At 29.9% G+C, this 570,044-nt stretch overlaps 50 protein-coding genes across 70 annotated transcripts; 26 read left to right on the top strand and 24 right to left on the bottom strand.

The window, feature by feature from the left end:
- Positions 1 to 20,072: 20,072 nt before the first annotated feature.
- Positions 20,073 to 22,581, bottom strand: LOC123301746 (ring canal kelch homolog). Its single transcript, XM_044884630.1, has 4 exons — positions 22,440 to 22,581; positions 22,224 to 22,373; positions 21,142 to 22,166; positions 20,073 to 20,886 (listed from the first exon to the last, which is right to left on the bottom strand). Exons 1-4 carry the CDS (start codon positions 22,490 to 22,492, stop codon positions 20,285 to 20,287), a joined length of 1,830 nt encoding a protein of 609 aa, XP_044740565.1. The 5' UTR covers positions 22,493 to 22,581; the 3' UTR covers positions 20,073 to 20,284.
- Positions 22,582 to 23,766: 1,185 nt separating this feature from the next.
- On the top strand, positions 23,767 to 25,754 carry LOC123301745 (gastrula zinc finger protein XlCGF8.2DB-like). Its single transcript, XM_044884629.1, has 2 exons — positions 23,767 to 23,816; positions 23,883 to 25,754. The coding sequence occupies exons 1-2, from the start codon at positions 23,775 to 23,777 to the stop codon at positions 24,951 to 24,953; spliced, it is 1,113 nt and encodes a 370-aa protein (XP_044740564.1). The 5' UTR covers positions 23,767 to 23,774; the 3' UTR covers positions 24,954 to 25,754.
- Positions 25,183 to 30,101, bottom strand: LOC123300372 (protein takeout-like). Its single transcript, XM_044882939.1, has 5 exons — positions 30,000 to 30,101; positions 29,834 to 29,926; positions 29,202 to 29,355; positions 26,077 to 26,423; positions 25,183 to 25,217 (listed from the first exon to the last, which is right to left on the bottom strand). The coding sequence occupies exons 1-5, from the start codon at positions 30,070 to 30,072 to the stop codon at positions 25,183 to 25,185; spliced, it is 702 nt and encodes a 233-aa protein (XP_044738874.1). The 5' UTR covers positions 30,073 to 30,101.
- LOC123301744 (gastrula zinc finger protein XlCGF8.2DB-like) lies at positions 26,514 to 28,652 on the bottom strand. Its single transcript, XM_044884628.1, has 3 exons — positions 28,462 to 28,652; positions 27,422 to 28,388; positions 26,514 to 26,607 (listed from the first exon to the last, which is right to left on the bottom strand). Exons 1-3 carry the CDS (start codon positions 28,466 to 28,468, stop codon positions 26,595 to 26,597), a joined length of 987 nt encoding a protein of 328 aa, XP_044740563.1. The 5' UTR covers positions 28,469 to 28,652; the 3' UTR covers positions 26,514 to 26,594.
- A 1,328-nt stretch (positions 30,102 to 31,429) lies between the features above and the next one.
- Positions 31,430 to 34,692, bottom strand: LOC123300370 (protein takeout-like). Its single transcript, XM_044882937.1, has 6 exons — positions 34,620 to 34,692; positions 32,839 to 32,931; positions 32,624 to 32,771; positions 32,420 to 32,553; positions 31,638 to 31,919; positions 31,430 to 31,473 (listed from the first exon to the last, which is right to left on the bottom strand). Exons 1-6 carry the CDS (start codon positions 34,690 to 34,692, stop codon positions 31,430 to 31,432), a joined length of 774 nt encoding a protein of 257 aa, XP_044738872.1.
- A 5,037-nt stretch (positions 34,693 to 39,729) lies between these two features.
- Positions 39,730 to 41,579, top strand: LOC123301743 (glutathione hydrolase 1 proenzyme-like). Its single transcript, XM_044884626.1, has one exon. It carries the CDS (start codon positions 39,790 to 39,792, stop codon positions 41,452 to 41,454), a length of 1,665 nt encoding a protein of 554 aa, XP_044740561.1. The 5' UTR covers positions 39,730 to 39,789; the 3' UTR covers positions 41,455 to 41,579.
- Positions 41,580 to 43,358: 1,779 nt separating this feature from the next.
- LOC123301738 (glutathione hydrolase 1 proenzyme-like) lies at positions 43,359 to 45,865 on the top strand. Its single transcript, XM_044884620.1, has 2 exons — positions 43,359 to 45,080; positions 45,649 to 45,865. Coding segments are annotated over exons 1-2 (1,674 nt in total). The 5' UTR covers positions 43,359 to 43,408; the 3' UTR covers positions 45,651 to 45,865.
- A 1,611-nt stretch (positions 45,866 to 47,476) lies between these two features.
- Positions 47,477 to 49,746, top strand: LOC123301741 (glutathione hydrolase 1 proenzyme-like). Its single transcript, XM_044884624.1, has one exon. The coding sequence runs from the start codon at positions 47,528 to 47,530 to the stop codon at positions 49,187 to 49,189; it is 1,662 nt and encodes a 553-aa protein (XP_044740559.1). The 5' UTR covers positions 47,477 to 47,527; the 3' UTR covers positions 49,190 to 49,746.
- A 2,234-nt stretch (positions 49,747 to 51,980) lies between these two features.
- LOC123301742 (glutathione hydrolase 1 proenzyme-like) lies at positions 51,981 to 53,766 on the top strand. Its single transcript, XM_044884625.1, has one exon. It carries the CDS (start codon positions 52,078 to 52,080, stop codon positions 53,734 to 53,736), a length of 1,659 nt encoding a protein of 552 aa, XP_044740560.1. The 5' UTR covers positions 51,981 to 52,077; the 3' UTR covers positions 53,737 to 53,766.
- Positions 53,501 to 56,935, bottom strand: LOC123301739 (glutathione hydrolase 1 proenzyme-like). Of its 3 annotated transcripts, none has more exons than XM_044884621.1 (2): positions 55,199 to 56,935; positions 53,501 to 53,590 (listed from the first exon to the last, which is right to left on the bottom strand). In XM_044884621.1, exons 1-2 carry the CDS (start codon positions 56,829 to 56,831, stop codon positions 53,559 to 53,561), a joined length of 1,665 nt encoding a protein of 554 aa, XP_044740556.1. In that variant the 5' UTR covers positions 56,832 to 56,935; the 3' UTR covers positions 53,501 to 53,558. The 3 variants fall into 3 exon arrangements, with proteins under 3 accessions (XP_044740556.1, XP_044740558.1, XP_044740557.1); XM_044884623.1 differs by having other exon boundaries at positions 53,528 to 53,617; positions 55,202 to 56,935; XM_044884622.1 differs by having other exon boundaries at positions 53,528 to 53,617; positions 55,199 to 56,934.
- Positions 56,936 to 58,738: 1,803 nt separating this feature from the next.
- Positions 58,739 to 62,714, top strand: LOC123301737 (scoloptoxin SSD14-like). 2 transcript variants are annotated; one of them, XM_044884618.1, is made up of 3 exons: positions 58,739 to 58,847; positions 60,216 to 60,878; positions 61,294 to 62,714. In XM_044884618.1, the coding sequence occupies exons 2-3, from the start codon at positions 60,227 to 60,229 to the stop codon at positions 62,304 to 62,306; spliced, it is 1,665 nt and encodes a 554-aa protein (XP_044740553.1). In that variant the 5' UTR covers positions 58,739 to 58,847; positions 60,216 to 60,226; the 3' UTR covers positions 62,307 to 62,714. The 2 variants fall into 2 exon arrangements, with proteins under 2 accessions (XP_044740553.1, XP_044740554.1); XM_044884619.1 differs by lacking the exon at positions 58,739 to 58,847 and adding an exon at positions 59,212 to 59,324.
- A 111-nt stretch (positions 62,715 to 62,825) lies between these two features.
- Positions 62,826 to 64,603, bottom strand: LOC123301736. Its single transcript, XM_044884617.1, has 2 exons — positions 64,597 to 64,603; positions 62,826 to 63,973 (listed from the first exon to the last, which is right to left on the bottom strand). The coding sequence occupies exon 2, from the start codon at positions 63,628 to 63,630 to the stop codon at positions 62,827 to 62,829; it is 804 nt and encodes a 267-aa protein (XP_044740552.1). The 5' UTR covers positions 63,631 to 63,973; positions 64,597 to 64,603; the 3' UTR covers position 62,826.
- Positions 64,604 to 65,206: 603 nt separating this feature from the next.
- LOC123301735 lies at positions 65,207 to 66,591 on the top strand. The gene is made up of 2 exons (XM_044884616.1): positions 65,207 to 65,321; positions 65,505 to 66,591. The coding sequence occupies exon 2, from the start codon at positions 65,510 to 65,512 to the stop codon at positions 66,434 to 66,436; it is 927 nt and encodes a 308-aa protein (XP_044740551.1). The 5' UTR covers positions 65,207 to 65,321; positions 65,505 to 65,509; the 3' UTR covers positions 66,437 to 66,591.
- An 11,955-nt stretch (positions 66,592 to 78,546) lies between these two features.
- Positions 78,547 to 87,247, bottom strand: LOC123301734. Its single transcript, XM_044884614.1, has 5 exons — positions 87,185 to 87,247; positions 82,781 to 83,163; positions 80,467 to 80,643; positions 79,820 to 79,907; positions 78,547 to 79,116 (listed from the first exon to the last, which is right to left on the bottom strand). Exons 2-5 carry the CDS (start codon positions 82,817 to 82,819, stop codon positions 78,599 to 78,601), a joined length of 822 nt encoding a protein of 273 aa, XP_044740549.1. The 5' UTR covers positions 82,820 to 83,163; positions 87,185 to 87,247; the 3' UTR covers positions 78,547 to 78,598.
- Positions 87,248 to 91,775: 4,528 nt separating this feature from the next.
- On the bottom strand, positions 91,776 to 94,548 carry LOC123300360. The gene is made up of 2 exons (XM_044882926.1): positions 94,434 to 94,548; positions 91,776 to 92,263 (listed from the first exon to the last, which is right to left on the bottom strand). The coding sequence occupies exons 1-2, from the start codon at positions 94,516 to 94,518 to the stop codon at positions 91,776 to 91,778; spliced, it is 573 nt and encodes a 190-aa protein (XP_044738861.1). The 5' UTR covers positions 94,519 to 94,548.
- A 23,725-nt stretch (positions 94,549 to 118,273) lies between these two features.
- On the top strand, positions 118,274 to 287,506 carry LOC123301731 (protein kinase 3-like). 3 transcript variants are annotated; one of them, XM_044884610.1, is made up of 11 exons: positions 118,274 to 118,380; positions 130,187 to 130,282; positions 152,836 to 152,917; positions 261,820 to 262,942; positions 277,285 to 277,338; positions 283,692 to 284,103; positions 284,299 to 284,495; positions 284,568 to 284,783; positions 285,333 to 285,500; positions 285,648 to 285,796; positions 285,881 to 287,506. In XM_044884610.1, the coding sequence occupies exons 2-11, from the start codon at positions 130,264 to 130,266 to the stop codon at positions 285,963 to 285,965; spliced, it is 2,505 nt and encodes an 834-aa protein (XP_044740545.1). In that variant the 5' UTR covers positions 118,274 to 118,380; positions 130,187 to 130,263; the 3' UTR covers positions 285,966 to 287,506. The 3 variants fall into 3 exon arrangements, with proteins under 3 accessions (XP_044740545.1, XP_044740546.1, XP_044740547.1); XM_044884611.1 differs by lacking the exon at positions 118,274 to 118,380 and adding an exon at positions 143,523 to 143,565; XM_044884612.1 differs by lacking the exons at positions 118,274 to 118,380; positions 130,187 to 130,282 and adding exons at positions 139,148 to 139,264; positions 143,523 to 143,565.
- On the bottom strand, positions 130,901 to 131,873 carry LOC123301733 (diazepam-binding inhibitor-like 5). Its single transcript, XM_044884613.1, has 3 exons — positions 131,736 to 131,873; positions 131,425 to 131,536; positions 130,901 to 131,167 (listed from the first exon to the last, which is right to left on the bottom strand). The coding sequence occupies exons 1-3, from the start codon at positions 131,742 to 131,744 to the stop codon at positions 131,043 to 131,045; spliced, it is 246 nt and encodes an 81-aa protein (XP_044740548.1). The 5' UTR covers positions 131,745 to 131,873; the 3' UTR covers positions 130,901 to 131,042.
- Positions 287,507 to 298,400: 10,894 nt separating the features above from the next.
- LOC123301730 (bromodomain and WD repeat-containing protein 3) lies at positions 298,401 to 309,073 on the bottom strand. 3 transcript variants are annotated; one of them, XM_044884607.1, is made up of 15 exons: positions 308,963 to 309,073; positions 308,802 to 308,860; positions 308,695 to 308,724; positions 308,474 to 308,533; positions 306,812 to 307,061; positions 306,380 to 306,540; positions 305,957 to 306,288; positions 305,492 to 305,809; positions 303,321 to 305,326; positions 302,842 to 303,241; positions 302,493 to 302,770; positions 302,223 to 302,374; positions 301,864 to 301,878; positions 299,636 to 300,599; positions 298,401 to 299,369 (listed from the first exon to the last, which is right to left on the bottom strand). In XM_044884607.1, exons 1-15 carry the CDS (start codon positions 309,003 to 309,005, stop codon positions 298,630 to 298,632), a joined length of 5,808 nt encoding a protein of 1,935 aa, XP_044740542.1. In that variant the 5' UTR covers positions 309,006 to 309,073; the 3' UTR covers positions 298,401 to 298,629. The 3 variants fall into 3 exon arrangements, with proteins under 3 accessions (XP_044740542.1, XP_044740543.1, XP_044740544.1); XM_044884608.1 differs by having other exon boundaries at positions 302,493 to 302,764; XM_044884609.1 differs by lacking the exon at positions 301,864 to 301,878.
- Positions 309,074 to 311,852: 2,779 nt separating this feature from the next.
- LOC123300357 (dehydrodolichyl diphosphate synthase complex subunit DHDDS-like) lies at positions 311,853 to 313,435 on the top strand. The gene is made up of 4 exons (XM_044882924.1): positions 311,853 to 312,206; positions 312,838 to 312,986; positions 313,053 to 313,240; positions 313,310 to 313,435. Exons 1-4 carry the CDS (start codon positions 311,884 to 311,886, stop codon positions 313,433 to 313,435), a joined length of 786 nt encoding a protein of 261 aa, XP_044738859.1. The 5' UTR covers positions 311,853 to 311,883.
- Positions 313,436 to 315,565: 2,130 nt separating this feature from the next.
- On the top strand, positions 315,566 to 317,343 carry LOC123301729 (dehydrodolichyl diphosphate synthase complex subunit DHDDS-like). Its single transcript, XM_044884606.1, has 4 exons — positions 315,566 to 316,086; positions 316,170 to 316,318; positions 316,728 to 316,912; positions 317,012 to 317,343. Exons 1-4 carry the CDS (start codon positions 315,764 to 315,766, stop codon positions 317,333 to 317,335), a joined length of 981 nt encoding a protein of 326 aa, XP_044740541.1. The 5' UTR covers positions 315,566 to 315,763; the 3' UTR covers positions 317,336 to 317,343.
- A 511-nt stretch (positions 317,344 to 317,854) lies between these two features.
- LOC123301728 lies at positions 317,855 to 327,192 on the bottom strand. Its single transcript, XM_044884605.1, has 18 exons — positions 327,117 to 327,192; positions 326,600 to 326,808; positions 325,978 to 326,226; positions 325,596 to 325,897; positions 324,841 to 325,505; positions 323,321 to 323,496; positions 323,047 to 323,264; positions 322,041 to 322,483; positions 321,748 to 321,958; positions 321,040 to 321,349; positions 320,714 to 320,844; positions 320,527 to 320,653; positions 320,256 to 320,462; positions 320,023 to 320,193; positions 319,789 to 319,959; positions 319,455 to 319,707; positions 318,793 to 319,081; positions 317,855 to 318,455 (listed from the first exon to the last, which is right to left on the bottom strand). Exons 1-18 carry the CDS (start codon positions 327,127 to 327,129, stop codon positions 318,308 to 318,310), a joined length of 4,293 nt encoding a protein of 1,430 aa, XP_044740540.1. The 5' UTR covers positions 327,130 to 327,192; the 3' UTR covers positions 317,855 to 318,307.
- A 1,047-nt stretch (positions 327,193 to 328,239) lies between these two features.
- Positions 328,240 to 336,185, bottom strand: LOC123301727 (PAX3- and PAX7-binding protein 1). Of its 2 annotated transcripts, XM_044884603.1 has the most exons (11): positions 335,862 to 336,185; positions 334,527 to 334,702; positions 333,172 to 333,562; positions 332,576 to 332,819; positions 331,959 to 332,148; positions 330,756 to 330,879; positions 330,460 to 330,666; positions 330,046 to 330,399; positions 329,123 to 329,318; positions 328,779 to 328,947; positions 328,240 to 328,669 (listed from the first exon to the last, which is right to left on the bottom strand). In XM_044884603.1, the coding sequence occupies exons 1-11, from the start codon at positions 336,070 to 336,072 to the stop codon at positions 328,472 to 328,474; spliced, it is 2,460 nt and encodes an 819-aa protein (XP_044740538.1). In that variant the 5' UTR covers positions 336,073 to 336,185; the 3' UTR covers positions 328,240 to 328,471. The 2 variants fall into 2 exon arrangements, with proteins under 2 accessions (XP_044740538.1, XP_044740539.1); XM_044884604.1 differs by lacking the exon at positions 335,862 to 336,185 and having other exon boundaries at positions 328,241 to 328,669; positions 334,523 to 334,625.
- Positions 336,186 to 337,936: 1,751 nt separating this feature from the next.
- LOC123301726 (adrenodoxin-like protein 2, mitochondrial) lies at positions 337,937 to 338,629 on the bottom strand. The gene is made up of 2 exons (XM_044884601.1): positions 338,434 to 338,629; positions 337,937 to 338,353 (listed from the first exon to the last, which is right to left on the bottom strand). Exons 1-2 carry the CDS (start codon positions 338,565 to 338,567, stop codon positions 338,011 to 338,013), a joined length of 477 nt encoding a protein of 158 aa, XP_044740536.1. The 5' UTR covers positions 338,568 to 338,629; the 3' UTR covers positions 337,937 to 338,010.
- Positions 338,630 to 339,332: 703 nt separating this feature from the next.
- LOC123301725 (proteasome inhibitor PI31 subunit) lies at positions 339,333 to 340,475 on the top strand. The gene is made up of 2 exons (XM_044884600.1): positions 339,333 to 340,080; positions 340,194 to 340,475. The coding sequence occupies exons 1-2, from the start codon at positions 339,451 to 339,453 to the stop codon at positions 340,410 to 340,412; spliced, it is 849 nt and encodes a 282-aa protein (XP_044740535.1). The 5' UTR covers positions 339,333 to 339,450; the 3' UTR covers positions 340,413 to 340,475.
- Positions 340,476 to 340,816: 341 nt separating this feature from the next.
- Positions 340,817 to 342,899, bottom strand: LOC123301723 (ornithine aminotransferase, mitochondrial-like). 2 transcript variants are annotated; one of them, XM_044884599.1, is made up of 3 exons: positions 342,623 to 342,899; positions 341,175 to 342,141; positions 340,817 to 340,996 (listed from the first exon to the last, which is right to left on the bottom strand). In XM_044884599.1, the coding sequence occupies exons 1-3, from the start codon at positions 342,801 to 342,803 to the stop codon at positions 340,837 to 340,839; spliced, it is 1,308 nt and encodes a 435-aa protein (XP_044740534.1). In that variant the 5' UTR covers positions 342,804 to 342,899; the 3' UTR covers positions 340,817 to 340,836. The 2 variants fall into 2 exon arrangements, with proteins under 2 accessions (XP_044740534.1, XP_044740533.1); XM_044884598.1 differs by having other exon boundaries at positions 340,817 to 341,006; positions 341,188 to 342,141; positions 342,623 to 342,898.
- Positions 342,900 to 343,716: 817 nt separating this feature from the next.
- On the bottom strand, positions 343,717 to 347,989 carry LOC123301722 (ornithine aminotransferase, mitochondrial-like). The gene is made up of 4 exons (XM_044884597.1): positions 347,698 to 347,989; positions 345,715 to 346,163; positions 344,836 to 345,340; positions 343,717 to 343,898 (listed from the first exon to the last, which is right to left on the bottom strand). Exons 1-4 carry the CDS (start codon positions 347,849 to 347,851, stop codon positions 343,732 to 343,734), a joined length of 1,275 nt encoding a protein of 424 aa, XP_044740532.1. The 5' UTR covers positions 347,852 to 347,989; the 3' UTR covers positions 343,717 to 343,731.
- Positions 347,990 to 353,600: 5,611 nt separating this feature from the next.
- Positions 353,601 to 387,952, bottom strand: LOC123301721 (serine/threonine-protein kinase 10). 3 transcript variants are annotated; one of them, XM_044884596.1, is made up of 9 exons: positions 387,585 to 387,952; positions 367,911 to 368,585; positions 366,403 to 366,601; positions 365,855 to 366,309; positions 363,262 to 363,340; positions 362,659 to 362,828; positions 359,836 to 362,358; positions 359,062 to 359,301; positions 353,601 to 354,517 (listed from the first exon to the last, which is right to left on the bottom strand). In XM_044884596.1, the coding sequence occupies exons 2-9, from the start codon at positions 368,235 to 368,237 to the stop codon at positions 354,347 to 354,349; spliced, it is 4,164 nt and encodes a 1,387-aa protein (XP_044740531.1). In that variant the 5' UTR covers positions 368,238 to 368,585; positions 387,585 to 387,952; the 3' UTR covers positions 353,601 to 354,346. The 3 variants fall into 3 exon arrangements, with proteins under 3 accessions (XP_044740531.1, XP_044740530.1, XP_044740529.1); XM_044884595.1 differs by lacking the exon at positions 353,601 to 354,517 and adding an exon at positions 356,732 to 357,884 and having other exon boundaries at positions 362,659 to 362,813; XM_044884594.1 differs by lacking the exon at positions 353,601 to 354,517 and adding an exon at positions 356,733 to 357,884.
- A 1,615-nt stretch (positions 387,953 to 389,567) lies between these two features.
- On the top strand, positions 389,568 to 390,338 carry LOC123301718 (NADH dehydrogenase [ubiquinone] 1 alpha subcomplex assembly factor 2). Its single transcript, XM_044884589.1, has one exon. The coding sequence runs from the start codon at positions 389,741 to 389,743 to the stop codon at positions 390,203 to 390,205; it is 465 nt and encodes a 154-aa protein (XP_044740524.1). The 5' UTR covers positions 389,568 to 389,740; the 3' UTR covers positions 390,206 to 390,338.
- Positions 390,339 to 391,983: 1,645 nt separating this feature from the next.
- Positions 391,984 to 396,121, top strand: LOC123301716 (CUE domain-containing protein 2). Its single transcript, XM_044884587.1, has 5 exons — positions 391,984 to 392,024; positions 392,200 to 392,379; positions 393,402 to 393,576; positions 393,846 to 394,017; positions 394,573 to 396,121. The coding sequence occupies exons 2-5, from the start codon at positions 392,211 to 392,213 to the stop codon at positions 394,939 to 394,941; spliced, it is 885 nt and encodes a 294-aa protein (XP_044740522.1). The 5' UTR covers positions 391,984 to 392,024; positions 392,200 to 392,210; the 3' UTR covers positions 394,942 to 396,121.
- Positions 396,122 to 401,359: 5,238 nt separating this feature from the next.
- Positions 401,360 to 407,636, top strand: LOC123301714 (transcriptional repressor protein YY1-like). The gene is made up of 5 exons (XM_044884586.1): positions 401,360 to 402,024; positions 402,490 to 402,681; positions 404,179 to 404,401; positions 405,126 to 405,245; positions 407,490 to 407,636. Exons 1-5 carry the CDS (start codon positions 401,532 to 401,534, stop codon positions 407,599 to 407,601), a joined length of 1,140 nt encoding a protein of 379 aa, XP_044740521.1. The 5' UTR covers positions 401,360 to 401,531; the 3' UTR covers positions 407,602 to 407,636.
- Positions 407,637 to 416,635: 8,999 nt separating this feature from the next.
- LOC123301710 (myelin expression factor 2) lies at positions 416,636 to 422,145 on the top strand. Its single transcript, XM_044884581.1, has 5 exons — positions 416,636 to 416,692; positions 418,036 to 418,671; positions 419,363 to 420,454; positions 420,829 to 420,964; positions 421,914 to 422,145. The coding sequence occupies exons 2-5, from the start codon at positions 418,045 to 418,047 to the stop codon at positions 421,967 to 421,969; spliced, it is 1,911 nt and encodes a 636-aa protein (XP_044740516.1). The 5' UTR covers positions 416,636 to 416,692; positions 418,036 to 418,044; the 3' UTR covers positions 421,970 to 422,145.
- Positions 422,146 to 424,139: 1,994 nt separating this feature from the next.
- On the top strand, positions 424,140 to 434,606 carry LOC123301709 (phosphatidylinositol 3-kinase catalytic subunit type 3). 7 transcript variants are annotated; one of them, XM_044884579.1, is made up of 8 exons: positions 424,358 to 424,477; positions 424,553 to 424,750; positions 424,821 to 424,977; positions 425,044 to 425,193; positions 426,213 to 426,431; positions 431,152 to 431,603; positions 431,784 to 432,917; positions 433,438 to 434,606. In XM_044884579.1, the coding sequence occupies exons 1-8, from the start codon at positions 424,407 to 424,409 to the stop codon at positions 433,667 to 433,669; spliced, it is 2,613 nt and encodes an 870-aa protein (XP_044740514.1). In that variant the 5' UTR covers positions 424,358 to 424,406; the 3' UTR covers positions 433,670 to 434,606. The 7 variants fall into 7 exon arrangements, with proteins under 7 accessions (XP_044740513.1, XP_044740514.1, XP_044740515.1 ...); XM_044884580.1 differs by having other exon boundaries at positions 431,152 to 431,636; positions 431,820 to 432,917; XM_044884576.1 differs by having other exon boundaries at positions 431,152 to 431,661; positions 431,818 to 432,917.
- A 5,390-nt stretch (positions 434,607 to 439,996) lies between these two features.
- LOC123301711 (aldehyde dehydrogenase, mitochondrial-like) lies at positions 439,997 to 447,490 on the bottom strand. The gene is made up of 3 exons (XM_044884583.1): positions 447,251 to 447,490; positions 440,772 to 441,902; positions 439,997 to 440,516 (listed from the first exon to the last, which is right to left on the bottom strand). The coding sequence occupies exons 1-3, from the start codon at positions 447,350 to 447,352 to the stop codon at positions 440,211 to 440,213; spliced, it is 1,539 nt and encodes a 512-aa protein (XP_044740518.1). The 5' UTR covers positions 447,353 to 447,490; the 3' UTR covers positions 439,997 to 440,210.
- A 4,528-nt stretch (positions 447,491 to 452,018) lies between these two features.
- On the top strand, positions 452,019 to 456,011 carry LOC123301712 (FAS-associated factor 2). The gene is made up of 4 exons (XM_044884584.1): positions 452,019 to 452,796; positions 454,892 to 455,161; positions 455,381 to 455,696; positions 455,771 to 456,011. The coding sequence occupies exons 1-4, from the start codon at positions 452,225 to 452,227 to the stop codon at positions 455,960 to 455,962; spliced, it is 1,350 nt and encodes a 449-aa protein (XP_044740519.1). The 5' UTR covers positions 452,019 to 452,224; the 3' UTR covers positions 455,963 to 456,011.
- Positions 456,012 to 459,118: 3,107 nt separating this feature from the next.
- On the bottom strand, positions 459,119 to 459,752 carry LOC123301719 (trafficking protein particle complex subunit 1). Its single transcript, XM_044884591.1, has 3 exons — positions 459,610 to 459,752; positions 459,329 to 459,541; positions 459,119 to 459,264 (listed from the first exon to the last, which is right to left on the bottom strand). The coding sequence occupies exons 1-3, from the start codon at positions 459,706 to 459,708 to the stop codon at positions 459,136 to 459,138; spliced, it is 441 nt and encodes a 146-aa protein (XP_044740526.1). The 5' UTR covers positions 459,709 to 459,752; the 3' UTR covers positions 459,119 to 459,135.
- Positions 459,753 to 460,751: 999 nt separating this feature from the next.
- Positions 460,752 to 462,330, top strand: LOC123300356 (DDRGK domain-containing protein 1). Its single transcript, XM_044882923.1, has 5 exons — positions 460,752 to 460,929; positions 460,990 to 461,094; positions 461,162 to 461,515; positions 461,868 to 462,179; positions 462,311 to 462,330. Exons 1-5 carry the CDS (start codon positions 460,842 to 460,844, stop codon positions 462,328 to 462,330), a joined length of 879 nt encoding a protein of 292 aa, XP_044738858.1. The 5' UTR covers positions 460,752 to 460,841.
- Positions 462,331 to 466,306: 3,976 nt separating this feature from the next.
- Positions 466,307 to 482,076, top strand: LOC123301707 (chondroitin sulfate proteoglycan 4). Its single transcript, XM_044884572.1, has 18 exons — positions 466,307 to 466,459; positions 466,531 to 466,837; positions 467,520 to 467,825; positions 468,250 to 468,695; positions 468,993 to 469,069; positions 469,148 to 469,378; positions 469,736 to 469,921; positions 470,888 to 471,484; positions 472,212 to 473,030; positions 473,662 to 474,126; positions 474,237 to 474,488; positions 474,633 to 475,106; positions 477,783 to 478,128; positions 478,798 to 479,204; positions 479,385 to 480,009; positions 480,179 to 480,628; positions 480,957 to 481,591; positions 481,838 to 482,076. The coding sequence occupies exons 1-18, from the start codon at positions 466,393 to 466,395 to the stop codon at positions 482,042 to 482,044; spliced, it is 6,897 nt and encodes a 2,298-aa protein (XP_044740507.1). The 5' UTR covers positions 466,307 to 466,392; the 3' UTR covers positions 482,045 to 482,076.
- Positions 482,077 to 489,635: 7,559 nt separating this feature from the next.
- On the bottom strand, positions 489,636 to 490,325 carry LOC123301720 (60S ribosomal protein L29-1). Of its 2 annotated transcripts, none has more exons than XM_044884592.1 (4): positions 490,235 to 490,325; positions 490,051 to 490,105; positions 489,912 to 489,976; positions 489,636 to 489,836 (listed from the first exon to the last, which is right to left on the bottom strand). In XM_044884592.1, exons 2-4 carry the CDS (start codon positions 490,085 to 490,087, stop codon positions 489,687 to 489,689), a joined length of 252 nt encoding a protein of 83 aa, XP_044740527.1. In that variant the 5' UTR covers positions 490,088 to 490,105; positions 490,235 to 490,325; the 3' UTR covers positions 489,636 to 489,686. The 2 variants fall into 2 exon arrangements, with proteins under 2 accessions (XP_044740527.1, XP_044740528.1); XM_044884593.1 differs by having other exon boundaries at positions 490,257 to 490,320.
- An 815-nt stretch (positions 490,326 to 491,140) lies between these two features.
- On the top strand, positions 491,141 to 495,350 carry LOC123300354 (RNA polymerase II-associated protein 3-like). The gene is made up of 8 exons (XM_044882921.1): positions 491,141 to 491,365; positions 491,965 to 492,168; positions 492,229 to 492,356; positions 492,934 to 493,459; positions 494,364 to 494,447; positions 494,548 to 494,718; positions 494,788 to 494,862; positions 495,324 to 495,350. The coding sequence occupies exons 1-8, from the start codon at positions 491,228 to 491,230 to the stop codon at positions 495,348 to 495,350; spliced, it is 1,353 nt and encodes a 450-aa protein (XP_044738856.1). The 5' UTR covers positions 491,141 to 491,227.
- A 405-nt stretch (positions 495,351 to 495,755) lies between these two features.
- LOC123301713 (E3 ubiquitin-protein ligase TRAIP) lies at positions 495,756 to 498,653 on the bottom strand. The gene is made up of 6 exons (XM_044884585.1): positions 498,203 to 498,653; positions 497,878 to 498,138; positions 497,693 to 497,806; positions 496,665 to 496,884; positions 496,440 to 496,559; positions 495,756 to 496,010 (listed from the first exon to the last, which is right to left on the bottom strand). The coding sequence occupies exons 1-6, from the start codon at positions 498,535 to 498,537 to the stop codon at positions 495,786 to 495,788; spliced, it is 1,275 nt and encodes a 424-aa protein (XP_044740520.1). The 5' UTR covers positions 498,538 to 498,653; the 3' UTR covers positions 495,756 to 495,785.
- Positions 498,654 to 500,062: 1,409 nt separating this feature from the next.
- LOC123301717 (transmembrane emp24 domain-containing protein eca) lies at positions 500,063 to 502,831 on the top strand. The gene is made up of 3 exons (XM_044884588.1): positions 500,063 to 500,264; positions 500,928 to 501,295; positions 502,536 to 502,831. The coding sequence occupies exons 1-3, from the start codon at positions 500,129 to 500,131 to the stop codon at positions 502,683 to 502,685; spliced, it is 654 nt and encodes a 217-aa protein (XP_044740523.1). The 5' UTR covers positions 500,063 to 500,128; the 3' UTR covers positions 502,686 to 502,831.
- A 1,807-nt stretch (positions 502,832 to 504,638) lies between these two features.
- On the bottom strand, positions 504,639 to 508,474 carry LOC123301704 (protein phosphatase methylesterase 1). Its single transcript, XM_044884569.1, has 2 exons — positions 507,844 to 508,474; positions 504,639 to 507,069 (listed from the first exon to the last, which is right to left on the bottom strand). The coding sequence occupies exons 1-2, from the start codon at positions 508,301 to 508,303 to the stop codon at positions 506,303 to 506,305; spliced, it is 1,227 nt and encodes a 408-aa protein (XP_044740504.1). The 5' UTR covers positions 508,304 to 508,474; the 3' UTR covers positions 504,639 to 506,302.
- A 315-nt stretch (positions 508,475 to 508,789) lies between these two features.
- On the bottom strand, positions 508,790 to 509,514 carry LOC123301706 (UDP-N-acetylglucosamine transferase subunit ALG13 homolog). Its single transcript, XM_044884571.1, has one exon. It carries the CDS (start codon positions 509,477 to 509,479, stop codon positions 508,982 to 508,984), a length of 498 nt encoding a protein of 165 aa, XP_044740506.1. The 5' UTR covers positions 509,480 to 509,514; the 3' UTR covers positions 508,790 to 508,981.
- LOC123301705 (SET and MYND domain-containing protein 5) lies at positions 509,439 to 511,705 on the top strand. Its single transcript, XM_044884570.1, has 4 exons — positions 509,439 to 509,621; positions 509,688 to 509,815; positions 510,350 to 510,586; positions 510,960 to 511,705. Exons 1-4 carry the CDS (start codon positions 509,577 to 509,579, stop codon positions 511,687 to 511,689), a joined length of 1,140 nt encoding a protein of 379 aa, XP_044740505.1. The 5' UTR covers positions 509,439 to 509,576; the 3' UTR covers positions 511,690 to 511,705.
- A 1,654-nt stretch (positions 511,706 to 513,359) lies between these two features.
- On the bottom strand, positions 513,360 to 514,801 carry LOC123301703 (dnaJ homolog subfamily C member 25 homolog). Its single transcript, XM_044884568.1, has one exon. The coding sequence runs from the start codon at positions 514,630 to 514,632 to the stop codon at positions 513,598 to 513,600; it is 1,035 nt and encodes a 344-aa protein (XP_044740503.1). The 5' UTR covers positions 514,633 to 514,801; the 3' UTR covers positions 513,360 to 513,597.
- Positions 514,802 to 516,304: 1,503 nt separating this feature from the next.
- Positions 516,305 to 523,286, top strand: LOC123301702 (MATH and LRR domain-containing protein PFE0570w-like). Of its 3 annotated transcripts, none has more exons than XM_044884565.1 (9): positions 516,305 to 516,364; positions 516,441 to 516,544; positions 516,611 to 516,658; positions 516,748 to 516,890; positions 517,818 to 517,924; positions 518,703 to 521,090; positions 521,178 to 521,306; positions 522,067 to 522,165; positions 522,894 to 523,286. In XM_044884565.1, the coding sequence occupies exons 1-9, from the start codon at positions 516,334 to 516,336 to the stop codon at positions 523,052 to 523,054; spliced, it is 3,210 nt and encodes a 1,069-aa protein (XP_044740500.1). In that variant the 5' UTR covers positions 516,305 to 516,333; the 3' UTR covers positions 523,055 to 523,286. The 3 variants fall into 3 exon arrangements, with proteins under 3 accessions (XP_044740500.1, XP_044740502.1, XP_044740501.1); XM_044884567.1 differs by having other exon boundaries at positions 522,067 to 522,179; positions 522,894 to 523,024; XM_044884566.1 differs by lacking the exon at positions 522,067 to 522,165.
- A 1,689-nt stretch (positions 523,287 to 524,975) lies between these two features.
- LOC123301701 lies at positions 524,976 to 526,008 on the top strand. The gene is made up of 2 exons (XM_044884563.1): positions 524,976 to 525,308; positions 525,864 to 526,008. The coding sequence occupies exons 1-2, from the start codon at positions 525,001 to 525,003 to the stop codon at positions 525,949 to 525,951; spliced, it is 396 nt and encodes a 131-aa protein (XP_044740498.1). The 5' UTR covers positions 524,976 to 525,000; the 3' UTR covers positions 525,952 to 526,008.
- Positions 526,009 to 528,805: 2,797 nt separating this feature from the next.
- Positions 528,806 to 531,539, top strand: LOC123301700. The gene is made up of 7 exons (XM_044884562.1): positions 528,806 to 528,852; positions 528,928 to 528,989; positions 529,846 to 529,908; positions 530,615 to 530,681; positions 530,898 to 531,065; positions 531,235 to 531,375; positions 531,463 to 531,539. Coding segments are annotated over exons 1-7 (552 nt in total). The 5' UTR covers positions 528,806 to 528,850; the 3' UTR covers positions 531,512 to 531,539.
- A 1,488-nt stretch (positions 531,540 to 533,027) lies between these two features.
- LOC123300353 lies at positions 533,028 to 539,379 on the top strand. The gene is made up of 14 exons (XM_044882920.1): positions 533,028 to 533,050; positions 533,279 to 533,316; positions 533,722 to 533,812; positions 534,045 to 534,079; positions 534,506 to 534,607; positions 534,687 to 534,825; positions 534,885 to 535,156; positions 535,263 to 535,371; positions 535,979 to 536,220; positions 536,601 to 536,705; positions 536,952 to 537,024; positions 538,343 to 538,599; positions 538,697 to 538,902; positions 539,236 to 539,379. The coding sequence occupies exons 1-14, from the start codon at positions 533,028 to 533,030 to the stop codon at positions 539,377 to 539,379; spliced, it is 1,836 nt and encodes a 611-aa protein (XP_044738855.1).
- A 1,186-nt stretch (positions 539,380 to 540,565) lies between these two features.
- Positions 540,566 to 550,904, bottom strand: LOC123301699 (serine protease persephone-like). Its single transcript, XM_044884561.1, has 6 exons — positions 550,769 to 550,904; positions 549,123 to 549,578; positions 546,770 to 546,861; positions 542,326 to 542,549; positions 541,671 to 541,816; positions 540,566 to 541,413 (listed from the first exon to the last, which is right to left on the bottom strand). Exons 1-6 carry the CDS (start codon positions 550,902 to 550,904, stop codon positions 541,085 to 541,087), a joined length of 1,383 nt encoding a protein of 460 aa, XP_044740496.1. The 3' UTR covers positions 540,566 to 541,084.
- Between the last annotated feature and the right edge of the window lie 19,140 nt (positions 550,905 to 570,044).

Below are 570,044 nucleotides of genomic sequence, written 5' to 3'. Positions count from 1 at the left end.
CCTTTTGAGATTATCCTCAAAATCGATCCAAAATAAAATTCCTTGATAACCTAAAAGCCCTTGATTGTACCTTCGTACAATCCCAAAATGATCCAAATATCCGTGTTTTTTTCCATATAAACAAAAAGCGATATTCTTTTAAAGAAAAACTTAAACCTCCAAAAAAATTCTGGATTCACGATTACCAAATGACATACAACTTTAGAAGGTCTTGGGAAATGAAAAATTATGACAAGACGAGGTCTCTATACTTTTTTTTCCGACCTTTTCACTTATTATGCAAAGGGGATGAGTCGACATTTTTTATTGTTTCAAAAGTGATTCGAATAAAATGGGAGCAATAAAAATTATCAAGGTTTTTAATTATTTTCAAATTGCATTTTATTTTTAATTCTTATTTTTATTGTTAAACGGAATAATAAAACTTTCTTCTATTATTTTATTTAAAAAAAATATTGAAGGCTAAATTGAACATAAGTTTAAAAAATCAAAAAACCCGACTGCATAAAATACGAAGAATTATGTTCTATTATTACTAAAGCTTCTCCCTAAAAGAGTATTTTTTAATTGTAATTTTTAATAATTTATGATACTCTTCGATCAGAAGGCATTAAACTGTGAACAGTTGGTCACACTGCATTTTTTACACACAAAAATAAAGCACTATATTAAAATACATAAACATTATCTATGAAAGCACTATTTAAGTTAGTGGGAATAATTGAGATCATCAATGAGGTTCCGAAGTATCATATTATGATATGAGAAACCTTTAAATAAAGACATATATGATGCAGTTTTATTAAACAGAAACGTGAAAGTTTAAAATATTTCAAATATTATTGTTTAACGATGTTGCCCTTAAAGACAGGTGTGGTCATATATAATTATTTAATGTACATCTGATTAAACTTTTGCGTTGATTTCTTTTTTTTTTTCTTTTCCAAATTCTTGGAAATCATTCAAACAATTTTAACAATTTTTTGACTAAACAAAAATACACAATTGCAACATATTACTTGTGATTTGAATATTAACAAAAAAATAAATAAAACTGGGGTCAGGTGTGGTATTTGACAGTCATTTCATATTGGCTGGATATGTTCTCGCACAAACTTTATTGAAATGTTGTAGTTCTAAGTTTTGAAGTTATTAAGGATTTTCTTCATTGATAAAAGAAGATTTCCATAAGGTTTGGGAATCTTCTCCAATGATTTTGAAATGACTGTCAAATACAACGGTTGGTCCTAGACTTTAAAATAATAATAATCAACATTTTAATAATTATATAATCCTGTGGAAACTATAAATCAGACTTTGATCATGTAAGTTATAACATGATCTATTGCAATTTTCTTATAAAAAATTTTCCATTCAAACATACAATGCAATTAATTTCGATTTGTCATTACGTGAAAATATTTCCACACAGTCTACACCAAGAGCTAGGTCCCTCTTTTTGTCTGAGAACTCTGGGAAAGTATCTAGGGCCATGCATTCGACAGGTCTATCCTCTAAAAAAATCATTCTTTTCAGCCGCTGTTTCATTCTAGACATTAAACACCCGATTCAAGGGCAAAATAATTGATTTGAAGTACCCAGAGGTAGACTAAACTTTTAAGGAAAATAAACAATTTGCCTAGTAATCGATCGAAATAGCCTCAGATTAAAGCGTTGGTTGACTAGGCACGAGCCTATGGTCCTCCACCGAAAAGAAGCCCCCACCAAATAAAAAAATCAAAGGCTAGTCAACGTTAATAATTTCAGTAATTATGGAAATATGAAGAAGAGTATAAATTTGTAATTTGAGTCATATTTTATAAATCAATTAATTTTGAAAAAAGTCACTTCTTACGTAGGCCTCCATCAAGTTCTATCTAGTCCTTGGTCAAACTTTGGCTTAAATCAATAGCTGTTTCGGATCTTGTTTCATTTCAATTCGAATTTCGAAAAATGTTAAGGAATTTTTACGTTTAAAGATTCTAGTGCCAAGGCAATTTTAAACTTGGGGTTGAAATTATTTGTACCTTATTTTCAACTTTGATGATGAACTCTGTTATAACTTCATGAACTTAGACGAAAAATTGGAATAAAATTTTTCGATATCTGTCTTGGTTTTCGAAATATCGAAAGCTAAAATTAAACAAATATTCAATTTTCGATGTTAAATATGCCAACTTTTGAAGTCATTTATTTATTTAATCGGGGAACTTCCCCTAAAATTTTCAGGATTCATTTAAACTTAGTCCAACTTCATATAAAAAAATTAAGATTCTTATCCAAAATTGTCCTGGCCCTCGTATATCCTAAAGGTATTCAGAAACTCTTTAAAAAAAATGTCTGTTGATCAAAGGTTTGGCGATCAAGAGAAAGAATCCAGGCTTAAACGAATCGATAAAGCCTAAAATACCATTAACATCAAACTTTTAACTGAAACTTTTCTAAATGCATTTCCAACGTTTGTTTCTTATCTACAGAACCCTAAAAAAAAAACAACTGAATGATGAAATTATAAAAAAAACGCGCGCCAAATGAACTGTCAAATGAAATATTTAAAAAATCTCGTCTCTTATATAAGCATAAATTTTTCAAAAACGCTAATAGATATCAATAAAATTACTCAATCAAAAAAAAAAAAAAAAAAAAAATTAATAAAAAACAATATTTTCACCATAATTTTTTAAAATATCAACTGGTCTATCAACGTCTCATCTTTATTTTTTATTTTTTTATTATTTAACCCTTCTTCACATTAAAATGTTTTCGTAATTTATTATTTTTTTTGTAAATTTGAAAAAGAAAGTTTTTTATGCATAAATTTTAAACTCACCTTTTTAAACTTTACCAAAAACAAAAATTCTCACTTCTCAAAACATTCAACTATATAAATAAGCACACACTATACAAGAAAAAAAATTTTCCCCAAAAATGTATCAAAAAAAAAAAACAACAAAATTTCGGTAGTTTTTCCGCTAAGACTAGTTCATTTTTTTTTTGTAAACACACTTGTTCGGAGTTGGAAATTTGTTTTTCGTGGGTAGACTAAGGTATAATGAACGTGTTTTATTCTTTTAAACAAAAAAAAAAGAAGTAAAAAAAGAGACAGACCCCACATACAACCTTACTTAATCTTTCGATTACTTGCAATATACTGTTTTGTTTTGTACATTTAACAATATTATGTGTGGAGGATTTATTTCTCTGCCACCTTCTTCAAGAATGAATTTTGTTGTCGTCATTTTTAACAAATCTCCCCACCTTTTATAATTATTTAATATTTTTCATGTATTGAATTGAATATAGGATATATTTATAAAAATCAGTATAATTAATTAACTGATCAATTATTATTTGTATGGTTCGGTTCGTTCATATATTTCTGATAATTTTATTCTAGGAGCCAAATCTGTCAAATTTTTGTACCTTGTATATATAAAATATATCATAGTATATTAAGTTTAGTCCCAAGTTTGTAACGTTTAAAAATATTGATGCTACGAGCAAACTTTTGGTATAGATGCTCACAAAAATCACCTAATTAGTCTATTTTCGGTTGTCTATCCGTCTGTCTGTCAACGCGATAACTCAGAAACGAAAAATGATACCAAGCTGGTCAATTGGGTCTTGTAAACCATTACTGTTTACCTGCGAGGGCGCGAATTAAGTGTGGATATCTAAGAGTGAATATCATTCTTTACTTACGAGTCGTCAAAAAACAAACTATATAGCGTAATCAACACTGTCTATATACATGGTATTTCAACAATTAACTCAGTCAATTGTTTGTTTGCACATGTTTATTGCGCGCTTGATTTATTCATTGTTGCATTAATAGTCTCACGGAAATGAGCAATAGGGGATAATCCTAATGTCAAATTGGCCATATTACCCATAAAAATGCAAGACTAGGCTTAATACCATGACAAAATTTGAGTGCTAGCACTTAGTGTATATTTCTGATATTTAGCCATGTGTGGAGTATCTTATGTCTAACTAAAGAGTAAAGTGAGTGTGATACTCACCTCGTGTTTAATACCTTGTATGAGAGTGCTATGAGTAATTTTTATATTGTCAACAATTATACACACAATATTATTACAATTATATTATTGCTAAGCATATACAAAAACATACAACAATGGAACCTTAATTAATTACTATTATTAGTCATTATTAATTATTATAATTTTATTTAATAATTATAGTCAATGTCAATTGTTTTTACCATTGCTACACCCATTTTTTTAAGGTATTCGTAGTCAAAACTAATGAAATATTATAATAATAGGTCCTTAAACTATTTTGAGAATCATATCTCTTGCACCAAAGAAGGCAAAACAGAAATCATTTGTCCAAGCGAGGGAAAATTATAAAATTGTGGCCTTAAAATAATTTTTAGGATAAATAATACTTAAATTAAATCTATGATATTTAGAGGTCTAGAGGGGGATGGTCACTCTGAACTACCCCTCTCCACGGTATGATCATTTCGGTGAAAAGAAATCTACGTGATTGCCTGCGTTTTCGACTCTTTGTTTTCAGGCATTTTTTGACTGCCTGCAGGTAAACAGAAGTCACTCAACCCACCACCATTTTTCATTACGAATCCCTCGGATATCTGTTGATAAACGTCTGATTGCCTCTTAATAAGTAATTACTTGGTTCTTTTCATTTCACGCATTTATAGACTGCAAAAATTTTGGTTGAATATTTGTAATCAATGTTCAAAAATTTTATAGTAAAATTAATATTTGTTTTAATTCAAATTTCTACACCATATCCCACCATTATATATTTCGCCATTTCTCCATCAATGCTAATAATGCTTTTCAGATTGTATTCATTGGTCATTTATTAGTCTAGTCTCTCACTTTTCGTAAACCGAAAAATTTGACAGAAATCAAGCACAAAATACCGGGCTCTTATGAAACTAGAGTTTCGTATTTTATTTCTAATAATGATCAAAGAAAAATACCGTTTTTTTCGCTTATTATAGCATACTAAAAAGCTACAAACATACATACTCCCAAATTGTATAAAATTGTAATAAATTAACAACCCAGCAATTCAAAATTAATAAAATTAAAGCTCTATGTATCAAAAGTGTAAAATGCTCTGTTCGTAGTGGTAAAAATGCGTAACATTGACTATATTAAAATAATAATTTTTTCGTATTAAAAATTGTATGTAACAATATAAATAAAAAATATTAAAATAATATAACGAATAATAATATAATTATTAATTATGATATGCGTCAGATATTTTAAAGAAAATATGTCCTCGCATTTGATGTTGTATCTTGTAGATCATATATTATTGATAATTAATAAGTTAAATTTAACTTGTGTGTACCGATATTAATAAAAATATGATACATAATTTTATTAATATCCGTAAAATATGTCATAATATTGTAATCTGTTATAATTATTATTTTATAATGCTGTTGAATATCTTTTGTTCGATGTTTTTTGTCCTATCAATATATCCTGTCAAAACTGTAATAAAGGTTCAGGTGTTCGAAATGTAACTAAGAAATTTTCACCTGTGCTTACACCTAAAATAATAAACTATTCTATGATGAACTTTAGAAAAATACACTTTCATAACCCGTCAGGACTTGCGTCAATCGTTCGGTAATTTTTAGTAGCGAGATGAGAGATAACCTCTACATAATACTATTTTCATATAAACTTGGATTTAAGCTAATTTTGACCCGGCGAAAACGATCCCATCGCTAAAGAACTGCTCAAATGTATAGTTTCGAAAATGTCAGCTCCATGGTGGTGAAACTCGAATTCCGAAAAATTGGCTAACGTAATATATCGAAAGATGTAAGTCGGGCATTCAAATGAATGTGATTTTTGTAATATTTGGGTCAAAATGACCTTAGGAAATGATTTTTATGATTATCGGAAACCAAAAATACTTTTGATTTTTTCGCATTTTTCCAAAGGGGTACCCCTTAAAAAAATCGAAAAAATTCGAAAAACCTATTTTGTCTCCTTTTTTCATAAAAGCTTGGATTTAAGCTAATTTTGACCCGGCAAAAACGATCCCGTCGCTAAAAAAGTGCTCAAATTTATAGTTTTGAAAATATCAGCTCCATGGTGATGAAACTCGAATTCCGAAAAATTTGCTAACGTAATATTTCAAATTATACAAGTCGGGCAATCAAATGAATGTGATTTTTGTAATATTTGGGTCAAAATGACCTTAGAAAATGATTTTTATGACTATCGGAAACCAAAAACTTTTTTGGTTTTTTCGCATTTTTACAAAGGGGTACCCCTTAAAAAAATCGAAAATTTTCGAAAAATGCTTTTTGTCTCTTATTTTCATAAAAAATTGAATTCAAGCTAATTTTGACCCGGCGAAAACGATCCCGTCGCTAAAAAATTGCTCAAATTAATAGTTTTGAAAATATCACCCTCATGGTGGTGAAACTGTAATTCCGAAAAATTGGCTAACGTAATATATCGAAAGATATAAGTCGGGCAATCAAATGAATGTGATTTTTGTAATATTTGGGTCAAAATGACCTTAGGAAATGATTTTTATGACAATCGGAAACCAAAAATACTTTTGATTTTTTCGCATTTTTACAAAGGGGTACCCCTTAAAAAAATCGAAAAAATTCGAAAAACCTATTTTGTCTCCTATTTTCATAAAAACTTGGATTCAAGCTAATTTTGACCCGGCGAAAACGATCCCGTCGCTAAAAAATTGCTCAAATTAATAGTTTTGAAAATATCACCCTCATGGTGGTGAAACTGTAATTCCGAAAAATTGGCTAACGTAATATATCGAAAGATATAAGTCGGGCAATCAAATGAATGTGATTTTTGTAATATTTGGGTCAAAATGACCTTAGGAAATGATTTTTATGACAATCGGAAACCAAAAATATTTTTGATTTTTTCGCATTTTTACAAAGGGGTACCCCTTAAAAAAATCGAAAATTTTCGAAAAATGTTTTTTGTCTCCTATTTTCATAAAAACTTGGTTTTAAGCTAATTTTGACCCGGCGAAAACGATCCCGTCGCTAAAAAACTGCTCAAATTAATAGTTTTGAAAATATCACCCTCATGGTGGTGAAACTCGAATTCCGAAAAATTGGCTAACGTAATATATCGAAAGATATAAGTCGGGCATTCAAATGGATGTGATTTTTGTAATATTTGGGCCAAAATGACCTCAGGAAATGATTTTTATGACTATCGGAGACCAAAAACTTTTTTGGTTTTTTCGCATTTTTCCATAAATATATGGTTTTGGAAATATCTGCCCTATAGTGGTGACACTCGAATTCAGAAAAATGGCTAAAGCTCCTTTATCATTAGCAGACTGTAAAAAATTGATTATGTTTTTCTGTTACGGGCTAACAGACTACAATTCCAAAATAGATAAAATTATATGAAAATACTTATAACGCGAGTGCTGACGGGAATTAATTTCGTCCATTTTTCAACAGGATTACACAATACTCGTAATAACATAATAATTACATTAAATACTGTTCTGTATTGTTAATATAATTTAATAACAAGTGAAACAAACAATTGACTGAGTTAATTATTGAAATACCATGTATAGACAGTGTTTATTACTCTATCACATGTCACACACATATAACTGATATACGCATATAATTAATACATACTATACAATTTGCGCTCTCACGGGTAAACAGTGGTGTTTACGAAAAAATGTTTCCAACAAAAGTATTTTATTTTTTTATAAGGAACATTTTTTACATTTAAACTTTTATTCTATCACTAACGGTTTAGAAGATGGGTACGGACCCAAGACCCAACTAACTAACCTATGTTGCTCAGCGCGTTATAAAAATTTCAGCTTGATATCTCTTTTCGTTTTTGAGTAATCATGATGACAGACGGACAGACGACAGACAAACAATCGGAAATGGACTAATTAGATGATTTTATGAACACATATACCAAAATTTTGTTCATAGTATCAATATTTTTAAGCGTTACAAACTTGGGACTAAACTTAATATACCTTGGTATATTTCATATATACATGGTATAAAAATAGTTGATACAGTTGATTATAAAATAAATAAATGAGACCCGGACATAAAACAGTTTTTTATACCAAACTCTTTGATATTCTTGTAGACTTGATGTATGACTTATGGTGGTCTATATTATGTGGGGAGTGGTTCATTTATATTATTATAGTTTTTTTTTGTTCTTAACAATTCAATATCCATAATAAAATAATGTTACTTCCTATAAAATTGAGTTGGAGTGTGTACGGTGGTGTTTAATTTTTTTTTTTTTTTTTTGTAAAAATAAATTCTTCTTTATGTGTTACAGATAACAGATACTTTCGAACAATAAGGTAACCTGCGGCATTTATAAGCCCACCACAATGTTAGAAAAAAACAAGTGAAAACAAACAATTGACTGAGTTAATTTTTGAAATATCATGCATAGTCAGTGTTGATTTCTTTATCACATTACACATACAAACATGTGACACATACATAACTGATAATCAAGTATAGTACATATTATCAAATTTCCGCCTAATTGGCGTCCTCACGGGTAAACAGTGATGTTTACGAAAATCTGTGATTTCCCATAAGGATCAATGTTAAAATATCTTTAAAATATCTTTTTTTCAGTTCTCTGAAAGCCTCTAAAAATTTAACTGGTTAATTATGATATAACAATTGACAACTATGCCAAGTTTCATTAAATTCTGAATACAAAGTCTATTACCGATAGTACTACCTTAAAATTTTTATTAGATGATATCTATTGTCGCCGTGCGTTAATGAATGGTTAGTTAAAACCATTGTTTGCTCGAACCTAACAATTATATGAATGTTTTTAGAGAATATGTATGTAATTACCTTGGAATATATAGGTTTGTGTTTTGTAAAGGTTATTGTAATGTAATTTCTAAATACGCAGGACATGCCAAACATTCCATACAATTGAAATAAGTCCCTATTTTTGAAATTTTTTTGGATCAAATTCATTTGATTTCTAATTCATTTTATTTTTAGATTGATTGTATTGATATTGACGACAATCTAATTAAAATTTTAAAATTTAAATTAATCATCCTTTTAAACATCTTTTGTGAAAAATTCAAATCGATATTCTGTACGGTTTAGGAGAAATTAACTATCAAAGTCAGTGTTTTTACCAAAAAAAGGTTTTCATTTTTAAACACAGTTTTTAATTTTGGTATGATTTAAAAACTTAAAACTTGAGGAATATTGATAAAAGTTTTTTATGTAAATGAAAAAACAATTTTAAAAGCACTTATTAACTAAAAAATCAACATTTTATTACGACTTCTTCATATATCACCATATAATAAAAAACACTTTTAACAAAAAGAAAACCGACTTCAAAAGAAAAACTTTTCCAAAATAAATAAAATGCACTAAAATGTAAAAAAATAACGATAATATAATGTAGTTAAAATTATTGTTATTTTTGGAGTCGGTGTCAGCCAAGGAAACGACTCTGACAGAAAAATTTTCTAAATTAGCTTGGCTGACACCGACTCCAAAAATAACAATAATTTTAACTACATTATATTATCGTTATTTTTTTACTTTTTAGTGCATTTTAATTTATTTTGAAAAAGTTTTTCTTTTGAAGTCGGTTTTCTTTTTGTTAAAAGTGTTTTTTATTTTGTGATTTTTTGTGAATCTGAAGTACACTCACTAATTTGTCACTAAAAAAAGAATCATCGAAGTGATATTGAGTTATTCGTCCTCTTGTTGTGCATACTTAATGCAAATTTAAGACTTTTATGATTTTCTCATAGATGCCGTTGTCAGAACTGGACCAAAATGAAATGAGACCAAATGGGAAGCACCAGCTTTCAAACAGATATCAATCATCAAAAAACGGTTCACCCAGTCAAAAGTTCTGAGGTAACAAACATAAAAAAAAAAAAAATACAGTCGAATTGATAACCTCCTCCGTTCTTGTTTGAAGTCGGTTAAAAAGGGCTGGTTTTAATAATTAATTTGTCGTAAACCGTACAAAGAATCGACTTGAAATGTATACAGAAGGCGCATTGAATACTCATTAATTGACAGACAAAATTTTTTGGTTACACTGTCGTTTTAGTATCAAAATGCCTTAAAATCAATTTTTGAATCTTTTGTAAAAATTATTTATTTGCCACAATTGTTTCGAGATGACAGTTAACTTCTTCAAGTTTACATTACGAGAGGGGAAAATTACAAAAAGTTCTACGTGGAAAAAAACTTTGATATTCGTCAAAAACTCAATAAAATTTTTGTCTGATTATATTGATGTTATCCAAAACCTTGATCACTTGTTATAACTAATATCAAGACCCAACAAATTCCGTCATATTTATCAATATGATTTAATATAAATCAGTTGCTGACATATGTTTCAAAACAATTCTAAAAGTATTAAAACTTCTTAGTAAATAAAATTTTATCAATAAATTCTCAAGTTCATGAATAAAGTCATGGTTAAATTCTAATATAAAATTGAAATTCATAAAATTCTTTTCTTTGTTTTCTACAGGTACAATTGATTCAAAAAAAATTCTAATTGCAGTAAAAGAAAAAAAACATCAACTCTAATTATATTATGAAAAGAAAATGATTATGACCTTAACCTTAACGTATGTTTTTCCCTGTAAGGAAATAAAATAATGGTGTTAATTTCCACTTCCGGAATAAATATATAATTATCGAGTTTATAATAATAACCGCAATTAAGTCTGTTGACTAATTAATTATTATAATCATATTAAACTTAGACAAACAGGATTAATTATTGCATGATTTTTAATATTTTGAAAAATTTCTCAATTTTCTGCAATTTTTCTAAGAGGTACCCTTTGATAAAATCGAAAAAATCGTGAACTAGTTTCTGTTTCAGAATTTGATGAAAATTTATATAAAGGGTAATTTTGACCCAAAAAAGTACGAAAATCGGGTTTATTTAACGATTGGGTGAATAATTTTTATAATATTCCCTAGAATCCTGCATGAAAAACTCTTATTACGGAGCGATTTTGGAAAAACTTGAAAAAATATTCATCTAATCGTCAGATGAGCTGGATTTTTATACCTTTGGGTCCTCTTAGAAGCCCTAAATAATCCACATACATAAAAATCTAATTGTTTTTGCAAAATCACAAGTTTCTGAGTTAAAAACTGAATCAATTTCCCCGGGATATCACCCTTTGTATGCGATTTTAGTCCATATCCTAAAGAAACAAAACATTCAATCGTCAAAAGGACTCAATTTTTATATTTTTGGGGTCAAAACTACTCTTGAAAATGATTTTTATCAAAATTGGATTTTAAAAAATTTTCTCGTTTTTTTGTAATTTTCTTAAGGGGTACCCCTTTGAAAAAATCGCAAAAATCACAAAGAACTCATTATTTCGGAATTTAATAAAACTCTGTATATAGAGTAATTTTGACCCAAAAAATACAAAAATCGGGTTCATTTAACGTTTGGACGAATATTTTGTATGTTATCGCCCAAAATCCAATATAAAAATTTTTTTTGGGAACTTTTCGCATGGTATCTCAAGAACTTCATCTCGTCGTCAAATAGCCTGACTTTTCTTAGATCCTTTTTACCCAGTATATATTGTTCTTAGTTTTCGATTAGTCCTTAATTTTCAATTTTTCCGGCTTGTGACTGCTCTGATTTCTCATATAAGGCTCTTTGAGATATCGGACATTTTAGACATTTTTACAGAGTGGTCGCAAAGCGGAAAATTCGATCATTTTATGCCATTAATATTACAGTAAAATTAAGGCAAAGTCGCAAAGGAGTGTTTAGAGGACATAATTTTCATAAGCAAAAGTGTGGAATATATTAAAATAAATTAATTAAAATTATTCAATTATTCAAATTATCAAATAATTTCATCTACAGTAATTACAAGGTAAAAGTATAATTAAGGGATGATTTTATCAATCAAGAAATATTTCTTTTTAATGTAAAAATGTAATTGAAACCCACCCTAATAGAAAGTATCTATTTAAGAATTTATTTTTAAACAATATCGATAAACTTTACATATAAAATAAAAGCTTATATAATGATTAATAGCTGCAATTTTTATTGCATAATATTTTATAAGCGAGAAAAATATTATGATACGAAACACTTAATAAAAAAAAAAGTTTCCACAAGGCCCGAGAAAGTTAAAACAGTTTTTTTTTTCGATGTAAAATGATTTTTTATTGATAAGAAAATCGATAAAGTGTAATCAAAACTGTACATTAAAAGGCTTCGAATTAAGTAGGAAAAATTTTGTGCAAATTTGTGACTAATAACATATATTAGCAACCTTCGGATCAATCTCTTTTAAGGAATGAAAAATAGTCGAATAAATCTACCGGAATTTGATAAAGAATTCGATAAATTTTTGCAAATGGCTAATTTTTGTTTAATAGGTTTATTTTGTTGTAAAAAATACAGAAAAGGAGTTTTTCAGTTCCGGAACGACCCGCGCGAACTTTCTACATGTGATTTTATCTCTACATTGTTTTCTTTGGTGACTTTTTCTTGAATATTTCTGCTATTTCTGTTATCGAACCCTGGACATAGCAAAATAACCTCAAAATCTAAAGATAACCGTTTTAACTTCATATTTTCAACTTTTTCTGTTAACTTCCAAAAATGGAGAAATTGAATTGAAAAACTGTTAAAGGTTGAAGCTTATGATCATTATAAAGGCCGATAAATTTTAGTCCGATTCATAACCTCAAGTTTGAGAAAATATTGCAAAAAAACTCGAAAAATCCAGTGGCGAAACTTTACGGCTTTATTGTATTATCTCGAAGTAAAAAACACTTGAAGAATTTATTTTTAATATCGATAGGCAATTTTATGAACATCTGTTATGCCAGTTGTCTATATAATACCATTATAGTAGCAAAGATCAGCACCCTTTTACTAGTGTTAATAAATTTGTAACGCTATCCTGCATCTGCACAGAGGTAATAATAAAATAGTAAACGTTTTAAGTATAACAAATAAAAATAAATGAACGAAATAAATTTTATTAAAAGGCAACAACTTAGCATTTTATTATTTTATTATATTGATATCATGACAATAACATGTTGACATTGAATGTAAGGTCTATGTTGTGTAGGGGGCACGCCTTACCTCCAGGCTAAATTTAGTGGTAGCACTTTTATAAACTTTATTACAACTTCAAGCTATAAAAAAAAAATAAACGATCGGTGTATTACACTGTGGATATGACATTTAACTATTAAATCAATTACTTTCAGTCTAATTTAAAATTCGCATATTAAAAGCATAAAATAACAAGTGAAAACAAACAATTAACTGAATTAAGTATTGAAATACCATGTATAGACAGTGTTGATTACGTAATCGTTTGTTATTTTTACGTCATGTAAGTAAAAAAAGATAGTCACTCTTAGATAGCCACACATAACTGATATTATCACGGGTAAACAGTGATATTTGGATTTTTCAAACAAAAGTTGTTTATTTTTTTATTAGGAGCATTTTTTACATTTAAACTTTTGTTCTATCTCTAACAGTTTTCAAGATGGATCCTACGGATGCAAGACCTAATTGACCTATGTTGCTCATTTACGAACTCGATCTCATTTTTTACGTCCTAAGCACATCATAAAAATTTCTGCTCGTTATCTCTTTTCGTTTTTGAGTTATTGTGTTCACAGATGGACAGGCAGCAACTGGTAGGCAGCAACGGATCTAGGAAGTTGTAGGCAGCAACAGATCTAAGAAGAAGGGGGTGCCGGACCACCTGCCATGGAAATCGTAGTTGAATTTGTTTGAGAAAAAACATAATTTTAAAACACTCATTCAGTTTTTGATCGAAGACAAAAAAGACGCCCTTGTATTTTGTTACACAAAGGCGCTTTGCAATGCCGTGAGCCTAGAGCGGTATCACCATCAAATCTACAAAAAAAAGTATTTTTTATTTAAAACTAAAAAAGGTATGTATTATATAAAATATAGTGGACGCGATGAGAAAATCAAGTCATGCTTACCATAAAAATTGCATTGTCATCCGATTTACATATGTTTTTCGCATTCTTCTCAGCAAACCCTTTCATTTGATACCCATATCTTGATAGTGCAAAACAAATAACTAATCCACCATATTTGATTTAGAAAGACGCCACTTAGCTAAACATACATTATAATCCAAACTAAACATGTGTGCAAAATTTCAGCTCAATCGGTTGAGAATAACTCTTTTAAAATTCCGTTACAAAATTTGACTCGAACAAATATACATAGAAACATTGTAAGTTAAATAAAACAGCTTAGTAAAATCGTTGTAAAGTTTTTTTTTTTTTTTTTTTGTTTTCTGCGGAGAAGGATTCGTTTTTCGGGATGAAAACAATAACTTCCGAACAAGGAAGTTAATAAACGGTAAATGAAAAACCACACACACAAAATATATAACAGTGAGCAAAATGAATTTATTTATTTCATTAATATCTCTAAATCATAATTATTATTATTTTTTTTAATTTAAATACCTTTTAGTAACATATTAAATTTATTCTTTGTTTAATTAATTAATTAACTGATAAGACTGATACATTTTTTTTTTGATTAATTTAAATAAAATACAAATTAAAAAATTGTTTTGATTTAATCGATCAATCAAAATTATTAATTATTTTTAAATTGTTTGTAGTATTTGTACAAATATTTTTTTGTATTGTAGTTGGTTTGGGTCTGGGTGTTTTATTTATTATATTTTTGTACTAATTAAATATATTTAAAAAGTTAATTAACACGATTTTAACTTTTTTATTATTTCACTAAAATCTTTCTGAAAACAGAAAATAATATGCGACCATGAATTTGCAATATTGATTATTTTTTATTACTCGTATGGGATAAATACACTCTTTCCGGAGATAATAACCTATGCCTCGGATTGGATTGAAAAGTATTTCAATGTTGAACAATTCATATCCTTTTTTTCAACCCCTTAATCTTAAATTATAATTCGCAGATCTTGTGTAAAATTCATTTTTCGATATATTATTCACACGAATGCAGATTCGAGAAGATAGCGCACACTTTCATCTGTCATGATCGTACGATTAACTGATTTTTAGTAAAAACTCAAAAACTTATTTATTTCTCTTTAAATCGCACATTTATGCATTCCCATAATTCCATAGTTGAGCTTTTGTGAGATTTTTCCCTCTCTCAAGTTTCATTTTTAATGCTGGTCAAAAAAACAGCAAATATCACGGTTGTTTTTCTTTTTTAGTTTTTCGACGAATTCATTTCTTCATATTCACAGGTCATTGATTAGGTGCCTAAAATCATAATTTACAACCTTCATGAGTAGCTAAAGAATTTGGTTAATGTATGATTTCACTAACCTCGATTTTGAGTATTATTCAACCGATATAACAATCTCTCAAGATTTTTGTGTTACTGAACCCTTAAATTGGAGATCTTTCAGTCAGAGATGAAATAAAGGCATAAAACCAAACTCCATTCTGCAGTTCGGCATATCTTTTATCTTAACATGTCTCTAACTTAAATTAAAAAGTGCGGTACCAAAAATTTTGGTCCTAATCAAACTCTGATCCGTGTTTATCTATTTCAAACAAAACTGTACCGAAATGAATAAAAATTAAAAAACGAATATCATCGTTTTACCCTAATTAAGTACAAGTTTTCAGGATCATGATCTTTGGGTAGTTTCGATTCAACAACGAACAGTTTTTATTTTAGAGGAATATTTTCTAATTAAAATATACGAGGTATTATTTTTATTAGGGCCTGTTTGACTATATATTAAAATTATTCTAGTATAAAAATTTAAAAAACAAAAGAAAATAATATAACTCGAATTAATTGTAAAACGAGCGATTTTTTTTTATTCTTTAGTTAGTTACGATTTTTAATTTAGTTCGATTAAATCGAGTTTTTCTACATTTCGAAATATTTTTAGTGACTAAATTTTAGTAAGTACATTCGAAGGAAAATTTACTTGCAGAAGGTCTTGTTAAACAAGTTCGAGAACTTTCTATTTCATGTACGTTATGACAGCTTACAAGCAAGGTTCATCTCATTCTAGAATAGAATGTCGAAGGGAACATTTAACAACCATATTTGAGGCCACTTCATTCTCCAATGTAAGCCTGTCATTAAAGTTCTGAATAAGACATTTTTGTACCGAATACAACTCGGTTTTCAAACGAAAAAGACCCTTTTCTACACACTATGTACTTACTATGGAACTAATCGCAATAAACGCCCCGATTTTACGTACTGCGATATTTCTAGATTTTTGTTTGTTTGTTTAGGCTCTTTATCGAGTGTAATATATTTGAAATACGCACCTAATAATATGTGTTTTAAATTCTAACCTTAAAATTATGTATTTTAAGTAAAACACTGATTAGGACCCAGTATTTTAATAGAAATTTAAAATATAACTTAGTAATAAAATACTGGACCTAGATGTTAACAAATTTTTATAAATAAAGATCATTTTGATTTTGTTTTTATTGCTAATAGATTCTAAATAACATTTTGAACTTGTTCAAGATAAAATTATTGAGTTATCCAGCAATCATTCATCACTAGTTATGAATTATTGGTTTTTAACTGATTACAATCAGAGAAAATAGAAATTTAAAGCTGCTCCATTTCTTCTTTTCTTAAATCGTTTGAAATCGATTCCATAAATCGTTCTTTGAATGGTGTTTTCTCGATTCTTTTGAAAATTTTTAAGGTACCCTTTTGAAAAAAATCGAAAAGAACCCAACGTTAATAAATATTTGGAGAATATTGTGTATTTCACAGTCGAGAAAACATGAATCAAAACTGTGTTTCGAATTTTGATATTGTCTTAATCTTCTAATTTCTCTGATTGCTACAAGGTTTATACAATTTTCTTTCTTAATCCCCTACTTTTAGATCATAAAAGATCTTAAACTCCACAATTAAGCTATTTCAATGATTAAGGTTTTTCAATGATTTTAAATGAATTCAAAAGCGTTTTCCAAACATTCCAACATTGGACAAACCTTGTATTATAAATAGGCTTTCATGGAATTATAAAAAATGTTTATAGACCAAGAACCCGTGAAATTTTTTCGAGTAGAAAATTATCATGATTGTAACTACATTTCCACCCTCATGATTGTTGCGATCTGCGCACATTCGAAGTTTTTTTTGTATAAAACTCAATTCTGAAAAAGCAATTTGCAGCCTTACCACATGAGCCATTTCCCAAGACCGTAAATTGCACTTCCAGGACTGAGTTACCATAATTTTTATAAAATTCTTGTAATAAAAAGCGTTTCCCGAAACTCTACCAATTCAAAGTAGCTGCGGTCTTGGTGATTTTTCTACTCCAAAAAAGTTCATGGGCTTTTGGTCTATTAGTAACTGCTATTGTATTTTAAAAATATATTATTTGGTCCAATTAAAAAATAGTAAAATAAAAAATATATTAAATATTTTAAGATTAAATTAAATTCGTAATTATTTTTAATTTTTCATTATCCTTAAAAACAAAATAAATTTGGATAGGTCTAGGGTCAGACGTGGTATTTGACAGTCATTTCAGAACGGCTAATTTGAGAGATTGTTACTGCCGTTTTCAACTCGTTCTTTCTAGTGACGGACAAATTGAATTTTGCATTTTTTTATTCAATTATCTTCAGCCACAATGAATATTCATTTATTTTAAGTTAAAAGTTTCCCTTACAAATTCTCTACCTTCTTGAAAGAGAAATTATTGAACAGCCTCTGAAATTTGTAGGCATTCTGAAATGACGTGAGAAATACAAGACATGGCACTAGATCTAAGAGGAATGTGAAAAAATTCAGATGAAAAAACAACAACATTAGACAATTGACTAGTGGGGCGTCTGGTTCATGAACAAAGTTTTTTTTTTTTTTATAAACAACAGCAGCGCTAACTACACTATTAATTCATAAAATATATTTTGTCATAGACACAAACCATAAAAAATAGACATTACATAAAAAATATTTGTCTATTTTCCTTTTTTTGTATATTTTTGGAAAGTATAAAATATCACACTAAAGAAATGATGAAGGAGAAATTTTGGTCGATTTTATTGTGAATATATCGTAACCAACAAACTTAATTAGCCCAAAAAATTAATATGGATTTCACGGCAAGAGCTGCAGTACTCACCTACAAACTATGGAGACGAAGAGATTCAGAGAGACGCTGTGGCATGTTAGTCACCTTTCGGTGATCAGAGATTCAAAAAAAAGAGTTGTAAGCCCTACTATGAATCTGTGTCGCAATAATAGATAATCATATTTTATTTGTTTTTAAGTTGTGCAAGCATCAGCCAACTAGTTGTACTAGACGATACGGAAATCATTCAGGCAGCTAGTTAAACGGTGCCGTTTAGTAAAACGGCTAGACTGTTAATTGAACGACTAATTAGGTTAGTTGGCTACGGCTTATCTAAAAAATGTTATGAGTTTCGAAAAAAAAAACAACACTTGAAATCAAAGAATCGTACCTTCAAAAAAAATTCAGATATTTGCTAAATTTCAAATAGATGCGATTCCGAGAAAAATGGTCTAACGAAGATCAACTACAACTCATTCGAAAAAAATTACAAAATACAAGCATTCGCCTGAGTTGTAGATAATCCCAATTAGATAATTTTTCTCGTAAATACAGTTCTTTGAAATTTTGGAAAAATTTGAATTTTTTCAAAAGTGGTATATTTTTCTTTGAAAATATCAAAGGATTAGTAACCCAAAGTTTCAACAACGCTCATTGTCACGTTAACCGAGATTTTTGAAACCGGGTTTGTAGGAGAAATTGACTTACCTTAAAGTTAACTCGAAACGAATAGTACTAGAACTAGCCTCTTTATTTTCGGAAGTGAACATCGAATATTAAATAGTTAACTTCAAATTAAGCGTTAATTTTTTTGATTACTTAAGAGATATGATGATTTAATATAATAATTGAACTTAAATCCCTGCTAAAATTAATTGAATAAAACAGGCAGTGCTGTATTTGGAAAACCTAATAAAACATCCACAAAAAGGATGCATTTAAGGTATATCATTTTGTTCATCATTTGGGGGTAGAGCACCAGATGGTGATTGTACAACCGGTTGTTGTTGTGCTTGAAATGGAGGACGCAATTCATCGCCTTCCACTTCATCGGATTCAACAACTGGTGGTGGTGGCATTTGTGGTGGGGGTACAACAACATCACCAGATACAGCCGGGCATGGAACTAAATCTAGAACACGATAATCTGGAAAACCATCAGTATTTGCAACCCACATTGGTAACCATTTATTTACTAGCAACCAATGTACAGATATTTTACTAATACGATTCTCTGGTGTGGGCACACAATGATTTACTGGCGGTGCTGCAACCGGAGGTCCTGGTGGCATTCGATCAATACCAGCACTGCATGAGGATGATAAATGTCGTTCAATACGTCCAATTCCATGACCGATTACATCGATACGACCGTATGTGTTACCAATACGACCTATAAAGGAATGGAAATAAGATTTTTAGTAATAATAATTCGTAAATGGTCTTTTAGTACCGAAAAATGAAAACCGATCGCGCAGATTCCTCTAAGAATTAAGATAACGTTTACTTAAATTTTAATACCTTCATTATTTTACGTTTACTTTTGAACATATTTCGGTTTTAATACCTCAATGAAAAATAAATTTTTTTAATGATTTCATGACTTTTCCATTATTATAGCAAAAATTTGGGTCATATTCTAATATAAAAACAGGCGTTTCCCGATTGATTTTCGTTTTTCAGTACCAAAATATATAATTATATAATAGGTATTTTTATTCTACTAACCATAAGTGGAACTGTTACTACTGCAACTAGGTAGCGCTTCATAATTCCCATAATAATGGCATGCAGCTAGATTACGATCGGAATTAATACGTCGCGGTGGTAGACCACGTTGCATGGTTGAAGCACTTCCACTTGCATCACGTAAATCATCAACACGCTCATAAATATTTTCGATTGGAGGTGTTGGGCCGACTGGAGCGGCTGCGGCGGCTGCCACACCGGGGTGATTTGGTGGATACGTACAAGTGGGATGATCAAGTGATTCATAAACATTCTCATAATGTAGACCAATCCCACCGCAAGCTTCATCTAGTAAACAATCACTAGTGTTCGCGTATTTATTCCCCGATGTCGCCGTTGTCGTCCCAACACCAGCCCATCTTCAGATTGGCTTATCAATAATTGCAACACCAGCATAACTGCGTCCAATACTCATGGATGACGGTAACATGGTCCATGAATCATTCTTTGGATTGTATACTTCAACAGATGCTAAATTAGCGGTACCATCGTCACCAGCAACGACGTAAAGTAAACCATTTAAAGCCACAACGCCTGCATTACGACGGCACATTGTCATATCTGCTACAGACGACCATTGCTGAGTCTCTGGATTGTATGCTTCGACAGATTTTCGAACAACTGGACCATCATGACCACCCATAGCGTATAAAATTCCATCTAAAACACCGACACCAGCACCACTCCGCCGCGCCGACATATCATTTATAGGTGTCCAAGTATCATTTTCTGGATTATAACATTCTACAGAGCTTAAACATTGCCTAGAAACTCCATCGTAACCACCTACAGCGTATAATAATCCATTCAGGACACCAACGCCAACACTACTTCGACGTGTTGACATGGATGCAATTAAACGCCATTCTTGTGTGCGAGGATCAAACATTTCAGCTGAATTTAAACCAGATGATCCATCGAAGCCTCCAACAGCATATATACAGTTTCCCAATACAGCAACACCTGAAAATAATTTGTAAAATTTTTTGAAATTTTAATGGTACCTGGTTTTTTATGATTTGATTTATATGTAGCATCAGGTCTCGGCAGAATCATGTATTTTTATTTCGAGATGTCACATCTTCGGGTTCTCAAAAAGGGAACAGAGAACCCTCTGGCCTAGGTGTTAGATCTTGATCATTTACGGTACTGGTCTCATGTTCTATTATTATTATTATTATAATTAAGATTCAGATTCCAGTTAATTTGATTGCTTACCTAAAGTTGATCGTCGTACTTGCATATTTGTACACGTTGTCCATTTGTCTTGTCCAGCATCATATTCATCAACGGTACGTAATCGCAACGAACCATTAAACCCACCCACAGCATAAACTTTCCCATTTATAACCGCTAATCCAGCTCGACAACGTCGATTCGGCATTTCAGCTACTTGATACCAACGTTCCTCTTTTAAATCATAACATTCCACACTACGTATTGCTTTTGGAGCTTGTCCGCCAACGACAAGCAACACTTTTGGTAAACCAACTGGCTGTCTAGGTCTCGTTCGGGGTGTTATAAATGAAATTTTTTGTTCGCCCTTCAACAAATGATATTTTAACGCTTCAATTAAATAATCTTTACATTTTAGATCTGACTTTAGTAACGGTTCCTCTTCAACGCGTTGTACAAGGTATTCTTGTGATAGCAATGGTAAACGTACATGCTCCATTAGCTCAGCTAAATGTGATTGACGTAATTCGAGATCATGATGTACCCAAGAAATCACACATTCGAAGACATTTTCTTCTGAAGGTACTGTTAAACGATCACTACATATTAATTTCGACACTTGAGTATGTGTCAGCGTTAAAAACTCTTCACATTCGACCACTTCGGGGAAATGTTGTTCGATATAAGTTTCGGCATGACTTAATAATTCTAAACAACCATGTAAATCAGCGAACGCTCGTATACCTAGACAATTTGTTGGATGTAATTGTGCTTGAAGAAAATCACAACATGCATCGCGTACATCAACTAGCTGCAATAAATTTGCAGCTGGTAATAAAACTTGAACATTTTCTTCGGTAACATGAACCTCTGATGTATACACATAATCGATCAGGAGTTGTAACGCTTGATGATCAACTCCTTGAAGGGTAATCTTATCTTGCTTACTCTCTTCGAAACTTGTAAACATTGCGTAAAAATATGGGGAACATGCTGAGAGGACGACTTTATGTGCGGGAACTTCGATATTATCAGCTACAAGAGTTACATCACAAAGTAAATTTGACCTAGAAACATAAAAAAATTAGTTTCTACAAATCTACAAAGATTTCAGACAAACTTACTTGCGCATCAAGTTGATAACATCAAAAGCTCGATGTGTGTGTTGATGATTTCGATATGGTGGTTTTTCTTTACCACCAGATGAACGTGGCACATGTTTTTGTGAGCTCTCATCCAAAGAATTCTGACTTGGATATCGTAGCAGTAAACAACTACAAAGAACATAATACAAAGTTGAAGAATTCTCAATGAATTATATATTTTTAAATGTTATTTACCTGCCCTGTTTATCACTATCAGTTTCTGTACACGATGATGCCTTTTCCATCATTACCAAATTCTTGTTTTTTTTTACTTTAATTGAAAATTTTTTGATATGACATTCTACCAAGGTTTATTTACGATTTTTATTACGATTATTTTTTTAACATATGATTGACATTTAGCTTTTTGTTTTAGTGACATCTATATTCTATTCAAGTAAACAAACACAGCGGTTTATTTAAAAAAGAAAAGCAATAGTGGTATAAAAACAATATCAAATTAATAATAATAAATCCCAGATGAATAAGACTTTAATTAAAAAAATTGTTGATCATAGTCAGAATTTTATGCGAGACCATCAAAACGTTTTTAAAAATCAGTTTTGTTTGGAAATCGCATCAATGATAAAAGTTTTTTTAATTTCCTGTTTGATTTACAAATAATATTGTAAATCAAATAATATTTGTATATTTTGCGTGGAAAAAGATTTTGTTAACGTCAGAGATAAAATAAGGTTTGTAAATTAAATAAAGAAGTTTTCTTTTCATCTTCCAGGATGGAATGTTTTTAAATACTCGTATGTCAATATTTTGCTTAATGGTACAGTCAAACCTTGTTAATGAAAGTTACCGACTGGTAAGGTTGTCTGATAAAGGTGATACAAATGAAACAAACAACGCGTATTAGAGTATAAATTAGTTAAATTTTCTCGAAAATTTGTTATTTCCGTCATATCTCTGATCATATACCATTTTTTGTGAGGGGAAGATTTATTCAGGAATATACCCGTATATGTACAGAGACGGGGAAGTCAGGACACCTACCACCCTTCTTGGATTTAAAAGCTTTAGAATTATTTGATTAAGTATAGGTTTATACTAAAATAATCCTCTAGGTCCTAAAATTTCTGCCCGTATTGTGATCTTTTCAATACCCTATTTACGCTTGAAGATGTTTGCTTTTTAGCTATTACAAACGCAAAAAACTCCGCTTAGAAATACCCTTTTTGAATATATCTTTAAATAATATAATATCATTGTTTTTCCGGTAAGGCGCAAATAAGGACGAAACCTCGGTGTCCATTTTCTTCAGAACTATAAAATATAGAGAGTTGAAAATCTGCAGGTAGCTTCACCACTAGTTGAAGCTACCAATGGATGGATGATAACAATGTGAGTTTTATTACTTGTCATCTAGCCAGGTTTGACTGTAATGTCATTTGTCAAGATAACATATTTGTAAACAAAAATTATTTAAAAATTGTAAACATGTGGTTAGATAAGATTTGTAGATTATGTGGCCAAATATCTGATATAGTTAGCTCAATATTTGATAACGATAATAAAAAAATGCATTTTGAATTAAAATTACGTAAATGCTTATCAATTCCTGTAAGTAATTGAACGAAATTTTCTATATACACATTTAAGAATATGTAGATAAAACATTTTTTCCAGATAACCGAAGGAGATTTGAAGCCCAAAGAAGTTTGTGAACCTTGTTTAAAAAAGATAAATGATTTTTACAATTTTATTATAATATGTGAAGCAACTGATTTTGAATTTGATAAAATTCTATATGAAAATTCATCAAAATGGTATCCAAAACATGAACCCATTTATGAAACCACATCGACTTCATCCGGAAATACAACTGTATTGTATGAAACCCCCACAGAATTTTATCAAACTCCACAAGAAACATCAACCGCTCCAGCAGTTACAGTTCAAACATCAACAGCATCGACAAATTATTATCAAACAGTCATCGAAATAATTAAACCAGAACAAGTTTCGAATAATGCGCAAGATAAAATCCCCGAAGAGGATACTAATTTAAAGAAACCACAACCACCACCACCGCCGAATACGGGTAAAATAAAACCGTTTACTTGTACGGTTTGTAATAAACAATTTATGCGACGTGCCAATTTACAAATGCATGTCTCAAATCAACATTCAACTGTTCGTCCATTTCAGTGTAAAGTTTGTGAAAAACAATTTTCTACGAAACGTGAGCTACGCGTACACAATTTATTACATACCGAACAATTTCGTTGTACATGGTGTGGTCACGTATTTGTTGCACGCGGTAAATTAGAAAGGCATATTCGTACGCATACCGGTGAACGTCCATACGTGTGCGTTAAATGTGATAAAGCATTCAGTGATAAACGTAATTTAGACGCTCATATATTAACTTTACACGATAATACCGATAGTACAAATTTATCGTTATCGATGAAAAAGAAACCGTTTGAATGTACAAAATGTCATAAAACATTTCGTTCAAAATCACATTTAAATGAACATTTACAGGTACATACAATGGATCAGCCATTTATTTGTGAGCAATGCGGTAAACGTTTTAAATGGCGTGCGAATTTAATATTACACATGCAAGCTCATTCTGGTATATTTTATGAGTGTACAATTTGTAAACAAAAGTATACACGATCAACACAATTGAAAAAACATAAAGAACGTTGCCATCCTAATGTAAAAGTGGAATTTAAACAAGAACATTAAATAATCCCATGGGTGTGGCCATGATTACATTCAGGGGAGGGCGAGGGGTGTCACCTGCATTTACATTTGGGTTGATCAAAACAATCGATGAGACATTAATAAATAACATTTTCATTTTTACCTCAACCCCATTATGAACAAATTCATATCTTGCCATTTATTGAACGTACAACAAATCTCAACACATTTATACCATGTATACAGTGAACCCCCGGTAATCCGGCCCTGTCTAATCCGGTGTCCCTTGTAATTCGAACTTTTTTTCTATTAAAAGATGGTAAATAGATACCTATTATTGAATATAACATATAGAATTTTATGATTGGATTATTGATTTGTCGGATTACAAGGTACTCTTTAGTCTTAAAAAATTCTGGACTATAGGGGGTCTTAAACAGTACTCTATAATCCGACAAATTCGATAGTTCGACACTGCTCTACAAAACGTTTGTCAGATTACGGGGGGTCCACTGTATATGAAATATATCAAGGTATACTAAGTCTAGTCCCCAGTTTGTAACGCTTAAAAATATTGATGCTATGGACAAGATTTTGGTAAAGGTTTTCATAAAATCAACTAATTATTCCATTTTCAGCTGCCCATCCGTCTGTCTGTTGACACGATAACTTGAAACGAAACTCAAAAACGAAAAAAGATATCAAGCTGAAATTTTTACCGCGTACTCAGGACGTAAATGGCCGAGTTCGTAAATGAGCAACATAGGTTAATTGGGTCTTGGGTCCGTACGACTCATCTTGTAGACCGTTAGGTATGGAATAAAAGTTTAAATGTAAAAAATGTTTCTTATAAAAAAATAAACAACTTTTGTTTGAAACATTTTTTCTTAAACATAACTTTTTACTCGTGAGGGCGCAAATTAGACGTAAATTTTATAGTATGGATTATATGGGAATATTAGTTATGTATGTGTGACATGTATTTCAATAATTAACTCAGTCAATTGTTTGTTTTCACTTGTTTAATACTAACATTATTATTTTAAACAAGTTTCTAATTCATTAAATGATTTTCATTTGATAAATAAATCTTTAAGTGGAAATTTATCAAATATATTATTCACAATACTTTTAAAAATATTGCTAAATTTCAAATTAAACGGGCCCTTTAATTCATCAAATATTGTTTGGCTATTTTCATTTAAGAATACATTCATTTGTGTTCCAAGTGTTGGATCCCCATTAAATAGATTCTCGAATTGCATTCGAATTTCTTCTGGATATAATTCTAAATCACATTTAATTATATGTAAATATTCAATATTTGGTTTTTTGATGATTTTCGATGTGATATTCATAAAACTTTTTGTATTGATTAACGTTATATTAAAGGTTCCATTACCCATAATTGGTAAAACTAATACTTTACCAGCTAAATGATAATCGCCGGTCATATATGTGACAGGTGTCAATATTGTAATGTTCAATTGATAATTATTGTAAATATCGATTCTGTAAAAAAAAAAAAATTTTTTTTAATAAACTTATTATTAACAATATTTTTACATTCTTGTTATAACAATTGCCTAAAAACATAACAAATGGGCAGCGAACTTATGTTTACTAAATGTTCGAACTATTCAATAAAAAAAAGTGTGCATGATTTTCAAATTTGTTAGTATTTTATCCAAGAAAACTATTAAAAAATACCAATTTATAAAAGTAGAAGAAATGAATGCAGAAAAGGTAAAGTGATTTTTCTCTTTCTGTGAAACTTTCTTAAACCGCAATCGATCTTTGCGTACTTTGTACTGCATGAAAACATGTTTTCAATCACCTGGTTTTGTCTACCATATATAGAAAAGAAACGTATATTTGGGGGAGGGGTGTTTCTCCGATTTTCCTGAGGGTTGCAATGAAAAGTTGAAATTTTTCGATTTTAATTCGATTTTCGATTCCGCGTCAAATGTTGAAAACCGCAACTATTATCAAATTAGTAAATAAGTCACTTATTTCTATAATTTTATCGCACTTGTTCCCTGAAGATGCTTTAACAACCGGAATAATTACCGAAAAAAAATTAAAAACAAATTTGTAAAACACAAAAATGAAATATTTATTTGTTTATTAAAATTACAATATTTTTATGTTTATGATCGTTTAATTCATTTTGATGGGCAAGAACTAGGTCACAGTGTTCACATGCGTATGGACCATCCATTAAGTGTACAAGTCTATGTTTTATTAAACTTTTTTCAAACTTAAATGTTGTCCTGGTTTTTCTTTACCATGAATTCTTTGTTTATGTACAACTAAATGAAAATAAATTTTTTCTTACAAACATCACATGAAAATGGTTTCTTCCCAATATGTATTCGGTTATGACGAGCTAAATCGTTTTTATTGTCAAATTTTTTCTCACACACATCACATGAAAATAGGTTTTCTTCAGTATGCCTTCGTTTATGATTAATTAAACTTTGTTGGAGCCTAAATTTTTTCTCACAAACATCACATGAAAATGTTTTTTTTTTTCAGTATGTGTTCGTTTATGTTTAGTGAAACTTTGTTGGAGCCTAAATTTTTTCTCACAAACATCACATGAAAATGGTTTCTCTCCAGTATGTTTTCGTTTATGTGCAACTAAATTTACTCGATAACTAAATTTTTTCTCACAAATATCACAGGAAAATGGTTTCTCTCCAGTATGAATGCGTTCATGTAAAACTAAATCGTATTTTCTGTGAAATTTCTTCTCACAAATATAACATGAAAATGATTTTTTTTCAGTATGTGTTCGTTTATGTCGGAATAAATCGTTTTTTCTGGTAAATTTCTTCTCGCAATCATCACATGAAAATTGTTTTTTTTCAGTATGTGTTTGTTTATGTCGCACTAAATTTTGTTGGTTATTAAATTTTTTTTTACATACATCACAAGAAAATGGTTTTTCTCCAGTATGTGTTCGTTTATGTCGAGCTAAATTTGGTTGGACATTAAATGTTTTTTCACAAATATCGCATGCAAATGGTTTCTCTCCAGTATGTGTTCGTTTATGTGCAACTAAATTTACTTGGAAATTAAATTTTTTCTGACAAACATCACAAGAAAATGGTTTTTCTACAGTATGTGTTTGTTCATGTCGAACTAAATCGCATTTTTTGTAAAATTTTTTCTCACAATCGTCACATGAAAATGGTTTGTGTTCGGTATGTGTTTGTTTATGACGAACTAAACTGTATTTACGGTTAAATTTTTTATCACAAACATCACATGAAAATAGTTTTTCTTGATGATTTGAATCAGTTTCAATTCCTTCAAACGTTTCATCTTCTTCTTCAAACATTTCATCACAATTTTCATCTTTAATAATTAATTCAGAATGTAGATCTTGTTCAATTTTAATTCGTTCATTTTCAATAACCTCTTCTTTGATTTTCAATTCTAAATCCAATTTTCCAGTTATCATATGTTGACCTTTACATTATATATATATTTGTTTTATTATCATTAAAATAAAGAATTATAATTTAAAAAAAAAAATTCTTACCATCCATTTTGTTATTAATCGCGTTCGTCTAAATATCCAAATAAAACGAGTGAATTGAATTATGATTCAAGCAGTCAAGCAAGCCACCTGTAAGCGTTCACAGGAATACAGGAAAAAGAATACAGAGAATATATCCTGATATAGTCTCTGAAGAATACTAAAGAATACCCAGGGGCCAACCCATATAGGTGGTCGGTCTATGTGTATGAGAATAACGAACAATACATTCATGCGGTTGCGCAGCGACGAGTGTGCCCAGAATACTAACTGACTATAGGGATGTATTTTTGTTAACTTCGAGTTAAGACCTAGTTATTGAAATAAGGACCAGGATAATCGAAATAAAAAATTTATTTCGAGTATCGTGGTATTTATTTCAATAACTATACTAACTGACTGTCAACTAAAGTACTTCCATACGAACTCCCATAATAATAACTATATTTTTTAATAATTAATTAGCGACTAAAAAAAAATTAATATTAGATTTTCAGACTGAAACGATTTTGAGGATCATCGCCAATTTTTTAGTTTTTCTGAAACATGCTAAGAACAATAGAACTCTTAGCTAAGAACACTCTTTATTAAATTACTTTTCAAATGAAACCAAAAAAATTAAAATCGGGTCATCCGTTTAGGTGCTACGATCCCACAAACAGACACACACACACACATAACGGTCGAACTTATAGCACCCCTTTTTTTTAGTTCGGGGGTTAAAAAATACAATATCTACTTACTTTAAATCCAAAATTTTTGATCTTGACAAACCATGCAAGAGAACATTTCGATACTCTTGAGTTAATTTTACTGCACTGATACCATTCTTTGCGGGTATGGCTAATCGTTCAATAAATAATGGATCCATTGGTAAAATTTGAAAATTTGGTATTCCTACATATGAAAGAAAATTGTTATTTGGGATTGGTATAAAGGAATGAATTTCTTTCTGTGAAAAGTTGTTGAAAACTTTTAGTAAAGAAAGTCACCCCCTAATATATGGGATGAAAATATATACAGGGTGTTCTATTATCGACTGCAGATCTATTACCTCCTGGAAAAGTTAAGAAAAAAAAGAAGAAAATGTTCTTAACCAAATTTGGATCTGAGGCCTAATTTACGAGATAATAACCCTACTCTAATTATAATCAATTAATAAAAAATACATACAATACTTAAATAGAGTGTGTGTTTTATCAGAAGGAAATAGTTCTGCAGTCAATAATAGAACATCTTATGTAAGATAAGATTATAGGACTATTTAATGAAGCTGCTATTAAGGATGTATTCATTGATGCGACTATAAAGAAATTGGAGTTATTTTTACTGTATTAAAAAAAATTATTATTATCAATAATAAAGTAAAACCTACCATCTTTTAACATCGCCAAAGAATCTTGAGCATTCTTTAAAATACACGCATTTAAACTTGAATCTGTGAGATTACATCTTTGTATATTTCGTGCTAAAAAATATTATGAGAAAAATTAAAAAAAAAATACATAGGTCTACAAAAAAAAAAAAAAGCGTAAACTCACGTAGCACAAATTTATTTTCACTGAATAAAAAACAATTTGAAATTATTATGAATATTATATATCGTAAAAACATTATTTCTGATGAATACGAAATTTGTTGGATAATTCCGTTCCAAATAATTTAATACAATTAAATGTGAATTAAATTAAATGATAAATTAAATAATATTTATTAATTTATTAATTATAATAGCACAAATTATCGAATAATAGGTGTGATAGCAAAATGAAATTGATATTGCTTTGCGTTTTATGTGATTTTTATAAAGAAATATATCGAATTCAAAATTGTTTTTGAATAAAATTAGGGGTGATTTTAAATTAAATCCCACATCAATCTTGATTTTTACCCTTTGAAATTTGATTAGAAATATTTAAAAGAGAACTTAAGATTCAAATATATCGTTACGTGTTAAATGATCCCGTTTATACTGGTTAAAATGATCCCTATTTTGCGTGTAAAATTAAAATAGGTAAAACAATCCCCCATCATGTGACAGGTCTTAAATGTGTTAATTAAGATGATTTTACCAGTGACTTTTTGTGTTTATACTAATCGTTCATGCAATGTAAAAGAAAAATTAATAGATAATTTATATGAACTGTTTGGTAAAAAACGCAGTGGGATCATTTTACTCAATTGTTCTTAACTATCGGTAAAACGATCTCTTTTGAGAAAACTTGAAAAAAATAAAATTTCAAGAGGCTCGCGAAGGCGAAAATGCTACGGAATTCCGCCGACTTACGATTTTGGATCTTCCGGATGGAATTTTAAATGACTGGCATTTGGTTAAATTTTGTTGAGTTTTTAGCAAAGAGAGGATTCCCCCACAACAAGGACGTGATGGGGCGTCCATATTAGATTGTATTTACTTCTACGTACCTTTGATTTGAGGGGAGTATATTTCAGCAGGGGTCTCGGGTTCGAAAGTCTGAAAGAGTCAGTGTGGTGTTGGCACAAGTTTTTATTTGGAAACAGATTAATTTATAAATCAAATATTGAAATTGAATAATATAAAACTATTTTATTAAACCAGTCAGATAAATAATGATGATAATTAATTAAATTAAATCTTGATTAAATTATTATTAATTAATAATTATATTATTTATTGACAATAAATTGATATGATAAAAAACTTATTAAACATCTATAAATATTATGATAATTATTAATAAATAATATATATAATATGCAAATTAGTGTAAAATTTTTGGTTTTTACAAAAAAACAATGTATCGTTAAAATTAATATGATCGACCCGTGCAGAATTTCGCTCCCAAAGTTACCATAACCAAAGTTTGTAAAAAATTCTTAAATTAATATTAGGAGAACATTTGTAAAAACTAACATGTTTGCCTAATAAACTTATTATTTAAATTTATTTATGATATTTTTTCGTTCAAATTATTTATCAAGCGAGTTTTTCCTAAGCGGTATATTTTTTGACTGTGAGTACATTTTTCGTCAAACCTAGACATAATTAAGCTTGAAAATGAGAGGTGAATTATGGAATTTGATTAAAAAAAACAAGGAAGATAAGTGTAGGACAGAAAAAAACTTGCTTGAGTGATAATATATAAGATTAAAATTTTCTTTTATTAATTTTTATACATTTTATTGTAAAAATAATTCATTTAATGGTACGTTTGTGAATAATTTATTTAAATACTTTTCGAAAGTTTCATCACAAGCTGCCTCAAATACTGGTCTCATATCAGCTGCGACTTCCTCAGCATGTTCGTTTAAAAACGCATTCATATTATCGCCCAAGGTTTTGTTACCATTGAAAAGATTATCATAGCGAAAATAATGTTGTTCGGCTTCTATTGGTACATGGACTTTTGTGATTTCTAAGTATTCAATTTCATTCTTCTCGATTACGTTAAATTCTAATAGAATGTCACTGGAGATATTTGCTAAAATTAGAAAAAAAAAATGACCAGATTAATAAAGGTAATCGAAAAAAATAGATCGAAAATTTTATAGACCCGAAGTAGTGTTGTAATTACGAGTTGGTTGGGTTGAGCTTGTCGACTATAGAAGAGTTGATTGGATTCTGAAATCTTTAGCCCTTGCGTTCAAAAATGAGACAATATTTGGTCTATGAGGGCGCAAATATCGACAACATTTTGTTGTTTATTTTGTTCAATACTCAAAACGATAAGGAGTTGAAAATTTGCAAGTAGCTTCAACAAGTGGTTTTGTGAAAGATTCTCGAGAAATGAAAATAAATTCTAGGAAATACTTCCGAAAGTTTTCGAAAACCAAATAAATGACGACCGAAAATCGTCTAATTTATAAAAAAATAATGCAAGCACTGACATTCAACACTTTCTAAACAGAGTATTTCAACAATTAACTCAGTTAATTGTCTGTTTTCACTTGATTTACTTATGTTTTTACAGCTTTTACTTACAAAGTGTAAAATTCACTTTTCCAGTACCAACCATTGGTAATACCAAAATATGTCCAGAAACTTCGTAATCACCATAGAATGTAATTTGGGGTGTTGTGACTTTTGCTTGAATTCGATATGTACTCTTATCAATCCTGAAATATATATATGATTCGTATAAGACCATAAAAGTTTCCAATTTCCTAAACTGCCAATTATACTCACGTAAAATTGATGATTTTAATATCACCTAAACCGGTAAGAATCGCATTACTGTACTTTTGAGACAGTGTTACCGGCCCATCAAGATCTGGTAATAGTAATGAATCGATATGAAAAGGATCAAGTGTTGGAAAATCTAATTCTGGTATTCCTAAAAAACAATTCGATAATTAGAAAATATTTTTTAAACTTGAAATAAATATTTCGTGTACAAATACCATTTTTCAAAATTGAAATTACTGTTTGGGCAGATTTTGTCATGCATTCTTGAATATTTTCATCCTGAATACGACATTTTGGAAATGTATCAGCTAGAACAAAAATTATTCGTAAGGTTGATATGGAGCCCTGCAAAAAATTTCATTTTTTTGGAGCCAGCAGTTGCCTGGGATTTTCTTGAAATACATTTTGAAAGATTTTTAATTACTGTTAAGGCATTAAATTGCCAGAGGTAAAAATCTAGGTTAATATCTAAATCCACTTAAGTACTCTCTTGACTTAAAATATTCGTACTTCTGATTCAAACTCTACATTATCAAAAAAATCGATATTTTAAAAAAAATTTCGCCATCAAAATCCAAAAAATTTAATTTTGCTCTTTCACATCCAAATTATATCCGATTTTGATAAACCAAGTATGTAACTCCACTAAGTTTGGGTCATACTTTTCAAATTTTTGGTCAAAATTAACCTAATTTTCATAGGTTCCAAGAATGTGGGGTCCTGGTGTCAAAATATATCATAAAGGTGAATGGTAGCCTAAAATTACCATCATAGATAAAAAGGGTGACTCAAAATTAGTAGGTTTCAAAAAAAATTTCAATCAGATCGGATAAAAATTGGCTGTGTTATCAAAAAAATCAAATTTTTGAACATAATGACGTCATCAAAATCAAAAAAATTTAATTTTGCTTTATCACATCCAAATTATATCCGATTTTGATAAACCAAGTATGTAACTCCACAAAGTTTGGGTCATACTTTTCAAATTTTTGGTCAAAATTAACCTAATTTTCATAGGTTCCAAGAATGTGGGGTCCTGGTCCCAAAATATATCATAAAGGTTAATGGTAGCATAAAACTACCATCATAGAGGAAAAATTTGACCCAAAATTAGTAGGTTTCAAAAAAAATTTCATTCAGATCGGATAAAATTTGGCTGTGTTATCAAAAAAATCAATTTTTGAACATAATGACGTCATCAAAATCCAAAAAATTTAATTTTGCTCTATCACATCCAAATTATATCCGATTTTGATAATCCAAGTATGTAACTCCACTAAGTTTGGGTCATACTTTTCAAATTTTCGGTCAAAAGTAACCTAATTTTCATAGCTTCCAAGTTCGGGGTGACCTGGTCCCAGAATAGAGCATAAAGGTGAATGGCAGAATAAAGCTACCATCATAGAGGAAAAATTTGACCCAAAATTAGTTGGTTTCAAAAAAAATTTCATTCAGATCGGTTAAAATTTGGCTATGTTATCAAAAAAATCAATTTTTTGAACATAATGACGTCATCAAAATCCAAAAAATTTGATTTTGCTCTATCACAGCCAAATTATATCCGATTTTGATAAACCAAGTATGTAACCCCACTAAGTTTTGGTCATACTTTTCAAATTTTTGGTTAAAAGTAACCTCATTATCACAGGTTCCATGAATGTGGGGTCTTGATCCCAAAATGTAGCATAAAGGTTAATGGTAGTGTAAAACTACCATCATAGATGAAATGATTGTCCCAAAATTAGTGAGTTTCGTTAAAAATTCCATTCAGATCGGATATTTGGCTCTGTTATGCTTTTCAAATATTTTGACTTGTATTATTTAAAAAATAAACACATAGGCTTACATACAAAATAAAGATTTTCAAAAATAAGATAAAAATATAGCGCATGATATATCGTAATTTTTAGCTAAAAACCCGAGTTTTCTGATACTTTTATCTACATTTTCCTTTTGGAATTTATTGCAATAAAAATAGTAGATTTTATTTACTTACGTAATTTTATTCCACAAATATCTTGAAGAAAAGCATTTAAACTAATTACAAAAATTAATTTTTGAAAAAACATAATATAATATTTACTATATTTTCCAATTCACAGACTAAAAATATTTGTTAAAGTTTAAGTGAAAATATCCTTAACGATAAAAGATTTAATTAAAAATATTTAACCGAAGGACTAATTATATTATTATTTATATGAAATTTAAATCTGATTTTATCTCTTTAAATCATAAATAATTAACAAATTCATTTAATTAGGTAATATTTTTTTATTCATATTTGTAAAACTTTTTGTATACAACACAGAGTGTACAAAGTATTATGATCCTTAATAGTCATGACAACTAAAATTTGAAAGTATTGGTCTTGCATTTGTAGTCTTGATTTTTTATTATACAAGGATCGTGAACAGCTTCCTTTTTTCTACTTGATACTCGAAGTAATTACCCAGGATCCCACGGACGATGAGGGCGCCGGCTTGCTTTCATTAAAATCAATGTTTGCAGCTGTCGTTCCATTCTATGCATTTTGCTATACGATTTTCGATGTTTCTAGCCCCAAACTGATAAAGTATTAGTATTATATGTTATCTTTTATGTCAAACTATTAAAATACGTAAAATTTGACAAAATGCGGCATGTCATGAATAATTATATATCTAGTCGTTTGTCCTCTTAGAATCAGTCGATTAGATAAAAGTTTCGAATGATTAATCATGATATGTAGATAAGAAAACACAATTTTCGGTTGCCCAATTAGTCCATTTTTGTGGTTACCCACCCGTCCGTCTGTCAACACAATATCTCAAAAACGAAAAAAGATATCAAGCTTAAATTTTTACAGCGTTCTTTGGACGTAAAAAGTGAGGTCGAGTTCGTAAATGAGCAACATAGGTGAATTGGTTCTTGGGTTCGTAAGACTCATCTTGTAAACCGTTAGAGATAGAACAAAATTTTAATTTAAAACAAATATTCCATTATAAAAAAATAAACAACTTTGGTTCTAAACATTTTTTCGTAAAGACCACTGTTTACCCGTGAGGTTGCAAATTATGCGCAAATTGTATAGTATGTATTATATGGGAATGGATAGCAGTTATGTATGTGTGACATGTATGTATGTGTAATGTAATTGTCATCAACTCTGTCTATACATGGTATTTCAACAATTAACTCAGTCAACTGTTTATTTCACTTGTTTTATTTAAATGTAGGACAAAAGCCTCTTAGCTCACTTATAAAGTCGAAAAATTAGGTTGTTCTTATATTAAAATCCAGGCACTTATGTTTTAAATCCCAAAAACTTGGATCGTCCTGTATATTTTATAATGTTATTCGTTCCGACATTTATCTGATACGAAAAACTACATGAATATCAAGATAGTTTTCCATTGAAAAGTATTAGGAAACGTAGGTATACAAAAAAAAAGGTAACGAAAGAGTTAGAAAAAACCAACCGTGGTGGATAATATCTCAAAAGGCGTACCGAAAACTTTCTGATAATCGTAAATATCTTTGTAAATAAGTTGATTATAGAAAATTGTATTGAAGCTAATGAGCTCTAGTGTAAGCCCCTTCGAGGTTACTATCAAATTTTACCAAACAACTTGCATATAGAAATACATTTCGTATCTCGTTGAAATCAAAAATTAATCAGTGTTACACGCGCACGCAGTCAGAAAATTCAACTCTTTTCTTTTGCATGAAAGTTGATTTTTGGAGTAGTTAGAAAACCACTCCATCAAAAACAGGTCACTTGTATTACCTTAACAACGCCCTCCACCTGCTTTGTAAGCCGCAATCTATCTGCTCCTACAGATGCATATTATTATTATTATTGCTCTCGATTTACCGTGTCATTCAATTAACGTTCACTGTGTTAGTTCAATTAAGTAAGGTTTTTTTTTAAGATTGCAGATAGTTTGTGCTTTATTTATAAGTATTTAATGTTAATGTTTCTATTAATATAATTAAATATTTGTGATTCATCATCAGTTAGAAAAGGTAATTTTTTTTCATTAAATTTAACAAACTCAAAAGCTTTTAGTTTATGTGCCCCTTTATGTAACAGGGCAAAGTTTAAGTATTCTATAGCATGTTTATGCAAAAAAATCTTGCACGAACTTAGGCCTTTTCTTTTAAGACTAAAATAAGGATAGATATTAAGTAAGCTTATGTCAATAGTCAAAAAAAGAGCAAGCAGTTTTCCAGTGAAAATTTGTAACTTATAATTCCAAAATCCCCTAATGTGGAAACAAAAAAAACAAAATGAAATAATTGATTTTTGATCTAAATATCTATTTTGAATCAATTTTGAGCAGAAAAATCCCTTCATTAGGTATATTTTGTGCGGAAATTTGATAATACACTCCACTGTGACACGGTTAGTCGCCGTTTTTTGTGTGGCTTACAGTGGTGAGTACAGTGTACATAAATCTACCAGTTACAATTCAAAGTACGCACCATTTTTCCCATCATTAAAACAATCGTGGTGGCCTAACTATTTTATTTGGATTTTCAAGATGAAAACATCATCCTCCTATCAGATAGTTGTTAGTAATTTATTTTTTTAAATATTATACATTACGAAATCTTTAAGTTGCTTGTTACATGTTCGAAAATTAGTCATTTGTGTCCTAGGTCACTGCAACTTAGTCAACTGTGTCCAACTGAACACACGTGCACGTGATAAATCTTTTGCAGATAAACTTGTATAGCTGCGTAGGTCAGTATTTCTATTTTTATACGGAGGGTAATTTTATTATTGGCTGCAAGTAACCAGTATGGGACTGACGCCCATACAGCCCATTCTCTCCTATTACATCCAAGATCTCTATGAGAAATCAATAATTGATAACTCAGAATTTGGCGTTCAGTTTTTTAGACCAAAAAGACATACAAATCTCATTTAACGCTAAGTTGAATATTTTTCGAGATATCTCCAGAATTGTTTCGAAATAAAAGCTTTCGTACAATATTTTAAGCGATATTTCAAGAAATACTCATTCAATCGTAAAATTAACTCCAATTATATATTTTTTGGGTCTAAATTACCCTATAAACCAACTTTTTTTTCAAAATCCGAAAAGCATTTTTTTTGGTGATTTTCTTCTTCTTTCAAAGGGTACCCCCCTTAAGAAAATTTCAACAAAAATCACTTTCTAGCGTTAATTATGACCCTAAAAATACAAAAATTGGATCTATTGGAAGATTGAACGTATAGTTTTTAAGTAACCGACTAAAATCCTTGACGAAAGGCAATACCTCGGAACAGTTTCAGTTGATAACTCAGAAAAGTGTCGTTCAATTGCAAAATCAATCAGATTTTTGTGTCTTTGGATTATTAAGGATACTTGGGATTTAAAAGACATACAAATTCAACTCATTTGACGATAAGATGAACGTTTTTCGAAATATTTCGAGAAACACTCCGAAATAAATGCTTTTCTTAAAAGATTTACGCGATATTTAAAAAAAATACTCACCCAATTGTAAAATTAACCCAATTTTTGTAATTTTTTGGGTCTAAATTAACTTATAAAACCTCTTTCTAGAGTTAAATTTGACGCTAAAATAAAAAAATCGGGTCTATTTGACGATTGAACGTGTATAGTTTTTGAGATATCGACCAAAATCGCAGACGAAGCAATACCTCAAAGCGATTTCAGTATATCTAGAAAGATCTATAGTAAGTAAACCATAATAATTTTATTTAATGAAAAGTTTAAAATTTCCTCTTTAAAAAATTTACTGGATCCGTACTTAAAAAAATTATTGGTATAAAAATTGACAACGATAATTGATAAGAAAAAGTTTTACCACAAGAATAAAAGAAAAAAAAACCAATAATTGAGTGATAATCATTTGGATAATGAGATGTATTATTGACAATATCCAACCGGAAAAACTACATATTAATTTGTAAAATTGGTAGGAAAATCAGAATTTTTAATCTTTTTTATTAACATTAATTCCCTTCATTAAACGCGGTTAAATCTCAGAAAAGAAAAGAATCACCAATTTAAAATTAATTAATTAACCACTTTCGATGAAAAACCAAAGGAAACTGTAAATAAACATATTGAGTGTACCTAAAGAGTATCCCAAAATTAACGCAAGGTGTAATTTTTAAAGAAAAATCAGTTTTTTAGATTAGCATATCCGGTAAAATTCATAGCAAATCAGGAAAAATTCCAAGATCTTGATGGCATAAGTTTTTTTGTCGAATTTTTCATTGACTATTTTGCAAAAATGTAGCTGAATAATAGTGATTATACAGAATTGAATTTTCTTCTTCTGCAAACTTACTGCCAGAAACTTGAACCTTCAAAAAACTTCATGTATTATCTTTTTGTACTCACTTATTTTAACAACAAGTTCTGTACACAATTATCTACAGTTGGGTATGGGTATGGGTATGGAGGTTAGCGGGCTATACTCGAGCATCGGGCCTCAAAGCAATAGTTCAGAGCACCTAGCCAAATAGACCCTTGTACTCTATCCCCGTTACGCTTTTCAGTGGCTATTATAACCAACTGATGTACTGAAACCCAGGATCTGCCTAGCGCTGAGTTTCTTAATTTCTTCTGGTTCGACTATGTCCGGACCAAACCTTTTCCTTCGCTGATCCAGAAAATTGTTCCCCATAAAATCTCTACATTTTCTCATAATTGATAAGAAAGGCGGGAATGAGCTAAACCAGAAAATTGTTTCCCATAAAATCTCTAGGAAATTTCATTGAAGAGAATTATTTAAAAAATCAAAAAAACCCGACTGTGTAAAATATAAACAGAAAAGAAAAAACAAGTCCAGCAGTTTACATAGCGACTTTAGCGAAGTCGAGACCCATTAAACTGCTGGACTTGTTTTTGTCTTTTCAGTTTATATTTAACTCAGTCGGGTTTTTTGATTTCTTAAATAATTTTTTTTATTAATTATAATTATAACAGGAGTTGGAAAAAGAGTAAAATTATTGTCAAAGATTCAGATAGATGAGGAAGTTTGATAAAAAATATTCTGTGATTAATATGAGGAAAAAAATATCATCTTAATCACGATGATATAAAACCGCAAAAACTAAATCACAGTATTGTAGTGTTCAACACAATTTTGAAATTATCTTTTCCTTATAGCCGGTTTCTATTACGAACCGGAGCATAACAATGAAGGCGGCAGTCCTTACAATATTTACTATCGTGTTTGTGTTGCTCAGTGAAACAAATGCGGCTGGAAAGGCAAAAAAACGTAATTTAGTTGTGACAAATAATCCAGATTGTACAAACATCGCAAATCAATTAATCTCAAAAGGTGGAAATGCACGGGAAGTATTCATAGCTGTTTCATTATGCGAAGGTCTTGTGCATCCTATGGATTCTGGAGTAGGTGGTGGATTCCAGGCTGTGTATTACAGCAAAGGAAGTAAAGGAAAGCGATCGAAGGCATATTATATTAATGCTAGAGAAAAATCTCCGAGTAATGCGACGTTTGCGGATTACGAATTAACCGAGGGAAATTCAGTTGGAATTCCAAGTGTATTGAAGGGTTACGAAACATTATATAACATAGATAAAGACAAGAATAAACTAAAATGGAGTGATATAATTGCTCCAGTTATTGATTTATGTGAAAAAGGTTTCATTATGTCTCGAACAGTTCGAAATATGTTTGAGGAATATAATAAGATTGCGCATTACGATCAAATAATCCAAATGAATATGGAAACAAATGAGTACAAAAATCCAATTTTTTGTAAAATGTTACGACAAATTAGTGCAGATGGACCATCATCTTCGTTGTATAAAAAAAATGGTAAATTACATAAAATGCTAATGAAAGATTTGGGTGCAACATCTTCGTTTCTCACATCGAGAGATATACGAAACTATAAAGTGAAAGTTCAAAAACCTGCAACTGGAAAATTTGGCAAGTATACAGTTTATACAACCAGAGTTCCAGGAAGTGGTTACACCGTATTATTTGCATTAAAAATGATGGATAGAGTTAAAGCATTAATGAAGAAAGATGCCACACAAGCTGAAAAAATTGTATATTTATTAAAAATCCTCAAATATACGTATGCGTTCCAACCACAAGTACGGGAAATAAAGAATGCAACAATCCATAAAATCATTAACAAAGCTGGTAGAACAATTGGATCAGGAATTGTTAAAAATGGTTTAGAAATTTCATCAACAATCCCCCGGAAATTTGGTGATGTGAAGTTAGCACGAATGGTATCACCATTAGCTCACGGTACCACAAATGTAGTCGTAAAAGTTGGACATACTTCTGTATCTGCCACAAGTACAATTAATCATACATTTGGTTCTGGTATTTTATCAAAAACAATGGGATTCTTTTATAATAATCAAATGCGTGATTTTAATAATCCGAATTGGAGACGTAAAGGAAAACCATTACGGAATGCACCCGGTCCGAATAAAGTACCAGGTTCATCGATTTCCGGTACAATAATGGTTGATCCAGATGGTGTACCAGTTTTCCAAATTGGGGCGGCAGGAGGTGGTAAAATTTTAAGTGCAATTGTTAATACATTGTATAATTATTTTGTGCTGAATCAATCTTTAGAGAAAGCTTTACAAGCTTGTCGATACACGCCTCTTTTTAACTATAACAAAAATCATATCAAATTTATGTATGAATGTATTGGCGATGAAAATGTAGCAAATCAATTACGGGCAAAGGGCATTGATTTCCAGTTAGTTGTTGAATCTGGATATTCAGCAGCAACTGCATTATCACAAATTCGTTCGAAATCGGAAGCTGTATTCGATAGACGGCGAGGTGGTTCATCGTTATTAACCTAAGAATACTAGATTAAGGATGTACGAGCGCCAGGGAAATTTTGGATAAAAGGCATGATTTTTTTTTATATAAAGTTTAATATAGTCTGAATCAATTCTTTAAGAGAATTTTAAAGGGTTCGAAAATTGAAAACTGTGTTTAATTATTTAGCTTTCGATATTTCGAAAACCTAGGCAGATATCGAAAAATTTTATTGTACATTCATGAAGATATAACAAAATTCATCATCAAAGTTGAAAATAAGGTACAAATAATTTCAACCTTAAGACTAAAATGGCTTTGGTGTTCGTACTACCTTAAAAAGTTTGACTATTTATTTATTATTTATTTATCTGCCAATCCATCAATTTTATCGAAATTTTGTGTTTCTTTTTTTAATTAGGATTTAATTCAATTTGAGTTAAAAAAAAAGACTCATTAATCTGTAATCGACTTTTTATTTCCAAGAAATCGAAAAGTATAATTTGATTGTCTGTTTTCTCAGTTTCATTAAAAAATATGGACGTACAAAAATCATCAAAAAATTCGTAAAATATGGAGATTAGTTAGGTATAGACAGTATTAGCAAGTATTACATGAAATTTAAGAAATATTTTGAAAATAAAGAAAAATTTAATTATTGTATAATTTACGACAATTTTTTTTTATAATAAAAAATACATTTTTTAATAAAAAAACATTCTTTTATTTTTTATCCTTTTTAAGATAAATCAGTTTAGACGAAGAAACCAAGGAATAAAGTTCGAAAAATTTGAGCAATAAGTCGGATATGAATGCGATTTTCAACATTCGATTCATTAGGGCGTCAAGAAATTTTGTGACCTAATTTCATTTATAAGAAATTAAAAATATGCAATTTAATTAGTATACATTTTCTCAGAGGTACCTGGTGCAAAAGGTAAACAGTTTCCCGTCGTCTCCTGGAATTTTCGGCAAATTAATTATATAATCGGTCCAAACTCTTTTCTCCGGAGTTTATGGGGGCGCTAAACACGAATATCGTGACAGAATTGAGCTCAGAGGTAGCTGGTGAACAGAATGAGCACTATCCCTGTTGGATCCTGGAGTTTTGAAGAAATTCGTTATATAATCAGTCCCAACTCGTTACTCGGAGGTTGTTGCACGATATCTATATATGATTTAAAGATGATAAAACGTGATTTTTAGATCACAATTCAAGTCTCAGGCTAATGTTGATCAAATATTTTAAACCATTATTTTAGTAATTAATATCTTTTTAATTACTTGAAATTAATTAATAAAAGTACAAATTCAGGGAGGGCATTTAAAAAAACCTAAAACGGAAATTCAAATTTTTATACGTACGTGACATCAAAGTACGGGCTTGTCAAATTTGTTGACATACTGTATGATATTAATTACTTACATTTTATATGGTATTTCATTAAATTATATTATTCTACGGCTTTTTATTAGAAAACTTAAATAATAACGAGTGTAAATTCTGTGTTGTAAATTCATTTTTTAAGTGTAAATTATACATTGAAATGTCACCAATTGACAGATCACGTACTTATACGTCATCAACAGAGAGCGCCAAAAAAATGCTTTAAAATATCTCAAAATTTTAATGTATTTTAATTATTTTTTTACACTTAAATACATAATTTTTAAACAGTATTTATATTTTTTACTTTGTTATAACGGTGTAAACAATGAATTAAAAATATTAAAAAAATTACATTAATATTCCCTATTATCAACGTTATTAAAAAATAATTGTTTTTTTTTTTTTTTTTAATTTTAAAGCTAAAGATCAAAATAATAGAAAATTGATAAAATATTTTGTGAGTAATATGAGGAAAAAAGTGATTTTAACCACTAAAAAAAAGTTTATTATAAAACTGCATAAATTATATCAAATTATTTTAGTATTAACAAAAATCTTAAGTCTTTTAGTTAAGCGGTTCTTATTATACGACCCAAAGAACAACAATGAAAGCTACAATTCTAACGATATTCACTATCGCGATTGTGATGTTAAGTGAATCAAATGCGAGTGAGAAAAAAGGAACAAAAGCGAAAAAACGAAATGTAATTGTAACCAACAATCCTTTGTGTACAAGTATAGCAAAACAATTAGTCTCAAAAGGTGGAAATGCACGGGAAGTATTTATAGCTGTTTCATTATGTGAAGGAATGGTTCATCCTATGGATTCTGGTTTAGGGGGTGGATTCCAAGCTGTGTATTACAGTAAAAGTAAAGGAAAGAAAACAGCATTATATATAAACTCTAGAGAACAATCTCCAAGTAATGCATCATTTGCGGATTACGAGTTAATCGGAGGAAATTCAGTTGGAATTCCAAGTATGCTGAAAGGCTACGAAACATTGTACAATTTGGATAAGGAAAATAATAAATTAAAATGGAGTGAAATAATTGCACCAGTTATAAAATTATGCGATACAGGTTTCGACATGTCTAAAACAACTCATGAAGCATTTAAAAGTATTCAAAACGTTTCACATGTTTGGGATAAAATCATTAATGTTAATATGGCAACGAAAACATGTAAAAATCGATTATTTTGTAAGTTGTTACGACAAATTAGTGAAGATGGACCATCATCGTCGATGTATAAAAAGGGTGGGAAGTTACATAAACTGGTGATGGAAGATTTAAGTGAAACTACTTCATTTATCACATCGAAAGATATACGAAATTATAAAGTGAAAGTAAAAAAACCTGCAACTGGTAAATTTGGCAAGTATACAGTTTATACAACCAGAGTTCCAGGAAGTGGTTACTCAGTATTATTAGCATTAAAAATGATGGAACGAGTAAAGGCTTTAATGAAAAAAGATGCAACGCAAACTGAAAAAATTGTATATTTATTAAAAATCCTCAAATATACGTATGCGTTCCAACCACATATCCGGGAATTAAGAAATGCAACAATCCATAAAATTATTAACAAAGCAGGAAAAATATTAGGAACCGGAATTGTTAAAAATGGTATCGATATAAGTTCAACAATCCCCCGGAAATTTGGTGATGTGAAGTTAGCACGAATGATATCACCATTAGATTTTGGTACAACAAATGTAGTCATTAAAATTGGCCATACTGCGATATCTGCCACAAGTACAATTAATCATACATTTGGATCGGGTATTTTATCAAAAACGATGGGATTCTTTTATAATAATCAAATGCGCGATTTTAGTGATGCAAATTGGAGACGTAAAGGAAAACCATTACGGAATGCACCAGGTCCGAATAAAGTACCAAGTTCAAAGATTTCCGGTACAATAATGGTTGATGAAGATGGTAAACCCGTTTTTCAAATTGGTGCCGCAGGAGGTGGTAAAATTTTAAGTGCAATTGTTAATACATTGTATAATTATTTTGTATTGAATTATTCATTGGAGAAGGCTGTACAAACGTGCCGATTTATGCCTAAATTTAATTATCATAAGAATCATGTTACATATATGTATGAATGTATGCGCGAGGAAGATGTTGCAAATCAATTACGCGCAAAAGGTGTTGATTTCCAGTTAGTTGTTGAGTCTGGATATTCAGCAGCAACTGCATTATCACAAATTCGTTCAAAATCAGAAGCTGCATACGATAAACGTCGAGGTGGTAAAGCATTATTAAGTTAAGCATAAGTATGGGAAATTGTTACAAATGTCTAAAGGAATGAAATGAAAAAGCACGATCGAAGTGGGTGTTTTTTTTCTGGGGAATGGGCAAATTACATATACCAAAATTAATTATGCTTACTTTCGAAGTCATTTAAAAATATAATCGGTCAAAATCCCTCAAATTTTTAGAAATCATTTTCCTTAAGACGCTTTCCAAAAAGAAAACATTAAAAAATCTTGGTATTTGACGCTTTTTCGATGTTTTTAGAGCATTTTAATACATTTACGTCATACAAATTGCTTAGTTTATGATATTTTAAAATCATTTTCTTACATTTACGTCATAAAAATTGCCTATTTGGCTAGTCACGTGACAGCCCCTGGTGGAAAAAATATTTGAAAATAGAATAAGTCTTAACAAGTCTTAAGAAACTCTGAAAAAGTCTTAGAAACTTTAAAAAAGTATTAAGAACTCTGAATAATTCTGAATTAGACTAGGACGAAAACGTTGAGAAATTCAAAATTCCTAGGACTTTTTCAGAATGTCTTATTCTTTCTTCAAATATTTTTTCCACCAGGGGCCGAACCACTTTAAACGTATTTATTTCTAAGTAGGGAAGGTGGTGATATCCATTTGATCTCAATCAAACGAAATTTTTCATTCAAATTTATTTGTGGTTGATCAATGAACTATTAACAAAATAGTCTGATGGGTAATCGACTAACTTTAAAGTTTAGGTTCTAATAAACATTTTATCCTTTACTTAACTTGCAATTTAAGAGATGTGTTGCCACGATCGAGCCTAGTTTTATTAAAAATTATATTTTTGTACGATAATATAAATGTATGGTAAAGTTTTCGAGATAATTGGAGGATTCTGAATTTTATATCGAAATAATAATTTATATTTAAATAAAACTTAATAAGAATTTCAATTTTTTTTTTTTTAATCTAATTTTTAGTCCTATTTTTCCTGAAAATAATCTAAGTTTCGAGGGAGAAAGGCATAAAAAGACCTTCTAAAATAGGTACTTTAAAATAGTTTACAAAAATAAATACTACTTATGTTCTTTTAGCAGGAAATTGATAATTATGGCCTTTTTGTTCAATATTTTGAAAATAATTTTTTCTTAAAATATTATACAATTAGGTAATTTTCCGATTCAGGAAGAATGTAATAGTTTTTCTTTCAGGAAGCTATTGGTTCGATAGTTCGATCTCTAAAAGGTCATACACTCGTCTTGGGGTCTTATTAAATTAAGAATTATTCTCTTATCATATGATAACATTGTATCAAGTTTAAAATAAGATGAATATATTAATGGATTTTCCATAAAAAATTGCATCATCAATCATATTTATTCTCTATATATTTCCTGGAAAGTTTGTTATTTTTCGTTGAATTTCCGAAAATTCAATAATCTGATCTAGGAAATTTCATTCGCCTCGCTGGAGATTCATATAAAAGGTCATAGCGTGCTTTGCACTCTACAGATCTAAACAAATTCTTACAAACGTAACTTCGAAAAATAGGTGAAATTTCTAAACAAAAAAACATAATAAATAATTTAATAATTTTCTGATGTACTGAAACCCAGGATTTGCCTAGCGCTGAGTTTCCTAATTTCTTCTGGTTCGACTATGGCCGGACCAAAACATTTCCTTCGCTGCTGTATGAGCGCCGGGCAGTAACAGAGAAAGTGGATCGATGTTTCTTCTGAATTTTCTTCGCATCTGTCACACGCGAGAGATTGTCTTTTTCCAATCTGATGTTGGAACTTGTTCAGGTTATCATGCCCTGTGAGTAACTCTACGATGACTCTAATATCAGCTCTGTTTAATTTCAAGATCTCCTCGGCTCTGTTACCGAGCGAGTTTCCTTCACCCAAGAGGCTTTTGGCGATTCGCCCTCCCTCGTAGCTGGTCCATACCTTTAATTGTTGGTTTTTCAGATTATCTCCTAATCTGTTAAGCCCTTCTTGGTATGGCATCCTCGCAAGCTTTTCTTGAGTGGGAGTCATGGTGGTTCCCAGTTTGGCCAGCTTGTCTGCTCTCTCATTATCGTTCCAACTAGAGTGTCCGAACGCTGGAGATAGTAAAACGTAGATCCAGAACTGACCACATTAAGAAATCTATTTTCTTACAACTAGTACTTTTTTCTTCAATATGCAGATAGATAGAAAAGAAAGCGAATTAGTAAAAAGCTTCTACAATTCGATCAGTAAAAACATTTTAAATAATTCATAAACAGAAAGTATTAACCAAATGTCAAAAGTCGAAATAAAAGATGACTGATAAAATATGATATAATGTGAGTAATATTTGAGGAAAAAAACCATGTAAAAACAATGTAAAACCACTATAAAATTACAATACAAGATCATTGTAATTTTAGTACAAAACAAAATTTATTAACTTTATTTTCCTCATAGCCGGTTTCTTATACGAACCGGACCATAACAATGAAAGCGGTAGTCCTAACGATATTAACTATCGCGTTTGTGTTGCTGTTGGGTGAAGCCAATGCAAAAGGAAAGATTCCAAAAAAACGAAATGTAGTTGTAACAAATAATCCAGATTGTACAAATATCGCAAATGAATTAATCGATAAAGGTGGAAATGCACGGGAAGTATTCATAGCTGTTTCATTATGTGAAGGTCTTGTTCATCCTATGGATTCTGGAGTGGGTGGTGGATTCCAGGCTGTATATTACAGTAAAAATAATGGAACAAAAACAGCATTGTATATTAACTCTAGAGAACAATCTCCAAGTAATGCTTCATTTGCGGATTACGAGTTAATCGAAGGGAATTCAATTGGAATTCCAAGTGTGTTGAAAGGCTACGAAACATTATATAACATAGATAAAGACAAAAATAAACTAAAATGGAGTGAAATAATTGCGCCAGTTATCGAATTATGTGATAAAGGCTTCCAAATGTCTCGTACAGTTCGAAATATGTTTGAAGAATATAATAAATATCGACATTACGATCAAAAAATTGAAATTAATATGGAAAAAAATGAATTAAAGAATCCATTGTTCTGCACTATGTTACGGCAAATTAGTGAAGATGGACCATCATCGTCGATGTATAAAAAAGGTGGTAAATTACATAAAATGGTGATGCAAGATTTAAGTGAAACTACTTCATTTATCACATCGACGGATATTCAAAATTATAAAGTTACAGTACAGGAACCTGCAACAGGAACATTTGGCAAGTATACAGTTTACACAACAAGAGTTCCAGGAAGTGGTTACACCGTATTATTAGCATTAAAAATGATGGAACGAGTAAAGGCTTTAATGAAAAATGATGCAACACCAGCTGAAAAAATTGTATATTTATTAAAAATCCTCAAATATGTTTATGCTTTAAAACCACATTTACCAGAATTAAAAAATTCAACAATTGATAAAATCCTTAAAGCAGGAAAAACTTTAGGATCAGGAATTGTTAAAAATGGTATAGACATCAAATCAACGATCCCAAGTCGATTTGGTGATGTGATTTTAGCCAAAATGGTATCACCACTACATTTTGGTACCACAAATGTAGTTATAAAAGTTGGCCATACTGCGATTTCTGCCACAAGTACAATAAACCATACTTTCGGTTCTGGTATTTTATCAAAAACGATGGGATTCTTTTATAATAATCAAATGCGTGATTTTAGTCATCCAAATTGGAGGCGTAAAGGGAAACCTTTGCGTAACGCGCCAGGACCAAATAAAGTACCAACTTCAGCGATTTCTGCAACAATAATGGTTGATCCAGATGGTGTACCCGTTTTCCAAATTGGAGCCGCAGGCGGGAGTAAAATTTTAAGTGCAATTGTTAATACATTATATAATTATTTTGTATTGAATAAATCGTTAGAAGCTTCGTTAGATTCGTGCCGATTTACGCCCAAATTAAATCAGGCTAAAAATGAAGTAAAATATATGTATGAGTGCATTGACGATGAAAATGTAGCAAAGCAATTACGCGAAAAAGGTATTAATTTTGTTGAAGTTGTTGAGTCTGGATATTCAGCAGCGACTGCATTGTCGCAAATTCGTTCGAGAACGGAAGGTGTATTCGATAAACGACGAGGTGGTTCCGCATTATTAAGTTAATTATAACTTTGTTTAGTACAAATGAATCTTCTTGAATATACAGAACTGTGTTCATTATGGCACGTTTTGTAATTAACCAATCAAAAAATAACTTAAGCAAAGGTTGAAAAAGTATTCAACTTTGGTTTAAGTTATTTTTTGATTGATTAATTACAAGACGAGCTATTATTCGTAATAGATTAAGATGGCCCATCCTGTATGATGTTACTTAATTTACCTCATTTTATATGTTCTTCTATTTCTACTTATGTTTCTGATACGTAAGTCGTTAACGTATTTTGATCATAACGTCAGCGAAGTTTACCATTAGAATGTCTCTTTATCGGTTTAATTATATTACAAGTAGATGAGATTATTATTTTTTTAATTTATTTATTTATCGTCGACTTATAATGAAAACAAAATATTTCTAAAACCATTTTTTGAATAGAAATACGTGGTTTTCTAAACAATAATGCAATGAAAAAAGGTTTCTGAAATGCAAAGTTTTCATTTTACGATTACTCAAATTGTTTTAAATGCATTCTTAGAAAAATATCTACGATTCTTTCTAACTAAAATGATAGTAAAAATTTTCATTCTTAGCCGATGTTATAGGTATTGCAGAAAAAAAAATTATCAAGAATATTATTTATAATAAAGAAGTGAAAATATTTTCTAAAAATTGATGATTATTTCTTGTTTAACAAACCCGAAAAATTCATATTCCCGAAAAACTCATTTCCATAGTTAAGGTAGTACGAGCCCCAAGGTAAGTTTAGCCTTGTGGTTGAAATTATTTGTACCTTATTTTCAACTTTGATGATGAATTTTGCTAAAACTTCATGAATGTAGACGAAAAATAAGAATAAAATTTCTCAATATTTGCTTTGGTTTTCAAAATATTGAAAGCTAAATAATTAAACAAAATTTTGATGTTTTGAAAATCACCAGATATCCAAAAATTTTATTCTGACTTTTCTTCTTATAATGTCAAGTTGTAACATAATTCACCATCGAAATTGAAAATATATATTTTTTTAAATTTGTGTTCCCATGACCGTGCTCATACATCCTTAATTAGTCGGGCACAACAGATTTTTTTTTATTTCAATAATTTATTAAGGTTTTAACTTTAATTCAAATAGTTTTTTTTTTTAAATTTCCACCGACTAGTTTTGGAGAAATATATGAAAACATATCATATATGACGTTATCATGCTCATTTGAAAATGCAACACTTTCGTAAATAATAAACAAGGATGCTGGCCCGTGGACTATATGTATTTAGGAACAAAGATTATTATCAAAAGAAACACTCGGGATGCACGATGGATGTCAGTTAACCGCAGGTTATCTCTAATATTATTTACCATTTAATTATAATGAAGATAAAAACAGGCTATCAATGAGGAAAAATAAATATTTAAATTCGAAAAAATCTCTTCAATAACACAACACTTTATCAATGGTTTTGGTTTGAGTATGTGCAACTTTGGAAATTCCAAAGTTATAATAAAAATCACGATAGATTATTATTACGCTTTTTTAAATATTAAAGATAATTTATGATGAATTTGTAACAAAGATCAAGTAAAACACGAGCAGGTATAGAAATTTATTGTAAAGGAGGGAATTTTTAAAATTTACTTAATTATTAAGTTTAAATAGCGCATTATATTTGAGCGGCATTGGTCTTCTAAAAGAAGAAAATAAAAATTAATTTTCTAATGAAATTTTTAAATTGGGGCAATTTCGAAGTTTTTTCAAAGGGGAACTTCTTAGAAAAACTGCAAAAAACCAAATATAACTCATGTTATAAGGTGATTTTGGCCCCAATATTCAAAAATCGGGTTTATTGAACATTTGGGAAAGTAGTTTTCGAGATAACGTCAAAAATCTATCCGTGATATCAATACTACTAAAATTATCGGTCAATTAAAAATTTCTCTCGTTAAAAAATTTGTTTACCATTTACAGAGTGGACCATTTTAATCTATTATGGCTAATAGCTCGTATTGGAGCTAACCAATCAAAAAAAAAAAAGCAAAAAACAAATGTTTTGAAGAGTTTGATGTGAGACATCAATTTGACCTAGTTCTCCGGGTTGTTTAATAGTCACTATAGATCCTAAAAGGTAAGAGATAGAATATCACTTTAAATTAAAAAGTTGATTCTAATAAAAAAACAAACATTTTTTATTTAAATCATTTTTTCGAAAATCGTTAGCTTTCGGAAGAAATGCGACTTAAAAATATGTCATTATTGCATTTAATCGAAAAAAATACGCTAGCTTTCAAGGTCAAAAGGGCCAGAATTTCAGATCAAAGTCATGAACACAGGTGAATGTCCTCTTACTGCCCTTGACAATTTTTTGCTAGAGCATGTTTCTGTAGCTAGCGTGTTTTCTTTCGATTAAATGCAATAATAACATATTTTTAAAAAGTGTTATTCTATCTCTTACCTTTTAGGAACTAAATTGGCTATTAAAGTAACCCGAAAAACTAGGACCAATCTAATGTCAGAACATAATGTCCTCCATCAAACTTTTCAATTTTTGTTCTAGTCATTTTTTGATTGGTTCATTACAAAACAAGCTATTAGCCATTATAGATTTAAATGGTCCACACTGTATATATTATTTTTTTAATAATAATATTTTATCACAAATAATATTAAAAGTAAAAATAAATTTTTATTTATTATAAAAAAACTATTATATTATTTATCTAAAAACCAGTAAGGAAATATTGTTAAAGTAATATGATTAATATGAGGAAAAAAATGTAATTTAAATTAAACTAATATAAAATTGCACATTTAAGTCTTCGAACTTTAGTTCTTAGCAATCTTTTAAAACTTAGTTTTCCTTATCAACATCGCTTTCTTATGCGATCCGAAACATAACAATGAAGGCTGCAGTCCTAACGATATTTACTATCGTGTTTGTATTATCGAGCGAAACAAATGCTAAAACAGCAAAAAAACGAAATGTAGTTGTGACAAATAATCCAGATTGCACCGATATTGCAAATCAATTAATCGCAAAAGGTGGAAATGCACGAGAAGTATTTATTGCTGTTTCGTTATGTGAAGGAATGGTTCATCCTCAAGATGCTGGACTAGGTGGAGGATTCCAAGCTGTGTATTATAGAAAAACTAAAAAGGGAAGGAGGAAAGCATTGTATATTAATGCTAGAGAAAAATCTCCAAGTAATGCTACCTTTGCGGATTACCAAATAAAAGATGGTAATTCAATTGGAATTCCAAGTGTATTGAAGGGTTATGAAACATTATATAACATAGATAAAGAGAAAAATAAATTAAAATGGAGTGAAATAATTGCACCAGTTATAAAATTATGTGAAAAAGGATTCCAGATGTCAAACACAGCTCGATCAATGTTTAATTATTTCAATCCATTTCGACATTACGATCAACAGATCCAAATTGATATGCAAACGAATGTATTAAAGAATCCTTTATTTTGTAAATTGCTGCGACAAATTAGTGCAGATGGACCATCATCGTCGATGTATAAAAAAAATGGAAAATTACATAAATTGGTATTGAAAGATTTACGTGAAACATCTTCATTTCTCACATCGAAAGATATACGAAATTATAAAGTGAAAGTTAAAAAACCTGCAACTGGTAAATTTGGAAAATACACAGTTTATACAACCAGAGTTCCAGGAAGTGGATACGCAGTATTATTTGCATTAAAAATGATGGATCGAGTTAAATCCCTAATGAAAAAAGATGCTACTGAGGCTGAAAAAATTGTATATTTATTAAAAATCCTCAAATATACGTATGCGTTCCAACCGCATGTACGGGAGTTAAAAAATGCAACAATCCATAAAATCATTAACAAAGGAGGAAGAATATTAGGATCAGGAATAGTTAAAAATGGAATGGAAATCAGACCAACAATCCCTTCGAAATTTGGTGATGTTAAATTGGCGCGAATGGTATCACCAGAAAGTTTTGGTACCACAAATGTAGTCGTAAAAGTTGGACATTCAGCTGTGTCTGCAACAAGTACAATCAATTGGACCTTTGGGTCAGGTGTTTTATCAAAAACGATGGGATTCTTTTATAATAATCAAATGAATGATTTCGTAAATCCGAATTGGAGACGTAAGGGAAAACCTATACGTAATGCACCGGGGCCAAATAGAATACCAAGTTCATCAATTTCGGCTACAGTAATGGTTGATACAGATGGTTTACCAGTTTTCCAGATTGGAGCCGCAGGAGGGAGTAAAATTTTGAGTGCAATTGTTAACACATTATATAATTATTTTGTATTGAATAAATCGTTAGAAGCTTCTTTACAAGCGTGTCGATTTTCGCCAAAATTTGATTATGCTAAAAATCATGTTCTTTATGGATATGAATGTATTGATGATGAAAATGTAGCAAATCAATTACGCGAGAAAGGTATCGATTTCCAAAAAGTTGTTGAGTCTGGATATTCAGCGGCAACAGCACTGTCACAAATTCGTTCGAAATCCGAGGGAGTGTACGATAAACGAAGGGGAGGTAAAGCATTATTAAGTTAAGATTAAATCTGTTAAAATAAGTAAATGTTAATGTATTAAATTATTTATTTAATTATTTTTTATAAAAATATATAAGGATTTTTTAAGATAAAATTTATTGTATTTTCTTTATACCTCAGTCCCTTGTCATATGACCCCTATGCTAGTTATACTTGTCATACTTTGTCCCTTTTATCCTAAATGTCATCATACTTAAGGTAAGCTCAAAAGTTTGGCTTAAAAAAACTTCGTAATCTACGCCCCAAGAAACATAATAATCATTAGTCTCCCAAAATCAAATATGACTTACATTCGGATATTATTCGCTGTGTACGTCAACTGCACTGATGTACGTTAAGCTGTAAAAATGGCTTAACAAAAAAAAAAAATTTTCAGAAAAAATTTGTAGTAAATTTTATCTTTTACAATTTTTATAATAATTGTAAATACGATTGAAGGCAAAAGAAACGAGATATTCACAAAAACTTTGACCCTGAATATCTGAAGGGCGCGTACGCGTGACCTTATTTTGGGACTACATTTGTACAAAAATTCAAAATAAAGGTTTGTACAAAAATTCAGCTTATTCCGTTATTTTCCGAGGTGAAACCCTAAGATGATTGGAGTAACAATATTTTATTTATAACAAGTGAAAACAAACAATTGGCTGAGTTAATTGTTTAAATACCATGTATAGACAGTGTTGGTTACTCTCTCACAGTATACATACATACATGTCATACACATATAACTGAATATTCCCATATGATACATACTATACAATTTGCGCATTATTTGTGCTCTCATGGGTAAACAGTGTGTTTAAAAAAAATGTTTAAAAACAAAATTTGTTTATTTTTTTATAAGGAACATTTTTTACCCTTAAACATTTGTTCTATCTCTAACAATTTAAAAGATTGGTCTTACGGACCCAAGAACCAATTGACCTATGTTGCTCATTTACGAACTCGACCTCACTTTTTCGTCCTCAGCACACTTTCAATAATTTCAGCTTGATATCTCTTTTCGTTTTGAGTAATCGTGAGTAATCGTGACAGACGAGCAGATAGACGACAGACAGATAGACAAACAACCGAAAATGGACTAATTAGGTGATTTTATGAATACCTATACCAAAATTTTGCTCAATATTTTTAAGCGCTACAAACTTGGGACTAAACTTTGTGTACCTTGGTATATTTCATACACATGGTATAAAAATGAAGTAATCGATGGGTATATAAATACTGGCATAAAATTTTTAGTTTTATTTTTAATTAAGATTCAAGAAGGGACAATGACTTGGAGAGACTTCCAAAGATTTAGATAATTATACAGGATAGACAGGATATATAACAAATTTTATCTTAAAAAATTCTTCCTTATATATTTTAAAGCCTTTTATAAAAAATAATTAAATAAATAATTTAAATACATTAACATTTATTTTAACAAATTTATTCTTAACTTAATAATGATTTACCTCCTCTTCGTTTATCGTATACCCCCTCGGATTTCGAACGAATTTGTGACAATGCTGTTGCCGCTGAATATCCAGATTCAACAACTTTTTGGAAATCGATACCTTTCTCGCGTAATTGATTTGCTACATTTTCATCATCAATACATTCGTACATGTATAGAATATGATTCTTAGCATAATCAAGTTTGGGGGTGAATCGACACTCTTGTAAAGATGCTTCTAGCGTTTTATTTAATACAAAATAATTATATAATGTATTAACAATTGCACTCAAAATTTTACTCCCGCCTGCGGCTCCAATTTGGAAAACAGGTTTACCATCTGGATCAACCATTATTGTAGCGGAAATCGATGAACTTGGTATTTTATTTGGACCTGGTGCATTACGTATAGGTTTTCCCTTACGTCTCCAATTTGGATTTACGAAATCATTCATTTGATTATTATAAAAGAATCCCATCGTTTTTGATAAAATACCCGATCCAAAGGACCAATTAATTGTACTTGTTGCAGATATTGCTGTATGCCCAACTTTTACGACTACATTTGTGGTACCAAAACTTTCTGGTGATATCATTCGAGCCAATTTCACATCACCGTATTTCGTAGGGATTGTTGGTCTGATTTCCATTCCGTTTTTAACAACTCCTGATCCTAAAATTCTTCCTGCTTTGTTAATGATTTTATGGATTGTTGCATTTCTTAATTCCCGTACATGTGGTTGAAAAGCATAGGTATATTTGAGGATTTTTAATAAATACACAATTTTTTGAGCTGGTGTGGCATCTTTACTCATTAAAGCCTTAACTCGTTCCATCATTTTTAATGCCAATAATACTGTATATCCACTTCCTGGAACTCTGGTTGTATAAACTGTGTACTTGCCAAATTTTCCTGTCGCAGGTTTTTGAACTTTCACTTTATAGTTTTGTATATCTTTCGATGTGAGATATGAAGATGTTTCCCGCAAATCTTGCATCACCATATTATGTAATTTACCATTTTCTTTATACATCGATGATGATGGTCCATCTTCACTAATTTGCCGTAGCAGATTACAATATATTGGATTCTTTAATACATTATCCGAATTAATTTGGATCAGTTGGTCGTAATGTCGATACGGATTGAAATAATTGAAGACGGATCGAGTTCTGTCGGTAACTTGGAACCCTTTATCACATAATTCAATAACTGGTGCAATTATTTCATTCCATTTTAATTTATTCTTGTCTTTATCTAGATTGTACAATGTTTCGTAACCCTTCAACACACTTGGAACTCCAATTGAATTACTACCTTTTATTTGGTAATTCGCAAATTCAGGATTACTTGGAGATTTTTCTCTGGAGTTAATATACAATGCCTTCCTCTTTCCTTTACTTTTACTGTAATACACAGCTTGGAATCCACCGCCTAATCCAGAATCCATAGGATGAATCATTCCTTCACATAACGAAACAGCAATAAATACTTCTCGTGCATTTCCACCTTTTGCGATTAATTGATTTGCGATATCTGTACAATATGGATTATTTGTCACGACCACATTGCGTTTTTTCTTAATTTTAGCATTTGTTTCGCTCGATAACACAAACACGATAGTAAATATCGTTAAGACTGCAGTCTTCATTGTTGTGTTTCGGCTCGTATAATAAACTGATGATGAGGAAAATAAAATTTTAAAATAAAAATCTTTGGTACTAAATATTTAAGATGTTATATGTGAAGTTAGTTTTGTTTTGCTTAACTTTATATTTAATTTTTTTCCTCATATTAATCATATTGATCATGTTACATCATCAGTCTTTCCCTACTGCTTTCTTTAACATCAAAAGTATTATCATAGAAAAAGAAGATTTCATTTAACGTGATTTCCTTTCGTACTTCCACAAATCGAGTAAATAATCGAATTTTTTTATTCAGGGCGTCTTTTTTAAGTTGACATATGCTTGAAACTCGATTAATAAATTAAATCGAGGATGATACTTCAAACAAAAAATCCTAGTTTCAAATTCACACATCTTATACCGGCATCAAATTTTATCTAAGTTTTCAGGTTTAATTAAAACCTCACTCTGATTCATAACTGACAAATATTAGAAGAACGCTTTAAATAAAAAAGTTGTTCTTTAAAAATACGCAAACATTTTTTGTTTGAAATATAGTTTAGACAAAAATTGATAACTAACAAGTGAAAACAAACAATTGACTTAGTTAATTGTTGAAATACAATGTAACAGTGTGGATTTCTCTGTTACATTACACATACATGTCACGCTTACATAACTGATATTCCCATATAATACATATGAAATAATTTGCACATAATTTGCGCTCTCACAGGTAAACAGTGGTGTTTATGAAAAATTGTATCAAACAAAAGTTGTTTATTTTTTTATAAGAAACATTTTTTACACTTAAACTTTTGTTCTATCTCTAACGGTTTACAAGATGGGTACTAGGGACCCATGTCCCAATTGACCCATGTTGCTCATTTACGAACTCGACCTCACTTTTTACGTCCTCAGCACGCTATAAAAATTTCAGCTTGATATGTCTATTCGTTTTTGAGTAATCGTGATGACAGGCGGGCAGACGACAGACAGACAAGCGGAAATGGCCTAATTAGATAATTCTATGAACCACTATACCAAAATTTTGTCCATAGCATCAATATTTTTAAGCGTTACAAGCTTGGGACTAAACTTAGTATACCTTGTTATATTTCATATACATGGTATAAAAATTCGGGATGCACGATAAGTGTCAGTTAACCGCAGGGTATCTCTAATATAGTTTATCATTTAATTATAATGAAGATAAAAACAGGCTATCAATAAGGAAAAATAAATATTTAAAATTCGAAAAAACCGTTTTAATAACCAAAAACTTTATCAATGGCTTTGGCTAGAGTATGTGCAAACTTTGGAAATTCCAAAGTAATATAAAAAACTCGATTGACCATGATACGCTTTTTTAAATATAAGATAATGAATGTAGCAAAGATCATTTAAAACAGGAGCGGATGTAGAAATTTATTTTGAAGGAGGTGTTTTACTAAAAAGATAGATATCTCTATATATTATAAATGTGAAAGTAAGCATGTTTGTTTGTTTTTTATGCTTTCACTATAAAACTAGCGAATGGTTTTAAATGAAACTGTACAGCAATATAGCTGATATATCAGAATAACACATGAACTATAATTTATAAAGATAAAAAATCAATTTTAATTTGACATTTATCATTTTTTAAATTTTTACAAAAATCTTTAATTTATGATTCCAAATGATGATTATAGATGGAGCAGACCTATGATCATCATTTTGAACCATAAATTAAAGAATTCTGTAAAAATATAAAATAGTAAATGTCAAACAAATCATGGCCAACTATTCTGACATACTCAATGAATTATTATTATTTTGCATTTAATTTTCAATCAGAAGTAACCGCGGTCTCAGTGCCGCCACTGATTTTAAATTAGACACAGTTATTTGTATTTAAACAATATTAAAATTTATTTTTATTTCTATATGTTCACTATGTTTATGTTTTTTTAAAATTTAAAACTTAGTTTGCAATAATGCTTTTTGGAAAATGTAGTGTATCTATTATAATCGATTTTTCACAGTGACTTCTACAGGTAAGTTATATTGAAATCAATCTGAAATATTAACCTTGATAAATTAATATTTAATTTTTTTCCTTAAACATATTTAAATTTTACACCACGTCGTAGTTAATTATTCTATATTTTTAAATAATTACCACCTGTTAGGCTGTTTTTATAGTGATGTGGCAACGTTGCGCATATTGTATTATATATATGTCTTGGAAACTACTCAACTCGTCGTTAAGGGATCTGATTTTTTACATTTGTATTGAGAAGCGAGAAAATTATCACGACGAAAAGTCTGCTGTAATCTCCCAAACTATAAAATATTTATTGAAATCCGGTACACCACTATCATTCTTACTTCATACTTTGCAAACTATTAAATAAAACGGCTTCGGAACTCTTAATTGATGCTGTCAGTATGAGATTGTCTTACAATCTATAATTGTTTTAATTATTGGTGGCTAATAAAAGCAAAATACGAAATTATTCATTTTGGATTAGGTAACAATTTAAAATTATGATTTCTGTAATATAAGCAAAGAATTTCAAAAATTTAGAATTAATAATGGGATTTTGAAATTAGTTTCATGATTTATTTTTGATTTGTAATTTTATTAAAGTGTCAAATTAAGGTGATAAAATATTCGAATTTGTCAGATACTTGCAAAGTATTCGATTTTAATGCGCTAAGATGTCAGCACACTATACTTTACAATATAACAGCTCAGTCAATTTTTCATTGAATTAAAAGGCAAAAGATACCTACTTTATTATACATTTTAATGTGCTGTACTCTTTTATGTGTATGATTTACAAGATTGTAAACAAACAATTCTGTTAAATATTATTAATCTATAGACGTTGCAAACTATAATTATTTTTTTATCGCTAGATAGAGTATTTATTAATATTAAAATCCAATAAATTGTGGACACATCAAAACATCTGGGTGCAAACCGTTACTAAATTAGAAACGAGTAACATACACTTATAATTATAAGATTTATTACGATTAGCTAATTCTTCCATAGACATATAACATAACATATAGATAAAGGATCGATATGGCCTCAAATAAAATTTATGGTGTAAAACAGCGTCTTTGTGTGAGTGGCTGAGAACAAATAAAACCATTCAACGCATATGTTATATGTTCTAGTCAGTCATCAAATCACAAATTCAACTTCAAATTCAGATCAATTTCAATACATGGGATCCTCTATATGTTATCTAATTCATACTGATGATGACTACTTGGTGGTCGAATTACATATAAATTGGGACAAAAGTCGAAACTTATTATGATTTCTGTAGTTTAGTTAATATGGGTCCATCCATAAATTTTTACCAATCGATGTATAACAGAAAGTAATTATACTTTTCTCCAAACAGATTTGAAAAGAATGCAAACAACAATTCAACGATGTTTTGCAATCATAATCCTTCTAAAATTATGCACTGCATATCGTTCAACTGATAATATTGTGGTCTCAAATAATGGCTATTGCACATACATCGGTGAAACTTTAACACGACAAGGTGGCAACGCACGTGAAGTGTTCATAGGAGTCTCACTATGTGAAGGACTTGTACATCCAATGGATTCCGGTTTGGGTGGTGGTTTTCAAGGTGTGTATTACGATCAAGGTCAACAAGCCACAAGTGCATTATTTATCGATGCACGAGAAAAATCACCAAATAATCCAAATTTTATCAATTATCCAATACGAAATGGTAACAGTATTGGAATACCAAGTGTTCTGGCTGGTTATGAATTATTATATAACATTGAACCACATAAAAATCGATTACAGTGGAGTCAAATTATTCAGCCAGTGTTAAATTTATGTAAAACTGGATTTTACATAACGTGGAAAACGAAGGAAATGTTTATGATACTCTTACAAAATTATGCATATCGTACGAACCTTCGTACGAACATAGAATTTAAAAATAATGTAATGAGAAATCCACAATTATGTGAAACGTTAGCTCAAATTAGTAAAGATGGTCCATCGTCATCTATGTATAAACCCAATGGAATCTTACATCAAGGTTAGCACTAGAAAGATTTGGGATCAAAGAAATTAATTTGTGAAATTTTAGAATTGGTATCGACGCAGAATTTCAAACTTTACAACATATTCAAAGTTTATTCTTTATCGAAAAACCAATAACTTTTTCCAGGAAGATACAATAACTTTTCTCCCCTTCTCCATGTGACGGCCCGTTTTTAAAACATTTTTTGAGAACCACTTGTGTCTTCAAAAAATTACGAAAAATTATCAAAATAGCGACGGAAACGGAAAATCGTCTCAGTACAGCGTTACTCTGAACTCACTATAAGTTGAGAGCACGTAAAAAAGCAACTACGGCGATAATTTTTAAATTCTTCGACACTAATCATAAAATTTCATGAATAAATTTTTTGAAATTTAGGCAATATTTTAACTTTTATTCTCTGTTTAAGGTCTATTAAACGATTTACGAGCATCTAATTCATTCATAACTTCAAATGATATTGTTAACTATCGTGCCAGAGCAGAATTACCCGCAACAATACGTTTCGATAAGTACACAGTATTTGCATCAAAAGTACCCGGCAGTGGACAAGCAATATTATTTGCATTAAAAATAATGGAAAGAATGCGTGTAATTATTAGACGACAAGCAACAGAAGCGGAGAAGATTGTGTACTTATTGAAAATTTTAAAGTACGCATATGCGTTACAATCAAACTTACGTGAACTACCAGAAAAAACTATCAATAAAATAATTCAATCGGGTTCGTCAATTGCTGATGGAATTATCAAGAACGGTATCAAATGTCGCAGTACCATTCCAACAAAATTTGGTAACGTAACATTAGCACGAATTGAAGCACCAAGAGATCAAGGTACAACAAATATTATTATAAAAGTTGGTAATAGTGCAGTAACCGGTTCCAGTTCAATTAATTCTTTATTTGGATCGGGTATACATTCAGAAAATTTGGGTATTTTCTATAATAATCACTTAAGAGATTTTAGTAAATCAACATGGCGACGTAAAGGGAAACCATTACAGAATGTAATTGGACCAAATAAAACACCAAGTTCGTCGATAGCACCAATAATAATGGTGAATTCAAATGGTGAACCAGTATTTCAAATTGGTTCAGCTGGTGGAGCGAAAATTCTCAGTGCAATTATAAACACACTTTATAATTATTTTGTTTTGGGTAAAACGTTGCAGGATTCAATACATGCATGTCGAATTCTACCGAAATTTAGCTATGCACGTAATAATGTTAAATTTCAATATGAATGTGGTAATGAAGTTGTTGCAAATTATTTAAGACAAAATGGAATTGATTATAAACAAAATGAGATAGCTGGACATTCGGCAGTAACTGCTATGTCGAAAATGGGACGAGTTCCCGAAGCAGTATTCGATTATCGTCGAGGTGGTGCTTATTATATAAGTCCACCTACATACTATTGACGTGTCTTTTAATCCGGATGATGTAAGCATGCTGTGAGATGTCTGGAAGACTAATTTCAATTAGTTTAACACAACTAACAGAAAAATTCGAATAATTATATTCGAAGTTTTATTTTTGTAGTTTTTTCATAGTTGATTGCCCGCTTGGCAAATTTTTTTGGACAATGTTAGTGAGAGTTCTAAACGAACACCGTAGAAAGATTTTATAGAACTGTGATTTTAAATTTTCGAAATAAGATATTTCTTCATTCTTTTTAAAAATAACCCAATCGTCTTCTGAGGTCGAAAACTCGAAACAAAAATGCCTAATTTTATGAAGCGTTCACTCGCCTTTTTCATGTTCAATTAGACTGAATTATAGTTACAAGTTTTGTATTAGTTTGTACATGGAAATTAGAAAGTTATGTGAATTTTTTCATAGGAAAATTAATTTTCACTTTTTGTAATTTATTAAAAAGCAAATGTACAAAATAGTTATTAGAAAAAAATAAATAATTTTAAAAGTAATTAATAGTCTCGATTAAATCATGCCTTTTTGAAATCGTAATGCCAATGAGTCTCGAGGATAAATCTTTTTACCCAACGATACATTCAAACGATGCAATTGTCCGCCAGAACTCTGATTAATATTTCTTCCACTTCTTTGAGGAATAACCGAATGATTTGGTTCTTTAACACAAATAGGAATTTGAATAACAGCCATTTGTGGTACATAATTCTCCATACGTTTTCGTAAAACTTCCCTCTTTTTAATATATTCCCATTCAAAGTTTTGTATTCCACTACCGGGCTTCTTAAAAAAATCCGTTACACCGGTCACCAATGGCAGATCACATATCGAACATCGTGATGTTTCATCTCCAAATGAATTTTTCGCAAATAAACGATCATTCAATTCGTACGGGTAAATACAAGTGTGTACGGGTATTTTAATTGTATCGGTAATAGTTTTTGGAGCATGTGTTTCTTGATAATTGTAACTTCGAAAATCTGATAAATCACGTAAATTACATGAAGTACATTTCGAACATTTTACATTAATTTTATTTCGAGCATTCAAAGTATCGAAAGTATTAGAAGTTTGAGAATGTTGATTACGTAGTTCACAACGGCATAAATTTATATTCGAATCCGACATGTAACCTCTTTCTAAGATTCGTCGATCTTTGGTAAAATCTAAATGATCGATGATATTATCTTTTAATTGCATTGCATTCAACATACGTCTACAATTTAGATCACAGTCGAATTTTCCCGATTCCGATGTTGTAGATTTTGTAAGTTCAGATTTTCTTGAGCTTTTTGTATTTATACCACGTTTCATTTTTCTTTTTTTCGCTGATAGTGGTTTTGTTCTTATAAATTTCTGTTTCTTATCGGTACAAGTTGTACATACGTCACAAAAACATGTAGGTTTTGATAATTTTTTATTCGATGGACTCGTGAAATTATTACGAGAACATTCGCAGGTTTTATGTTCGCATTTATAGTCCACCGACTTTAATGGTTCAGTAGTTATTTCATTGTTAGTGAGTTGTGACTCAGTCTTACCTAAGTCAGTTTTGTATAAAGTTTCAGGAATCCATTTTCCTGTTAATATATTCGCTACACTACTAGAATCATTTCTAGTTATCCAATATTTTGAAATTTCTTTATAATCATCGACACTGGAACAATTTCAATTTTTAAGTTTCTTTATTTAAAATTATTTGAAAAAGAAATCTAATATTCCGAACTTTAAGATCGAGAATTGGGGAATTTTTTGAAATTCGGGATTCATTTTAAAAATTCCTTTTATTAAAATCCAGACGTTATTGATTATCAATTTTAAGCCCCTGGCGCAAAAAGAAGGGTCTTATAAGTTTGAACGCTATGTGTGTCCGTCTGTGGCATCGTAGCTGCTGAACAGGGGAACCGATTTGGATTTTTTTGTTTTTGTTCGAAAGGTAATTTAATTGAGAGTGTTCTTAGCGATGTTTCAAGAACTGACGCAAAAAGAAGGGTCTTATAAGTTTGAACGCTATGTGTGTCCGTCTGTGGCATCGTAGCTCCTAAACAGGGGAACCGATTTGGAATTTTTTTGTTCGAAAGGTAATTTAATTGAGAGTGTTCTTAGCGATGTTTCAAGAATCGGTTCAGTTAAAGGAATCCGAACCATTTATGTAAGTTGCATCAGGTTCAGCATGCCGACTCTTTTGTCCTTTGACCTTTTCCATAGAAACGTTAAACATATCGCTTAAAACAAGATTCACGACAAATGTTAGCAAGAGACTTTCTATGGCGAACGCACCTTTTAGATTTTAATTAAACCAATTTTGTAAGGTTCCTATAAAAGTTGATATTTTTGAAAAATGCAATGATATACAGACATCATTCACGGACCGGCCTAATTAGAAAACCCGTACAACTCGGAATTAACTCGCAGATCCTCGTGGGTCAATTATGAAGGCAATCACAGGATTAATTGAAAAGCCAAAAAACCAGCAGACCCATCACAACTAGACTCCATTAAAGGAATGGTCAATCCGTGGATCAGTGAATGAAATTTCGTGAATTTAAGGCCGGATATTTGTGCCTAACAGGCCCGGGCAACTAATTACTAGAAGAAAACTGAGGAATATTTACGAGTAGAAAAATTTAAAATACAAAAACCCACGTCTTGTTTCGTTGTTTTTCTTGTAAACACGATGTACAATATTTTTCTTCAGAAGAATTCAAAGTTGTAAAACAAAATGGACTTTTACAAAGATAACGCATTTTAAATTAATTTTTATTTTGACATAAATGTTTTTAATCAAAGCTCACCTTTTCAAATAATATTTTTAATCTTACAAATCATTAAAATGATTTGAATTCGTAATTTGTAAACTTTAATTATTATGACTTTCGTAAACTTTGGGGTATTTTATTTTCTTCATGTTCGATGTCGTAAACCATTTTAGTTTTTACCTTAAAAAGTGATAATAAAGTTCGAGCGTCCTTTATCTAAATAATAATTATATTTACGTGAAACAGGTAAGAAAATTAATAATTTTTATTTGATTTATAAATAAATCTTTAATTATTTTTAAAATGGATGTAAATTTAAACTCATTTTAAATATTTTAAATTCCATTCGAATTGTAATTATAGGTTATGACATTTGATTAAGCATAAATAATGGCGGTAATTTTGAAAGTATAATTTTTATTTTTACAGTAGAAATGAGTAAACGACCATATACTGATCAATCAACTGTAAGTACAATAAAAATACGAAAATTAGAAAATGATAACTATCAAATCGATAATCGTTCAACGTCCGAATATAACGTAAAAACTGAACCCGAAGATGATTACAACTCATCATATTCGCACGATATGTATAATTCAGGTCAATCCTACATGGAATACGATCCATTAGCACCAGATTACAATTCATCAGCACAAAATTCATACAATCCGTTACCAGATACCAACGATGGGGAATTAGTCTGTACGCCATCATTCGATGCATTTGATTCGATAATTCAATCACAAGAAGATGAAGACGATAGTAATGAACCATTTTTAAATTTACCGCTTGAAATTAAAATTAATTCGATTCATAGTATGGCAAATCAAAATTCATCATCGTTTCCCACACGAAGTACCGCTCAACCGGAAATTCAAGACGCAAATGGATATATTGATTCGATTTATGAAACAGAAAATGGTGATAATCAATCAGCTCAGGGCGCTAAACCAGTTAAGAAACGACGTGCTATTCGTCATCTCGTATATATTTTTGCGGACGATGGGAATCGTTATTTCCCGTGTCATTGTTGTACGAGTGCTTTTATTAAAAAATACTTACTGATTAAACATATTGTTACGAAGCACAAAGATATTATTGTATGTAAGCTTTGCGCGTGTATTTTCACGCAACAAATGCAAAATTCGTATCAGCAACATATGAAAGCGCATAATATGCGTTTACCAACGCAAACAAAACAATGTCCGTTATGTCTATTTTGGTTAACACCGAAATGCTATCAAGGGCATTTATCCAGTCATAATTTATTACAGAAACATATTTGTCGACAATGTCGACAAGAGTTCCCATCATTTTATGTACGGGCTAAGCATGTTTGTCCAATGCGAATTTATTAATGTTTTTTTCCTGGGAATTTCGAGTGAACATAATGTTTGAATAATATGTTTACAATTCTTATTTTCGATATCGAATATTTTATGTAAAAAAAAAGTTCATGAATGGCCACAAACTGGGAATAATCGGTAAAAAATGATTGACCTTTAATTTTTTGGTTTAATTTTATTTAAGTCGTATTTTATTTATTATTAAGAGTCCTAATTTCATTTTGGTAAATTTTTTAATATCATGCATGAAATGTTTTTAATTATTAAACAATTAGAAACATAAGGAGGGGTCGATTTCGACTGGAATTTTATCATTATTTCGAGACTCTTGTTTTATTTGAATAATTTTAACAACACTCCTCAGGGTGAAAAAAAGCCATAAAAGGGTTAAATTGTGAATGAAGGGGCAAAATAATACTACCTTTGATAAAACTTGACAAGAAAATGTATAGACAAAAAAATTAGAGATTTTTTCACCATTCTCCATTCTGAATTTCTATTTAATAAAACCAATATTTGATTTTTAATCTCCGAATCAAAAACAAAGAGGTTATGAGTTTGATCACTATGTGCGTGTACCTCTCTGTGACATTGTAGCTTCTAAACGAATGAACCGATTTTGATTTTGATGTATGTTTAAGAGGTAATTTAATGGAGAGTAATCTTAGCTATGTTTCAAGAAAATCGGTTTAGTTTAAAGAAAGCTACAAGGAAAAAACCACATTTGTCGGTTTTTTTTATTTAAATTTTGTAAATTTCCTTTGTAAACAATCCGGATGCCACAGACTGACACACATATGCTTCTCCTTTTGCGCCGGGGGGTAAAAATGACTATGTTTACATAAATTCTTTGATATTTTAACTCTGATAGGGAAATGACTTTTTGTTCTTTTCATAATTTTAATATAATATACGTTAGATAAGAAAATTGTATAAATTATAGTTAAGTTACGTAAAAAAGAAACGTAAAAGAAATAAAATTGATACCGACCGAAATCAACTACTAGTGTTGACATCTATCAAATTAATTTTGAGCTGAGCTAAATCGGAGAATATATATCTTATTAAAAAAATATTTAATATTAGATAGTTAATTAAAAAAATAGATTGTCAGTAAAATAATAACTATTAAAATAATTTAGTCTAATAAATTTTACAAAAAGAAAATATTCTCACAGCGCTGCTACTATTCTCAAAGGGTCTTGTAGAATTTAATTGAAAATTCACTTTCAGTTAAAATACTCCTTGAGTATTTGAGAAAACTAATTTTTATTAAAATTTTTCTAGGTCCTTTCATGTAGACCTAGAGCTAGGTATAATAATTGAAAGCCATTTCAGAATGGCTACAGATTTGAGAGATTGTTGTTCAAAGTTGGCAATAACACCTTTTTAAAAAGTTTCATAGATTTCTATACAATTTTTCGTAGAGGAAAATTTGTTAGGCGCGGCGTTGACAACAACTTCTTTAATTAGCAACCATTCTGGAATGATTGTCAAATACTACGCCCTGCTCTAGACCTAAATATTTGTAGTAAAGGGAGGTGGGCACAATGGAACCACCGTAATTCTTGCACCTTATTCCAAGAAAATTTAAGAACAATTACAAAGAACTATAAAGTCATCTAAACTCAATAATTTTGAGTAATTTGTTCTGAAATTTTCTTGGAACAAGGTACAATTATTACGATTGTTCCATTGTGCTCTCCAATTCCCCCTAAATGTTAATTGGTTAAGTTTATTGAGAATTTTAACTAAAAATAAGTCTATAAATATATTATATCGATTGTAAGAATAAATTGTAAATAATTGTACTGTTTTCATTTAATCAAACAAAACAAAAAAATTGATTTTCATTAAGAAAATATGAAATTAAATCAAACATTATTAATAATATGGGAAAAATATAATAACCGATAAATACTGCCTTAATTTATAATAACATTTGAAAAAAAAAACTAAACAATAGGGCTTTAGCAGGCAATATTGACGCACACATAAGGCGTTTAATAGCCCACATTTTGTGGAATTAATAACTACCACAAATTTACAGATTAGATGAAGAAGGAAAAGTAAATTAATGGGCCACACGATATCCATTTTTATTCGTTCAATTGACAGATATTTCTAAAATTCGGAAGGCTAGGAATATATCATTCGTAAAATTAATTAAGCAAACTTGATTTGGGCAAATAGCAAATACCCTTGATTTTCAGTCAGAACTGAAATACTTTCTAGCCCACTCTCCTCGGGACAGAAACGAGAAAATGGGGCACATTTTACGAATTAACACTTTAGTGTGCGTTAATATGCGTATGTTATACTAATCAGCCCTAATATATTTATTTTATTAATGGCTACTGAAAGATAATTTGAATATTTTAATGTTTTTGTGTAAATAGGTTTTTGAAAGAGTTTCTTGAAGAATGGTACGAGGGCTGATATCATTTTTAACAGTTTATTTTAAGACGGTTTTAATACGTCTCGTACCTGAGAGAGGTTGTGTGCAAAAAGCTAGAACTTCTGTTTTTTGATTATAAATTAAATCTTTTTTAAATTACAACCATTTTAAAATGATTTAAAAACGGTTTCTTGATTATGATAATTCATATTGCTAAAAGGATATGAAAAACAACGCAACCGGTCTCAGACACTAGATAAAATCCAGCCGTCTTGAAATTAACTTTTTCGTAACTTAGCTCTTATACCATAAGATGTTTAATTGTATTTAAAAAAATGAAGTAAGATAAGAAATTATTAGCCCTTTTATTTTAATTTATCGAAATAAGTTATTTTTTAAGTTCTTTCGTATATCAATAAAAAATATAATAACTAAAATCGAATTTGCCTTTTTTTTTCGTAGAGTTGTTAGTGTTTGTAAGTTTTTGAAATCATAAACTGGATTGAATTAAAATAGGGGTTCCACTGTAAATAAAAATATTTTTGAAGTTGTTCCCACCTACCGCCCCTGTTAGAAGTTTGAAAGGGTTTGGCGGCAGCAGCCTTTCAATCCGTTTTCAAACCTCCATACAGACAACTTCTATGTTTTATACTTAATAAAAATTACTTAAGATTGTTTCTAATGTCTGTGAAACTTACCTAAAGTAACATGTTAAGACAATCAATCACGGAAATACAATTTACAGCTGTCACTCAACGAGGATTTCTCTTCCTAAAAAAATATCTAATGTCACCTGAAATAAAAGCTGAAAAAGAGTGGAGAAAAAAACCTTCCTATTTTTTAAAGATTAGAAGTTTATGATTAGAATTTATTAAAATCACTAACCTTTTGGTCCGTTTTTCATTACCTTCACGCTTCACATCCGAAACGCTGCAAACAAAGAAAATTTTAAGATTAGTGAGGTCCAAGCTCGAGTACAATTTCAATGACGTTGGTAGCTTTTGATACCTTTTGTTCTAAAACCTATAACTTTGAGTATAGTTTGATAATGAAATTCCATTTCAATGTCGATTCGAAAGGAATGCTAAAGACAGAATTTCATATAGGCAACTTGTATTACATCAATGTAATGATTATTGCTTATAAAAGTTGTAAAAATAGGCAACTTGTATTACATTAATGTAATAATTATTGCTTATAAAAGTTGTAAAAATAGGCAACTTGTATTACATTCATGTAATAATTATTGCTTATAAAAGTTGTAAAAATAGGCAACTTGTATTACATTCATGTAATAATTATTGCCTATAAAAATATTTGATGCATCTAAGTTTATTGGAACCATTTCCCGCATTATTGTGATCATCACGCGGTTTTCTATGAAAATGCACACTTTACGCAAGGTTTAGGTGTTTGAAAAATCTTTTGCCAATATTGGACACCGGTCATGTAGACTAAAGATAATAAAATTCTGACTGAAACTTCTCTTAAATCGTAATTGATTGATTTTATGCAATTGTTACCTCATTGTAATGCAACCATCGCAGTCGTCAATTCCATATGAACGGCTTGCACAAACACTTCAAACAAACACTTCACACAATTTTCACTACGAACATTTCACACATATTAGAACACAAATTTTTTTAAACACATTTTATTTTTAAACACAAAAAAGTTTTATGGAATTTCCACTAGATAACAACTTAATTTCCCGATAATTAATGTTCAGCTTAAAAATAGCGCGCTTGTCTCTGTAAATTTATCACCCGTTAGATATTTCTTTTATTTTTTATGGTAAGAAAGAAACAGATAATGTATGGAAAAACGAAATTAACAAGAAGAAAAAACGAAGGCATTTTTTGTTATCCTGAATTCGCTTATTGCTAAGCTTGTACTCAAACCACGATATATAAACTTTATAAATTTGCCACTAGGTGGCATTGTCATTTAAAAGTAAAACGTATGTTAAACGTATATTTTTTAAAACAAGATTTTTTAAATAATTTACTACATGACAAACTTTCATTTTAATATTTACTAACGAAAATTCATGTAAAATTCTTTATTTTTACTTTTAATTACTTTCTCGAATAAAAATTTTACCAAGATAGTATTACACAATTATATTAGTGAAAAATTAACACGAAATATTTCTATTCGTCTGTCAAATATATTAAAATATTTTATGCACAAACTTTATTCATCACTTTTTTTCAAGTTTTAGTTAATTATCAATTATTTTTATTTAAAAAAAACTAATTTTATTTAAAATTGTAACAGTTATTCTTATATGTAACATTCAACAAGTTTAAGCGTCCTTTTGCGATAAACAACTTCTGCGCAGGCTTGACGATGTTCATTTGTTTTTTGAATTTTTTATAATTTTAATTTAATAAAACATACATTTTGAAAACGTTTGTTTTTTAATTTTAATTTTTAATAAATAATTATGATATTATTATTAAACATTTTAGCGATACAATATTTTTTTTTATTATATTAATTAAAATAATAAAATTTACAATGTTCACACAGTCATCACACAAACTATAATAAATGTTTCTCTGTAACTGTAACTGTTTACGCATGCGTCAGGAAAAGGATTATATTTTTGGCACTAATTTTGAATGGAGTAATAATCTTTAAGTATTATGCTAAAAATATAAATTTCTCTAAAGAAATCATCGAAATTGATCTAGTTTTGGCAGTTCATTATACATTCTGCTAATTTTACGATTATAGAACTTATTTATTAAAAAATGTTTGTGTCTGTAAAATTAATTAACTTAGAGTGAGTCGGTTTCATTAATTTCAGATTTTCTTCTCGAAAATCTGGTTGTACAGCCCTAGTTAGAGTATTTTTGCATACGAACTCAGGAAAATTATTATTATTTTTTCATTTATCTTTTAAACGTGTTACGAGTTAAAAAAATCTAATTATCAGAACCACTGTAGGTTTCATTTAATGAGTATGTGTGACCTTTCTGAATAAATGAAACAATTTAGATAAAAAATAATAATGATTATACAATTAAGTAGTAACCATTTTGTATCTAAAATGTCCCGCAGACATGAAATTTTTATTTCGCAATGTGTTCTTATCAAAAATATCACACCGTTCGTGAAAATAGCTTATTTAAAACCAGAGCCGTCTTTAACTTTTTAGTGGCCCCGAAAATTCCAAAAATGGGCCCATGTTAATACAAAATTAGGACAGTCTTGATTTCCAAGCATGACTCAAAGTTCAACAATTTTCACTTAGGCTTGAACTATTGTTGTGGGCAGCTTTTTGCCAAAAATTTGGCGAATAAAATGAGTATTTAATGAAAATAAAGTAAGAATTTTCATATGGTTTGAATTAGGACTGAAATTATAAAACTTTTCATTTTAAATCAACTGTTATCGCCGATTTGTTTATCACAAAGCAATTTCCAACCAATTATTTAAAAAAGTTTTTTCTTTTAATTATTAAAATTAATTTTTTTAATTAATTATAATTATTAAAAACGATCAAATTACCAAAGTATTTACGTAAGAATTATATTAGACAGGTACTAAACTTGAAAAATGGGTTGGGATTCCTTCCGAGTTTGTAACGCTTAAAAATATTGAAGCTACTGTCTGTCCGTCCGTAAACACGATAGCTCGAAAACGATAAGAGATATCAAGCTGAAATTTTTATAGCGTGCTCAGAACGTAAAAAGTGGGGTTGAGTTCCTAAATGAGCAACATAGATCAATTGGGTCTTGGGCCCTTAGGACCAATCTTGTAAACCGTTAGAGATAGAACAAAAGTTTAAGTGTAAAAAATGTTCATACAAAAAAATAAACAACTTTTGTTGGAATCATTTTTGGAAAGATACTCTTATTACTTTGTGTGTAAGGGTGGCAATCTTTCTTTACTTGCATGATGTAAAAAAACAAACGATTGCGTAATCAACATTATCCATATATGGTATTTCAATAATTAACTCAGTCAATTGTAAGTTTTCACTTGTTTTATTTTTTTATTTGGATTTTTATATCACCGCAGTAAAATTAGGCCCAAGGAGAGGGTTTTAAAATATCAAATATTTCTAAAAGTTTCAATTTTTGTACCCCTTTTGCACTAATTTTCTCACTAATTCTAATTGTATGCTTTTTTATAGCATTGTTAATTAAGGTGGGTCTTAAATGCCGTAGATATCTTAGGCTATAAATGTTTTTTGGATTGATTCGAGTTGCGTCGAGATTAGAGTCTCGTCACCAATTTTTCGAGCTAATAACCGGTCTATAGGCAATTTTCTGAAACTGAAAAATTAGTAATGATAAAATTTTTTGAATTCTAGAATTTCATTTGTGTAAAAAACATTGCATCGTAGGTATAGTGAAAATATATTATCTAACTTCAACAAAACCATTTTTAGTACAAATGACCTGAATACACCGCGCCGTATAAATCAATTTTATTATAATCAATTTAAAAAAATATTCACATATTATTTATTTATTTATTATTAATTTATTTATATATTGTTGCAATCATAAATTGTTTTCTATTTAGTGAAAAGTGGGGGGATCTTCTTTTTTTTGTTTTAAAACAAATTTTTAATGTGTTAAAACTTTTAGTGGTACTTAAAAACATCTTATTTACATAAATTAATCAGTAGTGTTTTTTGTAAAAAAAAAATTAATTAATTGATTCGAACAATTTTATAATAATGGATTTTATATTGCGTTTTATAGCTACTGTGATCATTTTAATTGTAAGAACTATTTTATTTATTATTTTTAAGGTAGTATTATCGGTAATAGACTTTGCATTCAGAATTTGCAATGAAACTTGGCATAGTTGTCCATTATTATATCATAATTAACCAGTTAAATTTTTAGGGGCCTTCAGAGAACTGAAAAAAGATATTTTAACATTGATCCTTATGGGAAATCACAGATTTTATTTTATTTCACAAAACTGAACGTTCAGATTTTCAGTTCTCTGAAGGCCCCTAAAAATTTAACGGATTAATTATGATATAATAATGGACAACTATGCCAAGTTTCATTTCATTCTGAATGCAAAGCCTATTCCCGATAGTAAATTTTCTTTTAATAGCCCTGGAGAGCCCGTGACAGTATAACTTCACTTACAGGGATTTCGAAATTTTTTACTGGTGTGACACATATTTTGGACAGAAGTTTTGAACTGTCACACCGGGATATTTCGAAAGTAGAACTTAAAACAAACAAATTAATTCGGCGATAAGGATAAAATTTATTGGTTTTATATATAAAAAAAATCGATGTGACAGATCTTTCTGCTACGATAACAGCTGTCACATCAAATTTTCTTGAAATTGGATAAAATTTGCAATAAACTGGTCTCTTACAAATTCATTTCCATAAAAGTGCAAAAAATATGTAAAAATATTTCTGCTAGGATAAACCCTGGCATACTTAGTCCATATTGTACCATCGTTAAACAGTATTGATTCATATGCGTTTAGAAATCCGCGTGTAAGTGCAGTTTTACTGTAACGGGCTCCCCGCTTATACCACGTACGTCCGTGGACATTTTTTTCGTCGTCGAAATGGCCCGAACAAAATATGATATCGCCTTTGTTGAGATGATGCTCGATGCATATTAAAAGCAGTATGATCCGAAAATAATTTCATAACATTCGGTCGAACCGTTTCGAGTCGAGCGAGCTTTTTTCTTAAATTTTATCCTGATCGATATCGTGCGAACAAAAAATGATATGGACTTCGTTGAGGTGTCGATCAAAGCGTATATTAACGACAATATGATCCGAAAAGAATTTCATAACATTTGATCTAGTCGTTTTGAGTCGTTTGAACGGTTTATTATGCTAAGAAGTTATTCCTGTGGGTCTTAATTGTCGCACCAGACTCTATCCACCACGGCTTGATAATATATCTGTTATTCAAATTATGCCCAAATACCTATATTTGTTAACATTTTTTTCTAAACTATTTTCGTTGTTTAGAAACGTGCTTTTATATGAGTTGAAGGTATTTGTTTACGAAACTTTATTAAGCTTAAAACTTTCATATATTTATTGATGGATAAATGGTGATAGTCACCTCTTGACCTGCAGACCCTTTCAATAATAAAGTTCAAACACATATATTATACAAAATATAATGATGGTGGAGAAGTTTATATAGTTTTATACGTAGAAAAGAAGAAGTTTCGTTCATATAGGAACCTACACAAAAGGAATTTGTTTGGTTTTGGAAACTTTTAACGATTTGAATACATTTTAGAGAAAATAAAGAGTAGTTTACAGCGTGTCGGATTAATCTGTCAGTTCTGTTCGGTAATCTTTGAGTTAAAAAGACACAAATTTAATCACTAATATAAGAATCATTGAAAATGTCTCCATACAAATAAAAATTTGAATTTCTCGGTAATGTATTTTCTTTCGCCGCCAATAGATGCCAAAAAGAGTCATATTTTGTAGTCAATATTGCAGTTTTTCCTGAAAACACCGATAAAACGACGTTTTCTAAAAATGAAACCTAGCTAGATCGATTTTTCGCCCCAAAAACCAACTACCTCAAAAAAACGTTGGAGCCGTTTCCGATATTGCTGAGATATATACATGAATTGCGTGTAAATGTGTAAGATTGAAAAATTCATAATTCGAAACTACCAAAGACCTGTAGCAAATTCTATCAACAGTGTATATTAATTCCTTTCTACTTTTTTATTAGTCTCCGTAAATTTCTCTGGGACTCCAACGGGGAAGTCTTTTGCGAGATTGTTAGCATTTGCTACTCCTGCTACGTTGCTAATCCACCACTGATGGCCTGCGGCGCTATAGCTCGGAAATTCAAGTTCACAGTTTCATTTTATGCTCTTAACGCTATTGTTTTGCAACGCTAACTTCTCAGAAATTCACTAGCAAACAGCTCCAATTTTTTAGCCCATCCGATACATCAACCGTTAAAAGAGGCACTGATTTCAAGGCAGACAGTTACTTCTCGGCATAAAATTATCTTTCCAATAAATGCAGTTTCATTGATATTAAAAGCAGTTTTCTTAGTTTTATTTTAATTTAAATTTGTGAAACCTCTCAAAAAAACATCCCTTTACAATGGATTTCCTATGGGAAAGTTGAAGTTACTGAAAGAAGCTGAAATAACTGACTTTGTTCGTGCTTTTTGTTTAGCTTCCCTAAACTAAACTAATTAATTTACATTTTTTTTGATTACAGAATATTTCATTCGACTTTTGTAACGCAAATGAAGCATCAGCGAATGGACAAACGAATCCATTGATGGCCGCTGAAAGTCCAGATTCATCTGTACCAAAAATTAATTTCATTTATTTCTTAGAGTTTTTCGGTTCTTTATTTGGTGTCATACTTGGTGCTATTGGACAATTAACTTTAGCCCTAAATGATGTCTTTTAGTTATTTGTACCATTAGGATTTAAGTTATATCTTTCGGTACAGTAGAGTCTCAATAATCCGAAACGTCGAGTAATACAAACACCGCCTTTTTATTTCTCCTTTCCACACACCGTTTCTTACTCCTGTGAAAATAATATCTCGGAAACTAAAATCACTTAAAAATGATGTTTGTACATACAATCACATGCATTTTTCTATACAATTCCAGTATTCCGGAAAAATCCGGTAATCCGAAACCCACTTGGTTTTTATTGAGTCCCGATTATCGAAAATTTACTGTACATATTAAAAAAGCCCAGACAATATTGAACAAATTCCGTAAGACATGCTTTTCAACAAAAATATATCAAATTTATGGTAATTTTGTTGGTTTTAAATTTACAATGGTTTGATTAATTTCGAAAAGTTGAAACTTTTTTTTTTATATTGGGAAATACTCGTAGGTACTACGAGAATCAACTCGTAGGTACTACCGCATGTTGTTCTAATTAACCTAAATATGGAATTTTATCCAAATTGAGAAAAAAAAATATTCAGAGTTCAGAAATTACCACAAATTATTTCGGAAAATCGATATTCGGAAGGAATTTTGAATAATATCTCAGAAACCATGATTCTAAACCAAATAAGCCCGATTTTTTGAGTCAAAATTACCTTTATGAACTGAGTTTTATCGAAATTGGAGACCCAAAATTCGCTCAATGTTTTGACCCAATATATACAAAAATCTGGTCCATTTTATGATCGATTCATTTTATGTACCAATTGAAATCTCCTAAATGGAGATCTTTTTTTTTAGAATCATTTTCGGTATACAAAGTTTTTTAGGTGATCAATTTGTTTGATAATGTATGGGCTAAGAAACGTGTTTTGCAACAATTTTGATACTGTTTTAAGATATTTGCAAACAAATTTTTTTTTATAAAATGTTCCTTAACCAAATTGCAAATGTACTTAAGTTAGCTTAAGTGTAATTGTATTTATTTATTTGTAAAAATAAAATTTTAAATAAAAATGTAAATTTTACATTAAATTAAAAAACCTGTCAATTTATTTGAAAGAATTTCATGTTTGCTTTTAGTCACTTTCCAAAAATAAAAATGCCATCTCTGAGATGTTGCATAATTTAACCTCCATAGCATACAGTTCGTTCACTTGTCTATAAGGGCATGGCCGCCCTGGTGGAAAAAATATTTGAAAAAAGAATAAGTCTTAATAAGTCTTAGGAAACTATGAAAAAGTCTTAGAAACTTTAAAAAAGTATTAAGAACTCTGAATAACTCTGAATTAAACTAGTCCGAAAACGTTGAGAAATTCAAAGTTCCTAAGACTTTTTCAGAATTTCTTATTCTTTCTTCAAATATTTTTTCCACCAGGGCGAGCACCGTTTTCCTCTCAAGGAATGGAAAATCCGAAAATTTTGGCCTGAAAAATTTCATAAATTCAATGGTATTTTGGCATGAATTTAATGGTATCCCAATGTAAGTTAAAAATATTTGCACTCATTTTTTTTAGGGAACGTCCTTAATTAATGGTAAATTCGGGATAAGGGAAGATCAGGTTGAGGTATCTTGGATAATAGTCTCTCAAAACTTGAAGCCATGTCAGATATTTACGCTTGGCCCGCAGAATATAATTGAAAGAATGAAAAATAAAACTTAAATTTCCTTATTATTTTTTTTTATTAAATTATATTTAACAAAAATCAGTTCAAAAAACTGTATCGTTTTTCTGAGGTCCTAGAGTTAAAAAATCTAAAAAAATCTAAAAAGATGTCTTCGTTTTATGTTGCTGTCAGGCATGAAGGCGAACACTAAACAATAACGAAAATAGAGTTTCCCATTGTTTTATATACTTATTTCATTCTTGCTAATTTTCGTTCTTCTTTAATGTTCGGCCCCGTAGCTTTATAAATACGAAGTATGGCCACCAAAAATTTACATTTTACAAATTACTACTTAAAAACTATACAATTAAGGTAGCTTTGTCTTGCTACAGTAAACAGGCTAATTTTCTTAAGATTAATTTGGAAAACTGATTTTTATTAGTTAAAAGCATGACAAGTATTTTCCTATAAAGAAAATTATAACAAGCTGAACAGATACGATTATAGTTAGAGTATTGATGATTGAAGAACGATATTTATATTATCAAATTTATAAGCATCACTTGCACACAATATATTATATATTTTTGTAATTGCGTGGTATTGTAAAGCTAAAAATAACTCATTACTGGACTACAAAGCATGTATTTTGTAGTCCAGTAATGAGACCGACAATACTGTAGGTTTACAATCACTAGAATTTTCTGACTCTACGCCCATAGCAAGACAACTACCTAAACTATAAAACAATTCTTATTCGGCGAACGATAATGGTGGATAATATCGTATAGCATTCGCAATCGTTCCATCTGCTTTATCCATTTCCGCTAAGACTTTTTTCGTTTTAACAACCAACTCACTTGTTTGTGAGTCTTGTGCTGCGATCATTTTTGTTAAAACAAATTTTAATTGATCATATGCTGAACCAGAAGAATGCTCAATTAATTCTTCCAATAATTTATTCGTGTATCCATTGTAACGATTTAAACCAATACGTTTTGCTTCCTTATTCAGTACATCGTACAATCCAAGAAGTGTTACGTAAGCACCAGTTGGTGGATTTTTGGGTAAACGTAAAAATTCATCATTCACATCATCATCGTAATTTTTCGCGAATATTTCTAAATTAAAATCATTGTCATTGCTGTAATCGAAATCTTCGTCTTCGTTGAAACGATTAATTTGTTGTAGAATACGTCGTGGATTTTCTGCTAAATATATTAAATTGTTTGTAAGATGATTTGTTTCATAATTTCCGATTTTATCGTTACCTAGAATAAGATTATTCGATGACATAAGAAATTAATTTTAGTTGAAACTAGTTGGTAAACCGTAAAAGGAGTTCCAGTTTAATATATTCTGGCTAATAGCTCGTTTTGATAGTTAACAGATAAAAAACTTAAGGAGTTGTATCCAGTTAGAATTTTCAAGGAATCGATTTTTTGCATTTACGTAATGTAGATATATAAATTTCAAGTTGATTCGAGAAATATTCACGAAGATAAACGCATAAAAAATCAATATTTTTAACTGAGTGTAATCGAAACTTGTAAATGTAAATGAAACTTTTAAACGCGTTTTTTTCAAAATAGCATTTTCAAAGTTTTGAATGAGCAAGATTTCTCCGAAACGGCTCGACCGATCGGTTTCAATTTTCTACACAATCTTTTTAGATATTTTTGGAACCCGCAGGTATTAATGGAAGGAATAAGATTTCTGATAATTATTTCAATATTTTAGACCACGTTGAAGTTGGAAATTTGAATTTGTCAAATCAAAATTTAGATTATTCCTTCGATGAATATCTGTATTCGTCTATATCGATTAATGAAATTTTCTGGGTTTCTTTAACTTTAAATAATCCAAACCAGAGATATGCCGCCTTTGTTGAGACACAAGCTAGAATACGAAGTACCCTGATTTATCAATTTACGGTCTGTTAGTCTAATTTCATCGCCTAAATAGTATACTTACGTGATGATGGAGCATAGATTCCTGGTTTATGATGTGAAGTTGTTTCTGGCATGGGAGATGTTACCATTAATGGCTTCATTGTCGGTTTCTTTAAATAAAATGATACTTTTAATCAGTTTCAATCTCTAAATCAATATTCTTAAGGAGGGGTCGTTCACGAAAAGTTCAATTTTTGCTATCAATTATTGTCTAAACTATTCGGTTTACAAAAAAATCTTTGAGTATTTATAAAGAACAACTTTCTAATTTAAAGCGTTCATCAAATATTTGTCAGTTATAAATCAGAGTGAGATTTTAATTGAATCTGAAAACCTAAATTGAATTCGATGCTGGTATAAGTTGAGTGCCTTTGAAACTAACATGTTTCGTTTGAAGCATTTTTCTCGGTTGAATTTATTTATCGAGTTTCAAGCATATGTCAACTTAAAAAAACACTCTATAGATGTATGAATAACTTGCCCTAGTGATGTAATACACACACCGTACATGTGATATAAACGTGAATAATAGTAAATAGATTCATATGCAAAATTTCGAAATCACTGCAAGTGCAGTTTTACTGTGACGGGCTCTAGGACTATAATTACATTAGGTACATGAATATATTGGTAAATTAAACACATTACAACACACATATAATTATTTACCTGCGGTCTATATACAGCGCCTAAATCAAATTTCATTAAATCACTGATATGTGCTATCACTTGCATGCTGGCTGCCAAATAACTATGTGAATATAATGGTTTTGTATCAAATTGTGGTCGTCCTGGCACTGGTGCTTGTGAGGCTTGTTGTGATGCGGGTTCAACTATTCGACAACACTAAACATGTAAGTAATCCACATCAATCCATGCACGCATCATCATTGTATGAAACATTAAAAAAGTAATTAATTTTATATAATTAATTATGTTGTTCATGTAATTTTCTGGTATGGTGTTGTTAATTAATTAATTTAATATTTATTTATATAATTAAGGTATTTCGATACCGAAAAAATTAAAATTATCCATAAAGTTTTGAAAGTTTTATTTATCAATTGTTCATTCTTTTATATGCCTTTTATGAAAAATTCATAGCGATTTTGGTTTAGGAGAAAGTATCCCTTTGAAAAAATCGAAAAATTGGCAAAATTTTTTTTGTTTCGGAATTTGATAAAATTTAGTTTACAAGGTAATTTTGACCCAAAAATTTCAAAAATTGGGTTCATTTGGCGATTGAACCAGTAGTTTCGGAGAAAAACGATTTTCGGGATCAATTTTTGACATTGTCTCGAAAAATACTCGACCAAATGTTAAATGAGCCCAATTTTTTGGGTCAAATTTACATTGTATAATGAGCGACTAACTCATGGTCTACGAATGATATTTGATCCTTAAAAAATTCCACCAAGCTTTAGAAAAAACTGGGCGGTTTATTTCCCTTTATTTTCCTTAATCTGTTAGGTACATCCTTTGACTGTACGTTACAAACAGAATATGCTTGCACACACGTTTACATAAATTTACGTGACTTCAACAACCAAGGTTTTAAGAATGGGCGTTATATAACTAGTAAGTATATCTTAAAAAAAAAAAACAAGAGATAATAAGAATTTTTTTGAAAAGGCTTTTTAAAAACACTACTTAAAGTTTATAAAACATCTTCGTACGTTCAACCACTAAAAAGAATACTTTATGAAGGTAAGTAAGTATACGTGTACACAAACATTAAAAATTTTCGACCCAGGTAGTTTATTTTTTGGTAAAATATACCAAATGTTTTTGCTAGAATGAGGAAAAACTCCCGCAGATGATGCAGTTACGGTAATATGCGGGATATAATTTATATGAAATATATGTAATTCTTCAAAATTTGGGCCATACTTTTCAAATTTGTGGTCAAAATTAACCTAGCACTAATAGGTTTCAAGAATGTGGAGGTCTGGTTTCGGAATTAAGCACATAAGTGATAACTAGCGAAAAACTGACATCACAGCTGAAAAGAATGGCCCAAAATTAGTGGGTTTCAAAAATAATTCCGATAAGATCGGATCAAATTGCCTGTGTTATTTAAAAAAATCGAATTTTTGAACTTGGTGACGTCATCAAAATTCAAAATATTTAGTTTTGCTATATTACATCGAAATTTTATTCAATTTTGAAAAACCAAGTATGTAATCCTACTAAATTTGGGCCATATTTTTCAAATTTATGATCAAAATTAACCTAGCTTTATTAGGTTTCAAGAATGTGGAGGCCTGGTACCGGAATTAAGCACTTAAGTGATAACTAGCGAAAAACTGACATCACAGCTGAAAATAATGACCCAAAATTAGTGGTTTTCAAAAAAAATTCCAATAAGATCGGATCAAAATTGCCTGTGTTATTAAAAAAATCGAATTTTTGAACTTGGTGACGTCACCAAAATTCAAAATATTTAATTTTGCTCTATTACATCGAAATTTTATCCAATTTTGATAAACCAAGTATGTAATCCTACTAAATTTGGGCCATACTTTTCAAATTTATGATCAAAATTAACCTAGCTCTATTAGATTTCAAGAATGTGGAGGTCTGGTCCCGGAATTAAGCACATAAGTGATAACTAGCGAAAAATTGAATATCTGTCTTGATATTCGTGATCAGCGACCACAAAAACTTGGACCTCTTATGTAACAAATTTCCTGAAAACTCCAGGAGACCATGGGCACCAAGTACCTTGTAGACCAATTCTGACACGATATGCGTGTTTAGTGACCCCAAAAACTCCCGAGTAACAAGTTAGGAATCATTTGATATTTTTATTTTCTTAAAAATCAATTTTGGTCACAAAATTTCAGCTGACGGTTTAACGAATCAAAATGCAGAAAACCGCATTCAAATCTTTCGTCTTACTGTTTTCTAAATTTTTCGAACTTGGATTGTTTTTAGTCTTTCCTTTCCGCGACTATACATTTACCCTAAAGAATAAACTGACCTGCATTAATAATATAATAAATAAAGTAGCGACGAACATTATTTCACTTTTTCGTTGTCAACCAACACGAACGTAACGATACGATATGTGCAGTCCTTGTTGACGTTTTGATACGATTATATAGCTAGTTATTGCTTGTTGCTACATACAACTAACTGTTTGCGCAGGCAGTTAAATTTATTAACCAGCTAAAATATGTTTTAAATGTTGTTATATGTGAGTTAACCAAGAAGTAACCATTAAATTAAATATCTTCACGATAAACTAACTCACTCTCTGGAGATAGTTACTACGTTTGAATTTTGTTAACGATTTGTAATCTGGTTGTCTGTACGAGCTGATGATGTTATTTATGGCTTGGCTTTCTTCTTAAAACCGCAACACTGTAAAAAAAAATATGAAAAGATTGAATTAATTAACTGACGAAAAAGGAGGAAGGTTTTCAGCTCAATCGTAAATATCGTTTTTTTTCCAAAGCTACTGGTTCAATCGCCAAATGAACCTAATTTTTGAATTTTTTGGGTCAAAATTACTTTATATCATGAGTTTTATTCAAATCTGACACAAAAAATTTTTTTGTGAATTTTTCGATTTTTTCAAAGGGGTACCCCTTAAAAAAATTCGAATAATTCGAAAAAATTGTTTCGTGTCAGATTTGAATAAAACTCATGATATAAGGTAATTTTGACCCAAAAAATTCAAAAATCGTGTTCATTTAACATTTGGGCTAGTAGTTTTCGAGATAATGTCAAAAATTGATCCCGAATATCGTTTTTCTCCAAAGCTATTGGTTCAATCGCCAAATTAACCCAATTTTTGAAATTTTTGGGTCAAGATTACCTTATAAACTGAATTTTATCAAATTCCGAAGAAAACAAAATTTTGCCAATTTTTCGATTTTTTCAAAGGGGTATCCCTTAAAAAAATTCGAATTTTTCGAGAAAAATTTTGCGTTTCCGATTTGAATAAAACTCATGTTATAAGTTAATTTTGACCCAAAAAATTCAAAAACCGGGTTCATTTAACATTTGGGCGAGTATTTCTCGAGATAATGTCAAAAATTGACCTCGAATATCGTTTTTCTCCGAAACTAATGGATCAATCGCCAAATGAACGCAATTTTTGAATTAAGTGGGTCAAAATTACCTTATAAACTGAATTTTATCATTTTCCGGCACAAAAAAATTTTTGTGAATTTTTCGATTTTTTCAAAGAGGTTAAAAAATTTCGAATAACTCGAGAAAAATTTTTCGGGTCTGATTTGAATAAAAATCATGTTATAAGGTAATTTTGACCCAAAAACTTCAAAAATCGGGTGCATTTAACATTTGGGCGAGTATTTTTTGAGATAATATCAAAAATGATTCGAGATATCGTTTTTCTTCGAAACTACTGGTTACATAAAGTAGGCATAAATTAAAGAGTTACGAATCAGAATATTATCATGTTTTCAATTTTTCTATCCAATATTTATTTAAACTATGAATGTTAAATTAAAGAATTATGCAAAACTATTTCTAGACATAAAAAATAGACTCGTATTGTACAGTAGAAAAATTATCTAGAAACAATTTTGTATGCTCATTATTAGGTATACTTTTATTTAGGAAACATGTAAGAAACTATAATAAGTTAATAAATAAATAAATAAATAGTAAATAATAAATTCGTGATAAGAAATTATTAATAAAATTATAATATTTTATATTAAAACTATATTATAAAGTTATTTATTATTAAATTATGATAATAGTTAAAATATTTAAATTGCACATGCATGCAAATTTATTTTATAGTTTTTTTTAATAATATTATTATAAAAAGGTTGGCTTATTATGGGCTCATTGGGCCTAATTTAGAAAAAAAACAAGTGAAAACAAACAATTGACGGAGTTAATTGTTGAAATTCCATATTACACATATATACATGTCACATATATATATAACTGATATTCCCATATAATACATGTTATACAATTTGCGCTGTCACGGGTAAACAGTGATGTTTACGAAAAATCTTTCAAACAAAAGTTGTTTATTTTTTTATAAGGAACATTTTTTACATTTAAACTTTTGTTCTATCTCTAACGGTTTACAAGATGTGTCCTACGGACTCAAACCCAATTGATCTATGTTGCTTATTTACGAACTTGACCTCACTTTTTACGTCCTGAGTACGCTATATTTCAGTTTGATATCTCGTTTTTGTGTTATCTCTTCGTTTTTGAGTTATCGTGATGACAGACAGACAGACAGACGACAGACAGGCAGATAAACAACCGGAAATGGACTAATTAGGTGATTTTAGGAACACCTATACCAAAATTTTGTTTATGGCATCAATATTTTTACCTTGGTATATTTCACATACTTTATATACTTTATATGTATACCTTGGTATAATAACACGTACTTTTACAAACCATGATGAATATGGTTTACAGAAATTAAACCAGAAAGTTTATTGATCTAATATTTTATTGATCTCGAAAGAAATTTTAAGAATAAAATCTGTACTTCCAATTTATTCTAGCATATTAGATGCTTTATGTAATAACCCAAAAACCGGTTCGTTTTTGCCTCAACATATCTACCTTCGCGTTCCATACATGTAATTATTCTTTCACAAAATTCTTTAAATACACTCCTAAATATCTTGGAGGTGATTTCTTGAATCGTTTCCCATATTATCTGTTTCAAAATGGTCTACATTTCTAAACGACCAATAACATTCCTATCGAACTTTTTAAATTTGTGGCACTCTGTACACAGCGATTTTTATAAAGAATAACTTTTATTCGTAAAACTTATAATAAAATAGTTTTTCGTATGGAGCCAACTTAAGTAGACACGCTGTATAAATTGATACCGTTTTGAAAATATAATAGCATATTCTAGAAAGTTTTGAAGCTATTGTGAAAAGTTTCTTGTACCTGAAAGGTACCATATTATACGATCTCAAGTGAAGAATAGAACGATTTGTTTAACAAACTTTCGAAAACACATGACAGAATGTTGTAGAAAATTATGAAACTTATCCACGAATAGATTGAGTGTATTCTTTCGAAAGTTAACGCTTTCGATGGGACCGCCTGTATTAATAATAATGCTATATAGTTTGCATGCTGCATCGTTTTATAATGCGAGGCGTTACGCTATTTCTATCAACAATCGATAGATATGTAATTTTATAAAGAATCACCGTGATGTTTATTTAATAATGGAATTCTTAAAAATCAATACCTGTATGTATAGGGTGGACCTTTAATATATTGATAAGTGGCAGAGTTTGATGGGGTTGCTTTAATATTCTATTTAGATTCTAAAAGATAAGAAATAGAATAACCCTTTAAATGAGAAAATTGATCATTATAAAAATTTTTTTTATAAAATTTTTTATTGGTTAACATTATATCGAAAATCGTAAGTTTTCGGAGAATTTTTTAGATAAAAATTATCAAGGATAATGAAGATCATTCGTCTGTGTCAATAACTTTTAAGCCGAGGTAAATTTTCAAGATCATCAGCGTGTTTTCTTTCGATTAAATACTGGCATATTTTTAAGTCACATTATCTCCGAAAGCAGCTATCAAACTGTACAGTGTTATCGCAACTCGTCAAGGAGACTAGAAACAGTCTAAACAACCTGGCGAGGCACAATAAAGTCAATATTACCTGAATCCCCGGACACTCTGGTTTCAACCGTAATGAGAAAGCAGACAAGCTGGCCAAACTGGGAACCACCATGGCTCCCACTCAAGAAAAGCTTGCGAGGATGCCATACCAAGAAGGTCTTAACAGATTAGAAGATAATCTGAAAAACCAACAATTAAAGGCATGGACCAGCTACGAGGGAGACAGAGCTGATATTAGAGTCATCGTAGAGTTACTCACAGGGCATGATAACCTGAACAAGTTCCAACATCAGATTGGAAAAGACTATCTCCCGAGTGTGACAGATGCGGAGAAAATTCAGAAGAAACATCGATCCATCTCTGTTACTGCCCAGCGCTCATACAGCAGCGAAGGAAATGGTTTGGTTCGTCCATAGTCGAACCAGAAGAAATTAAGAAACTCAGCGCTAGGCAAATCCTGGGTTTCAGTACTAAAAATGGAATTATTAATTTAAGAAAAAAAAAATTACTTATGAATTTGTGACAAAAAATTGTTATATTTTGAATGAATCCTAATTATCGGAGTAGACTTGAATTGTTGTTTAAAGAAATTGAAAACAATCAATTGTTGAAACACAAACGCGCATGTAAAAACTTAAACAATTAATATAAAAAGAAACAAACAAAAATTTCAACGCCGCATTATAAAAATGACGCTTCACGCTGCGATGATTGGATGTGAAATTTAAATACAATTAAAAAATTTACAGAAAAAAAAAAGGATACTTACATTGTTTTTCACAATTAAAAACACACAAACACAAAAAAATATCGAGACAGAAGAACAATCATAAATCTTAACATTTATTTGAACAAAATATTAAAAACTAAACACTCCATAGGTCACCTGTTCAAAAATGATTCAACTTAAAACAAAAATATATTTTTTTTGGAAAAAAAAAAAGAATTCGTTTGGAATAAAATTTGAAAAACATATCAAAAAAGAATTTAAAAAAAAAAAAGTTGTTTCGTTTTCACAAACAGAAGTATAATTATATTGATAATATTATACATTTAAAGTTTACCTGTGATTTCAGCCATACATGTGAGTACCATAAAAGTTTATACAGAGAGATAATTGGAAAATTTGTTATTAACCTTAAAAATTCTTAAGTCGCCCTATCAAACCCTTCAGAAATTGTAGAGAATTTCCCTTATTTCGAGAGTAAAGGTGTAAGCAAAAAAAATTTCGGGCCTCTTCGTGTAATTTTTTTTGTTTAATATAAGCCGTATTCATCGGACATTGCTCTTATCGGACATCTTTTAGTGAAATTTTCTGAAATTACGGACTCATGTATCGTCGGGATGCGGAGCAGCTGCGGGGGGAGGGGGTCGAAAACTATTCGAGCCAAAGAAAGCGCACTACATATAAGAATTTTTTCAGAGTCATTGCTTGCTGATGGGCAGCGGGACCAGTATTTTTTGCTATGTAGATCAAAGTTCACAGTTTGAAAATGGATTAAGAGTCCGAGACGTGGCACAACACATTACAAATAAGGCTTTTCGCCGGAGGAGAAAAGTTAATTGTATTTTTCTTTATTGTTGGATGAAATTTTTCATTATTAAGACAAAGTTTTTACTGGATTGTAAGCACCATATCGAATGATTATCCATGTGCATTTGTTTTCGAGTAAAGTAGAAATAACCTTTCAAAGGTTTTAGTTTTTCAAAGTACAAAATTTTTATTTTTCTCGTTCTTATAAGACAGCCATTATGTTTTGTGGTTAAAATCACTGCTTATTGGCAGACATTGGCAGAAGTTTGAAGAGACGCACCGTCATGTACCTTCGACCAAGCAACCACTGATACATGATAATATCTGCGAACTAAATTTTACAATTATTTTTCTCTTTGTCTGTCCTCTACAGAGAACTGTTGAAGTTTATGTTGAAGCGAGTGCTACCTTTAGGTCGATCGGTGCAGATAGTTCCAGGTACACAAGGTTGTGATCCATGATACATTATGATTTTACACAATTGGTCACACATCCTGTACCATGGTTCACAATGGTTTTTATTCGATACTCGTTAAATAAATATCAGTGAGTATTTCTCTGACTAATTTTTAATAAAACATACTGTAATCGTATATGAATGATCATATTAATATGTTGTCGCGCGGTTTTTGAGTTAAGTGGAAGAGGAACCTTGAAAGATAAAGTTAATGAACTTTGTGGGTTGTATGTGTAGCCATTAGTAGTATCGTATTATTATTATTATTATTGTTATTTTATTCTGATTTTGATGTTTTTAAAAATCTTCATATCAGTATAATGGATTTGTGTCTTATTATCTTTTTTGGTTTTGTGTACGAAATAAAATCTAACTTTAGGTATATGACCCCAAGGTACAAGACCAAGAATTGCATTATAAGGCTATAGTAAGGATGGTAGAATAATAGTGGTGCAAGTAACATTTTTAAGAAAGTGCGACTTTTTTGTTTTAAGAAAAAAATTAAAAAGTCAAACCTTTTTGAAGAAAAAATTTCAGAAGAAGAATTTCAGAGAAGAATTATGAAGAATTAAGGACATGCAAGCGCCAAGGCAATTAGCGGGCCATGCTCGAGCATCGCACCTCGAAGCAATGGTTCAGAGCACCTAGCCAAATAGACCCTTGTACTCTATCCCCGCTACGCTTTTCAGTAGCTATTATAACCAACTGATGTACTGAAACCCAGGATTTGCCTAGCGCTGAGTTTCCTAATTTCTTCTGGTTCGATTATGGCCGGACCAAACCATTTCCTTCGCTGCTGTATGAGCGCCGGGTAGTAACAGAGAAAGTGGATCGATGTTTCTTCTGAATTTTCTCGGCATATGTCACACGCGGGAGATTGTCTTTTTCCAATCTGATGTTGGATCTTGTTCAGGTTATCATGCCCTGTGAGTAACTCTACGATGACTCTAATATCAGTTCTGTTTAGTTTCAAGATCTCCTCGGCTCTGTTACCGAGCGAGTTTCCTTCATCCAACAGGCTTTTGGCGATTCGCCCTCCCTCGTAACTGGTCCATGGCTTTAATTGTTGGTTTTCCAGATTATCTCCTAATCTGTTAAGACCTTCTCATTCTAATAAACGGCTTACACTTCCGTTTTCTAAAGATCAAGTAATTTACAATCTAAACTGACTTGGATTTTATGATCAAATCTTTTAGTAACAATATTGTTTTTGTCTTGATCATCCTGTACAAATCATATGTTATTTTGTATGTAAACTAAATACAGTATGTATGTACATACTTATTGTAATGTAAATACAATAAATTATTATTATAACACTATTTATTTATTCTTCTAAAATTGTCGTGACAATATGTGTCTGCTAGTTTGTAGTTTTAAATAGGTACATGTTCTTAGTTTATTGTTTACCTCCAGGTATATAAAGTGGTAACATGAGATAAAATAATCCACCAGAATCAATTAAGAGTTTTCATCGATCTTTACATATAAGTTCGAGTTTGAAAATACCATTATTATAGACTGCAAAGCCATGTAACTTTCACCAGGTGGGAATTGAATGTCTCCTTGGTGTCACTGCACCAGCAAATATGTACGGCGTTGCTGGATATACTAACTCTGCATTAGTATTCGAAGCGAATTATATAAATTCCGTACTGAAATAAATCACGTAGGGCTTTGGAAATTGATGGTATAAGTTTTTCTGTTGGAGTTTTTCTTGATCAGTTTTGACCAGATCTAAATTTTCATCCTCAAGGTATAAGTGGTCGCAAACTTGTTGTCAGAAACCTCAGACTTCAAAAAACTCCATGAAAAACAATCCACTAATGTTAAACCCCATAATTTGGACGATTTTTCATGGTCTAATCGCTTTGAATTTTCTAAAATTTATCTTTTCACATTTGATAAAACTGCAGTTTATAAGAAAATCGTGAAAATGCTTTAAGTTTACTAATTTTAAAACCTTTTCCAACAGTAAAAAAACTTTATTTTTCGTCGAGTTCTAAATTGGCAGCTATTTAGCTTTGTACCTTCAATGTCAACAGTTTACCACTCAAATGGGCAAACATTCAAATCTTGTGTTAATCGGGATACCCTTTATATGTATCAACCTCCTTCTTGAGTCAAGAAAAATAATCTTTTATCTTGAAATTTTCACAAAAACGAAAACCTCCTTTGATATTCCAAAATTAATGAAACGTTTTGAAGTTTTTCATTCGAAATGAATGTTTTTCTTCACGAAAGAATTCTCACGTAAAGACTTTTGATTTTATGGTTAAAATATATTCGTAAAAACAACCAATTATCTGAACAATTTTGGAACAAGAAATTTGTACCAAAGATAGCAAAAGTCAAACAATTAACCCGCTTGATTTTAGGAGTTCAATTTCCGAACAGATCACGTTTCAATATTTATTTAATGAAATTTTTGACAAATTTATTCCTTGATTGAACTGCTCTCTTCGAAAATTTTTCGCTACATAGATATTGATTCATTTTCTTGATCTGACTTGGCAATTCTATAAACGAAGGACTTAAGTTTTTACCTTTTTTCATCTTCCTACTAGCGAGTAAACAGATTATCGAGTCTTCACTACTTTTCCTTGCGCTTCCACCATTTTGTTTAAAAATAGAAATCCAAGGTCTACTTGGATTCTACTACATCTTTCACTATATGCGTTAGTGAATCATGAGAGTAGCATAGTTAGTAGAATCATGAGAGAAGAGTTCGAAAGAAAAATCGGCGTATACACACAAGAAAACTGGACTTTTTTACAGATATTTTTCCAATTCTGAATATCTGAATAATATATGGAATCTATTTTATAGAGGTGACTTGAGTACTTGGAACCAATCATTATACTTTGTTGAATTTTAATTTGTATTCTTTATGTTTAAATATCGTTCCATTTAACACCTTTCCAATGTTACGTGCGTGCATACAAACACTCTTTTACTATGTTATCAAAATTTATTGATGTACCTACGTTTTATTCATTTACGGTTTTGGCTGTTTATGCTATATGGCCGGGTTAAATGATTACTACCTGACTATTATATCAGTACTAGCTCAAATCGGGCGTAATTCCGCTATCGTAGTTACCGTAACCTGTGACTAGCCTGTACGCGTCGCTAAAAATAACAAACAACAAAATTTCGTTGCAACAAAAGTTCTTAAATTAATATTAAAAGATTAATTTAGTCAACAATTTTCGTATCATTTTTCTGGAACGTGCACGCAATAAATCGTAATCGATATCAGGAAAAACCCAAAGAAATACTTAGAAAAATCTAGCTTTTTGCTAGGCCTTATTCGATAAACCAATAATAAAAAACAAAATTATAAAAAAAAAAACATTTTTTTAATTTTTATTTCTTTAATTTTCGTACAGCAAATGGATAATCCGTATTCAATAAATATCCGGTACCAAAAATAGCACCATGTGCATTACTAAACAAATACTGTTTCTTTTGATTTAATTTCTCCCAAAATAATGCTGGACCACTTAAATATTGTGGACGATTATTTTCAACACCAAAATATGGTTCATCAGCGTATGTGGGTTGATCATTAAATGTTTGCTCCGGTTGTACGGGATAAAAATGATTGATAATATCATGAAATTTATCCGCTATTGGTTTGAATATTTCACCTGGACGTAATTTATTGAAGAAATCCGTGCCCAAATATTTGGTTTCGCCAATTTTCGTTAAAAATATTGGTTTTATTGATGCGGTGTTTCTAATTGGATAGTGGGAATTGTTTTCTGGTAATATTAATTTTATAGTTGTTCCATTTGTAGATGTTGTATTTTCGAAATGAGTTGCATTTTCGAATTCGAACTGATCTATATTATCTGAAAAAAAAATTCTGTACTTATATTATTTCAAGAAAGCTGTACTTTTTCGAATTTATTATGAGACGAAATAAGAATTTATTTTTATATCTCGGTTTTTGTATTTTCTAAGAGTACCAAAGACCTCAAAAGTTACGAAAGTCGAATTTAGTTGACTATTACAACTATTTGCTAAGAATTTTTTCAAATCCATTCAAGAAATCATCTTTTTAAATGCGATTTTTTACGGTATCGCGGAACTTCGAATCCAAAAAATACAAAAATCTTGTTCGTTTCACGATCAATTAAATATTTTCTGTGATATTGCATTAAAATCATGTAATTTCTGTGATATTGCCCAAAAACACTATATTTGGGTATTTGGGACAGAATTTCGCCGACGAGACGAGAATTTTGGGTCTTTGGGTCTTCTATACCTACGCCATATATTCTATAAACTTTTTCAAAGAAATTCTTCTTCTTTTTTCAAAGAAATTTCCCGAAATTGAGTAGAGAAATCGTTCTTCAAATAGAATTTTCGATGGTATCTCAGAAATTATAAATCAAATCATAAAAAGAATATGATTTTTGAAATTTTTGGGATCAAAATTACCTTATGTACTGAGATTTATCGAAATAGGAGAAACTTTCTTATGGGATAGAATGACTTTTTGTTTCAAAATTTGGTAAAACTTGGTTTATAGGATAGGTTAGGCTAGGTTAGAGTGGCTGTCCTGGGGTGGGACACACTAAGACCATAGGGTCCGTTGTGATACCGAAAGAGGGTTGGCCCATCCCCGACCACTACTCCATGGACTATTTGGAGCTGTTTAATAACAGCAGGAGAGCTTTGACGTCGACGAACTTCAGGTCGGGGAGGTCGTCCCAGAGAGGCTGGCTCAAGTAAGTCCATCTTCTCATGACAAGAGTTGGGCAGTGAGTGGTGGTTTATAGGAATAAAAAATACAAAAATCAAAGTTATTCGACGATTAGATGAGTATTTTTTATGGTATTCCCAATAATCTTACACGATTCTCGAAATCTATTTAGACATCAGATTCAGGTGATTTGCTACAACTCTTGTTTGAAACTGTTTTTATCATCCATTGTGAGAATATCCGAAAAATAAAAACAATATTTAAACTGATCCATTTTTATTACAACTGAGTATACACCCAAACTTTTTCATTTTTAAATAATTAATGTCAATTAATAAAAAAAAACGAAAAAAAAAAAAGAAATTTCAAATGACACAGCATTATTAGAAAATAAAAAATGAAATGTTACATTAAAAATGCTGTGGGTGGACACATATTTCAATTTAAATTAAATACGATTTATTTTAAAAATATGAAAAGTTATTTTTTTTTTATATTTCAACAGCAACAAAAATTAATGAATATAAAAAAAAAATTAATTTAATTAAGGTTATTCGATTAATATCAAAATATATTAGTTTTCAAAAATAGATTATAAGTTTTTAATTTAATTTTTTTTTCGAAAATTTTACTAAAACGCTTGACTTATTATACCATGTATATATGTAATATGCAAGGTATACTAAATTCAGTCCCACGTTTGTAACGCTTAAAAATATTGATGCTACGCACAAAACTTTGGTATAGGTGTTCATAAAATCACCTAATTAGTCCATTTCCGATTTCCGTCCGTCCGTCCGTCTGTGGACACGATAACTCAAAAACGAAAAAAGATATCGATCTGAAATTTTTACAGCGTACTCAGGACGTAAAAAGTGAGGTCAAGTTCGTAAATGAGCACCATAGGTCAATTGGGCCTTGGGTCCGTAGGATCCATCTTGTAAACCGTAAGAGATAGAACAAAAGTTTAAATGTAAACCGTAAAATGTTCCTTATCAAAAATTAAACAACTTTTGTTTGAAAAATTTTTTTGTAAATATCACTGTTTACCCGTGAGGGCGCCAATTAGGCGAAAATTTTATAATATGTATTATACTTGATTATCAGTTATGTATGTGTCACTTGTTTGTATGTGTAATGTGATAAAGAAATCAACACTGACTATGCATGGTATTTCAACAATTAACTCAGTCAATTGTTGGTTTTCACTTGTTTTTTGTACTAATGCCCGAGTTACCTTAATTAAATGAAAATATATATGCCTTATACAAAATACTTTTTTTAAATAAAAACAGAAAATATAAAAAATAAACCTGAATATTTTGAATAATTCATTTGCCCATTCCATTCTTCTGTTTCGTCTTTGTCTTTTAATGTACCATAATTCCATCCATTCATTTTAATAATTACGTCATTATTAATAATATTATTATGATGATGATTATAATTATTAATGTCTTTATTATTTCCATTAATTGTATCAAAATTTGTGTCATTATTTGTAATATTATTTATATATTTATCATTATTCATAATTATCATCGTTTTTTGTAATCCATTAGTCAACGTTGTTGTACCGAAACAATAATGGAAAGTCTGTAACACAAGTGAAATATACAAAATTTTAAAAAACCCCCGACAAATGTGGTTTATTCCTTGTAAACCAATTTTGGGAAACTTAGCCATAAAATGTTCTCAATCAGATAAACGTTCTCAGACGCACAGATAAACACTTTAAACTTATATCACTCCTTCTTAAATCAATATCAAAGTGATGGTCAAGGACATCAGATGAGATGAAAAGGATACTTAGAGAGCTTTCATTTTTTGGGACAAATTTTTGGAAATATTTTAATTGAAATGGAAATATTTGAGTTGAGTTTGTTATTTTGAATTATTGTTTTAAATTACCTAATTATTTTACCATTTCACTTTTCGAAATGAATTAAACCAGGTTTATTTGACCATTCATTTCCATAGTAATTATTTATTATATGTCATGATGCCTTTTGAATCGATTTTAAAGATCCGAAACAGAATCCGAAAAATCGATTCTTGGAAGATTCAAACTGTATATAACCCCTTAAAAAAATGAATTTACGAAAAAACTCCCTTAGAATATATTAAATATTTTTACATTATCAAAAGTTTATTTAATTATTAAATAAATAATTAAAAATATATTTACAAATACTATATAGATATTAAATATTTTATTAACTCTTTCTAGTTTGTATAGTATTAAATATCACATAATATTAAAAATAAATTAAATTAATTGTAATAAAATATTATAGGATAAAATAAAATAATTAATAATACTTACAATAATTAAATTAAAATAAATTAATAAAATTGAATTTAACCAAAATAACTGCATTTTTTAAGTTGTTCTATAAAAATTAAAAAATATAAAAGATAAATTTTTGTGTTTGTTTTTAGTAAAATAAAATTATGCTAAATTTGTAATATTTTTTTATATTATATATTAAATTTTCATTAAAAAAAAAACGGGGTACCACTATTGTTTTTTTGTATATAATTTGATTTTAATTTATTCAAATTTTTAATAATTTGTTATAATAATTTATTATTTTGACTTCTGTGTACAGATCTCAGTGATTTGAACAGGAAGATAGAGATTTAAAAAAAAAATAAGCTTCCTGTTGAGGGAAACAACAAAAGGCAGCAAGCTTCGATTCATTGTTTCCCATCATTCCATCACCACAACTTACATTTCTAAATGCAACTTTCTACTATTTAGAGACCTGCCTTCTATTTCTTTCAAAGGTATCGCATTCTCTCTCACTCCGACGGACAATCATTTCAGATAGTTAAAGCAACCGGAAGTGGATAATAAGTGTAAAAAAAAGGTTCCGCCAAGCATCTTCTTCCAAAACATAAAATCTAAACTAGATTCTGCGTAACATACTTTTATTTTATATCTGTACATAGAGGTACTGTGGCGTTAATACAACATGTTTATTAAATTTCTGCACTAAAAGAGAAAACCAATCGATTTCGTGAAATTTTTAAGTACAATTAAATATATAGGATGCTTTTTTTTAAGTTGGCATATGCTTGAAACTCGAAAAATAACTTTTATCGATAAAATTGCTTCGAGCAGCAACAAATGTTGGGTGTAAAGAAGCACATCTTACGCAGATATAAACTTGAAGAAGGTTTTCAAGCTCAATGAAAAGGTCACTGTATTCCATAACTGGTAATCGATAGACGAACACTTTAAATTAGAAATTTGTAATTGATTAAAAAAAGTAACATTTTTCCACAAATCGTATAGTTTAGACGAAAACGAACTGAAAAGTTTTACCCAAAATTGTATTTTTTTGTATCAAAATTGTTATTTCGTACAATTATTTCTACGAAATCTAGACAAATATTCTCTTCGAAAAATATTTTCCTATATCCAATAAAAGTACTTTGTTTTTTTCGATAAAGACCACTTTTGTTCAAATTGAATGAACAAACGCGTAAAAGCTAGATTTTTTGTATCAATTACTTTCTAAATTATTCGGTGTACCAAAAAATGTTTCAAGCAAAAAATGTGATTGAAATTGTTACTCAGCCTAATCTTAATCAGCATAATTATAACTACTAACAAGAAAAAACATTGATTTACTAAACACTCTCTATATACAGACAGTCCGTCAAATTTCGATAGATATTTTAATCGAATTCTGCAAATGTAGGTGAAAATAATATTGTAATTAATTAAAGCTTTGTATTTTCGAAACTGACATGTTAAAATCTAATTTTTAATGCATGTCTTTGCTCTGCAAGTCTGTACATGACATTGACATAACAGAATCTTTTCCACTTTAGAATTATATCAAGTAATCATGACAATATCATGACATAGTATTGTACCAGAATATACATTAATCAGCCACATATATCATAGCAGTTGTACTGAATGTTTATGATAAACAAGCTCCGAAATTAGTCGAAATTTAAGGTCGTTCGATCAAAAATGCACTTCCCCTAAGAATTTGATGAAATTAAAATATAGTATTAATGTACTGAGGCATGAGTATGAGTATGAGTATAGAGGTTAGCGGGCCATGCTCGAGCATCGGGCCTCGAAGCAATGGTTGAGAGCACTTAGCCAAATAGACCCTTGTACTCTATGCCCGCTACGCTTTTCAGTGGCTATTATAACCAACTGATGTACTGAAACCCAGGATCTATATTCAACTAGCACTGAGTTTCCTAATTTCTTCTGGTTCGACTATGGCCGGACCAAACCATTTCCTTCGCTGCTGTGTGAGCGCCGGGCAGTAACAGAGAAAATGGATCGATGTTTCTTCTGAAATTCCGCATCTGTCACACGCGGGAGATTGTCTTTTTCCGACTACTTAGGCATATTTTATAAAAAAAAAAAACAAAGAATTTTTCAAAGTGTTTCGATACCAAATCGTTAGTGCTACCAGAAATTTTGTGTGTCAATTAATGAGTATTTACTTCTTTCTGTATGGTTTACGAGAAATTAATTATTAAAAACTGCCCTTTTTACATGATGGTAAATGAAGAAGTAATAAATATTGGTTTTTTAATCAATAAGTGCTTTTAAAAATGTTTTACCATTTACATAAAAAACTTTTATTAATATTCCTCAAGTTTAAAGCTTTGTAACCATCCCAAAAATTAAAAATGTTCTCAGTTTCATTATTTAACAATTTAAATAAAACTGTTCATAAACTTGAAAAACCGATAAAACCGATACCCAATCAAAAATCAACGCAAAACCTAAATGATTCTAAGTGTTATTACTAATTCTACATGTGATTCACAGCTAATGTTATAGTTATAGAACTTAGAATGGTAAATCAATTCATCACCCTTTTATACATCTTTTGCGAAAATTTCATATCGATTCTCTGTACGGTTTACGGAGAAATGTGTTCTCTTTTTGGGTAAAAACACTTTTCGAATCGACATGAATTTTTCTCTTGTGGGTTCCCAAAAACATTATAGTTATCAAATTGACTATTGTCTTCGTATCGTATTTATTTTTAAGTTTGTAATACTAGTCGAAATTTTCCACGATTTATGTTGTAGATATTTTCAGTGTCCAATAGTGGATTTGTTTATGTTTTTCGGGCTTTGCCCGTAGCGCATATATTAAAATAATATAAAACAAATATTATAGTATAATACATGCATATAAATTTTACCTATAAGAATTCCTTTTCTCAGTCATTCATTCCTCGTATTTCCGCCTAATGGGCGCCCTCACGGGTAAACAGTGATGTTTACGAAAAAATGTTTCAAACAAAAGTTGTTTAATTTTTGATAAGGAACATTTTTTATATTTAAACTTTTGTTCTATCTCTAACGGTTTACAAGATGGGTCCTACGGACCCAAGGCCCAATTGACCTATGATGCTCATTTACGAACTTGACCTCACATTTTACGTCCTGAGTACGCTGTAAAAATTTCAGCTCGATATCTTTTTTCGTTTTTAAGTTATCGTGTCCACAGACGGACGGACGGACGGACGGACGGACAACCGGAAATGGACTAATTAGGTGATTTGATGAACACCTATGACAAAATTTTTTTCCTAGCATCATTATTTTCAAGCGTTACAAACTTGGGACTAAACTTAATATACTATGTATATTTCATATATGCATGGTATAAAAAAAGAGTGTTGTCAACTCGAAGATGTCAATCTCCAAAAAACCACTTAATGGTCAAAACGGCAGCTTAGAAAGTTTGGGAATACTTGGTTGATTGCATTACGTTTTTGTATTTGCATTAAAGGCTATGACCTTAAAAAAGCCTTAAATTATGACGAATCCTGTGCTCATACTATCAAATAACCAACTTTTCTAAACAAAAGTTTTGGCAATATTTATAAAATATCCTTTTCATTCCAAAATTTCAACTTGTATAAAAGTACAACTTTCCCAGCTATAAGTATATTGATGAAATTGCCAATATTTTAATGTTATCTATCATTAAATGAAGTCCTGGTGTAAATAAATTTGGGTCATCCTGTATAAAAATAAACATACATTCCACATAGCTCCGACGACATTGTCAAATGTAACGAATAATGTTGATAGGCAACAGTTAAGTACATGCTAATTCCATACAAACTTTGTATTTTAACCTTCTGTTGGGTGCATCGAATCTGACAGATACCACACACGGGAATATTGTGAACTCAGTCCAAGTGGTGTAAGCACTTTAACCCGTGCTATCAACCTTGCAATTTTACTTATAATAGGTGTTCACAGAAAGTTGTAGAAGCTTTTTTTCAGAATAGCTAACTAAAAATTCATTTTTGACTTGTTGCGAGCAATGAATGCAACATGAACGCAATGGGACTTTGATAAACTATGTTAGAAAAGATTAGAGAACCTCATTACCTCTATGTTTCATATTTGCTTCGTTTTTTAGTGAGCGTTTTGTTGTCGGAAACCCAGAAAATTTCAATGAACAGGAATTGAAGAATTTGCGTTGCATGAATTTGCGATATATTGTGCCAGTGTTAATTTTTATGTAAAAAAAGTAATATTAGAAAAAAATTTCAAAATAAAATAACTAAATTTAGATTGGTATATGAGTTTTTACTAATATTTGATTCTTCCTGGGTCCAGAATTCTATTGAGTTTAAAATGTATAATCTGGACATTATGATAAATATATACAGTCAAAATCAGTTCTAACGACATTTAAGGGAAAACAATTTTGGTCGTTATAAGCGAAAATATTTACTTATTTAAACACATGTTGGTCGTTATTGCTGACTAATACCAATAACAATTGGTCTCTATAGCCGATATATGAGTTAGTCATATCCAAAAAAAGTTTTTTCGCTAATTTATTTAAATAATCGGACAACCCCCCTCCCCTAAAATTTTCAGAATTGATTTAAAATTAGTCCAACTTCGTATTTCAATCAAGTTTTTTATTTAAAATTATTTTGGTGCTAGTACATTCTTAAGGATGTATGAGCATGGTAGTGGGGGCACAAATTTAAAAATAGATATTTTCAATTTTGATGATAAATTTATATTATTACTTGACGATATAAGACGAAAAGTAAGAATAAAATTTTTCGATATCTGGCTTAATTTTCAAAATATCGAAAATTGAAAATTTTGTTTAATTATTTAGCTTTCGATATTTCGAAAACCAAGACACATATCGAAAAATTGTATTCTTATTTTTCGTCTACATTTATGAAGTTATAACAAAATTCATCATCAAAGTTGAAAATAAGATAAAAATAATTTCAACCCTTAATCTACCCTGCTCTTACATACCTTATATGGACGGAGACACTTAGTTTTTTTCTTTTCTAATTCATTGCTAATATGTTTACTTTCTATTAAAAAGTTTTTTTTAAATTTGTTTTCATTCATTCCAAATGAAAATTATCAAAAACTTCCAAAATATGTCGTTTTTTGAGATTCCTCCATAAGAGCCAATGTATTTTATATCGATTTTTAATGACTTTTTTCTTAAAAATTTGCACGGTTACCTAAGCTGAAATTTGAACCACATATTCTTTGAGTAAAAGACTACCTACAAACAAATTTTGAGCCTTTAAATCAAACATTGTTGTCATGCTCATACATCCTTAACTGACAACTGAAGTATGTTGAAAAAGTATTAATGTATACATGCGTTTTTTGTTATAGCCATATATATGTTAGCTTTTAATTCCATTGAATATTGGTCGCTATAACCAATATGTCCCTTCTGTTTCCTCGTTAATATCAATCAATGTCGTTATAACAGATTTTAATTGTACATCGTACATAGAAAAGATTGCATGTTTGAATCCGGTTGTTCGTTTAATGGAACAGTTCGTATAACAACATAGAATCATCATTTTATATTCAAAAAGTTCATCTTTCTCATAAAAAATAACTAGATCAACATTTTTCATTCATAATACTCTGCATAAACATTGAAAAAAAATGAATGTATGACTGTTCTGAACATACAACACGTAGTCACTCACTTCTCCATTTCCATTGAGCTTTTATTACGTATATTTTTTAGTATTGATCAAATAAAACGAATAAACATCGTTTATGGTTAAAATTCGACCACAATAAGGGGTAATCTTGATGTCGAAAAATGTAAAACTAGGACTTGATACCATGACAAAATTTGAAAGTAAAATTAAAATTGATTAAAAAACGAAGAAGTTATAAGCAATCAAAGATTGCATTCTAAGGTTGTCCATCTCCTTTTAGCAAAACAAAATTTTATATGTAATCTCTATGGCGATACCCACATATGACGTCACTAAAGAAAAACAAAGAAATGGGTATCCGTCAATGTGGAACTTGATCGTACGATTAAAAAAGGTTTCCGAGTAAGATTGTCAAAGAAAATCTATCATTTTCAAGAAATTTCGAAGAAATTTGGGCGTCTCATTTAAACGAAGTCACTAATGAAATATTAGCTTACCATCGCAAAAAAACCGTGTAGTATCTCGGACTCCCTATGCCATCTTTAATTTAGTAGTAAAATTTTTCTACAAAATATTGTAGCCTTGGAGCTCGTGACAGTAAAACTGCAATATGGATTTTTTTATTTTTACTGGTGTGGCAGATATTTTGGTCAAGTTCTGAACTGTCACACCGAGATATTTCAAAAGTAGAACTTAAAACGAACAAATTAAAAAAAAAGTAATTCCGCGACAGACCTTTCTGCCACGATAAGAGGTGCCAAAAAAAATTTTCCTGAAAATAGATGGGTATGGGTATGGGTATGGGTACGGAGGTTAGCGGGCCATACTCGAGGATCGCGCCTCGAAGCAATGGTTCAGAGCACCTAGCCAAATAGACCCTTGTACTCTATCCCGCTACGCTTTTCAGTGGCTATTATAACCAACTGATGTACTCAAACCCAGGATTTTCCTAGCGCTGAGTTTCCTAATTTCTTCTGGTTCGACTATGGCCGGACCAAACCATTTCCTTCGCTGTGTATGAGCGCCTGTCACACGCGGGAGATTGTCTTTTTCCAATCTGATGTTGGAACTTGTTCAGGTTATCATGCCCTGTGAGTAACTCTACGATGACTCTAATATCAGCTCTGTTTAGTTTCAAGATCTCCTCGGCTCTGTTACCGAGCGAGTTTCCTTCACCCAACAGGCTTTTGGCGATTCGCCCTCCCTCGTAGCTGGTCCATGCCTTTAATTGTTGGTTTTTCAGATTATCTCCTAATGTGTTAAGACCTTCTTGGTATGGCATCCTCGCAAGATTTTCTTGAGTGGGAGCCATGGCGGTTCCCAGTTTGGCTAGCTTGTCTGCTCTCTCATTACCGTTCCAACCAGAGTGTCCGGGGATCCAGGTAATATTACAGGGGAAAATAGATAATATTTGCAATAAAATGGTCTCTTACAAATTAATTTCCATGAAAGCTTAAATAGTATTGATTCATATGCGAAATTTTGAAATGTGGGTAAGTGCAGCTTTACTGCCATTGGCCCGTCGCTTATTCATTTTATTTGGTAGATACTAGAAATACTATCCTAATACCAATGCCAATGTTAAGAATATTCTATTTTAAAGGATAAAATTGTATACTTTTACTTATATCCAGTCTATTCGTTGGACTTTTTAGTTTTAACAAATTTTCCGTGAATGTAAACATTTACAAATACATCCTACTTTCACTGAACTAATACCATATTTCTCTATTGTAGAATATGGTATTATATTATGAATATATAGAGAGATTAAAGTAGGCCAGTCAAATTAGATTTTATTCATAGAAGTTTCAAATTACGGTATTGAATTTTATGATTATCGTACTGTTCCCAAGGAACTAATAATTTTTATAGGAATATATATATACAGTCAAACCTGGCTAAGTGGGAAAACTCTTTAAGTGAGAAAACTCTAATAGCCAGGACCCGTCATTTTAAGCTCCCAAAACTTCTATTAGCGAGAATCAGAAACCTCTGTAAGAGAGAGTCGTTTTTCCGTCATGGATCTCACGGACCTCTATAAGCGACAGTCATTTTATCATATTATATACATACTAGCTGTGAACTACCCGCTTTGCTGGGCAACATTCCCATTTTCACCCCTCCCCCCATATTCGATATCCTTTTCTAGGTTACTATCTATCACCTAACTAAATTTCATCAAAATCCGTTCAGCCGTTTAGGCATGATAGAGCAAAACTCCCAGCAAAAACCATAAAAAAATCACAAACTCAATTCAGTTTTCTGCCTACTTCCTACCCCCTAAGTACGATGACGTGATCATTTTGATCTTATATCCGTTTTTAGGTAACCATCTATAACCTTACTAAATTTCATCAAAATCTGTTCAGCCGTTTAGACGTGAAAGAGCAAAAGTCCCAACAAAAACGACTAAAAATCACGAACTCAATTTAGTTATCTACCTACTGCCTACCCCCTAAGAACGATGGCGTGATTATTTATAGCCTATGACCATTTCTAGGTTATCATCTATCACCATACCAAATTTCATCAAAATCCGTTCAGCCGTTTAGGCGTGAAAGAGTAACAGACAGACAGACAGACAGACAGACAGAGTTACTTTCGCATTTATAATATTAGTATGGAGTATGGATTTACTACATTCGTACTTGCAGTGACTTGTTATTGCTGCGTACCTCGAGAGAAACGCTATACCCATGTACTTGCATTAGCGAGAAACTAGGGTTAGTGAGAAACCTCTATAAGCGAGAACGAGATTGTGCTCCCTTGAACTCTCGCTTATCGAGGTTTGACTGTATATATTATATATTTGAATATGATGCTAATTATGTAAAAAATAACAAAATTTATTGAAGCTACAATAGTCAAGTGCAAAATATCATTTACCCAGGTCGTAAAAAACAACTTGGTTGCAATAAAGTTTTTCACGTTTTTCACTCATATTACGGGTTAGCTTTTTTATATCGTTAAATCGGGTAAGATGTTAAGAGAAGTTCACTAAACAAATTTATTTGTTCGATTAAATATCGTGAGCATAGAGTTCCGTTCTCGAAAAAAACTAAAAAACTGGCCATGATCTCCAAAATCGATTCAGTTTGGAAAAGGTAATAATTACTATGGAAATGAATGGTCAAATAAACCTGGCTCAATTCATTTTGAAAAGTTAAATGGTAAAATAATTATGTAATTTAAAACAAATAATTCAAAAGAACAAACTCAACTCAAATATTTCAATTTCAATTAAAAACTTTTCCAAAAATTGTCCCAAAAAATGATAGCTCTCTAAGAATCCTTTTCATCTCATCTGATCTGTCCTTGACCATCACTTTGATATTGATTTATGAAGGAGTGTTATAAGTTTAAAGTGTTTATCTGTGCGTCTGAGAACGTTTATCTAATTGAGAACATTTTATAGCTAAGTTTCCCAAAATTGGTTTACAAAGAATAAATCACATTTGTCGGGGGTTTTTTAAGTTTTGTCAATTTAACTTGATGGTAAAAAACTAACTTTGATATAGTTAATTTCTCCTAAACCGTTCAGAGAATTGATAAATTGATAAAAGGTGAATAAAAACTCAATCAATTTTTCAAGTCTGATTTTCTTTGTGGAAATACATTTTCTCTACATATTTGACTTGTCTATATAAAAGCACATGTATATACACATAATATCTGCTTGACTATCGTCTGTCTATTCATAGGGAAAAAAAATTACATAGCAGAGAATATTATAATATTTATTATTAAATTATAAGGAATCATGTGGAAAAAATATACTATTTATAGTAAAAAAAGAAAAAATTCAAAAACATTTCTAGTTTTTATTTTTTATCCAATATTCAAAACAAGATGGATAAATTGTTCGTGAAATATTTACAAACATTCGGTATAAATATTAAAACTTAAATGAAATAGTGATTAATAAATGAAATTAATATTTGAAAAGTGTTCTAATTATTAAATATTAGGTGTATTCGAGTTGTGCTAAAATAATATATTAGATCTATTCAAGCAGCATTGAACGTGTTAAGGATGTACCAGCGCCAGTGCAATTTTGGATAAAAAGGCTTAATTTTTTTGTTATAGGCAATTCTGAAAATCTAGGGGGGTTGTCCGAGTATTTAAATAAATAAATGACTTCAAAAGTAGGGATATTTAGCAAAAAAACCAGTTGTATCGCACTAATTAAGGATGTATGAGCACGGTAGTGAGGACACAAATTTTTTCAATTTTGATGGTGAATTATGTTATAACTTGACAATGTAAGATGAAAAGTAAGAATATCGAAAATTGAAAATTGTGTTTAATTATTTAGCTTTCGATATTTCGAAAACCAAGGCAAATATCAAAAATTTTATTCTAATTTTTCGTCTACATTCATTATCAAAGATGAAAATTAAGTACAAATTATTTAAATCACATGGCTAAACTTGACTTGGCGCTCGTTTAGGTACTATCTTAATCGTTTGAGGACAGTCCCCAAGAAAATGACTATATGAAAGTACTTGAGACTTGCGTTTCAAATTTTGAGAGTGGATTCTGTTAGAACTTGAGGAAATTAGACGAAAATTAAGAGGAAAAATTGTCGATATATACCATAGTTTTTGAAATATTGATGCCTAAAAATTTAGAAAAAATCAGTTAGGTATAGTTTTACAAATAAATTTGAAATTTCTTGTTTATTTAAGCTTTATGTAATTTAATAAATTTATCATATATAATTTTAAATTAATTACTGATGGTAATAATTATAAATAATTAATTAAATCCATTTTAATTGAAGTGTATTTATAGTTGGTGTATAAATTATTAGTGGTTTGATTATGTTTAAATATTTGACGGTGTAATTATCATGATAATTATGGACCAATCCGAGAGTCGATATCATTTATGGCGTCGACGGTATGTATACATCGAAATAATTTATTAATTTATTATTAAATAAATCTCTGTTATTCTATTTCTCTCTCATTGTGTGATAAAAAAACTATTAAATTATCAAAGTTTTTTTTTTACCAATTAAGGAGATATGCAAGGATTGAATAATACTAGGGATTTCAATAAAACTTTATAAATACATTTTTTGATTAACAAAGTTTCCAAAAATCACAAAAAATTCCTAAGTCATCGAGCTTTTTATTATTATTTTATCGTTCAAAGTTGGTTGAAAAAATGATGAATTATATAGGTTATCCTTTTCAATTGGATATTTCGATATCAAAAAATCTAGAGAGTGTGATAAAAAACAATCTAAAAGATTTAGACAATCTTGTAGTTTATATTAATAACATAAAAATATTAGATTGCCGATGATATAACAACAAAATTTTTATTTAATTATGAGTTCAATGAAGATCTATCATTTGATGAACAGAGACGACTATAGTTAGAATATTGATGATTGAAGAGCGATATCTACATTATCAAATTTATAAGCATCACTTGCACACAGTATATTATATATTTTTGTAGTTGCGTGGTATTTTAAAGCTAAAAATAACTCAATACTTAACTACAATGCATGTATTTGGTTTATATGTATGCATCGTGTAATAAACCAAAATTTTTTTTTAAATACTGTAGGTTTACAATTACTTTAATACATTTTCTCAATTTTGTTTCAGCAGAGCATCAACATTACGTGATTTATGGTCGAAAATACGTACAAATGAAGTGAACATTACCGCTGATAATGTTTTATCATCAACTTCAAGGAATATCGAACAATATCGTGAAAATGATCTAATTAGAACGAATACGGTAATTGCACGAAGAAGACGTGTTAGTGAATGTGGTATAGTGTAATATTTGGGATTCACAGTAGTAGTTTAGTCAAGAAGTTCAAATTGGTGAAATAATAAAATATTGGTCGAAAAAATAGGTCTGATAGCTCGTTTGATTCGAAATGAGATCTAGAAAAAAGTTTTTTCAGCACATTTAAATATCCAACGAGCTATTAAACGCTTTTTACGGCCGGTTTTTCTATATATCATCAATTTTTTCTTGTTGACTAGACTATAGACATAGTGCAAATAAGCAACTTGATGACGATAATCATCGCCAGCGTGATGGTGGTGACAGCCACAATAACCGTATTGTATTAGATTATAATACGACTGCTAGTTGTTATGTTCGGAATAATATAATTTCTAATTCTATAACGACAATAACACGTCGACGAGAACGTCAACACTCTGAAGAACAACTCTATTACCAATGCCATGACAATGAGGAGCATCAAAGGTATGTTCTTTTTAGGGATTGCACTTTCTACACTTCTTATCTAAGTGTACACTAAAGGAGACATGTATTACAAAATGATCCCTCTAGGTAAAATGATCCCTCGTTGCTTTAAGTGAACCATGATGTTCAGGGACCCCTAAAAACTTCCGTGTAACAAGTTTGGAATCATTATCATCGCTATTAACCGAATTGTAATTTTAGTATATTTACGGTTAAGGATGTATAAGCATGACAACAATGTTTGATTTAAAGGCTCAAAATTTGTTTGTAGGTAGTCTTTTACTCAAAGAATATGTGGTTAAAATTTCAGCTTAGGTATCCGTGCAAATTTTTAAGAAAAAAGTCATTAAAAATCGATATAAAATACATTGGCTCTTATGAAGGAATCTCAAAAAACGACATATTTTGGAAGTTTTTGATAATTTTCATTTGGAATGAATGAAAACAAATTTAAAAAACACTTTTTAATAGAAAGTAAACATATTAGCAATGAATTAGAAAAGAAAAAAACTAAGTGTCACCGTCCATATAAGGGATGTAAGAGCAGGGTAGATTAAGGGTTGAAATTATTTTTATCTTATTTTCAACTTTGATGATGAATTTTGTTATAACTTCATGAATGTAGACGAAAAATAAGAATAAAATTTTTCGATATGTGTCTTGGTTTTCGAAATATCGAAAGCTAAATAATAAAACAAAATTTTCAATTTTCGATATTTTGAAAATTAAGCCAGATATCGAAAAATTTTATTCTTACTTTTCGTCTTATATCGTCAAGTAATAATATAAATTTATCATCAAAATTGAAAATATCTATTTTTAAATTTGTGCCCCCACTACCATGCTCATACATCCTTAACAGTAGAAGTATTATTCTATCTCTAAAAGTTAGGAGCCTGATGTGACCTTCAAAATCATGGTCAAAATCTAGTAATTTGTGGAAAAAGCTATGGAAACTTGCGAAGAAATAGAAATTAGCTTTCATTTTTATTGATTTTCCGTAAGGTTTCTAGCGCACGCTTTGAGATAAATTGTTCATAAGATTGGGGCATAGTACGATGCTTCATTTTCTGGCTTCTGTCATGAAGGGGGGCTTCTATTTTTTATTAGAAACAGCCTCGATTTGCTAAGCTCTATTATTTTTCCACAATTCTATTATAAAACCTTGCATTCAATTGGGTAAACAAAATCATAAGAGTTCTAAGTGTGAAAGTGTGGAAAGTGTAGCTAAAAAAAGAACATACCCAAATGTTAGCAGGTCACAAAATAATGCACGTACTACATCATCAAATGCAGATGCAGCTAGTAGTAGCAGTAATAGTGATGCATCACAATTTTGTTGGTTTGCCGATACATCACAAAAGCTTATTAAAACATCAACCACATCGATTGCAGCAAAATGTCGTAGAATGATTACATCAGTATGGCGACGTTCTGACGAGAATAGTTCATCTTCAAACAATATATTACCATCCTCATCAACATTATATTATTATTCATTATCATTTGATGATGATAACACTTTCAGTGATGATGAGATTGATGATGTCAATATGGTGGTATCATCAACAATTTATGGAAATCATCAATTTTATGAGAGCGGTAAGTTTTTTTATATTTTTTTAATTATATTAAATTGGGTTGTATTTAAGTATTAGGTGATTCATTCTATTTGATATTAGTTTATTTTTTTTACTGAAAGATTTATTTTACCATATGTAGTCAAATTAAGGTAGTACAAGCGCCAAGGCAAGTTAAGACTTGTGGTTATGAATGAAGACAAAAAATAACAAGTTAAATTTACCAAGCTTGAAAAATCTGAGAGAATTTAACGACACTTTCCATTAAATTACCTTTTTCCTTAGAGCCTTCTCCAAACTGAACCGATTTTGAGGAGCATCGTCTATTTTGTAGTTGTTCCGGGTACGGAACCCTAAACTTGAACTTGAAACGTATCTAAGAACACTCTCCATTAAAGAACCTTTTTTCTTAGAGTATTCTTCAAACTGAACCGATTTTGAGGATCATCGCCTATTTTTCTTAGTTGTTCCTCGTACGGAACCCTAAACTCTCACTTGAAGCGTATCTAAGAACACTCTTTATTAAAGTATCTTTTTCCTTAGAGCCTTCGCCAAACTTGAAATATAGCTAAGAACACTTCCCTTTAAATTAGCTTTCAAATAAAACAAAAAAACCTGAATCAGTTCATCCGCTTAGGCGCTACGATGCCATAGATAGACACACAGACACTCAGACACATAAACAGTCCGACATGGAGACAGAAAATGAAAATTTTGTCTCATTATTTATAGCTTTCGATTTTTCGAAAATCTAAATCAGATATCGAAAAATTGTATTCGTATTTTTCGTTTAAGTTCATGAAGTTAAAACAAAATTCCTCATCAAAATTGAAAATAAAGTACCGTAATAATTTCAACCAAAAAATCTGAACTTGCCTTGGCGCTTGTACTACCTTAAGTGGCCATTACAATTTAAAAGTCTATAATTATCCCATTACACACTTTTTTATAGCTCCTGTACCATTAAAAATATGTTGATTGACATGCTAATAGCCAGTCAGTCCTTCAACTGATAAGGATAATAATATTTCGTGGAAAAAATATGAGAAATATGGGTTTAAATAATAACAAAATTCAATGAATATAATAAACTCTTTTTACATAATTTGCATATTATTCAAACAAGTCAATCAAAACATATTTCATATTTTGGAAAGCGTATTATTTAATAAAACAGATATTTAGCGTAGATGAGCGCACGAAAAATGAAAAAAAAAACATGGTTTTCATTAAAATTTCAATCAGAACGGAAAAACTATAAACTTTGCTCTATCACACCTAATTTTTATCTGATTTTGATAAACCAAGCATGTAGTCCTACTAGATTTGGGTCATACTTTTCAAACTTTTCATAGGTTCCAAGAAAATGGGGTCCTGGTACCAAAATAGAGCATAAATATTGACGGTAGAGTAAAATTACGAATAAAGATGAAAAAATTGACCCTAAATTAGTTGTCTGTCCTCCACATTCTTGAAACCTAATAGAGCTAGATTAATTTTGACCATAAATTTGAAAAGTATGGCCCAAATTTTGTGGGTTTCAAAAAAAAATTAAAAGAAGATCGGATAACAATTGCCTGTGTTATCAAAAAAATCGAATTTTTAAACTTAATGACGTCATCAGAATCCAAAAAATTGAATTTTGCTCTATCACATCCAAATTTTATCCAATTTTGATAAACCAAGTATGGAATCCTACTAAATTTGGGCCATACTTTTCAAATTTATGGTCAAAATTAATCTAGCTCTATTAGGTTTTAAGATTGTGGAGGTCTGGTCCTGGAATTAGGCACATATGTGATAGCTAGCGAAAAACTGACATCACAGCTGAAAAGAATGACCCAAAATTAGTGGGTTTCAAAAAAAATTCCAATAAGATCGGATAAAAATTGACTGTGTTATCAAAAAAATCGAATTTTTAAACTTAATGACGTCATCAGAATCCAAAAAATTTAATTTTGCTCTATCACAACCAAATTTGTTTCGATTTTGATAAACCAAGCATGTAGTTCTACTAGATTTAAGCCATACTTTTCAAATTTATAGTCAAATTTAACCTACTTTTCATAGGTTTCAAGAATGTGGGGTGCTGGTCCCTAAATATAGCACGAGGGTTAACGATAGCTTACTCCGTTCCAACTAGTGCCTGGTTTTTAATAAGTGTTTTTGGCTATTATCAGTAAATATCCATACATTATTATAATTTCATTGAAATAATTATTAGACTTTATAAAACATGATGGCAAATTCATATTTTTGAATAAATTATTCTGATTTAAAAACGATTTCATTTTTTTTTATATGGGTAATACAAATTTTAAACAAGCCGTGCAGAGGTTACACTACTAACTTTCTGATTAAGGTAGTACTATCGGTAATAGATTTTGCATTCAGAGTTAAATGAAACTTGGCATAGTTGTCCATTATTATACCATAATTAACCAATTAAATTTTTATAGGCCTTCAGAGAACTGAAAAAAAATATATTTTAAAGATATTTTAACATTGATCCTTATGGGAAATCACAGATTTTATTTTATTTCACAAAACTGGACGTTCAGATTTTCAGTTCTCTGAAGGTCCCTAAAAATTTTGCTGGTTAATTATGATATAATAATGGACAACTATGTCAAGTTTCATTTAATTCTGAATGCAAAATCTATTACCGATAGTACTACCTTAATCAGATTTTATCTATTGTCAAGAAAATTAGGTGTGACAACTCTTATCGTGGCAGAAAGATCTGTCACACCGATTTTTAATATATAAAGACAATAAAGTTGTACCCTTATCGCCGAATTACCTTTTTTTTTCGTTTAGAGTTCTACTTTCAAAATATCTCGGCGAGACAGCTCAAAACTTAACCAAAATCTCTGCCACACCAGTAAAATTTATAAAATCGTGGCAAAAAATATTTCTGCCGAAATAAACCCTGGCACACCTTGTCCATCGTTAAATAGTATTGATTCATATGCGAAATTTCGAAATCCCTGCAAGTGCAGTTTTACTGTCACGGGCTCTAGAGCTATATCTAATATTGCGAGGTCCTATTCTATTTCTAAAATAATATTTTCATTCCATTTATAAAAACAAATTAAGCAAAAGAAAAACAAATTATTTATGAATTTCCGACTTATGATGTAAAGAGTTGCCAAAAAACAAACAAAAATATATGAAAAATAATAATAAATAATAAATGAGTCGTAACTGATACAACCATGCGTGTATATTACAACAACAAAAAACACAAAAAACAAACAAACGATTCATTATTTATAAATGAATTTTGATAAATAAATAAATATTCTAAAAATAAATTATTAATAATAAATTATTACAATATTTTTATTACATACTTTTTTCTTTTTTGGAAAACATAAGGTGACGCTAATGTTAGTCAATAACTATTTAAAGAAATTATTTTAGGAAAAAAAGGCCGAAAAACATTTTCGAAGTTTCTGGAATTCTGGAATTCTGGAAGCGTTTGTGAAATTTTACTAAATTTGGGTCATACTTGTGGTCAAATTTAACCTACCTATAATAGGTTTCAAGATAGTGAAGATTTGGTCCTGATATGTCGCACAAAGGCAAATGGTAGCGAAAAAGTAACACGTAGACGAAAAGCGTGACCCAAAATTAGTGGGTTCCAAAAAAAATTCCATTCACATCGGATAAAATTTGGGTGTATTATGACAAAATTCGATTTTTTTGTTCTCAAGGACGTCATTTAAATCCAAAAATTTGAATGTGTCTCTATCACATCCAAATTATATCCATTTTTGATGAACCAAATGTGTAACCCTACTAAATTTGGGTCTTAATTTTCAAATTGGTGGTCAAAATTAAACTTCCAATATCGCACAAAGGTGAATGGTATCGAAAAATTAACATCGTATATGAAAAGTGTGACCCAAAATTAGTGAGTTTCAAAAAATATTCCATTCAAATCGTATAATTTTTGGATATATTATGACAAAAATCGTTTTTTTGAACGTAATTACGTCATTAAAATCCAAAAAATTGAATTTATCTTTATCATAATCAAATTATATCTATTTATGATGAACCAAGTATGTAATCCTATTAATTTTGGGTCGTACTTTCCAAATTTGTGGTCAAATTTAACCAACCTAGAGTAGGTTTCAAGAGAGCGGATGTTTTTTTTCATGCTACAAGTTTTATCTTGCTTTCAAGCTTAAATACTCGTATCGTACATATAATCAAAAAATGTTTTTACAATATTGTAGAAAGATAACAACTTTAAAACGAATAGAGTTCTCTGTTTTATAATTAATTCACTTATCATGGAAGTTCAATAAAACTAAAATAAATTACATAAAATTTATCTATTATAAATTCGATCTTTGTCTAGCACTTATTTCTTCTATCTTCCTTTCGTAAATATAAAGTATTGTCTTTAACTTTAAATGATAGATAATAATAGATAAAGAGTATATAATCCAAATATATAAATCAAAAATAGATGATATTATGTTTAGAATTCCGTATAAATGTTTATTACATGGACCTTATCCTGACGCAACGCTCCAAAAAATTAGATTCTTGCCTACGAACGTTAAAATACATCAATACATGGTATAAAACAAAGTCGCTTCCCGCTGTCTGTCCCTTTGTATGCTTAAATCTTAAAAACTACGCAACGGATTTTGATGCGGTTTTTTCTAATAGATTGTGTGATTCAAGAGGAAGGTTTTTATGTATAATGCATGCATAATAAAGTAGAGAAACGCTGATTATAAAGGTTAAACGAAATTGTGAACAAAAGAAGGGTAAGTGACGGCATATAAAGTGAAGGTTATAACACAATAATCTTTGTATTTACAATTGAAATTGCCTAGCGAAGCGGGTAGTTTACAGTTAGTATTAAGAAGGGTTTTGATATTTGAAAAGTCAAGTTCGTTAATGAGAAAATCGAAAGATAACCAAGAGCGGGAGGAGGTTGCGAGGGAGTTTTAAGCAAAAAAGTATTCTTGTGATTTTTTCTCCAGGCATTTAGTTTTGGAAAGAAAAATCCTTGAAAAACTAATAATTCAATAATCGATTTAAAAAAAAAATGTGTTCTTTTTTCAATATCTTGAGAGGGAATTCGCTTAGCTAACGCAATTCCTGCGCTACGAATTATTTGTTGCAATTGTCTCGAGATCATATTCTTTTCTTCAACGCAAAATTATAAAAAACAATTAATTTGATTCAGTCGACTATTACACTATACTTTAAATTGTACAACGTACTTCTTAAGTGTTTGATATATATAAAAATTGATTGTCTTGATCGATTATTTTAAAATTTATAAATATGGAAACTGGTTTAAGTATCACCATATTATAAATATTCTTTTAATTTTTAAAGGACACAATAATTTTATAAATATATATTTTTGTATCAAGTGTATTGGTATATTATTGATGCCGCAAGCGATGATTTTATTTGTCTGCAAGTAAAATGTCAACAAAAAAAGTCATTAACAATACGTAAACAAAAATTGTTGACACTTCTTCAAATCCTATACAATTTTTAATTTTCTTAATTAAGAAGGGAATTTCTGGGTATTAAATCATTCCCAAATAAATACAATTCTTAAAATTTTCTTTTTAGCTTCTTTTTGTGAAATAATATTATATTACTGTCTTTGAAATTATATTTGGCTTATAGAAAATCACATAGAATATAGATATTTCTATTTATAGATTAATAGAATTATAAGGACATATTATATATCGAACGAAATATACGAAACTGGTCTAAGTAGCCTAATTTGTGTACAGATAGTTACAATAGTAGTGTTCTATAAGTCTTTTATTATATATAATTTGAATAAAACGTTAAGGTAGTACCCAAGAATAGAATTTGAATAATTTAAGAACGGCACAGAAGATGCTTTGTAATTTCTCTAATCGTAAATAAATAATCGTGTTTTTTGAGTACCTAGTTATGATGATATTTTGTGATTTTTACAAAAATTTGTCTTGGGTTTTTGATTTTCTTGAGTAGGTTAGGGTGGCTGTCCTGGGGTGGGACACACTTAGACCATAGGGTCCGTTGTGATACAAAAAATGGTTGGCTCATCCCCGGCCACTACTTCATGAATCATTTGGAGCTTTGGAGCTGTTTAAGAACAGCAGGAGAGCTTTGACGTCGACGGATTCCAGGTCGGAGAGGTCTTCAAAGAGAGGCTGGCTCAAGTAAGTCCATCTCTTCATGACAAGAGCTGGGCAGTGACAGAGAAGATGAGACATTGTCTCCTCCTCGTCACCACTGTGACAGCTCCTGCAGTAGTCGTGATACACTGCCAGGCTCAGGCGTTCAGCATACCTGCCGACCAACCAGTGTCCTGTAATAATATCGCCCGAAATCACATATCTATCTATTATAGATCTATTTTTTGGAGATATTTTCAGTAATAACGCCTTATTAGCAGTGAAATGAAATAGATTTTCTCGATAACTCTGTTTTGATTGATAAAAAGAAATAGTTCAAAATTCTATCAAATAAACACAACAATCGCAATAAAATTAATAAAATAAAACCATGAAAACAACCTTTTTACATCGAATCCAAGCGTATAAATGATACAACTATATTCAATATAGATAATGAATGGAAATACAACAACACAACAAACAACAGACATACGTACGTAGACAACAAAACAAGCAAACAAAAACAACAACAAAAACAACATCAGAACATAGAGACAAACAAACGTAAGTATACAGAATGTTTGATTTACATCTAGGCATATAAATATCACGAGTATGACAGAGTACATACGTTAAGCAATGCATCTAAGTGAGAGATATTATAGGTGTTATAGATGAAATTGCAAAAGTGACTTGTATTGTGGCTTATCTGTTATAGTTCATATATTCAACTAAGAAACTTCCATTCTCCAAGTGTCTTACAACTATCTCAATCAGGGTTCGAAAATATCCGATATTTATTATAAATATCAAAATATCGGATATTTTTGATATATATCCGATATATATCCGACATATATCAAAATTTTGATATTTAAAAAAAACTTAAATGTTTTAAAGGTTTTATTTACTTAGGCACTTGAAATCAGACAAATGAAACCAAAACATAAAATATTCTTCTAGATCAGGCAAAATCAATTAAAAATAATAAAATTTTTATAAATAAAAATCAACTTTAAAACAAAAAACAATTTTATAAATTGTTATCAGTCAATGGTCATACCTACACTTAGGCAACAAAACAATAAACATTACAAATAATAACTGTAGAGTATAATCAATCTTTTAATTATCAAATCAGTCATCAGTCATTCGTAATAAACTGTTAATTATCAAATAAAAATTAAAAAAACGTCTCATAATTGTGCTTAGTTTGACTGCAAGGAAGATAAAGCTAGATCATCTTCCGATTCTGAATCTTACTTAAACTTACTCTTTAGTAACGAACTTTTTCTGACACGACACGATTTGAGCTTAGTATTAGTAGGTTTTAACTCTACTCCAATGCCATCAAAATTTGGGAAGTAGAAATACGGTAACAAACGCCAAAAATTACTAAATAATATTAAATTTTTTAAAATCATTTTTGTATATATCATAAAAATTCACGTGATATATATCGGATATATATCCATTGATATATATCCTCGAACCCTGATCTCAATGCATATTGAAGCTTCAACATATGTATCTAATACCTCTCACTTAAATGCATTACTTAACGCATGTACTCTGTCATACTCGTGATATTTATATGCCTAGATGTAAATCGAACATTCTGTATAGCAATCAATGTAACAAACGCACCTATACATTTAATATACACACATATCATGGTTTGTTTTGGTGGGTATCAAGTAATATTTCATTGACATATTATAAGTTAAAGTGGGGAACTAATGGGTATGGAATATGTTGAGACACTTATGGTGGAAATGATCCATGGAGATCATATTAATACGGTCAAAACTGGTTATCAAAGATATGGGTTATACCAACGAGCCGGTTACAACTAGGAAAATGTATGGCCTCGATGGAATTACTATCCAGGGTGAACCATTTTAATTTACTATGGTTTAGTTCGTTTCGTAGTTATCCAATGAAAAAATTGCAATTCTGACATCAGTTTGGACCTAGTTCTTCGGGTTGCTTTTATAGATAAATTGAATGATAAATGGTAAGAGATATTGAATAACACTTTAAATTAGAAAAGTGGTAAAAAACAATTTTTCGATAAACGTTAGTTTTCGGAAGAAATGTATCATTATTGCATTTAATCGAAATGAAATACGCTTAAATTTTATCGATAATTATAAGTCAAAGTCATGGACACAGGCGATTGTCCTCTATTGCCCTGACGAATTTTGGCTAAAGCATTTTTCCGGAGTTCGATTAAATGCAATAACGACATATTTTTTAGTCAGATTTCCTACGAAAGCTGACAATTTTCGCAAAAATGATTTAAATGAAAGATGTTAGTTTTTTATGAGGATAAACTTTCTAATTAAAAGGGTTATTCTATCTCTTACCGTTTAGGATCTGAATTGGCCAATAAAGAAACCCTGATCAGGACATGATGTACCTCATCCATCTGTCCAACTTTTATTGCCTATATGCAAAAACTATAGGTGATATTAATATATCGCCCGAATTTATTGGTATTATTGGCAAACATATTGGTTCGTATTAAATAATTTAACGGGGAGTGTTCTTACCTTATGTTTTAAGTGTGAGTTTAGGGCTCCGTAACCAAAAAACCTAAAAAAGTTTTCGATGATCTTCAAAGAAGGAAATTTAATGGCGATTGTACTCTTGTGTTGCGCTATATAGAATGGAACGATTGCTGCAAAGAATGACTGTTTTTTGAGGACTGTCGGTTGCGGGTCCCTGGCCAAGTGCGCAGCATGGCCAGATTAAAAGAGGGTGTCTTAATGTTTATTATTTCATTCCTTACTTAATACAGAGTAGTTTTTTATCATCTACATACTCTATTCCACATAGACTCCACTCTGACTGAAGAGAATGTAGGTAACTAGTATTATTATTACTAACTAAGATACAGAATTAAAATTTATTAATATTTAGTAGATTGTGAGGCAGTGGCCGAGGCGGATCATAATAATTAATAAAAAAAATAACCGCACACGTTTGTTACGATTTTTAAAAAAAAGTGTTGTGTAATTTTTAATTATTTAAACGACACGAAAACACTTCTTTTTATCACACGAAACGTTGTAAAAAAAAAACCAAAATACAAATATACGCAGTCGGCACTTCGCAAACAACAAAATACACTCAACAACAAAAAAACTCTTTATTTATTTATTAGGAAAATCGTGTTATATTTTTTTTATTCTATAAATAAAATCGATATACTTATATAATTAATATCTTGATTGATATATGTTCGTGCGTTTTTATAGTTTTATGTAAAAAAATCGTGCCCGATTTTGATTTTTTATATATATGACGGTACGTCTATCAAATTATTTTTTCTCTCATTCGCTTAAAGTGGGATAATATTGCTGTCATATATGTTGTTAATCTGTCATTCATTTCATTTCTATATAAGATTCAGAGCATATATTGTAATTAATCTGTCATTTTTATTTAATTGCTTTTTAATAAGAATATTTCACGCACGCCTTATCTATATTTCATTTGCGCATATCTACATAATTATGGTGGTATGACGTAACCGGATATCGGAAACTGTATGTCTTATATGTTGTATAAGTTTGTAGGCTGATAGTTATTATAAGAGTATATAATAAGAGCCGCGCGTTGAAGTCTCCATAGATTAAGATACAGATCCAATAAGGAATCGGACTAGATTTTTTTAATCACTTTAGATGAAGAATTCTTACTTCACGAATAGAAAAGTGAAGTTGTTTTTTAAGAGTCTTTACTAAAATGAAAGATATGAACGTTTAAAATTCCTAATTAACGAGGAAGACTTCCACTAGTGACGTGAGACGTGGGTATCGCTATAGGGATTACATATAAAACTTTGGCTAAAAAGAGATGGGCAACCTTTGAATGCAATCTTTGATTGCTTATAACTTCTTCGATTTTTAATCAATTTTAATTTCACTTTTCATGGTATCAAGTCTAGTTTTACATTTTTATGGGTAATATAGCCAATTCGACATTAGGATTATCCCCTATTTAAAGGCTGTTGTCTCGATTTATGAAGAAACAATTTTTATATTTAAATTTTTGTTCTGTCTTTAACAGTTTATAGGATGGGTTCTACGGACCCAAGACCTTCAAATCGGATAAAATTTGGGTGTATTATGACAAAATTCGTTTTTTTTGTTTTTAATGACATTAAAATCCAAAAAATTAAATTATCTCCATCACATCCAAATTATATTCATTTTTGATGAACCAAATGTGTAATCTTACTAAATTTGGATCATACTTTTCAAATTTGTGGCCAAATTTAACCTACCTATAGTAGGTTTCAAGATTTTGGAGACTTGGTCCCGATATTTCGCACAAAAGTGAATGGTAGCGAAAAAGTAACATCAAAGATGAAGAGTGTGACCTAAAGTTAGTGGGTTCCAAAAAAAATTACATTCAAATTGAATAATTTTTAAGTGTATTATGACAAAATTCGATTTTTTGAACTAAATGACGTCATTAAAATCCAAAAACTTGAATTTAACTCTATCACATCCAAGTTATCTCCAATTTTGGTAAACTAAGTATGTAATCCTACTAATTTTGGGCCGTACTTTCCAAATTCATTTAGAGAATTCTATACCGTTCATAAACAAAATTAAGTTCGAACAATTTTTATAATAAATAAAAAATCTAATCGAGTAAAATAATCTTTGACGAAAAAAAAAAAAGAAAGAAATAGTTCTGACCTTCATGTAAACTACCTCCCTCCACTTGAACATAGTATAGGGTTCAGTTCCTTTCATGATTTAATCACTTGTTTAAATGATTAATCATAGAAAGATTTTCAATGTCAATTTAGGTGCAATACCCATGACAAATGTTTTAAGATAAATTGTGAATTGTTTTTTTTATTATTATTTAGTTAGAAAAAACTCACATACTTTGTGGTATTGACGTAATACACACTTTGACTAAAACTTTACCCTTTTTGGGTGCAAAGAAAAAGGTTGATAGTCCAGATTAGTTGGCGAATAAATCGTTTTGTAGCTAACCAATCAAAAAATACCTTAAGGTAGTACTATCGGTAATAGATTTTGCATTTAGAATTTAATGAAACTTGGCATAGTTGTCTATTATTATATCATAATTAACCAGTTAAACTTGTAGAGGCCTTCAGAGAACTAAAAATCTGAACGTCCAGTGAAATAAAATAAAATCTATGATTTCCTATAAGAATCAATGTTAAAATATCTTTAAAATATATTTTTTTCAGTTCTCTGAAGGCCCCTAAAAATTTAACTGATTAGTTATGATATAATAATGGACAACTATGCCAAGTTTCATAAAAACCAAGGCAGATATCGAAAAATTTGATGCCGATTTTTCGTCTACATTTATGAAGTTCAAAATTCATCATTAAAGTTGAAAATAAGATAAAAATAATTCCAACCACAAGTCTAAACTTTCCTTGGCGCTCGATTAGTCATTAGGACCTGAACTGAATCAACCTAAATGGGCCTAAAATTTAATCGAGAAGGTTTAAAAAAACATTAACTTTAAGAACCCGTAGACATTCCTTACTTTGTCTGTTATCTAATTCGATTTTTTTTTTTTGCATTTAATTTAAATTAAATTAATTGAAATGTTATTCTTATTTGACTATTCACTTTAATTTAGTAGTAATTAAAGTCTAGAGGAAAAAAAAATTTAGGTAACAAATTAAATTGATATAATTATTTAGTTCAATTACTTATAAATACAAAACTCAAACCACCCAAAATGTTACAACTTATTTGTTTCAACCGACTTCAAAGAAACGATGACGTTTTCGAATTGATACGAAGAAAATGGATTTTTACTAGAATTAATCATCAAATCTCTTTTTAATACTTATCAAAATACAGAGTGGGCTACTTAAATCTATACATCCAAATATCTAGTTTTATAGCCAACCAATCAAAAAATTATTTGAAAAAAAGTTGCTGAGTTTGATGGGTGGCATCATGTTCTGACATCCGATTGGACCTAGTTCTTCGGGTTTCTTTAATAGCCAATTTAGTTTCAAAACGGTAAGATATAGAATAACACTTCCAATTAGAAAGTTGAACCTCATGAAAAAACCATTTTTTCGAAAAATGTTAGCTTTCGGATAAAATACATCTTAAAAATATGTCATTATTGCATTTAATCAAAGAAAGTACGCTTTAAGTTTATGGATTTTTGTAGATCAAAGTCATTCGAAACTTTAGATATTAAATTACTATCGATAAATCATGATTCATGAAGTGTGTTCCATGGTACAATAGTATAATGTACCATGGTTCGCACTCTAATGTATTTAGGGTGATCATCTTCACCGATTATACCCGAAGGGATATTTCTTTTGAAGTAGTTGTTTTAGTATCTTTTTTTTTTCTTGAAGTTGGTTTAAGTTTTTCTTTTTTATTTTAAATTAAAATAATTAATCTTAAAACAAAAATTCCACAAACAATCTCTTCGTGTTTTAGTTAAAATTAATTATATTCAAGATAATTGCGTTTTGTAATTATTTAATTACAAAATCAATTTTTCAATGCTTTTTTTTTCTTGTCTGCGTCCACAAATTCTGCGGTATTTTTATTTAAATCGTACAAAACCCATAAGTAATTATTATGAATCCTAAGACATTTTTCGATCGTTTTTACGAACAGAATATCTTTCTGGGGGATGAGATAAAATGTTCTGAATTTCAGGACGTGAGGACAAATTCGGGAACGGTTAGCAGTCCTAGTCATAAACCATCATCAAGACTCATCACACGTGTTGTGGTTAAACTATTCATTGATTTTGGTTAACTCGTTATATGTACATATAGTCGCTGAAACGAAGCACTGAAGTTGAAGAAAATTTGATCAGTAAGACAGATTTGGAATACGGTTTCCTTTGATTCGTTTGAACGTCAGGAAATTTGTGATCTAATTTCATTGATAAGAAAATAAAAATATGCAATTTGCATAAATAATATGCATTTTATAATTGCACAATCATCAATGATTCCAAATTCTTTACTTGGGAGTTTATGGGATCGCTGTGCACGAATATTGCCGGCAGAATTGGTCTCCAACGTACCCAGGGTGGACGGTATCCTCGTCATTTCTTGAAGTTATATGAACTGGCTCATACATTTAAATACTGGAATATGGAGAATAAATAAGGATAACCATTTGACGTCTTTAAATCCACTTTCTGGGGGTAATTGGTTGTTTATGTAACCAAAATAATATGTAAAAGATGGTAATCATAGATCTCATTGATCTTGCATACAATCAATAAGAAATAAGAATCACCAGCCCGTTACAAAGTTTTTGGGAAATTCGTTATAAATTTAGTCCAAAATCGTTACTCGGAGGTTTTTGTTGTGGCTGAAGATGAATTTTGCGTCAAAATGAGTCTCCAAGGTACTTGGTATGCAGGCTGGACATTTTTTGAGAAATTCATTACATAATCAGTCCAAAATAGTTACAAGGTGGTTTTTGAGGTTGCTAATGACGAATATCGATACCTAATTGGTTTACAAGGCCTAAGGTATCCTGGGGTACCCTGAACCCTAAAAATTCCGGAGTAACAAGTTTCATTTCCATTACTAACGAATCGAATACAGAAAACCACATTCAAATATGCCTTACTGTTCAACTTTTTTGAATTTTGACTGTTTTTAGTGTTTTGTTTCCGCGACTAATGTTTTAAATGTTTTGATGGTTGACCATGGCATACCCAAAACAAGTTATTTTATGTTTATTTTATGAATTATTTAAATTAAAATTATGTATCATGTTTGTTGTTATATTTTATTTAAAATGAAAGTATTTATTCATTGAAATTTATAATAATTATTTAAAAAACAATTAAACAATTTCATGTAGTTAATTAATTTATTGTAATGAGTGATTTTAAATCATTTGGGCTTATATAATAACATGATAGTATTCTAATTAGCTGCATTCACTAAATCGATAATTCTTGAAGTAATATATATTTATTACTCTAGCAAGTTCTTTGCTGTCGTACACTTATCTTTCTTATTCCTTTATTAAATTCCATGATTCACATCTCATTTCGAGCTTATTATGGCTAGGTTTGACGAAAAACATACTCATGATCTAAAAATGTGCAAATGTAAACTCTTGCCATAAAGTCTTTTCCAAACTGAGCCGATTAGGAAGATCATCGCCAATTTAAAGTTTTTTCGGATACGCAACCTTAAATTCGCACTTAAAACATAAGCTATAAACACTCTCCATTAAATTACCTTTCAAACAAAACCAAAAAAATTAAAATCGATTCATCCCTTTAGGCACTACGATGCCACACACAGACAGACAGACAGGCAGACACACAGGCTGGGTCAAATACAAAGCGACCAAACTTATAACACCTTTATATTGGAGACTTCCTGGAACTAAAGACCATTCAAACAGTTGAGGATATAGCAACTCTATTAAAACAATAAGTCTTTCTCCTATCTTTTAGAAAAGTAAAAAATTCAAACGGATAATATACCCAGAATAATTGCGATGTTGTAGTGATATCTTAAAAAAAAAAAACCTTGTGATGATGATAAAATAAAATAAAACCTTTCCTAAGTTCCTAAATCCATAAATTATGTTTGATTATATTTTAATGTAATGAAAAGAAGATGTGTATCTTTATTATAATAATATCATACAGGTATTATTGTAAATAAAAACACACCCATCGTTTTTGGACGAATTCCCTTTTCAATGAAAATGAGTTGTTGTTTTTGTAAATTATATATATGATAAATTTTATTTCTGGAGATATGAACACCAAGGCAATTTTAAATAAGAAGTTTGATTATTTTTTAATGAAATTGGACTTTAGAGAGAGTTGCCCGATTATGTAAATAAATAAATGACTTCAAAAGTAGGCATATTGAACATTATGGTTTTATGGTAAAACAGTCGATGGATTATATATGTTTTCGTCGATTTCTCTAAAACTAGTCGATGGATATTAAAAAAAATCTATTAAAATTAAAGTTAAAATCTAAATAAATTATTCAAAACTCCCTTGTGCCTGACTAATTAAGGATGTATGAGCACGGACAGTAGCGGGGACATAAATTTTAAAAAATATATATTTTTTCAATTTTAATGTTAATTATGTTATAACTTGAAAATAACTATAAAATTTTTCGAATTTATCTATCACTTCATTAAAAATATCAATTCATTTCGCTTACGTAGCTTCTGCGCGATGAATTTTCTACACATGAAATACAAATTAAAATATTGAAATATATTGTCTATTAGTTAGATAGATCAAGGTTATTAGTGAAAATGACAAAAACACTTTCGTAATTGAATTTTTTTTTTAATGAAATGAATTTTTATTTTATTATGTATAATTATATAATTGATTATAGAAAATGATGCGTTTGATCTATTGATCCATATTCATGGCCAGAAAAAGTGTTTGTACGTGGAATTTTCTTCACAACTATCCACCGACATGACTTAGAGTTTTGGTGAAAGATAATTGTTAAGAGAGTTCATATCAGTATCTGTGGATGCAACAGCTAGAAATGTTTAGATGCACTGTGTATTCAATTTTTACTTATGAAATTACTTTGGGCATAAAGTGATGCTTCTCGTTGTAGTTTTTTAAAATTATTTGTAAGTGGGGAAAAAAGCTCTTAAATGTTTCAGAATATTTACGAATTTATTCATTGCCTAAAATTCACAGTCTACCAGTGAATCAAGAAAATGTACGAACTTAATAGAGTGTCTTACAACTTTTCAGAAACATATTGAGTTGTCAAGAACTGCCCAAATAGCACCTGAAAGTCTGTGTGTCTGTCTGTGCCATCGTTGCACAGAAAATTTAGTGATTTTGAAATTTGGGCAGAATAAAATCGAATTTTTGGACTCTGATTTTACTAAGTTAAGGATCTTTTCGTTCCTTTAAGGATATGATTTTCTTGATGTTTTTGACCACTTTTTAATCTCGCTGTAAAATAAGGCCATCGAACCTTGATTTAATTAGTGAATGTAAATACATGAATTTAATTTTTTTTCTACTAGTAATTTTATTTATACATATATTGTTAATTATTTCTAATTTTGTCAATATATACAAAATGTTCTAATTCTGTCATTTATCAACAATTCTTTGAATCAAATAGTTGTATCTAAGTTTTTTTTATATTTATTTTGATATTTTAATAATAATAATTAAATTTTGATATCCAAGAAATAGAAAATAAAAAGTAACTTTAAATATATTCAAGCTTCAGGGAATTTTAAAATATTATAAAGTCTGTGTCTTTACAACTTCACAAGCAATATATTGGTGGAATATATTAAAATAAAATATTACTAGTTCGTTACTTCATAAACAATTTTTCTTCTTAATAAATTATTGTCGATTATAAGCTATTTTGTTATGGATGAAATTACAATGTGTCACAAAAATCAACAACTAATCCAAAACAAGATACAATTGAGCAACAATGGTTCATTTAATGAAAAAATTAACCATTTTAAAAGTAACTTGTCTGGGAAAAGTTGAACCATACAATCAATTACGCGGTAATTGGAAACGTCCTATAATCGGAACAATTATCGCTCGCCATCCAATGATGGACCGGTTCCTATGATAGCCCACATTTAAAAAAAACTATCTAATGACTAATTCAGTTCATATTTCTAAACTTTATAAATATATTTTTTAATTAACAAAGTTTCCAAAAATCACAAAAATTCTTAGATCATCGGGCTTTTTATTATTATTTTATCGTTCAAAGTTGGCTGAAAAAATGATGAATCATATAGGTTATCCTTTTCAATTGGATATTTCTATATCAAAAAATCTAGAAAGTGTGATAAAAAACTATCTAAAATATTTAGACAATCTTGTAGTTTATAAAAATTACCATAAAAATATAAGGTTTTCGATGATATAAAAACAAAAATTTTAATTTAATTATGAGTTCATCGAAGATCCATCATTTGATCAACAGAGACGACTATAGTTAAAGTATTGATGATTGAAGAGCGATATCTATATTATCAAATTTATAAGCATCACTTGCACACAATATATTATATATTTTTGAAGCTCTGGGTTAAAGAATAGAAGTCAAATAATATATGCAATAAATAATATATAAAAATTTCTTTTCATGTTAACAGTGAGTATATAATTACCCATAAACACTAGTTTTTTTTTTTGTATTTTAGTAATATATTGACAGTTCTCTTGATAATGCATATTATCTATAGCTTAGGTAAACCGTTTAGTTTACCTACAGTAAAAGTACTTACCTGTATGATAATGTAAAATAAACGTATTTACATTAATATTACGCTACAGTAACCATCATGCCATATGAGATAACTTTTCGGAGAAGCTTTAGGGAGAAAAACTTGAGTTCTAATCCTTAGTAGACTTTTTAGCGAGTTTCTGAAGGAAATCGAGCTATTGCTTTTGTACTGATGATGGAAACTTGTGAAAATTTCTTGAAATGGTCGATTCTACCTAAAAGATGTCAAAAATGACCATCGTTAAAATTTAGGGTACCAAAATTCTATTTGATACTTAATATATTTAAGTCCGATTTGAATAAAATTTGGTTTCAAGTATCAAATAGACTTTTGGTATATTGGAAAGTCAAGTTCGTGAATGAGAAAATAAATAAATGTGTTATTTTTTTTCATCTTCTGAGGGAATTCGTTTAGCTAACGCAGCTCCAGCACTACGAATTTTTCAAGTTAAGTGAAATTTATTGAAGTTTTTGGTATTCAGTAATGTCATCTACTCCAATTTTTACGTTTTCACCTGTATAATAAAAGTTTTCACATGTGTAGAAAATTTAAAAATCCAAAGTCATTTTATCCAACATTGCCCTATCGCTAATTGTTTTGATTTTCAATGGTTCTCAGTGTACTTGTGTAGATTATATGTAAAAGAACAGATCGTAATTTTCTATAATTATAAAATTTATTTTATTATAATATTCATCATGTCTTGTATAATACGGTGATAGTCCAGTATTTTTTAATTTGAAATTTATTCAACATTTTATTTTATTTTATTTATATGACGTGGTGTCGCGCGAATATTTAAATTTATCAATTTTATTAAATATTTTTATTTTAATAATATACGGAAGAGTATTGAGCCCAGAAAGTCAGATTGAGCCCAGAGTAATCTTACATTTTAGCATCAAACACGCTGCGTATTTTTTTAAGAATTTGAATACTAAATAACACTTCCTTGGAACATATTATCTTTATATAGTTAACTCCAGGGCCGGATTAACAAGTAGGCAGAATAGGCAGTTGCCTGGGGCCCCCGATTTTAGGGGGCCCCCAAAAAATGAAAAAGCCTTCTAAAATTTTCTTACAAACATAAAATTCTAGAGAGTGAAAGGAAATATAATCAGAACTGAAAATAAATTTTACTCAAATAAATAAAACTCAATTGGCCGCATTCAAAAGGCGACGACCGACGAACTAGACAATTAAGTTCCTAAAAAGGACATTTCCGACTACTTTGACAAAACTTATAGTCATTTGTATAAGATTCTAATGGAAGATCAATTAGCCGATGTATTTCCTAACACAGAAATAGCTCTTCGGATTTTTTTAACATTAATGATCACAAATTGTTCTGCCGAACGATCCTTCTCGCAATTAAAAAAAAATCAAAGCTGCTGAAAGAGCTACAACGCGACAAGAGCGATTCGAGATGTTAGGTATACTTTGCATTGAGTCAGATTAAGTTTGTATTTTTTAATCGAAAAAAGAAGGGAACGGACGTGAAAAAAGGGCCCCCAAGTTGATGGTTGCCTAGGGCCTCGTTGAGGATTAATCCGGCCCTGGTTAACTCAAGAAGACAGGATCATTGAAAGCCGTACAAGAAAACAGGTACATTATTCCCTAGGTACAATAATTTACCTTACATTCTCGTACGCATAAATAAATAACTATTATTATTTAAATCGTAGGTAGAAGAATATAATAATTGTAGGTTTTACAAAAAAATGTAACATGTTTTATGTGAATTTAATGTGCTTGAGATTTTATGTTTTTTAATTTTATTTTTTACTTTTAAGGAGGTGTTTGTTGTGTATGACAAATATATTACAATTTATTAAAAGAAATTAGTTTATTTGACTGTCAGGAATAGACCGTATGATAATGACACATTTTGGTGTTTAAATAGTATCAATGTAAATGCGATGACTAAAATGTGGTGAAATTTTTCGACAAAACAATATGGAAAACATATCCATATTAAAGACATTTCATTACTTATAAAATTTCAATAGGAATGAAATACGTCTTGCATCTGAGAGCGAACACTCTCTAATTGTAAAACTAAATCATACTAACACACCATATTTTCTTTCAAAATCATGTCAAGAATGATTCCATTTGTGCTTGACACTACATTTGACCCAAAGAATTATGAATTCTATTATCCAACGGTCTTAGTTTTAGTATAGTTTCATGATTGATTCTACAATTATGGTTCTGTCGTAAAAAAACTTTACGCGATAAGATTTAACAAAATTCAACTGTGACTGACATGACATGGAAAAGGAAGTGTAATTTGAGAGTGATTTTAAATTTCCAATATCATCCTCTATGCAGTTTTTATGATTTTAATTTGTTTCTTGGGAAAAATTAAGAACTTTCCTATTTAGAATCAAATATATTAAAAAAATAAATTATGAATGACACTATAGAACAAAACGTGACTGACACTACCGTCACTTTGGATTGGAAAATTATATTTTGAGCTGAAAAAACTGTCACATGTACTAACTGATATTATTGCATAATCTTTTTTATGCAATTACGTTTTTGACAAATTAATTGTTTTGAATATAAATGTATTTTGTTTGATAAAAAATTATTGATTTATAATATGAAATATATTTTTTACAAACAATAATTATTAAGTTGAATAATAAAATATTTAAATTGTTAGTTTTTTTTATATCGTTTATTGCACGTTGAAAAATCAATAATAATATTGAATAAAAAATCCGGTTCTCGGATAAAGCGACAATGCGCTAGCCGGTGTACTGATGTATGCTAGTTCTTATAAATTTTTATTATGTACACTCACTGGTACAGAATCTCATCCACAGCCGCGACCCTAGCATGTTATAAACTTGATGCAAAGTGCATTGGATTTTCAACTACTACATTTTTTTTATCTCTTCAGATGAAGAATTCTCACTTCAAAAAGTGAAGTTGGTTTTTAAAAATCTTTACTGGTACGGAAAATATGAACGTTTAAAATTCCTAACTAAATAAAGAGGAAGATACCCACTGGTGACGTCATACAGGGGTGTCGCCATAGAAATTACATATAAATCTTTGTTTTGCTAAAAGGAGATGGACAACCTTTGAATGCAATCTTTGATTGCTTATAATTTCTTCGTTTTTTAATCAATTTTAATTTCACTTTCAAATTTTATCATGGTATCAAGTCTAGTTTTATATTTTTATGGGTAATATGGCCAAATTCGTCATAAGGATTATCCTCTTTTAGTGTTAGATTATCTCTTGTACCATTCATTCGAAGGTTGCCACCTATTGTCCAAATACAAGCATAACAAGTTTTTACTTTTTTTTGGATAATTTTATTTGAACGAAATTCTATGCCGGTGATTGTAGGTATTTATGAATAAATAATTATTTATAGTTGAGATTTAACAAACAAGGTTCAGTTTCTTGTTCAATCTTTTTTTTTTTTACTATTTAACCTTCAGAAGGTTGAGCGTCATGTTTCAGAGGCCAACACATTCATAAAATATTGTAGATATTTATTTTTTTTTTACCGTTTTTAATTATTACAATATAAAATTTCATAAATTATCTGAGCTTTGTTCGGTATCATTCGATATCGAAATATAAAGTTCGTATTTGAGGGAAAATTTGACTTTTTTGCATGAATCATCATAGCCTGCATGTAAATATTAATAGCTTAAACATTTCATATCAATTTCATCTTTACAGCCAGTTTAAAATGACATAAAAGCTTTGCCCAATGAATGAAATTCATGTTATTTCCTTTTCTGAGAAAATTCTACAAAATTCAAAGTTTAATTGAAAAATTTTATATCCCACAGCGATATATTCAAGTTACAAACTGTATATTCATCTGTACATTTGGAATTTCCACAAATCATTAACATAAAAATTAATCATGGCAACACTTGGTCAAGGTAAGAGACATTTTTTAATTATCTTTGAATTTTCAATCATTATTAAAAAAAATAATAATAATTTTTTAAAGACATATAAATTAAAAAAATAAAAAATATGAAAAAGCAAGAATCATTGAATCCATGGTGGTTTTTGATTATCTTCGGCAAAAATTTTTGTTCAAAACACAGTTGGGTATGATTTTTTTTTGGTTTAAATGTCACTTTATATTTGTGGGCTTAAAAAACTTAAAAAACCATTTGACGACAAGATAATTATTGTTCGAGATGCCACCGAAAATCTCCAAAATGCAGGAGACATGAGTTTCTGGCGATATCTTAGATGATGATCAATGAATCGTAAAATAAACATTATTTTAACCGACGAAAAGGAAGGCTCTCAAGTCAAATCATAGGTACTTTAACCCCCGACGCAAAAAGAGCGAGTTTAACCGCTATGCGTGTGCGCGCCTTAGCGTTCCCAGAGAGTACGAATACTGATTTATCGAATTATTTTCTATATTGGATTCTATTAACTAAAAACCACATTTTCACACGTTCCCACAAGTTTTTGCTGTAGTTTTAAGGCACAACGAGAATTAATTCTCTGAGCATAAATAAGTAAATGAAAAGAGACCGTAAAAATGAAATATTATTTTATTTAGCTATAGATATTTAAATACATTTTCAGCATTCGAGGAAATAAATTTGAGGCAAATAATACGGAATTTATAATACTTTTAAGTTTTGATCAGATAAAGATAAGAATTGAAATTCGATTTTATGCTCCACCAGTAAGTTGTGTAACTTTATTTACATATTCCACTTTTGCTGTATCTTGCTCCATTCCTTTTTTTTCATTCCATGCAGTCCATTGTTTTAAGGCATCCTCGTCTTCTGGTGCCGCTGTTAAAGAAAAATAATAATGGTTTAATAAATGATCCAATTCATATTTTTAAAGAAATCTCAAAATATCAAAAATTTCTAGAAAATGAGAAGGGTTCTAGCACGGTGTCCTATTCAAAAGGGTTTGTCCTATTCAAAAGGGTAGTCTGTATCCTGCCATTTCATTATATTTGTTAAAATCGTTCGATCTGACAATCATTCAAGAATTGCAGCCTTGTGTCTCAACGACCCGTTATAAAAATAGAAAAATATCTTACGTGTATTACAATCTCCTTCTGTGGCTTGCTGATATAAACTGTACAATAATAGCATATCCTTTTCTTCCAAATTTGTCAATTGTAAAGCTTTTTGGACACATTCTTCAAATTGCTATAGAAAAAAAATCAATTTTAAATTAATTAATGCCATAATATTAAGAATATTACGAAAATCTAATCTCATAACAATCGATGATTGACGAAAACACATCAACACCGAGTATCGAAATTGTGGAGATAGATTTTTTTCGACTTCGTGTCAAAATCGTCCTAAAATTTTGATATCCAAATTTAATTTGTTATAAAATTACCTCAGCCATAATGGTTGGTGGTTAACTTTAAATTTCTTGTACAGATAATGTTTCTAAATATTTGAATACTTTGGCATAAACGTCTAACAATTTTGGATCAAATATTTTTTCAAAAATTTGTCATTGTTTATTAAAAATTATTTAATGTTTTGTTTAAGAAAAAAATAAGCTGCCTTTGATTCTAAATTCTGTCTAGTAATAGTACAGAAGCTAGACGGGATAAAATTGATCTTCACTCATCTGATATTCAGATGCGACATATTTGTTATGTTTTATTGATTTATAAACACCTCTATCATAGTTCTTCTTTCGAATTTATTTTTAATTAAATTAATTTTAATCAATTTTTTCCATGAAAGATTCTGCTATCATTATTTTCGTAATTAAATTATCTTTCTTCTGATACCAATTACGATTGGTTAACAAAAATCAATTTTTCTAAAATTCTATACAAAGATAGATAGATATCTCAGAACAATTTCTTTCACCTAAAAAACTTACTAACATGATAAAGGAGCGTAAACTCAATTTGATGCTTAAACTTTTATAAATATATGTTAAAATTAGTTTAAAAATAAACAAATCGATAACGCGTGCGTGTTTGATAAATTATTATTCATACAGGTTTTTACTTAAACATAAACAAATTATATAGCGTGTTAAAATACTCATTTAAGAATGTGGTTCGATCACTAGTCGAGCTTAAATATTAACGGGTGATTTTTTAATATGTTTCTGTATGAGCAAATTAATCAGAAAAAATTCGAATCCCAACATGAAGTCTCGTTTTGGGAATGGAAATGCTGATAAAAACTGTATCTTCTGTTGTGTGTTTGAAGTTTTTCCAATTTTAGGTATCTACCCTAAATTATTGTCCAAAAATATAATCGTTTTCCTTCCACTTAAAAATGAAAGAAAATATGTTCTTAACAGTGCAGAAAGTAAATATTTTCTTGGTCCAAGAGAGCAGCCAAATACTTATTTTCTTGAATTAAGTATTGAGTTCGTTGACTCAAAAAATATTTACTTGTTGTGTCCCGAAATCATCGACTTCTTGCCTATTTTAAGTACAATGAGATAAGATTTTGTTCAAAAATTATTTTAACCAGAAAAAAATTCATTGCCTATCTGCACACTTCTTTGAATTGTGAAAGATTTGCTCACGTGGTCTGCACATTCGTCAAATATTTCGCTCGTAAAATATTCTTTAATTTACTGAGTAAGAATTTGAATAAGTAAAGAATTTAGAACATAAATCATAATAATCATAATTTTATGCATTATTCATATTAAAAATGATGATTTTATATAGTAAGAATGCTTTCAATAAAAATTATAATTTAAATAAATCGTAAAAAAAGTTACTTACATCAACGCTATCTAAAATTATTACACAAATATATTTCAACGATTCATACCATACCAAAATACCGAATTTCCATAAAATAGAGTGCTGATGGGTTAAAAGAAAACGAGAATTTTCATAGAGGAAAACTATACTTGACTAAACAGTTCGATGACTTTTAAACCAGATTGTATAAATGTATTGAATCGTTTATTATACTTTGATTCTAATCAAATTGACCACTAAAAATAAATTTAAGGGTAAGAGTTTCATTGTAAAAATAATAATAATAAAATTTTTAAAGGTCGAGTTAAATCGAATATTTCACGAGTCACTTGATTTTAACCTTGCATGATTTAAAAAAAAAATTATACAACATTAAAGCCCATGAATCTAATAATAATCCCATCATAAAATTTGTCATAAATACTTTTAACCTACGTCATTTTCTTTCGTAAGCAATTTTTTGATGAATTTTCGTTTTCAGACTTGATTTTGTGTTGAAGGGTTCCTTTTTCTTTAAATTTAAGTTAGTTTAAAAGTTATTTGGTAAAAAAACACGCTTTTCCATACTAGGGTTTATTTATTGGTTGACAAAAATGGAATGTACTTATTATCCGCGCAAGTAATATTTGATAAGTTTTCAGGAGAGACAAAAAAGTGAATAATTCTTTTACACTCATTTTAACGAATTAATTCTACATTTCCAAAGAAAAATACTTTTTGGCTCTCCTAAAGCTTACTTTTAGTATCTTATTCAATATTCGCTTAAAAAAATTGACATAAAATCAAGTGTCTGTATCGCCGCGAAAAGTGTTCTATCTTGAAAATGTAGTGAACATTCGAAGGCATACACTTTCACCTTTTTTGAAAATGTAAGTTAAAAGTTATTATCATCCCTTGACGCTTTTCACCGAGAGAAAGGTGGTGAAAATAGGCCTTTTTGGCGAATTTCTGCAGGAAATGGAGCTATTTTTATAGTTTATGTGTCTGTACCCTCTCAAGCGGTCGTAATTTAAGTTCGATTTGAATAAAATTTGGTATCAAGATTGTTTTTGGTATTTGAAAGATCAAGTTCGATAAATGAGAAAAATCGACCGATAAACAAGGGATGGGGCAATGCGCAAATCACAAAATTTTGAATTTTTCCAAAATAAAAAATATTTTTGTATTTTTTGATCAGTTCTAAGCAAAAAAGTACTCTTGCTGTTATTTTTTCAATCTCGGAGGGAATTCGCTAAGCGAAAGCAGCTCTTGCGCTATATAATTTTTTGAAAGTGAGCGTATAAGTGATTTTCCAGTGATGAATGGATATCGCGATAACAAACTAAAGTTTTATAAATGAAATATATGAGTCAGAAAATCTTGATATGCAAAAACAAAGAAATACATGATCCAAAGAGCCGATTTACACGATTTTATTGAAGCTATAAATTTTGATTGACAAGACAGATACATAATAATCTGACTTTATACGGTGATGTACAAACTATACAAATAATAAAGCAGCATAATATGTATGCATTATGAATTCATAAATAATATAACAATACCATATTTGGATCTGAAATAAATATATTTTAAGGAAAAAATTATTGGTTTTACAGATTTTAATGTGAACATTTTACCATAAAAAGAATACAATAAATTATAAATATGTGTGTTGTCATATTTAATATTGATCGCGGTAATTTTAATAGAAAATTAGGAGTACCTTTAAGCAATTTGGAGTCAAAAATATCAAAATTTCGCTTTGACGATGATTAATAACCCAAACAAGTGTTGATAACGCAATCGTTTTTTTTTTTTACGTTTTGTAAGCAAAGAAAGATTGTCGTCACTCTTAGATAGCCACACACATATAATCGATAATCCCATATAATACATACTATATAATTTGCGCCTAATTTTATGGATAAACAGTAATGTTTACGAAAAAATGTTGCTTATAAGGAACATTTTTTACATTTTAAATTTTTGTTCTATCTTTAACAGTTTACAAAATGGGTCCTAGGGACTGAAGATCCAAGTGACCTTTGTTGCTCATTTACGCACTCGACCTCACTTTTTATGTCTTGATATCTTTTTTCGTTTTTGAGTTATCGTGTTGATAGACAGACGGACAGACAACCGAAAATGAACTAATTAGGTGATTTTATGAACACCTATACGAAAATTTTGTTGGTAGCATCAATATTTTCAAGCGTTACAAACTTGGGACTAAACTTAGTATACCTTGGTATATTTCATATATACATGGTATAAAAAGCTCGTGCGATAACGTTGAATAGCGCATTTTCTAAAAGAGTCAAAATTATCTACCTTAATAAACAATTTTCATGCTGAAAATGAAAAAATTTCTTCACTACCTAAAAATCACATTCTAAGCTAATTTTATCTTTGACGAAAATGATGTAACCGATTAAATACAGCAGATGGGTGGTTAAATGACGTCACCTAGGCTTTTCCTTCGAATCTCGATATAATTTATGTATTTTTAGAGATATTTATAAAACATTTCAATTTTAAATTTTACGAAAAAAATTAATTCGTGAAATGTTAAAATTCGTTGTAGGGTAAGAATGAAATTTTTAACGTAATGCTTTGAGAGCTTTCAACAGCCCATTCAACTAAAAATATGCAAGAAAAACAAAATTATTATTATATATATATATATATATGAAAATAAGATGATATAAGAAATGTAAATGATATGAAAATTTTGTGTTATTATTGTAAAAGATATTATGCAGAAATACCGACCGAATGGTCCTTTAAAAATATTATTTTTTCCGCTTGTTTTGTTTTTTCGTACAGAGGGTTGGCTAATGTTTTTGTTTTATAAATAATACGCCCAAACCTTAAAAATTGATGATTGATGTTGACTGATTACACTAGAGTCTTAATAATTGAAACACTTAATAGAAGGTATCCTATAATGACCTCCTAAGAGTCAAAAAAAATGTAATTTATCACCAAACTTTACGAGATCTGTATATCGTCAAAATATTTTTGGTTTCTTTATTCAAGTGTCACAAATCACTGATACACTCAACACTATCAAGATCCGACACATAATGGAACATCATTTTGCCTTTTATAATTTTACACACAAATTAAGGATCATTTTAACGAATATAAATGGGATCATTCAACGTATATTCAACGAATTTAAAGTGGGATTACAAGTCTCTAGCCTGCAAAGTGGATTGGGATTTTGATCTGGATCTGAAATCTAGCTCATTCACGTTTACTTCGAAACATAGCGACTAAATAGATAGATTTTTCAGAATATGAGCGTCATTTTTGTCAATACAAAACTGAAAGTGCTTTGTAAAACTTTTATGAGTTAGTTCCGAATCGAAAAAGGATCGGGAAGGATCTTTTTATACATAGACTTCTGCTTAATGCTTTGTCTTGCACTAAAATATGTAAAACTCCTGATAGTTTAAACGACATTAAGATCCATTTTACGTCTTTTTTTTTTGTAAAAATTTTATGGAGTCATCATATATATAAATACGTATAGGAAGAATTGTGGTGAGTTTCATTTAGCAACCAGAATTTTAAAACCAGAAGAGTATTTCGACCTTTATTAAGTCTATGTGTGTTCGTATAATACCTAATTCTCAGTTCTCATTCTCAGGCTTATAATGTCTGTGGTATCATGCTTTAATATGAAAAACTGGCTGAGTTGAACATAATAAAATAATAATATTTGCACAAATATAAACTAACTTTATGCAAAAACCAACATCAACATAAATAAACAAAAGTACAGTTTAAATTATGCAATATTTTATTATCATCATCTGATTTCATATATTTTATTTTATACTAGCCTGATACCCGCCCGTTTCTCTGGGCTTAAAAGGAAAAAAAAACACCGCTTTATAGCCTCCACTCTCTTGATGTGCACAGTTTTCAATTTTGTTAAATACAAAATAGTCATAATTTATTGAGTATATCAGAAAAGTTGGCCATGAATTGTCTGATATTTACTATTTTCAATTAGACTTTTTTTAAATATATCTTTATAAATTAAAGCTCATGTGTTTTTCTGAAGTATGAGCTATATTGCTGTACAGTTTCATTAAAAAGCACTCGCTAGTTTTAGCGTGAAAGCGTAACAAACAAACAAACAAACCAACAAACATCATTACTTTCGCTTTTATAATATATATAGAGATAGGTCTCTACGTTTAAAATGGAAAAGGCCTCAAAGATATAGAATCATACTACAGCTAAAGTCCGATATAAGGTGAATTAAGGCTTTTCTCTCGTATGGGTATAGGGTTAGAAAATTCTAAATTTGTTTAAACTTATTATGGATGTTTTAATACAACTATCATAAAAATTTGAAGTCGAAGGAACGTCTCTAACTCGAGATAAATTTGACTAAAGTTCGGATGATTCGGAGAGGTTGTGTTTCGAACTAATTAAGTGAACTAACTGAACATTACCTACTGTATATGTTCTGAGATATAATAACGCAAAGTTAATCAATTTTATTGTCGAATTGAAACGACTGTAGTTAGAGTATTGGTGGTTTAAGAGAGATATCTATATTAACAAATTTTTACATTTCGAGAAACTTTGTCTAACTTTGATCGGTTGTATCTCGGTAATTAGTTTGAGTCTAGATATTCGTTTTACCTACCAAATTTTAGTAAATTTAAGGTTATATAACTTTGTAAGGAACTATAGAACACAAAATGGGATCAGATATCGGGACATAAGCAAAAACTGGGTCCTCAAGGTCGAAATTTTAGAATAGACATCTGGAAGTACCCTTAAAAAGCCTGTAAAAGTTTCATTGCCTTCGGAATACTTTCCAGGTAAAAAGTACATATTTACTGGCGTAGAAGGTCTTTTACTGTAGGTACATAAAATTTAAATACCAAATATACAACCTAGCACATTAAAACGTTTAACGCCCTGTTGGTGGAGCGTTAATAAAAAATGTTTTTGCAAAAAAAGTACGAACCACATGAAGCAGACTATTCTTCTTTCTAAGCTATGGTGGTGAGAGATTACATTTTTACTCCACGTGAAGACAGAGATATACCAACACGTGTCACTTTACGTGTGTTATTAAGGTGATACTAGTATTAAATGAAATGTTTGAGAAGAGAAGAGAATAACTTGTGCTATTTACAATTTTATTCTTTAAGTTTAAAATATTTATGTACTTTACGCTTTTAGCATAATAAAGAATAGGTTTGGGACCAAGCGTAGAATTTGATAACTTTTTAAAAAACTTCTCTTTAAAGATTTCATCTCTTTATTAATCTTTACTTTTGCTCCCAGCGAAGCGGGTGGGTATCACTCTAGTAACATATAATTCATCATCAAAATTACGAAATTATATTTTTTTAAATTTGTGTCCTTACTACCGAGCTCATACATCCTTAATTAGTCCGGCAAATCGGTTTTTGTTTTATTTTCAATAATTTATTAATGTTCAGACCATTCAATCATGAGCTAGTTGAACGCTACCTAAAGTTCGGTCTTTTGACAATTCAATGATCGATAGTTGGTAGCACCTGCATAATGCTATGCTGGTAGCTCATTAATCATTCTTCCGGTTCTGTGTTTGCTCTGGCTTGAGACGCGTGGTCTCAACGCCATTTTCTAAAGTATTTTCAAAGCTTAATTTTAAAATTTAATTTCATAAAAAGATTTTAATCGTTTTATTAATTCAATTCAATTAAAGTGTTTTTTCGTTGTATCACTTTTATATTTTTGTGATCTTTGCGTAATTTATTGATTTAAAAAGTAATGTGTTTTTTTGTGATCCATTCGTTTGATTCCAGACGTGCATAATCGTTGTGTTTCGATTGTAACTTAAGTATTAATTCATTCGAGAATGAACTCTTAAATAAATTGAGTAATTTTTTCATTAATATCTTTATAAATTTGAATTATTTAATTAAACATTTGTGTTTGTGTGAAATCAACGTCGCGATATACTATGTGCAACATTCAAGAAGACCATAACAACGAGGTTTGCATTTTTCTCGAAATGACTGTGAAATATCATGCCTGGCTCTAGACTTGGATAAATAAAATGAATTTAATTATTTGTTTTAAGGAGGATGGGGCAGGTTGAAGATAGTAAACATTATTTTGTTCCATTCTCAAATAAACGTCGTACGAAATATAACAAATTACTGTATAGGAGGTATGTACTTTATTTGATATAATTTGAATAGTTTAAAACCATCAAAAACCTGCAAATTTTTAATTATGACACGAGTACCTTCCTATCTTGACTATTTACCAAATAAAATATATACAGGGCGTTCAAACTAAAATGAGACTTGATAAAAACGAGTTTAGATGTATGTGTACGTGTACAGGGTGTCCCGTGAATCGATGGACATAGCCTTAAGAGCGTATTCTTTGAAAACAATTTTAAGTCGAAAGAATCTTATATAGCCCAAGAATATAAAGGTTTTTCTGCTTAAAAACTTCAACTAAAGTTTTTTTATACAAGGATTATCTGTATTTGAATGCAAGAAATGACATGAAATGTCAACTTTTGTTTACACGCGAGGGTACAAATTAGGTGTAAATTTTTGAGTATGTATTATATGGAAATATCAGTTACATGTGTGTGGCTATCTTTCTTTATTTTCATGACGTTAGTATTTCAATAATTTACTCAGTCAATCGTTTGTTGTCACTTGTTATACCATGTATATATGAAATATACATAGTATATTAAGTTTAGGCCCAAGTTTGTAACGCTTCAAAATTGTTGTCTATCTGTCTGTCGTCTGTCTGTCCGTCTATCATCACGATTACTCAAAAACGAAAAGAGAAATCAAGCTGAAATTTTTATAGCGTACTTAGGATGTAAAAAGTAAGGTCAAGTTCGTAAATGAGCATCATAGGTCAATTGGGTCTTGGGTCCGTAGGACCCATCTTGTAAACCGTTAGAGATAGAACAAAAGTTTAAATGTAAAAAATTTCCTTATCAAAAATTAAACAACTTTTGTTTGAAACATTTTTTCGTAAACATCACTGTTTATCCGTGAGGGCGCCAATTAGGCGGAAATTTTATAATATGTACTATACTTGATTATCAGTTATGTATGCGTCACATGTTTGTATGTGTAATATGATAAAGAAATCAACACTTGCTATGCATGGTATTTCAACAATTAATTCAGTCAATTGTTTGTTTTCACTTGTTTTAATTATTTTTTGATCGGCCAACTATAAAACGAGTTATTAGCCGTTATATGTATGTATAAGATGATTGTATGCTCTTTTTAAAATAAAATAATATTTATTATTATTAAAAAAGAGTTACATCTTCTTTGTATTTATATGTTACAAATATATTTATATTTATAAATACCAAGTTATATTTATATGATTTAATCAGCTTATTTACATAGACCTAATGACCTTTTTGAAACACAAGAAAAAAAAAACATCGAAACGATGAACATTATGAAATTATTATTATTTAGTCATAAGCGTACCATAATAATTATTTATCATCATAGTTAATTATCATAATTATTAATCCGCGGTTTGAAAAAGAGCATGATAACATCATATAGCTATCGGTCTTGTGTGCGTAGTCATGGTAGGGACAATAAAATCGATGCCAGCGCTTCCAGTTAAAAATTGTGGTGTTAAATGGAGGCTGTTATGACTAATTTGCAATTCTTTACATGTTAATGTTATAGAAAATGTCAAATTAAAATTATTTAAATACACTAATTAATTAAACTTAATGCATTGAAAATTGTGAAAATAAGAAATCAAATTGCACAAATATTATTTTTTAAATGTTAATTATCAGAATTATTTATTTAAATTTGTGAGACAATAATATTAAATTTTCAATGTAAGTCATAAATGCAATCCATATACAATTATATATGCATCCATACAATTCTATAATTAAAGTAGTGTGTCGTTACCATGGAAACTCCTCCAATAAAACTCACGCACGGAGCGAATACAGGTACATTATTATCCCGAATATAATGAATTGTTTTGCATGTATTAAAAATTAACCTGCACTAATAAAAATAAATTCTAATTAAAACATTTAATATTTTATCGTGCAGGTATAAGGGTACTTTATTTTAAAATTATTCAACCCCTAGATAGGTGTTCTCCTAGGTATTGTTTAGAAGAGAAGGTATATTAACTTTAACCTTACCAAAGCATTTGTAATACTTGAAATAGATTTATAATTAAACCGCACGTTGTAGACCAGTAGCTTGTTGGAAGAATGAGTTGAACTTTGAAAAATAAAGCTTTGAATTTTAATTTCATAAACAGAATTGCCATTTATAACACAAATTTGAAATTATTGCTAAATTGGGAATGGATTCAGAATTCTGCCTTCAAATAGAAACGAACTTTTAATAAGGTTTTCTGAACGCCCCAATTTTGTTACAGATTTGTATTCCTTACACCTTATTGGACAAAGGAGATGGACAATCTTTGATTGCTTATAACTTCTTCGTTTTTTTAATCAATTTTAATTTCACTTTCAAATTTTGTCATGGTATTAAGTCTAGTTTTATATTTTTATGGGTAATATGATCAATTCGACATCATAATTATCCCCTATTGCGAGCACTTCATTTTTCGGATTCACATTCGCATTCTCGAAAGTGCAAATTACAACATTCGGCCTAATACATACATACAAACATTGCCAGTTCGTAAAAAGTATCGTTAAATCGTAATATAACGAAAAATGAAAATTATCAGAGGCTAAAAGATTGATTGAAGTATAATTACAACAAATATAATTTTGAAAGGAGTCTCGACCCATTTTTCGGACTAAAAACCGGTCTATTATTATTATTATCATAATTATTTAGGTAAATACAAACAATAGTTTCTTTAATAGGTCATTAAGTTGACCATAATGATCTGTCTAGCTAGCTGTTATGTCCATAACATATATAACTAGCTGTGAACTACCCGCTTTGCTGGGCAACATCCCCACTTGCACCCCTCCCTCCACATTTCCTTTCGTTGGATAACAGTTTTGTAATGTACACGTCATGCTCTTTTATTTGATACCCCACTTAGGTATATTTGTAAATATTCGATAATTCCTTCCCACTTTCTCGCTACACCTTTCTACCCTCCGAAGGTTAAAAGTAGATAAAAACAATAGATCTTTGAAGCTGGTTGTATATCGTGTCAATATTTGAGCTTAATCGATGCACAACTTTTTTAGTTTTTGAAGCATATCCCTTTCAACCCCTATTTCAACCCCTTACTCTACTATAATATGGATGTATTATACATAAAAACCTTCCTCTTGAATCACTCTATCTATTAAAAAAAAACCGCATCAAAATCCGTTGCGTAGTTTCAAAGATTTAAGCGTACAAAAGGACATAGGGACATAGGGACAGAAAAAGCGACTTTGTTTTATAATATGTAGTGATATAGAAATACGGTTTTCTAGTACCATAATTATAGAACAGTCGAAGGAAACCCCATTGTTTTTAGTTGTTTGTTTGTTGAATTATGTATACGTGGTCTATGAACTATAAGTTCCTGTGGGATTAAGATAATTTAACTTGATGGTTGAATTTGTTAGTTAACAATTATACTACCTCAAAATTTTTAGTTTCTGTAGAAACCTCATATAATTCTGTAAAAAAGAAGCCTATCACTTTTGATAGTTCTGTTTTCAAGTGGACCAAAATTTTTGGAAAATAAAACAAACAAAATAAAAAATGTACGAGCAGAGTAGATTTAAGGTTGAAATTATTTTTATCTTGCCTAGTTTTTCGAAATATCGAAAGCTGAATAATTATAGAAAATTTTGAAGTATCAATATTTTAAAAATTACGCCAGATATCGAAAAATTTTATTCCTACTTTTCATCTTATTTTGTCAAGTTTTAACATAATTCACTATCAAGTTGGAAAAAAATTATTTTTTTAATTTTTTTTCCCGTTATTAAAACAAGCTTTTATTGTAGTAAAATATAGAAAATAACTATTTCTACCAGTCTCTTAAACATGATAAATTATCCTCGATATTTTTAATTGAGCGGTATCTTTTTTAGCAACTCAAAGAAATAATTATTTTTTACCTTTAAGTACAATATTTACTTTAATTAGTACTATATTTAATTTTTTATTTAAATAACGGACGCTAATGATCAATCTTAGTTCTTTAAATGAGTTGTTTTTCATAGTTATATCATAATTCGTAAAAAATTATTATTATTATTAATATTTTCAGTTTGAAAATTTTTCAAATCAAACAAAATATAATTTTTAAATAGCCGTGTTTCTTGCGTAAAATTTTTCTTTTATTTCCAACTAAATTAATAAATAAATTTTTCTTCAGTGTTCAGTGTCGGTTTTTTTTTTTAAGTGTAAAAGAAAAGATTAGCTTGCGATAATTATTAAAATTTTTGTGTGTTTTCTTTGTAGTGTAATCGCAAAATTTCATGACCTTGGAGAATTATAATGGACTGTAAGTTTTGATATAATTTTTCTTAACACTAATTAAATATTACGATACCAGTGGGGAAAAAAAAGCGTTATTAACGTCGAAATTTGGGCAGCAATCTCGGAAGTATGTTAAACAATGCACGTTTATCATACAAAACATCTACGCCTCTAAAATTGTGTTATTAGTTTTGATTTTGACAGTAATTTTATTAATTTGATGAAAATGCGTGTGATAATGAAAATTCCACGCAAAATGTAGTTAACACACTCAAATTTTATCCTATTTGAATAAACCAAGTATGTAATCCCACTAATTTTGGGCCATAATTTTCAAATTTCTGGCCAAATTTAACGTTACTGCAGTATTTTTGAAAATTTAACAATCATTGTTTCTACATTTGACACAAGGAGTAGTAAAAGCGACTTACTAATACGAAAAATGGAAAATACGACCCTAAGTTAGTATGTTTCAAAAAAAAATTTCATTCAAATCGAACAAAATTTGGCCAAGATATCCAAAAAATTAATTTTTTATACTCAATGACGTCATTAAAATCCAAAAAATTTGATTTTACTCTATCACACCCAAATTTTATCCTATTTTAATAAACAAAGTATGTAATCTCACTAATTTTGGGCCATACTTTTCAAATTTGTCATCAAAATTAACCTAGCTCTATTAGGTTTCAAGATTGTGGAGGTCTGATCCTGGAATTAGGCACATGTGTGATAGCTAGCAAAAAACTGACATCACAGCTGAAAAGAATGAGCCAAAATTAGTGGGTTTCAAAAAAAATTCCAATAAGATCGGATCAAAATTGCCTCTATTATCAAAAAAATCGAATTTTTAAACTTTATGACGTCATCAGAATTCAAAAAATTTAATTTTGCTCTATCATATCCAAATTTTATCCTATTTTAATAAATCAAGTATGTAATTCCACTAATTTTGGGCCATACTTTTCAAATTTCTGGTTAAATTTAACTTTTTATGGTTAATATTTATAAAAATTTTATTTTTATTTGTTTTTACAATAATAAAAAATCAACTTTTCAGATGAAACTAGATATAATCTTGTAAAAATCAAACCCTTGACCCTTTGTAATCGGATAAAAAATTCAGCTTGAAACGAAATATCCTCTGCTATGTAAACCATTTTCACCTGAGTCATTAGAAGTTTCCGTCACTTAAGCCCACACTGAATGGTCCATTCCCCTTTAAGGCAGCAGAGAAATAAAATTACAATAATTTGCTATCAGTTTTTACGATTATTTTATTCAATTACTAATTTTATTCATCCTAAAATTAAATTTTATTAGGAATATTTCCGTATTTTTATAGAGTGTAGTAACATTTAATCAGGGGAATACTATACCTATTATAAAAAGAATTGGGTCAGTTGACAATAAATTTATAGGTGTACATTTATCCAGTAACGAGTGGAAATACTAAAAGTTTAATGGACCGTTTAGTGAGAGAAAAAAAATTGTATATTTTTAAATTATTATAATATCATTATAAACGATTTTCATTGGACAGTCACAATTTTGTTATTTACACAAAGTGCTTCTAAAAAAAATTACATTTTATAAACACTTCCTAATCATTCATTCGTTCATTTAGGATTGTCAAAGGATCCAGCATGGAATTTGCAGTTCCTATGCTAAAATTATACTAACACCCACTTTTCGACAGAGTTTACCGAATTTTTTTTCCCACAGACTACGTTAATCTAGGGTTGTCAATGCACTGATTTAAGGTATTTACAGTTCCTATGCTAAAACGATAATAAAACACACTTTTCGGAATAATTTAATGAATTTTTTCCCTACAAACTAAGGAAAGGACGTCAAAATCCCAAAGTTTTAAAAATTTAAACCGTTTAAAACACGAGATGGAATTCATGCCTAAGTTCTCAATTTTGATAACTTCTTTCGTCTTTTTAAATTTTGTGGAGAGATATGTTTAATAACGTAAAAAATAGTTGGGAATAAGTTTTACATGCTTTGATCCTCGAAATCGCGAACTTTGCAGCTGATTATCTCGTGATCTAAACGATACAAAATTCTGCAACCTCGGAATCTCACAGCTAGCATTATTCTGAGTATTCTGTTAGAAAAATAGGCCAATCTGTCAAAAAGTGCTATCATGGTAGAAGTACCTTAAGGAGTAAAGAAGGAGGAGTTAAGGCGTGGTTATGTTTTTCCCGTGTAAATTGTAGGATGTCTTTTAAAATTTGACATATGCTTGAAACTAAATCGAGGAAAATGCTTCAATCGAAAAATGTTAGTTTCAAAGATACACATCTGATAACTGACAAACATTAGATGAATGCTTTAAATTAGAAAGTTGTTCTTTATAAATACGCAAACATTTTTTGTTTGAAATATTCTTTTGTAAACCGAATAGTTTAGACAGAAATTGATAGCAAAAGTCCAGCCTTTTGTGCGTTAGTTCATTCAATTTGAACAAAATTGGTCTTTATAGAAAAAAGAACCACTTTTGGATTTGATTTATTGGAAATTTTTTTTAAAGAGTGTCTAGATTTCATAGAAATAGCTACACGAAGTTGTCCGGTTTGCGAAAAAATTTTCGAACAAAATCTAAAATAAATTAAATAATTAAGAGATAAAAAACTGTGTTAAATAAAATCTGAAAAGTTCTTTTAACGTAGAATCACCCATTTTTATGTATACAAAGTTAATTGTTTCCAACAATAATATAATGTTTGCATACAGAGCTGCTTCTTCCGATTACAAAACAATTCATTGTTGACATTTTATTTGTGTTAAAACGATAGAATTGTTGACTATAAATGAAGACACATCCACTCGGAATTGAATATTTAATTTCATTTATAAATGAATTATTATTATAATAGAAATGAATTTATACTTTTATTTCCTGATGTCATTTGATATTTTATATTTAGTTTGGTAAAAGATGTTAAAAAACCCCCGACAAATGTGATTTATTTTATTGTAAACCGATTTTTGGAAACTTAACTATAAAAAATGTTCTCAATCAAGTCAGTTCGACCGTTTATAGGGCGACGATGTCACTGAGAAACACACAGACGCACAGATAAACACTTTAAACTTATAACACTCCTTCTTAAATCAATATCAAAGTGATGGTCAAGGACATCAGATGAGATAAAAAGGATACTTAGAGAGCTTTCATTTTTTGGGACTTGTTGGAAATATTTTAACCAAAATTGTAATATTTGAGTTGAGTTTGTTCTTTCGAATTATTGTTTAGAATTACCTAATTATTTAATCATTTCACTTTTCGAAATGAATCGAGCCAGGTTTATTTGACCATTCATTTCCATAGTAATTATTTATATATTAAAATTATATGTCATGCCTTTTCCTAACCTGAATTGATTTTGAAGATTATTGCCAATTTTTTAGTTTCTTCGAGTATGGAACTCTAAGCTCTCGCACTTGAAACATGGCTGAGAAAGCTCTCCATTAAAAAGGCGCTACGATGCCACAGACAGACACACATAGCGGCCAAACTTATAACTTTAAAAATAGTCGGTTTTTGGTATCGATATTTTGTTAACCGACTTCAATCAAAAACGGAGGAGGTTATCAATTCGACTGTTTTTTTTTATGTTTGTTACCTCAGAACTTTTTACTGGATTAACCGATTTTGTTGATTCTTTATCTGTTTGAAAGCTGATGCTTCCCATTTGGTCCCATTTCCGTTTCCATTTCATTTTGGTCCAGTTCTGAGAACAGCATCCATGAGAAAACCAAAACCATTAAGTATGCACGACAACAGGACGAATAATTCAATATCACTTCGATGATTCTTTTTTAGTGACAAATTAGTTAGTGTACTTCAGATTCACTAAAAATCACAAAATAAAAAAAAACTTTTAACAAAAAGAAAACCGACTTCAAAAGAAAAACTTTTCCAAAATAAATTAAAATGCACTAAAAAGTAAAAAAATAACGACAATATAATGTAGTTAAAATTATTGTTATTTTTGGAGTCGGTGTCAGCCAAGGAAACAACTCTGACAGAACAGTTTGCTACATTAGCTTGGCTGACACCGACTCCAAAAATAACAATAATTTTAACTACATTATATTGTCGTTATTTTTTTACTTTTTAGTGCATTTTAATTTATTTTGGAAAAGTTTTTCTTTTGAAGTCGGTTTTCTTTTTGTTAAAAGTTTTTTTATTACAATATATCTAAGTAGTTATTGAACGCCTACTGAATCCCAGTTAAAGCCGGTTATTGTAATAATAATTAAAATTTTCCAAATAATTTTCCGCACAAGTTTAAAAAACGTATTATTTCCTGGGCTTTCCTAGTTTTCAAATATATTTTAATTAAAAAATTTTTACAGTTTCGATAAATGCGTTAAAAAAAGGGTAGTTTGACACAAAGGATACCCATGATACCCATAAACGTACATACTTGATTTTGGTATGATTTGATTTTACTTCAATAAATTCCAATAATTCAATATGTTCGATAACTATATTTCACTACAATTCAATTATTATACAGATAACACGATGTGCAATATACTGATATATCAAAATTAAAATAGTTTTCATTTGACAATGAAAAACACTTCGAACAGTTTCAAGTTGTTCTCTCTCTTCTCCAACAGCTCAAAATAATGATAATAGTCAAATTGAATTTATGCTTTAACGAAATAAGGTATTCAATATTCTGTACACGAAATAATAGGTATGTTATATAAATACAGGCTGAATCGGGAAAATGAAAAGAAATTTAGTGAAACAAGGGAAATTATATTCTTTAAAGGATTGAATAATACTAGGGATTTCACGAAAACTTTATAACTACATTTTTTGATTAGCAAAGTTTCCAAAACTCACAAAAAATTCTTGGGTCATTGGGCTTTTTATTATTATTTTATCGTTCAAAGTTGGGTGAAAAAATGATGAATCATATAAGGTTATCCTTTTTAATTGGAAATTTCTATATCAAAAAATCTAGAGAGTGTGATAAAAAAACTATCTAAAATATTTCGACAATCTTGTAGTTTATAAAAATTACCATAAAAATATAAGATTGTCGATGATATCAAAATAAAATTTTAATTTAATTATCGAGTTCATCGAAGATCTATCATTTGATGAACAGAGACGACTAAAGTTAGGGTATTAATGCTTGAAGAGAGATATCTATATTATAAAATGTATAAGCATCACTTGCACACAATATATTATATATTTTTGTAGTTGCGTGGTTTTGTAAAGCTAAAAATAACTCATTACTTGACTACAAAGCATGTATTTGGTTTATATGGATGTAACGTGCAATAAACTAAAATTTTTTTTACAATGCTGTAGGTTTACAATTACCTTCAGATCTCTCTGTGTTGGATAATAACTTGCTCTCCAATGTGCATTTGTTAACTTGTAAATAGACAGAAGGATCAAAAGTTTTTTGTATACTTTTTTCTCAGATAAGTTTCATTATTAGTTTATTCAAAAAGTAAACCATATTGACAAACACTCTTCAGCCTATCTACATTCGAATAAAATACCCTCATTTTGATACAAATGATAGCAATATCTAACAGCAAGGAACACAACAATCGGATAAGATGTAGATTTTCCTGCATAGAATCCACTCCTGGAATTTTGGGATCGTTCTTTCTGACTCACTTTGTATATACCAACACTTACAGTGTGTGAAGTATGTTGTTAAATATATCCTTATCTTAATACTTTGTGAAAATTGTATTACAAATTGGAACGCTATTTGTGTGAAAATACATGCTTTAACTGTGACGTGGTGATGGTGACAAAATAACACGTTGTCGAAAGTCGACGTATCGACTTTTTTGAGTGTAAAATACTTGAGAATTTACGTAGATCGTTATTATTATCTACATACTTGGAAACTATGCAGATTCCTCATTAAAATTGCTGATTTTATAATATCGAAAAATTAGTTTTTAACGAAAATTGACTTCCAAAATTTCAGCTTGATATCTCTTTTCGTTTTTGAGTAATCGTGATGACAGACAGACAGTCAGACAGACAACTGGAAATGGACTAATTAGGTGATTTTATGAACACCTAAACCAAAATTTTGTTCATAGAATTAATATTTTTAAACGTTACAAACTTGGGACTAAACTTAGTATGTCTTGGTATATTTCATATATACATGGTATAACAACCTCGGGACTAAACTTAGTATACCTTGGTATATATTTCATAAATATGATATAAAAACTGTTACCATGAAAAATTACTTATAATTAGTTCCATATTACTTTCCCGAAAAAAACTTGCTTTGCAGGGCTTTGCGTTCTGAGATAAAAACAATTTCTTCCCAAATCAGTAAAATGCTATCCAAAATCGGTGTTTGTGCTTTCCAATAAATGTACAATTTTACATACAAGAACAATAATAATAATAATAATAATAATAATTATAAATTAAAAGCAAATGGAGAATATTATATCTGATAGCTAGAGCTACTAAAATGTTTTGATGTTTATGTTTGTGTTATTTCTATGTTCTCTTTACTATCTGCTGTTAGCTAGTAGGTACTACTTACTACGTAGATAGTAAAGTGGTGGTGAGGGTGAAGTCTGTTAATTACATCTTCTGTCAATGTTTTAAAAGCAAAATGCAACAGTAACATATAACTTTATAATAATAACATGACGGCTATAAATATGTATCTATGTATAAGGGATGATAAAAAAATTACTTCATTCCTTCTACCCTTATTCTTTTATCAAATTCAATGATTTACCCCTCATTTTCTAGCTAATCATGTCTATAGGTTTGAAGAAAAATATACTCACGGTTTAAAAATGTACCGCTTAGGAAAAAACACGCTAGACAAATAATTTGAACGAAAAAATATCATAAATTTGAATAATATGTTTAATAGGCAAACATGTTAGCTTTAACAGATGTTCTCCTAATACTCTTGACATATATAATACTCAAATGATTATTAGGGAAACATGGTAGTTTTTACAGATGCTCTCCTAATACTCTAGACGTGGGTATGGGGTATGGGTATGGAGGTTAGCGGGCCTTGGTCGAGCATCAGGCCTCGAAGCAATGGTTCAGAGCACCTGGCCAAATAGCGCTGAGTTTACTAATTTCTTCTGGTTCGACTATGGCCGGACCAAACCATTTCCTTCGCTGCTGTATGAGCGCCGGGCAGTAACAGAGAAAGTGGATCGGTGTTTCTTCTGAATTTTCTCCGCATTTGTCACACGCGGAAGATTATCTTTTTCCAATCTGATGTTGGAACTTGTTCAGGTTATCATGCCCTGTGAGTAACTCTACGATGACTCTAATATCAGCTCTGTTTAGTTTCAAGATCTCCTCGGCTCTGTTACCGAGCGAGTTTCCTTCACCCAACAGGCTTTTGACGATTCGCCCTCCCTCGTAGCTGGTCCATGCGTTTAATTGTTGGTTTTTCAGATTATCTCCTAATCTGTTAAGACCTTCTTGGTATGGAATCCTCGCAAGCTTTTCTTGAGTGGGAGCCATGGTGGTTCCCAGTTTGGCCAGATTGTCTGCTCTCTCATTACCGTTCCAACCAGAGTGTCCGGGGATCCAGGTAATATTGACTTTATTGTGAAATCGGCTTTAATTATTTTTTGAAGAAATCCCAATAAGTGATGTGAATTGCGTCAGGAGTCCCAACCAATTTGTCGTGAACTAAATATACCGATCTATAAACGTAAAATACTTCTAGAATTTTCTAAACACTCTATAAATTCTAGAAGTATATAGATTCAATGCAAGAACAATAACAAAACATATTGGTTAGATATATTCTATGAGGTTTGTTCTGGGTTAGTATCTTTTCTGATGGTAAGGTTTTCGAACTAAAACAGAGAAGCTGCTATAATGTTTTGTGTAAAATTTTTATTTATAAACATTTATAATAACATGTTATATAATAGAATGTTTATAGGAGTTGTGTTATCTTTTCTAAGAATGGTTTATATTCGACTGTTAGCCAAGTTAGTCAAGTAAAAATTACTGAGATGCTTTTATCTTTCTCAAAGAGAATTTAAGGAAGATAATGTCAAAAATTGATCCCGAATGTCATTTTTCTCCGAAACTATTGGATCAATCGCCAAATGAACCTTATTTTTGAATTTTTGGGGTCAAAATTACCTTATAAACTGAATTTTATCAAATTCCGAAGCAAAAAAATTTTTTCCAATTTTTCGATTTTTTCAAAGGGGTACCCCTAAAAAAAATTCGAATTTTTCGAGAAAAATTTATCGTTTCCGATTTGAATAAAACTCATGTTATAAGGTAATTTTGACCCAAGAAATTCAAAAACCGTGTTCATTTAACATTTGGGCTAGTAGTTTTCGAGATAATGTCAAAAATTGATCCCGAATGTCATTTTTCTCCGAAACTATTGGATCAATCGCCAAATGAACCTTATTTTTGAATTTTTGGGGTCAAAATTACCTTATAAACTGAATTTTATCAAATTCCGAAGCAAAAAAAATTTTTCCAATTTTTCGATTTTTTCAAAGGGGTACGTACCCCTTAAAAAAATTCGATTTTTTCGAGAAAAATTTATCGTTTCCGATTTGAATAAAACTCATGTTATAAGGTAATTTTAACCCAAGAAATTCAAAAACCGTGTTCATTTAACATTTGGGCTAGTAGTTTTCGAGATAATGTCAAAAATTGATCCCGAATGTCATTTTTCTCCGAAACTATTGGATCAATCGCCAAATGAACCTTATTTTTGAATTTTTGGGGTCAAAATTACCTTATAAACTGAATTTTATCAAATTCCGAAGCAAAAAAATTTTTTCCAATTTTTCGATTTTTTCAAAGGGGTACCCCTTAAAAAAATTCGAATTTTTCGAGAAAAATTTATCGTTTCCGATTTGAATAAAACTCATGTTATAAGGTAATTTTGACCCAAGAAATTCAAAAACCGTGTTCATTTAACATTTGGGCTAGTAGTTTTCGAGATAATGTCAAAAATTGATCCCGAATGTCGTTTTTCTCCGAAACTATTGGATCAATCGCCAAATGAACCTTATTTTGGAATTTTTGAGGTCAAAATTACCATATAAACTGAATTTTATCAAATTCCGAAACAAAAAAATTTTTTCCAATTTTTCGATTTTTTCAAAGGGGTATTAACAAAATATATCTTTTCAGGCTAGCCAACGTAGCTAAGTTAATCCATCCTTAACATATACATTATTAAAGAAAAACTTTATTATTAATCATGAAATTTATTAAAAATTAATTTAAGAAATATTTTATTTACAGCTGGACCATGGACAACTAATGGAGCAGCTTCAGCAAAAACATGCCGTAAACAACGTACACCTAAAATTGGCGATATACCAAGGTAAGTTCATACAATTTTACAAATTTATTTGAAGATTTACAGTAGAATCTTGATAAGTTAAAAATCGAAATATCGGGCACAACGGGTTTTTTGTTTTCTATAATTTATTATAGCTTTATAAGAGCCTAAATGGCCGAGCGGTCTAAGGCGTTTGTCTTTGACTGTTTGTCGATTTAGGAATAGGTTGCGGGTTCGAATCAATTTACAGAGGCTGAGTGCACCTCCTTCATGCATATACCATGATCTACACCAGCCCATCACAACTTTTACTTTAATTATTTTGTTGCGACGACGGGAACCGAACCCGCTACCCTAAGCATACCGCGGACGGATATGGGTACGCCTTAACCAACTGAGCAAATAGGGCGAAAATGGTTCTATGAATTTGGATATTCCCATCGAAAATTCCAACTTCTTTTTGAACTCAGTAAAAGAATATTTGATCGGATCAATACTTATCACGTGACAAACTCAGATCACTGAAGAAACCGATCATGCAATTTGAATGAAGTTAAGCAATGATTCTATCAACATTTTTTAATTTCTTTTTACAGGCTAAAATCAATTCATTTTAATAAGAAATACAATATTATTTATAATAAAATATAAAATGGACAGCAACTGATTTGTTAATATAATGCGCCATTCATTATACAAAATATTTAGTAAATAAATTGAAAATTATCATAAATTTATTTTAATTAATAAACTCGATAGGTATATTTGTGAGGTCTATTTTAGATATTAAAGGATTTATGTAAATTATATTACGAAAAATCTGTTGTGAAAATTCATCTATACGTAACAGTTTTCTATTCTATAATAATTCACGTAATTGGAGTAACATTTTCCCCAAGATCTAGTAATTTTTGCTTGCGCAAATTTTAAGGAAGTCAGAAAACGATCATCCATTTTTATAGAGCATCGAATCACCTCATTTTTGTCGAGCATTTTTATTTAGTAATTACGTTTTTCCTTAAAGTATTTTAAAGATCTTCGTCAATTTTTTAGCTTTTTTATGATACGGAACCCTAACTTCGCACTTGAAACTCGCACAAGAAACACTCCCCGTTAAATTACCTTTCCAACGAAACTAAAAAAATTAAAATCGGCTCATTCGTTTAGGCGCTACGATGTCACAGACAGACACACAGACATAGCGGTCAAACTCATAACACCCCTTTTTTTAGTTCGGGGGGGGGGAATTAAAAATAAAGGTTGTCAGTCATGGAGACTGCCTTCAACGTATATTGATTTATTTATAACGTTTATTGCTTCAATCGATTATTTATTAGCAACAATTCGATCATCATGAAAATCACTGTACTTTTTTTTTGGAAAATTCAATAACTAACAACTAAAAAAAAAAACAATACTTTTTATAATTGTATATCAACTTATGGCTCACTCTATCCATGTATAATATACACAATAGATACATAATTTTTAATGAAATATATTACTGAATTAATTACATATTTTAAAATTAATTAATTATATACACAACTTAATTAAAAATTTTAATATCCATACCTACTGCAACGTTTAACTTAACTCAGGTATTATTAAAACTAGATAATAAATCATATTTTATATGTAATAAAAATTTATCCAATATTTACCATAATGTAATCAATCGATAAATTAATCGATACGCTCTCGATACATGGTACATAAAAACGCCTTCAATTTTTATTAAAAACCTTAAATGAATTACTACAAGATTGTAAAACTGTCTGTTTGATGAGTATATTTTAAAAGTATTGCTCCATATACCTTTCATTTGGTACCTCTTTCAATTTTTATACCCTATGTATATGAAGTATATATCAAGGTATACTAATTTTAGCCTCAGTTTGTAACGCTTAGAGATATATTAATGATACGAACAAAATTTTGGTATAGATGTTCATAAAATCATCAAATTAGTCCATTTTCGGTTGTCCGTTCGTCTGTCTGTCCATCCGAGCTTACGATAACTCAAAAACCAAAAGAGATATCGAGCTGAAAGTGAGTGTGAGTTCGTAAATGAGCAACATAGGTAAGACTCCTCTTGTAAACCGTAAGAGATAAAGAAAAAGTTTAAATATAAAAATATTTCTTCAAAAAAAAAAAAAAAAATACACAACTTTTGTTTGAGACATATTATTGTCTCATAAACATCACAGTTTACTCGTGTGGGCGCAAATTAGAACAAAACTATAGCGTCCATTTTCTCCAAAACTATAAGAAATAGGAAGTTGAAAGTTTGTAAGTAGCTTCAAAATTTGTCGAAATTTTCGAAAGCCAAATAAATTTTGTTGTTTTTTTTTTAACTCTTCTAATTTATAAAAAATAATGCAAATATTTAGTATTAGAGTATTTCAACAATTAACTCAGCTAATTGTTTGTTTAATATGGAAAAACAAGCCTTAATATTCGAATAAAGATTTATGAATTCTTTTTTACACTGAAAATTTTTAGAAATATAATTTTTTGAACTTTTTATGTAAATGTTCTTAATTGAAATAAAATGGGTTTACAGATTTATTCAAATTTGTCTTCATCATCTTAAAAATGAAATATTTTTCATTAACAATTTCCTAAATTTTAAAAAACATGAATAATCATATGAATAATTTTGTTGTATATTCGATGTGACATGGTATATACGCCACTTTCTCAGATATAATTCCTATTTCTGTTATATCCAAACTTGAAACAATTAAGGTAACCCAAACCCATGTAATTTTACAAAAAATTGCGTCAATTTTTTCAAAAATTTGCATAAAATTTTATATAAGCCACCAAATTTGGATGCATTGTCCGGAAATAGAAAAAGGATTCTAATTTTTCTAACTCTGGGTTATTTTTTTGTCAAATTTTTGCATAAATTATACACAGGGCTTCTAAATTTGGCTGTATTATCAAAAAATCTTTTTTTTTTGTACATACTGACATCATTAAAATCTAAAATTTTGATTCAAAAAGTTATTTACTTAAAAAAATATTTTTTAAACTTAGTGATGTCATCAAAAGTCAAAAAACTGGTAGCATAGTATAATTTTTTTGGGAATACGAACCCCATAAATTTCTCAATCGGTTGTATTTTCATTTTTATAATCTACTTATATTTATTACTAAATAAAATTGTACCTCTACCAAAGTTTATTAAAATTAAATTTTTGATATTACTTAATTAAATTAAGTAGGTACTACCTGTGTGTATACAATTTTAATAATTAAATTATTTAATAATATTAATAATATTTATACTTACAGGTAAATATACAACAGGTAAATTTTATTGATTAATTTTATGCTTTATATCTCTTCAATTTTTATTTAAAAAAATTATTAATATCTTAATTGAGTTAAATATGTGTAATGAAATATACCAAGGTATACTAAGTTTAGTTCCAAGTTTGTAACGCTTAAAAATATTTATGCCATGAACAAAATTTTGGCATAGATGTTCACATATTGCATTTCCGGTTGTTTGTCTGTCTGACTGTCCGTCTGTCATCACGATAACTCAAAAACGAAAATAGATACCAAATTGAAATTTTTACAGCTTGCTTAAGAGCTTAAGCCGTAAAAAGTGAAGTCGAGAAAAAAACTCTAAAACGGTCTTGTTTACCAGAACTTAATTATGTCTAATAAATTTAATTCAAATTTTCTAAGCGAATGAAAGCCTCGTTGAAGCCATCGGGTATAATTAAAATGAAAATTTATTACAAAATGATCGTATATTTAAGTATAAAATTCATTTGAGACACAATATTCTAGGTAAATACTAAACATGTTTGAGTTTATCTTATGACTTTAATTAACTTTTCACTCACACACCTACAAAAACACACGTATACCCACACATACACACATTTGGTCTGGGGTCAGACATACAATTTGACGATCATTTCAAAACGGCTAAAATTTTGACAAGATGTTGATTGTAAAAATCAAGGCTAATTATAATAAAGTTCTCCAGTCTTCGGTTTTTTCGTATAAAGTAAAAAGTTGTTAGAAGCGACCATTTCAGAACGGCTAAAATTGATGTTGATTGTAAAGATCAAGGCTAATTAATAAAGTTCTCCAATCTTCGTTTTTTTCGGTAAAGTAAAAAGTTGTTAGAAGCGAGCTTTACAACAAGCCTTCTTTCTAGTAATTCTGAAAGGACTCATCAAATACCTTGCATGATCCTAGACTCGTATAATATTAGCAGGTAAAGTTATTTTAAAGTAACGGTGGAAAACTATTTCTATGTATTTACTTTTAGTCACAACTTGTTAATTTTCATAACAAATTTCTATAAAATTTAATTTCACCTTACTTTTACTTCACAGCCGTCTACCTATAATACTTGGGCACTATTATAAGACGAAAAGTAAGAATACAATTTTTCGATATCTGCCTTGGTTTTCGAAACATCGAAAGCTTTAAAATTAAACAAAATTTTCAATTTTCGATATTTTGAAAATTACTTCAGATATCGAAAAATTTTATTCTTATTTTTCGTCTTATACTGTCAAATACTTGTTTTAAATGGACAAACAGACAAAGACAAACGCCTTAGACCGCTCGGCAATTTAGGCTCTACTTTAAATATGATAAAATTTGGCGTTGTGTTTTTGCGGCACCATTACAATTTCCGCTCAAGTACATTAACGCTCAACTTAAACCATAGAACTTAACTTTAATATAATAGCGTATTTAAAACACTTTTCAATATATTTACATAAAGTTTTTGTTTATTATTATTATGATAATTAGTTCGTTGAAGTTTAAGTTTAAAACTTAAAGTTTTTGATTTTACTTTGTTGTATATTCATTAAATTCAACGTAAAAATTTAACTAAACTAAACACATGTTATGTAGCACAAATAGCAATCAACTCACTACTTAATTTACCAAGAATTACCTATGACGTATAATGGTATATGTATTCGTTGTGTGCGTAGTAGGATGCCAGCGCTTCCGGTGAAATTTGGCGATAAAGGGGGTTGTTATGACTAATTTGCAATTCTTTACATGTTAATGTTATAGTAAATGTCAAATTAAAATTATTGAAAAACACTAATTAATTAAACTTAATGCATTAAAAATTGTGAAAATAAGAAATCAAATTGCACAAATATTATTTTTCAAATGTAAATTATCATAATTATTTATTTAAATTTGTGAGACAATAATATTAAATTTCCAATGTAAGTCATAAATGCAATCCATATACAATTATATATGCATCCATACAATTCTATAATTAAACTAGTGTATCCTTACCATGGAAACACCTCCAATAAAACTCACGCACGATGCGAATAAGAAATTTTAGTAATTTTATAGCAAAGTTATATACGTACGACATACAAATTCTTATTAGAAAATTATAATTTTACTGCGTAAAATTGATTGATTTTAATTCGTAATTAATAGCGAATTGTCGACGGTGTTTTTTGCAATTTCTTAGGGAATTCACTTGGCTAACGTAGCTCATGTGCTACGAATTTTTTTTCATAAATTATCAAGGATATGTCATCAATTATGTACGAGTTAAGGTTGATCGATCGTACCATGAAGGTTATAAAGAAGGAGAAGGATCGCTACGTGTTAAAGCATTAGCGCGTCTGTCCTGAAAATTTGTAGAATTTATAGTTCATTTTTCAGCCACTAGCCGCGCTGTCATCAAGAAGTAGTATCTGCGAAGTTAGCTGTTTATGAGTACAAGTAGATGAAGTTAGTTGCATAATGTACAAATTGATATATCATTTCAAATTAGCGCACAACAGCCCGCTTTTATTGATACACTTAGCGGTCGCAGCGCCTCACTTATTTTATCCATATTTTGGGGACAATATTTTCTATAGCGATCGTTCTCCTTCTTATAACCTTCATGGATCGTACATTAAGGCAACGTATAGATAAAAGAACTTTTGATATGTTATTATTTGCTAACTGCGCGATTCCATGAAAAAGCTTACACCATGATTGAACAAAAGAATATTACCCCTTCTCCTGTGAATATAAAATATTACATTATATCCAAGAAGAGTTCTTACTGGAATTAATCTGTAAAGACCCCCCTAAACCCATCTTGTATTTAAACAAGGAACTAATTAATGTTTATGTTACTTGTTTATAAATTGTAAAGCAGTCTAAATAAATACGTTTAATAACAAAGATTTTCTATGTTCTAACTATCGAAATTTGTGTTCTAATAAATAAACATGAAACCTTCAATCAAAATTATAGTTAGGTCGATTAAAAAACGATACTTGTCTCTTACTTGGCCCCAAGAAACAGTCATTAAATCGAGGGAAAGTATCCAGCTTGCACCCACCATCCATTATCTAAAATCGTGTTCGTGGCTATGTCTAATTAAGCTATGGGTATGGGTATGGTGGTTAGCGGGCCATGCTCGAGAATCGCGCCTCGAAGCAATGGTTCAGAGCACCTAGCCAATTAGACCCTTGTACTCTATCCCCGCTACGCTTTTCACTGGCTATTATAACCAACTGATGTAATGAAACCCAGGATTTGCCTAGCGCTGAGTTTCCTAATTTCTTCTGGTTCGACTATGGCCGGACCAAACCATTTCCTTCGCTGCTGTATGAGCGCCGGGCAGTAACAGAGAAAGTGGATCGATGTTTCTTTTGAATTTTCTCCGCATCTGTCACACGCGGGAGATTGTCTTTTTCCAATCTGATGTTGGAACTTGTTCAGGTTATCATGCCCTGTCAGTAACTCTACGATGACTCTAATATCAGCTCTGTTTAGTGTCAAGATCTCCTCGGCTCTATAACCGAGCGATTTTCTTTCACCCAACAGGCTTTTGGCGATTCGCCCTCCCTCGTAGCTGTTCCATGCCTTTATTTTGAAATAGCCATAAACACTTTTCGATACACAAGCTCCCAGAGCCGAGTTTATCCAAAAAGTATAAAATCAGGGTATTATGGATGATTGTGTAACATAACTGACCACACTAATACATCTACATCGTAGCTGAATGCACTAGCATGATGGCATAATGCCAGAGTAACACATTTCTCTATAGCTACACAACTTATAAGTTGCAGTATATCAATACGTATTATAAAAGAAAGTAGATATTTGCGTCTGTCTGTCTGACCGTTTGTTTATGTGGTAAATCCTTTTCAACCATTATAAAACAGACATTCGACCTTTGATAATTTTTGGCAAACAAATTTTTCTAAAACTAGCGTATTTTCTTTTGATTAACAACATTTTCGAAAAAAATAATCGTTTTTTTATGAGGATCAACTTTCTAATTTAAAGTTTAATAGGTTCTAAATTGACTATTAAAGCAACCCCGAAGAACTATAGGTTCAATTTGATGTCAGAAAATGATGTTCCCCCATTAAAAACTATGGAACTTTTATTTAAGTTATTTTTTAATTGATTAACGACAAAATGACACAGATCAAAATGATCCTCGAAAATTTCCTGTGCGAAGCTGAATCAGACCGCTAGTTAATGTATATTTAAGCACTTAGATATATTTTACTTATAAATTTCACTGTAAACACCATTTCTCAGGAGATGTAGACAAGAGATTTCTAAGTAAATACTTAATGCAAATAAATAAATAGCATTACTAGTGTCATTAGAAAAGGTAGAAAATGATAGAGAAGGTAGAATATACTTAACTAATACTTAGGTAAAACATATGCTAACATGAATGAATGCTTTGTAAGTTAATATAAATAGCATTACAAAAGACAAAGTCACTTTCTAAGTGAACTTTTCTTTAAACTTTAAAGTAAGTTAAAACTAAATTTGTATACTCAAGAGATGAAAATGGCAATATTGAATGAATATTGTGTCCTTAAAATATACTTGCAATGTTTGAAGACAATAGAAAAAAAACCTGATATTCCATGCAAATTTGACATTATGGAAACGAAATTTAAGGTGATTGTAAATCTACAGTATTTTAAAAAAGTTTTGGTTTATTGTACGGAACATACATATAAACCCAATACATGCTTTGTAGTCAAATAATGTTTTATTTTTAGCTTTACAATACCACACCACTACAAAAATATATAATATATTGTGTGCAAGTGATCCTTATAAATTTGATAATATAGATATGGCTCTTTAATCATCAATACTCTAACTATAGTCGTCTCTGTTCATCAAATGATGGATCTTCGACGAACTCATAATTCAATTAAATTTTTGTTGTTATATCATCGACAACCTTATATTTTTATGGAATTTTTATAAACTACAAGATTGTCTAAATATTTTAGATAGTTTTTGATCACACTCTCTAGATTTTTTGATATCGAAATATCCAATTGAAAAGGATAACCTATATAATTCATCATTTTTTCAGCCAACTTTGAACGATAAAATAATAATAAAAGGCCCGATGACCTAAGAATTTTTTGTGATTTTTGTAAACTTTGTTAATCAAAAAATATATTTATAAAGTTTTCTTGAAATCCCTAGTATTATTCAATCCTTGCATATCTCCTTAAGATATAAACATTAAAATTCTTAAAAAAATCAGCGCAAACAGTGGCAAATGATATCAACAACTTTTAAAGCGTAGTCGAGGAGGAAAGAATAATTTTAAACTGAACTTCGGAAAGTTTTTACGAACTAATAAATTATAATAACAAATTGCATTTTTAAAATACAGTCAAACCTGAATAAGCGAAAGTTTAAGGGAGCACAATCACATTCTCGCTTATAAAGGTTTCTCACTAACACGAGTTTCTCATTAATGCAGGTACATGGATAGCGTTTCTCTCTTATAGAGGTATACAGCAATATCAAGTCACAGCAAGTACGAATGTAGTAAATATATCTCCTAAATAATATAAATAAATAAAGCTCGACTGTCGAGGTAGAGCAGTCTCACTCACGGAGGTCCATGAGGGAAAAACGACTCTCTCTTACAGAGGTTTCTGTTTCTCGCTAATAGAGGTTGTGGGAGCTTAAAATGACAGTTCCTGGCTCTATTACTCTCACTTATAGAGTTTTCTCACTTATCCAGTTCTCACTTATCCAGTTCTCACTTATCCAGTTCTCACTTACCCAGGTTTGACTGTATTTATGTTTGAAGCTTTATTTCAATTAACTTGTTTATTATTTTAATAATTTGTGACATTGAAATTCCTATAAATAAAATTTTATAGTTGGTACATAGAACGAGCAGCAACTATATATATACAGAATGAAACTACATTCTTATCAATTCCGTTGAAAACAATTTTTTTTTGTTCCATCGTTTAATTTATGTAAATCAATTTTATATTAATTGCAAAAAAAAAAAAAATAACGATATTGAAATTTTCTTATTAAAAAAACATGCAAATTATATGATAATTTTATTGAATTAATTAATGGACTTGAGAATGTGCTAAGAATGTGTTGGTTTTTATAGCTCTCAAGGTTGATAATTAAAAATATATATCATGGAATTCATTTAGTAAATTGATTTCGAAAAATGAATTTTCCTATATGTAAGACACGTGGAACGTGGCTTTTAGAAATTTTCTCATTTTCTAAAGCTTTAATTTTCTTTCATTCTCTCTAATCAAGAATCCAGAAAAAAAGACAGCCTGGCGTCTAATTATCTAACTAAGAGGCGTTTCCATGGTTACGATACACTGCTTTAATTATAGAACTGTATGGATGCATAAATAATTGTATGGATTGCGTTTAGGACTTACATTGACAATTTAATATTATTGTCTAACAAATTTAAATAAATAATTATGATAATTTACATTTGAAAAAGAATATTTGTGCAATTTGATTTCTTATTTTCACAATTTTTAATGCATTAAGTTTAATTAATTAGTGTTTTTCAATAATTTTAATTTGACATTTACTATAACATTAACATGTAAAGAATTGCAAATTAGTCATCAAACAGCCTCCTTTATTGTCAAAATTTTTCACTGGAAGCGCTGGCATCGATTATATTGTCCCTACCTATGACTACGCACACTACGAATAGAAGCATATTTAATACATTTATGGTGGTGGCGCAGTGAAATGTGAGAAATTATAGTAACCTAGTCAGAAGAGCGGATAATCTTGATATCGAATTGGTCATATTACCCATAAATATGTAAAACAAGACTTGATATCATTAAAAAATTTGATTGAAAAAAGAAGGAGTTTAAGCAATCAAAGATTGCATTCAAAGGTTGTCCATCTCCTTTTATCAAAACAAAGTTTTATATGTAATCTCTATGGCGTAAACTCCATGAATGTAGACGAGAAATAAGAATAAAATTTTTCGAGATCAGCCTTGGTTTTCGAAATATCGAAAGCTTATTAATAAAAAAAAATGTTCTTTTTTCAATATTTTGAAAATTAAGCCAGATATCGAAAAATTTTAGTTTTACTTTTAGTATTTTACCTAGAATAACTTGATCAAATACGCTCATACATCCTTAAAACAATTTAATATGAAAATTTAATATTAAGTTTTTATTATAACGATAATAATTCTTTATTTTTACACATAACGCCTGACCTTTTGTTATAATTAATAATTTTTTATCGTTTTTAATACAAAGTAAATGCATTTTTTCTTTGAGCATAAAGAATAATATTATTCTATAAATGCTTTAAACACAAAGCCTTTGACATTTATTTTGTTACAATTTAATACTTCTGCAAATGAAAGAATAATATTTTAAAATAATTTCATAGCGTATTAGCTGCGTTTGCTAAGCGAATTCACTCAGAGATTGAAAAAAATGGCACATTTTTCTTAAAATCGAATATTACATTTTTAGTTTTCCAAGATTTTTATTTCAAAAACTAAGCGTCTAGAAAACAAATCTCAAAAGTACTTTTTTTGCTTAAAACTGATAAAAAATATAGAAATTTTTTTAATTTGAAGAAATTGAAAATTTTGAACTTTTATTGAACCTCCCCTCCCGTTTGTTTATCGGTCGATTTTTCTCATTAACGAACTTGACTTTTCAAATACTAAAATACTTCTTGATACCGAATTTTATTCAAATCGGACTTGAATTGCGACCGCTAGAGAGCTTAGAGAGGGACACATAAGCGTTCATATATATATATATATATATATATATATATATATATATATATATATATATATATATATATATATATATATATATAATATATATATATATATATATATATATAAATTTTAACGATGGTCATTTTTGACATCTACTAGGTAGGATCGATGAACATTTGAAGATATTTTTTTAAATTCTATTAACAGTACAAAAGCAATACCTCCATTTCCTTCAGCAATTCGCTCAAAACTATATAATTAAAAATTGTAAAATGTAAAATGAGTGACACCCATTTTTTTTATGATATAATCGTACCATAATGTTAATTGTTTTAACACATGTTTAACACTAGTTTTTTATATTATTATTTATTTATATAACTTTATACGTTGTTTGTTATATAATATAAAGAAATAAACATTTTAACGCCATGTTTTTAACAATCATGTAATTCCGTAATTGTAATTTAATGTCATTTATTATATCATGTTCTCTTTTTATATTTATTTTATTTTACAAATCCGGAAAAGTATGAGTAATGGGGATGAGTATGAACATAAATAAAAAACAAGGGTTCAGTATATTTGATGTGTTAAATAAAGCATTGTAGAATCTTCTTAGTAAACAATTGACTGAGTTAATTGTTGAAATACCATATAAGGACAGTGTTGATTACACTATAACATTACACATACATACATGTCACACATACATAGCTGATATTCTTCTATAACACATACTATACAATTTACGCATAATTTGCGCCTTCACGGGTAAACAGTGATGTTTACGAAAAAATGTTTCAAACAAAAGATGTTTATTTTTTTATAAGAAACATTTTCTACACTTAAACTTTTGTTCTATCTTTAACGGTTTACAAGATGGGTCCTACATACCCAAAACCCAATTGACCTATGTTGCTCATTTACGAACTCGACGTCACTTTTTCGACGTCTTGAGCATGCTATAAAAATTTCAGGTAGATATCTTTTTTCGTTTTTAAGTTATCGTGTTAGCAGACGAACAGACACATAGACAACCGGAAATGGATCTATACCAAAATTTTGTTGGTAACATAATTATTTTTAAGCGTTATAAACTTGGGACAAAACTTAGTATACCTTGATATATTTCATATATACATGGTATAATAAATCTTCCCAAAAGGATTAACTGGGCTCACATCCTAGCTTCTTAAGAGGTTATATCTAGTTGCGATCGGTTTTTTATGAGTTGTTTTTCGGAAAGACCATTTATTTTTATAGGACATTTCTACTGTCACTTTAATATAAAAATGCGCAAATCGATTTAACAACTAGCGGTTATAACAACCAATCTGTCGTTATAAACGATTTTCACTGGATTGTATAATAATAAACTCTTATTTAATCATTTTTTCATCGTCTCAAAAAAAAACATATTCCACTAAATATATTATTAGCATATAGTGAGACTTCACTGATGCGCGATATGGCGGTAAATAATATTGTGTATAGAGTAATACCAACAATACTTTTTCTACGCTAACGCAAGCGCATTATTCTATCAACAATAGCGAAAATTGTATAGTTGTTCATTATAACAATCTTCCGTTGTTGTAGATTTTACCTAGAGAGAGAGATATGATATAATCTTTTATCATAAACTATACATGATACGTTGAAAGAAAACTTTTATGTTCTGTATAATCCACACTACGTATATATAAAAACAAGTGAAAACAAACAATTGACTGAGTTAATTGTTGAAATACCATGTATAGACAGTGTTGAAAAAATTTTTCAAACAAAAAATGTTTATTTTTTTATAAGGAACATTTTTTACATTTAAACTTTTGTTCTATTTTTCGCGGTTTACAAGATGGCTCCTACAAACCCAAGACCCTGCAATTGACTTATGTTGCTCATTTACGAACTTGGCCTCACTTTTTACGTGCTCAGTATGCTATAAAAATTTCAGCTTGATATCTCTTTTCGTTTTTGAGTAATCGTGATGACAGACAGAGAGGCAGACACCAGACAGACAGACAGACAACCGGAAATGAACTAATTAGGTGATTTTATGAACAGCTATACCAAAATTTTGTTCATAGTATCAATAGTTTTAAGCGTTACAAATTTGGGACTAAAATTAGTATACCTTAGTATATTTCATAGACATGGTATAAATATAGACTGAATCATCCAAGAAACAGAATACCTTATATATAAAGGGTGTTTTTTTTAAAGTTAAAATTTAAACTTCCCTCAAATTTTTTTTGTAAGATACCCTAAACTCGCCTTTGGAGGATATCTGAGAACACTCTCCATTAAATTAACTTTTTACTTAAAGTTTTCTCCAAATACTGGACCTATTTTGAGGATCATATATTTTGTGGTTTTTAAATTAATCTCTCCATCTCCTTATTCGGAAACCACTTTTACGCTTTTAATGTGATATTCGTATGCTACACCCCTGAGTCAATCGCATTTGGTTCATACTAGACACATGGCCAGGCCAACTCCATTTTAACTTTTTAACTGCAACTGCGACTGCGATCTTTGATGTTAGTTTGATTTCGAATTATTTTTAAATTTGTTTCGTCCAATCTTTTAATATTTAGAATGTTACTTTCCGGCCACGGATTCTCGCATAATAAAAAAGTTTTCTATATGGTGCCGACTTAATTGGACACACTGTATATTAAATAAAGTAAAGTGGTAATTTATTTATACGTGGGTATAGAATACATGTATCCCAGTTTCCTATTTTATCAGCTACCCGATTCTCTTACATATATGTGTCTAGATTCCACTTCGTTGTTCAATTGGCAGTATCAATTTCAATGAAATTTATTATGTTAGGCCAAGGATACCAAAACAAAACTACAACGTTCCAATTTGTAGTACTGGAACTATAGAGGATATTATAAAGTTTATTTGGACATTTACCAAAATAATCCTATCCTGTTTTAAATCGACTGCACGTTTGAATGTATGTTGGTTAGTATAGTAAGTCTTCTCGTATCTCTTTCCAATTTTTTTGTATTAATGAATAAAATACGAGTTTCTAAAAATGAGAAAAAAATTTGCTAGATTTTTTTTTATTACTGTCTTACTCTAGATGTTTAACTATTCGTTTTGTGAAAAGTATGTAAAAGAGACAACTGAATCGATAACAAGTGGGTATAATTTTCAAAAAATTGGTTGAAATTTGGATATGTTAGAGCAAAATCAAATTTTTTAGATTTTGATGACGTCATAGAGTATAAAAAATGAATTTTTGGATATTTTGACCAAATTTTATCCAATTCGAATGCAATTTTTTTTGAAACCCACTTTTAGTGGAAGCCCTTGTTTGAAATGTGGATCCCATGATAGTGTTTTTATAAAATTTATTGAAGATATGTTAAATTTGACGAAAGATTTGAAAAATATGACCCAAAATTAGTGAGATTACAAGTTTGGTTTTCATATATTGGATAAAATTTGGCTATGATAGAGCAAAATCAAATTTTTTGGATTTTGATGTCATGGAGTATAAAAAATCAATTTTTTTGGATATTTTGACCAAATTTTATCCAATCCTAATGCAATTTTTTTTCAAACCCACTAATTGGGGGCCATATTTTCCATTTTTTATGTTTGTAATTTGCTAACATTACCCCTTATTCGAAATGTAGATCCCATGATAGTATTTTTATAAAATTTTTTGAAGATATGTTAAATTTGACGAAAGATTTGAAAAATATGACCCAAAATTAGTACGATTACATGTTTGATTTTCAAAAATTGGATAAAATTTGAGTGTGATAGAGCAATATCAAATTTTTTAGATTTTGATGACATCATAGAGTATAAAAAATCATTTTTTGAATATTTTCGCTATATTTTATCCAATTTGAATGCAATATTTTTTGAAACCCACTAATTGATGGTCATATTTTTCATTTTTAATGTTTGTAATTTGCTTACATTAGCCCTTGTTTGAAATGTGGATCCCATGATAGTGTTTTTATAAAATTTATTGAAGATATGTTAAATTTGACGAAAGATTTGAAAAATATGACCCAAAATTAGTGGAATTACATGTTTGGTTTATAAAAATTGGATTAAGTTACGCTGTAATAGAGCAAAATTAAATTTTTTTGGATTTTGGTGACGTCATAGTGTATAAAAAATCATTTTTTGAATATTTTGGCCATATTTTATCCAATTCGAATGAAATTTTTTTTCAAATCCACTAATTGAGGCCCATATTTTTCATATTTCATGTTAGTTATTCACTAAAAATAGTCTTTGTGGACAAAATGTGGAACCCATGAAATTAAAAACTAATTGAAAAGTGTTTATATAATTATTATTAACAAAATATTTTCCGTATTATAAAAATAATAAATAATTGACATTAGAATTAGATATTTGTATGAGTTAATTGATTGGACTTTACACTAATACATTCACAAATCGTTTGTTCTCTTTACACTCAGTGTAGTACACTTGAGTGTAAGTAAAAAAAGACAGTCTTATTACCATATAATATCATTTGCTTTTTCTGTTTTGTATAGTACACGTATAGCTGAAAAGAACAAGCGTTTTAGTAACTATACGACAGATATAAACATATTAAAATTAATTTATTTATAATCGTATTACATTTAACACAATGAATTTCAAAACTAAATTGAATTGAATTGATTGATTGATTGGGCTTTTATTATCCGAGTTCGATTTTATTGTCATCAAAATTAATGAAATTTTGTATACATATGGATTTAGTCGTAGACATATAAAATGAATCATTGTACAAACTTTTCAAGGCACAGTCAGAAAATTTACTGAAAAATTGACTGTTATGTTAAGGAAAATTTATATATTTCAAAAAAATGAGACTAAAATGTCGGAATAAAAAACGCTGGTTACACTGAAAAAGTTTCAAAACTTTCTAGTCTTTGTATTTCAGGTACTATCGAAAACTTCGAAAAATTCTGGACTATTGTTATATTCATACGATTACACCAGCCTACTTTTCTTTCTAAAAGATTTAGTTCGAATTTCTCGTATACTGTCTGTCATCCACTAACCCATATTCGATATGTGACATTGTTTAAGCTTTTTTAATAAATACACTACAATAAATTTCCTTGATTTCCCGTCGCTTCCACCAATTTGTTACAATCCCATAAATACTAATAGCAGACTTTCCTCTTATGAATTGGAGACCAATATAGCGTAACAAATTGCAACTAATGAGTAAATTCGGTTAATGAGAAGTATCAAAAGACATTGTATAAAATTCGTGGCGCAGGAGCTGCGTTAGCTGAAAGAATTCCCTCAGAGATTGGAAAGATTGGAAAAATAACACATTTTACTTAAAATCGAATTTTTCATTTTTCAAGAATTTTATATCGAAAACTAACCTAGAGAAAAATCACAAGAGTACTTCATTTTGTACTTTATGCACCAACCCACCATCTCCCCCCCCTCCGCCACACCTTCTTTATCTGTCGATTTTTCTTTATAAGCGAACTTGACCTTTCAAATACCAAAACAATTCTTCATACCAAATTTTATACAAATCGGACTTAAATTGCGACCGCTAGAGAGGGTTCATCTAATTCAAGTCCGATTTGTATAAATTTTAAGGATTTTTGACGTCTGTTAGGTAAGATCGATGACCATTTGAAGAAATTTTTTCAAAATTCCATCATCAGTACAAAAGCGATAAAAATTCCATTTCTTTCGGAAATTTGTTAATACGTGGTAGATATTCGTATAGACATAATGATGTGTTTGAAAATTGATTGATAGAAAAAGAAATTAGATTTGGTTTTTTTGATAATAATGACGTTTATTAATTGTAAATTACATATAATGTACTTTGTCTATAGTCAAACCTATAAATAATAATGTCTGAGATGAAATTGTTTTCAATTAATGGAGTATGCTACATATGTATATATTTATAGAGCATGGAGTTAAAGCATATGTTCATTGATCGGCCTTTATATTTCGTTAATTAAATGGAAAATCAATCTGCAACACAAAATGCTATTATATAGGCGATTCTATGTTCAAACAAAATGAAATTGTTACCAACAAGTGAAATTTACAAAATTTAAAAAAACCTTCGACAAATGCGATTTCATCCTTGTAAACCGATTTTTGAAAAGTTAGCTATATAACAATAATTTTAACAACATTATATTATCGTTATTTTTTACTTTTTAGTGCATATTAATTTATTTTGGAAAAGTTTTTCTTTTAAAGTCGGTTTTCTTTTTGTTTAAAGTTTTTTTATTTTGTGATTTTTAGTGAACCTGAAGTACACTAACTAATTTATCACTAAAAAAAGAATCATCGAAATCGGTTGGCGTGATATTGAGTTATTCGTCCTCTTGTCGTGCATTCTTAATGCAAATTTAAGACTTTTATGATTTTCTTATGGATACCGTTATCAGAACTCGACCAAAATAAAATGGGATCACACGGAAAGCACTAGCTTTCAAATAGATAAAGAATTATCAAAATCGGTTCACCCAGTCAAAAGTTCTGAGATAACAAACATTAAAAAAAAAATACAGTCGAATTGATAACCTCCTCCTGTTTTGTTTGAAGTCGGTTAAAAATTTTTCTAAAATAAAAATTGTTTCAAGGGAAATATAACTTATAGTCGTTGAGGAAATAAAAATTTGATTTGTGTGTTTATATTATTATACCTGTTAGATATAAAACTCAATACTTAATAATTTCACACCCAATTTTTGATTGAACTTCTAATTTTAGTATTTAGTTATTTATTTTAAAGTTTAAAATTAAATATTATTAGAATAACATGAAAATTCAATTTAATTATTTATTTAAATTTTATATTGAAAAACTATTATTATATATACAATGGAAGATTGGAGAAAACTCAAAAATAGAATATTGAATCAAAAAATTTTGTGGTAAATTTTTTACGATTTATTTACGTTTTTTAAATGTTCTGATAGAAATTGGTGCTTTTACCGATCATTAAATACAAAATCGAAAATTTTATATATATGTCAAACTAGCTGTGAACTACCCGCTTTGCTGATCAACATCCCCATTTGCACCCCTCCCTCCACATTTCCTTGCGTTGGATAACATTTTTGTAATGTACACGTCATGCTCTTTTATTTGATATCCCACTTAGGTATATTTGTAAATATTCGATAATTCCTTCCCTCTTTCTCGCTTCACCTTTCTACCCTCCGAAGGTTAAAAGTAGATAAAAACAATAGATCTTTGAAGCTGGTTGTATATCGTGTCAATATTTGAGCTTAATCGATGTACAACTTTTTTAGTTTTTGAAGCATATTCCTTTCAACCCCTATTTCAACCCCTTACTCTAATATAATATGGATGTATTATACATAAAAACCTTCCTCTTGAATCACTCTATCTATTAAAAAAAAACCGCATCAAAATCCGTTGCGTAGTTTCAAAGATTTAAGCGTACATAGGGACATAGGGACAGAAAAAGCGACTTTGTTTTATATGTAGTGATATATATGTTTTTCAAATAATTTCCACTCTGTATGAGCAACCGCTAAACAGAACTAAACCGTGACTCACTAGATCATATTATGTTGTATATAGTACTCGAAAGTATCTATTTTTTTTGTGGCATACAAAGAATTGTTTGTTTATATTTATTTCTCTTTTCTAAACAGTACAAGAATAAAAATATTTACTCATTTTTATTATTATTTAAGTACTCTTGTAGTATAGTATACAAACCATTAAAATAAATCTTACAATGACAAACTCTGAGGAGTCTGGAGTTATATTTTATATCCAGGAATTTGTCCTTTTTAGGCGAATTGCCGAAGGAAATGGAGCTATTGCTCTTGTACTGATGATATGGAAGTTTGAAAAAATTTCTTCAAATGTTCATCAAAAATGTTTATGTGTCTGTACCCTCTCTAGCGATTGTAAAATAATCCCGATTTGAATAAATTTTTGTATCAAGAAAATTAACCGAAAAATCCGAGAAGAAAAATGTGTGTGTTTTTATTTTTATCTCTTTGGGAATTCGCTCAGCTAGGGCAGCTCCTGCACTACCTGAATTTTTGTGTGTGTTATTACAAGCTCTGTCATTTCATGAATGTTATGTTTTATCTTAGGTATCATACAAATAGGGAGTAGTATAGTAACTCTTTATTATCATTGTTATAGTTATGTGAATGTAATAATACACTTTAGGTCAATTGTTTATACAAGAACTGTAAATGTTATGGCCCTTTTGAAACAAGATGACAGGAATACTGTGCGAACTAGTCTAGACAATAAGTTCAAATTGGCGAATTATAAGAATAATGGTCGTAAAAATACTCGTGTTAGCTTCTTGGATTCGGTATGATTTCTAGACATATTTGCTAGAAACGTTTTTCAGTACATAAAAATACAAAAACAGTTGAAGATGAAGAAATCAGGTATTTCGTTTTAGAAAACTAGTTTTATAGGAAACTACCACCCCTAGAAGTCTACCCCCATCATTTATAATTTTAATTTAATTTGGAAAATATTTAATAGGTGTTTTCGCACCATTTTTATTGAAAAATTCCTCCTATTTAAGATTTTTGATTATTAATATCGTTCCGAATCCAATAAGCTATCGTACGTCTTTTTAGAACCAGTATTTCTATATTTCAGCAATTTAAACTTGTCGACTAGACTAAAAGCAGTATATTATGCAACAAATATCTATTTAAATTGTGAATTACACACAAGTCGAAGCTCTGAGTGCTTTTACTGCCTCAGTAGGTAATAAATAATCCGCACGACCTGTTCACACTTTTTTTTCAATTAGTTCTATCTTTCTTCACGATTTCCCGTGTAATAACCAGTAGCTTATTATTGTTTCAATGCAAAAAATTTATTAAAATAAGATACAAATAAATTTCAACCCTAAATCCAAAATTGACTTGTCGCTCGTACTACCTTAATAAAAGCATTGTAGAACTGTTTCTCAGAATACCTACACTAGAACCAACATAGTTTTCACATAACAAACTAGAAACGAATTGATTATGAGTTAAGATTATGTGTTTTTCCTTTGAAGTTAGTTTTTTCAATTCCTTTACAGCTCCAAAAAAAAAAAGAGAAAGAATAAAAGAAATAAATTAAAGTTTCAAAAGTGTTAATAAAAAAATATTACGCCCACACACACCTTGTTGTTGAAAGGAAGCAAACACTACAAAACTTGTGTTATTTGATATAAAAATTCTTTTCTCAAACAAAAACGCAGCCAGCATTTATTACACAAAGGATAAAAACTAAAATTACATTTTTATTTTTTTTATTTATACATTTAATAAAATATTTATTTTTATTTTTCTTTTCATTTTGACCAAGTAAAGAAAAACTATGAAAGAATGTTAGAACAAAATGTAAAGAAATTGTTAAAAGAAAAAAGGCCGTGAAGTGATGAAAATTTAATGTGCTTCATTTAATCGCTTCTTCTGAAAAATGAGTAATTTTAAACACAGTTTTTTAGGGTAAAATTATAGCGTTTTACGTCAGCAATATTCTATAAATATAGCTACAGATATAACACCGTAATCTAGGAAATTATAAATATTTTCAATTGGTAAGAAAGACACCTATGTAGTAATAAATAAAACTGAACAATTAACTACTAACTAAGTGATTCTGATCTTTGGTAGCTTCTGATTACTGTTCATAGATGGCGTTTGATATAAAAAAATTTAGCTAGCTCTTAGCCTAGCTTAACTAAACTAAACTAAAACTTAACAAGCTCCACCCGTGACTAATTCCGCTCCCGTAGTTACCGTATTTAAATCCATAATATTTTTTAGTTCAAATTATTTGTCTAGCGTGTTTTTTCCTAAGCGGTACATTTTTAGACCGTGAGTATCATATTATAAGCTTGAAAATGAGTGGTGAATCATTGAATTTTATAAAGGAATAAAGAAGATAAGGGTAGGACAGAAAAGAACTTGTTACAGTAATAAATATATAAGATTAAACACAGTTATTCCAAAGTTTTCCGTTTTCAATTTTGTCGGTAGTCTCCATGACTGGACTAATATTTACACCATATCAGGTAAAATTCCACGATCTTGATCGCACGTACAAACTTTTGAATCCAAATTTTTCTCACCAAATTTAATTCTAGCTGAATAGTCGTCTTGAATTTTCTTTCACAAGACGTGTGATACGTCGTCATTATCTTACGGTCAACAAACATATATTCAACCATTTATATTCATTTAAATCATTTTAAAACTAATATTTATTATTATTTGTATTTTCTATATTACTAAATAGAAATTCTCTAGAATTTTCTAGCTATAAAGTATATTTGTTTTCATTTACTATTTGTATTTATATATGCAACTGTTTTTGCACAGAACAATATTCAAATATATTAAATGTTTGGTATAGAGAATAGATAAATCATTAATAATTCAATACTTGTGTTGTTCCATTTATATCAAAAGATTGATCTTTTAAATTTTCGTCAAACCTTTGAGGCTCAAATCCAATACAGTATAAATCAAAAAAATTCACGTCTTCAAAAAAATTTTGAATACTATCAGTTCATTGGGTGGCAAGCATGCTGAACACTTAAACCTGGCAGTGTATCACGACTACTGCAGGAGCTGTCACAGTGATGACGAGGAGAAGACAATGTCTCATCTTCTCTGTCACTGCCCAGCTCTTGTCATGAGGAGATGGATTTACTTGAGCCAGCCTCTCTTTGACGACCTCTCCGACCTAAAGTAAGTCGACGTCAAAGCCCTCCTGCTGTTCTTAAACAGCTCCAAATGGTTCATGTAATAGTGGCCGGATATGGGCCAACCCTTTTACGTTATCACGACGGACCTTATGGCCTAAGTGTGTCCCAGCCCGGGACAGCCAATCTAACCTAACCTAACATAACTTATCAGTTCATTGACTCATATTATCAGTTCTGCCTGTTCATCAAAAATTACAACATTAAGACCTCGTGTAGCAACTTTCTACGCTTTTTCCGAAGGTACGTTAAAGTAAATCGACTGATTTTAAGCTTAAAAAAGAAACTAAAATTTCCAAGTAGGCGAGTGATATTGAACAAAAAGCATTCGCTGAGAATCAGTTTCGTAGATAAAGTTTTCTACGATACACGTGTGATATCGCATTATTACTGTACTTCTGCGATTGTCCCACTCATGCTTTCGCAGGCGTACGTTAATAATGCTGTTATCCCACTATTATCGTACATAACTAATTTAAAACTAATTGCTCCAATATATACAATGAAATCAGTAAAGTTTATTTATCGATCAAGAATTGTAGCAAATAATGCCGTTATTTAAAATGAATAAACCGGTTCATTGTTTAATAAATGGATTGAAGAATTTTTGAAGTGGATGTTTTATACAATAAAGTCGAATAAATGAATAAATAAATTTGTTTTTTGGTCTCTTGCTGTTTTGGCTTTTTCTTTTTATGATAAAATGTTGAAAACAATGTTTCTTACGATATATCATTTGAAAAGTTGAATCCCATTGCAAAATCAAAAAAGTGAAACCTCTCTTCAGAATTGTAATATTGCTCTAAGAAAAGAACAGATTTTCAAAGCTACCCCTTCTGATTCATGCTACAATTGTTTGAATCGCTCGTTCTATTCTCTTTCTTTGAACTTGCAGTGTCTGCCTATCTGCAGAAAAAAAAAACTATGGATCGAATTTTAGTAGCATTTTTCTTAAAATAACCCAACAAAAGTCCGCATTGCATCAAATTCAGTTCTTAGAAGAATTCTACGAAAGTTATGAGTTTCATATCTTATTTTTATAGATAGTTTGATAAACATAAGCGCCCTTTTTGATTTTTCTAATCAGATCAAAAATTATGTTATTCAAATAAAAAATACACCCTTTGAACGCCTTAAATCGTGTTTTTTTTTATTCTAGGAAAAAACTTTCTGAAGGAAAAATTAAAATTTTGACCATATTTTTATATCGTTTTTGAAATCTACTTTTTATAAAGTTGAAAAAAAAAACATTTGGTCTCAAACAATAAAATAATTTTTGAAGGGAAAAAATAGAAAAACTGTTTTTAAAAAATCATTTTTTGGTACGAGATTTTATGTTAATTTTTCGAAGATGATTTGTCGTAAAAAAAAACTAGAAAAATTCAGATTATAGAACGAAAAAAACCTGCAAAAAAAGATGTGAATACAATTTGACCTAGTTAAAAAATAATTTCTTCATCCTCAATAAAAAACAAATTATTGTGTCGCTCTCAAGGTCGACGCACATGCCGGAAAAACGAAAGGACATTGGGGTATAAATTGTGTGTATACATAGGAAAATACTAAAACCAAGTATTCTATAACATACACTCATCGGCATAGAATTTCGACCAGATAGAATTATCAAAAAAAAAAAAAAAAAAAAAAAAATATATATATATATATATATATATATATATATATATATATATATATATATATATATATATATATATATATATATATATAGACGTAAGCATTCACTTGCAACTTTTTGGGGAATTTAGCCCAAAGATGATTTTTTCCCCTACAGTTTGGCGTCAAGAGATGGACTGCTCGGATAAATTTAACGATTTTGTTCTTTGATCGAAAAAAACTGAAAAAGGTGCTTAGAATATTTTTTATACGCATTTTAAAATTAGTATTTTTAATTTTTTCATTTTTTGGGTCCACTCTCAAAATTATTACAAGTTTATTGAAATATTTGAATACATAACAGTGTTAAATTATCAATTTCTCCAGTTTTTACATTCCATAGCACACTAGTTATAAAAGTATAAACTTTCTGATAATTTTTTTCGATATCTGTAATCTCAGACGCTAGGCAATATGTTGAGAATCGGCCCAATTTGTCAATTTAGTTCTGATTTCGGTTCAGCATTTTGAAAAATGTGAGCCGTGTCAACCTGTGTATGACTGTGCAAAATTTCAAATCGATATGCGAAACACAATTGGATACAATTTAATATTAAGGTAAAAAGCGTATGCTATCGATTGAGCTGTATCAAAATCGGATCATTTTTCGCGGATCTGATCAGAATTCTATACCGATGAGTGTACATAACTACCTACCAAACCTAAATATTGTTGTCTTGTTGAATGATAAAAGAATCCTGTAAACAACGAACGAACGAAATAACAGGCTTTCTATCGTATACGCGCGTAAATTACACTCCAAACGTTATATACTAGAAACCGATTCTACCATTTCTATCGAATCGTAGAGTTGAGTAGGTATATAAAACAACTCCAGTGCCAGTGTAGATATACTCTCATACAGCTGTTTTGTCAGCCTTCGTTTGAAACGAATGAGCTAAACTCACTCACTACACAGAGTATACCAATCGAGAACATTGAGCAAACGGACAAGCGCTTGCTTCACTGTTTTATAGAGTAGACCAATATGGCGTACTTAGTGTTGAATTTACTTAAGGGTAAACGAAAGCCAGGACACAAGTTGGACACAAGTCCAAATCAATTCTGAAAATTTTAGGAAGGGTTGCCCAATAGAAGGCATATTTAAGATTGGCTTAATGGGAAAACGATAGATGAATGATATGTTTTCATAGATTTCTCCAAAACTAGTCGATGCGAATAAAAAAATACTATTTGAATAAACAAATTTAGTTTCAATCAAAAGTCCATGTCAAAATTTGACAGATTTGTTCATATAAACACCTAGTTAGTCCATTTGCCCGGCTGTCCATCTGTCAGTCAGCACGATAACTCAAAAACGAAAAGAGATATCAAGCTGAAATTTGTATAATGTGCTTACGGAGTAAAAAGTGAGTTTGAGTTCGTAAATGAGTAACATATGTCTATTGGGTCTTGGGTCCGTAAGACCCATCTTGTAAACCGTTAAAGTTTAAATGAAAATGCTACCCGCAAATTTTCAACTTTTTAAGATGTAAGAATTTTTCTCTTAATTATCTTGTCGAAACAGAGATAACAGAGCCGAAGAGATCTTGAAACTAAACAGAGCTGATATTAGAGTCATCGTAGAGTTACTCACAGGGCATCATAACCTGAACAAGTTCCAACATCAGATTGGAAAAAGACAATCTCCCGCGTGTGATAGATGCGGAGAAAATTCAGAAGAAACATCGATCCACTTTCTCTGTTACTGTCCGGCGCTCAAACAGCAGCGAAGAAAATGGTTTGGTCCGGCCATAGTCGAACCAGAAGAAATTAGGAAACTCAGCGCTAGGAAAATCCTGGGTTCCAGTACATCAGTTGGTTATAATAGCCACTGAAAAGCGTAGCGGGGATAGAGTACAAGGGTTTATTTGGCTAGGTGCTCTGAACCATTGCTTAGAGGCCCGATGCTCGAGCATGGCCTGCTAACCTCCATACCCATACCCATATCCATCTTATCGAAAAATTGACCGGTCTAATTTTTTTAAATATGAAACTCCTTAAGCTGTACTAAAAAGAAAAAATTTCTCGAAGAGTTTTATTTTCCACACGGCTGCGCCGTTCTAGCTGGCGTTATAGTAATAATAATAATAACAATATTTTGTATATATACAATGAGATATGATAGGAACATTGGCAGTGACTCTGTAGTAGTCGGTAAGAAATCAACTACACAACTCCATAATAATTATTTATTAAAAAAAAATCAACAAACCACAAACAACTTTGAACAAAAATTACCACAAAACGCACATTTTAAGTATATTTTTAAAAGAAACCATTACTCAAATTTGAGTACCCATATTTTAAAAATATTGTTTAGTTAATAGTTTTTTTTTTGAATGCTTTAAAAAAACATTTTTACTACGCACATTTTTTTCACAATTTTTTCTTCCTGTTTCTGGAGAGTTTTGTTTTGTAAATAAAAGACAAAAAAAAAATAAATAAGTTTTTGTTTTAAATTTCTGTGTGTAAAAATTTTTAAAAATAAATTAACAAAAAACTGATTTAAAAACCTTTATAAAAATTTATTGTTCTCCCTTCTTTGAAAATTATTGCTTAAGGTAGGTTAGTTTTGTGTTTATTTATTGTTTTTGTTTTGGGTAATATTTTGGGGGGGAAATTGATTGATTGAATTGATAATTGAATGTTTATGAAGTTAAAAATTTTATGTATTTTTTTATTTATAGAAATCAATTTTTTTAATTCATTAATAAATGAATCATGGAATTTTTTTTAAAAATATGTAGTTAACATACCATATTTTTTTTGTAACCATAGAGAATAATCATGTATTTTTTTTACATCTTTTAATTCATTGTTTACACCGTTATAACAAAGTAAAAAATATAAATACTGCTTAAAAATACTGTATTTAAGTGTAAAAAACTATTTAAAATACATTATAATTTTGAGATATTTAAACGCAGTTTTTTGGCGCTCTCTATTGATGACGTATAAGTACGTGATCTGTCAATGGGTGATAGTTCAATGTATAATTTACACTTTAAAAAAATGAATTTACAACATAGAATTTACACTCGTTCTTATTAAGTTTTCTAATAAAAAGCCGTAGAATAATATAATTTAATGAAATACCATATAAAATGTAAGTAATTAATATCATACAGTATGTCAACAAATTTGACAAGCCCGTACTATGATGTCACGTCTGTATAAAAATTTGAATTTCCGATTTAGAAATTTTTAAATGCCCTCATTGAATTTGCACTTTTATTAATTAATTTTAAGTAATTAAAAAGATATTAATTACTAAAATAATGGTTTAGTTGAAATGTTCAGTCATTAAAGTTACGGAAGAAAAATATTTGAACCAAATTTAAATTTCATGAATATTCCCTATTCTGTGGAAAATTACTCGAAAATTTGATTTTATTTTCAATGTATGTTCCAAAAAGGGCGCAAAATTTAAATAGACCCAATGCGGTAGTTTATTATGATCCAGAAGCGGTATTTGTTATTCTTCTGCCAAAAATACTTGAAAGAGAAAAGTAGAAATTTTCGGCATGGTGTTAGAAAAAATGTCGGAAAAATAATCTCATTAAAGTTGATTAGTTTTACGTATTAAATTGTTGGTTTTTCCTTGAACAGAAGTAAAATTAGCGGTTTTTCGTTGCCTCGTGCAGGTGCTGTCACTCACTCAAACAGAAAAACTTGTTTAACTCATAGTCTAGCCGACAAGTTAAGAAAATGATGAAAAATAGAGATATTGCTCTTAAAAATATGCACCATAGCTCGTTAGAAAAATTTATCGGAAACGTTTTTTAACTAAAAATTCTACTTCAATTTTCTCTCACGTCTAGGCGATTTTTTAAACATAAATACCAAAATTTTGTTTCTACCAGCATTATTTCTTACCCTTACAAAAATCAAAACTAGGAAATAGTTGATATTAAAGTATTTTTTCTTACTTTTTTATATTTATTTTTTAATAATAATAATTATTGGCAATAAATTTTCATAAATTCATTTAAAATGTAGTTTACAAGAACTGTTCTTTGAAGTTTATTAATTATTATTGTAATAAGCGTAAAATCGTTAATTATATTTACTCATAAAAATGGAATTTTTCGAAAATTAAATTATTTAAGAGGTCTTGGACAATATAAAAATCTATCTCTTTTTTGCATTTTTTGCACAATTCTGCAAATATTCTAACGAGGACTGGTAAATATTATCGAAGCCGAATTTATTAAGGTAGAATGTCCGAAAATTCCACAATAAAATTTTGAATAAGCTTAGCGCTTGAGAAATTGCTGAAATCTAAATATTTTGCCCGCAACTAAAAGCGATATTCGCTATTAAAGTACGAACTTTTTGCGTTGATTAAATGTCTAATAATATCTTAATTTATGACGAATTTTTCAGTTGGTACCCAGAAAACGATTCATTTCCGTAAACACAAAAAAAAAAATATGTGTACAATGTCTAAGTATTAAGTACAATAACAGGACATTCTACCTTATATGAAAAAAGTTAGTTGGTCAGTCAAGTCAATATAGTGGTATTGTTTTGATAGAAACAGCTGTGTCTAATCAATTCTCTTGTCCTTGTATTTGAACTTCGAAACAAAATGAATAGAAAATAAATTTATTTTATTGATTTTTAATAATTCGAATATTAAATTATACAGGACTAGTTTTATTTTGAGACGCAGAAAAGTATCAGCGTTAATTCCTGTTCAGCTATTTTCTCTATTTCTGTCCCACACTTGAACTTTTTGTATTTATCGCTAACAAGCCATATTCGAATAAAAAAATCAAATATTAAAATTTGAATTTATCAAATTCTAGTAAATTAAGGTAGTACGAGCACCAAGGAAAAATAAGAATACAATTTTTCAATATCTGCCTTGGTTTTCGAAATGTCGAAAATTAATTAATTAAACGAAATTTTAATTTTCGATATTTTGTGTGTCAAACATCCTTAATTAATCGAGCACAGCGGGTTTTTCTTTTCCTTTCAATAATTTATCAAGTTTTTATTTTGCTTTCAATATAAACTATTTCACGACCATCTTTCTGATATACTCAATGAATAATTACGACTATTATACATTTAAAAAAATAGAAAACCATACATATATTTTACCTGTGTGTAAAACAATCCTTACCATTATTTCGAGTGTTATAGAACGGGGATAAGCAAGAGCAATCTTTATCAATCATATCGAAGCGAAGCGGGTTGGTATCACTCTAGTAATAGGTATTTAACAAAAAATTTTCCTCATTTTCGTTTATCGAAAATAAAAATGACCTTTCCGAAGGTTATAGAATAAAATCCCATATAATTTATAATACCATTATGTGTATACCTAGAATATATAGAAATTGAAGAGATTGGAATACCAATGAGAGTAGAAAATTCGTTGAAAATAGTTTTCCTCGAAGTGTATATCAATATTTATCTAACCTCACACACTATCTATACGGGTGCAGATCACGATCTGGTTAATATGGAAAAATATCACATAACGTTTTTGGCCCGGAAGCTAACAACTCCCTCGAAAAAACCTATTTTTAACCATTTTTACGAGAATAATTTTCGTATACGATTATTTCGAAATATAAGGATTTAAATTGTTTTTTCTTTAATCTGCTATTAGTCTAAGGCAAGTGAAAGCGATTTATTCCTTCTAAACCGATTTTTGGAAACTTAGCTATAAAATGTTCTCAATCAAGTCGGTTCGGGCGTTTAGGGGCTACGATGCCACTGAGAAACACATAAACGCACAGATAAACACTTTCAACTTATAAGACTCCTTCTTAAATCAATATCAAAGTGATGGTCAAGGACATCAGATGAGATGAAAAGGATACTTAGAGAGCTATCATTTTTTTGGGACAAATTTTTGGAAATATTTCAATTGAAATATTTGAGTTGAGTTTGTTCTTTTGAATTATTGTTTTAAATTACTTATTTATTTAACCATTTCACTTTTCGAAATTAAGCCACGTTTATTTGACCATTCATTTCCATAGTAATTATTTATATGGCCCTCGAGCACGCACTTGAATAGTTAAGAACACTCTCCGATTAGACTATTTTACGTGTTGTTAGCACCTGGTCTATTACAGTTATATGTTATATAATTTTATTTCTTCCATTTTAGCACACATCTGCTTAAAAAGTTTATATTTTTTCCTTCCTCGTATATTTATTCGAAACAAATCTAGATTTTTTTTTATTTATAAAAAAGAAAATTTAATAAGCCTTCATTTTATTTTATGATTTTTTTTTTTTGAAACGACTTAACTAAGCTGTATTCTCAAATGTAAAGGTATTTGGTTTTTTTTTTTTTTTTTTTTGTAAAAATATTTTAGTAAATTTCCAAACAGATAAAAAATAACTTTAAACAAAAAGAAAACCGACTTTAAAAGAAAAATTTTTCCAAAACAAATTAATATGCACTAACAAGTAAAAAAATAACGATAATAATAATGTAGGTAAAATTATTGTTATTTTTGGAGTCGGTGTCGGCCAAGCTATTGTAGTAAACTGTTCTGTCAGAGTTGTTTCCTTGGCTGACACCGACTCCAAAAATAACAATAATTTTAACTACATTATATTATCGTTATTTTTTTACTTTTTAGTGCATATTAATTTGTTTTGGAAAAATTTTTCTTTTGAAGTTGGTTTTCTTTTTGTGAAAAGTTTTTTTTATTTTGTGATTTTTAGTGAACCTGAAGTGCACTAACTAATTTATCACTTAAAAAAGAATAATCGAAATCGGTTGGCGTGATATTAAATTATTCGTCCTCTTGTCGTGCATACTTATACTACAGTAAATAAGCCGGAAAATACCATCAAATGTGGAAAAGTGGTGGAACAGCTCCGATTTCAAAAATTTTTTGTGAACGTGTTCCTTAGACCTCTAGGAACATTCAGCCGCACTAACCTCGGCATTGGAAAAAAAACTGAGAAAGTTAGGGTAGTTTTCCCATCCCCAAATAGTAACAGTGAAAACAAATCAATATTTCACCTCAAAAATCGTCTTCTGAGGGTTTTCGAGGTCACTGATCATGAATTCAAGGTTTAAAAACAACTGAAAATGGTTGCAACCCCATTAAAACTACCCCTAGAAGTGTCAATATTTAAAAAATTTTGAAAATTTTGAATTTGACCTCAGAAATTGTCTTTCTGCGGTTTTTGAAGTCGTTGATAATGAATCTGATGGCAAGAAGCAACTGAATGTAGTTCCAAGCCACCCCTAAAAGCCACCCCTAGAAGTAACAGAGTAAATATTTAAAATTTTTCCTCGAATATCGTCTTTCGGGGGGTTTTTGGCGTCGCTGATCACGAATCCAAAGTAAAAAAGTAACTTGGATGGTTGCAACCCCATAAAACTACCCGTTGAAGTGTCAATGATAAACAAGTTTAGAAAATTCTGAATTTCACCTCAGAAATGGCCTCTTTGTGGTTTTCGTAGTCGCTGATCATGAATTTGAGTCAAAAAGCTACCGAATGTCGCTCCATCCCCATTAAAACCACCCCTATAAGTGAAAGAAAAAAATTTTAATTTTAAAATTTCTCTTCGGTTATCGTCTTTTGAGGGATTTTTGGAGTCGCTGATCACGAATTCGGGGATAAAAGTAATTGAAGAGGGTTGCAACTTCATTGAGACCAACCCTAGAAGCGACAATGAATTTATTTTAGAAAATTCTAAATTTCATCTCGAAAATTTTTCTAATTATACCCCGGATTCGTGATCAGCGACCCCGAAAACCCTCAAGAGACGCTTTTCAAGGCGAAATTTTAAATTTTTTTAAATGTTTAACATTTTCACATCTGGGGGTAGTTTTTTTGAGGTTGCAACCCTCTTCAGCTACTTTTTGACCTTGGATTCGTAATTAGCGCCCCCAAAATTACCCGAAAGTCGATATTCGAGGAGAGAATTCAAATTTAAAATTTTATCTCTGTCACTTCTAGGGGAGGTTTTAATAAGGATGCTGTGACATTCAGTTACTTTTTGACCTCAAATTCATGATCAGCGACTCTTAAATCCGCAGAGAGGCAATTTCTGTGGTGAAATTCAGTATTTTCAAAATTTATTTATCTTTGAGATTTCTAGGGGTAGTTTTAATGGGGTTGCAACCATCCAAGTTACTTTTTGAACTTGGATTCGCGATCAGCGGCCCCAAAAACCCCCCGAAAGACGATATTCGAGGAACAATTTTAAATTTTTTCTCTGTCACTTCTAGGGGTGGCTTGGGACTACATTCAGTTGCTTCTTGCCCTCAAATTCATTATCAATGACTTCTAAAACCAGAGAGAGACAATTTCTGAGGTGAAATTCAGAATTTTCAATTTTTATCATTTTATCATTGACACTTCTAAGGGTACTTTTGATGGGGTTGAAACAATCCTCAATTGCTTTTTGACCTTAAATTTTTGAACACCTTACCTAAAAACTCCACGAGACACGATTTCTGAGGCAAAATTTTGAATTTAATAAAGTTCTTGTCTCTATCACTTTAAGGGTAATTAATGGGGTTGAAACCATATTCAGTTGCTTTTTAACCTTGAATTCATGATCAACGACCTCAAAAACCCTCGGAAGACGATTTTTGAGTTAAAATATTGATTTGTTTTCACTGCTACTATTTAGAGAGTTTTGGGGATGGGAAAACTACCCTAACTTTCTCAGTTTTTTTTCCAATGCCAAGGTTAGTGCGGCTGAATGTTCCTAGAGGTCTAAGGAATACGTACACAAAAAATTTTTGTAATCGGAGCTGTTCCACCACTTTTCCACATTTTCCGGCTTATTTATTGCACTATTAACGCAAATTTAAGATTTTTATGATTTTCTCATGGATACCGTTATCAGAACTCGACCAAAATAAAATGGGACCACACGGAAAGCATTAGCTTTCAAATAGATAAAGAATCATCAAAATCAGTTCACTCAGTCGAAAATTCTGAGGTAATAAACATAAAAAAAAAAAAAAAAACGTTATACGTTTTAAATATTTAATTTATCATTTGCCAAAATTTTACAAAATATTAATTAATATAAATAGGAATTTGTTATCAGCAAAAAGTGTCATTAAAATTTATAGGAACACTTTAAAATGCGTACTGGAATTATTAGTGATTAATAAATTGTATTTATGAAGTACTTGAAATCAATCAAAAATATTTTATAGTAAAAGTTTTTTTTTAAAACATGGATTAAAGAGATTAACACGACTATTTTTTTTTATCATTAAATTAATTTTTATCAAAATATCTGGTCAAGGAAGTAAAAACGCTTCATCTGAAGTGATAAAAAATATTTAGACCGGGCCCCTATTAATAACACTTCCATATGAATCTACCTGTAAATAGCTATTTTTGCCCATTTTTTCACTATTTCATGGCAAAAATACCAAAATCGAAGGTAAGAACAAATATCTAATGTCAAACGAATGCCGAAATATCAGATGATAAAAATATATATTGCCAAAATATCCGCTTACAAAAAATATGATAAACCCCAAACTAAAATGATACTCAAATTTATAAAACCTCCGACAAATTTTTCTAGTACAGAATCCTTGAAACATATCTAATAACACTCTCCATTAAATTACTTTTTTTTTTATTAAATAAAGCCCTTACCAAACTGAATCCATTTGGAAGATCATCGGCAACTTTTTAGTTTTATCGGCTACGGAACTCTTAACTGGCATTTGAAACGTAGCTAAGAACACTCTCCATTAAATTACCTTTCCAATGAATAAAAGTCAAATGAAAGAGTAACAGAATTATATAACAACAAATCTTTTTCAATAATTAAATAAAAAATCCCAACTTTATTTTACGTAACAAACACAAAAAATAAATTAAAGCTTATAAAAAATTATTTAACGTAGGTAACACTACATTCTTAATAATTCATAAAACACATTTAATAATTCAAACCTCGAAAAATCAAGCCTGTTTAAGTACTTAACTTTTGTAATATTTAACAAAAAAACACACACAGGAAAAAAACAATAAAAACACCCCTTAGAAAAGAAAAAATACCAGTCGAGTGGTGGATAAGGTCTCTAGAAGGCAGATTAATAATTTTCTGGCTGTATTAATTGATAAATAGAAGCAGAACACAAATCTGGCAAAAATCAAGGAAGTCTCTGGTAATTTGTTTGATCGAGAATTATTATGGGTAATATATAAATCAGGAAAATCTAAATAAGTATCAAAAAATCGTAGGTAATTAGTTTCATCAAAATCATAATCACATGTTTTTTGAAATATATGTGGAATAACAACAAAATTCCACAAAACCAAAAAAATATTGAACTTTTGTTTCAAATTTTTGCTATTATTTAATTTGAAAACCACAAGAGTAGTTCTCGATATACCTTCCATCTAAAAAATCTCTCCGAAAGTAAGGCTTCACATGGGATTTCATACAAAATATTCAATCAATCGTTAATTGAATTTGCTTGCTTTTTGGGTCAAAATTATTGCCCTTTTGGGCAATTCAAAAAGTTTCTTAGAAAATATTTATAATCTTATTTAGACTGAATTGTTTTTGGTTTCTAATACCTCGCCATAGAAAATTTTCCGAGGTTATTTTCGTATTGAATAAATCTCCATTTATTTAAAGAATTCAAAAAATTTTCTTTTCTTTTTTTCTGGATGAAATTTGTAGCTTTTTATGTGAAAGTTGTAAAACACCTCACTTGAAAAAAAAAGAGTATTGATAAAATCTAATAATAATAGCAGTGAAATTGTATTATCGTGGTTTGATTTTCATTTTGTCGGAAAAATTGAATAACTAACAAAAATAAACTCACATAATCATTAAATATATATATATATATATATTTGTAAGATACATGTGTAAAAAATTATTGGTTTATTATATTTTTTCACTCCCGGAAAAGTGTGTGTAGGGAACACATATCATACACAATAATACTGCTAACAGGAATAAAATCTATTAAAACGGAATATTTGATTTTATCAAAAGGAATTTATTCATTGGAAAATAATATTTCTTTTTTTTTTTTTTTTTTTTGTAAACAAATTATTATATTTTTATAGAATATGTGCTTTTTAACCGACTTCAAACAAAAACGGAGGAGGTTATCAATTCGAACTGTATTTTTATTTTTTTTATTTTTGTTATCTCAGAACTTTTGAATGGGTGAACCGATTTTAACGATTCTTTATCAATTTGAAAGCTGGTGCTTCCCGTGTGGTCCCATTTCATTTTGGTCAAGTTCTGACAACGGCATCCATGAGAAAACCATAAAAGTGTTAAATTTGCATTAAGTATGCACGACAAGAGGACGAATAACTCAATATCACGCCAACCGATTTCGATGATTCTTTTTTTAGTGATAAATTAGTTAGTGCACTTCAGGTTCACTAAAAATCACAAAATAAAAAAAACTTTTAACAAAAAGAAAACCGACTTCAAAAGAAAAACTTTTCCAAAACAAATTAAAATGCACTAAAAAGTAAAAAAATAATGTAGTTAAAATTATTATTATTTTTGCAGTCAGTGTCATCCAAGTTAATGTAGCAAACTATTCTGTCAGAGTTGTTTCCTTGGCTGACATCGAATCCAAAAATAACAATAATTGTCTAAAGTATGAAGAGAACATCTGTAAACACTAACATGTTTGCCAGGGTAGCCACAGGTTATGGTAACTACGCGAGCGTTACCATACGAGGAATTCTGTACGGGTCGAACTAGTACACATAAAATTCATGTTTATTTGTCATTGGTGTTCTATTAAATCTGTAATACTGTTACCTGAAATATCAATATTGACATGAAAAAAGTAAACAAAATAATGAAAATACAATGTTTACACCCCATTTCCAAGTTTTTCGATATTTTCGATATAATAGCATCATTTTTTTTTTTGTCTATATATGTTTATCCATTTTTCACAAAAACAATTAAATTATTTGCTCGAATTTATAAATTAAAAATAAACAACCAATAGTCGAATACGTAAGCTGGGAAACACCGATTTTAATGAAACTTTTTGTAACGTGTTTATAGGTCGTCAAGGCATATTAAGCCAACTTAACCTACTCAGAAACGGGCGTAGGGCACCAGTGAGGGGCATATAATATAGTTCAAGTTTTTTTGAATTGCTTATCTGGTTTAAAATTCTCATCTAGTAGGTATTTTTGGTCGTTCAATACGAATCTGATGTCAGATTAACGATTTCTGCCACATGTTCCGAAAATCGTACCATTTTTGGCCAAGAATTTCACTTTTTTGGTACAAAAAAAAAAACGGCAAACTAAGTATTTGTCGTCCAAAATTGTTTTAGGAAGTATTTATGAAACCGAAGTCCGATTATACGAATTCTTGACAAAAATGGTACGATTTTTGGAAGACGTGACAGAATCGTGTAATCTGACATCAGATTCCTAAAATAACTACTAGAGCACAGCTAGGACTATAAATAGTTAATTTGCATATTTTGTGCCAAAAATCTTGACCAAAAAAGGCTCGATTTTGGGAAGATGGGTAGAATCCGTATGACCGGATATCGAATTCGTAAACAGTGACCAAAATTCCTCATACAGCAAAGTTTGAACGATAAATACTTAGTTTGCCGTTTTTATAACAAAAAAGTTAAATTCTTGGCAAATAATGGCACGATTTTCGGAATAAGTGAAAAAATCGTTTATCTGATATCAGATTCGTAATCAGTAACCAAAAGTACCTACTAGACAACAGTTTGGACGATAAATACTTAGTTTTCCATTTTTTTTTGTGCCAAAAAGTGGAATTCCGGGTAAAAAATGGCATGATTTTTGGAATACGTGACAGAATTAATGTAATCTGACATCAATTTCGTAGAATAGATGACAAGTTTAAGCCAAAATAAACATTTCAAAAAAATTTCGGTTGCATATACCCCCTTTCTGACTAGGTTAAGTTGGTTGAATGAGTACTATTAACACGTTTCATTCAAATCGGTACTTTTTCTCTACTTTTCCACTCGTAATACCTTTTTCCGGTTAATTCATTATATCATAGCTCATTAGAAAATGGATTATAATAAACGTATGATATTTAACAAGGTTTTTCAACTTTTCAACCTTGTGTTTTCACAACAGATAAAAAGGAAAAACCGCACATGCATATAATAAATCCCCTGCAAACAAACACACACGAGAAGTGGTGTCCTTCATTCTAAAAACCTAATCTGTTATCCAACCAACTTTATGCATATAACAATCATTGTAAAATTGTAAATGATATTAAAACACAGCTTGTTAATTTTGTATATATATATATATAAAAGGTTTTTTTTTCTCGTGTATTTTTTTTTTCTATATCACAAGCTCGTTTTTCTCAGTTTTATTTCATACTAAAGTGATACCCACCCGCTTCGTTGAGTTTAAAAGTAAAGATTGATAAGATTGCTCTCGCTTATCCCCTTTCTATATCACTCGAATTAATGGTAAGGATTCTTTTACACAGGTAAAATATATGTATGGTTTTCAATTTTTTTTAATGTCATTTTTAATAGTCATAATTATTCATTCAGTTTATCAGAAAAGATGGCCGTTAAATATTTTATATTGACTATTTTTATAGAAATCTGTAATTTATGGTAATGTCAAATTAAATTATTTTTTAATTTTTTTATTAATATATCTTTATAAATTATATCTCATGTGTTATTCTGTAGTATGAGCTATATTGCTGTACAGTTTCATTAAAAATCATTCGCTAGTTTTAGCGCGAAAGCGTAACAAACAAACAAACAAACATGCTTACTTTCGCATTTATAATATATAGAGATGTGTGCATTGGTTTGCATGTATATGTTTGTGTGTCTGTATTTGTATTTCATTGGATAAACTAGAAAATTGCCACAAGCAAAAAAGACATTGCTGTTATACGGTTTTTCATCATTTAATAATATATTTATCTAGTTTTGAACAAGTTGTAACACTCGAGTTTTATTTTTATACAGAGTGTTTAACTTAAGTTTGGTTAAAAATATCTACTTTCGAAAATATTAACATTCAACTATATTCACAAATTGATGAGAATGTTAATGGTCGTGTAGAAATGTCGACCATAAGGGTAAAACGATTCAAGAAATCACTCCCATAATGTACCGTGAATCATCTACACCTATTGTACATATGTCTTTAACAGCACTTCCATTTAACTTGTAAAAAAATTTTCTACTAGCTGTGAACTACCCGCTTTGCTGGGCAACATCCCCACTAGCACTCTCCCTCCACATTTCCTTTTGTTGGATAACAGTTTTGTAATGTACACGTCATGCTCTTTTATTTGATACCCCACTTAGGTATATTTGTAAATATTCGATAATGCCTTCCCACTTTCTCGCTACACCTTTCTACCCTCCGAAGGTTAAAAGTAGATAAAAACAATAGATCTTTGAAGCTGGTTGTATATCGTGTCAATATTTGAGCTTAATCGAAGCACAGCTTTTTTAGTTTTTGAAGCATATCCCTTTCAACCCCTTACTCTACTATAATATGGATGTATTATACATAAAAACCTTCCTCTTGAATCACTCTATCTATTAAAAAAAACCGCATCAAAATCCGTTGCGTAGTTTCAAAGATTTAAGCGTACAAAAGGACATAGGGACATAGGGACAGAAAAAGCGACTTTGTTTTATAATATTTAGTGATTTATGAAAATGTTGGTTAAAAATTTCTTTTTTTCACTCTTCTAGGCTAAAAATTCATATTTTGCACCCTTTCTTGGATCATAAGCTGGGTACGTCCATGGTTTTCGCTACTGTAAAAGAGATGAGATATTTTACATAGAAATTACTTAAAATACCAATTGAAATATCGTACAAAGATAAATAAAAAGCTGTTTTTAATTGATAGCTGTTTCAAACTTAATTTGTGATAAATTTAAAACAAGCGAGCCAGTGAAAAAAACTTTTTAATGAACATTTAACAGGAAAAAAAATAATACAACATTTCTTTACTTTAAATTTAATTAGCAACTTTTAGATAATTTTTAATTAATATATTATTTCTAACAATTTATGTACGTCATATTACGGTTGAAGTGTATATAGAAATAATTTACATTACATTGTTAATTTATTTTTGTTAGAATCTGTTTTTGTTAGAAACTTTTTATATAAAATTATTTCAATGTCATCGACGAACTAAGCGTTTCTAAATAACAAAAATAATTTAGATAACAAATTAATTGTGGCTAGTAAATCTATAGTAAATGCAAGAATTAACCATCAAATTTTCCAAATTTCGAAATTTTCCAGTGTAATTTATTATAATTTTTACATAATTTTTATAAATTTATACAAATTAAAACCGCACTGAAATTTAACGTCATTAGAATATGAAATTTTTGCACAGTTAACTTGACTTTTGTTTATTTTTTCCTCATAGTAATACCTCGAAAACTTTATCATAAATTTAGGGCGCTTAGTTTTCGAGATAATGACAAAAATCGATCCGAAATATCGTTTTTCTCTGAAACTACTGGCTCAATCGTCAAATGAACCCGACTTTTGAATTTTTTGGGTTAAAATTACCTTGTAAACTGAGTTTTATTAAATTCCGAAACAAAAAAAAATTTTTTTTTCGATTTATTGGGATCTTTTCAGGTGTCCACCCAGTAAAATGATAAAAATAAAAAACATATCGTTTCGAAGTTTATTTTATATTTTTATTAACGTTTATTTTATTTTCTGTTGCAGGTAAATAACATTTGAGCTTTATGTCGTTGCATTTATGTAAGTACAAAATAAAAATATCAAATAAAAAAAAAAGAGTCAATTGTATAAATACCACATTTATACAAATGGAATATTCAAAGCCCCTCCCCCGTCCAGCTCTTGGACTTACATGATCCAGTCTCTTTTTGACGGCCTCTCCGACCTGGAGTCCGTCGACGTCAAAGCTCTCCTGCTATTCATGGTTCATGGAGTAGTGGCCGGGAATGGGCTAACGTCGGAGTATTCCTTTTCCACCCTCCAGATAATTTCCTTTCTATGAAAGTTTTTCTGATTTTAATAATAATATACAAAAAAATCATAAAAATTGGAGCTGTTATTGAGAACTCCCTAAGAATGACTGTATTCCTTTATGCGACTATGGTACCATAATTGATTTATCAAAACTTTTTAACCAAAAGTTTTCACTCGAAAATACGTGATATTTTTTTTTTCGTTTCCTTATAAAATAACTCTTATGTTACAAGAGTAGAGAATTATCATCAAGATACGATGCCAATTTGCATATTCCTACGTATTTTTTTATATTTTAAACATTTTCTTATTGTGATTTGAAAATGACAAACATGATAATCAGTTTTGGGTAAAGTTATTGATTAAATTATAAAATAAACTTATTTTCAAGATTTTTTTTAAAGGTTTTATAATAAAGCCTTCATCTAAAATCTGTTGAAACACTCGTGGGTTTTAAGTATTAATGAACAAAATATTTATATTCTAAGAATTTCTGTTTATTCTTTTCTAGTTTTTTTTTGTAAAATACCTCAAGAATTTCGCATTATTTTTAAACAGAATCAATTCTGTCCTGAAAAAAACTAAGAACTTTTTGAACCAATAGAGTAAATCTTGAAATACGTCAATTTAACGTTGAAATACCCTTAGGGGCGGTAAAAATTTGTTCCAAAATTTCCACAATTTTTTTAAAATCGAAAAATCCGATCGCAATTTTTTGTCTCCAATTTGACTTAAGACTAATTTGACTGCAGCGGAAACAATTCCGGTAGCGAAAAATCGATTCGAAGTACTAGTCTCGAAATATAAGCTTCATCAGGCCTCAAGTTGAAAAATCAGAGAGTTAAAAGATGCAATATCTTGCAATACGAATGTGTTACGTCCAAATAAAAAGATTTTTAGTAATTTTTACATTTTAGGAATGATTAACATTTTTATAGGTGTATACGCTTCACCAGGGCCCAAGTTGAAAAATCATGGAGTTAACAGATGCCAATTCTTGAAATACGACTGTACTACTTCCAAATAAAAGAGGTTTTCGTAATTTTTAGGTTTATATTACATTTTTGAAACTATTTTCTATAACACGAGTAATTACAATGACGTTTTAATAGGTTTATCGTATACTTTGGCTCATAATTTTGACAGTGTATGTATATTTTAGGCTGTAAATTTCTAGTTAGCACCTAGTGAAAACAGACCTACTAAATTATATGATATAATTAAGTGTCAGTATATATAAATGAAAATGGTTAATCTTGTATTATTTGAGATATGTAATTATCACATAAAATATGAAATTATTTATAACCACCCGAAGGGAACATACTAATTTGAAACTTTTTTATCCCATAATCTTTTCTGAAAACGTATATTCCTCCTACTTTAGGTTTAACCAAAGTTGAGTATGAGTTTGAGTATGGAGGTTAGCGGGCTATGCTTGAGCATCGGGCCTCGAAGCAATGGCAACTTCAGAGCAACTAGCCAAATAGACCCTTGTACTCTATCCCCGCTACGCTTTTCAGTGGCTATTATAACCAACTGATGTACTGAAACCCAAGATCTGCCTAGCGCTGAGTTTCCTAATTTCTTCTGGTTCGACTATGGCCGGACCAAACCATTTCCTTCGCTGCTGTATGAGCGCCGGGCAGTAACAGAGAAAGTGGATCGATGTTTCTTCTGAATTTTCTCCGCATCTGTCACACGCGGGAGATTATCTTTTTCCAAACTGATGTTGGAACTTGTTCAGGTTATCATGCCCTGTGAGTAACTCTACGATGACTCTAATATCAGCTCTGTTTAGTTTCAAGATCTCCTCGACTCTGTTACCGAGCGAGTTTCCTTCACCCAACAGGCTTTTGGCGATTCGCCTTCCCTCGTAGCTGGTCCATGCCTTTAAATGTAGAATGGGTGACATTACGAATGGCTACTTTCCCCTACGATTTATCATCGAAAATATACCCGTGACATCAAGAATATTGTACCCCCTTCCAGAAAGTCCAATCACCCTATCAGATAATTTAATAATAAGAAAATAATTTGATATTCTTCTTTTTTTTGTTTTGTTACCTTATCAGTATTTATTGATTTTATATTCTCAGTCATACATTAAGCGCATTGTATGTACAATTTTATTAAAAGCTTTTGTGCTTTTTTTTTTTAAACAGTAGGTACGATATAAGCTTGATATTTTGCGTCTCATCAATTATTATTCTTTTAAAAGTAAAAAAATAAAAAGGAAATGCGTGTACTCTATGCCTTTAGAATTTAAAATTTGTGTCAAGTAACACTTTTAGAAAATAATGCTTTGAAAATTTATCTCAAAGTTATTCTGCAAGGTGACTAAAATCATCAATTATTATCAAAATAATTCTAGATATTTAGCAAATGTCAAATTTAACAAGTGAACACAAACTAATTGACTCAGTAAATTGTTCAAATATCCTGTATAAAGAAAGTTTTTATTGTCAGTGCTTGAATTATTGCATTTTGAATGAATTTTCTAGAATTGTTTTTCGTTTTTCGAAAATCCTTCACAATTCTACTAGTTGAAACTACCTAATAATTTTCAAATCCCAATCTTTAATAGTTTTATAGAGAAAATGGATCCCAAAGTTTTGTCCTAATTTGCGCTCTCACAAATTTTAATGAACAATTATATTTGTCAAAAAATATTTCAAACAAAAGTTGTTTATTTTTTTTTATAAGGAACATTTTTTATATTTAAACTTTTGTTCTCTCCAACGGTTGCATTCAGAATTTAATGAAACTTGGCATAGTTGTCCATTATTATATCATAATTAACCAGTTATATTTTTAGGGGCCTTCAGAGAACTGAAAATCTGAACGTCCAGTTTTGTAAAATAAAATAAAATCTGTGATTTCCCATAAGATTCAATGTTAAAATATCTTTAAAATATCTTTTTTTCAGTTCTCTGAAGGCCCTTAAAAATTGAACTGGTTAATTATGATATAATAATGGACAACTATGCCAAGTTTCATTAAATTCCGAATGAGAAGTCTATTACCTTAACTACAAGATGATCTATTAGGTATAATAGATTAAAATGACCACACTGTATGGGTTTACCTTCGTCGTTAATATCGATTCGTTGTTATAATCGTTTTAACCGGTTCTAATTGTATAACCAGAACTGTAACTATACATAAACAGATTCATACATGTGTGTAACAAATTAAAGTAGCCATTTAATATGATGTCAAATACATAAATGTAAACAACATGATACATAATTAATTATAATTAAAATATTCACAGATTCTTCCTGTGTTAAACAACACCAACACCCACAATGACTGACCAATAAGCATGTTGGTCTGTTCGTTCATACATATAATTGAAATAATTGATATTAAATAGATACAACTTTATTATATTAACAAATTCTATATTCTAAATGTAGTGTTACTACTATTCGCATCGTGCGTGAGTTTTATTGGAGGCGTTTTCATAGTAACGATACACTACTTTAATTATAGAATTGTATGGATGCATATATAATTGTATGGATTGCATTTATGACTTACATTGAAAATTTAATATTATTGTCTCACAAATTTAAATAAATAATTATGATAATTAACATTTGAAAAATAATATTTGTGCAATTTGATTTCTTATTTTCACAATTTTTAATGCATTAAGTTTTTAATTAATTAGTGTTTTTCAATAAATTTAATTTGACATTAACATGTAAAGAACTGCAGATTAGTCATAACAGCCTCCTTTAACGCCAAAATTTTTCAATGGAAGCGCTGGCATCGATTTTATTGTCCCTACCATGACTACGCACATAACTCTATTGTCCCTATTTGTCTGATGTAGAGAGTTATTGGTTGTAACCTAAAAATCGAAATAAATATAATCTGTGGTGGATATGATCTTTAGACTATATGGCCCTGCCAGCTGCGATCCGTCGTGTTACCCGCGATTTAAAAAGTTTTTGAGAGTTTTTATCGTTTCTGTGTTAATTAATTAAGCCTTCTTTAGAAAAATGCACTAAAAATCTATTTCATGAACTTTTATTTAATTAATAAAATACGGTTTCTGTATGCTATCCCATAGGAACATTTTTCCGGGGTAAAAATCAGCCTATGTCATTTTCTGAGCCTTAAACTTGTTTTTGATTTAGTCCAACTTCATTTTTTTTTTAAATCAAGCCTTTTATTTAAATTATCCTGGCGCTGGTACAACTTTAAGATGTAATTAGTCAAAATTGATATAATTTATTTTTACAACATTTTCAAAATCGTAAAACATCTCTGCCTAGCTTTAAATAATATTTAAATTTTTTGTTCGTATATAAATTTTATCAGTCAACTATAAACTAAACACACTTATAAAATAAAATCAATTATTCTAATTTTATTCACTTTATATATGAAATGATTGAATATAATTATAAAAGTTATTGACACTAGAAATACCGATCATTGAATGAATCATAATAGGGACTCTAACATTATTTTAAGTAAGAATAATTTATCCGAATTTTGTATCACTCTTGAAACAAAGTTTAAAAATGTATACAATTTCTTCGTCAATATGAGCTTTTGTTTTATTTTAAAGATAGCGAGCATCAAGGCTCAATAGAGTATTCCACTATTTTTGAAAAAGTACTTCAAAATGTTGATTTTGCTAATAAAAAGGCACCGGAAAAATACACACGCTTTCTTGCCAAAAACTTACAATTAAATTTTAAACCGTTTTTAAACTGCCAAAAACGTGGGCATCCAATTTGATGACGTAATATGAGTATCATTATACGAGCTAACACAAATAAATTTGACAGATATATTCATAGACATCTGATTATAATAAATATAAATACTTATTATCTATGTATATATTATACCCAGCTGTCTATACTGAACTAATTAATGGTCTATGATTCATACTGCTATCACATGACAGCCGGGCTTACCCGCAAATTTTAGAGGAGGGGGGTTAAAAACCAAGGCAGATATCGAAAAATTGTATTCTTATTTTTCGTTTACATTTGTGAAGTTATAACAAAATCCACCATCAAAGTTGAAAATAAGGTACAAATAATTTCAACCCTAAATCTAAAATTGCCTCGATGCTCGTAGTACCTTAACAACATCCGTCAAATTCCAGGCGAATTTTCCTGTTTTAAAATATAAGCGACAAGTTTATAAAATGTAAAAGTTCATATAATAAATAAGTTTGTACGTATACAAACAAATTTTCTTTATGTCTATCAGTCTTCAACAGTTCTTTATATTTGTTCACCGGCGGGGGAGGAGAGGATATGAATGGTTGAAATGAATAATAAGGATTGATCTTAAGTTTTCTTCATCATCATTATATAAAGGATAATATATAATTGTTTGTTTCTTGAATTATATAAAGTATATTTTCTTCTTACTTGACAATAAATATACTTGTCTTAGTAAGATTGACTACAAGAGAAATAGTATATTGCGCAACAAGTTGCGAAAAACTGTCAATTATTAAAGTGGTTCGGCTATCCCCAAAATTGTGATCAAAAGGCTTTGAACTTCGACCGTTTTTGCTCAAACAGCCGAAACACTTTAATAACTAAGAGTTGAAACCCGCTTGAAACTGGCGATAAGAATTCGTACTAAGCAAAATAGGAAGTGAATCCGCTTTCAGTAGTTCCAATTTAGACCACCAGATGGCAATACTTGTACTGATTTGTATTCAAATTCAAATCAGATACATTCCGCCATCTAGCGATAGTACTTAGGGCTAATCAAAACAGAAAATGTATCTGTTTTCAGCAATTTCAATTTAGTATATCAAGTTACTTACCAGTGCGTTTAGAAGCAAGAGCAAAGTGAGTACTCGAACAGAAAATTCGTACGAATTTCGCACACAATTTTTTTTGTACGAATGCGGGGTAAATTCTTCTTTTCGGCACGATTTTCCGAGCTATGTGACTACTAGTTTACTTCAATGATTATTTGAATGGGACAAGTTAACTAAGTACCTACACGTCGTGGAAAATTATCTATTTGTCGCACGGAAATTCAGTGCGGAGATCATGTACTTATTGCAGGATTCAAGAAAAGTATATTATACTAACAACGTAGGGTAGAGAATACTAGAGAATTTTCTTTTCAATTCAGTAATCAAAATATTATAACAAAAGTTTTAAATTTTAAATAACAATTATATATTGTTATTACTTAATCATTGAAAATCAATTGTATTTATTCGATTGATTCATTACGAGAGGATTATACAGCGTGGGTCATTTTAATCTATAATGGTATAATAGTGATCGTTTTTCAGTTAACCAATCAAATAACAAAGGTTGCAGAGTTTGATGGGGACATCATGTTCTGACATCAGATTGATCAGAAAGTTATCCTCATCAAAAAAATTACATTTTTTATTTAAAACATTTTTTTAGAAAATCATGAGCCAAAAGTTGTCAAAGACAATAGAGGATACTCGCCTGTGCCCATGGCTTTCTCTTGAAATTGTAGTTTCAAGGTCATTTGGCTTTGATCTTCATGTGACCTGAGCTGAAAATTTTCCTGGGCTTAAAAGCTATTGAACACAGGCAAATGATCTTTATTGTCTTTGATAACTTTTTTCTAAGAAATTTTTCTAAAACTAGCGTTTTTTCTTTCGATTAAATTCAATAATGACATATTTTCAAATCGTTTTTTCTCCGAAAGATTCTCCGAAAAAATGTTCTAAGTAAGAAATGTTAGTTTTCTTATCAGAATCTAAATTTATTCTTACAGTAACTTGAAAAACTAGGTCAGAATGAAACTTTTGTTTAAGTTACCTATTTTTTTATTGATCCTGTATACTTTTAGATAAAACTTAGCTATTCATTTAATTTGTATTCTAAATTATTTCGAAATCGATATTTGATTGGATTTTTATGATTAAAAACTGATAGAAAAACAAATGAAATAAATTACATATCGAAATACAAAATGATATCAATTTATCATAAACAATACAAAAAATATTCTGATATTTCGAAAAATAATTTTTTGTTTGTTATTTTTTGTTATATAATATTGATAGAAAACTAACTGAATGTGATTCAGCAATTCTCGAACATTCGATATTAATGTTAAACAAAAAACTATTGTTTTCTTTAACATTACTGTATTCCAATACTGTATACAGTCAAACCGGAGTTAGAGGAGAACTTTAGATAAAGGAAAATTATCCTATCACGTTAATTATTATCGTTAACCTAAAGAAAAATGGAAATATTTATTGATTTGTACAAAAATATACTTCATTTATTAACAGAAAAGCTCAATTTTCAACACTTTTACTTAACTCTCAGTTTATTAGGTTTATTTTAAAAAAAATTTGATTTCTTCGAGTCAGATTTGAACCAGCGGCATATGGATTGCTTGATTTTATTGTCTAAAGTCCACTTAACCAACTGAGCTGCCGATGGTTGGTATAAATGTATTAAAATATGGTATATATTATAAAAATGATCAATAGGTTTATGTCAAATTCTCTATAATTTAGTAACAATAATCTTCATGTAGTTGAGTCAACCACATATAGACTAAACATGGCAGATATGTGTTCGAAGTAAGCAAATCCTATATTTAAAGCAAACGCAAAGAAACTTTCTTTTTATTCATCGATTCACTTTCTTTACACGATTATATATTCCAACTAAGTACAATTTTATTTTCCATCAATAAAATGCACGACTTTAAACTAAAATCAATCTCTTTCATAAAAGTTATGGTTTTGTTTATTTAACTTCAGTGATTTTGTATCAATGAATTCATATTTTAAATTCAATTCCATTCTATTGTTAATACAAATATTTAGCTGTACTTGTTCCAATCATCAGGAAATTGTTTGAAAGTATTTCTTACTTTATTTCAACATGAAACGACCAACTTCAGGATGCGATTGTCATTATTTTAATTTTTTTTTTCAGTGTACAAATAAAGTAATTTGAACATATTTTTAATGATATTTTAACTAAGCCAACCGTGTAAATACCTTGACTTGTAGAATTATCCAGGACTTAATGTCTTTTAGACTGTTGCGGTATATAATATGAGCGTATTATATAAGATTTCGCTTGCCTTCTTATCTTATTTATATACTGCAGTAAAACGATTATATTTGCTCCATAGTAGTTCCATTACCATATATTTACATCCTGTTTAGTAGGTATCTACAAATAACCCATTTTACGAATTTTGGAGTATTGCCAATGGTTGGTTGGTGGTAAAAATTGTATATGTTGCCAACACTGCAGTATATATAACCATTTCTTTTCGTTTTAATAGAGTCGAACTGTAAGCACACTTGAAAAGAATTCTATTGTCGTGGGACACTCGGCTGGAACTATGTTCCTATCGTATCTTTTTTATATTATAAATGTTACGCTTACTTTTTATTCAAATTTGCATTGATTTTTTTTTTTGCTGGTTTGAATGATTGATTTTTCAATATTGTAAGATCATTTTGTGGTTTTTTCTTCTGTCTATTTTTTTAAAATATTCTGTGTGACTGGTAATCGATTTGCTATAAACACAATTCTAAAAAAAATGAAAAATATATAACAAGATAAAATTATTTGAATAGTTTTTTTCATTTTTTCTGTCATACGATACTGTTTGCATATTTGTGCGTTAGTAATTCTAAAAATTTAAAAGGATTAATTTAAGAAATCAAATACTTGTTTGATTGTTTAAAGAATTAGATATTAAAGCTACTTTAACTCTATACTTTATGAATTAATTGTAATATTAGTTTAAAAAAGACATACTTCTAATTTAGTAGTCAACCCAATATGTGAGTACATTACCTTTATTTGGATTGATCAAGATATTTATTAATGACATAAGATAAAATTTCCTTGTTCTCACTTGAAATGATCTCTATTATGTGTAACTTCGTCTGATAACTCACAAATCATTTTTTTTTTAATAAAATCATAAACTTTGGATAAAAAATACAAAAATTGTAAATTATTTTTCAAAATATTTCCGCATAATTGAACTGTACTTATGTTAGTGTTTCTATATAAAAGATACGACCGGTATAGAAAGATTATCAGTTCTGTGAATGACATTCAATCAAGTTATCAAAAAGTTAAAAAGCGCAAACATATCAAATTACCAAATTCAATTATTTTTATTTGACCATTGATCATCATCTATTCCCTTCCATTTTGCCTTTCCACAATAAAACTATATTCCTACAAAACTTATACACAATAGGGCTTATTTTTGTTAGTTAGCATTATAAATAAAACCCTTTCACATCGAATTGTGAAACAAGAATGAAAATCAATTTTCTATTAGTTTATTCAAATCATCTTTGTGTATTTTCTCCCCATAATACGTACATAATATTGAGAGAACTAAATTGGAAAACTGCCAATAACATGTAATACACTTCTTTTCTACTCATAAGCCTTGGAGAATAAAAGAAATTTATAGAAATTTGTATACCATGTATATGAAATATATCAAGGTATACTAAGTTTAGTCCCAAGTTTGAAACGCTTAAAAATATGGATGCTATGAACAAAATTTTGGTATAGGTGTTCTTAAAATCACCTAATTAATCCATTTCCGGTCGTCTGTCTGTCCCTCTATCATCACGATTACTCAAAAACGAAAAAGATGTCAAGCTGAAATATTTATAGCGTGCTTAGGACGTAAAAAGTGAGGTCAAGTTCGTAAATGTGCAACATAGGTCAATTAGGTCTTGTGCCCGTAGGACTCATTTTGTAAACCATTAGAGATAGAACAAAAGTTTAAATGTAAAAAATGTTCCTTATAAAAAAATAACCAACTTTTGTTTGAAACATTTTTTCGTAAACATCACTGTTTATCCGCAAATTATACGGAAATTGTATAGTTACGTATTTTATGGGAATATCAGTTATATATGTGTGACATGTATGTATGTGTAATGTGCCAGTGTAATCAACACTGTCTATACATGGTATTTCAATAATTAACTCAGTCAATTGTTTGTTTTCACTTGTTTGAGATATCTTACATATTATTATATCTCTTAAATCTTTATAATAAATACTATTTTTTATTTGTAATAAAAAAAAACTTTTGGATAATTTTTTGATTAATATGTCTTTTTGATTCCAAAAATTTATTATCATGTTATTTAGAATTCATTTGAATTTTTTTTGGATTGGATTGGATTGGAATACAAGTTTTTTTAATAAATATCACGAAAGTCGATTTTTTTGTAATCGAAATAAAAATAAAATTGATTTTTTTCTATCTATAAGAAATCAATTTATGATTAAATTTTGTATTTTCTTTACGATTTTATAATAATAAAAATTAAAAATTAATGACATTGAATTTTGTATACATATCATATAACTAAAAATATTTTGTCAAGTAATTAAAAATTCATTAATTATATATTATTATTGATGCATTGTCTTTTATTTTTCAGGTATGTACGAACACAATCAAATCGTTTCAAATTTCATGTTAACAAAGTTATTTTAAGCAGTAAGTCAGTACTTTAGATATTACATATATAATTATTATATTTTAAAACATACTTGAATTAAAATAATATGTTGATAAAGCTCAAAACATCAAAAAAAGAGACAAGTTCTAAATTTTTCAACAAAAACTTTGACTGAAAGAAGTTGTTAATCATTATGTAAGTCTTTTGTGTACATAAGATTCATGATACATATTTTATATACAGGGCGTTTTGTAGAATTTGTAGGGGACATCATGTTCTGACATCAGATTGAACCTAGTCTTTTGGATTGCTTTAATAATATTTTTTTCAAAAATCGGTAGTTGGCAATGGCAAGAAAGTTCGTTGATCTGTGTTAATAACTTTTAGGTCCAGGTAAATTTTCAAGATCATTTGAAGATCAACGTCCAATGAAAATAGAATTTCAGGTCAAAGTCATGGATATAGGTGAATGTCCTCTATTAATTGCTATTGGTAACTTTTGGCTAAGGCATTTTTCTGTTGTTCGTATTTCGATTAAAAGCAATAATGACATAACGATTTTCGAAAAAAATTTTAGTTTTCTTATGAGGATCAACTTTCTAATATAAAGTGTTGTTCGATCTCTTATCTTTTTGGATCTAAATTGACTATTAAAGCAACCCAAAAAACTATATCCAATCTGATATGAGGACATGATGTCTCCCATCAAACTCTACAATTTTTGTTTAAGTTATTTTTTTATTGATTAGCTACAAAACTGTATATTTCTAGTTGAACTTGTTTCATGCATTCTCATGCACTCTTTAAGTTAAATAATATAAAGAAGAGATATAATGAATGATATCAAGTTACTTTACTTTGTATATAAAATAATTATAATTTCTTAAGAAACAACAATTGCATCGCGTATGTACTTATAAGTTTGTTCTTGTGCATCGGGTTTACTACGCACAAATTGTAAGCAGAAAAGGACAATGATATAACAGTATCATACGATTATCTTTTCCTACTTACATATTACACTTGTTTTAAGTGTAAAGTGTATGATATAAACTATGGTATTAAAAAGAACATGTTATTTAATAATGTTTGTACGAAGATCAAGGTCTTGTTTTTATGAAGATGATACTACATATTTTCATAACATAAGTTGTGTGTAGTTGTAAAAATTATGATTATTATAAAAGAATGACATTTATACTCATCACATCACCCATAATATTATCAGTTATTTCCTACACAGAAGGTTTTTAAAAAGTTGTAGGTGGAATACGGTAATTGCTTGATATCGAATTTGTCATATTACACATAAAAATGTAACATTAGACTTGATAGCATGACAAAATTTGAAAGTGAAATTAAAATTGATTAAAAAACGAAGAAGTTATAAGTAATCAAAGATTGTTGCCCATCTCATTTTAGCAGAATAAAGTTTTATATGTATCTCTATGGTGATATCGGAGAATGATGTCACTAACCAATAACTTCTTCTTTGTTTAATTAGGAATTTTAAATGTTCGTGTTTTGAATCGTTCTAAAGATTTTCAAAAACCAACTTCATTGTTCTGTCCATGTACTGAGAATTTTTCACATAAGATTTGTTTATACAGTGTCGCATTTAAGATGAAGACTCTACACTCAGCCTACTAAAAATTGATAAATAGGGCCGATTCTTAAGATTTTACCTAGCGTCCTAGATGGTTAGAGATATCGGAAAAAGTTATAAGGCAAATATGAAAATAATATACCGATTTTCATGACAAAATTCGCATTTTTTCATTATTTTTACTCAAAATTATTGCAAGTTTATTGAAATACTTGAAACTCAAACATCATTAAATTATCAATTTATCCAGTTTTTATATTCCATAACACATTAGTTATAAAAGTTTATTTTTTAATTTTATAACTAGTGTGTGTACTATGGAATGTAAAAAACTGGACAAATCGATAATTTAATAGTGTTATGTATTCAAATACTTCAATTAACTTGTAATAATTATGAGTGTGGACTAAATTAATGGAAAAATTAAAAATATGAATTTTGTCATGAAAATCAGTTTATGGGTATAAAAAGATATAACTTTTTTTCGATATTTGGAACCATCTCTGACGCTAGGCAAAATATTTAGAATCATCCGTATTTGTCAATTTGTTAGAGTTTAAAGTTCTGAATTTGGTTAAATATCTTGCAAAATTTTCAATCGATATTCCTATAAATAACGAAAATTTGAGAGTGACTTCATTTTAAATACAACACTCTCTCTCCAATATTTTACAAACTCTCTGTATTATATCATGAAAATTTATGTATAAATGCTTTAATTCAATTGTTTTTATAATGAGTGAGTCTCTGCAGTCAGAGTCAAGTTTGTTGTAATTTTTTTTTATTAAAAATTTTTATTGAATACATTAAACATATATAAATATTAAATTAAATATAATAAGTACTTTATTTGACCTTGTTGTAAATGTATAATGTAGTCTATAATCAACTATCGGGAGTTTTGGACGGGACGCGAGGCTGTAGGCATACTAGATTTATAATAATATGATAATTTTTAAGAATCCTAAACTTGCTCTTGAAATATAGTTAAGAACACGCTCCATTAAATTATCTTTCAAACGAAACAAAAAAAATTAAAGCCGGTTAAAAACTGAAACTTTTCTACTTTTCTTTAAATAACATTTACGCGATACCGTGCTCACAAGCTTTTATGCTGTGGACGTAAAACGCGAACCAATCACCTAAATCCGCCACTGTTTTTAATCACACTAAAAACTAAATTGCCTCCCCACCCCAAAAATAAATTTTTATGATTTAGTGTGATTGGAATTCGTTCGAATCAAAAATATTATAGGTATTTTTAAAATCAAATATATAATTGTATGAAAACAATTTTTTTTTTGTAATTCATATTTTACAATTATTATTATACCTACATTTTCACTATTTTTCCCTAAGGCGTCATATATGTTCATAATACATAGAGATTGATACAAATTGGTCCACAAGAAATATCTCTCCTAAATTCTGGTTTAGCGAGTAATATTGAGGTGAAATTGCTTTGGGATTTAGTCGATATCTCAAAAATTACTCATCGGATAGTCAGAAGAATTCGATTTTTATATTTTTTGAGTCAAAATTACTCTAGAAAATAATTTGTATCCAATTCGGAGATAAAAATTTCTTCCAATATTTTGCAATTTTTCAAAGGGGTTTGAAAAAAAATTTGGGTTTCAAAATTACATGAAACTTGGTACCTACATAGGGTAATTATGACCCAAAATCTACGAAAATCCAGTTCATTTAGCTATCCGATGAAAAGTTTTAAAGATATCGCCTTAAATCTTAGTTTTTATTTTCTGGCGATATCAGAGATATTTGGAAATGTATCATTTTAGTCATCTAGTAGACAAAATTTTTATATTGTTTGGGCTTTAATTAGAAAAATCTGACTAATTTTTCACTTAAACGACAAGTTTCTCAGGTATTACTTCGGGAAATTATTCGTCTTGTTCGATTTTCGTCGATATCTGTCAAAAAAGCCCGATCTGTCCGATCGTCAAAAAGGTCCGATATTTGAGTTTTTTTTAATTATAAAATTAGTCTAGAAGCTGAAATTTACCTCAATCGGAGAAAAAAAACATTTCCTGATTTTTTGTAATTTTCAAAAAGGGGGGTTTCTCAAAAAAGTTGAAAAAATCATGATCAAATTTCATAAAACTCACTTTGTAGACTAATCTTGATCCAAAAAGTACAGAAATCTGGTTTATTTAACGATAAGGCGAATAGTTTTTGAAATGTCACCTATAATACTCTACAAAAAGCTTTTATTTCGGAGCAACTCTCAAGAAATACTATTTTAATCATCATATGATCTAAATTTTTGTATTTTTAAAAACCTTAATTACCCTTAATATAATCAACGTACATAAAAATCTAGTTGATTTTACAACTGTTGATTGAAAGAAAAGTTTCTAAGGTATCGACTACAGAAATTACCCCGGGATATAACTAACTACTCGTTTAAACATCAAACAGATCCAATTTTTTGTATTCTTAGATCCAAAGTTTTTTATATCCAAATCGAAGGCTTAGTTGCGAACCGAGTTTGGGAAACAACTTGTACATAAATAAAATTGATGATACAAAAAAAAAAACGTAACATTTTGATGAAAGCAATAAATAATACACAATGTTCTTTCTATGTATATAAAGTTATGTTATTTTTATTGTATGACTGATATACGCCATAGGAGGTCTTATTATATTAAAGGCCTGTTTTTCATTCATAAAAAAAAAACAAACCCGAAACATGAAATGTTAACCATTTGTAAATGTAGAAGAAAAAATATATATAAACGTAACAGTAATTTATTTTTTCGCAATCCTGTTTTTGATATAAATATAAAAAAAAAGTATATGGACAGGCAAGACGGAGAATGTTAAGAACTAGATAATCAATTTTATTGCTATAACTTATCTAAAACGTTGGTAAAATCAATCGTCACTTGATGAATCTAAATCTTATTCGTACGTTAATTCTAAGAAGACACTTCGATGGTAACCAAGTTCTTGGGATTTTAATTTAGTTGATTTTAGAAAATTTTTCTTTCCTTTTCAGAACAAATTTTCAGGCGCATAATTTCCTAAAGATCTTAGACTAAGTCCTCCAAGAATCTAATCTATAAAAACACTTATTCAACTTCAAGAACCATTTTCGTTATTATTTAACCCGTCAGCACTTATATATTTTACTCACGCTCGATTTAAAACATAAATAATTTTTATTCTTCAATTTAATTATTTACATTACTTCCCTGCGCTAATATTTTCACTCTCAAAACATCATTCAATAGTCACATAATCAAACTATTTTTAAATTAACTAGTGAATTAAATAGAAATTTATGTAAAATTATGTAGAGGTTATGATTTACAAAGTTAAAGAATATTTAACGGGCCAAATATTGTGCAGAACGTGTTAGGAAATTTCTCATTACGTGACTTATGATTACCGAACGATTTGACGCGAATTCTGGCGGGTAAAAACTAACCATTTCCATCTTGCCTGTCCATATAAAATATGAAGTATTTTTAATTTAATTGCGAAGAATTTCAATTTTTAAAAATGATCCATTTATTAATTTATTTATCTTTTTTTCGAGAAATATCTGCTTTATAATAATTTCATAAATTAAATTTCAAAATAAAAATAACTTCTTCGTAAAAGGTTTCATAAAACTGAAACTGTTTTCAGATAATTTCACTTTATAATTGAAACTATAATCTGAACATTTTCAGTTTAGCAATCAAAGTTTTTCTATAGTTTCACAGGAAGGTTAAAGTTTGGCCAAAATGATTTGCAGTACATAAACAAATATTTATGATTTTGGGAAACACATCCATGAGGTTTTAGCAAAATACATGCGGTTTCTTTCATTTTGCCTTTATTTGTAATAGCTTTAACTGTATTGTATGTAATTCAACAAATCATTCGAATTATTTGCCAGAAACTTATAACAAATGAAGTTTTTCTGGTATTTTAAATTAATAGCTTACGCCCGAACAATTATATACAGTTTTTTTTTATACGATAATTACGCAAACATTAATCAAAATTTCGTTATTTTAACATTAATATTTCGTAAATAAAAACATCCGGTTATGATTAATACACCTAATTCGTTGGTAATCATTCAAACATATATAAAACGTTACCTCGAAAACTCGAAATATAAGCACTTCATACATGTACAAACCATCATATAACATACGCAAAATATTCAACTCATTAAAACAGTAAATGGGGCAATAAATGTGAGGAAAATATAGTTAGAAACACTTTTTTAATAAAATTATATTTTTCCTATGTAAAGGATAAATTAGGGATCTCCCCTCAGGGAACCTAGCGAATGAAAAAAAGTTTAAAATATAATTTACCATAACATAATCAAATCTATAAGTTGATCGGAAATTAAGGATGTACGAACGCCAGGGAAAATATGGATAAAAGTTTTGATGTTTTGTTGTGAAGTTGCGAAATCAATTCTGAAAAAGTAGGTATATTTAACATCGGTCTTATGGAAAAACGGTAGATGGATGATATATTTTCATAGATTTCTCCAAAGCTACTCAGTGGAAATTTAAAAAAAAAACTATTTAAATTAAAGTTAAAACCTTAATAAATTAAGGATGTATGTGCCCGACTAATTAAGGATGTATGAGAACGGTTATTTCAATTTTTATGATGAATTAATTATGTTATAACTTGACAATATTAAACGAAAAGTAAGAATGAAATATTTTCGATATCTGGAGTGATTTTCAAAATATCGAAAATTGGAAATTTTGTTTAATTATTAAGCTTTCAATGTTTCGAAAACTAAGGCAGATATCGAAAAGTTTTATTCTACATTTATGTAGTTATAACAAAATTCATCATCAAAGTTGAAAATAAGTAAATATCTTAATTTAAAAAGATAAAAATTTTACACTCGCCAAGACCTATGCTTCATTTTATATTCGAATTTTCGAGAAAACATTCCCAAGTGTCTTTATATAACATTTTGTTTTTCATATGTTATGATTATTAAAATCGAAAAATAAAAAAAATATAGTCGACATAAAAAAATAACAAATTAAATGCCAAACAGTATTTTCTGGATATGAAAAAGAAAGCCGTTTTAGACAAATTTTCTAAGACAGAGGGTATTTAACAAAAAATGATATGAAATTTATTTGTTAATGTCTCAAATATACAATTTGTTAACTGTCACAATTTGGTTTAGAAACACACATGACATCAAATACACTTGTGGGCAAATAAATCGGATTACTATATGGTCTTATAAAGGATAATCAAATTGGGTTGATTCCACTGTGCAGTAAACTCCGTGAATCTTCTTTTTTTGGCTATTTGTCCGGACTAGAAGTTCTGATACCCCCAGACATATATATATAAAAAAGCTGGGTGAACTAGGTACCGGCCTTGCGCTCGAGAGCTAACGCACTTTTGATACACAGAGTGATAAAAGTCACTTAGTCTCGATGAAAATTTAAAGGATTTTAATAAAACACAGGATCGGAGCAACATCACGTTCCTGAAAAGCGCCCGTAGGAAATGCGGTCGTTCGGTGGTCCACTCGAAGCAACATGTCAGTCATCATATGACACGAAATGTGCTAGTAATGAAACCCCCTCTCCATCCGAGCTTGACGTCTTTCCCCTAAGAAGATAAGACAAAGACGCCAATCAGCGGACGGAAGGTGGCTGCATATATACTTCCCTATCTACACGGCAATGATCGTAATTCAATAGGATCAGTCATTGATCCAATTATGGTGGCTTCCCAGATATTTCGCAAACCAAAGTTTGCGAACGTACCGGGTCAGTGGATGTTTCCTTTGGCGCGAGGCAAAACACTTAGGTCTACCTCCTTCCTATGGGGCTGCTAATGACCATGACCTATCACCGACTCTATTTTGTCATGGCCATACGGTGAAATCCCACGTAAACGGCCACATCCCCGACAGCTTATACCCGATTGCTTATAACTTGCTCGTTTTTTAATAAATTTTAATTTCACTTTCAAATTTTGTCATGGTATTAAGTCTAGTTTTACATTTTTATGGGTAATATGACCAATTCGACATCAGGATTATATCCAGCAAAATTTCTGTAAATGGCCACAAGTGTGTAGCCTATTAATAACTCGGTTTTCTTGTCGATTAGGATATTTTCATCTTTAAGGATAAATGAATATTTTATTGTTATTTAGTGCGATGATATTATATAAAAAAGCAAATAAAAAAATGAAAATTATATAACGTTTATAGCAACAAATCTTCTACCACTGACGGAGTTGACTATTTGTTTCCATGGAGAGAATGAAAAAAAAAACATGTATTTTCTAAAAATTCATTATTTTATTATCGTTATGTGTGTTATTATTGCTTTAAGGATTAATAAAAAGTTAAATTATATACAGACATATTTAATCCTATACATCTCTTGAAATATGTTTCTAGGTATTACAAAAATACCGATACAAAAAAAAATATTTTCTCATTTTGAAAAAGTATTTTATATGTTTAAAAAATTAATTTTTTTGAGAACACAGTCATATTTTATCCGATCTGAATAGAATTTTTTTTAAGCCCACTAATTTTGGGTCAATCTTTTCATCTATGATGATAGTTTTATGCTACCATTATAACCTTTATGCTGTATTTTAGAATCAGGAGCCCACATTCTTGAAATGTATGAACAGTAGGTTAAATTTGACATAAAATTTGAAAAGTATGGCCCAAATTTAGTAGTATTACATAGTTGGTTTATCAAAATTGGTTAAAATTTCGATGTAATAGAGCAAAATGAAATATTTTGAATTCTGATGACGTCATCAAGTTCAAAAATTCGATTTTTTTAATAATACAGGCAATTTCGATCCGATCTTATTGTAATTTTTTTTGAAACCCACTTACTTTGGGTCATTCTTTTCAGCTGTGATGTCAGTTTTTCGCTAGTTATCACTTATGTGCTTAATTCCGGAACCAGACCTCCACATTCTTGAAATCTAATAGAGCTAGATTAATTTTGATCATAAATTTGAAAAATATGGCCCAAATTTAGTAGGATTACATACTTGGTTTATTAAAATCGGATATAATTCGAATGTGATAGAGCAAAATTAAATTTTTTGGATTTTGATGACGTCATCAAGTTAAAAAATTCGATTTTTTTTAAAAACACAGGCAATTTTGATCTGATCTTATTGGAATTTTTTTTGAAACCCACTAATTTTGGGTCATTCTTTTCAGCTGTGATGTCAGTTTTCTGGTAGCTATCACTTATGTGCCTAATTCCGGGACCAGACCTCCACATTCTTGAAATCTAATAGAGCTAGGTTAATTTTGATCATAAATTTGAAAAATATGGCCCAAATTTAGTAGGTTTTCATACTTGGTTGATCAAAATAGGACACAATTTGGATATGGTAGAGGAAAATTTAATTTTTTGTATTTCAATGATGATATTTCATGGATTAGGAACATGAAAGGATGTATTTGTGTTGGTTTTAGTATTTAATCTTACTCATTCGCTGTTTGAGATATTTTAAAGTTTAAGCGGAGAAAATAATATTTGATTGTTTTTTAAAACTATTATTTCATCATCAAAAAGTCATTTAAATTCTGTTTCAATAATTGTTTATGCATTTCAAACCAAATTACATGTTTTTTTTTTAATTAAAAATTGTTATTTAATAACAAACAGTAGAACTTATTAGAAAATAAATATTAAAAAACAACAACATCAACTCGACATTTATGAAATGCAATTTTAATATAAAATGATTGATAGTATTTTAATAAACACACTTAGTGCTGCATGCACACCACTAAATATAGTGCCTCTGATGATGATCTTCATAAATATCGTTTAAACTAAAACGATAGATGATATGGATAATATAATAAAATGCATCAGACTAACGACCATACGACTATGGCGGTTGCCGTAACGTTTACAAAATATAACTTTACAGTCTGTTAAAGAAAACACTCCGTAAAATAATAATAAATTAATATTAATATAATTGTCTTGAATGTCCAATGTGAGAAATCTGATGTAAATCTAGTTAGCATTTGAAAAAAACATTTTAAATCCAAAAAATTTACGATGATCGGATCGACTTCGAGTCGCTTCTCTTAAAATGTTAAATATTCAACATTTTTCCAATTTTAAGGTAATCCGTAAAATAATTCTTTTTAAGAAAGAATTGCAATTAAAATAAATTGTTAAACTTTGTTATAAACAAAGTATTCACCTTTGTGTATAATTTCGGATCCAGGGCCGTCACACTTCCTTGAAATCTGTTTGAAAAAGTGTTAATTTGATCACAAATTTGAAAATTATGACCCAAATTTTGTAGGATTACGTACTTGGTTTATCCAAATTGGATAAAATTTCGATGTGATAATGCAGAATTATTTTGATGACATCATTATGTTCAAAAAATCAATTTTGTTGATAACACAGACAAATTTTATCCAATCTGAATGGAATTTTTTTTGAAACCTACTAATTTTGGGTCAAACTTTACATCTGTGTTGTTAATTTTTCGCCACTGTTTACTTTTGTGCTAAATTTCCGTTCAAGGGCCATACTTTCTTGAAACCTATTAAAGATAGGTTTAATTTATCGACAAATTTGAAAAGTATGACCCAAATTTAGTAGGATTCGATACTTGCTTTATCAAAATTGGATATAATTTGGATGTGATAGAGCAAAATTAATTTTTTTGGATTTTGATGACGTCATTATGTTCAAAAAATCGATTTTATTGATAACACAGACAAATTTTATCCAATCTGAATGGAATTTTTTTTGAAACCTACTAATTTTGGGTCCAACTTTTCCTCTGTGTTGTTAATTTTTCGCTACCGTTTACCCTTGTGCTAAATTTCAGTTTTAGGGTCACACTTTCTTGAAACCTATTAAAGATAGGTTTAATTTAACGACAGATTTGAAAAGTATGACCCAAATTTAGTAGGATTACGTACCTGGTTTATGAAAATTGGATAAAATTCGGATTTAATAGAGCAAAATTAGTTTTTTTACGTTTTCATGACGTCATTATGGTAAAGATTCAAAACCGATAATGGTTAACTTTTCAATAGGATGTCCACCTCATAAATTACACCGTCCATCATTTTCAATCACACTTTTGACTTTATATTCTTGTTAATGATATATAATGTAGCATTTATAGTCTGTTTCACCTAACAACCCGAATCCAGAATCAGGATTATACGTATATGCATCATGGAATCCGTGTGCGTAGTGCTTTGTAAACTATGTACATAAAGCTCATTGACAGCCCGTTGTGTTAGAATATATTCAAAGTAATTAAAGACATACCTTTATTATCATTATAATTACTTAGGTTGTTTCTCTTAGTATTATTAAAGTTATCTCTATTGCTATTATGTATATGTCATTCAAAAATACCAACATTTCATTTAAAAGGTTGCCTGTACTTTATACAGTGTGTCGCATTTAAGATGAAGACATCTTCGTATTTTCCTTAATTATAAGAATATTGATCTGAAATCTTACAGATTCATTCAGAATGATGGACCACAATTTTTAGGATACTTAACCGAAATCTGAATTGGAATTGAGGTCGCTGATCATGAATATGATGTTCAAACTACTCCTCGGTGTACCTGTGGACCAGGGTACTCTGGTGGCAGAGCTCATCTCTAGGATTTTTCACAAAATTGGTCGGGAAACGCATCCATAATAATTACTCCGGACTTTTCGAGGTCGCTGATCATGAATATGTTGTTTAAACTACTTCTCGGTGTACATAGAGACTAGAGGATCCTAGTTGCAGAGCTCATCTTCAGAAATTTTCACCAAATTGGTCACGAAATACAACCAAAATAACTAATCGGAGGTTTTCGAGGTCGTTGATCACGAATATAATGTCTCAAATACTTCTTGGTGTACCTGGAGATCAAGATACTATGGTTGATGAACTCATCTCCAAGATTTTTCACAAAATTAATATGTAATTTATTTTCTACGTATTATGATGGACTAGATAATTTGGCACCTATCGAAAGATGATTACATTATATCTGACCAGTAAAAATTTGGGGTTTTGTATTCAGTGGGTCAACATTTATATGCCAAGCTACCATACTAAATCTATTATTTTTGAATAAACTACATCTATTTATCATCATCGGTTTTCTTAGCGTATAGTTTTATGTAAAGTATATGGTGGTGCTATATGCGGTAATGCGACCATCAGACAGATAGACAACATGCTAGTACGACGTAATACATAAATAATATCTTAAAGCAATTTAATATATTTTATGGTTGTGCATGAGTTATGAAATAATTATACTTACACAATACCTACAGATACAAAGATGAGATATGCTTCATATTTAATTAAGTGTTTCAGGTGCTACAGGAAAAAAACACAATTAAAAACTAAGTTATTTTGATACCAAAACGAAGTGTTATCAAAAAACTAAAATTTTGTGTGTCAATTAATGAATATTTAATACGTCTTCTGTATAAATTTCAATTCGATTCTGGCTTACGATAAATTAATTCTTAAAAACAGCTCTATTTCCATATGGTGGTATATGAGGAAGTCGTAATAAGTGTTGGTTTTTTTAGCCAATAAGTGCTTTTAAAAATGTTTTATTGTTTAGATAAAGAACTTGCATTAATATTCCTCAAGTTTTAAGCTTTAAATCACACCATATAATTAAGAACTGTGCTTAAAAATGAAAAACTTTTTTTAGTAAAAATACTGACTTTGTGATAGTTAATTTCTCCTAAACCATACACAGAATCGATATGAATTTTTCACAAAAGACGTATAAAAGACCATTTTTGTTTCAAACAAGAAATGTTTCCGTATTTATAGCTATGAATCAGAATAAGGTTTTAATTGAACCGGAACATTTAGATTAATCTCGATGCCAATATAAGAGGTGTACCTTTGATACTAACATTTTTCGTTACAGAATTTTTCTGGATTAAATTGACTGACCACCCTGTAGATAGATGTATTGATATAATAAACACAATTAATTGAAACATTAATTAATATGAAATGATAGCTATGATCAGTTCTAATATTAGAAAATCTTTTATTGACATTCTAACAGTACTTAACAAACATAGTACACCAATAACAATAACAGTCTTCTTATTATCTTATATATTATTTTACTCTAGCAAGTTTGTTTCTGCCTTACCCTTATCTTCCTTATTACGTTATCAAATTCTATGATTTACACCTCATTTTCAAGCTTATTAAGTCGTGGGTTTGACGAAAAATATACTCACGGTGTCTAAAAATGTACCGCTTAGGAAAAAACACGTTAGATAAATAATATCATAAATTTAAATAATATGGGTATTAGGCGAACATGTTAGTTAGACATATGTTCTTCTAATATTAATTTAAGAACTTTTGATTTCTTTCATCATTTTTCTACGAAATTTGTTGTCAATTGTTTTTAGACACGAGTACGGGGTTGCCAGTGGTTACGGTAACTACGGGAGCGCAATTCCTCACGGGTCGAGCTAGTAATTGTTTAATAATAATAATAACTAGCAAGTTTTAGTTTTCTTTTCATAATAATTGTTATATCCAACAGATTAAATTTTTAGTATACATTGTGTAATTTTAAATGGTCCTCTTAACACAATTGGAAAGATAATTTAATGGAGAGTGTTCTTAGCTATGTTTCTAGTGCGAGTTTAGGGTTCTGTACCCGAAAAAATTTTCTCGGAGGTTTTATAAATTTTGTAAATTTCACTTGTTTTGTTACAAAAATGGAAAGATCCTTTATAAGTTCTATAGCAAAACTGTTTTTATTTTTTACTTTTTCATGATAATTCTAAAGTTACAGGCAGTTTTAAAAGAACTTTTCAAAAGAGAAACGAATACGCCTGACAAAAAAAATGTTCGTAAAACATCGTTATGACGTTACATATTATGACGTTACACGATCTTTTACGAACAGTTTTTTTGTCCTTCGTACTCGTTTCTCTTGAAAAGTTCTTTTAAAAGTAACTTTAAAATTATCATGAAAAAGTAAAAAATAATAAGATCTTTCCTTTTTATCCAAAAATTGGGGACAAAATCTCAATTGTAATTATTCCTGCTACATAAAATATCATTAAATAATTTTTAATATCAATTATAAAACTATGATATGCACCCGGTCAGGATCGAACCCACAACCTCTAGTTTACCAAACTATCACTCTACACCACCTGACTGACTACATATGTCATTTACACAATCATTATATGTATATTGTCGCATACTGTTTGTTGTTTTGTATACTTATATAGAAATTATTTGTTTTGTCAGTTAATTGAAAGTATCTTTGATTATAATTGGCATTAAAGATGATTTATTATAACGATCTAATTTTAGTAGGTGTGGTTTTAAATTGTTTTAGTTAAGTTTGTTTATTTCTTTGTTTGTTTGTTTGTTTGTTCATTATTATTATTAGTTCATATTGTTTTATTTATAAACTCTTCTTGTCTGTATCAATAAACAGAAATAGATAATCATCTTCTATAATAATTTGTTGAATCTGTATTTTTAAGTGACATAAATTGAGTCCTCATTATACTCCGTGGTGAGTTTTTTGTATCACAAACATAAATACAGAGTGTGGTGTAAGTGAATATACAGTACTCAAATTTTTGTTTAGATATTATTCATTAATCATTTTTGAATCATGTCTTCTTGGGATATGGATCATGGTGATTGGACTCAAAAATGTGCATTGCAGAAATGTTTTTTTGGAAGTATGTTCGTTATCACACGTTATAATTTGCTTGCTTGTTGTGAGCTAAAACAATTTAAAACGACCCGAAAATCCGACGATGTGTTATCTAGGAAAGTAAAACTTTTATTAATCGATTCAGCTAGCCATGAATTTTGAGAATATTTTCAAAATAATTTACAAGTTTTTTATTTTCTATAATTTACTGTCAATTTATATTTTTTGTTCAAGGTTTTTCATTCAAAAAAGTGAGTTGTGAGTTATCAGAAGAAGTTAAACATAATAGAGATAATTTAAAGTAAGAACAAGGAAATTTTATGTCATGTCATTAATAAATATCCTAATCAAATCAAATGTAGGCAATATACGCTCATATTGGGTTGACTACTAAATCAGAAGTATGTCTTTTTTAAACTAATATTACAATTAATTCATACAGTAAATAGTAAAAGTAGCTTTAAAATTAACTTCTTTAAAGACTAAACCAAGTATTTGATTTCTAAAATTAATACCTTAAATTTTCAGAAATTTGTAAATAATATACAAAAGTACGAAAGGAGCAAAGTTCCCACCAGGTGTCCCCTGACATCTCTTGTTTTTTTTTATTATTTGGTAGGTTGTGTTAACATCAAGAGTAAAAGAAGACAGAAACCACTCAAGAAAATTGATGATAAATACTAATTTATAAGTTTAATCATAAACAATTCAGGTTCTTTTTAAAACTGCATATCTACTTATGTCTCATTTTGTACATATAATAAGTTGGAATTGATCATTATTGATCCATATATGGTGTTGATTATTAGAACAATGTGTTTTGTCTATTTAAAGATTTTTATCTGTATAAAGAAACTTGTGGGATGAAAAACTTGTTCAAATAATATATCGTTTCTGTTTTTAATTTAAATTTTGTTGGCACTTTTGTTACGTGAGAAGAAAAATTGTAATAATACCAGCAGTATAAAAAAAGCTTAGAAGACTAAATAAATGGAAATGGACTTATTAGGTGATTTTATAGAAACACCTATGCCAAAATTATTTTTAAGCATTACACACTTAGGACTAAAACTAGTATACTTTGACATATATTTCATATGTACAGGCTATACAAAGTTTTTAATTCGTTTTTTTTTTCCCGAATTTTCTAACTACTTGACGTTGAGTGCAATTTTTTTTGTGCGTTAATTTTGACGTAAAGTATATTTAAATACAAACGATATTATTTATATTAAATGAATTATTTATTATATTTTAATTATTTTTTAAATAAATATTAACTAATTTTAAATATTTTAAATATTAATAATAATTTTTATTTTGACGTATTAAAATTAATTTTGTTCATGATGGACGGACCCATATTTATACAATTTTTTTTTTAAGTGACTGATTTTTAATTGCGTAATTTAACAAAATGTCTTAACATGCATGATTTTAACATTTTAATCAATTAATATTCTAATAATTTCTTTTATAAAATTAATATATTTAAAATAATTTGAATACAATTTATGAATTAATAATAAAAATTTAAATAAATAATTATAATTATAATTTTATTATGTTCAAATAAATTATTATATCTTGAACATTTAGAACTCCTGTTGAAAAATTTGTGAAAGTGATTGTAAAAATGGAATTGAATTGTGGAAAATTACTTTTCATTTATTTCAAATCAGTTTGTCATTCATGTCAGCGATCATTTGAGACAGTTTAATGCAAATATAAAAGAAATATAAAGAAGTCCTTGTATATATATTTGAATCCTGATCAAAGTTTTGGTTCAAGATCGTTTTGATAAATCGTCAATTTCATAACTCGTCGGTTTTAATTTTACAAAAAGAAAACAGTTTAAAGGTAAATGAGAACATATAACTTAATTTTTGTTGATTACGCTTTTAAGGTGTTTCAAAACCAAAACGAAAGTTTTACCATTGAAAAACTCAAAGTTTGTGGGTCAATTAATGAGTACTTAATACGCCTTCTGTGTAATATAATTTCAAGTCGATTCTCTGTACGGTTTACGATAAAGTCGTAATAAAATTAGGTTTTTTAGTCAATAAGTGCTTTTAAAAATGTTTTACCATTTATATAAAAAAACTTTTATCAATATTCCTCAAGTTTTAAGCTTTAAAATCACACTATAATTAAGAACTGTGCTTAAAAATGAAAAACTTTTTTAGTAAAAATACTGACTTTGATAGTTAATTTCTCCTAAACCGTTCAGAGAATCGATAAGAATTTTACACAAAAGATGTATAAAAGGATGATTTAGTGATAATTAAAATCTTTGGTATCATTTTCAATTTACGATATCGATAATACCTTAAATTGTTCGAAATACCTCGATTAAATGCAATAATGACATATTTTTAGCCATAAATTTTAGCGTGATATTTTAGGTGTATAGATTTAAATGGCCCATTCTGTATATTTATATTCATATTTTAAATTTTTTAACTATTAATGTATCGCTTTCATTATGTTTTACACTTCTTTCTACAAAGTTGACAAAGTAATCGGTCATTGTATTCATATATGAATGATTTTACTTTATGTTGAAAATTAAAAAATGTTATGAATTTTATGTATATTTTTAATTTTACATCACTTCCACTATCATTGTAATAAATTCCTACAGCCAATGCAAGGATGAATCAGCGTCACGGCAATTTTGGATAAAAGGCTTGAATTTGTTTATATGAAGTTGGACTAAGTCTAAGTCAATTCTGAAAATTTTAAGGAGGTGGGGTTATTAAAATAAATGCCTTCAAAAGTAGGCGTATATAAAAAAACTATTTAAGTTACAACCTTAATAAATTATTGAAAACCAAAAAAAAACCCGTTTTGCTCGACTAATTAAGGATGTATGAGCACGGTAGTGGGGACACAAATTTTTAAAAATATATATTTTCAATTTTGGCAATATAAGACGAAAAGTAAGAATAACATTTTTCGATATCTGGAGTAATTTTCAAAATATCGAAAATTGAAAATTTTGTTTAATCATTTAGCTTGCGTTATTTCGAAGACCAAGATAGATATCGAAAAATTTTATTCTTATTTTTCGTCTACATTGTCTTGTTGGTGCTCGCACTACCTTAAAAGTGGACAAACATACATATTACACTGTTAACAGCATGTAAATAGTAGGAGTAGTTTATTATTTGATAAACATGATCGAGAGCATCGAGTTGTCAATTTATTATAAAGGATCGATGTGGACGATTCTACATTCTACCCTAAAGGTACGGTTTTAGTACCTATAAATAATAAATTACCATATTCTCTGCTGCTCCAATACATACGATGCTAATGTGTTGTGCATATTATATCAACGAATGTACAGAGTGGAACATTGGTAGATATACATTCTATATTATCAGTTCATGATTTGGTATATACTAGCTAAAATTAAAACTTTGTAATGGCTCGCGAATGATATCATATAAAATAGATATTTCTAAAATAAAATTATACTTCAATTATTGACAAATATTTTTAATTTAATTGTTCCTCATTAAACGTTAATTTCTTTAAAACATCAGGTTGTAAACTAGGATCCATGTTATTATCCGCTGTGAAAATATTCAATTCATTTTTGATTTTAAATTTATGACAAATACAACAAAACCCATCTTTATTAATTTGTAAATCAAAGCAACGACGATGACATACATTACATACTTCAAAATTCAAATTCTTTTGAGCAATCTCAAAATTTTCTGCATGCATTTTAAAATTAATATCATTTTGATAAAGATATAATTCTTCTTGATCTTGTTTTCGTCGTTTCCGATGATCATGCATTAATGATCGATTACGATCACGCTCTTTACGACCCGTCAACGTACGACGTCGTGGCATTTTATTGCTAAAATTACAATTAATTAATAAATAACTTTAAAATTATAATAACTATAATTAAAATTTTAAGATTACTTGTCTTAATATTACTTAAATTTTTAAGTTATTCTACTGTAGAACTGCAAAAATTAATTGTTTATATTTTGTTATCACGTTTTTTGTATTTTTCATTATGAAGTTTTTTAATTCTTGAAAGAATCTACAGATGGCCACTCAATTAAAATTAATATTAAATGCAGCCAATTATATATTAGTATTAGATGTAGCTCACAGATGGTGCCACTGTCTCTGCATATATATAGATTGTATACATACATGTAATAAATAAAAAATACTGTTGTTTTTTGTTATTTATTATTTATATAATTTTTTCTAAAAATAATGATTGATATCATATCTAGACATAAATATGGAACTACAACATTTCATTTCATGTCTAAATCTTTTGTGTTTTTTTTTTTTTTTTGTAAAGTTTACCACCAAAGAGTTACATTTTAACCTATAGTAGAGGCTCGCCTGATAACTGTATATCCACTTATGCCTCACTCTGTAAATATATATCACATAAACATGCTTCACATATGATATATGTGAATTATTTTACACCTTTTTATATAGAGTTAGCTTGCTATAACCGCTATAATCATGATGATATATATGAAAATTATGTAACATATATGTATGTTTAAACCACAAAAAGCAATCAGTAATGACATAAAATTTTACTGAAAAAGGTTAAACTGTCACTGTCAGAGTTTATTATAAAAGCTTTAATGGTACATCGCGTCATCATATGCCAGTTTATAGAACATATCTAGGTTGAGGATCGATCCATTGTATACGAAAAATTGGTCGAAAACTTTTTGATGAGTATTCGATGTAGAGTAGAAATTTTAGTCAATTTCATGAATTTTATTTTTTGGAAACCCTTTAAGGGAATATTTCCCTTAAAAAAAGAAGTGTTATATAAGTTTGACCGCTATATGTGGCTGTTTGTGACATCGCGCCTAAACAAATGATTTTGATGTTTTTTGTTTCATTTCGAAATATGTATCATATAACTAAAAATATTTTGTCAAGTAATTAAAAATTCATTAATTATATATTATTTATTAATGCATTGTCTTTTATTTTTCAGGTATGTACGAACACAATCAATTCGTTTCAAATTTCTGTTAACAAAGTTATTTTAAGCAGTAAGTCAGTACTTTATTACTTACTAAATCTTTTATGGATCTTTATTACTTACTAAATCTTTTATGGAAAATAAATTTAAGCTAATTTTGACCCAATGAAAACGATCCCGTCGCTTAAAATATGCTCAAATTTGTACTTTTAAAAATATCACCCTCATGGTGGTGAAACTCGAATTCAGATAAATTGGCTAACGTAATATTTCGAATTATATAAATCGGGCATTCAAATGAATGTGATTTTTGTAATATTTGGGTCAAAATGACCTTAGAAAATGATTTTTATGACTATCGGTAGCCAAAAAATTTTTTGGTTTTTTCGCATTTTTCCAAAGGGGTACCCCTTAAAAAAATCGAAAAATCCTTTTTGTCTCCTATTGTCATAAAAACATGGTTTTAAGCCAATTTTGACCCGGCGAAAACAATCCCGTCGCTTAAAATGTGCTCAAAGTTATAGTTTTGAAAATACCAGCCCCATAGTTGTGAAACTCGAAATCCGAAAAATTGACTAACGTAATATTTCGAAATATATAAGTCGGGCATTCAAATGGATGTGATTTTTGTAATATTTGGGTCAAAAGGACCTTAGAAAATGATTTTTATGACTATCGGAAACCAAAGACTTTTTTGGTTTTTTCGCATTTTTCCAAAGGGGTACCCCTTAAAAAAAATCGAAAATTTTCGAAAAATCCTTCTTATCTCCTATTGTCATAAAAACTTGGTTTTAAGCTAATTTTGACTCGACGAAAACGATCCCGTCCCTTAAAATGTGCTCAAATTAATAGTTTTGAAAATATCAGCCCCATAGTGGCCTTAGGAAATGATATTTCTCAACTCGTAGACAAGAAATGACAATCTTATATATGACTTAACAAGTCTATGATTGTAGCATTAGTTTTTTAACGTGTTGAATCAAATTTCATGCTGCACTATCGATGTAATTATTTCTATATGTTCATTGGAGACATAAAATAATTAACGCTTAATCGAAAATTATAATAATAAAATTATTAACCAGTTTTTATCATCAAGTACACACATAGATAGAAATATTTTAATTTATTTTCTAATTATTGATTTTTTAATAAATTTATTTTCAACATTTTATAATTTTAATATTACAATTTTAACACGAATTTAATAACCAATAATTAATTGTTTTCATCATTTTATTTTAATTTTACTTTACAGATTTACATTTTTAATAATTTATATCTAATATGTAATTATAGAATTACTTTTTAATAATAATTTAAATTACTTGTAGTTTTTTAATCATTATTATCTATAAGGTAAATCGTTAAATGTATAGAGTGTCTTAAAACAAACGCCGCTGTTAGAAGCTTGGAACGATAAAGAATAGTTAAAAAGTAACAGCAATTTAAAAAAGTTAAAATTTATGTAAAAATTTACTGAAATATTCTGATTTCGAGTCATAAAAGCACATTGTTCTTTTAAAATATTAAAATTCAAAATCGTAATTTTTAAACTGTATATCACGTAACCTAAAACGTGAGTAAGCCCTGCTGTGATGTCACAGCGGAATGAGCCATAGGCCATCAATTAGTTCAGTATAGACAGCTGGATATAATATATCCATAGATAATAAGTATTTATATTTATTATAATCAGATGTCTATGAATATATCTGTCAAACGTATTTCTGTTATTTGCAATGCATTAGTGTTGGTACATCCATTTGATATTACTTTAATACGTTTAACAGTTTATCGTAGATATCAGAATTACTTTTTAATAATTTAAATTGCTGGTTTTTTAATCATTATTACCTATAAATGTAATTAACTATATATTATAAACCATCGTTTACTGGTTTATCAGTTGGTACTTTAACGAGATATCAATTATTTTCTATATGAAATTTAATTTTAATATTTATCTATCATCATCAATATCATCAATACATATTATAAAACAAAGTCGCTTTCTCTGTCCCTATGTCTCTATGTCCCTTTGTATGCTTAAAACTTTGAAACTACGCAACGGATTTTGATGCGGTTTTTTTAATAGATAGAGTGATTCAAGAGGAAGGTTTTTATGTATAATACATCCATATTATAGTAGAGTAAGGGGTTGAAATAGGGGTTGAAAGGGATATGCTTCAAAAACTAAAAAAGTTGTGCATCGATTAAGCTCAAATATTGACACGATGTACAAACAGCTTCAAAGATCTATTGTTTTTATCTACTTTTAACCTTCGGAGGGTAGAAAGGTGTCGCGAGAAAGTGGGAAGGAATTATCGAATATTAACAAATATACCTAAGTGGGGTATCAAATAAAAGAGCATGACGTGTACATTACAAAACTGTTATCCCACGGAAGGAAATGTGGAGGGAGGGGTGCAAGTGGGGATGTTGCCCAACAAAGCGGGTAGTTCACAGCTAGTAATTATTAAAGATAATTGTGCATTCAAACGCCTTAATAACTTGTCGCGCCATAAAATACGTAAAATCTTTATTTTTCGAATTAAATCCTTAAACATTTATTTCTCCAATTATTCGAATGATTGATTGAGAATTATCGGTGAAGTATCCATATTCTTCAAACCATTGATTTGAGAGTGACGTGTCCTGACTGGAATCCCGACCTTTTTCTCTAAACTGCTTTATATGGTTTTAGACACCCAGAAAAGTGTAATAATGCACGTACAATCGCAACATACTTTTTAGTATAGAAATAAATTCGAAGTAAAAGATATAGAAAAATATAGAATCTTTGAATTATTTATAACATGTACATTTTTATTATACCCATCCATAGTACAAAAGAAGTGTACCTACTGCATGTGACCGTGACCGTGATGTCATAACAATAGATCAATCTTTATTAGAAAAAGATATCTTATGTTTTCATTACCTCTGTTTTCACCTGGAAAATTGAAATGAAAAAAGTCAATAATTTGGTTACGGTTTTCGAGATGTCAATAACATTATAACCATTGGAATTTTGAAGTTAGGACTTTTGTCTTATATAGAATGTTATAACGTTTAAGGAAATCGTTCTATGTCCTAATAAATTCTATTATTTCGTTTTGGTCGCCAGGTTAGAGGTGAAACTTCTTAACACGTCTAATGGGACTTGGATTAAAACTAATTTTAACCCGCCGAAAACAATTCTGTCGCTTAAAATGTGCTAAAATTTCTAGTTTTGAAAATATCAGCCCCATAGTGATGAAACTCAAATTTCGAAAAATTGGCTAACGTAATATTTCGAAATATATAAGTCGGACATACAAATAGATGTGATTTTTGTAATATTTGGGCCAAAATGACCTTAGGAAATGATTTTTATGACTATCAGTAAACAAAAACTTTTTTGGTTTTTTCGCATTTTTCCAAAGGGGTACCCCTTAAAAAAATCGAAAAATTTCGAAAAATCCTTTTTGTCTCCTATTATCATAAAAACTTGATTTTAAGCTAATTTTGACCCGGCGAAAACGATCCCGTCGTTTAAAATGTACTCAGATTAATAGTTTTGAAAATATCAGCCCCATAGTGGTGAAACTCGAATTTCGAAAAATTGGCTAACGTAATATTTCGAAATATATAAGTCGGACAATCAAATAGATGTGATTTTTGTAATATTTGGGTCAAAATGACCTTAGAAAATGATTTTTATGACTATCGGAAACCAAAAACTTTTTTGGTTTTTTCGCATTTTTCCAAAGGGGTACCCCTTAAAAAAATCGAAAAAATTCGAAAAATCCTTTTTGTCTCTTATTATCATTAAAACTTGGTTTTAAGCTAATTTTGACCCGGCGAAAACGATTCCGTCGTTTAAAATGTACTCAGATTAATAGTTTTGAAAATATCAGCCCCATAGTGGTGAAACTCGAATTTCGAAAAATTGGCTAACGTAATATTTCGAAATATATAAGTCGGACAATCAAATAGATGTGATTTTTGTAATATTTGGGTCAAAATGACCTTAGAAAATGATTTTTATGACTATCGGAAACCAAAAACTTTTTTGGTTTTTTCGCATTTTTCCAAAGGGGTACCCCTTAAAAAAATCGAAAAAATTCGAAAAATCCTTTTTGTCTCTTATTATCATTAAAACTTGGTTTTAAGCTAATTTTGACCCGGCGAAAACGATTCCGTCGTTTAAAATGTACTCAGATTAATAGTTTTGAAAATATCAGCCCCATAGTGGTGAAACTCGAATTTCGAAAAATTGGCTAACGTAATATTTCGAAATATATAAGTCGGACAATCAAATAGATGTGATTTTTGTAATATTTGGGTCAAAATGACCTTAGAAAATGATTTTTATGACTATCGGAAACCAAAAACTTTTTTGGTTTTTTCGCATTTTTCCAAAGGGGTACCCCTTAAAAAAATCGAAAAAATTCGAAAAATCCTTTTTGTCTCTTATTATCATTAAAACTTGGTTTTAAGCTAATTTTGACCCGGCGAAAACGATTCCGTCGCTTAAAATGTGCTCAGATTAATAGTTTTGGAAATATCAGCCCCATAGTGATGAAACTCGAATTTCGAAAAATTGGCTAACGTAATATATCGAAATATATAAGTCGGACATTCAAATGGATGTGATTTTTGTAATATTTGGGTCAAAATGACCTTAGAAAATGATTTTTATGATTATCGGTAACCAAAAACTTTTTTGGTTTTTTCGCATTTTTACAAAGGGGTACCCCTTAAAAAAATCGAAAAAATTCGAAAAATTCTTTTTGTCTCCTATTGTCATAAAAACTTGATTTTAAGCTAATTTTGACCCGGCGAAAACGATCCCGTCGTTTAAAATGTACTCAGATTAATAGTTTTGAAAATATCAGCCCCATAGTGGTGAAACTCGAATTTCGAAAAATTGGCTAACGTAATATTTCGAAATATATAAGTCGGACAATCAAATAGATGTGATTTTTGTAATATTTGGGTCAAAATGACCTTAGGAAATGATTTTTATGACTATCGGAAACCAAAATTTACGTAGTATCTGTACCGGATTTTGTTTGAGAAATGCCCTCGAACATTCTGTAATGTTTAAGGTTGCATTTTATTTAAACTATTCTCATGCAAATCTAATGCAGTTTATATGTACCGATAAATAAATTTATTGAGAAAATGTATTACAAAGAAAATTGTATGTAGGTTTAGTTGAGTTTGTTGTAGAAAACTATCTACAAATTATTGGAATAGAATGATGGATGGACTGTGTGCAACCATCATACTGTAAAGAATCATACATTTTCGATATCTGCCTTAGTTTTCGAAATATCGAAAGCTAAATACTAAAACAAAATTTACAATTTTCGATATTTTGAAAATTACCCCGAATATCGAAAAATTGTATTCTTACTTTTCGTCTTATATTGTCAAGTTATAAGATAATTCATCATCAAAATTGAAAATACATATATTTTTTAAATTTATGTCCCCACTACCGTGCTCATACATCCTTAATTAGTCGGGCACAACGGGTTTTTTTTTTCAATAATTTATTAATGATTTTACTATAATTTAAATAGTTTTTTTATGATCCAAAATACTTTAGAGTGAGATCCATTGTATATTATGATGTTTTACCAAGAATCACATACTAATCGATTTTAGTAAATCGACAGGGGTCAAGTTTTCAAAGTTTCTTATTGTCTGATCCATAATACATTATAGTATTTTACTATGAATCAGCATATAAATTGAATTTGTATCTAATTTTTCCACATTTTAGACACGAAATTCGACAATAATGTGGTATTTTGATGTAAAATTTTTCTATCCAAAAAAAACAGATTATTTGTATGCATTTTTAAATGTTTGAGCTTGTTTGATCTCAATTTATATCAATAAAAATTCTGTTATTCAATGCTTCTTATGCATTAATAATTGCAAAGAAATTTCTAAATGGATTATCAATAAATTTTTCCTCTACACACACACACACAAAAGATAAGAAGTTATTACTTATTTCTTTAATGGTGCATGATACAGAACACTGATAGAATACAAAACAATATCTGTTCGTTTCGATTCTATTCGAGTTGATATAATAATATTGTTCGATTCGATAATATATAATATATAATAAAATACCTGTAATATATTGTATATTATATTTATTATATATAACCTATAGCTTTCATTTATTTATAAGTAAAGCAAAGATAATTTTCATGCAGAAAAAAAAGATTATTTTATATAAAGTGTGTCAACGAAATATACTCTTATTTTTAGCTGCCACACACAAGTTTAGATCCAAGTTTTTAACGCTAAAAAATATTGATGCTATGAACAAATTTTTGATATAACGCTGTTAAAAAAATCATCTAATTATTCCATTTCCGGTTGTCTGTCCGTCTGTCCGTTTGTATGTCGATAGGATAGTTCAAAAACGAAAAGAGATATCAAGCTGAAATTTTTATACTCAGGACAACAAAAGTGAGATTGAGTTCGTAAGAAAGCAACATAAGTCAGTTGGATCTTAAGTCCGTAGAACCCAATAAACAACTACTTTATAAAAAATAAACAACTTTTGTTTGAATTTTTTTTTTTTTAAACATCACTGTTTACCCGTTAGGGCGCAAATTTGATCAAAATTTTAGTATCTATTTTCTTCAAAACTATAAAATACAGTGAGTACAAAATTTTCAAGTATCTTCAACTAGTGGTCTTGTGAAACATTCTCGAAAAAATAAAAAACATTATAGAAAATACTATTTTACTTTCTATACAGAGTATTTCAATAGTTAACTCAGTCAATTGTTTGCTTTCACTTGTTATTTATTCGCTTACTTGCTCTGTTGTTTGATTTAAAATAAGAACTGTTGAATTTGCATGAATTTTATCCCCAGAACTGTCGAATTTACCTGAACTTTACCCCCAGAACTGTCGAATTTAGCTGTAAATGAAAATAATAAAAAAAAAGTAGCATTGTTTACAGGATTTGTGTTATCCTTTTCAGTCAGGAGAAATTAAACAGTTTCTAAAGTCTTACGATCAAATCTGGACAAGTGGGGCAACCCCTAGATGAAGAATTTATATGTTCTTCTCGTTGCTTCCACCATAGCTTGCTTTACATTTAGCTATAACAAATTTGAATGAATAATACTTTTTGATATACGTGTCACGTTTCAAAAAAACGCACTAAAAACTTCTGGTGATAAAACCATTCATTTTTAACAGACTGGCTTGGGTATTAATTGATCGTGAAACATCCGTGTAATATCAATCATATTAAGAGAGCTGTCGAATTATTTAAAGTTTTTTGTAACCGAAAGCCAAAAAATCAGTTTTACGTGCTTACCCATATAAAGTATTTTAACCGTGCAAAAATTCGGTGTTAAATGAAAAGGTATCTGGCATGACGCAAAATGGTTAGAAAAGCCATATTGAAATTTTGAATTAAGGTCTTTTATAACGGCTTTTTGCGTGCTTCAACAGAAATGTCTGTCTTGATTATCCTTAGCAAGAAGTCTGATGATTAAGAGCAAATATTTTCAGCTTGAATTTTAAGATTATTTTGTGGCCAGCTTGTATATTGTGTACCGTTTAATAAAAAAAAAACACGTGGCGTGGTGGATGTAAAAAATAACGATGAACCGATGTTGATGTAATCCATAAAGTATGTTATGTAATACGTAATAATTTTATATGCATATACAAGAAAAAAAAAAATGATTTAAAATGCAAAAATTCTACTTCAATCGATTCTGATCATACTTACATAGCATTATATACAGGGTGTCCCGTTAGTACCGCAAGCGTTTGTTTGCATCAGATAGAAAATAAAATTCTAAGACGAAAAGTCCTCTTCCATTTTTTGATCCGATGCACGGATTGTTAGCTGGAAAAGGCTTTAAAAAGAAAGGCAATTTAATTTAGAGTGTTCTTCAAATGCGAGTTAAGGGTTCCGTACCCCAAATTTCACTTGTTACTATTATATAAACTCAGTATAACATAATATTTTCATAGTGAACTGTTATACCTAATTGAAAAACTCTTTTGTTTTTTTGTTTTCTTTGAAAATCCGTCACTGCTTTTAAATATAAATATGAACCTATATTTATTATAAATATATATGAATGGTTATTATTTTATAGGTCATGATAGAATAATAATGGTAAAACCATTTATCAATAATATTGTTCTAATAAATTGTTTACTTTCCATAAAAGTTTTTTTTTTATAGATTAAAAAGAAAAACTTTTTTTTGTTAATTTTTATAAAATGTTCATAAATTTCCATACAAATATTTATCTACAATAAAACATAATGTTGATAGAGGCGATTTAAGTAGCTAATTTTCACGCTTTTGTCTCGTTAGCTCCATACCGAAAATATCGCACACATTGGTTATATTTTCTGAATAATATGATAGAATAAGTTCAATAAAGCCTTTATTTTCAAAGGAAATATGGAAAGTTTTTTGAGTTTTGAACGTTTTTTGCAAATTAAAAATCTGAAAAAAGATTGAGTAAGAGCCTTAGTATCCTCTGAGCTTTATTTACCTCTAAAGCTCCCATAAGCCCCATTTAGTTTTTCTCTAGATAAATATTACGCCAAATAAGTATAATCTACCGAGGAAATGTATTACTGTATACGTTTGAGATTTAACTCTCCCCATACATGTCTCAAAAAAAAAAAAAAAAAAACAATATTCTACCGATTTTGAGCCCGTACTACAAAAATTTTATTTCGAGTATCGTGTTATTTATTTCAATAACTATGTCTCAATTCGAAGTCAATAAGAATTCATCCTTATAATTATAAGAGTGTTTTATATATCAATGAAATTGCATAAAAAATATGTCTTATCTGGTTACCTCAGATAGGTGAAAATCGACCTTATCTCTTGTACTATATATTTTGTATGAGAAGGGACGGATGACGGATGTATTTATATCCGAATAGGAGGTTGGCTTTGATTCTGGCCCTAATCATATTGTATTCAAATAAATCAAATAATAAATTTACGTCGTATATAATAAAATCCCCGATGGCATGGCATTGTATTTTATATATTTATATTATACAAATATCATTATAATTAATCAATTGATAGCTTCTATTATCAGATTGAAACAACGGCACAATGGCAACGGCACAAAGGTATTTGTAAAATATTGAAGGAATTAATTCCAATTTTAGTTTGTTGAATAAATAAGTATTCGGTGTGTAGAAACCGTGTCTTTCTTTTGCCAATTCCAGGCTAGAAATTATTAATATACTGAGAACATGATATCGAAATTTAATAGATCGAAAAGGGTAGGCGTGGACTTGCTCAATAATTTTCGGAAATGTATATACAGTGAATCTGGTAGCGAAAAGACCTCATAGCACGGATTTATCAACCTACAAAAAAATGATAAACTCCCCGTTTATAACAATTTAAAAACATTACAGTAGAATGGACAAATGATACACAGGCAACATATTTTATCTCTTTTATTACTCCCTTGTACGTAGTAAAGGAGATATTCTAATCGCAAAAAATTCGGTGGTATACACATACACACGCTTTCTTGCCAAAAACTTAAATTAAATTTTTAACCTTTTTTAAACTGTCAAAAACGCGGGCATCCAATTTAATGACGTAATGTGGGTATCATTATACGAAATAACACAAATAAGTTTGACAGATATATTAATAGACATCTGATTATAATAAATATAAATACTTATCTATGTATATATTATACCCAGCTGTCTACACTGAACTAACTGATGGTCTATGACTCATACCGCTATGATATCACAGCAGGGCTTGTATATCACGTACAGTTTAAAAATAACGATTTTTAATTTTAATATTTTAAAAGTAAAATGTGCTTTTATGATTCGAAATCAGAATATTTATATCGATTTTCAATGATTTTTTTCGTAAAAATGTTCATTAAACGTACAAGGAAGTTTTGTGATGTCCACATATTTGTTATTTACTTTATGGACTGTATTATTATGGTCCATTAATAAATCGTTTACCTATAATAAATATACAAAAATATATACTCGTATTTTATTTTTGTGTAAATCTAACAAAAAGAATAAATAAATTTGTTGTGACTAATACCATATAATAAAGGCTGTCCTAAAATTAACGCAAGAAAGAATAACATATCCGGTAAAATTTATAGCATATCAAGTAAAATTCCAGCATCTTAATACGTCACGTAGAAGGTTTTTTGTTGAAAGTTTCTGTGACCATTTTAGGTAAATCGATATAAAATACATTGCGATCTTATATGTAAAATTCTCAAAAAAACGATATATTTTAATAGTTTTTGATAAGTTTCACTTGGAACGAATGAAAACAAATTAGAAAAAAACTTTATAATAGAAAATAAGCATATGAGCAATGACATAGAATCAATAAACCAAGTGTCAGAGTAGATTTAGAATTTAGAATAAGAATAAAATTTCGATATTTGCCTTATTTTTCGAAATATCAAAAGCTGAATAATTTACAGTTTTCAATATTTTGAAAATTACGCCAGAAATCGTTTAGAAAAAGTTTTATTCTTTTTTTTCGTCTTATATTGTTAAGTTATAACATAATTCACTAAAATCACTTGATCGTAATTTAAAATCCTGCGCAACGAAGTGAAAATCCCGTTCTTTTTTCTTCGAGTCCCCCATTTTAAAAAAAAACCCAAACTACCAGCCGTCATGCTGTCTTTGCTTTTTCATTATCAACACTTTACTCCACGAATGTGCAAACAAATATATATTGCGTCTATGTTGGGACCCTCTTTAGCTTTGACAAATTCGTATGTTGGGATTTGGTCTTTTTTTTTTATTAGTTGAACAGTAAAAAAAGACATGAAATACAAAAAAAAAATTCAACATATTTGATTTTTCATGTAATTCGATTCCCACAGGTAAAGTCATTTATATTTTATGTTTTTTTTTAACATCGAATTTTACTTTGTGTAAAAAAAAATGTCATTTGTAAATATCATCAATAATACTGCAGTGATTTTTAACAGCTTTATCAAGAAATCACTAAAAATGTGAAATTTATAAGAGCAAAATGTATTCATGATAGGTTAAAATATGACAAAAAGCAAATAAAACAAAATTCGTAACGCAGGCTCTGCGTCAGCTAAGCAAATTCCCTCAGATATTGATTTTTAGTTTTTCAAGAATTTTTATTTTGAAAACAAAGCGTTCTAGAGAAAAAAAAATTATAAGAGTACTTTTTTGCTTAAAACTACTCAAAAAATATTTTTTATTTAGAAAATATTCAAATTTTGTACCTTTTTATGTTTAAAATTTTATAGTAAATCAAAATCATTGAAGCCAGTTTTTCTTTTGAAGTCTGTTTTCTTTTTGTTAAAAGTTTTTTTATTTAGTGATTTTTAGTGAATCTGAAGTACACTAACTAATTTGTCACTAAAAAAAGAATCATCGAAATCTGTTGGAGTGATATTGAGTTATTCATCCTCTTATCGTGCATACTTAATGTAAATTTAGAGACGTTTATAGTTTTCTCACGGATGCCTTTGTCAGACCTGAACCAAAATGAAACGGGACCACAGGGGAAGCATCAGCTTTCAAATGGATAAAGAATTGTCAAAATCACCCAGTCAAAAGTTCTGGGGTAACAAACATTAAAAAAAGAAAATACACTCGAAATAAGAACCTCCTTTATTTGTTTGAAGTCGGTTAAAAATATGAATTTTTGATATGTTATTAATTGCGAACTCATAAATTAATTTTTGACAAATCTGACGAAGGATGTGTGCAATTAAGTGCTCATACCCGCCCCCAACCACGAGGGGGGAGGGGCAGGAGGCGTGAGTTTACGACGCGAGCCGTAAACTTACTTTATACCGTGATGATATATATATAGATATATAACATCACGGTATAAAGTAAGTTTTGACTGGGTGATTTTGACGATTGTTTATCTATTTGAAAGCTGGTGCTTCCCGTGTGGTCCCGTTTCATTTTGGTGCAGTTCTGACAACGGCATCCATGAGAAAACTCATACATGTCATGGTATAAAGTTTGGGACTAAACTTAATATATCTTGATATATTTCATATATACATAGTATAAAAATTTGTATTATGAATTAATAATAATCGAACTCATCCCGCAGGTGGTAAAAATCACCTACCGCGTACACTTATTCAAGTGAAATTAATTACTTTAGAATATCAATTTTAATTTGTATGTAATTAATAATTTCGAAAATGTAGGTAAATAAATTGAATTATATTTATACGAACCTATGTACATTTATTTATAGAGATCCAATTTAATTAATCAGAAATTAAAAATTCAGTCAAGTCAATTGGATTACTGTTATGGTGTAATTATACCATGCATATATGAAATATACATAGTATATTAAGTTTAGTCCCAAGTTTGTAACGCTTAAAAATAATGATGCTAGGAAAAAAATTTTGTCATAGGTCTTCATAAAATCACCTAATTAGTCCATTTCAGGTTGTCCGTCCGTTCGTCCTGTGGACACGAAAACTCAAAAACGAAAAATATATCGAGCTGAAATTTTTACAGCGTACTCAGGACGTAAAAAGTGAGGTCAAGTTCGTAAATGAGCATCATAGGTCAATTGGGTCTTGGGTCCGTAGTACCCATCTTGTAAACCGTTAGAGATAGAACAAAAGTTTAAATGTAAAAAATATTCCTTATCAAAAATTAAACAAATTTTGTTTGAAACATTTTTTCGTAAACATCACTGTTTACCCGTGAGGGCGCCAATTAGGCGGAAATTTTATAATATGTACTATACTTGATTATCAGTTATGTATATGTGTCACATGTATGCATGTGTTATGTGATAAAGAAATCAACACTGACTATGCATGGTATTTCAACAATTAACTCAGTCAATTGTTTGTTTTCACTTGTTTTTATTTATTTTTTTTATTAATTCAAAAAAAAAAAAATATATGACAGATACAAATTTTGTGAAGATGTCAAATAGAAACTTTCTCTTTGAAAGGTTATTTCCGTCGATTGATCGAAGTAAGAATTGATTTTCGTAAATTGTATGAATAAAAAGGTATCAAATATCTAATACAACTGATAAGTTTTTGTCGAGATATTAAAATAAGAAGTTTAATACGACCTTAGGGCATAACGATCTTTGTAATACTCGTGACAACTTTTTAAAACCATTAAATATACAAATTAATGTTTTAAGAATTAATCGATTTGCAGTTCACGTGGATAAAACCGCAGGACACTGTTAGTTTTAAATAAAAATTTTATTTGAAAAAAAAAGAAGTTAAATTATGGAACTAATTGATATCTTACATGTTTTTTTCTCAACTGATTAAAAGATAAGGTGAATTTTGATATTTTTTGTGTATTTTTATTAACTACTTTATTTACCCACACAAAAATTTGAAACAAGTTTAATTTTATACCTTTTTTTTTAAATAAATTAGTTAAAAGAACGCCACACGACTTCTATGTAAACTTCGATAATATTTAATTGATTAAATCTCTCAAAAGAATTAAATCCCATAAGCTTACCTTTATGGAATTTGATGTGGAAAATAGTTTGAATGTTATATGGCGTTCCATAATTTTATTAGAGCCAATTAAACCATTGAACCATTAAACATCGGAATACGGATTTTAACTTGTATGCAAAAATAATCCTCTTATAAGATTCTAAGAAAAATATGTACAGTTATATAAAGATCAATTATACAGAGATAGAATTGATAAACAAAAACGTGACGTCATCACGATGGAATATAATGAAATTGGCGTTTAGTTTCTCCTCTATTCACAAATGGCGCTCGTGTTCCAAAATTAACAATAGTTCTATTTTTAATTCACAGATAGCGCTCGTATACTAAAATTAAAAAATAGTTCTATTTTTCTATTCAAAGATGGCAATTTAGTGGCATTCTACATAATCAATCATAATATAAATTTGGGGATCGGACTAAATTTTTGTTATCACTTCAGATGAAAAATTCTCACCTCACGAATCGAAAAGTGAAGTTGGTTTTTAAACATATTTACTAGTATACAAGATATGAACGTTTAAAATTCCTAATAAAGAGGAAGATACCCACTAGTGACGTCATACGTGGGTATTGTCATAAAGATTACATATAAAATTTTGTTTTGCTAGAAGGAGATGGGTAATCTTTGATTGCTTATAATTTTTTCGTTTTTTAATCAATTTTAATTTCACTTTCAAATTTTGTCATGGTATCAAGTCTAGTTTCACATTTTTGGTAAAACGTGGGTAATATGGCCAATTCCGTGGGTCTTCCATACATTTTTATTTCCTTACAACTTGGTCCGAATGAAGACTAGACAGTTCAGATTTATCGCTGGCTTGGATAAAAATCTGATAGCAAGTTAAGATTTCATCAATTTTGATTTAGAAACTTGATCAATTCCACAATAATTTCCTCCGAGACTTCTACTTATATATCAGTCCGGAGCTCAATTTCATTAATTTTTTCAAATCAGTGTTTAAAAATTTGCATAACCTCTGAATAATTTTTTTTTATAAAATTTGTACACCCAGGTTGTAAAAAAAAAACCTTAATTCGATAAAAAATAAACAATAGTTTGACCCCCAAATAAAAATATAATAAAAATCTTATCATAAACTTTGATCAAAGACAATAAAAATATAATAATATTAAGTCTCTTTTGCTGTATAATAATAATAAATTAATAATTATTATTAAATTTTTGTGTGTGTATAAAAACAAGCGGTATCTTCACTTGTAATACTACAATAATAGGTTTAAACTTCATAAACCTCCTGGAGCAAATAGAAAACATTAACAACAATTCACCTAGAACATGTGTATAATATTTCATTGATTCTATCACGAAATTTCTATTAAATTATTATATATATAGGTATATTATATATGAAATAAAATCGGTCAAGTGGAACTGAAATGGAACAATTGATTACTAAATAATATACCAGGTGTGTCAAAATCAATTTTCGTTCAAGATTTATTTTATATTAAAACCAAGCTTTTTGCCTTGATGTTCTTGAATTGACCCATTTATAATTCAACAGATTTTTTACTTGAAACGCCAAATCTAATATGGTCAAAAAAAAAAAAAATTCAAAATTTTTTTTTAGCAATTTCAAGCCCAAAGTACAATCTTCCGATAATAATCCCTATTACGATTGAATAAATTCTAGTCCAGAATCGTTTTTATGGACCGTATCATAGTTTCCAAAATAAAGATTTATCAATTATTATATTTGAAATCCACCCGTCTCAGTGGCCGAGCGAGTAAAAGCGCTTTCGCCTTTACCAGTTTGATTACTGACTTTAGTCCATTTCCATTTGCCTATTTGTCCGTCTACACGATAGCTCAAAAACGAAAAAGAGATATCGAGCTGAAATTTTTATAGCATGCTCAGGATATAAAAAGTAAACTTGAATTCGTAAATTTGCAACATTGAAGTGCGTCTTGGGTCCGTAGAGCCCGTCTTGCTAACAATTAACAACTTTTGTTTGAAACATTTTTTCATAAACATCATTGTTTACCCGTGAGGATTTAAATCAGGGTAAAACTTTAGTTTCCATTTTCTCAAAAACTATAAAAGACAGAGGGTTGAAAATTTGTAGATAGCTTCAAATACTTAGTCTATTGATTCAAATTTCAGACTAAACCCTTAAGATAATATTCAGAAGATCAGTTTTCGGGGAAATATAATGCAAGCACTGATGATTTAGTCCATTGTTTATTTTCACTTGTTTTATCTCGATTAATTATTTCGCTTTCGCTATTTCGAAACCAAGGTAGATTTCGAAGAATTTTATTCTTATTTTCTACTTTCGTCTTGCAATCATCGCCTCCCAGACTAAGAATAGGCAGATTTTGTACGATTAAATACAGTTAGTTGGTTTACACATAATAATATATGGAAATCAATAAAGGTGATATATATATATATACTAGCTGACCCGGCAAACGTTGTTTTGCCATATAAATAATTTCCTAGTAATTTCTAGTGTAGACAAAAAATAGCTTACTTATTGTAAGTATGTATGTATGTTAGAATGTGTATATTGTATGTATGTGTATATTGTATGGTATGTGTATATGTGTATATTGTATATATTGTATGTATGAGAGTTACACTGAGAATAATAATTGTCAACGTTACTACTACACTTGATGCATAAACAATAATGATGGCCGACAACTGTGTAGGGAGTAAGAAAGAAAGGGGACCGGCTTCGTTTTCATCCCTACTCCTTGCTGTTTACTGGGTCAGAAGTGACACCTGTAGACATCTGGCGGGGATAACTAATTAAATGACGATTGATCAGTTTTCGACCGGAGAGGAAAAATGATTAAATTACTAAAATGGCTATTAAAAAATAAGGGTTGATCGTAGAAGGGTGAAAATTGAGGATTGTATGTATTTTTGTATGTTGTATCATAAAAAAAGAGAAATTAAAAATTTTGTCTAAAAAATAAAAAAAAAAATTTAGGGGTGGACTACCCCTAACATTTAGGGGGATGAAAAATAGATGTTGGCCGATTCTCAGGCCTACCCAATATGCACACAAAATTTCATCAAAATCGGTCAAGCCGTTTCGGAGGAGTATGGCAACGAAAACTGTGACACGTGAATTTTATATATTAGATATACATATATGTTTAGCAGTAATAATATGTATATTTGCTGTTGAATTTACATTCGAACTTATTACATAATAAAATATTAATAATATTTTGTATATAATAATTATTATTATTTGTTAATTAATATATAATAGTTTATTACTAAGTAATTAATAATTATCAATAATTAATTTTATATTATAGGATTTTATTGTTTGCTTGTCTAATATACAATTGAAAATATAAATTGTGCATGGTATATCGTTTTCGTGGAAATTTTTGTATATAAACTAAAATTGTTTAAAAAAATGCAAGCGATTCAAAAAGATTAACTTTCTATTTTAACGTGTTTATTCTAGCGCTTACCTATAAGAATCTAAATTGATTATTACAGCAATCCGAAGAACTAGGTAGAAATCTGATGTCAAAACATGATGTCCTCCATCAAACTCTACAACTTTTGTTTAAGCTCTTTTTTGATTCGTTAACTACAAACCAAGCTATTGGCCATAATATATTTTTAAAACCACTAATATTCACAGGTATCTCATCTATATGTGACATTTTAAAATAGAGCTTAAAGTTTAATGTGTGTTTCTTTTACTGCTTGATACATTCATAAAGTTGATGGTTTTTATCGTTAAGTACATGTATGGTAATCACACAAAAAGATACAAAGATACAAAGGTACAAAGATACATACAACATACAGTTTATTTTAAGTGCATCATAGGACTATAGTACAGTTAAAGATATTACAAATGAAGGAAATGAAAGATACCGCTCGCATTTTGCTAAAACCTCATGAAATGTCTTTCTTATAGGTGTCAAATAACCTTAAGAACGCATGATTTAGTGGCGCATAGGTTTCTATTTGTTAATCAACAATAACTTATTAAATAGGCAACTTGAATTACGTATACGTTATACTTGTATGATAGTTTTCGATTATTTGACAAACACTTAACATTTACGTCATACAAGTTGCCTAATTACTAAATTTTTTATGTGAACTTTAACATTGATCGTTCCATTGAATTAACAATTTATTCGTTTATTTACAAATAACAACATTTTCGTCACTAACTCATCATGCGTTACTAATGATATTTGACACCTAAAAAACTCATTTCATGGAGGTTTTAGCGAAATGTGAGCGATTTCTTTCATTTTCGTTTATTAGACATTTTTTGTTACATCTTTTACTGTACTATTACTATACATATCTTGTATCTAGATACAAAGAATAACGAACGGATATGCATGTACGAACGACTAACCCAACTATTATCTGTTTGTAGTAGTAAAGTGTAGATAAGATACTTTGTGAAATAAAAAGCACTCTTTTTTAATCACACAGTCACTACTTTTTATACGATTTATTCAAATAAAGTATGTACTTGAGTGTTTTACAGTTAAATTTGTAAATATAGTACAGTCAGAAACATGAAAATGTGATTTGATACACAATCTCTGTCTCCATGAAATTGTGATTTGATACTCAATTCTCTTACTTTCATTCCAATTTCAATCACCAAGGATCTTAACCTTATTATACCATGAAATATACTAAGGTATACTAAGTTTAGTCCCAAGTTTGTAACGCTTAAAATATTGATACTATGAACAAAATTTTGGTGAAGGTGTTCAAAAAATCACCTAATTAGTTCATTTTCGGTTGTCTGTCTGTCTGTCGTCTGTCTGTCATCACGATTACACAAAAACGAAAAGAGATATCAAGCTGAAATTTTTCCTTGTAAACTGTTAGAGATGTTGTTTTCGTAAACATCACTGTTTACCCATGAGAGCGCAAATTATGCGCACATTGTATAGTATGCATTTTATGGGTATATCAGTTATGTATGTGTGACATGTATGTATGTGTAATGTGACAGGGTAATCAACACTGTCTATACATGGTATTTCAACAATTAATTAAGTCAATTGTTTGTTTTCACTTGTTTCATTATAATTTCGAAATTTTTAAAATTTTAAATACAGAAGTTATCCATTTTCACTATCTCCGAATCAATTTTACTTTGTTTATAAACAAACGTACAATCTAAAAGACGATTATTTCGAAAAATCTAACTCTCAATTATTCGAAACACATTTTTAAAAAGCTTTGATAAACACACAAATTATCAAGAGATTTATTTTATGAGCAAAAAAAATTCATTTACGTTGGTGAACAAATTTTTCGAAAGGTTTTATTTTTTTTGATAAATTTTATTAATTGAATAAAATTAATTAATTTACACAATCCGTTTAAAAAAATTTTCAATTTTCTACAACAACATTGCAAAATGTACGTCAATTCAAAAACAAATTTTTTTTATCATAAAAAACGTGCCTGAGGATAAAAATAATATATTTTTAATTTTGTTTACCCATTTATCTAATCAATGTTATGTATAATCAAGTTAACTCCTCTACATGCATATCGAAAATACGAAAAACGAAATAATTATTTTATTTCTAAAACAGAAAAAAACAAAATTAAAGTTGTATTTTTATATCATGTATATGAAATATACCAAGGTATACTAAGTTTAGTCCCAAGTTTGTAACGCTTAAAAATATTGATACTACGAAAAAAAGTTTGATATAGGTGTTCATAAAAAGAAATATATTCTTTTTTCTTGTTTTCTTGCCTGGGAAACATATAATTATCTTATTTTGCCAAAAAAAAAGTATTTAAAAATCTCTTCCTTGAAATTGTTCCTTGAGGTTTTCTACCAGTTCTTGATTTAAAGGAACTTGACGCGAGATTAGAGCACCGTTGTAATAAAACAAAAGAAAGATTGAGAAATTTCAAATTAAATAATTATGCATCTTTTTACCTTGTACACCCTGTAAATTAAATTACCCAACTGCGATGTTCAGTTTTCTTCTTAGTATGTGTTTTTAATAAACACTTCTCTCAAAGTCTTGTATAAGATTGAGTGGCTTTTATAAATAAATGCATAGATTTACAAAATTGCCTAAAGATTAAAAAGATTAATAATAATTATAATAAACAAAAAATAAAATTTATAAATATTATTAAAATGATTAATTAATGTATATATACAACAAACTGTCATAGAAAATCTAAAGAGATTACCTAAAGACATTATTTATTATAAAAAATATCATTTTGGAAAGTATATACTTATTATTATGTATTATAAGATCATAATTATATTGGAGACTTTTTTAAATTAATTGAGTGTCCGATGCTCCAAGAATGTTTCTATCCAAAAATTTAAACCGGCTTTTCTGACTTTAAATTTCGAGGTATGATATCTCCAGAAATGCTGAAATAACAAATTTTTGTAAAGATTTTTTTAGATGATAATTCGAAAATCAATCGCGAAACCTTCAAATAAACACGATTTTTGAAATTTTTGGGTCAAAATTAACGTAAATACAAAGTTTTATCAATTTCAGAAACAAAAACTTTTTTTGTGATTTTCACGATTTTTCCAAAGGGGTGGGTACCTTAAGAAAATTGTAAAAATCGGAAAAATAATTTCGTCACCGATTTGAGTAAAAAACATTTTCTATAGCAATTTTGACCCGAAAAAAACAAAAATTGGTTCTATTTGAAGATTAAATGAGTAGTTTCTGAGATTTCGTGTAAAATCTTATGTTAAAGGTGATAATCCAAAGTCAATTCTTCAATTGCTATCTCCAAAACTTGTAATTCAATCAGAAAATGAACCACATTTTAATGTCTGTAGATAATTTAAAGTACTTAGGTTACAAAACATCATCAACTTTTCATAATTTTATTCAAATTACAAGCCAATTAAATTAAAATAGTAAGCTATAAATAGTACTGTTGAACTTTCAACGGGATTTTAATCATCTTTTAGTACAGTATAAAATTTTAATAGTATAGTCAATTACATTGTTAATTAGATGTAATAATTTAAATAATAATTTAATATTTAATAAACTCGTGTACATAATAATAAAAATAAAATTATAATCATTAACTTTAAAGTTTATACTTTTTAACTTTTAAAAAAAATATGATAATCAATTTTGTACAGAAATCGCTATTCGCTAATCGAATCTAGGTGTGGAATAAATTTAAGGACCTATACAGAGAAATTCTTTCATTATTTCGGAATTTTTCACAATTTTGTCTACAGATCTCGAAATAATTTAATATTTAATAAAATGATGATATATACAAAAAATAATCTTAAGAATGCTTTGTAGATTTATGGGAAGGTCGTCAAAGTCGGCCATAATTTTGATATTTGCCTAAAAATTTTAACTTTTTATTGAAAAGGACAATGCATTTAAAAATATAAGAAAAGCCAATGTCAACAGGCTGGAATTAATTCGTACTGTCTAAAATTCGTACAGCTCAAGAACAAAAAGAATATCACCATCGTATTCTTACCATTTTGACATCGGTTTCTCCAAATTTGATCGTAATAGATTCTACTATTTGAACTCGTCAATATTCACGTTATAAGCATTTTTCTTACACTCGATTAAAAACATAAATAACTTTTATTTTTCCAATGATATATTTGCTTAAAACTTTTCTATCTTCATATCTGGAAAAGACAGAAGACTTACCATGACGATATTCCCCAATTATATTAAAAATATAAAACCACTTACAAGATAGAATAATATTTGCTCTAAGCAATAATTGAAAACATTCTTTGTAAACACATCACCATTAAAATTGTTTGACGAAACATTTTCATATTTTTAATCATAAATTATAATAATTATGAATATAAAAAGTAATCAATATATCATTAATAATTTTGACATCAAAAAATGACTCGACTCTGATGAAATATAATTAGGTACTAATTATATTCTATGGCATCAAATTTTATTAATCAAAATCAAAAAATAAGCAATAAAAAAATTTTTATTATTTTTTTGAGAACCTACAGTATTGTAAAAAGTTTTGGTTTATTGCACGGTACATACATATAAACCAAATACATGCTTTGTAGTCAAATAATGTGTTATTTTTAGCTTTAAAATACCATGCAACTACAAAAATATATAATATATTGTGTGTAAGTGATGCTTATAAATTTGATAATATAGATATCGCTCTTCAATCATCAATACTCTTAACTATAGTCGTTTCTGTTCATAAAGTGATGGATCTTCGATGAACTCATAATTCAATTAAAATTTTGTTTTTATATCATCGACAGCCTTATATTTTTATGGTAATTTTTATAAACTACAAGATTGTCTAAATATTTTAGATAGTTTTTGATCACACTCTCTAGATTTTTTGATATAGAAATATCCAATTGAAAAGGATAACCTATATGATTCACCTTTGTTTCAGCCAACTTTGAACGATAAAATAATAATAAGAAGCCCGATGACCTAAGAATTTTTTGTGATTTAAATAAAACTTTGTTAATCAAAGTTTTATTGAAATCTTTCTTATTATTCAATCCTTGCATACCTCCTTATAAAGTATTTGATATGTTAAATACATGCTTCTCAATAATATTTATATTAAATTAATTCCTTTACACTGTGTTATTTTAACTCAATGGTTGTTAATAACATTTTATATAAGAGTAACTAAATAACTATACGAACTAGGGTACCCATAGCTTAATTTACTCAAAGACATTTACTCATTTATGTATTATAGCAGGCTATAAATTATAATTCAGTTATTAATATTATGGTTGCTAATATTAAAGCACGGAAATTTAACGCATGAATTCACTAACTGTTCAACAATATATATTACAATATATTGTTGAATTACATTTACGTTATATATTATATTTATATTTCTACCGGGTGTTCAAGAAACAAATTTAGAAATTTATGTGTTTATCATGAAAATCAACTGAAAAACTGTATGATAGGGCGAAAGGTGCCACACTGTATGATTTGGAATTATTTTTAATTTCTTTATAATGAAATTTAACGTCCGTTTCTCAGAACATGGGCCACCCACATCATTATTTCTTAAACTACATTTGAATATACAATTAATTTTATGGGTACAGTCGCAAAGCAAGCTAAGACGCCTTAACAAGCTTATTTTGATTTGTCCAAATTTTTAGATGTATTCAATAACTCTCTCGGGATCTCGGGATCATTTTACCCGTAACGATATATTTGAACATCGCCATTATTTCAATTTTAGAGTCTTATATCTCTCTGAACGCAGTCATCTCGTACTGGATTTTCCCGTAAATCTTCCGAATCAATTATGGTTACAGAAACTTTTCAGTTTTTTCCTCCAGAATCCAACTCTTTATATTATTCTGGTATTCGAATGTGATAGTTTTTGGAACTCCCGGTATTACTACACACGTGAAGGTAACAAAATTATCAGGCCAAATATCCATTTTTCGGGCTCAATTCCGGTCTAATCTATGAAATGAATTTAATCACCTTGTAGATAAATGTAATTAGGGCAGGTATTAGGTATTGCTAGCTAATGAGTTGAATATAATTTTTATTGATTTTACCTTTAATAAATTTAATTCAAATGATTTCATTATATATGTATATATATTTATAATTATAATACCGGGTGTTATAAAATGATGGGGCCATAAAAAGCATTTTTTGTTCGGGAAGTATTAACCATTAGTAAACGGAGGGCTATACGATTTTTCCGAAATTACTTTTAATTACCAATGTATTACAAATTACAACTTCACGTTGTTTAAAGGCCTAGTACAAAAACAGTTGTCTTTTATGCCCCACTCTGTACTTTTGAGCCGCTTTATGTAGCACTTGATTCTACATAAAACTATATCGATCGCTAAATTTGAATAAAATCACACGTTTCCTTAAAAATTTTCAGAATTGATTTAGACTAAGTCCAACTTCATATAAAAAAAACATGTCTTTTATCCAAAATTTCCCTAGCGCTCATACATCCTTAAAATATGTCTGGATTTGAAAAAGAATGTAATTTAATTTTTTTTTAAAGATCTCAGTACAGATTTACTGAGTGTGATAAAAATAAAATTATCAAAGATATCTCTACCAGTTCGGTGAAGTTTTTTTTATCACATTTTGTAAATTTGTAAATGTTATTATAAATGATCAAATTTATTTCTTCTACTCGAATGACTTCGAATGCTTTCACTTGAACAAGAAGTATAAGGGTTCGATAATCCTTTATATAACTTACTCTACTATACACAAATAGTAAAGGTAATTTTGAATATATTATCAACGTTATATAAATTTTAAACTATTTGAATAAAATCTATAAATAGAGTTTAGAGTTTAGAGATACAATAATATTCTCAAAACTGAAGACAACTTTCAATAATTTTCAAGAAAGAGATCTGCTCTAAATTTAGTTAAATTAGTTTAAGGTGCTTGGTCAAAAGTAAAGCCTCAAACTATTCTCTCTCATGCATTAAAAGACGGCTTGTTAGCTAAATTTTTTTATCACTTCAGTAGAAGAATTCTCACTACAAAATTTAAAAAACCCCCGACAAATGCGATTTATTTTTTGTAAACCGATTTTTTAAAACTTAGCTATAAAATGTTCTCAATCAAGTCAGTTCGATCGTTTAGCGGCTACGATGTCACTGAGAAACACACGAACGCACAGATAAACATTTTAAACTTATAATACTCTTTCTTAAATCAATATCAAAGTGATGGCCAAGGACATCAGATGAGATGAAAAGGATACTTAGAGAGCTATCATTTTTAGGGACAAATTTTTGGAAATATTTTAATTGAAATTGAAATGTTTGAGTTGAGTTTGTTCTTTTGAAGTATTGTTTTGAATTTGAACCTAATTATTTAAACATTTCACTTTTCAAAATGAATTAAGCCAGGTTTATTTGACCGTTCATTTCCATAGTAATTATTTATATGTTAAAATGATACGTCATGTCTTTTCCAAACTGAATCGATTTTGAAGATCGTGGCCAAGTTTTTAGTTTTTTCGAATACAAAACTCTAAGCTCCCTGATAAATGAAATGATCAGCGGAAAGGTGGTAAAACACATATATGGCATCACAAAGGTTCTCTATAGCCTAAGTGTGTCCTTCGTGGACAGCCAATATAACCTAACCCAACAAACAACCGTATTACAAGATAAAATCGTTTTTAAACCTGTTTCCATTATTTTGAATGAAACTTTATTACACTACATTTGTGTTTTATTGCGAGAATAAACTAAACATCTACAGAATTCTCTATGAATGGTTTGAGTATATATAAACCATATTATAACCACATGCAACCCATATATAGAATTTCGAATTTCAAACCACAAACTATTTGGGTCATCCATCCCTATGTATATGTCGGTAAAATGATATATGTTTATTTGTAAATGCATATAATTATAGTTTTGATGTTGGCTTTAGTGGTTCTTGATATTAAAAGTTATAAAATGTTCACGACATCTTTGTTTAATTTGAAATTCTATCGAAAATGATCCGACTAGCTATCTTTTTCGAAATATTATTCGCGTGATAACAGTCTCTAAGACTTCGACTTAAAGAGATATGCAAGGATTGGATATTACAAGGGATTTCAATAAAACTTTATAAATACTTTTTTTGATTAATATAGTTTCCAAAAATCACAAAAAAATTCTCAGGTTATCGGGCTTTTTATTGATATTTTATCGTTCAAAGTTGGTTGAAAAAATGATAAATTATATAGATTATCCTTTTCAATTGGATATTTTTATATCAAAAAATCTAGAGAGTGTGATAAAAAACTATCTAAAATATTTAGACAATCTTGTAGTTTATAAAAATTACCATAAAAATATAAGGTTGTCGATGATATAAAAACAAAATTGTAATTCAATTATGAGTTCATCGAAGATCCATCATTTGATGAACAGAGACGTCTATAGTTAGAGTATTGATGTTTAAAGAGCGATATTTATATTATCAAATTTATAAGCATCACTTGCACACAATATATTCTATATTTTTGTAGTTGTGTGGTATTGTAAAACCAAAAATAACTCATGATCCTGTTTTTCCTGTTCTTCCTTATTTCTTTATCAAATTTCATGATTAACCCCTCATTTTCAAGCGTATGGTTCTGGCTATTGACGAAAAATAGACAAACATTCTCAAAATGTATCGCTTAGGAAAAAAACAAGCAATAAAAATAATAATATTTAATTTTGTTCATTATGTAATTTGTATAACATATCTGTAATAAAATTGCCTAAAAAAAATAAAGTAAATTAATTATATATTATTTCTCTAGCATGTTTTACCGCTCTGTAATATTCCTCACGAGTCGAGCTAGTAGAAAATATATATATTTTTTTTAAATAAATCAATTTTTACTCAATTGCGTTTCATTGGTGTTATTCGATGTGCGCTATCATCCGCATAGACGGCCGGACGGACGAACCAATTGAGTGGTTGACATTTTCATGAATATTGTATACGATTATTTTATATTATTTTTTTTTTATTATTATTAAAGCATAAAAAATAAAATTGAAAATAATGAGAATTGATGCTTAATCGACAATAAATTAAATTTTAATGAGATTATTCTCGCATGTCGAAACACTTGAAGAGCCAAGCCACTCATTACTCATTCTATTGAGTGGATCGTTGTTCTCGATGTCTGTGATCGTTTCTCCTCTATAATATATTTAAATATTCTATTTTTGAATATAATAAATTATTTATTTTATATTTGATAAAAAAAACTATTGAACTGTATTCTTATTGCTTATTATTAATAATTACTTTTATACGTGTTTTATAGTTTTTAAGGTAGTACCGAGCGTCAAGACAAGTTTAGACTTGGGGGTGAAATTATTTATACCTTATTTTCAACTTTGATGAATTTAGTTATTCGTTGTGTGCGTAGTCATGGTAGGGACAATAAAAACGATGCCAGCGCTTTCAGTGAAAATTTTGACGATAAAGGAGGCTGTTATGACTAATTTACAATTCTTTACATGTTAATGTTATAGAAAATATCAAATTAAAATTATTGAAAAACACTATTTAATTAAACTTGTGAAAATAAGAAATCAAATTGCACAAATATTATTTTTCAAATGTAAATTATTAAAATTATTTATTTAAATTTGTTAGATAATAATATTAAAATTTGCAATGTAAGTCATAAATGCAATCCATATACAATTATATATGCATCCATACAATTCTATAATTAAAGTACTGTATCATTACCATGGAAACGCCTCCAATAAAACTCACGCACGGTGCGAATAACTTTATGAAAGTTCAATTTTTATTTTTTTTAAATATTTTTACATTTGGTTTAGAATGTTAAAAAAAGTAAACAGAAATAAAAAAAAAAAAAACAGACAACTGAATTTCATCAAAAAACATGTTTATGTATATTTTCTTTGATAAAAAAACGAAAATAAAATATATCGAACATTAATATTTAATTTTCCATAAACATATATTTCTATAGTAACCCCGTTTCTGCGAATAAAAAAAACCCTCTTTTTCCAACACAAAAATCAAATAAAAAAAGCTACTGGCTTGGATAAAAAAGTAAACATCGATTTGTTTATTTATTTTTATCGAACATATACGACGAATATACAGGGTGGAACATTTTTAACACTAAAACCAAAAAAAAAGTGTGTTTGACCTCCATGTGTGTGTGTTTGTCTGTTTGTAGAATCGTAGCGCCTAAACGGATAAACCGATTTTGATTTTTTTGGTTTAGTTTGAAAGGTAATTTAATGGAGAGTGTTCTTAGCTATGTTACTATTAAGTACGAATTTAGGATTCCGTACCCGAAAAAAAACTAAAAATTGAAAATGATCTTTCAAATCGACTCAGTTTGTAAAAGACTTTAAAGAAAAAGACAATTTTTATGGAAAGTGTTCTTAGATATGTTTCAAATGTGAGTTTAGGATTCCGTACCCGAGAAATTTTTCTGGATTTCTCAAAATTTGGTAAATTTCACTTGTAATCTATAATGCCTAATAGCTGGTTTTGAAGTTAACCAAAATAAAAAAGACTTTAACAAAAATTGCAGAATTTGATGGGAGGCATCATCATGTTCTGGGATCAGAGTGTACCTAAATCTCCGAAAGCTTTTGGAGGAAATGCGAACTAGTAATATGTCATTATATACATTTAATCGAAAGAAAATACGCTAGATAACTTTTGTCCAAATAATTTTAGACAAAAGTTATCAAGGACAATAAAAAGCACCCTAAGCCTAAATGGCCGAGCGGTCTAAGGCGTCTGTTTGTTCATTGCCTTTGTCTGTTTGTCCATTTAGACTTAGGTTGCGGGTTCGAATCCAGGCAGCGGCAGTGTGAACAATTTATAATTAATGGGAGTGTAGAATTGATAACATTGTCGTCGCTTGGATAAGCACGAAGTAACCGACTCCACCCACATCAAAATGTAATTATAAATATGTTTGTAATTAAATAAATAAAGATTAAGAAATAATGTTGTGGTTGGACTCTGTTATAGGCGTATATGTCAGAGAAACGGAGGTTAAACCCCATTATTATTATAATAAAAAGCACCCGTTGTTCAAACAAGAGACAAATCTTTATTACTTTCGAAGTATGCATAATAATGTCACCATCTTGAACTTATGAAGCAATAATTTTCTAATATAGTTTTTGAAAACTTGTTTAATGCTTTTTATCAGTAAGACGTAAGTGTAATATAAGCACATATAATAAGCATAAAATTTCAATATGTGCATTATATGTTTATTAAATTTCTTTATACATAAAATAAAATATTAAAAAATCTGTTTGTAAGCGCCAGATAACTTCCTTGTACGTTTTTATAAAGTAGTCAAAATGAAAACTTATCGATTGTAAAATAGATATAATATTTCCTGTACTTTGTACAAGGTAGTTAAAGAGAAAAATTGATAAATATATTGAATTTTCACACCGACGAAACTCATTTTACATAAGCTTATAAATTTTTATTAGTTTTTCTTTTAAAATATAAGACTGTGTATACAGGATGAATTTTAAACAAGTTTCCACTTTGATATTTCATTTTTATAGAAGGAATAAAAATAATGAATTTAATTTCTTCATTTAGCGATTGGATGCAAAGTTTTTGATATATCGTGCAAAATTCATTACAAAATGTGATTTTCTCCGAAATTATGGATCCAATCGCTAAATGGACGCGATTTTTGAACTTTTTGGGTCAAAATTACTTAAAATACTGAGTTTTATCGAAATCAGAAGCGAAAAATTTTTTTCGATTTTTTGAAAATTTTTTAAGGGGTACCCCTTAGTAAAATTCCAAAAAATCGGCGAAAATTTGCTGTTTCCAATTTCGATAAAACTCAGTATATTAGGTCACTTTGACCCAAAAAGTTCAAAAAATGCGTTCATTTAGCGATTAGATCCATAGTTTTTGATTTATCGGGCAAAATTCATTACAAAATGTGATTTTCTCTGAAATTATGGACCCAATCGCTAAATAAACGCGATTTTTGAACTTTTTGGGTCCAAATTACCTAGTACACTGAGTTTTGTCGATATCAGAGGCGAAAAATTTTTCTCGATTTTTTGAAAATTTTTTAAGGGGTACCCCTTAGAAAAAATCAAAAAAATCGGCAAAAATTTGCTGTTTCCGATTTCGATAAAACTCAGTATATTAGATCATTTTGACCCAAAAAGTTCAAAAATCGCGTTCATTTAGCGATTGGATGCATAGTTTTTGATGATATATCGTGCAAAAGTCTATACAAAATGTGATTAAACTCAGCAATTCCAATGGATCCAATCGCCAAATGAACCCGATTTTTGCCTATACGTGATTTCGATTTGTTTTTGATTTGTCATACCTTTTTCGATATATAATAATGGACAAATTTTAAAAAAATCACTCTATAAAGCTGTATTGAATAGTATTTAATAATTTTATCAACAGCTGCAGTAATAATATCGAATAATAATATTTTCTACTGCAGTTTCTACATTTTCTACAACATACAGAATTTTTAAGATTCTCTACTTTGCAATTTATTGCAAATCATTATTTACCACATAATTTTCTGGGTATTCAATTCTTTTCACAGGATCAAAGCTGTACAAAATAAAATTTTATTTCAATTTAGCATTCGTGTAAACATAAATGCACAAATATTATTTTTCAAGTGTAAATTATCATAATTATTTATTTAAATTTGTTAGATAATAATGTTAAATTTCCAATGTAAGTCATAAATGCAATCCATACACTAATATATGCATCCATACAATACTATAATTAGTGTATCGTTCCCATGGAAACGCCTCCAATAAAACTCACACACGGTGCGAATAGATATAAAGAAAGACTTAGAATATATATTTTTTTTAGAATATCTTTCATCGTAATCTAAAAAGATTTCCTGTGTTTTTTTTTCGAAATGAGGAAATATAAATTTGATAAGATATAGAAACAATCTGACAATCATAATTTATTTCATTATTCTTGACACATAACGCGTTCTTTTCACTGTTCAAAGGATATTTTATTTCCTATATCGAAAAAAATATACAATTTACAATTGAAACTGTTTTCAAAAAAATATTCTTTCATATTTGTTTTTGTCAATCAAAAGAATATCAAAAAACGTTAAACAAATTATCCCAACAAAGTTATTGGGTTTATCCGGGAAGTAGATGTGGAAAAACATCTTCTTTTTTGAAAAAATCAATCACTTCAGTTATTGTTTTATAAAAATACTAGAGTGATACCAACCCGCTTCGCTGAGTTTAAAAGTGAAGATTGATAAAGGTTGCTCTCGCTTATCCCTTTTCTATAACACCCGAAATAATGGTAAGGATTGTTTTACACAGGTGAAATATATGTATGGTTTTCTATTTTTTTTAAATGTTTAATAGTCGTAATAATTCATTGAGTATATCAGAAAAGATGGCCGTGAAATATTTTATATTGACTATTTTTACAGAAATCTGTAATTTATGATAATGTCAAATTAAATTAATTTTAATTTTTTTTTATTAATATATCTTTATAAATTATATCTCATGTGTTATTCTGATATATCAGCTTTATTGCTGTACAGTTTCATTAAAAACTATTCGCTAGTCTTAGCGTGCAAGCGTAACAAACAAACAAACAAACATGCTTACTTTCGCATTTATAATACATAGAGATATTTAATAGAAAATGTGGAAAAATCATCAGTTTTATAAAGATTACAATTCAACTTTATTGTTTTTCTTTTGAAAAAAAGTAAACAAAACATTTTATATCTAATGGTTCAGAAAACTTAAACAATAGAAAGGTAAACCGAAGAAAAACTTAAAGAAAAAATAGAACACAAATCGTTTACATGAATACTTTAATAGTAGAAAAATAAAAAAATAACAAAAAAATAATAATAATAATAAAAAAACATCTAGAGAAGAAAATATTAAGGAAAACTGTTGTACACATAATATTAAAATGTATGAAAATTGATATCACAATGACAATATATAAACTTACATCGAAAAAATATTTATTATTCGTACACTACAGTATCAAAAAAATTGATTAACTCTTTTCCTAGGATAATATAAACAAGTGAAAACAAACAATTGACTGAGTTAATTGTTGAAATACCATGCATAGTGAGTGTTTATTTCTTTATCACATTACACATACAAACATGTGACACATACATAACTGATAATCAAGTATAGTACATATTATAAAATTTCCGCCTAATTGGCGCCCTCACGGGTAAACAGTGATGTTTACGAAAAAATGTTTCAATCAAAAGTTGTTTAATTTTTGATAAGGAACATTTTTTATATTTAAACTTTTGTTCTATCTCTAACGGTTTACAAGATGGGTCCTACGGACCCAAGACCCAATTGACCTATGATGCTCATTTACGAACTTGACCTCCCTTTTTACGTCCTGAGTACGCTGTAAAAACGTCCTGAGTACGCTGTTTCAGCTCGATATCTTTTTTCGTTTTTGAGTTATCGTGTCCACAGACGGACGGAAGGACGGACAACCGGAAATGGACTAATTAGGTGATTTATGAACATCTATGACAAAATTTTTTTCCTAGCTTCATTATTTTTAAGCGTTACAAACTTGGGACTAAATTTAATATATTATGTATATTTCATATATATATGGTATAAATATATATTTATTATTATGGAAGTTAGTATGGAAGTACTTTATTTGACACTCAGTTAGTATTCTGGACAAACTCGTTGAGGCGCAACCGCATGAATGATTAAAATACCTCTTACTTTACCCTAATTTCTATAAAAATTTCTTACCGTGTACAAGATATGTTGAAAATTTTTGATTTTCGGATTGATTAAATAACTATCGTAGTTAGTTTCAATTTGTATGATCGATATTTGATCGTATTTCGAATGTAGGACGTTTTATTGTCGTTATGGTATATATCAATACATAGTATAAAACAAAGTCGCTTTCTCTGTCCCTATGTCCCTATGTCCTTATGTACGCTTAAATTTTTGAAAGAGTGATTCAAGAGGAAGGTTTTTATGTATAATACGTCCATATTATAGTAGAGTAAGGGGTTGAAATAGGGGTTGAAAGGGATATGCTTCAAAAACTAAAAAAGTTGTGCATCGATTAAGCTGAAATATTGACACGATATACAACCACCTTTAAAGATCTATTGTTTTTATCTACTTTTAACCTTCGGAGGGTAGAAAGGTGTAGCGAGAAAGTGGGAAGGAATTATCGAATATTTACAAATATACCTAAGTGGGGTATCAAATAAAAGAGCATGACGTGTACATTACAAAACTGTTATCAAACGCAAGGAAATGTGGAGGGAGGGGTGCAAGTGGGGATGTTGCCCAGCAAAGCGGGTAGTTCACAGCTAGTACATATATATATTGTATGTATTGTCATCATGTCATGACATATTTTCGTTCATGAAAACATATATATTTGTAATGTAAGTACTTTACTTGATATTTAATCCATAAAGAAAATGAATAATACATAATACTCAATATCGTTTACGTTTACATCGAAAGACAAAGAGAAATATATACGATTAATTTTCATTTAATGCTTTTTTTTTTTTTAAATATACAAGCAGTACAAATTTTAAAAGTTTACGATTTGTTGAAAATCTGTTTATTGAAGTTTGTATTTAGAAACTTGGCTGTGCTATCAAAAAAATCAATTTTTCAAACTTAATCCAAAAAATTTAAATTTGCATTATCACATCCGAATTATGTTCGATTTTGATAAACCGAGTGTGTAATCCTACTAATTTTGGGTCGTACTTTTCAAATTTGTGATTAGTTTTAAGCTATCTTCCAAAGGTTTCAAGAATGTGAGGCTCTGGTCCCAAAATATACCATAAAGGTTAATGGTAGAGTAAAACTACCATCACAGATGAAAAGAGAGTTCCAATATTAGTGGGTTTCAAAAAAAATTTCATTCAGATCGGATAAAATTTGGCTATGTAATCAAAAAAATCGATTTTTTTAAACTTCGTGACGTCATCAAAATCCAAAAAATTTAATTTTACTCCATCACATCCAAATTTTATCCAATTTTGATAAACCAAGTATGTAATCCTACTAAATTTGGGCCATAATTTTCAAATTTATGATCAAAATTAACCTAGCTCTATTAGATTTCAAGAATGTGGAGGCCTGGTTCCGGAATTAAGCACATATGTGATAGCTAGCAAAAAACTAACATCACAGCTGAAAAGAATGACCCAAAATAGTGGGTTTCAAAAAAAATTTCATTCAGATTGGATAAAATTTGGCTGTGTTATCAAAAAAAAATTTATTTTTGAGCATATAAACTCTTTGATGGAGAAAAAGCTCCACCACAATGAATCACACTGTACATAGACTTCCTTAACTTCTGAAATGTTATTATAAACAAGTTTCACTACACCTGCGTTTCTGTTTATCTTAAGACGTTCCCACACACCTTTACCTAAAATAATGATAAGTAGTATTAAGTACTAAAGATAAAATTCACGCCTACGACTAAAAAACATTTTTCTATCTATTATATTTACGCATGAAAGTATAGAAAAGAAACGCAGGAAAAATTACTTATTTGACAAGTGAAAATACTGTTAGACAGGCTAGGAGGAAATACAATGTTTAAACAGCCCTTTTTTTTTTGTTATTTTATGTATGTAAAATATATTGAGTGTCCTGAAACTCGATCAGATTGTAGCAAGTCTTATATTGTGGCCTCCTGCTAAAAACTTTTCCAGAAGAACGGATTGAAATCATACAGATCTAAAGTGGTAGTGCGAATAACATAAATAGAATAAATAAAGCCTAAATGGCCGAGCGGTCTGAGGCGTTTGTCTTTGACTGTTTGTCGATTTAGGCTTAGGTTGCGGGTTCGAATCCAGGCAGCGGCAGTGTGAACAATTATGATTAATGAAGGCGGTAGAATTGAACACATTGTCGTCGCTTGGATATGAACGAAGTAACCGACTCCACCCACATCAAAATTTAACTGTATATAAGTTTGTAAATAAATAAATAAAGATTAACAAATAATGATGTGGGTGGCCTCTGTTATAGACGTATATGTCAGAAAAACGGAGATTAAACCTTATTATTATTATTATTATTATAAATAGAATTTTTGTTCAGTACATGTTTTCGAAAGCTTTCGGAGGAAATGCGACTTAAAAATATATCATTATTGCTTTTATTTGAAAGAAAATACACTAACTACGAAAAAATGCTTTATCCAAAAGTTGTCAAAGGCCATTGAGGGTATTTGCCGGTGTCCATGACTTTGACTTACAATTATCGCCGTATTTTCTTTGGATTAAATGCAATAATAACTCATTTTTAAGTCTCATTTCCACCGAAAGCTAACGTTTTTCGAAAAAAAATGTTTTAGACAAAAATTACTAATCGTTAATCTAATTTCTTATCGTTTAGGATCTTAATTGAATGTTAAAGCAACCCGAAGAACTAGCTCCAATTTGATGTCAGAACAAGATGTTCTCCATGAAACTCTGCAAGTTTTGTTTTTGATTGGTTAACAATAAATCGAAATATTTAGGTGTATAGATTAAAATGACCCACCCTGTATATAGGGTTGTTTTTATGCGTGTACAAATTTGTCATGGTGAGGGTGAGAATAATGTGGGTGAAGACTATTGTGAATGACGGAGATGATAAGTTTTGTTTGTCTGTTTGTTTATCACTTATATACATAAGTTCTTGTATACAATATCAACATACATGTGCGTTTATAAAACTACTAACATGATACCCGCCGGATTCGATGGGCAATTTTTATTTTAAACATCACTCCGTTATATTCTTCAGTTGCCCTCACTTATTCCTATTTTTATATTTCTTTCCTAAAACTATTTAGTCTCTACTTTGAGACCATTACTTTAAAACTACCATCAAATTTGTAAAGATTGACCCGAAATTAATGAGTTTTAAAAAAAAACTTCATTCAGATTGGATAAATTTGGCTGTGTTATCAAAAAAAGCGATTTTTAAACTTAATGACGTCATCAAAAACCAAAATATTTAATTTTGCTCTATCACATCCGAGTTATGTTCGATTTTGATAATCTGAGTATGAAATTCTACTAAGTTTGAGTCATACTTTTCAAATTTGTAGCCAAATTTAGCCTAGCTTTCATAGGCTCCAAGAATCTGAGGACCTGCTCCTAAAATATACCATATAAGTTAATGGCAGCGTAAAACTATCATCATAGATGAAAAGATTGATCCAAAATTAGTGGGATGGATTTAACAAAAATTTTCACTTCCCTTGCTCTCTTTTAACGGAATCCTGCAAAAATTTTCCATATGAAAATTATTCAAGCTCAATGATTGAGTTTACCCGATCTAACAGGCAAACTTCCCGCAAGGATTTTAAGACAAACGGGTAACCGATTAAAATGAGTCTACAACGATTATGTTGTTATGTCAGTATTTATAATATTTATTGTTAAATCATTTTCAAAAGCGCTTTTAATTGTATGGTTTCAAAGAAAAAAAAAGAAATCAGAAAGAAGCTTGACATTTAAATTTTCTAAAGGATGAAATTATATAAATAATCTTATCTATACGACATTTAAACCAAAAACAAAAAAATTAAATAAAAGCAAGACGTTTTGTTTTATTCAACAGGAGAGATGACAAGTGAACTTTTTATTTCTTAATGTCAAGCATATAAAAGGAAATTAAAGATAAAAAGTTTATGTAATTCTAGTATCTTTCTACCTAAGAATATCTACGTTTTAAGTGCATTTTAAAATCATAAAAATGTTATCATATTTATTACCGGTCTAGAATCAGGTGTAGTATTTAACAATCATTTCGGAATAGCTGTAAATTTAAGGAGATATACAAGGATTGAATAATACTAGGGATTTCGATATAACTTTATAAATACATTTTTCAAAAATCACAGAAAATTCTTAGGTCACTGGGCTTTTTATTAATATTTAATCGTTCAAAGTTGATTGAAAAATGATGAATCATAAAGGTTATCCTGTTCAATTGGATATTTCTATATCAAAAAATCTAGAGAGTGTGATAAAAAACTATCCAAAATATTTAGACAATCTTGTAGTTTATAAAAATTACCATAAAAATATAAAGTTGTCAATGATATTAAAACAAAATTTTAATTTAATTATGAGTTCATCGAAGATCCATCATTTGATGAAACAGAGACATCATCATATAAGCATCACTTGCACACAATATATTATATATTTTTGTAGTTGTGTGGTGTTGTAAAACCAAAAATAACTCATTACTTGAGTACATAGCATGTATTTGGTTTATATGTATGTACCGTACAATAAACCAAAACTTTTACCCTCAATGGATAGTATACCCTCAATGGATAGTATACCCTCAATGGATATTTCTCCAGTTGCAAACTCTCTGAAATCTATTTCCCTGAAAAGTCTATGTCATTGCAAAATCCCTCACAAATAAATGTGATCGGTTCTGAAATGTTTATAAAAATTGAACACCTGGCCCAGACCTATTATAAGTTATATAATATGAAGAATTAACCACAAATAGATTAGATTCTGTTCTAAGATGGTGTACTAGAAAAAACTTACATCGTGTGTTCGTAATAGTTTAATTGTATATCGTTTAAAATGTTATAAAACTCTTTAATTATTCTTTTAAAAAAAAATAGCAAAACGAAAGTTTAATAAAAGCATATGGACAAGGAAGTTTTACATTGCAACTTGAGATTAAGTAACTTTCTGTGTTACTGCCCGGCACTCATACAGCAGCGAAAGAAATGGTTTGGTCCGGCCATAGTCGAACCAGAAGAAATTAGGAAATTCAGCGCTAGGCAAATCCTGGGTTTCAGTACATCAGTTGGTTATAATAGCCACTGAAAAGCGTAGCGGGGATAGAGTACAAGGGTCTATTTGGCTAGGTGCTCTGAACCATTGCTTCGAGGTCTGATGCTCGATCGAGCATGGCCCGCTAACCTCCATACCCAGACCCATAAACAACTTGAGATTAGACTTAAAATTAAGCACCCCACGCTTTTTAACGATAAAATATTTTTTTTTTTAATTTAAAGAAACTATTTTCTACCGTTTAATTCAGCTAGTTACAAAAGCGTGTTTTTTAAGTTTTTGATACTATTATTTATTTATTTTTTTGTGGATTAATTCACAACACAAAGATAAAGATGGAACTAGCTAACACATTGAAGGCCATCATTATATTTTATCCATTACATTTTTATTTTTTTTATGTCAATCGATAATTAATTATTGTCTTAACTACTTATTGATATCAAATTACCAATAACACGGCTTGTGTGTTAGTCCAAAGTCAGAATGTCTGTCTACCTACCCTCTGATTATTATATACACATTTATCATGTCATAATAATAATAATCAATTCATCATGTAGTAGCTGCGTAAACTAAGAGATTTCCCTCTATTAACACGAATGTTTTAGTATCTATATAGCATCATATCTTTACCGAAACAGTGACATTCATACCTTAAGGATGTATGAGCATGACAACAATGTTTGATTTAAAGGCTCAAAATTTTGTTATATGTAGACTTTTACTCAAAGAAAATGTGTATCCATGCAAATTTTTAAGAAAAAAATCATTAAAAATCGATTGCTCTTTTGGAGAAATCTCAAAAAACGACATATTTTGAAAGTTTTTGATTATTTTCAAATGAAACGAACGAAAACAAACTTAGAAAAAAAACATATAAGCAATGAAATTAAACATATTCACATCCATAAAAGGGTTGTACGAGCAGGGTAGATTTAGGGTTGAAATTATTTTTATCTTATTTTCAACTTTGATGATGCATTTTAATTATAATTTTATAAATGTAGACGAATCTGTCTTGGTTTTCGAAATATCGAAAGCTGAATCATTAAAGAAAATTTCATCACCGCTACAAAAACTTGTGCCATTTTCTTGGAAAAGAAAATTCTCTAATATTAATAATAATAACAATGGAGGTATGAAAAACCATTGAAAGTATTAAGAGGCAGTAAAATGATGTCATTTTTTTTCTTTTTTTTTTTATTAATCATACTAGTTTTGGTGTTAAATTACAAAAATTATAAAAATTATGTAATGATTATATTACGAATGAAATAATACAGAGTTGTTCAATAAGATGTTATCAATTGATAACACATTGGCGTTAGTATTTTTCTGATATTTATGATTTGATTTTGCCGCCGGTTTTTTGTAATTTAATTGGGAAACTAAAATAGTTTAAGTAAAATTTACAAAATTTTAAAAAACCCCCAACAAATTTTTCGAGTACGGGAAACCACTTGAATCATATCTAAGAACACTCTGCAATTACACCTTTTTCACTAGAACCTTTTCCAAACTGAACCTATTTTGAAGACTATTTTTAGTTATAACGGGTACAGAACCCTAAACACTTAATAAGAACATCCTCCATGAAATTATCAAAATCGGTTCATCCGTTTATGCGCTACGATGCCTCAGACAGACACACATAGCGATCAAACTTATAACACCCTTTTTTTTTTTATTCGTGAGTTAAAATTAAATTAAATTGTGCACTCTGTATGATTGATACTAAAAAAGAAATCGTAACTTTTTAAACATCCGAACGTCGAACGAACATTCGAATCTATCAAAACATAATCAGATTGAGATGGTATATGCTTTAAAAAAAAAGTTAAACTTTTTTACAAAAACGAAAGAAAGAAGTTATTTTTTTAATAATAAAAATATTTGAAATTGTTAAATATACTTGATGAAAAATATTTTTTTAATTTAATAATACTTACTTTATTTCCTCACTCAAGCTTTTCATAACACCCACGTCACGTCACGTTACGCCATAGCTACTGAAGAAAAATAATATATTAATTAAATAAATTGAACCCTTGTTGTTTCTCATATTAAAAAGCTATTTTTGCCTTTTTTATAAAGCAATTTCTTTTTTTCTTTGTAAACATATTAAGGAGATATGCAAGGATTGAATAATACTAGGGATTTCAATAAAACTTTATAAGTACATTTTTTTATTAACAAGGTTTCCAATAATCACAAAAAATTCGTTAATAATTATTTTATCGTTCAAATTTGGCTGAAAAAATGATGAATTATATAGGTTGTCCTTTTCAATTGGATATTTCTATATCAAAAAATCTAAAGAGTGTGATAAAAAACTATCTAAAATTTTTAGACAATCTTGTAGTTTATAATAATATCATAAAAATATAAGGTTGTCGATGGTATAACAACAAAATTTTAATTTAATTATGAGTTCATTGAAGATCCATCATTTGATGAACAGAGACGACTATATAGAGTATTGATGATTGAAGAGCGATATCTATATTATCAAATTTATAAGCATCAATTGCACACAATATATTATATATTTTTGTAGTTGCGTGGAATTGTAAAATTTTTTTTCGAAGAGTGCATATATTTCGATTACAAATAATTATAAAAACATATTATTTTTACAACAATGTGAGTAAAACAAAGATTTTTCTTAATTGTTACAGACATACAGCTGTTGATATTGATTGTTGTCAAGACCCATCAATAAATACGGATTCAATTGATGAAACAAAAAATCAAAAATATCATGGAAAAATATCACAAGAAACTCAAATACAACAATCAACCACAAACAAACAAAGAACAAAATCAACAACAATACATAACGATACTCAACCAAATCAAATTATTATTAAATCAACAGCAACAACAATTAATAAAAGTCCACAACAATCCACAACAATTATCAAATCTGCAACAAGAACAAACAACAAAGATATTAACGATCCATCTATTATGACATTACCAACAATTAATAATAAAACAATTGGCTCAACAACAACAGATACAGCAACAAACACACAACAATGTATTATAAAAACCGCAACAACGAATTCATCATCATCCACAAAATATCATTATCATAATACAACAACCGATCCGCCATTATTAACCTCATCATCAACAATTAATCATCCTACATCATCGTTATCACACAACAATAGCTGTTGTGATAACAATGAACCTACTGTACTTACAACAATTAATACTACACAATCTGTGATACTAAATGATTCAAAGCAACTTATTAGTAGTAATATTGTGCCTTTATTACCAAATACCCATACAACAATAACAACAAACATGACATCAACAATGGACAACAATACAACAACACTTATATGCCATAATAATATCGAACCACCACGCTCTTCTGCTACCATGTTAGAAAGTGAACAACAAACAAATGTGATTAAACGTAAACGACCAACAGCGATCAATCCAAAACTATTTGATTCGACCATACCACTTGTAGCTGATAATAATGAAAAATCATCATCACAGGCAATTAGTACGCCAATAGTGGCTCCGGTGACGGTGATAAATAATAGCCAGATAAGTAGTACACAGACACCAGTGATATTGAATGATGATTCGTCCAGTACATCGTCCTCTTCGAATTATTCATCGAAATCGATTTTGTATAGTCCATATGGTAGTCCAAATTCATCACCACGTACAAATCGTAAACGACAGCCGTTACGTGAATCTCGACGTGTATCGATTGAGAAGAGTGGAACGTATTTACAATTGAATCAATATAAATTATTGGATTCTATTGGCCAGGTATGTAAAAAATCATATTTTTTTAATTTAAAAAAAAATATATACTCGATTGGGGATCGAACCCACAACCTTTGGTATGCCAAGCCATCACTTTACCATCTAAGCTATCAAGTTGTGCGATAAGTGAATACGTATATTTATTGTTTATTTAAAGTAATACGTAATTATTCGATGTCTGGTATAATTTTCAAAATATTCAGCTTTCGACATTTCGAAAACCAAGGTAGTAAACCATCCCTTATTAACCAAATCATCTTAATCCAAAAAAGTGGTCAATCTCGAAATCTAACATAATAAGCTGAATTTTTGCACAAACCTTTATTTTAATTGTACAAATGTCTTCTCAAAAGTCACATATCGTACGCGTCCTTAGATATTCAAAGTCAAAGATCACGAAAATCAATTTTTTGTGAATATCTCGTTTCTTTTGCCTTTAATCTTATTAACATTTATTATAAGAGTTGTAAAAGATAAAATTTTCTACAAATTTTGCCTGAAATTTTTTTTTTGTACGTTGAATCTTTTTTGCTGAGTCCATATTCATAAATATAAGGTATTAATTAAGGGAAAAAAAACCGCATAATAAACTGGAAATCAACGATTGACCCTATCTTTTATACGATTTTTTGACTGTTGATCCTAGACCAAGAAACTTATAGATAAAATACATTACATTATACGTTTTTTTTTTTTCAAATTTTCTTTCTTCACAGATCATTAAGCATTTATTTATTCATTCATGCGCTATCATTTTCTCGACTAGTTTGTAATAGAAACTGTTCTCAAGAATCGTTTTTTAGTATGTTTCACAAACATCAAACTCATGTAATTTACGTTTTTTTTTTTAAAAGGAATTATGATTTCATCGTTTTAAAGTTGGCGGAAAAAATGATGAATCATATATAGATTATCGTTTTGAATTGGATATTTCTATATCAAAAAAATCTAGAGAGTGTGATGAAAAACTATCTTAAAATATTTATACAATCTTGTAGTTTATAAAAATTACCATAAAAATATAAGGTTGTCGATGATATCAAAACAAAATTTTTATTTAATTATGAGTTCATCGAAAATCCATCATTTGATGAAACAGAGACGACTATAGTTAGAGTATTAATGATTGAAGAGCGATATCTATATTATCAAATTTATAAACATCACTTACACACAATATATTATATATTTTTGTAGTTGCGTGGTATTGTAAAGCCAAAAATAACACATTACTTTCCTACAAAACATGTATTTGGTTTATATGTATGTACCGTGCCATAAACCAAAAGTTTTTTACAATACTGTAAGTTTACTAATTGGGTAACTCCTCCTATAATCAATCCAACTTATAGAAAAAAAATCAATCCTTTTATCCACAAATTCTTTTATTATCGAAATTGCTTATCGTTTATCCAGTCATGGAAATTTCGCTTCATTATGGTATCACGGTCATGTACTTTAAAAACCAAAATTTTAATTTTCAAATATGTACACAGACAAATTTACTAACTCCCTAAAAATAAAATATATATTATAGTCTGTCTCAGCCAACAACCAGAATCCTGGTTGCAACGTTATCATTCGAATACCTCTAGATTTGAATGTTTTATCGCTGTCAGAAGTTTTGGTTCATGCGTAATGGAATCTATGTATGGCGTGAGTCAGTCTCAGTGTATAAAATTTAGTTTTTGTTGTGGTCTTTTAATATTTAATTTTAAAAGATGATGGTTTCGGTGTATGGGTTGAGCATGTGTCTATAAGCTTTTTTGTACAAATAATAAATAATAAAATACCTAAACCAGAGAGTAGGCATCATCATCATACAATTTTAATCTTTTTGAATAAAAGCGTCATCATAATTTTGACGTGTAGGTGTTTTTTCATGTGGAATCAAATACAGTCAAACCTCGTCATATTGTTTCATTTATTACTAGGTTCCCAGTAGTAATTCAAATTGAACACAACATTTTTCTTTTAACCCCCGAACTAAACAAAGTTTGATCGCTATGTGTGTGTTTGTCTGTCTGTGGCATCGAAGGGCCTGAGAACGGTTGAATCGATTTTAATTTTTTTTTGGGTTCATTTGATAGGTAATTTAACGGAGAGTGTTGTTGGCTATGTTTCAAGTAGGAGCTTAGGTTTCCATACCCGAAAAAACTAAAAAATTGAGATGATCTTCAAAATCGATTCAGTTTGAAAAAGACATGACATATAATTTTAACATAAAAATAATTACTATGGAAATGAATGGTCAAATAAACCTGACTCAATTCATTTCGAAAAGTTAAATGGTTAAATAATTAGGTAATTTAAAACAATAATTCAAAAGAACAAACTCAACTCAAATATTTCAATTTCAATTAAAATATTTCCAAGAATTTGTCCCAAAAAATGATAGTTCTCTATAAGTATCCTTTTCATCTCATCTGATGTCCTTGACCATCACTTTGATATTGATTTAAGAAGGAGTGTTGTAAATTTCAAGTGTTTATCTGTGCGTCTGTGTTTTTCTCAGTGGCATCGTTGCTCCTAAACGATCGAACCGACTTGATTGAAAACATTTTATAGCTAAGTTTCCAAAAATCGGTTTACATGGAATAAATCGCATTTATCCGGGGGTTTTGTAAATTTTGTAAACACTTCTTTTCATAATCACCGATAGTTGAATGAACCTTAAGGATCGCACTGACATGAACAGCTTGTTATGCGTTTCAAATCTCAAATCGAAGTCGAACTGTAGTTTTTATGTATGTATACCTACATTATACTAATGATACTTCTTTTATACTTTTGTGTTCCTATACAATACTGTATAAATTATTTATTATTCTGACTGTAAACTGTAAACTGTAAACTCAACAGTAGTCAACAAACACAACTCACAATAAAATAAATAATAGAGATTAAAATAAACAAAGACAAGATAATTTAAAAAAGGTATAACAAGAAGGTGCTGAATAATGAGATGAAAATATCATATATATTTTACTAGCTGTGAACTACCCGCTTTGCTGGGCAACATCCCCACTTGCACCCCTCCCTCCACATTTCCTTGCGTGGGATAACAGTTTTGTAATGTACACGTCATGCTCTTTTATTTGATACCCCACTTAGGTACATTTGTAAATATTCGATAATTCCTTCCCACTTTCTCGCTACACCTTTCTACCCTCCGAAGGTTAAAAGTAGATAAAAACAATAGATCTTTGAAGCTGGTTGTATATCGTGTCAATATTTGAGCTTAATCGATGCACAACTTTTTTATTTTTTGAAGCATATCCATTTCAACCCCTATTTCAACCCCTAACTCTACTATAATATGGATGTATTATACATAAAAACCTCTATTAAAAAAAACCGCAAAGAAATCCGTTGCGTAGTTTCAAAGATTTAAGCATACAAAGGGACATAAGGACATACGGAAAGACAAAGCGACTTTGTTTTATACTATGTATTGATTGAATAAATAATAAAATTTATTATACCATTTATATGAAATATATCAAGGTATACTAAGTTTAGTCCCAAGTTTGTAACGCTTAAAAATATTTAAAAAAAATTTGATAAACGTGTTCATAAAATCATCTAATTAGTCCATTTCCAGTTGTCTGTCCGTCTGTCATCACGATAACTCAAAAACGAAAAGAGATATCAAGCTGAAATTTTTTATAGCGTGCTGAGGACGTAAAAAGTGATGTCAAGTTCGTAAATGAGCAACATATAGGTCAATCAATTGTGTCTTGGGGATCCTCTAGTCTTTTTTACCACTCTTTCTGAGTCACTTTGTATATAGGTAATTTGTATAGGTATGTTTCATGTGGTTATGTATTTTATTTAATTTTACGTGTTATGTGACCCAGACGAAATTATTTCAATTAGTTTTAATCGTAAATATTATAATAATATTTATTTATAAACATATTATTAAAATACATATAGTTACCTACGTTTTATGGACTATAAATTTTCCGACCTTTATTAATTTTTATTTTTATACAGCCTGGACACTAGCGTTATACAAATTCAAATATCTAACAAATTATGGCCTAAATTTTTTATAATTAAATACGTTATTTGTTAAAATTAGTTAAAGTTGGGCTGTGTTTAATTCTAATGCCATCGTAATCTCCCGCGTGTGACAGATGCGGAGAAGATTCAGAAGAAACATCGATCCACTATCTCTGTTACTACCCGGCGCTCATACAGCAGCGAAGGAAATGGTTTAGTCCGACCATAGTCAAACCAGAAGAGATTAGGAAACTCAGAGCTGGGAAAATCCTGGGTTTCAGTACATCAGTTGGTTATAATAGCCACTGAAAAGCGTAGCGGGGATAGAGTACAAGGGTCTATTTGGCTAGGTGCTCTGAACCATTGCTTCGAGGCGCGATGCTCAAGCATGGCCCGCTAACCTCCATACCATACCATACCATGTCTCATCTGGTTATCAGATATAGGTGAAGATCGACCTTATACCAACTCCTAGACCGGTTGATTATAAATGTTTAAAATAAATTTGTTTATAATCTTATTAAATTTGAGTAGGTATAAAATTTGTTCTGTGTATTTAATCAAATTATTTTTCGCCAGTTCAAGAAATTCAATTTAACGTTTTTTGGGTGTAAATAATCTCTTTTACAAAATGTTTAAACATTCATTTATAATTTGTACAAAAATTTGTCTGCTTCGTATTTGTATTTGAAATAAAATTTAACGCTTCTTTTAATTTCTCTGAAGGATACTTCGTACAAAAAAAAAAAGGTTTATGAAACTTTTTGCAATACACAAAAAGGTTTTTTCAATTTACACCAATGATTAAAAAAAGCATACAAATACTAGCACGTATGCTGCTGTGTTAAGTAACCTGATGTCGCATGTGATGTCTGGTTAAGTGTTTTGATTCCTTTAGGACTCTCTCTTTGCGTTACAATGGTTCTGACGAATCACTAATGGCACAAAATTGAAGAGTGAAGCGCGAATATATAAGATCATAAGCAAATTGTCTAAATTTAGTTACAATCGCACGTCGCACGTATTAAAAATATAATAAAGATCTTTTACATATTCGCACCGTGCGTGAGTTTTTTTGGAGGCGTTTCCATGGTAATGATACACTACTTTAATTATAGAATTGTATGGATGCATATATAATTGTATGGATTGCATTTATGACTTACATTGAAAATTTAATATTATTATCTAACAAATTTAAATAAATAATTTTGATAATTTACATTTGAAAAATAATATTTGTGCAATTTAATTTCTTATTTTCACAATTTTCAATGCATTAACTTTAATTAATTAGTGTTTTTTAATAATTTTAATTTGACATTTCTATAACATTGACATATGTAAAGAATTGTAAATTATTCATAACAGCCTCCTTTATCGTCAAAATTTTTCACTGGAAGCGCTGGCATCGATTTTATTGTCCCTACCATAACTACGCACACACAACGAATAGATAGATGTTTGACCTTTTTTTTTTTTATATAAAATCATTAATTACATTATTCTTATTTCTCATGTATTCGCTCCGAGCGTGAATTTCGTTTCCATGACAACGATACACTACTTTAATTATAGAATTAATGGATGCATATATAATTGTGTGGATTGCATTGAAAACTTACATTTAAAATTTAATATTCTTGTTTCACAAATTTAAATAAATAATTACGATAATTAACATTTGAAAAATAATATTTGTACAATTTGATTTCTTATTTTCACAATTTTTAATGCATTAAGTTTAATTAATTAGTGTTTTTCAATCATTTTAATTTGACAGTTTCTATATCATTAACATGTAAATAATTGCAAATTAGTCATAACAGCCCACTTTATCTCCAAAATTTTTCACTTAAAGCGCTGGCATCGATTTTATTATCCCCACCATGACTACGCACACAACGAATATATAAATATGAAATATGATTATAAAATATTTAAAAATTTTAAATGAATAGCTTTAAGCTATAATTAGCAATTAATAATATTTTTTAAGTAGGTACTTATATATTATTTTAAATATTTAATGTTTGATATAAATATCGTTCACATTTTATAGGATTCTCGCAAATATAGAATTTTATTTAATTAATAAAACATTTCTGTTTACAAATTTTAAATTAGCTTTCAATCTAATTTTTAACAAAATTTTTTTAATTCGAAAATTATTGTATCGGAGAAACGAATTTGACTAAATCTTTCTCTTACACCCGCAAAAATCAGCACATGGAAAAAATTGATTAAAATTAATTTATACCTTTCAAATAAAATAAAATCAAAATCGGTTCATTCGTTTAGGCGCTACGATGCCACAGATAGACAGCCAGCCAGACAGACTTATAACACCCCTTTTTTTAGTTCGGGGGTTAAAAATAGCCTTGAACTCTTTTCGATAGGCAAGCTATCATGGGCCGTGTTTTTTTAAAGCAATAAAATTTCATAAAAAATATGTCTTACGTGGTTATCAAATATGGTTGGATTGGTCACACACTCAGGCGAAACAACAGCATTGCCAAAGAATCACTTGAGTGGGACCCCCAAGGAAAAAGATGGATGGGCCGACCTTGTCATACCTGGCGAAGAAATTACTGAAGAAGGCAAATCCTAGGGAGAAGTTAAGTCCATGGCACAGAATCGAGTTCGTTGGCGAGCATTTGTTGAGGCCCTTCGTCCCCCTCGGGATCATAGGACACAAATATATGTGATTATCACACACTGTAAGAACAAGTGTTTCTGTAGCGCCTTTAACAAACTTAACATAAATAGAGTTTATAGTCTTGGGTTCAAATCCCAATGTAGACAAATCGTTTTTTTTTTGTATTATCTATTTTTTGTATTGTATATTTCTCGACATCAAACAAAAATACAATTTCTTTCTTCTAAAAAAAAAATGAAAAACGTAGGTATTTGATACCCCAGGGTATTTCAGTAAAAAAAAAAAAAAAAATATCCAAGCTTACATTTATCAAAATATATTATATAACACGTTTTTCATAAAGGCGTAAATCATTATCGTTTCAACTCACAATGTATAAATATTAACCATCTAGATTCTAGACTACTCTACTCAAACGATATTATATATCTAGATACGTTTTTAGGATTCCGTAAACAATTTGCGATTCGAATTCATCATTTAAGAAGGTGAATCGATACCAAACTCTATCCCCACTACGCTTTTCAGTGGCTATTATAACCAACTGATGTACTGAAACCCAGGATCTGCCTAGCGCTGAGTTTCCTAATTTCTTCTGGTTCGACTATGGCCGGACCAAACCATTTACTTCACTGCTGTATGAGCGCCGGGCAGTAACAGAGAAAGTGGATCGATGTTTCGTCTGAATTTTCTCCGCATCTGTCACACGCGGGAGATTGTCTTTTTCCAATCTGATGTTGGAACTTGTTCAGGTTATCATGCCCTGTGAGTAACTCTACGATGACTCTAATAATCAGATCTGTTTAGTTTCAAGATCTCCTCGGCTCTGTTACCGAGCGAGTTTCCTTCACCCAACAGGCTTTTGGCGATTCGCCCTCCCTCGTAGCTGGTCCATGCCTTTAATTGTTGGTTTTTCAGATTATCTCCTAATCTGTTAACAGATTCATTATGAAGATATTAAGAAATGGAATTTTCTAATTACGTTACCATTTAGCTGATAACTCTAGAACCATATGATTCTCTTTCGTTCCCACATGCTTGTTCACACTCTTTGAAAGTTTTTTTATATTAAAATTTATAATAATAAGAACACTTCTTATACAAGTTACTACTACAAGTGTGTACAAGGTATATATTGTTTCATTAATTAAAAACAACAAAAAATTATAATAATAACTTTATGTAAATTATTTAAAAAATATTACAACACAAAAAGAAAACACGTGTTTATTTTACAAGTTAAATAATGAAATATATTCTGTACCCTAAAAGAAAATTTCATTCAACAAAATTGTATAATAAATTACGATCTCGACGTTTTTTTGTATTTTACGCCCTTGTACAAAAGTAAAGAAAGTATTGTAGGTTAGGTTAGGTTAGAGTGGCTGTCCTGGGGTATGACACACTAAAAGGATTGGCCCATCCCCGGCCACCACTCCATGAACCATTTGGAGCTGTTTAAGAACAGCAGGAGGGCTTTGACGTCGACTGACTTTAGGTCGGAGAGGTCGTCAAAGAGAGGCTGGCTCAAGTAAGTTCATCTCCTCACGACAAGAGCTGGGCAGTGACAGAGAAGATGAGACATTGTCTCTTCCTCGTCATCACTGTGACAGCTCCTGCAGTAGTCGTGATACACTGCCAGGCCTAAGCGTTCAAATTATTGTAATCATCGAATAAATTCGAATTCGATTGTTCGAAGTAAGCTAAGTTTTTATGTTTTTGGGTGGAATTTTAACTAATTAATATGAGTGAAGTCCCGAAAAATTTTTCTGGCTTTGAGATTGTTCTATATATCTATTTGATAGTCGCTGAATCTATTTTGACTATAATTTCCACAGTACAAGGAAGTTTTGTGGTGTCGAATGTTTTATTTTATAGGTATTTTTGAATTAATTATTTTAGGGACAGTAAGTTAGGCTTACATACAAAAAAAATGTGTCCCATTTTTTTTTTTTTGTATAATTTCAAAACTAATTAATTTTTCTGCATAATAATTTTGTTTTCTTTTATTTTTAAATTAATTCTGGGCGAAAAAATATTAAAACTTTTTAATAGAAGGTTTTATTCAATTATAATTGTACTTAAGTTAAAAGTTTATCCATTTTCTAAAAAAAAAAAAGAAAAATTTATATGAATATAAAATTATTTTATATACCTAATATTGGAAAAGAAAATTAATTGAGTTAAAAATAAATTTCTTATTCCATCTAAAATATCCATTATATAATATACTAGCTGTGAACTACCCGCTTTGCTGGGCAACATCCCCACTTGCACCCCTCCCTCCACATTTCCTTGCGTGTGATAACAGTTTTGTAATGTACACGTCATGCTCTTTTATTTGATACTCCACTTAGATATATTTGTAAATATTCGATAATTCCTTTCCACTTTCTCGCTACACCTTTCTACCCTCCGAAGGTTAAAAGTAGATAAAAACAATAGATCTTTGAAGCTGGTTGTATATCGTGTCAATATTTGAGCTTAATCGATGCACAACTTTTTTAGTTTTTGAAGCATATCCCTTTCAACCCCTATTTCAACCCCTTACTCTACTATAATATGGATGTATTATACATAAAAACCTTCCTCTTGAATCACTCTATCTATTAAAAAAAACCGCATCAAAGGGACATAGGGACATAGGGACAGAAAAAGCGACTTTGTTTTATACTATGTAGTGAAGCCTTATTTAAAGTTTTAATTGAATTAAAAATTGTAAAATTGATTTTCTGTGGGTTTGAGGGTTTTCCATATTATATCCAAATATATTCGTCTCACGCCTCGAAGCAATGGTTCAGATCACCTAGCCAAATAGACCCTTGTACTCTATCCCCGCTACGCTTTTCAGTGGCTATTATAACCAACTGATGTACTGAAACCAAGGATTTGCCTAGCTCTGAGTTTCCTAATTTCTTCTGGTTCGACTATGGCCGCACCAAACCATTTCCTTCGCTGCTGTATGAGCGCCGGGCAGTAACAGAGAAAGTGAATCGATGTTTCTTCACATCTATCACATGCGGGAGATTGTCTTTTTCCAATCTGATGTTGGAACTTCAGATTATCATGCCCTGTGAGTAACTCTACGATGACTCTAATATCAGCTCTGTTTAGTTTCAAGATCTCCTCGGCTCTGTTACTGAGCGAGTTTTCTTCACCCAACAACTCTCATACCATAAGTGAATGAACAAATGTTTCAATTTTTCATTCCAACCATTTTAATTCATTTTTCATAAAAATAAAAATGCACAAATCTAAAAATAATAGGTAAAAATTGTTGAGTTTAATGAGAATTGTTTCATTCATGTTTTGCATGCACACTTTAATTTATCTAAATCTGAACAATTTATATAATTACGAATGTTTTAATTACAAAATATTTTAGATAACTTTAAGTGAGTTAATTTTAAAATGTTTTCTCTATTTCCATCTGTGATTTAAGGATGTTCCAGCATGGTATTTGCAGTTTCTATGTTAAAGCAATAGTACAATTTTTTTTTCGACAGAATTTAACGAAAAATTAAATTTAAGAATTTAATAATGCTTACTATTAATTCCCAAAGTTTCAGAAATTTTGACCGTTTAAAATGGGAAATAATTATGCCAACGTCCCAATTTCGATCAATTTACGTCAAAATTAATATCTCGAAAGTGAAAATTAATTTCTAAATTTTTTTTTTAGAATTGTGTTGTATAAACATTTTTTTCTACTTTTTCTTCAAAATATAATAATATCATAAAAAATAGTTGGAGAGACCGGACATTTTACATGCTTTAAATGGGACATGAACCTCAAAATCGCGAACTTTGTCTTTAAATATCTCGCGATCTAAACGGTCAAAAATTATGAAATTTTAGGAATTCATAAATAAAGCTATTATAAACCCGAGAAAAAAAATTCGGCCAAATCTGTCGAAAAGTGATTTCATGCTGGTACTACCTTAAGTACAAATTGTCTATATAAAGGCAGATCCATACGCTACGTTTTATAAAATCTTTTATCTGCGCAATCTTAAGACGGAATAAAAAATGTTGTAATTTTTAAAGCGTCTACATGACGCAGATATATCTCTGTATATTTCGCTCAGTTTTGTGTGATATCGTCATGGAAGAGTTGGTCATGGTGTCTTAATACAAAGAAAAAAAAATGAAACGTCTCAGAAGTACCCAGCATTCCAAGTGGTCGAGGAAGTGGCTTCTAAACCTCCGTGAATTCACCAATGAAAATCCATTAAATGTAATGTAATCGGAGACTGTAATCCATTAACCAATTAGAAAATCCAAGACGCCACTTTTAAATTATATTTCAAGAATTTTTAAATCATTATCCATTTTATACCTCGTACGTGTTTAATTCAATGGGGTGGGGGAGGGGGCATGTGCCTGTCTGTCTGTCTGTGGCATCGTATCGAATAAACAGATGTACGGATTTTGATTTTTTTGATAGATAATTTAGGATTCTGTACCCGAAAAAAATTGACGATATCATGGAAATCGGTTCAGTTTGGAAAAAGCTTTATATTCTCCGTCGATATATTTTTCAAACTCCATTTGCACATGAACTCTGTTTTATCCGGTGTACACTCGTTATCTAAATTTTATAAAATGTTTTAATTACAAAATACTTTAATTAAATTGCATTTTACTGTGATTCAATTATTAAAATATTTTTCTCAAGTTCTTCTTCTTCCAATATCAGTCAGTTGTTTAAAATAATTTGTTTAAATTCTATGTTTCTTTAAATTCAACAAATAAACAAAAAATAATATATCGTGCAACAAGTGTGCATCAGCTGAGTGAGGCTGACTGTCACTGATATTACAATTTGACAGATACTTAGAACATTATAAATTGTAAGTACATGCAAATATCAATGTGCAGTCCGCCACCAAATTAGCAAGGAGTAACATATACAAAAAGAGTAATTGTGATTAGCTAATTCATACTGACAATGACCACTTGGTATTGATATAATACCAAAAATTGATCTAGGAAATTGGGGTAAAAATCGAAATTTATTTCAAAATATCCTAGAGTTCTCATTTTTTATCTTTGATAACATTTATAATAATATATATGATTATTCAATTATTTTTTTGTTAATAAATACAATTTATATTTATCTAATAACAGTTAATACAATTTTTATATTTTTATTTATTTGTATAAACAAAGAGAACAGACGTTCAGACCTATAAATAATTATAATTTAATTATTATTTTATATTATTTTACAATTTTTATTTTTTTATTTTTATATCCTATTCTATAGAAAATTTACATCTGTATTGTGTAATACTATATTGGTATGTTTATACTATAACGACGCATATAAACTTTACAAAGTGTTTCAGAAACAAAGCAATGAAAAATTATTATTAGTAAAGCTACTTTAACTTTATACTTTATGAATTAATTGAAATACAGTGCAACCTTAATATAACGAACCTCAATATAACGAATTCCTCGATTTAACAAATTTTTCGCAATCCCCTTGAATTGTCCATAAGAGTCAATATAAAATATACCTCTACATTTCGAAAATTTTTTGGGAACAGTCTCTTTATAACGAATTTTCAACTATAATAAAAAATTTAAATACCTCTAAATAACGAAATTCGTCAATTCAAAACCTTTATATAACGTATAAAGTCCCACCAATATATGACAGTTAGTATGCTCCATAGTATGTAATTCATGTCGCGAGAGGTTCCGACACTTTTTTCCTCTTTATAACGAATTTTAGACCAACTTAACCTCAATATAACAAACCTCAGTTTAATGAATTACTTGATATAACGAATATTTACTGGTTCCCTTCAGATTTGTTATATCGAGGTTGCACTGTATTAGTTTAAAAAAGATATACTTCTGATTTAGTAGTCAACCCAATATGTGCGTACGTTACCTTCATTTGGCTTGATTAAGATATTTATTATGGCATAACATAAAATTTCCTTGTTCTTACTTTAAATTATCTTTATATTTTGTTTAACTTCTTCTGATAACTCAGAACTAATTTTTTTTTTTCAATAAAAAACATAAACTTTGGATAAAATATATAAATTGAGAAAAAGTAAATTATATTCAAAATATTCTTAAAATTAATGGCAAACTGAATCGATTAAAAAAGTTTTAGTTTCCTAGTTAACCTGCATCGTCGGATTTTGGGTTATTTTTACAACCAGCAAACAAATTATAATGTGCGATAAAGAATAGTTCCAAAAACCAATTCAATTTGTTACCATCACTACATATTATAAAACAAAGTCGCTTTTTCTGTCCCTATGTCCCTATGTACGCTTAAATCTTTGAAACTACGCAACGGATTTTGATGCGGTTTTTTTAATAGATAGAGTGATTCAAGAGGAAGGTTTTTATGTATAATACATCCATATTATAGTAGAGTAAGGGGTTGAAATAGGGCTTGAAAGGGATGTGCTTCAAAATAGTAATATAATATACATGAGACTCTGTATATTATTTCTATGTTGATGCTCATGTTAAATTGGAAAACGTATATATATATATATATATATATATATATATATATATATGTATAAATATGAAATACATCGGATAGAGAAAAAAAAAACGGAGCTAAGAGAAAATCAAATATCCGGCAACTAACGGTTTTGTTTGTAGCTCTGTTCATTGTATACATAGATACATAGAATATAGTGTAAAGTACCACACACACATAACCGCGCGATGCGATGCGGCATCTTTATACTCTCCTGCCTCCTTCGTTTAACAACCGGTAGGCAATCATCATGAATTGTAAAATACCGTTATAAAATATATTTTTCTTTGCTTTTATACACTTTTCTAGACATTTTATATAATTGGTTCGACTGTTCTATGTACACAGTTCGATATGCGATTTTTCTCTTGTTTCGAGTGCTGGATTTAGACTTAGGTACGTGAGGCAATTGTTTAGGGCAGCACATTTTTAGGAGCGACAAAATTATCAAAATGTCAAAATTTTAAAGGTGACCTTAAGACAAGGCGTCTTCGGGTAGGAGGCGCTATTAAAAAACAGATCAAGCTAAATGATTCTGTCGAGGCTAGACGCCACACACAGAAAGCCAACAGCTTCTAATAATCACTCCCTCGCAAAGCAAAAAGGATGACATATATCAAACCGTACCTAGGATCAACCCTAAATCTAGCACTGCTTGTTTCTCAAAACTATAGTAATCAAATAGCATTGGATCAATCAGTCATGAGACATCTGGTAGACTTTCAAGAAAATGGTTTTGGAATTTGTGAAAATAATACGCTATAATCATTGTTCTGTTGGAAAGTTTTATGAGATTTGTTGCTTTGTAAGATGTTTTTCACTAGCTATCAGTCATGAAACTGGTATAAGCTGTATCCTAATATAAAACAGTTTCCTTTTCCAGGGATTCTTCTTATGGAAAATATCAATTAAATCCAAATCAGAATATACTTTCAGGTCGACACGAGTACAAATTTTCTTCGATCCTGGCTCTTGGTCCATCTGAATATAATATCCACAATATTTTTCTAAAAAGTTAATAAACTTCTTGTCAGTAAAATAATAAAATAAAATGGGTTTTAATACTATTTTAAATAAGTTATATTCTTTCTTTATTTTTTATTTTTTATTGTTTTTGTTAGAAAACTTATTTCTCTTTTCTTGTATATTTTCCAGGGTTCATATGGAATTGTAAAACTTGCATACAATGAAGAAGATGATACCCATTATGTAAGTATATAACTTGTATGTATATATTTTGGTCTATAAGGTATAAGGTCGAACTTCACCCATCTGATAACCAGATGAGGCATATTTTTATGAAATTTTTTTTTTCAAGCAAGCCTATACCAAGTTTTTTCGTAATTAAATTATCTTTCTTCTGATACCAATTTCGATTCATTAACAAATCGATTTAGTTACCTATATTGACTTTCTTGTTCATATGGTATGAACAGATCTATACCGATCTGTTAACCAATCAAAATTGGTATCAGATGAAAGATAATTTAATTACAAAAATAATGGTAGGCTTTCCTACAAAATAATGTTCATAGAAAAAATTGATTAACTTTATTTAATTAAAAATAACACTTTTCGATAGAAAAACTATGATAGGAAAAATATGTCTCATCTGGTTATCAGAACAGTGAAGTTCGACCTTATATACCGTCTCTTGTACTATTTGTGTTGTAGTATTGTAAGGTAATTCAAATATGTTTATAATTTTACACTTCCATCATTTACAGAAGGTAATTTTCTTTTTAAAACATTGGCTTTTCCATCTTCACATCTACCTGTTTTATTATTCGACTTTATACAGAATTTTCACATCGCTTAGGTACATTTTTTACAACAACCTTTAGAAAAAACGATGGATAAATGGGTAATTCCATGAAAAAGTATACGACAAATGGAAAAAAATGTCAGTGTTTTTGAAAGTAAGATATCTTCTGTATCTTAAGTACCTAAATAATATTTTTTTCTTCGAAAATTTTAAGTTTTCATTAAAATTCACGGAAAATAAAACGAATTTTGGGTCAAATGTAGTGTCAGTCACATATGGATTCACCCAACTGATTAAAATAAATAACCCTCTTTTGTATATGCAGCGTATTTACACAACCAAATCAGTTAGTTGTTATTTTCAGTAGCTTATTAAAATCACAAAATTTTAAAATATGGAAGTTTTCTAGTAATATTATATTCTTATTTCAGTTTTTTATTAATATATGACTATTACATGTCTTCGGGGCGTATTTTATGCAAAATTGCAGTGTAATTTTTTTTCCCTTGTTAATTTTCTTATTTTCTTTTCTACTAGTCGGCAAAGCGGTCCGTAGATAAAATTGCAGTATATCTTAAACAATAAATTTTATTTAACTCTGAGAATCTGATAATTTTCATTGTAATTACAACTTTGATTTTATGTCTAATATTTTAAAAGGAAAATTAAATACATATCAAATTTTAATTTAAGGCAGTTTAAGAGCTCTTTGACAGTTTTCTGACATTTTTCCCTATTATGGAAATGAATTTTCACGCCAAGAGATTACAAATATAATGAAATGAAATGTCTTATATATATCTCGTCTAAAATACTATAAAAAGAACAATAAATGTCGTGGGACAACCGGTAGGAACTGTGTTCCTTTCGTACATTATAAATCTACGCTTCGTTATTAATTCATTAAACTCGCAACTCTTATCATATCTTACTGCTTAATAATAAATTGATCAAGTCTAATGAATTGCAATCCTCTAGTCAGAAGGTATCCTTAAATTCACTTTAAAAACAATCCGTGATTAATATGGTCTCTATTTTTTTGCTAGAAGTAAATATTTTCATTTTCCTAATACTACCTGACGTCTGACCATGTTATCATTAAATTTAATTTTTACTTAAAGTAAAAATGGTCTAAAAATTTTGAAAAAATGATTAAATAATAGGCATTTCTATTTTAATTTGTTTACTGACCTTATCCAATGCAGTTATCCAACTGATTGACGGCATTTTTTTTATGCGTTGATATTAAAATTGGATTTAATATTGAATTCCTAGAAATGAACTACATTTGTTCTAAGAAATAAAAGAAATTATTTCCTTGTTGAAAAAAAAAATGAAGAAATATTTAATCTTAATTTTTAATCTTAAGGCAAGTTTTATTCCGTTAAATTACGTTAACACAAATATTATAAAAATTAAATTAAATTTTACTTTAACACTGCATGCATCATGCTTGGTGAAATAAAAAAAAAATGATAAAAGGGGATATCATTTGCGATGATAAGAAAAGTTTTAACTCAGATTTTTTGCTGATATCTTAAACACAAATTATTTAGGGCCCTTAAACTCTCAAAAAACCTCGTATTATACCCTTTACACTATCGACTTGAAATTAAAATATTCCTTATCAAAAATTAATCAACTTTTGTTTGAAACATTTTTTCGTAAACATCACTGTTTACCCGTGAGGGCGCCAATTAGGCGGAAATTTTATAATATGTACTATACTTGATTATCAGTTATGTATGTGTCACATGTTTGTATGTGTAATGTGATAAAGAAATCAACACTGACTATGCATGGTATTTCAACAATTAACTCAGTCAATCGTTTGTTTTCCCTTGTTAATTATAATTCTAAATCGTATTAACTATTGATAATCAAATTTCCTCTATGGTTAATTGTGTAACAACAAATACTGAGAAATCATCAATCAATAAATAATATTTGCCCGAACAATATTTTAATAAAATTCCAACCCCTCCCCCACCCCTTCTTCAATGATGATGATACAATAAATATGATAGAACAATAGATGATAATATATTTTATTAGATTCCTGTTAGCATCATATGATACCATACACATATATAATAAATATATTTATAATAATAATAATAATATAATTAATTATTAAACTTTTCCTTTAGGACATTTAGCTCTATACCAATTATAATTAAGTTTGCGTCTATTTTATATACATTACATACATATACTGAGTGAGGCTTAAGTGGGTATACAGTTCATAAAACAAATTACTTTCTCCATTATTAATGGTTGATTTGTAAGTACTTTAAAAATGGAACTATAAGTTTTCGTGATGATCGAACTCATTAATCAATAATTTTATACAATTTTATTGCAAAATTTGCTCAAATAATTGTATAAATTTTTGTATTTTTGGAGGCCTTCCCTTGCGCCAACACCAAAAATAAACTTTGTACATGATGGTCTTCTATCGCGTCAGATTTTCTTGGAAAACTCAATTAAAGGGATCGAAAGAGGTTAGTAGGGGCTACTAATGAACTTGAGATCGGCGAAATTATCAGTTTTCCTTTTTTGTCTTTAAAACCCGCGAAAAAAAAAGGGGTGTTATAAGTTTTACCGCTATGTGTGTCTGTTTGTCTGTGTGTCTGTCTCTGGCATCATAGCGGCTAAACGGATGAATCGATTTGGATTTATTTTGATTCGATTAAAACGTAAATTAATTTGGAGTGTTCTTAGCTAAGTTTCAAGTGCGAGTTTAGGATTCCGTACCCAGAATAACCTAAAAAATAGGCGATGATCCTCAAAATCGGTTCACTTTGGAGAAGGCTCTAGGAAAAAAGGTAATTTTATGGAGAGTGTTCTTAGATTCGTTTCAAGGGCGAGTGTAGGATTTCGTACCCGAAAAATTTCTTGGGTTTTTTATTTTAACTTGAGTAAATTTCACTTGTAAACATTTTCTTCTTATTCTTGAAACTTTTCGAGCACATTTTCACATTGCATTTTCTGTTTCCTCCATGAGTTATCACAAACTAATCAGTTATCGTTAATTTGTTGGGATATGATCAACTGACAGTTTACAAGACCTTGAGTCAGCGGGCCCCTCCCTGAATTCCATGAATAGATAAGCTGATATGATATAAATTTTTTAATACGTTACATACTTTACACATCACCTAGTGATAATAAAGAAATTAATAGTTTTTATAACTGTATATCAACTTACTACCCACTCTGTATATTTTATACATAAATTATATTATACTTCAGTCTCTAAAACTATTATTAATAATATCAATGTACAAAAGTATATCTAATATAATTATGATAATAAGATCGCGTCATATCGAAACCAATATATTATTATTTCGTATAATATATAATGAAATTTGAATGTCATTATATTATTTGTCCTTCTAAATAGTTCAACATATACTATTATAGACCGTAAGATAGTGACATATTATGATACTCATTTGCTCGCTTCTATTGTGGGTCAACCAGGTTTACTTATCATTAATTTCAAATTTCTAAACTAGTACAAACCTATTTTTATAAGGGCTCCAAGTATGGAATTTCAGTATACGTGGTGATATCGTTTTTCCGATATTAGATTCTATCATATAATTTATTTAATAAACATGAATGGTACAGTCGATAAAATTATAAAACTTTTTCACAAAATGTTGGCCGCTTCCAAGACTAAAACTCCAATCGGGACAGAATTTGACCCAAATATATACAAACATCAAAAATATATAATAAATACAGCGCGAAAGCATTTGGGTATGGGGCTCGAAGCAATGGTTCAGAGCACCTAGCCAAATAGACCCTTGTACTCTATCCCCGCTACGCTTTTCAGTGGCTATTATAACCAACTGATGTACTGAAACCCAGGATCTGCCTAGCGCTGAGTTTCCTAATTTCTTCTGGTTCGACTATGGCCGGACCAAACCATTTCCTTCGCTGCTGTATGAGCGCCGGGCAGTAACAGAGAAAGTGGATCGATGTTTCGTCTGAATTTTTTCCGCATCTGTTACACGCGGGAGATTGTCTTTTTCCAATCTGATGTTGGAACTTGTTCAGGTTATCATGCCCTGTGAGTAACTCTACGATGACTTTAATATCAGCTCTGTTTAGTTTCAAGATCTCCTCGGCTCTGTTACCGAGCGAGTCTCCTTCACCCAACAGGCTTTTGGCGATTCGCCCTCCCTCGTAGCTGGTCCATGCCTTTAATTGTTGGTTTTTCAGATTATCTCCTAATCTGTTAAGACACTCTTGGTTTTAAAATTTTTCTATGACTTCCCTCAAATTTTCCGTACGAACTTTTTTTGATGTAGCTATTAACTGTCAAAGCAAAATTGACTGTGTATTATTGGATCCCGTGTTTGATGATGTGTACCATTATTTTTTCAACGAGATTCATCATAATAGCTATAATATAATCAGTAAAACAAGCACTGTTAATTATATTAATATTGATATTCAATTTTCAATACAGTATGAATCAGTGATGTTCCAGTGCGTCATCAATATAACTTAAAAAAGTCTAGAGCTACAAGACGAATTTTCTTCACAACTATTCACTACTCCGGGCTACCGTTTTAGTGCACGGTAGATTTTAGTCTCCCATTGATAATAAGGAAGTCTGATAGTAGGATAGTGAAAATCGTTTTCGCCATTTTGTTAAAAATTGTGGAAGCGATGGGAAATCAAGGAAGTTAATAGTATATTTATTATTAAAATACTTAGCATAAAAGTAATGTTTCATGTTTGAGCTATTCCGAATAGAAAATATCTATGGGTTAGTTAGGATATGTGGTGAAAATCTTGGTTTATCTTCAGAAATCCCAAAATAACTCATATTTTAGAATCGATTCACTATCTAAGAAGCGAAGTATACCAGGATGTGATAAAGATATGCGAACATAACTGGATGTTTAATAATTTTTAGAAGCTTTCGAGTTCTTGATTCTAAAACGATGAAATTGAATGCTATTAACTTTTGAGCCATCCTGTATATTTATTACATACTGTGTAATATTATTCCCATGTCTATTTTGTAGGTTATTCTAGGAAAGTTATCGTATGTAGTGATAATAATATTTATTGTTCCCAATCGTGGTATAATAGAAAATCTTTATAGGTTAACAAGATTTTAAATTATGCTTTTGTGTTATGCGCAATTTTAGAGCATAAATATACATAATATTAAATTAATAAATGCATTATATATGCATTGCATACACCTTTCACGTTTCAAATAAATTACAAAAGTTCATCTATTTACTTTTAGGTAAAGGTCACACGAACGTCGATTTTAACACACGTATGTTGGAATTAATTTATTAGAAATTAAAACTAATGTGCGTTAAAATTGACGTACATGTAAATAGCTCCCTTTAAAATAAAGTATTTCTCAAACGGAAGCATTCTTAAAATTTTAATTTAATATTGAGTTCATCGAAGATCCATCATTTGATAAACAGATACGACTAAAGTTAGAGTATTAATGATTGAAGAGCGATATCTATATTATCAAATTTATAAGCAGCACTTGCACATAATATATTATACATTTTTGTAGTTGCGTGGTATTGTAAAGCTAAAAATAACACATTATTTGACTACAAAACATCTATTTGGTTTATATGAATGTACCGTGCAATAAACCAAAACTTTTTTTAAATTCTGTAGGGAAACAATCACCTTAACTACAAAAAAAAGCTATTAGCCATAATAGATTAAAATGGTCCACCCTCGAAAAGATGAGAATCTAAAAAGTGTTTTTTACAAACTTTTCTTTTTTCAGGCAATGAAAATATTATCAAAGAAACGTTTAATGAAAAAAGCTGGTTTATTTGGACGAATGACACCGCCAAGACGTGGTTCCAAATCTCAAGCAATAACTGCAGGTGCTGGACCAATACTCAGTGCTGGCAGTAGTACTGAAACATCAACAACATCGCCAAGTAAAAGTGGCTTAAAATTACCGACAAGTCCATTAGATCGTGTTTATCGTGAAATAGCTGTGTTAAAAAAATTAGATCATCCCAATGTTGTGAAATTAGTTGAAGTGTTAGACGATCCGGTCGAAGATCATTTATATTTAGTTTTTGAATTGTTGGAAGGTGGTGCAGTTATGACAGTGCCCTCGGCAACTCCAATTACTGAGGAACAGGCATGGGCATATTTTCGAGATGTTATTTTAGGAATTGAATATTGTAAGTTAAAAATTATTTTTAGAAATTACTTTTTAGAAAAACTAGCTGAAGCTATTTTGAATCATATTACTCAAATTTCTGGCTAAATTTATGAAAAGTGTATCTTTTCTCAAATTTTGATTGAAACCGAAAAAGTACGATTCATTTTTTTTCTCATTTTGAAGAGAGTTTTCCCAAAATTTTTTTTTATTACAGTACATTACCAAAGAATAATTCATCGTGATATCAAACCATCCAATTTATTACTCAGCGAAAATGGCCGTTTACAAATAGCTGATTTTGGTGTATGTAATGAATTCCATGGGTCTGATGCATTTCTTAGTAATACTGCTGGTACGCCAGCATTCACTGCACCTGAAGCTTTGGGTGAATTAGCAATGTTTAGTGGAAAGGTAATTATCGCATTGATCTGCGGCCAAGCATTCTGAAAGATATCCAACTTTTTTGTATTTTCAATTTTATAGGCTGCTGATATATGGTCAATGGGTGTTACATTATTTGCATTTGTTTATGGTAAAGTTCCATTTTATGATGAAAATATTTTGGCATTATATTCAAAAATACGTCATGATCCAGTTGAATTTCCTGAATCACCAAAAATTTCTGATACGTTAAAAGAATTAATTACCAAAATGTTGGTAAAGGATCCTAAAGAAAGACTTACAATACCAGAAATTAAGGTTTGTTATTTCTTTGCTGACAAATTATGTTTATTTTGCAAACATATTAACTGAGTTGTTAACTTTCGTCACAAAAATAGGGCATTATAAGTTTGCTCGCTATATATGTGTGTCTGTCTGTTTGTCTATGGTACCGTAGCTCTTAAAGGGGAGGGGGTAAGAATCGATTTTCACAAAAGGCGCCCAGTGTAAAAAAATGTGAGGAGTAAAATTCAATTTTCGAATAACCCTAGTTATGTTTTTGGTGCGCATTCTATCATGCGCACATTTCACTTTTTAGTAATGCATGTGTATAACTTATATAATTATGTGCTGTCGAAAAAGCATCTATTGTTTAAGGAATAAACTCCAGACCTGCGGCAGGGTTGACAAAGCTAGTAATGGTTCTTAGATATGTTTAATGAAAATCGGTCCAACTATCGGTCCAAAAAAGAGTAGTTTTATAAGTTTAAAGTGTTTATCTGTTAACTATGTGTTTGTCTGTGGCATCGTAGCTCCTAAACGGATGAATCGAATTGATCGAGAATGTTCTATTGATTTATTTTTCAGGTTAATAAATGGGTAACTCGCGATGGTGAGTTTCCACTTCCAACTGAAGAAGAAAATTGCGTATTGGTTGAAGTCACGGAAGAAGATTTATCAAAAGTTGTCACATCAATACCAAAATTAGATACATTAATTCTTGTGAAAACAATGTTGAAAAAACATAGCTTTCAGGTAAGAAAATTCCGTATACATCCAATTTTTTTAAATTTCCAAGATTTCCAAGTAGCTTGCAAATCGAAAAATTCGTTTTTCGAGAAAGCAACAATTTTGTCAACTCGGATCCAAATCTGTCGAAATTAATAATAAAATTGATTTCAGAATCCATTTACACGTCGAATGCCAGCCAGTAGTAGTCATCGAGCATCGAATGCAGCTGAAACGGCAGTTCGTTGCACAATTCCCAAACATATTGGTAGATCTGGTCGATCCAATTCAGCGCCCGATAGCTATAATTGGAGAACCGAACGGTAAATATTATAATTTTTGACAACTAATACCGGTTAATCTTAAATTGATTCATAACATTAACCTTTACAATTTTTTATTTTCAGTCCGCTATCAATAGACACTCCATTAGAATCCGTAACAGAGGTAGCTGATCCAGGAGAATCAACTCAGTCTGATCAAAGACGGTGATAAATAATTTAAATTAATTTAAAAGAAAAAATAAAACTCGTTAATAATTAATTAATTATAATAATTTTTAGAAGTTAATTATTAATGTCATTTTTATACAAATTTATAATACTTTTTGTACTGATTTGCAAACGTATCAATCTAATTTATAGCTTTTAAAGTGCGCGAGCATCTTCTTGAAATTATAGAATATTTAGTTTCTGTCAGATGCTTGTCGATATAGCAACACCGAACGTTTTCGAATATTAATACGATATCGAATATTCTGTTAAAGATCGAAAACTATCCGGGTTGTCGCTGGAAAGTATCTGGCAGAAATCAAATAAACCTTAGTAGCCTTTTTGTGTTCCCTTGTGAGTTGAACCTCGAATCAATTTGGTCTCAAAAAGAATATTCGGTCTTAGAAGAGCTGTATTGATTATATTAGATTGATACAATAATATTTTCTAAACAATGGTCGAAATTTGCATAAATAGAGTCGAAATGCTTTTATTGATTACAGCAACGTCATCATGGTCATTACCAAGCAACTAGAATTTCAATAAATAAAATAGCAAAAAATTGAAGGACTACCGGTACATTATAAAAAGTGCTCTATTTTCGTTGTTATTTTTAAATACATGACATTTTCGTACAAAACATCAAAATAGCAACACATTTAAAAGTAACATCGAAAATGGAATAGCCTTTAAAATTCGAATTCCATAGAAAATTATACTGTACCATCATTTTTTAGGAAAAATTCCTTCAGTGTTACACAAAATAACAACGTCTTCCTTTTAGTTTATTTATTAAATATTTCGATCATTTAAAAAATATTGCAATTGTGATTTTTAACTTACATGTAATTTTAAATAAATAATTGATTATTTTAAAAATATGCATCGGAAGTACCTTAAAAAGGAGAAGTTAATATTTAAGAAGTATTTTGAAACTTGGGGATATTTTTGTAAAGGATCTGCTTCTCGCAAGCTAAAAAACGTAAAACCGGATTCGTTTGACGAAAGGTTGAGTAGTTTTTGAAATATCACCCAAAATCGAATACGGAGGGTGATATTCCGGATCTTTTTCAAACACTATCTCGGTAACTTGTTGCTCAATCGCAAATTCAATTAGATTTTCGCGTTTTTTTTTTTCTTGAAATAATCCAATTTACAAATTTTCATAATCTTCAAGAAAAGAATCCTTTAAAAAGTTCCATGAAAATAATTCCTTAAATGATCGCACCCCTTTTAAGGTAAATTCCTTCGTATATTAAATTTTGTTGTTACTTAATTTTAAAATACAACATTTTTTTATTGTACATTTTTTGAATGTAAACAAAACAAAAATTAAGGACTTATTACATAATATTTCATAAATATTTAATTAGATTTGTATTCGAATCAGAGTTAATTATAATCGGAATCTTAATGAATTTTAAAAGTTACAGTCTCGGTGCTTATCATCATGGATTGTTAAAATGGGCACTGAGACTATTAAATAATTGTCCAAATTAAATAATTATTATGCACAACAAAGTTTTTTGAAAAAAAAAAATGCAAAGCTTTTATTATTAAAAAAAAAACTAAAATACGTAAATTACGTAATTAATATTTTATTAAAACAAATTGATATTTTAATATTGAAAAAAAAAGTAATTTTTTATTTTGCTAGTACGCTTTATAAATATATTCATATGTTTAAAAGAAATTGTTGGGACCAATAGTGATATAGCAATTGGATCAGTGAGATTATATTATTTTAAGTAATTATAGGTCTTAGACCAGGCTTAATATTTGACACGTCATTTCAGAACGGCTAGAAATTCGAAAGACTTAAAACTTTAGCTAATAAAACTCAGTATTTGGATGATTGAGCTTTACTCAGTATTTTTTGAGTTAAAAAGGCATAAATTTTATCGCTAATATAAGAATCATTTAAAATATCTCCACACAAATATCAATTTGAATGCCCGGTAATACTTTATTTCGTCGCCAATAGATGTCAGTTGGAGTCATATTTTGCAATTAATGTTTCAGTTTTTCCTAAAAACATGGACAAAACGACGATAAATAGATATTGATTAAGGATGTTATTCAAATACGAAGATAATCGAATCAAAAATGCAATCATTTTGCCCGAAACTCAATAAGCTGTTCGTTAGTACCGTATTTACCATTTAGGCGGCCTCGAAACAAAATTGTTCTTTTTATTTTTACATTAATTTAGATTTTTTGTTAAAAGGCTCCAATGTGAGACCCTAGACAAATTTACGAAGGCCAAAAACAGAGAGAAAAAGTGGGAGTCAAAATAGAAGACAAGTTGAGGGTTCCTGGTAGATTTACGAAGACTCCAAAAAAGCTGCTTAAGGGTGCTACCACCAAAAATCCGCATACGAGCCACATTAGTTGTAAATGCGTCACTGCTGTCAACGCTGCAACGAACTCCCGGACATTTCGTTCTTTCGAGTGTCAACTAAAAGGCTCAAAGAATGTTCATTAAGCTTGCCGAGTAATTATAAATTTCCTAAGCCCTCGTTTATATCAAATATTATGCATGGCCCTAAAACCATTACTTTTGTTTTCAAATTTGAAGGGGGTTGATATATATAGGTATATTTTTTATTGCATTTTACGCAATAATTTAAAGAAATTGTATTTTAATGCTTAAAATGCCTTTAAACTCTGGCGTTTGACGCTATTTTAGCACATCAAATGTAAAAAAAAAATACTGTCAATTGACCTGATGTGATTTTAAATAAAACGTCCCACTGACCCAACGAAAAATAATGACATATTTTCAAATTATTCAACTTTCAAATTGTGATATTTCAGCTCAAAAGGCATTTTCTCTACAAAAAATATACAGCTATGTAATGTGTGCTGCCTATATCGATTGATATTCAAAAGAAATGGATGCTTTGAAAGTCGAATAGTTCGAAAATGTGTCCTTACTGTTCGTGTCAGCATAAAAAGGCATTTTGAACGCTTTAGAAAAGTACATTTTAATATTTAGTCCACAAATTCATATCATGAAATTCTAATATTTATTATACCAAAAAATAGTGATGGGTAAAAAAAAATTGGAGGCGTTGTATTAGAGATAAGAAAGATTTTTTTTGGGAAAAACAAATTTCCAGTTTAAATTATATTCAAAAATTTATATGTCGTAAAAAATGGTCTCTTCCCGTGCTATAAAAAAAACTTACAAGGCTAAGTAGATTGCACTTAATAGATTTAAACAATTTACCTCAACACTTACTTCGTTTTTATTGCTCTGTACATACCCAAATCCTGGTCGAAGCGCGACCCGCGGATCCTGGTCGAAGACTACAAAGGTCAGGATCAATTAATATTCATTACCAGTGTTAAATAAATACAAGAAACTCAGCACCGTCGATATTTTTGTAAAATTCGCTAAATGACGTACGGATCAAGTCAATTTTTGTTTATTTTCTGGAGTATGCGTAGAATGTACAGATCACTAATAACGAAAGTAAGAAATGCATTAGAATTTCGACCTTAGTCATAAAAACAAATTTCGAATATAACAATAGTTTTAATAAAACTTTTGTGGGCTGAATTGCTTTTAAAACAAACAAAAATTATACAGAGTCGCATTTGCTTTAGTTCCCAGACCGAAAATATCGTCATCCTTGGGGCAAGGAGATTGTGCAATTCTTTTTGATAGTTTTAATGCTACTATCATTTCCAGTTTTCAAAAAACGCTTTACTGAATTGCGCAAACTTTTAATTCTCATTCTGATGGTATTCCTAATCTGGAGATAAGAGTGAATGCGATCCAAAAAACAAATTATTTTTGGGATTGGAGAAACCATAAAGAATTTTGAAAATATTAGAAGCATATTAATTACATTTGAAAATGAGCTTATAAAAAATACTTATTGTTGAAGGATTTAAATTAAATAAATTTCTTAATGTCGAGTTTCAAACAAACAATTTACTTCCAGTTTTATAAGAAAAAAAACAGTTTCAAAGCACATATTTCATAGTGTTTATAAATAAATGTTGCACAGTTTAGTGTTAACTTTCTCTCTAATATTTTTAAAAAAATGCACAGACATCGCAGATGTTTATACTATTAGACCCTAAGATGATGACAGATTTAGCACGTTTCCTTACAAAATCTGATTCATATTTCAATCATTTTCAGATTCCACGTTCTATCACAGAATTTATACAGTCTAGATTGCAAAATCGAGAACATTTCGAAAAACAAATCTTTCGATGTCCATTTATGTTTGTCACCATTAAAATAATTCTTAGTCCCCATTGTAGCGCTAAAATTCTTCAGCTCAGTTTATCTAACCTCGAACGTCCTTAAATGAGCTGGCGGAACAAATGAATGTAAATCTGGTATGATTACCGGAACACAGAAACATTCTAGAAATTCAGAAGCCGTGGGTGACTTTACTAGAAATCCGGCACATTGCTGCCGGATACAAACATCAATAGGCATCTGAGAGTTCCATTTGCGAACTGTAAGCTACTCCTTAAAGAAGATATCTTAAAAATGGTCAATCTTGGGTGAAAAAAAGAAACTTACTTGTGGTACTACAAGACATATCTCTACTATTGCATAAGCTGTCATAATGGAGAGGAGGAAAAATCAATGCCTCACCTTCTCTGTCACTGTTCGACTCTTGCTCTGAAAAGATGGACCCACTGGAATTAGCCTTTGAAGACCTCTCCGACCTGAAATCCGTTGATGTCAATGCCTTGTTGTTCTTATAAACAGTTCCAAATGATTCATGAAGTAGAAACCGAGGATGTACCAATCCTTTTTCGGTAACACAACGCACCCTATGATCTAAGTATGTCCCATCCCAGAAGAAGAAACTTTAAACTAACTTAGCCCTCATTACGGCAAGAGTTAGAAAAAGTGACACTCTGAATATCTCATATAATCGGTGAGTATCTTCCAGAATTATCTAAGATCAAATAGTGAAGCCTTTATTTTCCAAAAAATCCTTTTGAAAGAATTATAGTTTTCTTCAAAATATCATGACACACTTTTCTGAAAATTTGTATAAACATCTGTAACCAATTCATATTCAGGAAAGAAATCGGACAAATTCGAGATCGGTAATCCAAAAGGTTGTATAAATATCGAACTTTTTACTCTCAATTTAGAGGAAAATGTTTGTTTTGACCTCTACGATTAACCAAGGTTCTTAGACGTATCGGCCGGAGAGAAAGGTTGTACATCGGTTTGGTACTTCTAGGTTCCTGGCGAATTCTCAAATTTTCACGGTATTTCCTCGAATATTACACTTATCTAATAATAGTCTTTCTGAATAGATGTTTTTTAACTACAATAGTTAAGTCGAGTTCAATAAATAAAAATAAAAAACGTTTCTTCGATATTCGAATTTTAGATATTATAATTAAGAAATAAAGCTTCCATTTATATATATAAAAAAAAAAAAGGATAAGAATATTCAAGTTCAATTTTTGAGCACTGCAAATGAATTAAATTATAAAATAAAGTTTAGATTTTCCGTTGGTTTTCTAAATGTAATTCTAAGACAATCATACAAAACGTTTTCTAAATAAAAATGATTAAAATTTACAAAGGTGTTTTTTCTTGGCCAGCACGAGACGGCTTCGGCTTATTTGCCAATACCAAAATATAAAGTTTTTTTGTAAATATATTAAATTTAAAAAAAATGAATAACTTTTTGACTTTATGAGATAATTATATACCTTACAATTACATGTTTTAAATGGCGTTTATAAAATTTGCAATTTTAATATGTTTCAAAATAAATAAATATATTTGAATAAAACAATTTAAAAATAAATTTATTATTCATAAAAGCTAAAAACATTTATTTATTTATTTTCCCATAGGTATCCCAAGTCCCAATCCATGAAAATAGAAAACAGTGTAACGATCACGGCTTTCCCAAGTCCCAATCCATGAAAATAGAAAGCAGTGGAACGGAGTCGGAGAACAGACTCTCGAACGAGGTTACAGTGAAACAGATATCAGCATCTTCTCAGATAGTAAGGTAGGTCTTCGGGCCCTGGAGGCGTCAAGATTCCAAACGATAATCTATGAATACTTCGAGAAAATGAATCGTCTGGCAGAAAATAACACAGTCAGACTGATCTGGTTACTTGCGTTAAACGGAATGAATAAGAAAATTTGTTGGCACGAAAGGGGTCGTCCCTCTCATCTGAGCCCAAGCCCGGGAGAGTCTTTGCCCCTGTAGAAATTTGCAGAGTGTCAAGTATAAAATGAATTGGGTCCGAAACATTAGATCAATCCATCATGGGAACAATCTAGATGGAGGAACTATGATTTTTCTGTGCGGCATCTAGCCTCAACAAATCATATAGCTTCATCTGCTTAAAATAGCATCTCAGAGTAAAATATACAAAGAAAAATAATCCCGCTAGGGCTGTACAACCACAGTTTTGAAAAATAATCTGAAATCGATGCAACCGGAGCAGTCTAAGCTTGTTTAGCCCAAGCCCGGGAGAGTCTTTGGACCTGCAGAAATTTGTAGAGTGTCAGATATAGAATGAATTGGGTCCGAAACATTAGATTAATCAATCATGGTAGCAGTCTTGGTGGAAAAACTGATTTTTCTGTGCGTCATCTGACCTCAACAGATCCTATAGTTCCATCGGCTTAAAATAGCATGTCAGAATAAAATATGCAAAGAAAAATAATCCCGTTCTAATTACTAACTAACGACACAAATTTTTAGGAAAAAAAAAACCAAATTTTTAAAATATCTCAAGGAAAGTAAAGTTTGACCAAGGCAAATATATAATATTGTAACTAAACCAAGTTTTAATTTCGATGACTTCTAGTGAAATTTAGAAGCCATTACATTTAAACAAATGTGTGTAACATACTAATATTATTACATTTAGAGATAAATTTGTAATATCTTCATTTCTGAAATAAAATTAAAAAAATTTTTTATATTCAAAAATAATGCCAAAAATTTAATACGTTTAGTAGACATGCGCAAACAGTTTGGAAGCAGTTATAGTTATATGGTATGTGCTTGTGTGATGGTTGTGCAAGAATTGTTCATTTTAAATATTAAATTAATATAATAAAAAAATACTTTATCGCTTAAAATATTATTTATAATAATAAAATAATTTATTAAAAATGTAAATTTAATAATAATCGGTTTCAACATGCGTGTTTTTATTATTAAATTAAATTTATAAAAAATATAAAATTCATTTTTGTAAAAAAACGAGGGAAAATCGTCTACGCATGCGCAATCAAAGGGACGCTATACTTGTTGAATATGGCTTGAACAGGTCGGTTGCAATTAGAATTTTAAATTGATTTTAAGTGTTTTATTAAATAAAAATAAGTGGTAATTAACTTAAAAGTTAAAAATAAAGTTTCGTTATAAAATCTTTTAATATATTTGACAAACAAGATAAAGTATTTTGTGTAATTTCTTATAAATATAATTGGCATTGCTTGAATGACTGTCTTTGATAAATTTTTCTTCGAGGAAATAACGAAAAATAAAAATACAATATTTTATTTATCAATTTTCGTGTTTTCGTTGGGTAAGTTCCCAATTTAATGTACAAAAATTATAAATTATGAAAAATATTTGGTTTTTAAAAATGTACGTTAAACTTTCAAATGCTTAAATAAGTGTAAGTTCCACCTGGTGGCAAGCTTTTAAAGTTTATAAAGCGTGGTTTGAATAACTTTGAACTTTGAATGTGTTTCAAGTAAATTTTTCAACATTTGTTTTATAAAATTTTGATTGAAGTGAAAATTCTCTGTGAAGTGTTTTAACTATAAATTTTTCAACATTTAATAAAATAGTGCTTGAAGATGTGTGAAGTTTTTAAAGTGAAAATTATGAGTGAAGTGCTTGAAGATGTGTGAAGTTTTTGAAGTGAAAATTGTGGGTGAAGTGTTTGACCAAGCCTTTTGGATTTGGAATTGACGACGGCGATGGTTGCATTACAATGAGGTAAGCATTACATTTATTCGCTCAATAAACCATGAAAAATCCTTCAATTATGATTCAGGTGAAATCCTTAGTTTAGTATCTCCTGAAATATTCATTTCAAATATATTCTACATTACCGGTACCCAAAATTGCCCAACTTAAAAATTTCCCAAACGGTAACGACTCGAGTAAAGTGTATGTTTTTATGGGAAATAGCGTGTTGATCTCAACAAATAAAACAATAAATATAATTTAATAACTTATGCATTACATAAATGTAGTACAAGTTGCCTATTTATTTTTTATCAATAGTTAGTGTAATATTTGTATTACATAAATGTAATACAAGTTGCCTATTTATTTTTTTATGAATATCAATTGTTATCGTAAACCATACTTTTTTATATATAGGCAACGTATATTACATACCTGGAACATGATTACCCATTTTAGGAGTAATTAAGAACATTTTTAACAACCTTTGATTGGAAATCTTTATTATTAATTGTATATTCCAATAAATTCCGACTTAAACGCTTTCCCATCTCCCCACCGTCGAAACAGACTTGAATTACCACTGTCGAGATAAATATATTTTTCGAATTCATTTTTAGATATAATTTCATTGAAATTGTATTCGAACTTAAGACCTCACTAATCTTAAAATGTTCTTTTATTGCAGCGTTTCGGATGTGAAGCGTGAAGGTAATGAAAAACGGACCAAAAGGTTAGTGATTTTTATATATTTTTTCATTCTAAATAGAAAAGTTTTATCTGCTTTTATAATTTTTGTTTATCAACTATAGGAAGGCTAGATGTTTTTTTTTTAGGAATTTATCTAACACAATAAATATATCTAACATTATGAATTTCATTGCTAGCTTTATGAAAATGGCGCTAGTGTTGTATTAGAAAAGACTTCATTCGAACAGAGTAAAGATAGGTAAATGCAAATATACGGGTTGTTCCGGAAGTAACGAATGCCCTTGTTGCATCAGGTTGAGATGAAAAATTCTCTTCCATTTTTTGATCCGATGCACTGATAATTAGCTATTAGTTAAAATAGGCAGCCAATCAGTAGAGTGCTACAGCGGCAAGAGGTGGGAGGGTAAATAGTAAGAAACTGCTAGTGGGTTACGAGAGCTTCAACGTTACGCTAGCGTGTGCGTAACGTATGCATACGTGCGCAAGTGTGTGAATGTGTAGGAAGGGGCGAAAAGCCGTACATCGGATCAAAAAATGAAAGGACTTAGAATTTTATTTCCTACCTGACGCAACAAGGCGTCCGTTACTCTTGGTACATCCTGTGAAGAGGAGATTCGTCTGTTATAGATTGCCATCGGAAATTTTGAATTAAAACTCTTACACCTCCGGACATTCAAAGATTGTTTTAATACTCACCTTACGACTTCAAAGTCCTGCGTGATTGATTAAAATAATACTCAAAATTTGATAAATTGGGGAAACAAAAAATAAAAATTTTCAAAATTAATTTTATCATTAAGAAATTATTTTTCAAACTCAATTTTACAATGTATTTACAATTTTATGAATATAGAAACAAAAAATATTTGTTTTTTTGAAAAATATTACAATAAATTTTAAGTGTTAGCAAAAACAATTCAGTTTATACCCAAAAATTACTTTATTTTTGGAAACAATTTAAAAATAAACTGGTCTTTATTTTTTGAAATTGCTTGAATCTTATTTTTATATCGTTATCTGGTTAAATATTGGCAGTTTTAATGGACAACACACAGACTTATCGATTATTAAATACAACTCCAAACAGTGGTGGATTTAAAGCGGTCGGAAAAGGAGCAATGATCTCTAGTCTCCTTAGCAGACGAACTCCACGGTCCCATATAGCAGATATTTATCAATTTTGAATGAAATTATGTTCATGTTTTTATAATCAAGGATATCCGTGGCGGATTCGAGATTTTTTACTTTGGAAAACAAGTCTTCCTATAAGAATCGCTTCCCAGACCTTTTTTCTTAAATCTACCACTGCCTCCAAACTTTGTATTTAATGTTAAATCGATAATTTCTATTACTAGATGGAGAAGGCTTATTAATTCCACGGTGTTGATTTATTTTTATAGTTTCTTTCGACATTTATTAGAAAAGGTGTCTATTGTAATCCGAATTATGTTAAATGGTGTATTATTACAAAAAAATTCAATATTATCACATTTAGTTTTTATTTTTATCGTTCCAAAATATTCCGCATTTATTGGAAATTTAAATCAAGTCTATTGGATATTGTTTATTTAAAAAAAGAGTGAAGTAATGAAAAATGAAATGAAAAAACTTCCGTCATTTGGGATTGCACATTCTGACTAAAAAATGTACACATATTATTGTTTTCAATTTCCATCACAGATGTCAGAAGTGTACACTTATACTTAAAAAGTTAAATGGTAAGATTTTCGACGTTTTCTTCTAAACGTAAGAATACTAACATCTAGTGACAAAATGAAAACAAATGTATGCACGAATTTCGAGAAAAGGTTAATTTCCAACAAGTAAGTCTAGGGTCAGACATAGCCATTGGACACTCATTACAGAACGACTACAAACTTGAAAAGGCCGTGTCTAGCAACTTTTTTTTATCTAAGATAGTTTTCGAAGCCAAGCTTAAAATGAAATCATATGATCGTGGAGAAAAAAGTAAAAGAATTGACAAAACAGCCTCTCAAATTTCCAACCCTTCTAAAATGACTGCACAAAACTACAATTGACCCTAGACCTAAAAGGGTCAATAGTAATTAAATTACTGATCAAAAATTTTATACAATGAATTTGAACTTTTCGAAATACTATTTTATATTCTGTTTTTATTTGAAATGTACACATCAATACGATTGAAAATTTTTGAAATTTGTATATACAATTTTCCTTCTATTTTCTTTTTGTTTGAAAAATACATCAAATTGCTCAATAATAATAATAATAATAACAATAACAATACAACACAATAAAAAATACTTTTATAAATAGTATTGAAAATCACATCACAAAGTATGGAAACTTTTATTTTTTTTTAAAGGCCTAGTAGAGCCTGGCGTATTGACAGTCATTTCAATTACTTCTTGCGTTTCTTTTGGGATCCACCCTTTATAGGTCGGGGGGATTTTAACAGAAAATATGGTCTTTTTGAATACTAAAAATCGAGGTAGGTCTTAATGCAGAACGCTGTCACAGTTAGAAAGAGTCATCTTCTTTGTGACTGCGTTCAGCTTTTGCCACAAGGAGGTGGGCCCACTTGAGTCAGCCTTTCTTTGATAACCTCCCCGACCTGATTTTCGATGACGTCAAAGCACTCTTGCTGTTCTTAAATAGCTCCAAATGGTTCATAGAGTAGCGGCCGGGGACAAGTGAATCCTTTTCGGTATCACAACGAACCCTATGATTTAAGTGTGTCCCACCCCAATATTCTAAAATAAATTTTCCCCATATCCTTTAACAGTTACGAATCTGAGCTATTTCGTAATCCTTGAACACTTACAACCGCGTGAGATTTTGTATTATGCATTAAGAACTATATCTTAAGTATTGTGTAAGGGTAGAATTTATTCAACTATTCCATTTTTTTTCTAGTTAAAATCACCCCCTATCTATTAGAATAATATAAATAAATACAATGGTATTAGTTTTATACTAAAATATGTAATTATATTAATACATAACTTTTATAATTGATTAATTAAGGTAGTTCTATCCCGACAGTCCTGTCAAAAATTTTTTTATTATCCATGCTATACGTATCTACATAACTATGGTTTATAAACCAAGTTTTTTTTTTTAATTTTACTGTATCTCCTCTACACATACTGTCTCACACATATACTAAGAATGAATACACATATACTCCCTCCCCTAATATTTAATGGAAACTAAATTGTGAATAATTTTCATTTTTTTTATTCGAAATATTAGTTTTTTTTGTCAAAACGGTAAGTCTCCTTCACTGGAAAAAATTAAAGATTGCCATATTCGCACGCTTCTCTCATTCTACGTGTGTGAATTAGGCTTTTAATTACTTATATTCAAAGTTTTGAAGATCTCTTAAGATTTTACCTGCATTATCCAACTACCTTAATTAAAAATATTGCCATTATAAAATATTAATAACAGTTAATAATTAATAATCGACAAATACACACGTTATTTTTAAATGCCTATAATAAATATGCATTTTAATTATTTATTCATTATTATTAAATTGAATGGCTGTGAGCAAATTGAATAATATTTTTCAAAAAACAAAAATTGAAAATAAAAATCATAGAACACAAAACTAATATAGGCCTGCTAAATAGATCTTTAAAATAATTTTTTTATTATTGAAGAAATCAATATCGAAATTGTAATTTTAACTTCATTTCAGTTGAATCGATACAAGTAATTTTTTTTTAAATTGTTAAATATTTTTAACCGACTTCAAACAAAAAAGGAGGAGGTTATCAATTCGTCTGTATTTTTTTCATCATACCTTTCTTTTTCTCCCAAAAATTGTTTACTTGTATCGATTTATAAAAATATGTAAACAAAGCTGATTTCTCAGTGTGATAAAATTATACATCGTTGTTATCGGTTGTATGTACGTTAAAAAAAACACACACTTATTGACTGGCCTATAAATATAATGAATGTTTTAAAAAAAAAAACAACAAAACAAAACGGAATAATATTTTTAATAAAAATTTATTCCCTGAGTAGCGCTCTGGCTCTGGCAGTGAGTTTACGTACACGACCACGACTACTAACATTATTAACTGTATTTAATTGTTCGTACACAACAGTATTTTCATCACTATCGTTATGATTATTGGTATAATTATCGGAAAAATTATTTCGTTTATCCTGACCCCGAGTTCGTGTCCCAATATCCCCCACATCACTATCATCATCAGAGTTCTCACCATAGTTAAAGCGTTTGTTACCACGACGAGGTCGAACAGTTCGTAATGTTTCACTTTCACTACTACTTTCCTGATAGCGTCGCTTACGCGGTTCATCGATTATTGGTTCGATTGCGTGCTCTAATGGATCCGATGTATCATCTTCATCATCTTGATCGTTATTTAATCGATCATCGATTGACGATTGTTTTGAATCAGATTCTTCATCAACTAAAGGATCACTAACATTGCTGTTATCGTTTTGTACATTTTCTTCATCCGCTTGGTCATCATCTTCCGATTTTGATCCTCCATCACTTTCGGATTTTGATTCTTCGTATAAGGGCTGCCGAGTTCGAACTGGACGTCGTTGTGAATTATTTACAAGTGGTAGATCATCGTTTTCGTCATCGTCATCATTTTCGTTATAATCGTGGTTTAATGTTTTTGTTTTGGCACGACGCGGTCGCCGAATAAAACTACTTTGACTGGATTCATCAATACTTGATACATTTTTCTGAGATCGAGTCACTCGTTCATTGTCTGAAATACAAAATTAATATGAATAAAAATACGACTGAAGAGCGGCAGGTAGATCTGAAATGAATAAATACGACGGGAATTTTTTTCTTCTGATTTTCTTGGTATGTACTTGTTTCTCGAAGTTTACAGAGCCTCGGACGGTTTTATAGATGAACCAGCCCTTTCTTGTTGACTATCGATATAGTTATATAATGAAAGCAATAAAATATTTTATGTGCAAAAGCTATAAAAATTACGATAAAAAAAACTGATGCAAAAGATCTTACCTCGACTACTTCGTTTTGATTCCTGACTATTACTATCCAACCATTCCTCTTCGAATGACTCATCATCGTTTCGTGTTTCCTCAACTTTTTTAGCTTTCTTGGCAGATCGTTTAGGTTTGAGCTCAAATTCCGAATCACTTTCATACTTTTTCCGTTTACCACGTTTACGAATTTCTTCATCATCTGTATAATCCTCATCTTCATCATCCGATTTAATAAATTTCTTTTTACGACCACGTTTCTTCGGAACTTTCTCCGATGAATCTTCGTCATCCGAATCATTATATTTTGTACGCTTTTTTCGTGTTGGACGATTTTTAAATCGTGTTTTTTTATTCACTAACGCTTTACCTTTTGTTTTATTTGGTTTGTAACTATCTTCAGAATCACTACGTTGTTTCTTTGGTATTCGGCCACGTCGCCTTGGTTGCGTTACTTTATTATTCGATTTACGTAACGATGCAATTGGTGTGTTATCACTATTTGTTTCACTACTATCACTTGATTCACTGCTTTCCTCACTATCAGAATTTTCAATATTGTCTTCATCATCAAGTTCACTATCACTTTGGTCCAATGAATTGTTTTGTAGTCTATTTGAGATCCGTAATTTGATTGAGGGTCTGGCAGTAGGTCCACCATTTGCTGTTGTACGTGTATTTGAATATGTGCTGCTCGTACTATTCGATTGTACGTGATTTGAAGTACCGTTCACTTTAGTACGTGAAGATGATGTGCCTCGCCTATCATCATCGTCGTCCTCTTCTTCGCTGGTGGTTAGATCACGCATTTTTGATGGTCCAGCCCCATTATAACGTGTGTTCATTTTAGACGGTGTGTTTGCTGCTTGTGTTGTTTTCCGCCGTGATGGGTTGCTTCGTCTACGCGCTGCTTTCCAATTGTATATTAATCGACGTGCGTGTTCTTCAAACATTGCTGACAGTCGTATTGTCATTGAATATATCTGCGATATTAAGATTTTCAAGAATTACACAAAATATTTCAATTATCAATTAAAAAAGGGATTCATTTGGGCGTATTTTCAAAATTATTGATACCTCGATAACATTAACAAAACAATATGAAATTCCAAAAATTGACCCTTTTGGTATTAAACGCGAAAAGTATATTATTTAGAGCCCCCCCCCCCCAATTTTATTAGTGCGTAAAACCCCCTAAACGCCAACCATGACGAGCACATTCGCAATTATTGCATTTTGCAGCAAAACAGTCACGAAAACGTACGTAGGTTTTCAATTGCGGAACGGTTACGTATTCACAATTTTAAAAGTACAAAAATAATTATCATAAACTTCTGCACAAAATCAATGTGCACCATTTTTTAGGGTTCCGTAGCTAAGTCGTAAAAACCTTTATTATTTATTATTTTCTAGAATCTTTTTCATGTAAAGAAAAAAAGACGTTATGATTATTTTTGTTAAATACTTAATGGATGCTTATTTCCATTAAGAGCGATTAAATAACATTATCGAGGTATAAATACAGCTTAATAAATTTTATGCAATTGCAACAACAAAAATTTATAAAAATGATAAATGAAACATTAAAACGAAATTGGCGATTTGGAATGAAACTGTAAAATGAACATTTTAATCATTAACAATAAGACAAACGAATATAATTATGACTTTAACAAAAAAAAATTAGAAACTTATAACGCTTGAATTTAGGTTTCTGGTTAAAACTTTACAAAGTCGTGCAAACATTCGAATTCAAGAAACTTGCAAGTTTTTAATAGCTAAGACCCCTCCACCCCCCCCCCAACCCAACTATTTATTCAGTTTACATTTATATATTTCTTGTACGTAAAAAATTTTTATTAGAAGATTTAAGAAAAGTTTTAAAAATAAATTTAAAAACACCGAACTACACCATGCTCCAATTTGAACCTTTGAAAGTTTTATGTACTGAGTGCATGCTCTTTCTACATGAGATATACAGAGTGGACTATTTTAATGTATTATAACTAATAGCTCGTTTTGTAGTTAACCAAGCTATTAGCCATCATAGATTAAAACGGTACATCCTGAATTAATTAATATTGGGATAAAAAAATAGCCATGCATAATAATTTTACATAAAGGTTTCTAGCTGTTTCACATTTTTCAGAAAGAAATAATAATAATTATAACTGATAATTGGTTTTTTTTTAAACAGAGAAAATAAATAAATTTCCTTTTTTTTCTATATGGAAAAATTAAACTCACCATAAAGTCGTCCGCCTATTAATATTCAGCATGAAAATGTGTAGTGGAATGATTAAATGAGAAACAATTAACAACAAAAACTAAATACAAGTGCATATATGAAAAAATGATTAGGAAATTAATTTTATAAAAAACAAATAAATTCAGTTTATCTTCTATTTACTCTTCGAGAAGCGATTGAATCTCCAATTTCTAATCAAACGTCAAATATTACCCCTGATTCTAGATAGGGTTATACATCGAAAATGAATTTATTTGTGTGTTTCCAAGTCGAATACTTTCATAATTTTGAAAATATTCAACTAGAAATATTAAAATAAAAGAGCATTTAAATTTTTTAAAAAATATATAAAACATACCCTAGATCTTTTATTTGTGTTATAATTCCTTGAATTTTGAAATATTAATCGCATATCCTTGCAAAATCCAATTGGTGAATCGTAATTACCACCCAATAAATCCTCTTTGACTGTTCCAAGATCCATTGGTGTATCAATTAACTGATGATAATCTAATTTAAAAAAAAAATTTAATGATCCTTATAATATGATCGATAAACTACATTAAACTGTAATTTAGATAAATATTTTCTACGAAATTGTATGGAATATAATTAAACAATTAAGTACCTGGATGTTCCATTGTATCAACAGGTGTTCTAAATGGCGTTGAATCTTCACATTGCCATAAGGATTCCAATAATGAAAGTGCTTCTTTTCGCCAATCAGATGGTTGATCTAAACGTTTGCTACGTCGCATTCGTGATGATTTCGATAATCCGCTCGTAGACGGTTCGTTACTATTTACAGTGGCATTTGCATCAGCTTTTTCTTCATCTGATTCAGATGATATGTAGGTATCGACTAATTGGTGATAAACGGCACCAACATCGATTGAATTTCTATCCCTAAATAGATAATAGAGTCACCAAAAAAAAAAACAAAAATACGGAAGAAATTGGGTAATTTCAAAACTTACTTGATAATTCTTAAACATAAATCGGTAACAATTCGAGCTTGCTTAACGATTTGACTATGTGGTTCATTAAATTTCTCTGCATTTGTTGCTAAATAACGTACATCGAATTGAGCGGATGTAATACGTCGATAAAAATGATTTTCAAATCGTGCTTTTATCGTTGTCAAATCAATTGGATATTCAACAACGAATGCATAACTTGGATAATGATTTAAATCGACTGGTGCGGAGAATGGTTCCGCAATTGCCAATCCCATTACTTGATCCAAACCACCAATAATACGACGACATGTGGCTTCACGATCACCTCCAGGCCATTCTTCATTTAATGGTTGATATAAAATTGCTTGAATTTCTTCTGGTAACACAGGAACTGCTCCACCAACTGTATCGGGCATTCCTAATACGTAAATAAATAATTTTTATGGAAGTTCATAGAAAATATGATTTAAAATAGGCAAAAAAAAGAGAATACATACGATCTTCATTAACAGGTTCCAAATCCCAGGGACTCATATGTTCATATTCACCATTATCCCATCGTACACGAAAGCACATAAACGGTGAATCGGGAAATGAATCATTAATTGGATTTTGTGATTCAATTGTTCCCAGCCACCAGCCATCATCGATCATACAACGAAATCGATTTGTTGGTTCCCAATTACGTGCCATGGCCGTATCATACGTTTGCTTCAATACAAAAAAATCCAAAACATCAGCCATATCATGATATTTTATTGTGAACATTTCACCAGTCAATTGTCGACCGGGATCCATTAACGCTAATTTTAAACAACACAAACGTGGTGGTCGTATTTCATATTTAATACCAACCACTTTCACTAATTCACCAGCTCGTAAATTTGTTTTTAGCCATGGCTCACTGCGCGGTCCTATTTCGTATAAATTTTTCGCACGCACTGCATCTAAATATAATTGATGACCCTGTCTAAAATACATAACTTCATCACCCATTTGAGGATAATACGGTGCTTTTCTCGGTATTGTTTCACTAAGCCACTCTGGTGGACGGAATGCTTCAGGAACTTCAATTAATTGCTGTGGTATTTTCGCAACTTTCTTTTTACGTGCCGGTCGTTTTTTATCGGTATCACTTGGTGGGGTTAATGGTCGCTTTTTAACTGGTTTCCGTTTCGAACGTTTCGGTGGTTCAAGGGTCTCACCATGATCGGCAACCCAATCTGAATATCCAGAACTCTCTGAGTCAGATGAACTACTACCACTTGATTGTAAATCTTCTTCACGAGCAGTTGAATCACGTTCACTGTTATCTGAATCACTAGGACTATCACCGGATATACTTGGAGGATTAACGACCTCCTCTTCAATTTGTTCAGATCGTGCTGCTCGTGTACGATATGCTGGTGCTTGACGGTTTCGTCTTGCCCCTCTAGTCCGTCCTAATTTCGTGCCTGGCACAATAGCTGCTGTACTAATCATTACAGGTCGCCGTCTCATCTCACGTCTATACATTTCCATTTCTATAACACCAGTTGCGGCTACTTTCTGTTTAGCATTCTCCAGTGCATACATCGACAACGGTTTCACTAATAATCGCCGTCCCCATTTTATATTTCCATCATGTTGCCAATTTCCACTGCTTTGACGAACGCCCTCAACATCACCATGTCTTCGCATACCCACACGATACCTCTGATCTCGTGGTGAGTTCATATGACGATTAAAAATCCCACTTCCATTATCTTGATCTCCATTCATATCACCTGCTTCTCCGTATTGCCTTTGAGCGAGGGCGGCAATCATTAAATCTAAATCAGATCTCGGTTCTTGTGCAGGTATTCCTTCGATAACTTCCTGTGCACCACCATCACCAAATGCAATGTTTGGTATTAACTGTTCACCTGGACAATGTTCCCGCCCTGGGACTAATCGTTGCAAGTATGGTGGATAAGGATTGCCTTCAACATCGACCAAAAATGGTGGTGGCATTAAATGTGGAGCCGTTTGAGTTTGTTCATCTAATACCCAATGTTGGGCATCACGCATTAATGGTCTGTAATCGGTATGGAAGAATAATTCTTTGGGTAAACTTTTCATCCGTTCATTTGATCCAAAACCAAACATTAAAATATGACCATGTGAATCTGTAGCTGCAATTGAATTACCATCTGGTGACCATTTTGCATCAAACACAGCGCCATGACCTTGACCTTCAATTGTGTTTATAAATTTCGCTAATGGACCACCTTTTTCTATATCCCATATAAATATTTGACCATCATGACCCGCTGACAGTAATATATTTGTATCTAACGGATGTGATTCCAATACATAAACTTCATCATGATGTCCCGTTAATACTTTTGTTAATTTTCCTGTATCCGCATTCCATACTTTTAACGTATGATCATTAACGGCTGTTATTACCCACGTATCAGAGCAATCCCATGAGACCATTGTTACTTTTAACTTTTTATTTTCTTCTTCGGATGGTGGAGTCCTGAAAATATATACATTAATATCAACAGTCCTGAAAATATTCAAGATGGACCATTTTAAGTTGCAGAGTTTGATGGGGGGCATCATGTTTTGATATCAGACAGGATCTAATAATTGATTAAAATAGTCCACCCTGTATATAAATGAATGTAAATTTTTTACTAACCCCGGTAAACGTGTATTCATAAGTAATTGATGACTCTTCCATTGCTGTGTTTCAAAATGCCAAACATGAGCTGTCCCATCTTTACTACCAGAAACGAATCTCAGCCCATGATGTGCCCATTGTATCGAATCAACTGTATCACTATGTGCCTCAAGCTCTAATATTCGATGTGGACCTTCATCACCATGCATTAAATACACGCGTACATGATGATCAGCAGATCCAGCGGCTAGGAACATTCCACCAGGTGAAAATGATGCACAAATCATTTGTGCTTGTCCCGGACGCATACGTTCATGATATTGTAATGGTTTAGACCTAAAACCAAACATATTTTTTTGTTTAAACAAATTCTCGGGTGATTGATTTTACGTTAAGATGTCTTTTTTTTAATTATTCCCCTCGAAAGCTTTCCAAAGAACCTCTTAACGTACAATCATTCTTACAATGGTCGTTACCACTCACATAAAAGATGCTTTGTTTCCTTTACTATATGAATACGTCCAAAATGCTACAGATCCATCGGTGCTGGTCGTAATTAAATAACGTAAATCCCATCGTGGTGATGGACAAAAATTCACCGATGTGATCATACCAGTATGTCCTGATAATACAGCTACTGGTGCGCCTGTTTGTAAATCCCATACACGTAATAATCGATCGAGTGAGCCTGCAGCTAATAAACTATTTTCAAAATTAATATCAATATCTGTGATTTCAGCCGATGCTCCACGAAATGTGTTCAATAAACGACCATCCACTGTACTCCATAATTTTACAAGTAAATCATCAGCACCCTAAATTGGAAAAAAATATTTTTTTGAATACAAACATTTTTGATCCAAAGGTCTCAACAATTTTTCGAGGTGTTCTCTGTAAAATACTTACTGTAATAATATACAGGCCCGTTCTATCAAATAACAGACAATAAACAGCCGATAAATGACCCAATGTTCGTCTTAACAATTGTTGTTTCGAAAATAAATTCGGTGATATTAAATAGTTTCTGCTGGTTGGTCCAGAATATTCTCTTCCATATAAAACATTAACTGTGCAAAAAAAAATCAAAATTTTTGAATTTTGTTAAATTAATTATTATAAAACTAGCTCGATCCGTACGGGATTCCACAGTGCGGTGCCCGTGGCTAATAACAGGCTATAAAAATAATATACAGGATGCTACTTAAGTTGGCTAGCTTGAAAATTATGGAATTTGATAAAGGAATAAGGAATATCTCGTGTGGACAGAATAAAACAGGAAAGTGAGGCTTTTCTGATTGAATTCCATTTAAATTTAAAGTATTACAAATTTTTACTTACCAATATTATGTTTTTTTTCTCTTGCGTGTACGGGCTGTAGAAGGGGCTTTCCTTTCCATCGTATTCCATATTCTACTAATGGACTGAGTGTTGATTTGATTTCGGCTGTACGCAACAATGATTGACGACCTGCTCCTAACAAAGATACAACACCTTTTACGCTTGGTGGTATCTCGCGATCTAATATTGGTCCAATACGACTGCATATTTGTAGTAAATGTTCAGCAGTTATATGAGGAAATTTTTGTTCCTAAAAATAAAATTCAATTCATTTAATTTCTACATGCGCATCGAAAATTATCTTAGTCGGAGACTTGGGATTTTTTAATTACACCAGAAGATAGGTGTCCGTCAACGGAAATACTAAATTACAAATCGTAAGATATCAGGTTACGAACGCCCCAATCTTTCGAGTTTCAAGAAATACTCTTCGCTTTTAAGCTTGAGGCGCAGTTACAAATGCCTAAAGGCGTATCTATCTTTATCTATTTGTATATGTTTATTTTTTGTGTAAGCTCAGTTATACAGAGTATTAAAACAATTTCCTATGATAGAAATTTTAATAAATTTATCTTATGAAATTTGTTATGTAATAGAAGCCATTGTATATGACTTTTCCTATATCTAAAGATAACCAAATTATTTTTCTAAGTGTAAAAACAACATTGATTATAAGGTGGAAAATTTTATCAATAATGGAAAAAAAAACTTCATGATTATTCTACGTCAAGTTGTATGACAACAATATTATGGAGGAAATCGAATAGAAAATTCGAATAGAAATTTTTGTTAGACGTTAAAAATAAATTTAAGAAATCCTATAAATAGAAAAAAATGTTTTTCTTGGGTAAATTATTAGTTTATATTTTTACATGTATAAAATAACTAGGATTGCCAATCAATAAATGACTATTTGAAATTACTTTCAATTTTATTAAATAAAATTGAATGAATTTTTTTTACATATTAGAAAACTTGCTTAAGACATTCCCAATTTGAATCACACAAAATAACAATAGCGGGTCCATGAAGGGGGGGGGGCTGGTCCGGATTCAAAAACTTGAGAAATTTGCCTTGGTATTTACGATCACTTAGTCAACTCAAGTTTTGCTTGGTATATAGGATATATCTACTTTTTAGTTCAGCTAATTAAAAAAAAAAATACTTTTTTAGTTTTTTAAATTATTATTTATTACCGATAAGTGTAATAAAATAATAATAAATAAAAATAACAAAAATCGTTTAGCACATTTAAAGAGTTGGCAACCCTAGTATTCAAGATTTGTACAGACAGCAGCTGATACATGCACAACATTCTCACTCACTCCAAAGCATATTTGAACCAATCACAACACGGCATTGTAAATATTGATTGTGACGTATCATAAATAAAAAAGGATAACTATACACAACATAAATAAATTAAACAAAGATATATATACCGCAAAGATAAATTCAACCCTGATTCAATTGCTTAGAATATTCTACTAATTTCTCCCATAAATCCCATCAAATTTCACATCGAATTTTTCGAAAATCGATAAAATTTCGAAAATTTATTAAAAAAATTCCAAAATTTCGCATAATTTCCCGTATTTTTGTGAATTGAAGAAAATTAAAAAAAAAAAAATTTTTTCGAGAAAAAGAAATTTTCGAACTTACCAATTCCTCGAAAGTCTGAAAATGTTCATTTCCTTCCCAATCTAATCGCTTCGGTAAAATCTGAAAAATTTCGAAAAAAATATAAAAAAAATCGATTAATTGTCAATAATATTTTGATACGGTCAAAGACCCCCACAGATTTGACAGAAAAAAGCACGTGCAAACCATGTGTAAACAGCCACTTGTTCTAAAATATCAACAATAGTTTAGCAGAAACTTACCTTATATTTTTCAATTTCATCCTGTAATACCTAAAAAATATGGAAAAAATTATAAAAAACATATACAAAATGAAATATTTTCCTTAAATTTTCATTAATTTCCATACCTTTGCTGTTTGTTTAAGTGGTCCAGTCGTTAAAAACTTTGTTATTAAAAAATACAATTCTGCAACAAAAGTTAAGATGGTTGTTTAGATTTACCATTTACAAAATGTTAGTTGTCATTTTCAAAATGACTTTTTTATGTGTTATTAACACTTATAACTACCTGGTATTAACACTGAACGCTGTCGTAAACTTTCAATGTCCATTTTGATCACTTTTTAATGAATACATCACTTAATTTTTAACACTTAATTCGATTATTTTGCATACATTTTCATCTTATACACACATTTTTGTTATAACTTTTGTACCTACTATTAATTACAATGGCGTCGCTATAAGCACAATACATCTACTGAGTTTCTTGATGCGGGGTATGCAAGGGTAAAGAGGGTGTTTTACATTGTATACATATATATAAATAGTTCATACTAAATCAGTATAGATGGCGTTAAAAAACCGACATTTTTTCTAGCTAAAATTACCAGAATTTTTTTCTTATTCATATTTCTAGGAAATTCTATTGATAATCATGATGCAATGTAGAATATTTTTTGTAAAAAAAATATATTTCATCGAATTTTTACACTTTCTAATTTCTTTAACTGATCATACAAAATCAATTTTTTGACTTTATAGTTTTTGGATGATTTTCGAGATCGATTTAGTACGTTAATTATCTAAAAACGATTTTAAAAATAAAATCAAATTATTAACGCCCATAATAATTTTAAAACCGTAAGATCTTTGATCTTTTACATCAGAGATTTTATTTAAACTAATATCGAATATTTAGAAAATTTCTTTGATAGAATTAAATGCTTTTTATGTAAAATTTACATCAGTTTAATTATCATGTATTATTCGAAATTCGAATTATTTCACAACCTTTGTAATTCTAAATTGTACTTGTACTTAATCCTTGACCTTAACTTATATAAATGGAATTTTGTTTTTATCAAAAAGAATTATATTTAGAATATTTCCTAGCTAGAATATATATCGAAATCATTCAATTGTTATAAAATCACAAACATTAACTGAAACTATTTTTATTATTAGATTAATTAATTCGTTTTAAGACAGGAGCGTAACCTCAAAATTATCATGTCTTAATCTATTTCAACCAGTTTCAACTGTTTTTAATTCCCCAAGGAATTAAAATAATTGTTTGTATTTGAAATTAATAAATTATAATAAATTAATAAATTTTCATGTTTGAAATTCAAAAATAAGGGTAAATTCGTAAATAGAGGCACGGTGGACAAATGAATCTTGTCGATTTGTTAAAGAGTTCGAAATCCGTTTTTTTTAAATGTCCAAGCTTGGTGATTCCCGTAATTTGTAAAGCTTAAGGATTTCATCATATTATCCTGAAAATCCTGATATTCTCATTAAAAATAATACAGATTTTAACGTTTAAAAGAAATCTGAAATTATTTGTAAAATGGCAGGACACTTTTATGAAAAAAGGATCCAAATTACTTAAAGTTGTTAAAACACTACCTAAGAAAACGTATTCAAATTGATTTCCCCGCTGTGGAGCTTTGCAATACTTATAAAGTTACAAACAGGTATAGGTAAAAGCTCCATGCCTCTTGTTGAGACATGTGTTAAAAATTATCTCTAAGTCATTATTAAGATTTCGAATACATCGTTAATTTTTAAGGATCTTTAATTATTCGGCGTAAAAGAGGGGAGTTGTCTAAATAGGTATAAAGCCATTGCCTATATTGTATGCAGTTCCCGAACGGAATAACCAATCTTTCATCTGAATTTTATGATTTAAAAAAAAAAATATTAAAATTGGAGAAAAATTACTAAAATATATCGGATTATTTTTAATTTTCGATTTTGATAGAAAAATGTATCTGTCAAAAGTACCTATAGGTTATATTATGTGAATTTATTTTCGAGAGATAAAAACTTCGAAAAATAAAAACTTTATGCTACTCATTAAAATAGAATTTAATTTTGTACGAAATATTTTTCTTAAAAATCCAATTCGGAATAAATTTAACATGGTGTTCAAAGTTTCAACTCCTGTAATTCCGTAGAGGACCCGGGATTGTTTCCAAACTCATGTTTCTTTTATTAAAATGTTTGTTTCGCTGTACATTTCAATTCTCATATTTTTATAGATCATTTTGTTCATATCCTACACACTCTGTATAATTCACAAATGAAGGCAGGGCCGTATTCAGGTCAAGTAATGCCATAGGCACATTCATAAATTATCCTATAATTCAGTTAAAATATATACGTGCCTTTCAAAAACTTTAGCTTCAAGTTTGTAACGCTTAGAAATATTGATGCTATTAAGAAAATTTTGGTGCAGATGTTCATAAAATCACCTAATTAGATCATTTCCGTTTGTCCGTGGGAACGATAACTCAAAAACGAATAGATATACCAAATTGAAATTTTTGTAGCATGCTCAGGACGTAAAAAGTGAGTTTGAGTTTGCAAATGAGCAATATAGGTCTATTGGATCTTGGACCCATCTTGTAAATCGTTAGAGGTAGGAAGTTGAAAATTTGCAGATATCTTCCAATTACTCTTTTATATCGAGCGAGTGGTATATAAGACTGTTCTTTTCTGCTTGAACTCGATGACCAAAAGAACATAATTAAATTGCAAAACATGTTATTTTAAAAATAATCTTAAATATAACAAACCTCAAAAACTTATAAAAGTTAACGGCCTTCAAAAATTTGCATATAGTGAAAACTTTCCTCCAGGACAGTTATTACAAAACTGTTTATAAAATTTATCATTTTAAATTTCAGTTTAATTAAAAAAATCAAAAAATTTTATTCATACAAGCAAATTTTAAAGTTTTTTTGTAGTAAATAAATCAAGTTAATAATAATAGTAAGAGATAAAGTTAAAACATTATTCCAAAACTATGAATTTGAATTTTTGAAATAATTTTTTTACTTGGAATGTTTATTTGAATCACTCTGTAAAATGCAAGTATAAATTCCTAAATAATTCTAAAAAATTCTAACCTAAATTTTTCAATTCCAAAGTCTTGTTTATTAAAAGTTCAAAGAAGTTGGGTTTTAAATATTTGTAGCAACAATGGCACGATTCTTAAATTGGTTAAGCTCATTATTAATCAATTTTATGATAAATATATTTAAAAGTGGACCAATTCCAAAACATATCGCGATTATTATGGATGGTAATCGTCGTTATGGGCGAAAACAGAAAATATCATTACATGAAGCATACACGAAAGGTTTTGAATCGTTAACAAATTCTGTTAAATGGTTTGATAAATTAGGAGTTAATGAAATTACAGTTTATGCATTTAGTATGGATAATTTTAAACGAACAGAAGCTGAAGTGACTTTGTTGATGGATTTATTCGAAGAAAAGTTTACTGATTATTTAAATGAAGAGTTAAGTATATATTTTAAATTAAATTATATGACAACTAACGCCATCTTATAGCAGTAAAGTAAAGTTAACTGTCAAGAAAATCTGACAAAGAGTCATCTATGATTTAGAATTGAAACTCTAGCCATGACTAGAAATGTTAGAGACTCTTTAGCCACAGCCAGGAGTTTTTGCAAGTGGTACGATGGGTGCCAAGAAATAAGCACTGACTAGTTTTGGAGAAATCTATAAAAACATTTCATTCCCAAAAGACCATCATTAAATATGGCTATATACTTTTGATAGTTATTTATTTATTTAAATAATCGGACAACTCCAGAATTGGCTAAGATTTAGTCCAACTTCATATAAAAAAATCAAGTCTTTTATCCAAAATTGCCCTGGTGTTCGTACTTCCTTAACGACAGAAACTACACCATTTTGGTTTAACCACAGAGCAACAAACGGGGCCCAGATGCTTTTAGACGTAAATCATGAATAAATAGTGGCAAACGAATAGGAATTCATAATTTTTATCCCCAAAATTGAGCTTTTAGTTTATCATACAACTAATAAGTAAATATTTATTAGAGATTATAAAGTAATTTTTGATAGTAGCGTGAAATATTAAAAATATTTCTTCCAATATTCCAGAAGTATTATTATGAGAAAAAAAGTTCGAGTTAAGATTTTTGGAAAATTATCGGCTTTACCAACTAGGGTACAGACAGCAGCTTCGAAATTAGTAATTGCAACTAAAGAAAATAATTCTTCAATTTTAAATATTTGTCTTGCTTATAGTGGTGAGAAACTTAATAATTTAAAAACATCTTTTATGAAATTTAATGTTTAATATGATTTCTATAAAGGTCGTGAAGAAATAACGAATGCTTTTCAATTAATCGTTAATGATATTCAAAGTCAAACATTATCAAAAGAAGAAATCAATGAAAAATTAATATCACAATATATGTATTCAAATGGAACTAGTAATAATCCAGAAATTTTAATTCGTACATCTGGTGAAGTACGATTAAGTGACTTTCTACTATGGCAGGTGAGGTTTCTTTTTTTTGAATCTTCCAAAATTTTAAATATAAAATGATTTGGTATTTTTTTATCGTAGACATCTTTCACATCTCTGTACATGATTGATATTCTATGGCCAGAATGGAATATTTGGAGTTTTTTATTTAATATTTTAATCGATTATCAACGTAATCAAAAACAGTTGAGAATTCTTTATTCGTAAAGGATTGATAATTGGTATACATTATATAAAAATGGTTTTAGAATTTTTTTATATTAATTATAAATTACTATATTTTTATTATATTTATTAAATATTTTTATTATCCATTATTAAATTCTATGATTCATTGCTCATTTTCATACTTATCACATTGGCTTTTGGAGAAAAATAGACTCACAGTCTTAAAATGTACTGCTGTTTAGGAAAGACAGAAAAAGTACCATATATTTAAATTAGTTTCAATAATAAGTGTACTCAGGTCCGTGCGAAAGGGAGGAGTTTTGGGGGTCAAAATCCCCCCCATTGAGAATCTGTCCAAATCAATTTTGAACTAACAATATAGTCCTGTAAATGCACCCATTTATGAGACGCATTTCCACTGACGAATCAGATATCAATGCATATTTTGAGCTCGGAGTACACGTACTCGTTGACTTTGTCGAAAACCTGGATCTTGACGAGGCTATCAAACCAGCTGATGCTGCGAAACATATTTTGATTGAAAGAAGAGGAAACATTGGAGAAGAGTTCAGGAAAATGTTCAAATTGAGCGATATCTGCGATGAATACGACATAGAAGTTCGTAGCCAAGGTTCGCGTCGTAACAGCCTCAACGCTCGAATATACAGACTAATTCAGTTGAAGATTATAGATCGAATTTTGAATCATCGCAATATTTTATCAAATTAAGCTTGTATCTTTCTCAATAAAATGAAAAATTTTGATTAAATCTCTGGCCCGACTTTTTGAATTAGTATATTCAATTTGGTGTATGATGATTTCCGTGACATCTGGGTCGACAAAGTTCAATTAAACTAGTTGTAAAATATCCTTCTTCTAATACTAATAATTTAAGAACTTCTGATACTGATTTGTTCACCACTTTTCTACGAAATTTGTTGTTGTGCTTAGCCACGGGTTACGGTAGCCATGGGAGCGGAATTCCGCACCGGTCAGAGAATATTTAACTGATAAAGTCTCCGGCACGAGTCAACATTGTAATATATAATAGGGCGTAAATAGTAGGAATATTTAATTATCAATTAAACGAGCACACGTGTCTTTAATTATCATTATTTATTTTAAAAAATAAATAAATAAAAGAGTGCATTCATACAATCATTTTCAATTCACACACTTATACTAAATATAGACTGATAAGGCAGCGGGAGTATGAGCAATTATAAGTAATGGGGCGGTAGAAGAGAATATTCATGTATTTTTTTTATTTTTTATTCATTGTTTACACCGTTATAACAAAGTAAAAAATATAAATACAGTGGACCCCCGGTTATCCGGCCCCTGGCTTATCCGGCGCCCCTTGTAATCCGAACTATTTTTTTCTATTAAAAGATGGAAAATAGGTACATATTATTGAATATATCCTATATTAGAATCTTATCATTAGATTTGTGAGTTGTCAGATTACAAGGTATCCTTATGTAAAAAATTCCGGATTATAGGGGGTCTATAAGACAGTACTCTATAATCCGACAAATTCGATAGTCCGACACTGCCCTGCAAAACGTTTGTCGGATTACCGGGGGTCCACTGTACTCCTTAAAAATACTGTATTTAAGATGTAAAAAAATATTTAAAATACATTATAATTTTGAGATATTTAAACGCAGTTTTTTTGGCGCTCTCTATTGATAACGTATAAGTACGTGATCTGTCAATTAGCGACAGTTCAATGTATAATTTACACTTTAAAAAAATGAATTTACAACACAGAATTTACACTCGTTATTATTAAGTTTTCTAATAAAAAGCCGTAGAATAGTATAATTTAATGAAATACCATATAAAATGTAAGTAATTAATATCATACAGTATGTCAACAAATTTGACAAGCCCGTACTATGATGTCACGTCCGTATAAAAATTTGAATTTTCGTTTTACAATTTTTTAAATGCCCTCACTGAATTTGTACTTTTATTAATTAATTTTAAGTAATTAAAAAGATATTAATTACTAAAATAATGGTTTAGTTGAAATGTCCAGTCATTAGTCTTGTATCTTTGTCCAACTTATTACTGTCCGTCCGAAACTAATTGAAATGAAAAGGTCTATGTCGTTGACATTGTTGACACTTATGAACTTACCCAATAAAAGTCAACACATCATTAGTTGCTGATAATATTTTTGACATCAGATTTGACATTTCATTTTACATGATTTGAATATCTTCCCACATGCCAAATTAAGCAGTGTTTGGTATAGAATGTGGGAACAATTTTAATTCGTTCGGTTGTTATCTACATATATAATGATCAAGCAATAAATCCTTATCTCCCAGTCAGCTAAGATTGTGCCAAAGAAACAACATGTCTTGGATTTTGGATACACCACTATCTTGGCTACAAAATGTAGCTATTCAAATAATAAAAGCGGGACCCGTTCCCAAACATGTTGCCTTTATTATGGATGGTAATCGTCGATATGCGGTCAAATTAAATAAGGAAAAAATCGAAGGACACTCACAAGGTTTCCATAAGCTAGCACAAACATTAGAATGGTGTCGAAAGATTGGTATTAATGAAGTAACTGTATATGCATTTAGTATCGAAAATTTTAAAAGGAGTAAAGAAGAAGTTGATAAATTATTGGATTTAGCTCGAGAGAAATTTGCACAACTTTTAAAAGAAAAGTATGTTAAAAATTAAACCCGCGGTTAACGGTTTTTTTAACTGGTATGTTTAATGAAATCATATTTTCCCTTTTTTTTTAAAGAGATAAATTAATGAAACATGGGGTTTGTGTACGAGTAATTGGGAAATTATCGTTATTACCGCCTGATATTCGAAAATCGATTGCAGAAGCTATGTTAATGACTAAAGATAATAATAGGGCATATTTGAATGTAGCTTTTGCTTACACAGGTATATACACAAATTATTGGGCAAGGCTTTTTGGGCACTATCATGTGTTTAGCGTGAGATCATAATATTTATGTTTTTTGAGCTTTTCTCAGATTTTTTGAGGATCAGTGAATGAACGCAATCACTGGGTTAACCAAAAAAGCCAAAAAACGTACAAACCCATGCTAATTCGACCCTTTTTAAGCGGTATAATTAATCCGCGGATCAGTAAATGAACGTAAAACTATTAATTTTTCACCAGCTCCGACAACGGATTCGTAATCTACATAAAAAATTATTTAATTTGGTTTTTTTCCTGATTTTCTAGGAGCTCTTTTTAAGTCGCGTCTACGTTAGACACACGATAGTGTTCGAATAGCTTTGTCTTAATAAATTATACCAAATATTATCTTTTTTTTTGTTTAAAAAGCTCGTGAAGAAATCACTAATGCTGTGGAAACAGTTATTACTGGAGTTAAAAAAGACTTGATTACGGTTGATGATATCGATGAAGAATTGTTATCGCAATGTATGTATCTAAGTCAAAGTCCAGAACCTGATATATTAATACGAACGTCTGGTGAAATTCGTCTTAGTGATTTTCTTCTATGGCAGGTAAATTGGCTATTGCGGTTATACTTCGCTTTTGTTAACTATGTTTTAACCATTCTTCGATTTAATTCATAAATTTTAATTTTGTTTTACTTTATATAGCTCGGTGGTACAGAATTACATTTTACCAATGTATTATGGCCCGAATTTAATTTATGGCATTTATTAATGGCTGTATTTTTGTATCAACGGAAATATTACAGTTTACAAGCAATACATACAGAAAAATTACAAAGTGAACAAAATGCTAACGCCACAAATATTATTCGACGATTAGATTTTATTGAAGGTAAAAAAAATTGGTTGACACAATTAGAAACTTATGCAACAATTTCAAATCGTAAAAATTTATCAAGGCGTATTGATTTCTTTGCAGATATGAAAAAAAATCGTATGATGCAATTAGAAAGTTATGTAACAAATTAATAGTTTATAACAAATATATATAGAGATAAATATTTTATTTTATTTTAAATTTTCATTTACATAATATAATAGGTCTAGAGCCAAGCGTGATATTTGACAGTTATTGCAGAACGATTGGAAATTTGAGACGTGGTGTTTTCAAGGGCATGTCGAATAACTGTTTTCTCTATGAATATAGGAATATTTTAAAAGGGATGGAGTATATCCAAGTGGGATGAGTCTCACTCAGGGGGGAGAGGCATTGTATCATTGTACCTACTTTCTATTGGCTGTTAACTAGGAGCATGCTGAAAGTATGCTCAAAGCCTTCTTGAAGTGTTTTTGATTCGTTTGTAAGCATGGAAACATGTTTGACATATGGTTGACGTGTGTGGACAACATAAATAAATAATCTCGTATTCAAAAGTTGTAAAGAAAAATAAATACGTGAAGTATTTATGCTTGTTTTAACTATTCAGTCTTCAATCCTAGTGTTACAACTAAAAATCTAAAACCATGGATATAGAAATATTAAAATCTAAAACACATGAAATATTATCGTTCTATTTGAATTTCCCGCAAATGAGATCCTCAGCCAATCAAAAGTATTCACATTGCTTCCCCCCTGAATGATACACCCCCTCGTCTAAAGTAGGACTGTATACTACATCCCTACTATAATTACTAGATCCGTGGTTTTCTCTCTATGAAAATGTTCACACTCGGTTTAAAATTAAAGAAATATTCATTGAAAAATGCAATAAATTATTTTGCCCGACAACAGTCTCTCAAATTTCCGTTCTAAAATGACTGTCAAATACTATGCCTGGACATATAAGGCGTACATGTTCCCTAATTCAATCCAATGTCCTGGTCAGTACAAAAAGGGTAAAATGACAATAATCAATGGATAGAATAAAAGAACACATCTAAAATGTCTCACAGAACAATTTAGACTTTTTTTTTTTAAATACAAGAAAAATAATAAATTTTTTAATCCTTTGGTAATATACACTTCCCACATAAACGACCCTTATAAAATCCTGGCGTGGTTATTAATATATACTCTTCAGTAAAATATAACCAAGTTCCACTGAATTTACTATCGATTTCAACAATTCCGTGGTCTCGTTTGAATATCCTGGAAAATAAAATTAAAATATCATTTATGCATTTAAAGTTTAGAGTTTGAACTGTCTCTTAAACACAGTCCACCTTGCTGTCAGGATAGTCTTAAAACTGTTGGGGGTTTTCCCTCAATAGTATAAAATACCCGAAGGTGTCTTTTTTGCCCCATTCGGATCCCTTTTTTACACACTTTTAAGGATTTTGGGGCCCCTTGAATAGCGGTGTTCTGGGTACTGACTCCACACTTCCCAATGGGAAAGAAGGCCCTGCTTACTGTGACTTTGTAATTTTGTTTGAAAGTTTAGAGAAATATTATAAATTAACAGCTAAAAAAAATGTAAAATACTTACTTAAAATCATAAACAGCTGTATCCAATGGATATTCAAATCCATTTCGTGCATCGACTTCAACTCCATTAATTAACGTCGTTAATATACCGTTTATTTTGGTAACGGTAGCCGTATTCTTACCAGTATGCATTTTAAATGATAATGAAGAATCATTTATGTCTCTATTCACGAACAGAGCGAATTTCGGATAATATGAACAATCAGCAGCTGCCAATAGACTAGTATCATTGTTATGAATTGTTGTATTTTCAAAAGTTCGTACTGTTGCTTGATTTATAATACATGAATCTAAACAAAATTAAATTTCTTGAATTAGTGTTTCACAAATTTTACACCTAAATCTTATAGGCCGTAAGATGGTGGCAGATCAAGGTGCCACGTGTTCATTCTTCATCGAAGACGACTAAGAAGAAAAAAGGGTTTAAATGAGAGCCTGATTTTGTAAATAAATATACCATACCAATTGAAAATATGAAAGTGAATACCGAGAGATTCAAAATAATAGGGGCATAAGGTTTGCGAATAGCCAAGTAGTAAGATTAAAGGTTAACACAAATATATTTTTCAATTTTCTTCGAGCCTTTAAGGCAGAACCGAAAAAAGTAGTCACTCATATGTGCAACTATCGTATGGTCTATAAAATAAAACACGATTAACTTACTTATCAAACCCAAACTAACAATTGCATCAGATACAATTGGAAATCGCATATTCGGGAAAAATATTGAAATATCATCCCAAAATATATTTTCAATTTTTGTATTTTCATTATTAATATTGATGTCAAGTAATTTTTTATTTTCTGTATATTCGACAGATGCATTTAATGCCGTTAATTGATTGATATTAATATTTTCAAATATACCAAAAATACATTTCAGTCTCTTTATCGAATTGTAAAACCATTCTGGTATCTAAAAAAAACAATCAAGCTAAAACGTCCTTCCTAATTCAGACCTTTCGTACCTCGAATAATCATAAAATCATCTACATACGTTTTTCATTAGAAATTCCATTGAATATTTACGTGGAGTTGATGCAGCAAACGATGCTCGATAACATTCATCTGATAAAGGTGTAAATTTTAAATCACCTTTCATCTCTTTACACTGTTTAAATGGCCAAATTTTTGATTCTTTTATTTCGATTTTTTGTTCATCTGTAAGCTAAAAATTATCGAATAGGAGTCGTTTAGGTAATGGAGTCTATTTTCTAATATTGATTCTCACCTCTCCAGTAATATTCCAATGTAAAAGTTTTTGATCATGAGGGCATTCAGTTTCATTTTCATTTACATTCCCCCAACTCAAATCACCAACGATTAGAATTTCTTCAATTGGTTCATATGAAAACATATCATACGATTTTTGTGGTAATTTTGTGTTTGAGTGAAAACAGTACTGAAATTAGAAAAAAAAAAAACCTCTGAAAAATGTAAAAAATAGTCTACAACTGTTCTAACCTTTTCTTTTTGTTCAGTTTTCCGATTTGCAATTAATCGGATATCAGAAATTTCATTACTGAACGTTTCCAAAGCTAATGTTGCATCAAACACAGGAACCAATGTTCCATCATATTCATGTAATAATTCCGTATAAAATGTTGTCCCATTTTTAATAATAAACTGTCGTTCTTCCGGCTGTTGATTAATTTGCGTGACCCAATGTATCTATAAAAATTTAAACTATAGAAAATAAATTTTCTACTACTTCAATAACCTTTTGAATATTTACAATTGGAAGTTCTTCACTTAACGATCCAACAATAAAAGCTGCCCCACATTGACCGACTGTGGGTATAAAAGAAACATAATCCAATACGTGTTGTAGAAATAGAATATATTTTCCAGAAGAAAGTACCCTGAGAAATTATTTATAAATTATTTATTCTTCGATTTGTTTTTGAGCTAAAAATACTTACTTACTATTATAACGGTGTGATTGAGTAATGTCGTAGAAAATATTCTTCAAATTGTACGGACTATCACAATTGAATAACGATAATTGGAATTTTCGATATACTTCTTTCGAATCAATATTTAATACTTCTCTCTGCGAAAAATACATAAGTATCAAAAAGCAAAAAATTATTAGTTATTTTTTTATTGTACAGCAATCACTAGGGGAGGAAGGAAACCCCCTAAACTTTTCAGAATTGACTTAGACTTAATCAAGCTTTTTATTCAAAATTGCCTTGGTTATCCGGTGCTCGTACATTCCTAATAAAAATTAAAATTTGGAACTTACATTCTTAAATTTATTAATACTTGTAACCTCATACTCGGATTTACATTTTGGACAAAAACCACTTAAAACAAGTTGTGAATTTTCTTTACTTCGAAAGAATGTAATTAATCGTGTATGGAATATTACAATTGGTAACGGACTCATGTCACTTTGTTGAAATGATGTTGATAATTTCATATTTGGTATATTTAAACTGACATTCATTAATATCGGAAGTATTCCATGGACAACTTTTTGTCGTTCAATTCCATGATATGAATCCAATATTGGATTATATGAAAATAATGTTAATTGTGTTTGAAATGAATATCTGCAATTGCATAAAATTTTCAGAATTAATACCTTCAAAGGTGGATTAGCGAAAACTGAATAAGGGGGAAACTTCTATTATTGAAAATCCTGTCATTTTCACCACCGAACTAAAAAAAAAAGGGCGGAGTTTATAAGTTTGACCGCTATGTGTGTTTGTTTGTCTGTCTGTGGCATCGTAGCGCCTAAGCGGATGAACCGATTTTGATTTTTTTGGTTTTGTTTGAAAATAATTTAATGGAGAGTGTTCTTAGATATGTTTCAAGTATTTAGGGTTCCCTACCCAAAAAATCATAAATTGCCGATGATCTTCCAAATCGGCTCAGTTTGGAAAAGGCTTTAAGGAAAAAGACAATTAATGGAAGTCAATTTACTACATTTTACGGAAAATACTTTTACCTAAAATCTAAATCATTTTGTCTCATAAATGATCCATTTTCCATAGAAAACGTAAAATTTCCTCGCACAGATATTGATGCACCTGATAAAGTACTAATCCAAATTGTAGTACCAAAATCTGATGGATAAAAATCTCGACTAGCTAAAGTAATTCCTATATGTTGATAATTTATATGATATTCCGATTTGATATCTTGTAAATCTAAAAGAACTGATAACAAAAAAAAATCATTAATGTGATGTGTTGGATCATTTGCACAAAAGGAACTTCTTGCTAGCATAAACAATTTTACCTTTTCCAAGTAAATTAAAAGTAGTTTCATTTATATATTTACTAAATATAGTTTTTCCTTCAATTTTTGCTATAATTTCAATATGCACCGGTTCCGATGATTGTAAATTAACTTTAGCATCTTGTAAGATTGTAATTAATTCATTAACATCAACATTCTGTCCATTAATATGTGATAATTTGTCCAGAACGGATTCAGTAACTCCTTGCATTTTTAAATAAAGTGCAAATTGATTAACATTATAACCCATTACATAATTACTTAATGTTACATAAAAAACATTTAATTGATCCGTTTGTGGATTTCCAATCATTATAAATTGTGACATTGATCCAAATTCACGATTTGCATCGTTATAATCGAATAAATAATTACCAGTTACCCAATATTTTTTCGTTTGTGGTGCTTTTACAAAACGTATTATTTGTGATGCTAATGTACCCCTAAAAAAAAGATTGTTAAGGTATAATAGTAGTAAAATAACTTTATCGTTTGATTAAAATTATCCTTCTCCAATGAAAATATAAAGATTAAGACGCCAATGGTCCGGATCAACCATGTCCGGATCAACCCTAGGCAAGCAATAGGGAATCGGACTATATTTTTTTTTATCATTTCATGTGAAGAATTCTCACTTCCTGAATTGAAAAGTGAAGTAGGTTGAATGCTCTATGAAACATTTTCATGTTCTTTTGTGTCCGTGCGGACCCCTAGTCGATGCGGCGCCTTTTGACAGTTGCCTACTCTCTGTAGCGGTTAATTCGATCTGGAAGACGCTCCAAATCGACCCTTTAATGCTCCAGCTTGTCTTTTGACGACTAGGCTTTTATTTTTCGTCGGAGAAGGATGATTTTTAGTGAAAGAGTAACCAAATTAACTCTTGGTGATATTTCTGAATTGGAACTGGACCAACTTTTCAGTAATTCCAATTTAAACTTACTTATTAGTTATTAATAACTAATTTTGACTATAGTTTAGGATATTTTTGAAAGTAATATATACGTACAAATGTAAATAACAGGGATAAGTTGTATCTTTAAGACTGATCAAAGTCGTATAATAAAAATTATACAAATGTGGATCATTTTCTTTCTGCATAAACCAATAAAGCGATACAAGTCGACCTGTTGTTGGTTCCGATGTAAGTAACATTAAAAATGCAACGGCTCTCATTTCTAAATGTTCTGTACGATCTTCTAATATTGGCCAATAAATTCTATAAATCTAAAATCGATAATAATAAATATTTTTTATAATCTATTTATTTTGAATATTCAAACCTCATCTGCGCTTAAAGTTTTTGTGTACATTGATGCCCAAATAGCTAGAAATCGTGTGTGATGTGAATATGTGGTTCCTTTTGAAATTACTGGAATTAAATATTTTGCAACTGAACCGACTTGTAAATTATTTAAACCTTGTAAATAAAGCATTTCTTGTTCATATTCGGTGCTATCTGAAAAATTTTGAATAATAAATATTGAGAAAATCAAAATGATATTTATGTTTAGCTATTTTTGTTTTATTCAAGGAAGGATTTAGAGAGGAGCAATTCACCTTTCCAAAAGTGAAATCATAATTTCTTTAACTTTAAGTCATTAGCAAATAACTTATCGTTAAATCGAAAAATTAACCAATTTTTGAAGATTAAATAAGCATTTTTCGAGATAAGTCCAGAATCGGCCAACAAATTAGTGGTTTTCTTACGGGATTTTAGACGATTTCTCAAAAACTACTCATTCAATAGCTAAATATACTTGATTGTTGTACTTTTTGGGTCAAAATTATCCTATATATAAAGTTTTATTAGATTTCCAAAAAAAAAAAATTTTCGAGTTTTTCTCGATTTTTTCAAAGGGGTACCCCTTAAAAAAATTGCAAAAAATCGGGAAAATTTTTATGTCTCCAATTTCGATAAAACTCAGTATATAAGGTAATTTTGACCCAAAAAGTACGAAAATCGTGTTAATATGTTGATTTGGTCAATAGTTTTTGAGATATGGTCCAAAATCACTCCAGATATAGCGATATCTCAGAAAATAATCACTCAATCGTTAAATAAATACGATTTTTGAATTTTTTGGGTCAAAATTACCTTATATAGTAAGTTTCATCAAAATCAGAAACGAAAAATTTTTTAAGGATTTTTTCGATTTTTTCAAAGGGGTACCCCTTAAAAAAATTGCAAAAAATCGGGAAAATTTTTATGTCTCCAATTTCGATAAAACTCAGTATATAAGGTAATTTTGACCCAAAAAGTACGAAAATCGGGTTAATATGTTGATTTGGTCAATAGTTTTTGAGATATGGTCCAAAATCACTCCAGATATAGCGATATCTCAGAAAATAATCACTCAATCGTTAAATAAATACGATTTTTGAATTTTTTGGGTCAAAATTACCTTATATAGAAAGTTTCATCACAATCAGAAACGAAAAATTTTTTTTTGATTTTTTCGATTTTTTCAAAGGGGTACCCCTTAAAAAAATTGATAAAAATCGAGACAAATTTTTAATCTCCGATATAGATAAATCATTTTATAGAGTAATTTTGACCCAAAAAATGCAAAAATCGGATTCGTCTGACAATTGAACGTTTAGTTTTTGAGATATTGACTTAAATCTTACACGAAGGTCGATTATACCGAAGCAATTTCTATCGATATCTCGTTAAATCTCCAAATCAAGCAGATTTTTATATTTTTATCAAGTAAAACAAGAGTCTTGAGTTAATAGGCAACGAAAGAAGATAAAAAGAAAGAGTATGAAAAAAATAAAAGTCATCCAAATGTTATCTCACCTGAAAATAAATCCAAAAATTTCCGTACATATTTTTCAAAAGTTTGCACTGAACATTTCCCAGCCGTATACGTCTTATAAACCATTGTGGCAAAACTTAAAACAGCCGTATGTCGAACACTTATCGAAAAATCTCTACTTAACGATACTAACGGTTCAAAACTCGCTAAAACTTGATCGTTGGTGTATTCAATGTAAAACGGTAACATAGTTAATAATTTTACAGCTAAAATATCTTTAACATTTCTCGATAGTATTAAATCCTTAATAAATTGTGATGAAGCTTCACTACCAATTTGTGGTAATAGTTCCAAAAAAATACCAGCTTTTGATTCCTGTTGATAACTTGTACCGATACCGATATCCGAATATATTCGATGTAATTCGGATATATCAAGTGTTCGCATTTGGAAATATAACAATTGAAGTGTTCCACGATGTAATTTATTCGTTTTATAAATTGAATGATTTTCTTCGAAACTACTAATTAATTTATTTAGTTCTTCATGTATCGATTCGATTTTCTCTTGTTTCGTTAATTTTCGACGTCCGTTTGTGAAATCGTATGTATTTTGTTCGTATGTTAAATTTGAAATTGTTAATTTTTCTAGGAAATTTTCATTTGGGAATTCTTTTTTTATACGTTTTTTTAAATATAATTCTTGTCTAAAATTTGAAATATTAATTATGAAATTAAGTTTTTTCGAAATGATATTGTTTGGGTGTCAAGCGTTGTTCAATTCAAAAATTACTCACTTTGTTTCTAAGTAATAAGCGTCACCATATGCTTCAAATGGTTGTACCAATAAAGTTCCATGCCCTTTAATATCAAGAATTTCAAAGGTTTCATTGTTTGTATTATTAATTCGAAAATATCGTTCTGAACTCGATATAATTGAATTTTGATGTTTCGAAGGACATATTGATTTTGGAGCACTTGACCATGATTGAAATGGAATATCTGCACATTTATCATTATTTATGAATTTTCGCACAGATAGATCATCTGTTTCATTTAAAACCGTGTATTCCACTAAACAAGATCCGTAAATGTTTTTCTAAAAAAAAAATTAGAAATTTTCCAATTATTTATGGAGTCAAAGTATTAAGAAAGAGAAAAATAGAAAATGACACAAACCTCTGTGGATGTAAACGCAAATTTATCAATTTGCGGTATATCAATTTGTAATAAACTTCCCAAACCACGTTTAATATTTGAAATCCAAACATCTTCATTTGGATTTAAGAAGATATTTTCAACCAAACCCTTCTCATATTGAATTACAAATGGTTCAGATAATTCGTTGATATCTGTCATGGACCATGTTGGACAATTTACATCTTCATTTTCTGGCCCATTATATGCTTTCATTCGCACATCAGTCAGCTGTAAACATCAATCATATTGTATTTTTTTTGGGATTCAATTTTCGTATTAATATATAAGTCCTACTCACTAAATTAAAAAAAACTTTTGATGGAAATATGGTGAAATTAGTTAAAATGAATTTAATTATTCAGATTATTTCTCTGAGTAGCCGATACAGTTAACTTATACTATAATTATTCGAAAAATACGATATTCATTTCAAGCGAAACGATTTTCAATAAAAACGAAGAAATTACAATACTTTAAGTTCTGAAACTTTCTTGGGAAAAAAATTTTCGACTAATTTACTGTGCCCAATTACCCTTACACACATAGTATTTACATTAACTATAAACTATAAGCTACAGGAAAAATACTAAAATCAAAAAACCTGTATTATTGAGTAATTTCCATTACTAGTAATTATAATTCCAGCGGTTAATTCCCATAAAGATGTAGCACTTTCAGGTTTTTTTACACCAGTGTTTGTTGATACATGATACGTATAAATTGATGAATAATCCTCTGGGAATAAACTATTAATTCCATTTTCATATGCGATTGTTAATCGCCCCAAATATAAAATAATTGAAAATATTCCTAAAAATAAAATTAAAAAATTAATTTTAATAAAACTTTTTGTTTACTTTGAGTTCAGGGGAGACTTAATCAAATAACAAATACACACGAAATAAAATTACAATTAATATGCAGGGATTTCAATTGCAAAGCAATCATCCTCAGCAACTAATATTTATTGCATACATTTACAAAAAAATATTAAATAAATACATGAATTTTATTTTGACTATTGATCGAATATTGTTATTTGCATTTATAAATAAAAATGTTCAAAATCCAGATTTGTTTTTTGGAAAAATGTACAAAAAAAAAAATTTATTACATACCTAGTAAATACATTCTTGAAGAAATAAATAAACTGAAGAAAAATAAAACATTTATAATCTACAAAATCAACTTTGACCTTACAGTTTGAATTTACAATGAATTTCGTTGATAAAATAATGAAAGTTTATAAACAATTTTATTATATTCAAAAAGAGAAGAAAGATATCATGGAAAAAAAAATTTTTATATTTTTCGTTGTATTTACTACAAATAAACAAATTTCGCTTTTATCATAATTTTTTTTGTTATTTTAAAAATTCCATTCAAAATATTGAGAGAATAATTTTTATCAAACAGATTTATTTCATTTGTCCTATTTTTATCAGCAATTTTCTTCATTCACTTTATTTTTGGTATACAAATATTTCTTTTGTCCGGGTTTGAATTAAACTAATTATTCAGATAGAAATTTTTTTTACTTTAAATTTCTTTTGAATTGTAAATGATTTTATCAAATAATAACGTCCTAATTTTTTTTGATTACTTAACAACTTATAGTTATTATAGCTTATTAAATACGTATTTACTTCTAACAATCATCGATGGGGCCTCTTTAATTGCGCATCTAAATCATACTTACCAGTTTTTGAGCCATCGAGTTATATATAACTGTGAGCAATTCATTTGATCAGGAGGTTTGAAAAATTATCAATTGCACCACAACCTTCAAATTGATGAATTTTCATCATTATCAGAGGCGTAGCTCCCGCCGTATGAATGATATGGGGCTCCCGGTCTACAGAGGCCCCCTTAAGTTTGACCTGAGCTATATGTTCGAATTTTACAACCAGAGAAACTCCTATCTTTTTTCAAATTTTGGACAAAATTGTATACCTACCTTTATTTGGGAAGTAATGAAATAAAAAAAAAACAATTCGAAATTATAACAAAAATCAATTAATAATTTATTTTAACATTATTTTTTTTAATATTAATTACATTAAAAACTTTTTAAAAATAAATTGAATTTCGTTTCAAAATCAATGTAAAAATTACATAAATTATGTTATTTGATTGCATTCTTTTAAATTATTTATTTAAATATGGAAATGTAATGATTTCATTTGAACATTATTTTTTTGATTCTGTTTTATAAAAACTGTTTTTACAGACACAATGTATTTTCAAATTAAGTGATAAATGAAGAAATGGGCAATTAATAAATAGATAAGTATTTACAACATTACATAATCTATAGCTTAAAATATTTACATCGTGTACGCAAACATTTCACTCAAAATTCGATAATTCCTCTCTTCATTTTCTAAGAATACATTGTGAGCAAAAACGTTTTTTTTTAGATTAAATTGTTTATTTATTATTTGAAAAATGTTATTATTAAGATCTCTATTAATTAAATATGTAACGTATTTTTAATCGATGATAATATTTCCAACGATTCCAAATGTAATGGATTGTCACTGTTCAACTGGCCCGAAAATTGTGTGATACACATTATAAACATTCGTAGATCCTCTTTGACATCACTTTGTAACCAGATACGAGGTAATGCGTTTATTATTAATTGTGCTTTTGATACAGCATCAATTAACTGGAAAAAAAATAAAAGATTCATTATTGGAAAAAAAGGAAATAATTTGTAAATTAAGTAACAACCACATCAAACTTTGCGTCAGATTCGGTATTCGGTAATTTTTTACCTGACAAACACGAAGTCCACTTAATAAGTATCGATTCAATAACGAATTTATTGCTAAATCTTTAAGTACATGATCAGCTAATGTTCCTTGCCAACATGTGATATTTCCTAGTAATTTAACAGCCGAATTAAATTGTCTTTGAAAAAATGATGATTTTGTTTCTAAAACCCTAAAAGAAATTTAAATTTAATTAAATTTATTCTAAATTATACAAAAAAGTAACCATTTCAAAATAACGGAATGAGATCTATAATCTTGAAGACCCTGTATATGTGCTTGATAACCTAGAAATATTTTTCTTTCCACTGAAATTCACAAAATAAGAGAATAAATACAAAACTTACTGTTTAGGGAAAATTGGAATAAATACGTCATGTTCTACAGCTTGTTGAATTTTATCAACGATAGCTGTAAATAAATCCTGAAGTCGTTGACTACCTGGTCCAAGTGTTGGATATCGTCGAACGAAACGTCCAATTAATCCAACTAATCGTAACGATTGACTACTGGACATTGGATCCCATGTTTGTTCCACCAAATCTATAAAAAAAATTAACAGAGTGCAAATGTTTTTGAAATTTAAAAGCGTTTTCGCGCTCGTAACTGGATATAATCCCTTAATAACTTAAAAAATGTTGTTATACCATGCATATATGAAATATACATAGTATATTAAGTTTAGTCCCAAGTTTGTAACGCTTAAAAATAATGATGCTAGGAAAAAAATTTTGTCATAGGTGTTCATAGAATCACCTAATTAGTCCATTTCCGGTTGTCCGTCCGTCCGTCCGTCCGTCTGTGGACACGATAACTCAAAAACGAAAAAAGATATCGAGCTGAAATTTTTACAGCGTACTCAGGACGTAAAAAGTGAGGTCAAGTTCGTAAATGAGCATCATAGGTCAATTGAGTCTTGGGTCCGTAGGACCCATCTTATAAACCGTTAGAGATAGAACAAAAGTTTAAATGTAAAAAATATTCCTTATCAAAAATTAAACAACTTTTGTTTGAAACATTTTTTCGTAAACATCACTGTTTACCCGTGAGGGCGTCAATTAGGCGGAAATTTTATAATATGTGTACAAACTATACACTAAATGTCGGTCGGTAATGCAGAAACCTATAAAGTCATTTACATATGTACTATACTTTATTAGTTATGTGTGTGTCACATGTTTGTATGTGTAATGTGATAAAGAAATCAACACTGACTATGCATGGTATTTCAACAATTAACTCAGTCAATTGTTTGTTTTCACTTGTTTACCTTTTAATTTAAGTATAATAATTTTATCAACAATTGCAGGTACTAAATTAATATCAGGATCAGCGCGTAAAGTTTCTTCAGTTTCTGATGACGTTAAACCATACGTCATTAATGTTTTCATCCAATGATATTGCTCTAAATCCGAACAATTCGAATTGAACGGATCCCATGATAATATTTGCAATCGTAAAATAGGACCAACAATTTTTGGTAATACTAAACTTGCGTATGCCTCAGAGTAAGCTGTGAAATCAGTTTGTCGCCATGATTCAAATCTTTCTAAAATTGATGACAATGATGAAAAATCTTCGATGACATCACTGAATACTTGTTCGACACTTTCCAAAACTTGATCTTAAAAAAGAATCAAATTATTTACTAAAAAAAACGATAAAGAAAATAATTTCTTGGTACCTTTCTGTTGTTTGTACAAAATATTATCCTGTTCGGGAAATTCATCATCACTAGACATTCCTTCTAGATGTTTGGGTGTTATTTGAAGTTGAGCAGCTTGTTCTCGCGTTCGTCTACGTCGATTTCTTCTACCTTCACGTTCTGCAGCTCGACGAACTCTAGCTTCTTCTTCTGGCCCTCCAGTTGGACGTGGACGACTGTTCAATCCTAAAAAGTTACAATAAATCATTTAATCGATATTCGAATCATAAACTAGTAAAACGATGAATTCTCCTTGTATTAAATTAAAAACTGACTAGATTGTGATGTAATTTCTTCAGCTTGATCACGAACATCTTGACGTCTTCGTTCAGCCAAAGTATTTGCACGTTTTCCAATTACTTCCATCCATCGTTGTTCTAAATTCGATACCATAGGAATCTGAAAAGAAATCGCAGTTAATTTGGATTCTTTTATAAATTTGATTCTATTAGAAATGTCAATCAATGATTCTATAGATATCGCATTGAATAGATCTAGGGCCAATGTGTACTATTTGATATGCATTTCAAAACAGCTGAAATTTCAGATTTCTGTCTGAAAACTGTACGCAAATTTGTATAATTGGATATTTCTCTGCCTGGCAAATTTTCGAAAAAGATATTTCTGGTTATGAGAATAGCCTTTCAAATTTCCATTCTGGAATGACTGTCTAATACTAAGCCTGGCCCCAAACTAAAAGGTTTCACAGAGACAAATTTAATTTGCTGAAAAAAATATCCCAGTTTCCTCCAACAATGAGATTTTTATAATGAAAGTTATAACGCTTAGAAATATTAACCGTAGAAACTAAATTAATTGGACAAAGATTTCTTATGCAAATTTTTTTTAGGACTTGCGGCATAATTAAGGTCAAGTAGACAATAAAGTTTTGGCTTAATGGATTTCAGTATTATAAAAAAAATTGTGTGTGTCAGCTCTGACGCACGACTGGAGTTTACTCCTTAAGTTTTTGTATAGTGTGTGCTGTATCCGTCAGGTTATTGTCACTTTCAAACAATAAATGCTTTGCCTATAGCACACAAGTATACAAGTTATACACACGCATTACTAATAAGTTAAAGGTGCACACAATAGCTTGCGCACCAAAAACGTAACGAGATCATTCGATAATTAGGATTTTACTCTTCATATTTTTTTCATAAACTCCAAAAAGACTGTTATGAAACCTGTAAATTAACCTTTGTATTTTGAAGGCAATTATTGAAAATAATCTTCAAAAATTGTTGAAATAAAATTTCTAAAATAAAAATAAATACAGAGAAGATATAGGGTGGCCCCTGACTGTGAGAATCCAACAATACATTTTTTTAAGTGTTAAACGTTCCAAAAACTGAAATAAGGATGATCAAACGCATTTAAATATTTAAAAATAAAAATTATTAATTGAATGTATTGTTGTAAATAATCACACGTACATGGTGGCCCCATAGAGCTCTCTTTGAGCTTAATAGACCCACCTTCTCATCCAAACACTCTACCAAGTCTGTGACATACCCACGCAATTCTTGATAAAAACGGAAACGTTTTGCACATTCTGGAGCTTTTCTTTCCAAATCAATTAAATCACGTTGACACGTTTCCAATTCATCAGTTATTTGTTTTAATTTTGTATCATGATTAGTATAATTTTCTTTTAATTGTTGTACTCTGGAAAAAAATAGGAATATTCTAAATATTTATTGTTTTAATAAAAATGATCATGGTGAGAGCAAATAAGCATAAGAAATTCGAAAATAAATCGAAAATTTACTATCCTTATGTAAAACTATAGAGTCCGTTATGATATTCCGTCATTTCTAGCAAGCTAATCGACTTCACAATTTTCTAGAATATATCTGTTTCCCTGTACCCATATCAGGTTTGCATTAATTTGGTTTTCCAGCTCATTTAAGGACGTTCAGCAGTTCTATGATATCCAAATTTCAGGATCTTTAGATTAAAAACATTAAACTAAAATGCTTAATTACCCTTAACATGACCATTGTATTAGTAATTAAAAACTCAAATCTACTTCAAAAAAAAAAAAAAATAAAAATAAAAACGAAGGTAAAAAAAATAAATATCCAATAAATACCTTTCTCGTAGTTTATTAGCAATAGATTCAGGTGTTTTTTGATCATTTGAATCAGTTTTTACCATCGCATTTGTCGAACTATTATAAAGATTATTTTCTACAGATTCTTCACTAAAGCCAGTATAATAGCTCACACCGTACAATGTTTCATTTTGTACTGAGGTGATTTGTGCACCTGTTACACCTTTACGAATTTGTTGATTTTCCCATTCTTCAGTTTCACGATCACTTTCTCGATCTGAATCTAAATAAATTTAAAAAAATTAAATTTCTAAGAGTTATTGTTTGCAAAGGAACTTGCATGAATTTTTAAATTATACACTCGGAAATCATCCTTGAAAAAGGATGAGTTTTAGTGAATCACCAAGTAAGTTAGCACCTAGTAACCTTATTTATAGTAATTCGTGTCCTATATTAACTATATTTATTAGGGGCATCTAGGGGCGAATTGCATAGTTGCCGGACTCGGAAATCTGCCCCTGATACACTCAGAAGCAATTCTGTTTATTATCCGTCTGTTTCTATTTTATAACTTAAAATGATCAAATAAAATTATTTCCTAGAAATATAAATAAAAATTAAAAAAAAAAAAAAACCTTCTTGAGCCGCCTTAAATTGTTCCCGTCGTTTTTCAATATCCTGAGCTTGTGTATTTATAGTCATATCAATACGTTCTTCGTCACTGCCATCATCACCATCACCATCTTCTTCACGTATTAATCGACCTTTATCTTTTTTCTCTTTTCGTTCCTCTAACGGTACATAATCACCACCCATTTCTCGAGCACGTTGACGACGTTTTCTAGCCGCATGTATCATAGCCGCATCCGGTATCATACCACTTTCAACAATGATTTTTACATTATCCGGATGTGAAAAACGATGCCGACCACGTGAGTCATCTTCGTCCGATGAAACATCATCCTTGCCGGCAACAAGTGCCGCTCGACCATTTAGTATAACTTCTTTTTCGGATTTTACAACCATCTAAAATTGTTTTTTATCTCAATTAAAATATGGTTAAGTAAATTTTCTAAAAATTATATCCATATATTAGGCTCAAAGTCAAAAGCCGTATACTGATTTAATAGGGAGCTTTGACGTCGACTGACTTTAGGTCGGAGAGGTCGTCAAAGAGAGGCTGGTTCAAGTATGTCCATCTCCTCATGACAAGAGCTGGGCAGTGACAGAGAAGATGAGACATTGTCTCCTCCTCGTCACCACTGTGACAGCTCCTGCAGTAGTCGTGGTACACTGCCAGGCCTAAGCGTTCAGCATGCCTGCCGCCCAGCCATAAAAAGTAGTTTATAAATAAAAATTACAAACCCAAAGTGGGTTTTCAGTCTTTTTTTACAACTTTGAGCCGAATATATAAAGTTTTTTTCCAAGTGTGTCCTATTAAAAAAATTCGATTAGTAAATCGAAGAGTGTGCTAATCATTTTTATCCTTATCCGGCTTCTATAATATTTTCTCTGTAAAAAAATATCGTTAGAAATTAAGTTTTTGGTATTTGGTGTAGCTTATGGTATGAAGTATTCGATGTCTGTCTTGGTTTTCGCATTTGAGCTTTAAAAATATGGGCATCATTACTAAACTATAAATCATAAACTTAAAAATTTACAATATTCAAAAAGATTTTAACAAAATTAATATAAAAAAATATATTTTAAACATTCTTTTAGACGAATTCTGAGTTATTTAATAAAAATACTTCGACTATTCTACACCGGATTCTTCGAAAACTTGTTCAAGTTTTAAAAAATAGTTTGTTCCACAGTTAAATCCAGGAGAAAGTTGAAAAAAATGACTTTAATCATATTTGAGAATTCAAAAATTCAAATATCAAAAATAAGACATGCATTAATTTTGATTTAAATAAATCACAAAAAATATGTTTTGCGTAAAAATTATAAAAGAACGTCCATCGAATAAATGAAATACTGTACCAACCACGAGATCGTCTGTAACTATCTCTTTACTTTTTTGCGAATTACTTTTCGCAATTTGATCATTATCATCAATGTCCATTTTTTTCTCTTTCTTCTTTTTACGTTCTTTATCTAATAATCGCATTATTTTTTTACTATGTGATGATTTCTTCACTTGAAATACTTCTTCTTCGCCATCTGAAACATCGAGATACAATTTATAGAAAAAATTCAAATAATTTTTATGCCATGATTTGATTAATATAGCGGTAATTGCAGCAATTTGTTGTCTCCGATTTGGATAAAAATTGTTTTTCAAACAAATTTTAACCCAGGAAATTCAATAATTCGGTTTCTTTGTCGAAAAGGCGATTATTTTCTGAGATATCGACTAAGATCGTATACCAGGAGCAACTCGGGTATTGAATTTTAAGTGATATCTCATAAACACCTCATCCAATCGTTAAATAAACACGATTTTTGTACTTTTTGGGGTCAAAATTGCCCAATATACCAAGTTTTATCAAATTCTGAAGCTACAAATTTTTCGTGATTTTCTCGAATTTTTTCAAAGGGGTACCCCTTAAAAAAATTGCAAAAAATCAGGATAATTTTTTTGCCTTCAATTTCGATAAAAATCATATTGTAGGGTAATTTTGACCCAAAAAATACAAAAATCGTATTTTTTTGGCGATTGAACGTGTAGTTTTTGAGATATTGTCCAAAATCATACACGAAGGTCGACGTGCCGGAGAAATTTCAATTGATATCTCAAAAACTTATCGTTAAATCACTAAATCAATCAAATTTTGATGTTTTTGAATTATTTAGAATAAATAGTACGAAAACAAATCATAAATTTTCATCTTATTAGACGATTGATTAGTATTTTTCGAAATATCTCCAGAATCACTTCAAAATAAAAGCATTTTGTGGAGGATTTTGGGCGATATTTCAAAAATTACACAACTAGTCGTTAAATGAACTCGATTTTTAAACATTTTAGGTCAAAATTATTAAACCATATACAAATATTCAACTGATTCCGAAACAAAAATTTTTTTCGTGATTTTAACGATGTTTTTCAGAGGTTTTCATGATTTTATCAATTTTTTGTCTCCGATTCCAATAAAAAAACATTTTCTAGGATAATTTTGACACAAAAAATACAAAAAAACAGATCCATTTAACGATTGGATCAGTAGTTTGTGAAATATCAGCTAAAATTGTATGCGGAGAAAAGTATCTTGGAGCAATTTCTTCATTTGATACCTAGCCATTACGAATTTAAGGGTTATGCAAAGATACGTTTGAAAAATTACTACAGATAAGTTTAGGACTCAAAAAGATAAATTACCTTCATCTTCAAAACTTAATAATGTTTGTTTTGGTTTCACATTTTTGTCCTTTTTATCTTTTTTCTTTTTAGTGTCACTGGTATGTGTGTCTTTAATGTCATCCTTAACATCAACTTCCATTCCATTATCTTCACGATTTTCTTCATCTTCTTGACTACTAAACACACGCCTTTGTATATTTTTTTTCGGTTTTCTGAACACAAATGACATTTTAACACAAAATATTTTTTTTAAAACTACAAATTATTCTTAGGAGAGAAAAAAAATGATGTATGCCAAAGATGTATGCATTAAATGCTGTTATTCTAAACGTTCAGCCATGATCACACACCAATCCTATTTACTACCAGAGACTAACAAAATGTTTTTGTCATTTCATTTCATAAAATGTCTATTTTATTTCAATTTCTTTTTAAGAAAATGCTCACAAATTTTCTTATTAATTCTTTACTTTATAACAAGATTTTATAATTTTAAAACTTTTGAAAAATAACTTTTATTTGTTTAATTTTAATTCGATATTTTGATTAAGCATTTGGAAATAATGTCAGCTATACATTTACTACATACTCTAATCATTTGGTTCAAAAACAAGGGGCTACTTGGAAAATTTTCCGGGAGTTTTGAAAATGAGATTCCACTTTGTTACCTCGTATATTTGCCGCTCGCGCCGCCATATTGGGAAATCTCGAGTAATTTTACGAGAAAAAAATCTTATTCGTTGTGTGCGTAGTCATGGTAGGGACAATACAATCGATGCCAGCGCTTCCAGAGGAAATTTTTGGCGTTAAAGGAGGCTGTTATGACTAATTTGCACTTCTTTACATGTTAATGTTATAAAAAATGTCAAATTAAATTTATAGAAAAACACTAATTAATTAAACTTAATGCATTAAAAATTGTGAAAATAAGAAATCAAATTGCACAAATATTATTTTTCAAATGTAAATTATCATAATTATTTATTTAAATTTGTGAGACAATAATATTAAATTTTCAATGTAAGTCATAAATACAATCCATACAATTATATATGCACCCATAAAATTCTATAATTAAAGTAGTGTATACCATTGAAACGCCTCCAAAAAAACTCACGCACGGTGCGAATACAAAAATAAACTAGAAAAAATTTCCTACAATTTACGTCCAGACCCATTCTTTCATAAATTAAATAGTTACGGCATGCGAGCGCCGCAAAGTGTAACAACCCCTTCTAAGGGGTAGAAAAATATATGTTAAAAATTGCAATGGGGATCGATAGACTGATGAAATCTAAGCAAAAAGTGTTATTTAGGTATATTTCGAAAAGTCAATACCTTCCGAGTTATTGACGATTTAAATTTGGAATATTTAACGTTAAATAACTCAAAAGTTGGATGTTTTTTGAAAAAAGTATGTACCCAAAAAAATGCCTTTATCTTTAAATGACTCGAAAAATAATAAAGTTACAAAAAAAAGTTTGGGAAGCATTGGAGTGAATGCTGTAAATTTCGTCGACCCAGGTGTCATGGGAAGCAAAAATTGAATATTCTAGTTCAAAAAAGTCGAAAATCATCTAAAATCTTCAACTGAATCAATCTGCATATTCAAGCGTTTATTCTGTTATAACGCGAACCTTGGCTTTCGCGCTTCTATGTCGTATTCATCGCAGATATCGCTCCTGTTTTTGAAAATTTTCCTGAATTCTTCTCCAGCTTCTCTTCAAGAAGAGGAAACCTCTCTTTCAATAAAATCTGTTTTATAGCATCAGTTCGATAGCCTCGCCAAGATACAGATTTTCTGTTTGAAGTACTCGACTCAAAGACAAAGTCAAAGAATTAGAGCTTAAAATGCATGCATTTACAGGACTATATTGTCAATTGGGCAGATTCTTAATGGGGGGGGGCTTTGACCCCCCAAAACCTGAAATGTATCCAAACACGGGCCTGAAATGCATCCAAAATTAGTTATAAAAGAAAGTAAATATTTGTCCTACTTTCTCCAAAATATACAAAACACAAATGTAAATTTTAAGAAATTATTTTATTCTTAAAAATAATATGTATAAATTTAAAACAATAAGGACTATAACAAATTATAAGAATATTAATTTATCGTCTCATTTTTTCGAACACAAATTTACACCTAATTATAATCTAACAAATATTATCTAGAATTTCGGACATCATTTATTGTAGCTGGAACTTTAACTTCAATACCATCCATTTCTTTCGTTAAAACAACTTGACATCCTAATCGTGATGTGTCCGTTAATTCAAAAGCTAAATCTAACATATCCATTTCATCTTCCGTTGGTTTATCAGGCACCTTATCGTAATCTTCTTGTTTTAGAATTACGTGACATGTCGAACATGTCAAAGTGCCTTCACAAGCACCATATCCATCAAAATCTAAATCGTGGTTAACAACTACATCTAATAAATTATCACCAATATTCGCTTTAACTTTGATTTTCTCACCGTCAGGTTTAATAAACGTAACGTGAATTCTAAAAAGAAACGAAAATTATTTTAATTAGGTTAGTAATCTCAAGGTTAAGATTGACCCCGAAAAAAAATTATCACTTACTCCTCTTTTTTTAATAGTGGTGAGGTACTTGTTGTATATTTTTGTACTTGTTTTGGTATCGTAACTAATAATTTTTTCTCAATTAATTGTTTCGATAATAATACACGACATTTGTAAAGAGAACGAAGAGCCATTTTTATTGTTAAATGATGCAATTCAAACAATTTAAAAAGGTACAACCACCTCTCCCAAAAAAAAAAAACTTTATATTCTTGTATATAATCTCCAATGTTTGATAAATATTTCATTTACTTATCATTTTGATTGATTAGAATCAATTCATGTTTTATTCATTTATGATAATTTATTTAGATTTGAATCTTTTTCGTAAAACATATCGAGATAAAATCGCATATTGTTGAAGAAGTGTGCGTAATACGTTTACAAATATATTGATAATTGCATAATAAAATGATTTATATTTGAATTAACCGCTTATAAGTAATTAGCTGAGTCATATTAGTATGAAAAAAGCAGATAAGTGATGATCTGGTACTTGGAAAGTACCAGTTGGCAAATATTTTTCTTCCGTAACTTTAATGATTGGAAATTTCAACTAAACCATTATTTTAGTAATTAATATCTTTTTAATTACTTAAAATTAATTAATAAAAGTACAAATTCAGTGAGGGCATTTAAAAATTTCTAAAACGGAAATTCAAATTTTTATACGGACGTGACATCATAGTACGGGCTTGTCAAATTTGTTGACATACTGTATGATATTAATTACTTACATTTTATATGGTATTTCATTAAATTATATTATTCTACGGCTTTTTATTAGAAAACTTAATAATACTATTTTCAGTCTATTTTGCCTGGATTAATATTAGGGAAATTTTGTTTTATAGCAAGAAAATTCTAGCTATATTTTTTATACAATTTCAAAATATGACAATTCATTCACAATAAATAATCTGGATATATTAACAAGAAAATTCGACCAAAAAAAAAAATACGAAAAACTATGTAAATATAATTAAAAAATTGGCTAAATCAAAATAAAAGTATAAAATGTCGAATTCAGCTACGGATGTATCCCTTTTCGGTTGGGATTTAACATTAAATTCAGTAAAAAATGATATTAAAACGAAGGAAGATATGTTAGCGGTAATTACGCATTGGTGTTTAATCAAAGCGGGATTCCGATGTGTTGGTGTTGGAGAATCTATGGAAGAATGTGAAAGTGATTCACCGAGTGAAATATTACCAGAGGGTTGGAATTTCACCGATAATCATGCATTACGTTATACTTACAACAATAAGCTGTATAATCTGGCTATAAACAAGAGTGGTACCGACATAGTATTTATAAATATTATCCATAAAGGACAAAATTTTGCTTTGGATGTTAAATTGGATGATGTTATCAAAAATCTCAGTGGGCCTATGAGTCAAATTGTTCCAAATTATAAGGAGTTTTTAGGCAGATTTCAAACAAATTTGATTAATCCAATGGTACAAGGAAAGGGCGCTGCTTCATGTTCAACTGATAAAACAGAAGTCCGCAGTGAAAAATCATGCGATACTGTTTATAATCAACAAGTTCCTCCACGTCGGCCAGTTCCACCGCCTGAAATGTATCCAACACCATTGTATCCAGCGAATGAGGGTTGGCGAGATCCGTTAGCTGATCCTAGACAGGTAAATAAACTAAAATCTAGTTTCTAGGGCGTGTTATTTGATATCTGAGCCGTCGGTGGCACTTAAAACTAATACCAGCATCCCATATATTATATTTCCACTTTCATATTTAGGTTGGACGTGCCGATTTGGATCCGTTTCATCAAGGAGGTGGAATGTTATTTGCTCCACCACCAGATCGTCCAGGCTTACCTAGAGGAGCAGTACCGCCTGGTGCTAGATTCGATCCATTTCGGCCTGATGGCTTAAATCCAGATCCAACTCCAGGACCACGTAGACCACCCGGAACTGATCACTTTCCACCACCAGGCTATGACGATATGTTTATGTAATATGGATTAAGCAAAATATTGTAAAGAGATTAAAATTTCATTATTTTTTACTGGAAAATTCGTTTGTTAATATTTTATAAGAAAATTGGAAAAAGTTACATAGGGGGTGAACTTAGAATTTATTTGAAAAACCAGTCCGCTTCGCTGGATTTAAAAGTAAAGACCATTGAGTTATAGCTTTAATACATTGGGTATATCAGAAAACCCTGAATGTATAGATGGCCATAAATTGTATCTCGTTCACTTTTTTATATACTGTATCCTCCTCAAGGTATACTGAGTTTAGTCCCAAGTTTGTAACGCTTAAAAATATTGATGGTACGAACAATACTGTCAAATCGGGAATTATTAGGAAATTTTGGAAGGTTAATAATCACTCTGAATATAAAAATAAATCAACGTTATTTAAAAAAATACTTTATATTTATTTAATAAAAGATTTAATTGATTTTTCGATGATTTCAAGACCTTGTGTTAATTGTTGTTCGTTAATTGTTAATGGTGGAGCAAATCGGATATTTTGATCATGTGTTGGTTTTGTAATTAAGCCATTGTCTCTCATTTTAATGCAAATGTCCCAAGCGCTTGCTACATCTATAAAACAAAAATAAAATCAAGTTAAGTTTCAACTATTTTAGCTCTAGAGATTGATTAAGACAATTATTTCAAAACAGCAGAAAATTTCCCCAGGTTTATAAATATTAGTGGAGAGAACAACAGCTTCTAGAAATTTCTAGCTGTTCTGAAATTTGTGTGAAATACTTGAATTGTTTACCTTTGTTAATTTCTATAGCGTTGATCAATCCCTTTCCACGAACCTCAGAAACAATACTCTTTGGTAACTTGCTTAATTCACGTCGGAATATTTCACCCATTTTAGCTGCATTATCAGCTAATTTCTCTTCTTCAATTACCTTAACGGCTGCCAAAGCAACTTTAGCTGCTAATGGATTTCCACCGAATGTAGAACCATGAGTACCTGGTTCAATTACCAACATGATATCATCATTAGCTAAAGCAGCTGAAATTGGATAAACTCCACCGGATAATGCTTTTCCTAATACAAGAATATCAGGTTTAACATTTTCATGATCTACACATAATCGTTTTCCGGTACGTCCTAAACCAGTTTGGACTTCATCGTCAATCCATAAAACATTATATTTGGTACATAATTCACGAACACCTCTTAAATAACCGTCATGTGGAACAACGACTCCAGCTTCACCTTGAATTGGTTCAACCATAAAAGCGCACACATTTGGATCTTTAATAGCTTCTTCAAGTGCTTTCAGATCATTATATGGAATATTATGGAATCCAGGCATTTTTGGACCGTATCCACCATAACTTGTTGGATCTGTTGATGCAGATACAGCGGCTAATGATCGACCCCAGAAATTACCAGCAGCAAAAATCACTTTAGCTTGATCTGCTGGGATTTTCTTTTTGTAATAACCCCATTTACGTGCTAGTTTCAAAGCGGTATCATCAGCTTCGACACCAGTATTCATGGGTAACATTTTATCGAAACCTAATAATTTTGTTAAGTATTCAGCATATTCACCCAATGTGTCTGAGAAAAATGCTCGTGATGTATGTGTAAGAATTCCAGCTTGTTCACGTAAGGCTGCAACAATTTTTGGATGACAGTGTCCTTGATTCAAGCACACATATCCAGAAAGGAAATCTAAGTATTTTTTACCGTCTACATCCCAAACATGTACACCTAAAATAAATAAACCATTTTTAATGAGTGCATAATTTTGAAAAAATCATAATTATTCAAGATTTACTCGAAGTACAATAATACAAAATGGTATTACCACCGAAAATATTTTCTAAGTATAAGATTTTAGACGATATCTTAGAAAATATTCAATCAATCGTGAAAAAGCCCCGATTTTTGTACGTTTCTACATGCACTAATTTGTCTTTTCCTCTTTTAATCTTTCCCCGGAGCCTCTAGCCGATGCAGTGTCTCCAAGTTCGCCCCCAATGTTTGGCCCCCAATCCGTTCCTGGGGTTATTCATATTATATTCTCGATCAAGTCACACTAAGAAGGAATCTGTTATATAATTTCAATTTTAAGATATCAAGTATATTTCATCTTGCATTTTAAAGTCCGCCATATTTTTTTAAGCCAGTTTCCCAATCACTTCACTATATTTATTAGATAAGAAACTAATTAAATTTTTAATTGACTTACCTTCTCCTTTACAAATGGCAACCGGTAAAGGATGGTAATTATGTGCGCAATATTTTTCTTCACGTTCGAAAACTTGTTGTGAATTTAAGTGATTCACTGCCGTCGAACTAATATTACGAAAGACGTCACCAACTTTTTTACCCAAACCAGGTGTATAAGTAATTACTGTTTTCGAAAACATTTTTTTATTATTAATTCTAGATTTTTTTTGTAGTTAAAAAAAGAAGAATATATTTCTTCTTGAATCGAAGAGATACACCCAATTAATTGAATAATTGTCTAAATCAATTATTTATATAAACCTAAAAAGTAAACGATATAGATTAACTATTTATCACTTATATATTAATTGATAAGCCAATTATTCAAATAATTAATCTATCAAGTGGCTCTATAATTTGTACAAATAACAAAAAATCATTGATCCTTTGGTTACTATACAAAAATTTTAGAGTATCTTCATGCTTCTTGGACTATTTACTGTTTACTCATGATTAAATTTCTCATTTATACAGTAAGAATAAAAATATGAATCTGCTGGATTTGATTTTTGTTTTCAGCAGTGGTGGATTTACCATTAGACTATGAGTAGGCTGAAGCCTAGGGAGGTAGATTTTAGGGACGGCGAATTTTCTAAGGTAAAGAAACAGTAAAATACTCGTTGGTTAAAAAAAGGTTAACGACCGGACAAGTTTTGGCAATAATGTAATTTATCGGTTGTGTTAATGAATCTAAGCACTTTTACCCTCAATTGCTTTTCTATTACTTTCTTCCAAAGACTTGAGTTTCGTATTTTTAGGAATCTAGTCATTCGACAATTAAATAAAGTGGTTACAAATTTAGGATCGCCTGCAGTGTTGTCTGTGGGGTATTTTTCTTCATATGCAAGGGCTGTCAGAACTCTTAATTGTAACGAGTTAAAGAAATCAAATTTGGCTCAAGATTATCAAGGAGGGGGGCGGGTGTTTAAGAAGATCCAAATGGAAAAAGGGTGTCGAAAAGTAAAGAAGTGTCTATGAAATAATCTAAAACTTTTTTTAAAAATACATATTTATTTTCTGTGCATAAAATTATAAATAAAATTTAACATTAATAATAATATAAAAAAATTATTTTGATTTTAACGAATTAAAAACATTAAGAATAATACTTGAACATTCCATAATCTGTTCTTCTGTGATACATAATGGTGGCGATAATCGAATAATACCGTGCGATGGTTTCGCTAATAATCCACATTCTTTTAATTTAATACATATTTCAAAAGAATCATACGCTATAAAAAAAAATTCAGTCATCAGTCACACTACTGCTAACGTAATATAAGTACAATAAATACGTCATTAGATTTTAGAAATCTGATGTTTTGAGATAACTTCTTTTTTTTTAGCAATTCAAAAATCCACCCAGTTTTTAGTTATGAAAATAGAAAAGTGATTAATTTATTAATTTATAATTATTTACCAAAATAAATCGATTATGAATTTTTTTTTTACTATTTAATAAATTGTCTAAGTGGTTTTCATTATCGGATAATTCATATCGTTGGATATAAGTAATCCTGTTTTTCAAGTTATCTCTATAATTTTTATAAATTTTCTTCGCGTACAAATTTATATATTTTGAAATTGTTTTTCGTCTGATCTTAAAACGGATTAGTATTTTGATTTGAATAAAATTGAAAATTAATCAAGTTTGATAACCAGTTTAAATAGTTTGCAAATTATAAAAATGTAGGAGCAGTTTATAAATTTTATTGCTATTGACTCTTATTGATTCTCATATTATAGCATGTAAAACTGCTCAGGCGTTTTTTTTGGGCGATAGCATAAAAAGCACTCAACCAATCTGAGTTTGTTCAATTTTTTCAAAGGGGTTTTTGCTTGATAGTTCTTTTTCAGGATAGTGGGTTTTGTAACATTTTCTGAAGGTTTTTAGAAAGGTTAAAGTGGTACAAACAAAAGTTACTAACAATTTAATTGTTTAAATCGCTGTAACTTGGAAATTATCAATTTTAACGAGGTTATACTTGAGGAATGTCGGCTGGAAAATTCATGTACTCTGTCTCTTGCATGGAATGGTTAAAATAGCTTTTAGTATATAACCCTTTCCTCGCGTATCGTTTCAAACATGCCAGTGATTGCCTTTGTGGCTCCATTGAACAAGAGTTCTCAAAACCTTTAGATTCTTATTAATTAGTCACAATTACTTACCATCATGAGTTACAATAGCATTCATTAACCCCTTGCCTCTTACTTCTTGTACAATATCTGTTGGTAATTTCTTTAATTCATTCCGTAATATTTCACCCAATCTTAACGAATTTTCACATAATTTCTCGTCTTTAATTACTTGTAAAGCTGCCATTGCAACTCTTAATCCTAAAGGATTACCTCCAAACGTTGAACCATGTTCACCAGGTTTTATGCATAACATAATATCATTGTTTGCTAATACTGCCGAAACAGGTAATACTCCACCTGACAACGCTTTTCCTAATATTAAAACATCAGGACGAACATTTTCATGATCTACGGCTAATAATTTTCCGGTTCTGCCTAAACCGGTTTGTACTTCATCTGCGATCCATAGTACGTTATATTTTGTACATAGTTCACGAACACTTTGGAGATAGCCTCGTTTTGGTACACGCACACCAGCTTCACCTTGTATTGGTTCGACCATAAATGCACACACATTTGGATCTTGTAAACTTTTCTAAGAAAATTTAATGAAAGTAGTTTTGTATTAATAAAAAATTATGTTTTAAACAAATTCATATTTTTATCAATAGTACAGTTAATATTCCGGGATGATTGGAAAAGTTGGGGAACAGTACCGATTTTAATGAAACTTTTTGTAACGTGTTTATAGGACCCTAAGGAACATTCAACCAACTTAATCTAGTCATATGATGCATAGGGCCCCAGCGGAAGGCATTTATAGCCCAAAAAAGGTTAAATTGGCTGAATTTTTCTTGGGGTCCTATAAACACGTTACCAAAAGTTTCATTAAAACCGGTGCTATTTCCGAACTTTTCCACTATCGACATTTATTTCCGGTTTATTCACTGTATTTTAATCGGAATTTACCTCTAAAGCTTCCAAATCATCATAAGGGATTATTTCAAAACCGGGCATAAATGGTCCAAATCCTGCGTAACTTGATGGATCCGTAGACGATGAAACAGCTGCCATAGTACGTCCCCAAAAATTACCCTCAGCAAATACAATTTTTGCAGAATTTTCTGGTATTTTTTTAACTTCGTAACCCCATTTTCTAGCTAGTTTACAAGCAGTTTCACCACCTTCAACACCTGTATTCATTGGTAAAACTTTATCGTATCCAAACATTTCTGTTATATATTTGGCATATTCTCCCAGTACATCGGAATAAAATGCTCTTGATGTGAGTGTTAATATTTCCGCTTGACTTTTAAGTGCTTCAATAATTTTTGGATGGCAATGTCCTTGATTTACAGCTGAATATGCAGCTAGAAAGTCGTAGTAACGTTTTCCTTCTACATCCCACATGAAAACTCCTATAACAAGGAAATAATTTAACTTATTTTAAACTCACAAGGCGAAGTTAAAATCTTTATTAGAATTATTCGTCTTTCGTCTATAAAGTCCAGCATATGGTAAATAGTAAATTTCGGACAAATAATTTAAAATATGAGCTTTCCGCGCTTATGAAATATCAATATTCTCATACTTTGAGAATTGAAAGCGCGGCTGCATTCGCTAGGAAGAGGTAGGGGCAACTTCAGTTCTTTGAGCTTTTATTGAACCTTTCGAAATACATGAATGGTAAAAACGACTAATTAGTGGATTTATTCATTCAGAAATATTGAATTGTTTAAAAAATAATTATTATTTATTTACATTATATTATCAATAAAACAATTTAATGCAACATTTATAAAATTTTTATTTTATCAAACCAGTTTATTCTAACTTTTGTTATGCTTTGTTTATTTATTTTGATTTCAATTTACCAGGTATTTTCAAATTGGAATTTTCCTTTTTTTTCTATTTACTTTCTTATATAGTTGTAGATAAAAAACAAGAACCTTTATAATATCTAATTGATTTCTAAAAGTGGATAATAAAGAAAGAATTGTATTTTTTTTTATTCAAAATATTTACTAATAGGTTTTTTTTAAAGTCTTATCTGTTAATTTTAACAATTTTTGATAAGCTATCGAAAACTGAAAAGCTATGTCTCTGTCTCCATTGAAATTGAATCTTATGTTGTAAAAATAAATGTTTATACAAACTTATTTTTCACCACTTATAAATATTATTGTTATTAGACAAGATGGGCGATTAATTGGATAATTAGCGGAAAGAATTATAAAAGTAAATTGACATTGAACTATAATTTACGCTGTGAAATCGTCTTTTGATTCTTCAACTTAATCGCGGTTTATACTTAAACTACATGTAATTACTTACCGCAAATGAATTTGCGGTTCGAATTAAGCTATCTTTTAAATTTTAATCGAAAGAAAACACGCTAGCTACAGAAAAAAAGCTTTTTAGCCAAAAGTTGTCAAGGACATTCGTCTGTGTCCATGACTTTGGCCTACAATTATCGATAAACTTTTAAGCGTATTTTCTTTCGATTAAATGCATAAATGGCATAATTTTCGCTTTTTCTCCGAAAGCTAACTAACTATGCTTCAAGCGAAAAATGTTACGCACATCTTATGCACATATTAAACTTGACCTAGGTTTTCAAGCTCAATGGAAAGCCACTCTTTTGATTGGTTAACTACAAAACGAACTATTAGCCATAATAGATTAAAATGATCCACCCTGTATATTATTTCTCTAGCCTGTTTTATCTACGGATACTGCACTGCGGTATTCCGCACGAGTCGACTAGTTTACAAAGAATTTAATATTTTAAATTGATTAAGTTTGCCAATAATAATTAATTTTTTTTTTTTTTAAACTTCAACTTCAAGTTCCTGATAGGTAATAGTCTAGGTACTTGTTACAAAAATATTCTGATAACATTGATATTAAAAATAAACTATATTCTAATTTTAAAAATAAATATATATTCACCTTGCGCCCTGCATAATGCAACCGGTATTGGATGATAATTGTGTGCACTGTATTTTTCCTCCTTTTCAAATACTTTCTGTGATAATGACGCTAATGCACTCGATGATTTTACTGTAATATTATTTAAATTATTTATCGTTACACTTTCAGGCATTTTTTAAAATAATATATTTAAAATGATTAAAAATTAACAATAATTAAGAAAAGCTGTAATAATTAAAAAAAAAATTATATAACAATTGGCTATTTATGCACTTCCTATGGTCCAAAAAGGAATGATAAAATTTTGTACACAAATAAGGTTGTAAGATTTAAAAAAAAAATACAATAATTTGCATGTGTATATTATTGTGTTATGCCAATAATAAGAACAGTGGAAATTTCCGTTTTCTAATAATAACGATGTCAATTTATCAGTAGCGTAGTAACTGTTTTTTTAATATAAAATTACAATTGATATGACCAAAGTAAGATAATGGGGTTGCAACCATCTTCAATTGTTTTTTGACCTCGGATTTGTGAACAGTGATTGGAAAAACCCCTCAAAGCGATTTCTGAGGTTAAATTTTGAATTTAAGAAATTTTTTATCTCTGTCACTTCTGGAGGTAGTTTTAATGGATTTCAAACCGTATTCAGTTGCTTTTTAATCTTCAATTCATGATCAGCGTCCTCGAAAACGCTCGGAAGATGATTTCCGAGGTGATTTTTTTTCACTGTTACTAATTAGAGTGCTTTGGGGTAGGGAAAACTACCTTAATTTTCTCAGTTTTCATAGTAATTCAAAAATTAATGCGGCTGAATGTTGTTGAAGATTCTCGTTTCAATAAAAAAAACATCTTTTAATAAGAAATATATAATGAGTGGGAAATATGACTTTAGACATTAAAATTTCTAACTCTAAAAACTTATTTGATGTATTTATGAAAATAAACAGTTGTTACGCCACTGGAAAGTAAGATCATGTAACAATTGTATATATTGTCGAAAACATTTACATATTTTTCGTAATTAGAATTTGTTTTGTTTGCTATGAATATAAATTCTGTAAAAAATATTTATTTCTTATCAGTTCAATATTTGGATCATATACTTTTCATTTTTATCTATATATTTTTATTTGCTTAATTTGCCTAATTGAGAATAACAAAAGCGATCTTAAATTGATTTTTATCTATCGCTCGTATCGTTTATTTCATCATCTTTGAATTGTTTTTTTTTCGGCTAACCTTCAATTGCTATTAAATTAACAATAGCAATCAGTCACTTTTTAGATTTTGTACATAGTGTTTCAGAAATATCACATAATATTAGCAGATCCAAGCACGAATTTAGAGAGTGGCAATAGAAATAATTATCCCTTCGTACCAGTAAGGAAGATAAAACAATAATTTGTCTCTTTGACGCTTGGAAGGGTAATTTCCGAGATATCGAGTGAAATCATGAACGATGGATGATATCCCGGGGCATTTCTTTTAGTCAAAAACTTGTAGTTCGATTTTCGTGTGTATGGATAGTGTCGGGTTAAGCCAGTGCCGAACCCGTAGCAAAATTATATCGGGAGCCCAAATTCTATCAATAAAGGACTAATTTGTTTTTTTTTTAGTCAAGGAGAAACTATTATTAATCAATTTTAAGAAGTTTTCGACTATGAAAATTTTCGTAAAAGAAAAAGTTCAATGTGATTGATAACAGCCACTCATATTTCTGTTCTTGATAAAATAATAAAAAATGTAATAGCTGACCCAATACATGAGTAGATAAGATTTCTGTTACAGCCTGTATATTATTTTTAATTGGAGTAATTAAAAATGTAAATAAACATAAAAACAGTAGAAAATTAAATATTTACTTTTTTTGTTATGGAACTTATTTTTAAATTCATTATGACGCGTTCACAAAACATATACAAATATTGAAAAAATAACTTACCGAATATCACAATATCTTCAGAAGTCTTCATCTACCAGAAGGCTAAAGTACGATTTTGCATTCTTCATGAAATAATCTAATGGTGTTCCATCATACGATTTCATTAGCTACTTATCATCGTCGAATTCGAAATCTATCGTTGAAAATACTGATATAACTCATCTGTTATTATTAGCGTACTTGTATTGCCGTCGAGACGAATCGGAACTGTGCCATTAGTGCCCTTCCGTTCTTCGGAATACCACTTCCAGATTACGTTGAATATTGAATAATTGAAACCTATGGATTAGAAGTCCAATTTTCTACCAAGCTGCCAAAACCACTGTGGAAAATCACAGCTAGAAATTAATTTAGTAATCGACTTTTGAAGTGAACTTTTAGGAAAAAATATAACCATGATTAGGATCAAACTCAGACTTCCATGATAATAGGTTGATATCATAGTCCGAGAGACAGCACCCTTTTTGTTAAATGATTAATACGTACTTGAAACTTTCTCTTTATGACTTTTTTCGAGAGTGCTGCGTTTTCAAATGAACATGATAACTTAGGACTAAACTTAGTATACCTTGGTATACATATATTACATATATGCATATATACAGGTATAAAAAAGAGCTGGTTTTGCTACAGAAGGTCTAGATGAGTAACTGCTCCTTTGCGCCTACCGCTTAAAATCCACCTAATGTGTATTAAACAATAAAAACAAAAGTCATTTTACAAATAATCAAATAACTGTTTATTAGGATTAAAAATTACATAATTTACACCTCTGTTCTAAAACAAAAAGGGGAAAATAAGAATAAACAGAGAAATGAAATATATTATTTATATGGATGAAAGTAAAACAAATAAGCTTTATGAAATGATTCAATTTTGTTTAAGGGAGCGGAAGAAATAATTTTTTTTTAAGTATAAAGGAGATTTTTCAATCTAAATCTAATCTAAACTGCGTTCGACGACAACAAAAAAATATAAATTTTTTTCTTTAAACCAAAAACAAATTAAATGAAAAAAATGATTTCCTTTTTTTTATATTAAAAATATATCTCATTTTATTGGCACAGGCATTTCCTTTTTAAAGATTTTTTTCTTAACTTTTTATTTTAAATAGTTTTCATAAATATCACAACTATTTAAAATTTTAAATGGAAGTAGAATGATTTTTAATTTATTCCTCCAAATCAATCACCTATAAATACTTTTTTCTTAATCATATCCATGATTCAAATTTTTTTTACCCAATCGGATAATTCGGTGTGAGTTAAGAAGTCAATATTTGGTTAATTTTGAAAGTTTGATTAAATAAGATTATCCGATCTCTATGTGTCGAAAAAATTTCATTACCATAATATACAGAGTGGGCCATTTTAATTTATCTTGGCTAATAGCTCGGTAGTTAACTAAACAAGAAATAGCAACACAAGTTGCAGAGTTTGATGAGGCACATCATGTTCTGACATCAAATTGGACCTAGTTCTTTAGGATTTAAATTGACTACTAAAGCAACCCGGAGAACTAGGTCCAATTTGATGTCATAACATGATGCCTCCCATCAAATTCTACAACTTTTGTTAAAGTTATTTTTTGGTTGGTTAACTACAAAACGAGTTACTAAATAATAGGATTTAACACCGTATTTTGTAGTCTGAGGCTTATGTCAAAAACTGACGGCCGTCCAAACCTTAGGAAGGGACACTGAGAGATGTATCAACAAAATTCAGTCACATTTATGCAAAATTGACCAGGAAAATTCTTTGAAATATTTCATATGTACCAGAAAAAGAGGAATAAATCATTAAATATTGGAATTTCTCGAATTACAATTCATAAAACATTTTATAAGTGATCGATTTGGATACTTGAAAAAAAAAATCAAATTAAAAACGAAAAAATTTTTCACAAAATAATTAAATGATAAAATGTAAATAATGAGAAATAAAAAATGCGATTAAAATACAGTAAAAAAATATGATATCTTTTCTTTTCTTTTAAAATCTCTGTTATCAATTGTTCCGTACAAGTTGATTGATTGATTTTGATATATTAATACGTGAACAATTTTTTTAAATATTATGAACTCACATACTTACATACACACATACAAATGCGAGCAATATTTACAAAGCGATATGTTTTCTTTTTTTCTTTTCTTCACTTACATTTAAAAAAAAAAATATAACAAATTATATCTTCAAAAAGAAAAAAAATATACAACAATTTTACATTTTTTATTTATGTATTTGTTTTTATGATTTAGAAAAAATTAAACAAAAAATTATTCTATAATTTTATCGAAATTATTCTCAAAAATAATCAGTTTTTGCACCACCATTATATAAAAAAAATAGTTTTCTGTGTTTCGAAAATCTCGTTATAAATTCTATTTTGAAAATTTTCGTTTTCAAGTTTAAACGAGCTTGTGGAGTATAAACTTGTTTATAGAAACTGCGTACCAAAATCCATCGACAAATGATTTTACTGGTACATTCTGTAATTATTTACTGCTTTCATCTTACAAATTACTAAATACTTTATCGACTAGCAGTCTGTTATTAATTAAACTAGACACAAAGATTTCATACAATCAAGACATTACGTTACGTGAAGCTTAATATTGTTGATAAAAGGTTCGACTTCTTATTTTTAAAAGGAAAATACCCAAAAAGGTTATCGGGCTTAATAATTTGGAAGGTACAACCTATGCAGGCACAATCGAATTAGATAACGAGTTTAAAAAGGCAATATTAGCGGATAATCGTTTTCGAGATATAAGCAAATGACTTTTTTGAAAATTCCAAATTTGGGCCTGATTAATCGCGCATGATTAATTGACATGTAGGACTAAGCCTCAACGATATGAAGATATGTCAAATTTCTTTAAATTCAGTCTTAATATAATATTAACGCTTCACGTAATCTAGCCACACGGACCAACAAAAAAAAAACTATTTAAATTATATTTTTTTTCACAATAATTCAGGCACTCGAAATTGGTCTTACCATAATTCGATAAATATTTTATGATATAAATTTTATGAAATTAATTTCGAATAAGTCCATCGCGTTTCTTCTTATTTTACTCTAAATAGATATCTGTTATTATTATGAATATATTTACAAAACACACACTTTCGACTTTTAAAAATAACAGAATTTCATTTCTTACCGACACAATAAAAAAAACAAATGAATATTTTTCTTAACTACAGGATATCCTAAAAAATCATGAATATTAGAAAAGCGATACGAGATATTCCATTATTTTCTTCTCTTTATGACTTTTGGGACATCCTGTGTAAAATTTACGAATATTTTATTTGTGACGTTTAAACAAATAAAAATTGTTTAATTACACGCATCATTTCAATATAAGCGAGAAGCCCGTGACAGTAAAACTGCATTTACACGGATTTCGAAATTTCGGACATGAAGCAATGCTATTTAACGATAGGTACAATATAGACTAGGTGTGCCAGGGTTTATCCTGGCAGAAATATTTTTTATATTTTTAATAATTACAAGTATTTTACACTTTCATGGAAATTAATTTGTAAGAGACCATGTTATTGTAAATTTTATCTATTTTCAGGAAAATCCTGATAAAAAATATTTCTGCCAGGATAAACCCTGGCACAGCTAGTCCATTTTGTACCTATCATTAAATAGTATTGATTCATATGCGAAATTTTGAAATCTGTGTAAGTGCAGTTTTACTGTCACGGGTTCCAGGGCTATAACTATAAATGTCTTTCGTTCCTTTCAGAATTTCTTAATTTTTTTTTTTCAGTATTTTCAGCAATCACAGAGTAAATGAATATGTATTATGATTGATTGTATGGGAAAAATTTTTATATTATATAAATATTTTTTTTTTTAGTAATTATTAATTAATTACTAAAATCATTCTTCTTATAAAAAGCAAATATTAATATTATTAATATATTTATGTATAAACATATATTTTTTTCTGTACAATGTGGTTATTTGGAAATTTTCAAACTTTTTACTTTTGAATGTCATTATTGAAGCCGCAACTTGTACCATCCTACCACCTAGTACCATCTTTAGACATCGTCGAAATGGATAATCTTGAATTTTCAGAGGTGTTTTTTGTTTTTGAATTGATAAAAAATGTTCGAAACTAGAGACGAGACACGAATATTTGTTGGACACTTAACAGACCGTAAATTGGTAGCAGATAAGGGTGCTTATTTTCTCTTTACTGAAATAATTTTGTAATAGAACCGAACATTGGAAAACGATATCCATTAGGGTTGAAATAAGGGCTTGATTTTGTAATAGAATTTTTCGATGTTTTAGAAGTTTTATTTCGAAAGTATTTGTTTAGAATGTTGAGGCGTCAAACATTCCAGATTTATCTCGTCAAAAAAAGAAATGAAATTTTCAACAAAATAACGACATTGTACATTTACTATAAACGTTTAACATTGTAACAGATTCGATGTAGAACTTTCTACATATTAGAAATCTGTTCATTTTAAATAAAAATATTAAATATGATTTATTATAATTTTACACCTGAGATTATAATATCCTCAGTCTATTTTATATATATATTTTTTTTAAATAAATTTTTGTTATGTTGAATAATCTAAACACTGTTTAGGCATAAACTGGCAAATAACTGCTTAAGATGAAGGGAATAATAAAATAACAAAATTGTTTATTTTAGTAAGATGTTTGTGTTTTGTCCTACTATCCTTCAGAAACAGATGATAAACTACTTCGTGTTGAACCAACATTCGTTGCATGATTATCTGATGATTGTAAATCAGATAAATCATTTGGTAATGTTAATGGTGGTGACATTGGACCATACAGTTGTTCTTGTTCTTCTAACTGCTGCGCGAATGTCTCTTCCAGTTTCTATTTATTCGAAGAAAAAGAAATTACAAATTTTAAAATTAATAAAATTATTTCATTTGTTTTGATTTTTATACAAAAATTTACATTCTGGAATATTTCTTTGGATAATTTGGATACAGTTCAAAACATAAAACTTAGTTAAAATTAGAGCATGTATAGAAATTAGATACTGATTTTTGTGTTGGATTAAACGGGTGTCATTTTTAAGTTGGCATATACTTGAACCTCGAAAAATAACTTTTATCGATAATAATGCTTTGAAAATTTTTTGGTCTCCAATTTCGATAGTTCATATGTTGGCTTGGTCTATACTTTTTGTGATATGGTCCAAAATCACTCCAGATATAGCGATATCTCAGAAAATGATCACTCAATCGTTAAATAAACATGATTTTTGTAATTTTTAAATTTTTTTTCGATTTTCACGATTTTTTCAAAGGGTATCCCTTAAAAAAATTGCAAAAAATCGGGAAAATTTTTATGTCTCCAATTTCGATAAAACACAGTATATAAGGTAATTTTGACCCAAAAAGAACGAAAATCGTGTTTGTATGTTGGCTTGGTCAATAGTTTTTGAGATATGGACCAAAATCACTCCAGATATAGCGATATCTCAGAAAATAATCACTCAATCGTTAAATAAACACGATTTTTGTATTTTTTGGGTCAAAATTACCTTATATAGCAAGTTTCATCAAAATCAGAAACGAAAATTTTTTTCTGATTTTTTCGATTTTTTCAAAGGGGTACCCCTTAAAAAAATTGCAAAAAATCGGGAAAATTTTTTTGTCTCCAATTTTGATAAAATACAGTATATAAGGTAATTTTGACCCAAAAAGTACGAAAATCGTGTTTATATGTTGGCTTGGTCAATAGTTTTTGAGATATGGACCAAAATCACTCCAGATATAGCGATATCTCAGAAAATATTCACTCAATCGTTAAATAAATATGATTTTTGTAATTTTTGGGTCAAAATTACCTTATATAGCAAGTTTCATCAAAATCAAAAACGAATTTTTTTTTCTGATTTTTTCAAAGGGGTACCCTTAAAAAAATTGCAAAAAATTGGGAAAACTTGTTTGTTTCCGAATTAGATAAATATCATTTCCTAGAGTGATTTTGATACAAAAAATACAAAAATCGGATTCATTTTACGATTGGACATATAGTTTTTGAGATATTGACCAAAATGTTAGCCGAAGGTTGATATGCCGGAGCAATTTTAATCGATATTTCAAAAACCGTTATTATCATTAAATCTTCCAGATCAACGAATGTTGCATGCCTAGCGATTATTTAGAGTAATGAGAATAAAAAAACATACACATCCAGCTCATTTGACATTTGGATGAGTTTTTTTCGACATACCTCTCAGAATTACATCGAAATATGGAACGCTTTATATAATAACAATTTTTTAATACAATTTTTGGAAAATGATGTAAATTTTTGTATAAAAATCTTTTTTTAAATAAGAAAATAACTAAATAAATATTCGACTAACCTGATTTTAATCAGAAAATGAGAAAATTTGTTAAATACAAACAAAAGGTAGGAGAAAAAATATGTAGGAAACATTAAATTTATGAAAAAGCCAAAAGAAAACAGATATTATAGCAGAGAAAGTGTTAGTGTGATTACTTTTTATGCAAAATAAGCAAACAAAATTTTTATCAAACGTGTTATTGTTTAAAAAAAAAACTGTTTTAATTCTGTAATGCGTTATTTCCCAATTTACCCTAAATAATTTCTTATTTTAAGTAGAAAATAATTATTTTAATTAATTAATTAATTGTTAAATTAATAATACCATCACCATTTTTTGTTAAATTAATTTAGAACGGTAATTTTAAGTAGACACCAATCAAAGTTTATTTCAATATTTTTTGCCTGAAATTAGGAACAATTTTTAGATAATTTAGTTACTTGATCGAAAAGCGATTTTCTTTATAACCGTTCAATTTCCACGATGAAAATTTGTACTATCAATATAAAGTGCCCTACACTTTTAATGAAAGATAGTGTACTTTATATTTACCGTTTGTATATCGAAAAATTTTAGTGAATATTAGTTTTTATTAAAATATTCACCAGGTGTATACAAATACGATCTCGTCAAAGAAAGTACACAAAATTTTTTATTTACAAATAAGTATGAAGCCCAACATTTTTACAATATTAATAATACAATACACAAACAAATATGGCAGTATTATATGGAAAAATTAATTCCAATATTAATAATTAAAAATTAATTGGTGCTATATCGATCTTAAAAAATCCAAGAAAATCCTAAAAAAAAATTATAGGTTTGTTGTATTTGGCAATTTAAAGACCCACCCAGATAAAAAAACCCATCGATTTTGTCAAAATTTGTTATTGACTTGATTCAATATATCTTAGTCTCGGCGCCCGTCTAGCATATTGTGATTTTATTGATAAATACAGTAGAATCTCGATAACTCGAACCTCGTTATGTCCAAATCTTCGATAAAACAAAAAATAATGCCATTTCCTTCCGCTCGCCCATATACTCGATATCTCGATGTCATTTTCTGATAAGAAAACATTCACGAACCCAAAAATAGAAATTTTGTGGCAACAAGTCTTGCTTAGATAATTTTCTATCACGTATTTTCAGGGTAATTTGAATAGATAAAATAAAACTCATATACAACTTGCTAGGAGAGCGTGGTTTCAATATCCAGAAACATAGAATATCCATCAAAAACATTCCATGATAAGAGTTTAATAACCACGAGTCAAAAATGTACTTCTAGGATTTTTTCGAATTTTCTAGATCAATAATACGTAAGTACACCCACAGTGACACACCCACAAATAATTATGCAGCTGAATCTTGCCCAAATTGATCACTATCGGACGTATGATTTACTAACGATATACTAACAGATGACGGTGTTGTTGGTACAGTGGTACTAGACTGTGAAGTGGATTTATCAACAACACCAGGATCACCAGGATCGAGTGGTGGTGGTGGAGGCGATGGTAATGATGAAGATGATCTGACAGAATACAAACCATTACGGTACACAACATTATTTGAATCACGTTTATTACGACCCAACGAACTCACTCCACTTGCGACAACAGATGTTGTTTGTTGTTGTTGTTGTGATGATGAGGATTGGAAGGATCTTGGTGGGGGTAAGGATCTAGAGGATACACTTCGATTGTGATATTGTCGATATGAATCAACAGTATTTTTGCCATCTAGAGAGATTACTTTAAGTGTAGGTGAATTTCTGCCATTTACTGTAACTGATGCTGTATTATATTTTATCAATTGTGGATATTTAATGAGTAATTCACTCATTTCCTTTTCGAAAGCCTCTTCCACTTTCTAAAATGCACATGCAATTACAAGCTTATATAATATCATGCTATTAGAATTTAAAGAACAAAATTATTTTATTTTTAAGGATATTCGATTAGTTTTCATTGAATTTTTCATATCAAAAAGTTGCCTTTTGAATGTAAAAATTGAAGTAAACAAGTAAAAGTAACAACTAACACAATCAAATGTTTAAAAACCCTACATAATATACTTAAATATCAAAGTATGAACAAGGAAACAAGACGAGACGTCTCCGGGTAAGAGATTCTGTCAAGGCCAGACTTTTTTCCAGTATTGATGAATCCAAGGTTTCGAACCCAAACATTCTAAACCTGAAGCATTGTAGATCCCAGTAATCTAACAACTTTTATTGTATAGTAATCGAATTGTGTGTATAATCGAATAACCTTAAATAAGTAGTAACAACTTTCAATATTGAAATGTTGTAATTAAGCGAATACTAACTGTTTAATTGTTTTTGATACAGATGCATAAAGGTTAAGCATTTCAATATTAAAAATAAAAGAGGGGAGGGAGTAAGTTTAATATATTTTTAAAGAAAATCAAATTATATACAAAATGCTATAAATATACATTTCATTTTTTATATTCATAGCATTCCAAATCTTTTCAATTTTACTTTCTATTCATTATTTTTTACATGTTTCGAAATATTTTAGGACAGAACTTCTGCCGTAGAAGTGTTATTATTATCATATTATCAGATTGGAATGTTATTTATATAAAAAATTAAAATTTGGGAATGAAATTTGCTAAAATATATCCTGAATTATAATAAAGTCATGCGCACAGTTTTCTTCAGAAAAAAAATATCGAGAAAAACTCTTTCAAGAAGAAAAATTTTAATTAAATATTCTTCTGTGGAATTTGAAAATAAAAATTGCGTCTCATGACCTTGGTCATTCGTTCATTTCACTGACTTCCGGGCGGTCATTTTAGATTTTGATTTAAAAGTACATTTTATGGACATTTATTAAAATTATGTGCCAGACTTTTCATTAATACAGGGTTCAGGATTAATTTGTGTAAGTGTACATGACTTTATTATTTATAAAATTTTTATACAAAAGAAAAAAAAGGAAATTAGCTATAGCTACTCTTCAACTCTTTTTGTAGCTTAACTAAGAATTAAATAATATTTGGTTCTAGTTAAGAGATATACCTGTTTTCTGGGTTTCAATTGAGCTTTCCACTCACGTAATTCTCGACTATGAGCTTCTTCACGTTCTTTCAATTTTAATGTTTCATGTTCCATTAACATTTTTCTTTTTTCATTTTGTAATTGTTCTAATTCTTTGATTGTTGCATCACTAGTTGCGCGTAATTCTTCTAATTGTTTTTGATGTTTTAATTCAAATCGTTGTTGTTCTGCTTGATAGCGTTTCTTTTCATTTTCTTGGAACTGTTTATGGAAAAATACATTTTAATTTTCAATTCTGTTAATCGACATACACATAAATGAAAATCTCACAAACTAATGTCAGTTTTCATATATGTATTTGAGAGTTATGTAAATATTTCTAGCTCTTAGAAAAGGTTCAGAAAATATACCGTTTCGAATACCATCTCTATTTTTCTTTGATACCTAGCAAAGAAGGACGAACTTGTTAGGTATCAGAAAAATAGATGCGAGGGTAAAAATTTTATAATCTTATTTTAAAAATAGCTAGCGCGATACCTGCTCGCTTCGCTGGGTATTCTGTTAAAGAATGTTTATATTATGACCAAGGAATCACGTTGTCTCATACTAACTTTACCCACATTTTTCAATTCCTTAGGGATATAATTTTTTATCGGATACCTACTTCATACAAAGAACATACCTTCCAAGTTTCAGGTCTCTACGACCAGCGGTTTAGGCTGTGCGTTGATTCGTCAGTCAGTCATTCAGGACAAAACATTTTATATGTATAGAACATAAGAAAAAACAACTTACAATTTTTAATTTAACACGTTCCGCATCAGGATCCGGTGCAGATGACATACTAATACGTATCGATTCTCTAAACATCATTTCGCGTGCTTTCATTTCAGAACGTATACGTTTCGGTAATGATCGTTTCTCACCAGTTTGTCGTTTAATTAACTCATCCTCTTTACGTTGATTCATACGTTTGATCTGTTCTAATTCTTTATCGTGTCGTACTAACATCTGATGACGTTGTAAAAAGAATATATCTTTTAATTGTCGTTTCGATAATTGATGTTTCTCATGGATTTGTTTCTCTTCGAGTTCCCACATAGCGGCTTCACGAGCACGCATTAATTGTTGTTTCTGTTGTAAAAATTGTCGTTCCATTAACGCAATTTTCTCACGATGTGAATCATTTAATCGTCGTAACGAACTTTCATGACTTTCATTTAAATTTTCTAAAAATTGTTTTTCCCGTTCTTCGTGTTCTTGCTCTAGAACTTCTTTTCGAACTTTAAATATATTTTTACGTTTATCTTTAGGTAACATATCGACTTCTTGTTTTAGTAAACGCATCTCTTGTTTTAAACCCTCCCGAAATTGTTTTAATTCACGTTCTTGTTCCGCACGTATTTTTTTCGAAGCAGCACGTAAATCTGTTTCTTGTTGTTGTTCAGCCCGTTCGATTTGTTGGCGCTGTTGACGACTCAAAGCTTCTAAATCGGTTTCATATGTACGTTCTAAAGTAATACGTTCTTGTTCGAATCGTCTATCTTGTGATTCTTTCGCGACATTTTCTTTCAACGATAAATCTTGAAATTGTTTTTGTTCTTGTTTTTGTAACATTTTGAGTTCACGTAACTCTTGTTTCCTAAATATATGATCGTCATAAACACGTCCATTTTCCTCGTCACCATAAATAACTTTACTTGTTGTCGTTGTAACAATAACACCATCAATTTCAAATTTACGTGTACGTTTTCGAGTTTTCTTCTTTAAGTTGCGTATTTCGATTTCTTCTTTGGTACGACCGCTACGTAAGAAATCACTACGTTGAACATATTCAGGTTTACGTCGTAGTACAACACCTTCATCGACTTCGTTGTTATTTGTTTGATTGTAATTACGATTTACACGATTTTCTTTATTACTTCCATGGCTATCTTGACTAATTGTGGTTGAAATACTTTCTGCATCAGATCGATCGAAATTTTTACTCGCTGCAGAAGGTGGACTTCCACTACTACGTACCGAACCACCACTTTCACTATGCGATCTTGATTCAGATGCAAAACTATCTGGTGATATACTCTTCTTCACGTTGGTTGACTTATTTACAACAATTTGGATATCATCGTCACCACGAGAAGATCGTACAGTTTGACCATTCATTTTATTCTTTGTATCGATTACAATTGATTGACCACGTACCTCATCACTAGAATCACTACGTCCTATCGATAAATCGCTACTACTTGAACCTCGTAAACGATTATCACTAGAATATATAATTGTTGCTGAATCCTTAACTTTAACATTTTCTTCACCAACTGTTATCACTGATACATGACTTGTATCCAATAATTGTGCATTGTCTACTTCGGTACTATTGTCATGAAGATGATGTCCATGATCAACACTTATATAATTTGAATTCACTATAACCACTTCACTTTCATCGAGTTTTTGCCCTTGAAGTGACGATTTATCGGAAGCTATTATATGAATCGGTTGCGGATTTTGGAATTCCAATGAATCTAATGATGGATAACAATCTTCGTCGGTTGATGATTCATTGACCTGTGTTTTATTTGTTTCGTTTGATAAGACGACAACTTCATTTGTAGGAGACGAAGATGATTTTGTAATTTGATTGATTGTGTTATCGACTAAAATTGGAGGATGAGTCGTAACGACAGTTACTTGGCTTATGTTACTGGCTAAACTATTCGATAAGTCTGGTAGTTCTGATGTGATAGTCACTGTTGAAGTATTCGCTTTGTTATTTGATTGATGTTGAGGCGTACTTGTTGATATTATTGATATCACTGGTGATTTTTTACCATTAATCGGTGAACCCTCTGTAGATGATGTTTCATCACTTACTTTAATCACTTTATTCTCAATTGCCACGGTGATTTCTTCGTTGTTATCATCTTTTTTATTGTCAAGTTTATGATCTAAAACTATCACTTCACACACATTTTTATTTGTAGTCGTTGAATCAGTCTTTTTGTCTGATTCAGAGGATGCTGGTGATGCAACAACTGGTGGTTGTTCTTGTTGAATTGGTTGTGGTACATGATTATCAATTGGATGGACTGGAGCTGGTGGAGTTTGTGGTGGTGTAAGCGGAGATGCAGGTGGCGTAGGCATGGCAAGAATTGGCGGTGGTGGTGCAGGTCCTTTTTCAGAACCTGAACTCGGTTGTGGTGCGACTGTTGATGACGACGATGCGGCGGCTGCAGCTGCCACTGGAGGTGATGGAGCGCGACCTTTTTCACGAACTTTACGTTGTTCTCCTCCTTCTGTTGGTTTTTTGGCAACCTGTATTATTAAAAAATACTTTAGTTTTTAGTAGATGTTAATAAGGTTTGTGAAAGAGGTTAAAGAACGAAATTATATGGAGATATTTTTTATAGGTAACTTTTATAGTTATCTTTTTGAAATGGAAAGTAAACTTTTTTCATTATTTCTATATTTCTCTCACAATGCCGTTGGAAAAAATCGATCTAACGTATATAATCGTCTGGGAAATTCACGGGATAATATTTTGGGTCTTATGTTCAGATTAACGTGATCTTTGTGTTGTTTGAAGTAAAAATTATTCAAGAAAAAAATACTTACATTTTTCTTTTCAGACGAACTAGGTGGCGTTGATATAGCAGGACTTTTTGAATCGGCAGTATCAGTGGAAGATTCTTTACGTAATTTTTTACGATCAATCTCTGAAGTGGCATCACCTTCTCTTTTACCCGCTCCGCCACCTTCGACTGCTTTTTCTGCAATGGATGGAACTGTATATATAAAACAAAACAATAATTATTTATTTATCACTTATATTAACCCTTTTAGAATGACCTAAATTAACTTTTCTAAGAATTTATTAACAATTGTCCCTACATACTCTTAGCATTACTTTATACTCAAATTATTTTAATAAGTAAACTTTCTTTGACTTTCTGTTGTTTCCATTATGGGAATAGGGACACCAAGGACTGTCTTCCAACAAAAACCATGGCTCTGGGCAATGAATAGTTGTCCACCTTGTATAAATCGCGTATAAAAATATTTTCCTAAACGAAAACTCTCATACTTTGGGACTTCTCTTTTAGGGAATCTGGAAGTTATCATTCTGAAACAACTGTCAAATACTACCTCTGTCTCTAGACCTAAAACTATTTTGGACTTCTATAAAATAGATCACATTCAAATAAAAATAATATTTACGTTTCTCGTCAAGGTCGCCACTTTTCATTGATGTTGAATCATCTTCCATTTCCAACGGAAGTTGAGATGTGCGGTGTTCCTGTAAAAATATAATTAACAATCAATAAATATACAAACATTTTTATTGAATAGAAAATTATTTAGATTATATTGATTCTATATACACAATCGATTCATTCAAAAAATTAATCGTTTTTTGTTGTTGTAAAATCATTTGGTATGACATTGAGAAAATAAATAAAAAATACGTGCAATATCAACGATTAATAATAATAACATGTTTATATTATTTTTAAACGGTTTTTTATTTTGGAAAATTTACTAATAATCACACAAAAATGAAGGAAACATTTAATAAACATTGCATTTTGAAAGAAAACAGAAGCAGTTTTATGATATTTGAAAAAATTTTTTGTATGCAAAATGTATGGAAGCTTTTTTTTTAATAGGCCCTCACCTGTACCTGTATTGGAGAAGGGGATCCGGGAGTGCAGCATGCACAGCACAAGGCAACACACAAGTTAAATTAAAAAATTCAATAAAAAAATATTACTACTTTTATTTTGGAAATTTTTAACTAATTATTTAGAAAATTTATATTATCATATTTTGAAATAGTCCCATTCAGGTGCTCCCTTTGAAAAAATCGATAAAAATCACAAAGAACTGTTTATTTCAGAATTTAATAACACTCAGTGTATTGAGTAATCCATAAAAGTACAAAAATCGGATCCATTTAACGGTTAATCGAGTCATTTCTGATATCGAGCAAAATTCCATAAGACTTGATATTTCAACTGCAAAGCAACCATCGCCAGTAGATAAATTTATTCATATAACACATTACAAATATTATTTTACAATAATAATATAATATGTAAGTTTTTTATTTCGAGTATCGTGGTATTTATTTCAACTATATACAAGTTGTGTTTTATATTTATTTTTTTCCACAATAATTCGTGGTCACAGTTATATTCCCTGATAATTCTCAATTTTCCAGTTTTGTGGCGTACGGTATTTGAAAAGGCAAATGAAAATTTTTAAAATATGATAATATAACTCTGTTAATTTAAAGTTAATTTAAATCCAAAATAAACATTTGAAAAACATAACATAATTTTAACCGTTTAACGAAATAATAATTTTTAAAAATTGATAACGAATTTTACAAAAATGAACAATATAAATGGGACAAAACAGAGCTGAAATAAAAATCGAAAAATGACACAAAAAAAATGAATACAAAAGGGGTGAATGATGTATTGAAGGGTTGAGGTTGACGACTACGTAAAATGTTCCGTTTTTCTAAAATTCTTACCAATGCGTTGATATTGCTCCCTGTGTTTTTTCTGTTTCTTACCCCGCTAAGCATGAAATTTTATTTACAGAAGAATATTATTATTCAAAAAAAGAAAAAAATTAGATACATTCATGCAAAAGCTTTTAGAAAATTTATTTTCTTTTATTAATTTGTAAAATTGTTGTTAAAACTTTTGAAAATTTAAATTTTACGATAAATACAACTTTTTTGGCTCCAGTAATACTTTTATAGAAGTCATGTCCCCTTCATGGAGGCTTCGAATTTGTTTTCACCTTCGAAGGCACTTGAAATTCCAACTAGGACTGGTAGCAAATGATATATCATATTTTCTTTATCCACAGCCGGAAGATAAAATTGTGGGACTTTCGCCCTCCCAACAGAAGCAGCAAGTACGTACTTTCGGCCGAAAATAAAGAAAAATAATGTACATCACACGGGCAGAAAGTTTGAGAGCCCTGAACTGCACGATGCCCAAGGCGAAGAAGAAATCTCAAACTTCCTGCCCTTGTTGTGTAATATTCTATTTCACCCCCCTTTTTACCCTCTCTAATTTCTTATAAATACGTAACCAAGGTTATCTTTTAGGCCTCGTGTCAATTTTAAATTTATACTTCTTTTGAAAATTAAAGACATTCTTTTCCAGTAAAAACTTTTGAACTAGTATTCCCCAGTAAAATTTTTTATCGAAAATCGGTAGTTTAATCTGACTGGGTAAAACGCTGCAATCAGAGGTGGGTCTAGATCGGTAACAAAACAAGTGATACTCGTTTTGAGTCGATCTAGTTCTCGAAACAAAATTCGTTGAAAGAATTGAAGGCTATACCGAAAAGACTATCATAAAAACGAAACAAAATAAAACCGGACCTTCTTCGAAAGCAAAATTATGTATTATTTATTATTACCAGGCAGTATATGAATATTATAGCAAGTGGGAACTGAAGACACCCAACCCAGAATGGGTTTACGAAGACTGAAAAATATTAGGTTTAAAGAAATGGTGAAGAATTATGTTTCATAATTCGTATTTCTACTTTCGAAATTAGAAATAGGAGGACTCATTTTTTGTTCTCAAAGTGGGCAATGGATGAAATAAGCTTGAGAATTGATAATTACGTGTATTGGTTATAAGAGGGCTGGATTTTTCCAGATTAATTTTGATCATACTGTCTTTACGATTATAAAATTTCGCATAAGATTAGTAAAATGACAGTTAAATAAGTGTTACACCTCGCGTAAAGCACAATAAAAATAACTCCAAAAATAAATTACCTCCATATCTTCATCCAATAATTCTTCTTCAACAACTTCAGCTTTATATTCCAATAATAAATCACGTATCGGTTTTGAATCTAACGTACAATTTATAAATTGATGTTTTAAAAGATCATCCGCTGTGGGTCGTTGTTGTGGATCTTTTGTTAAACATTTTGCAATAAATGAATTAAAATCCTTGGACCATCTTTGCGGATGATCCAATTTGGGTGGATCGGATTTTTGTATTTTTAATAGTACACGCATCGGTGACATTTCATGATTTGGTGGTTCCATTTGAGCAAATTCAATTAATGTTATACCTAATGACCATATGTCAACCTTAAAATCGTATGGATTGTCACGAAATGTTTCACATAGTACAACTTCTGGTGCCATCCAATAAGGTGTACCAATAAATGTATCGTGTTTTTGTAGTGTTGATTTATTTTTTGCTGATACACCAAAATCAGCTGTAAAGAGAACAATTCGAAAATATTAATACCAAAGAAATTAATGTTGAATAACACAAGGTGTCACAGTTTGATACATTTTGTAAAACTTACCAAGCTTAACACCTCCAGCCATTGTTAACAATACATTGCCAGCTTTAAGATCTCTGTGTATGACATGCGATCGATGTAAAAATGTTAAACCTTTACACATTTGCTGACATACATAAGATATTTGAGCTTCTGTTAAACCTTTTTCTAATTCAACCATTATACTATCCAAGGCACCACCATCACAGTATTCGATTAACATCTACAAATAATTACAAAAATTTATTTAAATTTAATTTCCACAAGTGAAATTTACAAAATTTAAAGGCGCCCGACAAATTTTTGGAAAAGAGCCCTAAACTCGCAATTGAAACATAGCTAAGAACTTTCTCCATTAAATAACCTTTCAAACGAAATAAATAAATCAAAAACGGTAGCATTATGTGATATAACGCAACGCAATGGAAATAACAATGAAATAATATTAAGGAAACTCAATTAGGTGCTGAAAAAGGTTTCCATTAGGTTTACGCAAAGGTTAATACCGGGATAGTTCCTAACAAAGTCTGCCATAGCTACATACCTTCCCCTTCCTTTCACTTTCTCTATCCCTTTTAATGACATGTTTTCTGTACAAGATTGTACTGTTTAAAAAAGGATCGGGAAATTGCCTAATTAATAAACGAAAGCCTCGAGTTTCGCAAAACAATGAATCTAAAAAGCAGGTCTCTCTCAAACTAGGACAAATGCTTAATCAGGTGATAATTAGATGCTTGTAAGAAATTGAGATGAAAACTCTGTATTGTTTTAATTACGAGTTGGGAATAGTTGGTTGGGTTCTGTAGAGGAGTTGGCTGGGTTCGGAAGTTTTCAGCCCTTGCGTTCAAAAATGGGACACTATTACAGAAAATACATGTAAAATTCTAACTTAAACTTTTATAAATCGTTTACTATAATATCTTCCAATTTTTGAACGCAAGGGTTAAAAACTTCAGAACCTTATCAATTCCTCTATAGTCGAAAAACTCAACCCAACCAACTCGTAATTAAATTAGCACTTAATTACTACGCTTAATTTATATCTGATTAAGCATTCTCCGAGTTTTAGAGAATTCAACTTTGAGTATTGAGTTGCGATGTTACAGAGCACCTAATTTCTGACTTTAGTACCCAATTTTAAATTTTAAATTTTAAATTCGATTTCCGTATTTTGCGTCACTGGTGTAACAGACCTTGTATGGAGGACGATGAAGCCTACATACATGTTATTTGCACCTGCAGGAATCTGCAGGGCGTCAGATTCAGAATATTTGGGTCCGAAACCTTGGATCCATCAATTCTGGGATAGATCCCGACAGAGAAGATGTGCGCTTTCTGCGTGTCGTTTGGCTCCGACAGAATCCTATAGCTTCTTAAAATAGCATTTCTTACCCGAAGACGCTTTTGGGTGACTTTTGGTTATTCTCAAGGAGAGCATAGAATAGTCCTTGGGTCTAGGTGCTAAGGACCCATTTTCGGTACCCCTCTTATGTTTGATTATTATTATATTAGAACAATAATGAAAAACTTACCCATAATTTATCTTCTAAAAAATAAGCTTCATGTAATTCAACAACATTGGGATGTTTACATTCAGTCAATATATCAATTTCCACCATAAAATCGGATAAATCATCTTCACCCTCCAGCAAACACATTTTCGCTGCTGCCAACAAACCCGTCTCCTTACTTTGTGCTTTATACACTTTACCAAATGCACCATCACCCAATTCACCAATCATTTGCCAAAATTCTTCTGGATCAACATCCATTTTAATATTATTATAAACTTTTTTCTTTTTCGTATCATTTCCACTGCCCAAATGTAACACTTTCTTTAAATTTGTTAGAAACGACATTTTTAAGCTTTTTTTAAATTAACTTTTTTTTTATAAATAAATAAAAAATACACCGCCACTAATTACACAAAAGCACTGCACTAGGGCACTTCACATACACAGGGCTGCACTTTACACATAAAAAACTTTTTTAAGGTCCATTTTTTTGTGTGTTTGTGAGAAATAAATATTTTTGGAAAGATTTAAGAAGAGGTGCGGTCGTTTTTAGTGAATTGATGCTTCTGTTTGGCATCAGCAAATTGATCAGTATACTGTGATGAATCACATTGTAAATAAAATGGTGAAGTATTGTTGATATTAATAAGACAATAATAATATTCATATGATAATAACTCCTCCATAATTTACCTGTAACAAACAAGAACAATATTTCAATTATGTTATCATATAAAAATAATACGTTACGCAGGATCTACGTAAACTAAGCGAAATTTTATCTCTTTTCTTGTTATTTAAATTTAAATTTTATTTTATGAAATATACAGGTGTTTTTTTAAAGTTGACATATGATTGAAATTCGATAAATAAATTTAATCGAGAAAAATGCTTCTAACGGGAAATGTTAGTTTTAAAGGCACACATCTTATACCGGCATCGAATTCGATCCTAGTTTTCAGGTTTAATTAAAAACTCACTCAGATTCATAATTGACAAACATTAGATGAACGTTTTGAAATAGAAATTTTTTGTTTAAAGCTTTTTTTTTTTTGTAAATCGAATAGTTTAGACAGTAATTGATAGATAATTAACTCAGTCAATTGTTTTTTTCTATTGTTATACCTTGTTATACCATGTGAAATATATCAAGGTATACTAAGTTTAGTTCCAAGTTTGTAAAGCTTAAAAACATTGACACTACGAACAAAATTTTGGAATAGGTGTTCATAAAATCACCTAATTAGTCCATTTTTGAATGCCTGTCTGTCAATACGATAATTCAAGAACGAAAAAAGATATCTAACCTAAATTTTTATAGCGTGCTCAGGACGTAAAAAGTGAGGCCGAGTTCGTAAATGAGCAACATAGGTCAAGTGGATCTTGGGTCTGTAGGATCCATCTTATAAACCGTTAGAGATAGAACAAAAGTTTAAATGTAAAAAAGGTTCTCCTTATTAAATAATAAACAACTTCTGTTTGAAGCATTTTTTCGTAAACATTACTGTTTACTCTTGAGACAGCAAATTATATAGTATGTATTATATGGGAATAACAGTTATGTGTGTGTGACATGTATGTATGCGTGGCTATCTTTCTTTACTTATATGACGTAAAAAATCATACGATAGCCTAATCAATACTGTCTATACATCGTATTTCAACAAATAACTCATTCAATTACTTTTTACTACGCTAGCGTGTGAATAAGCATACCATATATTTTTGTATCTTTTAAATTAAATTAAGTAGATGTAATGTAAACTAATGACTAATTAATAATTGGAGTGTAAGTATTGTTTATATAATTTTCTGAACTTGATTGTTTCACTTTGTGTGTGTTTGTGTATTTTTTCAACAAAAATAAAATCAATGATTTGTGAATGTTTATTTATAGAAAACACGACATAAATTTTTCCGCAATGATGATGTTGACAAAACAGTTAAAGCAAATCATTATATTATTTCAACATTTTTGTGGTTTCTTATTATTGGTTTTTCAAAGCCTCTATTTTTCAAATCTGATTTTATTAATCATGTTTGTTTTTTTTTTCGAAAAACTGTAAATTGAAAACTCTTGCACGGAGCAAATTTTCAAGAGTTTCTGAATTTGATAAAAACTTGGTATATAGGGTAATTTTCATCCAAAGAATGGAAAAATTGCAAAAAAATCGACATATATATTTTGTTTTTGATTTCGAGAAAAATAATTTCATAGGGTAATTTTGATGCGTGGAAAACAAAAATCTACTCCAAACTGATGGAAAACTTGTACTTTTTAAGTTAAAGCTTATCCAACCTCTTGTAAAACCATGAATTTCAACTCGAAAAATCATAATTTGACTGATTTTTGGAAAACCATAATTCTAATCAAATTTTTAAGTGAATTTTCATAATTTTTGGGTCAAAATAAGCTAGAAAGACGATTTTGATCTAAATCGAAGACAAAATAATTTTCTCGATTTTTTTTGAAGGGGTACCCCTTAGAAAAATCGCAAAAAATCGAGAAATATATTTCGATTTCGATAAAAATCAGTTCTTAGGGTAATTTTGATGCGAGGAAAACAAAAATCTACTTCAAACTGATGGAAAATTTGTACTTTTTGAGTTAAAGCTTGTACAACCTCTTCTAAAACCATAAAATCAACTCGAAGGCATAACATGATTGATTTTTGGAAAACCATACTTCTAATCAAGTTTTTTAGTGAATTTTCATAATTTTTGAGTCAAAATGGTCTAGAAAAATGATTTTGATCGAAATCGAAGATAAAATAATTTTTTCGATTTTCTCGATTTTTTTTGAAGGGGTACCCCTTAGAAAAATCGCAAAAAATCGAGAAATATATTTCGTTTTCGATTTCGATAAAAATCAGTTCTTATGGTAAATTTGATGCGAAGAAAACAAAAATCTACTTCAAACTGATGGAAAATTTGTATTTTTTGAGTTTGAACTTATACAACCTCTTCTAAAACCATGAAAATCAACTCAAAGCCATAATATGATTGATTTTTGAAAAAAAAAAATACAAGAAACTTTTAAATCATCCTGTACACACACATAATATGCAAAACAAGTACAAAATTGTAATTTAAAGTAGCATAAAAATAATAATAATAATAATAATTGAACTTGATAAAAAATATTTTAAATATTTGGTATAAATAAATAATTTGACCGACCAACGACCAACACCGAACACCGATACACCGATTTAGAGATATAGACAGACAGACATACATACACGAAAAATATATAAGTAATATTACAAATACTGTGAAACATATACACACTTTTATGCACAGTATGTCAAGTGTTCTAAAGACAGGTTCTCATTAATTTACATCAAATTATTATTTTCAGCCCACTAAAAATCAAACCATAGACTGAATAGCGTAGTATTCACTTCCAAGAGAAAAATTACTGGAAGATTGTACTTCCGTGTTCTGATCAAAGTGGTAAGGTGTATCTTTAAAAGGTGTTTTTAACCCCCGAACTCAAAAAAAGGAGTGTTATAAGTTTGACCGCTATGTGTGTGTCTGTCTGCGGCATCGTAGCGCCTAAACGGATGAACAGAGTTTTAATTTTTTTGATTTCAATTACCCGAAAAACTAAAAAATTGACGATGATCCTCGAAATCAATTCAATTTGGAAAAGGCATGACATATAATTTTAACATATAAATAATTACTATGAAAATGAATGGTCAAATAAACCCTGGGTCAATTTATTTCGAAAAGTGAAATGGTCAAATAATTAGGTAATTCAAAACAATAATTCAAAAGAACAAACTCAACTCAAATATTTCAATTTTAATTAAAATATTTCCAAAAATTGGTCCCAAAAAATGAAAGCTCTCAAAGGATACTTTTCATCTCATCTGATGTCCTTGACCATCACTTTGATATTGATTTAAGAAGGAGTGTTATAAGTTTAAAGTGTTTATCTGTGCGTCTGTATGTTTCTCAGTGGCATCGTAACTCCTAAACAGTCGAACCGACTTGATTGAGAACATTTTATAGCTAAGTTTCCAAAAATCGGTTTATGGTTATCGGTTTTGTCGGGGGTTTTTTTAAATTTTGTAAATTTCACTTGTAAGGTCTGTATCATGAAGGCTATAAGAAGGAGAACGATCGCTATAGAAAATATTGTCCCCGAAATATGGATAAAATAAGTGAGGCACTGCGACCGCTAAGTAGTATCAATAAAAGCAGGCTGTTGTGCGCTAATTTGAAATGATATACCAATTTGTACATTATGCAACTAACTTCATCTACTTGTACTCATAAACAGCTAACTTCGCAGATACTACTTCTTGATGACAGCGCGGCTGGTGGCTGAAAAATGAACTATAAATTCTACAAATTTTCAGGAACAGACACGCTAATGCTTTAACACGTAGCGATCGTTCTCCTTCTTTATAACCTTCATGGTCTGTATTGTCAAAATAAATGTTGTTATAGTGTGAAGTGAACTTTATGTGTATACTTGTTGAGTATAAAATAATATTTAATAAAATAGATAAACAGTAATACTTTACGTTTTAGCTAAAAAGAACTTATACACACTTACAGCTACAGCTAATTAGTTTAAATGTACCCTTGCGGTAATACTTTCTACAAAATAATTTAGTTTATTTGTTCATCATTCAGTGTACATATATTGTATGGACTTGTCTGACTCTGTCCTAAGGCAAATCAACCGAGTTTCTATCACCATCGCATCAGTATTGAGTGCGCCATTAGTAGATATACAGTTATGATGCAGTATTTAATTCAATGTGTTCTATGTATAAGAAATTTGAAAAAATTAACATGCAGACCCCTCTTTCCATCATTGGGCACACACACACGGTAAGAAATGCATGGCGTTTACCACAATGCTGGTATGGTATAGAGACAGATAATACTATAATATCTATGTTAACATAAGTAATATTGAATAGAGCTATTCATTAGAAGCATTGAATTATATTACAATTTTAATAGTCTTCTCCGCCAGAAGCCTTGTGGGTATCGCCAATCAGTATTGGCCTGACGCCCATACTGCATTAACTCGGCCGCCATAACTATTGCTGACGTTATTATTCCTTCAAGTATACAGTACGGCGTTCACATCGATACTGACATAGTAAAATCGACAAAAAATTTCCTACCGTGTACTATGGGTAAATCACAGGGAACTTACAATGCATAGTATCCCTACTTGGGTGTAAAAAGTCCCAGCAGATTGAAGAATGGGTGAGTTTTAAAAAAGATCGGATTATTACTCGATAGTTTTTTAATAGCCATAAGGATCATATAGTATCATGTACACACCCGTAATGGGTAATACTTCTTCAATTTCTTCTTATACAAATCACTGGTATATCTACTTATGCCTCATTCTGTATTACGTATATAATACCTCCAATCGTATTGAATGCATTGGTCGACGCGGCGCATTCATCAACAGAGAAGCAGACAAATATTGTTTTTAACGAAAAAAAAAAAAATCATTTAATATTTTTTAAGCAAAAATTGTCTCATATTTGTGTTAAAAGAAGCTGCGGTGAATATGATTTGTAAGGGCCAGACGAATAACTTTTTGATTAAATAGGAAATTGACCATGTATTTCCTATGGTATCATCTTAAGCCTTAAATGAAGTCATTATTTTGAAGAGGTTTTCAGTGATATCCTTAAAATTTTCTATCCTAGTCGCGAAATGAACTAGATTTTTGCTTTTTTTGATATTTGACTATCCCAGATAGTTCTACAGATAAAACATCAATTTTACATCGAGATTCCACCAAAAATTATCCAAACGAAACAAAAAATGCCACAGATAGACAGACAGACACACACACATAGCGGTCAAATTTATAACACCACTCTTTTAGTTCGGGGGTTAAAAATCAAATGAAATTTAGTGCAAAAGATTTTTGGATACTTTTTGGACTTTTCTCATTTCTATAAAAATTTTCAATCATATTTCCTGATTTACACGAGTTAGAAACGTTTTGACCCCAGATCTACGTACAGATACTAAGCACTTCAAAATGATGGATTGATTTCGATTTTCGGGATGACCATAATAATTTTTTATCAGAAAGTAAATAATAGGTATCCATTGAGTCTTATATACATGTATAGTGAAGTGAATTAAGTGCTTTCTTTGCAAACATGACCAACGGGCACATAAATTGTTTTTGCTGTATCATTTCAATAACATCTAAAAATATTTTTATAAATAAAGTAATTAATAAATAATTGGAAACCCTCAAAATCTCATTTATTCCAAATATTTGTAAATGTGAAAGTCTGTCGTTGAAAATTTATTAAAACTGTCTCATATTATCCTATATTTAAACATCCTTATTTTTGTAAAAGTGGTAGGCGGAATAGCAGACCCTATTTAGGACCTCATAACTAGATCCAATCTGATGTCAGAACATGATGCCCCCATCAAACTCTGCAACTTTTGTTTAAGTTATTTTTTGATTGGTTAATTGCAAAATGAGAGCTTTGAGACAGAATTGATTAAAATGGTCAAATTAACGTTTTCCGAAGAAAAAAGAAAGTAAGGTCGTTAAAAGACGAGCTTGAATCATCAAGGAGCTGGGCTGAGGCACCCTCCCCCTCCCATTCAATTCATGGGTAAAAAAATATTTTCCATTTTCAAAGCTGTTAATCTTACTTATAAAATATGGGAAATTGCTGAGTTTCTTTGGAAAATCAGGTTCTTAAAATAAAAAGAAATGGCTAGTAAAGTGAAGAAGATTTTTTTCAAGTCTAATGTGAATAATTACGAAAGAACTTAAACAATGTTGATGATTCATTCGAAGTAAACATACTAAAAACAGTTATGTAAATTACTTCAAGGTTTTAGAACGACCCAGTTTATTTTATCGTTGATAAATGATAAGACTAAGCGCTAAGATTTAAAAAAAAAAAATTATGCACTGGAAATACTTGTTAGTTAAATCAAATTATAATAAAATTGTTCTCCAGAAACAAATTTTTTGTACTCCTTCAACTCCTTGTGTAATTATTCTGATAAGCTGACAAGCGTAGATCTCAGAGAAGATCAATCGAGGCATCGGAGCAATTAAAATTTTTTTTTTGGGTCGGCCTTTTGGTCAAATTTTAAAATTTTGATTTTTCCTTCGATTAATACCTGCATTCATTCATCTATCGACTAAAGAAAGTTTCTGAATTTTTTCATTTTGGATCCAAACCAGAGATAGGGTGCTTACCGCCGGACACCTTTTTTTTTGGAAGGCCTCCAGAAGATCGCCTACAACCATATCAACCTATTACCATATCAAATTTTCCAAATCGGACAACAGGATCTTAAAATTATTGTCCCAAATGTATACCTTTTTTTCATTTATGAAAAATAATTGGTCTTCTCAAAAAAAAACTCGTGTTTTTTTGCGCTCCCAACTGGATATAATCCCTTAATTTGACGCCCTCTTTTATGCCACCCTTTTCACAAAAATTTGCCTTTCCCGTTTTTTTTCCTCTTCGTAAATCAACTTGGCGCCTTTCTCCTACAAATTTATCCTTTTCTCTTTTGACTTTTCTTTTTCCTTGAGGCCCTTAGTCAATGCGAGGTCGGTAGAGGTCGCTACCTACTCCACCTAAGGTTTAATTCGCCACAGCGTATCTCTATTCAACTTTTTGCCGTAAAGATGTCGAGAATTCTTCGTTTTTACAAGTTTTCGTTCGGGGCAAGCTTGTGAAACGATACCTTGATAACAACCTCTTTAAATTTTTAACTTTTCTGAAAAGATTGTCAAATACTATCGCAACTAGATACAACCACGTAAGAAAAATTTGAAATTTGAATCGCTATCCCTCTTTTATAGTCATTTATATTTATTATGAGGGTAAAAACTTAAAAAATAACTGTAGTATGGCACTAAAATTATTTGATAAAAAGATTCCAAAATTGTGAAGTACATATATATAAATATTATTATGTAAATAGCTAACATTTTCCCATGCTTTTGCATATATTATTTATTATTTAATACTTAAAATTCAGTACCATCTTCGGGTAATAAAATTACTTATTACATAAGAAGAGACATTATTATTATATTTATAGTTCATTTCAAGTACATTGAACAATTTATAAATATTCACATTTAAGTATGTATAAAAAATGATAATAAAAATTTTCTATTAAAACAGGTCACATGAGGAATTTTATTATCATTTAAATTTTATTAAAACAAAAAAAAAATATTTCACTTATTTTACATAAAATGATTATATAATAAAATGAATCTTTTATTCAATTTTTATGAAATGGAATTTTTAAAAAAAAACCCATATTGAACAGATATAAAAATGATTATAGAAATTTATATTTAATTATTGTTTTAGTGGCTGATTGATTAGCCAATAAAACATTAATAATAAAATATACGTATAGTCAAAATTAGTTATGTCGACATCGATTATAACGACAAAAATCAAAGATCCCGAACGAATTAATTAGTGTGTCGCATTTAAGACGAAGATATTTAACCGAAAACTGAACTTTAATCTCAGCTTACTACAAACTGGCAAATAGGACTGATTCAATTTGCCCAGCATCGAAGATGGTTAGAGTTAGAGATATCGAAAAAAAATTATTCGAAAAGTTGCTTAGAATATTTTATGGGTATACCAATTTTCATGATAAAATTCGTAGTTTTAAAATTTTCATTATTTAGGTCTTTACTCAAAATTTTTATGGAATGTAAAAACTGGAAATTTTATTGATTAATAAACACTATGATAGCCTCTCTATCGAAAAGTGTTCATGACTATTATTAATTAAATTAATTTTAAACAATTTTTGGAACAATGTTCCTTAACGCGGCTTGCCATGAAGAGCAAACTGGCAAAATCCGTCACGTAACAAAATATTTTTTATATGTGTGTGTGCCATATTCATGGTAACCACGATATGTTTTCCTACTTTGTATTATTTTTATTTATTATAGTACACGAATTTCGCATTTTTGTACTATTTATATCCAAAAATAGTTATGGAAACATATGCATAACTAATTTTGGATGTAAATAGTACAAAAATGTCAAAATTCGTCTATACTATAATTATGTACGTCTTGGAACTTTGCCTACTTGATACTACAGATTTAACAAATCACCTATATGTATTTATTTTACGTTTACATTCGTTTCTGTACAGCTTCGTAAGGAACTTCGTTCCTAACGAGGGTCCCACGACCGCAGTCCGATTATCAGATGGGTGAAGGTCGATTTTCAACCATTTTGAATAATTAAAATTTTCAAAAACTAAACAGCTGACTATAGTTAGGGTGATGACACACCTTAAGTATTTTGTTATAGTGACATTGCAAGGTAGACGACTAAGTGCTGAATGCTGAGTGAGGATTGTATACTGTGGTGTTTCATGAAAAAATTACACAGTCATTTGAATATATTATAAGTTTATAGTATGTACTACAGTATAGCAGTATAGATATTTTTTATAATACATACAGCAAAGTATCTACTTATTACAGGTACCTTACCCAGATAAAATAAATTTATCAACATAAATGTTTAAATATTACAAGTGTATACACATTACACAGTAAACACTAACTACAGTGTATTACAAAGTTAAGGATGTATGAGCATGGTAGTGGGGGCACAAATTTAAAAATAGATATTTTCAATTTTGATGATAAATTTATATTATTACTTGACGATATAAGACGAAAAGTAAGAATAAAATTTTTCGATATCTGGCTTAATATTCAAAATATCGAAAATTGAAAATTTTGTTTAATTATTTAGCTTTCGATATTTCGAAAACCAAGACACATATCGAAAAATTTTATTCTTATTTTTCGTCTACATTCATGAAGTTATAACAAAATTCATCATCCAAGTTGAAAATAAGATAAAAATAATTTCAACCCTTAATCTACCCTGCTCTTACATCCCTTATATGGACGGTGACACTTAGTTTTTTTCTTTTCTAATTCATTGCTAATATGTTTACTTTCTATTAAAAAGTTTTTTTTAATTTGTTTTCATTCATTCCAAATGAAAATTATCAAAAACTTCCAAAATATGTCGTTTTTTGAGATTCCTCCATAAGAGTCAATGTATTTTATATCGATTTTTAATGACTTTTTTCTTAAAAATTTGCACGGTTACCTAAGCTGAAATTTTAACCACATATTCTTTGAGTAAAAGACTACCTACAAACAAATTTTGAGCCTTTAAATCAAACATTGTTGTCATGCTCATACATCCTTAAGACATCAAACATCTTGAACCTAAAAGAATTCAATCTAGATTTGATTTCATTGAAAACAGCAGTCAAAAGTTTTCGAAGTAAAACTTCTTTAGGCACGCTTGAATTGGGGAGTAAACTGGAGAGTGTATGATCAAGCTTCTTACGAAAAGTGTGATCAAGTTGAGAGGGAGATCTAAGTTAGTGGAGATAGAAAGAGAAAGAGTTACGTTTCAAGAATATAACAACACCAATGTCATACTATAAGTATATAAAATATTATTTATACATTTCCACATAGATCCAGTAGCTTAGTGGCAGAACACTTGACTCAGATACCGGCGGCCAACGTTCAAAACCGGTTCATGTAAAATGAAACAAATTTTTTTTTGTATTTACACCAAATAAAAATATATGTGAATATAATACATAAAGGTATTCGTTGTGTGCGTAGTCATGGTAGGGGCAATAAAATCGATGCCAGCGCTTCCAGTGAAAAATTTTCGCGATAAAGGAGGCTGTTATGACTAATTTGCAGTTCTTTACATGTTGATGTTATAGAAAATGTCAAATTAAAATTATTGAAAAACACGAATTAATTAAACTTAATTCATTAAAAGTTGTGAAAATAAGAAATCAAATTGCACAAATATTATTTTTCAAAAGTAAATTATCATAATTATTTAATTAAATTTGTTAGACAATAATATTAAATTTCCAATGTAAGTCACAAATGCAATCCATACAATTATATATGTAGTGTATCGTTACCATGGAAACGCCTCCAATAAAACTCACACACGGTGCGAATAGAGCTAAAAGTTTTACTTCAATCGTGTGATCTAAAGCACATTCGTTTTTTTTACACGATCGACCAAAAAAAAAGAGTGATGTTTTCTTTATTCCATCTGAACTTTTTCTAACAATCCTAATTTTGGAACACACGGTAATATGAAATAATACAAATTGAGCAAAATAAACGCATATATATCAACAACTTGATTGTAATACACTGTGGTGAGTATGACTGTATGAGTACTCTAATCATATTAAGTATGTGTATGTAATAGCACGTGATTGGGTGCGTCGCACAGCGCACCGCGCGCCTGATTAATTAAAAAGCGTAACCATATTAAAATATTCTCAATATATACACTGTTCACTTAATACACTGTTTACGGGCTATGCAATTTTCTTTTAAGTTTAAAATTTTCCAAATTATATCGATTTTCAATGATTATTTTTTTCTTAAAAATTTGCATGGCATACCTAAGCTGAAATTTCAACGACATATTCTTTGAGTAAAAATCTACCTGTAAAAAAGCTTTGAGCCTTTAAATTAAACATTGTCGTCATGCTCATAAATCCTTAATATCCTTTTTATAAAGTTTTTTCCTTTTAAGGAATATAAATATTGTTATATTTAATTCTTATCACTATGTTATTTCTGAAAACGATTTAATTGATTAGTGTAAGAAGCCCAAGTAAATAGTCTACTCATTTCCGTTCGGATATGTGTTTTTTCATTAGTAAATTATTTTACTATTTATAATTACGGGAAAAAATTTCTTATCAATTCAAGTGCATTCAAAGCTGATAATCCGAATAATACGATTATCTTTTTGATAAAGCCTCTTTCTTAGACCATGAAAAACGATTTTTTTTTCAATTGTCTTAACTTACCGTTAAAAAACGAAAAAACTGCGAAAATTTCGAAGTTTTTTTTTATCTGAAAATTTACTAGGAAATTTCATTGAATTACTCCATATTCATATCCCAAAAAACCGTGAATATAGTGCTAAAAATTCAATATCGGATTTACAATGAAAAGAACTTATATTCACGCTATCGTTTGACTAAACGTAAAGTAATAAACTTTGAATAGTGACACAAAAAAGGGTATATTCTAAGTTACATCGAATGTAACATGTCTAGCATTTAATTACTGAATATGTCTGTTACGAGTTAGTTTAATGTTTTCATTACCTGTGAGTATAATTACTCTTGTCACATATTCATGAAGGGTTAGAAAAGCTTTATGCACGTACAAATATGTACTCGTGAAAGTTTCAAAACCTTTGTAAGCTTACTTAATTAGAAAATATGTGAGATAAATGTTGATATTGTAACAAAGTCTGATATAGATCTGGGGTCAGACGTAATATTTGGTAATCATTTAAGGTAAAATATCCGTAAATCAATTTTTTTTACAGTATGAAATGGAATTTTGAGTAGATATTAAGAATAACTGTCGCCTTTCGAATTTCGGACGATCCAGAAACAAAATTAGTGTACATATATAGTTTTTGAAATATTGATGTTTAAAGGTTTAAAAAATATCACGTATAGAAGAAATAACACACAAATGCCATTATTTCATCACTTTAAATGCATTTTATGGAAAAACGAGTGCCGTTTGTTTTAATTGTCTTGATAGGAAAATATTTGTCATGCTTTAAACTTATGAATATTAGTTTTCCAAATTAATCTTTAAAAAAATTAGCCTTGTTATTAGCATACCTTTAATATTATTATATATTAGCATACCTTGTAATAAAGCATACCTTTAAAAACACTTCAATATAGGATTTATATGTTAACAAGTGAAAACAAACAATTGACTAAGTTAACTGTTGAAATACCATGCATAGACAGTGTTGATTATGCAAGTGAATGAGAATTAACTGAATGTTAGGAGGAATTCTAACTATTAATGTGAATGGCATCCAGATCATACTCCCGACGAATTTTCACGAATGGAACTGGTCTATAATCGTTATTTTACAATTCTAATTTGTTTGATTCAGGTGTGTTCATTCAACCCGCCCATCCGTTACAGTACCTAGTTAGTTTAATGTTTATATTACCGAATGAACTATACCTCTAGAGAATTATTTAAACAAACCTTTTTGTATCGGATAAATTTCCGAATTTGCCTTAAAATTAGCATTGTCTGAAACAAACCAGAAAATGTTCCCATTCGGTTTGTTGTTATTTAAATAAATTTAAAATGTTGAAATTTTATATTTAATTTAAAAATATTTTCGTAATTCGTACAACTTTAAACGAGTTACGAGTTTACGACGTTCGATAAGCAGTGATATCACGACTAACTTATGACGTTAAACATTATGGTATGTATACAAAGTTGTTCAGTAAGATGTTACCATTTATACGGGGTTGTTAAAACAACAAAATAATTTTTGTAAAGTTTAATTTTCTCGAAAAAATGTCAAACAAAAGTTGTTGATATTTTTATCAGTAGAAACATTTTAATTTGTAGTTTTCCTCTATCTCTTACTAGTTAAAACTTAATTTTAACTTTTTTTATTCTAAAATCATTATTTTCCGAGTTTTGCTACTGTTCCGGAACATTTCTTAACACCTGATATGTATTTGAATTTGACTTCAGTATATTAAACAAAGATATTTAAATACATATAAGTGGTAATATCTTATTAAACAACCCTGTAAAATCACAGTAATGTTCATCATTCCTATCGAATAGTTTTTAACTATGGAATGTTAAATATTTTCAATATAAAAAAAAATACATATCGTAGATGATGGCACGGCTAGGCTGCACGGCTGCCCCGTCACCGCCTGCAGTTTAATATGTAAATTTAGAATGCTTAATTTATTGGTTTGATCTCCTACGATGACAATAGAGGTCATTTTTTTTTTATATCTTATTAACAACATAATTCTTCAAAAGTTTTAAATATATCATTCCTATACATGGAAGTAGAAAGATTTAGGGATCTTATTTTTAAAAAAATGTCAAGTTTGCTACAAAAACATTCCATTCTCATTTTAGAAATCATTTAACTATGGAATATTTCAAAAAATTTTCAATTTTTCCAAAGGAAATTATTACCGATATTAAAATGATACTGAGATTTTGCGCTAAGCAAGTGGCAAGGGTTCGGTTGAACTCATTAGAATGCAGTTTGAAAGTGGTGGTAGGACTCTTGTCAGAACATTGTCGATTAAACTACCACTTTCATAACATGAGGATCATAGATGATCACACTTTTAGGGTCTGTATGAAGGACGATGAAACCTAGCGATACATGTTATTTGAACCTGATGAAAAAAAACCCAGGGAATCAAGTATAGAAAGTTTTGGGTCCGAAATCTTGTATACATCAATCCTGGAAGAGAAACTATAAGTTTTAAATAATACCTCTAATCCGGAGACCTTATTCCGTCTTTTGATGACACCCTGTTCTCAAGGAAGCTTCGAAGACCCCTTGGTCTAGGTCATATGGACCCATTTTGGGTATACCTCTCTTATCAATATTTTTAATTACTCAACAAATATTGCAATGTTTAAGCCAACATTTCGAAGCTGTAACATATTGATATTGATATTTTCTTTTAATTATAATTAATATGTAATAGATACGGCATCCTAAATGCTTTCCTAAAAGTAGATAATCAAGTTTTTTTCTTTCCAATTTTTTTTTTAAATATCTTTACATAAATTGTATCTAGATTTGTGTGTTTAATTGTGTTTATGTAAAAATGATTTCATATTATTTTTATTTCATAATAAAAAACTTGTTTTTTTTCTTAGTTTTTTACAAAAATTTCGTAATTTTCCTTTGAAGTAATTTGTCAATAGTAAATCATTTCAAAAATGTAGCTTTTCATAAATATTATATGCGACATTTTTACCAAATCGCATTGCAAATCAATTATTTTGTCATAGAATCGTGAACTTAATGCGTAGAAGAAAAGCCTTTGATGACCCAGTGTAGTCAATCGAATGAAAAGCCAGTTAGAGCGAATTTTCGAATGAGCTAAATAGATTGGGACTTCTATTAATATAAAACTTAACTGCTAAAAAATTATAAATGTACCAATTCTTTCTGTTTGTGTTAAGCAGCCTATTCAAACAATTTACTCTGTTAGTTGTTATTTGCACTTGTTTTTTTATTTACTATTTTTATTTGAAATGTTATTGCTAATAGATGCTAATCTATTTTTACGCAATAAAACAAAATTCAAGGTCATTATATAATTAAGGCCAACAATATTTTTTTTTCTTTGAATTCATAATTCTCATAAAATTATAATTTCAAACCTGAAATAAAATTCGATTTCGATTCATGAAATTTTCATCAAAGTTGAAAATAATTTCAATCTCGAATCTAAAATTGCCTTGGTGCTCGTACTAATAATGCATAATTTTTTTACGGTACCACATTTGGTATTGGAACCGGATTTATTAAAAAATTAATCCAAAACACAAAAATAAATAATGAACACATATGAACTGGATTAGCGGTCACCACTGATCGTCACATATGATCCAAATATACACAAACCGTGTGAATTATTACACTGCAAGTTCCTAAACTCATTAAAAATTATGAAATCATAAACAGACAGAAAAATTTTGTTGGAACAAGTCCAGTAATAATAAATGTTTCAGTCAATAAAGCAAATTTCATTTCATTTTCTTGTTTTGTGTATGCCAAAAAATTAACAAGCTATGAAAATTAGTGTCACTGAAAATTAAAATAATGTTATCGAAAAAAAATTTAAGTTAATAAGTTGTCGATGATATAAAAACAAAATTTTAATTTAATTATGAGTTCATCGAAGATCCACCATTTGATGAACAGAGCCGACTATAGTTATAGTATTGATGGTTGAAGAGCGATATCTATATTATCAAATTTATAAGAATCACTTGCACACAATATTTTATATATTTTTGTAATTGCGTGGTATTGTAACGCCCAAAAATAACTTATTACTTGACTAAAAAGCATGTATTTGGTTTATAAGTGTGTACCGTGCAATAAACCAAAAATTTTTTACAATACTGTAGGTTTACAATCACCTTAACCTATTTACTGCCAACGTACTCATTTGAAAAATACATTAAAACATTTTTATATTAAACGCCATCTATGAACAGTAATCAGAAGTAACCAAATATCAGAATCACTTAATTAATAGTTAATAGTACAGCTTTAATTATTATCACATAGATTTCCTTTTTTATCGATCAAAAAAGTTTTAGTTTCCTAGATTACGGTGTTATATCTGTAGCTACATGAATGTAGCTACGCTCCTATAGAAGTTTTCACTTTAAAAACAATTTTCACGGTTCATGAATTTTTATAATATTGCATTAGCTATTATTTTGATTATGTCATAACTGGAAAATTCACTAAACGACGCCTTGACACCTGTGTTTATATACTCACAGAAATTATATTCTTTTTGTGTATTACAATTATGAGATGACTCATTTTGATGAGTTCAACAAAATGAGTGAATTCTTGAATCAATATTTATTCCATAGAGATAATACATAATATAGACAACGCAAGGGACCTGCTAACCTGTAAGTGGATGCGATATGATGAACGAGAGAGAAGACTGCCAGGGAATTCCCCTGTGTCCTTGTCATAATCATATGTTATAATCATATGATGCATAGAGATTTTCTGCTGTTATATTTATATAATTTTTTGTATGTAATGTCATTTTTCTCGCTTCGCAAATCACAAGTTTTAGACTCTGGCGTTCTGTATGTGTATAAACTCTTTGATTTATTCAATCCATTGTTATAGGTTCTGATCAAAATCCTTTTTTTTTTTTAATTTAAAAAGTAGGAAATGAATATTTCTTGAACGTAACCAGAATATAACCTTGTAAAAGAAAAATATATTTTAATAATATACAATACAAGAAGTTATGTCATAGGAGTGAGTGGTCTTAAATCGTGGTCGAGGTGTATTATTTAAAAATTATATCCATACATAATATGAGTAATAAATTAAGCATCTTTATATTTTGAAGCTGTAACTAATAGGTCAAGTGTCAGTTGTAGCATTTGACAGCCTTTTTTTAAAAACGGCTGTGGAAATGTATAGGTTATACTTACTGATCAAGTAATATTTATACCATGTACTAGCTGTGAACTACCCGCTTTGCTGGGCAACATCCCCACTTGCACCCCTCCCTCCACATTTCCTTGCGTGGGATAACAGTTTTGTAATGTACACGTCATGCTCTTTTATTTTCCCACTTAGGTATATTTGTAAATATTCGATAATTCCTTCCCACTTTCTCGCTACACCTTTCTACCCTCCGAAGGTTAAAAGTAGATAGAAACAATAGATCTTTGAAGCTGGTTGTATATCGTGTCAATATTTGAGCTTAATCGATGCACAACTTTTTTAGTTTTTGAATCACTCTATCTATTAAAAAAAACCGCATCAAAATCCGTTGCGTAGTTTCAAAGATTTAAGCATACAAAGGGACATAGGGACATAGGGACAGAAAAAGCGACTTTGTTTTATACTATGTAGTGATATATGTAATGTATATCCAGGTATACTAAGTTTAGTCCCAAATTTGTAACGCTAAAAAATATTGATGCTACGAACAAAATTTTGGTATAGGTGTTCATAAAATCACCTAATTAGTCCATTACCGGTTGTATTGGTCGATATCAAGTTGAAATTTGTATAGCGTGCTCAGGGCTTAAAAATTAAGGTTGCTTAATTAGCTAATCACGTACTCAGAGGTACCCACGAAGTATTTACGGGGTAAAATTGATGAATAAACATTGAGCACGATATTCAAATATTAAGAGAATGATTTCCATTGCTGACCCTAGACCTATAAAAGCATAATAAATAGTTATGATATAAAAAATAAAATAAAATTCTGAGTCAAAACCTGTTTTTGTTGAAGGGATTTCTTTAATCAATTTGTTTTACACATTCATACAATAAAAACACATATATAACGCACATGTAGGTAAGCCCTGAGATTTTGGGTGACGATCGAATTAATTTCATGAAAATTCCTGAACTTTTCCAAGAAAATAGCAAAAATTTTGGTCCATATTTCAAAAACTATTCACTCAGTGGCTAAATGCACCCGATTTTTGTTTTTTTTTTTTGGGTCAAAATTACCTTATATACTGAGTTTTGTCAAAATTGGAAACAATAACTATTTCCCGATTTTTAGCATTTTTCTTAAGGGTACCCCTTTGAAAAAATCGAAAATTTTACAAAAAAAAATTTTGTTTCGGAATTTGATAAAACTCGGTATATAGAGTAATTTTGACCCAAATAATTCAAAAATCGGGTCCAATTAATAATTGGATGCATAACTTCTGAGATATCACCATATATGGAGCAATTTTGGTTCATATCTCAAAAACCATTCGCCCAATCGCTAAATGCACCCGATTTTTGCACTTTTTGGGTCAAAATTACCTTATATACTGAGTTTTATCAAAATTGGAAACAGTAAATTTTTCCCGATTTATAGCATTTTTCTTAAGGGGTACCCCTTTGAAAAAATCGAAAATTTTACAAAAAAAATTTTGTTTCGGAATTCGATAAAACTCGGTATAAAGAGTAATTTAGACCCAAATAATTGAAAAATCAGGTCTATTTAATAATTGGATGCATAATTTTTGAGATATCTCCATGGCTGTCTCGATTATCTTTCCCAATAACAAAATTTCCCAGAAAACTGTCTTTTTTACCGCAATAACGACTGCAGCCCTTATCTTCTGTGGGAGCTTAGAGCATTCAGAAGATCTCATCTCCACGTCCCCTGTCTCCAACAAGCACCTTCAACTCGCCCCAAAAAAGGTAAAAGCATTCCTTAAATAATCATTCAAAATATAATAAATATATTTTCGCTAATCTTGCCAAAATAAAGGGCCCCTTGAAAATCATTATTTTTGATCAAAAACATTTATTTCAAAATTAGATTTTGCAATGATTCCAAGTATTCTGAAATTTGGAACATACTTATAGTAACCCGTTTTTCTTTTGCCCACAAGTGTACTTAATAAACAACATAAAAGCAAATTTTTCCTAAACATCTGTTCGAGTTAAAAATTTTCTAAACCCCATTTTGTATTCCAACATTATTTTGGATATAAAACGTAAATAAGTGCATAACTTCCGTGTGTACCTTATTCAGTATTAAGGAAGCAAAAAAAAAAAAAAACTGGACCCGATACTATTTAACTCGTACTTCCGCTATATCCGTTTATGTTTTTCCATACCAATTGAGTCAAATTTCTCTTAAAAACACAACCTTTTTAGGGAAATATTTTCATCTAATGATTTAACGCTATGGAAACTTAAGAGAACGCAACCTTTTTTTTACGTGTGATAATTCTCTTAGATTTTTTTAATCAGAAAAAATTGGAAAAAAGCTAAAATTGTTGAAAAATCCTTTTCTGTGTTCCACATTGAAATTTTATAAGTGATTAATTTTATGCTACATAAAACGCCTACACATCTCTCTCATGAATCATAAAAATATGAAGCATAAAAAAAAAAACACACAAATTCCAAATTTCGAAAATATTTAGAAAAATTTTCGAGAAATTTGAACCAAATTTTTTTCGAGTGAAAGGCATCATCATATTTTTTATAAAAGCCTACTTACAACGAAATATTTTTTTTTTTTTTGTAACTGCAATGTGGCTGGCTGTCAAATGTCTTAAATAATTGTGGCACCCTTTAATTTCAAATCAGCACTAAATTTTATTGTTTTAAACGCACTAAATTATTAAATTTGGTCAACAAAATTCACAATTTTTCGTACACAACACTTGTATTTTTTTTTTGTGGATATTCTTTATAAATAGATCCGTCATGATTTGAAATACATCACAGTTGATATTTAGTATCGGCCATTTTTACTAAAAACTACCTCATTATTACATACATTTTACACTACACATCATAATATACAATATCTGACTGTGTAGAGTCTCTGTCTGAGTCTCCGCGACCGCACTTCACAACGACTCTAAATGCGGTACACGCCTGAATATGACATCAGTGAACATTACATGAGTTTAACTTGGAATACATATCAAATTCAAGAATTGAAGTTTTCGTGTAGAATGAACGTCTTCATCGACTGTGCATTCCCTTGGAGCTTACTCACTATTCATCAACATTGCTCCCTTAGTGGTTTTGATAACCTAATCAAAGCTACATTCAAACATGGTTCCGTGTAGAATATATACTCCTTATGGTGACGTTTCAACGGAAGAAACGCGTCGTTTTATATACATCAGATTCAGAATGTTTGAGTCGGAAAACTTGGATCCATCAATCCTGGAAGAAATGCTCCGGCGGAGAAGCTGTAGGCTTTTTAAGTGATCTGATTAAAATAGCAACTCTTACCCGAAGACGTCTTGTCTTCGGATGACAAGCTGTTCTCAAGAAGGGCTCAAAGAACCCCTCAGTCTAGGTGCTAGGGACTCATTTACGACAATTCGTGAGAATACTAAGACTACTCCATGAAAAAGAGAAAAGGTCTTAGACATCCGGCTGTGCACTCCCTTTGAGCTTACTCATTATTCATCAATATTGCTCCCCTAGTGGTTTTGATAACCCAATCGAAGCTAAAATGAAACACAGTTCCGTGTAGAATTATATTCCTTTGTAGAATTTTCGCGGAGTACAAGCGGTATTGAGGTGAGGTTTCAGCGGTAGAAACGCGTTGTTTTATATACAATAGAGTATTACTGGCTTTCTTCCAAAGTATTCACGACGTTCTTGCACATGCAGAAATCTGTAGGGCATCAGATTCAGAATGTTTGAGTTAGAAACCTTGAATCCATAAATCCTGGAAGAGATGCTCCGGTGGAAAAACTGTGGGCTTTTTGAGTGGCGTCTGACCTTGCCAGACTTCTATAGCTTTATCTTATTAAAATAGACGTCTTCGGGTGACAGGTTGTTCTCAAGAAGGGCACAGGGAACCCCTTGATCTAGGTGCTAGGGAGACATTTACGGTACCCATTCACGGCAATCCGTGAGAACACCGACACTACTCCACGAAAAAGAGAAAACGCCATAGACATCTCGTGTCTAAGCACATATAACTCCGCATTCCCACCGCTTAAACTTCATCGATAGCCCGAATTTCAGACGAGTTTTTTCTCTATATAACTGGATAGAGAATTCCATGTATTGAAATTGGTTTGAATTTAGATTCTCTATCCAGTTATATAGATATCAGTGCTTTGTAATCATTACGTCATACAGCTATGTAAGCAAATGTAGCCGATATTTAAAAACTGAAAACTTTAAATTGAATTTACAAATTTATTTTGTTATTTTATGAACTAAAACTAACATTTTCCGAACGTTTTTTGCCTAAGCTATCACAAATAATATATTTTTAGATAGTGATTCTCAAAAAATCCTCTCTGTCTGTAAGAATTACGAACTAACAAACACAAGTTCAAACCATTCGCAAAATGCTTTATAAATTTTCAAAATAATTTCATTTCAATTTTGAAAAAAAATACTTAAAGCTCTACATTGTTGTAAATATTCAAAAATCAAGTGTGTTTTAGTAAAAAAATTTTCTTTTCAACTTGAAAAACACAATTTTGATTATAATCAATATAATTAAAAAAGAATTCTAACCAAACAATTTTAAAATTCGAATATTTCTAACAGATATAAATAAATATGTCTGTTAAAGGTATTTAAAATTTTGAAACCTTTCAAGTGTTATAAACAGGTCAAATAATTATAATTGAATTAGAAAATATTGATTTTAAAAAAAATAAATAAATTGCGATGGCTCAACCACCAAGCAGAAGCATATTAAAAATGATATTTACAAATTTCATAAACTCAATACGACCAAGACAAATTACGGGTAATTTAAAAGGAACAGATTATAATGGAACAAAATATTACGAAATACCAGCGAATCCATCAATTGGTAAACGTAAACCTCAACGATGGTTTGAACCGATCGATAAAGAGAATTTTCAACAAGATATACCTGGTGAATGGGAAGGTTGGTTAAGGGGACGACGTCCTGAACCCCCGAGTGAAGAGGAAGTATTACGAAATTTACAATTAATTCATACGAAAAAAGAAAATGCTGCAAAACTTGAAGCGAAGTATGCAACGGAAGTAGATCAAACATTATTACCACCGGAAACAAGAGGGGCTGAATCATTTCCTAAATATGGTGATGAATATGAAATTATGCCAGGGAAATCTAAAGATGACATATCAAAGAAAATTAAATGATAATATAATTAGTTAGGAATCAATTAATAGAGATATTTATTTACTCTTAGTGATAGTGTCGAAGATTATTTGACTAAACTTATGGCAGTATCATTTTTAATGTCTTAAATACTCTTTGAATAGTCAATTTATTAAGGTTGTTAATTAAAATTAATTTATTTTTGTAATTAAAAATTTTAATAAAATTGTTTTGGCTGTGTTTATTTTATTATTTTAATCAGGACAATACACGTAAAAGAGGTTTCAATCAAATTAACTATTTTTTAGCTCCATAAAATAACCCTATGCTTAAAACTATAATTCCTAGTCTAAGCTTTAACTATAATACTTTTTTTATACTCATACGCAGGGCTAGATTTACCCATGTCGGGGCCCATAGGCAATGGAATTCTGCAGGGAACCTACTCTTGTGTTTTTAGTCTTCGTCAATCAACTTGGCGACTCCTTATGACGATCTTTTCCTTCAAATTCCCTCACGGGGACTCTACTCAACACGGAGCCCTCAACCCTACTCCACCTGGATTAATCCGCCACTACTCATACGAGTTAATAACTTTCGACAAATTTTTTGTATTATTTGATATCCGCTAAGAAATTTAAAATGCTATCTTTGTTTCAAAATCTTGGAAAATAGATACATAATAAAAATGGGCCAAGTGCGTGCCCACGCATAAAATATTTCAATCTTTGCATTACAAAGACTTAATAGAATCTAGAATATTGAAACTAAGCCACCAATCCTTTCAATTTTAATAGACGATGATAAGACTTTTTTTTCGTGTGATAAAATGAATAACAAATATCTTCTAATTTTAAGCCCTGATCCATCCCTAAATAACGTATCATGTTCGAAATAATTTTGGAAGAAAGGTCTTTGCCCTGATCTTATTCGTTAAAATTTAGAGAGAATATATGACAAGATCTGAAAATCGATTGATAAACATGAAATATATAAGCAATTTAAAAATTTTATCAATCCTTTTCTTGCTTGAACTTTTGATATGTAATCTCTATGACAGTCGCAAGTTATGACGTCATTACGTGCTATCTCTATATTTGTACATTTACTTCACATTTTCGTAGTTTTTAATGGTATCCAAAAATTGATATCACCCAATTTTTTGACTTGAAAACGAACGTCGATTGAGACAATAAAAAGTTTTTAGGGCAATAAGACATATGATTGAGTACTTCTATAGACGTTTTTTGTCCAGATTTCTAATCTTTGGAGCTACGTATCTGCCGCTATGTTCATTTGAGCAGAAAATCCCTGAAAGAGCAACCCAACGATATGCTATTTACCAAAAATTGAATGTTAAATGGCAAAGTTACAAGGGCTTAAAGATTTTAAAAATTTGATTTAACCCACAGATGAACATGGCGAAATTATGCTTAAGAAAAGCTGAAAAACGGGACGCTGAAAATGATCTAAAAACCAGTGGACATAAATGTTTGAACGCGACTCAAAAATAAACAATCAAATATTGCGATTTAATATAAAATGCTATAAAATTTATTTTATTGTTTATTGAAAATGGGTCAAAAACATATAATTCGAAAAACAAGAAAAATAATTGCGCATTTCAATTTCAAATATTGAATGGTTTTTGTTTTTTTTTTTTTTTATGCGTAGACTGATTTTGATTCTGTACAAGTAAAAAAAAGGTTTGTTTCTGTGAAATCTACAGGAACATTAGAAGTTTATTGAACATAATACATTTTATATGTCAATAGTTCCTCCTTCTATTGATTCAGTCTTATTTCTTTATTTATATTAGTGAATATTTATTAAAAATATTTATATAAAAAAAAACTACCGGTTAGCTTATTATTTATTAATTATTAGATAATTTTCATTTTAAAATCTAATATTTTATTCAATTTTTTAATATAGAAGTTAATAACCTTTTGTATATAATCAAAACAATTGATTTAATTTCTTAAGTGATGTTTTAATTAATTTAAAAAAACAAATAAAATTGTTTTAATTGCAGTGCAGGACACAATGTCTCAAAATTATGCTGAACATGAGGAAACTATTAAAAAATCATTATTTGAATTTATGAAACAATATATACCAAATGCTGAATTTGATTTAATTGATGAGATTGTTTTATCTTATGTGGTTGCAATCTTAGAAGATGCTGGATCTGATCCTGTTTTCGATGTTGAAGGTACTGAGATTTATTGAAAAATTATTGTAATAAAAATTCAGTGGTGGATTTAAGCGGACGACCAAGGAGTAATTGGCTCTTTAAGGTCTTGTAGCAGATGAATCCCACGCCCCATTAAAGCATAATTAGCTCTTTTTTTATTTTCTTTGTTTATTTTACTTATGTGTCTGTGAATATAGGAAGTCGTTGGCTTTCTAAAACTTGTGTATCATCTAGGACAAAGGTGGCGAATCTTGATGTTATTTCGTTTTTTCTAAAGAAATGTTTACTGAGGCAATAGTTGTTCCGGCAAATAATTTTAGATTCGCAATTAATTCTTCTTTAATGACGTTTCCTACGAAATGTCGAGCAAAAACAGCTAAACTTGCAGATTTAGTGACGTCAGTGTATTCGTTTTCGTTTTAATGTGTCAATTTTTTGTTGATCTGCTACATTTCCGGCGAGTTTTAAGATTCTTTCTTTTATTGTGTTTCTAGATAGAGGAGCATCTTAGATGCGTTGAATCATCTTATCTATTTTATTGTAAGTCATTAAAAAGTGAGAGAGGGCATGCTAACCAGGCTTCCTTCAAAAACTCTCCCTTTTGAAAAAGTTTGCAATGTCGAGCAATGACATTTACAGTCGAGTACCTTGGCTCGTTCGTATGACAATTTTTGTCAACATATTTAATCATAGACCTCGACTGATTATTTCTGTCTTTCAGCAATTAATTCCTTTTGCTCTGGTTTACATTTTTGATTAAACGGACTTGTGATTTGTTTCAAAATACCATCTGTAGTCCACGATGAATATAATACTTCATAGTGAACTTTGTGATCGGTGGCGTGCCCAAGATATTATGTCGTGTGCCATTGGTTCACCATATCTGGGCTATTTTGAATCTAATAAATATGCGTTCGTTCAAAAAACTCGAATTTTTCTACGAAAAAGTCAATTTACAGGATACAAGTCGGGTGTTCTAGAGTCTACTTAAATCAGCCACTTTCAAAATTAAATACCTATCTAGTAAATTTTTATGATAGGTTTTTGTGAAATGATGAGTGCCTACTTTCCGGAATTCGAGGCAATTAATAACGCAGCTGTGTGCCAATGGGTGTTTGAATTGGAAGCGAAATTAAGATCTAAAGATCCGGATCAAGAATCCATATCATTAACTGAGTTATCTTTACCTGATATTTTGCCAACAATTAAACCAAGGTTGGTTTCTATTTTAATCGAGGTATTAAAACCGAAAAATGTCCAAAAACTCGGAATTTAAAAGTACACCTCCGATTTTTATGAGACCGGGCGGAATCCGTTCGTATGAGGGTGTAGAAAAAAGTCAGTTTGATCAAAAAGTGTGGTCTCTTTAAAACAGTTGCTGTAAAAATCGGAGGTGTACTTTTAAATTCCGATCTCAAAAGTCTTATTTCCTCAACTATTTAGACTCTTTGACTTTTTGTTAAATATATTTTCTCGGTTACTAGATCACATACGAATTCAGAATCCAGTATTTTACAAGAACCAACAAATAATAAGCGAGTCCATCATATTTCTGAGACTAGTGATGGTGGATCAACTGATAGTTCTTGTTATGATTTCTTTTCGGAGGAAATTGATATTTTACAAGAAATGTTCCCCGATGTTTGTTCCATGGAGGTAATTCAAATTATTTTTAAATAGTTTTAAACAGGGGTAGTGATTTGAAGTTTAAATCTTTCTTAACTATAATTCTCTTGGTAAAAATAACGGTGTAATTTTCCAGTGAAAAATACTAAATAATTTTTTCCGTATAGTGAATGAATCTTCTTTATTTTAAGTTAGAACCTTGTGAGGAGTAATACTATGAAATCAACTGACCTTCAGCTCAGCTCTCTAAGAATCCACTTGCCTGCGGATTTAGTCAGGTTGATAGTCTATACTGGACGAGATAGGCTCGCAGTATTATTTCATGTAGATGGTCAGTAAGTTGAGGCAGGTTCCTATAAAAAGTTCAATCCTCAAGCTTTTGAATCGTTCAAGAGTTCAAACATTTTTACACTCCTATCTTAAGTTCCTACGAATATCAATACCTATATTGATCATGAGTTATCCAAAAGTTAAATTAACTCGAAGATTCAATCCCTACTTCTGGTTTTAAGACAGTTTTAAGATCCGTTGAGTATAATATAATAGTTTTGAGATTCTAGTTAATTAAAAATAATATTTTTTTAGGTCAAACATTGTTTAGCAATTGCAAATGGTGAAATCGAACGTGCTACACAAATTTTATTACATCGTCAAGAAAATGGCCTGTGTTTAAATGCAAACAATGCATTATCATTAACAATTTCAAATAAAAATACAAAAATTAACGATAGCGAATTAAAAAATCGTATAATTGCACGTTACTCGTATGTCGATAAGGATTCAGATGTACGCGAGCATAAACCATTGGCACCCAAAGATGAACCAAAGAAATTAGTACGTTATCGTGATAATAAAATTGTTAGTTTGAAAGGTGAACGTTTCACTGAAGTGAAGAAGGGCGAAGATTGTCCAGATATTTCATTGAAGAAACCAAAAAAACCACATTGTCCGTAACTAGACGCGTTCACAATATGTAGCATGAATATACCGCCGATATTAATTATATATCCTACCAGAAACAATATATATGTCACTGTCACTGTCACTGTCACTAGGTGTCACTGTAGTTGTAGTAGAAGTCACTGTATTATCAATGTAAGAATATTTAATTCATTTATTATTTACGATGTGAATTTACTTTTTAGATTAGTTTGTTGTGATTTTAATAGCTTTGTATTTAACTAGCCTTAAGGAGCAAGTTGTAACAGTCAGTATAAGTCTAATACAATCATGTCCCACTTCCATTGACTCAGTCAGTCTCATCTTCTTACCAAATATGATTAAATTAGAGTTCATTAATCTTGTTTAGATTAAAGCTGATCCATTTTCTCGATTCTGAAAAGTATATCAATTTTAACTAGTGACCCATTTTTCGAAACAGTCTTGATTTTATTGAAAGAATTCCACGATGAAACTTCAGAAGAAGACAAAAACGTTGAAACAAGGAACTGATTTCTTAAGAGACTTGCTGTGAACTCACATACCACACACGATAGTCACATACTATAACTATAGTAAGTGTAGTTTTTATCACCCGTAGCTCGAAAACTATCAGTTAAAAATTTTTGTGGTCGTGAGAGTTTTTGTTCAAAACGATCCGAAGAACACTTTAGGGACGGTTTGAAAAGGTTTCACAGAAAGCCATTTTCCTATCTAATCGTACGAGGTCCTTCCTGCTTTTTAGAAATATTCTGCCAAGTAAAATGTAAAATAAAAATGAATACCGCAAGACCCACGAAGCAGAAACCTGACCACTCCGAGTAGAAGAATGAGGTACCCAAATAAAGCACTATCTTACAGTCTATGTAGAGTTACTATAGAGTTTTGTATAGACTTTTTAGGTCGAGATTTTACAAGCATTAAAAATGACTGACGTCGATTTCAAAGCATCGTGACGTTAATAACTTGCGTTTTAGCAATACTGTACGTTAAATTGAGTTGTTAAATTTGCGTTGCCTATAAACGCGATAAATGTCGGTCGTGAAAAAAAGTAGCTAATTTTATTCCATAAGCAGCTAACATTTGGATCATCGTTACCAAAATCAGACAAAAGAATTGATAATCGTGGGACATATTGTAAACTCAATGTTTTTTTTTCGTATTGAGTTTATATAGACTTGAAATCTTTACAACTTGCTCCTTTAATTATTTTTTTTATTTTAAGTTTAGTTTTAAAATAATTTTTTTATTTGACATCCAAGACAAATAATTTGTCATATTATGAGTTAACGAAATAATTTTTATCTTCAAAGACGTATTTGACAGACATCACTTTTACGCCATATCGAAGATATCCGATTCCTTACAGTATGATTAATTATTTTTTAATATGTAAAAAAAAAAAAAACAAACAAAAGACTTATTGCAACTGAATCCTATTTATAAAGGGAGAAACATTTAAATTTAAAATTGTTTTTCTTTAAGGACTACGGTCGTGTCTAGTATTTGACAATCTTTTCAGAAAAGTTAGAAAAATTTGCATAGAGATACGCTGTGGCGGATTGAGCAAAATACGGATTAGGAAATTGCCTAGTGATTTCCGGAGCCCTAGGGAAGGGAGCCAAGTAGATTTACGAAGAGTAAAAAACGGCGATGTATGGGCCCTGGCATGGGGTTAATCCTGTGGATATTACTTGTTAAACACAGCCTTGACGACTTCTCAAATTTCCAACCATTCTGTTGTTGTTTTCCAACCAAATGATTGTCAAATACTACGGCTCTGGCCTAAGACCTATTTTTTTAAGATAATTATTATTTATAGATATATTTTGAAATTAAAAAATTATAAATATACAGAATTGTCTGAAAAATTGCTTATTTTAAGTAGTTTTTCGAGGCATCTTGCAATTAAATATGGAATTTGTGAAGCCTATTATTTAAAAAAAATCTTAATGAACAAATTATGAACAAATCTAGCTTACGTAATTAATATAATTCAATTGTCATACTTTTAGAGCTTTCTATGGGAAGGGGAGTACGAACTAAAACACAAAAGTATACGAAATTTTATTTTGAAGAATTTATTATATACTAGCCAACCCGTGAGGAATTCCGCAGTGCGATTATCCGTGCCAAAAAACAGGCTACAAATAAGTGATAAATATTAACAGTAAATCACTTTCTTTCTTTTTTTTTTAGGCAATTTTATTAAAGATATGATATACAAGTTACAAAATGAACAAAATTAAATCTTAATATTATACCTCTAGCCTTCTTTTTTTTCTAAGCGGTATAAGTCAGCACGACAGGCTTAAAAATTAGGAATAAATCATGGAAATTGATAAAGGAATAAAGCAGATCTCGCGATGTGACAGAAAAACAGGCTAGAGAAATAATATATAAGATACTTAAATCCATGTTTGCGAGATACATTTTAAAGGATAAACGAGGGTCCTTTTGCTATGTTTTATGAAATTGGAATTTTTAAGTCGGTCGTATTTCAGAAAGATTGGTAATTTGAGAGTTTTTCTACGACTTCTCTTTCAGGGGTTCTAAAACTAAACTCGTCTATGAAAATTTTCGTAAAGGAAACAGTTGGATAAATGTTTACTTAAATCATTTTTGCTAAAAATGGCTTCTTGGCCCTTTCGTTCACCTTATGATGGTGTCCACCCAATCATCTACGAGTTGGTCATAAATGGAGTTGAATTAGCACGGGTCTGCGAGTTTTTTGGCCCTTGCGTAAACCCTGTGATGGCGACACCCCATGTAACATATCTAATTTTACCAAAAGTGAGTTGAGTAAACATTTACCAATAAGTTCTTAACAGCCTCTGAAATTTCTAGCCGTTCTAAAATGACTGTCAAAAACTACGCCTGGATTTAGATTCTGTTCTGAGAATTTGAAAATTTTAAGTTACTATGGAAAAATTTGAGCATAGAATTACCATGAAAATAGTCAAATAATTTGTTCGTTAAAATTTTTTTTTGAAACGTTTCATAAATTCTTTCTGCACTTGTGATTGAATGAATTTAAGAGAAATATTATATAACTATTTAAAAAAGAAGTAACCGTGCTCTGCGAAAGAAATGTTTGACAAATTTTGAGTAATTGTATATATTTGAAAATTTGGGATGTACTTTTTTAATTTATTTTTAAAGACTTTCTAGGGTTATCATCTCTTTATCTCGAATTGAACGGGAATCTTTCGTAATCGTATAGTTTTCTCCAAATCCAAAGGACATTCCGTAGTTTAAAAATAATGAACGTCATAATTTGGAATAATCCAAGAAAAAATACATTTAACTGTGCTGAAAATTGAGGAAAAGTGCTTAAAATAATTCATTGTACGTATTAGTTTTTATTGATTTGGTTCTTTATGAAGCAGGAAAAATTCATTTTAATCTTTACATCTGAATATTTCGCCAGAGGCGCTTTCCTATCAGGAATTGACCTCAATAAAAATTGTAGAAATTGATGGGGGACATCATATTCTGACGTTAGATTGGACCTAGTTCTTTGGGTTGATTCAATAATTTAGATCCCAAACGGTAAGAGAAAGGGTAACACTTTAATTTGGAAAATTATAAGCTTTTGGAGGAAATGTGACACGTTCTTTTTTCGTCTCCCATTTTTAAAATCCTTAAATTAAACATCCTTTATGTTTAATTTTTAATGGATTGTATGAATAATGAGTGTTCTCAATCTTAGTAACTCGAATAAAGCGGAAGAAAACGTTCCTGACTTAATCGAATTAGTGAGATGGCAACCTTAACTTTTTCTTAAGAGACCATTGTTTCATTATTTGAACTAACAAAATAATTATGACGCTTTTTTTCCAATCGCCATTTAGTAGAGTGAAATTACGCCTTGTGTATGGATTAAAAGTTCGAGCAGTGAAACTTGGGGGTTTTTCTTTTCAAATCAAAATAAGTATTTTTTGAAATTTTTTACTTTCCCGGAGTGGTGCAACATGTTTAAAAAACAAAATGGCGTCAAAAATGCAATTTTTTTCAGAAATTTGATCATTTTTATTTTATATTCGCAAAAGGAGACATCGGTGCATATCCAAATTTGGTAGGTTTGTAGTCCATGTTAAAAACTACTCCTCATAATTTTTTGGTGGGGTTTCGTCCCTTCCCCTCCCAGTTATATATATATGTATACATACATATAGTAAAACAGTTCATTTGACTATAACTTGAAAAATATTCGATTGATTTTAATGAAACTAATATCAATAGTAGGTTTTATTACTTACAACTTTCGGTTAAAATTTTAGCGAAATCCGTTAAATAGTTCGGCCAAAATTTCCAATTTAGGGAATTGTTTAAAATGGCTGCCATTTTATGCCATTTTGTCCTACGAGGTTAAATTTTTTTTTAAATTGTAGCATTTTTAATTCTCTTTTGATTTTATAATAAGTGGCTTACCCGTAAAATGACTCCTTGATCCATATTTTTGCGAAAAACGGAAAATTTAGCACTTTCTGGAAATAATTGTTTGGGGGGTGTATGGGCTGGCTTTGGGGGGTGTTTTTTGCATTGGCATGAGAAAACTATTTTTAAAAGAGGTTTATATGGTTTAAAGCAAAATTTTTAAGTTTTAACCCCCGCGCTGTTTGGGGGAAGGGGTGTATGGAATAAATGTATCTTAAAAGATTTTAAAAAGAGGTCAAAATAGTTTAAAATGCTAAAGTAACCCAAAATTTTAGATGCTTTTATTAATATAGCACTTTTTACAACATCCACCCCTTCCCCACCCGCTTTCATATTTTTTGCAAATTCAAAATTTTTATGACGTATAAAGAGGTTTTTGGGGTCGCTGATCTCGAACTTTTGGCCCAAATAAACACCCCCTAAAAATATTACAATTGTTTTTGATAATCTATTGCAAAATTCGAGATCAGCGACCCCAAAAACCCCTTTGTACGTCAAAAAAATTTTGAATTTGCAAAAAATATGAAAGCGGGAGGGGAAGGGGTGGATGTTGTAAAAAGTGCTATATTAATAAAAGCATCTAAAATTTTGGGTTACTTTAGCATTTTAAACTATTTTGACCTCTTTTTAAAATCTTTTAAGATACATTTATTCCATACACCCCTTCCCCCTAACAGCGCGGGGGTTAAAACTTAAAAATTTTGCTTTAAACCATATAAACCTCTTTTAAAAATAGTTTTCTCATGCCAAAGCAAAAAACACCCCCCAAAGCCAGTCCATACACCCCCAAACAATTATTTCCAGAAAGTGCTAAATTTTCCGTTTTTCGCAAAAATATGGATCAAGGAGTCATTTTACAGGTAAGCCACTTATTATAAAATCGAAAGTGAATTAAAAATGTTACAATTTAAAAAAAAATTTAACCTCGTAGGACAAAATGGCATAAAATGGCAGCCATTTTAAACAATTCCCTAAATTGGAAATTTTGGCCGAACTATTTAACGGATTTCGCTAAAATTTTAACCGAAAGTTGTAAGTAATAAAACCTACTATTGATATTAGTTTCATTAAAATCAATCGAATATTTTTCAAGTTATAGTCAAATGAACTGTTTTACTATATGTATGTATACATATATATATAACTGGGAGGGGAAGGGACGAAACCCCACCAAAAAATTATGAGGAGTAGTTCTTAACATGGACTACAAACCTACCAAATTTGGATATGCACCGATGTCTCCTTTTGCGAATATAAAATAAAAATGATCAAATTTCTGAAAAAAATTGCATTTTTGACGCCATTTTGTTTTTTAAACATGTTGCACCACTCCGGGAAAGTAAAAAATTTCAAAAAATACTTATTTTGATGTGAAAAGAAAAACCCCCAAGTTTCACTGCTCGAACTTTTAATCCATATAACAGCCTTTTTTTGCTTAGATTTACTCCAGTAATTCAAAATACGTAAAATTTGTACGTAATAGAAAAGCAACTAATTTTCTTGTTAGTGTAAATAAAAAACTTTTATTCTTGTGATGTAAATCAAGTATGTATACTGAACCACCTTACTTAAGATCTTAATTTATGTAAAAATTGATATTATTTATTTATAAAAAAGTTTTTTTTGTAATTATTTTAATGTACTTAAAAAAAAAAAACCGTTTTTTACTATTTATGAAAATGGAAACAAATAAATATTCCAATTTATTATCGATCTTGCATTTTTTCGAATATAAGTATTATTAATTTTGTGATTGTTATCAGTTTAAATATGATTTTTATAAAAATATATTTTGAGTTTTTTTTTTTATTTTGATTTTATTTAAAAAAAAAAAATGTGTTGTTTTATTTTTAAATTTCCCACCGTTTCAATATAAAACGAATGATAGATGGAGATAATAAGATGTTTGAATTTCAAAGCGAATACAATCGAATGGAGACGGTTTTAACCGATCATGGAATATCTTCTCTTCACGTTCACTTGCTTGTCTGCTCTTTGGTCTGCCATTATAGAAATTCAGCCATATTGGTTTAGTTAGCGGACATGTTTGTTCCGCCATATTAGGTCAACCATATTTTATAAACAATTTGAAAATAGTATTGTACAAAAACCCCAAAAAAGTATAAAATTTCTATAGAGTTTTGTAAGTGATTTTAAAGTAATAAATGGCGGATCACAATAATATTATGTGTGAAGTTGAAATACAACCGGACATACAAGAATGCGTGGAAATTGAAACAATACCGGTAGATATGCCCTGTGAAACGGTGGAAACAATTGTTGAGTGTGTTGGTGTTGAGCCTATGATCGCACTACAGCCAATTAATGAGAATAGTAGGGACGATTTAGTTTTACAAACACAAGAGGAAATTATTGACGATTCAGGGGATCCGTTAGGAGTGTACGATGAAATACCAGTGCCTGATGCCTCTGAAATATATGTTGAATCATCACCAGGTCCATCAAAACGTAGAAAAACGAATTCAGGTAGAAATAGATCTGTGATGCGAGGTGTTCGTGATAGTTCGAATGAGTTATTGGGTTTACATGACATTCCACTTGAATCCAAAGCTAGAAAATGGGAACAGAAACAAGTACAAATTAAAACGATGGAGGGTGAATTTTCTGTCACTATGTGGGCTTCTGGTACAGATGATGGTAAGTAATTTTTCTCTTTTTTGAATCACTTAACTTACGAAATATTATTACATAGCTACTAAGACACACCTTACTTGAAGGTCAATTAACGAGTAATGCGCAATAAGTTTGATTATTGATTTTGGAAAAATATTTTCAATTTAAAATGATTTTTCGCATAAAAATTTTTGATTTTTTGATTTGAGTAATGTTTACATTTTTGACATTTAGCAGCCATGTCTTATTTACTGGTGCCATATTAAAATATGGACGAAAAGTAATGGCGAAAGGTAGCCATTAAATAAAAAAAAAAAAAAAACTAACATGGCGTGCTTGTTGTGTTATGTTGATTTAATTTATGAATTTTATAAATTAAAAATACGATGAATTTATTATTTTGAATAGTTCAAATTATGGTAAAAAATAATTTTTAAATGTGGTTGTTGAAGAATATTGTGTGTAATTTTTTAAATAATTTTATAATAGATGAAGGTTCAAATCCAGAACCTGATCCAGATTATACCGAATACATGACAGGAAAGAAAATACCGACAGAAGGAATACCTGGATTAGATTTAAGTGATCCTAAACAATTAGCTGAATTCGCGAGACCGGGACATAAAGCAATGGTTAGCAAAGTAAAAAAACAATCAATCGACAGCATGGATAGAACTATTGGTAAGTAATTAAAGTCTTTTTTTTTTTTTTTTACTTAATTGTAAGAGAAACTGAGAATAAACGCGAATCATGGAGTAAATTTTTATGTATTTTGTGGGGTTTAATTATCTTTGACAATGATTTTTTACCAAATCACAAAAAAAACTTTTTATGATTACAATTTGAATTATTTTTGATTTTTAAAAATTTTTCGTTTCGCTAAAGGATTTCAGGAAATTTAATTTATTTAAAGACAACGATTTCTGACGGTATCATAGATAGAAAATATTCGATCAATCGTGATATGACCCCGATTTTTTGTAATTTTTGGATCAAAATCACTTGATTAGTTGATTTTTGTAATTCTTGGGTCAAAATTGTCTTATTTATTTATCTAAAAAAATGGAAAAATCGAAAATACTCGACCAATTGTTCATGACCGACGAGGACTGTTTCATACTCTCTGGCGACGTCAATAAGGAAAATTTCCCCATATGGGGAACAGAGAATCTACACGAGATCCATGAATTTGACCCAAAACGCAGCCAAAAGGGCAGATTTTGTTTTGGCCAATAAAGGCGGCCACTTGATTGATAGTATTCAAAAACTAGTCCAAATAACCAAATTGAATAAAAATATCCATAGATATATAACATATAGATAGAGGATCTATATGGCGTAAAATAGAATTTATGGCGTAAAACAGCGTCTCAGTGTGAGTGGCTAAGACCCAAATAAAACCATTCAACACATATGTTATAGGTTCTAGTCAGTTATTTGATGGTGTTAGTATATATCACAAATCAATTTTAAATTCAGACCAATTTCAATGCATGGGATCCTCTATTTATATGTTATATACAGTGTGTCCCCGTATAGAGGTAACTATACTTGTGCATTTTCTTATTTTGCATTTTAAGAAAAAAAGTCGTTCTTTATAAGAAGTTTTGCTTATTCTGAAAAGAATGAAGGTATATTTACTTCTTGATATTTTGTATCAAGTCATAATTTTTAATTGCGAGTAACTTTTCTTAGTAACATTTCGCCAACTTATAAAAAAAAAGGGTAGTTTACCAAAAATGAAAATAGTAATATTATTAATAATATTATAATAATATAAAGTAATATTAATAATATAATAATAAATAGTATTCCTACATACTTTTCATAATAATCAAAACTTCTTATAAAAAATAACTTTTTTTCTTAAAATGCAAAATAAGAAAATTCACAAGTATAATTACCTCTATCCGGGGGGACACACTGTATATTTATGAAAATATCTCATATACAGAAATCGGTTTTTTTTTTTTTCAAAGTTATTCAATGATTACATACCGACATAAATATCATGTTCAATTGGCGACTGGGCGAATAGTTTTTGAAAAAATGGACCTAAATCTTTGCACATATTACGATAATTTTCTAAAATTCCGATAAATTTTACCGAAAAATCGTTTTCTTCAGGAAAATTTTACTGTAGCTTAAAACTGATTATTGTTTTTTTTTCTGTTGTAGCATGTCCACATAAAGGCTGCTGTAAAATGTTTAGAGATAATAGTGCCATGAGAAAACATTTACACACGCATGGGCCTCGAGTGCATGTGTGTGCTGAATGTGGTAAAGCGTTTGTAGAAAGTAGTAAATTAAAACGACATCAACTTGTACATACCGGTGAAAAACCTTTTCAATGTACGTTCGAAGGATGTGGGAAACGATTTTCATTGGATTTTAATCTTAGGTATGTTTGATTTTTTTGTTAACAAATATTTTTAAATTATCCTCCGCAAAAAGAAAATGTAATTTTTCACTTTTTTGTTTCGTTGGTCCAATAGTAAGTTTTATTTAGAATCATACGCCCTGCGCAAAGTCCCAGTAACCAAGATGTGCTTTTAGCCATTCCTTGATTCGATAAATTACTCAACATTTTGCTATGGGAGTAACAGGTTCAGATTAAAGAGGCGTTTGAAGTGACCCCTCTCTTGTCAATGAGTCCGCTGCTGCTTCATTCTCTTTAACGCCTGAGTGACCCGATACTCAAATCAGCCTGACTATTATTCAGTGCCAGACAATTCAGTTGCTCGAAGCATTCATAGAATATCCTCGATTAAACCTAGTAAATTTCAGGGGAACGTAGTCGAATCTTAGCTATGATTATTCTCAGTTTGACCAGTTGAATGCCCGGCACTAAGTTCTAGTAATCATGATGAACTTGTCGTAGCCATTCCTTGATTCGGTAAATTACGGAACATCTTGCTATGAGAATGATAGGCTCAGATGAAAGAGGCGTTTGAGACGATCCTTCTAGTACCAACGAGTCCGTTGCTTCATTCCTTTCATTCAACTCCAAAGTGGCCTGGTACCCAGATCAGCCTGACTGTGTTATTCAGTGCCAGAGGATTCAGTTGCTCGAAGTATTCTCGATTGAATCTATTAACAGTTTTTATTTTTCTTTTATTTCATAGGACACATGTCAGAATTCATACCGGTGATCGACCGTACGTATGTCCGTTTGATGGATGCAATAAAAAGTTTGCTCAGTCAACAAACTTGAAAAGTCATATCTTAACACATGCCAAAGCAAAGTAAGTCATAAATTTTAGGATTAAAAAAAGAGTAATCAATTCAAATGAAGGATTTGTGTGTAATAATTTCGTTTAATTATTTTTCAAAGTGATAATTCTTTAAGTTTTTTTATTTATTTATAATTATTAATAATTATTAATGTACCTGGTTACAAACAAATAATATCTGTATAAATATAATTAATATAAATTTGTTATTAAAATCTTTTATTCCAATTATTTGTACTCAATCAACTCTTGTGTTTTTCATCTTGATTTGTATCAAAAGTGGGGGGAGTCTACTGTTGCATTTTCTCTCTACGCTAAATTAAAAAGAAATAAAAGCCATATAATTAAAGCAATACTTTTTACGGTTTTATCGCTTCACGAATATTGGCTAATTTTTTGATTTCGAATTTGAATTTTGATTACTTGCATGTTTTTAAGTTTACAAAATAATTAAATATTTGTATTTATACTCGTAATAGCTGAGTGACATTTTGGAGCAGGTATTTGAGACACCTTGAAAACTTGTGTAATACTTCTACTCCTGGCTAAATTGTCACACCTACAAATTTCTAAAATAACTTCTTTTTTTTTTTAGAAAAAAAAAAATGTAGAAGATATTTTGAAATTCATTTTCATTTCCTCAAATTTAACATTAAAGAAATAGAAAAATCAAAAAGGCAGATCATTGCGGTTTTAAAACTGAGCCAGATACATTTTATGGAATTAAATCTCTAAAATGATATGGCTTTTTGGTTTTTCAACATCTCAAATGTTAAATTTAAGGGGGGAAAACGCGATCATTCGACCATTTTGACGTTTCATTCGTCGTTTCAGTTTACGAAATATCAACATGCAATAATTTTTTTTGAAGAAAAATCAAGTTTATTTGTTCAAAAATTTTATCCTTTAACGAAATTATTTTTCAATTTAGTTTTAATGTACATGAATTTCTAAAAATTCAGGGGAAATGTTATTAATTATAGTGGAAAATGGGAATTCATCAGGGAATTTTAAAAGTTAATTCTTGTGGCGACCTTAATAAATTCTTCTCAATGGTATAGTTTATTGCCCTTTAAAACACCATATTTAAATATGGACCTTTGAAACGTCTGTGTTTATTAAATTTCGCAGTTGATATTAAGAATGGAATATCCTGAATAAGACTGCAGAATTATTGAAGATAGTTTGGGATCCACATTAGGTGGGTATACAATTATATATCATACTTCGAAATAAAAGACCCAACACCGTTAAGTTTTTACAAAAACAAATAGTAGATTTAGGGACGGCGTAATATTGGACAGTCATTTCAAAACGGCTAAAAATTTAAGACGCTATTGCCCAGACCATGTCTAATAGCAGATAGTCGAGGTCTTCTCTTTCAAAGAGCTTGAAAAATTTTTAATTTAGAAAACTCCCGACAAATACTGTTTTTGGAGTTTACTCCTTAAGAATCAATTTTCAAATGCGCACCTTCCATTTTTTAGTAATGCGTGTGTATACTTGTGAGCTGCCGAGAAGCATCTATTGTTTGAAACTGGCAATAATCTGACGGATACAGCACACTATACAACACTTAAGAAGTAAACTCGTCGTACGTCGGGACTGACACACATAATTTTTTTCCTTGTAACTCGCTCCAAATTGAATCCATTTTCTTGAAACATAGCCAAGAACACTTTCAAACAAGAAAAATTAAAATCGGTTCATCCGATTAGAAGCTACGATGTCATAGACAATCAGATACACACGCACGCACAGATAACACCCTCTTTTTGCATCGGGGGTTCAAGGAAGCTTGGAGTTCCTAATTTCTTCTCTAAAAATTGTCATACCTGAGCCTGAAAACAGCGTCCAAATTTCCAGATGTTTCTGAAATCACTGTCAAATACAATGCCTGATTCTACACTTTGAAAATAACTTGGAAATTTTAAGAATTTGACTTCTCGATTTGGGTCTTTTTGTTCAAAGCTATCCAATTGTATAAACATTTTTGTTTCGAAAAATTTGAAGAAACTCGCGAAAATATTTTCAAAAAAAAAAAGGTAATAACGAAATAAAAGGAGGAAATGCAATTTCTAGAATCTTCCTACTTAAAATAAAAATTTTTAGCACAAATCCTCCATTTACAAAAGTTTTATACCAAAAATGAATATTATAAAAACGATTAGTTTTTAGATAAAAAAATTAAAAAAAAAACATTTCTAATAAATGAGAAATGATGTGTGATTTGTTTAAAATTAATTTTCTACGTAGATCGAGAAACGCTATAAATAGAGGCGCTGTCATGCAAACAATGCAGCCACAATTCGTACAGGTTGAAGTAGCTGATGTCGACAATTCACAATTTATTGTATATGCTGATTAATAAAATATATAGGGGATGAAATCCTATATTCTCAGGTAGATAATCGACCCTAATCATTTTTTTTTTCTTTCTATTTTTTAAATGTAAATATTCTCTTACTGTGATTTTTACGATATCAAAAGTAGTTACTAAAAATTGTTGTATTGACCAAATTATTAATCGCTTGCAACTTCAGAAAATTCGTATCCCTTATTTAAGCTCATTTTTTTTCTATATTTTATTCAGAAATAATTCTCCGATGGAGAAAAAAAAAAACAATAACACTGCAGATGATGTCGTCACACCGTTTTCCTTAGCAATTCGAAAAACATTAAAACAATGAAAATTGCCACTAAAAATCATAATTTTTAACAATAAAGTCGTGGTTTTACAAATTCTTTTTTTGTCGCCATCATATACAGCGAATTTTTTTTATATCAAATATTTTTATTCGACTCGTCTAATATACGACTTATTCATATCAATTTCTCACGTGCTAGCATGTTAGTTATTTTATTCAAGGTCAGGTGGTTCGGTTCCATTAACGACCAATCTTCTTAAGAAGTCTTCGGAATTCTAGTACAGGAAGTGCGGACTAGTTTAGGAATCTTGCACCATTTTAACAAGTGTCAATTCACGATCCTATATAACAAGGACATGAAATTCGAGTGGTGAGGGTAGCACGAAAAAAGTCGTCTATCTGGACGAGAAGTAGTGCTCGGTCGTTGCGTATTTTTTTTTGCGCATCAAGCTGTATTTTGTTTTCAATTTCCTGTCTTTTGTTTTTAATCAATTGAAAGCGATTGAAAACAATTTCAATTGTGTAAACATCACTTTCTCTCTCGTCCGAGAGACAGACAGCCTGATTCGCAGTACAAAGTACGCAACGACCGATGGCTAGACCCCACGCTTATCTACGCTGTAAATTCAGCCATGGGCGCTTTTAGCTCAGCATAGGAGTTTTACCTTCTCGGGTTTGTGTGTCAATTATTTGTTATTATTTTGGTCTGATTATTATATTATTAGTAAAATATAGAAAAAATAAATGTCTGTTTAAAAAGGAATTCGATATTTTTTTATCGTAAAATTAAATGATGGTTGCAATCGAAAAATATTAATGAAAACATTTTCTTTTTTTTTCTATTACAGACAAGAAAAATTATTTTGGGGAATATCCATATAATATGTATATATATAGTTATTAATTCTAATTTTTAAAATATAATTTAAATATTGACGATATTAATATTTAAAAATTGTAAATATTTTGATAATTATTATTTTTTTTTTGTCCGGAGTAAACAATTTATATTTCGTAATTAACTAATGTGTATAAATATTTTTGTTTTAAATTAATTTTGTAATAAGTGGTTTTTATTTTACATTTAATAATAATATTGTAATTATTTTAAGCACGAATAAATTTAATTTAAAACATAAATTTTGGTTTTAGAACGATAAATTTATTTTGAGGCCATAAAATCAAGAACGGTTTAGTTTAATTATGTTACAGCGTAAGATGAAGGTAGATTGGAATGTCTTTTTTCTCGCTTCTTCATCGAAGAAGTTGAAAAGTTTTTCGACTCCTTATTTCAGTATTGACTGTATATTTACGAGAGAATTGTTTTCATTTTTCGAAACAGCTACGATTTTCTCAAAAATGAGGGATCCTAATCTGTTACCCACTCTTCCGGTTTATACATATTAATCCTCAAAATTTTGAGTTGCTCTAAACGCCAAAACCAAAAGCTTTGTTTGAAGGTATGATTCCTATGCTGCGGTAGACGTTGAGCGTCTGACGCAGTATACTGCTCTTAGACGAGTCATTGCGACTGAACAGAGATATTTTTCACAGAAGGTTTACTATGGACTTATGGGACATACTTTTTGTGGATGGACCGTTCTTGCTTCCATGGTCTCATTTCTTCTAATATTTGCCCGATTACAAAGAATTTTCTCTCACATGATCCGTTAAAATAATGTTCTTTTTGTGAAACCCGCAAAATATTACGATACGTAACCAGAAAAAAAAATAAAAAAGGCTATACAAAATGGCAGCTATATATATATATATATATATATTTTTACCGATCCTGCTAAATTTTAAATATCGTTTTGAATTAATTTCTATAATAGCTCCTACACTTGATGGTATTTTAAAATAAAATAACATTTTTCCAGTGATTTTTCAAGCAAATGTTATTCCAAATATATGGTTCCGAAGACGACGTATTTCTTAAGTTTGAATTTTTAATTCCCATGTACCAAAAATCCGAATTTTCAGGACTTGAAGGAGAAGAACGCATGATTGTTTCCGAACTAATAAAAAGTCATTTCCCATAAAGAAAGTGTGTTGTCATTTCAATATCACATTCATTATTTTAACGGGACATTTAAGAATACGAAATATTTTTGATGAGATTAACAGTAGCTAGAGATTTTAACAAATTTAAATTAAATCGAAATTTAAATTGTGTACACGCAATAAAAGAAATATTCTACAATTGTTAAATATTTACAATACTACATTTTGTAAAATTTTTAATAGTCAGTATGTTGTATAAATGACCCAATATAAAGCAGACCCTAGACGATCAAACGGTTCAGTCAATCGATTGGTACGAGCTTCAATCTGAGTCACAGTTGAGTTTTGACTAGGAAGATAATTTTTACACTTTGAAAAACTCAATTAAGAGGCTTTTCTGCAATTTCCTCTTCATCATGGAATTTGTTTTCGTAGAGAGGTGTTCGGTGTGTACTGGACGTAATACTTGATCAGTTTCCTCCTAGGCGGTCAAATACTTGAATTATTCAAACTTTCTACCAATCAACGTTAACACTTGGCATCCAACAGGTTCTTAGACGATCAATCATTCTTGATTTAAGCTTTTAATTAAAATGATTGACTGTCTAGGGTCCGCTTAAGAACTTTACGTAAAGCTCAAATTCAGTACTGTTGAATCATTGGTCTTGCGATATTTGACGGAAAATAAGTTAGACTTTAATCATACATGTTCTAATTTTATAGAAAATTTTAAAAATTATTGATATTTTTATGCATTTTTGAATTTTAATTACCTTAGATAATGATTAAAATCCAAAATTCAAGCTATGTCTACTTTTCGGAATTGTATCAGTATGCTTAAAAACATACCAAGAAATCCAAAACTTTTATTGTCTCTGTTTTGAGAATATACCGGGTAAGGATGATAAAAAAAAGACTGGTTCCTTTGACTCACAAAATGAGTAATTCTCGAAATATCGTTAAAAATCCCTCGAAAATATAAAGTAAGATCTAGAAAATACTGGACCAATCTTCAAATGAACCCAATTATTTGTATTTTTAGGGTCGAAATTATATTCAAATACCAAAACGAAAACGTTGTACGTGAAATTAAAAGTATTATTTTCCGAATTTAAGCAATTTATCCGTAATATCTGACTATTAAAAATATTTAGTATTGTTAGTGTGTACATTGAAACGAATAATTTGTATTTAAAAAAAAAATCAAAAATTACTTCGAAGTATTTAGATATTAAGAAATTATATCAGGAATTACCAGTAAACAAAAGAAAATATATCAGTGGTGTGAATATTTTAATCTGTGTATGATCTTTAGTTCTAAATCAAATCGGTCTAGGATCAGCCGGTTTTTTTTCAAATCATTTCAGAACGGCTGGAAATTTGAAAACATGTTCTCAAAGTTGTATGTAAAAGTTTTTTTTTCTCTGAAAATTTTCATAGCCGTATATTTATTTTTCACGATGAATATTCATTGTTTTTCATTGAATAAATAAAAATTAGGTCGTTCGACACCCGAAATAAGCAAGATGTCCAACACGTCGAACAATAGACACCGTTTTTTGTTGAAAGTGTGATTTGCGGGGACACTTTTCGACGTTTTTTTTTTTTCGTTGAACATCAGTACAAACTGGCCTGTGAAAAAAATGGTAATATTCTGTCTAAATAAGGTTTGCCTGTAGTTACCAGGCTGGAAATACCTTAATTAAAAAGATGAGTGAAAAATTTTTTGGGTACAATCTAGACACCAGTGTCTTAAATTTCCATACGTTCTAGAATTATTGTCGAATACTTTGTATGATCCTAGACCAAAAAAAAAAAATCCTAAAAAAAAAGAATGTGTTACGAAGTACCAGATTGGTGCTCTGCCTTATATGGAAAAACAAATTGGAATAAAATAAAAATTGTACTATATATTTTTAATTCTAGTAATTTTTATAAAGAAAAATAATTGTATACGAAAGGCAAATATGATTTTCATTTTAGTTTAAAAAAAAAAAGAAGAAAATTCATATTATGTAAGTGGAGGAGTGCCTTTCTTTTATATAAATTTTCATTTGTAACTTTCCGTTTGTTTTTCTTGAATGTAAAAATTTGTGATTTTCTTTCTGTATTAATTATTAATTTATTTATAAAGTGGACACTGCTCAACAAAATGAAATCATACGATTATTAGTTCTTAAATTTTGTATCGTTTCTTTTTTTGTGATTTAAAAATAGAAAAAATATACGATTTTTTTTTCTTAACAATGATTTTCCCTTGTTCTTTTCCAGTTTGTTATTCTAGCCTAATTTCAAAGCTGTTGTCTCCCTACATTATTGTAAAAAAATTTTGGTTTATATGCACGGTAAGAATCATTTTTATCGTAAAATAATGAATTTTTTTAGCGTTACAATACCACACGACTATTTTGGGATTGCAAGCGTTGTTAATAACTTTGTATAGACGGGTTGTTCATAAAGGACGTCACGCTTTTTCTGGCAATTTTGCAAGTACACAAGAACGTTCCTTCCTCCATCTAAGATTGGACCTTGTTAAGATATCCTCTTTAAGGAGCAACTTGCAGTTCGCGAATGGAACTTCCGGATTCGTAGTGATGCTTGTGTCGGATAGCATTGTGCCATTTCTAGCAAGCTCGTCGGCTTCACAATTTCCTGCAATGTCTCTTTGGATTCAAACTAAGTGATAAATTATATACCCACACATCTACCGATTCCAATGACTATAATATAACATACATAGGGCATTTTTCGAAATATACATCAGTATACTAGCCAGTAGTAATGACTTCATAAATCTGACGCCATATTGTGCTGATGCTGGTGAGAACAGTATAACAGATAACGGTTAGGTCGGGCGTGTATTTGTGGAATAATTATAAAATAACAATTTTATTGAATTATGTTTCAATAACTACAAGACACATTTCCGTAATAGCTAAAACTTCCATTCTTTTGAAATACTGCAGTTAAAATTTGACGACGGACAGTTTATTCCAGAACGAATCATCATTACCAATGGTATAATAATAATAATAATAATAAAACATAAGAAGGGTACCGCAAGTGGGTTCCCCAGCACGTAGACCAAGAGTCCTCTATGCACTCCTTGAGAATGACCTGTCGCCTGTCATTCGAATACGAAACGTCTTCGGGTAAGAGTCGCTATTAAAATCAGATGATGTTATAGGATTCTGTTGAGGCCAGACATTACGCCAATGGCCAGTATACAGAATGCCTATAATAAATCTTCCCACTACTATATTTCATCTATGAATGAACAAGATGTGCTTTCGGCAGCCAAGTTCATACTATCACGAGACACATTTATTTTGAGTTGGCAGTGGATTTTTTTCTGTATTTTGCAAAGGGCAATGATGGGACTATGGAGTGTAGAGTAAAAGGAGAATCATCTCTGTATATAAAAAGTGTCCATAAAGTCATGTGAAATTGTGGTGGCGCTGCCGTAAGCTGATGACGGCATTTGAAAGAAAGTATATACACATCGAATCATCAGTGGTCATCAGCGCCATTATAGCCACTTTATTTAATGCTATTTTGTGGACACTTTTTTTAGTCAAACAGTCATAAGAGATGATTCTCCTTTTACTCTACACTCCATAGATGGGACAAAGCGGATAAGGCAAATATTTCCCTTCAACTTTCATATTAATCTTAAATTAATAGTAGAATTGATGTTTGAACCTTGGATAAACAAGTTTTAATAGAGATACATAATATCAAAGATTAAAACAAAATGGCAAATAATTCTTTTGTTAATAAAAATAATCATTTGTTTATCAATAAAGAAAATATTAAACTTGAAAAGGAATTACATACAGAACTAATTATTAAAAGTGAAATATTAAATGAAACTATTTTAATGGAAGGTGGAGGACACATTACAAATGAAGAGGCAGGCAGCAATGATAGTTATAGTGTTGTGAGTGTAAAACATGAACCTGTGAGTGATGAAAATGATAAACAATTGTACACAATTAATTATGAAAATATTAAACTTGAACAAGAATTACATACAGAACTAATTATTAAAGATGAAATATTAGATGAAACTGATTTAGAAGAAAAACCATTTGTATGTGATATTTGTAATAAAACATTTAATAAGAAAAGTAATTTAGTTAAACATAAACGCATTCATGGTGGAGAAAAGCCATTTTCATGTACTATTTGTAAGAAAGCATTTACTCATAAAAGTTCTTTAATTACACATGAACGCATTCATAGTGGAGAAAAACCATTTTCATGTGATGTTTGTAATAAAACATTTATTCAACAACATCATTTAGTTTCACATAAACTAATTCATAGTGGAGAAAAACCATTTTCATGTGATGTTTGTAATAAAAGATTTACTCAACAAAGTAATTTAGTTCAACATAAACGTATTCACACCGGAGAGAAACCATTTTCATGCGATGTTTGTAATAAAACATTTACTTATCAACATTATTTAGTTAAACATAAACTAATTCATAATGGAGAAAAACCATTTTCATGTGATGTTTGTAATAAAACATTTACTTATCAATATAATTTAGTTAAACATAAACGTATTCACACCGGAGAGAAACCATTTTCATGCGATGTTTGTAATAAAAGATGTACTTCATCATCGAATTTAGTTAAACATAAACGAATTCACACCGGAGAGAAACCATTTTCATGTGATGTTTGTAATAAAAGATTTAATGAGAAAAGTAATTTAATTTCACATAAACTAATTCATACTGGAGAAAAACCATTTTCATGTGATGTTTGTAATAAAACATTTACTTATAAATGTGATTTAGTTTCACATAAACGTATTCACACCGGAGAAAAACCATTTTCATGTGATGTTTGTAATAAAACATTTACTCACCAACATCATTTAGTTAGACATAAACGTATTCACACCGGAGAAAAACCATTTTCATGTAATGTTTGTAATAAAAGATTTACTTATCGACATACTTTAGTTAGACATAAACTAATTCATAGCGGAGAAAAACCATTTTCATGTGATGTTTGTAATAAAAGATGTACTACATCATCGAATTTAGTTGCACATAAACGTATTCACACCGGAGAGAAACCATTTTCATGTGAAATTTGTAATAAAACATTTACTGACAAAAGTAATTTAATTAAACATAAACGTATTCACAATCCATTAAACGCAGAAACAAATTTGTAACAAAATAATATCATCGTTATTTAATGTTAGAAATAAATAAATAAAAACCCGCTTATATTGTGTACGATGGCTAGTTTATAATTTAAAAAAATGTTAATAATAAATATTGGAGATAATATAAATAAATTAAATAAACAAAATTTCCTTATTTTTGAATTTCTAAATCAATCTTCTCACTTTATAATTTTACACTTTTGTATAAAATCAATTTTAAACAATTGACTGAGTTAATTGTTGAAATACCTTGTTTAGAATATGTTGAATATAGCTTGTATTTTTATTTATTTTTTTAAATATAAATTAGAAGAGTTTAAAAAACCAACACAATTAAGAACACGGGTAAACAGTGACGCTTACAAAAAAATAAAAAAAATTTCGAACAAAAGTTGTTGGATGGATCCTATGGACCCAAGACCCAATTGATCTCATTTACGAACTTAGCCTCACTTTTTACGTCCTAAGCATTCTGTAAAAATTTCAGTTTGATATCTCTTTTCGTTTTTGAGTTATCGTGTTCACAGACGGACAGGCAGACAGACAACCAGAAATGGACTCTAGATGATTTTATGAAGACCTATTAGACACAAACTTGGGACTAAACTTAGTAAACTTGATATATACAGGGTATAAAAAGTTACACAAAAACGAAATCATTTAGTTATTAGTTGAATATTTCCTATGATATCGCCCGAAATTTTATGGAAAACCAACAATATCCCATATCACCCTCAAGTACTTGGTATTTAACTCCCGTAAATCTGTCTCTAATCCCAACGAAAACTGAAAAGCCGCCCAAAAGAGAACAGATAAAGTAGGTGCGTGGAGCTGTTTTCGTCTCTCTTATACGCCTACAATTTCTGCCTATTTCTACCTCTCTCATTGCGGCCAAGAATTCACTTATTGCGTTTCCATTGTCCATACAGCTCTATGGATCTTTCACCACATCAAACAAAAGAAGCTCTCATTCTTTTCACACGGTATCACAAAAGTAACTGGCATTTCATTGCTTGTGTAAACAGTCGATCGAAGGCAACATCTTCCATGTGAGTTGGAACTCTCTGTTCGAAAGGACAGCTACAGACATTGTGTGTGCTCGCCGCTTATCGCTTTTTTTTTTTTTTGTTCATAACTTTTTTTCCTAAATAAGCAATTTTGAAAGAAAAAGGAAAATCTTTTTTGTTACACAGTGTTAGTCTGTGTACTCTGCTGTGTGTTATTGGAAATAGCCAAATTATTATTACAAAATTAAGTGGTGCTAATGACTTTTTTCCTAAATAAGCAATTCTATTAATTTTCATGCACTCCATGAATTCATAGACCTTTTCATTCGAAACAATAATGAATCGTAATTGAAATGGAAAGGTCTTTTGAAAGGAAAAAGAAAAATCTTTTTTGTTACATAGTGTTAGCCTGTGTACTCTGCTGTGTGTTATTGGAAATAGCCAAATTACTATTACAAAATTAAGTGGCGCCAATGACGCCGACAACGACAAGTTTTGTAACTAAAAATTGTTTGCGTTGAGTGCAGAATTTGTTAAAATTTGTTTTAAAATAAATGGTGTAAAAATAATTATTTAAAATACTTTGAAAGAAAAATCAGATATTAAAACGTAAGTTCAAATTTATCCTCTTTTTTTTTTTTAATAAAATTTAGAAAACAGATTTTATTTTTGATTTGGTTCATGAGGCGTATTTTTAGATTAGGTATACGTATTATAATATATTAGTCATAAAATATATGTAAGTTGTTTTTCATGTTGAAAAACCGTCTCCGAACTAATTCTTGAATATTTTGGATAAATTTTACGTCCATCAGTTTGTAATTCAAATTTAATTTTGAATCACAAGAAATTTTTTTATTGTTGACATCTAGGATCTTTAAAATATCGATTTTCCTGATATTTTTAAGTTTTCCATTTTCATCTCAACCTTTGGAACTTAAAAAATAGTTTTTCCGTTATTAGGTCCTTAATTTTTTTTTTAAATTAACTTAGCCGTATGATGTATTTTAAATTTGATTCCATTTCGTATTTCAATTTTTGTTTTTTTTTTCTCGAGTTATTGCTTTAAGTTAAGCGAGGTTTCAGGTTTCATGCGAAAAAAATAAATTTTTCGTCAAAATTTCAACAATTTTCTGTGAATTTATCAAGCGCGGATTTAGAAAAGATTCTAGAAGCGGCAGCAAGAACTTATTACGAGCGGCTTTTGAGTACCTAACTAAAAATATTTTATACACTTCATGTTTTTAATTTTAACCCGGCTGCAAAGAAAGGGTTATGTTTTTTAGTTCGTATCGTTGTCTACTGATCATAGACCTTATGTTTACTTGTTACTATTTTCCCATTCTGGATGGAGGCATTTCCCCCGATTAATAAATGCTTAAAATCGTTCAAAATATTAGATCCAATAGTTTTTTTGCATAATTTTTCAGCAAAATTGTTTATTACAAACTTGTAAGCCACGGGTAAATTTAAAGACAACACTTTCTGACCAACCAGACTTTTCTACAACCTTATCCAAACAGTTTATCCCATAGAAATCGGATATGTATTCTTAAATTCCAAGCTTTTGGTCATTTTTCGGTTTTAATACCTCGATTAATTCTTTTTTTTTTGTTTTATTGTAGAGAAAATAATTTGATTTTTAAAATTTTCTTACTTTTTTCTACTTATTACTTTGAAGCGATTTCCAAACGCATACAATCAATGGTTTATTTTTTTTTTGTATCTTCTTTGATGTCCAAAAATAAGTTAAGGGGGAGAAGACCTCTAGGTCTTTCAAAATCTAAATTATGCATGCTATTTGATTTAATAATTTGAAAATCGCTAGCTGTTTGAATTTGTTGTTTACAAAGAGTATTTCGAAGACGGTCCGAGGGTCTTTTAGTATGGTTTTATTGTATGTGGCTCGTTTTAGCAACCTTTAAAATTGTATTCGATATGTGTCTTCATAGGTATTTCAAATGAGTGATTCAGCTGATGTTAGAGATCGATCCAGAGAACGTGATCGATCACGTAGAGGTGAGAAGCCATCACGATTCTCTGATGGTGGTCGTGATCGTAGTCGCGATCGTGGAGATCGAAAATTTGAAAAAAGAAATTCAAATCGTCGTGTATACGTCTCAAACATTTGTTACGAATACCGTTGGCAAGATTTAAAAGATCTTTTCCGAACTCATGTCGGTGATGTTGCTCATGTCGAATTATTTGTTGATGAAAATGAGAAACCACGTGGTTGTGGTATTGTAGAATTTACGGACGAGAAAGCTGTCAAGAAATGTTTATCAGTTATGCATAGATTCGACTTAAAAGGTCGTAAACTTGTTGTGCGTGAAGATAGTGGAAATGAACGGGATAAGTATGGTAATATTATCAGTAATAATCGTCGATCGGATCGAGCTCGAGATCATGAGAATCTCCCAGATTTACGTGATGAAATACGTCTTGATCGTGGTAGCAATCTTCCATCGCTGATGAGTGCTAACACAAATTTGGGTGATAAATGGGGTAACACATATGGTCTTAGTCCTCAATTTTTAGAAGAATTGGATATTAGGGGCCCCCTTTTACATCGTATCTTTGTTGCTAATGTGAGTAACCTTAACATTTTTGAAAATATTATCCTTTCTTGGACTAGAAGTATTTATGATGGATTTTAAAAATCTTAAGACAACTTACACAAAAAAATTCGCCACATTGATATTCTTAAGTCTTTAAAAAAATTTTCTTGGATGAGACAAGAAATTAATTTCGATGAGGCTCGCCAATTTACCTGGTTTTTGACAGAGGTGAGCGCCAGGGTACAATCTCGTGTCTGCGTCGTAAATTATTCAAGGTCCTTCAATGATGACATCTGTTATAAAAATAGTAGAGCATAAGCGGTGAGGAACAAATTCTATATTTTAATTTTATCAAATTCTTAAGAAAGATGGGTTTACGGTCAAACTATTCGAAAATATAAGCACCTTCCAAACAAGCTAATCAAGTAATCAACGTTTTTTTTGGGACAGCTCTAATCTTTCGATTTGACTGAAATGTTGATCTCTGGAGTACATAAAGACACATCTGTTAATAAATTTTAACGATAGTCATTTGTAAAATGACTATATTGTAGAATCCAGGTTTGGAAGAATGGAAAAAGTAGAAAATCTAACGAGCTTTAATCAACAAAATCCATCATTAAAGCTTGAAGTCCAAAAAAATGATAATATTTCCACAATTTTTGTTTACACGTCAATCATGGTATTGTGCATACTAATTTCGTTGAGATCTCTCTTGCAGTTGGATTACAAAGTTGATGAAAAGAAACTTACAGAAGTATTTAAGTTAGCGGGTAAAGTTTTGAGTGTTGAATTATCACGAGATAAGGATGGGAATAGTCGAGGTTTTGCTGTTATCGAGTACGATCATCCTGTTGAATCAGTCCAAGCAATTTCCATGTTAAATGGACAACAGTTGTATGATCGTAAACTTATTGTTCGTATGGATCGTGACAGGAACGAAGGACCTCCTAAATTACCAGATGGTTTAAAAAGTATTGGTTTGGGTCTTGGTCCTAATGGAGATCCATTACGTGATGTCAGTCGTAATCTACCTTCAAACACAAGCGGTGGCTCAGATAGTTTAAATGCCAGCTCAAGTATCTTAGGCTCAGTGCCAGCCTTACATTCGTTGAGCAGTGGAATCGGTTCTTCTGCTTTGAGTAACGTTGTTGGTGGTGGTTCGAGTCTTGCAAATCTTGCTAGTTCACAAGCCGCTGCATTACAGGCGAGTTTAGCCAGTGTTGGAGGATTAACAAATCCAAATCTAACAGTCAATTTAGGTAGTGTTGCTAATGAATTAGCATTAGCAAATCTCAGCAATTCAGGATTGAATGCGTCCCTTCTTTCCAATTCAGTGGCACAAAATACATCTTTAGCATCATTGGCACATAATTTAGGCAATCAAAGTGGTTTAGGTTCATTGGGGGGTAATGCTAGTGGATTAGGTTCTGGCGGTATGAGTTCAGGTGGTGGGGGTATGAGTGGAAATAGTTATTCCCGACACGATTCAGGGAATTACAATTCAGGCAATAGTGGTAGCCAAGGTGGAGCTAGCCGTTATGCCTCGTCACCCAGTGTACAAGATCGAATGGCCAGTCGAGATTACATGGAAAGTCGTGATTATGATTCCTTACCAAATGGTGTGCTAGGTAGTCGCCGAAGTTACAGTCAAGATATGAAAGCAGATGATTATAAAGATTTTCGATCGGCATCTATTTATAGTACCGTGAATAATGGTTCACAAAGTCGGTCAATGAGTGGTGGAGGAGTTGGTGGTAATGTTCAACCACAATCTGGGGGTCAATTCTCAAGAGGAATTATTATTAGTAATGTAAGTATTTTGTTCATATTTTTTTTATTTCACACAAAAATTTTCTGTTTATGCGAATTTTAAAATTGGTATTATCCGTGTTGATATGTATTTTGGTCATTTTTTTAACCGTTATGGGATTCCGACTCGCCTTCGTATAAACAGGAAAAATAATCGATAAATATTAACCTTTAATTCAATCCGTTTTATCCGTACTAGAAATTCGAGAATTTAATAGCGCCACGAATTGAATTAAGGGTTTTTATGTTTGTTGAATTGATAAAACAGAATCAAATTTAAATTTACAGTGAAACGAAGTTTGTGATTGAAGTTAGAAGTTAAGATTCTTTGTTAAGATGTGAAAAATGAATTGTATTTTTAATGATTCATTTCAGTTACCGCCATCGGCATCATGGTCTATGTTAAGAGAGAAATTTAGACAGTTTGGTGAAATTACATATTGTGAAATGAAAGGGAATGATGTGGGTGTTATACAATTTTCAGATGTTCGACACGCTAAAGAAGCAGTTGGTATCCTTTTTTTAAAAAAAATTTCGTTACTAATATATTATTAAAGAGTCGTTATTTTTTCATCTAATTACTCCAGAAGGAGGTTAAGGTTTTTTAGGTGTAAGTATTTTCTTTGGCATTCTTTAACTTATTAAATTCTGGAATAGTGGGAGTGTCGTTTAGGGAATTTTTTTAGAAATATTTTTAAAATTCCCTGTTGAGCATTTATTTATTCTTATTCATTAAATAAGAATGACGTTTAAATTCACGTTTTTCCCCAATTTTAAATTATGTTGTAATAGATTCAGAGCGCCTGATCAATTAAAAAAAAAATTATTATTATTAGTCTGATCCTTTGTTAAAAGGTTATCAGTAAATTAAAATAATCTTATTTTAATTACTACGACTTGCTTTGCTTCCAAGACTCCAAGACCCCCTGCTGTCGTTTTATAAACAAGAAAGAGAATAGATATATAAATTCTGAAGCTTTAATAAATAAGTTTCACGAAGCGTAATTGCCCCTTTTTTTTTTTTACAAAATTTGAACTCTCGCAGAATTTGTAAATAAATAATTTAAAAAACCCTCGACAAAGGTAGTTTTTTCCTTGTAACTATCTCTAAACTAAAACGATTTTCTTAAAACTTTGTTACAGAAGAGATACACAGATAAACACGTCACACTTATAAAACCCCTCTTTTTGTGTCGGGTGTTGAACTTATTTTGATAACACATGATCACCCCTGAACATATTCCAAGAAAATCTGTTCAGTAATAAAGTACAGAAAACAAGTACCCGATTATTGGCCTATTATTGATAAACAGGAACAATAAACTATAAATGATAATAAAATTTCCAAAATCAAAGGTGAGGACCCCACCCATATCCAATCATAATAATATATTTACCAAAGATTATTTTTATATATCGATAAAAACAGAATATTTTTTTCTTAACAGTATTTCTTTCAGAAATGATGGATCGTGCACGAGTTGAAGGACGTACAATCGATGTTCGTTTCTTTTAAATTCGTTCATTTGTTTATAATTCTTTCGTTTGTTTTTTTTTTTTATTCAATATGACGTATTATTTCTCTGATGTATTGTTTTTCTTTTGTTTATTTGTAAAAAAAAACTGTTCCATTCCTTTGTTTATTTTTGTGTTGTAAATGATTCGATCTCCTCTTTTTTTAACCGATATTCGGTTGTTATTTTATTTGAATTTAATTTCATTTTTGTTTCTTTTTTTTTTTTGGGATTTTAAGTAATTAAGATTTAAGACTTAGCAACTAAAAATATTAATGTATTTCTGTATCGAACATTAATTAATATAAGAGAACTCGTTCAATCCAGTTATTGATTGAATTGAAAGGTCAAATAAGATTTTGTATAATTCCATAAAAGATGACAATTTAAAAAAAAAAAAATTACACAGCAGTATAATTAGTTCGAAACTAACGGTTTTTGTTTTTTTTTTTTCACTTAATTAAATGTATTATAAGAAATAAATAAAAAATTATTCAAAAAAATTATCTGTTTTAATTATTTTAATATTTTATAAATCATGTAACTTAAAGATGTACAAGCGTCTGGACAATTTTGGGTAAAAGGCTTGATTGGACTAAGTCTAAATCAATTCCGTCTAAATCTAAACTTGCCTTGGCGCTCGTACAACCTTAAGTCTAAACGGTTGTTATTCAAATACAAGGCTCTCACTGAATATCGGTCAGGAAAACGAAATATCGGTTATAATAATCTACTATCACTAGAATTAGTCTAATGTTTCAGAATGAATTCGGAAGCGATAGGCATGAGAATTGCAAGAGGCAAAAGTGGTAAGACTGCGCAAATGATTTTCCAAACATAAAAATTTTCTACGTTTTCGAAGTATTCTGTCAGTAGAACCAAAATATGGATACCGTAACACGTCCACAATAAGTATCGGCATGAAGTTTGCGAATGTAAGATGAAAAACCTGGAACACGAATTTTTTTACAATATCAAGCTTCAAAAACTATACACAGCAGGTCCTTGAACACGAGGGGAAGAGTTGGAGGCTAACGTTACTGTACCTCGAAGAATTAACTTATTGAAAAATAGTGACTCAACATCACTAAATGTTCTCTTACTCGAAAACAGTTTCTTGTCTTTATTGACTTTATAACATGATGAACAGAAGTTTGACTCCCACCCCCCTTGGGGACGTGATACACATTACATCGACTCAGAATATAGGCTAGAAGGTATAATCGTTGGTCTAGATTAAAATGAAATACGCCCAGAAGAGATGTTGATCTTAGGAAGAGGGTGGAACATGATTTGCTAAAATAACTTCTTAAGAAAATTTTTGTCAAATTTTTGGATGTTTTTTACAGAAGTCGTGTGAGTATTTCAAACCATAATTTCTATAAAGTTCGTTAGACAAATTTGAAAATAAAAATGAATAAATAATTTAAAAAATTTATTCTAAAATTTTCTTCAAAATTCTTTTTTAAAATAAGAAAAAATTTCTTATCAAAAATATTTGCTAAAAACTATTTTATCAATATATCCATAGAAAACTATAGAAAAACAAAGTCTAGAAAGAAACATATGGAAAATTCGACTTGATGTTTTTCTGACATGCGTCGAAAATTTTGAATCGAATGATTACTAAGAATTAAACGTTATCAAATCAAGGATGTCTAAAAATTTTTTTTTTTAAGTAGGTATGCAATGATCCATTAAATTCGTCATAAAATGTTGAACGTAAGCGCATGTGATTATAAAAAATTGCATCATAAGATCAGTAAAAAAAATTAAATTTGTTATCACTCCACAAATTCGTGTCAGATAAGAGGTCAAACTAATTAAAAAAATTATCGATATTTGAGTATAAAAGAGACTACTACTTTAAAGAAGGCTCTTCAGTTAACTTTACTCTTAGTTCTTTTTAAAACAATTTTTAAAAGCGTTTGAGTAATAATATAAAATTAAAATCAATTTTTGAATTGAAAAGAAACTGGAATTTCGAAGAAAACTTCAGTTATTTAACAGTGGTTAAATTGGACATACAATTTTATTTCATTTTCTTAAAATGCGGTACTTTTTCATCAGTGATTACAATTTCTAAACAGTTTTTGATTAAATAACTCGAACAAAAAGTAACTTTGTGTTTTAAAAAGTAGCGATAAAAGAAAAAAATGAACACTTTTTTGAAAAAGAATTATTGTGATAAAAATTCTCCTTTACATTTATTTACATATTGTGCCCTTTTTACCAGGTGGTTATTAATAAAAGCTGATATTTGACAATACGTTTTATTCTAAGGTACGTTTATTATAAAAAAAGACATTTTTAAAATTCCCGCGTTTACTTGTATTATATGAAACGGAAGTGTACGAGTGTATATGTCATGTTTTTGACATTTTTTCTAAATGTCAAAATTTTATTTTGAAGTTAAATTTTATATAAATTTAAAAAAAAATGGACGAATTGGAGGACACTTTCTGTTACGTTTATAGTTCGTCTTTAGAACATAGAATACAAATAAAAATGTATGTTTCTTAGAAAATTAGAAATAATTTTTTTTTCAATGCAAATTGGTTATGTTTTTATTTTGATTTTTTTAGTGGAACGTTAGAAGGAAAACGTCAAAAACCTGAATACGATAAACTGTTAGCAGATCCAATTTTAAAGTTTTCTGGTCTATACCAAGAAGGTACTGATAAGTGTGCTGATTTAATGGTCGTTTGTCAGATATATGCTGATAATCGTCCTTTAGGTTTACCCATTTCCACATCTTATAAATCATTTACTTCCCGTTGGAAGTGAGTAAAACTTGCTAGAAAATAAAAACAATCTATATAAATCTAAATTATTTTTCAATTTTTTTTATAGTTGGAACGAGTGGGTAATTTTACCCGTACAATTCTGTGATATTCCAAGAACTGCTCAATTAACATTAACGATTTACGATTGTGTGGGTCCAAATAAAGTTCAACCCGTTGGTGGTACAACAATCTCATTGTTTGGAAAACACGGTGTATTTCGCCAAGTAAGTAAAATATTTTTGTAGAATCGATTATTTGTTATTAACGAGTTTTTGTTTTTCTTCTTCCAGGGAATGTTGGATTTACGAGTTTGGCCCGGCCAGAAGGCTGATGGATCAAATCCAACTAAAACACCAGGCAAAACAAAGGATAATGGTAAAGAACAAATGCAACGATTATCGAAATTAACGAAAAAACATCGTAATGGTCACATAAATAAAGTAAGTATGGGGTTTTTTTTTCTCAAACAGTGTTGTCAGGTTGGGGGGGGGGATTTTCATCTAAATTTTGTGGATTTTTGACGGATTGGTGGAAAATCAAGAGAATCTTTTTTAGGGGATTTACAAACTTCCTTCAAATAATATTAACATCAACAGACAAAAAATTGTTTGGAAAATTGTTTGGTGTTTCTGACAGTTTGTTCAAAAAGTTATCAGACGTCTGATACTGAGAATTTTGTTTCAATCAAGGGGATTTTAAGTGGCCATTCAGGCGGTTTGGGGGAAAGTGGATGAGTCTATCTAGAACTTCTCACGACAGTATGAATTAGGCATATTATTACATGTATTGGTCTGAGTACAATCGCAGGCGTTCCGAAGTTCTCATATCACTTCCAAGGGCCTCTGTTCGCAAAGTTGTTGCGGCTATCACAGGACACTGGCTGGACGGCAAGCATGCTGAACGCTTAGGCCTGGCAGTGTATCACGACTACTGCAGGAGCTGTCACAGTGATGACGAGGAGGAGACAATGTCTCATCTTCTCTGTCACTGTCCAGCTCTTGTCATGAGGAGATGGACTTACTTGAACCAGCCTCTCGTTGACGACCTCTTCGACCTAAAGTCAGTCGACGTCAAAGCCTCCTGCTGTTCTTAAACAGCTCCAAATTGTTCATGGAGTAGCGGCCGGGGATGGGCCAACTCATTTACGGTATCACAACGGACCCTATGGTCTAAGTGTGTCCCACCCCAGGACAGCCACTCTAAACCTAACCTAACCATGACATGTATTTTAGCTTTATGTATGTTATATTATAGTCATTATTTTGATCGTGCAGATAACTCTGTCAGTAGCCGCGTGGTTACATAATTTGTTATTTTAGTGATTACTTAGGTCGAATTCAGCAGCAGTCTCAAAAAGGCAGTTTAATTCATACTGTCGCGAGACGGACGTAGTCTATCTAACAACACTGTTCTCAAAATGCCTGGGAATAATTAATTAAGAATATTAATTTGTTTATAGATTGATTGGTTAGATCGTTTAACATTTCGTGAAATCGAAATGATTAACGAAAAAGAAAAACGTAATTCAGACTATTTATATTTAATGGTAGAATTTCCACGTGTTTTTGTTGAAAATGTTCCACATTATGTTGTCTATTATGAACCAGATGGCGATGAAATTTATCAATTTCGTTCACAAGCTGATATGGTTACAGTACCAGATCCAGAAATATTACAGGTAAATATTCATATTTTCTATTATACAGTGTGTCCCCGGATAGAGGTAACTATACTTGTACATTTTCTTATTTTGCATTTTAAGAAAAAAATTTATTCTTTATAAGAAGTTTTGCTTATTCTGAAAAGAATGAAGGTATATTTAAAACTTCTTAATAATGTCAAAAATTTGGAATCACTATTTTTATTTTTGGTAAACTATCCTTTATCTTTATAAGTTGGCGAAAGGTTACTAAGAAAAGTTACTCGAAATTAACAATTATGATTCTATACAAAATTTCAAGAAGATCTTTCCAACTTTGACAATTTCATTCTAAATGAATGTTTATCCGAGAAAATAAATTTTCTTTTTAATTTGCTAAACTAGTCCACAAAAAATTGCACTCTCGGATAGTACATGTTAATTGATTTATTATTATTTTCTTTCTTACGTTTTTTTATAATTAGATCTTTTGTTCAAATAAAAAATGATGCTATAATTAAAGTACACGGATCTTCTAGATATTTTGTATAGAGTCATAATTGTTAATTGCGAGTAACTTTTCTTAGTAACATTTCGCCAATTTATAAAAAAGAAGGGTAGATTACCAAAAATAAACCCTGTACATTATTTAGAAGTTTTAAATTAAATATTCCTACATACTTTTCATAATAATCAAAACTTCTTATAAAGAATGTCTTTTTTTCTTAAAATGCAAAATAAGGAAATTTACAAGTATTGTTACCTCTATACGGGGGCACACTGTATATAAAATTAAAATTAAATATTTCAATAAATGATTGACGACACATTTTCTTTTTTCTTTTTGTTTAAATAATTTGTAATAATATTTATATTTTCCATAGAATTTGTTATTTTATTAATATGCTGTTAAAATAACAAAATTTATCATATATTGCATTCAATAATAAATTGTTTTTAATGAAAACACTTTTGAATTCTATTGAATCAGTTAATTGTACTCTTTATTTCTCCAACACAATAATTTTAGCTATAGGGTTTTTAGAATAGGGTATTCCACTATTTTTGAAAATACTTCAAAATGTTGATTTTGCTAATAAAAAGCCACCAAAAAAGCCGGGCATCCAATTTCATGACGTAATATGGGTATCCCTACGGAGAAGCTTTGGGGTTTTCTGTGTGACATCTGACCTTGACAGAACCTCTAGGTTCATCTGCTTAGAATAACATCTCTTACTCGGAGTTGTCTTGTCTTTGGATGAGAGATTGTTCTCAACGAGGATAAAGAAGACCTCTTTGCATAGACCGATTTGTGGTACCCCTCTTTTGTATTATTATTATTCCGAGCTGCGTGAAAGTGAACCTGCTAGAATTTCAATGATAATGTATATGGTCACTTTTTCACCACTCTGTATATTTTCATCTGAATTATTGCTAACACATATTAAATATATAAAATTTACTAAATTATTAATATTATAATGATAATTAATAATAATAATTATTAAATGTAAATTAAAATTTAAATGAATAAGATAATAAATGATATACTTGTAAGAATTAATAAAAGAGTGGTGTACATCAGTGAATCGGTAATCGAATACCCCTTAACTTTTAATTTATTTATTTAAAAAAAAAAATGTGGTGTCAAGCAATTAATAAAAATATATTATCTAACATTATATATGCATTATTTGTGTGTATTATATATTTTATTATATTTATTTTACTAAATAATCCAGTGCATTTAGATCGATCGAGTGATTTTCTACAGAAAAAATTACACAAAAAGAATACACAAAATAAAAATAATTTTTAATGTAGAATTCAAATTATTAGGCGGTTATGAGTGTTCCATAACTTACAGGCGCGAATCCAGCCCTCAAAAAAGGTTGTGGTGCCAGCCAATCGAAAGTGTGTGAGTCGGAAATATGAACAAGTCCGCGGGACAGTACCCTTTTTGTTAAATGATAAATAAATACTTAAAACTTCGTGAGTGGCTTGCTTTTGACGAGTTTATCAAACTTTTTAATAAGTTTGGTAGACTCGTTAAAAGCAAACCAAACGAGGTTTTAAGTATTTATTAATAATTTAACAAAAAAGGTGCTGTCCCGCGGACTATAACAGATATTGACAAATTAAATCAACTTTTATTGAAAACATTTTCGTATTCGATTTCAACAAATAACTTTGTGAAATCAATTTCTATGTTTCTCTATAACTTTTTGGGAAAGTGTTGCGTTTTCAAGAGAGCATGATAACGTCATATTTAAGCTAATAAATAAAAATCGGCTTCTCCAGTATTTCTTTCTACACCTTAATGCACTGGATTATTTTATATATTTATTTTGCTACAGTATTTATTTTAGGTGTAGGGCCAGACGTAATATTGACGGTTATTTCAGAACGACTGAAAATTTGAAAGATGGTCGTGTCTAGTAAATTTTCTCTTAACGCAAAGTTTTTTACCCGAAGAAAACTCTTTAAGGGAACTTGAAAATTTTTTAAAATTCAATGAGAACGATATTCAAATATGAAGATAATTGAATATTTTCCAGGCCTCCTGAAAGAGAAGTCCCGGGCTATAAAAATTTTCTTAGAGGAGAAAGTTGTCAGGTACAAACTCGATAAATATCTTTCGAATTTTCAGCCGTTTTGATATAACTATCAAGTACCCTAACTGGCCCCAAACTTATTTGCCATTTTAACTAACTAGAGCATACTTAATATAATTAGTGGTCTTTGTAAATAAGTTCATAACACTTGTTTTTTTTTTTTATTTAGTTATTTGATAGTTTATTTACGTTTACGTTTAAGTGTAAGCAAATATTTAATTAAACAATTTTAATTATTTATTAATTCATTAGGAATTCACTAAAAAAAAAAAGTACATCAAATGTTGTTTTTTTTTCATCTGTTATAAACTTGAATCAAAAGTTTTTAGTTCGGTTTAAAGTGTTCTATTGATTGGATTTTGGAAGGTTGTTTCGTTCGTTTATTTAAATATCGGTGCCATCCTCGCTATAAGAACGATTTTTAAATTATTAATTTTTTAAAATTAGCTTTATTTAAAATCTTGTTCGGAATCAAACGAGTTACAAAAGTTATTTTATGTAAAATTGAAATTAATTGAAAAATTTTCTTAATTTTTGTGCAATTTAAATTTTCGTGAGCAAATTTTTTACTTATTTCATTAGAAAATTCATTAGTAGCGAGGAATACTCTTTAACGAGACCTAAAAAAAAATTGGATTATTCCAACAAGCTTTGAATTAAAAGGAATTCATTTTATTGTTATTCTAACAGGATTAATGAATAACAAATTTTAAAAAATCATTTTATTCGACATTCAGTAAAATGGAGTGATCGATAATCGGGCACTAAGGAAATTGAAATTTCTTAAGTCCCGGTCAACGTTCTATTGAATGTTGAACAAAATGACTTTCGTATTTAAGGGGTTTCCCTCGTGTGACGGTCCATTTTTCAACCTCCAAACTAAAAAAAAAAAATGGTGCTATAAGTTTGACCGCTATGTTTGTCTGTCTGATTTTGATTTTTTTGATTTCGTTTGAAAGGTTATTCAATGGGGAGTGTTCTTAGCTATGCTTCAAGTGCTAGTTTAGAGTTCTGTACTCGAAAAAACTAAAAAATTTGCGATGATCTTCAAATATGGCTCAGCTTGGAAAAGGCTTTAAGGTAAATGGTAATTTAATGGAGAGTGTTCTTAGATATGTTTCAAGTGCGAGTTTATGATGAACTATGAAAAGATAGAACTTTGAGGTTTTATAGAAATAGAAAAAAAAAACTCCTGAAACGAAAATTTGAGTGCTCGTGAACTTGATATAAATAAATGCGGTTGTGCGGTTTTAAAGTATATCGACCTGGCCTAAGTTCGATCGATTTTATACAAAGTATTACAAGGTGATTTCTACAAGGTTTCTTTTTTTTTTCTATTTACCTAAAATTTTTTTTCTTTCCTTTGTATAATTATGACGAATCGTGTTGGTATTTATCGATTTTATTAGTTTGAAAAAGTTATTTTTAGTATTCCGTATCAAAACTATGCATATTATACAGGGTGTTTACTTAAGGTGGCTACATATGAAAAACTTTTGTATTATAAGGTTTTCCTTCGAAAACTCTCCCTTTTGAAAAGGTTTATGTCAAGCAGTGACATTTGCAGTCGAATAACTTGCCGCGCTCGTATGACAATTTTTGACAACATACTTAATCATCTAACTCGCACTTGAAACATATCTAAGAACAATTTCCATTAAATTAACTTTTTCCGTAGAGCCTTCTTCAAACTTAAACGATTTTGAGGATCATGGCCTATTTTTTAGTTATTCCAGGTACGGAATTTTAAGCTCGCACTTGAAACATAGCTAAGAACACTCTCTGTTAAATTACCTTTCAAATAAAACAAAATCCTTTCATCTGATTAGGCGCTACGATGCCACAGACAGACAGACACACACCATAGTGGTCAAACTCATAACACGTTAACACGAGTTATTAAGGGTGGAAACTTTTGAAATGATCACACTGTATAATTGGTCGTAATTAAGCAGGTCGAAAAAGAAATATCGTTGTCTTTTTTCTAGGTTTAAACACTACGACCTAAATAAATTTTGATGTACTTTTTTTTTTTAAATTCCATGAATCCGCTCTAGTTAATTATTATGTGAACATTGAAAAAAGACAAAGTGCCTCGTTGCCTAAAAAATTTTACAAATTTAATATTAATATGTGGTTGTCAGGAAAATTTGGTTGAAAGCAAACACCATAAATTGGCTCGATCACTTCGAAGTGGTGGCAACGACAAAGATACTAAACCTAACGCCGATGTACGTGACATGCTTAACGCAATCGTAGCATATCCAGCCACTGTACAACTGTCAAACGAAGAACAAGATTTAGTATGGAAATTCCGTTTCTATTTATCGAATCAAAAGAAAGCCTTAACAAAATTCTTAAAATGTGTCAATTGGAAGGTATCCGGTGAAGTACGTCAAGCTTTGGCTATGCTCCAACAATGGGCACCAATGGATGTAGAAGATGCTTTAGAATTATTAAGTCCGAATTTCACGCATCCTGTCGTACGAAGATATGCCGTTTCACGGCTTAAACAAGCACCAGACGAAGATTTAATGTTATATTTATTACAATTAGTTCAAGCTTTAAAGTATGAAAACTTTGATATAATTAACGAAGGATTTCTTCGAATTAAACCTACGAACGACGAATACGATAAAAAATTTGATCCACTCATCGATCCAGCTCTAATTAAATCGAATAGCTACAATAATAACGTAACCGCTGATCAATTAGCGAATTCGATGATTAACAGTGTAATAGAAGTGCCAAGCGAAAAGAATTTACTAGAAAATCCACAAATTAATTTAATCGATCATGATTCTGGTAACACGGATACTTTACTCGGTGACACAAATACGGAAAATGATAATGATATCGATGATCCAAATACTGCGTGTGATTTAGCCGCATTTTTAATACAACGCGCATGTAAAAATTCAACGTTAGCTAATTACTTTTATTGGTATTTATTAATTGAGTGCGAAGATCAAGAACCGACCACGCACGTGGCAAAACAAGATAGTAAAGTGAAGGAAATGTATTTAACAGTCATGCGAACATTTTCACAAACATTAATGAAAGGTAACCCCGATTGGCAACATCGTCGAACGATTTTAACGAAACAGCAAAACTTTATACATAATTTAGTTAAATTGGTTAAAACGGTTTCAAGAGAACGTGGTGATCGTAAGAAAAAATGTGAGAGATTACAACAGTTATTAGCCGATACGGAAACATTTAAATATAATTTTGTTAATTTTGATCCAATTCCATTCCCACTGGATCCTGATGTACATATTAAAGGAATTATTCCAGAAAAAGCAAGTTTATTCAAATCGGCGTTAATGCCATCGAGATTAACGTTCTTAACGACGGATAACAAGGAATATGTTGCCATATTTAAACATGGCGATGACTTGAGACAGGATCAATTAATCTTACAAATGATTACGTTGATGGATAAGTTATTACGAATGGAAAATCTCGATTTGAAGCTGACACCCTATCGAGTACTCGCAACATCTACAAAACATGGTTTCCTTCAATATATTGAATCAAAAACAGTGGCGGAAGTATTAAATACTGAAGGTTCAATACAGAATTTCTTTCGAAAACATCATCCTTCAGAAACGGGTCCATATGGTATCGCACCGGAAGTTATGGACACGTATGTACGCTCCGTGGCTGGATATTGTGTGATCACGTATTTATTAGGTGTTGGCGATCGACATTTAGATAATTTATTGCTAACGAAAAATGGGAAATTATTTCATATTGATTTTGGTTATATTTTGGGACGTGATCCAAAACCTTTGCCACCACCGATGAAGCTTAGCAAGGAAATGGTTGAAGCGATGGGTGGGCCACAATCAGAACATTATCAAGAATTTAGGAAACAATGTTATACGGCATTCTTACATTTACGAAGGTAAATATTGTCTTTGTTTTATGTTTGTTGTAGTTAAGATCATGGCCGAACACACAGACGGATTATTCATAAGGAAAATAGGTACGCCTTGTGAAAATAAATCTGTTCCGGAACTCAGTTCCGGAAAATGTTACGTACAAAATTTATTCAGATTAAAGTGGGACATCATATTCCAGCGTCAGATTTGATCTGCGTTTTTTGGATCCTTTAATAGTTAACTCAGATCCTTAACGGTAGGGGATAGAATAACATTTTAAATTAGAAGTTGTTAACTATTTAGTTAACTATTAAAGGATCCAAAAGGCGCAGATCAAATCTGACACTAGAATATGAATAATTTTTGTACGAAACATTTTTTTGTAGTGTAAGTATTTTTGAAAATATTTGGGCCAATCGATTAAAATGGATAATGGATCGATTAAATTAAGCACCCTGTATAACGGATGCTTAATTTACAGAAAGAATAGTCCTCACAATTTTCTTCTGAATACCAATTATAATGAATAAATTATCTTTTCAGACATTCAAATTTAATGTTAAATTTATTCTCATTAATGGTTGATGCCAGTGTACCAGATATTGCATTAGAACCTGATAAAGCTGTACGAAAAGTTCAAGATAAGCTACGTTTAGATTTAGGTGATGAAGAAGCTATTTTATATTTACAAAGTTTATTAGATATGTCTGTAACGGCTGTAATGGCTGTACTTGTTGAACATATACATAAATTTGCACAATATTGGCGAAAATAAATAAATACCTACAATCAAAATCATTTATAACGACATTTAACAACTATCTTCTGTGAGAAATGTGATTAATCGCCAATTTGGTGAGTCTTTCACTAAAAATCAACTTCTTTGCCTCAATACGACTCGCTAGTGTTCCAACTTCTCTTTTACGATCCAATTTTCATTTATCCTCGAAGAAGGGTAATTTTAATGAGAGAAAAATACCAAATGAACTCCCTAGTAAAATAATAATTCCTTGATTAGTAACCATTCCTTGATTTATTAAATTACGAAGTATCTTGTCATAAGAATGACACGCTTAGGTGAAAGGAGCTTCAATCTCTTAAACATCAGGGTGGTCTGGTATCCTCGATTGGAAATTTGACATGTCAAGGACGCACTTCGAGTCTTAAATAGCGCAACTTAAAGTTCACTTCTTTGCCCTTAAAATGAGCTCTGGTAGAACCCAAAAGTGTCAAGGGATAAGAATATTACAGCCTGGAAATATTGTGTATTTTTAACGAAATAAAAAATATTGCGTTTTTATATTTTCGGCGTATATTTGTATAACCATTCAGTCGAGATCTTGTTAGATCGTCTTAAAAACCGCTTCGTAATTATAAGCGATGTCGCTATAACCGATTTTGACTGTAAATAATACGATTCTTTTTGTTTGTTTGTTTGTTTTTTTTTGTATAGACCTTTTCATTTTAAATAATGATTCTGTTTTGTTTCGGGTCGTATATCAAAAAACTATTCAAGTAAAGAAATATCAAATTTATTAACATTGTTTGACAAAGATGAAATATATGAAATTTTTTGCCCGAAACAAAGAGCGAATCGGTGAATAAGACTATTGTGATCTTGTAATTATTAAAATAAAAGATGTTTATTTTTAGTTAATTTTATATTTAATTATCGATTATTTTACGGGAATCAATAAATACTGTTTCTAAAATTGTATGAGTTTTATTTATTTGATAATTTGTGGAAAGGAAAACATAAAAAAATAAAGTATAAATTTTAGAAATCATTTCAGACAAAAAAATAAAAATTTAAAAAACAAAATACATCTATGTGCCATCTATGTTAAACATATTGAACTATTAATCTGACGGTGTTGCTATCTATGGCAAACCTGTTGAACTAACTATTAACTTCGACGGTAATGCCATCTAAGACAAGCCTGTTGAACTAACCATTAATTTCGGCGATGGTGCCATCTATGCTAATCCTGCTGAACTAACATTAATTTCGACGATGGTGCCATCTATGATAATCCTGCTAAACTAACATTAATTTCCTCGTTTTTTTTACTTAATAAAAGATGTTCATTTTTAGTTAATTTTATATTTAATTATCGATTAGTTAACGGGAATCAATAAATACTGTTTCTATAATTGTATGTGTTTTATTTATTTGATAATTTGTGGCAAGGAAAATATAAAAAAATAAAGTATAAATTTTAGAAATCATTTCAGACAAAAAAATAAAAATTTAAAAAAAAAATACATCTTTGTGCTATGGTAAACATATTAAACTTGTTTTGCTTAACTAATAATAATTAATATAAATAAATAAAAACGTTATATATTTTAAATTTTGTTTTATTTTTTTCTATACCAATTTTCCTTTCAGAAAAAAATTATTAACTAATTAATTATTCATAAAGGTAAGTATTAAGTTAATTATAATAATAAAAAAATAAAGTATAAATTTTAGAAATCATTTCAGACAAAAAAATAAAAATTTAAAAAACAAAATACATCTTTGTGCTATGGTTAACATATTAAGCTTGTTTTGCTTAACGGTAAGTATTAAAGGTAAGTATTAAATTAATTATGTGTTTATATATAGACCAGGTAGATGTGTGGATATAGCAGTTGCAATTGAAACCAAGGTACGCTGATTCGTATCCTGGTGGAAATAATATCATACTTTTAAATAAATGAATTTTTCTTTTAAGCAAATTCTGATTTTTTTTCATTTTTTTTTCAAATTTCCACCACTTTTTTATATTTTAGGAATTAATAAAAATAAATTTAAATAAATAATAATCGTTGTATATTTTAAATTTTGTTTGATTTTTATCTATCCCATTTTTCCTTTCAGAACAAAATTATTTATTAATTTATTATTTAGTAAAGGTAAGTATTAACTTATATGATTATAAATTACATGATTTAACATAAGCCGAGTAGCTGAGTGGTTTCAGCACTTGACTATGAAGCCAAGGTACGCTAGTTCGTTTCCTGGTGGTATTAATATTTTTACTTTTTACTTCCAATTTTTTTATCAAATTTCCACCACAACATGTTTGCCTAGTACAAATGATGAAAAAAATTAGTTTTTTTTCGTTCAAAAACTTCAAATTTTTTCACATTTCTACTAGGAGAACATAATGGACGGACAGAATTAGTAGTACCTGATAGCAAGGTAATTGTTGTCACCTCGTAAGTCAGAAAGTTAGTGGTCTGCACACCCGTGTTTGGTGAGTATGACTTCTGGGCAGACCATTAACTTTCTGCCAAAATAAAATTTTAGACTTTCGGGGTGAAAACACTTACTTGTTTTTTCTCCCTATCAGGAACTACTAATTCGTACTTATGTTCTCCTAGTACAAATGTTGAAAAAATTGAAGATTTTTTCGATCTTTTTTGATAAAAAAATTTCAATTTGATTGAATGCAGGAGAAAATGATTGATTTTTTTCCACATTTGTACTAGGAGAACATGATGGACAGGAAGGAATTGCCTGACAGGTAAGTAATTGTTTTAACTTCGAAAATCAGAAAGTTATTTATTATTTATTGGTCTGTTAACTTTTTTGGTGAGTTTAAATTAATAAATAATTAATATACTAGAAACACCGCTTGGATGCGAATAGGAGAATATGAGTGAGATAAACGTCATTACATGTTTTCCTATTCAAAAATGATTTATGATTTTAAAGAATATTTATGATTATTAAAGTTCCTACCCCCTGAAAGAATAGTGATTTATGACTTATGTATAATTGACATGATTTATGACAAGAAGGCGGGTTTGACTATAAAAAGAGTGGAAAATTTAAACAACAGGAAAAATTCATTTATTTAAAAGTAAAAATATCGATTCCACCAGGATACGAACCAGCGTACCTTGGTTTCCAAGGCAAGTACTGTATCCGCACAGCTACTTGGTCTATATGTAAATATATAATTATCTTAATACTTACCTTTAGTAAATAATTAATTAATTTATAATTTTGTTCAGAAAGGCATAATAATTACTTATCTAATTAAAAATTAATCGGGCCAATTCTGGATGACATGTTTTAATTATCAATAATGTAATATACATACCTTTTACTTACCTATTTTAGGTAAACTTGTTTTCTTAAACTTAGTTTTTATTTTCTTTTACTAACCTTTTTTATTAAACTTATCCACTCTGCATTTCTTTTTACTTATTTTTTCCAATAAACTTACCTATAAATGAATAATTTACTCAACTTTTTACCCTAAACTTATTTTCTTAAACTTACTATGAATGATTAATTGTTATTTCATAAAATAAGAAAAAAGGTAATTATGTTGGTCCCACCTTCCTACTTATGTCATAAATCAATCTTCTGTCAAGGGGTGGGATTTAAAATAACATAAAATATGCTCTCTTACTTAATTAATAAAAAAAATTTCAGGGCAAAGCTAGATACGAACCGACGTGCTGTGTAACCGGAAACGACTGAGCTAGCCACTACTCCACTTTGGACATGTTAAGTTGATCAATAATGTACTATATATAACTTTTACTGAACTTTTTATTATAAACTTATTTTCTAAAACTTAGTATTTATTTCCTTTTACTGACCTTTTTTCATTTAATTCATATTAAACTTACCCGTTATGAATTTCTTTTTTACTTACCTTTTTTTTCAATAAACTTACCTATAAATGAATAATTGTAGCAATATTTTGTTAAAAATGTAGGTTCTGTTTGATATTCCTGAAATCGATGTAAAGGATAAAAAGATAAAGGTAGGTATAATATTGAATATTAATAATTAAACCAGAAATATTGATAAAAACAATATTTTATTATATATATTTATTTGTACATTTCTTGTAGAAATAAATCTGTTCTGGAAGTCAGAATATTTAATTTGAAATTCAGAAAAAGGATATGTAAAGTAAAACTATCTCTGAAAAGTCTGAAAATATCAAATAAATTATTAATCAATCATTTAATGACAGTAAATGGTCATTGATTGAGACTTTTTCGGAAGAAATATTCTGACTTCCAGAACAGATTTATATTGCACAAGGGATATTTCACCCAAAATAAATATGAATGAATAATAATGGTTATTTTAAACAGTATAAAATTATTTTTCGGGATAACGTTTTCATTTTTTCTAAATTTTTAATAATTTTATCCTGAATTTTTTTTAACAGTTCTTTGTTAAATTTTATTTTGAATTTCCTTGGTGGAAAAAAATATTTGAAAAAAGGATAAGTCTTAGGAAACTCTGAAAAAGTCTTAGAAACTTTAAAAAAATATTAAGAACTCTGAATAACTCTGAATTAGACTAGTACGAAAACGTTGAGAAATTCAAAGTGCCTAAGACTTTTTTATAATTTCTTATTCTTCCTTCAAATATTTTTTCCACCAGGGTTTGTTGAACATGTTCTCCTAATATAAATATTTTTAAAAAAATTCATGAATAATTTCATAACATTTTGCAATAAGAGCATTAATTAAATAACGGCGATGTTATTTTTTTACAAATTTGTTTCTACTTTTTATCGATTGTGAATTCGTTTATGTTTAACTAAAGTTTGTTGTTGAGTAAATGTTTTATTACAAATATTACATGAAAATGGTTTTTCTCCGGTGTGAATACGTTTATGTGAAACTAAATTACTTTTCTCATTAAATCTTTTATTACAAACATCGCAAGAAAATGGTTTTTCTCCGCTATGAATTAGTTTATGTTTAACTAAAGTTTGTTGTTGAGTAAATGTTTTATTACAAACATCACATGAAAATGGTTTCTCTCCGCTGTGAATACGTTTATGTCTATTTAAAGTACTTTGTCGAGTAAATGTTTTATTACAAACATTACATGAAAATAGTTTCTCTCCGGTGTGAATTCGTTTATGTCTAACTAAATGATGTTGTCGAGTAAATGTTTTATTACAAACATTACATGAAAATGGTTTTTCTCCACTATGAATTAGTTTATGTGTAACTAAATGTTGTTGTTGAGTAAATGTTTTATTACAAACATCACATGGAAATGGTTTTTCTCCGGTGTGAATACGTTTATGTAAATTTAAAGTACTTGGTCGAGTAAATGTTTTATTACAAACATCACATGAAAATGGCTTTTCTCCGGTGTGAATACGTTTATGTACAACTAAATTATGTTGATAAGTAAATGTTTTATTACAAACATCACATACAAATGATTTTTCTTCTAAAACAGTTTCATTTTTAATAATTAGTTCTGTATGTAATTCTTTTTCAAGTTTAATATTTTCATAATTAATTGTGTACAATTGTTTATCATTTTCATCACTCACAGGTTCATGTTTTACACTCACAACACTATCACTATCATTGCTGCCTTCTTCTTCATTTGTAATGTGTCCTCCACCTTCCATTACAACATTTTCATCTAATATTTCACTTTTAATAATTATTTCTGTATGTAATTCTTTTTCAACTTTAATATTATCTTTATTAATAAACAAATAATTATTTGCCATTTTGTTTAATATTTAATATTATTATCATGAAAACTTATTTATCAAAAGGTTCAAGCATTAATTCACAACTCCAGTAAACATAACCTACAATGACAGCTGAACAGACTATAAACCATTGACTGATTGACATTTCAGTTATCAGTTATATGAAACGTCAATGGTAAAAACCTATAAACAAGGTTGCCAACTTTCAATTCTCAAGCCCACTAAACAGATGATAGAAAACCACTAAAAAGCTACTAGACAGCATTATTATTAGAATACTTTTCTTTTTGTTAAAAGTTTTTTTTTTTTTATTTTTACAATAATTTATCACTAAAAAAAGAATCATCGAAATCGATTGGAGTGATATTGAGTTATTCGTCCTCTTGTCGTGCATACTTAATGCAAATTTAACTTTTATGATTTTCTTATGCATATGGACCAAAATGAAATGAGACCACACGGGAAGCACTAGCTTTCAAATAGATAAAGAATTATCAAAATCGGTTCACCCAGTCGAAAGTTCTGAGATAACAAACATAAAAAAAAAAAAAATACAGTCGAATTGATAACCTCCTCCTGCTTTGTTTGAAGTCGGTTAAAAACAATAGTCGTAAATTTAAAAATTTTATTTAATAAAAAAAAGTATCACATATTTAGTTTCGATTATGTTGCAATCTTTGTGCTTTTTTTCTATTTTTACACAAAAAATCGTAGAATAGTACAAAAATAAATTTTTTAAACGTGGAAAGAACGAAGAGAAAAATGAAGGAAAAGGGGAATAGATTAACAATTAATATTTTTTTTCTTTGGTTTTGAAAGAATTATTTATGAATTCTTTTGTGGGATTTTAACAATAACACTTTTGACTTCTGTATACGGTTCAATACCGTATGGACCATTTTCACGACCATGTCCAGATGATTTGTAACCGCCGAATGGTGATTGTGAACCTAATGCGTTGTATGTGTTCACCCAAACAGTACCCGCACGTAACCCTTGTACAATATAATTAGCCTTATCGATATCTTTTGTAAAGACAGCAGCAGCAAGACCATAATCGGAATCATTAGCACGTTCAATTACCTCTTCGATATCTTTAAATCGTAAAATTTGTTGTACTGGTCCAAAAATCTGTAAATTATTATAAAAATTTCAACGATTGAATTTTACCCTTATGGAAATAAATTTGTTCGGATAGTCAGACTTTTTCAGAGATAGTTTTACTTCACATATTCTTTTTCTGAATTTCAAACTAAATATTCCAGAACAGATTTATTTCCACATGGGTGGAGAGATTTAAAACGGGTTTTTCTGCTTTTTCACAATTATATTCCCTATTAATTCCCGGCTTATGGCTATTCTGCGTTTACATTTTTTTTTTCTTACCTCCTCTCTGGCAATGGTCATATTATCTTTAACATCAGCAAAAACAGTTGGTTTAACGAAGTATCCTTTATCACCATGTTTCTCACCGCCAACAACACATTTAGCACCCTGTTTCTTTCCAGTTTCGATCATTTTCAAAATACGATCTTGTTGCTCCTTATCAACTTGTGGCCCTTGTTCCACTGTTGGATCAAATGGATTACCAACTTTACGTTTAGCTGCTCGTTCTGCACTTCGTTCAACAAACTCATCATAGATCTTATCTTGTACGTAAGTTCTAGATCCAGCGCAACAACATTGTCCCATATTAAAGAACAATCCAAAATGGGCGGCTTCGACAGCATATTCCATATCGACATCACTTAAAATAATATTCGGACTCTTTCCACCCAATTCCAATGTTGTACGTTTTAAATTATGTAAACCGGATGCTTGTTGAATTTTCATTCCAACCTCGGTTGAACCGGTGAATGCAATCTTTTCTACTTTACGATTAGCAACTAAAGCGGCACCTGCTTCACCGAAACCAGGTACAATATTTACCACTCCTGGTGGAAATCCGGCTTCTTTAATTAATTGGGCCGTGTATAATGCTGTTAAAGGCGTTTGTTCGGCTGGTTTTAAGATAATTGTGTTTCCTGTAGCTAAAGCTGGTCCTAATTTCCATGCAAGCATTAACAATGGGAAATTCCACGGAATAATTTGACCACAAACGCCAACCGGTTCGTGGCGTGTGTAAGCGAAGTATGGGCCATCTAATGGAATGGTTTTACCATGATTTTTATCTGCCCATCCAGCCATGTAACGTAAGGTACCAATACTTGCTTGAACATCGACAGTCAGTGACATTGAAAATGGTTTACCATTGTCCAAAGTTTCTAAACTAGCAAGATAGACCGCGTCACGTTCCATTAAGTCAGCAAGTTTGTAAAGTAAACGTCCTCGTTGAGATGGATCCATTGTGCGCCATGGTGATCCTAAACGGAATGCTTCGTTTGCAGCATCTACAGCAAAATCAATATCAGCTTTACCGCCTTCTTGTACTTCAGCGATTACCTCGCCAGTACTTGGATTAAGTGTTTCAAATGTTTTGCCCGATTTTGATTTGTACCATTCATTGTTAATAAAAATCTAAAAATAAATATAATTCTATTAAAAAAATATAACAACTCCTTACATTGGTAAAGCCGAATTTAGGCATAAGGTCTGGTCGTAAGGTCTGGACCTATGGTTTTTTTTTAAGTTTTGAGATGTTATTTATTATTAAAATTATATTATTATTACAACTTACTATGGACTATGTATTTTTAATGGTATTTAGGTATTATTTATTATTATTCAGGTATTGTGAATGCCTATTTATTAGAGGTATATACGAGTGCAGTGAGCTCCACTGCCACAGACTTCAGTCAGGCCGAAGATCAGTTTAGGTTTGTAAACTTTGGGTTTAGTGGGATGAGTATAGCGGGATGCATTTAGTACGATGGGTTAAGCGAGATGCGTTGGGAAGACTAAGCATAGTATAGGTGAATATATAAGTGAACTACATTGACGTTTCCACTTGACAACGTCTGTCGGGTCTGCTAGTAGTCATATATATGAGAGATTCATAGAAATATTTATGATTGCTTTACTTTACATGGAAGTAAAGCAATGAGTATTTTTTTATAAGATAAAAAGTGATAGATAATTGCTTTGTTTTCATCAGTATGTATTTTAAACAAACTGGTTTGCATTGAAAACTTATTTTTATTTATAAATAATGGAAAAAAGATCGTTGCTTGTAACAATATCAAACAAAAGCTATTGATGAAGTTTTAATTCTTAAGTTCTTATCAGATCAGACCTTTGTTTCTAATACGTATTTTTATGTAAATAGATTTAGTCGAACTTCATATAAAAAAAAAATCAAATTACTCTGGCGGTCGTACAAATTTATTTTACATTTTTTAATCAGAATTTTAAAATAACTGTTCAATGATGTTCCATTTAGCATAGTCGATTTTCAATTTCAGCCTTTTTATTTATGTTTGGTCCTTTATCTAGAAACCAAACGCGTGGACCGATTTTAATGATTCTTATGTCAATCAATTTGTCTATTTAATACCTACGCAAAAATATTCTACTTAACACAATTTGCCAACTTTCATATTTTTCTTTTTCACAATATCTGCGACCAATTGTCGCCATATTGAATTTTCATTACTGCCATGTCTTTAGAGACACTCGCAGGATTAAAATCGATTGACGTAAGAATCATCGGCCCACGAGTTTGGTCTCTAGAGTGACGCAAAGAAACAAACATACATAAGACTGATAAACACAAAAACCTATCCTTTTCGTTTCGTAGTCGAGTAAATGCCTGTGATTAGATTTTTTTTTTGATACATTATAATTAATTACTTAATAGTTACTTATTAATTAATATACTTCTTATTAAAAAAAAAATTACTAATTATCAGCCAATTAGTATCAAATACCGTTCAACAACTTCCATTATTATATAACAATGGAAGTTAAACATTCTTGGCAAAGAAAACAACGCAAAATGTTCTTTTATAATTATTTATATTATTAATTTGAAACTAATATATTTATTGCATATTATTTGACCCCGAAAATCACCTCAATGACAAATGCAAAATGAATGGAAAATTTTAAACAACAAATTTTTCTTTACAACTATGCAATTATTAGCGAATTTTCGAAGGAAATGAATTTGTTATTTCGTATAATTTTTTTTGCGAAATCTAGGCACTTCTCGAAAAAAAATTTTCTCAAATTTGGTTTTGCCCCGAGATTTTTTGCATCGCTACTTTCGGCCTTTGCTGTAAAAATTAAGCTTTTACAGGGGAAGCCTTAAGATTATCCGGTATAAATCCATAGAAACAAACACACGATATAAGATAAAAAGTTTATCAAAACGTATTTAAAACCATTTATACTTAAAATACATTCAGAGATAAACTTACTTTTAACAAATATGATAATTTATTCTTAGAAAAAAAAAAACTTTGTTATCTGGATATTTAAATGAACTGTTTAAAAACAAATTATATTGTATTGATAGACCAGTATCCAGCTTGAAAAATGGGTTGAGACTCTTATCGAGATATACATCAATAGGGCTTTTCATTTTAAAATCACGATTCACATTTGTTTCGTACTAAATGATTTATAACCAATGTGATAAAATGAATAACAAATATCTTCTATCTTAGTCCTACTTATTGCTGTCAGTACGAAAAAATAAACTCTGCACTTGCGCTTATGACATGATGGAAAGGTCTATTGATGGAATCCCTCCAAAAAATCATTTTAATCCAATAATAGGGGATCGAAATAAATTTTTTTTATCACTTCAGATGAAGAATTCTCACTTCTTTTGGTTTTTAAAAATCTCTACTAATATGCAAGATATGAACGTTTCAAATTCCTAATTAAAGAGGAATATACCCACTAGTGACGTCATACATGAGTGTCATCATAGATATTACATATAAAACTTTGTTTTATTAAAAGGAGATGGACAAACCTTTAAATGCAATCTTTGAATGCTTATAACTTCTTCGTTTTTTAATCAATTTTAATTTCCCTTTCAAAAATTTGTCAGGGTATCAAGTCTAGTTATACATTTTTATGGGTAATTTGGTCAATTCAACATCAGGATTATCCAATATTCTAAATCACGTTTACGATTTAATTTTTTTTTTTTTTGTTTTACACAAATTAGGAATTTTTTAAAAAATTTGTTTAAAACGTGAAATACTCTCTGTGATATTTTTAGAACTTTTTATTATGATTGAATAAACTTTAAAACACACTGTTAAGTTCGTACAGAGAGGCCCATCACAAAATTATACTCAAATGTTTTCAAATATAAAATAGAAATTTCATTGGAATTTAAAAAAAAATGACCGAACAGCTCTTTATTGTTTTTAAAAATAATTTTATAACAAGTCGTGGGAAGGGTCTGGTGCGACCCTTGAGATCCACCCGAATAACTTCCCAGCAAAATAAATAGACAAATAAAAAATATAAAAAAGTAAAAACTCGACCGACTCGAAACGATTCGGTGGAATGTTATGAAATTCTTTTCGGATCATATTGCCGGATTAATATGCTTCGATCGACACTTCAACGAAATCGATATCACAAATAAGAATTCTAAAATTGGCCAGAATGGTGCTTGTATAGCAAAAGATGATGTGAATTTCTCTATCCTTCTCTAATAACTTGTTTAAATATATATCCTACTTGTATTTCTTTAAGCACTTTTTACAAAATGTACACTTTTGCTACAACAGCGCCATCCTTTTCGATGGGATACTCTTTGATAAACTAACATTGTTTTCCTTTAAACTCTACCCTTCATAGCTATAACTTTATACATACTAATTTTGGTGTGACACCCTGTATTTGCCTTTTTTTTATTGTAGAAAATTATAATTTTGAATTTGAGCCAATTTCCGTATCAAAGCACTTTAGTGTTCAATTTTAATTGAAAAAAAAAAAAAAAAAAAAAAAACAGATATTTGAATATAATTTCTGGCTATGTTCTAATATTCACTGCACTAAAAGCATTGGCGACATTGGCGTACCGAAGGGCTGGTTAAGAAGGTAACCTGCTCCCCCCCCCCGGGCTTACTTTTCATTTACTCGACTATGTGAATGAATTTTCGAATTTTATCGAATTATTTGATCTATGTCATGAATAAACAATAAATAATGATAATATAACATTTTAATTCATATTATTTTCAATCGCATACTTGAGATAAGGAGAAAATTTTAATATTTAAGTATGACACTTATATTAGAATCAAGTTGTTTACTTATAGACGAATCATTTTAGATCAAAAAAGACTAAAATGAAGAATTTTTATGTACCTCAATCTATCCGGCCAGTTTTTTTTAAATGTTTAGGAAGGTCCATATATCGAAATCTACATCTAACTTCTTGCCACTAGAAAGTTTGGCCATTGCTATGGGCCAAATAAACCCATTATTATAATCCATTTTTGAAAATTTCTAAACCTTGAAAATATTCAACAAAATGGACCAGAAACGAACATTTGGGGATTTTAGGGATCGCTGTTCACTATTTTGAAGTATTACCCTTCCTGGGGTAATTCATCCCGCTGGTCCAAATTGCATATTTACAGAAAATTGCAGTGACAGGTCAATAAAGGGCGAAAAACCCCATGAAGGGGATTAGTGTATCCCCATTCTTACTTCGGAATCGTGATCAGTGACCCCAAAAACCCCCGAGTATACTTTTTTGAACCATTTTGTTGAATATTTACAGAATATTGCTATTTTGGACCAGCGAGGTAAGTTAAACCCCATGAGGGGGAGATTATATCGAAATTCTGATTTCGGAATAGTGATCAGAGACCCCGAAAACCCCCGAGTACATGTTTCAAGGTTTTAAAATTTTCAAAAATCACCTCATAAATGGATTCTAATGATTGGCCTATTTGGTCCATAGAAAAAACCAAAACTTTCTAGCGGCAAAAAGTTAGATGTAGATTCCCATATAGGACCTTCCTGGTCATTTTAAAGAAAAAGCTGGCTCGATAGGTTGAGGCACAAAAAAATTCTCTATGAAATGCTAAAATGACACGACTCTTAGGTAAAATGTTGAATAAACACCTATATTTCAAAACTATCTTTTTTAAAGATACAACCTTTTATCAAAACAAGATTATAATCATAGAAAAGAAATCTTGTTTCAAAAATAAATTCATTCTACCACAAAAAGTGAAATAAAATGCTATAAATATTTTAAATAAATTTATATTTCCTGAAATTTGATATAAAAAACATTTTTACGAATTTAATTTACCATCAAAACTTTGAAAAAAAAACAAAATTATTTATTATGTAACCATGTCAACCATATGTTTACCGAATATTCGAAATTGGTTCGAATATTCGAGGGTAAAAACATGTCCGAATTTATTATTTTAAAACGATTGATTATTTATCTTAATATTTCATGTGATCGAATATTCATAAAACCTTATTAATTTAATTATTTAATAAAAATCTTTTGTTAAATTCTTGTGTTTTATAAATTTTCATTCAAGCGAAGGTCGTATTTTTTTTAACAGGGTTGTCAGATCTCACTTTTAATAAATCCCATATTTTAAAGTTTTTACCAAAAAAATTTTCTAGATTTTTTAGTTTATACACATCACAAATTTGTTTTATGTCGAAATTAACAAATTTTTTCCCTTCAATTAAAACATTTTCATATCTGACAATCCTGTGTATACTTTTTGAATAGAGAATTTATAATCAGTCTGTATAATCCAAAAATTTTATTTCGTGAATTAATTAAAATTATAAAATCATTATCAATGTCAAAACGATTTAAATTTTAAAAACAAATCAAAAGATTTTATTTTCTCTCAACAATGGAATCGTAAAAAATCTATTAGAAATAAAAAAAAACAAAATTCTAAGTTACTTACACCAGTATAATTTACAACAGGATTCGGTTCTGGAGCTGGTAAACTTGAATAATGAACTTTTTGTGCGGTTCGAATACTTTGTTTAGCAATCGATCGAAACATTTTGTTAAGTTGATGCTTTTCAATACAAATCTTAAATGAGATTGATAAATGAAGTTACAACTCAACCGGCTTTTTTACCACGGCAGTGTTTTTTTCTGTTGTCGTTGATACTTTGATAGTTTGTCCGTCTATACTCAAAATTAAACATAATTTTTTGTATTTAGTCTGTCTTTCTCTCTATTGGAGACACGTTATTGCAATATTGTATTATGCTTCGAAACTAATGATTCGGTAAATATCGTTTAAATTCGGTGATAGTATTTACATTGCGCAGAAATTGTCTTCGAAAAAAAAAAAGTTGTTTATGCGATTTGATTTTTCTCTTAATGCTTATCAAATAATCATTTAACATTTTCATCATAGATAAAATATTGATTGTCATAACATAAATACTGTGCATTATTTAGCATATTTTTAATTGCATAATTAATAATTATTCATGCAATTATTATAATCACAATTTATAAAAACCATAATTAAAAATATTAAATTCTTAATTTTTATTATATTAGCATATGTGTTTGATATCGTTCCACAAACTGCAATTTGAACTTTTTCACTAAACTTTTCACTGAACTTTTTCGACTAAATCACAAACTGCAATTTGAGATTTAGTCGTGTCATTTTAGCATTTTATAGAGAATTTTTTTATACCTCAACCTATCGAGCCAGTTTTTTTTTTGCCGCTAAAAGTTTTGGATTTTGTTATATGGGCTAAATAGGCCAATCATTAGAATCATTAAATTCTTGAAAATATGGCCCAAATACGTATACTCGGTAGTTTTCGGGGTCTCTGATCACTATTCCGAAATCAGAATTTCGATATAATCTCCTCCTCTTGGGTTAATTTACGTCGCCGCTGGTCCAAAATTGCTATATTCTGTAAATATACAACAAAATAGTATACTCAGGGGTTTTTGGGGTCACTGATCACGATTCCGAAGTTAGAATGAAGATGTACTCCCCACTTCTTGGGGTTTTTCGCCTTTCGTTGACCTTACATAGCAATTTTCTCTAAATATTCAATTTGGACCAGCGGGGTGAATTACCCCAGGAGGGAGAGTATATCGAAATTCTGACTTCAGAATAGTGATAAGCGATCCCCAAAACCCCTTAGAGTACGTTTCTGGCCCATTTTGTTGTATATTTTCGAGGTTTTGAAATTTTCAAAAATCACCTATTATAATAATAGGTTTTTTTGGCCCATAGCAATGGCCAAGCTTTCTAGCGGCAATAAGTTAGATGTAGATTTTGGCCTGATAGATTGAGGCACATAAAAATTCCTCATTTTAGCCTTTTTTGATCTAAAATGATTCGTCTAGTTCCACAAACTGCAATTTGAACTTATAGATTAGCCTATCTGTAGATTTAGACGAGGAAACAAAGCACAAAAAAATGATGAAGTTCGAAAAGTTTGAGTAGTAAGTCGGATTTGAATGCGGTTTTCGGCATTCGATTCGTTAGAGCGACATATAACATAGAGATTTAAAAGCCTAAGAAACGCAATAAGTAAATTATTGACCGTTTAAAAAGAGACCGAAAAAAGGGACTGTTATCCCTTTTTGTCTTGCAGCCTATCAAAGGGCGAATATTAATATTTTGAATTATGTATAATCACATGCATTTGTGTGCAGGTAACATAAGACAGACGAAGATCGCTATACGCGTACTTATTTAGATTTCTCTCTATATCGATCAACCGTTTGATGGCCACATTACGGTTCTATTTTATTACTTCTATGCTTTATATTTAGCGACACTATGTTCACAAAAGATGCCATTATTATAGGAATCTCCTCTTATCAAGTATTTATCCGTATGGACTTTGGTTATGAAAATGCATCATTTGTAAATTTCTTGTATTTCAGCGATTTAAATCACTGATTTTAGCAGTGAACCAGAAAAAAGATTGTAATATTATTAATTGATTATATTGATATAATGTAAAATGGAAGAATATTTTTTCAAACACATAATATAATAAAATACCATTCATATAAATACTGATTTATTTCTAAGAAATTGATAATATTCGAGTCAAAGGTTTTATAAATATCGAATCTAAATAATTGCCTATACTTTTAAAAATTAAGAAAATCAATACATGCTGCGAATAAAAAAACTTTATCAACAACTTACATACATGTCACACATACATAACCAATAATACATAGTATACAATTTGCGCTCTCACGGGTAAACAATGGTGTTTACGAAAAAATGTTTCAAACAAAAGTTGTTTATTTTTTTATAAGGAACATTTTTTGCATTTAAACTTTTGTTCTATCTCTAATGGTTTACAAGATAGGTCCTACGGACCCAAGACCTTGATCTATGTTGCTTATTTATGATCTCGACCTCACTTTTGCACAGATGCAACTCGCCAACTGGCGAAAATCAGAAGAAGACCCGAATTCGGTAGGTACAATATCGATTACCGGCAATACTTGTTCTTTTTTTTAAGGCCAATAAAAATATTATATTTCATAATTCATTGAGGTGTCGATCTATGTGAATTAAAGGCTAAATGATCCAAAAAGAATCTTATAACATTCGGCCGTGCCGTTTCAAGTCACGTGAGCTTTTTCTTTAATTTTATCCTAACAGATATCGTGTGAACAAAACATGATATAGACTTCGTTGAGAAGCCGATCTAAGCGTATTAACGGCAATATTATGGGAAAATAATTTCATAACATTCGATCGAGTCGTTTCGAGTTTTTATTTTTTTAAATCTTTTATAACTTTTTATTATGCTGGGAAATTATTTGTGTTTAATATGGTATTTTAAATTTTAGTAAACAAAGACACAAGTTCTTTATTAATATTGTATTTAATGAATGAATATTTCTTGATTTGAACAGAACATTTAATTTACATAAGTTATAACACTTTGTATTCTCGATATTTTGATTAATTAATAATAAATTGTATAAGAAAATAATAAATGTCATCTCATGACGAAAACTAACAACGGTATTAGGTTATCGTTCACAGACACTTATTGTACAAGGGTGCTTTCTAAAGTATACACAATGGTGCACACAAATACACACTGAGCAGAGTGAGCGAGTGAGCAGTGATGGTTGAGTTTATTTTTCTAACAGTGTTGAACTCAAGTGTCACATCAAACTCTATCCACGGCTTGTTTAAATTAAGTCTTTTTACAATATTAAATAGAAATTATTACAATATTACAATAGAAATATTAAGTGACCTGTTTTGTTAAAATCAATCGTAGCTCTCTAATAATTTGAGCATGTACTATTGATACAAATAAAAAAAAAACATACAAATTTAAATTGACAGTTATATATTATCAACTTTTATCAAAATTAGTTTAATTGTATTCATTAAATGTAAATGATATTGAAGAAATGATTAGTGAAATATTGAAAAATGGTCGAGTTTAATTTGTAAACAATATATGTGTGTCTAAAATTATTTATCAATATGATCACAATTCAAAGTGCAAACTATACTTTTCCAGAAAAAATTAAAATATTTTGCAGATCCATTCAGTGATGATGAATATATTATTTAAAATAGAAGGTTTTTTTTTTTTTATCCCATAGAGATAAGACTATAAAGATGTAATTTAATGATGACGCTTGACGCTGGCTTTGAGCGACAAAATAGGATTAAACCTAGTTGAAAAAAATAGAACTATGTGTAGCGTCAAATTTAAAAGATGTAACTTTATGATGACGCTTGATGCTGGCATTGAGAAAGTTTAGTAATCCATAACCTTATTTTTAATAAGACACCATAGAGATAATACAGTTAGAGAAAGCCAGGGATCTTCTATCCTGTAAGTGTATGCAATATGCGAAGCGAGAGAGAAGACTGTCAGTGAGTTCCCCTGTGTCCTATATACAAATAAATATATTCTTTTTTGTTGGTCTGAACCACGAACACGCTCTACTTGATACCAGACATTTTTTTCAATATTTTTCATGAGAAAAAGAAAACAAATTTCACTTCCCAAATTTATGGTTTTTTCGATAGATATTTCAATATAACGATAGGTCAAAAATGTAAAGGATCTTAATTGTAGATCTTGAGAAAGGAAACAAAAAAGTATTGAATAAAAATTTTCGTATCTCAACGGAGAACCGAGTTATTATGAAAAAACTGAATTTAACCCTATTTTCAAGATGGCGGAAAATCTGCCAAGAAATTTCGGTCGACAATTCGAAGTTAAGCTTTTCTAGGCCTTTTCTTGAATAAATTAATATACAGGAAATAGAAAAAACATAAAAAACGAATATTTATTAATTGGGTCGTGTGTATCAGGCTTGATTGATTTAAAATTGGCAACATTTGTTACAAATATGGCTGACTCATTTCATCTTTTACTAACCAAAGACTATAGGATTACTAACCTAATATAAATGATTAGCGTCGTCTATATACACGCCAGCATGCTGCTCATTACGATTTTATCTTTGTCAACCTTTTGTGTAATATACGGTTATGACAAAGACATGCCATCATGGACAGTATGACAGCTTGTTATTTAGGAACAGACATCCCTATAACCTCACATTTAAACGTACCTTGATAAATTATCATACTAATACCAACTAAATCGAATAAAATCTTGACACGACTGTTAGGGAAAAATTAGAATAAAGGAACCAACAATACGTACTGCGCGATAACAGTTGCGTCTAACTGTAATAACACTTGTAAAGTTGACAAAAGTCGTAACACAAAAAAAAAAAAAACACAATATTTATTTTTATTACTTGTGTGCTGTATTTTTATAATACTTTTGTATGGCTGTTAATATTTACTTTCCAAAAAATATTTATAAAAAAATATTTTCGTGAGCGCGCATTTAATGCCAAAGAAAATAGTGGCACAATAATGGATTTTGGATCGGATTTAGGTTTGGGTTTAACATCAGAACAAACAGAAAAAATCTTGCAATTTCAAGATCTGACAGGTATTGAGGATATGTCAATATGTAGGGATGTCTTACAACGTCATCAATGGGATTTAGAAGTTGCTGTACAGGAACAATTAAATATTCGAGAAGGACGTCCTTCTGTGTTCGCAACAGAATCACGTCCACCGGCTGTTGTTAGTGATTTAGCAGCGCAACATTTTTATGCACCCACAAGTGATGGTCCCGGAGGAATACGTGGTTTTTTTAGTTACCTTTTTAATTTTGTATTATCGTTGTGTGTGAATACCGTATCGACTATCTTTCAAATTGGATTTAGAATTATCAGACCAGATCCACGTAGATCGATCACAGATCCGGTTGGTGATGTTTTGAATTTTATACGAAATTTCGATGAGAAATTTGGTTCAGTTCATCCTGTATTTTATCAAGGAACATATTCACAAGCATTAAGTGATGCCAAACAAGAATTACGATTTTTATTGGTATTTTTACATAAAGATGATAGTGTTGAGTCAATTACGTTTTGTAGGTATGTATGTACATCAAATTTTATATCACTTTAAAAATAATCCCATAAAGGAATACATAAAATAAGCCATTCTTAGGAAGACCTCAATAGCCAGCTCCGATTTTAATGTTTTTATACCATGTATACAGTGTGTCCCCCAGTGAGGTAACTATACTTGTAAATTTCCTTATTTTGCATTTTAAGAAAAAAATGAATTCTTTATAAGAAGTTTTGTTTATTCTGAAAAGTATGTAGGAATATTTAAAACTTCTAAATAATGTACAGGGTAACGTAAAATTTGGTATCACTATTTTGATTTTTGGTAAACTACCCTTCTTTTTTATAAGTTGGCGAAATGTTAGTAAAAAAAGTTACTCGCAATTAACAATTATGACAATATACAAAATACATATCAAGAAGATCCGTGTACTTTAATAATAGGATCATTTGTTATTTGAACAAAAGCTCTAATTTTAAAAAAACGTAAGAAAGAAAATATTAATAATTCAATTAACATGTACCATCCGAGAGTGCAATTTTTTGTGGACTAGCTTAGAAAATTAAAAAGAAAATTTACTTTCTCGGATAAACATTCACTAAAGAATGGAATTGTCAAAGTTGGAAAGATCTTCTTGATATTTTGTATAGAGTCATAATTGTTAATTTCAAGTAACTTTTTTTAGTAACATTTTGTCAATTTTTTAAAACGAAGGGTAGTTTACCCAAAAAAAAAATAGTGATACCAAATTTTTGGCTACCCTGTACATTATTTAGAAGTTTTAAATATACCTACATACTTTTCATAATAAGCAAAACTTCTTATAAAGAATGACTTTTTTTTCTTAAAATGCAAAATAAGAAAATTTACAAGTATAGTTACCTCTATCCGCGGACACACTATATATGAAATATATCAAGGTGTATTAAGTTTAGTCCCAAGTTTGTAACGCTTAAAAATATTGATGCTACCAAGTCTGTCCGCCTGTCTTTCAAAAACGAAAAAAGATATCAAGCTGAAATTTTTATAGCGAGCTCAAGACATAATTGGGTTTTGGACCCGTAGGACCCATTTTGTAAAACGTTAGAGATAGAACAAAAGTTTAAATTGGTTACGTAGTTAACTCAAAAATGACGGTTTTTTGTATAAGGATAAATTTTTTGAATGGTACATCCTGTAGTTAAAATGTATAAATATATAGACAAAATAAAATCATATGTTTTAAATTAATAAGATTTTTGACCTTGCATTTTTCTTTGCGATTTCACAACACTACTTTGTTCTCATTTAGAAGAAAAACAACCTATGAATCATTATTATTAGTCTCAGAAAAATTCCCAAAAATTATTATTTTGAAAAAATAGATTATGAATTCTTCATAGTAGACCGTGATTTTTTTAACAGGGGTGGGGACCTGAAGATTTAAATCTTAACTTTAAATCTCCGAGGGAGCATTTCTGCTATCTGCTATAGTTTCCATGACGATGAGAACATACATTGCTCTAGCAAGGATTGAATTGGAGTTGAATTTTAACAAATTTAAATCGGTCACATGAACTCAGGATCGGAACCTATCCTATTCTTGAACGGTTGAATCCTCGAACAATTTTATTGAAATATGTCACTACTGTATCGCTCTTTGAGTTGAACTCAGAACGATAAGTCATTGTAGTTTAACTCGGAAGTTAAACAAAAGGAGTTAAAAAGATTCTACTCGTAACATAGGTCAATTGGGCCTTGGGTTTGTATGAGACCCATCTTGTAAACCGTTAGAGATAGAACAAAAGTTTAAATATAAAAAATATTCTCACAAAAAAATAAACAACTTTTTCTTTGAAATATTTTTTCGTAAACGTCACTGTTTATCCGTGAGGTCGCAAATTAGGTCAAAACTTCGGTGTCCATTTTCTCCTTAACTATACAAGATAGAGATAAAATTTTCAGGTAGCTTCAACTAGTGGCCTAGTTGAAATTCCAAAAGTGAAGTTTTCAACTCTAATAAAGGCTGAATTAATTGAATGTTCTATAATTTTCCTGGCTACGTACTTGGCTTTTATAAAAAGCTTCTCATGTAAAAAAAAAAAATTTAGAATAAAAATCTTTTCTTTTTTTTTATAGGAATACACTTACAAATCCTGAAGTAGTAACATACATAAACAGTAACACATTATTTTGGGCATGTTCTGTAAATACTGGTGAAGGTTATCGTGTATCACAATCGTTACGTGAAAGTCGTTATCCGTTTTTAGCTGTTATTGTATTAAAGGATAATCGAATGACAATCGTTGGTCGATTAGAAGGTACACACGAGCCACGAATATTATTACATCGTTTACGCAGTATATTAGCTGACAATGAAATTAATCTTATTCAAGCCAGAGCTGAACGGTAAGTTTCGTTTCGTTATCTGAATCCATTTTAAGAATTCCTTAATCCGATAAAAAATGGAACATTTACAAGTTCACTGTCAAATGTATCTGTTTGTCATAGCCTATTTTCTTCCAATTTATCACCTAAAAGGGTTCCGTTATAAGATCAAAAAAAAAAAAAAAAAAACAAAGAACGCCAAACTTTGGACGTATATAATTTTTTTGTGTAATTTTCTAGTGTGGAACGAAGTTTAACACAAACTTTACGTGCTCAACAAGATGAAGCTTATATGGAATCATTACGTGCCGATCAAGAGAAAGAACGTAAACGTGAAGAAGAACGGCAAGCCATATTAGCGGAAGAGAGACGAAAACAAGAGGAAATACTTGCTGAAGAACGTAGAAAAGAAGATATTGCTAAACAAAAAATTGATTCAATTGTTAAAGTACCTGATGAGCCAGATGTTACGGATCCAAATGCTGTGCATGTGGTTATCAAACTACCAAATGGTACCAGACTTGAAAGGAGATTTTTAGCAAATCATTCGTTAGAGGTAAGTAACAATTGCTTAGAGTGTTACAAAATTAGAACTCCAATAGACTTGTAATTGGAAATTTTAAATTTCAGGCGGTATTCTATTACGTATTTTGTCATCCATCAAGTCCAGATTCATTTGAAATAACAACAAATTTTCCAAAACGTGTTTTACAATGTAGGCCTGTGAATGAAAATGGTGGTGATAACGTAAAGGTGATGACATTAGCCGAAGCTGGTTTAAGGAATCGTGAAGTGCTCTTTATAAATGATCTCGATGCGTAATAATTATAATTTATAATTAAACAATCAATTAATTGTATAAACAATTTAAAAATGTGTAAAAAACAAAACAAACAAACTTTAAATTTCTATGAAAATTAAGGAATTTATTTTGAAGAATAAATAAACAACAGAAATGTATTTAAGTAATTAATTGTAAATGAAATTTGAGTCACACTTACATAAGATAATTAATAGGTGAGCAACTTATCCTCAAAAGATGTTCAGAGAATTGACACATCACTATTAGTCAAGGATAATATAAAAGACGGGTATTCTAATCCTGTAATGCATGTTGGGAAATGTTTCCAGCGTTTGACATATTAACTGTCAACTGAAGTACTTTCATGCTAACTCCCATAACACCAGGGCCGGATTTAAATTGCTGCCGCCTTGGGGCACTGAAGAAAAGGTCGCCCTATGAAAATGAATTGGATAATTTTCCAATTTTAGAAAAATTCATTGATCAATTAAAGTTTCTGTTATCAAAAAGACATACATAATTTGAAAATATTTTTAATTCTTCAAAAAAACTATATTAATTTATCAATTCCAGAAAATAAAAATAAAAATTTTATTTTTTCAAACCTTTATGGAAATAAATTAATTAAACTATTTTTATAGTTTATGACTCTATACAATTCCATTCTTATTGATTGTTTATCCGAGAAAATGAATTTTCTTTTTAATTTTCTAAATTAGTCTACAAAAAATTACACTCTCGGATAGTACATGTTCATTGATTTATTATTATTTTCTTTCTTACGTTTTTTTTTAATTAGACCATTTGTTCAAATAAAAAATGATGCTATAATTAAAGGATCTTCTTGATATTTTGTATAGAGTCATAATTGTTAGTTGCGAGTGACTTTCCTTAGTAACATTTCACCAACTTATAAAAAAGAAGGGTAGTTTACCAAAAATAAAAATAGTGATTCCAAATTTTTGGCTACCCTGTACATTATTAAGAAGTTTTAAATATACCTACATTCTTTTCAGAATAAGCAAAACTTCTTATAAAGAATGACTTTTTTTCTTAAAATGCAAAATAAGGAAATTTACAAGTATAGTTACCTTTATCCGGGGACACACTATATATTCGAATGTTTAATGGGAGTTACTATGGAAGTACTTTATTTGACAGTCAATTACTATGCTGGACACACTGTTGGCGGCGCAACCGCATGAATGATTAAAATACCTGGTCTTTATATATTACCTTAGATTAATATATTTCCATTTTTTGTTCAATTTATTTAAATATCGTTGGATTACTCCCCCCAGAGAAGAATAAAAAGTTCCGAATAACATTTCATCTCAAATGAACATGTTTTTTTTCCCATGTAATTTGAGATTCAAGATGTAATAGCATCTTATCGTAGTCTATAATCTTTAATCCGATTATAATCAAAATTAGCAATTCGTTAACGATTAAAAAAAAGATGGTGAGTGAAGGCTTAAAAGTAACCGTGAGAGTTACTCACCTATAATAAACACAAACAAAATATGAAAACACTGAGTTGATGTATTTTTTTATAGATTTTACCAATCGTTATAAATATAATTAATTCTTAAAATAACACTCAAATCACACAAGCCATGAGAGCCAATGAGCCCCCAAGAATCGATTTAATTTATTTACTATAATTATTAAATAACAAACAAACACAAATGGTTTGAATTGAGATTGAGATTAAAAAATAAAATACGAACGTGTAAGAATGTTCAGTTTGAATGATTATTTCTATCAATTATTTTTCTTATACTTTACGAATAATTTTGCAATAAATATTATTATTATTAATTATTATTAAATTATATTTATGTTATAAAAAATAATTTGAATTATTGCCACGAAAAAAAATAAAAACCAACTTATTTGTTGTTTCCTTTTATATTATTTTTTTTATTTATTTCTGGCTGAATGTTCCTTGGGGTCCTACAAACACGTTACAAAAAATTTCATTCAAATCGGTGGTGTTTCCCAACTTTTCCACTATTGACAATTTTTTCCCACTTATTTATAAACATTTAAATCGGCAATCATTAAAACTCTAAATTCTGAAAATTCAACTTTAAAAAATCCCCATACACATTTGATCAAGATCACCAAGTTCTAGAATATAATATTTAAGTCACCGCAGATCCCTAAATAATTTATTTATAACTCGAAACATTTTTACGAACGATAAACAATTTTTACCTCAGAAAGAAAAAAAAAACGCTGTTTATTTCGAAAGAACAGTTTTCTATTTGTTAATATTTTGCTTTTTTAAATGTGGTTCAAAAATCGAAAATTTGTGTAATATGTTTTGAAAATTTTGTTATTAAGAATAAAAAGTTTTAATAAAATATGTTTCAAACAAAAGTTGTTGCAGTTTTACTAACTAGAAGTAGAAATTGGTTTTTTTTAAGCATATTTTCCGAATCGAAGATTAGTAGGCGGAGTGCATTTTAAATTCGTTTTATAGCCCCTAAAATCCGATTTTGAAAATAATTTGTTTCCAAGTAGATCTGAGCAACTTCAACCAAGGTCGGATTAACTCATGTCGGTGTCCAGAGGCAATGAGATTCTCCGAGGCCCCCGAACAATGTGACAATCAGGCGCGTTTTTTTTGGTACCCATTGTGGCGCTCTTCCTCTAAAAATTTGTCTTCCCTTTATATATTTTTTGTCTTTACATTTTTTTTTTCTTTATAAATCAACTTGGTTGGCCCTTCTCCTTTATTGTCCTTTCCCCGGGGGCGCCTAGGCAGTTGCCTAATCCGCTACAACTCTAACGACCTCTTTTAGTCGTAATGAGCTTAAATTCGATATACAGGGTGGTTTAAATTAGAAAGTTGTTCTTTATAAATACGCAAGCATAAATCGAATAGTTTAGACAGTAATTGATTGCAAAAAAATCTAGCTTTTTGTACGTTTTTTCATTCAATTTGAACAAAAATGGTCTTTATAAAAAAAAACAAACCACTTTTATTGGATTTATTCCCTGAAATATCATATTTTAACAGCTCTTATTTAATATTAAAAGATATTAAGTACTTACTTTATCTCAAATTGAATCATTTTGGAGATATCAGGAAACACTAACTCTTGTAAAAAATTAGAAAAATAAACTTAAAAATTTGGAAAAATATTCGATAACTGAACTGAACGGCTTAAATAATTTATTAAATTTATAAATGTTTTGTATTATATATAGAAGTTTTTTTAATTAGTTCATCTAATTTAACTCGAAATAAATCACTAGTTATTGGAGCGTTTAATTGACAAACGGGATTCTTAACAATATATTCGACGTAAACCTAGAAACACAATTAATTCAATTTTAATTCGAAATTCAAATACAATTATTTTATAATAATTTACCTTCGAATAAATTTCTTGTAACAATTCTCTAGCATCTCGTGTTGCTGTCGTGTCCGTATTCATAACAAATTTTAAACCTGATGGTGTTTCTAAGAAATTTAATGCATATTTACTCGTTTTATAATAAAGAAATCCCTCTTTCGAATCATACGGTGATATTTTACTGACAAAACTTTTTATGGAAAATAACATTCCATACATTAATTTTGCTTCCTACAATTTGTGAAAACATGAATTATAATAATTGAAATTTTATAAAATACTTTATGTTACTGACTGACCTCTTCGATAGACATTCCAGATTGTTTGGTTCGATTCCATTCTTTATAAAATAATATTGTACCATTTCGATCGAAAATATATAAATTGTAAATTGTCATTTTTAAATTATTTTGTATCAAGTGATGTTTCTTTTATTATGACGTTTTCAATCTTGTCACTGTCAAATCTAAAGCCATGTTCAGATTCATACAGTTGATACGTCAAACAGATACGTCATCATTTACGTAGCTTATTCAATCACAATTTCCAAAGTTTACCCCAAGTGTTTCCAGATTGAACTATTTATCACTAATTGTGCTATTTCGATTTTTAAACGGTGGATAAATTTTATTATTGACGACAAGTAGCCATTTTGACTACTTTGAATTTTCAGTAAAAAGATTAAAAGTATAATGAAACCTCGTTAAATCGAAATGCTCGTTAAGATAAAAAAAATAGTATTTCTTTCCACTGAACCCTTACGATACGTGGTATCTCGAATTATTTAGACTTTGTAGCTCGAACAAAATGTTAGTTCCCTGCGACATATTGATACTCTGTAATTCGAATTTTAAAAATCAGACTCCGTAAGTCGTTTTTAGTAACATATGATGTCGTAGTTAGTAAAATATAATCGCACCATCCTAAGTCGAAATTTTAGCAATTAAATTATCTGTAACTTGAACTATTTGTTAAGTCGACATCTTTTGCATTTCCCTTGAGATTCGAGTTATCGACGTTCCGCTGTAGTTTTAATTATATTTTCTGTTTATTACTAATTTTAGCTTAGATAACTTACGAGAAAAAATTTTAATTAAACAAATACAATTTATTATCACTTTAAAATTTTTAAATCCGGTAAATGTTCCCTGTGGAATTTGGCTATTTTTTGGCTACTTAAACGCCGCTTATCGGCGGCTTTCGTAGAAATTATTCTGGCAACATTGGTTGACCCTTATAATTAATATATGTCCCTTTATATAAATAATCAATAAATTGCCTTCCTTAATTTTCAAATGGAAATCGATAATTTCCCATAAATTTGACTTCAATACGACTCGGCTTTACGAAGTGACGGTAAAACAACGTTGTTTTTTAATTTTTACGTATTTTGCTTTTCATTTCCAACATCGTAAACCGGGCTTTAGAACATTTTTGGAATACCAAATTTTTAAAAATAAACCCTAACAATTTTGGTTAGAACATGTTTTTCTTTTATTAATTACTTCTGACAAAAATAAATAAACAAATTATGGACGAATTATTATTAATTAGTTTAGCAGTTTTAGCACTGATTGGGATAATTTTAATTACGTTCTTAAAAAATAAGGGAACAAAAGGTAAAAAAAATATAATATTAATAAAATTACTTTTCATGAAGGAATTTTCAATTTTCCTAGATAAACCATCACAGCCTGAGACAAATCAACAGAATGTAGTACCAGATGCTAGAGCAAGACGGCTACAAGGAGCTAGAAATCAAAGAGCTCGTTTACGAGTAAATGGTAATAAAAAGAATTGGCTAACCATATGTTAAATTGAATACGTGGTAAAAATTTATTATTCTTTCAGCTCGTAATCAAGCAGAAGGAAATGATGAAAACTTTGACGATAACAATGCTGCACCAGCTGAAGTTCCCAACGATATAGATCCTGTTGAATTTGAAAAAATGGGTGCAAAGAAACGAGCAAAATTAGAGGCCAAAGCGGAAAAGAAAGCACACCGGGAGGCAGAAGAAAAATCACGTGAAGAGAAAAAGAAACGACAAGCAGCTGAAGATGAAGAAAGGCGTAAACAAAGTGAACGTGAAGCATTGGAAGAAAAACGTCGTGAAGAAGAGCAACGTAAAATACAAGAAGAAAAGGAACGTAGAGATCATGAAGAATATTTAAAAATGAAAGCTGCATTTAGTGTCGAAGAAGAAGGTAACATTCTCGAGGGGACACATCTGTTCCTAAATGTTCCTTGGGGGGTCCTCCAACTTTTCTAATGCATCCCGGCTTATTAATTGTACCATAAGGAAATTTCATCTTATTTAATGGGAGTATCCAGAGTTTAGTAAATAAAGAGATATTTTGATTATTTTTTTCATCTTTAGGCTTTCATTCATTTAAATTTTTAATCATGAAATATTGGGTACACAAGATCAAAATATGCGACCATATAACTAGATTAATTTCACTATCCCTCGACTTTCTGGTTTATTCTCCCGATTTCCCAGAACTTTGTGGTGTAGTAACCCTAAACACAACTTGTAATATTTTTTTTATATTTCAGGTTATTTGGAAGGTGAATCGGAAAATCCAGAAAATCTGTTACAGGAATTTGTACGATACATAAAAACTAATAAAGTTGTAATCTTAGAAGATTTAGCATCAAATTTTAAAATGAAAACACAATCTGTTATTGATCGTATCCAAGATTTACAGAAAGATGGTTTATTAACAGGCGTTATTGATGATCGTGGTAAATTTATTTATATCACTGAAGATGAATTAAAAGATGTTGCGAAATTCATTAAACAACGTGGACGTATTTCAATTGCTGAATTAGCTGAAAGCAGTAATCAATTAATTCATTTAGTTACCAGTTAAAAAATATACGATTTAATTTGTTATATTTTTGTGTTTTTAATGTAAATAAAGTATTTTTTTTAAGATAACAAATAACTGAGTTAATTGTTTAAATATCCTATTTAAATCCTTTCTCAAATTTTAAAGGGAGTGGCCGCCATATTTAACTAAATCCCTGTACTTCCAAAACAACTTCAATCAAAGTTCCTCACTTAAGGGCGCAGAGGACCCCTTGGTGTAGCTGCTAGAGAACTATTTGCGGTACTCCTCTTATCATTATTATTCCCTTCTCAAATATTAAAAGGGGTTGTCCTTGTCCGTCATTTTTAATTTTAGAAATGGAGTCAATTATCATCTTTTACAATAACTAAATGGTTGTATCAGTGGTAGATAACATGGCCTCTCTGAAAACGCGCTTGCTAAATAGGTTTTCAAGAGTTTTCAGTTACTTAACATTTTGAGAGTTCTTTCTTCCTCAAATTAATTACCTCCCTCTTACCAGTAACATTTTTATGGTACTAATGTTGCTCATTTACGAACTCGAACTCACTTTTTACGTCCTGACCACGCTAAAAAAATTTCAGCTTAATATCTCTTTTTGTTTTTGAGTTATCGTGTCGACAGATAGACGGACAAATTACCAGCAACACAGGAGAGCAATCTTTTTAAATAACGAAAAGAATCAACTGTTATTCAATGAAAATAATTAGCTGGAGACCTGATAAAAAGTTCATTTCTTAACTACTGCGGCGCTGAGATCTTAAAAATATTCTCGAATACAGCGACTCAGTTTTTTTTGTGTTTGAGTGTACATTGCATTTTGTGCTTTCAAATAAAAAATGTTTCTTTGTTATCCTACTCCTATTTATAATAAAAGTTTGCCTTCTTGGACAAATTAAAGCTTTTTTTTCTTTTTGGTATATTTTTATTTATTAAATAAATGATACTTTTGGGATTAAGTTCTGGATATAAGATCTGTTTAACAAAACAAAACTTATACATTATGTAAAAATATGCTACATGCATGTATACAGAACAGACAGATATAATAATATGAAAATCCCTGATTCCCAACACAGAACCACAATTATATATTAAAAGCTGTGCTTTTTTTTTAGTACTATAGGTATCTCTAGTACCTTCATTTTATATTTAAAATAGGTATAATAATACATCGGAATAAGAATAGGGAAAACATAAGGAAATACGTATAAATCATTCATATTATGTAAAATATTTGAGCTTGAGTGAGCTTGAATAAAGCGAATTGATTATAATATTCCCTACATTGCTGTAGTCTGTTAGATGTACGATTCGATGCTTGATCGTCTTAAATATTATACTTTTTTCACCTCCATGTACAAATTTTAACACAGTATGTAATAATATATGTGTTACCTCTATATACAAATATCATGGGAAATATTTTACCTCCATATAAAGACTATAGATAATTTGATCTTTATTGAAGTGAAACTTTTTATGGGACACTAGCGTTTTGTCATGAGAGTTAACTCGTAGAGCTAACAAAACTGTTAAACTCCTTGTCTCTTTCTTATTACCATTTACTCCAGCAGAGTGAGAGAGGCCGTGGGACTTGATAACTGTACATATACCATTTATTTATTAAACAAGGATAGTTCAAACCTACTTACATTTAAATCTTATATGTCGATCTTTATTTATTAAATGTTATTAAAGTGAAACTTTTTATGGGACACTAGCGTTTTTATTAAACAAGGATAGTTCAAACCTACTTACATTTAAATCTTATATGTCGATCTTTATTTATTAAATGTTATCTGTAATGTCTATATCTATTTAATATATGTTTAGAGCTATCTTTGTTTAGAATATTCATTTTATAATTTACAATAAATTGTAAATGTTTGTATCTACTATCTTTTTGAAGTGAAACTTTTTATGGCAAGTAAGTCTCAGTTCATCAGAGAAAGTCGTTGTAACTAGTGTTGCTTTATTTATGGAATTACGAAAGAAGAATGTTTATGTATATGTAATATATATATATATATATATATATATATATATATATATATATATATATATATATATATATATGTATATGTCTATTAAATTATTTCATATTAAAAATTTTTTAATATTGTTTTTATTCTCAGTTATTGTCAATGAAGATACAAAAAATGTATGCGTCAGTCCAAAACTAACAGCGTCAAAAGTGAAACTTTTTATGTAATTCAAAAACTGTCAATGAGTGTACAAAAAAATACATTGCAGCAAAGAAAAATTGACTGGAAATTATAATAAAAATGATTTATAATAAAAATCAAGAAAAATCTACAGACTATCCCGAATTAATTACTACGGAAGTTTCACTTGTACGTATATGTATATATGTAAATAATAGTACGTACGAGTGAAACTTCCGTAGTAATTAATTCGGGATAGTCTGTAGATTTTTCTTGATTTTTATTATAAATCATTTTATTATAATTTCCAGTCAATTTTTCTTTGCTGCAATGTATTTTTTTGTACACTCATTGACAGTTTTTGAATTACATAAAAAGTTTCACTTTTGACGCTGTTAGTTTTGGACTGACGCATACATTTTTTGATAAAAAAACAGAAATCTTATTGATCTCAAAAACTATCCGACCAGTTATTAAATGAACATGATATAATTTGAACTTTGTGATTTAATGATTGGATGCAGAGCTTTTCAGATATCGCAATTTCGATCCGTATGCCACAATTTATTCGACCAATCATCAAATGAACCCGATTTTTGAACTTTCTGGGTTAAAATTACCTTATTTACTGAGTTTTATCGAAATTGGTTGACAAAAAATATATTTCGATTTTTTGCAATTTTTTTAAGGGGTACCCCTTTGAAAAAATCGAGAAAATCGCAAAAAAATTTTTTGATTTGGATTTTGATAAAACTTGGTTTATAGGGTAATTTTGACCCAAAAAGTATCAAAATCGGGTTAATTTAATGATTGGATGCAGAGTTTCTGGGATATCGCAATATTTGGTTCGATTTTGATCCGTATGCCAAAAATTATTCGACCAATCATCAAATGAACCCGATTTTTGAACTTTTTGGGTCAAAATTACCTTATATACTGAGTTTTATCGAAATTGGAGATAAAAAATTTTTTCGATTTTTTGCAATTTTTTTAAGGGGTACCCCTTTGAAAAAATCGAGAAAATCGCAAAAAAATTTTTTGATTTGGATTTTGATAAAACTTGGTTTATAGGGTAATTTTGACCCAAAAAGTATCAAAATCGGGTTAATTTAATGATTGGATGCAGAGTTTCTGAGATATCGCAATATTTGGATCGATTTTGATCCGTATGCCAGAAATTATTCGACCAATCATCAAATGAACCCGATTTTTGTACTTTTTGTGTCAAAATTACCTTATATACTGAGTTTTATCGAAATTGGAGATAAAAAAAATTTTTCGATTTTTTGTAATTTTTTTAAGGGGTACGTACCCCTTTGAAAAAATCGAGAAAATCGAAAAAAAAAAATTTTTTTTGGATTTTGATAAAACTTGGTCAAAACTACCCTTGACCCAAAAAGTATTAAAATCGGGTTAATTTAATGATTGAATACAGAGTTTCTGAGATATCGCTATATTTGGATCGATTTTAGTCCGTATTTCAAAAACTATTCGACCAGTCATTTTTGCAATTTTTTTAAGGGGTTTGTAAAATACAAGAAAATCGACTATCCAAACTACTTTCCCATTTAATTGAAGTTTGTATATAGAGGTTTATGTGGCGTCTATAGGAGAAATTTTCATGTAACGTCAAAATAATACGGCCCTCGCTATGACGTCTGCTCCAGCTGTAAAATATAGCACAGTGAACTTTTTAATAAATATTATGAAATAAATCAAAGCCCCAGAATTATTAAGAGCAAAAAAAAAATAAATATAAAGTGTCTGTTTTTTCAATTATTAACACACACACGAAAAAAAAAAAACCCATAAAAATGTTTTATTAACGTAAAGTGCTTTTCGGTACAAAATTTGGCTCAAACACAAAATTATGATTTTTTACGATAAAAAATAAGTGATGTAAATATAGACTTATTTTATTTGGTGTGATTTTAAGTTACTCATCCATAATATTCTTCTTTAAAGTTCTAAAAATATCACAGTGTGACTGCGGTGTGTTTTGCCTGTGTTTTTATCGAAAATTATGTTTTCACAAACGATGTCTACAACACACTCAACACAATGAGAGGATTTTGGATGTTATTGTTTGTATTTTATAAATTTTGGGTGGTTAAATGTGAAGAATTAGGTACCTATAAAAATTTTTAAATTTCAAATCAAATTTTGTAATAATATTAAATATCATAATTTATTTTGTAGCTTCCTTTTATGGAAACAGTTATATTTCGATACCATTACAAGAAGCATACGCTAGTAATGATATTGAATTTAATTTTCGTACTTGGTTACCCGATGCAATGTTTTTACTGGTTGCGGGTAGAACGGATTTTTGTATTGTTCAATTAGAATCAGGTCTTGTTAAACTACGAATTAATTTAGGTGCAGGTGAAGAAGAAATTTCATCGCCGAACGATGTTAAATTTAATGATGGTGATTGGCATTTTGTTAAAATTATACGAAAAGAAGCCAATCTTACTCTCGAAATTGATCATGTTCATGTTGTCAGGTTTGTTAACTTTCTTTTCTTTTTTATTGAGTGTTTAAATATCCTGTTTCTATTGAAAACTATCCAAATAAAAAGTCTCACAAGTATATTAAAAATTGAAAGTAATTTTATTTGTTTCTTTGTTACGCTTTCACTCAAAATCTACTCAATGAATTTTAATGAAACTTTTCAATAATATAGTTCATACATCAGAATAACACATGAGCTATTGTATTTATACAGATATTACTAATACTAGCTACGCCCCGTGGTGTTACCCGCGATTAATAGAGAGTGGTTAAAAAATAGATTTTGAGAGTTTTTATTAACTTTTACAATTCTTTAAAAAACTCGGTTCCAGTATGCTATCCCATGGGAACCGTGCATTTTCCGGGATAAAAATTATATCATTTTCTGGCCCTCTAAACTACCACCACCTATACAAAAATCTTGTCGATCCTTTGCTCTATGAAATTAAAACAAATCTAACCCCACTGGAACCATACATTTTACCGGGATAAATAGTAGCCTATGTGCTATTCCAGACTATAATCTGCCTCTGTTCCAAATTACTTTTCAATCCTCTTTATTCTTACACCGTGGTTTATTACTTCACGAATATGCAAATGCTAACGTATCAAATTTTGACCGATACCTTTTTGGGCAAAATATTTAATAAAATTGTACATTTTCTTTTTGCCAGGAAAAAATTACCAGGACAATTTTTTGAATTAAACATACAATTTGGTGTTTATGTGGGTGGTGATGGCCATTTTAAGGAACAATTTTTGGGCCATTTAATTGGATTACGTGGTTGTATGTCTAATTTAATTTATGGTAAAATGAATTTATTGGAATATGCACGAAGTCGACAAGGTAATAGTAAAGTGCATGGCATCACATGGAACTGTGCTGCAGAATTCGATTCAACTTTTAATAGTGAATTGAGTTTTATTGAAGATAATGCTCATATATTGTTGTTACATTCGTTAGGTCGAGCTGGTGCCAGGTAAGTTCAAACAATCTACACTTTTTATTTATTTAAAGCATGTTTTTCCTGAAAATAACTCGAAAATTAACCGGGAACAGTGATGGTGCATTATAATTTCGTTTAATAACCATAAAAATACAAGTTTATTTATTTTCCCTTTATATTATAAATGTGAACGTAAGGATGTTTGTTTGTTTGTTTGCCATACATAAGAATAACACATGAGCTATAGTTTATACAGATATATTTTACTGCTCCATCTATGATAATCATTTTGAACCATAAATTAAAGATATCCGTAAAAATTTATAATGGTAAATGTCTAACAATTAATGGCCAAATAATTTTCGGGTGTTATAAAGCTGTGGTTTTTAGTTTTAAGCCCAGTGAAGCGCGGGCGAGTGTCATCAAGCTATTAATTTTATATTTTTTTAATTTCTAGATGGCAATTTGATATAAAAACAGAGACAAATCAAAGTATTTTATTATATAATACGGGTACATCAATAAATGCACATACAATTGCATTAGAAATAATAAATGGCAGCTTATCATTATATTTAACACAGCAACAGAATGAGCAATCATCATCATCAAGTCAAATGAGCAATCAGCAACATTATAAAACGTACAAAATCAAAAATAAATTATATATATCAGATAATCGATGGCATAAAGTTGTTGTACAATTAAATCCATATTTATTAGAATTAACTGTTGACACTACAATGGATACACAGAAAGTTTTGGGAACAAAATATTTAGATTTAAGTGATGCATACTTTATTGGTGGCTTAGAATTAACAAAACGTACACGGGCAACCATTAAAGGTGTTGTTACAGCTGAACAGAATTTTATTGGATGTTTAAAAGGTTTAGCTATTAATGGTAAGTATTATTTCATTTTTTCAGGGGGATAGAATCTTTGAGTTAGTTGGATAACTCATGATCAAAATAGGTATTGATATCCGTAAAAACTTATGAGTAAAAATGTTTGAACTCTTAAACGATTCAATCAATTGAAGTTTGAATCCTTTAAAGGAACTATTAGTATAACACAAATTTCTGACCGTCTATCTGAAATCATACTGCGAGCTGGTCTCATCCAATATCGACTACCAACATAGTTATACCTGAGTAAATAAAAATTAGAGAAAAAGTTTAAAAATTGATAACATTTTTCAGGTGAACCGCTTGGCTTATCAAGTGCCAAATCAAGTTTTGGAATAAAACCTAATATATGCTTAAGTGATACAAATTTGGTTCGTATATTATATCTTTCTTTTACAGTGAGTTCGTTAAAAAAATTAATGAAATAATTTTTAAATTTTTTATTTTAGAATAAAACTGCAATAGAATTAGAAATAGTTTCTGTGAAATCAGTTGTTGTAAATGAAGGTAAAACAACAAAATTAGATTCCAATAATATTCGTATGATTGTTGATTATTCACGTTGGGGTTTACGTGATAATATGGTACAATTTCGTGTTATTTCATCAAAATATGGTAAACTACATTTACATGGGACCAATTCAAATAAATTTACTTTGTTGGATATTTTTAATGGAAAGGTAATTATTTAAAAAAAACAATAAGAACAATTTTGTAATCGAGTTCCTAGCACCTAGATCCAGGACTTACTTCAACCAGCCTCTCTTTGTCGACCTCTCCGACCTAAAGTCAGTCGACGTCAAAGCCCTCCTGCTGTTCTTAAACAGCTCCAAATGGTTCATGGAGTAGTGGCCGGGGTTGGGCCAACCCATTTACGGTATCACAACGGACCCTATGGTCTAAGTGTGTCCCACCCCAGGACAGCCACTCTAACCTAACCTAACCTACCACCTGACCGAGTTTACGCCTTTGAATGTTTCCAAAACAAAATATTTGATTTGAGGAGTTTAAAAATTTGATTTTAAAACTGTTTTTAGGTGGAATATCAACACGATGGCAGTGAAAGTACAAAAGATCTTGTTACAATTGAAATAAAAATGAGTGAACTCTCAACAGTGCCACGTTATCTTCATAAATCACATTTATTTAATTTAACAGTGATAATTATACCACAAAATGATGCTCCTGTAATCATTGCACCAGGTCTATTACGTATGGCCAAAGTATGTCAAATTGTTTGGACTAAATATACATGAATGCTGTCCTGCCCTGTTCTGCCATCTTTAACAACTTTTTAATTTATTTATTTTTGTTTTTGACACATATTTTAAAATAACATTATATTTTGCTTGATGTAGAAAATGACAGTGTGCATGTCTGAAACACGAGCATGAATTAAATTTTGTTTTACAGTTTCAATTTTTAATTTGTTTTCGAATTGGAGGTAAGTCGTCCTTTATTTATGTTTTATCGCAAGAAATAAAACTTCTTAAATACGTTTCATGAGACTCTAAAATAAAACATTATTTTTGATCTGCTGGACTATCAAGAAGGTATTCTATTTAACAAAAAAATCGATTTTCGAATACCAAAAAAAAAACCTTTTGGTTTGTTTGAGTTTTCTGGTGAATAAACTATGTAAATCGCGAATTCTTTTTTAGATATATTTGATACTCTTAGGGTTCGATTTCACTTATTTCAGGAAGTTTTATTTCTATCCAAAATATTCTTATATTAGATCTAAAATTTTTCGAATGATTCAAATATTTTTAATTAGTAGATCGTTTTCAATAACCTTTAAATAAACTCAAGCTATTTTGAATTTTTTTTGACTAAAATTGCATGAAATTAACAATTTTGTAAGTGGCGCAAAATTTTTTTCGAAATTTCAATTCGATATACAGTGTGTCCCACGGATCTAGAGGTAAGAGATAGAGGAAACTATACTTGTAATTTTTCTTATTTTGCATACATACAATTTACAAGTATAGTTACCTCTATCCGGGAACACACTATATCTCAGCGAAAAATGATTATATTTGAATGAAATATGTATGATCCGATAGCTTGTAATTTCCCGTAATATTTTATGCGCAGGGCTGAAACTTTGAGAAAGTTTATTTATTAATTTGATATGAATTTAAAAAGAATTTTTAACAAATTAATTTTTTTTGATATTTTTATTAAAGGGCACAAAAAAATTAATAACAACAGAAATCTTAAACGTAACAGATGTTGACGACGAACCAGATAAAATCGTTTACTATCCAATGAAATCAGCATTAAATATTAAAAATGGACAAATTGAGTTAATCGATGAACCCTCAAAACCTGTTACCTCGTTCACACAAAAAGATATAAACGATAAACGTATCGTGTTTGCATGTATCGAATGTTCTGTTAGCTCAACATCCAATAATAATCAATCCGAAGTGATTCTATTCAATGTTACCGATGGTAAATCAGCATTTCAAATGTTAGCGTTAAAAATATTTTTATACGATTTAGAAATAAAAATCAAACAGAATAAAGGAATATTTGCTGTACATAATTCAACATCGTTGATACAATCCAAAGATTTACAATTTGGTAGTAATATAGCGGATGAATTTTTATTGAGTCATATACGTATTGATGTTGTGGAACAGCCGGTATTTGGTGTTTTAGAATGTAAACGAGAGAATAAATTTTGGATAGTATGTGATTGGTTTTTTACGGGGGATATTTTACAGAAACATGTACGATATCGACATACAACTGGAACACCAGATTTTGATGAATTTAAGGTAATTTTTTTCAACGATAAATGTTAAATATAGTTATAACCTGCGCATCTAGCCCGGTCTCCCATCAACATATGTTGTCGTTGATAAATTAATCTCTAAAAATCACGTTAAATAAATTTTCGTAGATAAAAAAGTTATTAGATTAAATGCAATCGGGTTTCTCGAGGACATCGGGATTAATAAAACATAAGAGGGGTACCACAAATTGGTCCATAGTACCGAGATCAAGGGGTCCTCTGTGCCCTCCTTGAGAACAACCTGTCACCCGAAGGCAAGACGTCTTCGTCTCCAGCTATAAGATTCTGCTGAGGCTAGACCCACGATTAAACCGTCTCCAGCTAAAGGATTGATGGATCCAAGGTTTTGGACACAAGCATTCTAAACATGACGCAGGTGCAATTAATATGAAGGAGGTTTCATCGTCCTCCATACAGGTCCTACATGTGGGATCATCAGAGATCTCTATTCGACTGGACTCGTCTAAAGCTCTCTAGAGAACTCAACTGTTCTCTAGAGAGCTTCAGACGTGTCCAGAGGATGGTGAACTAACACATTCATAACTACAGAATCCTATAGGGGGTCAGGTTTAGAATGTTTGAGTTGAAAACCTTTGATCCATCAATCCTGGGAGCAACCCCGACGCAGAAGCTATGAGCTTTGTAACTACCTGTGGCTGGCACCAGAATTAATCGTGCCTAATATGTGAATATTTTCATATTTTTTTCAGTTTCGAGCATCAGTAAATAAAATCCATACATCAATGGTGCATAATTTCACAATAACATTTATCAAATTAAAATTGGAACAATTACATTTAAATTCTGTCACTTTAAATGGAACTTCAAAATCCATGATAACCATAGATCACATACAATATCAAACGATTCCCATATTAGCATCAAATAAAAATATCAAATACGTTATCACTAAATTACCAAAATACGGCGATATTATCAGCAATCAAAATGAGAATAAACTACAAAATGGTGACAGTTTCACACAATTCGATATCGAAAAAGAATATTTAAGTTATAAGCTCCATATGCAAACATATTCGAAATTAAACGATTCTATACAATTTATAGTGAGTTCGAAAAACTGTGAAAACACTTTTGGAACTTTAAATATTGTGTACATTCCAAGTGAAAATTTAAAACAACAATCACAAGTGAAATTACAAGCGTTACAAGTGATTGAAGGCGAAAAAGTGAATATTGGTGTGACATATTTAAGTGTTCAAATACAAAGTATTTCAAAATTAATGTACAATATCAGTGAGGGTCCGTTTCATGGAAACGTTCAACGATGTAAAAGTTGTACGGAGAAAGTGAAATGTAAAAGTAATTGTGAAAATATCACAGTTTTCAGTAATGATGACTTGAGTGACGGTATCGTGTTTTATAGTCACGATAATTCTGAAACTCGTTACGATCACTTTGAATTTATTGTGCGAGCACTTAATTTTCAATATATTGGAGTGTTTAATGTGAATGTTATTTTAAAGAATGATAATCCACCGAGACGAGTCATCGATAAAATATTACAGGTCAGTTCCAAAAAAAAAATATACTACATATAGGGTGCCTTATTTTAATCTCTCCAGCTACGAACTTGATTTGAAGTATCGTTAAAATTGTTGAAGTAAAACAACTTTTACTAGAGTCATTTTTAAGAGGGGTACTGCAAATGGGACCCCTGTAACTTGACCAAAGGGTCTTTTATACCTTCCTTGAGAACAATTAGTCATATGAAAGCAGGATGTCTTCGTGTAAAAGATGCTATTTTAAGCAAATGAAGCTATAAAATTCTGCCGAGTTTAGACGCCACGCGGAAAACCTTCAGCTTCTCTGCTCCTGGTCTGCGGCCTGGTTATCAGACAAGATGCTGATATGTGCCCCAGAGTATCTTTTTATTGTGCGATTCTATTCGAAAACGCTTTGTGCAAGAAAAATTTAGCTGGAGAGATAAAAAAGAAGCATCCATATAATGCAATTTTTTGAATCCATGAGAGGTTACTCAAAAATTCCCCCGCATTTACTAAAGGTGTGGTTGTGATCGTAGACGAATCACGAGTACATACAAAAACACAATAATATCGAAACATGATTGATCTATAAGAGACGCTTGTTTCAGAATTTCGAATTTAAAAAATTTAATAATTTTCTTCTTGAAACTAGGTTGTAATCGATCAAACAAAATTAATCACCGGTCAAGATTTAAAATACGACGATGCGGATATTAATACAACTCCACACGATATTATCTACACCTGTCAGATGATTTCGAACGGTATACTGTTTAACATTGGCAGCGAACCACACGAGAAAGTCACAACGTTTACACAAGCGGATTTAGATAATCGTCAAATTTTATTTAAACATCATGGTGATGAATATGGTAAAATACAATTATGGATAACGGATGGACAATTCTATGAGAATGGAATACTGGAAGTGTATGCCAGTAAACCATTTATTAAGATTATATCGAATGAGATTATTGTTAAACAATTTAAAAGTGTTGTGATCGATCAGAAATTATTGAATATTGAAACGAATTTAAATGCTATTGGAAAACATATTATTTATCGGGTTTTAAAATCTCCGAAATATGGATACTTAAAATTTAGTGTTAATTATGATGTAAGTTAAATTTCATTTATTACATTTCTATTGTTTTAGACACCCCGCGATTCTTATGTGCTCAAAATTTACAATCTGACTAATTTTTGGTTTTTTTTTTAATGTTTCAGAGTGTTAGATTTTTTTCACAAGATGACTTAAATGCCGGCCATGTTATATACGTCCATAATAAAACTGATTACGATTCAATTACAGATTATTTTAGTGTGCGTGTAACGTGCGAAGGTACTTATTCAGAGGATAAAATCAAAATTAAAATTTTACCAACAGTTTATTGGGAACCAATGATTATTTTATCAACAAATGAATCGTTATTTGTTGAAGAATCAACCAGCGTTGTTGTACCGAAAACACATTTAGAGGTCAGTAATAATTTTAAACTAATTTAGTTTAAATTCTTTTAATTTTTAACCCCAAGTACGAGTTTTTTTTCAAGTACGAGTTTAGGGTTCCGTATCCGAAAAATTTACCGGAGTTTTTTAAATTTCACTTGTGTTATATTTCAGGTATTACATCCTGATATACCAGCAGAAGAAATCATCTATTACATAAAATCAAAACCAAAAAATGGTTATTTACAAATAATCAACGAACCAAATTCCCATAATTCAATAAAAACATTCGATCAACGTATTATAAACTTAGGACAATTAGAATATATACAAAATGTTGCAAATAAAACCGAAGATCAAATAATATTTAACGTAACAAATGGTATTATATGGTTATATAATGTTTTATTAAATATACAAATCATTCCAGAACATTTTTATTTACGTACATATCATATGAATGTAACGGAAGGTGGTACTGTGATCATATCAAAAGATGATATACAAATTATTACAGCCTATTATAAGAGTAAAGTATCGTATTATACGATTACACGATTACCTAATTATGGTGTTATACAGATTGCTGATAGTCGTGAACATTTACGAAAGTTCTCTGAACGAGATTTGATTAAGGGGCTTGTTAAGGTAAATTATTTGTATTATTATTATTTATGTAATATACTACTAAACAGGGCTGTAACGAGGGTACAGGTGGCAAGTATTTAGGTTGCGCTTTATATATATCGGGATGGGCTGTAACGATTTTTATGAAAATTAGTGTACTGATAGTACTTACCATAAGAATAAGATTGGATGAATTTTTATCAAATTTTGGTAAACCAAGTATGTAATCCTACTAAATTTGGGCCGTACTTTTCAAATTTATGATCAAAATTAATCTAGCTCTATTAGGTTTCAAGAATGTGGAGGCCTGGTCCCGGAATTAGGCACATAAGTGATAGCTAGCAAAAACTGACATCGCAGCTGAAAAGAATCACCCAAAATTAGTAGGTTTCAAAAAAAAATCCGAGAAGATCGGATAACAATTACCTGTGTTATCAAAAAAATCGAATTTTTGAACTTTATGACGTCATTAGAATCCAAAAAATTTAATTTTGATCTATCACATCCAAATTTTATCCAATTTTGATAAACCAAGTATGGAATCCTACTAAATTTGGGCCATATTTTGCAAATTTATGGTCAAAATTAATCTAGCTCTATTAGGTTTCAAGAATGTGGATGCCTGGTCTCGGAATTAGGCACATATGTGATAGATAGCAAAAAACTGACATCATAGCTGAAAAGAATGACCCAAAATTAGTGATTTGAAAAAAAAATCCAATTAAATCGGATAAAAATTGCCTGTGTTATCAAAAAAATCAAATTTTTGAACTTTATGACGTCATCAGAATCCAAAAAATTTAATTTTGCTCTATCACATCCAAATTTTATCCAATTCTGATAAACCAAGTATGGAATCCTACTAAATTTGGGCCATATTTTTCAAATTTATGGTCAAAATTAATCTAGCTCTATTAGGTTTCAAGAATGTGGAGGCCTGGTCTCGGAATTAGGCACATATGTGATAGATAGCAAAAAACTGACATCGTAGCTGAAAAGAATGACCCAAAATTAGTAGGTTTCAAAAAAAATTCCAATTAAATCGGATCAAATTTGCTCGTGTTATCAAAAAAATACAAATTTTTTTAACGTTATGGCGTGGTCAGAATTCAAAAAAATTAATTTTGTTATCACCAGATTATAAAAATAATATTGTAAATTAATGAGCGCTTTTTACATGATGCTTTACTAACTTTTTGTTTTATATATACAGTAGAATCTCGATAAGTTAAACCTCGGTAACATAAAAACCTTAGTTATTTCAAAAAATACTGCGTTCCCTTCCCATCAGAGCCCAAAACCTCTATAGCTTAAAATACGCAACCTCTATAACTTAAATAAATAATTTCTGTTAGGCCCTCAGTAACTAAAAGAAATGTTTCCACAACCTCTATAACATAAAATTGTGTGAATGAGTCATTTTGAAAGAGTGTCAAAACAAATGGTTTCGATATTTATTGCTTGCACGTTTTTACTTGTTAACGTAAACAATAACATTACCTATTGTTTGCTTTATCTAAATCAAACAAAGTCCAATTTCTTCCACCAAACACAACATCACAACTTCAACCTTTGGATTAGGGAATAATTAAAAATTTTAAAACATTATACAGAAAAGAAGTTAGAAAAATCATAGCTGATATGGAGCAAAATACATAGACCCTTGATAACTAAAAACCTCTATAACTTAAAATATTTTTTGTTTCCCTTGGACTTTAACTTATCGAGATTCTACTGTATTATATATTTTGTTTTATAAAACATACTTTTTATTTTGCCACGCCCTAGCTACGCCTGCTTTACCACGCCCTAGTTACGGACCTGCTCCTCAAAAATATTAAAATCGGTAGATTGAGTCTTCCTTAGTAGGACTGTTGAATAGTTAAATAATATACCTAGTCCGACAATCGAATCCGAATCACTTGAATTCATTCTAAGGCTATATTTTTATACCATGTATATATGAAATATACATAGTATATTAAGTTTATTATACCATGTATATATGAAATATACATATTATACCATGTATATATGAAATATACATAGTATATTAAGTTTAGTCCAAAGTTTGTAACGCTTAAAAATATTGATGCTAGGAAAAAAATTTTGTCATAGGTGTTCATAAAATCACCTACTTAGTCCATTTCCGGTTGTCCGTCCGTCCGTCCGTCCGTCCGTCCGTCCGTCTGTGGACACGATAACTCAAAAACGAAAAAAGATATCGAGCTGAAATTCTTACAGCGTACTCAGGACGTAAAAGGACAGGTCAAGTTCGTAAATGAGCATCATGGGTCAATTGGGTCTTGGGTCCATAGGGCCTATCTTTTAAACCATTAGAGATAGAACAAAAGTTTAAATGTAAAAAATGTTCCTTATCAAAAATTAAACAACTTTTGTTTGAAACATTTTTTCGTAAACATCACTGTTTACCCTCGAGGGCGTTAATTAGGTGCAAATTTTATAGTATATATTAATATAGGAATATCAGTTGCGTGTGTGTGTGTGTGTATTTAAAAGTGATTATCTTTTGTTTTTTACGTGACGTCAAAAAAAAACAAACGAGTGCGCATCAACATGTATGTGTGTGTAATGTGTGTAATGAGAGTAATTAACACTGTCTATACATGGTATTTCAACAATTAACTCAGTCAATTGTTTGCTTTCACTTGTTAATATTAATATTTTATATTACAGTATGTTCACGATAACAGTGAGAATTTCGAAGATTATTTTGAAATAGTAGCACATGCAGGAACAAAAGAAAGTGAAGTAGCCAATATTAAAATCAACATTACACCAATCAATGATCAAGTACCAGTTTTAGTAAATAATACTGGCTTACAAATGTGGGAAGGTGCTTGTGAACAAATCACTAGCACACATTTGGGTGCCATCGATGGTGATATACCTCATGATACGATTATATTTCGAGTATCAGGAAATTGGTGGGGTAATATTGTTTTAAAATCAAATTCAACTCCGCTGACTTCATTTACACAGCAACAGATTGAAGACGGTCTTATTTATTTTAACCATACTAGTAAGTATATTTTTAAATAGGCGTAGTCAGTAGCGGGACAAGAGCTAAATTTTGAAGCGGGCAAAGTATATAAACAAACAAAAGTGATGGGTGAGCGACCAATTAAACGTATTTCTCGTCATGGGACATCCCTAATTTTAACAAGCAGAGATTTCTCGTGATGGTAACACCATCAAATGTTGCTTGGCTAATCATTTCAAAATGGCTGGAAAGAGGAACATTTCGTAGTAGTAATTCAGTCAAATTAAACATGAAAAGAGCGTGAACGCTGTATCGAAGACATTTTTGTTTTTTTGATACGTTGTTTGTAATGAATGTTAAACCCAAGTTTTCGACAACGGTAGCCGACCGAGTCATGGTTTGATACAGTTGAATTAAAAAAATTTCTCTTTCAAGAGGCCCGAAGTATTGCCTAGTAGTGCCCCAAGCTTAAAATTAACGAATATTAGTTGAGGGTTATATTTATTTTTTATAATATTTTTTAAATTTTAAGGCAACCAACCAATTGAAAATGTTCGCACTAGGAAACAGGCTCAACAATTTAACAACAGACTCAAATTTTCAGCTATTTTGAAATAACTATCAGATACTGTAGAACAGAGAGATTGATTTCTGGAAAATCTTGACTGATCCCCACGTCCTTATTTAAAAATAATTTTTCTATTTTAGATGGAACAATTGCAAAATTTTTATTTCGTTTAACGGATAACATTCACACATCGAAAGAATATATATTTACAATTGAAACAAAACCGGTCGATTTAAAATTGATAACGAATCAGGGTATCCATGTATTTCCATTCAATCGACAAGTAATTGGTACAAATCATTTGAAAGCTGAAGCATCTGATCCAGAACGTGATATTATATATAAAGTGATAATCGCACCAATGCTTGGAAGAATTGTTGTACAAATCAATAACGGTCATTTATATTCAACGGATAATTTCTCACAAAAAGATTTGGATAGTAATCGAATATTTTATGAGCATACGCATCCATTTGATGGTTTGTATGCAAATGATTCGTTTTTGTTTAATATCGAAGGACATTTGTTACCAAAAATTATTAATCAGGTAAATTATTTGCTTTTTTATAAAATAAAAACTGAAAAATGTAATGTATGTTTTGTATGTACGTCACGAATTTCTTTTTTAAAAAATCTTCAAACAAGTAGTTTGACTTAAAAAAGATCGAAATGTTTAATTCAGTGTTTTCAGTGTTTTTAAACAATTAAACTTTTTATTTATTTATAGAAATTTAACATCGATATATCTGTATCAAGCGGTGATTTAAACACTTACATCCCAATCACACCAATCACCGTAGATGAAGGTGGATCAGCTCCCATTTTATTAAATATCACCGAAGTCATACATTTCTTAGAAACACATGCAAATTTACATGCCCCAATAATTCATGCTACAGTATGGCAACCAGATCATGGTACCGTTTACGTTAACGACAACACAAATATCACGACATTCACACAATCACAACTGGAATCAAATGTGGTTAAATATCAACATGATCATTCGGATACACTTAACGATACCATACATTTTACGCTGTATTTGTTACCAGATTATATAACACTGTGTACAGTGAACATTCCGGTACATGTGAATCCGATAAATGATCAACCGTTTAAGTTGATAACGCAAGCACCTCATATGAATGTTGTGTATGGTGAGAATGTAACGATCACGAAGGATTTACTATTAACGGAAGATCCAGATACACCGCCTGAACATTTGGAGTATGGGATTATTAATGGTTTAACAGAAGGGAAAATTGTATTGGCACCAGATTATATGATGCCCATTAATACGTTTACGCAGAAGGATATTAACGATGGCAAAGTTGTTTATAAACATTCTGGTATGTATAGCTTAATGTTTTATCGAGCGTAATATTTTTGGAACAATGTTCCTTATCGCACGTTATCGTTCTGATTTGTTTGCGGCCTGCTCTCAAAAACAATCTCGCAACTGGATATAACCCCTTAATAAAAAATTTTCATCATTTCAATTTTTTTATTTTTTTCTAGGTTCAAACACAACAGTAAGCTTCCATTTTCGTGTATGGGATGGTAAATTCAAACCAATCTATACAATATTTAACATTCGTGTAATCCCTGTCAGCATATCTTTAAATTTATTATCCCCAATTTATATACAACAAGGATTAAATGTCGCATCATTCACCCCCCAACATATCCAAATCAGAACAAACGTCAACGAAAATCGTATCATCTATAACGTGACACATGCACCATACTTTGGAACAATTTATGTACAAGACACACCGAAATTATCATTCACGCATGACGATCTAATTAATGCACGTGTCATGTATATGCAAACAAATATGACATCACCGAATGACACGTTTATAATACTTGCGTCATGTTTACATAATACGGCCGTATCGAATTCGATTAGTGCTCAAATGCTTGTACAACCGTTAATGCAACGTGGGAATTTTACGGCAATCATAGGTAAGTGAATCAAAATTAAGATTTTTAATTAAATTAATTCGTACAGGTTTGAAAATGTGGTATTTTAAAAACTCAAAAGAAGGTATTCCATCCCCTATGGAATAAGAATATCAGTACCTTCTTAGATAGTCAGATCGGAGTCAGGGAGAAATTTAAATGTTTTGAGGGTATTTTCTATTTATCATTAAAGTTTTACCGAGGTTCGATTTAACGCACTCTTTTGTTCAACGATTTTGTTTTTTTTTATCATTTCCACTCATGGTCAGATCTTTACAAGTTATTCCTTCGAAAATCATTAAAAAATACATGTATTTTTATTAATCTATAGGTACTCAAAATAAAATCACGTTGAATATCTTGGATGCAACACCTTTAGCTGAATTGACTGGAAGTAATCCACAATATAGGATCGTACGAAAACCAACATTTGGAGAGCTACATAAAATTATACGAAGTTCTGGTGAACGTAAAATTGTTTACGATCAACAAGTCGATACATTCAATCATGAAGAAATTCGAATTGGCGTTATTTATTATGTCTTACCGGGTGATGAATCCTTAAACGACATTGAAGATTTATTAAAATTTTTATTAATCGGTAACGTGTTCTATCAACCGGCATATGGTGATTTAAAAATACGAATCTTATCCGATCGAGTTGAACCCGAATTAAAACGACATCGTGGTGGAATGCATTTAGCTAGTCCAAATATAAGTAGCGATTATCTACCAATTGTTATAATGGTAGCAGGAGTGTTGTTTCTAGGTGTTAGTGTTATAATTATTATTAAATGTCGATCGATTGATGTGAGTAAACAGAATGCACGTAATAATACGATTAACAATCAACCGATACCGTTACCACGTCCGCCCGATCATCTGATGGCATCCACATCGAATTTGAAACCGTTTATTGAAGAAATTCCATTAACTACACATCATACATCTTTACCACATTGTAAAGTAAGTTACCATAAAACATATTTTTACTAGTCTTTGGGCCCGATAGATTTGTTCTGCTCAAAAACATGCCCAGTATTAAACTTTTGGAGGTCCTGTGCACATAAGCATCGTGGGCCCCCTTTTTTTTTGTAAAACTTCATTTGACAGAATTCATTTTTCTGTCACGAAATACAAAATATTAGCATTTAGTTTATTGATAGATTTGATAAACTTAAATTAATTTTTAAAATATTTATTTATCTGCAGGTTACACCTTTGGGTCCAACAGATTCATCATTAGCTAGTTCAGATTTAGATATAAGATCTAGATATCCGTATGGATCGGCTGATGATGGTACAATTATTGAAGATTGGTGTAGTCAAGATGCACCATCAGACAGTATTATACCCCATCCGCAGCCTCTTATAAATGCTGCAAATCCATTACTTAGACGAAATCAGTATTGGGTTTGAAATTTTTGAATAATTTTAGATAAGAGGTTAAATCGATTGTGTGCGATTTTTTCTATCGCTAGAAAGTGTATAAAAGCATTTTTTTTTTTTTAAATAAAAAAAAGGCATTTATCTGTTTTTACAAATTGTTATGAAATTCTCTGAAATAAAAACCTGTACATTCGAGACTGTTCTTACGTAAAAAAATATTTTTTATTCATTTTAAGTTAAAAAAAGAAAAATATTGTAGAAAATTTGCTCTAACCAAAAAAAAAAATACATATAAATATATTTTTCATTATCAAAAAAAAAAATTGTATAAGGACCCCCTACCCCCTAACCATAAAAGTATTTTCTAGATATATTTTATTTGCTCATATTTTTAGATTAAGACTGTTCCGAAAATCTCGACTTTGAGTTTGCTGTTTAAATATATAATCCAAAGTTGATAAGATTAACTTAGATTTAGGTGTTAAGTTAAATTTTCAGCTGCTTCCCATTAATTCCTGAGTCAAATGCCTCATTTCCTTAACTACACATAACCAATCAAAATATCAAATCAGTCGTTCGACCATTCTAGAATGCTTTGAAACATTTCTAAGCCTATATTTTTGATAAAACCTTTCTTTTTTTTTTGTAATAAGCTTCTTTTTTTTAAACATTTTAATCAGTTGGAAAATCATATTTGGCAAAATGTTCGACAGTTTTAATTTCTTTGATACTCGAAAAACTGATCTTAAGTTTTGATTTTTATAAATTTACCAATGTTCCAAATACTAAGAAATATTTTCCATTGGTCAAATTTGAATATTTTGGAATGGAATTCATTTTTATAAAGTTCCACATAAAATCGAAAACAATTTTGATTACATTAATGATTTTAATGTTAAAAGAAGGAATCTCAAATTTTTGATTTTCGTCACAGTCTTTTAGATTTAGGTAAATAATATGAAATCGAGACCATAGAAAAAGAATTTTTTATTAGCTATTAAAAAAAAAAAAAAAATATTTGAAAGCCAATAAATATTTTAAATTTTTAAATAAGACTGTACATATTAAGAATTTACTTACTTAAAGCCAAAAAAGTTTTTTTCCTATAAGATGAACATTTATAATGAATAAAACAATTAATTTAATTTTTTTTAAATAAATTTGAAAGAGAATTTGTCTTGGAGACTCAATTAAATCTAAGATTAAATTTTAAGCTAATAATGTACACGTTATCAATAGAGACCAGGGAAATATATAAAGTGGCCCATTTTAACTCTTAATGTGTAACGTGGCACGCGTGTTTGTATTTTCAATTAAGAGAAAAAGTATATCTTTATTAACTAAAAGAAAAAGTATAATTTATGGCTTTAACGGGGTCCAAAATGTCTACCAGTATGGTGTAACGTTTTTAAACCGCCATAAAGTTTTGTCTGCCATTATTTTCCATGTTTATGAAAATGAATGCTTTGACTTACCGTGGCTTCCAGGCGGTTAGGGTCCATTACCCTGAAAAGAAAAAAATACAGCTGTATTCAGTTTTTAATCGTTATGAAGAGTATTCAAGACGAATTCGATTGTTTAAATGTTTAGGAGTATAATTGTATTGTCCTATTGCAAAAAAAATGCAATAAAAACTTATCCAGAACAGGGTGTTATGAAAAATATACTAAACGTTATATTTTTTCTATTCAGTTAAATATTCATCTTAAAAAATGAAAATTTTTGTAATAGGTATACTTCGTTTCCATTGGTACAATTTATTTTTTTGCAATATTTATTCATAAAAAATTTGCATGTTATAATAAATAAGGTTACAATATTTACAAAATACATCAAATACTTTTTATATTTGTTTTCATGTTTTAAGCTAAAATATAAATTTAAAATCTTCAAAGAATATTAGGATTGCGATTTAGAACGAGAACGATCTGATAAAAATCGAACTTTAAAATTTAACTTATGTATGAGATATTGTTGAAGACCCAAACTTATCCTTAATTGATTTTGGTTAAAAGGACGCAAGCTACTACCACTAATTCTATTTAGGAAAGAATTAGAGAACCTTTGGATGTTGCGCCAAACTTATATAATTATTGACCCATCACAATAATTGTAATTGATGACACTTTATTTTATGTGGAGAAGTATTTTTAAATAAAACAATTTAAAAACACATTATATTTGCAGACATGCAACTTTGTTATCTTTGGTCTTTTAGGGTTCTACCGGGGCTCACTTTAAGGGCAAAGATATTAACTTGAAGATGCGCTACTCCAATTTACTCTAAGATTCGAAGTGTTTTCATGGCAATTGGAAATTCAAAACTATTTGCAAAAATTGTTATGATCGTTAGATAGACATTCGTATTACCCTCCTCCTTTTTAAGGGCGTTTCATAAACTTATGATTTATGAGTTATGAAACGCCCTTATTTATTTACACTCAATCTTGGGTTATTTTCGTTGTCTAGGTTCGTTTTAGTTCTTGAAGCATTTATAATATTCTTTGTTTTAAAATTTTTGAAAATGTGATTTAAAAAATAACTAAGAAACTGTTTGTTGAAAAGATATTGGTCATTATTGACTTGTTTTCAAATTTTTAAGAAAACTCTAAACGATTCCACCACCATATTCAAGATTTTCAATAAAACTTTTATAAGTAATTCGAAATTTTTGAAAAAAATTGTGATTGTGTTATCAATTTTAATGATTTTTTTTAGAATAAAAGTATGATTTTGCTTAAACAAAACTTTACGAAATAAAAAAGGTATGATGAAGATAGTCGGACACAACGTCGTCAATTCTTTAAATTTAAAAAGAGCAATGACAGCTTGCTGAACATTTTTCTTAATTTTTATTTTCAAAAAGACTCTACACAAACTGAAAAAGCTCTTACGATAATTTCGGATTTATCTTCAAAACACCAATAGATTGTAAAATGGTGATGATATATTACACCCTTGCAGTCTGATATCTGAGCTAACTTAAGATTAAGACTAAAACCCGACAACAAAGAACGAACATGAATCATCGTTTTGTGTAGTCGAGTTTTAGTTTTTAACTTTTTTATTTTATATATTTATAAAATGCAAAATCAATTCCGTACGCAATATACATAGGGTAGAGAGTTCGATTCTCGCCATCGCAGTTTTTTAAATAGCTTTGATGGGCTGGTGTAGTGGAAGGTTTATGGATGATGGAGATGTACCTACGTCTCAAGTAATTGTAATATATCAGCGGGGAAATGTGGTAAAACACATATATGATATCACAATGGGCCCTAACGTGGCTTAAATGTGTCCCTTGTGGACAGCCAATTCAATCTAACCCACAAGGGTTTTATCCGTTCATGCAGAGTCCTTTTTAAAACATTTTTTGTACTTAAAGTAAAAATACTTAATTTGAAAAAGTACGACGAAAAAAAAAATATCAGTTTGTGATGGAACTTAATCTTTACGAAAAAACAAATAAGCATGTGCTTCCATTTTTACTATAAAAAAAACTATTATATTTCTTGTAGCTGTGATTTGTATTAATGGAAACAAGTTTAATTTTAAGAATATTAAAAAAAACAAAACCAAATATTTACAAATTTACAAGAAAAAAAACCAAAAAAATAAATTCTCAAAAAATGTCAATTTTAATTTCATAACTTCTATTGCAGTTATGTTATTACGTTTCATACTTAATCCAAGTTTAATCATTCACAACGGTTCAATTATTAAAGCGGTACACATACTTACAATATTTTTATTTCTGGCTAGTCGTCAACCGAGAGAAAAAACAAGAAAAGATATAGCAGGATCAAAATGATTGTATCTTTGGCTCGAAACTTGTGGTCAAAGATTACAGGAAATTGCGCTGTCGAGATCATTCTTAAAAAATGGGTGATTACAAATGAAAACTTCTTCGGGGAATACGACTAGGTAGAAGAATCGGTTCTGGAAAATCGGAGTTCTTAAATAAGTGAAAGATCACAAACAGACCTACGAAATAGAAATACATATTCTTTGTTGCGTTGTTACAAAACATAGTTAGCGCCAAAGTAATAATTTTAGAACCTTCATATTAAGTGATTTTTTAAAGTTTTTATGAAGAAAATGCTATTTAATGATAAACTTCCCAAAAATTGACTGTCAATTATTCATATAATAAGAAAAGTCTGGCGAAATAAACAGAAATAAACATATTGTAGAGTCTATGGACCGCTTTTTTTTTTTAATAATTGAATTCTCAAATGCAATACAAGTTATGCTTAGCAATTTTTAGCTTTAAATATTATACAAAAGTACTTAAATATGTTATTGTAGTAAGTATTCAAATTTTGCAAAGTGTTGCCAAAAAAAAAAACGCTTTGAGTGGCTTCGTTTCTTTATGTCCAGAAATTCTCACATAAAGTCAATTGAGTCGATTTTTGCACAAAGAAAAAATTGAAATAAGAAAAATTTAATCATTTTTCCACGTTGTTCGTTAATTAGAAAAAAAAATTTTTTTATAAATTTGTTGAAAAAAAAAATTGTACGTTGCTTTTGCTTAATTTTGAAAACATTTTTGGAAGCTGTTAATTAAAACGCTTCGAGCAAATAATATTTGTCGAATACAAATGATTATTCAAAAATTTTTGAGCTATCTCACCAAGCAAATTAGTTTTTAAAAAAGCAATAAAACACAAAAGATTAATCGATCGTGATAAGTTTTTTTTAAATAAAGAAACAAAGCTAAAACAATTCCTAAAAAGTGGGAAATCTACGGTTTTCGTGAGGCTACCAAAAAAAAAAAACTATAATTTTTTAGAACTCATCGAAATATCTCATAAAGTTTTTGAAATATCGAACTTGTTCTTTCAAAAATTTATATTTACAAACATTTGGGAACATATTTTGGAGCCTCGGACAAACTTTAGATTTACTTTTCAAAGTATTTATTAAATTTTTTTCAGTGCAAAATTTAATACACGACGTTCGAATATTGAGTGTTATTTCAATTAATTCGTAGATAGTATTGTTAATAATTGTTGATTAAATAACACTCAATTCTAATTTGTTTAATATTTTAATTAATAATATAGACCTGTATCTAGACCAAAAAAGTGTCGTGACTACGATCTGGGCGCCATTCACATTGTTGGGATGTCTTTAAACAACATGTTTAAAGACAATTACTGCAGTAATTCTTATCGATTCAGTCAAAGAATTGAGATATCATAATCGAAAATTGTGGAATATAGACTTTGGTTTCAATGTCGAATCTTTGCCCTTGCGCCCTCGACAAAAGCTTGTCCGGATCGGCTACGTTTTTTTTTAGTCTTCGTGAATCTACCATCGACCCGTTTTCCTTATGAGTGGCCTTCAAACTTATCCACGACATAAAAGATGGCTCACCCGTTATATTCTAATCTCTCTGCCTCCAAGAAATTTGGAATAAACAGAAAAATATTTAATCACCTACTTTTACAGCGTATTTTAAAATCACATTTGAAAAAGCAGTTAAAATATTAAACAAAATGATATGAGATACACACTAGCAAAAACATGACTCCGATTACTCGATTAACGATTAATCAAAAATTCGAATATTTTCCAAATCCTTAAAATATTTATTTTGATTTAAATTTCAACTAAATACATCTTCCGTCCGTCGGTTTTTTGTCACATTACAGGTCGTAATTTTTAACAAATTTATAGTTAATTTGGTGGCTTTCGCGGAAAAAATAAAAGTCTGGCCATCAAAAGACAAAATACAGTATAAGTAGGATCATCAGAGATCCCCCAAGTTATGAAGATTGTAGTTCAATCGAGCGAATTTCAGAAAAATGATCTAGCTATGGATATACACAGTTTGGTCTGTTGCATGCCCCGTGCAAAGCCCCAGTAATCCAAATGAACTTCTCGTATTCATTCCTTGATTCGGTAAATTACTCCATCTTGCTATGGGAATGATAGCTCAGGTGAAAGGGGCGTTTAAGACTACCCCTCCCCGTAACTCCAGAGTGACCTTCATTCCCTTTAACCCAGATAAGTTTGATTATGTTATTCAGGGCCAGACGTAAAGTACACATAAAAATTCATACACAATTAAGATAATCTTTTTAAAAACATTTTTCAGGTAATAAATCAATAGCCCGGTTTTTCCCTGTATTTAAGGCCTCGATAATTGTAGTGTGTATCTTGTAAAAAAAAAAATAATTTTTAAATATTTTGAATTATGATTTAAAATAATAAAATAAAAATTAAAGAATTAATTATTAATCAATTATTACTTTATATGAATTATATATAAAAAATAATTAAGACAATTTATAAAATTCCGAATGGTTATGATGAAGATATAACAAATTATTGGGAAATATCATTAAATATGATTATTACTATTAATTAATATAGTTTATAGAGATTTTTATAAATATATAAGTTGTTTCTATAAAATTTATTCAGTATATTATTTATTTTTTACCTTTTAGTCAATACAATCCTATTGGGTCAGGGTCACGTTCGCCAGCTAATAACACGTTCAATTAAACATTCAGAAGGAGCTTTTGCGAGCTACTCTTCAATGAAACCATTTTAAAGCTAACACCTTTTATTTTCCTATCAAAACAATCCTATTGGGTCTGGGTCGCGTTCACCAGCTAATAACACGTTCAATTAAACGTTAAACATCCAGGATGCACTTTTGCGAGCTACTAGTTAATGAAACTATTTTAAGGGTAACATTATATGGACGGAAAATCTATTCACGTGGGAGTGAGGGGATGCTAATACAGTAAATTTTCGTTTCTAAGCAATTTGATCAATTGTAACTCTTAAAATAGAGGAAGTATGTTAGTAACGATGTCTTCCAGTAATTTAGGAAAATGCTTTTTTGAAGAATGTATCCATCTACGTTCTTACAAGTTCTAAGAAATAAAAAACTAAAAGGAAGGTTTTTATTGATAGATTTTTTCTGCATATGTGTGCAAAATTTCTTACCCGCCACTAACTACAAGATATGGTCAAAGGCGTCGTCAAAATAGGTAGCGCTCCGAAGAATTTTCTCACTTCCAAGAACTTCCATAAGCAATATAGTTGGCAAGGATACAAACGCGTTGAGCGTTTGTGTTTTGCAGTATCTCATGGCTAACACAGGAGCTATCAGAATATAGAAACAGTGATTCGCTTACTCGGTCACTACTCAGCACTTATTATGGGAAGATTGAAGCACTTGGGTCAGCCATTCTTTGGTGAGCTATCCGAATTGAAGTCCGATGACATCAAAGCACTCTTGCTATTTCTAAACTGGTCCAAGTGGCCCTTTAGACTCAAGGCTATTTGGACACTATCGCGTGAGTCTCACGTTAAGATAATTTGGAGTAGATGATTAACGTTAACAGAATATTATCAAAGTTTTTTGAGATTTTCACGATCTGAACAGTGAATGGCGGAATCACAGAGAAAAAATATTAATTTTTCATCAGCTCCGACATCGGATTCGTAATCTACGTAAAAAATGCTTTCTTTTAAACCTACTTTTAGTAGCTTTTTTAAGAAAAGTCGCTGCCCGAATGGGCTTAACGAAAAAATACCCAATCAGAAAATCCCCAACAAAGTTCCCACATCTTATAACATTAAAATAATAACAAAATAATTAATTTTTGTACAATTTTTTATTATTAGATATAAATCATAATTACAAAATCTATTTCTTAGCGGCTACTTCTGGTTTTTTAGATCCAGTTTTACTTTTAAGTTTCAAATTTTTACGGAAATCAGCTTTTGCCTTTTGTTTTTCTGGACTTAATTGATGTTTCTTGGCAAATCGTTGATTTCTTAAGAATTTAGCATCCATCTAAAAACAAAATAAATCGAATATTTTTATAAAATGAACCACAAAAACCTCACACACACAAAATTTAATACTTACGCCTAAGGTAGATTCATGACGGTAACGTTTTGGTTTTTTGATTCCATTACGATGTGCTTTTCGGCCTGTAAATTAATAAAATACTTAATTAAACAGCTCTCATTAATTTTATTTTAATATTTAACCAAATAAAACATACTTTGATTATGATTTGTGTGATTCTTTGACTTTGCCATTTTCTACGATGGTCCAAGCTGTAATCAAAATAACAATATAAGCACAAAAATCCAAAAATATTTTGACATCCACAAAATTTATTTCATAAATTTTAATATTTAATTATTAAATATTTATTAATATTATTGAAAATAAATGATATTTACCGATTAAAAAAAATACACACACCTTTACGATTTCACAACGTTTTCAAAAGAAGGTTATCACTAAAAATCAGTGCCACCACTACAACTCAAAAATAACTAAAAAAACTTTTAATAAAAAGAAAACCGACTTCAAAAGAAAAACTTTTCCAAAACAAATTAATATGTACTAAAAAGTAAAAAAATAACGATAATCTAATGTAGTTAAAATTATTGTTACTTTTGGAGTCGGTGTCAGCCAAGGAAACAACTCGGACAGAACAGTTTGCTACTTTAGTTTGGCTGACACCGACTCCAAAAATAACAATAATTTAAACTACATTATATTATCGTTATTTTTTTACTTTTTAGTACATATTAATTTGTTTTGGAAAAGTTTTTCTTTTGAAGTCGATTTTCTTTTTGTTTAGGTTTTTTTATTTTGTAATTTTTAGTGAATCTGACTAACTAATTTATCACTAAAAAAAGAATCATCGAAATCGATTGGCGTGATATTGAGTTATTCGTCCTCTTGTCGTGCATATTTGCTGCAAATTTAAGACTTTTATGATTTTCTCATGGATGCCGTTGTCGGAACTAGACAAAAATGAAATGGGACCACACGGGAAGCACCAGCTTTCAAATAGATAAAGAATCATCAAAATCGGTTCACCCAGTCAAAAGTTTTGAGGTAACTTAAAAAAAAAAAAAATACAGTCGAATTGATAACCTCCTCCGTTTTTGTTTGAAGTCGCTTAATTAAATAGCGCTAAATATAACTGAAATGTAAATGTCATTTTTATTTTTTATTAAATAATCATTTTAAATAATTCTTTAATCAAAAAAATATTATTAATTCCCTTCTAAAGTTAACTTTCAGAGAATTATTCTAAGAAAATCATTTTTTAAGTGTTTCATGTTGACTTAGTAATAAATGTCAAAATATTGACCAAACAATTTATTTATTTGGGAGGAAGATTGATTTTGAAATAGAAATCGAGTTCAGCTTTTAAAACTATGAGTAATTCAATAATATTTCAAAAACAAGTACGTGATAATTCAACGGATCTACATTCGTATGTGAAAGAATTATCTTGTTGGGAAGAAGAAATGAAACGGAAAGAAGTTTCCAGAGGGGATCTTAAAGATCCTGAGGTATGATATTTAAAAATGTTCCCCCTTTGCAAGAAATAAACGGTCGACTTAGGTTGTTCTGTGAGAAATCCCAAAAAATTTCTATTTGTTTTACTAAGTTTTACCATATTTCATCGTCAAATCGTGGCGCCACTGATCTCCCGTAATCTCCCCCGAAATCAAGAAGCTAGGGATATCTAGAGCGATAATCTATGTCTTTAAACGGGAGCAGACATGAATAACTAAAATCAAAACAACTCGGTACAAAAACAACTCGCGTTAACCCTGCGACTGCGTTTACTCACTGATCCACGGGCTGGTTATGCCTTTAATGGGGTCGAGTTTGCATTGGTCTTTGGGTTTTTTGGCTTTTTGGTTAACCCTGTGTTTTCGTTCATTCACTGATCCACGAATTGGCCATCCCTTTAATGCGTCCATTCCCATGTTTTGGTAACCCTGTAATCCTTTAAAACATAAATTTTTGTAGGTTTCTTAGAGCCATGTGGACCCAGTATCCAACTATGCTCGTTTTCAAATTCGAAGTCACTTTTTAGGTCTAGAACACGAGCTGCTAGACCGTTTGAGATACTGTATATTAATACTGAACCATTATATTGTAGGATTTACCACCAGTTCGAAGTAAAACTATACGAAAATCTACAAACAGTCCAAAAACCCCAAATCGAATTCGAGCAACTGATTATTCATCATGGGATAAATTTGATGTGGATGCTGCTTGCCAGGAAATTGACGAGGAAATTAAACCACTTTCACCAGAGGAATTAGAAATGAAAAAACAGAGAGCTTATGTTGAAAAAGAAAATGTATTATTTTTGTATTTTCGTTTAAAAATAATTTTCAATATTAATATAATTTGTTTACAGGGAAATAAATTTGTTAAAAATCAAAATTGGACAGAAGCTGTTAAATGTTATACAAAAGCGATCAAAGCTTACGATTCGGATCCAGTTTTTTACGCAAATCGGGCACTTTGTTACCTCAAATTAAAAGAGTACGTTTAAAATATAAAATTTTATTTTATGGCCATCCTGTATCAATATTAATAAAAGATAAGGAGGGTACTGAAAATGGGTTCCTAACACCTTGACTAAGGGGTCTTTTGCATCCTCCTTGAGAACAAACCGTCTCCCGAAGGCGAGACGTCTCCGAGTAAGAGATGCTACTTTAAACAGATGAAGCTACAGGATTCTGTCGAGGCCGTAGAAAGCCCACAGCTTCTACCCCAGCCATGCTGCCTGCACTGTACCTCCAGGCTTCTACAGGCACAAATAACGTGTATGGAGCTTTGGTCGTCCTTCATACAGGCCCTAGAAGTGGGAGCATCAGAAATCCCCATGTAATGAAGGTCAAAAGTCCCATTACTCTTCTCAACTGTGATCTAGTAAGTTTCAGGCGAGCACAGTCGAATGACCTAGCTGTGGTTTTACACAGTTTGACCTGTCGCATGCCCTGCGCAAATTCCCAGTTATCAAAATGGGCTTGTAACTATTCCTTGATTCGGTAAATAGCCACCCTGTATTAAAAGAAACTTATATCTAATAACCAATTTATTTCTAAAATTATTTCAGATTCGTAAACGCTGAAATCGATTGTACAAATTCTTTACGTCTAGATTCAACGTACGTAAAAGCATTACAACGACGTGCAGCCGCTCGAATACAATTAACACAATTAAATGAAGCACTAAAAGATTTAACAAAAGTTATGGAATTGGAACCGAATAATCGTGAATCGTTAAGTGAAATCACTAAATTAAAAGCAAAATTGAAAATCGTAGATCAACCAAAATTTAAAACATCTACTACTGCGGCAACTAATAAAATAGAAACAATAACGAACTCAGAGAGAAAAATTGAACAACCTATTTTGGGCGTAAACGATAAAGTTCAACAACCAATAACAGAAAAATTAGAAACTGTAATAAATCAATCAAATAAAATTGAAACTCTTACAGAATCAGTGCCTTCTATTAAAAATACAATTCCAGAGAAGAAAATGAATAAAATTGAAGAGAAACAAAATATAATTTGGGACGATTTAAATAATCGTATTTTAATTCGACCTATTGTTAAACCACCTCATTTACGATCTAAGGTAAATTGACCGTAGGTTAATGAAAGATTTGGTTATGGGTAACATATCGAAAAATTTCCGTGTTTCCCTCTAAAATTACATCGGTATTTCGGATCGGTACAAAATTATATCTATTTTTAAAAAGGGACAAATAATTTTTTCGATCCTTGTGAATTTTTCCTTATTCTAACCAAAATTGCAAAAAACTCTCTCAGGGTTTAAAAACTTAACAAATATATTGTGTTTAAAAATATATGATTGTCTAGCACCTAGACCAAGAGTACCTCTGTGCTCTCCTTGAAAACAACCTGTCATCCGAGAAGTCTTCGGGTAAGAGATGCTATTTTAAGCAGATGAAGCTATAGGATTCTATCGAGCTCACGCAGAAAGCTCACTGCTTCTTCTTGCATTTCTCTTAGGATTGATGGATCTAAGTTTTCGTACCTAAATATTCTAAACTTGACGCCCTATGAAAGTGGCAATTCAATCGACAGTGTCCTGTCAAGAATCCAACCACCCTTCTCAACTGTCCTCTAGTGAGTTTCAGACAAGCAGAATCGAATAGCCCAGCTGTGCTTATACACAGTTTGTCCTTGTCGTATGATAGGCTCAGGTTCAGTGGGCGTTTGAGACGAATCCTCACGGGCCAACGAGTCCATTGCTTCATTCCATGACCGTGTAATTCAAGGTCAGTTCCTCGAAGCATTCATAAACTATCTTTAATTGAAATATTTATGCCTCAAGGGCCCGAAGTGCTACCTGATTATCTGAAAAGATGCTGATATGTGCCCCATTGTAAACTTTCGTCTTATAGATCGAAACACCTCTCGGTATCTTCGGCCCTTGAATCATCAGTTTAAAGATACAGCCCGGGAGGGAGTGAAAAGTTAGGTGCATGAATTAATAACTTGAATTTATTTTACAGAAACCTTTAAAACGCATTACAGTTGAAGAAATTGATGAAGTGACCAAGAAAGAAATCGAGGTCGAAAAATCAATAAATGATATAGTAAGTAGTGAGTTGTATCAATTAAATTATTACAGTAAAACCTGTAATGATAATCAGAAACATTTTATGCTAAAAATAATCTGGAATTTTTTATTTTTAGGAAGAAATTCGTAATGAACCACAAACAAATACCGTACAAGAAATTAATAAATCCATACCTAATAATGAAATTAATATTAACACACTGCCATTACCGAAAACATGTTTACAGTTTTCGACAGTTTGGAAAAATTTAGGAACGGATTTAAAATTAAAATTTCAATATTTTACGGTACGGTTTAATAAAATTTATTTTTTTTAGGAAAATTTACCATAATCTTTGTTGTTTTTTTTCTCTTAGAAAATTGAATATAAAGATCTATCAAATCTATTTCAAGAATTCTTAGAAAGTGATCTATTTTTTGATATTTTAATGGTACTTAATGAAAATTTTACAAATGAAAATAGTCAACTTATTTATAATTATTTATATTCATTTACGAATGTTAAACGATTTTCAACAATTGTATTATTTGCAAGTAACAACGAGAAAACATGTAAGTTTTTTTTTTTTTTTTGTATTTCCGAAACTATCGTTCCTATACAAATCGTTCTGGCCTCAAATTGTTGCAAATTTAATATACTTTAAAAATTAATCTACAATCATTGATTAAAAACCAACCCTTTTGTGTCAAAATTCACAAAAACTGAAATAAGGTCAACATTTTTTACATTTAAGAATAGTGCGATCATTTGCCGAGGTCGAAAACTTGAATTTAACAGTGCCTTTACATGTCAAAAAAACAAAAATATCAGATTTGATGCAGCGTTAACGCGCCCTTTTCATGTTAAATTTGACTGAATTATGTAATTAATCAAAATTTTTGTGTCTTCTAGGTGTTAAAAATATTTTGGATAAATTAAGAATGTCAAGCAATGTCGATGATTCTAGTATAAAGAAATTACGAGAAATTTACGGAATCTAATTTTCATATAAAATTTAATTTTTTTTATTATTTAATAGAATTGTACTTATTATGTTATTTTTAACCGACTTCAAACAAATAAAAGAAGGTTCTCAATTCGACTGTATTTTTTTTTAATGTTTGTTACCTTGGAACTTTTGACTGGGTGAACCGATTTTAACGATTCTTCCCGTGTGGTCCCATTCCATTTTGGTCCAGTTATGACAAGTTTTAGCGAAATCGCTTTAAACGACAAATAAGCAAGGTCTTTTAAATTATAAAAACAGTTTATTATAAAAAAAAGGTTGAACTAATTTTATTTTAAAACAAAAATTAACAAGCAAACATAATTCGAAAATAAATTATTACAGTTATTTTTATTCAGATAAAAATTTTACGTTTCTAAGAAACTATCAATTGTTTGATTTTTCTTCAATGGTACACTAGGACGAACTAAACGACGCATCTTCGAGCTACTCTTTGATCGGAACATTGTCATTCGACGTTTTGGAAATTCTTCAATTGCTGGATGACCTCCTAGACCGTTAAAGGCATCATCTGGTAATGGTTTAAAATCTTCTAAATCGGGACGTAAACGTGGTTTTTTAAATATTGTGTACTAAAAACAGAAAAAGATAATGGAAATTAATTAATTTATAGTTTATAAAGCAGCTCACAGATGCTCAATATTTTATCCCTGCTTCTAGAAAAATTGATTTCACTAACTCCAGATTAAACCTCAACCCATATATACAGTGTGTCCCCAGATAGAGGTATTTTCGTCACAGTAACTCTACCTACATACACATTTTTTACTCTCTAGCTCGATTGGACGGGGCTGTAGAGGTGGACAACGCTTTAAAATCGTCGAAAAAAGCCGTTTTCCGCATGGGAATCCCGTAGAAAATTACCGCCTTTTGTTCCGCTTAGTTAACAACACTACATATCGAATTCCAGTTTGTTCATTTGGACTAAAGGAAGTCACTGGAATTTCGAAAATTTAGAGGAAAAAATATTGAACATGTGTGGTGGATGACATAAAAATTACTTTGGAACTAATATTGGAATTCTCCGATCCATTCATTTCCATAATAGCGGATCCAACAGATGATTGTTTTATTTGCAAATACGGAGAATCTGAATCTTGAATGGCTCTCACCTTTTCTGGCTAAAAAGAAGGCAATTTTCAATAAAAGACTTTTTTACGAAATTCCGAATTTTCTGATATTTTAACGGTTTAAAATCGGAAAGTAACTGGAAGCGAACTACTTACAATACTTGGTGATTCTGTCTGACTTTCCAAAACTCGTTTCGTAACATTCAAATCTTTGATCGTTGATTTTATGATACGTTTACGAGTTTCAGGAGACGTTATGTTATTTTTATCACAATTTTTTAATTTTTCTTCACCTATAATTTTTTTTAATTCTTCTATTTTTCGTTGTAATAATTGTTTTTCTTTTTCATTTTGCTCTAATCGGGCATTAATAGCTCTGAAATGCGTAGATAGAAGAAATTAATACTTCCCAACTTTAAAAGAAAAAAAGAATTCTCAATTTAACCCAACGCGTTGATTTTTGCCAAAAACTTTTTCTCTGTTAGAATTTGAATTTTCTACGACAAACAGGTTTCACTATTATGATATAATAATAATAAAACATATGAGAGGTACCGCAAATGGATCCCTAGCATCTAGACTAAAGAATCCACTGTGTCCTCCTTGAGAACAACCTGTCAGTCGAAGGCTTCTCCGTCGGGATTTCCCCCAGGATTGAGGGATCCAAGGTTTCGGACCCAAACATTCTAAATCATGAGCTTTCATCATCCTTTATACAGGCTCTACAAGTGGGATCATTAATAATTCCCAAGTTATGAAAGTGATAGTTCAATCGGCAATGTCCTTTCGTTATCCCTGCGCAAATTCCCAGCAATCATTGATTCGGTAAATTGCGGAACATCTTGCTATAGGAAAGACAGGCTCAGGTGAAAAGGGGCGTTGGAGACGACCCCTCTCGTGCCAATATATCCGTTGCTTCATTCTCTTTAACGCCAGAGTGGCTCGGTACCCAGATCAGTCTGTGTTATTAAGTGCCAGGCGATTTAGTTCCTTGTAATATTCATTACAAGGAAATCGACTATTTTCGATGGGCAGCATGACTATAGTAGAAGATGCTGAAATGTGTCCCCCACTGTAACCGTTCGTTTTCTAGATCTGGGCACGTCTTAGTATGGCGAAGATTCCTGCTTGAAAAAACGTCGCATATTGCCCAAGAGAAATCGATTCGCTATTATGATACTTACACAATTTTATTACTTTCATCGTCTAAATTCTGATGAAATTTTCTAATATCATTTTGAGCGCTAATCAGTTGTTTTTGGAATTTATTCTTTTTCGCAGTTTGTTGCAATAATTCTCTAGAAAAAAAAATTCAAAATTTAATCGTTTCAAATTTGTACCGAATAGAAATAATCAGTATTCTTTGTACCTTTTAAGAGTTGTAACCATTACAGCAAGTGCTCGAGTATCTTGATAATTTGTTAACATTTCTGATACTTCACTTGAAGCCCCTGTAACAACTTTTCTCATATCTTCCAATAAATTTAATTCGTGTGTTAATGTACGATTTTCAGCTTTTAAACCTTCAATCTCTTGACTTTGACGAGTTAAATCTCTAATTTGTTGTTTTAAAGCTGCTATTATCGTTAAATCTTTATTAGCTTTGTGTTCTAATTCTTTTACCAACGCTCTAAAAAATAAGAAACTTACCAATTTTAATTCTCCGCTGTAATATTTTTTCACAAGTTTCTTACCGTAACTCTTTATTCGATGATTCAGTTTTTTTACATTTTTCACGCATATTAGAAATTTCCTTATCACGAAGTTTTATTTGAAAATTAGCACTATCTAATTTACATTGTAATGTAGCCGGGTCGGAATGATTAACCGAGACCTCAGCAAAATTAAAATAAACTTTGATTACTGCTTTTCTTGATACAATTTGTCGACATTGTGGGCAAGTTTTCGATTTATAGCTTTCAAGCCAAACATTTACACATTCGGAGTGAAAAACATGTCCACATGGAATTACTGAAACATCAGATGCTGGTATAAACAGCTCCTGACATATCGGACAATTTAAATTCATGATTTATTCCAAGTTATAATTGCATTGTTAACGATTATTCGGAATAAGATTGTAATGGACGTTGGTTTTTTCACACACATTTGAAATGAAGTAAATATTTTTTTGTATTTGAAATTTTCAGTCATAGGGATTTTCGTTTAGTTACTTTTTTTTATCCCCAACCACACACTACAACGTAATATAAATTTACCTCCGTATACAGGTTACAACGTAAAATAGGGATTATTCATATATTTTTTTTATATTTTTAATTCATTGTTTACACCGTTATAACAAAGTAAAAAATATAAATACTGCTTAAAAATGCTGTATTTAAGTGTAAAAAAATATTTAAAATACATTATCATTTTGAGATATTTAAACGCAGTTTTTTGGCGCTCTCTGTTCATGACGTATAAGTACGTGATCTGTCAATTTGTGAAGTTCAATGTATAATTTACACTTTGAAAAAAATGAATTTACAACACAGAATTTACACTCGTTATTATTAAGTTTTCTAATTAAAAGCCGTAGAATAGTATAATTTAATGAAATACCATATAAAATGTAAGTAATTAATATCATACAGTATGTCAACAAATTTGACAAGCCCGTACTATGATGTCACGTCGGTATAAAAATTTAAATTTCCGTTTTAGAAATATTTTTAAATGCCCTCACTGAATTTGTACTTTTTTCATTTAATTTTAAGTAATTAAAAAGATATTAATTACTAAAATAATGGTTTAGTTGAAATGTCCAGTCATTAAAGTTACGGAAGAAAAATATTTAAACTAAATGCCTTTCGGTTCCAATTTTTGGAACAATGGATTCTAATTATCTTTATCAAGCAGATTCAAAGACTCCAGTCTCTCACGATGTCTTGAAAATTGGGATTTATGAGATAAGGTCAAACTTTCAAGCATGTAACTTTGGAAATCTAACTTATTAGTGACTATCCAAGAAAGGTCAAAAAACAAGTCTCTATTTTAATTTCAAAGATCTATCCAGCAATACACTATAAAATGATATGGAGGGGCGCTGGTCCAGCCTCGGTTGGAAAAGCAGTGAGATTTGAGCCTTCAGGCTGGTACCTATTGGATAGATTTTTGAAAACAGAATAAAAATCTATCAATAATTTTTCTCTTCATGTAAAAATTATGCCAGATAAATAAGACCGAATGTGTGTTGAATATATTCGGGAACTTTAAGAGAGTGGACGAATCGAGCCGAAAATGTTATGAGCTACGTTTAGCGTGTGTCAGAGAATAATAGTAATGTATTTGAATTTTTCAGAAAATTCTAGAAATATTTGGATCTAAAATATTTCAAATGATTAGATAATGTGTTCTTTAACATTCCAAAATGATCTAGAATGTTTGAGAAACGTGTGAAAACATTTTAAAATGCTCCAATAAATATTAGGAACAGCACATTTTTTATTATCATGGATCTTTAATCTTTATGTATATAGAAGTCATTAAGAATTCACACCAATTTATGAAATTTAATGTTGGTATTCCATGAAATTTGAGTTTTATTTTTTCAGTGACGTATCGTGTTCGTGTCATACAATACACGGCATAAAAATTAAATAATAAAAAGAAAAAAAATGTTGTACCAAATAAAATATATTTTGCCATTAATTTTAAGCTTTTGTACATTAAATTCAGCTTTATATTTTCATATTGGTGAAACGGAGCGAAAATGTTTCATAGAAGAAATACCAGATGAAACTACAGTTATCGGTATGTTGAAAAATTTCCTTTTTCCAAGATGGTAAAAAAAAAAAACGTATTAACGTGGAAATTTAAACCTTTTTTTCCTACAAAATTTGTGCCAGTTTTGTTTTTTTGGTATTACAGACTCGCGATCTAAAAATGTACCGCTTAGATTTAATTTTATTTAGTATGTAATTTGTATATCATATCTGTAATAAAATTGCCTACAAATAATAAGAAAGTAAATTTCTTTAGCCTGTTTTTAGCCACGGATATCGTACGGGTCGAGCACCGCTTAGATTTAATTTTATTCAGTATGTAATTTGTATATCATATCTGTAATAAAATTGCCTATAAATAAAAAGAAAGTAAATTTCTTAAGCCTGTTTTTTAGCCACGGATACCGTACGGGTCGAGCACCGCTTAGATTTAATTTTATTCAGTATATAATTTGTATATCATATTTGTAATAAAATTGCCTATAAATAATAAGAAAGTAAATTTCTTTAGCCTGTTTTATCCACGAATACCGTACGGGTCGAGCTAGTATTCGTTAATTTTAAATTTTCCAAACTTGAAAGACAAAGACCCGCCTATGAAAACTGCTATAGAGGAAAAAGCGTACGACCTCTCAATGACTGTCAAATCCCTCATCCTCGTCTGATTTAAAAATTGTTTTGTATGTTTTAGCAAACTATAAGGTAGAGTTGTACGATCCTAGGAGTGGTGGATTTATGCCGTCATCGCCGGGTATTGGGATGCATGTAGAAGTAAGAGATCCCGATGATAAGACAATATTATCGAGAGTGTATAGTTCTGAAGGACGTTTTGTATTTACATCACATTTACCTGGTGAACATGTTATTTGTATGTTCTCCAATAGTACAGCATGGTTTAGCGGTAGCCAATTGAGGGTACATTTAGATATACAAGTTGGTGAACACGCCATCGATTATGCGAATGTTGCACAAAAAGAGAAATTAACTGAGCTACAATTACGTATTCGACAATTATTGGATCAAGTTGAGCAAATTGTTAAAGAACAGAATTATCAAAGGGTATGTTGAGAAGAGCTTATTTGAGATTTATTCCTCTACACAGTGGATGCAAATCGGGATTCATGGGGAGAATATTTTCCCAAAAATTAGGGTTGTTGGTTATTTCATAGAAAATATTTCACCAATCGTGTTAAATGGTCAGATTTATAAATTTTCTGGGTGGAAAGAATTTTATCAAATTGGGTTCATCTGTAGACTGGTCGGGTAGTGAAAAACGAATCAAAACCGCTTCGGATATTGCGAGATCTCAAAAACTCGGCATCCAATCATTAAATTAACCCGATTTTTATACTTTTTGGGTCCAAATTACCCTATAAACAAAGTTTTATCAAAATCCAAAACAAGAAATTTTTTTGCGATTTTCTCGATTTTTTCAAAGGGGTACCCCTTAAAAAAATTGCAAAAAATCGAAAAATTTTTTTGATCGCCAATTTCGATAAAACTCAGTATATAAGGTAATTTTGACCCAAAAAGTACAAAAATCGGGTTCATTTGATGACTGGTCGAATAGTTTTTGAGATACGGACTAAAGTCGATCCAAATATTGCGATATCTCAGAAACTCTGCATCCAGTCATTAAATTAACCCGATTTTCGTATTTTTTGGGTCAAAATTACCCTATAAACCAAGTTTTATCAAAATCCAAAACAAAAAAATTTTTTGCGATTTTCTCGATTTTATCAAAGGGGTACCCCTTAAAAAAATTGCAAAAAATCGAAAATTTTTTTTGATCTCCAATTTCGATAAAACTCAGTATATAAGGTAATTTTGACCCAAAAAGTACAAAAATCCGGTTCATTTGGTGATTGATCGAATAGTTTTTGAGATATGGACTAAAATCGATCCAAATATTGCGATATCTCAGAAACTCTACATCCAATCATTAAATTAACACGATTTTGATACTTTTTGGGTCAAAATTACCCTATAAACCAAGTTTTATCAAAATCTAAAACAAAAAATTTTTTTGCGATTTTTTTAAGATAATTTTGATCCAAAAAGTACAAAAATCGGGTTCATTTGATGACTGGTCGAATAGTTTTTGAGATACGGTCTAAAATCGATCAAAATATTGCGATATCTTCGAAACTCTGCATCCAATCATTAAATGAATCAGATTTTTGTACTTTTTGGGTAAAAATTACCCACATAAACGTAGTATAATCAATACGAATCTCCAAACTCAATTTCTTATTTTAGCACAATAATAATTAATTGTTCTTATACTTTTTGATTTCAGTATCGTGAAGAAAGATTTCGACAGACCAGTGAAAGTACAAATTCTCGTGTATTATGGTGGTCATTAATACAAACAGCAATCTTATTGGTAATGGGAGCGTGGCAAATGCGACATTTGAAGAGTTTCTTCGAAGCTAAGAAATTAGTATAAATAAAAAATGTGGATTGTATGGTGTACGGCGTCTACCTCATGGACATCATATACCGTTGTTAAATAGAAAATCCTTCGGGTCTCATCCACACCCCTCAACATCTCCCACCATCAATCAAACAAAAAACCATCATCTCCACAATTTACCCCATATTTAATTTAAAAGAAGAAAATTTATTGAATGTTTTTTTTTTTCTATAAAGTGTTGTGAATTTTTTTTTTCAATGTCGGAAAAAACAATATTTGTTTGTTAAAAAATAAATTTGTACATATTTCCATTTTGTTGTTGTTTATTTTTTAACACCCATTTGGAGCTGTTTAAGAACAGCAGGAGGGCTTTGATGTCGACTGACTTTGGTCGGAGAGGTCATCAAAGAGAGGCTGGTTCAAGTAAGCCCATCTCCTAATGACAAGAGCTGGGCAGTGACAGAGAAGATGAGACATTGTCTCCTCCTCGTCATCACTGTGACAGCTCCTGCAGTAATCGTGATACACTGCCAGGCCTAAGCGTTCAGCATGCTTGCCGCCCAGCCAGTGTCCTGTGATAGCCGCAACAACTTTGCGAACAGAGGCCCTTGGAAGTGATATGAGAACTTCGGAACGCCTGCGATTGTACTCAGACCATTTCTGTCTTATAGTACCACAAGTACGTTCTTCCCTCCATCTAAGATTGGCCTTTTTTCAGAATATCCGCTTTCAGGAGTAACTTGCAGTTCGTAAATGGAACTCCCGGGTAGTTACTGAGATTAAATACAAACAAACAATAATTTTTATCACTTTATAATATTAGTATAGATTTATTTTATTTCAAGTTTAAAGTTTTTAATCTTTTACATCAAAAATAATTCATTTTTTGTAAAATTGAACCAATCAAAGAATATTTACTTAGCAAAAGGTCCAGAGAATAAAAAGGATGTGGGGTCCATGGAAATTTCCATGACGCATATTATTAAAATTTATATCGTTTGATTTATCTGCAATATTCTGTAATTTTTGTTTATAGCCGCCTTCACTCAATTACGTAAAAAATGGAAGTAATTTGTCTTCTAGTAATTCTTGGTCATGATTCTGAGAATGCAGATTTTTCTCGAAGGTTTCTAAAACTACAGTCGTGAAACGAGATTTCATCATATATGCCCTACAAATTTTAGAGATGTCGAATAATCTACCTTCTACCCTTTCCAATTTCATTCTAGTCAAACTTCTCTGATTCAAATTACAGACTCCAGCAAGAATGGTCTGCGCCAACGATTCGTTATACAGTAAAAACCTAACTGAGTTAATAATAATAAAACATAAGAGGGGTACCACAAATGAATCCCTAGCACCTACACTAAAGAGTCCTCTGTGCCCGCCTTGACAACAACCTGTCACCCGAAAACGAGAAATCTCCGGGTGAGATTTGCTATTTTAAGCAAATCTAACAGTGTTAGTTATTCAAAACCAAAAATTTTAGTTTCTCTAAGCATTTGCTGAGCACAAGCTGACAAAAATTTTAACAATATGTCAAATTGAAATATGAACTCCTACAGTTTTTGTTAAGTAAACTTCTCATTGATTGTTCTAAATTGAAAAGAACAGTAATTTAATTTCGTCTCATAAATAATAACTTAATTTTTTTATTAAATAATTTTCTAAAAATTTGATTTTTTTTTTGTACTATAAACTTGTTAATTTCCAATAATTTCTAAAAAATGAGTTACGAAAGTTTCCTTTCAACTTTCAACTCAAGAATAAAATTAACTTTTTACTTATTTAAATAAAAAAATCATCTTCGATTGAAAAAGTTCTGCCATTTTAACCAATAATCAGAGTCTAAATATGAGTTTTAACTCCATTTAACTCATCATTTTTATTCCATTTTTTTTAATAAATTGCAAATAAATATGGTGCATCAATCGCTGCTACTTCGTGACCAGATTCCAATTACAGAGCATACAGTCGGTTTAGCAAAAAAAAAAAAACAAAAAACGCTTTGATACCCGTCATCTTTACACAAATCAGAAAAGCAAACTCACAGCTAGAACTTCACGAAAAATTTGAATTCAAGATGGCTGGATTTTGGATATTTATTTGGTGTTTGAAATTAGGCTTTACTAGCGCGAATCGTATCGTTAATTAACGCAACCGCTCTCAAATGTAAGGCATACTTCATCCCTTCCTAATTTCAATAAGGAAAGAAATATTCGAAATTAAGCCAACATCTTATAATAAACTGTCGAAAACGTTGCTACCACTCGCGCCATAATAGAAAAAAGCTAACAAAATTAATGCGAATGAATCCTAGAAACCGGAATCATTAACCATACCCATATTTCGCTAAATTCTGCTAGGATCAGACGTAGTATTTGACAGTCATTTCAGAATAGCTAGATATTTGAGGGACAATTGTCAAAGTGGTATTTAACAACTTTTCCTCTATCAAGCCAGGGATTCCTCTTTCAAAGAACCTAGAAAAAATTTAATTGACCGATAAGTTTAAAATAGACTCTTGACTAACTGAAGTTCTTGACAGCAGACTGTCAAATTTCCAGCTCTTATGAAATGAAATTTAAAAATATTATTTGTTTTTTCTTACTCGCTAAATTCAGCTGTACAAACCCATTCCGCAAAAAAAAGCATGGCTACAAAGTCTTTTTACGATGATTTATAAAATATTTATTGAGTCATCTAGGTTTTTTTTTTGTTCAAAAAAATATTCTAATCTAAAAATGCTTACAATAAGAATCCACACATTTTGGTTTTGTTAATTATTAATTAAGAGCTAGAGCGTTTAATTCAGTGTCGGATTTAGGGCATAATCGATACCAATGTGAGGTGTCAAATATCGTAAGATTATCTGAATCGTTCAAAACACAGAAACATTTTTTTTTAATAGAAAGTAAAAAAAAAGTTCCTGTACTCATAGACCCCCTATACAATTTTTTGACCCCATAAAGACTACACAAGACTAAATCCGACACTGGTTTAATTATTTTGTAAATTAATTATTATCAAAAAAAATATTATTAAAAATTAAAGTAGTTGATTTTTTTGTTGTTGCTTATGTTTTAACTTTTTATGATTACTTTTTATTTTACAAATTCCAATAAAATTTACGTTTTACGATCCTCGTCAAAGACCATCAAAAATTCAAACGAATTATCATCAAATTTCAATACTCTACGCTTTATTAAATCACTAATCGAGGAAATAAAACCGAAAAATCGGAAATAAAAATCTACTGGAGTTTTGTTCTTGGATCAAATGTCTTATTTCCTCGACTGTACGAATTCATCGAAAAAAATAACTCATCAAAGACTATAAAATTTAAGCGAATTATCACCAAATTTTATTTCTTTACGCTTTATTAAGTCACGGTTTCTTTTACAAATCAAAAACAAACAATATTTTGAGACCAGAATTAAAAGTTTTAAGGGTTCCGTAACGCTTTTATTGAAAAAGCAAGTCGAGCTTTTGAAGCGATATCATCAAACTTTTAACAATCTAAAAGAATTTTCATTGATGACTCAGACTTTTAAGTTAAGTACATTTGATTATCGATTAGATCAAGTTGAACGTTTGGAACTTGTAAAATATCGCAAGTATTTACATTTCAACGATTTACGAGATGAAATTCAACAACTTGGAAATGATAGATTAAAATCACCATGAGCGGTTGTTAAACGATTTCGTAACAAAAATGATGCCAACACATCAGCAACTTGATCGGGAGTGTCTTCTTGTACGGCATGACCGCAACGTGTCAATACTTGCATTTGAAATTTGCCCTGCATTTGTCCAACAGTTAAATCCGTATCCAAACCATTAATACTAGCTAACAATAGTAATTTGGACGCTTGAATATGATTTAAAAATAAATCGGATAAACCTTGGAACCAACCCGGCCAATGTGATTCTGTTTTACTTAAATCAATTCGCCATGTATACATCGGTGCTTGACGATCATGAACATCGTTATGTGATGATGGTCCAGGGATTTTAAAATGATTCTCTTTTAGTTTGCTCTTGGCAAGCTCTTCATCGACATCTTCTTCTTCGAGAATTGTATCAACCGTCGACGTTTCGATATTTGAAAATGTACAAGTTTCTGCAGTAGCAATTCCTTCTTCAGTCAATTCATTTGTGGCAATTGTTCCAGTGAGTAAGTTTTTTAGTTGTCCAGGCATTGATATTTTCGCAGCGTCTAAGTTTCTTGTATGACCACTTCGAAATGCCCATTCTATGGCATGCTCGATACTTCGAAAATTTTTCGGGCGACCTCGTAAATAACTTTGCATGCTTGCTAAAGCTTGCATTGCTGTCCCTTCCACAACATCAATAACACAGACACCGGCTAAAGATCGAATTAGTCCTCCGCTAGCAGCGTGAACAGCAATTGCACCTAGACCAACAAAATTAAGAAAGATATTGATGTATTTTTATTTAGATTTCAACCGTAACCATAAACGAATGCCAAATCCAAGTGAAGAACGTCAAAAAGTGACAAAAAAAAAGGTCAGAAATTTGATACAATTTATAAATTAAAAGAATTACTAATAGGATGCGATAGAAAATACCTTAACATAAACAATTTTCCCCAAAGGGTTACAGCAAAAAAAGGGTTACTGGTTAGAAGATCAAAATCGGTTCGATCGATTCGATCTAAGAACCAATTCGGTCCATAACAATTTACGGTCTAATTCGAGGGCCCCAAAATGATCGGAAGATCACCTATACTACTAAGAATCATCAAAATCGGTTGCCGTGATTTTGAGTTATTCGTCCTCTTGTCGTGCATACTTAATGCAAATTTAAGTCTTTTATGATTTCCTCATGGATGCCGCTATCAGAACTCGATCAAAATGAAATGGGACTACACAGGAAGCACCAGCTTTCAAATAGATAAAGAATCATCAAAATCAGTTCACCCAGTCGAATGTTCTAAGGTAACAAACATAAAAAAAAAAATACAGTCGAATTGATAACCTCCTCCCTTTTTTGTTTGAAGTCGGTTAAAAACGAAAACACTGATATTCAACTTTGACCTCACAGGGTATTTAAACAATTAACTAACGCAATTAATAGTTTATTTTCACTTGTTTTTCGATGTGTATCACTTGAATTTGGTAAATGCTTATATTTAGAATTTAGATTTTGTAATTTTTCTAGTTCTAACCTCCCATACTATGACCGACCAAAACAACCGGCGGCGCCTCATCACCATACAATTTATCCACAATATGTCCAATATCTCCAGCTAATGTATCCTTTGACAGGTCATCATCGTTTTCTGTGATCGTATTCCCATGACCACGTAAATCGATCGCTACTGTTTGGCAAACAACACGACTTTTGAGCTCTTCATTTAACAGGGACCAAGTTAACGCTGAATAGCCACCACCATGTAAAAGTAACAAAATTGGACCTTCTGTACCGCTTCGATATACACGAAATTTATTTTTCTGTATCTCAACATCTTCGGATTTATCAAAATATTTGGTCCATGATGACGGACTAAAATCATGTTGTTGCTTTCGAGATGTTTTCTTTTGTAAACTTGTGGCCATATTATTATCACCGACACCCCGTATCGATGGGGGCAATCGATTTGTTAATAAATTTTTACGTAATTCCATTTCATTCCATTAATTTTTGCATAACTTTTTTTCTTTTTTTGATAATTTCGTTTATAAAATGCTAATGTCAATTATCGGTAAAGTAGATTTCCTAATTTACGTTTCTTTGAGTACGGAAGCCTGAATGTGTCAGTAATGATTATTCTTAAATTAGCCACTACGGAAACTGTCTGGAATTTTTAATAATTGTATGTCCGGATTTAATGATAATAATTAAATTTAATGATAATGTTTATAATTTGTCTTACGTAGTTAGTTAAAAATTTTTATTAATATTATTTAAAAAATATAATGCTTTAATTAGCCATTTTCCTCAGAAGATCCGATAGATAGCAGAACTAGCTGACATCTATCGAATCTTTTTTTAATCTTCTGAGGAAAAAGCTAATTAAGGCATTATATTTTTTAAGACAAATAGTAAGACAAATTATAAACATTATCATTAAATTTAATTATTATCATTAAATTCGGACATACAATTATTAATGATTCCAGACAGTTTCGGTAGCGGCTAATTAAAGAATAGTCATTACCGACTGACATTTTCAAAAAGGTTTGTTTCCATAATGTCCCACAAGCACTTGTTGAAAGTGAACTAGTTGGTTTTATATTTGTGGGTAGACACTTTTTAAAAAAAAGCTACTGAGACATTCAGGCTTCCGTATTTGAGTGGCTTTTTTAAACACCCATATATTCATTTAAAAATTTTACGAATTTATCTTTGTTTCCTTTGGGATATGGTTTTAATTTTCTGGAATTAATTGTTTTTAACGTTTCGTAAAGTTTATCACAAGTACAATAATGTAAATAACCAAGCTTATGGAACTCTTCTGCAAGTTCTAATTGATGATTATCCATTAATTCTTCATTAATAACAGCTAAAAATGTTTTTCCTGCTTGTAACACTTCTAAACAAGTACCAGCTCCAGCATGACTTATTATTAAATCGGATTCCAGAATATCTTCCTGGATTGAATCCTTATACCGATAATATTCCACACTAATGCCATCTATATTCAATTCTGTTGATGGTGTAAATGAACCTTTTCCAATTTGGAAAATTACTTTTGTAAAACCTAATTCTTTTAACGTTAATAAAATATCCACGTTAGAAACAGTTTTAATAAGTAAATTAAATTCTGTAGTTCCAACCGTAACGAAAACTTGTTTCCCCATATTTGGTACTAAATAACAAAAAAAACACACGTGTCACTTTATGAACCTCAATTAGTAATTAAATTTCCCTAAATATATTTCAAAAACGTGTGCGAAAATGGAAGATTGTGGATGTGAAGTTCGATTAATTAATGAAATCAAAGTAAGTTTAAATAAAATAGAATTTTCTTAGGGGAAAAGATTATTTATTGTAAATTTTTTTGTCTAGGGAAGAGGTTTAATAGCAACAAAACAATTTAAGCAAGGTGATGTTTTATTTTCGGAAAAACCACTTGTTTCCTGTCAATTTCCATGGAATGAAGCGTACGGATATTTGGCATGCCATCATTGTATGAGGTAGGTATTTTATTACTTTTGGAAAATCAGAAAATCCTTTACAAATTTTATGAAATTGTTTTTTAATGAAGTATGTTCTGTATATGGAGGTGATAACATACCTCTATGGTTCTGTATTAAGCGCGGATTTTACCTCCAATGCCTCCAAAAAGTAAGGAAGTAAAAAAAAAGAAGATTTATACTGTTAATCATAGGCTTGTAGGCCCATAGGATACTTAGGGCGGTAACGTTTAAGGGGAACCGCCTAACTCCCATATCTTCCAAATATCTGCCGCGACACTCCTTGCGTATGACCATTCTTTTGATCAAATTTTTCATCACATTTTTTTCACATTGATGAGGCTTATTTTCATCTGTCCGGGTACATGAATAAGCAAAACGGGGAAATGTCGAATCTGTAGATCCGAAAACCCATGAGAAATAGTCTAACGAACCTTTCCATCCACAACAAGTGACAGTTTGTTGCAAAATTTGTAAAGGATGGTTTTTTTAAAAATTGATCTGATGTTTTAATGAACATGTAAATTGATTCAGCCCGCTTGAAAACGTTTTACAATGTGCAGCCCGATTATCCAATAATCCTGCTATTGAATTAGCTTTTACGGAATTGGATCAACCGCCAACAATTTATCCATGCAGCATGTGTGGTGTTAAATATTGCAGTACAGAATGTCAAGTGGAGTCATATAATCAATATCATCGAACTATGTGTTTGGGTACGACTGAAATCGTTGAAGAACATCCCTTAAATATACTGGTTGAAGCTTGGAAGTAAGTTTATTTATTAGATTAAATAAAACAAGGTACAATAGGACATCCCCACTTGTTGGACCTGAATAGAAGACGATGAAACGTCCATACATTTTATTTCCATCTTTAGAAACCTACAGTACGTCAGGTTTAGAATGTATCCCAAACTTTGGATTCACCAATCCTGAGAGAAATTCCGACGGAGAAGCTGTGGGCTTTCTGCGTTGCGTTAGGCTTCCACAGAATCCTATAACTTATCTGCTTAAAGTCTTCTCTCCTCTCTTCGGGTGACAGGTTGTTCTCAAAGGGTGACAGGTCTAGGCCCTAGGACCCTTAGCCGCTTTGGTAGATTTATATTTATTAATTTTTGAAATAATGAAAATATTTCTTACAGAAAATTTCATTACCCACCAGAAACGTGTAGCATTTTATTACTGGTTCGAATAGTTGCAACCATTCAACAATCCGACAATTCAGACGCAACTTTAAACGAATTTATGCAATTTTGTCATCGTGTGACAAACGATAAAGATCGAATAGTTCACAAATTACTTGGTCAACAGTTCGAACAACAAATCGAACAAATGCGTTTATTATTTATCAATGCAATATCCACCGAAAAAGTCGATCATTGGTGTACACCAGAAGGTTTTCGATCTTTGTTCGCCTTACTAGGAACAAATTGTCAAGGAATTGGTACAAATGCGGTAACCCGATGGTATAATCGTGTTCAAGACTTTTTAAAAACGAATACAACAATTTCGGAAGAGGAAAAAGATCGATTTGAGACAAGTATCGATAAATTATATTACGAAGATTTTGAGAATGCAACTGGATCCGATTTTTTGGATAATGAAGGATCTGGTTTATTTAAAAAACAAAGTTTAATTAATCATAGCTGTACACCAAATGCTGAAGTTTGTTTTCTAAACGATAATTTTCAATTATCAATTCGAGCATTAAAAGATATCGAATGTGAGGAGGAAATTTGTATTAGTTATTTACCGCCATGTCAATTAGAGGATTCGGATCGAGAAGAACGTCAAGAAACTTTATCCGAAAATTATTTATTTATTTGTCGATGTTCGAGATGTGAAACTGAAAATGATGTTATGGAAGAATAAACAATTTTGAAAAAGTACAAAACTATGTTTACATTTATTCAATTTTGCCCCTTTTATGTCTATTTTTCTTGATACCTGTGAATCAAGGAATGGCGGTAATTTCTTAGCTTTCTAGCATCAGTAATTTCCTTGTTTTTCATAATAATTCCCGGTCAATAATGTTCCCGATTTTTGATCACTAATATCTTGTAAAAAATCCACATAGTTTTCGACTCCCGGACCAAAAAGGGGAGTGTTATAGGTTTAACACTCCTACTCCTAAAGTAGGAGTGTTATAGGTTTAACATTCATACTCCTAAAGTAGGAGTGTTAGTTCCTAAACGAATGAACTAATTTTAATTTTTTTGTTTGAAAGATAATTGAATAGAGTTTGTTCATGGCTCTGTTTCAAGTGTAAGCTTAGGGTTCTGTACCCGAAACATCTAAAAAAGAGGCGATGATCTTCAAAATCAGGTTCAGTTTGGAGGGAGCTATAAGAAGAAAGGTAATTTAAAAGAGAGTTTTCATAGTTATGTATCAAGTGCGAGTTTAGGGTTCCGTATACGAAACATTCATTAGGGAATTTTAAAATTTTGTAAATTCAACTTGTTCCTCCTATATACAGGGTTTTTTTCATTTCTTATCATCGGTGCAGTTCCAGAATAAAAATTTAAGACTTGTAAATACGTTTTAAAAAAAATCTATTTTATAACAACCATACAAAAATGTTAGTACGAAATTAGGAACTATCGAAAAAATTTAGAGTGAAGTGGAGATAAATTTAACCAGGTTTTGGGGGCATAGTTAAAATTTGACCTGACAGTTGATTCAAAACGGCTGAAAACTCAAGAGATAGTTAACTTTTTCCCCTACGAAAATTTGCAGTACCGGGGACTATTCTTTTAAGGAGCCTAGAAAAAATATTTATTGTGCGATAAATTCCTTAATTACACTGGCACCAAATTCAAAATTTTAAGAGAGTAAACTAATGTGCGAAACTATCGAGGTTTGACATGTGATACTTTATCGTAATCATGTCGGGGACCATAGACAATGGAATTCTTTGTGACCCCCCCAGGCAATGTGACGCAGTTATTTTTGGTTTTCGTATATCAATTTGGCATCCTTCTCTAAATTTATCTTGCCTTCTTCTCTTTTGATCTTCCCTCGGAATCCCTAGGCAGTTATTATTACACTTTTTCAAGCAATAATAAAAATAAGGTCCAATAAAAAAACAGATATGATGCTTGAATTAAATTTATTAATTGTGGAGTAAATAGATTTTAAACTTTGCCCCCGGGCTACACTACCCACTTCACTCTTTGGAAAATAAATAAAGCGAATTGGTTTAGAACCAGACGTTGTATTTGATAGTAACTTTAGAGCGATTTGAAATATGAGAGGCTTTTACGAACATTTTCATAGCGTGGATGCCGAATACATTCTCTTTCAAGGGAGCTTAGGCCTGGCAGTGTATCACGGCTACTGCAGGAGCTGTCTCAGTGATGACGAGGAGGAGACAATGTCTCATCTTCTCTGTCACTGCCCAGCTCTTGTCATGAGGAGATGGACTTACTTGAACCAGCCTATCTTTGACGACCTCTCCGACCTAAAGTCAGCCGACGTCAAAACCCTCCTGCTGTTCTTAAACAGCTTCAAATGGTTCATGGAGTAGTTGGCCGGGGATGGGCCAACCCATTTACAGTATCACAACGGACCCTATGGTCTAAGTGTGTCCCACCCCAGGACAGCCACTCAAACCTAACCTAACCTTAATCGAATTTCCAGCCGCTTTGAAATTACTGTCAAATACTTCGACTGGTTCCAGACCTAAAATATCCGTTTAAAAAAAAAATAAACACTTAAAAATTTTTTTTTAACCAAATTTTCTACTTATTAAAAAAAACATTAGAAAAAAAACAATAATTTTTAAGAGTCATCGAAAGTCATTCGACTAACACCATGATTTTTAATATATCTACGATACGCTTTATATTTCGAATTTTCCGCTAATGATTTTTTCATATTTTCTTCCTCTTCTGCTTGCCACGCCGTAAAATTCTCTTTAATCCATAATTCCCGTTCTAAGAATTCCTCTTTCTTGTGCTCTTCCAAACCGTTAAATTGATGTTGTCCCATTTTCATATATTTTCGTATTAAATATAATTTTTCTTCGGTACCGTACGGTCGTTTTAACAAATTATATTTATAGATCCACGACACATACCACACGAAATACATAACTAGGGTATAAGGGGATATTAACAGCTGAATCCATAAAATATCCTTGATTTGTGGTTTTGCATATGAACCTTTAATATCCATATTTTCTTCAATGATTTTTCGTATTATCGATTCCATTTCTTCTTTTTGTTCACTTTTACTTTTACGTTTCGTCGCTTTTGGATTTGGCATTAAACCTTCTTGACGTGCAAAATCCATTGCTTTGTTTCGATATTTCGGTAACGACATAAAATATTTAATCGCTTCTTCATAACGTTGCCACGCACTATAATATTGTATAATCGATATAATTGTAATCGTTACAGCTAGCACAATACGAACATCAACCTTGGGTGCAACACGACGTCGATAATATCGATAATAATGAGCGTAATATTCATCGGGATTATCTAACATATAATCATAATCGGTGCGTGTTTCTTCATCTTTTAAAATTTCATAAGCGGTGGCGATTTTTTTAAATTGTTCTTCAGCGATACTTTTCGCTTCTTCGGTACGATGTAAATCCGGATGATATTTTCGTGCGAGTTGACGATAATTTTTCGATATTTCGGATTTGGTTGATTCACGTGTAACACCCAGAACATCGTAACAATTCTCTTTACCACAGTATAATCCTTCTAGAAGTTGAGCATTTGTTGTCGTGATTAAAATTAATAATAATTGTAATAAATTAATTAGTGCCATGTTTTCAATCAAATTTTGTGTCACTTTTTTCATTCAAAATTTCCAATAATTACATAGTGATAAAATTGCTGCTGTGCAATTTGTTTTTTCAATTGAGTTTCATTGATGTCTACGTAATCAGTTTCATGCATCACTACATTTTTATCACCACCTTAAAAATTTTAACCGTTTCATTTGACGTGCCGATTTTTTTTTTTTTGAAGGTAATTGACACTTCTCAGTATTTAGGTCTGTGTCACTGCCAAGTAGACAAGTATAACGGTATATAAAGGTTGAGACACATAATCGAAGTGGTTTTCTTATGCGTTTATTTTCTTTGACGTAAAAAGTGAGATAAAGTTCGTAAAAGACCAACATAGGTCAATAGGGAATATTCATGTATTTTTTTACATTATTAATTCATTGTTTACACCGTTATAACAAAGTAAAAAATATAAATACTGCTTAAAAATACTGTATTTAAGTGGAAAAAAATATTTAAAATACATTATAATTTTGAGATATTTAAACGCAGTTTTTTTGGCGCCCTCTCTTGATGACGTATAAGTACGTGATCTGTCAATTGGTGACAGTTCAATGTATAATTTACACTTTAAAAAAATGAATTTATAACATAGAATTTACACTCGTTATTATTAAGTTTTCTAATAAAAAGTCGTAGAATAATATAATTTAATGAAATACCATATAAAATTGCTTAATCAACATTGTTTATACATGGTATTTCAACAATTAACTGAGTCAATTTTTTTTTTTCACTTGTTTTTCTTTAAATCTAATCACTGTTCAGCTCCTATCATGAGGACCTGAAAGTCCATTGACGTCAAAACCCTTCTGCTGTTCTTAAATACCTTGAAATGGTTTTTCGGAGTAGTGACCCAAGAATGGGCCAACCCTTTTTGGATATCACAACAGTCTCTATGGTCTAAGTGTGTCGTAGACCAAGAAAACCAAGCCTAATGACTGCCTCGTAATGAGATAAAAATAGGGAATATTCATGAAATTTAAATTTGGTTCAAATATTTTTCTTCCGTAACTTTAATGACTGGACATTTCAACTAAACCATTATGTTAGTAATTCATATCTTTTTAATTACTTAAAAATAATTAATAAAAGTACAAATTCAGTGAGGGCATTTAAAAATATTTCTAAAACGGAAATTCCAATTTTTATACGGACGTGACATCATAGTACGGGCATGTCAAATTTGTTGACATACTGTATGATATTAATTACTTACATTTTATATGGTATTTCATTAAATTATTTTATTCTTCGACTTTTAATTCTGTGTTGTGAATTCATTTTTTTAAGTGTAAATTATACATGAACTGTCACCAATTGACAGATCACGTACTTATACGTCATCAATAGAGAGCGCCAAAAAACTGCGTTTAAATATCTCAAAATTTTAATGTATTTTAAATATTTTTTTACACTTAAATACAGCATTTTTAAGCAGTATTTATATTTTTTACTTTATTATAACGGTGTAAACAATGAATTAAAAATATTTAAAAAAAATACATTAATATTCCGTATTGTCGATTGTCGGACAGACTGGTTATAATAGTTTTTGATTGAAGAGCCTTTACTTTTTCTAGGGATTTTTTGTTATCCATAGTTTTGTTATCCAAGTTTTAAAAACATGTTTAAACATGAAACGGTTGGATTATTTGAAGTTTTTAATTAATCCGACAAATTATACAATTTAAATAAGAAAGTTTTTAAATATGAGTGAAAAATTTGAGTTTTATCCGTCAGGTAAATAATTTTTTAAATATTAAACAATAAGTTAAAATTGTTATTTTGGTTTTTTTTTGTGTGTGTTAAAATTTAGATACAAATTTAACAAGTATAAGTCAACGGATTCCAAATAAACACGTCCCTTCTAAACCAGCAATTATGCCAGATTTTCCCAAAATCGATTTATGTCAAACAAATGTAAGTTAAGTGTGCTAATTAAATTAAAATTATTTAATTCCTTTAATTTAAAACTAATAATTTTAGTGGCAACAAGAAGATGCAAATATATTATCGTCGAAAATCGCATCGGCTGTAAGTTACATTTTTTTGTTTATACCTTAGGGTTTGAATTTTATATTGCGAAATTTGAACTAATATTTTTTGGATATTTTTTTGTTTAGAGTGTGCCAAATAACGATAGCGATAAGGAGAATGATTCATATAAATTAATGCCACCGCCAACCGTTAACGAAATTGAATTTTTTTCATGGACTCCATACCTGAATAGGAATTTACAGATTGCAGTTAAAGGACAAACTAAAGAGTAAGGAAATCATTTTTTATTTCAATATAGGGCTGCAAAATCCAAATTTCAAATTAACCGGAGATTACCCCCCTTTTTTTGGTCTTCAAAAACAAGGAATCTTCAATGCCTTCCTTCAGAACAATCTGACACCCAAAGACGAGACGTTTCTGCGTAAGACATGCTATTTTAAGCAGAAAGCTTACAGCTTCTCCGCCGGGCTTTGTTCCAGGAATGATGAATACAAGATTTCGGCCCCAAACATTCTCAATTTAACGCCCTGCAGGTTTCTGCAAATATCAAGTATGGAGATTTTGTCGTTCCCCATACAGGCGCTACAAGTGGGATCATCAGAGATTCCCATGTTGTGAAGGTAATAGTTCAATCGACAGCGTTTTGTCAAGAGTTCCACCATCCTTCTTAACTGTGTTGTTCCAGGCGTGAACAGTTGAACGGCGTAGCTGCAGTTATACGCAGTTTGGCCTGTCGCATACCTTGCGAAAATTTCCAGTAATGAGCGATTCTCCTTCTTCTTCGGGGAAAGATGAAAACCATGTAGTTCCTCCCAAATCTCCGTATCAAAATAAATTTACTAGCTGACGTCGTGTTCGCTGGGCAATTTCAACACACCCAACTACGGTTTTTTTAAAGTTATGCACGAATAACTTCTTAATCTGGACGAATCCAACAAATCAGAGATCATTAAATTTGGTCCAGACGTTCTTGAGTTATAAAACCAAGCCCCACCCCCCTGTTTTATCTTCTGACTTCCCGAAACTTAGAGGGGGGCAACCCTAGTTCCAAAGTATGAGGAAAAAATATTTAAGAACTCGTTTGCCAGCATTTCAAATTTTCCAGACGTTGAAAAATGACTAATCTTAAATCTAAATATTCGAGTCTTTAATTTTTGATAATTGAATCATTATCAAATACAAATTTTTGTTCCAGTGGTTTTGAACGTGGACGTTCGATTCAAAAAAGATTATCCAATACGGAATTGCTTGACAAAGGCTATAATAAACAAAAATTACGAGGAACAATCTCAATAAACAAAGGTAAATTTTGGCTATGAAGCTGCAAGGCTTTAAGATTTTACGGTTACATCCATCAAAAAAGTTTGTGGACACTCGAAAACGCGCCCAAATGCGAGTATGAACTAGATCATGATCGATATAGTGCATTTCTACAAAGTCCTTTTTTTTTAAATGACATATGCTTGAAATGCGATAAATAAATTTAATCGAAGAAAATCTGGCATCGAATTCGATCTAATTTTTCAAATTCAATTAAAAACATCATTAGATGAACGCTTTAAAATACAAAAAAATTTAAAATACATTATAGTTTTGAGATATTTAAACGCAGTTTTTTTTTGCTCTCTCTCTTGTTGACGTATAAGTACGTGATCTGTCAATTTATGACAGTTCAATGTATAATTTACACTTCAAAAAAATGAATTTACAACACAGAATTTACACTCGTTATTATTAAGTTTTCTAATAAAAAGCCATAGAATAGTACAATTTAATGAAATACCATATAAAATGTAAGTAATTAATATCATACAGTATATCAAGAAATTTGACAAGCCCGTACTATGATGTCACGTCCGTATAAAAATTTGAATTTCCGTTTTAGAAATATTTTTAAATGCCCTCACTGAATTTGTACTTTTATTAATTAATTTTAAGTAATTAAAAAGATATTAATTACTAAAATAATGGTTTAGTTGAAATGTCCAGTCATTAAAGTTACGGAAGAAAAATATTTGAACCAAATTTAAATTTCATGAATATTCCCTATTCATTATTGTAGAAAATAATTTTGTTTTAGATTTACCAATGTATATAGTAGAAAAATTTAAAAATGGTTTCCCTGAAGATTGGGAAACAGTTACTGCTACATGGGCAGATTACGTTCGGTTACAAAAACCAAACGATTTTCATTGGCCCCAATCTATATCGGATTTAAATGATGAAATTAATGACAATCAATCAGAATATTCGAATAAAACTTGCGATAGTATAATATCGCACGAAAATTCTACATTAGTTCAAGACGAACCTTCTAAACGGTTTATCAATAATACGTATAAGTTAGTTGAAAGTTCCGAGGAACAAGTGAAAATTTTATCAAATGTTTTAATAAAAAAATCGAATTTAGAAAAACAATCGCAAAATACAGAAAATATAGTTTCCCAATTACAAAATCAACAAAATGATTGCTTATTAGAAACAGTTAACGAATTTAATGAAAATTCGCACTCAAATGATTCGGTCACGAATAATAGAAAACGAAATCATTCAACTGAAAATAGTTCGATGTCGGAAGATAATAAGAATAAAAGAATTAAACTTGCTAAAGTAGTTAAATCAATTGAGGGTTTAATACAAAATCTTATTCAATTAAAAGATCAAATTATTGATATTGATAGTGAAAGGGCGAAAGAACAAACCGCAATTAAATCTACCCAAACGGAAACGTTTGAAATAAATACAACAGAAATTCCGGAAATAAAAACTCCATCATTACCAATAAGTCCTGATATAATGGGTATTCCAAGTAAAAAATCCTCTCTAGTAAGCTCGACACGTTCTGCGTATTTAAGAAACCGTAAAATACGTAGAAAAAGTAAAAATATTTTACATCAAAGTACTCAGAGTAGAAATTTCGGACTAAGTAATGAAAAAGTTGTCGAAAATACGTCATCATCTGAAAATCAAAGTTTCGAAACAAGTAAAACATTAATCGATATTGATTTTACTCCGAAACGTACACTTGAAAGATCTCCTAAAATGAAAAAATATACGAAAATTTCTACAAATAAAATGGAAGAATACTCAAAAAAAAATTATCGCAAAGAGGCAATCGATTCACAAAAGGATAACGAAAATGATACAAGAAATTCATTTGTATGGGAAGGTCCCTATAATGTAAATCAAAGTAATCTAAATAAATTTGAAACACCTTTCGAAAATAATTCACCAATAACCGAATACGATATTGAGAAAATCCCCCAGAAACGTGCGGCCAGTAGGTCGTTACCGTTAACTGAAAGAAGAAAAATTACGAAAATTTCGAGAATATTCAAACCACAATCATCTGATTCGGGATTATCCAAGACAATAATTCCAGATAATGTAACAATCGAGAATAAAACTTTGGTAAGATCGTCAGCCGAAAACGATCCAAGAAAAATTTACAACGAAAAAATCGACTTCCAAAAAGAGAACGAAGGTGTTTCAAGTTTATTTGTATCCAAAGGTACCCATAGTGTTCATCAAAACAAATTTCAAACAAATTTAAAACCAGGTAATGAAATCCCACAGAAACGTGTGATCGGAAGGTCATCATCGTTAAATGAAAGGAGACACTTTACGAAAATTTCAAGAATATCAAAACAATCTGATTCGGGTACTTTGGTATCCAAAACAATAACTCCAGATAATGTAGCAGTTGAGAATAACACTTTGATTAGATCATCGGTCGAAAACGATTATCCTCTTGTTTCGGATTCAAGAAAAAATTACGAACCGATCGGTTTCCAAAAAGAAAATGAACGTATTTTAAATTCATTTGTGACGAAAGATACTTTTAATGTACATCAAAGTACTCCAAAAAAAGTTCAAAGAAAAAATGAAACAGTTATCGAAATTAGTTCATCATCAGAAACACAAATGGTCGAACCATGTAATAATAATACAAAATCGAAATTCGATATTAAAAAAATCCACCAGGAACGTGCATCTGAAGGGGTACTAACAACAGAAAAGAACATTTCGACAAATAAAATGTATGACGAAGATTGTGAAAGAAATAATCAATGGGAAACGATCAATTCAGAAAAATATAACGAAGATGATACAAGAAATTCATTTATATGTAAAAACTTACAAACATCTTTCGAAAATAATTCATCAGTAGAAACTCAAAATTTCGAAACGAATATAAATAATACAGAAATCGATATTGAGAAAATCTTCCAGAAACGTGCAGCCAATAAGTCATCACCGTTAATTGAACGTAGAAAATTAACGAAAATTTCACGAATATCCAAACCAAAACAATCTAATTTAGAATTATCTAAAACAGTCGATAATAGCTTTAGTTGCGCAACCGAGGACGATGATCACGATGGTCAGCTTTTTTCAGAATCTTATATCGGAAAAGTAAATGCTGTTCGGAAAAGTAAATGTGAAAATTTAGAGAGAAGTCCTAAAGGTAAGATTTTTGTAGAAAAAAAACATTGTTATTTAAACAATTAACTCTTATTTGTTGTTATCGTCTCTACTTGTATTTTTTTTATAGTTGTTTTAGAAAATATAAATCCAATACCACATATACAATATAGTTTACGTGGTCGAGTTCGATCTGGACCGTTGAAATATTGGGAAGGCGAAACATTAGAAAAACTTGTGAAAAACACAAACAACAAAGGTAAGAAAGATATAAACATTCAAAAATACAAAATTTTTCGTTCCTGATTTTGATGAAACTTGCTATATAAGGTAATTTTTTACCCAAAAATTACAAAAATCGTGTTTATTTAACGATTGAGTGATTATTTTCTGATATATCGCTATTTTTATAAGGTATTTCTTAAGGTATACTAAGTTTAGTCCCAAGTTTGTAACGCTTAAAAATATTGATGGTACGAACAAAATTTTGGTATAGGTGTTTATAAAATCATCTAATTAATCCATTTCCGGTTGCCCGTCTGTCCGTGGGCACGATAACTCAAAAACGAAAAAAGATATCAAGCTGAAATTTTTACAGCGTACTCAGGTCGTAAAAAGTGAGGTCGAGTTCGTAAATGAGCAACATAGGTAATTTGTGTCTTGACCTATGGGCCCGTTTACTATCTTGTAAATCGTTAGAGATAGAACAAAAGTTTAAATGTAAAAAATGTTCCTTATCCAAAAATAAACAACTTTTGTTTGAAACATTTTTTCGTAAACATCACTATTTATCTGTGAGGGCGCAGAGTAGGCGTAAATTGTATAGTATGTATTAGATAAATTGTATATGTATGTGTAATGTGAAAGAGTAATCAACACTATTATGCATGGTATTTCAACAATTAACTCACTCAATTCTTTGTTTTCACTTGTTTCATTTAGATTTGATTCAAAATCCAATTTCCATAATGAATGTACAGTATTGAATCCGTTCTTTAAACTTTATAAATTTTGTTTAGATCAAAAATCAAATGAATCTGAAGACAGAGCAGATAAAATAGAAGTAAAACCAAAAAGAAGGGGTCGAAAAAAATCGAATACGAAGAAGAATGTATCAGGTTGAAAAATAATTGTAATTATTTTAATGGTTAATTTTATGAGCTTTATACATTCCAAATTAGGGTAGCGGGCACTGTTTTTTTTATACAATTTTAGTTAAATATTATGTTACGATACTAACTTTTTGGCCTAGGGTTGAAACCACAAAAGTCGCTCTTCTCGGAGCCGTACTTTCGGTGGAGTTGGCAAAATGTTTAAAATATGTAATAAATTGCGGATTCTCTTTTTGGAATGTAAAAGCTCTTTGTTTTAACTATTTATCCAGTAATAATAAACACTAAATTTGGGATAAATTCCGGATCTGAAACTTAAAGGGAAAACTATTTTTCGCCAATCTGATTACACTCGTAAAATTTGTTGAATCGATGATAATTTTTTATAATTTCATAAAGATAACAGAGATTTTTATTCCGGCGAATTTTAGGTAAACTAAAAAATATTCTGTGTGCAGTTTATCCCAAAGAATCCAACGAAGATTAAAGTAAAAAAATAATTTGTTTCTCGGTATACAATATAAGATGAACGTTGGAAAAAGAACACATTTTGTTTTGGCTATTAAAGGTAGCCACTTGGTTGTATTCAAAAACTAGTACAAATAAATTGCAAAGGACCAAAGATATTCAATGTTTACTTACTGACATAAAATATGGTGCACCCTATATGTTTATTATAACTGGGTAATATTATTTTTACGTGAATGATTAACTTAACGATTTTTTTTTTATAGATGCCATAATTCACCCCGCTCTTCGTCCCGAAAATACACCATATTTATGTCATTCCAAAAATGGACGTGTGAAATTATATGACAGCACTGTTGAAGAACAAATTGATATTGTTTTAGGCGAAGAAAATTTTTCCAATCTTTCTCAATTTACAGAATTTTAATTTTTATTTACTCGTTTAATAATTTAATTAACATGATTATTTTAAAATTTAATTCATAATTACATTGTCTAAGATTGCGGCTTAGGGTTGACGTCCCACATCTCGGCAAGACTAGCGATTATTAATAATTATAATGGTTGTAAATACAGGGTGCTTCTTTTTATATATGTATGAAACTCGATAAATTAAAATCGAGTAAAAATGCTTCAAACGATAAATTTTACTTTCAAAGGCACACATCTTATATCGGTTTCGAATTCGATCTAAGTTTTCAGGTTTAATTTAAAACTTCATTCTGATTCATAACTGACAAACATTAGGTGAACGCTTTAAATTAGAAAATTGTGTTTTATAAATACGCAGCCATTTTTTGTTTGAAACATTCTTTTTGTAAACCGAAAAGTTTAGCCAAAATCGCCCTGGTGGAAAAATATTTGAAGAAAGAATAAGTCTTAAAAAGTCTTAGGTACTCTGAATTTCTAAACGTTTTTGGCCTGTAATTCAGATTGAATAAGTCTGAATAACTCTGAATTAGACAGTCCTGTAAAAACGTTTAGAAATTCATAGTTATTCAAAGTTCCTGAGACTTTCAGAGTTTCTAAGACTGTTTAAGAGTTTTTAAGACTTATTATTTCTTCAAATATTTTTTCCACCTGGTTGATAACAAAAATCTAGCTTTTTGCGCGTTTGTTCATTCAATTTGAACAAAAATTATCTTTAAAGAAAAACAAATCACTTTTATTGGTAAATACATCCTGTTTACCATTTAGTTCTATAATTATTATTTACGGTATAGCCTTGCAGGTACACGGGGCAGCAACTCTGGCACGTTTTTGTTTAATTATATATTCATTGATGAAGCTGGATCAGAATCTTTTAATATTAGATTTGTTTGATTTTGTTTTAATTCGAGTAAATTTCCAAAGACAAAAAAATTATATTTTTTAACTGTGAATTTAAGATATAATTTTATAAATTAAAAAAAATTATAATTTTTAACTGTGATTTTTAGATATAATTTTATAAATTAAAAAAAGTTATAATTTTTAACTGTGAATTTAAGATATAGTGTGTATAGTGATAGAGGTAACTATACTTGTAAATTTTCTTATTTTGCATTTTAAGAAAAAAAGTCATTCTTTATAAGAAGTAGGAATATTTACAACTTCTTAATAATGTACAGGGTAGCCAAAAATTTGATATCACTATTATTATTTTTTTTTTTTTTGTAAACTACCCTTCGTTTTTGTATAGTTACCTCTATCCGGGGACACACTGTATATTCATTGATGAAGCTGGATCAGGATCTTGTACTAGGAGATTTGTTTGTTTTTGTTTTAATTCGAGTAAATTTCCAAAGACAAAACAATTATAATTTTTAACTGTGAATTAAAGACATAATTTTATAAATTAAAAAAAAAAAACTTAATAGTATTGTGTTTTATTTTGTCTGTGTTTCTTTTGATTCAATATACTGGCCAGAACAAGAAGGCAAGTCAAATGATTAGATAATAATAAGACTATCATGGATCGAATTCAGAGAAAACACTTTTAAGATTTCCATTGCATCGTTATTTTGAAAGCTCAGGTATACTTTGTCTCACTCGGTGTGTAATCAAATTGTGTAGATTCAACTTTTTAGCTAATATTCCTCTTTCATGTCCAAATACAATATTTTTTTTGTGGTTATTAAGATTTTCTAATCCCAGGAGTATCCTAGTAACAACAAATTTACAAAGGCTCCTTGAAAAATAAACAAGGTTCCTTGAAAAGTAATTGCTCAAGCATGTTTTTGGCTTGACGGGATTTTTTGACAAATAATATTTGTTAAAGTGAATATATTTTTACAATTTTGTAAAGATTTAAAAAAATAATAAATGGTAAAGTAGTTAGAGAAAAACAATCATAAATAAAAAAAGAAATATTCCGGAAAAACCTAGAAAAAGATGAGACAAGAACCAAAAAGAACGAAAACTATTGCAAATCTAAAACGTAACTGTGTGAAAAGTATTATTACCATTGCTGAATCTGAATTAATTGTCGAAAAACAACGGCAAAAACTTTTACATGATCCACATTTTAAGAAGAAATTAGAGAAATATGTAACGGGAATCAATGAAAAAATCGAAGAAATTGATCAATTGATATTTAATTTAGCAACATCCACGACTAATCTTCTACCCTTGCAAAGTTTAATTGAATTATCAAATAAACGGAAACGTTTAGAAGAAGCTTTGATACTTCTTAATAAAATGTAAATAGGTTTTTTTGTTTTAAATACTTTCTTGACTTAGCCCCGAAAAGTCCCCAGAGGATTTTAGACATTCATTAAACTTCTATATCTAAAGTGCTGACTTTTGTTCGACAGGCTGGGAGTTGAAGCAGCGTAAGTCGTAGGGCACGCAGTTATTATAGGCAAGAATAAAATGATGTATAGTTGTCCGACGGACAATTGTAAACAAACATTAAGTCCGCGAGACAGCATCCTTTTTGTTAAATGATCAATACATATACATACTTAAAATTTCGCAAGTGACTTTCTTTTGGCGATCCTACCAAACTTTCTCTCCAATTTTTTGCGAAAGTGTTGCGTTTTCAAATGAGCATGATAACGTCAAATTGGGGGTCAACTTTCAAAACCCTGTTCTTTTATTCTGTTTTTAAAAACATGTAAAAGCAAAAATCCCGTTTTAATATTTTATAATAAGCATCTGGATAAATAGAATTTCAAAATTGGATCATTTTGTGCGTGTTTTATTTTCATTTTTAGTTAACTAGTTTTTTTTTAAATAAATTTCTTTGTGTTTAGACTCGACCACCCGACACACGACACATTTTTAGTATCTCATAATCTGTTAAAATCGAGAATGAAGGGATCATCTCTTGGCTTACGATAAAATAAAATATATATATTGAAATCCGTCGGATTACAAGTTGTGCATAAGTCAAATTGTTCCGGAATTTCTAGTACCTATAAATAGATTGTAATAAAAAAACATTTAATATTAAAAGTAGTTGTTTTTTTGTACTTATATGCATGTTGGTTTATAACCAAATCTAGAAAGTCGAATTATTCGAATCAAGAATAAATTATTCGAACACAGGATTTTTGATCAAATCATGTTAGGAAAAGTTGGAGTATTCTTATAATACTCCAGCTAATGTAATACTTAGAAATATTGATAAAACAAAAAAATATTATAAATAATAATATTTTTAACCCCCAAAAGAGGGGTTTTATAAGTTTGACCGCTATGTTTGTCTGCCTATCCATGGCATTTTAACTCCCAAATGGGTGAACCAATTTTATTTTGTTAGAAAGGTAATTTAATGAATGGTGTTCTTAGTTATGTTTCTAGTACAATTTTAGGGTTCCGTAACCCGAAACATTTGCCGGGGGGTAATTCAATCATAGTGTGGGAATTGTGTCCCAGATTATAACCTAACATAATAATTAATCAGCGTTGTAAAAAATAATTTGCATCGACCAATAATATTAATTAATAGATAGACATTTTCATCGATTTACTTTTGTTTCGGACAGTTGCCAAAAAAACTGCAAAACCTGATTGACGTTTGGACACATTTCCCATCATGCATTGCCTATTATTTTAGCCGCTATCACTCTGTCAGTGTCGCAGCCGATATTGGGAGGGTTTCGATAATTAGTCAATTGTTTATTTTTACTTGCTTTGAATTATATTTTATTTGCAGGTTTATAGATGATCATGATTCATGAGAAAATGACAAAAAAATGAGTAAAATACAAATGAAGAAAATACACAAAGAACTTTTAAAATTGTAAAAATAAATCATTTTAATCACTTATTTATGGTTGTTTAATTAAATTGATACTTTTCCAGTTCTCCTTTCTCCCACCCCTAACGCATCCTTAACACTTAGAGAATCTTATTACATTTTCGTCATACAAATTGCCTAGTTTATGATATTTTTAGAGCATTTGATTGTTTTTACAAAATGCCTAGTTTACGACATATATAGAGCATTTTATTGCATTAACGTCATGCAAATTGCCTAGTTGACGATATTTTTGAGCATTTTATTGTATTTATGTCATACAAATTGCCTAGTTTACGATATTTTTAGATCATTTTATTACAGTTACATCATACAAATTGCCTAGTTGACTAGTGACTGGGTAAAATGCCATTGTCGAAATATGTTTTGGAACAAATCTTTAATTCCAAAACTCACCAGGTCCAACTTAATAATTTGCTGTATAATAATTTAAGATATCAATAAGTACAATGTGAAAAATATACAATTCAGGAAAAATAAGAAAATTCTATAAACTATTCGGGAACAAATAAAAAATAATAGAAAATAATGAAAATAGAAATTTAAGAAAATAATTTTAAATCCTTTATAAAGTTGAAAAAAACAAATTACATAATCCACTTACCTTGTAATTGTGAGACCACCGTCTGAAATGGATATCCACCTCGAACCTACAACATAGAAATAGAAAAATTAAATTATATTGCATGTATTTTTAGTAATTTTTCTAGACTTACACTGAATAATAGTTACATAATGATTTAAAAACAACACTCACAACACTTTATTTAAAGAAAATTTAGTATAGTTTTTAAGTTAAAACACACTTTAATAGTCAAAAAGAATTTAGAAAACTTACACTTATTCAAAGAAAAATAGCGTCACTCGAATGTTCGTTACATTTGAAAAGTCACAAAGTCATACCTAACTTATTTGAAACTTTTTGTAACGAAATAGTATAGTTTTTGAAATCAAACTAAATTTATTTAACCACTTAATAATTTAAAAGAATTTAGTTTATAGTTTTTGGTTTATTTAAAAATAGAATTCAATTACTTTTCAACGATTTTATTTCATACAAAACTTTTAGATTATTGCACAAAACTTAAAAAACAATTGAACAATCAATGGCTTCATTTTATGGTTTGTGTCACTGATGTATTTCATATTTTATTGTACAGCCACCTATGGTTATATGAATGAAGTTCATGATAATTTAATTCAAAAAAATTATGATACGAAATTTGAAATTAATGGGAAATTATATTAAATACACGATGTTCCAAAAAAAGTCATGAGTTCGGATATGAATAGCCGGATTCAAAGGGATAAAATATATAAGAGAAATTCTAAGACGAAATTATCTTTTCCGCTTTTCAATCTGAAGTATCTTTCTTTAACGACATAGGATTTTATTATTCTAAATAATGCAAAGGTACAAGAAACGGGCTCCTTTTGTTCAGGATAAAATTCTAGGGAAATGACAGAAAAAAATGATTCGGGAAATTGTCACTGAAAAACGATTTTAGTCGATATCTTAGAAACTATTCGTCTAACTCCACCAAAGAGACTTGATTTTTGGATTAAAATACTCAAAAAATCCAAATCGAAGGCAAAAAAATGTTCCCATATTTTTAGAGGAAAATCGAAAAATCATAAAATGATTTTTGTTGTATAATTTGATAAAACTCGGTAATTTTTACCAGAAAAAAAACGAATGAAGTTACCTTTCAATATTCATAATTTTGGTTGCAAAGCCACTTAAGATCTTTATTTTTTTAATGTTTTTTGTTTAATTTAAGACATTTACAATGTAGATAGATTTTTCGTATACAATTTTAATAAAGTAATTCTATACTTATATACATTGTTTTAAATTATTACGAATTTGTTAACGAATTAATAAAATTTGGATGTCCACTTTTTGGACATTCCCCCCAAAATTAAGTGCATCGAACAGTTTAATTGGTTCTACTAGACTGACTTTGCTATTATAAAATGTAAGCATTATAGTAATTAATACATTTTAATTACAATTTCATTTCGGCTGACGGAATAAAATCGTATAATTTTAGGAATGAAGATAATAAGAGTATTAATGATACAACTTCAAGTGCCCGTTTCGTTGCCGAAAGATGTAAGTAAATCTTATTTTGTTAATGAAAAAACAAAATACGTCATGGTCATGTGACAGCCGCACCACTTTAAGGACAACTGTCGAGCCCTTTAATTAACATTGAAATTTAAATCACATTAAAATAATTTCGAGAAGAAAAATACATTTAATTATATCTAAATGATTATCAATCAGTGTAATTCTGTAATTGAATCAGTCATAATGATTGATTAAAATATGTTTGAATTATAATTAAAAGAGCCCTTTAGCGACCATAACGATGGCCTGCTATGGGCTCTGCCAAAAATTTATGTGGATTTGACCACCACTTACATGGATTCAAAATTTAAATATCATGAGTCAATTCAATCAATACAGTAATACCGTATTTATAAGAAAAGTTTCAACATACTGCTATCGCGAGCTTGCGCGTGTAAAATTCAAAGTATAAAGACAACCTATATATCAACAAAGATACCTATATATCTATCTACAAGTTCAAAGTTCAAATTGATGAAATATAGAAATAATAATCGTAAAAATACGTGTGATAGCTTGTTGGATTCGTAATGATGTCTAGAAAAATGTGCTTATATAGAAGCGTTTTTCAGCACATACAAATTTTTTAGGTATTAAATATATTATAAATTTAAAAATTTGAAAAAATGATGGTGTATTGTGAATTCACTTTAAAGAATTTATAAATAATATAAATTATATAATAATTACTAGCTCGACTCGTAAGGAATTCCTCTCCCGTAACTACCGTAACCCGTGACTACCCTGTACCCGTGGCTAAATACATTCAAAAGTTCTTAAATTAATATTAGGAGAACATGAATTCGGATACTACTAACTACCTAATTTTTTTTTAAAGGTTCATCAAACTTTTCTAAAGATAACGATTGGAATTCAGAAGAAGAAATAAGAAAGGAAATGGGTAAGTTTAAAAAAAAAGCTTATCAATGTTTTTTTAAGTTGATATATGCTTGAAACTCGAAAAATAACTTTTATTGATAATAATATGCTTCAAGCGAAAAATGTTGGGTGTGTAGGCGCACTTGGTCTAGGTTTTCAAGCTCAATGAAAAGCTCACTCTACTCCATAACTGGTAATCGATAGATGAACACTGTAAATTAGAAAGTTGTTCATTAAAATGGTAACATTTTTTGTTCGAAACTTTTTTTCGAAAACCGTATAGTTGATTAAAAAACGGAATGATAAATTCTACACAAAATTTTTCTTTCGTATAATGCTTTCTGCGGAATCTAGGTACTCTTCGAAAAAAAATTTCCTATAAATCCAATGAAAATGGTTTGTCTTTCTATAAAGACCATTTTTGTTCGAAGAAACACGCGAAAAGGTAGATTTTTGCTATGAATTACTGTCTAAACTATTCGACTTACAAAAAAATGTTAAAAAAAAAATATTTGCGTTTTTATAAAGAACAACTTTCTAATTTAAGTATTCGGCGAATGTGAGGTTTTAATTGAACCTGAAAACTTTGAAAGTAATATTTTTCGTTTGAAGAATTTTTCTCGATTAAATTTACTGATCGAGTTTCAATCTTATATCAACATAAAAAAACCAGCCTGTATGTAAAGTATACTGAAAGGGAAATAAAGGGAAAAATTAAAATTTTATAGAATCTGAGATCAACATATCTGTCCCGAAAAGGTTTGGACTGTATGAATCTGAAGTTATATTTTCAAAGTGAGTTTTTATTCAGCTTTCATATTTTGAGGCAGAATTTTGCGTCGATAGGAAGTTTCAAAAATTAGTGCCCTCCATAATAAAAATCTATCAATAAATCACCTTTTTTAGATGTTTAGTTCCAAGCTTTTTATTTGTTAAAGTTTGTAAAATCGCTTTAAAATTTACTATTAAAGTTCCCCCAAAATTATCGAACACATAATTTTTAATTTTCAGGAATGATGTCGTTTTGAGTAAACACTCATTCACATTTAATTATGATCAGCAATTGAAGAAAGTTTATGCATTTCATTCAGTTGAATTTCATAAAACTTTGGGAGGTTTACAAGGTGAAACGATGGTTGGCGCGATGAAACCTCAAGTTGGTACATCAGCAAAAGTAGAGTAAGTATTTAATTCGTTTATCGCATAAAGTTACAGGCCTTACGCCGTACAGAAACGAGCGCCAGGTCAATTTTAGATAAAGGGATAGATTTTTTAGTATATGAAAACTTTTTTAGTATTTTAAAACAACTACACAGATTTCAGAATCTCTTCAAATTTTTAATTATAGAATAACTGAAGACACAGCTCCACTTGGCCAAGTAAAGAGACCCACTGGTAGTGCAACAAAGGCAGCCCCAACCAGTCCGGATTCAGTAAATCCAATAGTTTCAGCGACAATATCTCAATTAGAACGAAAAGTGGAAAAAACGTATGTGTTTTAAATTTAGATTTAAGATTAATATTTTTTTCTGCTTAAAAATTTAGATTTTAAAGTTTTTTTCATGTTTTCTTTTAGGTACGAAGAACTTGTGGAAGCATTACTAAATCCAAGATCAAGTATGTAAAACTTTATTATTATTATGATATAAGAGGTCCATATAACAAAAAATGGTTCCTCATCGAACACCTCAAAATTATAAAGTGCAAATGGCTGAAAACCATGTAAAAAAACATGTAACCAAAACATGCCAGCCAGAGTTTAGCTCAAAAACATGATTTTTTCCAAAATCCTTACTTGAAATTAAGTATGGCTGACAGTCCCTGGTGGAAAAAATAGTTGAAAAAAGAATAAGTCTTAATAAGTCTTAGGAAACTCTGAAAAAGTCATAGAAACTTTAAAAAAGTATTAAGAACTCTGAATAACTCTGAATTAGACTAGTACGAAAACGTTGAGAAATTCAAAGTTCCTAAGACTTTTTCAGAATTTCTTATTCTTTCTTCAAATATTTTTTCCACCAGGGGTGGCTTTTGTTATGGACTCTTATACCATTACACCTTCAAATATCTTTAAAATGTGGTCAATTTGACCTTATTATAATAGATTATAATCTGTTTCTAAAATCTCTTTGAAGATTGGAGCATTCAAATATCTAGGATTGAATTTATATTTTTTTTTTCATTCTTAGGGAGCAATATTTCCCAAATGGCTTTCTTTCGGTAAAAATATTTAGATAAATTTTCAGTTTTATAGTAATACGTGTATAATATTTTAGGTCGATTAATCGAAATATGTTGTACTTTTTTCCTGTTCGAGAAAATTGATCACATTTTAAACTGATGGAACATCGATAAATTTCGATGACGGATTATGTTTGATAATTTGAATAAAATTTTTATTTTTTCGTGTTTGTTTATAGGCATGACAAATATAATGGATATTTTTGAAACTTTAATCAAGGATAATTCAGATCTGAAGCATGTAGATTCAAAGTAAAATTCACAAATGATGTTATAGCCCAGCATGAATTGGCATTGAACTATTAACTTTAAATGATTGAGTTATTTTTGGTATATCAATGTCATCTCATACTGGATCCTAATCTTAGAAGCGTGGATCTAAAATTGCATTGAGCGTCATAACTCTCGCACATCGAACTGAATTTTATACAACATTTCCCATTAAACTCTTATAATGAAGTGAAAAAAGGCATGCATGGAAATTAGGGCTGCAAAATTTTCAAGAAGTCTGAAGCTTGTGTCACTTTTTTCTCAGATTTATAGTTTTAGATCCGCGCTTGTTTTATTAAGACACACCTGATTAAGTGTTTGAAATTTTTTAATTTGTAGAAATTTAAAGCTTGAAGTATTAATGAGCGGAAAAATTGACGAAGAAGACGTTGGCACATGTAATTTCTTTTTTTTTTGTTAGACAAGTCTGTTTGTCGTCCATTAACTTTTCAGTTTTACTCGATTGCTGTAAAAAATACAAAAATTTTGATAAAAAGTCTTTCAGAATTGATTTAAACTTACTCCAACTTCATATAAAATAGGATCAATCAATGATTTTCGACCTTTTTTTTATTAGTTCGACCGGATGTTCAAAAAAAAGTTACGATAGAAGATTACGATGAGTTTTTTATAATGAAAGAAAAAGAACCTCATATGTAAGTTGTATATTTTCATTCTGGATATGTTCGGATATTTGCGGAAGTGTAAAAAAAGTCTACTAAAGGGAAACGTTTCAGCAGATGTTTTGGCTTTTATGGTTGTAGCTACTTATCATATTTAATAAACCCGCTGTAAACTTTTTTTTCAACTAAGCCCGTTATTAAACATTTTATGAACACGAAAATTTTAAACACTTAATAGTTTCTAAAAATTTTCTTTTTTAGGGACGATTACGTTGAAAAAAAGTACATTAAGGCTAAAGGTAAGATATTCTAAATAAAAAGATTGTGGATTTACAGTTTTATACCCTTAAGAAGAATTAGCGATGCTTTGGCGTAGACAATTGTCGCGACATATTGTTTCACGCAGAAAAATCTGGCTTAAGTTGGTTGATATCTATTAGTTCATGGAACAGCATCCTTTTCGTTGAATGATTAATGCATCAAACGGCGAATCTATCAAACTTTCATATTACGAATTTTTTTCGAAAGTGCTGCGTTTACAAATGAGCATGATAACGTCATAATTAATCTATCGATCTGAAAATCTCAGCAGGGAATTTGTCGGGCACTGTGACTAATCTTCTGTTTTTCCTGCGTCTTTAAATTAAACACACACATAATAAACGTTTTTTCGATTATTTATACTGTACCCTATATATTTCTAGAGCCTGTAACTGTGGAAAAATCATCAGAAGAAGAATTTCTTCAAGATATTTGGAAAGATAAAGTTCGTGAGACAAGAGAAATGATAGCAAAGTAAGAAGGGAAAGTAGATACAAAAATTTTTCAAGACCTTTTTAATATTTAAGCTGTGACGCATCTAGATTGTTTGGGAAAACTTTATCCAAAAACTGCCCTGATAAAAAAAATATTTGAAGAAAGAATAAGTCTTAAAAAGTTCTAATATTTCTTAAAAAGTCTTAGAGATAATTCTGAAAAGTCTTAGAAACTCTTAATAACTCTGAATTTCTAAATTTTTATGTTTTAGAAGGCGATATAATCAAATTATGTTTATTAAAAATGGTATGTATTATTCTATGCTTTAAATTTGCCGTCCCTTTTCCCAAGTAACGTCAATTACGACAAAAATATATTACTTTTAAATGTAAATTTAACATATTGTCGCCTAAGGTCTAGCCATCACGGACCTAAAACTAAATCCGCGACTTGAGCTCGAAGATTCACATAGCGACTACTTTCTATTTCGAAAAAATTTATTATGTTTACTAGATTTAAAAAAGTATATATACAGAATTATGGGCTTAGTATATAGAAAATACTTTATTTCTTCCCGAGGTGGTAGCTGGGGAGAAACGCTAGTAATATAAATGAAAAATCATGTGCTAAAACCGATAACAAATACGACCATTACGATTTTAGTATATCGACCATATTGTCTGATTTATTTAAAAGTGTATTTTAAAATTAAAACAAATTTTTGTTCCAAAGAAATGCAAAAGGTAGCTTCAGTGACTACAGGTGAAGAGGAACAAGAAAGTGGAGATGATAAACCAGCTGTAAATGTAGCTCGAATTATGACTATTAAAAATCGTACGTATTGTTTCGATTTTGATAATATTACCAAGGTGCAAACCTGCAAAGTTATTATCTTTTTTATTTTTATTTTTAGAACTTCAAGAAATAATCTATGGCATAAAAGAATTAACAGAATCATTTGGGGAAACATTAAATTTCGAAGAGAAAAAGGATGCAATATTAAAAGAAACAGAAAAAGCGTTTGATGAATATTTGACAATAAAATTGGAAAAGTATGATGTTACAAATTTTCGATTTGTGTAAAATTAATAGTAACTATTTTTTATTATAGCGTAAGAACACAGAACGAAGATATTCTCGTATCGCAAATGGGAGCCGTTACAGGTGAACAAGACGAGACAATTCCTAAAAAAATTCCTGTGCTTCCAAAAAAATTGCAAAAGAAAATGGAAAAAATGAGCGATAGTTATATGCAACCAATTGTCGATGATTTGGATGGTAAGCCGGAAAAAAAGAGAAGACCATTGAAGAGTAAAGATAAACGCATATCTGATTCAGATTCGACTACCCCATCCGAAACTCGTCCACATAAAGATGTCCAAGGTAAAATAATTTGTTTGTGATATGGTAATAGAATCGGGCTTTGCATGTTAGAATTTCTTTGAAGCCTACTTCTCTCTTAGAAGTTACTACTTTCGATTAATTCCAGGTGCATTGGACAGAGAAGTTGCAGAAGTTTTCTTAGAGGAGTCTAAGAAATATGACACCATGGGCGTTGAAATTGAAACTACACACTCGGATCAGCGGCAGTATAAAGAGTAATGTATTTTTTATCTTCCCCATTAAAATAAAAATTGAATTTTGATCGGCATATTGGCTTTTAATTATTTAAACTTAAAAATATCTTATGATTACACAAAGGTTAATTATTTATATTACTTGGTTTATTATTTATAATTAACTGAAATAATAAATCTTTGGAATCGAGATGAGAAAAAATTTTTCTTTGACTAACGTGACTAGTTAACTAGGCAATTTGTTTGACGTAAAAAATATCGTAAACTAGGCAATTTGTATGACGTAAATGCATTAAAATAGCCTAAGTTTTATGATGTTGTCTTTTTGGAAGGTAATGTAAGGTAATGTTTTGATAAATTTCAGACGTTAACTTTTCTTTCTGTTTCTTCCCTTAATATTAAATCCCTCATTACTCTTCCTTTTTGAGGAGATATATAATTTGCAACTTGGAAATTTTCCGAAGATATTTATCTTTTCTCTGTCTATTTAAATGTTAGACTAGTCTTTATCACGAAAAATGTACTAGGGTTCAACGCACAATTTGACAACCTCAAATTTAGAACTTTGGAATTTTTTGCTTTTCTAAAATTTCGAGATTTTTGTTTCTATTTTACTGTATCATTGTAGTGAAAGTCGCGTTCCGGATTTACATCGACGAACAACAATTGATCGCACAGATCACGGACTTCCGGATTTACCACAAAGAAAAACAAGTGATACTCCTCTTGAGATGCCAACTAAAATAATAGGTTTGCAGCCTACGGAAATTAAGGCCCGTCCACTTAGTACGTATTCTAAACGTCAGAGTATAGATGAAAGTCAAATATTAGATCAGCAAACAACAAGTGGAAGAAAAGTGGCAGAAAAAGGTAAAGATAATGATCAGATAAAACATTATAATTCTCTAGAGAGGGGCAGCTGCCACTACCTGCCACGCCTTGGCTGCGCCCTTGATTGACAGTATTCAGCAACAAGGTTGTAGTCTTTGAGTTGACCGAGAGGAGATTGAGACGAGAGTTCTCTTTTCTTGGAGAACTAATTCTATAGTCTCAAGAAGAGTCGCTTGCTGCAAAAATCGCAGAATAGGATGAATGCGAACGAAAGATATATGCAAAAAATTGTAGAATTTATACACTAAAATCAACTAAGGACTATAATCTTGGTGCACAAAAAAGAGTAAGATTACGAAATGGATCATGCAAATATAATGAAAGTTAAAAATATCAACATAAGAATTATAATATTACAGCACCAGTTCTTGAGAGTTATCAGGAAACATCAGACATCACTGAACAGAAAGAAGTGATTGACGAAAAAGATAAAGATGCAAAATTGAAAATAAAGACTCAAAAAGGTAAACTTAGATTAAAACATACGCTCTCAGTAAGAAAAAAAAATCGTAGTAAACGCCATGCTCTTTAATAAAATTATATTTTTTTATTTCTTGTGTTCTTGATTTATTTGATTGAAGATTTTAATTAATAGATTTTTGTAAAAGATAAATTTCGTTGAGATCAAAAAATTTTCTCTTATCAATTATAAAGTGCAAATTGTAAAAGTAATAAACAAAAATAATAAAACTTTGTGTGATCATTTACAGCGGTTTCTATACATAGTGAGGACGTTACTCCATCAACTTCCAAAGGGACTCCTACTGTATCAACGGATGATCTGTAAGAATATCATAGATATATAATATAGATAGAGGGTCTATATAGTATAAAATAAGATTTGTGGCGTAAAACAGCGGCTCAAGGGGTCGAGTGGCTGGGAACTAAATAAAACCATTCAGTGCATGCTATACGTTCATTAGCACTCATTTGTTGGCGCTATTATATATCTCAAATTCCAATCAAATTTCAAATATCAAAAAAATAGATTTTTTGAACTTGATGACGTCATAAAAATCAAAAAAATTTGATTTTGCTCTATCACACGCAAATTTTATCCAATTTGGATCAATAAAGTATGTAATCCCACTAAGTTTGGGTCATACTTTTCAAATATTTGATCAAATTTAACGTATCTACAATAACTTTCGAAAATGCCGTACCGTGGTTTCCATTTTTGGTATAAGGGCTAATGCAAAAGAAAAACTAGTGCGAAAAATGAAAAATATGACCCAAATTTAGGGGGTTTCAAAAAAAAATTCATTAAAATACGATAAAATTTGAGCAAAATATCAAAGAAATTAATTTTTTGAACTTGATGACGTCATAAAAATCCAAAAAATTTGATTTTGCTCTACCACAAGCAAATTTTATCCAATTTGGACCAATAAAGTATGTAATCCCACTAGCTTTGGGTCATACTTTTCAAATATTTGATCAAATTTAACGTATCTTCAATAATTTTCGAAAATGCCGTACTGTGGTTTCCATTTTTGGTATAAGGGCTAATATAAAAGAAAAACTAGTACGAAAAATGAAAAATATGACCCAAAATAAGGGGGTTTCAAAAAAAAATTCATTAAAATACGATAAAATTTGAGCAAAATATCAAAGAAATTAATTTTTTGAACTTGATGACGTCATAAAAATCCAAAAAATTTGATTTTGCTCTACCACAAGCAAATTTTATCCAATTTGGACCAATAAAGTATGTAATCCCACTAATTTTGGGTCATACTTTTCAAATATTTGATCAAATTTAACGTATCTTCAATAATTTTCGAAAATGCCGTACCGTGGTTTCCATTTTTGGTATAAGGGCTAATATAAAAGAAAAACTAGTGCAAAAAATGAAAAATATGACCCAAATTTAGGGGGTTTCAAAAAAAAATTCATTCAAATACGATAAAATTTGAGCAAAATATCAAAGAAATTAATTTTTTGAACTTGATGACAATATAAAAATCTAAAAATTTTGATTTTGCTCTACCATTCGCAAATTTTATCCAATTTGGATCAATCAAGTATGTAATCCTACTAATTTTGGGTCATATTTTTCAAATATTTGGTCGAATTTAATGTATCTATATAAATAATTTAGGACTCCGCCATTAGAGTCTGATGATAGCTATAGTCATTCAACAGAGGGAAAACAAAAACGATTCGTCCCTAAAAGAATTAAAATACCAAAAAAAGAAACTTTTGAGCCAAAATTACCTACCATAGATTCACAAAACAGAAGTCTAGAAGATGTAAAACAAAGTTTAAGTGAAAAAAAAATTATGGCTGAAGTATCAAGACGTCTTCAATTAGAAAGGGAACGAAAATATGCTGTTGAGGAAGTGCCAGAGGATCATAGTATGTTTCTGATAATTAATACTTATAAAATAAAATGAATTGCTAATCTTGTTCAGGCATAGGGAAAACGAAGATTTTCAATTGGTTTATATTTTAGATTCTAAAAAATATTTAAAAAATAAATTGGGTTATCTATTAATTCCTGGTTTAGTCGATATTTTACGAAAACGACCAGCAGATCCTTGTGATTATTTAAGAAATTACATAACAGAGAATAAGGATAAAGCTAAAAGAAGACATGAAACTAGAAAAAAGCAAGAACAATTGTTTGAAAAGAAATCACTACTTTTAGAAATACATAATGTAATTATATATTATTTTTGTTCAATATGGAAATTTGACATTATGAGTTAAGGACGTAAGTCCAACTATTTCGAAATAGTTGCGCCCTATGGTAATAGAGACTAGCTCGACCCACGAGGAATTCCGCAATGCGGTACCACGATTTATCAATTTACTTTCTCTTTATTTATAGGCAATTTTTATTACATATATGTTATTTTATTACATATACAAGTCAATCAATTTAAACAGTCGGACAAGGCAAGGCGAGAGCACATTTTCGCTTTTCGCCAGACTTACTTCGTGAAAGTGTGAAGTAGACATTATATAAATTGAAATGGTTTTAATTTGCAGGAACTTCATAAACGTATGGTCAATCAAAAGAATCAATTAAAAATTTTAGATGTTTTACAAATGGATGAACCTAATCAGCAAACTACTATCGATGACATGTTAGCTATAATGACTGAATCAGATGTTGCATATGATAGTGATTGATTTTAGTTATTCTAACCGATAACAAATCGATTTTAATTATAGTTTTTATTCACCAACACCACAAATTTTACAAAAAAAGGCAATCGAAAACCAACTTGATTTGTAAACATTGATTCAAAGTGTTAAAATTTTATCTGTAAGTTGTTTTATTAAAAAATATTGAAAAAATTAGTAATAATTCAATGAAAAGAAAATATTAAACGTTTTGCCTTTATCTTATTGATTGTGTTAAAGGGTCTTTTCAGATTTTCATACAAGGAGTCCGGTATCTTGTGTACTTGTGTGTTGTCGACATAGCATCTATTGTTTGAAACTGCCAATAACCTGACGGACACAGTACACAGTGTAGTTGCTACCCACCGATACAGAATGACTACATTTCGAAAAGTATTTATCGAGTTTCCAGCATATGTCAACTTAAAAAAGCCACCTTGTATAGTGCCGTGAAATTTTGAAATATCCAATATTTTAGAAGGTGTACCGGCATTGCAATTGTGTTTCGACTTTGCTTTGTAGACAAATATTACCTCAGCAACGCATGTTGTTTGTACTCCATATAATTGCGGAATAAATTCTCAAATATAGTTCTTTGGTTTTATTTCGTATTTTAGATTTCGGCTTTTTCAGATGTAAAAGCAACCTCTTACAAAGGATAACTCATAATAGGAAATAGTGATTGATAATCTAAAAGGTTTTGGTAAAAGTAAACATAAATTTTTTGTATAAAAAACATTTTATTTAAATGTTTAATAAAATTCTTACAAAATAATAAAATAAATAAGCGTAGAAATATTAAATAATTAGATGAATTTAGCCAAGAATATAACGCAGATAAGTATCGGCCCGCGCGAGATCATGTGGAGGTTATTATTACTATAATCCGCCTATTTTCAGCTAAATTCATTGAGTTTTTTAAAATAATTTACAATTTAAAACTATTAAGATCAAAATTTATGGGCAAGTAGTATGGCTTTATTTTTTCAATGAAAAAAATTTGTATATTATGGCCAAGTTTTTAAGCAGTGAAAGTGTTTTTTGTCGCTTAAAACTATTAAGTTTCAGATTTTATTTCATTAACGGTTTTTCATCGTAAATTTTTAGGGGATTATTTAATCGAAAAATGAGTTGAATTTCTTTAATCGCCAAAATCATCCTTACGTAATTAATGAATGGCTCCTTAGGGGAAAAAATGTTAACGAAATTAAGGTAAAATCGCGAGGTTTTTTTATATACAAAATTGCCAAACATTTTTTATTGTCTAAGAAACTGTCAAGGCAAATACGAAGCATTTTCGAGAATTTGGGTATTTGTTAAAAAAACATTTTCTAAAATTAACTATAGTGGAACTTCGATACCACGAACGTCAAGGTAAATGCAAAAAACCTTTAGTTAATGAGTTTTCGGCTTAATGCCGGTTTTCCACTAAACGTAAACGGAGATACCGCGCATTTAGGGGTTCTACGCAAGAAAATGGCGTTTTCATTCGACTTTCCGAGAATTGTGAACGAGATTCGAGTAATTAAGGTTTCACTGCATATATCAAACGGAAAATGGTATTTTTATCTACCTGTTTCAATGTCAGTCAATCTATTATTTTCATTGATTCCGAAACTCTACGAAAATGGTTGAACACTTTTTACCTTGGCCAGACTATTAATACTAGAGTATAAAAATATTCAATTATTAAATTAATCTTCAGTCAAATTTAATTTTGCCAAACGTTTTTTTCAATCCAATCAAGATATTCACTAACACGTGCATAAACCCCCGGATATCGACTTCCACACGATACTCCAAACGATGTTACACCCACAACATACCACATATTATTGGTAGGACCAGATTGTACTTGAATTGGGCCACCACTATCTCCTTCACAAGCATCTCGGACACGTTCACCACTTGCACATAATTGACTTTTAACAATACCCCGTGTTAGGCGTCGATCTGGACGTGGTGCGTATGTATCGTTACATTGTGTTTGATCAACTAATTCCAAGGTAGCTTTCTTTAAAAATTGGCTTGGATCACCCTCTGCGTACAAATAAAATTAATTTTATTAAACATTTGATCAATTATTGATAAATTGTAAGTAACCTGATAGTCTATATTGGAGCTAGTGAAAACGGGTCTACTTTCAGTTTTAATTAGTACGAATTATTATCGCCAGTTGGCAGGATTTATCTGACTTTGCCTGTAAGTACTGCCATCTGGTAGTCTAAATTGGAATTACTGAAAATTTACTCTTAGTCTTAGATCTAACTCTTGGTTTAAAAAGTTTTGGAACTTACGTAAAACGTCGGTGATACCCCAACCAGTTACAACTAAACCACGTGTAACAGTACTGTTAGTGTATAAACATGCTGGATAAACATTTTTATTGTATCGTACGCGATCACGAAGGCGTAACAATGCAATGTCGTTATAATGTTGGGTGCTAAAACAAAAATTATTAAAAATTAGTTAGTTGCGAAATACATTGGCAAAAAAAAAACGATCGATATATAGATAGTATTTTTTTTAAGCAAAGCGATATGACATTGACTGATATATTGCCTTAACTGGACTAGAGAAAACAAACAAAAAAGTAATTAAAAAATATATAAATAATTAATAAACACAACGGTTTAATCAAATAATGAGGTCAGTTTAGATCAGTGCCGCAGTATAACAGAGATCAAGAGCATTGAACTTGAATTTAATATTATTATGCTGAAGAATCAACAAAATTCCCAAAAGATAAAATTTCTCTTTACTTTTTTATATGCGTACACATCGATCGACAATTTCTAGATTGATTTAATCAATTTGATCTTAACTATTGATAAATGGTAAGTAACCTGGTGGTCTAAATTGGTACTACTGAAAACGGGTCCATTTCTGGTTTTAATTGGTACGAATTATTATCGCCAGTTGGTGGGGTTATAACTCGTAGTTAATCATTACCTTCGATATTCCGGATGTACAATGATATCTTCAACAACATAATCTTGTGGATCTGCATTATCATTTCGTTCTAGTAAATCAATTTTACCCAATCGCACTTTTGTTGGTTTTCGATTATCCGTACGCAATATACAATGAGCGGCTGTTAACACATAACGATCACTTATCAAACTGCCACCACAATTAAAATGATCTTCACCATCGTATTCATAGTTAATTGCAGCCTAAAAACACAAAAACAAAAAGAAATTATTAATTATTAAGTTTATTAATTATTAAGTTGGGAAGAATTTAAGGTGATTGTACAGAAGAAAAGGGTAGAAATTCATGAGCAATTTTTGGGGTAGTTCTTTCACTGAGCTCCTTAATGGTGATAGCTAGTCCGGTCAACGAAATTTCCGAAAATATATACCTACTTTGAGCAAATAATGAATATTTCTCATTTTCAATGTTCCACTGTGGGGTCAAAATTCTTCAAACAATTTCAACAACGGGATACCGTTAGAAACGTGGCAGTGACCTGCTTGGAAATGCATTATCCGTAACCAAATGATCATTTATTTTGAATTTCTATCTGAATTATTTAAAGTTCGATAAATTTTCATCAAAAAGTTTCTTTAAGATAAGAAACACACGATAATTCTATAATTCTTATCAACGTCATTTTGACAAACAGGTCAAAAGGTTTGTAGGTTGAATATGTGAAGTTCAATCATCTTTTAAAATTAATATTTTTCATATAACACGAATTATGGATAATTTCAAAATATGAGTATAATTTGCTTTAAATAAATTTTATTACAAAAATATTATTTAATATTTTCAATATGTAAAATATTATTTATAGCTATTATGGAATTTCAATTTCAATTATGGAAAATTTCGAAAAAAAAAATTTCTTGTTTTTAATTTGTTAAAAGTGTTATGTGGTTTACTAATTATACCCTGTATATATGTAATACATATCAAAGTATACTAAATTTAGTCCCAAGTTCATAAAATCACCTAAGTAGTCCATTTCCGGTTGTTATGATAACTTAAAAACGAAAAGAGATATCAAGCTGAAACTTTTATAGCGTGCTCAGGAGGTTTAGTTCGTAATAGGATAACATCTTGTAAACCATTAGAGATAGAACAAAAGTTTAAATGTAAAAAATGTTCCTTATAAAAAAATAAACAACTTTTATTTGAAATATTTTTTCGTAAACATCACTGTTTAAACCCGGTTGCGCAAATTATAACAAAACTTTGGCGCGTATTTTCTCCAAAATTATAAAAGATAGGAAGTTGAAAATTTGCAGGTAGTTTCAACTAATGTTTGAAATTTTCGATAATAAATAGCCGGCGAATATCTCGGAAACGGCTCAAACGATTTTCATGAAAATTAATATGCAGAGGGTTTTTGGGGTGAAAATCTATCTATCTAGGTTCTATTTGTAGAAAACGTCGTTTTATACGTGTTTTCAGGAACAACTGAAACATTGATTGCAATATATGACTCCTTTTGACATCTATTGGCGACGAAATAAAGTACATTACCGCGACATTCAAATCGATTATCCCGGTACTTAAAAAATAATGCAAACACTGATATTCAACACTTCTGATACATAGTATTTAAACAATTAACTCAGTCAATTGTTTATTTTTTACTATTATTTACTATTATAATTTATTTAAAATCATTTATACCAAGAATTGTTTACAATATGTCTATTAAGTAGTATTTCCATGAGATGATGCGTTTGCAATAAAATCTTGTGAGAAGCAGATTTTCAGATCTCCATTATTGAAGCCATATTTCCCCATTCCTTAAATACTTCTTATAATTAAATGTTTTCTATTTGAAATGGAATTTTTATGGTACGAGCATCAATAAACTGTTTTTGTAAAGTCCAAAAAAATACCAACTAAATTAAAACCATAGACTTTTTTTTTTTATAAATAGAACAATAATATATTTTTAGAATTATCAATTTTTTTAGATGAATTATGGATTTTTAATTATAATTAACACTTAGTGAATTATTTTATAAATATTTCAAAAGGCAAACAGTTTTTTTTTTAAATATATTGTAATAATACTTATTCGTTGAGTGCAGAACTGAATTTAATACCACGCGCGGAAATATTAAAAGCGGAAAGTTATACATATTTTCATTATCTTATCTTATATATTCTTAGACAAATAATTTTAATACATGTTCTTCTAATATTAATTTAAGAACTTCTGATTTTTTTCGCCACTTTTCAACGAAAATTTATTTGTTTTTGTTGTTTCTAGCCACGGGTTACGGTGACTACGTTAGCGGAATTCGGCATGGGTCGAACTAGTATTTATTACTAGTTTTGGCTTACAGCTTCGATCTTGATAATGATTCATTCCAATGGATTCTATTAATGATTAGGGGATGAATTTCCAAAAATCCCTTCATAGTGCACACTTTCGTTATTTAAAAAACGTTTGTGCAAAATTTCATGCTTCTAAACTCAACGGTTTCAGTTATACGTTGATCAATCAGTCAGTGAATCAGTTTCTTCTTATTGAATCGTTTACAATGAAAAGATATAGAACTTATATAATTTCTGTGTGTGTCGCTAATTTCAGTTCTACACGCAACAAATGTTAGATATAAATTTATAATTTTTTAAAAAGATTCAATTATAAAAGTAATACAATGGGAAAAAATGAATTTTTCCCACAATTATCTTTGACCTTAGAAATGAAAAACTCAAAAAGTCGGTCAAATGCGAACTAGACAATTTTATATTCACTTTTAAAGAGTATTGTAGTCTGAATTCGATTTTCCGAAGTTTGACTTAGTTAATTGTTTAAATACCCTATATTGGATGTGTTGCATGCTAGTGCTTGAATTATTTTTTTTTATAAATTAGAAGAGTTTAAAAAGCCAACACAAATATGGCAGAATTTCAGCCACTATTTATTTGGTTTTCAAAAATTTGGAAAGTATTTTCTATAATTTTTTTCGTCTTTCGCGAATAAAGACCATTAGTTGAAGCTACCTAAAAATTTTCAACTAAATATCTTTTATACTTTTGGATAAAATGGACATGAAAGTTTTGTTCTAATTTGCGCCCTCACGAGTAAACAGTGATGTTTACGAAAAAATGTTTCAAACAAAAGTTGTTCTATCTCTAACGGTTTACAAGACTCAATTAACTTTGGTTGCTCATTTATGAATTCAAACTCACTTTTTACGCCCTGAGCGAAGAGAGACGCCCTGAGAATTTGATCAGGATATCTCTTTTCGTTTTTGAGTTATTGTGATCACGGACGGTCGGAAAATCGGAAAATTTTGTTCGTAGCATCAAAATTTCTAAGCAGTACAATCTTGGGACTAAAATTACTATACCTTGACATTTATATTTCATATATACAGGGTATAAAAACATCAAATCAAATTATATATTGAATTGAATTAAATGAATTCTGACTATTTTACATTTAACAAAATTGAAAACTGTGCACATCAAGAGAGGTGGAGGCTATAAAGCGATGTTTTTTACTTTTAAGCCCAGAGAAACGGGCGGGTATCAGGCTAGTAATAATTATAACTTATTAACTATACGAATTAAATATGTTTTTCCGCAGATAAATTAAGTTTTTATATTTTTGTAAATTGCGTCATTATTCATTAATTGAGACTTAAGGCTATTATTACTATAACAAATGTATAATTATACAAAATTTCAATTATAGCAATATCTCTGACGGCAGATTGAAATTTTAAGTTTCATAATAATTGAAAAAATTAAAAAATAATTATTACAAATTAATGAAACTGGAAAACTTGATGTACCGTACTAGCTGATACTCGCAACTTCACATTTAGATTTCTTTTTTAGCTCTCAATATAAAAATGTTTATGAACACTCACGACTTACCATATGCGGGAATTCCCGAAGTGCTGCCTTTGTCCCGCCAAGAATTTTTTTCGCTTTCGTATAAAAATTACCAAAATTCTAAACATATTTTTTGTTTCAAAATTCGAAACAACAAACTTTTTTACTTAATTTGTCAAGTTCGTTAATGGGAAAAATCGACCGATAAACAAGGGGTGAGCGAAATGCGCAAAGTACAAAATTTGGAAAAAAAAAATACTCCTGTGATTTTTTTCCTAAACGCTTAATTTTCGAAATAAAAATTGATAAATTAAAAATGCAATATTCGATTTTACGAAAAATGTTTTATTTTTGCAATCCCCTATAAAGTAATTCGTTTAGCTAACGCAGCTCCTGCAATACGAATTTTTATATTTCAGATTTTTTGCGCTCTTTAGTTAGGACATTAAGAGTAAATTAGGAATACTTCTTCAACTACCTTCATAAATAGTTTAGATTACGTGAAAAATAATGGAGTAATAACTGGTTCCTATTTCTTATACTTAAGTAAAGCTTAAAAATTACTTATGTAATGACTTACCATATGAGGGAATTCCCCAAGTGTTGCATTTGTACCACCTAATATATTGAATTGTAGTTCTAATGATACTTCATTATTATACTCCAAACAAGCTGAAACATTACCAAAAAAAACACATCATTAGTGACAATTAATCATCAATAGTTTAGTTATTGATTAAATAATAGATACATAATATATTACATCGCTTTAAATATTTTACCCTTGAGCGATTTTCAGCTCTAAAGTAATTTCAATAAAACTAATTATACGCAAAATAATTACTAATATCTTTTTTTCTTTGTATTATTACAAAAAAAAAATATTATAAAAAAATTTGAGTACAGTGTAATTCGTTATATCAGAGTGGTCGCATAAGACTCAACTCTCAAGATTCCCTGATTTTTATACCCTGTATATATGAAATATATATCAAGGTAGATTAATTTAAGTCCCAAGTTTGTAACGTTTAGAAACATTGATGAAACGAACAAAATTTTGGTATAGGTGTTCATAAAATCACCTTATTAATCCATTTCCGGCTATCCATCATCACGATAACTGAAAAACGAAAAGTGATATCATTTTGAAATTTTTAGATCGTGCTCAAGACGTGAAAAGTAAGTCTGGAGTTCGTAGGACCCATCTTGTAAACTGTTAAAGGTAGAACCAAAGTTTAAATGTAAAAAATGTTGCTTATAATAAAATTAACAACTTTTGTTTGAAACATTTTTTCGCAAACATCATTGTTTACTCGTGAGGGCGAAAATTAGGACAAAACTTTTGGTGCCTGTCATTTTCTCTCAAACTATAAAAAGTAGGGAGTTGAAAATATTTGCAGGGAGGTTCAAATCGCGGTCTTGTGAAACATTCCCGGAAAATGGATATTTGTCTTTATTCGGATTTTATCTATCTAAAATATTTCAAAAAAAGAAACAATAAAAAATTTAGAAGTTTGTTTGTGATTTGGAAAACTCTTTGTCCAAGGTTAATTAATAAAATTAAACAAAATTACAATGTTTGTTTAAAACGAAATTCACTGTAAACTAAATGTTTGCATATAAATGAATAACCCTGTACCAGCATAATTTTTATATACTATTATTACATAGATAAACAAAAATGACCTTAAATTAATTCTTCCAAATTTTTCTCTTCAAATTTGATGAAATAAATTTTCTAGGTAATATCAGTTTTAAACTTTACTTGGGAAATTCTTCAATATTGAATCGCAGGTTTGGAAATACTAATAAATAAAGTGTAGTTTTACGCTTAACCACTTTTATATAGTGGTTAAATAAAACCACGAGACCAATAAAACTATATTGGGTAAAAATAAATACTTAACAATAGATAATAAAAAGAAGATTTACTATATTTACCGGAAATGGAATACCCAAATTTTACAGTATACGGGAAATTACAAACTTTTTAATTTTTTTCCAAGTAATTCTTAAAATAATATTTATAGTGTAGAGAAAAGAAGTGTGCGATTTTAAAAACGCTGTTTTGATTCACTTCTTGTCGGAATTGCTCTTTTAGTGCATCAGTATTGTTTTTATAAAACGTTCGAGGGTAGGGTATTTATCCACTGCTCCATTGTGACTGAATAAATGACAAGAAAAATTGATAAACAAAAGGAAACATGACCTTCGGTAGAGAAGTTTGCATGTTTTTTAATTTTATTGTAAATTTAAACGTCAATGACGTCAACATATCGCTTTAGTAACGCCACCGCACGGAAAAATGATAAATTAACATGTAGGATGATAAATGGTTTGTTTCTCAACTTGCTTTATCTATATTTTAACATAATTTTTCATGGAAACAAGTCGAAAAATTCCAATTGGTTTCAAAAATCAAAATTTCCAGATAATTCTAAATGTCAAACGTTTTTTCTTGTAATGCAAAAAGTTACGAATTAAAAATTTTTTGAATAAAATAAATTTTTCTCTAAAAATTAATAGGTATTTCCTTGTGAGATCATTACAAATCTCCTATTATTCATAAGGTTACAAATTTAATCCACGTTTTACTATTAAAATGAATGAAATTTCTTAGGATTTTGTAATTTTTATTTCTGTCGAAGTAAATAAAATAAAATTTATTTATTATTTCGGTATAATTATTAAAGAGGAAAGTTAAGTATTTTTAAAAGATTGTTTTTATTCAATCAGACAAGATAGCCGTGACCTTTGTTGGTCTTATTAAGATTATTAGCCATTTTAATTGCATTAATTAAGAAATAATATACTCAGATTCTTCCTAAAAAAAAATGTTTTTAAGGATGTATGAGCATGACAACAAAGTTTGATTTAAAGGCTCTAAGGCTTATGAGGCGACAGGACCTATCTAACTAGTTACTTATAGTTACCTTGAGTACTACGTGTTCCAACTCTAACCGTTCCGATTCTAGTATCCTCATCGTCACCATCATTTCCGTTTCCGCCATTTTCATTTTCTCTAAATTCTGCACGTTCTGTGGTCGTTGTAGACGTTGTAAACGAATCAATTATATCCGGTGAAACAATCCAATCGGTATTAAATCGTGTCGGTTTGACTGTGGTCCGCATCGGTCGTACTGTTGTGGTTCGAGTTGGTCGTACGGTGGTCGTTGAAGTTGTGCCGCGTGTTGTCGATGATGTACTGCCCGTGGAAATTCGTGTTGATGTTATTGGACAGCATACGATTTCTACACGATCACGAAAACCACATCGTGGTAAATTATGTTTATTTGATTCTTCGAGCATTTCTAATGCAATCGGACATTTTAGTATCGAACGGCAAACACCTTTTGAGAAGGAACTTAGTAAACATGATTTATTTGATTCTGTGGAGAAAAAAATGAAACTTATTATTAAGAGTTAATTATTTAAATACCTTGAATATATTGAGTTTGATGTTTAAACTATCAATTATATTTATTAAGGAGCGTATGAAAAAAAATTAGGGTTCATTTGACGAATGGTCGAATATTTTCTAACATATTGACCAATAATCGTATTAGAGGGTGATCCCAGAGCAATTTTTCTAGTTGATAACTCAGAAAAGTGTTGTTCGTTCGAAATATCAAAAAAAATTTTCGAGTCTACTCAATTATTTATGGTAATTAGGACCCAAAAAAACATAAATATAGCTCATATGACGATTAGATGAGTATTTATCGAAATATCTTCGGAATCGCAGTGAAAGATAGCGTGTTTCGTAGAGGATTATAGGCGATATATCAAAAATTACGCACCTAATCGTTATATGAACGCGATTTTTGTATTATTTGGGTCAAAATTACTCTATATACCGAGTTTTATCACATTCCGAAACAAAAATTATTTTCTCGATTTTCTCGATTTTTTCAAAGGGGTATATCGGTTCCAAAAAATATACAATTCGGTTAATTAAAGGATTACGTGGAACGTAGGATTATTTTCTGGTATTGACAAAAATTGATTCGGGAAATCGATTTTTTCTCGAAATTTTGCGATATTTCAAAAAGTATGCATCTAATCACCAAATGAATCCGATTTTTGTACTTTATGGGTCAAAATTACCCTAGAAATTGATTTTTATTTTAGTCGGAGGGAAAAAAAATTTCTCCGATTTTTCATAATTTTTTTAAGGGGTACCCCTTTGAAAAAATCGAGAAAATCGCAAAAATAGTTTATGCTTCGGAATGTGATAAAACTCAGTATATGTAATTTTGGCCCAAAAAATACAAAAATCGCGTTAATTTGGCGATTGGTCGAGTATTTTCTATGGTATCGACCGAAATCGATTCGAGAAATCGTCCTTTACTGGAAATTTTGCGATATCTCAAGAAGTATACATATAATGTTCAAATGAACCCAATTTTTGGGTCAAAATTACGCTGGAAAATGACAAAAATTGATTCGGAAAATCAAAGTAATAAAAAACGAATAAAATTTTATAATATCTCATCTGAGTATCAGACGGGTGAAGATCGACCTTATTATACCGTCTTTTAGGCCATTAAGGAAAAAAATATAACAAAAATAAACATACCAAGTGATGATATATCATCGTGATCATGATCATCGAAATCATGATCACGATGCCGTGGATATCGAAATGGAAATGGATATGGATATCCAATAACAAAATATAAACTAAATAATATAATTATAAATTTATCCAACATTTTAACAAAAAACAAAACAAAACACAAAAAAAGAAAAATTCACAGCACAAAAACACACCACTTCTCAATGAGAGATTTCTCACATAAATATAAAATTTTTAACACACAAAAGGCTGTTGATTTTAATAATTGCAAAATAAATGATGATGCGATGTGTTTTGAGATAATTTTATTTTTTTAGCTGTTTAGTTGTAGCTACGGATTTGTAAAACTTTTTTTATAGAAGTATGTTTAGTCGTTTAAAAATACATATATACGTATTTTATTTGTTGCCTTTCTACTAATTTATTTATAATAAATAAAAAGAAGACATCAAAGTATTTTAGTTAATAAACGACATTCTCTACTTCTTGACTATAATAATAATATGAAATCTTTTTCCTCAAACACGGTATTTATAAAAGTTGAACCAAACTTCTACTACACAAAACAAACTAAATATACAAAATATAAAACTCTTAATGAGAATGAAATGACGCATCCATTTTTATTTATTATTAATATTTATTATTGTATATACATTTTGTTATATTAATGATATTCAATATGTACTGTAAAAATAATGATTAATTATTAATTTACGAATTATTAATTTTTATTAACTAAACTCGTGTACATATCAGGGGTGTAATATTATGGTAATATATTTGGGGGGTCCCATTTCCTGGCTTCTGTTTCGCTTGGGGACTGAGTAAGGATGATGCCAGCCAGTTGGGGCAGATTTTGGCATAGGAGTAAATAATTATAAAATTCATATTTTTTTCATAATATTTTATTTGTTAAATTTTGAATATAAAGTTTTTTAATTTAATTAATTCGAGAAATTTGAGGATTACTAGGGTGGTGGCTGCGCAAACCTGTTCTCCTACACTTGGCAACATCCGTGGGGCTGAGAAAAGTGTTTTAGTATTGACTAAAATGAGGTAGTAATTTGTGAGACATATCAAATAAATTCAACTTAGCTTTCTTAAAAATACTCCTAAAACGCCAGAAAAAGTATCAAATAAAAATCTTTATTTTACATAGATTACAAATGCGTCTGCAAAAATGGTGAAAAATTAGCAGTTTTTCTTCTTATTTTCTTCAAAAAAAGAGGTGTTATAAGCTTGACCGCTTTGTCTGTCTGTCTGTTTATCTACGTTTCTGTCTGTGGCATCGTAGCGCTTAAACGGATGAACCGATTTGGATTTATGTTTCGCTTGATAGGTAATTTAATGACGAATGCTCTTAGCCGTGTATCAAGCACGAGTTTTGGGTTCTGTACCCGGAACAATTAAAAACTGGGCGATGATCCTCAAAATAGGTTCAATTTAGAGAAGGCTATAAGGAAAAAGGTAATTTAATGGAGAGTGTTCTTAGATAAGTTTCAAGTGCGAGTTTAGGGTTCAGTACCCGAAAAATTTCTCGAGGATTTTTTAAATTTTGTAAATTTTTCTTGTTATACCAAGTGTACATATGAAATATATCAAGGTATACTAAGTTTAGTCCCAAGTTTGTAACGTTTTGAAAATATTGATGCTACGAACAAGACTTTGGTATAATAGGTGTTCGTAAAATCACCTAATTATTCCATTTCCGGTTGTCTATCCGTCTGCATGTCAGTCTGTCAACATGAAGTCAAAAACGAAGAGAGATATCAAGCTGAAATTTTTATAGCGTGCTCAGGACGTAAAAAGTGAGGCCGAGTTCGTAAATAAGCAACATAGAAATCAGTATTGGGTCCGTAGGAGCTATCTTGTTAACCGTTAGAGATAAAACAAAAGTTTAAATGTAAAAAAATGTTCCTTATAAAAAAATAAACAACTTTTTTTGAAACAAAAAAAGCTGTTTCCGCCTCTATATATATATCTCTATCTTCAGTTGGCGATCTCAACCAAAATCTAATTCTAAACACACGCCTGTATATATAAAAGAAACTAATACAGAGTGCAGCCCTGAATAAAACGCGAATATAATCGGGTACTTTTCTTCAAAGGTGTAAATAAAAAGTAAAAAAAAAAAAAACTTGTTATGTATATCACAAAATGTGGTGCAATCCCCTCGTTCCATAATAACTATTACAGAATGACGTGGTTCTATTTTTGCGGTTACTAAGATACCTTTAAAATAAAAACAAATCTGGTTTAGTCATAAAATCCTCACGATGACAACGGTAGACGGTAATAAAATAATAGAATTGGAGACAATGTCACAAAATTTCTGACTGTCCGTCCATGTATGACATGTTTTTCATGTCAGTGTAATTTATGTCATTGACGCTCCAATTACTCTGAAAGTTTTGACTTTTATGTTTCAATGACACTTTTTGATTAGAATGCATTCCTATATCGATTCCCGTTGTCATTTTCAGCATAAATTTTTCCACCCACAAGAAGAGGTACTAAACTAAGGACTAAACTTAGTTTACTTTGGTTTATTTCCTATATAAAAACACTTAAAACTTCAAATGCACTTATTTATAATTGAAAATTTGTACTAAGTTGAAAAGTTTCCACATATTGACAATACAAGGACAATCTTAAATGATTTATTGACAATATTGAATATTCAAGCTAAAGTATCCATCAAAAAGCATTGCTTTGGACTAACTTTATGCAACACTTGACCCCGTCCAAAATCTGCGATTTGCCTTTTTAGTGCCTCACCAACGCTACTCAATGAAAAACCTACTGTCTAATTATCTGTTGATATATCCTGTTTTTATGAAACAGGATATCTTTTAATGACTAAATCTAATATGACATTTTTTTTTGCATTCAAAATTAATAGGATATTTGTGAGACATTTGTTTATTCAAATAAAAAAAAAACCATGAAACATATGTACTTCAATTTAAGAAAATACCTAAATTCTAGAAATTATTTAGATGAATAATCCTTTCATAATTAACTACAAAAAAATAAAATTAAAATAAATAAAATACCGTTTAATTCTTGTATCTTATTAAATCTGTCATGTATAGGTACTTTTTAAAAAAGAAAATAATTTTTTTTGTTACAATAGTTTCCTTGTGAAATTTTTTTCATTCAAATTACCGAAAAAAACCCGAAATGTGGAAAAAACGACCGCTGGTTAGTTGGGTAAACTATAAATGTAGCTGACTCTTTAAAAAATCTGAGTTTTTGAATTGATACAGAATTCGAATATGAGGAATAATTTTCTAGTTGTAAGGGAGCGTCTATAAACTATGTGGCTCAATTCCAGGCACTTTGGAACCATTTCTTCCTCTTTCTACCGTAGTTTTTACTATGCACCCTCCTGGATGAAACGTTTTTATACCCTGTATATATACTAAGTTTAGTCCCAAGTTTGTAACGCTTACAAATATTAATGATACGAACAAAATTTTGGTATAGGTGTTCATAAAATCACCTAATTCGTCTTTTTGCCCATTCGTGATCACGATGACTCAAAAACGAAAAGAGATATCAAGCCAATATCGAAAATTAGTTTTTCGAAATATTCAGATTTCTGTTTTTGCAATATTAATGTAATTTACTGTGAAATTTAGTGAGAAATAAAAAATACTAGTTGGAAAATTTATCCTTAAGGCAGCAAGTAAATACTTTGATTTAAGACAATATTTACTTGCTATACTTTAATTTTTAAGAAATCAATTACTTATTTTATTGAATTAAGGAGATCCTTTCACCGACAATGACAATTTCTTAAAAAAAATGCATAATTTACTACCAGCCAATGAAAGGACTACCTTAAGCAACTGATTATGGCATGGTAAAATGATTTTCCCAATACATAAATTAAAATTTATGATGGGTAATTTTTCCTTCAACGATCATTTTCCGTTATGGATACTTATAAAATATGGAAATATTATAACTTCATATTAAAGTGATATAATTTATCTAACCTTCATATTTTTTTTGCAATTATTAATAATTAAAAACTGATTTTTTTACCATAAAATAGGAGAGGGAGGGGGATAGATAATATCTAAGCTACCCTATTATGAGTATACAACAATGAGTGTACAACAATGTTCATATAGCGTGGGTAGAAAAGTACGTAGTATATTATGTTGACCGTGGTCATGGATAGCGATTCCTGTGGTCACACATAGATGATTCATAATATACAGTAGAACCTCGATAAGTTAAAAAAAACCAAGGGAAATGTTAAGGTGAATGTTTTCTTACAATATTGTTTATTGCACGGTACATACATATAAACCAAATATATGCTTTGTAGTCAAATAATCTGTTATTTTTAGCTTTACAAGTACTATGCAACTACAAAAATATATAATATATATTGTGTGCAAGTGATGATTATAAATTTGATAATATAGATATCGCTCTTCAATCATCAATACTCTAACTATAGTCGTCTCTGTTCATCTAATGATGGATCTTCGATGAACTCATAATTAAATTAAAATTTTGTTGTTATATCATCGACAACCTGATATTTTTATGGTGTTATTATAAACTACAAGATTGTCTAAATATTTTAGATAGTTTTTTATCACACTCTCTAGATTTTTGGATATAGAAATATCTAATTGAAAAGGGATAACCTAATATGATTCATAATTTTTTCAGCCAACTTTGAACGATAAAATAATAATAAAAAGCCCGATGACCTAGGAAATTTTTTGTGATTTTTGGAAACTTTGTTAATCAAAAAATGTATTTATCAAGTTTTATTTAAATCTCTGGTATTATTCAATCCTTGCATATCTTCTTAAATAATTTGAGCTATATCGAGTTTTATAATGCAGTATGTCGCATTCAAGATGAAGACACTATATCAATTTGAAATTTAGCACAGTCATACAGAGTGATGGGTCAAATTTTTGAAGATAATTAACCGAAATCAAAAATTTAAACTCAGCCTACTACAAATTGACAAATTGGATCGATTCTTAATATTTTAGGGTCAGAAATGGTTAGAGAGAAAAAAAAACTATAATAAAAAGTTGAAAATATTTTAAATAGCATTGATTCATGTGCGAAATTTCAAAATCCATGTAAATACGCAGTTTTACTGTCACGGGCTCCCCGCTTATAACTAGAAAATTATTAAAATAATAAACAAATACATCCCCTTTTCAGTCGGTAATACATATCTCTGTAATAAATTTAATTTCCCTCAAATGGTTTGTAAATCGGAAAACTTTCTTTATGCATGACGTATAGATTAAAATCTAAACTACCGTATTATTAGTGTCGCATATAACTTAAAGAAAAGCAAAAAAACAATAATACAAGTTAATATTACTTATTAGTTATGCGACAATTAAATTGTATAATATGTATTATATAATTTATTTAAATAATATGTATATATTTTCCTGTTTACTCTATTAACCCAGATTTTAGCTCGCTGCGCTGGCTGACTGGTATCCCTATGTACATACATATACCTACCTATTGTCATCAATATTTCGTTCCATCTAATGCCATAAACAGAAAATTTATGTATATTATTCCTTATTAAATTCGTTTTACGAATCAAACTGCCATCAGTCACGCTAGTTTAAAGGTATAAAGACATGTTCATACTAATATACTCATTGCTGGGTGTGTGTCTGTGCGTTTGTCTGTCTGTGGCATCGTAGCGCCTGAACGGATGAAGCCTTAGGTTTCCGTGCCAGAAAAAACTAAACAATTGGCGATGATCTTCAAAATCGATTCAGTTTGGAAAAGGCATGTCTATGGAATTACTATGGAAATGAATGGTCAAATAAATCTGGCTCAATTCATTTCGAAAAGTGAAATGGTAAAATAATTAGGTAATTTAAAACAATAATTCAAAAGAACAAACTCAACTCAAATATTTCAATTTCAATTAAAATATTTCCAAAAATTTTTCCCCAAAAATGATAGCTCTTCTCAGTGGCATCGAAGCCGTTTAACGATCGAATCGACTCGATTGAGAACATTTTCTAGCCAAGTTTCATAAAATTGATCTCTGATCTGATTTGAAATTGAGTTTTCAGGAAATTCATTATATATTTGGTCCAAACACGTTACTTGGGTCTCTGAGCACGAATATTGAGACAGAATTGATCTTCGAGGTACCTGGTGCCCGATTCTGTCACGATATTCGTGTTCAGCAACTTTAAAAACCACCGAGTAACAAGTTTGGAATCATTTTCATCACTACTAACCGAATTAGGTAAACAAAATTTTCTGACGCTCTGGCGAATCGAATGTCGAAACCGTATTCTAATCCAACTTACTGTTCAAATTTTCCGTAAATATACAAATTCACAGTGATGGAAATGACTTATAACTCGAAGGTTTTTGGGGTCGCAGAATACGAATATTGAGTCAGAATTGGTTTTCGAGGTACCTGGTGCCCGATTCTGTCACGATATTCGTGTTCAGTGACTCCAAAAACCGCTGAGTAACAAGTTTGGAATCACTTTTATCACTATTATATTTGCATATTTTTAATTTCTTATAAAATCAATTTATGTGTCACCAAATTTTCTGATATTTTAACGAATTGAATGCTGAAAACCGCATTCTAATCCAACTAACTGTTAAAATTTTTCGAACTTTGACTGTTTTTAGTGTTTCATTTCTACGACTTAATAAAGTGTGAATGGAACTTAACACGACTGTATAAACTTAAATGCAAAAAATATGTTATTTGCTTGTCTTTAGAAGAAATTTAAACAATACAAGAAAATTTCTTTTTACATGAATACTTTCCCAATTTAAAACGAACAAATTTTTGTATATATTGGAAAATTTAGTGTGCTGTGCTTATAAAATATGACTTAAAATTGATTTTTCTTTCTGTGTACTTCTGTTCTGTAAATTGTCGTGAAGTTTTCTTTAATTAAACAAATTTTTAATAAGTGAATTTAGCTTAATTTGAAAAGAAAAATATTTTTGAAAGTTTCTAAATCGTGCCTGTGGATTATTTAAGAATGTGATAGTTTTTGAAAGCTTTTGATATCAATTATTTGTAAGTATAGCTATTTTTGTTTACATTTTCATTAGTTTCAACGGCTCATTTTATCCCATATGTTATACAGGGAGTCTTTTTTAGCTTGACATATGCGTGAAACTCGAAAAATAAGTTGAATCGAGGAAAATGCTTAGAAAACGATAAATGTTAATTTCAAAGGCGCACATCTTATACGGGTACTTAAGTTTTCCGGTTCAATTAAAACCTTCCTCTAATTCATAACTGAAATACATAAACGAACACTTGAAATTAGGAAGTTGTTCTTTATAAAAACGCAACCTTTTTTTGTTTGTAACATTTTCTTGTTAACCGAATAGTTTAGACAGAAATTGATTGCAAAAATATAACTTTTTGTGTGTTTGTTCATTCAATTTGAACAAAACTGGTCTTTATAGAAAAGCAAATCACTTTGATTGGAAATTTTTATTATAAGAGTGTCTAAATTTTGCAAAACATACGGAAGAATTGGAGTCCTTTTTTTACCAAACTATACGGTTTGCGGAAAAATGTTTCGAACAAAAAATGTTACCTTTTTAATCAAAAACAACTTTCTAAGTCGTGTTTATCTATTTATTACCAGGTATGGAATAGAGTGAGATTTTCATTGAGCCTGAAAACCTGTCTCAATTTTAATGTCTGCGTAAGATGTACGTCTATAGACCCAATATTTTTTGCTAGAAGCAATTTTATCCATAATACTTATTTTTCTCGTTTCATGCGTATCAACTTAAAAAGGACACTTTGTATATTATATGGATATTTCACCTCTGCCGATCGGACAAAACATCAGGGAAACCCCCTAAACCAAAGTCATAAAAAGTGGTGAATTCCCTTTCATATTCATACCCGCCTTCATAAATAAGAAAAAAAAATTGTCAATAGACAAACGCGAATCCTCGTTTTTTCACAGACTCATTAGTCACTTGCTTATTCTTAAAATTTAAATTATTTGTTTACAGTTTAAAATCAGAAAAAACTAAAATCGATTTCTCGTTATCACTATAAGATTCGTATCTCGATAAATTATTGTTAAGAATCGCGAAATGAAATGGTATTATTGGCACAAATCAAACGATGAAAAAAACGAAAGAATTTATTGATTACGAAAAATCCGATAATAGTAACGATAAACAAAATGTTAGGTCCAAAAAACACGATAGTTTTATTGATGTGGTGTCGAAAATTAAGGAAAATGAAGAACTACCTACAGCAAGAGATAATTCAGAACCAATCCAAGCTGGTTTAGCTGAAGAAAATCCAATATCAAATGAATATATTTCGAATTTAAGAGAAAAATTATTTAAATTGCAAAGAAATTACAATGAATTGAGAGGTAAATTATGATGTTATTCATTTCTGATTTTTATTTCCTGTATACAGGGTATTTGCAGAAATTTATTCTTTAAAAAAATCTCTGCTTTCAAAAATATTAACATTCAGCTCTTCACTTTTGACATCCAATGAACAGGGTATCAACAAATTAAAGAAGTTCGAAAGGAATTATATCAAGGAAATATACTAAGTTTAATCCCAAGTTTGTAACGCTTAAAAATATTGAAGATACGAACAAATTTTTTGTATTGGTGCTCATAAAATCATCAAATTAGCCCATTTCAGTTTGGCTGTATGTTTGTCCGTCTGTCAAAACGATAACTCAAAAACGAAAAGATATATCAAGCTGAAATTTTTATAGCATGCTCAGAATGTAAAAAGTGGAAATACTTTAGAAATTAAAGTTTCGAAACCCGGTCAATATATTGAGCCTGAGTTTCCCAAAATTGGGAAACAGATCTATATGCTTTAAGAGCCCGAAAGTAACTTTCAATTGGATAGGAAATATTTCTATCGGAGAGATGATTTATGATAGTATGACGATTAATTAAATTGCAGAATTTTTGCTTATAAATAAATTAATTTTGTTTTATTTATAATTATTATCTTTTAGAAATAACACAAAAATTATCAAAAGGTATTGAGTATAAATTAAAATCACCATCTTCAACAGAAGGCGATAAAAGTTTACGTCAAACGTTAGCTGAATTATCAAAAAAATTAACAGAATTCGATAACGATGTAATAACACTTGAAGTATATAAAACACGTAATCGAAATGAATCAAGCGATATTTGTGTAAAAAAACCAGAAAACGTTTTAAAAATTTTACCAACAAATGAAACGATACCGCTTGTAAATATCACTGAATATACATCTAGTGCTCCATCTGATTATCCATCTTGGTTAGCAATTATAAAATCACAAAATACTTCACCATCAAGACAATTGTATGAAATACCATCAAAATTGGAAGGAGACAAACATAGTGAATGCAGTGATTTATCACCAGTGCCAATAATTAAAATTGATGATTCATCTCAGGAAATGTCAAATGTTTTAAATCCAGATGAGTTGCCAGCAAGTTCCCATTCTGAAGAATCAATACAAGCAGACATTGCTCAAAAGACAAATGGTGAGTTTCGGGAACGTAGAGAGTGAAAAAAATAGTCAATTGTTTATTTTCACTTGTTTTTAATTAATTTCAGACGTAAAAGAATCTTTGATATCAAAAAACGTCCAATTAATGAAAAAATCGACTCCAACCATTAGCTCTGTACCAAAACCAAGTAGCCCATTTCCAGAACATATAACGGAATGTAATTATTTTCAGCTCGATTATCCAAAAATAATTTGTGATTTAAAAGTTGGTCCAACATATTTAAAATTACGTATATTCCAAGCGCTACGTTGGGTAAGTTTGAGACATTTTTTTAAAATTTATTTTATGAATATTTGCATGTAAAGTTGTATACAGAATATTTACGTTTTATCTAGCGTAAAATCGTACTTTTCCGTAATATAAGAAATTTATAACATTGTTTTTGAATAGGAATATTTATCTGTAGTATTGTTGAAAATAATTTGTATTGTTGAATTATACAGTATTGTCGAACTATAGGCAACTCACATAATAGATTTGTATTTAAATTTGCCTATATTATAATAGTAGTAGTTTTATATTGTATATAAATAGAATTGGCCCGATCTTATACAAAAGATTTACTCCTGATCAGCCAAAAACATAAGTTTTTTAAATAGTCTTTCATTAAAGGCAATTATCGAAACGTTGTTCCAGCGCAATTAAGCTAAAATCAACCTGAACCTCAGGTAAATCTTTGATAATGTGTTTGTATAAAGATTTGTTTTGCAAATAATTTTGAAATAAATTGAGTTATAGGCAATTTGTATAACATTTTGTGAATAAATTGAGTTATAGGCAATTTGTATAACATTAATGTAGTGATATTTGCGTATAAATTTGCACAAATGTAGATTGAATGCTTTTTTTCTTTATTAAAATTACAGCGCTTAACACATGCATCTATAGATATGCGTAAAAAATTAATAAAACAGTATATTAGTAACGATATATTTGGATTAATGGATAATTCTAAGACGAAAAACACATCTTCAAGGTTTTTATCCAGTTTATATTTCCCACGGGCACATAGAACACCACATTTGATACAGGTGCGAAAACACTTTTCACTGTTTTAATAAGTAGTTTATAGTATTTAGTTGATTTATAAATCATAATTAAGATAGTCCTTAACACGACATCAAGAAATCTACATACATAATTTCTGTTAGCAATCATATTCTTATTTCAGTCACAGTCGAATTACCGGTGTTTCCCCGTAAATCGGGGCTTCGTAAATTGAAGAAATTCTAAATAAGTTTTAGTTGGCATTTTAAGCACGCCATTTATTTTTTATTTACATTCTTTTCCAAAAATAAGGTATCAAAAATTGAAAACAAAACTTCAAAATAGTTTTCATTTTTATGAGCTCTTCAAAATCGTTTATATTATCCATCCCGCTTCGCCATAACATGTTAGAAATAATTTTCTTGATAACATTATGAATTTTATATTTAGCAAAGTATAGCACGATTGGTAAATGCTGTGGCATCATTAAGAATTGGACGAAATTATTTAACTCATGACACTTCAATATTACAAAATATATTGCTAAAGATTGTTATGCCATCAGAACGAAGAAGACAGGATTTTAATTTTGATACAATTACAAAAGAAATGGTTATGGCTACGTTACAAAAATTTAGTTTACGAAATACACAACGATTATGTATGATTTCAGAAGGTAAGTCGAATTATATTTGTAATTTAACTTTGACCCTGCGTATAATTTTACGAGGCCCGGTTTTGACAACAAAAATTAAAAAAATTCTCTTGCTATTTAAATATCATGATTGAAAAAGTCTTCAAAAAGAGATTAAGCACCGAAAAACCGCTCTATCATAGTCCCTCGACCAAGAGGAAAGTTTTTACAAAAAGTGTTATTTTTTCGAAAAAATACAATTTTTAAAATTTTTTGCTAAAAGAAAACTGAAGATTTGTGAACCTATTACTCATAACTTTACCAAATATCAATTTTAAAATCGAAAAAATGTAAGAACGACTATTTTCGCTCATTTTTTCAAGTTTTCTCGGCACCTACGCATCCAAATCGAACTTACAAACTTTCATAAACGTTCACTTTTTATTTTAATGCATGAAAACCGTTTTTAGTTGGCTTTTTCGAATTTTGCGGTTAACTTAGCCATTGATTAGCCATAAACAAGAAACGCTATGTCTCTTGGCTTGTTTTCTTTGCAATAAAAAATTCTCTAGAAAAATCATTTTTTCAGGTCTTGTTGAACATTTAATAAAAACCTTATACGAAAAAGCCAAATATTATTCAATGTATCGTTTAGAATATACAACAGCATTGCTAATGAATCTATGTTTGCATAAAGAAGCCCAAAATCGTTGTGCCTTATTACTACCAACCGTTATTGAATTAATGATACAAATGTTGGATTCCAAATTTACGCCATGTTTATTGTATGTAAATGGTACCATCTATAGTTTATTTATGAATCAAAATATACTTAATTATGCGAAAAATGCTGGAATAGCTAATTTAATTAAAATACGTTCAAAGGTTTGTGATATTTTTTTAATAAAACTACCCCAATAGCCAGAGGAAAAGAGTAGGTTCATAATGCAATTTTCCACAGAAGGAATTTTCTTGTTGGAATATGTTTAGATGGATGGGAAACCCGAGCTTCATTTTGGACAAGTGAAATTTGCAAAATTTAAAAAGCCCATGATAAATTTTTCGCCAATGACTAATCTCGCACTGAATTATTTGATAAAACTAGTTTTCCAAGATTTTGGCTGAAGTTTGCGTTTCCCCGTCCCACCAACTTGAGATTACGTTCAAGAGATACCTATGAAAATATTCCAACAAGAAAATCCCCTCTGTAGAAATTTGTAGAAAAAAGTACCCGGTTATTGACATAAATTTCTTTTTAGATAAAATTTCCACTTTTGATGGATAAAATTCTAACGTTTCCATCACATCGATCACTGTTAATCAAATGTCGAGTGAAATTCCAAGGGTCGTGGAATCAATTCTCATTCAAATATCCTATATTTTTTTTAAATTTTGGAATTAAGAAATTGGCAAATTGAAAAATTTACCATTTTCACAGAAATAAATTTATTTTTAATCTAAATATATTCAATATTTCTCCTGGCTTCTCGTTTTTTCTCCAAAATTTTTTTGGAAATACTGATATTATTTATTGACACAATTTTACTTTTTTTTTGGGTTTAATTTTGGAAGCAATGTGAGGGAGAAGTGAAACAGCAATTAAAATTTTTATATAAATTTATGACCGATACACAATTTGCAAAAACAAAACGTGTAAATGAACCAAGTAATCATTTAGAGGATGAAATTGATTTGATTGAACCAGAAATTGAAATGTTTGATAGTTTAACAAATATTTATGGACCTGATATGTTAGTTGGTGAAGTTTTGTTACATGAACGATATTTTAAAGAAGGTAAAAGTCGAAATTTTAGTGAAAAATTATTAATAACATTCATTTAATCATTTTCATTCGTTAAAAAAAAAGAGTAGATTCTCATTTATACTTAAAAATTTGAAAAAATTAAAAATAATTGTGTCTTTATTTTCGGATTTTCTATTGTAATTAGAAATAGAATCCAAAATTAATGAAAATTGAGTTTCTTCATCTTTATGACCGATATTTTCAAAGAAATAGCTTAATCGCTAAGAAATTATGTTCTCAATTGACCGATAACTTTGGACTGGCCTATTTTCACTCTAAAATGCATAGTTTTCGAGAAAATTACAAACGATTGTGAAAAATCGTTGATTTTCTCGAAATCACCCCTTTTTTCTGCACATATGGCATGAGAAACTAAATTATACGCAGGTAGATAAAAAAACAATGATTTTTATTATCACTTCTTATCTATAAATTTTTAGTTTCAACCCCAACATCGATGATAACTGAAATAAATGACAATAAAATTGAAGCAAATGAATCAAAAGAAAAATTAATTACTCAATCAACATCAACTAATGATTTATTACATCAAAAAGCGGTTTCGATTCAAGTTAATTATTTAATCGATAATCGAAAAACCGCTTTGAATGAGACAAATACTGATAAAACCTCGGAAAATGATAATGTACATTTTCCGAATGAAAATACAGCAAAAGTGATTTATGTCACTGATCAACAAATGCAAACTGATGATAGTGATATATCGATTGATCAATTTACTCAAACGGTATTATCACAAATTGATTTATCACCAAATAAACAAGAAGAACAAATAATACATATCAAAGATCAGAATATTTTAGATAGAGATGGAAGAAAAGATAATGATATTGATTTGAAAGAGACAGATATTGAATTAAATGTATTAAGTGATAATAAAAAACAAAAGAATGTCCATGTCAAAAAACATGATTATCGACAAAATGAGAGAAAACATATGGATGATAATGTAATAGAAAAGAATATGCATATTGATAATACTTTAAAAGAGAAAGAACATAAATTATCATCAAAATTTAAAAATAAATTAAAAACAAAATTATCACCACTTTTAGATCATAATAATGTTTCATTTAACGAACAAACAAAACAATTTTATAAAAAACCAACAAAATTAGCGATTTTTGAACGTAAAAAACCACATCCGCCATTTACATCAACCAAACCTGTTACAGCGAAACGAAATAGTACATCGGCTTCTTCGACGACTAATACATTTACAGTTCACACATGTCAATTTTATCCGGATTCAAAGAGTCCACATTCTGAATCAAGCATATATAATCCACCGTATGCGTTGGATTATTATGAAAGATGGTATCCACCAATGAAAAATCGATGCAATTGTGAAAATAATTCGGTAAAACCGACAGAAAGTGAAATGAAATTATTAAATAATTGTATGAATAAAGATCGACGAAAATTTTTACCAGAATTATTTAAAGATAAACCATTTCGATCTGAAATAAAAATATCATCGACTTTGACGAACGATGGCAAAAATAATAATCCATATACACATTTTTCAAAAAATACCTGTGGGAATTATTCACTTTTAAATTTTATTAATATAAAAACGGAGCTTCGAAAGGAACACAGGCGAAATATACCTCCAACACAAGCAACAACTGCAACGTCGACAGGAGGCAGTAGTTCTCGAAGAAAATCGGGTGAGTATATTGATGTTGGGATTAGAAAGACCACTCCTTGTTTGATCTAAAACATTCACTAAAATACTTTAACTGGGAAACTCTTTTTAACTTTATCACGTCACCAGAATCCAAAAAATTTAATTTTGCTCTATCACATCCAAATTTTATCCAATTTTGATAATCCAAGTATGTAATCCTACTAAATTTGGGTCATTCTTTCCAAATTTGTGATCAAAATTAACCTAGCTTTAATAGGTTTCAAGAATGTGAAGTCATAGTCCCAGAATTCAGCACATAAGTGATAGCTAGCGAAAAACTGACATCACAGCTGAAAAGAATGACCCAAAATTAGTGGGTTTCAAAAAAAATTCCAATAAGATCGGATCAAAATTGCCTGTGTTATCAAAAAAATCGAATTTTTGAACTTGATGACGTCATCAAAATTCAAAATATTTAATTTTGCTCTATTACATCGAAATTTTATCCAATTTTGACAAACCAAGTATGTAATTCTACTAAATTTGGCCCATACTTTTCAAATTTGTGGTCAAAATTAACCTAGCTCAATTAGATTTCAAGAATGTGGAGGTCTGGTCTCGGAATTAAGCACATAAGTGATAACTAGCGAAAAACTGACATCACAGCTGAAAAGAATGACCCAAAATTAGTGGGTTTCAAAAAAAATTCCAATAAGATCGGATCAAAATTGCCTGTGTTATCAAAAAAATCGAATTTTTGAACTTGATGACGTCATCAAAATTCAAAATATTTAATTTTGCTCTATTACATCGAAATTTTATCCAATTTTGACAAACCAAGTATGTAATTCTACTAAATTTGGGCCATACTTTTCAAATTTGTGGTCAAAATTAACCTAGCTCTATTAGATTTCAAGAATGTGGAGGTCTGGTCTCGGAATTAAGCACATAAGTGATAACTAGCGAAAAACTGACATCACAGCTGAAAAGAATGACCCAAAATTAGTGGGTTTCAAAAAAAATTTCAATAAGATCGGATCAAAATTGCCTGTGTTATCAAAAAAATCGAATTTTTGAACTTGATGACGTCATCAAAATTCAAAATATTTAATTTTGCTCTATTACATCGAAATTTTATCCAATTTTGACAAAGCAAGTATGTAATTCTACTAAATTTGGGCCATACTTTTCAAATTTGTGGTCAAAATTAACCTAGCTCTATTAGATTTCAAGAATGTGGAGGTCTGGTCTCGGAATTAAGCACATAAGTGATAACTAGCGAAAAACTGACATCACAGCTGAAAAGAATGACCCAAAATTAGTGGGTTTCAAAAAAAATTCCAATAAGATCGGATCAAAATTGCCTGTGTTATCAAAAAAATCGAATTTTTGAACTTGATGACGTCATCAAAATTCAAAATATTTAATTTTGCTCTATTACATCGAAATTTTATCCAATTTTGATAAACCAAGTATGTAATTCTACTAAATTTGGGCCATACTTTTCAAATTTGTGGTCAAAATTAACCTAGCTCTATTAGATTTCAAGAATGTGGAGGTCTGGTCCCGGAATTAAGCACATAAGTGATAACTAGCGAAAAATTGACATCACAGCTGAAAAGAATGACCCAAAATTAGTGGGTTTCAAAAAAATTCCAATAAGATCGAATCAAAATTGCCTGTGTTATCAAAAAAAATCAAATTTTTCAGAATCCACAAAATTTAATTTTGCTCTATCACCATTAGCCCGACTTCATATTTAAAAAACTGCCCTGACACTTTCAATATTGATGCATTTTTTGGTGTTTTTAGATGGTCTTCCAAAAAATCCATTCAAATCTAGGCCAAAACTTCCAAGAACACCACCTCAATTAAGTAGTAATGGAATATTTTGACAGGAAATAGTTTTTATAAAATGTAATCATTCTTGTATGTGTCAAATTTAAAAGAAAAATCATTACCATTTTCTTTTATTGTAATCAATAAAATTTATTTATACATTTAAAAAATTAGTACATTTACAAAAAAATATTTAGTTTTCTTTTTAATTGAAATTTCCTTTGACTTCCTTATCTACCTATTCCTTACTTAAATATCCTTTTCAAAATTTTCCAAAAATGTTAATTTTTTATGAGAAAAAACCTTGAAAATGATTTTGCTTCTAAGTTTCGTTTTGCCTATTTTAAAATGAATTGGATTCAAAATTTATGATTGATTCCAAAAAATCTTTTCCGAAAAATAATTCTGACTTTCGACCGAACATTTTATTTTTGCCAACGATTTTTAGTTCTTTCCTCAGAATAATTTTTAGACTAAAAATTCGTAAATTTATAATTTTGATTTTCAATTGATCAATTGATTCAAGTGATGATTTTTAACGCTTTTAAAAGTCGAAGTTGGCTAAGAATTATATCGTTTAGGCTTAATGTCTAAAACAAATTTCATTCAACAAAATTTTTCTACAATTCTTAAGTTTTTCTAATTCGATGCATATTTCTGGCAATTGTTCCCATAATTAATTTATCTTGCAAGTAATGCAAAATTGCTTTTCAAGGAAAAATCTTTTAAAATACAGGAAAAACTTGTCATTATAAACAATCAACATATACTATAATAATATTTTTTATGGGGGGCACATCAAATCACATTTTGTTAAAGCTTATAAGTTTTGATCTGTAGGTCTTGGAAAAATCAATATTCTCAGGGAATGTTTTTCATAAGTATGTCCTAATTTTCTTCCCTCTATACTAGGTGCAATCATATATCAGGCACAGAAAGCCTAAGGAACTTTCCAATTATTTAATTTTATAAAATAAGAGAAAAAGAAATTTTATACCACGCGTGGAACTCTGCAAATTTAGAATGTATGCGAATTGGCTATGAAAATCGCATGAATGGGGGAGGGACTCCCTGTGGGAGCATTTACTAATTTAGTTGGGATGTATAAGCTGTAAGAAAGCTTTGCTATGAATCTTTGCAAGAAACAAATAAATTTCGCATTGCTTTTAAAACTTTGCTAAACCACCTCTGAAATACATACCAGTTTCTATAAATTCAAATTGTTTGGTTAACAAAATAAAATTTATAAAAAAAAAATCTATTCACGTGACTGGGTTCCGAACTGACGACCTTTCGCATACGAAGCAGATAATATAGACACTATACAACCTATTTTCACTAGTATAAGATAATATTATTAAATAACGATGTCGATAAGATAATCGATACTTGTATAAAATCATTAAATTATTAATATTGTCATCGTGGACCCTGCTCAATATGCAAATTTTCAAGTTAATCGGGCAATTAGAAGTTGGTAAAAATTATAAGATTTTATTAAATTGTTTCTAATTACAAGTGAAGTTAAAAAGTAGGAACTCTTAGTTATAATGTACATAATTATGAAAAATATTCACTAAGCTAGATTGTATCTTTGGAAATTTTAAGGATCTTAAGGAATAATTAAAGGTGAATGTATTATTTGTATTTTTTTAACACATATCTTAAAATCGGTGCAAATTCAAACGTTATACAATTCAAAACATTAAACATGTAAGTATATCTATAGAATGCCTACAAAAAAGAGACCATAATTATTATGAATTATATTCCAGGAACGTTTGAGAACTTTCCCTAAAATTATTGGAAGGCGTCTCAATTCATTTCATCATCCACAAAATCTTTATTCATGAAAAAATTTTAACTGTATTCCTTTTAAAGATCTTTTAACACAAGGATGAAACAAATTTCGCTCTTGACTAAAAAATAGGGCATGTGAAATTTTCGTTCTTCTTTTTTGTGGCATTCTGTACAAGGAGTACCATTTTAATCTATTCTGAGTAATAGCTCGTAACATAAAAACCTTTGGTTTTTGACGCTTTTACGATATTTTTAGAGCATTTTAATACATTTACGTCATACAAATTGCCTAGTTTACGACATTTTTAGAGCATTTTATTACATTTAAGCCATAAAAGTTGCCTACTTGACTAGTTACGTGACAGTCGGACTACTACTCGAAGAACTAGGTACAATCTGAACTTTTAGCCATAATAGATCAAAATGGCCTATCCTGTATATTTTTTTTTGGAAAATCAAAACATAGACACTAATATAGAACTTTTTATGTATCAAATTTTTTTAATCAAGTCTTCTAATTATATATCTTATCACAATTCTTTTCAATAAAATCACAGGTTTATAAAATTTTATCATATCACTGAAGTTATATAATAATAAATCATCAAATTGTTTTTGATTTTATAATTAAAGCTGTCCGAAAAATTTTTCAAAAATACTTATTGTCTACATTTCTCCTACTTTCTATAAAATTTCTAAAATCAGTTCTATACTGTCCCATATGTTCGTTTTTTTTTGTTGAGTGCAATAAACACTTATCTTAAATTCTAGCAAAAACATGTATATATATATATATATTTTTAGGTACCTACTAGGTATTTTTGGAACGGGTCAATTTTTAGGACAAATCACTTATTTTAATCAGTTTGAAAATGGAATACATCGAAACATGTCATATTGGTAAAAATAAGCATAATATAAAACTATGAAATTATAAATTAAAAAATAATAAATTTCTAAATTTTATAAAGAAAAGTTTCTTAATT

Source organism: Chrysoperla carnea, chromosome 5, assembly GCF_905475395.1.
Source record: "Chrysoperla carnea chromosome 5, inChrCarn1.1, whole genome shotgun sequence".
NCBI classification, from domain to species: Eukaryota; Metazoa; Arthropoda; class Insecta; order Neuroptera; family Chrysopidae; genus Chrysoperla; species Chrysoperla carnea.
The sequence above is the reverse complement of the archived record's forward strand: the minus strand, read 5'-3'. Positions and strand labels throughout refer to the sequence as shown.

What these genes read in the sequence shown, in the direction of transcription:
- LOC123301725 (XM_044884600.1), top strand. Translation starts at nt 339,451, where the DNA reads ATGTCGAATTCAGCTACGGATGTATCCCTTTTCGGTTGGGATTTAACA. An exon ending in CGTTAGCTGATCCTAGACAG is followed by an intron (nt 340,081 to 340,193) that starts GTAAATAAACTA and finishes TTTCATATTTAG; the next exon opens with GTTGGACGTGCCGATTTGGA.
- LOC123301721 (XM_044884594.1), bottom strand. Translation starts at nt 368,237, where the DNA reads ATGTCGTTTCTAACAAATTTAAAGAAAGTGTTACATTTGGGCAGTGGA. An exon ending in TTTTAGAAGATAAATTATGG is followed by an intron (nt 366,602 to 367,910) that starts GTAAGTTTTTCA and finishes AATTATTTGTAG; the next exon opens with ATGTTAATCGAATACTGTGA. An exon ending in AACGTGTTAAATTAAAAATT is followed by an intron (nt 359,302 to 359,835) that starts GTAAGTTGTTTT and finishes TTCCATAAACAG; the next exon opens with TTCCAAGAAAATGAAAAGAA.
- LOC123301741 (XM_044884624.1), top strand. Translation starts at nt 47,528, where the DNA reads ATGAAAGCGGTAGTCCTAACGATATTAACTATCGCGTTTGTGTTGCTG.
- LOC123301716 (XM_044884587.1), top strand. Translation starts at nt 392,211, where the DNA reads ATGTCTCAAAATTATGCTGAACATGAGGAAACTATTAAAAAATCATTA. An exon ending in TTGCCAACAATTAAACCAAG is followed by an intron (nt 393,577 to 393,845) that starts GTTGGTTTCTAT and finishes CTCGGTTACTAG; the next exon opens with ATCACATACGAATTCAGAAT. An exon ending in CCGATGTTTGTTCCATGGAG is followed by an intron (nt 394,018 to 394,572) that starts GTAATTCAAATT and finishes ATATTTTTTTAG; the next exon opens with GTCAAACATTGTTTAGCAAT.
- LOC123301717 (XM_044884588.1), top strand. Translation starts at nt 500,129, where the DNA reads ATGTTGTACCAAATAAAATATATTTTGCCATTAATTTTAAGCTTTTGT. An exon ending in AGATGAAACTACAGTTATCG is followed by an intron (nt 500,265 to 500,927) that starts GTATGTTGAAAA and finishes TGTATGTTTTAG; the next exon opens with CAAACTATAAGGTAGAGTTG. An exon ending in AAGAACAGAATTATCAAAGG is followed by an intron (nt 501,296 to 502,535) that starts GTATGTTGAGAA and finishes TTTTGATTTCAG; the next exon opens with TATCGTGAAGAAAGATTTCG.
- LOC123300356 (XM_044882923.1), top strand. Translation starts at nt 460,842, where the DNA reads ATGGACGAATTATTATTAATTAGTTTAGCAGTTTTAGCACTGATTGGG. An exon ending in AAAAAATAAGGGAACAAAAG is followed by an intron (nt 460,930 to 460,989) that starts GTAAAAAAAATA and finishes CAATTTTCCTAG; the next exon opens with ATAAACCATCACAGCCTGAG. An exon ending in AGCTCGTTTACGAGTAAATG is followed by an intron (nt 461,095 to 461,161) that starts GTAATAAAAAGA and finishes TTATTCTTTCAG; the next exon opens with CTCGTAATCAAGCAGAAGGA.
- LOC123301736 (XM_044884617.1), bottom strand. Translation starts at nt 63,630, where the DNA reads ATGAAACGTGGTATAAATACAAAAAGCTCAAGAAAATCTGAACTTACA.
- LOC123301745 (XM_044884629.1), top strand. Translation starts at nt 23,775, where the DNA reads ATGCATTTTGAATTAAAATTACGTAAATGCTTATCAATTCCT. An exon ending in GTAAATGCTTATCAATTCCT is followed by an intron (nt 23,817 to 23,882) that starts GTAAGTAATTGA and finishes CATTTTTTCCAG; the next exon opens with ATAACCGAAGGAGATTTGAA.
- LOC123300370 (XM_044882937.1), bottom strand. Translation starts at nt 34,692, where the DNA reads ATGTTTTTTCAAAAATTAATTTTTGTAATTAGTTTAAATGCTTTTCTT. An exon ending in TATTTGTGGAATAAAATTAC is followed by an intron (nt 32,932 to 34,619) that starts GTAAGTAAATAA and finishes TTTTTGTTCTAG; the next exon opens with CTGATACATTTCCAAAATGT. An exon ending in ATTCACAAACGTACCATTAA is followed by an intron (nt 31,474 to 31,637) that starts ATGAATTATTTT and finishes AATTATGTCTAG; the next exon opens with GTTTGACGAAAAATGTACTC.
- LOC123301699 (XM_044884561.1), bottom strand. Translation starts at nt 550,904, where the DNA reads ATGTTGGATAAATTTATAATTATATTATTTAGTTTATATTTTGTTATT. An exon ending in TGGAACACGTAGTACTCAAG is followed by an intron (nt 546,862 to 549,122) that starts GTAACTATAAGT and finishes GTAATGTTTCAG; the next exon opens with CTTGTTTGGAGTATAATAAT. An exon ending in GGGTATCACCGACGTTTTAC is followed by an intron (nt 541,414 to 541,670) that starts GTAAGTTCCAAA and finishes ATTTGTACGCAG; the next exon opens with AGGGTGATCCAAGCCAATTT.
- LOC123301709 (XM_044884573.1), top strand. Translation starts at nt 424,407, where the DNA reads ATGGACGAATTGGAGGACACTTTCTGTTACGTTTATAGTTCGTCTTTA. An exon ending in AACACGGTGTATTTCGCCAA is followed by an intron (nt 424,978 to 425,043) that starts GTAAGTAAAATA and finishes TTCTTCTTCCAG; the next exon opens with GGAATGTTGGATTTACGAGT. An exon ending in CAGATCCAGAAATATTACAG is followed by an intron (nt 426,432 to 431,151) that starts GTAAATATTCAT and finishes TGTGGTTGTCAG; the next exon opens with GAAAATTTGGTTGAAAGCAA.
- LOC123301743 (XM_044884626.1), top strand. Translation starts at nt 39,790, where the DNA reads ATGAAGGCGGCAGTCCTTACAATATTTACTATCGTGTTTGTGTTGCTC.
- LOC123301718 (XM_044884589.1), top strand. Translation starts at nt 389,741, where the DNA reads ATGGCTCAACCACCAAGCAGAAGCATATTAAAAATGATATTTACAAAT.
- LOC123301719 (XM_044884591.1), bottom strand. Translation starts at nt 459,708, where the DNA reads ATGACAATTTACAATTTATATATTTTCGATCGAAATGGTACAATATTA. An exon ending in CTGGAATGTCTATCGAAGAG is followed by an intron (nt 459,542 to 459,609) that starts GTCAGTCAGTAA and finishes CACAAATTGTAG; the next exon opens with GAAGCAAAATTAATGTATGG. An exon ending in TACAAGAAATTTATTCGAAG is followed by an intron (nt 459,265 to 459,328) that starts GTAAATTATTAT and finishes TTGTGTTTCTAG; the next exon opens with GTTTACGTCGAATATATTGT.
- LOC123301746 (XM_044884630.1), bottom strand. Translation starts at nt 22,492, where the DNA reads ATGATGGAAAAGGCATCATCGTGTACAGAAACTGATAGTGATAAACAG. An exon ending in GATAGTGATAAACAGGGCAG is followed by an intron (nt 22,374 to 22,439) that starts GTAAATAACATT and finishes TGTTCTTTGTAG; the next exon opens with TTGTTTACTGCTACGATATC. An exon ending in AGTACGACGATCAACTTTAG is followed by an intron (nt 20,887 to 21,141) that starts GTAAGCAATCAA and finishes AATTATTTTCAG; the next exon opens with GTGTTGCTGTATTGGGAAAC.
- LOC123301720 (XM_044884592.1), bottom strand. Translation starts at nt 490,087, where the DNA reads ATGGCAAAGTCAAAGAATCACACAAATCATAATCAAA. An exon ending in TCACACAAATCATAATCAAA is followed by an intron (nt 489,977 to 490,050) that starts GTATGTTTTATT and finishes ATTAATTTACAG; the next exon opens with GCCGAAAAGCACATCGTAAT. An exon ending in GTCATGAATCTACCTTAGGC is followed by an intron (nt 489,837 to 489,911) that starts GTAAGTATTAAA and finishes TTTTGTTTTTAG; the next exon opens with ATGGATGCTAAATTCTTAAG.
- LOC123301737 (XM_044884618.1), top strand. Translation starts at nt 60,227, where the DNA reads ATGCAAACAACAATTCAACGATGTTTTGCAATCATAATCCTTCTAAAA. An exon ending in CAATGGAATCTTACATCAAG is followed by an intron (nt 60,879 to 61,293) that starts GTTAGCACTAGA and finishes TCTCTGTTTAAG; the next exon opens with GTCTATTAAACGATTTACGA.
- LOC123301711 (XM_044884583.1), bottom strand. Translation starts at nt 447,352, where the DNA reads ATGTTTCGATCGATTGCTAAACAAAGTATTCGAACCGCACAAAAAGTT. An exon ending in CTGTTGTAAATTATACTGGT is followed by an intron (nt 441,903 to 447,250) that starts GTAAGTAACTTA and finishes ATTTATTTTTAG; the next exon opens with ATTTTTATTAACAATGAATG. An exon ending in TGACCATTGCCAGAGAGGAG is followed by an intron (nt 440,517 to 440,771) that starts GTAAGAAAAAAA and finishes AATAATTTACAG; the next exon opens with ATTTTTGGACCAGTACAACA.
- LOC123301729 (XM_044884606.1), top strand. Translation starts at nt 315,764, where the DNA reads ATGTCTTGGATTTTGGATACACCACTATCTTGGCTACAAAATGTAGCT. An exon ending in GCACAACTTTTAAAAGAAAA is followed by an intron (nt 316,087 to 316,169) that starts GTATGTTAAAAA and finishes TTTTTTTTAAAG; the next exon opens with AGATAAATTAATGAAACATG. An exon ending in GTGATTTTCTTCTATGGCAG is followed by an intron (nt 316,913 to 317,011) that starts GTAAATTGGCTA and finishes TACTTTATATAG; the next exon opens with CTCGGTGGTACAGAATTACA.
- LOC123301738 (XM_044884620.1), top strand. Translation starts at nt 43,409, where the DNA reads ATGAAAGCTACAATTCTAACGATATTCACTATCGCGATTGTGATGTTA.
- LOC123301713 (XM_044884585.1), bottom strand. Translation starts at nt 498,537, where the DNA reads ATGAATTTAAATTGTCCGATATGTCAGGAGCTGTTTATACCAGCATCT. An exon ending in ATGGTTACAACTCTTAAAAG is followed by an intron (nt 497,807 to 497,877) that starts GTACAAAGAATA and finishes TTTTTTTTCTAG; the next exon opens with AGAATTATTGCAACAAACTG. An exon ending in ATTCCAATATTAGTTCCAAA is followed by an intron (nt 496,011 to 496,439) that starts GTAATTTTTATG and finishes TTCTGTTTTTAG; the next exon opens with TACACAATATTTAAAAAACC.
- LOC123300357 (XM_044882924.1), top strand. Translation starts at nt 311,884, where the DNA reads ATGGCACGATTCTTAAATTGGTTAAGCTCATTATTAATCAATTTTATG. An exon ending in TATTTGTCTTGCTTATAGTG is followed by an intron (nt 312,987 to 313,052) that starts GTGAGAAACTTA and finishes ATTTCTATAAAG; the next exon opens with GTCGTGAAGAAATAACGAAT. An exon ending in GTGACTTTCTACTATGGCAG is followed by an intron (nt 313,241 to 313,309) that starts GTGAGGTTTCTT and finishes TTTTTATCGTAG; the next exon opens with ACATCTTTCACATCTCTGTA.
- LOC123301734 (XM_044884614.1), bottom strand. Translation starts at nt 82,819, where the DNA reads ATGTTCGTCGCTACTTTATTTATTATATTATTAATGCAG. An exon ending in GCGCTGTATATAGACCGCAG is followed by an intron (nt 79,908 to 80,466) that starts GTAAATAATTAT and finishes TTTTATTTAAAG; the next exon opens with AAACCGACAATGAAGCCATT. An exon ending in AATCTATGCTCCATCATCAC is followed by an intron (nt 79,117 to 79,819) that starts GTAAGTATACTA and finishes ATCTTATTCTAG; the next exon opens with GTAACGATAAAATCGGAAAT.
- LOC123301707 (XM_044884572.1), top strand. Translation starts at nt 466,393, where the DNA reads ATGAGAGGATTTTGGATGTTATTGTTTGTATTTTATAAATTTTGGGTG. An exon ending in GATCATGTTCATGTTGTCAG is followed by an intron (nt 466,838 to 467,519) that starts GTTTGTTAACTT and finishes TCTTTTTGCCAG; the next exon opens with GAAAAAATTACCAGGACAAT. An exon ending in GAATTTTACGGCAATCATAG is followed by an intron (nt 480,629 to 480,956) that starts GTAAGTGAATCA and finishes ATTAATCTATAG; the next exon opens with GTACTCAAAATAAAATCACG.
- LOC123300372 (XM_044882939.1), bottom strand. Translation starts at nt 30,072, where the DNA reads ATGTTTTTACGATATATAATATTCATAATAATTTCAAATTGTTTTTTA. An exon ending in TTTGGCGATGTTAAAAGATG is followed by an intron (nt 29,356 to 29,833) that starts GTAGGTTTTACT and finishes TTTCATATGTAG; the next exon opens with GAATACCAAATTTTCAAATT. An exon ending in TCAAAAATTTTGGATTTAAA is followed by an intron (nt 26,424 to 29,201) that starts GTAAGTAGATAT and finishes TTTTTTTTACAG; the next exon opens with AATCGATATTTACAATAATT.
- LOC123301700 (XM_044884562.1), top strand. An exon ending in CCGTTTCGTTGCCGAAAGAT is followed by an intron (nt 528,990 to 529,845) that starts GTAAGTAAATCT and finishes TTTTTTTTAAAG; the next exon opens with GTTCATCAAACTTTTCTAAA. An exon ending in GAACGAAAAGTGGAAAAAAC is followed by an intron (nt 531,376 to 531,462) that starts GTATGTGTTTTA and finishes GTTTTCTTTTAG; the next exon opens with GTACGAAGAACTTGTGGAAG.
- LOC123301710 (XM_044884581.1), top strand. Translation starts at nt 418,045, where the DNA reads ATGAGTGATTCAGCTGATGTTAGAGATCGATCCAGAGAACGTGATCGA. An exon ending in GAGGAATTATTATTAGTAAT is followed by an intron (nt 420,455 to 420,828) that starts GTAAGTATTTTG and finishes GATTCATTTCAG; the next exon opens with TTACCGCCATCGGCATCATG. An exon ending in ACACGCTAAAGAAGCAGTTG is followed by an intron (nt 420,965 to 421,913) that starts GTATCCTTTTTT and finishes TATTTCTTTCAG; the next exon opens with AAATGATGGATCGTGCACGA.
- LOC123301701 (XM_044884563.1), top strand. Translation starts at nt 525,001, where the DNA reads ATGAGACAAGAACCAAAAAGAACGAAAACTATTGCAAATCTAAAACGT. An exon ending in TTGATACTTCTTAATAAAAT is followed by an intron (nt 525,309 to 525,863) that starts GTAAATAGGTTT and finishes CTTTGTGTTTAG; the next exon opens with ACTCGACCACCCGACACACG.
- LOC123301735 (XM_044884616.1), top strand. Translation starts at nt 65,510, where the DNA reads ATGAGTAAACGACCATATACTGATCAATCAACTGTAAGTACAATAAAA.
- LOC123301730 (XM_044884607.1), bottom strand. Translation starts at nt 309,005, where the DNA reads ATGGACATTGAAAGTTTACGACAGCGTTCAGTGTTAATACCAG. An exon ending in GCGTTCAGTGTTAATACCAG is followed by an intron (nt 308,861 to 308,962) that starts GTAGTTATAAGT and finishes CTTTTGTTGCAG; the next exon opens with AATTGTATTTTTTAATAACA. An exon ending in ATCAAAACGAAGTAGTCGAG is followed by an intron (nt 299,370 to 299,635) that starts GTAAGATCTTTT and finishes TTTGTATTTCAG; the next exon opens with ACAATGAACGAGTGACTCGA.
- LOC123301728 (XM_044884605.1), bottom strand. An exon ending in TAAGTGAAGAACTTCCAATT is followed by an intron (nt 320,463 to 320,526) that starts GTAAATATTCAA and finishes AAATTTTTATAG; the next exon opens with ATACATTGGGTCACGCAAAT. An exon ending in AAACTGAACAAAAAGAAAAG is followed by an intron (nt 320,194 to 320,255) that starts GTTAGAACAGTT and finishes TTCTAATTTCAG; the next exon opens with TACTGTTTTCACTCAAACAC.
- LOC123301731 (XM_044884610.1), top strand. An exon ending in AAAATTGGCGATATACCAAG is followed by an intron (nt 152,918 to 261,819) that starts GTAAGTTCATAC and finishes TAATTGTTACAG; the next exon opens with ACATACAGCTGTTGATATTG. An exon ending in AAGAAGATGATACCCATTAT is followed by an intron (nt 277,339 to 283,691) that starts GTAAGTATATAA and finishes TTCTTTTTTCAG; the next exon opens with GCAATGAAAATATTATCAAA.
- LOC123301714 (XM_044884586.1), top strand. Translation starts at nt 401,532, where the DNA reads ATGGCGGATCACAATAATATTATGTGTGAAGTTGAAATACAACCGGAC. An exon ending in GGCTTCTGGTACAGATGATG is followed by an intron (nt 402,025 to 402,489) that starts GTAAGTAATTTT and finishes ATTTTATAATAG; the next exon opens with ATGAAGGTTCAAATCCAGAA. An exon ending in TCATTGGATTTTAATCTTAG is followed by an intron (nt 404,402 to 405,125) that starts GTATGTTTGATT and finishes TTTATTTCATAG; the next exon opens with GACACATGTCAGAATTCATA.
- LOC123301723 (XM_044884599.1), bottom strand. Translation starts at nt 342,803, where the DNA reads ATGTTTTCGAAAACAGTAATTACTTATACACCTGGTTTGGGTAAAAAA. An exon ending in TGCCATTTGTAAAGGAGAAG is followed by an intron (nt 342,142 to 342,622) that starts GTAAGTCAATTA and finishes TATTTATTTTAG; the next exon opens with GTGTACATGTTTGGGATGTA. An exon ending in AACAAAGGTAAACAATTCAA is followed by an intron (nt 340,997 to 341,174) that starts GTATTTCACACA and finishes AGATGTAGCAAG; the next exon opens with CGCTTGGGACATTTGCATTA.
- LOC123301726 (XM_044884601.1), bottom strand. Translation starts at nt 338,567, where the DNA reads ATGGCTCTTCGTTCTCTTTACAAATGTCGTGTATTATTATCGAAACAA. An exon ending in CCACTATTAAAAAAAGAGGA is followed by an intron (nt 338,354 to 338,433) that starts GTAAGTGATAAT and finishes GTTTCTTTTTAG; the next exon opens with AATTCACGTTACGTTTATTA.
- LOC123301742 (XM_044884625.1), top strand. Translation starts at nt 52,078, where the DNA reads ATGAAGGCTGCAGTCCTAACGATATTTACTATCGTGTTTGTATTATCG.
- LOC123301706 (XM_044884571.1), bottom strand. Translation starts at nt 509,479, where the DNA reads ATGGGGAAACAAGTTTTCGTTACGGTTGGAACTACAGAATTTAATTTA.
- LOC123300353 (XM_044882920.1), top strand. Translation starts at nt 533,028, where the DNA reads ATGAAAGAAAAAGAACCTCATAT. An exon ending in AAAGTACATTAAGGCTAAAG is followed by an intron (nt 533,317 to 533,721) that starts GTAAGATATTCT and finishes ATATATTTCTAG; the next exon opens with AGCCTGTAACTGTGGAAAAA. An exon ending in GAAAATAAAGACTCAAAAAG is followed by an intron (nt 536,706 to 536,951) that starts GTAAACTTAGAT and finishes GATCATTTACAG; the next exon opens with CGGTTTCTATACATAGTGAG.
- LOC123301712 (XM_044884584.1), top strand. Translation starts at nt 452,225, where the DNA reads ATGGATTTTGGATCGGATTTAGGTTTGGGTTTAACATCAGAACAAACA. An exon ending in GAGTCAATTACGTTTTGTAG is followed by an intron (nt 452,797 to 454,891) that starts GTATGTATGTAC and finishes TTTTTTTTATAG; the next exon opens with GAATACACTTACAAATCCTG. An exon ending in ATTCAAGCCAGAGCTGAACG is followed by an intron (nt 455,162 to 455,380) that starts GTAAGTTTCGTT and finishes GTAATTTTCTAG; the next exon opens with TGTGGAACGAAGTTTAACAC.
- LOC123301702 (XM_044884565.1), top strand. Translation starts at nt 516,334, where the DNA reads ATGAGTGAAAAATTTGAGTTTTATCCGTCAG. An exon ending in TCGATTTATGTCAAACAAAT is followed by an intron (nt 516,545 to 516,610) that starts GTAAGTTAAGTG and finishes TAATAATTTTAG; the next exon opens with TGGCAACAAGAAGATGCAAA. An exon ending in TACGAAGAAGAATGTATCAG is followed by an intron (nt 522,166 to 522,893) that starts GTTGAAAAATAA and finishes TTTTTTTTATAG; the next exon opens with ATGCCATAATTCACCCCGCT.
- LOC123301705 (XM_044884570.1), top strand. Translation starts at nt 509,577, where the DNA reads ATGGAAGATTGTGGATGTGAAGTTCGATTAATTAATGAAATCAAA. An exon ending in GATTAATTAATGAAATCAAA is followed by an intron (nt 509,622 to 509,687) that starts GTAAGTTTAAAT and finishes TTTTTTGTCTAG; the next exon opens with GGAAGAGGTTTAATAGCAAC. An exon ending in ATACTGGTTGAAGCTTGGAA is followed by an intron (nt 510,587 to 510,959) that starts GTAAGTTTATTT and finishes TATTTCTTACAG; the next exon opens with AAAATTTCATTACCCACCAG.
- LOC123301704 (XM_044884569.1), bottom strand. Translation starts at nt 508,303, where the DNA reads ATGGAATTACGTAAAAATTTATTAACAAATCGATTGCCCCCATCGATA. An exon ending in GGTCGGTCATAGTATGGGAG is followed by an intron (nt 507,070 to 507,843) that starts GTTAGAACTAGA and finishes TTGTTGGTCTAG; the next exon opens with GTGCAATTGCTGTTCACGCT.
- LOC123301727 (XM_044884603.1), bottom strand. Translation starts at nt 336,072, where the DNA reads ATGTCATTTGTGTTCAGAAAACCGAAAAAAAATATACAAAGGCGTGTG. An exon ending in TATTATACTTAAATTAAAAG is followed by an intron (nt 329,319 to 330,045) that starts GTAAACAAGTGA and finishes TTTTTTTTATAG; the next exon opens with ATTTGGTGGAACAAACATGG. An exon ending in GTGGACTTCGTGTTTGTCAG is followed by an intron (nt 328,670 to 328,778) that starts GTAAAAAATTAC and finishes TTTTTTTTCCAG; the next exon opens with TTAATTGATGCTGTATCAAA.
- LOC123301703 (XM_044884568.1), bottom strand. Translation starts at nt 514,632, where the DNA reads ATGAAAAAAGTGACACAAAATTTGATTGAAAACATGGCACTAATTAAT.
- LOC123300354 (XM_044882921.1), top strand. Translation starts at nt 491,228, where the DNA reads ATGAGTAATTCAATAATATTTCAAAAACAAGTACGTGATAATTCAACG. An exon ending in TGTTACCTCAAATTAAAAGA is followed by an intron (nt 492,357 to 492,933) that starts GTACGTTTAAAA and finishes AAATTATTTCAG; the next exon opens with ATTCGTAAACGCTGAAATCG. An exon ending in TATTTTTTGATATTTTAATG is followed by an intron (nt 494,863 to 495,323) that starts GTACTTAATGAA and finishes TGTGTCTTCTAG; the next exon opens with GTGTTAAAAATATTTTGGAT.
- LOC123301733 (XM_044884613.1), bottom strand. An exon ending in AGAAGGAGATTGTAATACAC is followed by an intron (nt 131,168 to 131,424) that starts GTAAGATATTTT and finishes TTTCTTTAACAG; the next exon opens with CGGCACCAGAAGACGAGGAT.
- LOC123301722 (XM_044884597.1), bottom strand. Translation starts at nt 347,851, where the DNA reads ATGCCTGAAAGTGTAACGATAAATAATTTAAATAATATTACAGTAAAA. An exon ending in TGCATTATGCAGGGCGCAAG is followed by an intron (nt 346,164 to 347,697) that starts GTGAATATATAT and finishes TCCTTGTTATAG; the next exon opens with GAGTTTTCATGTGGGATGTA. An exon ending in ATGATTTGGAAGCTTTAGAG is followed by an intron (nt 345,341 to 345,714) that starts GTAAATTCCGAT and finishes AAATTTTCTTAG; the next exon opens with AAAAGTTTACAAGATCCAAA.
- LOC123300360 (XM_044882926.1), bottom strand. Translation starts at nt 94,518, where the DNA reads ATGAATGGATGGAATTATGGTACATTAAAAGACAAAGACGAAACAGAA. An exon ending in GAATTATTCAAAATATTCAG is followed by an intron (nt 92,264 to 94,433) that starts GTTTATTTTTTA and finishes TTTTTTTTTCAG; the next exon opens with ATAATATAGATCAGTTCGAA.
- LOC123301739 (XM_044884621.1), bottom strand. Translation starts at nt 56,831, where the DNA reads ATGAAGACTGCAGTCTTAACGATATTTACTATCGTGTTTGTGTTATCG. An exon ending in ATACGATAAACGAAGAGGAG is followed by an intron (nt 53,591 to 55,198) that starts GTAAATCATTAT and finishes ATTGATTTGCTA; the next exon opens with CATTTTCATCATCAATACAT.